The 576,716-nt window shown below is 45.9% G+C and overlaps 2 protein-coding genes across 2 annotated transcripts; one reads left to right on the forward strand and one right to left on the reverse strand.

Annotated features, from left to right (window-relative positions):
* Window positions 1-239,755: 239,755 nt before the first annotated feature.
* Window positions 239,756-240,727, forward strand: LOC146866758 (olfactory receptor 6F1-like). Its single transcript, XM_085617289.1, has one exon. It carries the CDS (start codon window positions 239,756-239,758, stop codon window positions 240,725-240,727), a length of 972 nt encoding a protein of 323 aa, XP_085473415.1.
* Window positions 240,728-355,083: 114,356 nt separating this feature from the next.
* On the reverse strand, window positions 355,084-356,043 carry LOC146866759 (olfactory receptor 1f45-like). The gene has a single exon (XM_085617300.1). The coding sequence runs from the start codon at window positions 356,041-356,043 to the stop codon at window positions 355,084-355,086; it is 960 nt and encodes a 319-aa protein (XP_085473426.1).
* Window positions 356,044-576,716: the final 220,673 nt, after the last annotated feature.

Raw genomic sequence — 576,716 nt, forward strand, 5'->3', positions numbered from 1 at the left:
CTAAAGGTCCTATGGAAAAATGCATGGGAAAAACGCGTTTTGGGACCCCCCTTTTATCTCAGCCCCCGCTTGACGAATCCCCCCGAGACTTTCAGGGTAGGAGCGGAGCTCAACGCCCCACCTATTTTGAAAATTTCACGAGGATTCGTCGACCGGCGCCAAAGTTATTCAAAATAGAATGTTGCGGATTTCCTATGGTAAGAGGGTCCTAACTATAACTATCTACTGGCGACCGCCAGTAGATAATATATATATATATATATATTATCTACTGGCGGTCGCTAACATGAAAAGGGGGCAACGAAGAGAGTTGCAGACCCCCTAGCGTTCGTCAGGGGGTTCACGAAGGACCAAAAAGTATGAAAAATAAATGTAATAATTAAAAAAAAAAATCGCGGAGTGCGCGTACGGTAAGCTTACCGTACGCGTACGGTAAAAAAAAATAATAAAAAAAAAAGAATTAACAATCACATTTAATATATAAATCTAAGGACCCCCAAGGGAGAAAAAAACAATTGATATTTTGTAAAAAATGGCGAGGCGTGCACGGTACGAAATGCGCAACGTGGGCGCTCGGTGCGCGAAGCGCACCGTGCGCACACAAATTAAAAATAAATACCTAACTTAGCATTTAAAAAACCGTACAAATTCACTGAAAAAACCATAGGTTTTACACACGGTATAGTTAGGAATTAGCATTTAAAAAACCTTGCAAATTCACTTAAAAAACCATAGGTTTCACACAAGTTATAGTTAGCTGTACATTTCACTCGTAAAAAACCAATAAAATTCCACGTTATAGTTAGATCAGGTAACTATAACTTGCGCGACCGCAATGCACAATGTGTCATTTCAGATGTCATCATTGATGTCATGAGTGATGTCACTGACCATGTCATAAGTGATGTAATATGTGATGTCATCAGCAGTTTATTGTGGGCGCGCAAGTTATAGTTACCTGATCTAACTATAACGTGGAATTTTATTGGTTTTTTACGAGTGAAATGTACAGCTAACTATAACTTGTGTGAAACCTATGGTTTTTTAAGTGAATATATATATATATATATATATATGAAATCCAACAGGCTGTCTCCCACCTCCAACCGGCGAGGAAGAAGCACACGGACACCAACTCGTGCTTCACAGGTTTTTAATGGCAATCAGCACCCACACAGCACGCCATTACGCGTTTCGGCCACCAGATGGCCTTGATCACATGAAGTAACTGCTGATTCATTTAGCTTTTATAATCCAAGAGCACTCTATAATCTCGTGATGCTTGTGACCATAGACATGGAAAAAATACATTGGTCTAAAAATAATTTTTTTTAGTGATGAAAAACATATAACAAATACATATACGTTAGTACTTGTAACAGCATGGGTCTGAGATATTACATAGTTTAATCATTAGATATGCCTGCTTCTAAATACCTTTCTATATTACAGAAATATCCCGACCTTGTAAATACATGGTAATTTACAAAGGTTTAAGGTGCAATAGTAGGTTGTGCAAATACGCAAATTGTAGGTGCAAATCCTGATATGTAAAGTGCAAATAGTGCCATCAAGGTGCAATAAAATGCAAATGTGCAAAATACGCAATAATAGTGCAAAGTGCAAGCAAATGCATATGTATACATATGGTAATTGTGTTACAGACCATAATTGATGTCCTTAAATAATGCACAATCAGAGTTCATTGCAACATTTCAACATATGTTAAAATAGTATCTAATGATAAAACCTATATGAACGACCCGACATTGCTGTTAAAACCAATAGCCTATGTAAAAGATCCTAAGACTAATCAAGAAGTGAGAAAAGTGCAAATAGTGAAATAATGATAAAATACAGCGGGGATCAAGCGAGGAAGGGGATAGGAGGAACACTCCAAAATTCTATTCACCTATATGGGGTTCCATATTAATAAAATACATAAAGACAACCAAACACCTGGTCTTCGGCGAAAGTGGGTCCAAAGTTATAGCGGGTCCCCAGAGCTGCTTGCACCTAGATTGTAATATACCTAAGGGTAAGGGAAGCTTGGCTGAAAGTATCCTCATATGTGGAGAACTGGAACACACCGTTATATGGAGAAAGCGTTTGATATTCATTGTTTTCTTGTCTTTGGCCTTACTCCTTTGGAATAAAAAGACAAAAATAGGGAAGATGTTGAAGGAACAAATTAGTCCAAACGACTGGCTAACAGTTCTACTCTCAATACAATTAAAAAATGATTTTCATAAAATTGATGAGGATACAGGTAAAACAAACAAGATAAATCAATCAGTAAGATAGCTTCGGACATGAGAAATTGACACTATATACACTGCAGATATCAATCAAGTAAGACAAAAGCAAGTCTAAAAAAGAGCAAAATCAATTCTGTGTGGTCTGTCAGTACTCATATAAAATTGTGTAGGTCTTCAGTGGTGTTTAAGCCCGTGGGTGCTTTGCTATCGAACTCGAGTATGTATTTTGTTTCAAGTTGTCTAAGGACTTTTTCCCTGTTGCCCCCTCTTCGCTGTGCGGGGACGCCGTCGACAATAAAGTATTTCAGGCAACTAAGTTCATTGTTATGTAGTTTTCTGAAATGCCGTGCTACGGGGTAGCTGGAGTCATTATTCACAATTGCCCTTAAATGTTGTAAAATTCTGACATGGGCTTGTAACTTGGTACTCCCAATGTAATTCAAACCACATGTACAGGAAAGGACATACACCACAAATTCAGATCTACATGTAAAGTGGCCCTTAATTTGTCTGGGGTTGTCACTGAACGGGACTGAATACTGAGTGGTATTCTGACCAAATTTACATGCTCTGCAACTGGTGCATTTGAAAAAACCTCTTCTGGGTTTTAGCCACGAACTGCTAGTCGGGATTGGATTATTTGGTCTCATGAGCTCCTCTCTCATGGTTCTGGCCCTTCTAAACATCAGTACAGGTTTGGAAGGTAACATGGGGGCCAGGACCCCATCAGTCAATACAATTGGCCAGTTTTTATTTACCATGGCTCTGATCTTACGGTGCTGTTTGTTAAACGTTGTGATCAAACGTGGTACATTGGAGTTAGCATTGTCAAATGAGCTATGTTCACTCGTATTGACTGATTTGTCTATGAGTAGGGAGTTCCTGGGGGTGGATTCCACTTTGTTGTAGGCTTCCCTAAGGATCCCCTCAGAGTAACCCCTTTGCCTCATCCTGTTCATTGCTTCTTCTGAACATTGAACCCTCTCCTCCGGTATACTGCAAATACGTTTAATACGGAGGAGTTCCCCATAGGGGATGCTTTTTATAAGGTGTGGTGGATGGGCGCTGCTGGCGTGTAGGATAGAGTTGCCAGCGGTGGATTTCCTATACAGACATGTTTCTACATGGTTCTCAACAATCGTGACTGTAGTGTTTAAAAATTCAACTGATGTGTTGTCCACCTTAAAAGTGAATTTGAGATTAAACGCGTTATCATTTAAAACCTCAACAAAATCAATCACACTTTCACGATCTCCTTTCCAAACCATAAAAACATCGTCAATGTATCTGTACCACTCTACAATCTTGGATCCAAACACCTTAGCATGGGTCCCCATGAGAACCTGCTCCTCCCACCAGCCAACATGCAAGCAGGCATAACTGGGGGAGAAGCAAGCTCCCATGGCGACTCCCCTCTTTTGAGAGTACAGTTCATTTTCAAACATAAAATAGTTGTTGTTCAATGCCCAGTGAATAAGTTCTAAAAGCATACTGTTATGATTGTAACATTTGTTTGGTCTGCAGTCCAGATAGTGTTTAGTGGCGGCAATCCCTGTATTGTGTTCTATGCTTGTATACAGGGACTCTATGTCAAGAGTGACCAACAAGAAATCCTCATGCCATTGAATTCTGGCTAGTTTCCTGATAAATATATATATATATATTCCAAATCACCACGTCTCATGAAAGAACACATGCTGCGCACTCCAGCTCGATCGAAAAAATCATTTTCATTCTGTTTCCAAAAGCAAAAAACTAACACACGCGTTCCGGCACCCTGGCCTTCGTCAGTGTTAGTTTGTTTACATCATTACTAACCTTTAAATTACAGGCTATCTCATTCGCCCAAAGGGCTATCAATCAACATAGACAAGGGTCTTTCCAATATGTTACACAGACTCCTATTGCTTAAGCGGCCATTTTAACCTAGTTAAAATATACTGGTTTACTATATAAACCCATTGCAATGTAACATTCACGTTCCCAAATTAATTTTGTTGAGAATATAATAATAAACAAAACAAAGCAAATTAGTCAAGATTTCACTCAAATCAAAATCATCGCTTTTCAAAAACTTTATCAGTTAATGAGTGCTACCATTATATTAATGCCCAATTTTCTATAAATATCACAATCGTGGCCACTTGCATTATCTTATTCAGTAGTATTGAATATTTCATTCCTTCAAAATTGGGTCCGCCAATGGGCTATCAATAATCAATGATACTGTAAATCAGCAATATTTACTCATCTTTAAGTGTCCTATGTACAGTTGGTTCACTAAGTCCTAATATACACATAAATAGTGTGAAAATATATAAATTCAAACAGGGAAAGTAATTGTGAAAAAGTTAACTTTATGAAAAGTTATTTTTGGAAAAAGTTCAAATCCCAGGGAGTTCGAAGACGCTCCTTACGCTACCTAATATGTCAATGAAATATCCAGCAATAGTTTTGAGCAATTCAACCAATAAAGGACCACAATTCCTCCTCCATATTCAACCCCCCCAGGAATGCGTGTTTGGAGCTCGATAATAAATCTTGCTTCAAGTTGATGCAACTGTTTGACCCTGTCTCCTCCCCTTTCTGTCACAGGTACATGATCTAAGCAAAAGTAGCTTAATCTATCACTCCGCGATTCATGTATTTCCGCGAAATGCCTCGCCACTGGATAGGCTGTGTCATGATTGGTGATTGCCCGCGTGTGCTCCAATATTCGTTTCTTAGCAGGATGGATTGTGCTTCCAATATATCGGAGACCACACGGGCACACCAAGCAATAAACAACAAAACTGGTGTTGCAATTCATCATTTTACCGATACTGTGCTTCCCCTTACTGCCTGGAACAGAATATTCCTTTACCTTATTACTTTTCTTACATGCCTTGCAGGCAGTACATGGATAAAAACCAGCTAGAGTAGTTTTAGAAACACTCTCAGAAAAGTGACTTCATACTAAAAGATTTTTTAATGATTTGCTCTTTCGGTACGTAACCTCAGGTCTACTTGGCATATTCTTGCCAATTATATTATCTGTCTGTAGCACTTTTCAATTTCTCTCTACTAGATTTCTGATGGTACCTGATTTTATAGAGAACCCCAGAATGAGTTGTGGATTCTCTGTACTCTCACCATCTTGGGCCTCCATTGATTCTTGAGATCCCAAAAGTGATTGCCTCTCAATAGTCTGCACCTTTAAAGCAGTCTCATTTAAGAGACCACTGTTGTAACCCCTCTGCCTGAATCTACCCAGCGACTCCCTTGCTGCCTGGACATAATCTATGGGGAGTGTGCAATTCCTTTTGAGTCGCAACAACTCCCCATATGGAATGCTGTGAATCAGTGTACGGGGATGCTGACTCCTATAGTGAAGAACTGTGTTCCCTGCAGTTGGCTTTCGATAAAGCTTCGTACAAATCTTACCATCCGCCACAAAAACTGAAAGATCTAAAAAAGGCACCTTAGTTCTGCTCACACAACTGGTAAACCTCAAATTCCGCGTGTTGTTATTTAGGATATCAATATATTCTGCCGCCTCTTCTGGTGTACCATTCCAGACAATCAAAAAGGTCGTCAATATATCGCGCCCATAGGGCAATTTTCTCGACCCACTTCTCATTGTCATCTGCCCAGGCCACATGCTTCTCCCACCAGCCCACGAACAAGTTCGCGTAGCTGGGGGCGAAGCACGTGCCCATCGCGGTTCCTTGGGTTTGTAAATACAATTGGCCACCAAACAGAAAAATGTTGTTACGCAGGCAGAATTCGGCAAATTCAAGTAACATTTTACTATGCATCTGGAACCTGAGAGGCCTTGTTTTAAGAAAATATTGGAGTGCTTGAAACCCACTGTTGTGTGCTATACAGGTGTACAGGCTGGTTATGTCCATGGTAATAAGAAGAAAATCAGGTTCCAACTGTATCTCCTGAATATGCTAAATGAAATCCGTAGTGTCTTGAATAAAAGAGCTTAAATCTTTAACCAGAGGGAATAAAAAGTGGTCCACATAAATGGAGGATTCTCCAGCAAGCTTTCTCTGCTGGAGACAATTGGGCGCCCTGGTGGCTTATGGGCATCCTTGTGTACCTTTGGTAAATGATAGAATGTAGGCAACACAGGACAATCCACTTTTATAAATTGAAACTCAACTTCTCCCAGAAAACCACTCCATTTATCAAGCAAGTCAAAAAACAATAGCACACTAGTATTGTATCTGTCTCTTTTGATTTTTGTGTAACTTATCTTATCGCCAAGCAGCTGCAACGCTTCCTCCTTATACAGCTCCTTAGCCATTACCACCACATTACCGCCTTTATCAAACTGTTTAATAATGATGTTGGTATCCTCTTTAAGAGCCTTGACTGCTAACCACTGAGTTTTTGAAAGATTAAAGAAACGTTTATTCTTTTGCTGATGGTTTTCCGTCCTCAGATTATTCAAATCTTTAATCATGGTTTCATGAAAACAGTCAATAGCATCAAACGGCATCTTGGGGATAAACTTGGATTTCATTTTGAACTTTCTTCTACCACTGGTTTGATCAATGCCCAGACACTGATTATCATCAGATTCTTCCTCATTAAGCTCATTTGGTGCAGCATCCATACGTAGTTCATGAAGTGTTTTTAATGCTTCAAAATCATGCCCTGTGAGTTCGTCTGTCACCACATACGAGGTCACAGATTTAGATACAACTGGACGTAGAGTAAAAGTATTTTTCAATTTTAACTTACGCACAAAGCGATAGAGATCAATACGTGTCTGCACATAATCCCATTCCGAAGTCGGACAGAATGTTAAACCCATCTCAAGAACTTTAATCTCGGCATCGGTCAATGTTCTTGCAGACAAATTGATCACTGCCTGGTTATTTATTTTTTGTTGGCTCCCCGTTTGCTCCTTGTCATCCGGGGTGTTCCACCTCCTCTTCCGATTCTTGCCCCCTCTCCTCGTTTTACGATGTTTTTGTCTGGGGGTTTCGCTCTTTGTGGATATCTTCTCCACAACTCCTTCATCACCTCGTATTCCTTCGGAAAATTTGTCTCCTTATTTGCATTTGCTCCTGGATCTCTCGGGATATTTACAGCCTCAGATTGATCAGTCTCTATTTCTGACTCCGATGTATCCCTTAGATCTTGCTGCCTATTCATCGAGGTTTTTGATTGAAGTGCTTTCCTCGGTGCATCATATTTTTTGGCAAAGGTTAATACCCTGCCTGACTCATAATCAAGCTGGTCTCTCGCAAACTTGTTCTGTTTGTGTCTGTTGATGTCATTTTCATATGATATCAACCTCGTTTTCATCCTTGCTCTGAGGCTTTCCACCTCTGCTTGCTCTCCAAGAGCTAGAATATGTTGTTCAATTTCCTTAATCTCATCCAGGAGTTTTACTCTGTCGCTTTAGGCATAAGTTATCAAAATCTGGACCATACCCTTTGATGAAGCCACTGTATGCTCTGCCCAATCTTTCAATAGGTTGGGGTCAGGGTTTTCATACGAGGGGATTGTATAAATCTGTAACCCCCTGGGTATGCGCCCCACTTCCAGGTATCTCTGAAGGGAAGTGGCCTCCCACCACTTCCTAATCTCTTTCTCATATGTGCGTTCCAGTTTAGTAAACCATCCTTTTAAGCTGTCTGGCCCTTTGTCAATGTTAACACCTGCATCCGTTTGGTGTGCAAATGCAGCGCCCTGAAATACCAAATCCGCTGCTTCCTGTCTTTCAGCATCACTAAACATTATTGTCCTTGGAAACAGCAATATTTATAAGTATTGTCCCACAATGTCGGCAAAAATTGCCCAAGCTTAACGCACTTGCCGCCAATGCCAGTATAATATTTTGTCAAGGACGCCGTTACGCAGTGAACTCACCATTTTTTTTTTTTAAATGGGAGGATGCGCGCTGGATGCGCGCATCCTGCCGATAGAAAAAAAAATTCTGTGCGGGCTCCCACGCTAAATATGCTAATTTGCCCCTGGGGGGCCTAATCCCAGGGGCATAATAAAAAATAGTGGGGGGTCTCAATTCCCCCCACACTGCCCCAGGGACCGCCCCCCGGGGGCTCTAACATAATATAGGCAGGGGCTCATGGCCCCCCCGCAGCCCCTGGGACCGCCACCCCTCGGGGCTTCTTTAAAATGGGGGGGCTCTCAGGCCCCCCAGCCCTGGGGACCGCCACCCCCGGGGCTTGAAAACATTTGGTATGGGGGGCTCTCAGGCCCCCCCAGCCCCGGGGACCACCACCGCCCGGGGCAACTTCAAAATGTGGGAGGGGGCTGCGCGTCCCCCCTCCTGGAGCCTTGTATAGGCCCTGGGGACCACCACCCCCCCGGGCCAGCTCCTGCAGTGTCCCGGGGTGCCCATCCCCGGGACACTGTAGTTGGCAATGACAGGGCGGGAGCCTAGCGGCTCCCGCCCTGTCATTGCAAACTGCTCTGCTTCATTGAAGCGAGAGCAGGGAAACCTGCTCTCGCTTCAATGAAGCAAAGCAGATTGCTTTTCCACATGGGGAGCAGCATGTTAGCTGCTCCCCATGTGGAAAAGCAATGCTGGCTCCCGCAGGACGCGGGGAGCTGGCTGCGACCGTGGGAGGATTGGGGACCCCCCACGGCCCCCAACGTAGAGGGCCAGCCCCGGGGGATGGGGTCCCCGGGGATAGTAGTAGCCCAGGAGGGGGGCAAGGCAGCCCCCCTCCAAAATATTTTTTTTTTAGAAAAAGGGCCATGCCCCGGGGGATGGGGTCCCCGGGGCAAATTATGGCCTCGGGAGGGGGGCCACGCGGCCCCTTCCCGGATTTTTTTTTTTTTTAAAGGAAACAAATTGGGGACAGGCCCTGTGGATGGGGTCCCCAGGGCCAATAAATTAGAAAAAGAAGGGGGGCTACACAGCCCCCCTTCTAAAATAAAATTAAAAAAACGGGATCGGGCCGGAGGCCACTCCCCCTCCTTGCATGAACTAATTCTCCTTGAACACTGGGGGTCCCTGGGGGCCAACTAGCCCACCAGGAACCTCCAGTATGCGCCAGGGGGCTGTGTTGCAGAGAGGTGTAATGAGGCCATGCCCCTTTTTACACCTCACTGCAACGCAGCTCCATGGCGCGTACTGGAGGTACCTGGTGGGCTAGTTGGCCACAAGGGGACCTCAGGATTCAAGGGGACTTAATCCACCAACTTAAAACACGCCACGGAGCGCGTTTGCACAGTGGTGAAGGTAGGGGGCGGGGCCTGAGGGGATATGTGTGCAAACACGCCCTGTGGCGCGTTGTAAGTTGGGGAAATCATTCCTCTTCAATCCAGAGGTCCCCTAGGGGCCAACTAGCCCACCAGCTACCTCCAGGAAGCGCCACGGAGCTGCGTTGCAGAGTGTTATAAAAAGGGGCATGGCCTCTGAACACCTCTCTGCAATGCAGCTCCCTACCGCATACTGGAGGTACCTGGTGAGCTAGTTGGCCTCCAGGGGACCGCAGGATTGAAGAGGAGTTAATTCCTCAACTTAAAACGCGCCACAGGGTGTATTTGCACACATCACCTCAGGCCCCGCCCCCTTCCTTCACCATTGTACAAATATTCCTCCAAAATCAGCCGAACTACGAATTCCGATTTACTCACCTGTTATCAGGAGAGAACCCAGTGCTGCATCCTTTAGCCCAGCACTGACCCTGAAAAGTAATTCTAATCGTACTTACGAGTAACTTGTATTTCCTTCCATAGGAATCCATTGTGTGGTTTTCACCAGAAAAGTTTTGAAGGGTCGATTTTTGAAACGTACAAATATTTCTCTACAATCAGCCGAACTACGAATTCCGATTTACTCACCTGTTATCAGGAGAGAACCCAGTGCTGCATCTTTTAGCCCAGCACTGACCCTGAAAAGTAATTCTAAGCGTACTTACCGGTAACTTGTATTTCCTTCCATAGGAATCCATTGTGTGGTTTTCACCAGAAAAGTTTCTGTCGATTTTTGAAACATACAAATATTCCTCTAAAATCAGCCGAACTACGAATTCCGAATTACTCACCTGTTATCAGGAGAGAACCCAGTGCTGCATCTTTTAGACCAGCACTGACCCTGAAAAGTAATTCTAAGCGTACTTACCAGTAACTTGTATTTCCTTCCATAGGAATCCATTGTGTGATTTTCATCAGAAACGTTTCTAATTGTCTATTTTCACAAACTAAAAATATTCCTAAGAAATCGTCTGTATGACTTAAACACATTCTTTCAACTGTTTACAGGAGATTCACCAGTGCTGGATCCAGGATCCACCACTGAGTAAGAAAAAGTAACGATAACACTACTTACCTGCCAAGTGAATTTTCTGCCATAGGATAACATTGGTGATTCTATGTGAAATAATTTCTGTAAACTTTTAAAATACAATAATATTCCTTAAAAATCACTACTGTAACCAAAACACTTTTACTCAGCTGTTTAAAGGAGATGTCCAAGGACTGAATCTAGGATCCAGTCCTGTGGTTAGAAAAGTAATCCATAAAGTAACTAATCGCATTTGACTAGAAATTCACGTTGAGCTCAATGTTGAATTGTGTTTGAAATTGTGTTGCCCATTGCAACAACTGTAACTACTGTACTCGTCTATTGCCTATTTGCAAAGTATTTAAACTAAAGTAATTCATTCTGAGAAAGTATATTTTGAAATGTAATGTATAATGTAATTATAATGTAATAAAAAAAAATATCTAAAAATAAATAGTTTAAAAAATTTTGTAAATCAGTATAAAAAAATCAGTATAACAATTAATACATTAAAAATTGTCATTTACAAAACCTTTGAAATTCACTGAAAAAACCATAGGTTTCAGACCTGATATAGTTAGGAATTAGCATTTAAAAAACCTTTGAAATTCACTGAAAAAAACATAGGTTTCAGGCCTGATATAGTTAGGAATTAGCATTTAAAAAACCTTTGAAATTCACAAAAAAAACCATAGGTTTCAGACCTGATATAATTAGGAATTAGCAATTAAAAAACCTTAAAAAATTAACTGAAAAAACAATAGGTTTTAGGGGTGTTATAGTTAGCTGGACATTTCACTCGAACAAAACCATTGAAATTCCTCCGATATTGTTAGTTGTACTAACTACATCTCGCGCGCCCGCAATCCACTGCTGATGATGTCACATATTACATCATTCATGACATGGTCAGTGACATCACTGATGACATCTCAAATGACATCACTGATGACATCATCCACGTGACAATCAGATCCACCTCATCATACACTAGTATAACCTTTCATCACTCACTGTAAAATACAAAGTGCCTGATTTACAACCATTGACACACCAATACAAGTTACTAAACACCCACTCAGTGATTCCTAGATCTATACACACATCTAATCACTTACCTATAGATTCACTCAAACATGCTGTCAATGATCAATAGAACACTATCAAATATACTTATACACCTATATCGACATTACACACCAGCACACATCCTAATCACTTATGAAGTCATCCTACTCACTTATGCAAACAATGGATCATACTTACTTTCTACTTAGCTATACACGTATAAAAACACCACTTCATCTATTCATATAGATAATAACTCATACTTAGTGTGTTATAAAAACACTATTACAAGTATACAGTTATCCATACAGTCACTCATACAATCACTGAGTCTTATGTATACTTATTTATATACAACAACTGACACATACATTGGGTTTTATGTTTCTAGTTTGTTGGACATGTACCATTGAGACATATATTGGCTCATAACCACACCCATAAAGATATTCACTCACCCAAACAACTGTTATAACATGTAGTTTTAACTTCATATACCTACTGAATCAACTATTCACACATCTTTGGGCAGTCACCCCCCCCCACCGAACCACACACACATTCACTCTCCCATATAAATACTCAGTTAACTAATCAATAAATAAAATAGATTTTCACGTAGCTAGTAACCAACTGATGCAGCAGTTTACACAACAACTGACAAAGTGATACAGATATTCACACAGTTTAGTCACTATCCAATATATTTAGTGACACACTATAAATTAGTCAAGTAAACAGTCAATCACACTGCTACTAAATCCTCCATCCAGATAGTTATATTTATATATCCACTCATTCTTCAATGCAAATTGCTATATATCTATAATACATATTTAAATAACGAACCAAACCACATTCACTGGATGATGTCATCAGTGATGTCATCAGTGATGTCATTTGAGATGTCATCAGTGATGTCACGTTATAGTTAGGAATTAGCATTCACAAAACCTTAGAAATTCATTGAAAAAAACATAGGTTTCAGGGGCGTTATAGTTAGATGGACTTTTCACTTGTACAAAACCCTAGAAATTCCCCTGTTATAGTTAGTTCAGCTAACTATAACTCGCGCCCCCGCAATGCACTGCTGATGACGTCACATATTACATCACTCATGACATGGTCAGTGACATCACTGATGACATCACTGATGACATCATCCATGTGATAAATTAGTGCATCTTCTCACACCCTAATATAACCTTTGATACACCGACTCAAAATTTCAGAAGGCCATTTTGAAAACCATAGATACTCCAATACCAATAACTACATACCCACTCATTAACTCTTAGGTCTACATACACCTCCACTCACTCACCTGTACAGTCACTCATACTTACAGTCACTCTGTACAAGACTATCATATGCATTTATACACCTATATAGACACTCACACACTGCCAATCATCCATTGAGGTACTGACACACCTAGTCAGTCGTGCAAGTAAATAAACACAGTCCAATTTACTCACCTATACAGTTAAACACACTCAAGTTCACTTACTCATAAAAATAGTACCACTTTCTTATGCTCTTATACAATCATTGATACAAGCACACGCTCATCCATACAGCCACTCTCACAATCACACACTCTCACATGTACCTACTTATATACTCTTACACACATATATACTGCCTTTCACATATGTAGTTAGTCACACATGTACCACTGAGATATATATTCAATCACTAACACACCCATACATACACTCACCCAACCATACAGTCCATCACAGATGCACTCTTAAAACCATGCACCCATAGAATCACCCACTCACACATCTATGCATAGAGTCACACACACCCTACCCACACAAACACTCAGGCACCCATACAGATACTCAGAAAACCAATCAATAACCCATATAGACACTCATATAGCTATTCACAAACCATGCAGCCACTTATACACCTACACACAGACACATACAGACATTCACACAGTTTAGTCACTAGTCTGCAGTAAGATACATTTAATGACTCACTTATAGAGTCAGTTACGCACCTAGAAAATCATCCATTCACACACTTGTACACCCACTCATTCTTCAACAGACCTTTCCCTATATATATTAAACATATTAAAACTGTACAGAAACACATACTCACTGGATGATGTCATCAGTGATGTCATTTGAGATGTCATCAGTGATGTCATCAGTGATGTCACTGACCATGTCATGAGTGATGTAATATGTGACGTCATCAGCAGTGCATTGCGGGGGCACGAGTTATAGTTAGCTGAACTAACTATAACAGGGGAATTTCTAGGGTTTTGTATGAGGGAAATGTCCAGCTAACTATAACACCCCTGAAACCTATGGTTTTTTCAGTGAATTTCTAAGGTTTTTTAAATGCCAATTCCTAACTATAACGCCCCTGAAACCTTTGGTTCTTTCAGTGAATTTCAAAGGTTTTTTAAATGCCAATTCCTAACTATAACGTGCATGAAACCTATGGTTTTTTCAGTTAATTTCAAAGGTTTTTTAAAATGCTAATTCCTATCTATAACTTATCTCTAAAGATATCATGTTTAATGATTTTGATTGGATTTCTATATTTTTAAAATTCAGTTTGTCAATTTCATTAATTATGTTTTTTTCAAAATACTTTTTTATCACCATTTTTTAAACTTATTTTTTCAATTAATTCTTTTAAAAATTAAAAAATATTATTTGAATTTAATGGGTTTTTCAAACATATTTTTTTTATATTTTTCAAAATATTTTTTAACTATATGTTCAAAACTTTATTTGATATATTTTTTTTCCATGTTTTTGGATCCGCGCACCCTATGCGCACCGTTCTCGATCCCGACGTGCTAGCATCCGCGCATGGTACGAGTTGGGTACGTGTTTAGTGCGCGATCGCAATGCGACTGGTATGCGACTACCAGCCTATACGTGACACGTTCGGTGTACGTAACGCGACGTTTACGCGCTTCCGCGATGCGTCATGTGCGTCTATGACGCGGTAGGTGCGCAGATCCCGCAAAATATTTAACATTTAAAAAAACATATATATATGTATTTCATGTGAATATTAACCCCTTCGCTGCTGCGGACATTCCGCTGCAGCGCTGGGGGGGCAGCGCGGTAAGCCTGTGCTCATGACGGAGCCGCTCCGTCATGAGCCACGGTTGAGCTGTGCTCATGACGGAACGGTTCCATCATGACTCCGCCCATTTGCGTTGTCCCCCCGCACAGGCGGGGAAACAGTGCCGCGTAGGCGGAGCGGCCGCCAACGGTCGTGTCATGACGGAACCGTTCCGTCATGAGCACACGGCAACCGTGGCTCATGACGGAACGGTTCCGTCATGAGCGGGGAAGGGGTTAATTGAAGACAAACTCTAAACTAGTCTTAAAACTAATATATTTTTACATCTAATCCTATAATTATTTTTAATTCAATTTCGCGGATGCGCGCTGGGTGCGTGCTGCATAAGCGCAGGGTGCGCGGATCCCATTTGACCTGCAAAAAAAGAGATTTGATTGGTTCATTACACTTCCTGTTCTAACTATTGAAAGACCCCACCCAATTCAATCATTCTTCTATGACCTTCTTTGGAGGAGCATCTCTTTGCAGAGAAGAAGATTTTTTAGACTAAGTTTACACTTAGCTCTAACATTTTTCAACTAAAAATGGCTTCAGGACAGCAGGCATCACCTGCATCTCCTCATACATCTGAGGATGAATTTTTGGAGGAGGCACCACCCAAAGAACGTTTTCCTTCAGTGGTGTGGACATTTTTTACTTTTCCCGAGGGGCAGAATAAGACCAATGCCACCTTGGTCACGTGCAAGATTTGCAAAAGAGTGCTGTCGCGAGGGGATCCTAACAAGAAATACTCGTGCGGCACAGCAAGTATGATGAAGCACCTGAGGACCCTTCATCCGAACAATCTTGCACGAGAAGAGTGCTGACAGATGAGAAACACTCCTGCTCCTGCGCCTTCCCCCTCATCGCAGCCGAGCACTTCAAGAGTGCATCCATCAGCCCACAACTTGGACATCCGTCCTCAATTTCAATATTTAAAAGTGCTCTGCACTAAGTGCAATGCGACTTTGTGCTATGGTGAGCAGTCAATCGATCTGATCTGCCGCCAGCAAGAAAGTCACATTTGCTAGTGTTTTTTTTTTTTTGTTTTTGTTCCCTGAAGTTCATTGTTTGGTTCCTCCTGGTTTTTTTGGGGTTTTTTTCCAGAAAAAACAAAAAAATCACAAAATTGTTAGAAAACCCCCCAAAAAAATATAAAAGAAGAAAGAAGAAAAAAAAAGCCATTACCCTCTTAAAGGAAACACCATCCACCTTGTGTGTCACGAACTGAGAAAACAGCACCAGATTTTATAGGTAACTCTCGTTCCAAGACACAATTTAGAGAATGACGGAAGATAAGTCCACGAGGAGGGATGCTAGTTAGCAAGGTTACTCCATCAAGGTATCTTTCAACCTGTTGGGCCGAATCGTTGAACAGGGAGACCGGTGTTCAAGGTCCATAGAGTAAAGTAGGCATAATCATAGGACCCGAAAAAAAAAAACCAAAAAACCCCGGCATACCTATTTCCACTTTACCAATAAGTCCCAGAAAGCCAAACTTTTATTGCTAGCAGATCTAGCCAGGTCCACCTTAGATGTATCATATAGGGATGTCAGCCAATCTTCGTGTGATGGAGCAGCGGCGTCAACCCAAAACCTGCATATTTGTCTTCTTGCCAGAAGAATAGCATAAAAAAGAAAGGAGCTTGCCCGGCCAAGAATGTTTTCATCTATACCAAAAATAACTAGTGACAGGGTGATGGACACGGAGGAGTTAAGTATGGAGTCCAACGTCACCTTTATTTTCTCCCAAAAAATATAGACAGAAGGGCAGTCCTTGAACATGTGTATATCTGATGCTTCAGGGAGATTGCATTTGTTACACTTCTTTCCTGGCAGAAATGTTGATAGTCGTAGAGGAGAGAGGTATGCACGGTGGACAGTAAACAGGTGGTTGCGCCTTAGCCATGCGGGTTAAACTATTTTGGTGCCGATTCCGATCCTGGAAAAATGTTCCCCGTACGACTCGTATCCGGTCTTTTTACCGTACGAATCGTACAAGTAGCGTACAAACTGCCAAGTACGATTCGTATGGGAAAAAGTCCATACGAATCGCATTGGGAAAATTTCCCCACACGTCTTCGGGTCGGAAAAAGTGTCCGACACATCCCCGGACGATTTTACGTACAAATGTGAAAAGTGAAGTCCGAGCACTGGGGGTTCGCGCCGTACATACACGGGTGGGGGTACGGTGCGTATGTACACTGGTGTACATACACGGGTGGGGGTACGGTGCGTACGTACACTGGTGTACATACACGGGTGTGGGTACGGTGCGTACGTACACGGGTGTACATACACGGGTGGGGGTACGGTGCATACGTACACTGGTGTACATACACGGGTGGGGGTACGGTGCGTACTCACGGGGGCTGGGGGGGTACGGCCCGTACCGGGCCCCCTAATCTGGTCGTTTCATGGCGTACTTCGCTTTCCCAGCACTTTTTGGGTGCCGTAAAAATATTGCCGTCCGGACTGCTGTGGGTGCAAATCGTACTTCCTGGTTCGTGAAACACAGGCTGCATGCGTCCCGACGTCACATCGGCGCTTTCCCGGATCACATTTGTATGGATATTTTCGTCGGTCGGTGTTTTTTACGGTTCATACGGAAATGGTGTTTCCGTGCGAATCGTACTTGCATGTTTGTAATGTTTTTTTCCCGGGTACGAGTCGGACGGAGAAAACACTCCGACCGATGGTTCGTACCCGGTTTTTCCAGGATCGGAATCGGCACCTTCATGTAGAAGAGTAAATGAAATTACCCATAATTGCTCACAGTGACGGCCCATCTCCCCCCCCCATAATTGATCCGGGAGATTAAAGTCTCCATCCACCTCCTCCAGGATACTCCAATACCAAAAGGCCACCTCTTTACCGCCCACCTGCCTTACCACAAGCTGATATTCCAGGTTACTAAATTTTCCCAGTGGGACACCTTTCCTAACAAGAGCCTGGGCCCAACTATCAAGCTGCATATATTTAAACCTCGATAGCCCGGGGCCTACCTTGTCCCGCAATTCATCCCATGTCACCATTGAGCCCTTTACCAACAGCTCTCCCCACCTTGCAATTCCAGCATAGTTCAAGGGAATCGCCAACCCGTCCATCAAACACAATGGTAGGCCCGGGGAGTCCGACACAGGGGCATAGTTTGAAAAATAGGACAACCCTATTTTCTTTTTAATCTGTGCCCAGAGTCTGGCCATAGATTGGAGAGTCTTTAGTTTAACTTTCTTGAAGAACTTTTGGTCTCCAAACTTAAACAAAAATCCTTGAGATGGTAGTTCAGCCCCGGCTAACATGGCCTGAAACATTAATCCTATCGAAGAGCTAGTTGGTGATTTCAAAAGCATTCTGGAGTAGGACAATTGAAAGACCCAAGCATAATACTGCAGGTCGGGTAAAGCCAACCCACCCTTTTTCCTCCTCCTTCTCAGTTTCTTCCAAGCCAATCTAGTGGCTTTATATTTCCAAATAAAAGAGTTAGTTTCTCGCTGAGCTTTGTCTATTTGTTTAGAGTCAAAAGCCAGGGGAATGGTGTTAAAAATAAATGTGAACTTAGGAAGGATAGACATCTTCACTAAATTTACTCTCCCCAATATGGATAATGGGAGGTAGGACCAAGCTTTTAATTTTCTCTGACAGTCTTTGAAGACCCGATCTAGATTATTTTGCACAATATTCCCAACTTCTTGGGTAATACGAATACCGAGATATCGCATGGAGGAAGTCACAACAAGTTGTGTATTATTAATATTTCACACCATTATCTCAGTTCTACTTGCATTTATCTCGTATCCGGATACCCGCCCAAATTCCTCTGCGCGCTTAATGACGGTAGGAAACGCTAAGACCGGGTCTGTTGTAAAGATAAGAATATCGTCCGCATACAGGGCTACCCTCCTTTCCCACCCCTCATATTTAAAGGGAGGGATATTGACCTCCTCTCGTAGTACCTGAGTAAACGGCTCAATGTACAAATCGAAGAGAAGGGGAGAGAGGGGGCAGCCCTGTCTTGTCCCCCTTGTGATTTTAACGGGTTCTGTCAGAGTATTATTTACTAAAAGTCTAGCAGCTGGGGCCTTATACAAAAGAGAGATCACCCGACAAAAGTTGTCTCCAAACTTTAATTTTTTCAAGACCGCAGCCAAATAGGGCCAACTCACCCTATCGAAGGCCTTGGTTGCATCTAAAGTAAGAGTTGCTAAGGGGAGGGAGAAGTTGGAAGCGATGTCAATGGCCCCAACTACGTCATACGTGAGGTCTGCCAACTGACGACCTTTTATAAATCCTTTCTGATCCTGATGTATAATTGAGCCGATGACCTTCCCCAACCTAATGGACATAATGGCCGCAAATATTTTGTAGTCATTATTGAGGAGTGAGATCGGACGGTAGGATCCGCACTCAGTCGGGTCCTTCCCTGGTTTAAGAATCAAAACTATGGTGGCTTCACTCCACGATTTTGGAGGGTCATTGCCTCTTATAAGAATGCTGTTAAAAAGGATCGTCAGGGTTGGTATGATAGCCTCACACATCGCACAATATAGTTCTGCTGGTAAGCCGTCGGGGCCAGCCGCCTTCCCTTGCTTAAGTTGCCCAATAGCTTCACTGACTTCTGCTTCTGAAATTTCAGATTCCAAGCAGCTACTTTGACCAGAGGTGAGAATTGGCAGCGATACTTTATTCAACCAAGAATCTCTTACGGAGTGGTCATCTATGATGTCCTCTTTATAGATGGCCTGAAAAAAGTCCTGAAAAGCTCTTCCGATATCAGAATTTGAGATTCGGGGAGATTGTTTGCCTTCCAGCTTTATCTCTCTAATATATTTTTTTGTTTGATCTGATTTTATTTTCCAGGCCAAAACCTTCCCCGCTGCTTCCCCGAACTCGAATTGGGAATTTTTACTTGTCTCCCATCTCCTGGCAACCCTTTCTTGTAAGATACTCTCCAGTTGTCTTTTTAAGTCGGCCAATTTTTCTTGCTCTCTTTTAGACCCTATAGAGGTACAGAGTTGTTGTTCGATAGATTTCATATCCAATTCTAGGTTTGTGATCTTCTCCCTATATATCTTCCATCTCTGAGAGGCTCTGCTGGTAATACTGCCTCTCCAAAATGCCTTCAGAGCATCCCATACTATGGCAATTTCAGTAGATTCTAGATTTACTTCTAAAAAAAACTTAGATTCGGCTAGCAAAAAATTAATTTCGTCTCCTGCATATAGGATAGACCGATCAAATGACCAAGAAGCGTGTCCTATTTGCTGGCCAGATTTGAAGATGAAGCAGATGGCTGAGTGATCGGAGAGATGAGAAGGGAGATATGATGTCTCCACTAATAAGTCTTTAAGACAAAAACTGAACAGAGCATAATCAATTCTTGATTTATGCTTGAATTTAAGATTCCGAAATGAGACTCCCAATTTGTCCCCCGCCTTTTACCTCCATATGTCGGCTAGGCCCAATTGTGCCATTATTGACACCAAGGCTTGCCGTGATTTAGAGGCCACACAAGCCCTCGAATTTGGAGACTTAACAAGCTTAGGGTTCAGCACGATGTTGAAGTCCCCGCATCAAATAATCGGGTCATTGACTATTACCAAGTGATTCCGAATGATGTCTAAGTACGAGGGATCATCTTGGTTTGGGCCATAATAGGCGACAATTGAGTTTATCCTCTCGCCTAATGAGGCTCTTAACAGAAGCCATCTCCCGCTCTGGTCCTCTTTATGCTCTAAAATTTGCGCATTAGCACGCTTTTTAAAAATGAGGACGATCCCTCTTATATTCACCGATTGATCTGTGGCTACGAATTTATCAATCCAGTTCTGTTTTTTTAGTAAATCCGTAATCTCTACTTTGAGAATGTGTGTCTCCTGTAAGGCAATGACCTGCGCGGGAGAGTCTCTTAGATATTGAAAAATGCGATCTCTTCTATCTTTACCGCGCAGGCCATTGACGTTCCAGGATAAATAATGAAGGGAGTCCATATCAAATCTTCCCCCTCACCGTCCCGCCCGACCAGTAAACCGACCTAGAGTCACACATCCCTGCTTCCAAAAGTAACAAGTTCTAAAAGTATAAGGGAGAAAAATCACCCTTGCCCGACCCTAAAAAAAACCTAAAGGGGGTTGGCATGTGAGGATTATTTTTAGCTTTTTCCCCTTTCCCCAGTGCACCCAGTGTCCCCATTCCTCTACCCCACCCCTCCCCTCCCCTAGAGAACCCCTCCCCTATTACACTGGCTAGATGTATGGCCAGTTTGACGCCCTCGAGCAGTCCTACCCCCCCTTACACACTTAACGCTACTGAGAGTGCTTGTCAGAGAAAAGAAGAGAAAAGAGTAAGGTATTGGGAAGAGTGGTAAGAGAGAAAACATAAGCTACTTCGGTTTAATTGTAACACCTATGTTATGTGTTAAAAATCCCGTTTAAAGTGTATAATATTTCTTTTTATATATATATATTTTTTTTGTTTGTCACTTGTATTTCACCTTTTTTTTTTTTTTTAAATTCCCCTTTTCTCCTTTTCTTTTTTTTTTTTTGGGGGGGGTTTGAATCTTTATCATTATTTCACCTTCAAGGAGGAAACCGGGACAAGAGATAAAAGCTATTGAGTATTTCTCCGTCTATAATACCGTTCTTATACCATTCTTATGTCAAGCCTGTACTGCAGACTAACTAGCTCCAGCCGAGGAGCCCTTGATAAACTCCAGCAGTTGATCTGCCTCCAAGGGGGATCTAATATTATACATTTTATTGTTAAACATAATCCGCAAAAATGCGGGGAACCTCATTTTCACCGTTGCACCCAATGATCTAAATTTGTCCATCCTTTGGCCAAGTTCCCATTGCCGCTCCAGAGTGGATTTGGAAAGGTCCGACCGAACTTCAAAAGAAAAATCTGGGCCCTTTAATGATTTAGCTTTCAATGCTAAATTTAGGATCATCTCTTTCAGTGTATAAGTATGAAAGTTAACCAGAATTTTTCTAGGTTTACTTCTACCAGGTTGTAGTCGAAAAGGGTCCCTGTGTATCCGCTGGATATCCTTCAACAGGACATCGGATGTCTCATCTAGTTTTAAAGATTCTTTTAACAACGAAACCACAAAAGACTTTAAGTCACTCCCTTCTTTGCCTTCCGGGACCTTCAAGAGACGAAGATTATTACGTCGAGAGTAGTTTTCCAATGATTCGACTATTTCCCGCAGAGCATCCCCTTCCCTGTGGAGAGTTTGGATCTTTACTTCAGCAGACTCCAAACTAGTCTTGAGAGAGCCCACCGAACCCTCTAGAGATTCTGTTCTTGCATAAAGACCATCTACTTTCCTCTCCAGTATTTCGCATGCAGCCCTGATCTCATTCTGATTTCCCTTAGAAACCAAAAAAACGCTCCTTATCTCTTCCCTCATAGAAGTAAGAAGAGCCTCAAGCGAAATTCCACCCCCATTCTCTGTCTTCACCTCTACCACCTCGATCCCAGCCGACACCCCCTGAGTAACAGGGGGGGCAGAACTAGGGACCGTAAGGTTCCCAGCACCCGATATATCCTCCTCAGTACCTTCTGAGACACCTGTTTTGGGCCGGGGACAAGCGAGGCCTTCACCCTGCGTGGACACCCCCCCTGTATCAATGATCCATAGTGAAGGAGGAGAACATGGCGGCCGCAGGTTAGGCGGTGCGCGCGTCCTTGTTCTCGCCCTCGCCCTTACCACACACTTCTCTTACTCCTTCGTGTTAGAGGAATGAAGACTTCGGGTAATGGGATCATCTATCATACCGGCCCGTTTTGCCGCTGATGTGTCTTGGTACTGTGTTACAGTCCCTCCACCCCGCCTCTCTGCCGCGGTGGGAGCATGCAGCCGTGGAGCTGAGGCGCGGCCGCAGGGCGGCGGCTCGTGGCCTCTTCCAGGGAATAACTGGCGGAGATAGAACAAGCTCTGCAGCCGGTCAGCGCCCGGCGGTTCCCACTTCCTTTTTTGGTATCACGAAGAGGTCCGAGACGCCAGAGGACGGGGTGCTGGGACGGAGACCTGCAATAATACCATCGTGGATGGCGTGAGTAGGGCTGGGGGTTCAGCTACAGAAACGGTGAGTCCCCCCTCGACTCTTTACAATTATCAAAATAGGAAACAGGCTGTAAGGAAGGCAGCAAGGGGTAAAACGCGGGGGAAGGGCATTAGAGGCTCTAATAACCAACAGGGATTGGGGGCTCACCAGCCTAGTAGCGTGCTCTAACTCAGCGGCAGACGAGGAGTTGGTGGACGAGGTGGACAGGCGGAGTGTTCACCGTTGGCAAGCACTCAGGAAGGAGGAAGCAGTTACAGGCTCAAATTTTTGTCGGGGATCCCAGAGAAAGGATGCCCAGAGAAGAGTGAAAAAAGACCACACTATAAGAAATGCAGTTCGCATCACCCCCTCACTGCGCTCCTTTTTCAATGTATTACCTCAGGTGTTAGACATACATCCTCAGTCCTCCACAGACCTCTCTATTACCCAAAAGATTAGTATGGCTGAACCCTCCCCGGTCTCTTCAGCCCCTCTGGCTCCATCGGTCCCACCTGTAGAGGTAAAAAAAAAGTTCTTGTAAGAACTAACTCTCCTGGTTTAAAAAAAGCGCTAAATTTCTTTGTTAGTGTGTGAAAGTTTAGATGAATGTATGTGTAGTACGTAATTGAGTGAATGAATGCATTAGTAGCGTATGGTGAATGTATAAGTGCAGAACTATGAGGAAGTGCTGCTGCATCACACAGTAACCTCTTAAACTACAGTGTGCTGCAGTACTTCCGAAGCACAGGGATGCAACATATGTACATAAATATGTTGCAAATCTATGCTTCTCTCTGCACGGCTGCTTAAACTGCAGCCATGTAGTGACACAGGCACCCTTGCACCATAGTGCAAGGATATCTGTGTCATGTGGTGTTTGTTTTTCTCCAGGAAGACACACCTTCCTGCACAAAAACAATGAGAAAATGCATTTTTCTCCTTCAATGTATGCTGAACATTTTAGCATGCATTGAAGATATAAAAATGTGGAGAAATAAAAATAATTTTCCTTATTGTACTTTCCTACACCAATTTTAGAATGGTGCAGCATTCACATACATATCGAGATTTATGATTTCTGATAAATCTAGAGATATATCTTGTTCTATGAGTATTCAGTGCAATCATGCACAACAACACTTATAGAACACCCTTTCAACGCAAAGTGGTGTGTATCATGAGGTTGTATTTACATGGAGTAGAAAAAGTACACAGAGTGCCTTTTCCTCTCTTTGTAAATATAAAAGAGTGTCATGCGCAATAACTATGTTACAAAAAGTGACATATTTCCGGTTTTAAAATTCCTTGCGAATGATAGAAGGTAAGCACAGAGTTTTGTCTGAAAAGATGCTCAAAGAAGAATGATTGAAATGATTGCGGTTCTTCAATAGGTACAATGGGAAATATTATGTACCCCTCAAATCTCATTTTTTGCAGGTCACATGATAGCTGATTATGGTCAGATTTCAAAACTACATAGGTATAAACAGAGTGTTTTTAGAAACGTGTTTCAACTTTGTAGCTTCTTGCAAACCTCGTCATTTTGCATATTGAGACTTAGTTAAACTTACCTTCACAATAATAGGAATAAAAAAATGGTATACATTTTTTTCAGATTTTCCATGCAATCTAAATTCATATAAATTGCTTATTTTAAAATTTGGATTTGGAAAGAAAAAAATATATATAACATGTAATAATACATTTTTTACAACACACCATAACTTCCACAAAGTAATTTGTTTGCCTTTTTTGCTGTTTTCAGAATATATTGAATTTCACTAAAAAAAAAACCAACATACTATTCTCAGTAAAATACCAGAAAATACAAATCACACATATATGAAATGCTTACAGCTTAAACATTTTTATAACTTTAACTTATAAAAACGGTAAATATTGCCGCATTAAAATAATCACCGAATGAATGACCACCAAAAAGTCCATAATTAAAAAATATACCTTTCCTTGAGGCCAAATGGTATTTTTGCACTCCTTCTTTATGTAAATTGTCCAATGGTAGTCCTATTAAATTATAATATTAAAATACTCAGACAGTGAATTATCTTCCTAAAACTTTGGCTTTAAAAATATTAGGTAGGAATTTGGTAATTCACTAGGCAAACGTTGTTTGAAAACCAACTGGGCATCATTACAAAGTGTCCAGCCTTAGTCACATTTTAGAGAGGCAGTGTAATGTCCAGATGTTGTGGAAGGACCATCATGGAAAATTATTGCAATTGCTACAAAAGTCCTTCCTGATATTGATAGTTGTGCTGCTACAAATTGCTTTATTAAAGTATCCAATTTTCTTCCGTCAGCTGTACAACGTTGCATCATTAAAATTATGTATTTTCCATAATTTGTTAAGAATAATGTGGATATCAAATCTGATTTACATTGGCTACACTCCATGTTTTGAATTGCACCTTTAACTAATTTATTGAAAGACACTGATTTACAGTCTAGTAATGTTAAATACAGAAATCTCTCAGTGTCTACATTGGTGCTACATGTATACATGCAATTTTCACAATAATGTTCCCATTTGTAAGAAAGGCCAAACTTATTTTCTATTTCTACACCTTCATTTTCAAAAATGGTAAGCATATACATTAAAAATTCCTGAGCATCTTGTTGGATATTTTGTGTAAATAGTGTAGAACCAGAACACACATCCAAAAGACTACGAACATCTGAAACAGATTGTATTTTACTTCTATCTGTTGTCAATTTTTCATAAACAGAATGCAACAGAGAACAAAATCTTGTTTGCCGATTCTGCATAATTTGTTCTTGCAAACCTTCAAGATAAAAAACAATATTGACCACTACATTAGCATAGCAATTGACACCAGAATATTTTCAAACTGATAACCAACAATCTCTCCAACAGTGTCCAATTTCTTTTTACCTGCAATCACAACATTATCTTGTTCTTTTCCCTTCTTGACACCTTCAGAACAGATATACCCTAACCTTCTTTTTCGACCAACCACACACTTTTCAAATACAGGATATTGACCTAAATATGGAGCATACACCCTTCTTAACCTATTATACTCTTTTACACAGTTTGCATCTGCAGTAACCTATGTCTCATCAAAATCAATCAAAAACAAACCAGATAATGTTCTGACTCGCGACAAAGCAACATATCCCATACTCTCTTTAAATGTTTTGAAATAATTCCAATTCTTATAGCTTGAAGAATACTTCCATATTCAGCATAATTTGCTGTTGCATATATGTTGTCAGTTCTTTGTATTCAAAATTACTCCAAATGTTCACATTACCAACACTGCCAAGAGACTTTCTGGTATCTTCATGCGCAAGTGTTTTAAATACCGGTTGTCCGTTTATCGGAGTCAGTTGCAGTAGATCTCCAAAAACTATGACGTGTTTTCCTCCAAATAACACGTCATACTCTGTTTTAAGAATTTGCTGCATTCTTAAATGCACAAAGGCAAGCATCAAGTTTGAGACCATGCTCACCTCATCAATAATGAGAAGTTTCATTTTCTTCAGGACTCTTGAAACTTCACAACAAGCTTCTCCAGATAGCTTGTGGTATTCCAATTTGTTCTCATGCTCTACTGGCAGCATTAGTAAACGATGTAAAGTAATTCCTTTAATGTTAGGAGCTGCCAACCCAGTTGGAGCAGTAACAACACAAGACAAATGCGAATCAGTTGTTTTCTGCAGATAACTTGTAATTACTTTAATTAAGAAACTTTTTCCTGCTCCAGCTTGACCACTCACATACATTCGGATAGGTTGAAATGATGTACATGAGCACCCTCTCTTTTCATGAAGTAATCCATGGTCAATCTGCTCTTTCACTTGCTGATATATTTGTTGATGTTCAACATTTAGTTGCTCTTCCAAGTTTCCTAACTGTATTGCATCATCTTGTGCTTGATACATTGCTGTTTCCACCTCATTCATTGCAATCGCTGCTTCATTTTCAACAATTGGTTGTCCTAGTGGATCTTGACTCGGTGCAGCAGAACTTTGACTGTCTTGAGAACTGCCACTAGCAATCTCAGCTGCAATTATAGCTTCTTGATCAATTTCATCATTCAACATTTTGACATAATTTGCGGAAGCACTGCATTGTATGCTATCTTTACAAGGATTAAATGAATCTTCATAGCTGGGAAAATCTCCAAGTAATTCCAGTTCTGAACGCCATGGTTTGAACATTTGCAAAAGGGCTAAATAGTAAAATTCCCTTTTGTCAGCAGTGTCGCAACTCAGTTTCCTGTGATTAATTAAATTTCCTTTCCTTTGTTTCACCAGACATTCTTCGGAACCGATCACTCCATATTTTCCATTGTTGATGTTCTCTGTAGTATTCCGTTTAAAAGTGTGGTTTTGCAGCACTTCATAGAGACACATGTTCTCAAGATGATGACTTCTATTTGGATAGTCTGCTGCCGATTCCGATCCGTGAAAAATATTCCCCGTACGAATCGTATCCGGATTTTTTTACGTACAAATCGTACAAGTCCCGTACAAACTGGCAAGTACGATCCGTATGTTAAAAAATCCATACGAATCGCATTGGGAAAATTCCCCGACACGTCCTCGGGTCGGAAAAAGTGTCCGACACGTCCCCGGACAGTTTTACATACGAATCGGTAAACTGAAGTCCGAGCGCGCAAGTACGATCCGTCCCGTCCGTCCGAATGCACAACCGTATGGAAAAAACACTGTACGGAGCGAACTCCCATGGCAACCATGGAGACGTCCAAACATGTGCCCGCATACGTGCCGAACACCCCCCCAGCCCACCCCCCAAGTACGCGCCATACCCCCAGCCCCCCCATGTACGTGCCATACCCCCACCCCACCCCCGTAGGTATGGAGCGTACCCCCACCCCACCCCCGTAGGTACGGAGTGTACCCCCACCCCACCCCCATAGGTACGGAGCGTACCCACACCCCCATAGGTACGGAGCGTACCCACACCCCCGTAGGTACGGAGCGTACCCCCACCCCACCCCCGTAGGTTACGGAGCGTACCCACACCCCCGTAGGTACAGAGTGTACCCACCCCCCCATAGGTACGGAGCGTACCCACACCCCCGTAGGTACGGAGCGTACCCACACCCCCGTAGGTACGGTGCGGACCCCCAGCACGTAGCGCTGGGGGTCCGCACCGTACCTACCTACGGGGTGTGGGTACGCTCCGTACCTACGGGGGTGTGGGTACGCTCCGTACCTACAGGGGTGTGGGTACGCTCCGTCCGACGATTCATACCCGGTTTTTCCAGGATCGGAATCGGCCCCTATGTGTCCAACATATTCGTTTTCAAAATATCTGTACTTTCTGGGTCATTTTCTGCTAAATATTCAATTTCTTGAACAGATCTCAGTAACCGATTTCGCATTCCTGCAAGACCTAGACTCACCCAAATGATTCTTCTACTTTTGGAACATAGACGATAACCGATCTGAGCATTCATATGCTCCAATTTCACGATGCGATAACATCTTCAAACTGAAACTGTATAATTTCTTACTTAGAGTCTTCTCGTGAGAAATCTCTTACCACATTTCTTTCAATTCAGTCTTTTCTGATTTAGTAATGTAAGACGTTACATATCGAGCAACAGCAATGGAATTGTCCGCAACGTACTGAATATCCATGTTAGCGTTCCACATGGATAAAATAACTGGATTGTAGTCATTTATGTATTTTGATTCTTCGCTTCTTCTTAAGTTGTAGGTGTTTTTCGGAGACTTTCTTGTGATGGTATGTCGTATAGCTGACATAAAACTGTTCACTCTTCCTTTGGATAATACAGGACGTGGAAATCCAAAACGACATTTGGTATAGAACTTATCCTTTGACTTGTACTTTCGTCGACAGTATTTTCCACACCTGTGGCTTTGAAATCGTAAGACTTGTTGTTTTAAGTTTTTGTCTTCTCTGCTATTTGGAAGAGCACATGTAGCATAATCTTCAATGAAAGACAAAACAGTTTCATCTGAATCTGTTCCAAATTTGGAGGCGTCCTTGACCCATAACAACATATGTATGTGAGGAGCACCTCTTGCTTGATACTCCTTTCTCCAAAATAAATCCACAACTTCTCCAAGAGGAGGATTCTTTTTATTGCAGATGAAAGACATCATAGCTTCAAATCTATGATTGAAATATCTGCATACATTGACAGGATCCAAAGAGCACAATTCTCCAGGTGTCTTGTATTCAATATTTTTTATATTGGAATTTGCCTCTCGAAGAAATTCAAGTAAATCACCCCAAGCATACTCAGCACAGCTTAACCATGTAGGAGTTCCCAAGTTTCGTAGCATACATTTCAGTTCTCCATGTCGACGGTACCAATATTCATTAGTCCCACGCTGACATGCCATCAGATTATTCAACTGAGATTCTAAATGATCATCTCTCTGATGCACTTTATCCATAAAATCCTTTGCAGTTACATTTTGCAGATTCATTCCAGTTTTTAAAATGTGATTTACTGCATATGAAAGTCCAGACAAGTCACTTTCAAACAGAAGATGAAACATATAAGGGATACATTGTCGAAATCTTGGATCTTCTGCATATAAACTGGTTGTTCGATATTCAGATGCAGGAATCTGCACAGGACGTTCATCATATCGTCCACCTTTTCCTGTTGGAAACAACTGCGGGAAACAACGAGCTTCCAAGCTCTCTTCCCATACACTCATGGGACTTCCTGTTGCTTTTTTCATTTGAAACAACTCAATCGTATTCCCCATCACCTCTTTGGAATGAAGTGGATGTATACTGTAATGTTCATAGATCTCTTCACATCTAGACATGTCCACTTTTTCTATTTGTCCACTTAATGTTTCAGTATCTTCTGCTAAATCTATTTCTTCTTCTCCAACAAACACATTTCTATAGTACTCATTATTTTTTAACAGATACAATGACGCCTTTTGCACTTTTCTAACATCCACTAACTCTTGCCAGATTTTCTGATTCTTAGTAGGAACACCATTAACTAGAATGACTAGTGGCTCATTTTCTGAATGGTCTACATCAATAGTTTCAATATTTTTCCTTAAATCTAATGGTAAATACACAACTCTTCCTTTCAATCCTCTTTGCAACTCTGATGGAGGTAATTTACTTGTTTTGGGCTCCATACAAACAATAGCCTGAAACACATTGTATGAGAGTAGATTCATACGTATTTAAATCTATCAGCTCTGGAGGAATAGCAACCAACTCTAGATTATTATGAACAGCTCTAGCAGGCATTTTATTCTCATCTAATTTGTTATAACAATATTTGCAAATACGCTGCTCACATCCCAAATCAAAACAATCCTCTACCAGCAAATAAGTTGCAAATTCCATCCACTTATCATTATCTTCTATTTCACTTTTTAAATACAGATTGACACCCCTAGTCTGATTTTTATAGTGATTTTGCCGACAACAAATAAAAGAAACATTTGGTCTTTCACCTGAAATTACCTTAAACTTTGTGATTTCATCCTTACATTTTTCTGTAATTACAGGTTGTACATTGTCTTCAACATTTTGTTCTACTAATGTGTCAGTTTCTTCACTCTCTTGCTGAGGGCCAAAGTAACACAACTCAATATCATCACAGACCTGCTTCACATCTGATACTGACCCACGCAAAAGAGCACTGTTCAACTCACTTAACTTTAGTGCTGGACTTTTTGCATAATACAACCTTCTCACTAACTTCCGCATTTGAGTATGATGGACTGCCAGCATTCTGAGATGGCGAAACACACTTTGACAAACTTTCCTAGAAAGATAAGCCAGAGAATGACCTTGCAACCCAGTATGTTTTCTCACTCTGCAAGGGTCTAGTCCTTGCAACAGCTTAATCTTTTGTTTTACAATTTTTTTAGTATAGGCTCGTAAAAAACGACATAATTTTTCAATAGATTCCTGTCGTACACTGCAAACACTACTGCAATCCCAAGTGTACACAGGGTTTTTAGCATGTCTCCCTAAAACTTCATCAGCTATCACTTCTTCTGCATTTCTTTCAACCATTTTCTCTTTCTCAATTGGACAACCATCGCTAACCTCATAACCTCTACCACTGGTGTCAACTGCATACAATAATTTTTCGCTCAGTGAATAACTCTCTTCATTAACCTCTTCAGTGCCCATGACGAGATGGTCTCGTCATGGAGCACGGTTGTGCTGTGTCCATGACAAGACTATCTCGTCATGAACCCCACCCACTAGTGCAACGCCCGGCACAGGAGGGGGAAAGGGCGTGGCACTGAAGGGGTTAAAAAAAGGCTCTGAACTGGAACTGTGTTTCCATTCTCTCAAATAAACATCACAATTTTTTTTTTATTAATAACTCTTTTCCTCCTACTTTTGGCCTTCATTACATGTATTGGTTTATCTAGTGCTCAAATTCTGTTTAACACTAAAATAAACAGTTTCCCTTTTACTTCAAAAGCCTTTTCCACAATGTTTTCAATACGCTTCTTATTTTTATAAAATAAAGCTCTCTTTTTACATTTCTTTACATCTTTCAGCAAATTATGCACTACTCTCTTGTAAAATATTTTTTTGTGTAATTCCTTATACTGATTTTGCCTTCTTTTACCATACTTTATCTCCTTTGACTGACCATTTGCTTTTTTACTTTTCCTCTTATTTTGAATTTTTTTCTTACTTGAAGAATTCTCAGTAGTTGCAGCATTATCTACATTCTGTTTGCTCCTACAAACGTTTTTAACAAATTGCTTTGTGATCTTACCGGAAGATTTTTTCCTTTTAGCCACATTATCTTGTACATTCAATACTTGTGGTTGATGTTTCTTCAAATAATCCTCCTGTCTCTGTTCTTTTCTTTTTCTTTTTTTTTCTGGCATGATTTCACTATTTTAACGATGAAAAACAGTATCTGTAACAAAGAATCAAAAATAAATGTATATTAATAACTTTCAAATTTATACTATTCCATTACTGTACAAACACATTTTATATAAAAACTGACTAAGAAACTATAGCCCTGAACCACAAGTGTGACGATGGTTAAAACACTACATGCATAGTGCATACTACTTTGAAGCAGTTCATGCCCTAAAGCCTACCTCACTAAAAGACTACATGCTAACTGACTGAATGATTACAGTACTATAAGGAGACACACTGGGTGAGTAACAGGGTGTTTGCTAGAAGTCTATGAATACTAACTGGGGAATTGAAGGTGTGAATGACAACTGTGTAGGTGATTAGAGGACTGCATGCATACTGGATAGGCAGTCCATGTGCTAAGGCCTGGCTCACTGCATGAGCACTTGGGTACTGACTGAATGATTAGAGTACAGCAAGGAGAGTGCCTGAGTGAATTTATAAGTGGTTGGCTTTTGGCACAGTGAATGGATTAGTACTTGGTATTGAATGGGTCACTAGAGGAGTGCAAAGGGAGTGACAGGGTGTTTCCTGGAAGTGTATGGATACTGACTAGCGAATTGAAGGTGTGAAAGACAAGTGTATAGTATGTTAGAAGACTGCATGCATACTGCATAGACATTTGAAGCAGTCTATGTGGTAATGTATGGTTCACAACATAAGTACTTAGAAACTGACTAAATCATCAGACTACTGCTAGGACAGTGCCTGGGTAAAACTTTTACATTTTCAGTTCTGGCACAGTGAAGAGAATAGTACATGGTACTGCACCTTAGTGTCAAACCCTGACTCATTTTATCAATGCATAAGCAAAGACTAGCTTCCAATGCTACTAAAACTTGACAACATGACCGGTTTTAAAAGAGTTATCTGTCAGAAAATACAGGATGTTACCCAATCCTTCTCTCACAGTGGTTCCCAAATGCACACAGACTCACAGTGTGATTCTAGAGAACAACCACTATCCCTAGGAGTTTATCCAAACTCATTCACTACTGTGGAATTGGTAAGGGAACTGCACACAATGTACATATTTCAGGACTGCACTTTTGTGTGAAAGCCTAACTCATTTAATCAACGCATAAGCAAAGACTGGCTTCTAATGCTACTAAAACTTGACAACATGACAGGTTTTAAAACAGTTATCTGTCAGCAAATACACGATGTTACCAAATGCTTCTCTCACAGTGGTTCCCAAATGCACACAGACTCACAGTGTGATTCTAGACAACAACCACTATCCCTAGCAGTTTACCAAAACTCATTCACTACTGTGGAAGTGGTAAGGGAACTGCACACAATGTACATATTTCAGGACTGCACTTTTGTGTCAAAGCCTGACTCATTTAATCAACGCATAAGCAAAGACTGGCTTCTAATGCTACTAAAACTTGACAACATGACAGGTTTTAAAAGAGTTATCTGTCAGAAAATACATGATGTTACCAAATGCTTCTCTCACAGTGGTTCCCAAATGCACACACACTCACAGTGTGATTCTAGACAAGCACCACTATCCCTAGGAGTTTACAAAAACTCATTCACTACAGTGGAAGTGGTAAGGAAACTGCACACAATCTACACATTTCAGGACTGCACTTTTGTGTCAAAGCCTGACTCATTTAATCAAAGCATAAGCAAAAACTGCCTTCTAATGCTACTAAAACTTGACAACAAGACAGGTTTTAAAACAGTTATCTGTCAGCAAATACACGATGTTACCAAATGCTTCTCTCACAGTGGTTCCCAAATGCACACAGACTCACTGTGTGATTCTGTGTGATTCTAGACAAACAACACTATCCCTTGCACTATACCACAACACATTTCTTCATCTAGAAGGAGTACTACATTTTAGTGTAGAAACATAACTCATTTCACAAATTCATAAACAATGACTGGTTTCTAATTCTACCAAAATATAAAAACAGCACAGTTATTTGTCTACAAACACATGAAAAACACAAATGCTTATCACAGAATGTTTTCTACATGCACACACACTGTCAATAAGATTGTAGAGAAAAAAGTACTCCCTACACTCCCTATAGTCTATATACATCCCCTCACAATTAAATAACTCACCTTTCAAGTTGTTTTGTAGATTAATAAGTATATCAGTCACACACCAGATATCAGTCGCACACCAGATTTTCTTATACAGAATCTCTGCACTGTGCACCTGTCAGCAGAACCAAAGAATGGCAAAGTTTCCCTCTCATTTTCACGTTTTGGGACCCCCCTTTTTTCTCATCCCCCGCTTGACGAATCACCACAAAACTTTCAGGGTAGGAGCGGAGCGGAGCTGGCCAAAAGTTTGGAAAATTTCGCGAAGATACGTCAACCGGCGCCACACTTATTGGGAATAGAATGTTGTGGATTTCCTATGGAAAATAAGTCCTAACTATAACTATCTACTGGCGACAGCCAGTAGATAATATATATATATATATATATATATATATATATATATATATATATATATATATATATATATATATATATATATATATATATATATATATATATATATATATATATATATGAATATAGTTAGGTTCAGGTTTTGCACACATAAAACCATACAAATTCAGCAGTTATAGTTATCTCAGAAAATTTTAACTCATGCCCTAAGGTTACTATAACTTGTGCCTTTGCCATGCAGTTTTCTCATCAATAATTTTACTGCAAATGTTGCAGTGATATTATCAAGGTTGTCATAGAAGATGTCATGACTGACGTAATTTGTAGTGTAATTATTAGTGCATGGCTTTAGTGGGAGTTATAGTTACCTTAGGGCATGTGGTATCATTTGTTGAGATAACTATAACTGCTGAATTACGAAGACAGCATAGCGTTTGGAACATCTTTATTCAATTAAACAGTCCTGCCCAAATGGGTGTCATCAGGCAAGGCATTTTGGGTCATGTAGTTCCTATGCCTGTGCTGACTGCAAGTTCCGTGAAACCCCAGTGGATTAGTTGCCCCCGTTATTACAATCAGTCCAAGTGGGGTTGTTTCTTGATATTCTGATCCCATTAGGGCGGGACTGTTTAATTGAATAAAGATGTTCCAAACGCTATGCTGCCTCCATTTACTTTGTGCAAGTCAGTGAACAAGGGCTACGGCTTGAAACGCGTCTGGCTTTACTTGCAATTGGAAGTTGAGGTCTCCGCTGCTGCCATTGGTGTTTGTGCTGTAACCCCCCAGGAGTGACCTCTCTATTGGGGACAACCCTTCTTTTTTTGTATATAGTGGCTGGTCTGGCCGCAGAGAGGCAACCACGCACACTTTTGGAGTGGAGGGGGCCTCACCTTTGGAGAATATTGGTGAGCAACCAGCGCTTTCTCTTTGACTTTCACCCATTTGGGATCAGAATATCAAGAAACAACCCCACTTGGACTGATTGTAATAACGGGGGCAACTAATCCACTGGGCTTTCACGGAACTTGCAGTCAACACAGGCATAGGAACTACATGACCCAAAATGCCTTGCCTGATGACGCCCATTGGGTTGGGACTGTTTAATTGAATAAAGATGTTCCAAACGCTATGTTGCCTCCGTTTACTATGTGCAAGCAGGTGAACAAGGGCTACGGCATGAAACGCGTCTGGCTTTATTTGCAACTGGAAGTTGAGGTCTCCGCTTGAGCTGCTTTTGCCATTGGTGTTTGTGCCGTAAGCCCCGAGGAGTGACCTCTCTATTGGGGACAACCCTTCTTTTTTAATAAATATATATATAAATATATATATATATTTTTTTGTCAACAAACTGTCTGCAGCTGGCGCGCTCGTTACTAGAGGGTGCCAGTGTCGAGGTCAGACGAACCTCGAATATCTCTGTCACACCAAGGATTTACACCGCACTCCAGGACACAGCAGGTTTAGTGAAGCTTATTTATTTAAGCATATAATCGCTGCCAAACACCACCACCTGGTGGTGTTTGGCAGCGATTATATGCTTAAATAAATAAGCTTCACTAAACCTTCTGTGTCCTGGAGTGCGGTGTAAATCCTTGGTGTGACATAGATATATATATATATATATATATATATATATATATGTGTGTGTATATATATATTTATATTTATATATATATATATTCACTGAAAAAACCATAGGTTTCACACATGTTATAGTTAGCTGGAAATTTTACTGATAAAAAACCAATGAAATTCCCCCGTTATAGTTACTGTAGGCAACTATAACTCACGCGACCGTAATCCTCTGCTGATGCTAATACTGTATTTAGACACTTATTTGCCCATGTCTTCTTCCATTAAATTTTAGCTATACATATATTACAAATTTTTTTTTTTCATAAAGACACATATGTCATCAGCAGAGGATTACGGTCGCGTGAGTTATAGTTGCCTACAGTAACTATAACGGGGGAATTTCATTGGTTTTTTATCAGTAAAATTTCCAGCTAACTATAACATGTGTGAAACCTATGGTTTTTTCAGTGAATTAGCAAGGTTTTTTAAATGCTAATTCCTAACTATAACGTGTGTGAAACCTATGGTTTTTTCAGTGAATTTGTACGGTTTTTTAAATGCTAAGTTACTTTACGCCATTCATGGCGTGCGCACCCACTTAACGCAGTTCGTTCCGTGTGCGCACGGTGCGCTTTGCGCACCGTGCGCGCACAGTAGCCCACAGTGAGCCCACTTTACGCAGTTAGTGCCGTACACGCAAGGTGGGCACGTTACGCACCGTGCGCACATGGAGGACATATTATGCGCTTCCTTGTGACAGGTAATCTGTTAAATTTAATTTGTAAGTGATGACAATAATATGCCATGCACAGAGAGTGTGTTTTTTTTTATTTTATTTTTTTATATTTTTTAGCGTAAGCGCACGGTACGCGTACGGTAAGCGTAATCGGCGAAATTTTCAAAAAATAAAAAATTACCGTTTTTGGCCTTGGGGGATCTTTGAGGACTCAACTAACATGGCTATGTGCATGTGCGCTGTCTAAACAGCCCCTTTATATGTTTTTTGCCTTTGTTTACAGCCCCTCCCTCACAGTGCGAGAGAGAAAATGGCGGCCGCCGCTTCCTGGTTTCGACCGATTCGAATGTTTACTTAGATGTAACAGCCAATCAGAATCGCGCTCGCGCACGTCACCGTACGCGTACGGTAAGCTTACGGTAAGCGTACCGTAAGCTGGCTCAGATATATATATTGATTTAAAGGCTATTTTCTCAGAATCTACTGAACAGATTTACACCAAACCTACAAAAGGCACTTCCTTGACCTGAGGACTACCTCTCTGCCAAATTTCTAGTAATTCTGTTCAGCCGTTCGGGCTGTAGCCCTGTCTAAAGGTCCTATGGAAAAATGCATGGGAAAAACGCGTTTTGGGACCCCCCTTTTATCTCAGCCCCCGCTTGACGAATCCCCCCGAGACTTTCAGGGTAGGAGCGGAGCGTAGCGCCCCACCTATTTTGAGAAATTTGCGAGGATTCGTCGACCGGCGCCAAAGTTATTCAAAATAGAATGTTGCGGATTTCCTATGGAAACAGGGTCCTAACTATAACTACCTACTGGCGACCGCCAGTAGGTAATATATATATATATATATATATATATATATATATATATATATATATATATATATATGTTAAACAAAGACTCTGCAGACGAAGAAGCACTCCACTGCAGGTAGGTTATCCCTACTTTACTTTATTGTAGCATTCGAAGGTGGCATTTCATCTGTAATTTTGTCCTTTTGCCAACGCGTTTCTGAGCTGTTTGCTCCTTCTTCTTGGGCTGATGACTAATGCGCTATTCTGCAGCTTGGTCCCACGTGCATTTAATTGTTTCTTGCATCCAGTATGCCTGCTTAGTAGTGCGTGCACTATGGGGCATGTAGTTTGCATTCTTTTCACCCACAGTGGGTTGCGCAGTTCGTCATTCTTAATTTCAAGGGTCACAGTGATTTGAATTGTTCATTGTGCTATTAGAAGCCCTTTAGTAGGCCCCGGCATATTAACATCACCTTCGTTAGTTTAAGCTCACGGTGAAAAACCTGAGAAAAAAAAATATTAATAAATACATAACTTAGCATTTAAAAAAACGTACAAATTCACATAAAAAATAATAGGTTTCACACACGTTATAGTTAGGAATTAGCATTTAAAAAACCTTGCAAATTCACTTAAAAAACCATAGGTTTCAAACATGTTATAGTTAGCTGGACATTTCCCTCGTAAAAAACCAATGAAATTCCCCCGTTATAGTTAGTGCAGGCAACTATAACTCACGCCTCAGACTGCGAGAGACAAAATGGCGGCCGACACTTCCTGATTTCGACCGATTCGAATGCTTACTGACATCTAACAACCAATCAGAATTGCGTTCGCGCACGTCACCGTGCGCGCACCGTGCGCGATTATAGATTTATATGTACGTTTAACTGAAATTTTCTCAGGAACTACTGAACAGATTGACTCCATATATTCGAAAGGCACATCCCTGACCTGAGGACTACCTCTCTGCCAAATTTCAAGTAATTCTTTTCAGCTGTTCGGGCTGTACCTTGGACTAAAGGTCCCTATGGACAAATGCATGGGGAAAACGCGTTTTGGGACCCCCCCTTTTTTCTCGGCCCCCGCTTGACTAATCACCCCGAGACTTTCAGGGTAGGAGCGGAGCAGAGCGCCCCACCGATTTTGAAAAATTCGCGAGGATTCGTCAACCGGCGCCAAAGTTATTCAAAATAGAATTGTCAGATTTCCTATGGAAACACGGTCCTAACTATAACTATCTACTGGCGACCGGCAGTAGATAATATATATATATATATATATATATATATATATATATATATATATATATATATATATATATATATATATATATATATATATATATATGTATATATATATATATATGGATTTTAAACATCAGGAGAAATTGGCAGGGGCACTGGTGTATGGATATTGACATCCCGAAACTACTAGTACCAAAAAGCAAAGCACTGACACGCCCAGGAGGCGGGGCTTGTGAGCAATCAAAAATCACCGGTGTGCTGCCTTTCCCAATTCGCCATCCCTGTGAACAAGGGCCGAAGATAGCCAGAAACATGTAGGGGAATCTATGGCAGAAGCTGGAACTGTGCCCACAAGTTTGTCTGCGGCGCTGCCTGACGAAATAAAGTATTGAAGACATGATGTGTGTGGGTCTCCAATCATGGATGCTCTTCATTTGGAATATTAGCGGCCCATCCAGGTCGCGGAGAAGCCCCCCGCTGACGTGCGGGTCCGGCGATGTTACGACAAACACCGCGGATGGAACAACGTGTGCGTTTTCGTCAGTGCAAAGACAGTGCGGTGGCAAGTCTTGTGTCACACAGTAACCCAATATGGATTTTAAACATCAGGAGAAATTGGCAGCGGCACTGGTGTATGGATATTGACATCCCGAAACTACTAGTACCACAAAGCAAAGCACTGACACGCCCGGGACGCGGGGCTTGTGAGCAATCAAAAATCACCGGTGTGCTGCCTTTCCCAATTCGCCATCCCTGTGAACAAGGGCCGAAGATAGCCAGAAACATGTAGGGGAATCTATGGCAGAAGCTGGAACTGTGCCCACGAGTTTGTCTGTGGCGCTGCCTGATGAAATAAAGTATTGAAGACACGATGTGTGTGGGTCTCCAATCATGGATGCTCTTCATTTGGAATATTAGCGGCCCATACAGGTCGCGGAGAACCCCCCCCGCTGACGTGCGGGTCCGGCGATGTTACGACAAACACCGCGGATGGAACAACGTGTGCGTTTTCGTCAGTGCAAAGACAGTGCGGTGGCAAGTCTTGTGTCACACAGTAACCCAATATGGATTTTAAACATCAGGAGAAATTGGCAGCGGCACTGGTGTATGGATATTGACATCCCGAAACTACTAGTACCACAAAGCAAAGCACTGACACGCCCGGGAGGCGGGGCTTGTGAGCAATCAAAAATCACCGGTGTGCTGCCTTTCCCAATTCGCAATCCCTGTGAACAAGGGCCGAAGATAGCCAGAAACATGTAGGGGAATCTATGGCAGAAGCTGGAACTGTGCCCACGAGTTTTTCTGCGGCGCTGCCTGACGAAATAAAGTATTGAAGACACGATGTGTGTGGGTCTCCAATCATGGATGCTCTTCATTTGGAATATATATATATATATATATGTATTCGCTGGAAAAAAAAACAAAGGTTCAAATATTAACGTTATAGTTAGGTGAACATTAATGTTTTGAACTAAAAAAAGCACAGAAATTCACCAGTTACAGTTAGCAAAGCTAACTTTAAGCTGTGCCCCCGCCATGCACTGCTTATGACCTTACATATATCACTCACGACAGGTTCAGTGACATCATTTATGACATCACTCGTGACATCACTCATCACATCATCCAATGAGTGGGCTAGTTTGTTTTACAGTTTACATAGTACATAGTAACGGTAGCTACCATATTACTTTCTACTTAATTTTGCACAACCTGCGTCCAGCTGATGGGTGTAAGTGTTTACCAAACACATGTGCCCTTAATGCATCAAGGGTGTGTAGAGGTATTGAACATGTTACAAATGTCTGCATTGAAGAGTAACCGTGTGTGCAGGTGACCATTGACAACTTGTGTCCTGCATGTTCCACACTGCAGTGGTGAAGTTGTAAAGAAGATAATAAATCTTGCAAAATTTAGAGACACAAATATAGTGCTGCACCCCAAAAATATATAAATAGAAAAACTCTAATCATATTGTCAACTGTTCCAATCTTTCAATTTCAAGAAAGTCATGAAGTTTTGGGATTCCAGATGTTACAGCCCAAAAGCAAAGTCACTGCATTTTGTTCACCACGGTGAACCTCTTCAGGACAGTAACATGACATAAGAAATATACATAAACAGTGATAAGCAACATACATATACCAATATAAAGAAAATATCCTACATAGAGTGCTCCTAAAACATCCACCCTCTTCCACAGTAAATTATGATACATAAGTCATCACAAGAATGAAGTACAGCAGTAATTGAACCATATACTCCTACATGGCACATCTGTAGAGATTCTTCATACCTGACACAAATCTAAGAAAACAAAAAAAAACAGTAGAGAGGGTAATTCCTGTATATAAATTCAAATTAATGCAAAAGCAACAAAAAGAGGGCTGGTTTCAAACATGAATAATTATGTAAACATACTGTATACCCCATATGTGTAATATTGGATGTCACATCATTCTGTTTAAACACAAAGTATAATAATACATACCATCCACATGTGTTTAGATAGTAAGCTAATGATTCAAGATCATTGGTCTACAATCCTGCATTCTTAGTTGCTTCATCAATAGCTGAGATCCCAGGTATATTTCAACCACCTACTCACTCCTATTTTGAGTGAGGCAGACCTTATAAAAGATACCTTTTGGGTAAAATAGTTTCCACATAAATATATGGAATGCAGAAAAAGAGGACTAATCTAATCATAGTAATGGTGACCGTCCCAGTATAAAGCCCCACTTTAAAAAAACAAAAACCATCTCAAATTACTAATAGAGAAAAAAGATCCATGTAACTGCATGTGGACATCAAACCCACATAAAAACAATTTTAAACCAAAATAATAACATATTACATAAATCGAACCCTCAAGCGTCTGATCCGCAGTCTTCTTTAATGTAACAACCATGGTTATAATTATGTAGACAGAAGAAAAGCATCCAAGCACTCATCACCCTCACCGACACTCCAACAATGGTTGAATTGGAGCATTAAACTATTCCTAAAAAGCCAGCTAAGAGCTTTATATTCTGCTTGCACAATAAACAAGTTGAACCGTCAAACCATTCCAAAAGTCCAGCTTGCAACATTTTCTTCTGAAAACAGGATTCAAGATCAGATAGATCATTTTCAACAATCCAACTCGCAACATAGTATTCAAAGAATAATGACACAAATCCCACTCACCATCGTGCCAACCAAAAGACTATAACATTTGTCATCTTCCCTGTTGGACAAGTTGGACCACCAAGCCATTCCCAAAAGGTCAATGTGCAACATTGCATTCTGAAAACAGTATTCAAAGCTGGGCAAATCATTCTCAACAATCCAACTCGCAACATAGTGCTTGCCGATGCACCCACTGAAAACGTTTTTGGTGCGCCGTATCATTATCAACATTTAAATTAGTAACATATTATTCCCGGATCAAAAAGGTCAAACACACCAGTCACATTTAATGGTGCGCCAACAACAAATGAGTCAATGTGTCCAACCATTCACTAGAATACTGCTTCACTCATATCATAGTCAAATGCTTCACATCTGCTCACATGAATCCATGTTAGAGTATTGCCTCAACAAATGACCAACACCACACCAGCAGAAAGAAACTTGACCGGCCCACAGTAACCATTTGAATAGCCCACCAATGTCTATTCACGCCAAACACCTGTGCCGCCTGAGGCAATGTACCTTCCCTGCACTGAAGGGAACAGGTCCGCCATCTTAAAGCACCACATATGTCATGCGAAGCTATACACATGTATATACATATTTATATGTATATGTATTAACTGTAAAAAACAAAGGTTAAAGCATTATAGTTAGGTGAAAATTTCAGAGGCAAGGTAATGCTTTAAACTCAAAAACCTACTGAGGTTATAATTATGTTTAGTAACTATAACTTGAGTACTATAGTAACTATAACTCACACCCTGCCATGCACGTCTTATTATCAATGATGTAATTTCAAATGTTGCAGCGGTGTTATCAATAATGTCATTGAACATGTCATGAGTTTAAATCATTACCTTGTCACTAAAATTTTCACCTAACTATAAAGTCACTTTAACCTTTGTTATTTTCAGTAAGTTTCAAGGTTTTCTCTTAATGGAAAGTAATATTCATTTAACCATATGTAAGGCCAGCCCCCCTGCCAAAGGCTGTGCAAAGCTGGGAGCTGGCTTGCCTGCAGGAGCTTGGGTAGGGAAGACATATCTGCTGTCACTCAGCAAGAGCTTTAAAAATACTTCCACTGGATGGGAGCCTATTTTTGTTTTCCTGCCCATGCAAAAACAACTACTCCCACAGGGCTGGAGCAATGGAAGCACCCGCAGTATATGGTGAGCTAGCTGGAGCCACTAGGGCCCTGGGGCCTCCACCATGGTCCCCAACTTGATGTTTTGTGGATGCCCTGAGTGGGCACCAGGTCACCAACCAAAAAGATGTGAGGGTGAGGTCTACGGGGCCTTAGTAGGCACAGGGAGTAAGCTGTGCAACCCCGTCCCCTCTTTTAAGGCCTTTGGTCTCTAGGGATGAGGTCCATGGTGCCTATTAAGGATCCCCACTTTTAATGCATTCAGCCCTGGAAGACAGTGTCCCCGGGGCTTATTAAGGCTTGGGGAGGGGGCTGTGTGCCCCCACCCTTTTATTTTGCATTCAGCCCCAGGGAATGAGATCCCCAGGGCCTATTAAGGCTCATGGAGGGGGGTTGCAAGCCCCCTCCCCTTATCAATGGAATTTAGCCCCAGGGCACAAGGGCCCTTAGTGGCTCAGACAGGGGGCCACGCTTGCCCCTTCCCCTTCATACAATCCAAAGGCCTCAGGGAATGGGGTCCCTGTGGCCACTATTGGCTCGGGAGGAGGGCTGTGAACAACCCTCCCTTTAATTAAAATAAAAAGGCCCCAAAGAATGGGGTCCCCCCAGGACAGAAATTGTTTGGCGCGTGTAATAAATTGGTTAGATGGTTGAATGGGGAGGTGACCCCTAATCATGCAACAGCCACAATCCCTGTCAGGATAATCCACAAAAATCGCTAAATTAACCTGAGCTTAACCCTTAGTCGCTGGGCACAAAAAGCAGTCATATTTAACTTAGAGATGTAAAGTATTTATGCTGCACACCTACAGTAATAAAGTGAAACTACAACACCAATTCACAAAAAATAGAGTACATTTTAATACATTATTTGACCCCCATAATAACCAAAATCCAATCAGTATAACTGGAGTTCTGGATTTCTGGATTTGGAAAGCTTTTAATAAAATCTAGTGCCTAATAAAAAATCAAAGTGCCAAGCACAGATATCTATTCGCGCAAGGCTGGGTTAAAGTAAAAAAATATGGGCGACTGCAACAGAGTGCGGGTCGGACACAAAGAGTGGATTGGGCATGGTCAGCACTTGCCGTTGGGCTTAGAAGAAATTCTGGAAAAAAATATTCTGAGAAGGTAAACTTCAGTGAGGTAAGGTTGCTGGTGGTGTCCGAGAAGGGAGCATTGTCGTAGGGAAGCAGTGTAGATTTCTTCTATCGTACTTAGCCACTGTTTTGTCCAGGGGGACATGGCTGTAGTCGACAAGAGCTCCAGGAGGCCGCATACCCTTTGAAGAAGGACCGCTGAACAGGATTTACTGCTGCAGAGAAGAGCATAGTGGGAGCTGCCGCAAAGTCAGGCCAACCGGCGATGCGCCTTGGGCAGAGAGACAAGTAGGTTGGTCTCAGTCTTCCCTCAGTTTTCAGAGCCAAAAATGTTCCCAGGTTCTGGAAACCTTTAACATGACCACCACGGGTCCAGGACTGGCGGGGCACCTCCTGGGTGTTAGGACTCATTCTGGCTGGGTACAAGTGTGGGTTCATGATGGTAGGAGCCTTTCATGTTGCTTAGGCTCCGATCAGGAGTCCAGCAACTAGCCCTTTGGATCACTCTGGTAATCCTGGGCTCTAACGATGAAGCAGGGCAAGGCACTGAGGGTTCAAGGCAGATTCCAAGCAGTAAAGCAGTCTTGTGGAGTACAAAGCAGGCCAGAGCAAAAGGCAGTTTTCTGAGAGTCTTTCTGCAGGTCCAGAATGTGAACTGAAGAATGGGTCTGAGGGTCCCCTTTTTAAACATTGTGCCTTCTTTGAAGTAGGTCAAGTTTCTAGAGAATTCTCTTTTAAGTGCTTGATGTTTCCTGACTCTCTTATCCTGGCTCCAGGCTGCGGAATTAACAATGCAGGGGTGACAACTCCTTTGTGTGACAGTAGAGCACAGCCTATTCAGTTGCAAGTTAAGCCCTGTCCAGCTCTGCCCCCGTCCTGCCAGTGGATGGCTCCTTAAGGCACACCTAATCCCTCTATTGTGTGGCTGTCTGGTACAGAATAAATAAAGTCCAACTGCCAACTATACCCAGTCATATGACCCAGGGGAGGCTGCAGGCACTAAATAGTTTAGGGCAAGAATATGCCAACTTTCTATAAGTCAATCAACAAAAGGGGTTAGGCCCAAAGGACAAGGATCAGGTAGGGCCATGTAAATTGCGAAAAAACGGGGGAACCTGATACCTTTGTCAATTTTAAAGCTAATTCTTTGAAGCAACGATCAAACACATTGCTTTTAGTTTGATCAGGTTATTTATTTAACCTTTCCATTTATAGATATTTATATATTTTTTCAAAGAAGTTCAAATGTGAAAAAGAAATCAACACATATTCATTCCAGAGTCATGTACAATAATCAATAAAACATTTGACAATTACACAAAACATCATATACAACCAACATTAAAAATGTGACATCACTACATAACACAAATATCATGCATATTCTTACACCATTTCATAATTTGCCAAGTAGGCAACCCTTGAAGTTACCAATTCATCAAACTCAAGGGAATACTAAACACAGGGAACACACTTGTTCATACGACAGGGGATTATTATCATTACATTGCCCTCAATCAGAACGCATATTAATTCACAGTTCCTCAGTGTGATTGAATGCCAACGCTTTTCGAGTCCCTGGCGAAACGTATGGGGTCTCTCATCAGGGCTTCTTAATTATGGAAAATGGTGTGGTCTAAAAAATGATGCAAACACAAATATTTCATTAATTGCTCAACTTCCAGAGCTCCCACCGAACTGTCAATTCTGTACTTCTAAAAAATGTATTTACACAGACAAAATTACCTTATGGAAAATATTATCATGATCGGTAATGTTCTCAATGAGTCGTGAAGGGGCTTTAAATGAATCCTATTTGAAAGAAAAACACTATCATTAACTGAAGATCTGCAACTTAAATGTGGCTAAGTGTCCCTTCTAACGCTTACCTGCAAGGATACACTGTTACTCCTGATTGTGTCCTTTAAGGGTCGATTTACAAAAATGCCCGACGGCTTCAGATATTATCTGGAAGTTTGAAAAACCATAATTAAAGTGTGCCTATCTTTGGCAAGCCAAAATGCTAAAGATTTTTTCACCCGCACAAAGTTAAAGCTATTTAACGCGTACCTGCGATGGAGGAAATCTCACGAAGCAGATTCGCTTCAGACGAGTTATTCAATTCTACTGTTTTCGTAAATTGACCCGTAGAGGACACAAGCAGGAGTATACCCACATTTAAGTAACTATTGCAGATCTTTAGTTATTGATAGTGTTTTTCTTTCAAATAGGATTCATTTAAAGCTCCTTCACGACTTGTTGAGAACATTACCGATGGTGATCATATTTTCCATAAGGTCATTTTGTCTGTGTAAATACATTTTTTAGAAGTACAGAATTGACAGTTCGGTGGGAGCTCTGAAAGTTCAGCAATTAATGAAATATTTGTGTTTGCATCATTTTTTAGACCACACCATTTTCCATAATTAAGAAGCCCTGATGAGAGCCCCCGTACTTTTCGTCTGGGACTAGAAAGGCATTGGCATTGAATCACACTGAGGAAATTTGAATTAATGTGTTCTGATTTAGGGTAATGTAATTATAATCATCCCCTGTCGTATGCATAAGTGTGTTCCCTGTGTTTAGCATTCCCTTGAGTTTGATGAATTGGTAGCTTCAAGGGTTGCCTGCTTGGCAAATTATGAAATGATGTAAGAATATGCATGTTTTTTGTGTTATGTAGTGATGTCACATTTTTTATGTTGGTTGTATATAATGTTTTGTGTAATTGTCAAAGGTTTTATTGATTATTGTACATGACTCTTTAATGAATAAGTGTTGTTTCCTTTTTCACATTCAAACTTCTTTGAAAAAATATATAAATATCTATACAAGGAAAGGTTAAATAAATAACCTGATCAAACTAAAAGGAATGTGTTTGATTGTTGCTTCAAAGAATTAGGTTTAAAGTTGACAAAGGTATCAGGTTCCACCCCTTTTTTCTCAACTCTCTATAAGTGGCATTTTCACAATGGTAAGTTGAATCTGGACTTTACCATCAAAGAGAATTTTTAATTACAATTTTCTCAAACACCAAAATACAAAATGCTGACCTGTTCCCAATCAAATGTTAGCACTTAATAAATGTAATAAGGCTACCTAATGTGGGACAGGTAGGCCTTGGAGTAATGAAAACTTTATTTAGGAGTGTTTCACTACCAGGACATGCACCCTGCCCTATGATCTACCTAGGGCCTACCTTAGGGGTGACTTATACACAATAAAAGGAGAGTTTAAGACTTGGCAAGACGTTTATATGGCAACGTCAAATTGGCATTTTAAAACTGCATTCAGGCTGCAATGGCTGCTTTAGAGGAAGGCACAATACGTTATGCAGGCCCTCTAGTGGCATTGAATGTACAGGCCCAAGGTAGGTAATATACCACTCTACAAGGGGCTTAAGTAATTTAAATATACCAATCGGGTGTAAGCCAGTTTTACCTTGTTGGAGGGAGAGAGCACAAGTACTTTAGCACTGACTAGCAGTGGTAAAGTGCACAGAGTCCTGAGGCCAACAAAATTGAAATCAGCAAAAATAGAGGAGGTGAAGGCAAAACGTTTTGTGGAAGACTTCCCTATGGCTGACAGGTCTAATAGCAAGGAGGTTGTGACAATGGTCTGATTGCATGGCCTGGCCACAGGCCAGACCCTGGCCAAGCTCATGGTCCGCACTGCCGAAGGCCACTCGTTGGCATGGTATTGGCTGCCTGCAGCCGATTGGACGTAGGGTGTAGCCGCAGGCGGGGTGTTGGCTTTATGTATAGCAGTAAAATATTACTGTACATGCAAAAACCCTAGAAATTCACTGAAAAAAAACAAAGGTTACAGTATTGTTAGGTGAAAAGTTCAGTGTTACAAACAACATACATTTTAAGGGGGGGTCCCAGGGAAAAATTAAGCAGTGCAAAAATCAAAATCAGTGAGTGCAAATATTAAAAACATCTACAGGGTCAGAACAAACATTTTATTAATAACTGACCAGGTGATGAGACTAAAAAACAGTGCAAGAGCAGTTTGACAAAATAACTGCCAATGTCCTAGATGCGGTCTACATGTTTCAGCCTTATGATTGGAAGACAATCAGGCTTTCGTCACGACCAAAATAACCATGCTACTGCTGTATTATGTGTAATCCAAAAATTGAAATGAAAATATACAAAACCTACTTGAATGCAGGTTCTGAAACACTCCCAAATATTCGTGGAGTAATTCTCAAATCCTGAAAACAATAATGATGAGAATTATAATAGAAATAACACTAGTGTTCACAAACATTTTCCACAACAATGTCTTAAAAATAGATGCTTACACGGCTCCATTGAATCAACATTATTATCATTCATTTAGCCATAATAGACCAATCTGTAGCGAGATGCGCTAAATTCAAAAGAATGTGTTCAAGAAATTTTCAAGAAATTTTCAAAGGACGCTTACCCCTCAGCGTAAGGGGTCTCTCCTCACCCCACCTGGCATCCGCTCAGATAAATGAGGCCCCGCTCTGTATCGAAACAAACGGGTAAAACATATTGTTTGCAAAACATTGTCTGCTTTAAGTGCTCAAAATCTCTACGCGCTTGTCTTCTACTCAGGATCATGGTAAACACACCACAGGACAGTTTCAAGCCTACGTTCTCTAGTTTTATCTCTATTTTAGCTGTATTAACAGTAAAGGAGATAAGTTGTCTAGAGAGACAAACAAGATACCAAAAAGGGAAGTGAAACCTACTGCGATGTTTTATCGTCATGTTCGGCTATTTTAACATCAAAGTAAATTAATCATGTCAAAAGAGGGGTAAAAACTCCTACCAACTCTTCTTATCTTGCCACATCAATGCTAAGTATATATGTCTTGCATGGTGGACGAATAATCGTATGACTCTGCCACATGAGTCTAAGAGCATGCTCATATAGTGCGTCAACAAATTCCTCATAGATAACCCATGTTGTAAAGTTCGTGAAACATTTCTTTATACGCTAAAGAAACCCATGGGACCGATGTAACGACGGTCAGGTGCCGCAATATACAGACTAAATGTGTAAGAAGAGCAATGTCAAGTATCCCTTACCTGTCCGTCGGTACCTCCGGCTGTGTAGAGCTGGACGGGGAGGTACCGACGCGTGAAAATGACGCGTTTAAATGTATACGCATCACCGTAATAGGACGTCAACAGGGAAGGAGATTCATGGGAGTTGTAGTATTAATCAACAAATGTTTGTGTTATCGAGTCCCAAATTATACTCAAACAATATAGTGTGATGCAGTAACCAGAGTCAATCATAATACACGAAGTTTTGCATTTAGATGTCTGGTTTAGTATTTCACAGTAACAAGACATGATTTTCATATTAAATCTAAAGTGACCCAGAGAAAATAGAAATACAGAGGAAAATTGCGATGACGTGCAGAAACCAAAATCGATCGTTATATAAGGAGTCTGCACGTAAATGTAGGACTTGCCTTTACAAAAACGTGACGGCAAGGTTTTACTATTCAATCTGATGGTCTTTCAGAACACTGGCACAGCCAATCACCATGAATACACATGATGCTATGCAGGCTGAGTGTATCGATCGTTTATGGCCAAACTGAGCTAACGTAAAAGTTCAAACAAAGACTTGAAGATTGTTTTCATCATGTCACCACAGGATATGGCCTTATCAATTTAGAGGCTGGTCCAAGGTATATCATCATTCAAACCTTGTATATCACTCCGGAGTTGATAAATCCATTTTTTTTCCTTTTTAAACAAGAAACGAGTGGTATCACTGACATGTGTTGGAATGAACGGTTGTTCTAATACTGTCCACTGTAATTCCTCTGCCTTATGTTGGTATGTAAAGAAGTGCTGTGTCAATTTGGTAGCCTGCTTCTTGCACCGAATGGTGCTCTTGTGTTCATTGATACGCAACTTTACTTTGCGTGTCGTCATGCCGACGTATCTCAATGAGCACGGGCAAGTAATAAGATATATGACTCTTACAGAATTGCAGTTTGTATGTTTTTTGATTACCCATAGTTTCTGTGTACCGATATCCACCTCTTTGGTAGATTGGATCTGTGGACATGCTGTTCAAGTACCACAGGGAAAATGTCCCTGTACCCTCGGTAAATCCGACAGTGTATTGATTTTGACAGATGAGACGGTCTTAGGTCTAGTGTGTACGAGAGTATCTCGCAAATTGGTTCCTCTTTTATATGAAAAGAGAGGCCTTGGTAGAGTGTCTTGCCCAATGTTTAAAATCTGCCAGTGTTTACGTATGCTTTTTTGAACCTTATTTGTTTGGGTACAAAAAGTATGTACAAATGTTAGTCTCGAAAGTGGTGGTTTAGTAACTGGTAACTCAAGAAGGGCATCTCGATTATTATTCAGAGCTCTCTTCATGGCTTTTTTCACTAAGTGTGGAGGATATCGGCGCTCTTGTAAATGAACAGACAGATTCTGAGCATGTTTGCGAAAATTAACAGTGTCTGAACAATTTCTGCGTAACCGCAGGAACTGTCCCACCGGCAAATTCTCTCGTAATGCTCTGGGGTGATAACTTTGAAAAGTACGCAGAGAGTTTCTGGCCATAGGTTTTTTATATAGTTCGCAGCCTAGATACCCATCTACAGGATATATACAAATATCCAGAAAAGGTAATTTCTCTTTGCTATATTCCATAGTGAATCTTAAAAAGGGATTTTGGTGATTCAACCAGTCATGGAATTCAGCGACTGCTTGGGTGGTGCCTCTAAAGATGACAAGAATGTCATCTATATAGCGTTTCCACACCCTTATTTGCTCACGGAAAGGATTGTCAACACTGAGTACATGGTTCTGTTCAAAGGCATGAACACACAGATTGGCTAACGAGGGGGCAAAAATACTCCCCATCGATGTTCCTGAGACTTGAAGGTACAAATTCTCTTCAAATCTAAAAAATGTTTTGGTCATTGCCAATCTTGCACATTCCATAATGAACGGAATCGGTGTGATCATTTCTGAATTTTGATGGGTGATTTCCTATAGCTCACGTATTACATCCAGAGTTTCTAGTTGTGGAATTGCTGTGTACAATGATTCAATATCAAAAGACACAAGAAAATCTTCATCCACATCAAATTTCGTGACTGTCAACAGTCTCAAAACATCCTTAGTGTCCTGTAGATAAGTTGGCATTTTTTTCACTAAAGGTTTTAGGAAAAAATCCACAAAGGTAGATAACGGTTCCAGCAGGGAACCTATTCCTGATATAATAGGGCGACCTGGTGGAGGTCTTTGTACCTTGTGAATTTTAGGCAAGGTGTAAAAATACGGCACAATAGGATGTTTTGTGATCAAAAAATCTGCTTCGTTGGAAGTAATCCATCCTTCAGCTTTAGCTTCTTCCACTAAAAGTTGGATTTCATTAGTTACTCTAAGAGTTGGATCGAGTGGAAGAAGGCGATAGGCAGAAGCGTTGTTAAGTTGTCGTAGACACTCATCCCGATAAGCCACTGTATCTTGAATAACAATGGCTCCCCCCTTATCGGCAGGTTTTATGGTAATGTTCGTGTCGTTCGATAACGTAGAGAGAGCTTTCTTCTCTCTCAAAGGTAGATTCTGGTAATGTTTTGGCTGGAAATTTCCTCGACTTTTGATGTCTTCTAAGACAGCCTTTTCGAACGTCAGAACTTGATCTGGTATCTGATGTTGGGGAGGGTTAAAACTCGAAGGTTGTTTCAAGCCTGTATTCGTGAATGGTAATTCGATTGGGTCAACAACTCTGTTATTGAAGAAAAAATGTAATCGTATTTTTCTAAAAAATCGTGCCAATTCACATCTGATCAAAAAGGGATCACCTGTATTTGTAGGTACAAAGCCAAGTCCTCGATTGAGAACTGAAAGCTCATCTTGATTAAGAGGTTGTGTACTCAAATTAACCACTACGTCATCTGGTTTGTGCTGGTACTTGGTTGTGTTTGACCTGTCCTGCTCCTGGTGTTCAGAGGAGGAGGGTCTTGTTCCCAGTGTACCCGTGGTTGACCTATCCTCCTGTCTCTGTTTCTTCCACGACTTTGTCCTAAAAAAGTCTGGTCAAAAAACTGTGGTTGAGGTTGAAATTGTGTCATGGGGTGTGGGTATTGAGGAAATGGATAATGCCATGGGGCCGGTGGCCACCAAGGACCTGGTTGTTGAGAAGGACCATATCTGCCTCGTCTTCGATTGCTCCTATAGGGTGATGGCATGCCTCGACTTTGTTGGGCATCTAGTGATGATGTTTCTGAATCACTAGAATAGGCTTCTGAACCTGAAGAGGAATAATTGGACCCTGTCCGTTTCCCTTTTCTATTAAATTCAGGGGCTGTATACCCTTCTTTGGTATAGGGGTATACCTTTTCAAGTGAGAATCGCGCAAGATCTTTCTTAAATTTTTCTATCTTGGTCACTAAAATGGAATCTTTATATTCCTTGTTGGATTTATTCGTCTCTTCTATGTTCTTTTTAAAAAGAGTATTGGTAACAGTGGTTTTGATTTGACCTTCTAGAACTTGAATCTCAATAAGAATAGCATCCGCTTTCCTTTTGGCTGTGTTTATAATCAATATTAACCAATCGCGTGTACACCGCCACGCGATTAGTGACCATTCCTTCATAAAAATCTTATCTGAAAGGAACAAACGAGGTGCATTAGTTACCAACAATCCAGTTGGGGCACAATTCTCTCGCAAATACTCAGTCATGATCGCACCATGAATAAACGTGCGTAAGTGTGTTCTTTTAAGATTTAAAAGAGTAGGCCAATCATTCTGAGTGTTAGATGTCGTGTCTTGTATAGTGTTCAATATACTTGGATTTTCAGCAAGAATAGATTGTAAAACACTGTTGTCAAAGGACAGACCAGTGTGTTCAGCCATGATCAACTGAAAAAAGAAGAACAAGCATGATGCGTAAGGATTTGAATAATCGATCTTAAATTGAAGAGATGTACACGAAAAATGACCCACAGCCGTAGCTGCTCAATACTACAAACAACAGAAATTTTTAAGAAGGGTCCCAGGGAAAAATATTTACCGACCCTATGGTTTCCAATCCCTTTACCTTATATGCAATAACAACAAACAAAAACCAGGGTCAAAATCGAGAGCCTAGACCTTATACATAAGCATCTTAAGAAATAAGGAAAAAACAGAAAGTGAACAATATCGTTAATAATGAATCCCATCAGCCACTAAAAGTAGCGTACATCATCATTTAGGATTCAACAATACATTCCCCTCCAGTTCATGAGGGCTGTGTAATGTATGAACAAAGAAGAAGAATTAAATTCTAATATTCAGATCTTTCATGATGTCGCTAACACACGTTTAAGTAGGGTTGATGGTGGTAAGCAGTGCAAAAATCAAAATCAGTGAGTGCAAATATTAAAAACATCTACAGGGTCAGAACAAACATTTTATTAATAACTGACCAAGTGATGAGACTAAAAAACAGTGCAAGAGCAGTTTGACAAAATAACTGCCAATGTCCTAGATGCGGTCTACATGTTTTAGCCTTATGATTGGAAGACAATCAGGCTTTCATCAGGACCAAAATAACCATGCTACTGCTGTATTATGTGTAATCCAAAAATTGAAATGAAAATATACAAAACCTACTTGAATGCAGGTTCTGAAACACTCCCAAATATTCGTGGAGTAATTCTCAAATCCTGAAACCAATAATGATGAGAATTATAATAGAAATAACAATAGTGTTCACAAACATTTTCCACAACAATGTCTTAAAAATAGATGCTTACACGGCTCCAATGAATCAACATTATTATCATTCATTTAGCCATAATAGACCAATCTGTAGCGAGATGCGCTAAATTCAAAAAAATGTGTTCAAGAAATTTTCAAAGGACGCTTACCCCTCAGCGTAAGGGGTCTCTCCTCACCCCACCTGGCATCCTCTCAGATAAATGAGGCCCCGCTCTGTATCGAAACAAACGGGTATAACATATTGTTTGCAAAACATTGTCTGCTTTAAGTGCTCAAAATCTCTCCGCGCTTGTCTTCTACTCAGGATCATGGTAAACACACCACAGGACAGTTTCAAGCCTATGTTATCTAGTTTTATCTCTATTTTAGCTGTATTAACAGTAAAGGAGATAAGTTGTCTAGAGAGACAAACAAGATACCAAAAAGGGAAGTGAAACCTACTGCGATGTTTTATCGTCATGTTCGGCTATTTTAACATCAAAGTAAATTAATCATGTCAAAAGAGGGGTAAAAACTCCTACCAACTCTTCTTATCTTGCCACATCAATGCTAAGTATATATGTCTTGCATGGTGGACGAATAATCGTATGACTCTGCCACATGGGTCTAAGAGCATGCTCATATAGTGCGTCAACAAATTCCTCATAGATAACCCATGATGTAAAGTTCGTGAAACATTTCTTTATACGCTAAAGAAACCCATGGGACCGATGTAACGACGGTCAGGTGCCGCAATATACAGACTAAATGTGAAAGCAGAGCAATGTCAAGTATCCCTTACCTGTCCGTCGGTACCTCCGGCTGTGTAGAGCTGGACGGGGAGGTACAGACGCGTGAAAATGACGCGTTTAAATGTATACGCATCACCGTAATAGGACGTCAGCAGGGAAGGAGATTCATGGGAGTTGTAGTTATAATCAACAAATGTTTGTGTTATCGAGTCCCAAATTATACTCAAACAATATAGTGTGATGCAGTAACCAGAGCCAATCATAATAAACGATGTTTTGCATTTAGATGTCTGGTTTAGTATTTCACAGTAACAAGACACGATTTTCATATAAAATCTAAAGTGACTCTAAATAGAAATACAGAGGAAAATTGCGATGACGTGCAGAAACCAAAATCGATCGTTATATAAGGAGTCTGCACGTAAATGTAGGACTTGCCTTTACAAAAACGTGACAGCAAGGTTTTACTAGTCAATCTGATGGTCTATCAGAACACTGGCACAGCCAATCACCATGAATACACATGATGCTATGCAGGCTGAGTGTATCGATCGTTTATGGCCAAACTGAGCTAACGTAAAAGTTCAAACAAAGACTTGAAGATTGTTTTCATCATGTCACCACAGGATATGGCCTTATCGATTTAGAGTCATATCATCATTCAAACCTTGTATATCACTCCGGAGTTGATAAATCAATTTTTGTTCCTTTTTAAACAAGAAACGAGTGGTATCACTGACATGTGTTGGAATGAACGGTTGTTCTAATACCGTCCACTGTAATTCCTCTGCCTTATGTTGGTATGTAAGGAAGTGCTGTGTCAATTTGGTCGCCTGCTTCTTGCACCGAATGGTGCTCTTGTGTTCATTGATACGCAACTTTACTTTGCGTGTCGTCATGCCGACGTATCTCAATGAGCACGGGCAAGTAAAAAGGTATATGACTCTTTCAGAATTGCAGTTCGTATGTTTTTTGATTACTCATGGTTTCTGTGTACCGATATCCACCTCTTTGGTAGGTTGGGTCTGTGGACATGCTGTACAAGTACCACAGGGAAAATGTCCCTGTACCCTCGGTAAATCCCACAGTGTATTGATTTTGACAAATGAGACGGTCTTAGGTCTAGTGTGTGCGAGAGTATCTTGCAAATTGGTTCCTCTTTTATATGAAAAGAGAGGCCTTGGTAGAGTGTCTTGCCCAATGTTTAAAATCTGCCAGTGTTTACGTATGCTTTTTTCAACCTTATTTGTTTGGGTACAAAAAGTATGTACAAATGTTAGTCTCGAAAGTGGTGGTTTAGTAACTGGTAACTCAAGAAGGTCATCTCGATTATTATTCAGAGCTCTCTTCATTATTAACGATATTGTTCACTTTCGGTTTTTTCCTTATTTCTTAAGATGCTTATGTATAAGGTCTAGGCTCTCGAAAAGTTCAGTGTTAACATAAACTTTTAAACATACACAACTGCTGAAATTCACCAGTTATTTATCTGAAAGAAATATAATTCGAGCCCTAAGGTAACTATAACTTGCTCCCCTCACTAATGCTCTGCTAATTACCCCTCATATTACAATTCCCATAACATCGTCTGCTGCATTTCTGATAAAATTACAGCAGCATTTGCAATACAATTATTGATGACAAACCTGTGCATGGCGGGGGGCGCAGTTTATAGTTACTTTAGAGCACGAGTATAGTTACTGGAGATAACTACAACTGGTGAATTTCAGTGGTTTTGTACGTTGAAAACTTTACTTTGTCACTGAAATGTTCACCTAACTATGATGTCACTTTAACTTTTGTTTTTTCCAGTGAGATTTTAGAGGTTTTTTTTAACATAAGGTAATATTTTGTTACCGTTTGTAAAGCCAACCCCCCTGCAGTGCAATTCCAAAGACCATGCTGGGTGGGGGTTGGCCACAGGGCCTGGCCTGCCTTCAGGAGCATTGGTAGGGAAGGCATCCCTGCTCTCACTTAGCAGGAGCTTTGAAAATACTTCCGCTGGGTGGGAGCAGATTTTGATTCCCTGCCCATACAGAAAACAGCTGCTCCTAATGGGGTGGAGCAAGGCCAGCACCCTCAGCATGTGGGGAGCTGGCTGGGTCCATGGGTGCCGTGGGGTTCCTTCTATGGCCCCCAACTTGCTTTTTAGGTGGGTACCCCGGGTGGATACCAGGGCACTTACCTGGATGAAACACAAGTCTCGGGGATGGGATCTCCGGGGCACAATAGGCTTGGGCAGAAGGTTGTGCAGCCCCCCGTTTCTTTTTAAAGGCATTCATCCCCGGGGGATGTGGTCCCTGGTGCCTATTAAGCATCGGTCGAGGGGTTCGCATGTCCACTTCCCATTTATAATGCATCGGGCCCCGGGAATGGGGTACCTGGGGTCTATTGCCCGATGTAGGTGTCCCACTATGTTAATCTGTGGCCCCTTAGATGCACCCCTAAAAATCACTTTTAGAGATGCCACTGATAAAACAGGAGTAAGAGGCTCATTTCCTTCTTTAGATTAGGGCCTTTGGCACCCTTACTATGCCACTGGCCAGGAACTGGTCATCGATGTTGAGTGAAATCATCTGCTCTTTTTTAAAATGATGTGACTGTATTTACTTTAAGACTAGTTAATGCTTAGGGTTGGCTACCCCTCCATTTGAAGAAGTTTCTTTTTGTAAGTGTATATTTCAAAGATTGCAAACATACTGCCTTTCTTTATGTTCTACAGGCATAAACATAAAAATATCAGTCCCGTCCATAAACAACATGGTAGATGAAAACACTAGGCATAGCAATCAGTTATGACATTTTAGCATTATGAATTCTAGGTCTTTTGATTTTGCTTTAAACATTATACATATTGGCATATAAAATCACAGTATCCAAAGAGCTGATGGACAAAATGGCTGATCTTCTGCCACAACAAATTGGCAACAAGCAAGGTGTGTTTTTTTCTGGCCACCCTGCTCCTCACCAAAGTAAGAAAGGCCATTTCTTGATCACCATAACATCAGGCATTGTCAAAGCGATTCATTCAAAACAGGCAAGAACGAATGTGTACAGACTGCGTGCCACACCTCTGTGAAGCCTGCCTCCTTTGATGCCACATTTTTATACTGGAAGAATCTTTCACTGCATGCCACCAGCACAGCAAACTTGGAACATTAAAAACACTGCAGTACTACAAGCTTGGAGAACAAAAGAACAGGGTACAAGAATAGGAGGCCAAGAAAGAGGTAATTTGCTGAAAGACGTAGCACAGTTTGTGTGCAATTGTTTGGCTGCAGAAGCGCTTTACAGACAGACCAGTTGGCATTGCCAATGCTTGTTATCAATGTGTTTGAACACATCTATCAAGCTTTTTAGACTCCAAATAGGGTGAGATTCAGTAGCTTACTTGGATTAGCCCATGAATCAAAGATAATCTTTTTCTGAAGACGGTAAGAAAAGTGTTCAGGACTCGTGAGCCCATTGGAGATTAGGGAAGGCAATGTGCCTGCTTGTAGGGTGAAGAAGATCTCCAACTCAGGGTGACTTGAGCAGTATCGTTTGAGATCTCTAGAGTTTACCATTTCCATCTCTGCTTCCGGCTGGAGGCTCATGCCACGGTCAGGGGTTGTGAAAGAAATTAAGAAGTGGTCCGACCAATCCATTTTGAGAGAGTTAGAGATTTCTGCATGGCACTGTCTAATGAAGATCATGTACCGGGTAGATCGTTTATTGCGGGTAAGGATGGTGTAATTTTGTAACAGGCTGTTATCTGACAGGACAGACAAGGGCAAGGTTTTTTGAGTTTTTTGCTAATCGCAGTGTATTCTTCCAGGTAAATTTCATTACAGGAGGAATTGAGTTGATAAGTGTTATATTCAATCAATACAACCATGGAAAAAACTATTTTTGTTTCCAGTTATTTGAAATAGGATATTCAGCCATGTGTGTGATAGGTACAGTGAGGCATTGAGGTGAGGAGGAGTTTTTTAAAGTAGTCAATTTGCATTTAATTGACTCCTTGAGAATGAAGAAAACCTTCAACCATTTCTTCTGTTATATCAAGATGGAGGATATTATTTCTCAGTGGTATGATAGAGGCATGGAGAATAAGCACCCAGTTTCTGTGAGTGCAATAACATTAAAGTTACCCTCTTGTATGGGGGTGGATATGGAAGATGCATTAGAGACTGCAGATGGAGGGTAACTGTGATGTAATGTGCAGACAGGTCACTGGCGTGAGAGAAGGTGATTCCTCTGTGTTTGCTTGGACAGACTCGTTATTGATTGTGTTAAGGATATCTACCTCAGGAGAATGTTATAATAAGATGCATTGTGGGACTTATGATCATAGAGTATTTGGGCGTGTGGCATATTCTAGAGGAATGTGGATGGAGGAATACTTCTAAAGATGTGATTTGGTATGTGTCGATTGCTCTTCTGGAGTATGTGTGGTATGTGAGGTGCACTAACGGGTGAGAGAGTGGTTCTTCAGTTAGGGTGATTATGGAAGAAAGATGGAGCGAATGGTTTGCAGACTTTGTTAAATTTCATGCAGGTGATGCAGTTTGAATTTGATGTTAAACAGTTCATTTTGGGAAGTTCTCGGAGGAACCTCGCTTTTACACTCTTACCCTTTAAACTTTTTTCCGCTGTTCTTTTTCTCCTCAACCTGTGAGTTTGGTTCGTCCCATTCCCAAATCTTAAAGATAGATTCAACTGCCAGCCCTACGTTTTTCAACCTCTTTATCACTTTTTTTTATTTTTTGCTCTCTTGTCTCTGTCAGTGGGAGCTGGTTCCACTTTCACATGCAGGTGCTGCTTTCTCCGCCGTGGCGACATCTTTTCTGAGTTTTTTCTCTTGTCACTATGAATTAGAGGTAGTCACTAGACTCAACTCAATTGCTCTGCCCTACTCATTTTCTGTTTCCACAAGCCCCTACTGCTTTCCCTGGCCTCTCCTCCGATCGTTAGTGATATGTAAGTCAATATCATAGGCATGCACTTGTATCCAGTCAAGGAAAGACTTCCTTTTTTTCAGCCTTTCATCTTTTTTGTCCTCTACAGACTAGAGCTTGTGTTAATCCATTGCCCCGTTTTGGGGATAACTCATTCTGATATTATTACCTCCTCTTTCTGTTCTTTTGGTTTGGGTTTCCTTTTACTCTCTCGAATGGACAATGACTCTGAGTCCCCATATTATGACCTGCTCACTCTTCCCTCTGTATTTGCTCTATCTCAGTTTCAACAAGTGCAGCTCTTACTGGCCTCATATTGACCCATCACAGTCAGATAACCCCATATCAAATTACTTAACCTTCCTTTTAGGAAGCCACTTCCTGGTATTCTTAATTAGGTATCAAAGAAAATTACCAAACATGCTAAAGGCAACAATTCTTGATGACTCTTATTAGACCCTCAAAGGACCTATGGCCAAAACCTTTGACCCTCCTTCTAACTAGACTATCCCAGCCAACTCATCCCAGCACACAACAAAAAAATACAACTTGCTCCACTTGGATATACTATACCACCTCCAGTGACACCACCTCACCCTAACCCAAGGTTGCTCATAGAAGCCGTGTGGCAACTTATTCACTTGTAAATGCACTAACACACTGAAGTATGGCACAACGTCACCCTGCCCATGATGTAGATGAAATATAGCCACCAGGGCCGGAGTGGGAACCGAAACCGGCCCTGGCAAACTGCTTGGCTGGGCCCCCTTGGGGGAGGGAGGTTCAGCCGAGCAGTTTGCCAGGGCCGGTTTCAGTCGATTTTGTTACAGGTGGCAGATTTTTCTGACCCCCAGGTAACAAAAACGGCCCCCAGGGGCCCAAAACCGGCCCACACCCCGGCAGCCCACCGGGGAAAGGCCCGGTGCCCGCTACGGCCAGTCCGGCCCTGATAGCCACTCCAAAAATGGAGGCAGCAAGAAAATCGAGTCATACAGTTGGGGTTATGTTATTATGCTGTCTCAGGTAAGTCCCACCTCCATACCTTAGAGAGCAAATTTCTAAAAATATGTAATGTCGGATAGCATGGCTACCATCTCCATTGAGCAATCATAATCACTCTCTTTGTAATTGACATGACCTATTTGTAATATTCGGGTCTAATCAGTGCTCACTAGACCCTGAGCATGACACCGCCTAACTTAATTTATCTTGTTTATTTTGAGACCACCTTGATGCCCAGAAAATCAAAAATGTCTACCTCAGAAAATAAATTAAACAGCAAATTTGGAATTTTGCTTAACTCCTAGCATAAACTATTGGGAGTTTGGCCAAACAAAGACTTATACACCGCAAAAAGACTATTTACACACTTTTGGGTTCCTTACAATTGAACAGGCGAGACTCCATCATTTTCTGCTGTTACTGCTGTTCCTTTAACATTTGTTACCTCTAGAGGTATAGGATGAAATATACTTTGTGACTTTTTAGGTCGAGCATTCGAGACCTCTTGTATATACTTTAGTATATACTCATTATATACTTCTATGTGTATGTACTTTGTGGGCTCTGGAGATCAGCCCTACGACTTGTCTGCTTCCGCTTAGGGACTTTTTTTATTGTTAAACTGCCTCTATTTAACTGTCTTGATAGAAGACGACCAGCAGAGGTCAGTAAAATACCAGAATTGATTTCGGCCGAGGGACTTTCTTTTTTTTATTTTTCTGGCAACTGCCTCCATTTAACATTCTTGATAGAAAACGACCAGCAGAGGTCAGTAAAATACCATAATCACTTTAGCATTCTCTAGATTCCAGTCCATAGAAATTGTCTTCCACAAGCACACGCAGACAATAATATTTTTTTCAAATCTTGTATTTTCAGCGATATGACTGCCGAAGGCCCTGATTTTATATTAAAAACAGAGCTTTGGAGAATACCATTTCCCGCTGGAAGGCAATATTTCTCTCCATGTGTTCCCATACCTGGCGTGTCATGCAGTTTGGTGCTTACTTTTCCTCCATGTTAAAGAACAGTAGATGTTTCAGCACCCAGGCTAATGTGCTGCATAGCTAAATACATATAAGGTTCCAAAGGCGAGACCGATTGCATTGCAAATGCTTGTTTATATCTTCCTTCCACTCATCGCCATTGTAAAGAATAGGACTCCTTAGATAATTGGCTATAACATATTTTTCGAACTCATCAACTCTGTTACAGCTACCCTTAACCCCAACCATCAACTGACCTAATTCCCTTGAAAACTTTCCCCATTCCAATCCAGAACACCGCTCCCATTCCAGGTGACATCACATTGTAACAGATGTCGTAGTTTATATATTTCTTTATTCTTTAAATTATAATTTCTTTCTTCACTTGGCTACTGTGAAGAAAGAAATTATAATTTAAAGAATAGAGAAATATATAAACTATGACAAATCGGTAGAATTGCTTTCTTACTTAGTATTGTGTGCGGATCAAATCTGTTGTGCCACTGTTTTGTTGTGAAAGTTTCTTTCACTCATTTAGGAAACTAAGGGGTCTTGTTTCCTTGATCTTCGCACCATAAGCTGATGACACTCCCGAGATATAGATAAGTGCTGTAATGTATCTTAGACCTCATTTGTAAATCCTCTCCTACATTGTAACAGATCATCACCTCATCACAGAATGGGTCACCATTTTTGTTAGACAGCTCATCCCTTCATGTCAGAAGTTGCTTTGGTGACAAATAAACAGCGACTGCCAGCCATGACAAAGTGTTATAACATTTTAAAGATTGTCTGCCGAAGGGGGGATCTAATATCTTTTCCCAAAACATGTGCTGAGATTATTCTCCTAGTGCGTAGGGGACGATTTTTGTGACAACCATGGTATGCTAATCCCCTCTCTGCCGGAAGTCAGGCAGACTAGATGTCACTTACCCCCAAGACGTCTGTCAAATGAATGTACACAAACCAACCAAGAAAACCAATTCGCTTATGGCTTTTAGGTAACCTCTAACACGTGTATGTAGGGCGTGGGGGTGATGGAGATAGAAGTACCAAAGAATACAAAAATAGAAGGGGCCAAAACTCCCAAACCTGACAATATATATCATGATTCAATCCCCGATATCAGGATTTCCTCTTTAAATACAACATATGTGGAATAAAATCTAAAAAAGCGTGTACTTAATCAGTATTTACACTGCTTTGTTAATTAAAACAATTGTAGGACGTTTAGTGGAAAAGAAACTATTTCTAAATATTGAGGTAATGGGTACTCAACGTCATAAGGGCCCGCAAAATACTTTCAAAATAATTATCAGCTTAGTTCGTGTTTTGTCCTAGAGAGATGCTGTGCTCGATTGATCCCTCGCCACCCTCTCCCCAAGGTACAAATTCTTGACAGGATGCACTCAGAGCCTCTGATGGTGCTATATAACTGAGTGATTCACAGTGTAAGTACTACGAAGCCTTCTGAATTCAAGTGAGAACTAGACTGCCAAGCACAGAGTCGAATCTTATAACTTTCTGTTTCATGGACCCTAAATGTCTTCCAATTGAATGAACGGGGTAACCGAGGGAATATTCTTGACTCGGAATCCAATACTGCATGAAGGTGGGTTTACTATAATAGCGTATCTTATCATTTATTCAGAATTATTGTGCAGCACCATTCTACCAAAGTCTCATAAGGCTTTGTAATTGGATGTTGGGAACGATCTACCCGGTGTGTTGTTTATTAGACAGCATGGAGGCATAGCGTGATTTGTTAATGACTGAAGGTTATTGGTGGGTGAATTGTTGCACATTGTATTAGGATAGACATTTTTTCAAATCTTCTCTGAGTTGAAGGTTTGTTTGCATGTCTTATAACAGATCATAACAGGCACATATGTAGAGTGCATGTTCACAACTGGAGGTCTCGATGCTATTCTAAGATAATGGATGTACAGTAAATATTTGGGATATTTTATATGCTTGTTTAAAGTCCTAATGATCGAAAAATGTCATTGTACAGAATATAACCGCAAGGCCCTAGCCTTTTGCTGACCCAACCCTTATCTAGTTTATAATGTGCTCCTGCTGGCTGTGAATTTGCACCATTGTAAATACATTTTGGGTAGTTACATTGAGGTTTTAGTGGACTTGGATTTTGGACTGGCATAATTTTCTAGTTGGAGACCAGCGAAGGCTACAGGATTTAGAGCTTGTGTAGTGTTTTTGTTTTTTTAAATTGATGTAATATTGAAAAGCATTCTAGTTTGTAATTGCTAAACTTTTTGAAGAGTTTTTAAAAGATGCTAAAATTAACTAATTATAAAGTATGGGGTGTTGTAATGTTGACCAAAGTGGGCTGTGTATGTCAAGGCAACAGAGCCCCATATGTGCACATTTGATAACCAGATGGTTGTGAGCTTGGCTGAGGCCCAAAGCGTTTAATACCTACAAGCTTAAGAGCTACAAGTTCAGTGGCGCTCAAGGGACTTCAGTTCGAGAAATGAATTGCTGGAGGTAGGGATTTTTCTGGAGCTATGGCGAGCCTGTGGAATGGGCTTCTCAGAACCATTTGCCAAGAACCTAGACTCTCTCACTTTAGAACGTAGTAAAAACCTATCTTTAGTTTGACTAAGTTACAATGTTGTTTGATTTTTTGCCCAGCGCCCAGATACATATATTCTAATACAATATGGAGGGCAAACGGCTCAGTTTTAAGATGTAAAATAAGGGCATCTATATTCCACCTCTGCTGAGGCCATTTGCATCTCCAATGTTTTGACCTGGGTTTCCCCAGCACAATTGATGGTAAGGGCATTAAAACAAGCTGTGTGCTACCCTAAACATTACCCAAATCTTCCTTCTCTATCAGCTGCATTTATGTGAGCACATGTGCACGTGTCTACTGTACCAATAGATATACACTCCCTTCATTCCCTGAGGGATTACTGCTTGCTGACCTTGTCTGCATGAACAAAATCCTCATACTTGGGGAAAATTTAGTACAAAATACACACCTGAACTAAAATTTGTGTTTTAGAAGCTCTTTTTGGTCACTACTTCATTGGATTAGAAAAGTTAAGAGACTCACTTAAATCACTCCTTTCTTATTGATCTGTTAGCAGGTGTTTTGGGTTCAGGGGCCGTTCAACTCCTTTCTCTGGGGGGAGGGGGGGTTGGGAGGGGAAGCCAAATTCTGGTGTTATGACAAGTTGTGTCTAAATCCCGCACGATCGCCCCTATGTGCCCAAACTTTCCATTGGGTTACTCTGCATCGTCTATACTTTTTAATGTCTATCTTCCCCTAGCCAATATCATCCGCGTCTGTAGAGTCAAGCTGGTTTCCATGCGGATGATGCCCAACTCCTCCTGTGTTTTGTTACTCCTACTCCTCAGATTCAAGATATCTTGCATGTCTATCACTCTTTTCACTCACTGTCAGTTGGAACTCAGCAAAGAGGTTATCTCACTTAGAAATATATGATTTACTGGTGTGATGTGGAAAGTGACTGGGGATTCTGGGTGGAAACAGGCATGGCAAATTGTGTTCTGTTTAGTTCTACTTAAGCAACATGTAAAATGACAGCACAATGTAGCTGTGTAGAAATTGGCAGTGTTATTTTATTAATGCTGTATGAAGAACAGCACCCTAATCATCCAGGTATTATTAGGTAACAGACAAAGTGTTTACATTGCACCACTTACTTCTCTGATGCCAATACAATAGGTCTCTATAAAGTGGTTCTTCAATTGTATCACGTTTTACGCGACGTGACTGATGCAGTGTAGTTGGGGTCCAACCAGCCAGTTGGACAGAGTAACCAGTATCATGCCAGAAAGGGGTATCAACTGTTTTCTGTGTTTCTTTCAACATTCTGTTTGTAACAACAATTTCACAGTGTATCACACTGAGCCCCAAATATAAGTTGAGATGAGCAGTATCCGACTGCTACTACAACTACTTGCCAATCAGGTTAGACCTCATCTTGGGACATGTCTCCGCCATGGCCAAATAGTGGAGGAAGAATATCTCCAGCTATCACCTCTCGTGGAGAAGGCATCTCTCAGACACTACCTGCGTAGTCACCTCGAGCTGACTGAAGACTCTGGGGCAGATTTATGAGCCCCTTGCGCCACTTTTGCGTCACTTTTAACATGGGAAAAGTGACGCAAAAGTGGCGCAAGGGGCTCATAAATCTGCCCCTCTGTCTTCAGCCTGCAAACCCTTAGGGAGTCGGGCAGGGTGGGGACACATATTTGCATAAAAACATTCTTAGGAACACAGAACCCACGCTTCAAAAATACATCAGATATTTAGATAACAGAGATTGATATTTTCCATTTGTCTCCCTAAGTGGGATAGGTGTGCCAAGACATGGGTCCTGTGCTCACCATGACAATGGAGTCAAGCTATCATGAGGGGTGATATCCTGAAACTGGTCCCAGGATGCTTGCTTCCACAGTCCAGGGCGGGCCTGGCCTGGCAGTTTAGCCTGGACTGTTCCCATCGGGAACAGGGTCAAGACTGATTTGCATATGGCTGGGTCCAAACTGTAGTAGCGGGGTGAGCAAAAAAAACTATGGGGCATATCAACAAGGGCTTTATCTCTGCTTTTTTGGCTTTAAAAGCCAAAAAAGCAGAGATAAAACTAGCACCCTATCAACAACAGGGTGCTAAAATGCAAATTTGCATGTTAGCACCCTTTTACTCTACGCTTCCCCTTGCATCTCTAATGAGATGCAAAGGGGGCGTTTCAGAGTAAAATAATAGGAGAAATGTCGCTAAGCGACATTTCTCCTATTATCAAGAATATCGCTAACCCAGTTAGAGACAAAAAAAGCAGCGCTAACCGCGGTTAACGCTGCTTTATTACGTCTGGTATTTTTCTGACTTAGCCATGATATCCTATGGAAGGAGGATATCATGGCTAAGTTTGTCTGTCCCTATCAACAAGCTAACGTGAGATTATCGCTGGGTTTCCAGCGATAATCTCACGTTAGCCACTTAGCGTGAGGATTTTTATCGCTATTGAGATAAGCGTTGCTAATAGCACGCTATCTCAGCGATAAAAATCAACGCTAGCCGGCGATAATTATCCTAGCGCTAAGTGCGCTTAGCGATAATTATCGCCGGTTGTTGTTGATATGCCCCTCTGACTTTAGGCCCAACTCTATGTACTGGGGTGAATGTTTGACATTGTTCAGCATTCCTTCTATCACCTGTTCTTTTTGCCCCAATCTCAAGTTAGCACTTATTAATTGAAATAAGGTAAACCAGTGTTAATCTGTGGCTTAAAAACAGTGAAAAGCGACTTTAGGAGCTATTCACTGTCAGGATATGGAAAACTTAACTACACATGTCCAACATTTTATATACCGTGCACCCTGCCTTATGAACCGTTAGGGCTTACTGTAAGGGCGGCTTATAAGTAATGAAAAGGGAGGTTTAGGCCTTGCAAAAGATTTATTTTGCTATGTTGAAATGGCAGTTTGAAACTGCACTACAGCGGCAGGCCTGAGATGTTTTAAAAGGGTACTTAAGTGGGTGGCACAATGAGTGCTGCAACCCAGAAGTAGTATTTAATTTGCAGGCCCTGAGTACATGTATTACCATTTACTAGGTGTAGTCCAATGTTACCATGTATTAAGGAGAGACACAAACAATTTAGCACTGGTTATCAGGAGTAAAGGGCACAGAGTCGTAATGCCAATAAAAACGAGCGAAGTTAGGAAGTGAAGGCAGAGGGTTTGCGTGAGAACCGTGCCATGAAAGTTAGCTCCAACAGATACATTTGAAATGCAGGTATACCTAAAAATGCATCACTCTTTACTGTTACTCATCTCCTGCTATTCAGAGGAAGATTGCTTGAAAAATGAGGTTATCTTTGATACTTTTGCAGTAGAAAGGCACACAGGCCGCTTCATCACCACATGCGCACCACACTCCTCTCTCTTGTGGAGAGGGGACATCCATGCGGTTAACTGACAATCCGCGGACCTGGTGCAGAGCGTGGCAGCGGCTTTTGTCAGATATTGAGGTACATCTCTGAGCAGTCACCCATCCCTGGCTGCCAGGGTGTCTGTATTAAGTGTGCTTTGAAGTGGGTGTTTGTCGGCCAGTGCTTTCAGGCCTGGCTGAGTAATCCCAGAGAGTCCAAATACCAGTAGTCTCTCGGAGGTGGCCCAGTGGCAAGAAGGAGAAGATTTCAAGCTATTGGGCAAGGCCCATACATTACATACGAGGGGTGGGCAGAATTTGCGAAATTCGCTTTCGCAAATTATCGCGAAAATGTTAAAAATCTCCGCAAAAACGCGGAAATATCGCGAAGATGCGGAAGTTTTTTGCCCGCCCATTCGTGGTATTTTCTGCGTGGTCACGGCTCGCCATCTTACCCATGCGGTTTCTCACGGGCGCGGCCATCTTGTTTTCATTTGTCTCGCGGTGAAAGACGTGATAGCACGACGAATGACGTTACTGCGGGCGCGAACTGTCGCGAGACAGCGCAAATGGCTGCCAACAATCCAACATCTGGAACGCGACCGGATCGGGAAAACTTGTCGGCGAACGCGGGGATTCAGGTAAGGCGATCGAGCGCACGCGAGAATGTATTATTTTACAGTGCGAGCAAGCAAAAAATTTCCGGTAAAATGCGGATTGCGGAAATTTTGACATTTTCGCGCTCTCCGCGGAACGCGAAAATGTCAAATTATCGTAATTTCCGTGAGCGGAACGGAATTATAGCCCAGGCCTAATACATACAAAGGAGCCTGTTCTTTGCACCATTATATATGTCTACAATGTGTTAGCAATATGACTACAAAGATATCCTTGTTGTCTGTATGTCAGCAGATTATATTTGTGTTCCTTTCATTTCTGGTTTATTTCTCTGCTGCAGCTCTTCCCTTGTTCTGCCGCGCCTCCCTCACCCGGGAAGGGCGCCATAGGGTCAGGCTAATCTACAGTCCGCGTGGGTTTGCTGTGCTTTCTCTGTACTGTCCAGCATCATCCCTGCTCCCTCTCAGAGCGCTGAGACGCCCGGGCCTGACTTCTTCACAGCTCACACCCCACTGCGAAGTAGTGCGTGTCTTTCTGCAGCAACTCAGAGCTCAGATTCCCCTGCTTTTCACTGCTCCTCGCGATGAGAAAACAAGACCTACAATGTGTCTCTAAAAAGAAGCCATAAGTACTACATCCCACAGACATATACAGAAGCCTTGAAGTGACCTCCGAAATAATCCACCAGCAGATGCATGCCACTGACTCCATCACGCAGTGGTCTCTGATTTTAACATCTACGCTGAAATCAACCTAAAAATAAAGGGGCAGATCTATGTTTCCTGGCGCATCCCTGCAAATCAGCATGGATGCGCCAGGAAATATGCGTCACGCAAGTTTACCCTTGCGCCAATACAGATGCGCCGCATTTACAATGCAGCGCATCGTAGCGCAAGGATAAACAGATGCGTGACGCATCTGAAGGCGTAAGGCGGCGCATTGCTGGAGTTGCGTCGCAAGCGCGACGCAGCTCCAGCAAGGCTCGGGGGTGCCCTATCGTCACAATGCTGCGTCAATCCTTACGCCTGCTTCAAGCAGGCGCAGGGTTTGACGCAGCATGGGCTCAAAAGTGACTGAGTGAAATCTTGTAGATTTCTTTCAGCCACTTTTCGGAGGCGTTCCTGCGCCGGAACGCCCCCCACTGCACAGGTACGCCCACATGTGGCGCAAGCTTTACAACTTGACGCATCTCCCTAGATGCGTCACGTTGTAAATAGCCCACACCATGGCGCTGGCTTTGCGCCACCGCTGCGTCACAAAAGTGACGCAACGGCGGCGCAAAAGTGGCGCACGGGGCTTATAAATCTGCCCCAAAGATTTTATTAAAACCCGGTCTACACTTTCAGTGAGAAACAGCCTCAAGAGGAATAATTTTCTTTTGATTCCTTCATTCATCAATGCCAGTCATCTCATGCTCACGTGCATTTACCCACGCTCCATCCGTCATTCACAAACTGCGCACTTCAGCCCGCAGGTGAGAAACAAGTGTCAAGAGGCCGAGTAATTGATGAATGTTGTGCGAGATAGAAGCGCGGTCAAAATTAATATAATTAATTTATTCAGGCGCCCATCCAACCAGCATCTAATCGATCCACACAACTAGCAAGGCAAGGCACCTATCCATTCATTCATTCATTGTTTACTATCTATTCAACCGCCAGCTCTTTCATTCATGTAATCCTTAGTTAATTTATTTATCCTGCTTCCATTCATTTCTTTAATCAACATATATCCGTTTGTCAATGAATGCAGCCGACGACGAATTCAAAGCTTGGGCACAATCCCCCTACCCGGAACCCCTTGGTTCACAATCTTTGGATAGCGCTTGATATAGCTGTTTATGGTTGGAGAGTGAATGTGCTCACAGTTAATGTAACCCTCATGCTGGTCATATGTATACAAGCGCGCAGCATCATTAGCACAGAAGGATGTTTTACTGTTTCGGGATTGGCGATGGTGGTTCAGTGGGAGAGTATCCGGCTTGGAGGAGGAGCAGCTAGAAGGGAGTCAGTACAACATCATTTATTTGCATCATCACTGCTGACTCTTTCTTACTCAGTCATTGTAGACTAGAGCTGGGAAGACCAGATGAGCCTCATTCTACTTGTTTTGGGAAATGGCCACCGCACTCACCCAAATGGGGCAGAGGATTAGCGGGTGGAAGCTACAAAAGCCACCATACTCAAAAACACTCGGGAGTCGGCAAGAAGAATAGCAGCAGGAGGGGCTCTCTGGGGGAGCTGCTGATTGTCCATCGCCAAAAGCCTAGTTCACTGTTCATTCACTGCAAACAGTGGAGGCATCTCACATGGCTTCCCAGCGCTATTTGGGGTTCAATTTGGATTCAGTGCATGTGAGCTGGAGGATCCCATGGAGGATAAAGACAGCTATACATTATTTCTATATTAGTTGTCAAGTAGACATGGCTGGTCACCAGGGACTGACCTGCACACATCAGCCTCATCATACTCCACTGGCATTGGCGCACGTCAGGTAATTGCAATTTCATACAGCATCGAACAAAGGAAAGCGATGAAACACAGCTTTGGTGCCCATTTAGATATTTCACACGGAGGACAAAGGGGCTATCATTATACGTGTGGGGAACTGCGAGATATTGGTGAGTCAGAAAGAGAGGTAGGTTAAGCCTAGGTCTGGGATCCACTGTGGAAGAGGGAGAACACACTTTGTCTCTTGTTGCCCTCACACACCCCGAGAGGTGTCATGCTTCATCATTGGGTGTTTGCTCCTCGTTGGGCCGGCGCTGCAATGCCCAACGGGTTCCCCGAAGGGTCGCTTTGGCGGGGATCTTTTAAGAGAATGGCCGTATGATGAATGCGGGTGTGTGGGGGGTAATGGATCCTATGTGCACAGTGAGTGTGTGTGTGGTGATAGATAAAAATGGCTAAAGGATACCAGAAAGGACAAAGTTTTAATGTGTTGGTCCCTTTGCCATAATAAAAAAACAGAAGGTTGTGTGTTACGTCTTTGGGCTGTAAGGTGCCCTATGTAACTAAAATGGTCAGGTCGACATGTTTCGCGCCTAGATGGTCAGAATGATCCGTGGCGCTTCCTCAGGACCAGTAAAAAGAAGTGTGTGCAGTGCTAAATGAGAGTGCAGGGGGAGTATTTACCCCCGTATATAGGGAGCGTGCTCGAGCTGTGTAACAACTCCAGCTGAGCCACAACTCAATCGTTGCTTCGCCCCTTAGAAAATGACCTTGCGTCGTATGGAGAGATGCTCCCTGGGCTGGGGTGCCGGTAACCCGTACACTTACGGGAGTTTCGCAGCTTAACTGGAGCGTCTTAGCACCTACCCAACATGACCCCCGCCCGAATGTACATGGCGTGGAGGTCCAATTATTATTAGATACCCATAATATGGATGTCCTTTTTATGAATGAGACATGGACACATCCTGGGTCAGACCTGGAGTTGGGGTTAAGTTGCCCACCGGGCTACAAGGCACTACACAACCCCGGCAGATTGGGAAAGGAGGAGGGGTTGGAAAATATTTTTAAAGAAAAATTGGATTTTATATCAGTAGACATTGACGAGGTGAGTGGCTCTGAACTACTGGGATTTGCGTTAAAGGACCCCAAGGGACATGTAATGACTGGTATAGTCTGCTATAGACCACCTGGAGTAGCCAGCTCTCAACAGCAGGGTGCGCTGGCAGACGTATTCAGTAATATAGCGTTAACTCATTCAAGATTACTCATTTTAGGAGACTTTAATTTGTGGCCTAATGGGAGCTTAGACTCAGGATATAAAAGTCTTCTTCAGACATGTGAAGACATGAATCTGAAACATGGGTCTTAGAGCCCATGCATAGGGGTGGGCACGTATTGGACTTCATTTTTGCAAATAAGGACCTGATAGAGACGGGGACAGTCTTGCCAGTAGGCTGGTCCGACCACCATTTAGTCCAATTCGGGATTGTCAGCCCAAGATTGAAAATAGTTAACTCTAAGGAAAATAAGAATCTCAAAGGTAGGGATTGGAGAGGACTTGTAGGAAAGGCAACGCCACCGCCGGAGTTTTTTGTGAATAGGACTTTGGATGCAGGCAAACAGGTGGACGAAAATTACTTGAACATTGGTAATCAAATAAGTACGAGGCTTGACCAATTAGCACCCTTAAAAAGACATCAAAAAAAGGGGTAGACCTTCTGCTCCCTGGTATAAAGATAACTTGAGACTTTTGAAAAAGAAATGTAAACAGGCAGAGCAGAAATGGACAAGAGCATATAGAGACGAGGACAAAAATGTTTGGAGAGAAACAATAATTAGTTATAAAAAAGAAATAACTATGGCAAAAGCTGAGTACTTTGCTGACTCTATTCTGAAATCTCCTACTAGCGGTAGGAGTATTTTTAAAATAGTGAATTATATCAATAAAGCTGCTTGCACAAAAAAGGAGATTCCCCACACACAAGATCTCTGTGATGGTTTGGCCACCTTTTTGGAGGAAATAATTAGCAAAATCATTAAGGGGCTACAAGTGGGAATTATGCCCACGAAGGAGGATCAAAATGGAAAGTCTCAGGGGTATCTAGCCATCTAGAAACAAGAGCAGGAAATGGCAGAGACCACTGGCAGCCTCGATCATTTTGATATACCATCAGAGGAAGACTTTACCAAATTAGCCCTTAGTGTTTCCTCAGGCACTCCGTTGGATCCGCTACCGCACAAAATATGGAAAGCCTTAGGAACAGAGCTCTCTGCGATGCTCAAGTTAATTTGCAAGCAATTTCTGGAGAGTGGAATAGTGCCAACATGCTGGAAAAAAGCGATAATTACACCTCTTTTGAAAAAAGCTATGCTAGATCCAGCATGTTCAAAGAACAATAAGCCCATCTCCTTGCTGCCCTATCCAGTGAAGATCACAGAGCGACTGGTCAGTCGAGCACTCTCCCAGTTTGTTGAAGACAATGGAAAACTGGAGGATGTGCAATTTGGCTTTCACCCAGGAAATGGGACAGAGACTGCCTTAGTGACCGTATTGGATGATCTTCGAATGCGGGCACACAGGGGACAATCAGCAATTCGGATTTTGCTGGACCTGTCCGCTGCATTTGATACGGTCAATCACGAGGTACTACTGGCCAGGCTCGCAGGAGAAGAAGTAGGAGGGCTGGCACTGGAGTGGCTTCAATCCTACCTTTCTGATAGGAAACAGGCGGTTGCTCTTCCCCCGTACCAATCATAGTTCATGAATGTCCTGCATGGTGTGCCACAGGGGTCTGCCATTAGTCCAATTCTATTCAATATCTATATGAGGCCTCTGGTTGCTATCATCAAATCACATAACATCAGTCTTGTGAATTATGCTGATGACACTCAATTGATTTTGTCACTGGAAGGCCACCAGTCACTTCCGCTGGAAAAATGTAATGACTGTCTGCAAGATACCGCACTATGGTTATGAAATAATTATTCACGATTTAATGGGAAAAAAACACCGAGATCCTGTGTTACTTAGCTGGGAAGGTTCCCCTCCCACTACCTACCAGGTTCTGGCCACTCCTAGTGACAGCTCCACTGATTCCCGCCAAGGCAGTACGCAATTTAGGAGTCAGCTTTGATTGCAATCTGAGTTTAGAGTCTCAAGTAAATAAAACAGCAGGTAGCTGTTTAGCTCTGATTAGAGTGCTCCGAAGGATCCTCCCACTGTTCCCCACACAAACCAGATCATTGGTAGTAGGGAGTATCATTCTGAGTCGACTGGATTACTGCAACGCATTGTTGCTGGAGTCTCCTAAACATCTGATAGGGAGACTCCAGAGAATTCAGTCGATGTCGGACAAGCTAGCTCTAATGAGGCCACGTCAATCATCGGCATCTCAGGCTCTCTCTGAGCTTCATTGGCCCCCAGTTATGCAGAGGGTACAGTTTAAGTCGGTATACATAGTTTTTAAGGCTCTGCATGACCTTGGGCCCAAGCCATTATAGAACAGATTTGAATGGTATGTTCCCTCGCGTAACCTTCGTTCCTCCTCAGCTAAACTGGTGAGAGTGCCCAGGTTTAGAATCAGGAGGAAGGGCCTTCAGCATTGCAGCAGCTTCGGCTTGGAACAAACTCCTAGCCGAACTCAGGCAGATGGAAAACCTGCTGCCGTTTAGAAAGAAGTTGAAGACTTGGCTCTTTCCTAGGGCATACGTTTTTGGTCGTGGTTTTTTAGCTCTACTGATACCATGCCCTCCAATATACTCAGAGTTTAGCTGGTCTCACGTGTTCAAGCGCCAGGATACCCGTAGGGTCACTGTGCACTCTATAAATGCTGATTACATTACATTACATTTCATTACATAAAAGACACCACCAGTGCTGAGAAGGCTTCTGAAAAGTCACATTGTCACATTTGTGAGGAAGTCCGTAGCACTAGCTCATGTAAGACTGTGTAAAGAGACAAACAAAAAAGTATTTTAATTGCTTGCCATCAGCACGTAACAGAATGTTGTGTCCAGTCAGACATAGAGCTTCCTTGCACCATCAACCTGTAGTGGTTTACCTGTGACTTTGAGGTACTGCAAAGGAACTCTTGGAAGGAGGCTCTTTACTCTGCACCAAATCAGGGATTTTTTTTTTTTAAGGCCCTAGCTACCAGGAGCTGTGCGAAAGGCAAGCCCTTGTACAATTACACACTAAACAAAACTCACCGAGAAGGATGTGGTCTTGGCTACCAAAGTCCAACTCTTTCCAACCAACCAAGGAGTACACTACCTTGAAACAATTAGTGAAATACTACTATAACCTTCAGCACTTACATGAAAAAACCCACTATTTTGGAGCTGCTGAGTTCCGCGGGGGACTTCGAGTCCCAAAATACCTTGCACCTGAAGCAGGGACAGGAGAATGCCACATGCCCCTTCAGCGCTATACAGCACCGACGCAGCCCCTCTGCCCTTTGGGGCAAAAATCACTGTTTTGGAGCCGTGAGTATCCCGAGGCCAAAACACCTTGCACCTGAAGCATGGGAAGGAGATTGCCACACCCTGATGGAGAGCTAAAAAGCTCTTACACAGCCCCGCTGGGTGGGACACACGTGGGCCGTGCCCAGGTGAAGCCCTGGCCAAGAGCGGACCCGTCCTACACCTGTCAGCACCAGGAAGAGGCAGGGCCACCCCCCTTCTCCCCGTTGGCCCCGTATTTGGGTGCTGTATGATCATCTCTGGTAAAACTTTCCTTCAATACCAAGGTGGTTTAAAAGTGAGTCTCTCAGTCTCCTTCTTTGTGCGTGCAGGCCCCTTTTCTGTGACTGGGTACTCCTTCCCTTCATTTTTTCTTTTTCTTTTTCGACTCCTTTGGTTTTGAATTTTTTCCTACTATGGGCAAGAGGAAGGCAACCAAGAGTTCTCTGGGTGCTCGGAAGGAGCCCAAGACTGCCTGTAGACATGTGGCACATAACCGCAACCTACAGGAAATTGATAATTTAATAGTGGTAGTGGAGGGCATCCGTAGTAGAGGGAGCCATGCGCCTAATGCGCAGGCTTCAAAGATACTGAAAACAAAGATAACTCAATTTTATGAGGAGAATGTAAATGATGCTTGTCCTAGTTCTATCACTCTCTTGCCGGCGTATTCACAGCAAACCGGAATGGCTTTAACCTCTACTGCACCCGCGACCCACAAACAGACCAGCCGGCCTCTAGCAACGGGCAGCCACAACTGGAACCCAGATTGATTGTTCAACCTGCCATCCTGACAGCGGCAGCCTCTACTCTACCCCTTGTCAGGACAGGGAAAAAGAACCGTTTACCACCCAGGAGCTGGCTGATGATACATCTTGTTTAGACGCCATTAAAGTCATTGTGGGTACATTGAGAATGAGCCTAATACTGTGAAGGTTGCTATTTCTGGTTTGAATATTAAGGTGTCGAATTGTTGAGACTTTAATATTGGTTTAATTGAGAAAACGATATGCACTGGATTTTTTATCATCCAGCACATCAATTACATCACGCCACTTGTCAGGATAGTGTATCCCAGGGTAATAGTTACACAGCGTCTAGACCTGCAGCTTTTACCCACGCCTTTCTCACAACCAGAGATCAAACTGACAATAACATCAAAGGTGAGGGGACAGTGGATGTGGAGAAGTTTGATTCTGCTGCCAATGAAAAGGAAGTTATAAATGTCGAAGCATCTCTTAGCCCCTCTCCAAAAGCGGCAAGTAGGGGTAGCTAATTGTCTGCTTGTAGGGGGCAAATGTGAGCGTGCTCGCCTAATACCGGTCAACTGAACCTTACCCCCCGCCAACCCCGATTGTACATCTTATGTGGTAGTCCTCGTAAACGTGCCCCTGCTCAAAGCAAATGCGAGCAAACATTTCCAACAATTGAGAAATAAAGTGACACACTGGCTGACTACAAGGGGTGAGCTAGATGCGAGTATCTATGATCAAATCAACATGGCCCGCAGAAAGCCTTTGTTTACACAAGTAGTAGGGAACAATCTACCTTTGGGCACTTCTACTACTGTCCCTCAAGATACTGCTTCTATGGACCTTATTTTAAACTAGATCTCTGCTGTGGAACATCAATTGGGTTCTATGGATGTCAAAATTTCAGATCTCGCGACAAAAATCAAATCAATACGGATGGACCTAAACTCTTTTCATACCAAAGTGGAAACTCTAGATAAACAAACTACCCTTTTGGAAAAAAGATTAGATAATGCAGAGTGTTGGGGTCCAGATATCTGGCATTTAAAACAATAAGTAATAGGAATAGATTTGGAAGAATGGGTCCGAAGAAATAATGTTCGCTTTTATGGAATTCCAGAAAAAATGGAAATGAATAATGATGTGAAGAGCTTGCTACTAACCTTGATACTGCGGTTACTGAACTTATCTTTTGAGCATCCCCTTGAGTTGCAGAGAGCTCACAGGATTCGGTCAAGAACTTCAACTTCAACCCTTGAATCTAGACCTAGACCAATAATTGCTTGTCTCATGCATCATGAACAGGTCTGTCAAATACTAAGAGCTGCTCGTAAACATGGTCCTTAAAACTTGGAAGGCCATACATTTTTTATTGCTGCAGACTTCTCGACTGAAACCAATGCCAAACGAATAGTGTTCCTACAACTTAGACCAAGACTTCGGAAATAGGATATTACATTTGGTCATTTAGAACCTGCTACAATTTGGATCACAATGGATGGGAAATCAAGAGATTACACAGAGCCTGAGGATCTGGTACACTTCCTGGACAGTTTAGAGGACCAATACATGTACTTAACACCACCACCCCTGACCAAAACAACTATGAACAGTCAACTTCAATTACAGAATGATCCTCAAAGCCAAGTTACAGGTAGATTAAAAGTTTGTACCTTTAAGAAAGAGCCTGACAGAGATAAACTGATCCACTGTGTATAAGTACTCACACAGGAAAATACCAGAGACAAATCAAGATCACCTCTGAAGTCATCCACATCTTTTGATAAAGTATCTGATGCTAAACCCTCCACTGTTGCTTCTTCCAGCTAGAGTATATATGCATGGTATGTATTAACATCCTTTTATTGCTGTTCAATACACTATGTATATCTCATACTGTATTTGTATATACAAATCTCCTAGAGGAACTTTATAACTCCATGGCTTGGTTCTTTTCATAATCTGTTTACCACGTGTGGTTTTCTCCCCTGCGGAGTCTGCATCTCACATTGAGGTATAGACCCACCGACGGAAGATATACATTGTTTGATCTGTAGTGTTCTTTTCCTTTCTAGCAGGTAGAATGGTGTACTTACACCAATTAAAGTTTAGCATTAACAATATTTTGTGATCATATTTGCACGGTTTCAGGTTTATTACCCTTTTTTTTCCTCACTTCAGTTTTTTTCTATTACCACATTTCCACATCATTTATCAACCTTCCTTTCTCTTTTTACCCTTTTTAGATATATAATATCACACAATACAAACATACTCTAATATTTCCAATCAGCACCATGACAACTAGTCCTTAGCACATTGTGTCCATCAATGTCAATGGGTTTACTAATTACAATAAAAGGAATAAAAAGATTTCCTATTTAGCCTCCATGCCTACAGTAATTGCTCTCGTACAAGAGACACATCTATACGGTGTAGAATCAGAAAAATTAAAACGAGATTGGGTAGGCCAGATTCTTTACAGCTGCAAACCTCCTTCTCGCACGTCAGGAGATCCTAAATCCCATACTATTACTAGAAAATGTGGTGTAGCTATTCTCATGCGGAAAACACTGCAATGTCAAATACTACAGTTCTGGTCAGATGAAGATGTTTAGTTTGTTTTAGCCAAGCTTAAAAACGGTAATAACATATTAGGAGTGGGGTCTATTTATGCCCCTGTTGGGAACAAAGCTCCTTTTTTCCTTCATCTAAACAGAATTCTAACAGAAATGGGAATTTTCACAATAGCTCTGGGGGATGACTGGAATCATGCCCCTGATGTGAACTTAGACAGAACGGGGCCCCTAGACATGACACATGGCAGAGATAGAGCGATACTTGGAGACATCCGTGAAGATCATGGGTTGGCTGACATTTGGCTGTTACTACATCCTTCAGATAAGGGTTTTCATATCACTCTGCAGTACATGATTCCTAATCTGGAATAGACTATTTCCTTATTTCACATTCTATCATACCATATGTTCTTGATTGTGATATTTGAGAAATTGCACTTTCAGATCATGCTCCTATCAGTCTACAGCTTGATTGGGGTCTGAAACGCCCTTATAGGAAACCATGGCATTTAAACATATCCAGATACAAATTACCGACAGAAAAATCACAATTACAATCACATTTGACTGCTTATATGAAAGACAACAACCGTTCAGTTTCTTCTCCACAAATTTAATGGGCAGCTGCAAAAGCCACCATTAGGGGGCAAATTATGAGAGATTCTTCCATAGCCAATAAACGTAGAACAGAATAACAGCATATTTTAGAAAATGATATCAAAACCCTGACACATGCTCATTTTACCAATCCAATTGAAGCTTCCAGCTGTAGATTGGAAAAGGCTAAAATGGAGCTTAATACACTATATACTTCAAAAGCAGAATATATGTTATATAGACTTAAGGCTCGAAATTAAGAACAAGGAGAAAAAGCTGGTTGTTTACTAGCGGCACGATTAAAACAGAGAGAAGCTATGACAACCATTCCAGCTATTTATAATTCTGAAGGTAAGGTAATAACTGAGTGTGGGAGGGCGGGTCGGATATACAGACGCGGAGGCTGAATATATTTTCCATGTGAGATAGTTTTATTGTCAGGAAGATTACTCTTTGGTTTCACTACTGGGAAAGTCTTGTGTCCTATCCGTGGCAAGGTACAGGGGTAGCGCTGTTCTTCTTCGTCTTCCTCTGAGCTGGAGCTCAATGGTGTCTGTCTAAATTCTTCTGCCGTGGTTGGATCCTCCCGAAGGCTCACAAAGAGAGGAAATAGTGGGACGTCAGTATTAGGTTCATTCAAACTATGCAGGCGTTATTCTACCCGTCACCTCACCAGTGTTCTTAACACGGACTTTCTGCTCTCAGGAACAATTTTCACACCCCAAACGATTCACGAATGTGAGGGTCGGTGAGCGGTTTGCTTAGAAACCAATGTGCCAAGCTTCTTAGTTGTGAAATGGGGGAAGGGAGTATTCTACAGAAAAACGGCGTGGTGGGGAAGGTTGAACTAAGCTCAGGAATAAAGGAAGTGCAGGGATAATCATAACTAAACTCAGGAGGAGCAAAGGAGGTGCAGGAATAATGGTGCCGCAAGCAACAATAAAAAGAATCAGTATCCGTGTGAAACGTCCGTACCCTTTCCACCCCTCTCCCTCCGTTCAGTCTCCTCCCTCCACCCAAGTCCCTGCCTGTATCTCCCCTTGAACCCCGTCACTCACTGGCCTCGCCGCAACTCTCCTGAGTTGCGGCCGCTCCACAGCCTCCTCCGGGGGACACCACCAGTCTTCACTCCAGCAATCCTCTTGGTCTTCCGGCTCGGTTCCGTCTCCGTTCCCAACCTGGTCCGGCTCAACGCAGTTCCTCTCCTCGTCTCTCCACTTTGCCTCGCTCTTCGTTCGACTCCCGACTCCTTCTCCGATCAGAGACCCTCCCTCCTGGGTCAGGTCTCTTTTTAGTGGCTGAAGAGTACGACTTCCGGGGTTAACTCCACCTTCTTCTGTCCTCTCGCCTTGCTGTGGGAGGATACGAGAGGTGGGTGTGGTTGGCTGATGTAACGTATGTTCCGGTGTCTTATTCCGGCTTGTTTGTTTATCCAGAACTCTATCTGGTGTTGGCGTTCCCCGGACCGCAGGTAAGGATTGTGCTTTATGTCGGACCTCCGGACTCACCCCCTTACACTGAGACTGAGGAAATTAGCTAATACATTTGCAGAATATTATGAGAAGTTATATAGCTCAGGGATTGATGATGATCAGCACAAACATCAGGAATTTTTTGATAAAATAACACTCCCCCGTCTCAATGAACAGGATCGGCTTAAACTGGCAGGAAAAATGACAAAGGATGAAATTGCCTGACCTATCTCTAATCTTCCATACAATAAAGCACCGGGAGAAGATGGATTTCCTGGGTCATTTTACAGTTGGGTAAAACCAGAAGCAATAGACGCCCTTTATGAGGCCTATAAAGAAGCAGACGAAACTGGTAGCCTCTCCTCTCTCCCAAATGAAGGTATCATAACAGTCCTTCCCAAACCTGAGAAAGATCCATTATACTGCAGTAACTATCATCCAATTTCCCTTCTGAATACAGATTCAAATATATTAGCCGCCATTCTCGCCCAAAAGACTCAAACAAGTTATATCTAAACTCATACATAATTCTCAAGTGGGATTCATGCCAGGCAGAAAGTCTCGTAACCATCTACACACTTTGGCTCACATACTCTGGCTTTCCAAGGATGCTGTAGAAGACAGAGTGGCCTTATCCTTAGATGCCGAGAAGGCCTTTGGCCATATTGAATGGAGCTATATGTTCCGTACACTACTTAGGCTCGGATTAGGCAATGAATATGTCCCTAAGGCCAAATGGGTATATGAGACACCATCCGCACAAGTGAATTGTGGGGGTTTTCTTTCAAAATCTTTTTTAGTGCAAAGAGGAACCCGCCAGGGTTGCCCTTTGTTCCCCCTTTTGATCCGTCTTGCACTTGAACTGCTGGCTGTGGCAATAGGACAGTGTTCACAAATCGCATGCATTCCTACACCAGCGGGGATCTCAAAAATACTTCTTTATGCAGACAACATATTGCTCACACTTATTGATCTGCCTACTTTACTCCAGAGACTCATGTCTGCCATTTCTTGCTTCTCAATCATTTCTGGCTGCAAAGTCAATTGGAATAAGAGGGAAGCTCATTGTCCAGGGGTACAGCAAAAACAGCTGTTTTGGGCTATAATTTTCAATGGAAAGTGGACCGCCTGAAGTATTTAGGTATTTATATCAACACATTTTTAGAACATATGATTCAAGATAACTTAGATCCACTTATTGCCAAAACGATGTCAGAGTATGAAAAATGGCCCTTAACTTGTCTTTTTGGGGTAGCGTACAGGCAGTGAAAATGATTATAGTGCCTCGTTTCACTTATGTTTTAGGTATGTTGCAGTTGACAGTTAAAATATCAATATTATGAGATATCGACAAAGGTATTAAAACCTTTATTTGGGGATCCAGGAGACCTAGACCTAAAATCTCAAAATTGATTGCTCACAGGCGATATGGGGGTCTTAGTTTACTGTGTATTGAGCATTACTATACAGACCTCCATTTATCTCAATTGGTTTATCTTTGGCTCAGACAGGATGATCCCTCACTATAGGTTCCCATTGAAAGACAAACTGTACAGGCAACTTCAGGTTTTCATATGTTTTACACTCATAAATCACTTGCTTTACAAACTTCCAGCTCTATTATTCAATCTATGCTTAAAATTTGGATACATGCCCACAAACTCCTTAAGAGTGAATCAAGACTACATGGAAAGGCCCCATATGGCATAACGCTGATATTAGAATAGGTAAACAGACTGTATCCTGGGATATATGGGAGAGAGCAGGTATTCTAACGTTGGATCACTTACTCACTTTAGAATGTGAACTTAAAACCTTTGAAATGCTTCAGATACAATTTCAACTCCCTACCTCCCAAGAGGGGAAATACTTACAACTAAAACAAGCCCTATTTCAACTTGCACAAAAGTAATTAATTTATAACTGATAATTATTCCTATTTTAAGATTTCCTTTGTAGACTTGTAATAAGGATTAACTAAATTAGCGTATACAATGTATTCCTTTTTTTTTTTACTTGCTGTGGAAATTGTTTGAATAAGGGCTAAGATGGATTTTGGAATCATAGAAATGTTTTAATGGTCACATAGTGATGATTTTCTAATTGTAAAATGTTAATTAATCATGCAAAGTGTTTATTATTTCATAGACTAGGACCATGGATAGTTGAGGATTCCCCAGTGTTACAATACTTAAAAATGTGGGGCAAATTCAAAGGCGCAGTCTCTGGATTTTATAATCTCATAGTGCATAAATTACACTCATACCCATTACTAGCACAACTTCATGTCAAATGGCAAGGGTTAATTACTGTAGCTTATTCCGATGAATAATGGGAGGATGTTATTATGAACATGGATAAGGGAATCAGAGAGGCCAGAATTAAATCTACTCTCTTCAAAATTCTTCATAACTGGTACTGGTCACCACAGAAACTGAAGACAGCATGTTTACTACACCAATCTACCTGTTGGAGGTGCCCACAGGAGGACTGCAATATACTACACATTTTATTTCGAGTTCACACTCGAGCAACGGGCTGCTGTACTCGGCGTACCCGCAACGCTCCTGATACACGAGGACGAGGGCACGGGATACGGGCTGATATCGGAGGTAAGGGGACGGTTGGTTCTGTCTAACGACATAGGTGTAATGATTGAAACGAATTGGGGACTTGATTTTAAAATTAAAATTAAATTAGTCAAGATGTTGGATTCCAGTTTATTAGAAAACATTTCTTTAGCCCTGCTACGGGATATCAATCCATTGATATTTGTTTTAGTGTATATGCCTTTCTGAGGCTACTGATACCTTGGAGAAGTACTGATGTACGTACATTTCATTGTTTCAGAATTGTGCCGCACACGAGCCCTGTGTTTACAGGAATATAGATTTTCCCCACTCCTCGCCCTTACGACAGACCCCCATGTGGGACGGAAGTATAACCACATGTCAAGTAGGTTTTCCCGTTTAGACTCATGACGAAAACATGGATATTTACTGTTAGAAGCCCATTATGTGATTGTGATAATTTCTCCTCTTCTCCACTTAACAGAAATACTTTCAGTGAGAAGATAGGTAAATATTAGGCCATGATGCCTATTTTATGATGGGTATCTGCACCGGTTGGCATGCGATTTTAAGGTTTATTTTCGCACATCTAATTTTGATCAGTGGTGCCACTTCACTTGACGTCCAAAACGCGTAGGCACCACACGTAAATTTCACGGTTACGTCTTCTTCTCTCTCCATTTCTTCGGTTCCTATATTATAAGACTTTAATTCCTACTTTTAATTTACATAGACTTGTAAAAAATTTCCGACATCAAACACCCAATGTTCTACAGTTTCTCTGTCTTGCAAAAGTATCTATTGGTTATTGTTGATGTACCCTTATCAGTCTATGTCACTAGGTGATATATAATTTTCATTTACACAGCCTTGAGAAAGTCGTGGGACTACATTCCCAATGCGACGAAACACGTGTTGGCTGTGATTTGATGTTTCGTTTGAACAATCCGAAACAATAAAGAAGACAAGAAGAAGGCTTCTCATATATGATTCGTGTTCTGGTCTTATTGTATTGATGTTTCCTTACAGTATATACATTGAAAATGTATACTATTTGCGTGTGCTGAGGAATTAGAAATTATTGTTGCCAAGCTTTTGCTTACCATTGTAGAGTGTGTGGTTTCTCTACGCCTTACAGCACCGTCATATAAGTGAAGTATGAGAATTGATGTGCACTTTCTCTGAGGCGCCATTATACCTATAACCCATACCACAGATCTGTCATTAGAGGGGTACGAGCCATACATACGAGTCGTACAGGGGTACGAGTCGTACAGGGCTGCGAGCCGTACAGGGGTACGAGTCATACATATGAGTACAGGGGTATGAGCCGTACAGGGGTATGAGTCGTACAGGGGTACGAGTCGTACATACGAGTCGTACAGGGGTACGAGTCATACATACGAGTCGTACAGGGGTACGAGTTGTACATACAAGTTGTACATGGGTACGAGTCGTACAGGGGTACGAGTCATACAGGGGTATGAGCCCTACAGGCATACACCCCCATGTGTCGTGTATGTACGTACGGTGCGTACCCCAACATTGCATATGGACGGTGCGTACATACATGTTAAGGTGCGTACATATGAATGGGGGGCCTGGACCACTCGTACCCATTTACGATTCGTATGTACGATTCTTACCCCTGTACGACTCGTATGTATGACTCGTACCCCTGTACGACCCGTACCCCTGTATGACTCGTATGTACGACTCTTACCCCTGTATGACTAGTATGTACAACTCTTACCCCTGTAGGACTCGTACCCCTGTACACTGGTACCCCTGTACGACTAGTATGTACGACTCGTACCCCTGTACAACTCGTACCCCTGTATGACTTGTATGTACAACTCGTACCCCTGTACGACTCGTACCCCTGTACACTCATACCCCTGTACGACTAGTATGTATGACTCGTACCCCTGTACGACTCGTACCCCTGTACACTCCTACCCCTGTACGACTAGTATGTATGACTCGTACCCCTGTACGACTCGTAACCCTGTACACTCGTACCCCTGTACGACTAGTATGTACGACTCGTACCCCTGTACGACTCGTACCCCTGTACCACTCGTATGTACGACTCGTACCCCTGTACGACTCATACCCGGGAACAACTTTTCCCGGGATACGAATCGTACAAAGTTCGCTTCGTAGCGGGTAAAGTCATTCCCCGTTTACGGGACATTTTCCGTACGATTCGTAAATCGGAAAGCCGGTCCGGATCGTACTTTTACGGTCAGACTGTATTTTTACGATTCGTACGGTAAAGTGTCCGGGTCCGTCTCGTACAACTTTTCCCTATCCGATTCGTATGGATCGGGCCGATTCGTATGTATTTTTCCCATACGAATCGTACTTCACGGGTCGGACGGGACTTGTACGATTCGTACGGAAAAAATTACGGATACGAGTCGTACGAAAAAAAAAATACAGGATCGGAATCGACCCCCAGTGTAGAAAGACAGAGCCCATTATACATTCTGGTCCTGACGAATTCTATGTACCCATCAGGGACGCAAAGCAGAAACATGTTGACCATTTCTAATACGGTGAAGGGATAATGAGTTCCCATATCACTGCCCACGTCTTTTAATACCATACATTTGCTCTTAAATCAAATTGCCTGTGGACAAATGTAATGGTTTTTAGATCACTTCTCACCAAATCACGGGCCACCACTTAGCTTTAGAAGTGCATATCTGTCTTCAGGTGTATGCCCGCCCTCTATTAAACGGAGTTTTTAGAGGGCGAGGATGGCCTATGATGAAGCATGACACCAGGTGGTGTGTGAGGCCAGTCCTTCACTTTTTGTGAGATGCCCCCATTGGACTTGCATCTCTAGAGACCCTGTAGGAACCTGTAGGAATCCTAACTAGGGACAGCCCCATTTGTGTTTACATGTTGTATAGGAGGCTGGCTAGTCCCTAGGCTCTGTGCCTCTAGTTCCCCTCCCTAGTTCAACACTAGTGCTAGTGTGTGTGAAATGCATGATAGTGCCACCTTCTGACGGGCTGTTAATAGCCCATTTCTGGGGTCAGGGGACAGGCCCCTCCTGATTTCAGTGATTGAAGAAGAAAAACAGTTTGAATACTTTTCTCACATGTATTCCCTAGAGTTAAGGTTGTAATCTCCTTTCCAGTTTATCATGCTGAAGCAGAATCTCTCTTTTTCTGTCTCAGAAGTAGCAGGGGCCATTTCGACATTGGCTGGAAAGAGGGTCCCAGCCCCTAGCAGAGTACCAGTGGATCTCTTTAGGTCTTATCCTCTCATTTGGGCACCCTTGTTATCTAAACACTGCTATGATTTCCGCCCACCTTGATCAAATTGTTGCTTTTTTTAAAAAGGGTGACTGAGCCAACCCGAGATGTTATAGGCCTGTTTCCTTGCTTGAGACAACTGTCAAGGTTCTGTGCCAGGTCATTTTGTAAAGGTTATCCTTATGGGCTAAAGAGAATAGCATTATTTCTAATTTACAGTATGGATTCAGGCCTGGTTTTGGTATCATCGACCAGTCCTTGAACCGATATTTAATAACTCAGAAGTATACTGTCCCAAAAAGGGCACCCTATTTTTAAGTTTCATGGGCCTTACCTTATCATTTGACTGTGTAAACTATGCAAAGTTATGGGCTATGATGTTATTGGGGGTAGATCAAGTTTTTTTCTGATTTTATGGACCATTTAGTTCTCTCCATAAATCATGGGAAATCATATGTAATGGTTGTTGCTGATAAGCCCACCAAACATAAAGTGTTTTATTGTAACAAACTTAATATTGCACAAGTACTACCTTTTAATTACCTGGATAGTTTGCTTGATAGTAGGAATACCTGGGGTCCACTTCTTATGTCTAAAAGATTGATGCTTGTTCATACATGGGGAGTGGTACTGGATTTTTGTGGCAGGTTGAGCTAGAAACCAATAAAGCCCCTTCTTCAAATTTATAGCACTAAATGCACTAAATGCAATCTATGGCAGTAATATCTGGGAATGCAAGGATTGTCATATGATTCAGATTGAGGAGAACAGGTTTGCAAGATGTTTGCTAGAGGTCCCACAGAGCACCTCACCTTTTGTTGTTCACGAAGAACTGGGTCTCAAATACATCTCAGACACCATTGCATTAAGACCCTTGTTATGATGAATTTTGCAAAAGTGAGCCAACCCTGAACAGACTGATTATCAGGAGCTGGATTTCATTAGATAACGTAAACACAATACCTTGGCTTGGTTACATAAAGTTGAGAGGTATCAGCATGGGCCAGCCGGATCTATTTTTTACTCCAAAAAAGATCACGTAAGTAGATTATAATAGGGTTAAACACACTTTAATCAGTTGTGTTGCTGTCCTAAGGGAGAGTAATGAATTACAGAAACCTGCTGCCCATGTCTTATGCCTAATAAATACAATACCTTCTACAGAACCTTACCTGACATGGATGACTAATGTTTATCATCAGCAGTTAAGGTTTTGGCTTGATCTCTTTGTACAACTGATTAGTTTCCCTAAGGGCTGCTCAGGGTGCACTGTGGCCCCCTTGTGAGTGTGATAATGTGTCTGCACAAACTCTAGATCATTTTGTATTGTATTATTCTTTTATTACCTGGCCCAGAAAACACTTTTTAATGCCCCTTTTTAAATATACTTTTGATGCTTAGGGATGTTCGCACCTGTGTGTACGTAGCAAATTTTCTGAGTTGTGTAATCAAAGGGCTCATTATGATGGCGGGAGGATCGCCACCGCCTGGCCAGCGGTGGCGATATTTCCACCATCAGAATAAGATTTACCCACCGCCAAATTAGTATGGCGGTGGGAATCACAAAGGTGCTGGCCGCCATGGTTCGGCAAGGTGGTCCTTTTCCGCCCGCCTTGCAGAACCTGGAACCAGGGCAAGAATGCGGCGGTGCCATGCAGGCACCGCCGTAGTGATTATGATGTACCCTTCAGCCCGTATTTTTGCTACCGATATCTTTGCCTCTGTGAAGGGTAGTTTTCGGCACCTCCAGCTTCAGGCCTTTCTCAGCTGGGGCCTCAAGCAGCCAACACCTGGTCCTTATTACAGTGCGCATCTGTCCATTCACCAACTACAGTAATAGGAAGACATCTCGAAGTCCCCAGTAAAAGAAACTGGATCGCAAAGATTTTTGACTAGCCTATTTCAGGTCATTTCCGATATGGTATGTCAGTACTTGGCACAAGCACCTCTTTCCACAATATTATGAGAACAGAATTCTATAGGAGGTAATATGTGACAAGAAAATATGTGCATATTTACTGTGTGCCATTTTGACACGTAGGTGACATACTGTGCAAATTTTTTGTGAGTGTGTGCTTTGATGCTGCATTATTGCAATATGATATTGTTTTCAGCTGTTGTCTTCATATTTCAACAGTTTTTCTGTGTTGTGCTCTATTAGATTCTAAATGTGCTATTATGTTACTTTGTGTATGTTATTGTGTTATGTTTTGTGGTTTACTATATCGAATTTGTTGATAACCTACGCACCTTCCTTTTGAGGGAGATCACTGAAACAACGGAAGGTCTACACACCCTCTCCATCCCAACCAGCCAATTCACGCTAAGGGGCCGATTCCAATCTCGCTCGGAAGGGCACCGAACGCGATCCGGTTGGAAAAAGTACAAGCCGTACGCGTGTTTTCCCCCCGACTCGTAAAGCTGTACGAGCGAGCAAGTTCACCGAGTCGTTTCCGGGTCCGAACCACTCCGTATGTCTCATCCGTAAGTGAACCGTGCCGTGCAATGGATGCGATTTATGACTGAGCCAGTATGATGCACACTTCGGACAGCCGGTGCGAGCTGAAGTTTCCAGCTCGCAAAACACCCGGGAAGTTGCCTTTGGGGGTCCTCTCCGGACCCCCTGTCACCCACAGCCCTATGACTCAGACACAGGGGGAGACCCAAGGGTTTTCCCAGCACAGGCATGTACGGTGCGGATGGCACCGACGCATACCCACTGTAGGGGGCACCCTTGTGCAAGACGTACCAATTCAGTCAATGGGAGCCCATGTACGCGTCGTACGACCGGCTCCCATAGACTTCTGTGGGAGTCCGACCGAACCGAGTCCGGCAGCATGCGGCCGCATCGTACTCGCTCGGTCGGACTGCAGGACTCCGGCTCGGTCAGAAAACATTCTGGATCCGGCTAGGTCTCAGAGCTTTCCGGCCCAGATCAGAATTGGCCCCTTAGTATTTGAGGCAGACTTTTCGGACCCCCTACTGATACTCACATAGTATACTGTTCAGGTCTGGAACGCTCACCTGGAGTATTGTTCCAAGATTTTGAAGCAGCCTCCTGACCACTATGCACACCTATGAATTATTTGCAAAAATGCCAATCTCGGTTATCCCGAGATACTCCTTCCGAGTGCTGCATTCTGGAATTTCCGGCTGGGTCAGTGTCCCGCCACTACACCGGCATGGAAAGATATGACCCTAACCCATACCACATAAAATTTCCAGGAAACCTCTCCAAAAACGCGGCTAAAAACTTCAAACACAAAATCCTCAAAGAACACCCAGAGACTCTAATAATGGAAATCTTCTACAGTCCAACATTCGGAGCCCTAAAAACGGATTTCATGTTTTACACCAGGAAACCCGCCAAGTGGAGAGAAAACTTCTTACATCATCTTGATGTAACCAATATTACCAAAGTTCCATATGGATCTAAACTCGGTTCACTGATAGAATATCGATGTAACATACATCGATGTTCTAAATATAAAAAAAAAATAACAACTGCAAAAATGTCAACTCGAATACCTTAACAGGTAAGTACAAAAATATCAAATCAAAAATATCGAGGTAAAAAATGTAGATGTAAAAAATATCGATTTAAAAATATATATAAAATAAAATAATATATAGTAAATCTATTAAATATTAATATTATTTTTAACAAAGATAATTACATTTAGGGGTCGATTCCGATCCTGGATTTTTTTTTCCCGTACGACTCGTATCCGTATTTTTTTACGTACGAATCGTAGAAGTCCCGTACAAACGGCAAAGTACGATTCGTACGTGAAAAATACATACGAATCGCCTCGGGAAAAGTCTACGAGACGTCCCCTTACAGTTTTACATACAAATCGTAAAACTGAAGTCCGAGCGCGCAAGTACGATCCGTACCGTGCGTCCGAAAACACAAGCGCATGGAAAAAGCTCCATACGGAGCTAACTTTGTAGGAGCCCTACCCCGAGTACACTTGTTCCCGGGGTACGAGTCGTACAGCCCCCCAAGCCTCCCACCCCTCTCCCGCGTACGTCTGCACCGTACCCCCCACCCCCCTATGTATGGACCATACCCCCCACCCCCCGTATGTATGCACCATACCCCAGGCGTAACCCCCACTTGCGTATGTACACACCGTACCCCAGGCGTACCCCCCACCCATGTATGTACGCACCGTACCCCAGGCGTACCCCCCACCAGCATATGTACGCTCTGTACCCCAGGCGTACCCCAATCCTCGCGTATGTACGGACCGTACATACGCAAGAATTGGGGTACGCCTGGGGTACGGTGCGTACATACGCGGGTGGGGGGTACCCCTGGGGTACGGTGCGTACATACGTGGGTGGGGGTACGGTCCGTACATAGGCAATGTTGGGGTACGCACCGTACATGATGACACGTACGATGTGGGTGATGGCATGTATGTCGCGTAGCGGGCCCCCTTTTCCTCGTGCATCGCGGCATACTTAGCTTTTCCGGCACTTTTTGGCCCCCGTAAAAATATAGCCGTGCGGAGTGCTGTGGGTACGAATTGTACTTGCTGGTCCGTAAAACGCTGCCTGACTCCGTGCGGACGTCGCGTACGTGCTGTCCAGGATCGGAATTGTATGTATTTTTTAGCCGTATGGTGTTTTTTAGGATTCGTACGGAAATGGTATTTCTGTACGAATTGTACTTGCTGGTTTGTACAGTGGAATTCCCAGGTACGAATCGTACGGAGAAAACGCTCTGTACGACCATTTGTACCCGGGTTTTACAGGATCGGAATCGGCACCCAAATATACATTTTAACTAAATATAATGAATACACTTAATAAAAAAAATATAAACACACAAACATAAAAATGTATACATATATATATATATATTTACTTAAAAATTATTTATTAACTATTATCTTTATTTAATTTTTTAACTATAAAATTATATAAAAATTAAATATATATATTCATCAACATTTAAAATAAAAAACATTGTACAATAAATTAAAACATTAAACTATTAAAAGAAAATTAAACTTGCATTTCCCACTACAATGTGCAACAGCAGGGTAAGTGTTGGATAGCGGAATAATTATATTTACTATTGTAACTCCAGTGAGTGCAACAGTAGGGAAAGTGTTGGATAGTGGAGGGCTAAAAACTACTATTCCCACTCCAGTGATAGCAACAGTAAGAAAGTGTTGGATAGCGGAGGGGAAAAATTACTATTTCAACTCCAAAGAGTGCAACAGTAGGGAAAGTGTTGAATGGCGGAAAATTACTATTCCTACTCCAAAGAGTGCAGAAGTAGGGTGAAGTGTTGGATAGCAGACGGGTATAAATTACTATTCCCACTCGAGTGAGTGCAAAAATAGGGTAAGTGTTGGATAGCGGAGGAATTAAATTTACTATTCCAACTCCTGTGAGTGCAACTGAATGGAAAGTGTTGGAAAGTGGAGGGGCAGAAATTACTATTCCCACTCCAAAGAGTGCATCAGTAGGGAAAGTGTTGGATAGCAGCAGGGGTAAAAATTGGTATTCCCACTCCAGTGAGTGCAACAGTTGAAAATGTGGATAGTGAAGAGGCAAAAATGACAATTTCCACTCCAAAGAGTGCAACAGTAGGGAAAGTGTTGGATAGCGGAGGGTCAAAAATTACTATTCCCACTCCAGTGAGTGCAACAGTAGGGAAAGTGCTGGATAGCAGAGATATAAAAATTACTACTAACACTTAAACAATTGAAAACACAAAAAACAAACTATTACAACATTTAAAAAATCATGACAATAAATTAACAATATTTTCAAATATAAAATTAAACATAGAAAAAGAACACATATTATAATATTAATTACATATAACAAAAATAAACAAATAATATCATTTATAAACAATAATTATCTAAAAGTAGCACATATTAACAAACACAAAAATTATTTAAAACATAAATGTATTTATTGTATTTTCTACCCTTTAACACCACACCAACAACAAAACACTTCAACATTTTAATGAATTTCTTTCTCCATAATTAACATAATTAATAATCGATTAAAAAAATCTTATTAATAAAAAAATTAATTGAGCACACATGCTTTAACACTATAATATCCACAACACACACCTAAATTAAACTATAAAATAATAAAATACAATTAAATATTATTTTTAAAAGAAAAACTATTACTATAAGCAATTAATAATTAAATAATTAAAATTAATTTAGTACCCACCCTTTACCCCTTTAAAAGTAAAAACAACACACACAAAAATAGACAATGTTCTTCCCACCCGTTACTCCCAAAAAAACACAACACACACTTAAATTTTATTACACAATTACCATAATTAATTACCAATTAATTTATTAAAATTAACTAACAACCAACTATAAATTCATCACTTAAAAATAAATCAATTCCCACCCTTTACACCTATAAACACCACAACACATACCTAACATTAAATACAAATTTACCAACATTTATAACCAATTAATTAATTAAAATTAATTAACAAGCAATTATTAATTGATAAATAAAAAATTACTTCCCTCCCTTTATACCTATATACACCACAACACACACCTAAAATAATTACATAAATACCATAATTAATTACCAATTAATTAATCAAAATGAGTTAATAACCAATCATTAATTCATCAATAATAAATTACTTAACTTGTTTAACACTATAAAATATAAATTAAACAAATATTAATACATAAAAATTAATCAATACATTGAATGTAATTAAATTACTTCCCACCCTATTTCCTTATAAACCCACAGCCCACTAAAGAGCTAAAAACGCAAAATTCATATAAAAAATATTTAATACATTTAATATAATTAAAGTACTTCCCACCCTATTCCCCTATAAACCCACAACCCGCTACGGAATTAAAAGTCAAAAATTCAAATAAAAAAAAAGAATAACTACAAAAATACAAACAATTCTTGTACAAAAAATCATACATCACATCCATATAAAATATATACTAACATACATAACAATAATAATAAATGATATTTTTAACAAATATATTTTTGCAAATGATATTTAACACTTAGATATTTTTTAAATTGATATTACTTACCTTAAACCGATATTCTTGACCACGATATTCTTGCTGTTCATATTTCTGTCCCACAATATTAATGACTTGATATTTGTTCAACTCGATATTTTGTACTCAATATTCTGTCTCTGCACCCTAAACTCACTATAGCCCCATCCCAGAACTTTAGTGGGGATTTATCCATAACCATTTACCAAAATGGGAACATCCTAATCTAAGCCTCTGAACAAAACCTATCTATTTTCGATTGCCACTTCCCTGCTCTCTGCACCTCCATGCCATCTGTCATCACCACCACCCTTCTTCCCTCTCCCAGAGAACTCATATACGCACCCCCTCCTCTAACACGTGAACCTTCTTCATCCACTCCTCCCACAACTTCTTCCAATCCCAGACAGCCTGCAGCATCGGTCTCATGACCAGAATTACTTCCCCCTCCCCATGGCCCAACTTCACTGCCCAATTTGATTTATCTACCGCACCTGTATTATCTCAGTTCCCCAACCACAGCAGCCTGGATACTTCCTCAGTCCCCGCCTCAGCCTTTGACAAGCTGTATCATAATCCTCTCCCTTTCACAGACTTATTTGCCTCTTAACTGAACCCTATAATAGCCTGTCTAGAACTAAAATTAAAAACTATTCTTGATGAAATCTCATCACTATGTAAGAATGTTAAAGATTCACCACATCCTACCCCACCCTTATACATCTAAGGCTAACAGTAATCCTGCCACAAAAATGCACTCTGACCCCCGTCCTTAACCCTTAGGCAAAGTATCCCCTGCACTCATCATCACCTCAAACCTAGATGCACCATGACTGGAATGTTGTAGCGGGAAGCCAAAATGCTGAGCAACACATATGACAATGCTCCAAATAACCTTGCCACCTGAAGATCCCAGCCATCCTTGGTGCTAGCAGGACCTCCCAGGCCGCCTGCCCAAGTAACTACCATCCAACCCAGTCAGTCTGGTCCGAATTCATTACCTTCCCTATGCTGTGTGCTATTAAACCATCCTTCGATACTAAATGGACATCTGCTTTTTAATGAAACCTGGCTGAACGACCACTCATTCCCTTTCATCGATCTCCTCACCTTACTGGACTTCTCAATCATTTGTTGCAACCTCAAGGATCGCATTGGCAGTGGATTGGCTATCAGACACATAAATTACCTTTGCCTAACTTCCTTCCCAACTACCATATACCCACTTTTGAATATTTAGGAGCTCGGCTCACCTCCAAAGGCCCCAACTCCATCAAATTTCAAGTCATCTATCACCCTCCTGGTGAAAATCCTCAATTCAGTGAAGACCTAATAGATCTAAAAACACAAAACTCTCTAAAAGGCAGCACAGACATTATACATGGAGATGTAAAATTCCACCTGAACAATGCAGAAGATCAAATAGTACAAGCCCTATTTACCCTCCTTGAGGCAAATGATGTCATGAAACACTGCAACAAACAAACTCACATTAAGGGCTCTACCCTTGATAATACCTTATCCATCAACACCATCCTTTCCTTCGACTGGTCTGACTACTACCTAATTATTTTTAATCTCAAAGTCAACCGCCGGAAGGTCCACCCCCAAACTATCCGTCCTAAGCACTGGGTGAGGAATATACATCGAGTCCCCCAGGCAGAGTTAGAAGCATTAGTCAACTCCCAAATTCTACCTCCACCCTGCCTCTCTGCTTCCAATGATCTCACCTCCCACTACAACACAAAAATGGCAGAACTCCTTGACACAGTTGCCCCTCTGAAACTCAAGAAATGAAGATGCATCCCTTCCAGATTCTGGTTCAACAAAGACCTTAGCAAAGAAAGGCAACAACTGAAAAGCGATGCACCTTGGAATTAATTTGACTATATCTCTAAAGACGAAGTCCTCAAATTACTTGCTTGCATGAACCTGACAACCCATCTCTCCGATCCCCTACCTGCTGCACTTGTCAAAAATGTTAGTTACAGCACCGCTCCTACATGGAATAAAATCATTAACTTTTCCCTATCAAGCGGCTTCATGTCGGACTCCCTCATACTAGGCCAAGTCAATCCTCTCCTCAAAAAGCTGGACACTGACCTTAACAATTACAGACCTATAACTAACCTCTCTCTCCTTGCAAAAACTATTGAAAGATGTGTCCTTGTGCAACTTGACAACCACTTTGAAAAATACAACCTGCGTGACACATTCCAATCTGGGTTCAGGAGAGGTTGCACTACAGAGACTGCAATACTGAACATCATCGACTACCTACACAGATCACTGAATGATGACCAGGCCTGCCTCCTAGTCTTTCTGAATCTCTTGACTGCCTTTGATACAGTCAACCATGACATCCTCCTAAACACCCTCTTATAATTTTCAAGCATCAATGGCAATGTCCTGCAGTGGTTTGCTTCTTTCGTGAACCAACACTCACAGCTAATCAGAATAAACAAATCCACCTCAAAAGTAACACCAGTCCCTCAAGGAGTTCCTCAAGGGTCAATACTGTCTCCTGTCCTATTCAACCTCTACATAAAACCCTTGTAGTGATTCTAATACAAGCCAGAATTGCCTACCACCCCTATGCAGATGACCCCCAGCTCTACAATAAAATGTCATCAGCTAAAGCTATCCAGCACCTAAACAGCACTCTCTCCATGGTGCAATCCTGTCTGACCAGCAACCACCTTAAGCTTAACCCCAAGAAACCCAAACTCCACTTCATCCAGCCGAAGGAAAAGTACTTCCCCACTGATATCTGGCTCTACAGCATCACTGCATTATACTGCAAACTATCCAGCTTCAACTCTGTCAAATCTCTGGGGATTACACTTGACAAAAACGTGAACATGAAATAGCATATTAATGCCTCAGCTAAAAAGACCTTCTACGCATTGAAGTACCTTAAAAAAGTCAAACCCATCATCCCCCCGAAGACCTAAAGACTGGTGCAATCTTTAGTCCTCTTCAAGTTGGACTATGGTAACTCTACGATCACTGGCGCCCCAAAACTACACCTCACACCTTTAAAAGCAACACTCCACACTGCAGCTAGACTACTGTCAGGGAAAGGTGCTCTGATCACATCACTCCCATCCTAAAGAAACTCAGCTGCCTACCAATTGAGGCAATTTATATACTAAAAACTGCTGAACCCACAAATCTCTCTACACTGAAAAACCACTGTACCTCACAAACAATCAAAAGCTGGCCAAAAGAGACCTCCCCGAAGCTCAAACACTATACTCCTGCTTCTGCCCAAATTCAAGAAAGAAAAATCTTTAACCTACTCCTTCTCAGGGAACGGTCCTAGAATCTGGAACTTTCTGCCACAGGATGTATGTGACAATTAATAATTTCCTCACTTCAGAAAAAAACTTAAACTTCTTCTTCTCAAAAAAAACCTAAGCCCTCCCCCCCTAAATCATCTGACTTGCCTGAGGCACCTACCTCACATCTTACAAATAAATATGGGCATCACTACCTTGGGGAGAAACTGTGATTCTAATCTCACCAACTCAGTAACACCCTTCCTTTACACTCTACCTTAACTACCTCTGAACTCCTTTGTCTGCATATGCTATTCTATATTGTATTCTTCTTCTATATGCATTTACTATGTACTTTTATTTATTCCATATGTAACTCTCGTAATTACTGCTGTGCTAGCTCTGTGTGTTTACTCTCCCCAACTATGTAACACCCTACCTTAATTACCTCCGTACTATTCTGTGAACATATCCTATCAAATATTGTATTCTACGTTTATATACTGCTACCATGTATTTTTATGTACTCTACATGTATCTAATGTAATTATTACTGTGATATCTCTGTAAAGTGCTCTGATACCCTTGGGTCAAGATTGAATTTTCCAAAACTTGATAAATCAATAAATAAATAATGTATGAAAAATTACTTTTAATAGCTTTACATATTTTTTTAAATACCTAAAATTCCACGTGTTAAAATTATGTTGCAAGGTATTTTACTTATACAATATAGATATTTTTTTTTTACGGAGTATTATATAGCACAAACTTGACCTGGTATCGGGTATCAGAGCGCTTTACATAGCACCAGTTACATTACATGAGGACACATTCATTAGGTCTCGCCTAGGCAGTGCTTGCACTGTCTCGTTGAGACATGCAGTATACACTATAGTGTATGTAAGCTCCGCCCACTCTCCACCCATCATTTTCATTGGCTGGTGTCTTAAATAGTGGCTTCTTATTGGTTGTAGACTTGTTAGTCCCTCCTTATGATGGACATGTCTTCATTTGTGTCCTTCCACGGCTATTGGCCCCTTTACTGCACAGACTACTTTCTTCCGATGCCTTCTCACAACCCTATTGCCAATGCTTGTTTAATTTGTCTCTCCCTACAATGCTTGTTTTATTTGTCTCGCCCCACTCTCATCTGAGATCTCTGTTTAACCAGCAACCAGCCCAAGCTTTAATTATTTATGATTAATACAGCCCACCGAGGACCTTCTTTTAATTATTTATAATTAATACAGCCCAAGGCAGGATCGAACTCTCCTCTCCAGCTTCAACGTCGGCAGCCTTATATGTTACGCCACCTCTCTTCGTTTCAAGACAATCCCCTGAAAGAGAGTTTAGCTTTGTTTCCGTTGCGTGCATTTCACAGTGCCCCGGGGGCACAAGCAGGGACCTACTACAGTGCTTCTCTATGAGAATGCACTTTGCGGTCCCCCGGGGCACAAGCAGGCATCCACTTCAGCATGCCTAAGCAAGCGTGTGATGTGAGTGGATGCGTGTGTGTGTGCGTCAGTGTTGCCAGTTTGGGCTAGATCACACACAATTGGGCTAGATTTTTTCCCAATTGTGCGGTAAAAATTTGGTTTGTGCGGGTTGCTATATTTTGGGCTACTTTATAAATTATTTTGTGCTATTTTTTACTTTTTGTGCTAGAAATCTGTTACTACTAGTATCAGTCCTTCATCTATTTTAACTGTTCTTCTTTCACCGTCATTGCCTGCACGGGAGTCGAGGACAGCAGAGATAAACTTTAAAGGTATATTCCCAGGGAGAGAGAAATGGCTTCTCGGTAATATGGGAATTGATTTTGATGGGGAGGGCGTGGTCGCCCTCCGTGACCCATTTCATTACCTATGCTCATTTTCTGCACAATCAGCGAACCACCAGACTAAACAAGCCTGGTAGAGTTAAGCTGCTGTGCATTAATCTTTTGACATACATATTTCCAAATGAGCAATTCCTGCCAAAGGTCAGAGAAAATCGATCCCCCTTTTAAATAGAGGCATTTGTAACAGTAGTGCTCAGTTTCAGTTATCTGCAAAAAGGGAGAATTGTTGCACAAGCTAGTCAACTTTTATCTGAGAAAAGAAGCTTTAAAACTTACTAAATGTCTGTGTTGAAAATCGCTAAATGTGCATGTTCGTAACAGTTTCGAAAGAAATCAATGACCGATTTGCGAATGACCTTGTTGCACCGCTCATATTTCAAAGCACCGCTCATGGAAGGCTCAGCAGGTAAGGAACGGATGGACTAGTGTAGACAAAAGACTAAGAATTCCCAGGCATGCAAATGCGTGTTCAGAAGCTTGGCACTGTTTGACGGTCATGGTCATCGCATACAAAGGCGTTACAGATAGAACTTAGGCTATAGACATATGACATTAGCACATGCTCGCGACTTAGAAGGTCAGGAAAACACGCAACTCATCAACTGCACTCCGTGTTAAAATCTGGTGGCCCTCTTAAACTAGCGCGGTTATGTTATAGTGAATAATCGACGGCACATTCAGAATCGAAAAGTTGGAGTAATGTATAGAATACTGAATGAATGATAAAGAAACAGATTAATTGAATTATAAAATGCATTTTACACATTTTAAACGCAATTATAAAACATCAGTACAGAACTTAACCTTAGTCTACCAAAACGTACACAATAGGTTTAAGATAGCATCCTAATGCACACATTTTATTTTTCTCACAATGACAGTAAAGACTCCCATATTCAGAAGTGAAACATTCGGTTTCGATATGGCACACTTGCGGTGTGCTGACCCGGCAGCAGTATCCTTGCCGTGATGTTAGTGCTGCACAGCTCCTGAGGCCGGGACTGTCGTGCTGCTCGAGCTGTTACTGATGGTCTGCGACTCCTGACAGTGCGAGTGTCACTGCTACCACTGCACACTGTGCGGGTAGTAGTATCTTGGTTTTCTTTGCTTGCCTGCCTCCTTGCTATCCATCACATGTCCCTGTGTCTGCTTGGAGTTACCTGGGCGCCCTCGGTGTCCGGAGCATGGCACGTGCCAAGTGCATACAACGGGGCGCTATTTTTGTGCCATCACCTGTCCATAGAAAAATATGTTTGTCCTGTGCTGGCCTTTGAATTACACCTGTTCCGAACATGGAACAGCTTACCCCAAACACTAGGCGTGCCCCATCATACCTGTTGTTCAGTAAGTGTATGAAGAGGCCTCTCTTCAAGACCACTGAACGGTATTTCTGACTGGGTCAGCATTTTGTTGGTTTAGAGTCCATGCACCTGATGCACTAAGAGGTCGTCTCCAACTGCATATAAGGCATTATTTGTGTTTTTTCCTGCCTGCAACCATCAGGCTTTTCATGGGGATCAAGGACAGGTAGATCAACGTTGGGACACTTTCCCTTAGTGGGCTAATTTGCCTTCCTAAAGTTCCTCTACCGTAGACGTGGCGGTGTTGTGGTACTGCTGAGCAGGACAGGGTTTTTGACTGTGGAACTGGTTTAGGTCCCCCCTACTTTAAATGAAGCAGTGCAGTGCTTAATATGTAAAATAATAAGTGCCAGGCACGAACCAGGAGGCCACTGCAACTTGCAGCACCCATCGCCCCCATCTTTCTTGCCAGCAAGTGAGACAGTTCAGATGATTGGAATCTCTGTTTAATATATTGTTTCTCTGCAGCCTCGCACGGAAACAGGTGTCCGACCTAGGCTGTGGGCTGTGCCATGCTACTACTAAGTGTGGGTGACATTATACTGTTCACAAGAAAGTGTCACTCATAATCGCTGAATGTCACTCATAATTTCACTGAAATTATGAAAATGTCACACATAAGCAATCTGAAACCTTGGCAGCTACGTGGCAGCCTGCTGCAACACCAATCCCGATGCTTTTCAGCTCTGCTTGAAGCATTGATCACGGTAGAAATTAAATGAGTGTGGAGTCAAGTAAAGATTGCGGAATGAAATCTTTTCAGACTTAGCAAGAGCATACATTCTGCGCAGACCACTGCTGTAAAATGGTCTGACCACAAATCTCCATTTACCGCGTGCTTGACGCTGTCCCTGCCCCGCCTTCGTTAAAGTAGCAATATTGGGCTACTTTTTGGTTGGCGTTGGGCTAGCGAATGCTGAAAAAATCTGGCAACACTGGTGTGCGTGCGCACGAGAGGCTGTCGGAGTGGAGGGATGGCGAATTTCACCACCTCAGTGCTGAAGCGCTACATTGTTACAATTGCGGCCTCACTCAGCCGCCTGCCAGCATTTAATTAAATTATTACTGGACTGCCCTGGCGCTGCACGCCAGGCTCTCTGAGTCAGTCACTGACTACGCTTTCCTGGGCCTTCTCCCTAACTACCCCCATCCCTCTCCATAGCTACCGGCCGGAGGTTGCCCATGGATTCCGATCATTGTCCACGATTGTTCCGGTTCAAGCTGCAGGCGGTACGGCGGGTCAAGGTGTGGAGGGCCAATGTGGGGTAGCAGGCCTTGGGGTGGGTTTGCCTTTATTGCTGGTGGCGGATTTTGGCACAAGAACGACCTGCTTCATCGCGACAGGGCTTGGTATTGTGTAACGTGCTAATTCTTCAAGCGATAGTCAGAGTGGCGATGCAGGGGCTCTAGAAGGGGTGAAAAATCAACAAAGCCCCATTAACAAGCCAATGGTCTTTTAAAGACCTGTGAAGTACTCGGGGGCGGCTGTGTGTGTGCCTGGGCTGCCACACGGGGTGGGGGGGAGGGGGGGTGCCGTTGGTATATGCACTGCCAGCAACCTGCCAGGCCAGTGAGTGCAGAACTCTTGCATAACCCTCTCTCTGCCTGCCATTGCGCTCCATGCTTCTGAAAGGTCTGAAAGGGAAGGAAAAAAAGTGCATTTGCGTTTCAAATGCCTGATCCTGCAGCAGCACACTTCCAAGGCCCATACATGACAGTAACCCGATTCAAGGCCCCATTCTCCCGATTTTTTTTTAAAGAATCTCCCACTTTGCTCTTCTGAAATGTTGGCATGTATGCTGGTGTGAAGGTATCCGAATCGGTTTCTTGACCAGGCATGGCTGCATTAACCGTAGAACAGGCACACGTCCCGCGTCAGTGTTTGGTGCGGACCCCCTGCAACTAGGCCGAGGGTAATCATCCAGGCATTATCTCCCAGTGCGGATGAGGATCCAGGCGCCCGCCCACATCGAGTAGTGTCTATAAATGTATTTTGGGATATGGCATGAAGCCTGATTAGTCCCATTGGCCAGTTACAGTAAGTTTGCGTACTGGCATAGCGCCAAAAATGGAAACACTCTAGCATACTGCACCTCAGATATGCCTTGTGCTCCTCAAACAGCCGCGCTGTGTGTCCATTTTCCTTCATTGCATCAGGACCCAAGGCACTCTATTGGCCTATCTAATGTCCCGTCGCTCACCCGAGTCCCTCACTTTTCAAGCAGTCTCCAGTTTTTGTGGACTGTTGTTGTTTTTTCCTTCCTTATCCCATCTAGTTTTGCCTGTCTACAAGCAGTTTTATTTATCATCTTTCAATCTCCTTCTTTGCTTATCAACCTTCTTTCCACTACACCTCCATTTACCTTCTGCAATTTTGAACATGTGGTTATCATCAATTTATTTAATTATATCAGAGTTGACATTTTTTTTTTACTGTTGTCCCTTGGCCTCTTCTACTACGCATTCTATTTAGGTCAAAAGCTTAGCATAATGTCATAATCGAAAGGCAATCTTCGTTTGTGTGAGGCTGTCAAGCCGAAATGGGTTGAGGTAACTACCTTGCAGAAGACCCACACCGGTGTTCATTTACCTTCTAGTACTCAATGTATTTTCCACTGCATATTTGAATGGATCCTTTTATACTTAAATTTGTACTTACTTTTATCTAGATGTCATTGATTGCTGCCTCCGCGCAAGTTTCACTTCTATCGAAATATGTAAACTGCATCACTTCAAATTCCCACACATGAAAAAAAAAACATGTCTGTGGTTGTTAAATAGCTTTGAGATTTGGCTGTGTTTGGTTGACAGTCACTCATAGAGTGAAAATTGTGCTTGGCATCATTTTGGAATCAGTAACTTAAAAAAAATGTGGACCTCTGTGGCAGTTTGGAATTTGCATGAGTGACAATTCTGGGGCAAAATTGCCTAGAACTAGTTTGCCACATAATTAAAATGGTTTGGCATAGATGGTGATAATGCTTTGCTAAAGTCTCCCTGAAATTAGGTTTCGGAACTTCATATTGTTGAGCCCTCGACCTTGAGGTATTAATAAGTGTAGCAAACTGTTTATTACATTTGTGTAGTTTCCCATACCCCTGTCAAAGCCCCAAAGTGCTTACTCCATTTATTGTACTTTGTTTGTGTAGCATAAGTTTAAAGAGGGGCATATGTGGTAAGAGTTTTGGTGTCAGACGTGAATTTTGAAGGGTTGTTCCAAACGTGTAATACTGAACCACTTGCTGCATTGATAAATGTAAATCCATATTTGTAAAGCGCGAACTACTCACCCTTACGGGTCTCAAGGCGCTGGGTGCCGTTGTGGAAATTAAGTGAGCTATTGCCCAGAGTCACATGGTGCTGAGCTGAGCTGCCGCTGGAGCAAGGAATCAATCCGTGAACCCTGTGCTCCGAAGTCATCTGCCCTGGCGGCTGCACCACACCTTTCCACACTTTGTTACAACCTTTATTACATTTCACTCAGTACTATACAATTCAACTCCACACAATTCCATTGCATGCCACACAATTCAACTCCACAACACATAATTCCACTACGCACAACATATATCCAATCCACCCCACAAAAGTCCAAATAATGTCATTCCACATAATTCCACTCAATACGTGCCACTCTACGACTCGCAATACCATTACATAAAAGTCCACTACACTTAATACCACATACTCACTATCCACATAATTCCATCACACACAAACACACGGATCCAGCATTACTCATATTGCATAGCCTCTTTGTGTCTATAACCTTCTCTCCACTTCTTTCTCTTTCTCTCACACTCTTTCCACTACTCTCTCTAGAGTTCATTCACCACTTCATACACAAAGTATTTCTCACTTTCATTCTTACTTTCTATTTTATACAACTCTCACACCTATAACTTCACCATCCCACTTGTTTCCAATACGCAAATACACTAAACACCACACAATTACACCCCACACAATTCCACAACAAACAATTCCAAATTCCACTACAAACAACATACATCCACTTCACTACAAACGAAAAACTTAAGTAAATAAGCAATTGCAAAGCAATAGGTCTCGCAATTGCGAGATTTCGATCTATTGACATTGTAAATGACAATGCCTTTTACTTGTTTAAACAACCTGCACTAATGAAAGCCGTTGTAATTTACAATACCAATAGGTAAAAGTTTCTAAAATGCGATCTTTTCAAAATCGTATTTTTTTCAACAACCGCAAATTACCGCACTTTACCAATAGCGCCCGTGTCCACTGTCAGCAGCTTCTAAACACTTTTAACGTCCTAAAGGCTTTTGAGAATTTGGAAGAATGCATTTTTGTAGTCGTGTTTTTTAAAATAAATATAGTGCTTCTAGAGTTCACAACTTGGGCAGTAAACCATATATTCACCTTGTTTTATGTCTCTATTCCCTTAATCTGCACATTATCAATAGACTCCACCGCTTCAAACATGGTATTTTAGTATCCTATTTATATACTACCCTTATAAGGCTCTGAAGCAGTTGTGTAAGGCTAAATGAGAAGAGTAGATATAACACCCAGGATAATATGCTGCATGGCTAAATACTTTTAAGGTCCTAAAGGCGAGACCGTTGCATTGCAAATGCTTGTTTTTGTTAGGCACGGGGAGATTAAGTGATTTGCCCAGAATCACAGGATGTTCAGCATCATTGCCGAGACTCGAACCCGGTTCCCCAGATTCAAGGTCGATCGCCCTAGCCGTTAGGCCAACTCCTCTCCCAGTTAATCTTTCTCTACATATGTAAATATTGAATTTATTTTATTAACTGTTATATACTGAAAGAAAATGTGTCTATTGTATAATATATATGTTATGTGTATACTTAATTTCAAACTTTTAAAAATCTATTTTTAAATGTTTGAATATCTAACATTTTTTAAAATTGCATGTAATAATATTACAACTTAAAACTATTTTAAATGTTTAAAATATATTTATGAATTGCTATACATTAGTTACACATATCACAAGTAATCAAGTAAATTCCAACTTATTTTTAGAGCACCATAATTACTTAATGGTAATAACTGCATTTCTTTGATGCCGTAATTAATGCAATTGATTCATATTTATTTATTTATTGAAATATGATACTAAGCATTATATCTAACATATCAATCCAAGATAAAAATCCTTATCCAATTACCTTCAATTTATTAGACATTTGAACCCAAAACCCACGCCCATTGTGGAAAGTATTTAATATTGGGGGACTAAATAATTACGTTTCTAACTCCATAGCCTGGGGAAAGAGTTTGATTTTGGGGGTATTGCACATGTGCTAATCTACCTCAAAATATACTATGATTTTGGGGAGTGCAGATTTACTATTCTAACTTGAAACTTACACCCATTTGTAAATCTAATCTGTTAGAGAAAGTGTGCAATTTTGGGAACACATATTTACTATAGTTTTTCCAGCCTGACACCCATTGGGGAACGTATTTAATTTTGGGGAGTTAAATTTACTATTCTAACTACAACCCTACTACCATTGGAGAAAATGTTTAATTTCGGGGAGCGTAGATTTACTATTGTAATTGCAAAATGATTACCCTTGGGGAAATGTTTCACTTTTAGGGAGTGTTGATTTACTATTCTAACTCCAAATCCACACTCATTAGGGAAACTGTTAAATTTTGGGGAGTTCATATATATTATTCTAACTCCTAGGGGTCCATTAGGATGTAGGGCGGTGGCACCACCGTGGCGCTGGCGGTGCGGAAAAATGCCTTTTTCCGCCCGCCAGCAGTGGACATCATGCCCGCCATTATAGTATTGACAAACATAGGCCAATTCCTGACCGCCGCGGTGCGACGCGTACCGCCATCAAAGTGTGCCTGCCACCGCGGCGGTGGGAGCCAATGGAGACCCACCGCCGTGCGGAATGACGTCTGCCCCTCTCCACAAATTAGGATGACTCAAGAAAGCAGACGCACTGCAGCGGAGACTCGCCCAACCAGAGACGGCGGAAGCTCGACAGCAGAGCGTGAAAGCAGTGTCCCGGTCACGACCGCCATGGACCCAGCTCTACACGTCTTTCCGATGCTGTACCTGCTACATCACCAGGAACGCATGGACCGCCGCGGACACCGCCTCAGGTACGCAATAACACAACACACAACACACGGCCTGACACAGGGTCCAAATCCACATCAGACACCCTAGGGGGGGGGCAGGGTACATCCACAAGGGCACCCATACATCACCCACCTGCCACACAGTCACCCCGCTGGATCCTGGACACACAGCTACCGCCACCATGCAGCAATGTCCCGGTCACGTCACCCCAGCAGCGAACACAAGCAAATACATGTGCACAATGCAGAAGGCAGGGTCAGTGCCAGGCATGGGCAGGGCACAAAGACCACAGGGCCACACCCCCTCCCACCACACACTAGCACACCCCATGAAGGCACATGCCATGTGCCCCTCCTGTGCACCCCATGCACAACAACAAACCAGGGCAATACACACCCTGCATCACACAACAAACAATCATGGAGACACACAATGCAGGAGTGGCTGCACAGGAACACACAACACACAGCACAGTAGCACAGGGCCAGGGAAACACACACAACACCACACTCACACCAGGCAATCACAAGGCAACATACACACAGCAAAGCAAGCACAACAAGCTGTGTGTGCACACCAAGCATACCAGACACACGCAGACATCAGTGACAGAACAGCAACCCACACAACACCATACAGTACAGCACAAAGAGAACAGCACACCCAGGAAGTGAAGCAAAACCACAAACAACACACATACATCCAACATGGCACCCAAGAGATGCACAAGTCTGGGACACAAAGATGGAAACAACTTCACCAGATGACTGGGCAGCACACACAGTTGAACTGAATATCAGCAAACATGACTGACAAACAGCACCAGAACATCCCACATGACCCATTGGGGAAATGCCCTGAGTGACACATTGACCCTGGGGAAAGAACTGCACCACAAAGCACAGTGGCACAAATGAAGTCATGGGGAGGCACACACGCATAAACCAAGGGGATAGCTCACACCAAAGTGAAGTGTACTGCATGTCAGTAGGGGACATGGCAGGAGTGTACCATACACAAAGAGAGGGAATGCAGACCCACAATGGGTAGGCAGCTGAAGCACAAATAGGGGATGGCATGACAACACACACAACATGCCACACTGGAGGCAAGAAGGCACCATGTGACAGCAAGGCATGAGAAAACACAACCAGAATGGCAGTGTGGAGCAGCAGGTCTGCACAGTCCCTGCAAACAGCAACAAGACACATGGATGTGCAACAAAGCACACCACTGACTTGCCAGTAACACTCCCTGCATATTCGCAAGTAACAAAAACAACAAGTAGGAGTCAGACAGAACTGCAAGGACACACCAACACACTGCACAGTGCACAACATACAATTCACACATGGGCATACAACCACATCCACAGGGATGAACAATCAAAACAACAGGCACACAGCTCCTGGGTGACACATGTGGGTAGTTAACATTGGAGAGGCATGTACACATCAACACTCCCCACAACCTCACCCCCTTCACACTGCACACTACCTGGCCATCCAAGATCACAAATGGAAAGTAAGCCATGGGACTAGGATGACTGGCCATCACAAGATGACCACACACATGCACCACTGGGCACACATAAAGGAAGAACACACATACATGATGACCCTGGACAGCCTGCCTGCAATACTGGTTGCAGAAACTCACTCTGTGCTGGCAGTGACCCCCCCCCCGACATGTGTACAATAGAGCCAACATGAACTCATCAAGTAAATGACTACTGATTCGGAATGGACACCATTACCACCACAAGTATCTGGGTTAAGCAGAAATGAAGACTGTGTCACCCCTAAAACAAAGAGGGAAAGTGAGCCCAAACATTGACCATGTTGAAGTGCCACAAATCAATGAGAGAGGGGACTAGGAGCGAATTAAAAAGGTCCTGAACCAATGCTCCTAAAGGTCATATATTTATTCCATGGATGGTTTACAGTTCCTATAAATAGAAAGGGATAGTAATAGCCAAAGAATAGGCTGTAGAGAGTAGGGGATGTCTCCAAGGTCAAAGTGAGTGTGTAGAGTGAGGAGAGGATACTCCTTGTTGTGATATTTGGTGCCCTCACACACCCTTGCGGATGTTTAGCATCATCATTGGGCACAATTGCTCCTCGTGGGGGTGGCGCTGCAGTCCCTCACGGGCCCTTGGTTAGGGGCTCTCTGTTGGAGTTCTTTTAGGAGTTGCCGCATTTGTGAGTGTGGGTGTGTGGGTAGGGGTGTGCTAGTGAGTGCAGGTAATAAAATTGAGACAGGGTCCAAAAATAATTTAATTGGGAGGTCCCTGGTTCAAATTAAAATCTTGGCGGGGATGGAGATGCACAGTAGTGCTATAATGAGAGGGGAAACTTAACCAAATAATGTCCCACTTCTCTCAACCCGTGTAGTGTAATAACAAAAGTGCTGTAAGAAGGTTAGGTCAACATGTTTCGCGCTTTTTGATGGTCCCTATTGGATCCAGGAGCGCTTCGTCAGGACCAAGAGAAGGAAATATCAAGGATGGGTTCGGGAAGAGACAGCCCGTAATCCCATCCGTTACCTAGGTCTGGTACGCTTGACAATTCGTGTTCAGAATCCGTTATTATACGAAATTCATATTCACAGCCTAAGAGGAGACATAACAAAAAGAGAGGGGGGGGGGTATAAAAAACAGGGGTGGGAGGGAGAAAAAAACAAGTAGTGATATATCAAGACTATTGATATAACTCAGACACTTGTGCACAGTCAGTGCTATGGTGCCCAGTGCATGAACCCCACCGAGGAAATAATGCAGGGGTCATGCTAATTAAGAGGCCGGGATACTGCCCAGCGTAAACGGACACAAGGTCTAAGAAAATAAGTGCGACACACGGGGTAATGGTAACACATTGGAATTCAACAATAATATGGTGCTGAATAGGTACAGGTGTGTAGTGATCTCTTAAAAATGTCTGAGACGATGCTGCCCCCACCGACACACCCACACTCACAAATGCGGCAACTCCTAAAAGAACTCCAACAGAGAGCCCCTAACCAAGGGCCCGTGAGGGACTGCAGCGCCACCCCCACGAGGAGCAATTGTGCCCAATGATGATGCTAAACATCCGCAAGGGTGTGTGAGGGCACCAAATATCACAACAAGGAGTATCCTCTCCTCACTCTACACACTCACTTTGACCTTGGAGACATCCCCTACTCTCTACAGCCTATTCTTTGGCTATTACTATCCCTTTCTATTTATAGGAACTGTAAACCATCCATGGAATAAATACATGTTGAAGTGCCATACAGACAATGTGGCACAGTAAACCATTTACACACAGCAAAATAATTTTATTCAGTAAGGACACTGACAAAATAGACAAAAGGAGAAACTGTCTTTATTCACATATTGCACAGATTGGTACCATGAGAAGAGATGAGCAAGGCACAAGATGCAGAGCATGTCCATGAGAAGCTGCACAGGCAGGGGGCACACAGCAGTGAACAACAAGGCCGGTGGCCAGGACAAAGTGCAGACTGAGTCCATGAGAAGCTGCACAGTGAAGAGTTCAACACAGCAAAGAGCAACAAGGCCAGTGGCCAGTCCAGGCTGCAGACTGAGTCCGTGAGAAGCTGCACAGGCAGGGGGCATACAGCAGTGAACGACAAGGCCAGTGGCCAGTACAAAGTGCAGACTAAGTCCATGAGAAGCTGCACAGGCAGGGGGCACACAGCAGTGAATGACAAGGCCAGTGGCCAGTCCAGGGTGCAGACTGAGTCCATGAGAAACTGCACTGGCAGGGGTCACACAGCAGTGAACGACAAGGACAGTGGCCAGGACAAAGTGCAGACTGAGTCCTTGAGAAGCTGCAAAGGCAGGGGGCACACAGCAGTGAACGACAAGGCCAGTGGCCAGGACAAAGTGCAGACTGAGTCCATGAGAAGCTGCACAGGCAGGGGGCACACAGCAGTGAACGACAAGGTCAGTGGCCAGGACAAAGTGCAAACTGAGTCCATGAGAAGCTTTACAGGGAAGAGTTCAACACAGCAAAGAGCAACAAGGCCAGTGGCCAGTCCAGGGTGCAGACTGAGTCCATGAGAAGCTGCACAGGCAGGGGGCACACAGCAGTTAACGACAAGGCCAGTGGCCAGGACAAAGTGCAGACTGAGCCCATGAGAAGATGCACAGGGAAGTGTTCAACACAGCAAAGAGCAACAAGGCCAGTGGCCAGTCCAGGGTGCAGACTGAGTCCATGAGAAGCTGCACAGGCAGGGGGAACACAGCAGTGAATGACAAGGCCAGTGGCCAGGACAAAGTGCAGACTGAGTCCGTGAGAAGCTGCACAGGCAGGGGGCACACAGCAGTGAACGACAAGGCCAGTGGCCAGTCCAGGGTGCAGACTGAGTCCATGAGAAGCTGCACAGGCAGGGGGCACACAGCAGTGAACGACAAGGCCAGTGGCCAGGACAAAGTGCAGACTGAGTCCATGAGAAGCTGCACAGGCAGGAGGCACATAGCAGTGAACGACAAGGCCAGTGGCCAGGACAAAGTGTAGGCTGAGTCCATGAGAAGCTGCACAGGCAGGGGGCACACAGCAGTGAACGACAAGGCCAGTGGCCAGGACAAAGTGAAGACTGAGTCGATGAGAAGCTGCACAGGGAAGAGTTCAACACAGCAAAGAGCAACAAGGCCAGTGGCCAGTCCAGGGTGCAGACTGAGTCCATGAGAAGCTGCACAGGGCATGTGTGCAACTGTACCTTTCCGTGCTTAGCAACACAGTCGGGGGGGAAATGTGCAGTACAGGTACAGGTGTGTGAGGGTGACTAACACTCAAACTTGGCTGTCAGGTGGACTGGGAGCTGGCTGTGTCTCGGGGACTGGTGGGGCACTTGACCGTGGAGAGAGCAGAACAGCTGAGGCAGAGCTATCAGTGGCTTGGCAAGCCGGAGGGCTGCTTGGACCAGGTGGTGTAGTGGCAAGTGGAGGTGGAGTCATGCAGACCGGAGACACGGTGTGGCTGGGAGATTGTGGAGGGGTGCCCTTCCACTTCTTGGGGATCCTAAATGGCTTGCCTGACTTTGGATCAATGGGAAGTGGTGTGGGCACAACAGGCACACTCGACACCACTGCTGCAGCAGGTGCAGGCACTGGCAGCCCCTCTGGTGATGTGCTGGACCTAGCAGAACGCTCTGCCTGGCTTTACCTCTGCCCCCCCCCTTCCCCTGTTTACTAGGTGTTACCCCTACAGTGCCCTCCGGCCCCAGCTTCACTGGGCTTGGAATGGGAGTCGAGGTGGTTGGTGATTCTGCCTTGGAGCCCTTCCTAGGTGTACCCTTGGCATGCATCCCCTCCTTGGTGGGCACAGACAAAGTACGATTATCTTTAAGCGATGCTTTAGGGGCAGGAGATTCCTTGGATGTGGCTGCCACTGAGGCATGTGTGCCTGAGCTCTGCTGCTTGGCTTTTTGTCCACAGTTGTCGAATGATGGGCTTTCCTCCCTGCGCTCTGGGGTGTCTTTAGTCTTCTGTGGGGATGGGGTCTGCGTCCGGGACTGCTTGGGTTGCTGCTGCTGTGTGCTTCGTGTGCTGTATCGTGACTTTGATGTATGTGGACCGTGGTCACTATCGTCAGATGTGGCCACTGCCAGGGGGTAGACAAAGGAACTGGAGCTGGACTGTGAGTATGTGCCTGTTGCAAGGCAGACGTCACAGTTGATGACAAAGCCTGGACTGTCCGGTGCAGCCCACCCACGTTGGAATTTATGCCCTCCATGAAAGCAACCACCTGGGCCAATTTCTTGTCGTGGTCAATGAAGGCATTGAGGAGAGCTGTCTGACCTACACACAGCTGGCGCAAAAGGTCCACAGACTAAGCACTGATGGCAGCAGGGGGGACAGGGGCAGGGGCAGCGGCGCCAGGGGTGAAGGACACTCTTCCCCTCTTACTGAGGACACGGGCAGCACCAGAGGAAGTGGCTGGGAGGGTGGGCAATGGCCGCTGTGTGGTGGAAGTCGATGCAGAGTCCCCGTTCCCTGTGCCCTCCAACATGGATGCATCCCCACTGGCATCGGATGATGTGGTGCTTTGTGTCCTCCAGCAGACTCCGGTCCCCCTCTGAGGCGCTGGTGACATCTGTGTCACTGGGCTCCTGGGCAGCTGTGGTGCTAGTTTCACCCCCACTGGTGTCCGTCTCCTGTCCCTCCATAACCACAGGTGATGCTGCATGAGAGAGAGAGATGTAGGGTCAGGTCAGTGGCAGCAAGAGAACAAACATATGCAAGCAATGCATGACAAAGGTTGACCAAATCTACATGTTGCACACCACCCTGTGCAATCACATCGTGCCAACTCACTACATAGACTCAAGCAGTGCATGGAAACTGGAAACTCAGGCTTGAGTGAGACATGTGATGACCACACAACACCCTGCTTGTGGCTCTGTTCAGAGAGACACACAACTAGTTCTGAGCATACCTAGGGACATGATGGGTGATCATAAACAACAGGGCTATACCCAATTCACCCTATGATACCTGGGTATAAGGGACAATATATATAACAAGGAGAAAGAAAGGTATCAAGGAAAAAATACATCCAACATTAAAGAAGAGAGCACATTTAATTACCCCTTCATGAGTATCAAATATTCATTTTGAGTGCATCTGACATCATTTTCAAAATATCACAACAACAGGCGCTTATTCAAAGAAAGACACAATGACGTAAATCACACAACATCAATTCTGTACAAAACACACAAAATCTACTACACATGACAATTAACCTACAAACAGATTTTTTTACAACAGTGTCCCCTTCTAAATTGCAGGCGGACCACTGGGAGGTAGTCGAACACAGGGGGAAACACAGGACAAAGAGGGCAAAAGTGGCCCGAGATATTACAAGTGTTTCAATAACAATCAATGAATCACTAAGACTCTGGTGACTCCTCCATCCAATGTCTGTCGACGTGACCACGTTTCAGCCAGAATAAATTTGTGGCCTCTTCAGGACAAAGGTTGAACAACAACTAAAATAATGAGAAAGGGAAGCAACATTACTCTCATCCAAAATATCCCTATAGCATGGAGTGGTGACCAAGCAGTGCATGCAACGCCTTGAACCCTCAAGGGACTCCACGGTGAACCAAATCATCCTTATATCCCTACAACCAAAAAGTGACTACTAAATACAAATAGATGGCCTGAAGGGGTACAAGCGCCAAATCATATATGGACATAGCCCACAACCAGGCTTCTCATCACCGAAGTGCACGTCCTACCAAATGACTCAATGTTGGTGTTAACAACCCTCATTAGTTATCAAAGAAGCCAACATCTACAAGGAACCCCCAATTATATCCCAAGTGCAACAAAACTAAGAATAAAAAATAAAAACAACAAACCGCCCCTTACGCAGAATCTACTCCTGTTCCACTTACATGTATCTTCCTAATTTTTATCTTGCGTGACTGCTCAAACAATGCACACCAAATTTCTGCCAGCCAGGAGGAACTGAATAACAAAACAAAATGTCACATTTGCGCAGTGGATATACGACCGTCAACAGGAAAAACATTCTCACAGAGTATAATTTACCGCAGCATCCAGGGAACGCTCTTACCTTCGAGGCGTTGCGCGCACTTATGCACAGGTGCTATTCAATAGATTCGACCACCGATTCTCCACTATGTTTCTAAAAATAATTTAAGAAAAGCTATCTTTAAAGCCCATAGAGACCTCTGTATCCGTCTATGGCAGCGTTAACATAACACATGGTCCACTTACTGGATCGAGGTCGGGTCGATCTCCACATGCAGTCCTTGCTCCAACGTCAGCCACACACACTCAAAGAGGTGTAACGACCGGGCGTTACGAGTCCTACCCGGAACTAAAACTCTCGCTCTGACGAGTCCCTCCTCCTACCGCCAGTTACATAGAAAGAGGACTCCGAGGAGGCACCTGAAACTCTCGCTCTGACGGGTCCCTCCTCCTACCGCCCGTTAAATAGAAAGAGGACTCGAAAGTGACACCTAAGCTCTTACGTTATGTCACAATCTATTATGTACAATGAAATACCGAACAATCCTGGATGTCCTACTCCCAGTAGAAATAAATGTCAATGCACTCTGAACCCATATCCGAATATACCCCTAACGAGAAAAAGGAGAAGGGGGGGACAAAAACCAAAGCAAAGCACCGCATGCACAGCAAGGCCACCACACCATAGGGGAAGGAGAGAGCACACAGCTCCCCTATACACACACAATTATGTACATTATATACATATATACAACTATACAATTATACAATACACTTTATCATGGACATAACCATAATTGCGAGGGAGAACCCTACGGTTGAGTCACCGGGGGTTTACATAGTGTGCATTCTATACATACATATACACAGACCAAAATTTGTGAACATCAAAAGTCAAACCAACTCGTAGTCTAGCGCACCGTAGAAACAGTAATAGTACGCCCTACCTGGAGTCACTTGAGAATGACATAGCCTGGAATCGCAAGGCGGGTTAGTTCCCAATCAAAGACCAGACCTCATCACGGTCATTTAGGCCCCTACTAGAGGTCTGATATCTTTCTATCAAACGAGCTTCTAGGGTATTTAATTTTTTCTGTAAGGCTATTTTAGTGGGTGCCTTCACTACTCCCAGGATAGTCCACTCCAGATCATTTTCTCCATGTCCATTTTCCATGTAATGTTGGACCATGGGGGCCCCCATGGTCTTACAACGAATGCGGGATTTGTGCTGAATAATCCGCATTTTAACAGCTTGTGTGGTTTGTCCAATGTAGGAACTTCCACACGGGCATGTCACACAATACACCACATTTTTCGTGTTACAATTAGAAAAAACTAACTGTTTGTGTATTTTTTGATGAATAGTCACTACTTTCGAGTCTCTAGTATGGACACATACCACACAGTTATTGCACTTAAAGTGTCCTGTAACTCTTGGTAACCCCAAAAGACCTCTTGTGTCTGTGGGCATAGGTGACTGACGAACAGCTTTAACCAAATGATTTCTCAAATTCCTGCCTCTTCGAAAGGCGAACAGAGGCTTGGGAATGTTAAGGTGATCCAATAACCTCAAGTTCCTTAGAATAATCTGTTTCACCTTATTTGCTTTAGGGCTGAAAGTCAGTACACAGACGAGTTGTTCAGATTCTTGTTTGTTTTTGGGTACCAGTAGGTTATCACGGGGTGTGTACCACGCTCGTTTGAGTGCCCCTTTAACTAATCGTTTGGGATAACCTCTTTTCACCAATTTCTCTTGTAAATTCTTGGCGTTCTTAAAATAATCATTCTTATCAGTGCAATTACGTCGTACCCTCAGGAACTGCCCATAGGGCAAATTGTCCCTGAGGTTACGCGGATGCCCCGATGAGTACTCCAGTAAAGTGTTTCTGTCGGTGGGTTTGATGAACAAGTCCACCTCCAACCTGCCATTTTTGGCAATGATCCACACGTCCAAAAAATTAATGCGTGTGTTACTGACACTTTTGGTAAATTTGAGGTCAGTAGTACGAGTATTCAGCCATGTATGGAATTGCTCAAGTTCTTGCTGTGTGCCCTTCCATACCATGAAGACATCGTCAATGAAGCAAATCCACTCAAGAATGTGACCTCTGAATGGAGTCCCCTCATCGAAGATAAACCTTTTTTCGAAGAAATCCATCACTAGATTAGCAATCTCCGGGGCAAAACAACATCCCATCCCTACACCTTTGACTTGCAAAAGGTGTAGGGATGGGATGTTGTTTTGCCCCGGAGATTGCTAATCTAGTGATGGATTTCTTCGAAAAAAGGTTTATCTTCGATGAGGGGACTCCATTCAGAGGTCACATTCTTGAGTGGATTCGCTTCATTGACGATGTCTTCATGGTATGGAAGGGCACACAGCAAGAACTTGAGCAATTCCATACATGGCTGAATACTCGTACTACTGACCTCAAATTTACCAAAAGTGTCAGTAACACACGCATTAATTTTTTGGACGTGTGGATCATTGCCAAAAATGGCAGGTTGGAGGTGGACTTGTTCATCAAACCCACCGACAGAAACACTTTACTGGAGTACTCATCGGGGCATCCGCGTAACCTCAGGGACAATTTGCCCTATGGGCAGTTCCTGAGGGTACGACGTAATTGCACTGATAAGAATGATTATTTTAAGAACGCCAAGAATTTACAAGAGAAATTGGTGAAAAGAGGTTATCCCAAACGATTAGTTAAAGGGGCACTCAAACGAGCGTGGTACACACCCCGTGATAACCTACTGGTACCCAAAAACAAACAAGAATCTGAACAACTCGTCTGTGTACTGACTTTCAGCCCTAAAGCAAATAAGGTGAAACAGATTATTCTAAGGAACTTGAGGTTATTGGATCACCTTAACATTCCCAAGCCTCTGTTCGCCTTTCGAAGAGGCAGGAATTTGAGAAATCATTTGGTTAAAGCTGTTCGTCAGTCACCTATGCCCACAGACACAAGAGGTCTTTTGGGGTTACCAAGAGTTACAGGACACTTTAAGTGCAATAACTGTGTGGTATGTGTCCATACTAGAGACTCGAAAGTAGTGACTATTCATCAAAAAATACACAAACAGTTAGTTTTTTCTAATTGTAACACGAAAAATGTGGTGTATTGTGTGACATGCCCGTGTGGAAGTTCCTACATTGGACAAACCACACAAGCTGTTAAAATGCGGATTATTCAGCACAAATCCCGCATTCGTTGTAAGACCATGGGGGCCCCCATGGTCCAACATTACATGGAAAATGGACATGGAGAAAATGATCTGGAGTGGACTATCCTGGGAGTAGTGAAGGCACCCACTAAAATAGCCTTACAGAAAAAATTAAATACCCTAGAAGCTCGTTTGATAGAAAGATATCAGACCTCTAGTAGGGGCCTAAATGACCGTGATGAGGTCTGGTCTTTGATTGGGAACTAACCCGCCTTGCGATTCCAGGCTATGTCATTCTCAAGTGACTCCAGGTAGGGCGTACTATTACTGTTTCTACGGTGCGCTAGACTACGAGTTGGTTTGACTTTTGATGTTCACAAATTTTGGTCTGTGTATATGTATGTATAGAATGCACACTATGTAAACCCACGGTGACTCAACCGTAGGGTTCTCCCTCGCAATTATGGTTATGTCCATGATAAAGTGTATTGTATAATTGTATAGTTGTATATATGTATATAATGTACATAATTGTGTGTGTATAGGGGAGCTGTGTGCTCTCTCCTTCCCCTATGGTGTGGTGGCCTTGCTGTGCATGCGGTGCTTTGCTTTGGTTTTTGTCCCCCCCTTCTCCTTTTTCTCGTTAGGGGTATATTCGGATATGGGTTCAGAGTGCATTGACATTTATTTCTACTGGGAGTAGGACATCCAGGATTGTTCGGTATTTCATTGTACATAATAGATTGTGACATAACGTAAGAGCTTAGGTGTCACTTTCGAGTCCTCTTTCTATTTAACGGGCGGTAGGAGGAGGGACCCGTCAGAGCGAGAGTTTCAGGTGCCTCCTCAGAGTCCTCTTTCTATGTAACTGGCGGTAGGAGGAGGGACTCGTCAGAGCGAGAGTTTTAGTTCCGGGTAGGACTCGTAACGCCCGGTCGTTACACCTCTTTGAGTGTGTGTGGCTGACGTTGGAGCAAGGACTGCATGTGGAGATCGACCCGACCTCGATCCAGTAAGTGGACCATGTGTTATGTTAACGCTGCCATAGACGGATACAGAGGTCTCTATGGGCTTTAAAGATAGCTTTTCTTAAATTATTTTTAGAAACATAGTGGAGAATCGGTGGTCGAATCTATTGAATAGCACCTGTGCATAAGTGCGCGCAACGCCTCGAAGGTAAGAGCGTTCCCTGGATGCTGCGGTAAATTATACTCTGTGAGAATGTTTTTCCTGTTGACGGTCGTATATCCACTGCGCAAATGTGACATTTTGTTTTGTTATTCAGTTCCTCCTGGCTGGCAGAAATTTGGTGTGCATTGTTTGAGCAGTCACGCAAGATAAAAATTAGGAAGATACATGTAAGTGGAACAGGAGTAGATTCTGCGTAAGGGGCGGTTTGTTGTTTTTATTTTTTATTCTTAGTTTTGTTGCACTTGGGATATAATTGGGGGTTCCTTGTAGATGTTGGCTTCTTTGATAACTAATGAGGGTTGTTAACACCAACATTGAGTCATTTGGTAGGACGTGCACTTCGGTGATGAGAAGCCTGGTTGTGGGCTATGTCCATATATGATTTGGCGCTTGTACCCCTTCAGGCCATCTATTTGTATTTAGTAGTCACTTTTTGGTTGTAGGGATATAAGGATGATTTGGTTCACCGTGGAGTCCCTTGAGGGTTCAAGGCGTTGCATGCACTGCTTGGTCACCACTCCATGCTATAGGGATATTTTGGATGAGAGTAATGTTGCTTCCCTTTCTCATTATTTTAGTTGTTGTTCAACCTTTGTCCTGAAGAGGCCACAAATTTATTCTGGCTGAAACGTGGTCACGTCGACAGACATTGGATGGAGGAGTCACCAGAGTCTTAGTGATTCATTGATTGTTATTGAAACACTTGTAATATCTCGGGCCACTTTTGCCCTCTTTGTCCTGTGTTTCCCCCTGTGTTCGACTACCTCCCAGTGGTCCGCCTGCAATTTAGAAGGGGACACTGTTGTAAAAAAATCTGTTTGTAGGTTAATTGTCATGTGTAGTAGATTTTGTGTGTTTTGTACAGAATTGATGTTGTGTGATTTACGTCATTGTGTCTTTCTTTGAATAAGCGCCTGTTGTTGTGATATTTTGAAAATGATGTCAGATGCACTCAAAATGAATATTTGATACTCATGAAGGGGTAATTAAATGTGCTCTCTTCTTTAATGTTGGATGTATTTTTTCCTTGATACCTTTCTTTCTCCTTGTTATATATAGGGACATGATGGGGGCACACTACTTGTTGCCAATGGCAGAACTGGATGGAACAGGAGGGGACAACACAGACCCAGACTACAACATGACAGTCCACAATGGACATTAGCCCATGCCACCCACCATGTTGTACCTTGGGGAAAAAATAATATTGCTGCACATTGCTGTAAGATGTGTAGGTCTCCCCAATATGGGTGCATGTAGTGGACACATTGATGTACGCATAGTCAGAACAGTCACACTGCCGTCCCCTCCCATGGGATTCCCAAGACTACACCAATGCAGAAGAAACCTGAAGAGCACAACTCAGAATGAAATGTGAAGGCACAGCATCCAAATCACCTTTGTAAGTACAGGTAGGGAAAATGCATGTCACAGGCACCCAGGCCAGCAGCCACTTACATGCCACAGCATCACACTACCAACAACACATAGGCCAGCGCTGGCAGAGGCTCTGTACACATGCAGCCACTCCCAGCCAAACTCAGACTCCCCAAATGCTCACCCCTGGCTTGCTGCTGATGCTCCTTCAAACATGCATCCAGCTCAAACTGTGTCACCACCAAGATGCGCCCCATTAGTGGTGTCATGCTGTGCCGTGCCAGACCCCCAGTGCGAGGAAGCAGCCCTAAGGTCATCTCCACCACATTCTTTGCCAGCCGGCTGATGTCGTCCCATCTCTTGTGGCAGTGGGTGCGCCGTCGGTTTGACACCCCCAGAGCTCGCACCTTCGCTGCAATGGCCTCCAGATGGCCTTACGCTGGTGTACCTTGAGCTTCAGGCATGGAAGACAAGAGGGGGAAATGATCAGTGACACAGTGTCATGTACCAACATCTATCAGTATAGCAGCAAGATACAAAATCATCACATATCCAACGGAATTGGCAATCAGAGACTATAGTACAGCTCACATGGGATACCTGCATGGGAAAAGCTGATGTTAAAGCATGCAGGTGTGAGGGGGAACACAGTTCCTGCACATCTCACGCACATGCAGGATGCCAGCACTGAAAAACTCATGTAGCCTGCCCACATCTCCAGTCCATTGTTGGCTTGAGCAACACATACATCACATGTCAACCTGTGTTTGGGGGTGGACTCACTGTGTCCAAGACTGCGCAGCCATCAATGTCCCTGTCCTGTGAATAAATGAATGTGTTCATGGTGGTCACATTGAGGGACATGATCACACAAATACAAAATGCCATTCACAAGGGCAGTTGTGGGCAAAATACAGTGCTGACATGGCCCATAGCTGGAGTGCAATGTGAAAAGACTGATGTCATACTCTGTAAGTTAAGTGAGGTGTCCTTGTCTTTGTAGGCGGGACTGTACAAGCCAGCTGGGCTCACACTGAGATGGTCTACAGGGGCACACACAGCCATCCGGCAAAGAAATCACTGTCCTGACTACAGCATGAACAACCTTCTGTGTCACTGTATGGCTGACAACACAACACAGGTCACTCATACATACATGTGCAGGGAGGGAAAGCTGTGGCATTGGGTACACACATCCTACCACTGGAGACAGCATGTCCGGCAGCGCATGCCACTACCCCACACTCCCAGGCACATACTGCATCAGTCTAACTACATGTGTGGCACCCCTTCCCTACCCCACCACTGTCGAAGACTTACCACGACATTTGGGGCACCATATAGCCTTGGGTACAGTGTGAGCACCTCGTCCACCAGGACCTCCAGCTCCACGCTCGCGAAGGGACTGGCACGGATCTTCTCTCTCCTTGCCATCACTGTGGACATGAGACAACAGCGGCGGAATTGGGTCGTGAGGGGTCTCAGACAGCAGTCCCTGGAGGCAGCAGCAGGTGAGGGGTCTCAGGCAGCAGTCCCTGGAGGCAGCAGCAGGTGAGGGGTCTCAGGCAGCAGACTCTTTGAGCAGTATAAATGTGAGGCTCACTCCCACACATATATAGCCCCCTGGGGTCATTTCAAAGGTGCCAAGCTGCAGCAATTGGTGGTCCAGGTCTGCCTCTTTCAAATGCATCCAATGACCACCTCCGCGGTGGCGGAGCACGCCTACCGCGATCTTCAAAATTGCATCATGCCACCGCAATCATGGCTCCCATTGGCTGTAAGGGCATGCTCTATGGCGGTGACACAACGCAGGGGCCCAGGGTGCGCTACCGCGATGGTGTATCTTTCAAATGCAGCCAATGACCGCCTCTGCGGTGGCGGAGCACGCCTACCGCGATCTTCAAAATTGCATCATGCCACCGCAATCATGGCTCCCATTGGCTGTAAGGGCATGCTCTATGGCGGTGACACAACGCAGGGGCCCAGGGTGCGCTACCGCGATGGTGTATCTTTCAAATGCAGCCAATGACCGCCTCTGCGGTGGCGGAGCACGCCTACCGCGATCTTCAAAATTGCATCATGCCACCGCAATCATGGCTCCTATTGGCTGTAAGGGCATGCTCCATGGCAGTGACACAACACAGGGGCCCAGGGTACGCTACCGCGATGGTGCATTTTTCAAATGCAGCCAATGACCGCCTCCGCGGTGGCGGAGCACGCCTTCCGCGATCTTCAAAATTGCATCATGCCACCGCTATCGAGCTTCGCATTGCCTCCAGGGCAAGATCCATGGCGGTGACACACCGCAGGGGACCGTTGTACGCTACCGCGATTTTAGTGACGGCGCATGCCAACCGCCATTTCCACATGTCTCCATGCCTATCACTACTGCACTTGTGTGAATGGGGGTGCTGGTGACACACCGCCGGGGCCAGGCAGTAGCTACCGCGATATGGGTGGCATACATTGAGACGAGGCTCCGCCATTCATGCGGCGGAGCATGCCAACCGCCATTTCCACATGTCTCCATGCCTATCACTACCGCCCTTGTGTGAATGGGGGTGCTGGTGACACACCGCCGGGGCCTGGCAGTAGCTACCGCGATATGGTTGCCATACATTGACACGTGGCTCCGCCATTCATGCGGCAGAGCATGCCAACCACCATTTCCACATGTCTCCATGCCTATCACTACCGCACTTGTGTGAATGGGGGTGCTGGAGACACACCGCCGGGGCCAGGCGGTAGCTACCGCAATATGGGTGCCATACATTGACACGGGGCTCCGCCATTCATGCGGCGGAGCATGCCAACCGCCATTTCCACATGTCTCCATGCCTATCACTACCGCACTTGTGTGAATGGGGGTGCTGGTGACAGACTGCCGTGCCAGGCGGTAGCTACCACTATTTGGGTGCCATACAATCGCAATGGCCATCTGTCAAACATAAACAGTGCACAGTGCCAACATGTTCAATGGCACATCATGTGCACACAATGCCAGTGTTCCAGTTACTCCACTGATGGCTACACATGCCATGTTTGTGTGTGTGTATCTTAGATTGGCCTGTACCCATTCACATGTAAATTATGGATTTGATGTTGGTGTAGGCAGCACAGTGTTGTTCAGGACTGTACAATGTGTACACATGTCAGTGTGTTGAGGTCCAGTGACTATCACAGCGATGCTCATCTAAATTAATTATGTTGTGTTTTGCATTGCCTCTCATGTCTGCTCATTAACACATTTGTCATTCCAGCACCGACTGTGGTCATTGTGTGGTGGATGTGTGCCAGGTTGTAATGACGCATTAAGATGTGACAGGTACAGCAGCTAGGTATGAGACAGTGGTTTTGAATAGTTACACTTATAATGGATGCTATACTCCCAGGCGTGCCCATGTGAAATGTGGCCATAGCCCTATGTGCATTCACATTGACCAATGTGGTGTTTGAGGTACTTGTCTTGTGTAAGTTGACAGGTGTGCCCTTTGTGTAGCTGAAGGTGTCCCTACATGTAAGCTGGTCTGTTAGTCAATATTGATGCCAGTCATTGTTGTCGTTGTGTCATCCAGGACGTGATATGCTGTGCACATCTCATGATGTATTGCATTGACATGTGTCCACAATCCTCTCCACTAGGACGAGGCCAAATTTGACTCGTCACTTGATGGTGCTGGAGGACATGGAGGATGTTGTGATCATACGGAAATGCCGCCTGGACAGAGCCACCCTGAAAGCCCTTTGTGATCTGTTGGAGCCCCACCTGCAGCCCTGCAGGACATATCCAACAGCTTTCACCCCTACTTATAAGGTGATGGAAGCCATGCATTTGTTTGCCACTGGATAGTTCCAAGAGACCGTGGCCAGCGCTGGTGGGATGACACAACCGATGTTCAGCATGGTGCTGTGTGATGTACTGTCCGCCATGATGCTATACAAGGACAGATACATCCATTTCCCCCGGGGTGCTGAATTGCCAGCTGTGAAGGGAGACTTCTATCCCCTTGGACACATCCCCACTGTTGTTGGGGCCATTGATTGCACCCATGTCGGTCTTGTACCACCACAGGCAAGTGAGCACATTTACCGCAATCGCAAGCATTACCACTCCATCAATGTGTAGGTGGTGTGCCTGGCAGATATGACCATCTCGCATGTGTGTGCCAAATTCCCAGGGTCGGCCCATGACTCTTACATCCTGAGGAACAGCATAGTGCCCCAGCTGATGGCTAATCTTCTTCCAGAGCGTGCATGGATTGTGGGAGAGTATGCCTAGTCGTGTGGCATGCTGAGTGTGTGACCTGCTGCCCTGAGCCTCTGCGACGTTGCAATGTCTATTTGTGTTTGTAATACCTAGGTGACTCTGCATATCCCAACCGTCCCTGGTTGCTGAGCCCACTGCGGAATCCCAGTTCCCTGGCTGAAGTCCTCTACAATGAGGCCCATGGGAGGACACGTCGTGTGGTGGAGCGTACTTTTGGCCTGCTCAAGTCACGTTTCCGCTGCCTGGACAAGACCGAAGGTGCACTGGCATACTCGCAGTGAGAAGTTGGCCTGGTATATGCTGTCCACTAATTAAAATGGGCGCCTTGTACCAGTCCACGCATCCCCTTATGGTGATAGGTTAAAGACAACCTTTATTGAAAGCTATCCTAGTGGTAGCTATGGATAGCCTTCAGGCTAAGTCTTGAAGGAATGTAAAGCAGCTTGTTTTACCAGTCTATAATCTCTTGAATGACCAAATGAAAGGACAACCACACCAGGTATATATTTAAAATATATGTATTTAAGATAAAACACACCCCTCTATTCTCTTTATGAGGCTGGAGTTCGAAGTACTTAAGTTACAAGTCAGTATTCAACATTAAAAGCACAAATACACGTTTGGGCCCTAGGGGCGTACCACACCATATACCAATAAAGTGGTATAAGAACCACGACTGAACTAGACACAAGGCCTAGAGCCTTTAGAAGTGCTTGGGCCCCAAGGAACCACCCAAGGTAGTGACATAGGGGACCCACGGGGGACACATGCAGTGTTAGAACACCGGCGCGAATCGCTGTTAACTTCTATGGGGAAAGTCGCGGTTGGAAAATTACAAGTTAAGGACACCTAGAGGACGACTACAAGCAAACCCTTTTGGACTTAGAGGTGTCTAGGGCCAACACCCACGGGAGCACCGGAGTACTCGTGTTACCTCACCCAGGGAAGCCGGGTGCATAGGTGTCTTTTGGTGTCGGGTTGCGGCGTCGTTTTCAATGGAAGCTGGCAAAGCAGTGCTGCTGCCGTGAAGAGAAGAAGTGTCCGAAGAGATCCAAGCCTGGATCGAGGATGGAAGGGACCTGAAAGCAGAGGGGACAGAGTCTGGGTCAATTACCAGTGACCAGGGGTACGATAGTCCAATGTCCACAGATGTCGGGTGCTTCAGGTGAGTTGATGGGTGTCTTGACTCTTCCGCCACGAGGTCCAGGAGGTGTCAATGACAACCAGGAGCTGGATTTGGGCTGTCCCACAAAGTCTGTCGAGTGCTGCAGTGGCGGCGACCGGAATGGACCCAACAAGCCTTGGCAATGGCAAGTCAAGTGGAAATAGAAGAAAGACGTTGGTGCAGACCAGCAAGGTCTGGGGGACTCACCCAGCGACGGTAAGTCAGGGTATGTCTGGCGCAACCAGGAAAGCCCAATCAGAAGAGGAGTTGTCTTCGTGGGGACCCACTAGCCAATGGGCTAGCGATCACAAAGGAGCCTCAAGCAGTCGCACTGGAAACAGGCAGTGGCGGTGCGTCCATTGGGGGCGTTGGGGCATTGCCCCACTAAGCTGGACGACCGTCACAACATCATGATCAATCATGCTAACATTCAATTTTAAATAAAATTCAATTATAAATTTCCAGCCAAATTTTATATTTGCCAAAAGGCAGCGCACTGACTAGGTGAGCGCGAATTCAGACGCAGTCTGTTCAAGTACGCTCTGGCTCTGGATTGGTGAGGGTGTGTGGGGGTGGGGCTGCGGCAGTTAGTGAGCGACGACGTGGAAATAGCGCAGCAGTGCGCATGTCAAGTATTGGGCTAGTCATTTTGATGACTGGCCCGAACATGCGCACACGTGTGTAGTACTACAACTCAGACAGTGGCGACTGGGACCCGAGGGTGCTTCTTCATAACGCAGCCCCCGGGTCTCATTATGGGCAGGGAGTAACCCTGCTCTTAAGCCAATCCTGGCGCTGCAGGCGCAGTGGTGCTGCTAATGCAGCGCCAGGATTGGCTGAGAGTCTAACACCACGCAGCGCCGCAGCCTGCAGTAGTATGGTGCCGTGCATGGGTGGTGGCATGCCCAGTGCTGCACTTGTATGGCCAATCACACTGCAGCTATGTGAAGCCATGCAGTAGTGATTGGCCATTTCCTCTACTCTCTACGCTGTTGGCGCACGTCACCGTGCCAGTGCCACACGACACGAGTCAGAGTCACGAGTCGGACTCGTCGACGGTAGAGACCTCGTGCCGCCGGTGTGTGTCTAGTCTACACAGTCAGTCAGTCGAGTGAGTCAGCTACTACACTACTCAGTCAGTCAGTCTTCGTTCCCAACTTCCCTTAATGTAAGTTTTTAATTACAGTGACTGTATTATTATCTAGTCTGGCTTGCAATGTGAGAGTGTCAGGGCCCAGGGCGCAAGCAAGGAAAATTGTCCGCGTTACCGCGTATAAGCCTTTTCCGACCGTTTGACCGTTTGGATATTATTAATTAAATTGCATTTGCAATCTACATATGTGCATGTCTGTAGTGTGTGGTCTCTAACCTCAGGCCAGAGTGGCAAGGGGATTATAGAATCTAAGGGCTCGGGGGAGGTGGACATGACTCTGATTAGCTGGTGAAGTGGCAAGCAATAAGGAAGTGCTTTTACTCCGACGTGTTGACCCGTTAAATTCCTGCTGAGAATCATCGGTAACCACTGGCTGGTTTGATATGGTGTAACTTTCATAAACCTTCATGGCACTGCTTCAATTATCCTGGAGGGCAGAGTTGCCAGTAGCAAACAGAATGCAAGCATTTGCAAGTGCAACTTAAATGTAAAATTTTAAATGGACATTAGCCGGGTTCGTAAAGAGTGTTTCATGCTTTGCAAAACTATTCTGCTAAAATGAAAAGTTGGCTCCTTCGCAGTATGCGCCGCGGCCTCAGTCTGACACTCACGCGATCCCTGGTGGTACTTGCTCACCCCAGCACAATACCACGCGGTCCGGAATTTACCCAGTGGGCACTTAAAACATAATTTCGAGTTGTAGGCCTCAGGATGGGAGTTAACTCTGCAATATTGCGAGTTTTCCCATATTATGAGATGCCAAAATGTGTAATTTACTCAGTTTTCTTTCCAGATTTATTCGACATTTTTCTTGACAGGATTTTGTGCCCGAATTGTGATTAGCACTGCACGTCACGTGGTGAGAATGATGCTGGTTTTACAAACCAAAGATGCTCAAAGCTGCCTGCAGCTCCAGAGTTTCCGTAAAGAAATTCAGGCATATATATGAATGAAATTTCAATATGAAGCACTACCAACAAGTAAACAATGGAATTCTTATGGTCTCTTACAATGTAAAATCGAACAGTTTGTCCCTGATTAGCGCCAAGTGGAGCAGAATTAATTACCATATAGAATTTTACCTCACCAGATTCTGAGTTGGCCACTATTCATGCACCCTGTTGTTAGGGGCATTGGAGCACTGCATCTGGTAATTCTGCCAGGAAAGATCACACGAAGATTTGGCTGCAGCAGCAGCAAAGCCTTTTTCCTGTTTTTTTTCTCCAGGAGGAAGCATACAATGCTCCCCTCACCAGAACGTAATTTTCCCTTTGCTTCTCATGTTCCCCCGCACCACACTCCATCCACCCCACCCCAGACAGAGAGAGGCCGCCGCCGTAGCATTAATTTGCCACCTCCTTAGAGCAGGAAGTAGCCGCATTCATTAAGCAGAGGCAGAACGATCTTTTTCCGCCTTAAAGAGGATTAAGACATTCCTAAGGAACACCATGCTTGAGGAAAGACTAAATGCTTTGGCAATGCTCTCTATAGAGAGCAAGTTAGTTCAAAATATCTCAGACTTTAACGCTCAAGTTATTGAAAAGTTTGCTGCTCTTAAAGACAGACATGCTGATTTTAGATACAAAAAGTAAACATATGTTGAATGCTGCTAGTTTGCGACCTGTTTCGTTGTTTGTTAAATAAAAAACACCTGTGAGGTTCTCAGAAATGCATTATTTCTCAAAGTCTGTTATGAAGCTCTGTGGTTATACTGAATAAGCAGCTACCTATGTTATATGACATCTCTTTATTAATGTAATAACTGCACTTTCACAATTGCTTTATTAACCTTCCTGCTTTCTCAAATTTGCTTGAAAATGCACCATTTTTCCACTCTTTTTTCAAAATGTTCTTACGGGGAAAACCCCCCCGAACCTCCCTTTAGGTTGTTCGGGCTCGCTCGCTACGTTCGCTCGCTACTGTGTGAAGTATGAAAATCATTTTACGCCCACCACTTTCAAATGTCACCGTCCACCACTGGAAACAGGACCACGGGTCACTCTTGGAGTGGAGGCCAGAGATCTTCGGTGCAGTCGGTGCCCAAGGCTGGGGCCACTCGGTGCCCAAAGCACAACTTCAAGGAAGACCAGGAAGATGATGTACCCGCAAAAGTTCACGGTATCCAGGGGTCATGGTTTCACATCACCTACGATAGCCACGGGTCTCAGCTTTGCTGTGGCCTCAGGGTAGCCTTGGAAAAGTCTGGAAATCTACCTCTGGTGATGCAAAGAGTTCGGCGTCCGGAGAGAGCTTCAGAGTTGCAGACCGGACAGTTGCTTCTTTGGTGCCTGCCAAGCAGGGGAGTCACTCCTTGACCCCAAGGGAGATTTCTTCCATCTTCTAGTTGAAATAGAAAGACAAAGGTCCAGGATATATGTTGCAGAGTTTCGTCCAGGGTAATCTGAAGTCTCAAGGACTGGGTTCCTATATTTATACTAAGATAGGGGGTTGGACATACTCTGGGGACCCACCTATGGGAGGGTTTGGAAAGAGGGGTGGTTACACCCATTTCCTTTGTCCAGTTTCACGCCAGAGCAGGGGCAGGTAACCCCTGCAACCGGTTTGAACTGGACTATGCACAGGGATACCAAGTGTGCCCCCAGTGCAGGACTTCAAAGCCCCAGAGAGTGCTCCAGCCCGGCCCCAATACACATCTGCCTGTCTGGGGAGGTGGTTACACCGCCCTGGGACAGGAAACCTATTGTCCAGGCCACCCCTGCCGGAGTTTCAGTCAGCAGCAGGAGGCCAGACCCGTGTTTGTGGCAGTGGCATCCATTTTGTGATGCCAGGGCTCTAGAAAATCCTTACCGGGTAGACCAGTGTGAACATGTCTCTCCCTCTAGAAGGGTGGAATGCTACCCCCACCGCCAGAACTGGTGTGGGGGGGGGGTAGTATTCCAAAGTGTTTAACACCAAACACAACATGTTTCCATGCAGCCAGTCCAAAGTTAGCATTTACAGCGAGGTTATAATGCACTTAAGAGTATATGGTCAGGCTGCACCACAAACAGCATCAGAGGAGGGACTCCGAATGCTGCAGAGGGGATCTGCTCATGCAGGGGCACCCTCTCACATAAAAACCAAGCACTCTGCCTTCAGGATTGTTAAGGACTGCCATAGGAGTGACTTATAGGTTTTATATGTGTGTGCAATGGTAGTGATATAGGTAGCCTATACCACAGTAAGGGGTGCATGCACCCCCTTACCCAGGCTGCAGTAGCAGACCTGGGGTGCCATTTTGGAGTGCTTCCCAGGGGTGGCATAATACATGCTGCAGCCCCTGGTAGGCTTCTGAGGTACCTATGCCCTGGGTACATAGTATACCATATACTAGGGACTTATAAGGCACTCCAGAATCCAATTAAAGATGTACCTAATGTACATGGAAACCATTTTAGATAGGAAGCAGCTAGGCTGGGGTCCTAGTTAGCAGGGCCACAGCAAGACTAAGGTTGAAAAACAGTCAAACACCAGCAAAAAGTGGGGTTACCCATGTGAAGCAGATCCTACTCTCCTATACTCGCCCAGGAAGGTGTGTCAGATTGTAGTGGCATGCTGCATGCTCCACAACCTAGCCATTCACAAGGAGATTCCCCTGCTCCTGGATGATGGTGAGAACCCAAGGCCCCAGTCTGCAAACCAAGCCGTGTCCAGTGATGAGGACAGTGGAGAGGAGGAAGGTGTTGACCTGCGTGAACAGCTCATCACCAGCTACTTCACTTGATGGTGGGTGTAATGTGCAACATACCCATTGTCTGATGATATTGCTGTTGTCGTGAAGGGGCATGTGATAATTGTAGCATCAGCCTGTGTAGACTCAGTGGTGGTTGTAAATGTTTCTGGGACATGTCATTTGGGAACATCAACAGGACGTGTATGTTGACACTTGTTGGCCATTGTGACATGTGCATGTTGGGTTATCCTGATGGTAGGGGTTGTGCAATGTCTGTGATGCCGCACCTAGACCAGTGACAGTTGTTCTGTTGTGTTTCCCTAAGTGCCTTCGACTTCTCCTTGCCTACATACAGCCCATGCTCCTGGTACAGTGTGATCATGTTGGAGACTGTACATCCTGCAATAAAGACGGAGCAGACAAGACAACATGTGTGTGAGGATATTTTATTTACAATGGTGAGATGCAAGCGGGGTGTACATTTCCATTGTGGGGTGGAGCAGTAAGTTGACAGTTGTGGTAGATGAGATAATCGAGTAGTCACCACATTGCTGTGGTGACCCAGTCCAACAGACAGATGCCATTCACAAGGCAGTGTGGGGAAGGACAGTCCAAAAGGTCAATGCAGTGGTGGAGAGGGTTGCCATCATGGTTGGCTCCGTGACTTGCGACTGGCAGGTGCTTGGCCTCCAGATACTCCCAGGATCTTCTTGGGACGGCCCCTTTGTCGTTTGGCAGGGGGGGCCCTGCTGCAGGGCCTGTGGGGTCTGAGGACTTATCCCTCTCTGTTGACGCAGGGGAGGATGGTGAACTGTCACCGTTTAGCCCACCAGAGGGAGGTGGAGGTGTTGTCTGTGGCACATGCCTGTCCCTCAGTACCGCCACTTGCTGGCCCAAGAGGTCCACGATTTGTCCCATGTGTGTGTCGATGGACCTCATCAGCAGGATGTGCTTGTGCAACAGTTTGTCCGACCGGCCCATTCGTCCCTGGGCCTATTTGTATGCGCCCAGAACTCTGGTGATGTGTTCCAGGGAGTGGGTCACAGCCTCCTGGTGTCCCTGGGTGACCCTGCCCCTCCCACCTGCCCTGCTGCCACGGACCTGTTGCCTCACCACTGTGGGCCCCCGCATCCTCTCCCTGCTCTCCTCCGTCGGTGGTTTGTGCTGGTCATCCTCTGGGACAGCGAGGGTGTTGCAGGCAGCACTGGTAGTGGTGATGGTGGTGGTGGCCGCACAGGCCATGACAGCAGGGGACTGCTGTGAGGTTGATGTTGGAGCTGATGTGGTGGGGGGGACGATGGGTTCCTGGGACCTGTTGCTCCCTGGCACACCAGATGGGCCGGCCTTGAGCTCATCGTCCATGGAATCCTGGGAGTCAACACCCGAAAGTCCATGTACCGGGGGTGGAAACTGGCTCTGCAGGTAGCTGGTGTTGTCCTCTGCAGTGAGTTCTTCGTCACCTGTGGGTCAGATGTGAAATGGTCATTGCAGTGCACCCGGCAAGCTTTGTATTAGCTGTGTGTCATTCACTTTTTGTACACTGCACAATTGACATATCATCACATTGTTGACTATGTGCACTACTGTGCTTCCTGACATGATGCAGTGGTACAGGCATTACTTGTCCATGGTGTGAGGTGTCAAGGCATACCATGCGACCCATGCACAATTAAGGTTTACAGGGACTTGTTGCCATCTAGGACCTGGCACAACATGTGTTTTATTGAGTACTCATTGTTAGCAGACGTCAAATCTTGCCATGGACTGGCCATTGTCATCTCCTGCATCCCTTTGTCCTGTCATGCGCATATCATGATTTGTGCCACCACACATGCTTTCATATTTTATTGATTGGTCCTTGTTGCACTTCCCCCATGGCGATGCACATGTAACTAAGTGCTGTGCATGATTGTGCCCTGACTTTCTTCTACTTGTGCATTGGTGTGTCACACTTTGGTAGCTGTGACAGTTTCCTTAGCTTATCTGTGTGCACACTGTGCTTGGCAATGGGGTACGTATGCCTCTTTGTGCAATGAGAGGGCTGGTGTTGTCATATGGCACCATTTAATTTGTGAAAAATAGGTGGGTGCACGTACTGGCTACTTACCTGTAAGTTTGTTTGGTGTACTGCAATGGCTTCCAACTGCTCCTGGGTGGGGGAGTGCTCCATCCTGCTCAGGTGTGGGACAGAGGGGATGTTGAGAGTAGTAGTGCAGGCCTCCCAGACACAAACACCCTCCCATGGGAGATGGCTACCTACATGTGAGTTTGATGAGGGTGATGTAATGGCTTCCAACTGCTTCTGGGTGGGGGAGTGCTCCATCCTGCTCAGGTGTGGGACATAGGGGATGTTGGGAGCAGTAGTAGTAGTAGTAGCAGTGCAGGCCTCCCAGACACAAACACCCTCACTGTGAAGATGGCTACCTACCTGTAAGTTTGATGAGGGTGATGTAATGGCTTCCAACTGCTTCTCCGTGGGGGAGTGCTCCATACTGCTCAGTTGTGGGACAGGGGGATGTTGGGAGTAGTAGTGCAGGCCTCCCAGACACAAACACCCTCACTGTGAGGATGGCTCCCTACCTGTAAGTTTGATGAAGGTGATGTAATGGCTTCCAACTGCTTCTGGGTGAGGGAGTGCTCCATCTTGCTCAGGTGTGGGACAAAGGGGATGTTGGGAGTAGTAGTGCAGGCCTCCCAGACACAAACACCCTCACTGTGAAGATGGCTACCTACCTGTAAGTTTGATGAGGGTGATGTAATGGCTTCCAACTGCTTCTGGGTGGGGGAGTGCTCCATCCTGCTCAGGTGTGGGACAGGGGGATGTTGGAAGTAGTAGTGCAGGCCTCCCAGACACAAACACCCTCACTGTGACGATGGCTACCTACCTGTAAGTTTGATGAGGGTGATGTAATGGCTTCCAACTGCTTCTGGGTGGGAGAGTGCTCCATCCTGCTCAGGTGTAGGACAAAGGGGATGTTGGGAGTAGTGGTGCAGGCCCCCCACCCCCAGACACCCTCACTGTGAAGATGGCTACCTACCTGTAAGTTTGATGAGGGTGATATAATGGCTGATACATGCTTCTGGGTGAGGTGGGGGGAGGGCTCCATCGTGCTAGGCTGTGGGACAGGGGGCATGGTGGGAGTAGTGGTGCAGGCCCCCACCCCCAGACACCCTCCCAGGGAAGATGGCTACCTACCTCTGAGTTTGATGTGGGTTGTGTAATGGCTGACACATGCTTCTGGGTGGGGTGGGGGGAGGGATCCATCTTGCTGATGCTGTGGGACAGGGGGCCTGGTGGAAGTTGTAGTGCTGTCTGCCTGTACAAATCCCCCATGGTTATGTTGGTAGCTACGTTTGGGGTGGATGGGAGTGGGTGAATATTGGATCTGTGTGGCATGTTTTTGTGAGTGTGTGGTGCAGATGGATGGTATGTGTCCTAGGTGGTGTAGCTTTGTAGTTGTGCAAGCAAGTACATAGTAAAGTGGCGGTAGTCATTTGTTTGTACCTACCAGCCTCCACTCCCCCGGCTACTCCTGTGAGACTCTCTAGATGCAGTATGGTAAGCACCTTCTCCTCCCATTGTGTGAATGGTTTTGGCAGAATGTGAGGGCCACCGCCAGTCCTCTGATCCAGCTCATGGTTCTTGCTCCTCCTCTCCTTGACCACCCTCTTCGGATCATGCTACCACTACATGATCTCCTTTTTTGATCTTGGGGTGGTCCCTACTGCATTGACCCTTTGGACTATCCTTGCCCACATTTGTGTCCTTGTGGCTAATGGTGTCTGTTGGACCAGGTTACCAAAAAGCTGTGGTTCCACTCTGACTATCTCATCTACCATGACCTTCAACTCACTCAGTGAATTTGGGCATTTTCTGTGTGGCCATGGTGTGTGGTGTGCAAAGTGGTTGTGGGTGCAGGAGTGTGAGTGGTGGTTGTGGTTGTGCTGTGTATGGTGTGTGTTATGCAGGGGGGTTAGTTGTGCTGGTGTGGAGGTGGTGGTGGTGCTGTGTATGGTGTGGCTAGTGATGGTGTGTCCTTTGCCTCTCCTGTCAGCTGGGGTATGTGTCCCTTCTCTCCTGGAGTATTGCAAGGGATTGTGGTCAGGGAAGGGGCTGGTTTTATACTCAGCTATGTGGGTGTGTCCAATTGGGGTGTTGCTGACAGGTGTGTTGTCCTGGGATTTGTATTTTTCGTTTTGCCATGTGGTTGTGTCATTGGGGTGTGTTATGTGTATTTGGGAGACATGGCTAGTTTTCTGTGTGCACTTTTTGGCCTTCTTGTGGGGCTTTGACTTCGTCCGCCATATATTTTGTGGATCGTCCGCCGCGGTGGCTGTGCTTCAGCTTTTCAGCTGGCTCTTCCATTCATCCCATTGTGCGACCACGGCGGTCGGACACAGCGGTACGTACCACGGTACCGTTGGGGTTATCCTAATTTCCAGTGGGGTGTCTCCGCTATACTTGCGGTGGGTTGGTGTTTTTCTGCCGCGATTCAGACCAACGCGGACGGATTTTGGCCACCTCCGCCCGCTACGGGCGTTTTTTCTTGATCTCGTTCCGCCGCGGTCTGATTTTTTGGGCGGTTGATCCTAATTTGGCCGCAGGTTTTCCCACTGTGCTGGCAGGCAGTTGTTTTCTGCTTTCATGGCGGTCGGGGTGCTTTTCCGCCCGCCATCCTAATGGACCTCATAGTGTTTAATTTTGGTGAGTACAGATTTGGCCTTATGGAATCAGGTGTGGTAAAAATGCACCCAGATTTACTGTCAGTGGGTGATAAATCCGAATATAGAACCTAGAAATTTCCTTGATTAAGAGTTTCTTCTGTGTAACTGAATTTAGTTGGTGCAATCTCCCCGCCCCCCCTACCCCCAATTCTATCTCATCTAACTTTTCCACATGCAGTTTTACTGGCTGGTGAAAATATCCTGAAAATATGCATGTGTAAAATAGTACTGATTCAAAATGTTTTGCCATTGCAGAGGAGACAGTTGTAGTGGAGAATTCCTTCAAACATTTGTTCATGAGTCAGCTTCATATTATTTATCAATGGACGGCCCTTTTTTTGAATCACAATATAATACATTGTAACATATCTAAAGAAATATCCAGCCAAGCAGCCTGATCTACTTCAAAGCATGGCACGAAGGCACACCAGAAAATAGTGAACATGAATTACAGGTATTTGCAAAAGAGTTTGCCACAGAAGAAGCACACTTAATGGGACATTTGGTAAGACCTGTCCAAAAATCAGATCTAAAATATGGAAACAAATAACAATAGAAGTAAACAATGTTTTGCCACATCTCAGGACTAGGGCGGAATATAACAAAAGATTCAAGAACCTCAGCCTTCGTGTTCGTGGCCTGTTATCAAATCATAGATGCAAGAGTCTTCCTATTGCAGGAAGACATGCGCCTGGATAGAAGTTAACTCCACAGGACGAAGTGGTTCACACTATTATAAATGTGAACAGAATTGAAGATATAGAAGGAGAAAGTAAAGCTGAAGATCTTGAGGAAGAATATGAGTATAGGTTTTTTTTTTTTAAAAACACTTTTTTTGGCATTTGCATGACAACAACTTTTCCTGTAAACAGTTATAGCACATCAATTACATTGTTCTCTGTGAAAAGCAGTCAAAACCTAGGCACAGTATTTTACATAGTTCTAACACCAGCCCCCGCATTCTCAATGTCGTCATTTTGTGTCCAGTTGTAGGAATTTAATAACAAGAACTATAAACTGTACCCCTTCCTTCACACCCCTCCTTCCCCCTTACCCCCTCCCGGTCATGAGTGCAGTATTCCTTCCAGAACTTGGAGTTCATCAGTCCTGGCAATTGTCTCCATTACCTATATCAGTCCCCTACGTATGAGAGGCGTCAGGAATAGAAGACGGGCGAAGCCCTTCCTGGGTGGAATCCTTAACTTTGGTTAAATATGTAATCATTAGACACCAGGCCGTCAAATCCTCTTCAAGTTTATCATCTCTCCTGACCTTATTCATTGGTACTGATTCCGCAATGGCCCACTCCAGCATATCTGTAAGCCACTTCTGGACCGTAGGTGCAGTAGGACTGAGCCAGTGTATTGCGATTCACCTTTTTACTAGTACAAGCCCCAGCTGTACAAGCCTTCTAGTGAGCTTCTTGCCTTTTGGTGAAGGCAGGAGACCCAATATCACCTCCTTTATAGTGGGTGGAAGGACCCATCATGTAACGGTCTGTAGAGTGTTTATGACCGCACCCCAATGGCTTGCTAGTTCAGGGAAGACCCACAGCATATGAATAAAAGGAGCACCTGAGCTTTTACATCTGGGACACCTGTCTTCCCAATCCGGATATATTTTATGTAGTATGCGAGGAGTAAAGTATACTTGATGCACCACGTTGTGTCGGATCAATTTAAAACGAGCTTATTTGTTTGACCCCCTTGTGTACCCTCCGCCATTGTGTTTCCATAAGATGCTCCTCCATTACATCATCCCATTTCCTGTGTAGTGGGAGAGGAGCTGAGGGAACAACCTCACGCAACGCTCCGTGGATATGTGAGACCGCCTACGTCCCCCCGCTAGAGTATTTATCATCCGCAGCACCGATGAGGTCAGAGGCTCTTGTGGAAATGGCGGCCATAGTTTCCTGGCCACCGCGTACTGCAAGAACTGCCCAGCGCCCAACTGAAAGGAAGTATTCGCTTCCTCTCTTCTCATGAACCGCTCCGCGGTATATAAGTCCCCCATCAATAGGCAGCCACCCTCCCTCCATTTATTAATGTTCATCACTTGCCCTATCCGTTTGAAGGGTACCACTGCCCACAACGGGGTTTCCGGAGCATATGGTGCTCTCCTAAGTACCCTCTGCACTACCATGCCCCATATCGATGCCACATGATGTATAATATAAGGAAAGGATCCCAGCACTTTTGAGCCTATCATAAAAAGCTCTGGGAAGAAACTCTCCCCGTACGTGCCCGCCAGCAGTCTCTTCTCTAAATTGTCTTGCTCATCTAACCAGTGTACCGCATGTTGCAGCTGTGCAGCCATGTCATAAAAGTTCAAACGGGGAACCTCCAAACCCCCCGCCCCCATCGCCTCTGTAGGGTGTTCAGCTTTAGCCGTTTCCATTTGGTGCCCCTAGTAGCTCCATTATCAGACTGGCCAGCTGTAAAAAAAAACTCTGCGGGATCATATATAATGAATTTTGTAGGGTGTACAGGCATCTCGACAGGATGACCATTTTGGTCGATGCCACCCTTCTCCTTCAATGAGAACAGGACTTCCTTCCAAAAGGCTATCTACCTTCTGATTCCATCTATCCTCTTCTCGATATTGTCAGCCAAATAGGCCATGCTAGTGTGTGTCAGTGTAATTCCCAGGCATCGTACCCCCTTTGGTACCCAACGCATCCCGACAGCAGGCAACTCCGTAACAGGCTTCCCCACCAATATCCCCATGGGAAACAACTTAGATTTCCCAGGGTTAAGACATAAACCAGACCACATACCGAACCTCTCCAGTTCGACAATAAGTACGGGAACCACCTCCTCCAGATGACGCAAGTATACCAACGTATCATCGGCATACAGAGAGACCACGATGTGTTTCCCACAATCGAATCCCCCACTCCTCCATTGTCATATGCAAGGTGGCAGCCAGAGGCTCCATTGCGATAGCAAACAGGAGCGGGGACAAGGGGCACCCCTGTCGCATACCCCGCCTCAATTCAAAACTCTCTGAGACCTGTCCTTTAATACGCACCCTTGCAGTTGGTTTGGTATATATGACTTGTAACCATTTTATAAACTGTTGCCCCACTCCCATTTTAGATAACACTGCCCACATGTAGTCCCACTCCGCTGAGTCAAAGGCTTGTTGAATGTCAAGCAATTGCCTCCGACATCGTATTCGGTAATATTTTGTAAACTAGGGCCTCATTAAACACTTCCAACAAATGGTCTACCAAAAGAGGAGCATATTTTTGATAAAACTCTGCCGGGAGCCTGTTCCCACCCAGACATTTCTCTGGTTTCATGTGCTGCATGGATGCCAAAACTTCCTCCCGTGAAATTGGTGCCCCAAGACGTCCGCCTCTGCCTTGTCAAGTGTGGGGAGAGCCATGCCATCCAGAAATTCTCTGGTCCATGTGGCCAAATGCTCACATGACTCATGTACCATGCCCTCCAGCTCCTGCAGTTGACGTTCTAATTTTTATATGTCCCTTTCTAACTGCTGCCTCACCCTATAGGTGGTCCTCATACACACCCCTATTATGACCACTTTCATGGCCTCTCATTCAGTGGACCTACTGGTGGTAGACCCCCAGTTTTCCCGAAAATAGTTTTGTAGTGCCTCTGAGGCCACTGCAGCATATGGGGGGGTCTAATAATACTTCCGCCCTGAGTCTCCAAAGCGGGATGGGCGGTCGACCTGGACCATTTCTGAACGTGAGCAGTAACGCAGCATGATCCGAAATGTATCTGGGAAGGTATGAAATACCCTCCGTGTCAGCCGACAGCCATGGGGTAAGGCAGCAATGGTCAATTCGGCTTAGTGTGTTGGCTGCAGGAGTATAACACAAGAACACTTTTGCCAATGGAATCCTAGCCCTCCATTCATCCGGAAGCTGCATCCCCTGCGGCAGCAGTTCCAGTTATCTCTGCATACGTGGTTTGTTATGAGCACTTGGGGAAACCCTGTCAAGGCTTGTATCAAAAACACAGTTAAAGTCCCCAAAAAGGACAATCTCAGCCCCCATATACGGTGTTGCTGCTTTAGGAATGGCTGGGAAATAATCTGGGCAATCCACATTCGGAGCATACACATTAATAAGACAAAGCTCTCTGCCCTCCCACTTCCCATGGAGAGTGACGTATCTCCCATCGGGATCCAGAACATGACTCAAATGGAGGAATGGGACCCCAGGAGCCGCCCAGATCAATGCCCCTTGTGCAAATCCCGAATAGGAGGTAGCATACAGCTGCCCCCTCCACTTTTTGCGTACACTTGCAACCATGCCTCCCCACATATGTGTCTCCTGTAAGCCTGCGATCCCTATCTTGTAACATTTCAGAAAAGCGTAAACCCTGCGTCTTTTCACCAGTCCCACCATACGCCTAATATTCCAGCGAAGGAGTTTCAAAGTTTGTGCTGCCATAAACAGTAATCTGTGAAAATAAATGCATCAGGACATATTCACCCCAGTCGTTCCATCCTGCCCGCCCCAATATATCTTGTACCTTACCATATTCAACCCATGACCACATGTAACACCCCACAAACATAAGAACATTGCAAACCCAACTGCCTTGTTTCCCGCCCCACCCCTTGGCAGTCGCGTGAATTCCGCTGTTAGCAAGAAATCCAGTGCTAAATTCACCACATACCGCCCCATACCACCCATTCTTCCCCGCCTTTAAGAGTGCCTAGTAGTCCACAACACACAGAGCCGTAGCTCAGGCACTTTTCTGAACCGAAAACAAGCCCAAAGAAGAAATGTACATGCAGACTGCTGCGCTAGAGATCTGAACCGCACAGAGGAGCGTGATTGCTCTCAAGCATCCTCAGCACCTCTGTTGGGGGGTGCTGCTGCCCCGCGGCTGCCCACCCCCATCCTGGTAATGAAACATGAAGGAGTCTGTAACATCAAGTCTCCAATGACCCTCAACAACCGGTGGTCCGTTCATAGGTAACATTACAATAGTTCATGTTCGCATTTACTAGTACTTATCTGTACTTCAGACCCCTCTGCAGTCCGGCACCGTCATTCCCGCCCACTTCCTTGTCCCCCAATGTCTGTCTCTGGATCCTGCGTCACCTCAATGGATTCAGGGATAGTCTCTGTGTCGGACGCGTGCAAAGGGCCATCTTGGAGTACTTTAATCCTTCCCTGACCCCCCCCCTCGAATCCGCCTGTTGTTGTCTTTGGGATCGCCGACGATCTTGCAATGAATCCGTCATGGACTGGTTCCCGGATGACTTCGTGGGCAGACAAGAAGATGTCCCCATGGTCCCTTAGTGTCCAACCATTCGGTGGCATCCCCTGCCGAATGGAAAAAGAGAACACAACCTCCATGTTCAACTCTGTTTGAGAGAAAGAACAGGTAGTAGTATCCCTAACAAGGGAAAAAACGCACATCCACAATATGAAAAATATTGATAAAATAACAATAATACGTGTGACAAATATATAGTTGATATGTTATCAACTGGGTGCTTTTTAAGCCTCCGACACCTACTACCCAAAGGTGTCACGTGAACATTAGAACAATAATGTGCATATACTGAAAAAAAGAAAGATGAGGCCATTACAGCACAACCATAGAATAAGAATCAATAAATCCAAAAAAACAGTATTTGGCCATGGGTCAGTGTAAACCTGTATTACAGTTTAAGTTCCTCTAGCAAGATAGGGACAATAGAGAGACGTCAATGAATTGTATAAATGACATCAGATCATCCAATAGATTTTCTTGGTATGCTTTATTATAATCCAAGATGTATTAAAAAGATTTTCCCAGCACAAGATAGCTGACACGTGTTTCGTCTGACACACAGACTTTTTCAAGGCAAAAATTGGGAATATTGAAGAATGCAAATAAGCTTTATTAGGTGCGCAATCCGTAGGTGCAGCACATCCATATACGAGTTGCACTATGGCCCAAATCTAAAATACACGAATTTAACGGTCCAGAATAAAAACAATATAGAAATTCCGAATAATGCGGACGAAACGAGAAGTAAAAAATGGATGGTCCCCGTGGCCAAAATGATATTCTCAGAGGCAAAAGTTGTGTGTTCAATGCCTATAAACAATAACCGGACCATGTAGTAGGGCAACTTTGATAGGTTGGCACCTACTGAAAGACGCATGTACGTCGTGAACCAAAACGTAGAAGTGGCAAAGACTGAGTAAAAAGTATAGTCCCTATATTGCTAGAGGAACTTAAATTGTAATACGGGTTTACACTGACCCATGACCAAATACTGTTTTTTTGGATTTATTGATTCTTAGTTTATGGTTGTGCTGTAATAGCCTCATCTTTCTTATGTTCAACTCTGTGTTTTTCGCAGGAAACATGAGACTATATTTTAAATTCAGCTTGTGCAATCGCCGCTTGACCACAATGTAGGATTATCGATGATTCTGTACCCGGTGGGTATATTGAAATAGGGTGTCCCTCGAAGAGAAACTGGCCTCGGGTACGTGATAGCTGCAAAAGGAAGTCTCTGTCTCTATAATTGAACAGTTTCGCAATAATCACCCTCGGTGGCACTCCTGGCCTGGGAGGTGGAACCAGCGCCCTATGCGCGCTCCATGTTAAAGAATTTAGAGAGTGTCCTAGGAGCAATTACTTTAGTGAGCCAATCCTCCAGGAACAGTTCGGTGGAGGGGCCTGCCGCCTTTTTGGGGAATCCAACGAAACGTAAATTATTTCTCCTCGACCTCCCCTCTGAATCCTCGGCCCTCTCATCCAGTTTTAGCAACGGACACTCTATCCGATACTTTTCGCAGATCAGCATGTATCAAATTAACATCAATGGCCACTGAGTCTATTCTGTTGACCATGTCATCCCTGGTTGTTTGAATGGCCTGGAGCACGCCTACCAACGTGGGGGGATCCCCTCTGTTCCTGGCTGTGGAAGGCTGATCTGGACCATTATTTTCATCTCGGTGCTGCATGCGATAAAGGTTGAGCATAGTTGGAGATCTTATTTGCTTGTGCCTTGTGGGCCTTATCCTTCCCCATGATGCTTGTTGACTCAACAGCTCTTTCCCCTGAATGATCACCACTCTCTGCTACAAGAGAGCTGATTCACAGTTCGCCTTCCAAAAGGAGCAGAAAATTATCCTCCCCCGAGCATCAATCTGTATCATCTCTTCAGTTCCCAATGCCACTTGGTCCAGAGTGGCGTATGAACCCTTGGTACAATGACCTCGGCCCGTGGCAAGCCCCACGGCGCCCGCAGGGATAGTCTCCAAACCCCCAGCCGGGAACAACGAATGCGGTGGAGTAACTCTTCACCCCGAAATGTTCCAACATAGCTATCAGTGATCCTCCGATGGCAACAGAAATGCCCCTCTGCTGCTTGCACTCCTAGTAAAAATCAGCTGTTCCACGTATTTATGAGTCAGGGCCTGTATGTCATATGCTGGGCCGTGCTTTGTAAATCACCTTGCGCTGAATCAGTGCCGCAGCCCTCCTGCGACGCTTGACTATAGCCCAGCCACCATCTTCCAGGACCCCTGGGTCACCTGTCACTCCACTCAGGGCTCAGTCTAGTGCCCTAGATGCTCCCCTCACTCACCAGAGCACGCAATTCCTCCTGATCACAGAGCTGCATCTCAGTGTGTCTTCAGGTCCGCCAGGGATGCTGTACTTCTTTGGTCGCCGCAATTAACTCAGGGGAGCTGCCGGTGCCATCCGCCCTACGCCACAGTGTCAGGCCGCCACCGCTGCAGGGCCTCGGCGTCCTTCGGCGGTCAAGCAACGCTGTGGGAAGAGCAGGCACCGATTCTTCGGCCACCGTGGCGATAGCACTCCATTCGTCTGCACCCTGAATTGTGCAAAAGTGCGCCGCCAGCTCTGGGTGTGCAATGCAGGATCGGACCCTATGAGTTTCCATTGTTGCCAGTGCCACAGATCTAAGATGGCGCCCCGGTGTTCCCGAGACCCCGGCTTGGTGGTCTCGTCGTTGTCGCCTCCATTCACTTATGCCGAGACCCGGAATGCTGCCAACGCCGGTCAGCGCCACTCCTGTGGACCAGTCCGGTGTTTGTTGAGGCCAGGATTATGCAGGATATCTGTGATGTGTGGGCCGCCGCGATAGTGCCAATATCGGCAACTGTAGTCACTTATCATGCAGCACAATACATCAATAAACCACACGACCCCTTGTTAGTGGAGAAATTTGCTGCAGGTTTATTAGCATAACCAATATGCCAACATGGTGGGTTATCTTACGGGCGATCCCAGGGCAGGCCAACCCATATGCCGCCTGCCCGTCTGATAAGCCAAATTACACCGTGGCCGTCGCCAATTGGTGCATACCAAATTTTGGGAGGGGCTACCCCTCCCATCCGTGGACCACCAGTCCACTCCCTTACTCACGCCCCCCCCCAAAGAGGTGGGCGGAGCGTTCCTGGCAGCCCCCGGTTGCTCAGACCCACAACCGCCCGTAGGACTAACGGGGCACCGTAGTTCTTCCAGGGGACAACGCTAAGACATCCCTGGGTATCCTGGCTTAGCACCATGCTATGCTGCTGCATGAAGTACCCCTTGGTATCTGCAGACTCTGGATCGCCCTGTAACTCCTCTTGCAACACAAAACAATAGGTTAGAAATTATACCCCCCCCAAAATCCTCTATATTGGAAGTACGCCGGGTACGCGGTGGGGCGGGCAAGGCGAGACGGCAGGGACCAAGAGGCTGCACGTTGGGCGGGGGACAGTATATGTACCCCTGTCCCCCCCCCCTCCCCGGAAGTGGGGTCAGCCGGAAGTCTTCCCTGGACCCTGGCCCAGGGAAACTAGTAGGCCGACTCCAGTGCCTTCCTGTGAAACTAAGGCGGCTGCCCTATTGCTGCGCAGCCCCCCGGGCAGCCTTGGCATAGTGCCAATATCGGCAACTGTAGTCACTTATCATGCAGCACAATACATCAATAAACCACATGACACCTTGTTAGTGGAGAAATTTGCTGCAGGTTTATTAGCATAACCAATATGCCAACATGGTGGGTTATCTTACGGGCAATCCCAGGGCAGGCCAACCCATATGCCGCCTGCCCGTCTGATAAGCCAAATTACACCGTGGCCGTCGCCAATTGGTGCATACCAAATCTTGGGAGGGGCCACCCCTCCCATCCGTGGACCACCAGTCCACTCCCTTACTCACGCCCCCCCCCAATGAGGTGGGCAGAGCGTTCCTGGCAGCCCCCGGTTGCTCAGACCCTCAACCGCCCGTAGGACTAACGGGGCGCCGTAGTTCTTCCAGGGGACAACTCTAAGACATCCCTGGGTATCCTGGCTTAGCATCATGCTGTGCTGCTGCATGAAGTACCCCATGGTATCTGCAGACTCTCGCTCTGTAACTCCTCCACAGCTCTGGGAGTGGCCACCGTCACTACCAGGGCCCCCCACCAAGGCATACCTTCCTATTTACACTCCGCTGCTACCAAGGTCTCCCCTAGGCACAGCAAAAATAAGTCCATGCCCAGTCCTGAGAGGTGCACCTCATCCCCCTCCAAGCATCCCGTGGATTTGGCATGAAGTTAACCATGTCTGACAAAGCCAAAACCTCTTTGCCCCGTGAAACTACGCATGGCGCGGTTGACTTTCCTACGCAATACCTCAATGGTGTCCCCAGAGCGCGCTCCTCTCCAAACAGCCCTTGGAGTGATTTCTGACCACCAGAGTTCAAATGACCCCAGTGTATTGCTCAATTGACACAAGGTGTCCCTCATATCTTGGAGCAGTGTTCTCCTCCCTAGTGTGGTCAGGTCATTCCCTCCCAAATGAATTACCAACAAGTGCGGTGTAGGCCACTCTCCCCCGAGTCTCTACTGCAATTTCCTGGTCAGTTCACTCCAACGCATTCCCGGATAACCCAGCCACGTGTGTCCGTGGCGGTGAAGCCGTGCCGCCATTTTCTGACCTCCGCCCACCGAGCCAGTCTCCTGATGCTTGAATGGCCAATTACCCACACCTTGGTTCCTGATAAATAAAGAAATGCTGTGTTTGAAAACATTTATTGTACTGAAGAACACTACACAGCAAATCTACAAATTACATCACAACACCACACTGCAACCGTCCGAGTGGCCTAGGCCCCCACTCGTGACTTAAAATACACTAACAGATCAATGGGGGTGCAATCTGTGCTGCCTCTCGCCCCCTTCCCGCCTAAGGCCTGATGTACCGTTTGTAGCACTGCGACTCCCAGCACCCCACTTGCTTGATACTCTCAGGTGGCATCCCCACTAGGAATGCTGTGGTTGCTGCCCCAATCCTGAAGGAGTGGCTACTGAAGTTTTTGGCCCCATCTGTCTGCCCCGACAACCGTAGGCAAGCCTGCATGATGTAGTCTACTTGGAACCTCGTCACCGGGAACCCATCCTCGTGCACAAGGAGGTATCCCCCCCCCCCCAGGCGCAGGGCCAAATAAGCCTTGACCCATAGCAGAGGACAGTATCTGGCATCACCCAACCCCTGTAGCAGGACCAGCCTACCTAGCCCGGATTGGTCAGTTTTGGACTGCCTCACTAAGATCCTGAGACAGGACGGGTCAAAGTCAATATCTTTGATGTTCAAGGCTACCCTGGAGGTGTCCAGCTTGGATCGCGCCACCAGTTCCCCAATCCTAAAGGCCCCAAAGAAAGCCAGTGCACAGCAAGCCGAGAATAGAGTTGCCTCATACCCCGAGCGGGTGGCCCTAGTCATGCAATCGAGCTTCCCTTGTAGAATGGGGTAACTAATGGGGGACCTGTTATCAGGCGATCTTGGTTCATTCCTTGCCCACCCCTTCAGTGCAGCTTTGATAACAAAGGCTTTGGTGGGGTCGAACTGTCCTCTTAACCTAGCGTGGTGGCTGATGGCAGACAGGTGGCCCAAGATCCACAGGTGAGATTTCCCCCCATCCTTTGCCCACAATATGAATTGTTGCACTCTGAGTTCCAAGGAAGCAAAATCCTCCTCCCATGCCCCTGTGATTGCACAACATTTTTCAACACAAGTCCTGTAACGCTTCGCCGTCCTTGGTGCTAGGGACCGCTCCCCCAAACCCCAAACCCCACATCCATTGTTCCACTTCAGAAGAAGCCATAAGTGTTGCAGGAAAGGGGTCATTCCTTCTCTCGCTCTTGGCCAGGCCTCCCGAAAGTGGCGCCACTGAAAGCGAGTAAGAGCGTCAGTGGCCACGTTCAGAACCCCTTGAATATGCCTAGCCCTGCATTCAACACTGTTCTTCAAGCATGCCCTCACTAATTCTCGCAGCAAGCACAACACCAGGGGGCAACTAGCTGACTGTGTGTTGATGGCCTGTACAACCGCTAGGTTGGCGAACCAGAACAAAACCCTTTTCGCTGCCAACACCCCCGGCCATAAGTGAAAAGCGATGACTATGGGGAAGAGTTCCAACACCGTGATCTTGGACGTGATCTTTCTCTTGTGCCAGGCATTCGGCCACTTCTCGGTGCACCACTCCCTGTCCAGGATCACGCCGAACCCTTCCCGGCCAGACGCATCTGTGAAGAGCGCCAGCTCTGTGCTGTTGGCCCAGGAAGCGCCAGATGACAGATCCGTTGAAATTGTCCAGGAAGTCCGCCCACATGAGTAGGTCTTCCCTCATGCCTCTACTCAGCTTGACCATGTGATGCTTCTTCTTAACTGACGCTGTGGCTCTGGCTATCCTGCGCGCAAATACCCTTCCCGCTGGAATTACTCTGGCCGCAAAGTTGAGTTTCCCCAGGAGTCTCTGAATGAAAGCTAGAGAGGCCTTATCCTTCCCCACAGCTAGTCTAATCTGCTGGCCCAGGTCACACACTTTGTCTGGTGGCAACCTGGCTTCGCCTAAAACCGTGTCCAGTTCTATACCTAAGAAGGTGAGTACCTGCGCTGGCCCTTCTGTCTTTTTAGGAGCTAGGGGGACCCCAAGCTGCTGCGCGAGGGTCTGAAAATTTGATAGCGCCGCCTTACATTCCTGAGTGCCATCCCTCCCGATGAATAGGAAATCGTCTAGGCAGTGGGAGACTCCTGACACCCCGAAGGAATGTTGTAACGCCCACTGCAGGAAGGAGCTAAAAGCTTCAAAGAAGGCACAGGACACCGTGCACCCCATGGGCATGCATTTGTCAAAGAAGTACCAGCCGTCTAGCTTGAAACCCAGCAGGTGTTGGCTGCTTGGGTGCACTGGAAGCAATCGGAAAGCCGACTCAATGTCCGCCTTTGCTAGCCAGGCCCCCTTGCCCGCCCTCCTGACAAGGTCTAGAGCTACTTCTGGCTGAGCTATCTCAGCTGGCCTGTTTACATGTGTCTGAGGGTTTCTTGTCCTGCTTGGACTGACACGAGGTCGCGGCGTGCCGGCCCCCGCATTTGCTGCACACATGCTGGAACCTGCACTTGCTCCCCCAAGAGAATGCCCCAGCGTTGAAGAGGTTGCACGTCCCCGACGACACCCTCTTGAACCTCCCCCTGTTGCCCCCCCTACCCGCCCCACGAAAGGACTGCTTAAAAGGTTTTGTGCTGGACTGATTGGGCCCTGGAGGTGAGCCCCCTCCCCCTGGAGCCTTCGGCTGGGTGACTGCGCTCTGCGCCCCACGGGATCCCATGTGGTCCATTCACAGCTGGACCTCTTTTTGATCCCACTCCATCTCCAGGCATATCGCCATCTTTTTTCTAAATTCCCGGTCGTAATTGAGCCACCCTGCTCCCCCCCACTTCTGAGCCTCTGTATGTATCAACCTTTGGTAAAGTACAAGCGCTTGACCTTGCTCAGGGAATTTTTCAAGGATGATGGACTGAAAGATGGAGAAGGCCGATAGCCAGTTGTCAATGGACTTCTCCGGCCATTGCTGAAACCTGATTTTCATGTCTTCCTCTTTCCCCCCAACCCTCCGGGCGTCTTGGCCATGTTGGCCCAACAAGAGTAAGGAAAAGATGTCCAAAAATTCACGCCTCCAAATAAATTCTTTCACTGCCAAAGGCACTTCCCATGACAAAGAGCTATGACCTGACAGTAGTGGTGCGTGGGAGACCGCCTTTTTCCCTGTTGGCGACTGAACTGCCACTGCAGTAGTAGTTATCCCTAGCTGAGGTGTGGTGGGAGGAACGACTGGGGGAGACTGGGGACCGACTGGGTGATGATGGCTGTTGGTTGCGCTGCCAGCATCTCCCCCCCACCCAGCTGCTGCCTTTCCCCCCTCACCAGTGCCAGGCCTAACCCTGGGGCCGCAACAGTTGCAGCAACTGGCCCGTGGGCCTCAACTGGGCCTGTAGCTACAACGTCTATGCTCTTGCCTGTGCCCACGCGGAGGGGACCCCCGTGAGAGGGCAACTCTGGTGCCTGAGGGCCTCTCCCTTGGAGAGGCCATACATTTGCTGCCGATGTCAAATCCCAAATTGTTAGCATGTATGGCTCCCCCGATTGCTCCTGCCCTCAAGAGGCCAGATCTGACCTCCTCCATGAAGCTCTTTAGCATATCGTTGAGCTTACCCAAGTCCTCCGTGGTAGCGAAGTTCGCATGCGATAGGGCGCCGGTCGAGGGGGGGACTGGTCCATGGGTCACGGGCAGGGGGACGGGCAACAGTGTGCCTCTGGGGGTAGGCGCAGCCCGGCTCTTAGGTGGCGGAGCGTCTGGTGGAAAGTCTTTCACTGTAGCCCTGCGAATCCGTTTGGACCGGGACGGGCCTGCCTCCTCGATAGTCTCCTGCTCAGTGGGAGAGGCACCAGAAATGACCCCAGAATCATCGGGGTTGCTGGCCTTCAATAGGTCAGCAGCCCAGGCCAAGCCCTTGGACTTTGCGAGTTCAATGATGGCTGCAAGCTGTACGTCCTGGGGGGTGCCTTGCTGCGTCTCCTCTACTTGGGACGTCATCGTGAAAAGCGAAGGGGATCCCTGGCTATCCATCCCTCGAGCTTGGGTCGCCTCAGTCTGAAAGAGAAACCGTCATAAGATGCAGCCTAAACCAACTTGAACAGGCACACCTTAAGGTCCTCTGGTGTCCCATCTGCGATGCACAAGCCCTCGCCCTTACTTACTATGCTTGACTCTGAGCTAGAGCGCCTGTAGGATGCCGTTCCCGAGGTTGCCAAGAAATCTGTAGAAAAATTGAAGCAAATATTAGATGAGCACGCCCCCCCACACTTCAATCTTATTCTTCGCCCCTAGACACCCTCAAGTACTCTTGGTCTCCTTTCAGGTCCTGCTAGCTCCATGACTTACACTCCTAAATCACTAGCAGGTTCGCTCCCAGCGCTCTCTGTGTCATCGGTGAGATCTGTGTTGGGACAAAGTAGGGTTGATTACTATTCGCACCCCACACCTTGAGCCGGCCCTGCTCATCTGCCTCCCCTCCCCGAAAGACTCGCGGGATGGCAGTCCCCACCCCACCTGAATTCACCTGGCCCGTGCCAGAAACAACCTCTCTCCCCCGGGATCTGCCCGCCCCGGGAACTGCACCACTTGGATTCCGGTACCATACCTATACTCCGTACTTGGCCAAGACGTGGGAGAGGTACCAGTGTCCGGGAGGAGGCGCCTGCACAACTGATGTCCCAGACAAGACGATCGTGACCTGCTGGGGAGACAGAGACATTAGAAACACGGGGCATCTGAGAGGCCCCCCACCAGGAGGCGCCCGCCAAAGCCCTGGTCCGCTTTGGACCTCCAGGCCACGCTGACCCTAGTCTGTGCCCCCCCTTTGCTGTTCTCTGCTGCCTGCGCCCAAACTTGTAGAAGCACCAACAGTTGAGCAGCTAGGTCCGTGTCCCCAACATGAGCCCTAGCCCGCAGGCTCGAGAAGAAAACATCACTAGGCCTGCATACCCCTGTAAGAAAAACCAGCATCGTTAAATACACTTCATGCCCATGAGAACACAAACACATACTGTGTGAATAGCAACCATCCCCATGGCCCTCACAGGACCCCACCAAGATAGAAAATAGTACGTGTGCACTCGACCCCGGGTTACCGAGTGCAATTCATGACACCAGGTACTGCTTTGGCGGTGGATTCACTTGGTAGGCCTGAGAGCTTGATCGATTTTCGCCACATCAGCCACCGCCGGCGGAACAATACCACCTGCCGCACCCATGCCCCCCCCACTCCGAGGTCAGTACCAGAGCAGTAGCCACTCCGCTTAACAGCAGCCCCCGCAGCGGGGTCGGCCCACATCAACCTCTCGTCATCCCCCCGAGATGGCCCGAGGATGGCACGCAGAGAGCAAGTATACTCGCACAAGGGGAAGGGGAGGAGGCCAGCCGGTGCAAAGGCCATCCCCCCGCCGCCCCCGCCTCCCCGGGGGCTCCCCAGGCGCGCCACTAATAACAAGGTGCGGCGCAGCGTGGACCGGAACCGCGGGGATGGGGGGGCGAGCATTTCACTGTGCACGCAGCGAGGACCCGGAGAGTAAAGTATGGGGCCTCAGGCATGCGCCAGGATCAAAAACCCACCCGCTCCGGTGAGGCCCGCAATCACGTCCTCGGCAACGCTCGTCTCCCGACTGCCATGTAAGTACAGCATGCTGCCTATTTGCGCCACTGGAACTGGAGAGCCAGGCTCCTACTAGCGCCATACTACACTCGTAACAAGTTAACGCATCCCTCTCTCAGGGAGAGCCACATGCGCACCCACCCGCATCCCACGGGTGGTGCTGCGAGGGCGGGACCAGCCAGGCCTGCCGCGCGAGCCAGCTGCCCGGCCTCCCCCCCACGAACCTCCGTGCCCCGAATCTAAATGTAAAGAGGGGGGGGGGGTTTACAAGATGGGCCAAGGCTGCTGCGGCCGGGAGGGAGCCAGGTTGCGCCTCCTCGCGCACCCCCTTGCCCTGCCTGCCCTCTAGCCGCCCCTGGACTGCGTGGGTCTGAGCTTGCCCACGGAATGGCATGGCCCCCAAACCCTCCCCCGCCTAAACAAGGTGTACCAGGAACACAAATAGCGGCACATAAACCCAGGTGTCCAACGGAGGTTAGGACACGCGGCCGCCTGAAAGTCGCACCCAAAAAACAGGAGCGCTGAACCCTCTTGCTTGCAGATGCAGTTCGATTCGGGACAATTCCTCTTTCCCCGTTCCTAAAACCTCTCAGTCACCGCCAAAAGCCGCTCTCGCCGCCGACCCCTAATGCTGCCTGCCTTTGAGGAAAGGGTGGGGGGGGTAACATGAACCTTGCTGTACTCGCACCCCCGCTGAATAAACCTGTTGGGTTGTCGCGTGACCTGGCCACTGCGTGGCCTCCTACCACCGCAACCCCCTCCCCGGCAGCCACGCAGCCTGTGCTGGGACGCCCCACCGTGGTGCACCCGAGGGGGTGCCCCGGCATAGGGGGGGGGAGAAATCCAGGCACTCACCGGGACACAGGCGTTGATCGACACACACGACCACAACGTGACGGACGGCGTGAAGGGCAGCAGAGAGGGTCCACGACTAAGCGCTAAGCGTTGGGGCGACACCCGAACAGGACGGGAGGCAAGGCGAGACGGCAGGGACCAAGAGGCTGCATGTTCGGTGGGGGACAGTATATGTACCCCTGTCCCCCCCCCTCCCCGGAAGTGGGGTCGGCCGGAAGTCTTCCCTGGACCCTGGTCCAGGGAAACTAGATGGCCGACTCCAGTGCCTTCCTGTGGCACTAAGGCGGCCGCCCTATTGAGGGGCCACTGCGCAGCCCCCCCGGGCAGCCTTGGCAGGAGCTCAGGTAAAACGTGACTACGCGACCATGCTATTAAGCCACGCCCTGAGTATAGGTTAAAAAGATTATGCTTTGTCCATCGTTAAAAAAAAATGCAAATGACTGACTTGAGATGAGATAAAGACAAAATATAAAAGCATGTACTCCCGTTATCATTGCCGGTAACATCAGAGGAAATGCAAGACAGCACTTTACTGGTTTTGCTCCACCACCACCTGCAAATTGTCCAAAGGGAAAGTCATCTCAACAAGCCAGTGTCATTATTTTGTCTATATAGTGATGTACACTACTACCGCTGCCACTGTTATCTCGCTGTGTTTAGCTCCATTCCATCCAGCAGCCCGGGGTGCAGAATACTATTGCACATAGATTTGGAGGTTGGCAGTGGTATTGAGGATGGACAATAAACTTTTGATAAAAGTCCTGCAGCATGGAGGTGATCATAGAAGATTGGCAAGGTTGGCCAAGCTTGCATCTAGGTTGCAAAAATATGACTATGTGTTAGAGTAGATCCGAGAATAGCTGATTGTTTGTTGAAGTTGCCTGGGTCTTTGAGTGAGAAAGAAAAAGGAGGTGCTTGGGCAGAAGTGGTTGCCAATATTTGGGGTATTGAGGATTGTAGTGGTAACACCACAGCTAGAGAAGAGTGGTTTGTAGCTGTTGAGCATGAGAACGCTTTTAAAGAGGAGTATTCAGACTTTGGGAATGGCTGTAGCAGGGAAAGCACAGCTTCGTAATGGCTGAGACTCTTTTGGAATTGGTATAAGACTTACAGCCTCATTACGATGCCAGTCGGACGAGCGTCCGACTGGCATCTTGTTGGAAATGGGACTACCCGACAAGGAGTCGGCGGCCCCGCTTCCCAAATTAGGATGCAACCTCCTCACGTCGGTCGGAAAGTATATATTTTCTATTGCAGCTTGATTTATCAAAACTGCATTGGTACCTTTCTTTGACCGTATTAACTCAAAAACATAACAAAGGTCACATTGTGCCAAGGTTGAGATGACATAAGTATGCAAGCTTAATGGTGAGCCACCGGCTTTTTCTGTACTCAAAAACATCACACGTGTTCATAAAAGCTTGGCAATTCTAAGACACCGTAGGCCACCAAAAATGGCTTTTTGCTAATGGCGTAACCTTTCATTTTTCATTTTAAGCCAGTAGGAATAAATCATGACAAAAAGAAAAGGCCATCATAATAATGTTCTATTATAGGTATGTACAAGTCAGTCAGGGGTGGTGGAACAATTTTCAGAGTGGGGGTGCTGCCATTAATGTTACTTCACTGAAGTCACAGGGGTTGTTTAACATCCAAGTGTCACACAAAGTGCAGCATTTACATTCAGCAGTTGAGTGGTTAGTATACAGCATGTATCTGGTGGTGCATTTTGGAGCATATTGTCGCAAATATATTCCTAAAGCATGGTATGGTAGCCACTGTCATTTACAGATAACACATTTACCATTGCAATGGCTTTAAATTTGCACATAGTTTTACTGCTAAAACTATAAAGGGCACAAACAATTTGTGTCAACGAGTACTTCATTTATGCATCACCAAGTGTATTGATTTTCTTTGATCATATTAAAGTCTTTGTTTCCATCACACTTTAGAGTTCCAAAATTGTACTTCAGTTGGGCTTTCTTACCTGCTGATATATTCTGAAATATGTGTACAGATATTAAAATGTTGTGTATATGAAAAAAAATATATTCTACAACCTTTCCTCGCTCTACCCCAGCTAGATTGTCACTTGGTTCAGTTTAGAAAATCTTCTCACTTCGCGGTCGATAGAAAGAAGACTAAACACCAGTCTCCATGTTAAAAGAATAGGCACTAATTTGCCTGAAGACATGACCTATATTTGAAGCATAAAAAATATGAGAATATAAAAACAAAAGTTAAAGGCATATTTATTGTTTATTCACCTTCTGAACTCCAGCATGGTTGCTCTGGTCGTGCTGAGTCACCCCACCACCCTACTTCCAGGGCCTATGTTCAGAGGGGTGTTACACCAATCCATTACCTTCTCTAGTATCAGTACAATATATTATGGTAGAAACAATGATCCACATGTCATGAATGTACAAACAGAAAATACAGCCCTATAGGCTAAATGTATAAACATGACCATGCCACAAGAGCACTGCAATACCTACAGGGCATACCCTGGTACTTATAGAGAACGAATTTGAGAAGAAATGCAGTGATTCACTCGTGCCTCTCTGAAACGCAAACAAGATGGAACACGTCTCGCAAGTACAGTTTTGTCTAAATGGTCGCACTCTTCATTTGATTAAGAATATCGGGATCGGCATGATTGTGACTGGGTTCCTGAACTTGATGGCAATCCTGTCACTGTATGGTCAATAGAGGCCACAAGTTCACTCCCTGTTTAGTCAGAGGACAAAGCAAAAAATATTTGGCATCTCAATTGGCAGCTGATCAAATTAGCCAGGTCCTTGTCTGTATGATCTCAGATGTTCTCTCTGTAGCTTCGGGAGAGCATTAATATGGCTACACAATGAAGTGTCTCCTGGCTGAAGGACTAGTCAGAAATGAAACTCCTGAAGTGGGGGCTCAGCATCACCATCGACTTTGTCAAATACATAAACTTAATCATTGTATTTTAGGGCAAGGTGCTTACCACAATAATATCATTCTACTCTTAGACAATAGATAAACATCAACATGCAGTGTCATCAGGCAATTCAGGGTTAAAATGCTTGGCAAAAGGCACCCAAAATTAGAGGGGAAGTCTGGTTTTCCTAGTTTATATCTGGTTTGTAGCCAGTAAGCCAGGAATGCCCAGCGTAGATCACTACTGAGGCACAGAAATGGATATGAATCTCTTCGCTTCAGCCATTCTTACTAGTTAGAAAATAAGATTGAGTTTGGGACTAGAGGGGTCAGCAAGCCTGCTCCATTGTTTCAGAGCTTAGCTTCTGCACAGTGGCCATCCCAAAGATTTAGAATGGTGGGCATTAACAAAGAACATGTAGTAGTGGCTGCACTAAGGGTTTTGTCCCCTTGCCCTTGCTATTTAGTGCCTACATCATTCCCTTGGCTAAATTGATTGCTCCTTGTGGTCCATGTTTTCAGATGTACACCGTGACACCCAGATTTTTGTGCACATTGATGTTAATTCTGGTGAAAGAGAAGTGGTTACAACATCCGACAGACATTTTGATGTTACCTGCTTATGTTTCATTGTAGGCAAGACATAGGTGTAGTATCGGGGGTAGAAATCACTGGAGCCAGGAAACAGTGTTCTTTGCTTAAAATAGGAGTTTATTCCAAATAACAAATATATATAAGAAGGACCCACAGCCAACGCCAGTTGCTCAGGAGAAAGCCCATAGATTCACAAAGGGCCTATGAGTCTCTGCACTCATAGCAAAATCTCTGCAGTGAGAATTCTCATTGTGGAGATTCCACCCCGAGTGCAGAGACTCCCCCATGACTGCGGGGCCTACGCCTCGAGTGCGGGGGGCCTTTGCATATCAGGCCCCTTGATTTTGCCCTCAGGTGTTTTGGAGCAGTTATTTAGCTTCAACTGGCCTCCAAAAATTGGTTTTGTTTCAACAGCATCTCAGTCTACGATAAACTGAGTATTATATTTGATAGTGAGTTATGGTTTGATACTCATATTATAAGCATTGTAAATTCTGCTTATTTTTACTTGAACAATACCCATGTGGCATCAGGGGTTAGTTGTTAAAGGAGCCGAAGCTCTCCAGAGTGACCCTATCAGCAATGGAGGAGGTCGCGCGCTGGAACCATCTTCAGCAACGTCAGTTTCAGTTTACCCATCAAGAACTCGAGAGTCGGGCCATAGGTTAGTTTATGTTCTGCTCATGTTCTCCATAGGAGGCCTCGGGTAAGTAACTGGATCTAGGTCAGATGTGTCCTTCAGGCCTGTTTTGCAGCTGCAGCTAGAACTATGGATTGTGGGTGCACTGGGTTTGTTTAATCCCTGAGTATATGACCATGTCTCTTTGGTTACGATTTGTAATTGGTGTGAGTGAGCACTGGATATTGATGCAGGAGGCATTCCCAAACAGGAGAGATCTTAGTTAAGAGACATGGGAAAGAGCAAGGGAGCTTTTTCTCCAGTACAACCCAATAGCACACTAACCTTGGACCTTCGAAGCCTCTAGTGCCCTTGTCTTTTTTGTAATAATTGCAATCTGTTTGTGTGTTGGAAATGTTAGTCTTTTGAGCTCTTTGATGCAAATAGACCCTCAAAACTAGGGGTGGGCGGAATTTGCGAAATTCACTTTCGCAAATTATCGCGAAAATTTTAAAAATCTCCGCAAACACGCGGAAATATCGCGAAGATGCGGAAGTTTTTTTCCCGCCCGTTCGCGGTATTTTCTGCGTGGTCGCAGCTCGCCAACTTACCCATGCGGTTGCTCGCGGGCGCGGCCATCTTGTTTTCACTCTTCTCGCCGTGCATGATCGCGAGAAGAAAGACGTGATCGCGCGGCCAATGACATTACTGCGGGCGCGAACTGTCGCGAGACAGCGCAAATGGCTACCAACAATCCAACATCTCGTGGAGAACGCGACCGGATCGGGAAAACTTGTCGGCGAACGCGGGGATTCAGGTAAGGCGATCGCGCGGGCGAGAGAATGTATTATTTTACAGCGCGAGCAAGAAACAAATTATCGCTAAGCTGCGGAATGTGGAATTTTTTACATTTTCGCGCTCTCCGCGGAACGCGAAAATGTCAAATTATCGCAATTTCCCCGAGCGGAACGGATATTTAGCCCAGGCCTACTCAAAACCTCCATTTACGTATTTCTGCAGCATTTTCGAATTGTCTTGCATGAATCTTTAAATACTCTATAAGGTTTTCTATTTTTTTTTTTTCATTCGTGGTCACACTGCAGCACACAAACCTTATTTTCTTTTCGTGCATATTCCAAGTTGGATGTAGAAGAGGGCTTGAATCAAGGAAAAGAATGTGGTGGATTAGTGTTGGATCAAGTTGCTGCGCAAATATGCAGGGGTTCCATCTTAATTCTTACCGTATGTCTGACTTTTGTTGTAGTGCAAGGGGTTTCAGGCGGAGCTTGGCTTTCAAACTTTGCCCTTCTGGACCTGCATAACCCTGAAAGGTTCGGATAATCGGGAAATAATCTGAGAAGACCTGCTGTAATTGTGTAAGATTGCTGTTTTATTTTCACTGCTCCTTTTGTTTACCTTGTGGAACTGACCCTAATATGTGGATGGCCCCACTATCTATCATTCTGTTGCAATTTGGCATTCAGCTCATCACAAACCCACATGTCGAACCACGATGCACTCTTTGCCACCAGCCACTCCGTCTGTATAGTCGTTTTATAGCATTGTACTAAGACAGGAGGGTTTTGTTTCCCTGTTGAAAGATCAGCAGTGCATTGTCTTTCATTTGTGACATTAGTCGTCCATCAAACATCCTTATATATCTTCATTCGTTATTTTTGCAGCCGTGCAGCATTTGATCATCCTGATTTGATTGAAGGCATGGAACTAGCCAATGGCGCCCAGTCCAAAATGGCAATGTGAAAGCCAGTCATGACTGCACATCATGAACTTCCACAGATCAGCAAAGAAATTGTAAAAAACATTGTGTTACAAACATCAATAAAGTTTAGGAATCACAGCTAAATTGTACTGATGGGGCTCATGAGAATACTGTGGACTACTTGAGTTGTTATCTGCACTGGTATTGGCTGTAGCTGGGATTGAGGTCTTGTGGATGAGGTACTACTTGGGCTGCTGTCCTAGCCATCTTCGGGGCATATTATTAAGGGCCTTATCTCCACTTTTTGGGCCAAAAAAGCGGAGATAATCTGTTCGCCCTATTTGCAAGCCAGTACTAACATGCATTAGCGCATGCTATCAGCCGTTTTGCCGACGCCTCGCTTTGCATCTCTAATGAGATGCAAAGTGGGCGTCACTGGGCGTTCTCCTGACGGACTACCTTGTATATTATCACTAAATACACATCGCAATATTTACAAGGTGGCCTTCAGGATTTTAGCAGACGTTAGTTTTTGGCGAAAACCGCGGTTATTGCCGAAAACTAACGTCTGCTAAAATCCTGACTATTGTATGTTCACAATGGGAGGTGGATTGATGTGTTACGACCACAGGGTCGTATCATCAAGCATATTGCTGTTTTGCAGGTAATATCGCTGGAAAACCAGCGATGTTCCCTGCAAAACCGACGATTTCCCCACTATCGCTGGATTATATATCGCCCTTGAGATATGCGTTGATGATAACACACTAACTCAGCAATTTAATTCAGCGATAGCTGGCGTTAGGAAAATCAGCGCTAGGCGCGCTGGGCGATAATTATCGCCCCCTCGTTGTTGATATGCCCCTTCGTGTTTCCAAACACAAAGGCACTACCTCCTGTCAAAAAGACACAGTTTCCATCAGAGAAGCACCATTCTAACATTACCTCAAGGTGACACCATCAACCATATTGCCTAAGCAGGCCAAACATATGGGCATTTACAACTGTCAGGGTTCAATAGGATAATAGGGTCCGCAAGAATAGTACGTTGCTTGGTCGCAACAATTACGTCCTGTCAACTGTCAATCTGCCCTGGACCTAGGACGAGAAGTTCAGTTGAAAGGGTGATGGGAGGAGAGAAGAGGGCACTGCCTTATGAGCCACCAGATTCCCTCACACTATTTACTTTCTGTGATGCTTGCTGTGGTGAATTTCTAGGTACAAAACATGGAAAGGTTAATTATATCATCAGCAATTCTATGTCTACCCATGCTGAAATGGCTTGCTCCTCACCTTGGGGCAGCACCTGATTTGACCTTGCCCTATCTTCACCTCAGTCCAGACACTATGTTGTAACTTGCCCTTTATTAGAGCTGCACCTAATGGAGTGTCGAGGCATCATAGGAACACTGGGTGATCTAGCAACTCTGAGTCAGTTGCATTGTAGCATGCTCACAGAAGGCTGTGATCCTGGGGTGGATGTAATAAAGATAATGCTTTTATAGTATAGCGTCCGTCTCGTTTTAACACTGGCGACAAATTAAGTTGTGCACCCACCAGCGGACCCTGCATACAAAGAACCGGATACACCGGTACTAGAATTTATGAAGACTTTGTACTGCAATTGCCAAGGTCAGTGACGGGAACAAATTTCCTGTGCGACTTGAACAGTATTTGCAGCTGTGTTGACAAATTTTAATTTACTGCTACCTGAAACAAACTGTTTCAGCGTGTGTATCTCTAGTGCACTGTGTTTTTCTTTGAAGAGAGATGCATATAGAACTGTGCAAAAAGTCATAACATCATGCGCACCCTGGTTAACCCCTGCCATGCGTTTCCAGGTTACAAGCGGTTTCAGGTGCACATCTTTTTTAAAAAAAACTCTTTTTAGTGTAATGAAGTAAACATAGCACAGCAGTGGCAGTTTCCCCACCACTAGAATTAATAAGATACAGTATAGCAGTAGTCGAGTCTCTTATATGTTTTATACATTTCAATGTTTCAGATCCCTGTGGCCTTGTCATCATTACCAGACCCCTTATAACAATCTTCATTCCTGTTCCACTGGATTAATTCTGCTAGCAGGTGCACATAACATTCCCCTGTATTCACTCCATTACCCCCAGATCTTCGTCCATTGTGTAGGCACTCCCTACTTCCGTAAACTAGTGGTGACTCAGTCTTGCACATCTTAAACAATGTTATGCATGCATAATATGTCCTATGTAAGATTTTAAATTGGACTAATCTGAAGCGGGAACGGAAAACTACTTCTTTGGGGGACGCCATAGCCTCTTGCCACTTGTCATCCGCCAATTGTCCCAGGTCCTTCCCCCACCTCTCACGAAGCCTCACAAGGAGATCAGGGAAATTATGTAGTATTTTGCGATATGTTAAGAAAACTGCTTTTTCATTCATATATTCATCTAGCAATCTTTCTTCCAATGGAGAGGCCTCTGGGAGATCCTCTCCTCTTGGTTCCACCCCCCCAACGCATGCCTTATTTGGAGGTAGCAAAACATCTCCGAGGATGTCAATTTATATTCCCTCTGCAAATCGCTGAAGGACTTCACCTCTCCATCTACCCACAGGTCCCTCACTCGTTTCAGGCCTATTGGGTACCATTTATCAAAACCCTGGTGGTGCTCGGCCAGTTGGCTCAACTTCGCTGTATCCCATAGCGGTGTACCTCGGGTAATCTTGTCCCGCCATCCTAGTGCCACCGATGCAGCGTGACATATTTCTATTGCTGATGAAGTGGGAGTGGGTGATAATGTATTGCACTTCCCCCCATAGATGTCTCTGAGATAACCCCGCAGGCGCAAATTTCACCTGTCCATCTTGTATGCAGGCTCATCCCATGGAACATGGGCCCAGTGATTTACTACTTTAAGTTGGGCTGCCCAGTAATAGTATTGGAGGGCCGGGAGCACTATCCCTCCATTGTACCAACTCCTAGATAATTTTAATAAGGATATTCTAGGGGCTCCTCCATCCCATAAGAGCGTCCGAACCACGGCATCTACTGCCCGGGAAGACGAGAGTGGAATCAAGGATGGTCTATTGTGAAGAATATAAAGGAAATGAGGCATTGCCATCATCTTGAACAGTGATTCTTTCTCTAGCAGGGACAGGGGCAAGATTCTCCAATGTTGCCCATAGTTCCTCAAGCGTCTCATTAGGGGGTCCAAATAATGGTTGTGGAAGACCGTCGGGTCCCTGGTGACGTAGACCCCCTAGTTACTGAAGCCATTCCGTCACCACCCACGCCCCACAAGACCCAGGGAGTCGCAGGCTATCACCGTGGAGTATATATACCAATTTACACCAGAGGTCAAATATATGGAGTATTCTATGTACCGAGGAATACAGACTTGCCACATAAAGGAGAATGTCGTCAGCATAGAGGAAGATTTAATCTTCCCAATACTCAGTCCACCTCAGCCATCTGATTAACAGGTCTCCTCTTAGCCAAACCCCCAACGGCTCCTGCAGTAGGGAAAAGATCAATGAAGATAGGGGGCAGCCCTGCCCCATGCCTCATTGTAACTGGAATGTCGTGAACCTGCCACCATTCACTGTCACCTGCGCCAGAGGTTCTGCATATAAAAGCCAAATCTATGATAAAAACTTCAGTCTGAACCCTTGTCTCTCTAGGACTGCATACATAAACGGACACTCCATTGTATAGAATGCCATATGAGCATCTAGTGATACCACCACAGCATTCTCTTGGATGAAATCCACCCACCCCAACACCCCATGAAGGCGTCTCAAGTTAAGTGCAATGTGTCTTCCTGGCATAAAGTCAGACTGGTCAGGATGAATGAGCATGCCTATTACCTGGGACAGTCGGTTGCTAATAATTTGGCAAATATCTTGACCTCCTGCGTTTAATAGGGAGATCTTTCTTTAGGACATACATAGATCGGGCTGCTTTCCAGCTTTATGTATCACTACAATCTTAGCAAGGCGCTGGTCAGCTGGTAACATCCCAACTTTGTGACTCTCCCTAAACATATTCGCTAAAAAGGGAGTCATTCTGGTTGCTGTGAGCTTGTACAATTCTATGGGGAGTCTGTTTGGGCTCATTGCTTTACTGGCGTTTAAAGACCGAATTGCCTCTATGACATCACTGTCAGTGGGGTCCTGTTCGAGTGGGTCCCTGTTAGCCGGCGCAAGGTATGGTACATTAAGAGTAAAGAGAAGTTCTCGTGCCTCGTCAACCGTAGTTGCTGCAGACGGAGAATACAACTTCATGTAATAGGCAGCAAAGACGTCAGCTATACCTTGCCTGCCTCTTACCTGGGTCCGTTCCTCAGGGAGGACCTTAAACATCCATCTCGATTCTGCTTCTCTCCTATCTAGCCACACCAGGAGTGTTTGCCTGCCCTATCCCCCACTTCATACAGGCAATGTTTGGTTGCCCGATGTCTAGCTCTGGCAGCCTCTTTCGCAATATCTTTGTAATCCCTGCGTTTAATGGCCAGGCGGTGTTGCACGTCCGCTTGGTCAGCCAACATCAACTCAGCCTCTAAATCCTAGATCTCTCATTCAAAGTCTATCAGCTTTGCTCTCATTTCCTTCCTATGGCCCGTGTTCAAAGAAATTCCCTGACCCCTTATGACTACCTTAAATGTCTCCCACAGTCCTCAAGTAGAGTCTACCATCCCATCATTTTTATTATAGTAGTGATCAGTGACCACCCGAAGGCCAGTCTGCATGCGCAGGAGTTTACCAGGGATTAAGTGCCATTACATGGCCCTCAACTGGGTCTCTTCGACCATGCACTGCACAAACTGGGGAATTGTCGGAGATACCTCGCGCTAAATGTTGCATGTCACTAAAAGTTGGTAGTTGATCAGCCAGGCCAATTATGTAGCCAATGAGGGACATACTCCTGTGTGCACCTAAATGAAAAGTAGATTGACGAGCTGTGGGGTTTAGGGCCTGCCACACATTCAACAGACCCAGTGCCAACGTAAAGTTCACCACGCCTCTAATAGAGGCCTCTCCCTAGTGTGGGCCCTGCATTGAAGTAGTCCCCCAGCAAGAGTTTCCCCTCTGGGAGGCGGAGAATAAATGTGCTTAGGTCTGCAAATGCTGAAATATGAAGTCTTGGGGCAATGTAGAGAGAGATAATATTTAAAAAGTGGCCCTCTCAGTATCCCATGAGTGCTACAAAGCACCCGTGTGTGTCCTGGGTAACTTGTTGTATAGTAAATGGAAAAGAATTACGGAGCAGGATACCAACTCCCCTAGACCCGCGTGTATATCCTGCATGGGCCTCTAATGCAGGCACCAGAGGGATTTCTTTTTCTCCCCCAAAGCCTCGGGAGCTGGGGAAGAGCTTCCCCAGCTCCCGAAGCCCCCCGTTTCTGTGAAATGACGATCAGTACGCACGTCGCCTTTAGGATCATTTCAGTTTCACTTTCTACGTGCTCAGGGGGCTATCTAACCCCCGCCACAATTACAGCCTGTCTGCCCTCCCCCGGGGGGGCAAAAAGACCACTAGACGCCAGGGATTTTTTTAGGGACAATTTGAATTAGGGTGGGGGCTGTCTAAAATGGGCATGCCAATGCCCCCACTGCCCCGCAACAATTACGGTCTTTCTGACCCCTTTGGGGAGCAGATGGGGGCAGTAGCCGCCAATCTGCCCCCCGGGGGGTGCAGAAAGCCCACTAGAAACCAAGGATTTTTTGGGGGGCAAATTTAATTAGGGTGGGGGCTGCCCAAAATGGGCATGCCAATGCACTCACCCCCTGCCAAAATTACAGCCTTTCTGCCCCCCCCTGGGGGGCAGATGGGGGTAGTAGCCCCTAATCTGCCTCCCCGGGGGGTAAAAAAGCCCTCTAAATGCCAGGGATTTGTTTTGGACAATTTGCATTAGAGTTGGGGCTGCCAAAAACGGGCAAGCCAATGCCCCCTCCACAAAAATTACAGTCTTTCTGCCCACCCGAGAGGCAGATGGGAGCTGTAGCCCCCAATCTGCCCCCCGGGGGCAGAAAGCCCATTAGAAACCAGGATTTTTTTGGGGCAATTACAATTAGGGGTGGGGGCTGCCCAAAATGGGCATGACAATACCCCCACCCCTCTCCAGAGAAATTCCAGTCTTTCTGCCCCCCCCCGGGGGGGGGGCAGAAAGCCCACTAGACGCCAGCGATTACGCTGGCTTTTATATGCGTGGGGGTGGGGGCTGCCCAGAATGGGCATATCAATGCCCCCACCCCCACAAAAAATAGCCACTGTCATTCTGCCTCCCTTGGGTACATATCAGGGCCTAACACCCCCCTCTCCCCGATTCCTCCCGAGGACGACAGAAAGCCCACTAGGCACAGACTTTTTTTTAGCAATGTGCCTACCTGTGGATTTTGGACCTTAGCACAGCTGGCACACAGGGCAACCTAGCAAGCCTGTACATTTTTGAAAACTAGACACCAAGGGGAATCCAGGATGGGGTGACTTATCTGGCTCTCACCAGGTTCTGTTACCCAGCATTCCTTGCAAACCTCAAACTTCATAAAAAAACATATTTTTCTCACATTTATGTGGTGGAAAGTTCCGGATCTGCATGGATCCACAAAATTCCACCCACCCCGCATTCCCCAAAGTCTACCGAGAAAAATGGTACCTCACTTGTGTGGGTAGGCCTAGTGCCCGCGACAAGAAACGGCCCAAAACACAACGTGGACACACCAAATTTTCACAGTGAAAACAGACCCTTTTTTTGCAAAGTGCCTAGCTGTAGATTTTGAACCCTAGCTCTGCCGGCACCTAGGGAAACCTAGCAACCTATACATTTTTGAAAACTAGACACCCAGGGGAATCCAGGATAGGATGACTTGTCTGGCTCCCACCAGGTTCTGTTATCCAGAATCCCTTACAAACCTCAAAATGTGTCCAAAAAAACACATTTTCCTCACATTTCTGTGGTGGAAAGTTCTGGAATCTGCGTGGATCGACAAAATTACACCCACCCCGTGTTCCCCAAAGTATTCCGAGAAAAATGATACCTCACTTGTGTAGTTCGGCCTAGTGCCCATGACAGGAAATTGCCCAAAACGCAATGTGGACACACCACATTTTCACAGTGAAAATTGACCCTTTTTTGCAAAGTGCCTAGCTGTAGATTTTGAACCCTAGCTCTACCGGCACCTAGGGAAACCTAGCAAACCTATAATATTTTTAAATTGGACCGCCAACCGGAAGACATTATTCTTAAGTGCCGCTTCAGCTAGTTGAAGAATGAAAAACGTGGGGACTCTGTTGGGTCGATTTCTTGTTTCCATAAAGACTTCCATTGCTTCAAATGCTTCTTCTTGCGGGATCTGGGTATACAAAGATACCACGTCAAAGGAGACAAGCCATTATTGCGATTGATCGTAAGGGGTATCCTCAACTTTAATAATAAAGTCCATAGTATCCCGTAGATAAAATGGGACCTCAGGTATAAACTCTTTGAGGAATGTGTCCAGATATTTAGAGATGGGTTCATGTATCGAGTCACACCCCGATACTATTGGTCGCCCCGGGGGTTCCGGTAGTTGTTTATGGATCTTCGGGAGGAAGTGTATAACTGGAGTTCTTGGATGTTTTTTGCTAAAAAATTCCTACTCCTTTGTCCCAACAATCCCTTGATCGAACCCTGCTTTAACTATTTGGCAGATTTGCTCAATAAGTTCTCGTGAAGAGTCCTCTTGAATCGGTCTATAGCAGGAAAGACTGTTTACTCTTCCTGTGTCCTTCATATAAACACATCGTTTTCAGCCAAACTACCACAGCTCTCCCTTTGTCTGCCTGTTTAATGACTATAGAGTATAGAGTCATCATCCTTCAAGGTTTGAATCCCTCTGTGTTGCGCACTGGTCAGATTCTGTTTCTTACCACAGTTTCTCTTCTCAAGTTGTTGAATGGAAGAACGCACTACCTGCTCAAATGCCAAAACTTCTTTAGAGATGGTATGTGCCGATGGGGTAAAGCTGGACTTAATTGCCAAGCCTGATGGTTCCGAAACAAGTGAAGGAGGAATAGCATTGTATATTTTGTTGCTTTGTATCACTTGTTCCTGTATTGTTTTTTACATCACACTACTTCACCACGAAGTCTGTATGTTTTTGTTTGATCAGTGGCAAAAATAAGTGTAATTTGTTCTAGACTGAAACCTATCTAACGTCTCTGACCCATGATTCAAATGTGGAGTAAAGTACATAGAAATGAGCAGCAAATAAATGTATCAAGCCAATATAAATTAATTTGCCATATATGGCACCACGTGCCTTTTGGCGCATTCAAGCGGCTCTGAAAATATGTTGTAGGATGTGGAAAGAGCCTGACGGAGGCTCAGAGTCCTCGCGTCTATGTCCGATGCACCAAGATCAAGGGGTGGGTTCAAAGTCGGAAGAGCCAAAGGCTCGGAGATGTGATACGGCAATTGCGTCATTCGCCTCACCAGTAAGGCAGTTCTGAGCAATCTATTGGTGCACTTGAATGGGATTAATACAGGGTGGCAGGATAATTCTTGTGTATCGCATGTCTAGTGCTGAGGGACACTGATTTTTCCTGCCAGACCTTTGTCTACTGCTTTGTTGTGGATACAGATCCTGCTCCACACTGTATTTTAGTGTAAGATGTGGAAAGGCACTAGTTATTTCCCTGTGACACACCAACATACACCCAGCCCAATTTTATTATGGCCAGAGACTTTCTCCATCTTGAAAATGCCCTGGCATATGACATTTTGGCTCTACTAGTACTAAAGCAAACAGGAAATACTGAAAATGTGGGTAGGACTTCCCTCTGGAACATTTACCTCATTGGTCAGAGAGTGCCCAGGAGTCACTCCCCCCAATAGCTGATGCCTACCACAAATGTGGCACCCCAAGGCGCCATCCTCAGAACAATTTCTGGATTAGTTGAAGAGCAGAATAGTACTTGTCGTTTTCCATTCCAGTGGGAATTAGATAATTTTTCAAACTTTTTGACTTCCAGACTTTCACTGCCACCAGTCCACTTGGTGTATCCGACTTGGGTTCCATTGCAGTCAACCTGAATTTGAACCTTAGTCCTGGTCTACCATAATGGTTGACTATTATTTGCGCTTTACCTTTTCTTTGTCCTTTTTCCATCAAATCTTTAAAAAAATCATATCTCTGGTTCCCAGTATTGGATTTATGACATAAATGTTTCTTTATTTATATAAATTGCTGTCTGATTTTTATTGTATTTTGTTTTCGACATTTTACCTGTTTTAGTTCTTCTATATGCTTTAAACATTTTCTCTAAGTTTAGCCTTTTTGCTCTGTGCAACAGCTACCAGGTGTTGAAGCTAGGCTTAAATTACTGAAACTTTTAATTGGACATAAAAACATAGTGACGTTATTACTTGTGGTGGATACCAGTCCTCTCCAACTAATTAACCACTTTCCCACGTTAGCCATTAAAGGACTGTGAGATTCAAATAAAGGAGCCCACTTAAAATATATATAGATAAAAGCTACTTTAGCCTTTTCTGTGGCATGTAACTGGGAATTGTTCATGAAATGGACCTGACATTTAACCATAAAATTAGAAAATAATTGTGGATCACTCATATATTGTAGAAGCATAGGTGGGTTAGCAATTATGCTCCTATTTCATGCATGATCAGAACAGGATACAATCCTGAAGATAAAAACTAGTGAGTGTGAGAAATTCCTATATTTTGCTCTCACTTATTCGATATCTCAGGAACATTTTGTGAAATTTCACATAACTATGCTATATCCACATCTGTAATATACTGCTCTGTTTAGAGAGAAATGTGCCTCTGCTTCAATCTTTGACACAAGGTCTAATTTTGTGCTAAAATAGATTAATGCGAATAACACAATTGCAAACTTTCGGTCTTTCCGGCCGCCTGGATCCCCACTGCCATCATAGTATGGCGGGGGTGGAAATATTAGGCGGGTGGACGGAAATGGCGGGCGGATCGCCACCGCCATACGGGCGGTGGCGATCCGCCCGCCATCCCAATAGACCCCTATGTATCATACACCACCAAACGAGGTTTCAGGAAGTGTTCCTTGCTCTGATATAGTGCAGTCTAGCTGTAAACAGTAGATTACATCACTTCCTCTTGCAGTCCTTGACACTAAGAGTGAGACATGTGGGTGAGGAGTTTTAAGCCAGGATACATGGAATGGTGAAGTTTGTCTTCAAGTTTCTTTTAATATGTTTGGTATTTTGCGTCTTTCAACCCACAGATAGCGTTCTTAGAAACATGTTATCTCCAGTTTTGTCCCTTTTGCTTCCTGTTGTTAAGGCATTTTCTGGCATATGAGACAGGATGTTCTGGAACGGCATTCATTGTATGACACACTGGATGGTCCTATGATTTAAACTGCTAAGACAGCTTCCTCCTTGTAGAAAGGCAGAGTATTATGTGCTGATGCTGGGTAAGCTGCACTATGCAATACTATCACCGACCTCAAAGATGGTCTTTGGATTCACACTAATAAATCCTTAACTCACTCCTGGTAGTGTGCCAAAGAGCAATCAGGCTTTACCAGAGGAACGTGTTAAGCATTTCAGATTACCAACATTGACGATAAGTGATTGACACAACTTGAAAGAAATCAAATGCCACTTTATAAAAAAAAACATTTTCATCTCAATTTAGAGACCAAAACAAACTTGATCAGATGCACATAACCAGAGTTATGAATTTTAGAAGCAGAATAAACCAGTGCAAAATACTACAGTGAAACTTTATCATTGCGGTCAATAGGAAAAAACACTATGACAATGGGTCAATTGCGGGTCGAGTTGCATGGAACCCTTGCAAGGCAAAGGTGATTCAAATTCCAGGACCACGCCACAACAGCCAGTTCAATTTTACCTGGTCCGTGTAGCCCAGGCACAGTGTTGTCTTGGCTGTCCCTGGTGCTCAATGGGACAGCGGGAGAGCTGATTTTACCTCTGATATGATGCTGTGGGGAACAACGATACAAAAACACAGCAATTGGGCTGCTGCTGATGTCGGTTGAACATTGGATGGAATTCCCTCTAGGTGCGGCGTTGAATGCTGGTGTCGGTTCGCTGGACTGACGACCAACAAACCTTTTAAGCAGTAAATGGAGCAGATGGTTACTTCGATGTACAATGGAATGCGGTACCTGCCTGACACTTCGTGGAGTGTAGGACTACAGTTCCTAAAATGCACTAGATCATCTGGATGTGGGTGATCCTTCGAAGGGCCCATTGGCCAGCGATTCTTCTGATCTGGAGCATTGTTTTACCTGTGGTTTGGAGGGGACTGGTGCCACTAGTCTAGGCAAGTCTGATGTTGCTTCTGGCTCTTCCAGGTGTCCCTCTGTCTGTGTCATGAGCTGCAGTACTGGCATTTATTCTGGAACTTCTCCTATAACCACAAGGAAATAATCTTTTGTGTTACCATTATTAGCATAATGTGTGCCTTTTTATATTTTCTTGTTTTATATAAAAGACGTTCTTGCTTTTTGTATGTTTAACATTGTTGCACACCATAAGTCTTTTAATTACATGTGCGACTTTCATATTGTTCCCCGCATCCTGGTAATGCCTTGAAATTGACATGTGTGCCAGCTGCTTGACAAACCCTTCGGATTACACATGCACACCAGCAGCTGCCAACTGCCTTGCAAGCCTCCAATGGCTGGAAGGTAAACACGTGTCTGGCCTGCGGTTGCAAGTATTTAAGGAGGAGCGCATTGGAACTCAGAGCTTAGCCTCACTTGGATTCATCAGAACTTACCTGTCTCCGATCCTAAGAAGCATTCTTCCCCGGTGCTCTTCACGGCTTGACTCCCTCGACGTCTTCGGACAGCTCCCTCCTTCTTCGTTCCTGGCCACGCCCTTACTGGAGAACCTGAAAGAAAGGGACAAAACATTCAGAGTTCTCTTCGGTTCTTACGTTTGACATGCACTCCTGCAGAAACGCTCGATTAGCAACTTCGGATGACGGTAACGATGAAACAGTTTCTTTCCTGTAGTGTCGCGGTCTAGTTGACACGCACTACGTATTCACGCAATTGCGTGGAGCGGCCATATTGGACGCTACTGCGCATGCGCGAAAACGCGCGATGCGATCAGAGCGATCGGAGCAGTCTGCCCTGCGCTCTCTTGGTGAAATCCTTTTTGGTTAATAAACAAACGCTTACAACAGCTGCCGACTACCTCACTTCATTGGGGGGAACGCAGAGCAACATTACAGTGGCGACGAGGGTGGGATACATCAACCCCTGAAGGACGCACCCAGAAAAGGAGAGACCCCCATCAGCAGGAGAACCGGAGGTGGCGGCTAGGCACAGCCCTACTGTAGTAAGTGCACCAGAAGGCCACAGGAGGGGCACTAGGGACACCACGAGAGAGCGCGGCAGCCACAGACGGAAGCTAGAGGGAGGCACGAGGAAAGCAAAGGTGCCGGCTATTCGCATGGAAGCGTAAGGAAGCAGACCGGGGCGAGACATAGCGGAGGCCCTGGCGGAATCAGGGAGGAACAGCGCAAAGGGCGCTAAAGAGGCCCGGACGACCCGAGGAGGAGAAGAAGGGACGGAAGCGCCAGGCAGTCCTAGGAACCAGGCAGGAGAGAACAGGGAGCGCGCCGAAATGTGTGCACAGGCGTCAGCACTCACGACACCGATCCCGTTCCTGCCAAGGCCCGGGAAGCCTCAAATGAAACGGGAGGACTGGAGAGAATATTTCAAAAATTACCTCGAAGCACTGGAAGACGAGAATGAAGAGGCGTTTTCCAGCAGCCGGAGGAAGAGGATACTCTTACATAATCTAGGACCAGAAGGCATACGAGTATTCCAAAACTTAGTACCGGCCACCTGACCACCAGCAGACGATGATGTGTTCAAACACGCCATTGAAGACTTAGACAACCACTACCGCCCCGCAGTGTGCACGTCTATCGACCACTACAATTTCCAGCAGAGGACGACTACGTCGCGGCATTAAGGAAGCTAGCGATAACGTGTAAATTCAGAGCTCTGCACGACGAATTTATAAAAGACCAAATAGTGATGCACACAACAAACAAGACGGTGCAGGATAAATTGTGGGCAAATGGAGATGCAACGCTAAAAGACGTGATAGCCATGGTGAAAAGGGCTGAACTATCCAAGCGATGCGCAGACGCAGCTAAGAGAGAACAAGTCCCGAGACCAACGATAAACAAAGTAGAAGACGCCGACCAATATGGAAGAGGAAAAACGGCACCAGGAGAGAACAAGGGAATGCACAAAGGGAAAGGAAAACCAGGACAAACGTGGAAACAGGACAAAGAAGGCACGTCAAAGTGCTACAGGTGTGGTAGCCTGAACTATGCAGCACATGACAAACGATGTCCCGCTTTCAGAGCAAAGAGCGCGTTCTGCGGCCTGATTGGTCACTACGAGAAGGTTTGCCGAAGGAAGTGGAAACAGCGCACCGTGAAGTACGTGGCACAAGACCAAGGAGAGGAAGAAGAAGATCAAGAGGAAGACGACGACGTCCTTTGCGTGGAAGACCAAGTGCTAGGCATTGACTGCAGACGGTCTCGCAAACCCCAGTGCGACATTCGCATCGGAGGAGTGGAAATCACTATAGTGGCGGCTTCGGGGTCCCCATACACTATCGTCCAAAGGTCCATGTGGAATGCGAAATTTGAACCTATAGTAGGCCCACATCTGGAACCTCCCGACATGCGACCGGTCACATACACGGGGGAACCTATCCCAATGGTAAGGTTCCGAAGACTGCTCTTTCAATTCAAAGAACGCGGCGCCCAGTGCAAATTGTACGTCGCAGAGAAAGGACCCTCGGTCCTAGGGTGGATGGACCAAGAAATGCAACTGAATCCGGGAGGAGACACCCAAGTGTTAGCAACGTCGAAAGGAAAATGGTTTAAGGCAGAAGGAATGCGAAGCGAATATCCGAAAATATTTGGAGATAAGATAGGGAAATTGGGAAAATTCACCCACAATATTGTGCTCAAGGAGAATGCTCACCCTGTAACACACAAAGTGAGAAACATACCGATCGCAGTGACAGAGGCGGTGCAACAGGAGCTACACCGACTGGAGGAAGAAGGAATTATTAAACCCATCGACAGCGCGGAATGGTTGGCGCCATTGGTGGTGGCCATGAAACCGACGGGCAAGGTGCGCTTATGTGTGGACCTCAGAGAACTTAATAAATGTATCGTGGTGGAGAAGTTCCCGCTACCGCGCATAGAGGAAATGCTGTACCGGACAAAAGGAGTGAAGTGGTTCTCCACCATCGATCTCAAGTCGGCGTATCACCAGGTAGTCCTGCACCCCACGAGTAAGAAACTGACGTCCTTCATAACACCATTCAGATGCTATCAGTTCTGTCGCATGCCCTTTGGTCTGGCCTCAGCAGCAGCGGTTTTTCAAAAACGAATGGCCCGTCTGTTCCGAGACATAGAGGGAGTAAAATACTTCCAAGATGACATCCTAGTGATGGGGAAGGAACAGGAAGACTACGACGAGAAGCTGGATGAGGTACTTAGGATCTTGGAGAAGAACGGACTAACAGCCGAGTGGGAGAAGTGCCGTTTTGGCATGTCATCAGTCACCTACCTGGGGCATGAAATCGGAGAACGGGGAATAACACCAAAAGGCGAACGTAACAGCCATCTGTGATGCTCCTCCACCCGCCACCAAGGAAGAAGTGAGATCCTTCCTAGGGATGGCAGAATACTACAGTAAGTTCGTCCAGCACTTTGCTACGAAAACGGACCACATGAGGCAGCTCACGAGAGAGAAAACAGCATTCACATGGACAGAAGAGACACAAGAAGAGTTCGACACCGTAAAAAGAGAAATCAGCCAAGCTATCCCGCTACAAGGGTACGTCCCCCTAGGAAAATCGATACTGATGACGGACGCCAGCGAAAAAGGGCTAGGAGCAGTGCTCATGCAAGAGAGACAAGATGGCATGAAGGAGACGATTAGTTTCGCGTCCAGGTCGCTAACGAATTCAGAACAAAAGTTCAGCGTGATAGAGAAAGAAATGTTGGCTGTAGTATGGGCCATGGGGAAGAATCGCCAGTTCCTGTGGGGCACGAGATTCTTACTGAAAACAGACCACAAACCATTAGTGAAGGTTCTAACGTCAAGTGGACATGCCAGCGCGACACCCCGCATAGCGAAAATGACACTGAAACTCTTGGAATATCGTTATGATGTGGAATACATACCGGGCTCACGAAACACGATAGCAGACTATCTCAGCAGAGCATCGGCAATGGAAAGTGCCGCCAACGGCACGGAAGAAGATGATGTGATGGTAGCCTTGACAGAAGATCCAGAACGGGCAATAGGTAGACAAGAATGGAGGGATGCATATGAAGCAGATAGAGACCTGGTAGAAATCAAGAAATGCGTAGTTCAAGGGTGGCCCGATAAGAAACAACAGACGCACCAACTTCGACAATTCTACGAAGTCAGGGATGAGTTGTCGGTGGGAGATGATGGAGTGTTTGTGCACAGAGGGGACAGAGTGGTCCCACCAGCTAAAGTAATACCATATCTATTGACAATATTACATAAATGGCACCTGGGAATCGTGAAGACTAAAGCGAGAACCAAACAAATGTATTGGTGGCCAGGAATAGATCTACAAGTGGAGAGACACGTAAGAGACTGTGAGCAATGCCAAGGAGCTGACAAAATTCTGAAACCAATGAGACCCGCTCTAGGGAAGTTCACAAACCCCAATAATCCCTGGGAAGAAGTGGCGGTGGAAATCCTGGGACCAGTACTAGACAACCAGGGAATTCCAAAGTACATGTGTGTTATAGTGGACAAATACTCAAAGGGGCCAGGGGTACACATTCAAGAAGAGATGGGCACAGACACAATACTTCGATTTCTCACAGCAGTCTTCCTCAGAGAAGGCATCCCCAGAGCCATAATTAGTGATAACGGACCCCAATTTACTTCGGACAAATGGGTCAGATTTGCGGAGAGAAATGGCATTATGCTCAAACACACGTCGGTATATCACCCTGCCAGCAACGGTCAAGTAGAAAGGTTCAACAGGGTGATAATGGGCTCCATACAGGCAGCCATCTCCAGGGGCAAAGACTGGGAAAAGGAAATACAAAGCACGGTATGGGCCTACCGCATCACCCCCACTAGTACGGGGTACAGCCCGTTTCAAATTCTACGAGGAAGACAACCCTTCACCAAGGACAATGTCGCATGGAAAGAGAAGACAATCACGAGCAAACGGTCTCCAGCAGTGGTGCAAAACAACCTGGAGAAAGCACAGAGGATATACACAGAACATTACAACCGCAGGAAAAACGTGAGAGAGACAGCCTTAGAAAAAGGAGAGTGGGTCAGAGTAAGGTTGGCAGTACTCAAGAGAAAGGGAGATAGCAAATACTCTCCACCCCTAAGAGTGGAAGAGGTGTACGACCGAGCGGCGTTGCTCAGCGATGGCAATGTGTGGTCCCAAGACCGTATGGCCAAATGTAACAAAATCCTACAGTGGCCCTGCGAGGACAATGAAGGAACGACACAACCAGAGGACACGAGAGATGAAGTAGAAGCTCCTCAAGGGGAGAAGGGAGAGAGTGTTCCTGACGACCTTAACAGCGAGAGGAAGGTACGAGAAGGACCAACAACGGAGGAAAGGACAAGGGAAGTGGGTGAGAATGGAGACAGAGAAAGAAAAGGTACCCAAGAGGAAAGAAGGGGGAGCCCAGTCGAAGAAAGGGGTCGAGAAGGACACACCACCCCGGTAAGATGCACCCGAGCTGGCAGAGTGGTGGTGAGACCATCCAAGTTTAAAGACTATGAACTGGAGTGAACTTTCACTGATATGTACATAGTTTTTGTGTGTTATAAAAGGGGGAGATATGTAGTGTCGCGGTCTAGTTGACACGCACTACTTATTCACGCAATTGCGTGGAGCGGCCATATTGGACGCTACTGCGCATGCGCGAAAATGCGCGATGCGATCAGAGCGATCCGAGCAGTCTGCCCGGCGCTCTCTTGGTGAAATCCTTTTTGGTTAATAAACAAACGCTTACAACTGCTGCCAGACTACCTCACTTCATTGGGGCGAACGCAGAGCAACATTACATTTCCTTTGTACTTACGCATTTGTTTTTTCTTTCATTTTCTGTTATTCTGGAGACTAAAGCAATATAGGAAATACCGTATTCTCTGTTTAAGCTTTGCACCAAGTTTCTGCAAAAACGTCTTCGAATAATATGTTGTACCGCAAATCGCGATAGGTATTTTTAAGTTGAGCCCATTAAAATACCTAGTCACTGGGGGAGATCGATGTTTACTCGGTTTACTTCACTGTTGTTGGTTTGGCCCGCGTTACGTAGGCACATTGTACTAAATATCTGTGCGCGTGCGCCCGGCGTCAGAGCCGAGACACACAAGCACAAGAAACAGTACACCCGGCGTATGCTCTCATTATTTCAGGCCTGTGAGGTGCAGCTGACGCACCCGCCACATCGTGGTCTAACGCGATTATTTTCACAAGTCTGAACGCTGAACAGTCAACGTCCAGACAACTTTAGGCGTCGAGGGTGCTAAGGACCACGTGGCATTAGGCGGCGGCCGCGCACATTCTCCCATGTGCGCATTGCTCGTGCTGCATGAGGTGCCACACCCACAAGCTGTCCGTGACCAAGGTGGGGAACTGGAAACAGCACCATCTAGACCAACCGTGTGTGTCAAAATCGTGCTCTGACTGCAGATACAGCGAGTGGTGACAAGAGCTTGACTCAGGGGGGTGCATAGCCAACTGTGAGTAGCAGCAGGAAAGCGCACGGGCACACACACAACTGCATCGTAGCACGGCCACAGCAAGTGTCTTCCAGGGTGGTATATAGGCCTGGGCTAAAATTCCGTTCCGCTCGCGGAAATTGCGATAATTTGACATTTTCGCGTTCCGCGGAGAGCGCGAAAATGTAAAAATTTCCACAATCCGCATTATACCGGAAATTTTTTGCTTGCTCGCGCTGTAAACTAATACATTCTCGCGTGCGCCCGATCGCCTTACCTGAATCTTTGCGTTCGCCGACAAGTTTTCACGATCCGGTCGCGTTCTAAATGAGATGTTGGATTGTTGGTAGCCATTTGCGCTGTCTCGCGACAGTTCGCGCCCGCAGTAACGTCATTCTTCTCGCGATCATGCACCGCGAGACAAGTAAAAACAAGATGGCCGCGCCCGCGAGCAACCGCATGGGTAAGTTGGCGAGCCGCGACCACACAGAAAATACCGCGAACGGGCGGGAAAAAAACTTCCGCATCTTCGCGATATTTCCGCGTGTTTGCTGAGATTTTTAACATTTTTGCGATAATTTGCGAAAGTGAATTTCGCAAATTTCGCCCACCCCTAGTGGTATACCAGCGACACTGGTGCATACACCATGGCTCACATCCTTGCAATAGAGCCATTCGTGGGAGAAGGGGCCCCGTCTGCTCAAGCCCCGAGGTGGAAGGAATGGGTGGAGTGAGTGCTCCTCTTCTTTGACGCCACAAAAGTTGAGGATGAACAGAAGCGTGGCATGATACTGCAACTCGGACGAAACGAGGTATACAAGATAGCCAAAACAGTGGTAGAGGCAGTGCCAAAGGCTCACCTCACACTCATTACAGCCCTTAAAGTCCACTTCGAGCCCATGGCGAATCAAGACTCTGAACGCTTCGTGTTCAGACAAGTGAGGCAACAGCCCGAAGAGTCGCTAGATGTATTCCATGCACGTTTGAAGGAATTAGCAAGCACGTGTGGTTTTCAAGATGAGACAGAGGAGATTAGGGGCCAGATTATTCAGGGGTGTGCCTCGGAAAAACTGAGGGAGTGAATCCTGGACGAGTCGGGGAAGTCGCTGGCAGATATACTTACCCTAGGAAGAACAAAATAACTCTCAAAAGCAAGGAGGCCGCTCTCCAAGCTCCCATCAAGACCGAGCCTGTGAATGTAATTACCCCGACTACCACGGCATCGCTAATCCGGACACGAGTCCCGCGAATACGATCATGCGGATACTGCGGGGAACCGTCCCATCGGCCGTCAGAGTGCCCAGCGAGGGGAAAGAAGTGCACAGCATGTGGGAAAATGAACCACTTCATGAAAGTATGTCGATCTAGCAAAGGACGGACTACAAAGTCCCACGTGAACATGATCCCGGAGTCTCAGGAACAAAACAATGATATGGACGATGACGACCGAGAAGAACACACAGTACACTCGGTGTTCACAGTAGGGTCAGCATCTACTACACAGAATAGCCTGCCACAATGCCAAGTCCTGGTTGGGGGGGGCCCTCGACTGCCATAGTAGACACCGGAGCTACCATAAACATCATGTCAAGTGAGGCCTACCAAGAGATGACACCTCCTCTACCACTGATACTTGCCAAGAAAAAGGTCTTTGCGTATGGTCAAACTAAACCCCTGGCCATCAGAGGGAAATTCAGGACCACTATCGCCTATGACACACAGGAAGTGGAAGCACTAGTGTATGTGATGGAGGCAGGACATGGAATATTGCTGGGATGAAAATCAGCATAAGCCCTGGGCATAGTCACGTTTGCATTTGGAATACATCGAGTGAGTCAACTTTTAGAGGAATTCCCGAAAGTGTTCAGTGGCATTGGGTGCTTACGTGGCAAGCAGATACATCTACACATTGATCCTTTGGTGCAGCCAGTGACCCTTCGACACAGGAGAGTCTAATTTTACTTGAGACCCCTGGTAGAAAAAGAACTGTGCAAACTCGAAGAAGCAGGGATTATTGAAAAAGTGAAGGGTACAACCCCCTAGGTATCACCAATTGTAGTCGCATGAAAGCCCAAGCAGCTGGGGGAAGTGAGAATCTGCGGGGACATGTGAATTCCCAATACTGCGATCAAGCGAGAAAGGCATCTAACTCCAACCAATGATGACCTGATAGGGGAACTAAGTGGAAACAGCTGGTTCTCAAAACTTGATCTGGGTATAATCAACTCGTCCTCGATGAACAGTCTCGGTACATCACGACATTTTCCACGCATGTCGGTTTGCGATGCTATAAGAAGTTGAGATTTGGGATATCAAGTGCAGCTGAGGTGTTCCAAAATACCATCAAAGACCTTCTCGCTGATCTCCCAGGAGTAGTTAATGTCAGTGATGACATTCTTGTCCACGCAAAGTCCATACAGGAGCACAACAGTCGGCTGAGACAGGTGCTCCAAAAGATACAAGACTCTGGACTCACGCTACATCGAGATAAATGTGAGTTCCTTCAGCAGAGGCTGCAGTTCTTTGGATATATATTTTCGGCAGAAGGAGTTGTTCCTGATCCTGAAAAAGTAAAGGACATTAAAGAGGCCCTGACTCCCACCAATGTGACGGAAATGCGCAGCTTCCTGGGGATGGTAAACTACTGCGGTAGATTTGTCAAGGACCTAACCTCACTGACCACCCCATTGAGAGAGCTTACCAAAGCGTCTGTTCCATGGGTATGGGGCCTGGAACAAGAGACTGCCTTCCAGGCTACCAAGGACGAGCTCTCGAGGTACTTCGATCCCCGACAGCAGCCTCAAGTTGCCATTGACTCCGGCCCAAAAGGACTAGGGGCTGTTCTCCTGCAATGGCCAAAGGAAGCGGATGAGTGGGCTCTAGTGCCATTTGCAAGCAGGTCATTGACTACCACAGGACAAAGATATTCACAAATAGAAAAAGAAGCAATTGCGGTGCATTGGGGGTGCCGGCATTTCCACTTATATGTATATGGAAAACTGTTCCTGGTCACCACTGACCACAAGCCTCTTATCCCTCTGTTCACTGGAACTGCGTCCAAGCCTCCACATCGCACAGAGAAATGGCTGCTGCAGTTGCAGGAATACAATTGTAAGATTGAATACCACCCAGGAACAAGCAATCCAGCATACTACCTGTCTCGTCATCCCAGAGAAGCTACACTCAGTGAAATGGACAATGCAGAGGAGACTGAAGAATATGTTTGGTACATAGCTGACAGATCGCGTCCGTTGCCCATCTCTCTGGGAGAATTGTGCCAGGCAACCACCCAGGATGAATGTCTGCAGAAGGCGTTGGAGGCAGAGAAAACCAACAAATGGCATCTTCTCAGAAGTCAAGGGGTAATATTCCCTCCTGAGGCACGGAAAGTCATTGAGAGTCTGTATCAAGTGAGGCATGTACTGAGCACTGATCCGAATGGGTGCTTACTCCAAGGTCACCGGTCGGTTATTCCAACAACCCTAGTGGACAGAGTGATTGGGCTAGCCCATGCTGGTCACCAGGGAATGGTAAAAACCAAAGGGAGGCTCAGAACCAAGGTCTGGTTTCCTCTCATGGTTGACAAAGTGGAGGAGGTAGTGAGATCGTGTCCGTGGTGTCAAGCCACTGGTGAGCCGAATCCTCCAGCACCCATTGCGACTAAACGGCGGCCTGAAGGCCCATGGATGAGCGCAAGCATGGATTTTGGGAGCCTCCCCGATGGGAGACACTCCATGATGGTAATAGACGGCTACTCGAAAAACCCCAAAGTTGAGGTGTTATCATCCCTCCGCGCTGGAGAGGTGATACCAAAGATGGAGAAGGTGATGGCCACCCATGGACTCATCAAAGAGATAAAGACTGATAATGGTCCACCCTTCCAGGGGCAGGAATTCGCATCATACCTGATGTCTCTAGGAATTGTGCACACGAAGATAACCCCAAAGTGGCCACAAGCCAATGGAGAAGCCGAGCTCATCATGAGAACTTTAAACAAAGTTATCTGAACCGCAGTGGCCAACGGTGAGTCTGTAGAACAGTCAATATATTAGTTTTTCAGAGATTACAGGCAGACTCCCCATGCCACCACGGGTCGTGCTCATGGACATCTGTCAATGGGGCGCATAGTGAGTGATTCCAAACCACACCACACTCGATGGGTTCCAGAGGAGATTGATGACCAAACTGTTGATCGCGGAAGGAAAAGAGATACTGATCAAATTAGCCGGCAGCGCTGAGCGGATATATCACGTCTCAAAGTAGGAGACCTGGTCCTTGTACCGAACAGACACCCAGGCAGCAAGTTCAGGCTTCCTTTTCAAAAAGATTCCTGGTGCATTACCCATATTCGTGGCATGCAAATCACGGCAAAGAGGGGCCTGGAACTGGTCACTAGAAACGTGTCAGCTTTCAAGAAGTTTCACTCATGTCCTGATGCAAACATTGATCAGTCAGATGGAGTTTCCCGTGATCAAGGCTGGGAAGACTGTTCAGAAGCCGATTTTAAAACAGCTGAAGCTCGTGGTATAGACCCTCCTAGACGACATCAGGAGGTTAACAGAGAGAGGAAGACAGCGAGTGCAGGGAAAATTGCACGCAAGGGGGGTTTGGGAGGCAGCCGAGCACGGCAAGGTCTGCCCCCAGGCCGTTTGGGAGGGGCTGGTTGGCAAGCGGCCATTTTGAGGTTTTGGGCTACATTGGGACTAGCCCAATTGTAGCCCAATTTTGGCAATGTAGCCCAATGGCTATATATTGGGATTTTGCACATTCCCAGCCACAATTTTAGGTTTGGTGACCTGGTGGCTGGGAGCGCTGTCTTTGTGAGGATTTTTGTCCTTGCCCTCCCTCCCCAGTTCCGGGGCTTGTTGGGGGGGGGGCGTTTTTTCATATTTTCTTGTTTGTGATTTTTTTTTTTTTTGTGGGCAGCGTTTTGTTGGAACAGGTACATAGGGGAGTTGGATAAGTTGTATTTGTCGCTTGGAACAGGTGCAGGCGGGGTGGTTGACAGTTGGCCGGGATTGGCTGTAGTTTTTTGTTATATGTTGGTAGTTTGTGAGCCGGAGCAGGGAAAGGGTAACCAGGTAGGATAAGTTTAGATTAGAGGTTGGTTAGTTACAGTAGCACAAAGGCAGGTAGGGATTAGGGTCAGGGGAGGTTAGGATTTGTAAATGCTAGATTGTGTATGATTGTGTAATATTATTGTTATGCAATGTTGCATTGTATTTTGTGGGGTGGGGGATCTGATGTGGGGGTCGTAGGGGTGGGTGGGGGAACAAGGGGTCAGGAAATTCATGTATAGTGAAGTTTTAGTTTTGGAAGGCAGTTGCCAAGGTGATGAAATTGTGATATGCACCTGTTTCAATAAAGCGGCCTTTTACACACACAGAAAGTTGGTCTTGTGTTGGCTTGCCCCTCTCCCTCCCAATACAAACTAAGAGAAAACCCTGAGCCGTCCAGTAGACTATGGGACTATCATTGCTAGAGGCTCACCTGTGGGGACTATAACTCAAGATGCTGCATGGTAATGATGGGCATTGTAATGGTGTGGACGTTTTTGAACGTAAGGTTTTGTTATATGTCTTGGAATTTATTTTGGGGAGGAATGTTGTATCGTGCCTCGCGATACGTATTTGTAAGTTGAGCCCATTAAAATACCTAGTCACGGGGGGAGATTGATGTTTACCCCGTTTACGTCACTTTTGTTGGTTTGGCCCGCGTTACGTGGGCGCGTTGTAATAAATAGTTATGCGCGTGCGTCTGGCATCAGAGCCGAGACACGCAAGCACAAGAAACAGTACACCCGTGTATGCTCTTATTATTTCAGGCCTGTGACACGCAGCTGACACGCTCGGCACATCGCGGTCTAAAGAGATTCTTTTCACATCTCTGAATGTTGAACAATCAACATCCAGACACAACACAATAGACAACTCATTAGTAGAACTTGTGCATAACTGTGTTGCGCATTGTTAGTGAACTTTTTGTTACATCAAGAGCGAACACATTTCTTGGACCTAACATAATGTTATTTATGTAAAATCAATATGTAGGCATATGGAACTCTCTTTACATATATGCAGAGAATACTTTGATCCTGTATGTAGTTTGTTCTCGTGCATCTTATTTCAATATTGCAGTGTGAAAACTCCTTGCACATCGGTATTGGTGTACTATATTGTGAAGACTCCTCGCAGAATATCTGAACATTTATTTATAGATATGAGATGTTTGGTTTCTACTCCCTATTCTTGGCAACCACAGAAATGTATTTGTTGTGAGTAACATTTGTGTTTTTAATACAGTGTTTTTCTTTGGCATACATCCTGGTGTTTGAAAACACATGTTTGTTAGTGTCATCATAATCATCGTGGTGTGACTTGAATCCACACGCTTGTTGGTATGTATCATTCAAAGTAGAGACTTGCTATTTTAATGAGGGTATACAACTTTATTTAATGAATATTATTATTTGTTGACAGAAAAGAACTGTACACATCCCTGCAACCACTTCTGAAAACAGAACCCACATCCCCCGAGTCCAGTAATCCTGGTACCAAGAAGATAAGTCCAGAAGACCTGGTATCTCTCTTTTCTTTGTTTATTTCATTCCCCCCTTCCCCCTGAGAATTTCCACAGGGTCGTGTTTGCTTCATTGTCCACTTGTCAGTTCTCACTGGGATTCGAGGAAATACCTTCGCCTCATCGGAATCACCTGGAGTTCAGATGAGTGGCTGGTGCTAACAGTCTGGAGAGAACCTACCTTTATATGTGAGAGCAAAACACCTAGGCAATTAGCTGGTCATAAATTGACCTGTGTTAAACACATTGATATGGACATTGACTCAGTGTATTCAACATTTATGTTAGAAATTTCATTTTATTAATATAAATTCATGATAATTTTTTTATTTTAAACTAATAGGACATACTACATTTAACAACATAACAAAGAAGTTAATATATTTAAACATACAAATATAAAACACTTCAATACAAATAATTCAGCCGTACAAAACAATTAAACATAAATATAGACTGTTTGTCTTATGTTAACGCATAATGGCTAGATGGTGGAAAAGTTCTTTTTTTGGGATTCGAGGAAATACCTTCGCCTCATCGGAATCACCTGGAGTTTAGATGAGTGGCTGGTGCTAACAGTCTGGAGTGAACCAACCTTTAGCCTAGGACGAGTCTCAATAGAGCAGTTCCAGGAGTGTTGCCACAATGCAGACTTTCCCTCTGTTGCTTTGTGCAAAGTCCTGTTGTCGCCTTCTTGGGCCCCTTCTTTATCTTCTCTGATGCAGGTTATTCAGAACTGAGGTTCTGGTATCAAGGATGTCCCTTAAATCCTAGGTATAGGGGAGTTTGGTGTGTTGGAACAATGGGCTACTAGCCACAGCGGCTAATCTTCCCCTGAAGTGACCACATCTGGTGGGTGTAGGTCACCTTTCCTACCCAGAACCCTCTATTCTACAACTTTTGAAAAACTTAAGAAGTCTTGCCTGGCTGTACAGACCAGGTAGCCTGCCCTAGAGGTCTGGCTAGACTTCTTGGGGTCTACGCATCATGACTACCTAATTTTCCCACCTGCCCAGGTGCAAATGGGCCTGGGGGCAGAGGGATGGCTGTTGCTTCCATGGGAAGGCAGCCTGGATGCATATCAGAGGCAACTTGCCCTTAGAAGCTCACTACCTTGATTTGCCACTCCAGTAGTCAGCCTGGGGGGTGTGACCTCCTTCCTGCCAAGGACTTTGTTTCCGACTCCTGGGAGCAAGTGTGGCTTGTCAGCCAGAGCAAAGTAAAGCTAGGGGAACCAGGTGGACAACCTCTAAGGTAGCCACCTGGGTGCATGCCACAGCTCTCCCAACACAAGATTTGTGTCAGGGGTGAGAAGGCACGCCATTTGATACCAAACATGACATATTTAGGCAGTAACATATTGGCGCTGCCAAACTCAGGTGCCAGGCCATGTTATCCCATGGACAGCCTATCACTCATGGTGTACTTTAATGGTAGAAGCTACACTAGGGACATATAGCCTTGCACTTACATGCCCGCACCCTTAATATAAGGCCCCCCGCCTCCTGGGCTCAGGAGGCCTCCCTTAGAGGTGAGTATATATATATATCTCCACACTTCCGCTCCGTTTCAAGGGGCCCCTGGCGCTTCTCTATTCGGTGCAATGCTGCGGCCGAGCTGTGCCGTCATAATATCCTCCGACGGTTCCCTGGTAGGAAACCAATTAGCACGCACTCACGGTTTATTTCGTTTCAATCCCAGTTCTTTATTCGTCTTAATAGATATCCAGTCTTAAGACAAACCAACGCGTTTCACCATCCAACTATCAGTGGATGGTGAAACGCGTTGGTTTGTCTTAAGACTGGATATCTATTAAGACGAATAAAGAACTGGGATTGAAACGAAATAAACCGTGAGTGCGTGCTAATTGGTTTCCTACCAGGGAACCGTCGGAGGATATATATATATATATATATATATTCAATGAAAAAACCATAGGTTTCACACATGTTATAGTTAGCTGGAAATTTTACTGATAAAAAACCAATGAAATTCCCCCGTTATAGTTACTGTAGGCAACTATAACTCACGCGACCGCAATCCTCTGCTGATGCTAATACTGTATTTAGACACTTATTTGCCCATGTCTTCTTCCATTAAATTTTAGCTATACATATATTACAAATATTTTTTTTTCATAAAGACACATATGTCATCAGCAGAGGATTGCGGTCGCGTGAGTTATAGTTGCCTACAGTAACTATAACGGGGGAATTTCATTGGTTTTTTATCAGTAAAATTTCCAGCTAACTATAACATGTGTGAAACCTATGGTTTTTTCATTGAATTAGCAAGGTTTTTTAAATGCTAATTCCTAACTATAACGTGTGTGAAACCTATGGTTTTTTCAGTGAATTTGTACGGTTTTTTAAATGCTAAGTTACTTTACGCCATTCGTGGCGTGCACGCCCACTTAACGCAGTTCATTCCGTGCGCGCACGGTGCGCTTCGCGCACCGTGCGCGCACAGTGAGCACGCGGCCACTTTACGCAGTTAGTGCCGTACACGCAAGGTGGGCACGCAGTGCGCTACGCGCACCGCGTGCCCACGTTACGCACCGTGCGCACATGGAGGACATATTATGCGCTTCCTTGTGATAGGTAATCTGTTAAATTTAATTTGTAAGTGATGACATTAATATGCCATGCACAGAGAGTGTTTTTTTTTTTTAATTAAAATTTTTAGCGTAAGCGCACCGTACGCGTACGGTAAGCGTAATCGGCGAAATTTTCAAAAAATAAAAATTTACCGTTTTTGGCCTTGGGGGATCTTTGAGGACTCAACTAACATGGCTATGTGCATGGGCGCTGTCTAAACAGCCCCTTTATATGTTTTTTGCCTTTGTTTACAGCCCCCCCCTCAGAGTGCGAGAGAGAAAATGGCGGCCGCCGCTTCCTGGTTTCGACCGATTCGAATGTTTACTTAGATGTAACAGCCAATCAGAATCGCGCTTGCGCACGCCACCGTACGCGTACGGTAAGCTTACGGTAAGCGTACCGTAAGCTGGCTCAGATATATATATTGATTTAAAGGCTATTTTCTCAGAATCTACTGAACAGATTTACACCAAACCTACAAAAGGCACTTCCTTGACCTGAGGACTACCTCTCTGCCAAATTTCTAGTAATTCTGTTCAGCCGTTCGGGCTGTAGCCCTGTCTAAAGGTCCTATGGAAAAATGCATGGGAAAAACGCGTTTTGGGACCCCCCTTTTATCTCAGCCCCCGCTTGACGAATCCCCCCGAGACTTTCAGGGTAGGAGCGGAGCGTAGCGCCCCACCTATTTTGAGAAATTCGCGAGGATTCGTCGACCGGCGCCAAAGTTATTCAAAATAGAATGTTGCGGATTTCCTATGGAAACAGGGTCCTAACTATAACTACCTACTGGCGACCGCCAGTAGGTAATATATATATATATATATATATACAGTGCATTAGCTTTGCTACACATGGTGAGGGCAATGTTGAAATGGAGCGGTTTATCCTGCTCCTGCAGTCTGCAATTGCAGGCCTGCTGTCAGTAGTTTACTTGGTCATTCAGGGTGGCAAGAACAGTGCTGCAAACCCTGGGGACCCCTTTACCAACCATGCTGTAGGTACCAGTGGTACCATATACTAGGGGATTATAAGGGGGTTTAAAGACCGTGGCAATTTGGATTACCAATCCACATTTAACACTTTTATCATAGGAGCAAAAAGTGGGGGGGCAACCATCCAACAACGGCACTTTCCTACACTCTTGAAATTGTTACTGAAGTGTCCATCTAATATTCCTTGTTTCCTCCACTCCCCTCCCCAGTGAGCGATAAAGCGTGCTTGTATTGGAGATTCTACTGAAAGGCTTCTTGCTTGGAATTGTTTATTTTTTTATGTCCTCATGTCACCACCGATTAGCACTGATCCGACTCACTTTCCCTTGTACTCAATATCGTCACTTTCCCTTGTACTCAATATCGTTTTTAGTTTAATCAGATTTACTGGGATATATCGACTTCACGCATCTCCCCCCCCCCCCCCCAGTTTGCTGAATTGAGGGGGTGTAATCATTGGACAGAAATATCTTCATGTCTTTAACAAATCCCCAAATCGTCCTTTTCCATTCTCATTATTACTGCTTCTGTCAAGTTCTTAAAAAAAATTCCCGTATCTCTTCCAGGCCTGCCATGTGGGGGCCAAAGGCTGGGTCCAAAGCTTACATATTTCTCTCCTTGACCAGTAAAATTAGATAAAAGACCAAATACCTGAATTCTCTTTGCAAATTGCGAAGTTCCATATCCTGCTGAGTCACCCCAAACATTATTAAGGTGGTGTTTACCCCCAAGTTGGTTCCCGTGGAGTGAGAAATGGTCTTACCTACTGCTGTCCAAAATTCTTTTAGTCTTGGAAACATGGCGAACATTTGCATGTCGTCTGCCTCGCCACAGTTGCACCGCTTGCACTTTAATTCAACAGTCCCACTTATCTTTTTCAGCATTTTTCTTCCTTATTGCAGCAGGTTTAACCACTGAATAAAGTATAGTAAAAGATACTTGCCATAAGTCAGCCAGGTTCGCTTCTGGCAGGTATCTGTCTCATATAGCCTGACTTACTTTCATCTTGTCCACCTCTGCCGTCAGCAGATTTTGGTACTAATGTACCACTTCTTTTTTCTTGGCCAATATGTCCAGGAGATTGATTTCCATTTGTACAGAGTCGTCCTCCGACCAATTTTGTTTTTTGAGCCACGCATTTACTTAATAGATTTTAAATCTGGAAATAGCACTGTCTGTCTAATTGTTCCAGAAACTCCAGATTAACATTTGCCTGTCATCCACCAAATCCCCCACCTAGTGATATCTCCCTGCTTTAAAGGTTTTGCAAGGCTATCAAGAAGGCATTCTGGGGTCCCTTGAGATAACCTACTATAGTATTATATACCCATGATTGATCTAATCTCGTACCAAGATCTTGCTGCCGCCTGTAAATACTTCAGTCTAACTTTTTGAAAGAATTTTGGTGCCCCAAACTTATAAGAGAACCCTTCCTTGGATAGGCATGTCAACATAGTCTTAAACATGACTCCTATTAGAGACTCATCAGGATGTAGAAGAAGCATTTTATTGTTTTTTTAATTGGAAGGCCCAACAGTAAAGCAGTCCTAGGCCTCCTATGCCAAATTTTTGTCTTAATTTTTTTCAAAAAGGTTGTTTTCCTCTACTGACCCAAATGAAGGATTATAATTTTCCCTTGCAATTTCTGAAGTGCTTTGTAGTGGGATGTTATCACAGAAAAAAATGAGTTTGGGGAGGACATACAGACATCTTCACTAAGTTAATCCTCCCATATGTCGTACTTGGAAGTTTCTGCCATGTTTTTAATAACCCTCCTATCTCCTTTTCCACACTCTCGAGAGTAACAGTTGTGATGTTCCCTATGTCATTAGTTATTTTAATCCCCAAATATCTCATTTCCAGGACCCTTACTGTCTCTCTGCCTTTTTGGTTCCAAAGCATTATTTCCGTTTTCTTTTCATTAGCTGCATATCCTGCCAATGTACCAAATGTCCTTACTTCTGCATTGAGGTATGGCAGGGCAGATGTAACATCCGCAGTATAGACCATTAAATCGTCTGCATATAAAGAGATTTTCCTTGAAAATGCACCCACTACGAAAGGCTCAATTCCATTATTAAATCTTAGATTTTGAGCAAAAGGTTCAATGTGAAGATCGAACAATACAGGGAAGAGAGGGAAGCCCTGTCATGTTCCTCTTTCTATTCTTACTGGAGATGACAGGGTACCATTCACCAGCATCTTGGCAGTTGGAATGTTGTAAATCTTAAATATTGAATTAATCAAATTCTTACCTAATCTGAAGTGTTGTAGGGTGATCCTAAGTTATCTCCAATTGACACAGTCAAAAGCTTTGGCCGCATCCAGAGTCACGATCGCGAGGAGCCCCTTGTGGTGTAGCAAGGTCTTTTGAACCTATCAAGGTATGGTTAAACTCCCTCATATATTTCCCCAGTAGAAAAACCTTTTGATCGTGATGTATCACTTACCCCACTTCTTTATTCAAATGGACTACCGGGATACTGGTGAAAATCTTGTAATCGCAATTAAGTAGTGAAATCGGGTGGTACGATTGCCAATGCATGGGGTTCTTGTCTGGCTTCGGGATTAGAGAAATTACCGCCTCGTTCCATGACGTAGGGATCGGCATGTTTTCTATTAATATAGAATTAAATAGCTTAACCAAAAACGGGGTGATTGCCTACACTAATACGGAATATAGCTCAATAGGGATTCCGCCTGCTGATTTTCCTTTTTTTAATGTTCTCATTACATCTAAAATTTCATTGCCATTAATTTCTTGACCTAGACCTTGCAATAGCCAACCTGGACTTGGGTACCCCTACTTGCCAATGTAAGAAACTGACTCTATATATACTGCACCAAAGTGAGGTACAGTGTGTATAGAGTCCAAGAGTCTCCAGAGATAGGCAGAGGTTAAAGTTAGATTAAACCTTGCTCTCTAAAGTGGTAGCGTGGTCGAGAAGTAAGGCAGTATCAGAGGACAGTGTTAAGCATTTGATGTACACACTCAGTCAGCAAATGAATTCACATACTCAAGAACTGAACTCTAGGCCAATTGTTTTTGTATAAAAATATATTGGGGCATATGCATCAACCAAACAAATACCGATTCCTTAATAGCGAAAAATAAGGAATCGCCATTAAGGAATCGGTATATAGCATGCATCAACAGATTCGGTAAAATTTAGCGATTCCTTAAAAATCGCTAAATTTACCGATTTCTCAATAGTGGGGCATGCAAACTCCCATTAGCAAATTGCGAGTTCGGTAATACCGAATTAGCTACTAGCGAGTTCGGTAATACCGAGTAAGCTATTACCGAATCGGTAATAGCGAAATCGCAATTTGCCGCGTCGCTCCGGGAACGTGCAGATGACATCACCAACCAGGAAATACTGCAGCCCCACCCACATAGCCTCGACAGAGGAGCAGACAGGAGCTGGGAAGGAAGACTGCCTGTGCAGAGTGAGGCCACACCGACTCTGCAAATCCAAAGATACACACATCATGGCGCAGGAAGTGCCATCCAGCGCTGAGTCAGCACGCAAGCGAAAGCGGAAATTTTCTGACAGGGAGCTCGAGTACCTTATCGAGGGAGTCTCCAGCAAACACGACCGCCTCTTTGGCAAGCTGTCCCTCAAGGTGCCTGAGCAGGAGAAGCGGCGCATATGGCTGCGCATCCGTGAGAGGGTGAATGCAGTTGGCGTCACAACCCGCAGCATCGACGACCTCAAAAAAAGGTGGTACGACCTGCGGAAGCGTGCCAAAGAGAGGATTGCGGAGAGGCTCCGGGAGGCGAGCAGGACTGGAGGCGGACCATCTACAGCACCATCCAACACAGCCCTGGAGGACCTTGTGGAAGGGACGATAGAGCGGGAAGCCGTCGTGGGGGTGACCCAGATGGACACGTCCGGCGCAGCCACAAGTGCCCAAGGTAAGATGCATGCCTGTGCCCACACCCAGCATAGCGTAAATCCATTTCCATGCCCTCAGCCCGATCTCAGTGTGTCTGCAGCTCTGGCACAGACAGCTTTACACATGACACTAGTGCATCTTGGGAGTTGTAGTCTAGTCAGCCCAGTGTGCATGTACAGGCGTAAATCCAATGACCATACACCACATCAGTTGAACATGGATGGAGACTGTTCATTTAGTGGACCACAGAGGGACATTTATGTGTACAACACTATGTAGTTGTAATTATCCCACTAACCATGCACTGTTTCACACACAGATGCATCACCTGGGGATTCGGACGACAGCGGCCAGCTGATCATCTCGGAAACACCCGTCGAGTCAGAGCAGGAGACAGCGCAGGACGCGCATGCATCGCCAACACCTGCCACCCCAACAGCACCACCTCCACCAGCGCCACAAGCAACGGCACCAGCACCAGCGCCACAAGCAACGGCACCAGCCAAACAGGCTGCAGCTACTACAGCCACAATAGCGCAGAGGCGCAGGTCCCAAGTTGCGCCCTTGCAGGAGATGGAAACACCCACCTCGCAATTGGCACCCAGGCAGCGCACATACACACCACCTGATGCACCACCTGGAGGCGCAAGACACGCACGGCGGCACAGGGCTCGTCGCAGTTCCGTCTCCTCAGCCGAACAGGATGTCCCAACAACCTCTGCAATCGAGGAGAGGATGCTGCGTACACAGCGCCTGCAGGGACGACATGTGGGTAACATTAGCTGCAATATCGTGCGCCTTGCTAGGGAGATGCGCGCCATGACTGCAGCAGTCACGGACATGAGCACGGCGGGCAGGGACATGACCACTGCGGTTGCAGAGGGCAATGCTCAGCTCAGGGAGGAGGTACATGAGCTCACCCGTGCCATGAGGGAGGGCCATGAGTGCCATAAGAGGAGTCACCGGCAGCAAATGTTGCGTTCCGCCGCCGCTACCAAGGCCATAACACGGCACAGCAACAGCACCACAGTGTTGGCACGCCGCTCAGTCTCCCTGCAGGTGGACCTTGGGCACTTCTGCGGGGATGTCGCGAAGTCACTAGGACACATCACCACTGCTGTGGAACACCTTCAGAGCAGCACATGCAGTGCTGCTGCATTGGGAGGGGATGACACAAGTGAGGCTGCCTCCAGTGTCAGCAGCGTGTCACTGGCAGAGGCCAGTACCAGGCGCCACAGTTTGCGTGCCTCCACGGGGCCAGGCCGTGGTGAGGCATTGGATACACCTGAGCGGAGGCTTGGGGTACGTGGGAAGCGCCACTAGACAGTTGGACATGCATGCAGGACCATGGTGGGGCAACCATGGCCATCCAATTACTGTGTATGCACAGGCGTGACTTTAAGGCACCTTTTATTTACATTAATGCAATTGGAGCATGATTTACATTGCTAGTTTTGTTGCACAATCCTCAGTGCTACTGTGCATCAAACAGTTGCACCCCAAACTAACTTGTAATGTCTCATTTTCCCATGTTTCAAAAATGATTTTGCATTATGTATGTCCGCCTCCTATGGCCCTCTGCTGTGTTTGGGATGTGTGCCTGTCGTTGTTGGGCGGGTGGTTGGTCATCCCGGTGGTCGTCATCCCTGTCCACCTCTATGGGTATCCCCCTTCTGGTGGCAATGTTGTGCAGCATTGCACATACAGCAATTATCCGGCAGCATGTTTCAGGTTGGTATAGCATGGCGCCGCCAGTCTTGAGGAGGATTCGGAAGCGGCTCTTGAGAATCCCAAAAGTCCTCTCTATCACATTCCTAGTGCTGATGTGTGCAGCGTTGTAGCGATGTTCCTGCGGGGTTGCTGGATTTAAGTATGGGGTGAGTATATATTCACGCAGGGCGTAGGCACTGTCACCTAGAAGATAGAAGCATAGACTTAGCATTGGTGATGTACATACATGTGTGGTGTTGGTGTGGGGAAGCGTATTTCTACGTACCTAGCAGGAGTCCCTCTCCAAATTCTCCGTTGATTAGTCGCCTGTGCATTCCACTGTGGCGGAAGATGTAGGAGTCATGTGTGCTCCCTGGGAATTGTGCCACTAGGTCCGTTATGATGTTATTGGCATCGCACACAACCTGCACGTTGATCGAGTGGTATGACTTGCGGTTCCGGAATATGTACTCATTTGCTGCGGGAGGACATATGGGGATATGCGTGCAGTCGATGCATCCAATCACATGTGGGAATTGTGCCACCTGGTAGAAAGCCTGTTTGGTGCGGTCCAACTGCTGTGGGGTTGTGGGGAAGCTGATGTGTATGTGGAGCATTGTCAGCATGGCATCTAGGAATTTCTTGAAGAAGCGTGACAGTGCGCTTTGCGAAACACCTCCGGCCACCGCAATTACCCCCTGGAAACTCCCTGAGGCCAGTAGGTGCAGGCTGCATAGGACCTGAACGTGCGCAGGGATTGCATTTGTCCGGTGTGTCTGGTGCTGCAGTAATGGTTACAGGTCTGAAATCAGGCGCATGATCATAGCACGATTGAGGCTATACTTCTGGTACACCTCGTCCTCATTCTGCCCGAGCAAGGTTATGCGCAGTCTGAAAACTCGCTCCTGGACCCTTCTCCTGCGCTGTCCTGCTGCATTGATCCGCATCCTCCTTGCAAGCACGTAGAGGGCAGCCATTTTGTGGGAGCCAACAGGGTCTCCTGGGCCACATTTAAGGGTTTAGTGATTGCCTCAATCATTTGCACATGTAGAATTTTTTTTTGCATTATCTTTTTTTTTTTTTTTTAACTTTACCTCCAGGTTTTGATTCCCCTTATTTAGCTCTTGCAAAATAGCGATTTTTGGGATTTTCGTTATTAGCGAGTTTTGTTGCATTGGGGTGCAATTCGTTATTTGCTATTGGCACTTTCCGGGAGCTAATAGTGATTTCGGTAACTGCTAATTCGGTATATAGCGATTCGGTAATTTAGCATTTTGGGTATTAGCGATTCGGTATGTTAGCGGATATTTATTTTGCGATTCGTTATTTGCTCACGTTTTGGGTTGATGCATTGGGATTGGGTATTTGGGACTCGCTACCGGGAGCTAATAACGATTCGGTATTTTACAGACTGGATTTTGGCTTGATGCATGAGGCTGATTGTTGTTTATTTTAGAACCGAGCAAGCCTGGTACAGGTAAGCATTAAATACTTCTCAGTAATAAGTTACTGGATGTAGAACAGTTGAAAAATGCAATAGGAATTGTACTTTGATTTACAGGGGAGCAGTAGTATGCTACACTTAGCAAATGCAGTACATTGAAATGAATAGGCTTTTTCAACACATTGCAGGTAAGTTACTTTTATGTTACTTTTTCTAACTCTGTGCTGGATACCTAGATTCAGCACTGGGACAATTCCTGAAAACAGTTGAGAAAATGCGTTTGTTATTCGTGCGATTTTTAAAGAATATTTTCAGATTTCAAAACTCCACACTTTTTGAAGCAGTACCGTGAAATGTTATGTTATGTTATATACACTTGTACCGCGCACAGATACTCTGAGGAGTGTCCCGGCGTGAGCCTGAAAAGGGTCCGAATCAAAAACAGAACTAGAACAGAAGAATTTTCAACTTAAAAAAAAAAAATCAAAGTGTCTTTAATGCCCCTCAAAGCCAATGGCAAAGCATTCCACGCCTGCGCCGCTAGCTGGGAAAAAGAGCTCCCGCCAAGTCTTTGGTGCTTGAATCAAGGAATCTCTGCCAAAAGTTGAGAGGACTAAATGCAGCTGTCTTACCGGAGTATAGAAAGCCAACCTATTCTGTAGATAGATGGGACCCAGCCCATTAAGGGCTTTGTGTGCAATGGATAAAATTTTGAATTTTATCCGAGCCTTCCCCGGGAGCCAATGCAGAGATCACAGATGAGAACGCACACTGCACCTGCTGGAAAGACCTAGCAGGAGTCGGGCAGCTGAATTTTGAATCACCTGCAATTTATCCAACAGGTAACCCGGAATGCCAGCATACAATGCATTAGCATAGTCGAGGCGTGAGATAATTAAAGCATGAACCACAGTCTCCTTCGCAGCCTTAGGCAGAAGAGGAGGAAACTTCCTCAAAGACTTGAGGATGCTAAAACAAGAGCACGCCAACTTCTTGACCTGCGAGGAGAAGATCAGGTTCTCACTGAACCAGACCCCGAGATTCTTAACGGAATCACCCTTAAAGCTGGGAAGGGGAGAACCAGGGCGGCCATAACTTCTCTCTGAAATCATCAGGGAATGCACCATACAAGAGGATCTCCGATTTCTCCTCATTCCATTTGAGCTGTGCCTGAGCGAGCCACTGATAAACCGAGGATAGGCAGTGTTGGGCAGGAATGAATGGGCTTCTACAATAAATTGCAGGTAAGTAACTTTTACAATACCTTTTCTAACTCAGTGCTTGATGCTTAGATTCAGCACTGGGACATTTCCTGAAAACAGTTGAGAAAATGCGTTTTGGATATTTTTTCGATTTTTAAGGAATATTTCAAGTTTTCAAAACTCCACACAGTCGTTTTTTCGAAAGAAAATTGTCAATGTTATTCTATGGAAGGAAATCGGTTTGCAGGTAATTAAACAACTGTGGGAGTTAAGGTTCTGGGGTTAGACTCAGGGGTCCCCCAGGGATAGTGATGCACTGAGATTGCACCCTCAGCGGCACTAGGGCGGCCGGGTGCAGAGTGTTGAGGCCCAGTGTTATCCAATGGAGGATAGGGGGCTTCCGGTTGGTTGCTGCTGACTAGCAGGCCACACGGCTGTGGAGCAAAGCTCCTAGGGTTTAGCTCAGGGCAGGTTGGGGACCAAAGTAGCACCCCCCGGCCGGGTGCATGGGGCTGTTTTGAGGTCGTATGCCCTGTTGTTTCCAATGGAGAACCTCCGGGACAAAGAAACACTGCAGGCTCGGGGACGAGGATCTTCTGGGTGCGACCACCACTTCGAGGGGTAAGTTGGGATGTCATGGGTTGGTTAGGCACCGTTGGTTTGGGCACACTTGGCCGTGGGACGTCAGGTGCAGGGGTGCCTTTGCGACTTCGAATTTTCTTACCCGTTTTGGTCGCCGTAGGGGGGTCCTCTGGATTAAGGCTGCAGGCGTCGTCTGGAGGCTTGAGGCAGGTCAGGGATTGCCAGGTCTCGAGTCAGGATCGCTGGGGGGCCCTCCTCATGGTGTTGGTTTACTGGAGCTCGGGCCGGGGTCGGCGGGTGCAGAGTGTGCTGGATTTGTGGTCTCTGGCTGGCACCAGAAACTGCAGTTTAAACACGTCCGGTGTTCTCGGGAGATAGAGTCCCAGAAGTGAAGGTAGGCAGGTCCTCCGGGGTTTGTGAGGTTGCTGGCTGCAGGACACGCCGGGATTTCGCAGAAGCAGTTTTGAGACCGGCCTGTAGGCCTGGGGCCAAGTCAGTGGGCGTCGTCCTCTTGTTAGTTCTGCACGGCTCTTCGGTCCTTCTTCTTATCTTCTTTTCTTGTGGATCCTAATCTGGGGAAGCAAGTTTCAGAGTGCCCCCTAAATACTAAATTTAGGGGCATTACAGGTAGGTAAAGGACAGGGACCAATGGGTCCCTACCCTGGGGTGGGTGCACCCCCTATTCTGCCACTCTCCTGTGGGAGGGGGGCAGGAGCCTGTCCCTGGTTGGCTGGGTCCCCCCATCCTCAAGATGGTGGGGACTCGAGGTTGTGCTTCACCTCGCCTCCCCCACCTGAGGGGTGGAGCTGACAGAGGTGGGCACACCTCCTTGCTCACTTGTTTTTCCTGCCGGTTCTCCCGCCCAAAGTGGGGGGGGGAAACCAGTGGGGACCAGTTGCTGAAAGCAGCAAATGGTCTGGAGAGGCTCACAAAGGCAGCAGGCATTTGAAGTCTCTCCTTCGTGAACCCTGCCCATCCTGGGGGAGGAGGCTTGATACCTCGTCCCAGGATGTGCATTGTTTCAGGACCCTGAGAGCGGCAGGCTCTCGACCCAAGGGTCCAGAAACATGTCTGGTGGTGGCAGCTAAAGCAGCCAATCAGTCAGGTCACTAGAAGTTGGTTGAGTTTCAGGGGGCATATTTAAGATGCCCTCTGTCATGCATTTTACATTAAATCCCACACTGGCATCAGTGTGGGTTTAATGTGCTGAGAAGTTTGACACCAAACTTCTCAGTCTTCAGTGTAGCCATTATGGTGTTGTGGAGTTCTTAATGACAAACTCCCAGCACCATATACTCTTAAATGGCAGCACTGCACTTACAGTGCCCAGGAATGGACTTGGGCACTGTAAGGGTACAGGGCTCATGCACCAGTACCCTCACCACTGGCATAGGGCACCCAGCTAGAGGGGCGACTGATGTAGGCCAGGGCAGTGGTTTGGGGGCATGGCACACAGGGATGTGTGCCATGTTGTCTCTTGGTTTTGTTCTGCACCTAGACACTCAGTCTGCAAAGGCAGTGTATGAGTGTCAGGGTACAGGGCCCCTGAGGGTGGCACAATAAGTGCTGCAGCCCTTAGAGGCCTTCTCTGGTCACAGTGCCCTGGGTACCTGTGGTACCATTTACTAGGGGCTGACTTGTGGCCAGAGATGCCAATTGGGTTTAGGCTTCAATGCAGTTTTAGGGAAGGAACAGAGGCCCTGGGTATCTGATTAGCAGGAGCCCACGGCACACTCAGTCAAAGAACATCAGCAATTCAGCAAAAAGTGGGGGCATACTATGCAAGAAAGAGGGTACTTTCTCGCAGCCAATGACTAAATATAGAAGTATATCGGCAAGAGGATGATCTAAAGAATACATATTGCTGCACATGATAAATTAAGAGACTTACGGAATAAGGAACAGGGTACTCAAATGTCCAAAATTTGGCAAATCCTAAAGCTGCAATGATGATTTGGAACGTTGCATGAATAAGAAATAAACTAAGGAGCCCAGAGTGGCTCAAGACCATTAGTCGAGTACAATTAGTTTGCCTACAAGAGACATGGTCACCAGCTGATTTTTATGTGGAGGGTTTTATTTCCTTTTAACCCCAGGAGCACCTTCAGAGGGGGGACGGGCTAAGCGTGGCCTGGCTGTATTAATATCGATAACTTCCTTACTGAAGCTTTCAAGGTCCTCCGCTTATTTCCAGCTTATCCACTTAATTACAGAAGAAAAGGTTAATTTGGTTATAATTAATTTTTATAATAATGTTTTTGATACAAACAAAGTGACAGTCATAATGGATTTAAGCAAGGAAATTGATTTATTCCTAAACAATATTAAGGATGATTATGTCTATTTTTGGGTAGGAAATTCTAATATCTGTAATTGTTATAGACAGGAACCGGAAAGTTGTGGTTGTATTAAAACAAACAGTGATAGTATGTTACATTTATTGCATAACCCATATGGAGAAGTTTTAAACAAAATTATTTATAAATACAGTCTGGTTCTTATGGAACATTGTATTGGCGAAGTCCAAATGGAAGGACCTACATATTATGGGAGTGGTAGAAGCTATGTTTTTGATCATGTGCTGGTTACAGAAAATGGTGAACATCTAATAGACTCCTTTATCATTACTTCAAATGCTCTCAGTGATCATGCTACCCCGACATTAACCCTCAATATAAACATTACAAGGCTAAATAGTTTACAAAAATGAAACACATTGAAATACAGGGAAAGAATGGTATAACCTTAAGATGGGCAAATATTGATGGTAGAGCAAAAACAGAAGAAAATATGACAGAATCCCTAAGTGATTTTTAAACTAGCATAGATCCTAAGTCTCCCCCGATGCTTGTCATGGAAGCCTTTTGTAAAATTGTAGTTAAAATTGCAGAGTAATCAAAGTGCCGACCGAGAAAGAAACCGTACAGAAATAGGGGCTGGTTTAATACAGAATGTTCTTTGATAAATAGGAAATTAAGGAAAGTCTTACGGGACACTCCAAGAGATAGAGCAAAAATTGAGTACTATGTATAAAAATGCTCTCGATAAGAGGAAAAGAGAGATAAAAGAAAAAACTATGGGAAGATCTGCTCCAGGCTGCTGAGCAGAGAACTCCCTTTTTTGGAAAATATTAAACCAGCCATTCGTAAAAGAGAGAGAAGTCCCAAAGGTTGAGACTTTTGTACAAAAGGGGGACTGGATAGAACATTTTAGCACAATTTCTTCTCCAGAAAACAGGCTGGCTCAGCACACAACTCCTGCATAATCTTGTATGCTTTTGCGGATTTACAGTAATGAGCGTACTCCATATAAGTTCAGGATCAAACGTATATTTTCTATCCCTGTAAGGCTCTTAGTGTTGGCCTATCGCAGTTTGAGTTTAGCATGAAAGTCCTCTCATCGTGCAGTCCATTCGATTTGGACCACACGATGGGAGGACTTTAGGGAGTACGCTCATTACTGTAAATCCGCGAAAGCATACAAGATTATACAGGAGGCTGTTCTGAGAGGGAGCGACTATCCTCCTGCACTAATTCTGATGAATACAAAGAAAGGTTCTCTAAATTGCATTTGCCCTGAAGAAGTACTTAGGGACAAAACGCGTTGGCTACGGTCGTTTTAAGAAGAAATTAAATAAAGAAAACTGAAACAAGACCTGCTGAATGGACTTGAAACTTCTTTTTACTAAATATTACATTTGATGGACATTGTTTGGAGTGCTGGATCACATTGTCTTAAGTTAGATGCCTGGACGAAAATCTAATGGCTATCTTATTTAAATGCTTGCCTAAGAAAAATGTACCCTGTTATAGGAGTAAACGATACCGTTAAAATCCTTAGTTACTCCAAAACAGAGGTCAGGGCCATACTTAGGGGACAAAGAGAAATTGAGAGAGAGCTACAGGAAAGCAAGAAATCCACTGTAGTTAGTTACTTGTTACACTATGTACCTGAAGGCCAGCCAACATATTGGACAATTGTTGAAAACAGCCAGCAAAGATTTTATTTAACCAAATTACGTTTAGGTATATTGCATGTACAATTTGTTTTCCCAAAAAGTGGACCATGGACAAAAAATCTTCAAAAATGCCCATGTGATGGAAAGTCACGACAATGCACAAATCACTTAATTTTATTTTGTAGCTTCTTAGGAAATGCCCCTCTTTTTAAAAAGGGCAAATATTTTTACTATCAGGATGCTTTTAACTCTTTATGTGCCCTGGAAAATAGTGATATTTGCTTATCTGTCATAACATTCAATAGAATTTCTATGGGAAGAAGGAAAAAACAGGCATACCTTGAGGCCCTAATATATGAGGAATTGAAGCACTCAGCAACAAACTTGTCTAACTGCGTAATATGAACTTAATAGCCTCTGCATCGCTGCCCCATTGATTAGAAACCAGGAAGGGCCCTAAGCCGCACGAATAGCAAGGACATTAAGGCCCCCTTGTAGACCTATGTCCGCCACTGAGAACTGATTTATGCTTCTAAATTTACAATTGCTATGGGGAATTAGCACGGGGAATGTGTATTAGTATGTGAATATGGACATGGATTGCTTTTCTTTTAATTCATCCTGTGACCATGCTGTTTTTAATGTGTTTAATGTTTATTGTATACTTTTATGGTTTTATGCTTATAAACCAAATAAAGTTTTTGAATTTGATTTGACCTTGGTATTTAGATTGATCACTAGTCAGTTTGGGAAGGCCTTTTCTCCGGAGCCAGCTTCTAGTTCTTCCTCATTGATCTCTAAATCTTCTGTGTAAAGCCCCTGAAAGAAGTTAGTAAATGCAGCTCTAATTTTATAATTCCCTTCGACCATCAGCCCAATCTCTCCGCCTATGATCTTTCTAACAAAGTTCTGGTTCGTTTTCAGCATTGATTTCCATGCCAATAATTTCCCGCAATATTCCCCAGGTAAAATATCCCTTGCTCTACTAACCTTCCATTGTTCCGTCATTTTCTGCTCTATGTTGCCTCTAAACTTCAGTTGCAAATCCTCCAATTGTTCTGACCACCCCTTGCTTTCCCATTCCTGTAGAGGGTTAGCCTTTAAAACAGCTTCTGTTTTACCTACATCTTCCTCTCACTTAGAAAGTTGTTTTTTCTCTTCTCTCGCCCAATTTACTGATAGGCTTGAATGGTTCCCCTAAGCCAGGCCTTATATGCCTCCCATACTATGTGAAAGAGTGCTGATGACGGGTTGCAGGTAAAAAACTCCTGTAAACTATGATGCTCTTTTGCCATTATTTCTATCTGCCGCATTATCCATATGTTGATTGTCCATCTTCTAATACTGCTAGGATCCCTCATCTCTATCTTTAAAAGCATTGCTGCATGGTCTGACAGATGTATTGGCAGGTGATTTATCCCCACTACTTTCTCTACTTTTTTCCTGTCCATTAAAATTTTTCTAACCTGGAGTAGTGGCCATTCTTTTTACTGTGGAAGGTGTAATCCCTACAGTTCCCTTTCACTCTATGGAGGACATCACATCTGTTAAAGTTCTCCATCATGTCCAACATGTAAGCCTTCATCTTTGGGGAGGGAATCTGGATCTGCACTGAGGGTCTATCAAGACTTTTATTCAATAGAATATTAAAATCTCTACCTAAAATTAAAGGACCTTCAAAATCTACCAGATTCGAAAAGAGTTGAGTCAGTGGGTTCATATATATTTGGGATATCGTAATTTACTAATGTGCATAAGATATAGTGTATCTTTATTTCGGCAATTATCCAACGTCCCCCTTCATCAGCTCTATACTTAACTAATTCTACCCCAGATTTTGCTCTATAACTATGTCTGGTAGAGTGTGTTTGATCAGTGAAGACCCAATTCTCTATACATCTTTGTTTATAGAGAAGATCCCTGCATTCTTGTCTCAGGAGATGCGTTTCCTGAAGCATAATTATTTGGTTATTATGATCTTTTAAATATTTTATAAATATTTGCTGTCTTTTTTTTTACTTGTAGCCCATTCACGTTCAAGCATAAAATTGTTAGCGAGCCTTTCTTTTTCTTATTCATATTCCCTGTACCCTCTCTTTCCACCCTCCTCATTCACTATGACCTTGCTATCCCTAGGAAGTAATTTCCATGTATGCTTCCCTTTTTGACTTGAGGACACATTTTTGGGGGGATTTTATCCCTGTGCTCTCCACCACAAGTGCACCCTCCCATGGAAACACTCTCAATTATTTTGGTAGGCATAAATACTGCCTACTGAGCTCATCTAAGGGAGTGTCAATAACGTATTTCCACCTCTGCATATCAATTATCAAGTTTCCCCTGCTTTGACCTCCATTATGAATTTTCCCACCTCTTCTGAGTCTAGAAAATTATGCATCTTGTTCCGTCACATCACTTTCAAAACAGCGGGGGACCTAATTTGTGCTGATGCACCCAGTTTCTTAAGCTCCTCAATTGTGTTTCCCAGTTCCCACTGTCTGTTTGCTGTTTCCTTGTAGATGTCGGATCTAATCCTGTATGTAGCCCCTAGCGCTTGTGTTACTTTCTCCTTCAAAGCCAGCAACAGAATTTTTTCTTTCACTGAATATGATGGAAAATTCACCAAAATGTTTTGTGTTTTTTTACGGTCTAGGAATAGCTTGAAGGGGTATCTGTGTACACGTTGGATGTCGATGTTCAAATTTAGCGGTGCTAATTCTTCTGGAAAGGAGTTTTTTCAATAAGCTAATCACAGAGGCTTTAATATTGGACCCTTCCAGACCTTCTGCTACTTCCAAGATTCTAATATTGTTCATCCTGGCATTATTTTGTAATGTTTCAAGTTTCTCTATTAGAACCTTTACTCTTTGCTTAAAACGTACGACCTCTTGGGTATTCATTTGAACTTTTGTCTGTATGTCTTGTATTCATGTTCTAACTCATGTGTTCGCTGGGTTAGACCTTCTATCTTCCCCTCCAGGTTAGTACATGGTATTTGCATTTTCTTTTGATTAGTCTCTTTGGTAGCAAACCTATCTTTAATCTCACGGGTTAGGTGGCCAAGCATTTCCTGAACCATATCCCAATCTTTGAGGCTACCATCTTCCAAACCCTCTGAGATTGGAGTTCCACTAGTGTCTCTGGACTCCTCCCTGGTAACTCCTCCTACCCACAGATTCAGTTCTTCCATGGACAGAGCTAAAAACCTGTAATGTGTAGGGACAGCAGGATGCACCAAAATAGTACCAGGATCTCCCAGGTCTATACTCCTTTCTTTGCTCATTACGCTCACCATACCCTCCAAGTTGCTTTGTTCTGGGACCCTGCTATCTTCCATGCTTTCCGCAAGATTTTCACTTGGGTCAATCCTAACTTGAAAAAATGATCTCAGAGAGGGTGTAATTCTCTAAGCTTTTAAGGTTGGAGCACCCTGTTTCTCATTTGGCAATGTTATATTTGCTGACGTTTTTTATTAAAGTGAGGATTTAACTGTGCCGGTATTACCTTGAGTGTTTTATTATTTGGCTTTTAGTTTCACAGGAACCTGTGTGCACTTTCTGCCACTTATACTGCTTATACCGTTACCTCCCTCTACCACCCAGGGGGAACAGGTATAGGATCTTATGGTATAATGGTTGCCAGCCCACTGCTGCTCATCAATTTTTCCTATATTTTTTACTTTAGGCTGACTAGCCCCTTCTTGGATGTTCCTCTGTGGCACTGGTGGCAGTTTCCACTTGTCTCTAGCCTGGATTCCTAACTGTTGACTGGTAATATCCATAAAAACTCTATATTCCTAATTTCTCAACGCATTGCCAGTTTCAGCTTTGGCCCCTTTCTCACTCTCAACCGCCGTCTCCAGGCTCCCCAGGGACTCCAGCCCCCTAGGAATCCTCTTCTGGCACACTCGACTTGTGCTGACTCTGCCCATGTTGATAGTCACCTCATCTCCGCTGCAGCACACGCTGGGCTGCACGGAGATCCCTGACCTCTCCTGCCACTGCGAGCTAGAGTAGTGTTCCTGGTGCCACCATCAAATTGGGGGCCGGAGCCCAGCAACCGACCTCGCAGGGAGACTCCAGAGGCCTTTCAAGTAGCCCCGCAAGCAGACAGAGGCAGTGTTTACACAAACACCATGAGGCAATCCCTCAATGAGCTCCCGACCGGCTGTGCCAGCCGGATGACATGTTTCCCTTGCTTCGAATTTTTGATTGCATTATTGATCTAGAGGGGAGTTTTGCTAACATTTCTACTATGTTATATTTGATTTGTTCCATCCACTTCCTCTGATTGTATCACTTCAGTCTTTAGAACAAGACTTTGAGTAACTGTCTTCCATAATATAGGAACTGGAATGCTACTGGCTAGCTTTCTGTGAGTTCCCTTAAGGAATACTGGGCACTGGTTAATGTAGAGTTGATTCTTGGCAGTGTTTCCCCTCTCTTCTACAGTGAGGTATCTATTTTGGATATAGTAACTCCAGGAAAGTGGGATATGCTTCTTATGGTTACCCCCACTTTTTGCTTGATGTTACACTGTTTTTGACTAGTCTGACTGGGATCCTGCTAATCAGGACCCCAGTATATCTGCTTTCTCCCTAAAATGCTATGCATGTACTTTGGTACATTCCAGATTGGATCCTGGGGTACCCTTCCGTCCCTAGTATATGGTACACAGGTACCCAGGGCCAGGGTACCCCAGAGGCCGCCCATGGGCTGAAGCATGTATTATGCCACCCATGAGAGGCCATGCAAAATGGAACTACAGGCCGGCCATTGTGACCTGTGTGAGATGGTGCATGCACCACTTACTTTAGATAAAGGTTTACTATATCTATAGGTCCCTACCCTTGATAATCCTGAAGGCAGCGTGCTGGGTTTTACGTGAGAGGGTGCCCCTGCATGAGCAGAGCATCCCTGCAGCCTTCGGAGACCATTCTCCCAGGTTGTCGGTGACGCAGCCAGACATATAGGTAGAGGAGCATTATATGCTCACGTAAAATGCTATCTCGAAAACGGCAGCAACAAAACATGTTGTGTTTGGTATTAAACACCTTGGAATCATACCTCCACACCGGTAACCGGTGTGGAGGTATGATTCCGCCATTCTGAAGTGAGCTTCGTAGGGTCCCTGGTCTTCCCGGGACCAGCCTTCTCGATCTTGGCAGCACAAAATGGTTGCTGCCGACCAGAGACACATTTCTGCCCTCCTGCTGCTGAGCCAAGCTCGAGCAGGGGAAGGTAGGACAATAGGCATCCTGTCATAGGGAGGTGTGACCACCTCCCAGACAGGATTTAGTGTATGGGGGCTGGGTGGGTGCACTTCTAAAGTGCCTGAAAGTCTGCATCTGGGGCACACTTGGTGTCCCTGTGCATAGTCCAGTTCAAATCAGTCCTGGGAGCCGTTGGCTCCTGCTCTGATGTGAAACTGGACAAAGGACATGGGAGTATCCTCCCCACATTCCTGACCCTCTCCTGGGAGAGTCCCCTGAATCTGTCCAACCCTCTCCCGTTGGTAGAAAAGGGCTTACCTGGCTGTAGGACTCTAGATTCGACGTGGACAAGATTCTGAACCAGAACCCACTGAACTTCGACCTTCTGGACACTCTGGACTTCCCTGGACTTCAACTGGGCCTGACTTCATCTCCCTCACTGTCCAAAGCATTGTCTGTGCCCATGCACCATACAGGCTCTGTGCAGGACCTGTGGAGCATCAGGGAGAACTGAAGTTTCTACCTTGGTGTGAAGGAGTCACTTCCCTGCATTCGCAGGGACCACAATGCAACTGACCGGTCCGCTGATCCTGAGCTCCTGCGAACTCTGAAGGCTCCAGCAAAACAGGAGGTGGGTTCCTACGGTCTTTAAGGTTGAACTGCTCTCTCACCAAGTCTGAGGCCAGTATCCCTCGGGGGGACCGCATAACCCAAACCCCTGTGCACCGCGGACTCTTGCAAGTGCATATGCTTGTTGGCATTCCCCAACTAAGTGCATTGGGCCATCAATAGCCCCAACCTCTGCGCATATTTCATACAGAGGACTTTGGCCTCCTCACACTCTCTCCCCTGCAAGCTGTGACGTTGTGAAACTGCTAGAGGTCCCCTCGCGACTCATGTGCCTTTGCCCTGCGGGTCTATTTGAGGAACAACATTGCTTTTCTTGGGCTCCCCTAGTTGCTCCAGGCCTACCCTGATTCCCCTTGCTGTGGTGAGTGTCCTGGTCCTTGCTGAGCCAGACAGTAACCTTACTCAACCTTCTTCATGGGTTGCCGCTGCCAAGGCTTGTTGGTGCTCCCGCCAGACACCGACCCCTCAGCACTCGACATCCTTTATGGACCAGCTTGTTTCCAGCTCCTGGTTGCCCTCAACACCTCCTGGTCCCCGTGGCTGCAGAGTCAAGGTCTCTATCTTCACACCTGAAGCAACCGACATCAGTGAGCATTCGCCTACCAAGCCCCTGGTCACTCCTGAGTGACCCATACTCTGTCCCCTCTGCTTTCAGGTTCCCTCCATCAAGAATCCACCTGCGGGTTCCACCGGACACTTTTCTTCTTTCCAACAGTGGCATTTATTTGAAGTCTCCCATTGAGATCGACGACGGTTTCAGACGCCACTTCAGCCCTATGCACCCGGCTTCCCTTGGATAGGTAACTCTGGTACTTCGGTACCCACGGGCGTGGTGGCTCTCCAACCTTCTATGTTCTAAAGGGTTTCTTCATAATCCACTGGGAAGGCATCTTAAACTTTAAAACTGCAACCACGACTCTCCCATTGAATTGTACGTAGCACACAGTCGTGTTCTCACACTGCACCTGTCCTCCGTGGGGTCCCTCCTTACTCACCTGGGGTGGTTTCTTGGGGTCCCAGCGATTCTACAACCTCTAGACACTGTCTTGACTCGAGTTGTGGTTCTTATACCACTATTTTAGTATATGGTTTGGTCTCCCCCTGAAGCCCACTGTGTATAAGTGCTACTTATGATTGTTTCTGTGCTACAGTATTGTGTGCTTTGTGTTTATCTGCATGCAGCAGATACTGTGAGGTATTTGAGGTGTGTTATAATAATAAATACATATTCTTATAACTACTGTGTGGTTCTCCTTTCATTTAACCAATACAATAAGGTTGCATTCTGGTAAAACAAGCTGCTTAACATTCCTTCAAGACTAAGCCTGAAGGCTGCTCTCCACAGCTACCACTTGGATAGCTTTCTAAGGTTATCTTTGACCTCTTAAATCACCATAAGGGTTGTTTGGACTGGTGCACGGTGCCCACTTTAATTAGTGGACAGCAATACCAGGCCAACTTCTCACATTGCTGTGCAGCAGTTGGGATTCAAGCCTGCGTTGTTTTACCATCTTTGTATTGATTAACTGAAAACCACTAAGTGCTAGGTACATATAATACTAGCTTGGATAAGTAAGTTCTACTGAACTTGGGGTTGGGTAAGTCAAGGGTTTAGCACACCCTTTCGCCAACCTAAGAGAGTTTAATTTCCCACTAGGTTAGGTAGGTGCACACAACACACCACACTTAGTAATGTCTACTAAAGGAAATGCCAGTGGCTCTCTGCCTTCTAGATACAATGAGCTTTCGTTGCAACAACTGAAAGCCCTGTGTGCCCCTAGGAAGCTGAAGACAGGGAGAAGTGCCAACAGCCATTGTCTAGTAGAGATGTTACTTCTTGATGACCTTAGGAAAACCCTGGGTCAGATGAACAGGAGAGTGGGTGGGACAGGGAATGAAGACAGGTCAGGAGGTGACACCTTTTATGACCTAGATTCAAACCCTGGCCAGGAGGAACCAGAAAATGTCCACCTGGACAATTCAGATCTTCAAGAGGGTCAGGAAGAAGGCTATAGGGAGCCTCTCTTCACCCCTCCCCCCTCCCAGAAGAGTGCAGAGTTTACTAAGGAGATCTAGATCTCCCTCTGCAGAATCAGATCCCTCAGGACAGTCTGTAGGGACCTCTGTATCTAGCAAGAGGGACCAACCTTATGACAGGGAGTACCAATTGCTTGAACTTGAGTACGCTAGGCTAAGGCTCAAGCAAGAGCAATTGGCCCGGGATAAAGAGCCCCTAGAAGTCCAGAGAGCTAGAAAAAAGTTGGGACTAGAGTCCCATAGTGGCAGCAACAGTGTCCCTAGAGTTAAAGATCATTCTTTTGATAATAGGAACCTGAGCAAAATTGTCCCTCCCTATCATGTTGGGGATGACATCCATAAATGGATAACTGCTTTGGAGAGGGCCTGTAAAGTAAGTACAAAGAGTCCCTCAGGAGGAAAGGGCAGCTATCTTGTGGCTCTCCTTTGCTGACAAAGGTAGAGATAAGCTCCTCACTGTTAGAGAAGAGGATGCTGACAATTATTCAGTCCTGAAGAGTGCTCTCATTGAGTTTGGCTTAACCACTGAACAGTACAGGATTAAGTTCAGAGACACCCGAAAGAAACAGAATCAGGTCTGGGTAGACTTTGTGGACAGTGCCATTAAGGCTCTGGAGGGCTGGTTGCTTGGCAGCAAAGTGAATGATTTTAAAGGATTGTACAGTTTGATTATGAGGGAGCAGATCCTTAATAATTGCCAAAGTCAGCTTATTGCATCATAACCTGGTTGACTCTGATCTGACTTCTTCCCAAGAATTGGGAAAGGCAGATAAGTGGGTCAGAACCAGTTTGAAGCAGAAAAACCAGAACACTGGTGGTGACCAAAAGATGCAAGATTCTAAATCTCCAGATAAGAGTGGGGACAAGGGAAAAGATCAAAAGTCTTCATCAGGGCACCATAATCTGCATCTGGGTGGGAGTCACAGTCAAACAAGGGGAAAAGGCCAAAAGAAACCGTGGTGTTACTTATGTAAAGAAAAGACGTATTGGATAAAAGATGGAAATTGTCCAAAGGCCAAGGATTCAACTCCAACCACCACTGCCCCTAGTGCAACTGCTCCCCCTAGTATAGTTTCAAGTGGTGGTACAGGGAACAAGTGATTAGTAGGGTTAACCTTGGGCTCTGAGATGGGTTCTGGCTTAGTCAGAACTCCAGCTCAGGCTGTACTTGTCTGCGATGGTGGCATGGATATTGCCACCTTATTTGTCAGTCCCAGTAACCTGGGCAAATACAGGCAGCTGCCTTTTGTTCATGGTAAGGAGGCCATGGCATACAGGGACACGGGTGCAAGTGTCACTATGGTGACAAAAGATCTTGTGGGCCCTGACCAAATCATACTTGGTGAGATGTACCAAGTGAGCAATGCTAACAATGTCAGGACTGATCATTCATCGTTTAGTTGTTAATTTCAGCTGGGGAGGGGTACCTTGCCCTAAGAAAGTTGTGGTTAGCTCAGACCTCCCAGTAGAATGGTTGTTAGGCAATGATTTGGAGACCTCAGCCTGGGCTGAGGTGAAACCTAGGACTCATGCAGCAATGCTGGGCATCTCTGCAGATGTATTTGCTGTGACCAGGTCACAGGCCAAAGTGACTTCTACTGAGCAGGCCCTGGATTCTGAAAGAATGGACCAGGTGCCTTCCAAGAGAAGTAGCAGGAGGGGTAAGGCTGTGTCTTCCCCCCAGGCTCAAAAAGAGGATCAGTCTCTTGAGGGAGATGATCTCAGTCCCTGTGAAGGAACTGTCTCAGAGGAACTGAAACCTGATCAGGTTGAGTTCTTGGGGACAGGGGGCCCTTCCAGGGCAGGTCTGAGCCAGGAGCAGCAAACCTGCCCATCTCTTGAACCCTTCAGACAGCAAGCTGCTGTGAGGCTGCTGGGAGTGTCAGTGGATCCCACAGGATCTATTGGGATGAGGGAATCCTTTACTCAGAGGTAAGAGACCCCAAACCTGGTGCCACCAGGAGGTTGGTTATACCTCTGAAGTTTAGGGGCTTCCTACTCATTTTGGCATATGACATTACCTTAGCAGGACACCTAGGCCAAAGTAAGACATGGGACAGGCTTGTCCCTCATTTTCACTGGCCTCACATGTCAGAGAACACCAAGGAATTTTGTCGCTCCTGTACCACCTGTCAAGCCAGTGGTAATTCAGGTGGTACCACAAAGGTCCCCCTCATACCACTACCTGTATGCCACTACCTGTGGTGGGGTTACCTTTGAGAGGGTTGGGATTGACATATTTGTTCCCATGAACCCTACCACTACATCTGGGCACAATTTGATACAAGTGGTGGTGGACCATGCCACTAGGTATCTGGAAGCAATAAACCTTAGAACCACCACAGCTCCTGTGGTGGCCAGGGCCCTCCTGGGAATTTTTTCCAAAGTGGGTTTCCCTAAGGAGGTCTTAACTGACAGAGGTACAAACGTCATATCAAGTTACATCCGATAAAGAAAGTTTATCAGATAAGATGCCAACGCCATTCAGATCTGTGTGAAGTATTTGTGCAACACTTCAAACACTAATAAAGTAAAAAACACCACACATATAAGATCCCTCACCAAGTTAGAGTAAAATGTAATAACCAAATCAAGACCAAAATGAAAAAAATCCAATCAGTAGAACCGGAGTTAGACATTTTAAAAAATGTGTGTGAAAATAGCACCATAAAGCACAAAGCGCCAACTTTAGTTTATCTACTCGTGTTGGAACGGGTAAAAGTCACACTTGCCAGCTGACCTCATACGGCGCAGGTCGGATACAATCACCAGGTTAGGCCCATGGATGTTTATCTTCTCAAACACATGCCAAGAGTTCCTTTCGCAGTGGAGGGAGCCACGAGGAGCAGAGAGGGCATTGCAGGAGGCTGCCAGTGTAGCGTGAAGATCCTGAAGTTGTTGTGGGTGATCTTCATTGGAGCGTTGCATTGGTGGTCCTCATGAGCACTCGATGATGTAGTGCAAAGAGGCGGCTGCCGGAGCTTTGTGCTGAATCGTGGTGCGAGCGGCAAGGTTTGGTGCAAACTGGCCAGTTTGCAGTCGCAAAGAGCACAAAAGATAAATATACAGCTTTCTGAGACCCCTTAAGGGTCCAGGACCTGAGGGGCACCACTTGGGGGTCAGGAACTCACTTCAGCTGGATGCAGGGGCTGGTGCAGGATGTTGGCGCAGCATTTTAAGCACCCAAGACTCAGATCAGGAGGCCAGCAAACTAGTCCTTAGAGTCACTCTGGTGTCCTGGGCGCAAGGATGATGTTGCAGGCCCAGTACTATCGTCACCCAGGCAAGAGGGCACCAGGTAAGCACAGAGGACAGCAGTTCTTTCAGAGTGTTAGAACTGGAGGTTTCTGGTTGGCTAAGGCTTGCGCCAAAGTCAGGCAGAAACCACCACTCTAGTCAGGGCAAGGAAGTACACGCCAAAGATAACCCCTGCTCACCCCCTTGGTAGCTTGGCATGAGCAGTCAGGCTTATCTCTGAGGCAAGGTGTAAAGCGTTTGCGCGTGCACCCAGCAACAACCCCCAAGGCCCACCACAAAGGAAACTCCACACAAGGTATTCTATAAAAATAGCCTTTGTATTATAGTAAAACACATTAGATAAAAACACACACTTTACAATGTGCCCACAGGCACGGGCAGAATTTACAAGGGATATGTACAAGACAGGGCCACCTGGACCACTGTCAGGAATAAGCACTTTTTGTAGAAATAATACTTTAGAATATAGCACACAACCAGTAACTACTGGTAACAAGAAAGTACCACCTACGCAACCCTAACCACCTTAGGAGACTATCACGCAGGGAACTAGGACCTCACTAGCCCCACCAGTACTAGGCGACAACAACCACCTAAGTATCACAATACCTGTAGGGGAAAACACACATTACACATGATGCATAAAACATTCAGAGGTGCAGAACATGGCACATGACGCATAAACTCATTCAGAGGTGCCGGGCAGGTAAACACATGATGCATAAAACATTCAGCGGTGTTCTGAAAGAAAACACATGATGCAGAAACTACATTCAGCGGTGTCATAAAAGGAAACACATGATGCATAAAACATTCAGCGGTGTTCTGAAAGAAAACACATGATGCAGAAACTACATTCAGCGGTGTCATAAAAGGAAACACATAATGCATAAAACATTCAGAGGTGCAGGTAAGGAACATTAGCGAGAAACTCTCATGAGCCACCACCTGTGGCAGTCCCTAGGCCAACTGGCCTTGTCGGGGCTAGGACACCCTGTCCCAGTCAAGCTGCGCCAGCTGCGCAGGCCAAAACGTAAATATCCCCAACCTAAACGTTGCAGCTGCCCACTAAGTGCTGGGCAGCTGGAGGAATGAGCGTGGCACCACTGTGCCCTTTAAAACAACTTTGACGCTCCCGTGGAGTCTCTCTGGGCTCTAAAACAATTAAAATGCCCCCTAGAGCCTTCTTGGCTCTGAACGAATATTCGGCCCCTTCGTTGGAGCCTCGGGGCTCTGATCACCAGAAAATGTGCCTCGTGGGAGCCTCACAGGGCTCGTGGACACTGCCACCACGTTGGAGCCACACGGGGCTCTATGGAAACTGGCCCGCACCCCCAGCACAGGCGCGGATTCCCCCAGCCCTTCTGCACTCACCGGGCTGCTCTCAGGGGACTCCCGCGTCATCTTCGCTCTCCGGGGACTTTGAGGCTTCTTCTTAACGCGGAGGGGCAGGCACCGACAATGTGCCTCGCGCCCCCTCCGCACCAGGTCCTGCCGCACTCCTCTCTTCGGTCCAGCGCGGGGTGGACTCCCCCTGGATCTTCACTCTCGGGCAGAGTGCCCCGGGGCGCAGGGTAGGCTCCTGCCTGCTCCGGGGCTCGGAGCAGCCGCGACGCTGCAGTAGGAGGCGGGGTAGGCTCCCGCCCTCCTTCCCTAAGTTCTGGTTGTCCCGGAGGCCCGCCCTCAGCCGCCTGACTTCCGGCTGAAGCCCGGCCGCGGCGGTGAATTCCTCGGCAATGAGAGGGGTAGGCTCCCTCGCCAACGAGCACAACGGCGGGGTGGGCACCCGCCGAACTTGGCAGACACCGGCAGAATCGTGGGGTGGGCACCCGCTATCAGAATCCAAGCGCTCACAGCGCTATAAAGCAAAACAGCGCACCCAGGCGCTACAGGTGAAAATCCAGCAGCAAAGTCTTCCAAGAGCAGGGGGCCAAAGACTGGGCCCAGAGCCAGCTCACAGGGCCCTCCAGCAGGGAGGCACTCCCCAGTGGCGGTCTCTCCTGGCGCCCAGCAGCAGCAGGCCCCCCTCAAGTTGATCCTGCAAGAGAACACCAAATGTAAGGGGACACAGCCCCTTTTTATACAGTAATTCCTTGTCTGCAAGGTGCAGGGAAGGGGCGAACCAGTTACATCTGGTTCCTGAGCACTTTGTTTTGCTCAGCCCCTCTCCCTATTCACTGGCAGGGCTAGGGTCATCAGACGCACCACAGGGGCCGGAGCCAGCATTGTGTGGGGAAAGCCCTGTCCTATTCAGGACCCAGGTGTACTCCTCCCCTGCCATCAATATGCTAACTCCCTATTCACCACTGGGTGACTCCTCCTGACTCTGGGGATTTCCCTAACCCGTCACGTGACCTCAGCCAGCCAATCGCCAGACAAGCCACACATTTCATACTGCACACTGAAGTGCCCACTTCTAGAAGTGGCACTTCCACACTAGGTACATGCACGCCGCACACATCATCGCGCAGCATTCAATCACCCGAGTCCGCACATACCAAACTCGGGCCTGCACACCCCACGCATCAGGAACTACCAGGACACATACATTCCCCCATGCATTCCTATGGGAGGGCAGGCCAACCTCACAACACGCACGCACTTTACCCTGGGACACAGCGGTAAAGTGCGCAGAAACCAAAAATCACCACACCAAGTCACCAACAAAAAGCAAAAAAGTCTTGGGGTGAACCTGCCAGAAGGGCCGGGTCCAACACAACCCCCTTCCAGCCAAAACGCAGGGTAGACCAATCACCACCGTGAAGGTCTTCCCTGCTTTGGGCGACAAAACACGGACGCAGGCCCGCAACAGCAGGGACACTCTCCGGTTTTACGCCACTCTGAACCCATGGAATTCTTTCTAAAAGAACTCGGCGGACCAACTGGGCTACCCCACTGGTACTCCTCAGTTGTCCGCGGCCAGGACCAGGCCCTAGGCCATCTAGGCGCCACTGGTCCTTGCCTAACCACAGAGTGGGGGGTAGTAACCCCTGGCACATAGCAGCCATTCTCCACTCTACCCCTCATCAGGGCAGTTCTAAACATCCACTGATCTTCCAGCCCAGGGTCTGAACCCTCAAGCTGACCAACAGTCACGGGCGAGGCTCTCCTCCCCCTACCTCTCCTTCTAGGGTTCCGTCCTCTCCTCCTCTGAGAGGCACCATCAGAAATCAACTTTCCCACCAGCTCAGGACCTCTCCCTGAGAACTGGTCTCCCAACCTAGGGTTTAACCCCTCAGGTTGCACCGGGGTCAGAGGTGGGCTCTCCCACCCTCTGCACCCCCTTCCAGAGTCCTGCTCCCTACCAACGGGGGCGGTACCTCTGGAAGAATAACCGGTCAGGACACTGGTTACAGTCGTCCTACCCTGCAGGTCAGGCTGACCCTGAACCTGGCCTCCCAACCTCTGGTCTAGAACCTTTGGTGGAGTACTTGCCTGGCACTCCAGGACTTCTGGGGACTCACACAGTATCCCCCCAAGAGTAACATATGCCTCATATGTTGCATGACAGTGTGCCTGGCGCAGATCTCCCGTCCCCTGTCCACCTGTCAGTGCGCGAAGATCCCCCAGGACAGACGTGTGGTCGCCATGGTCACTTCTAGGAGACTCAGCCCTACCGGCTGGTCCCTGACCCACTGGCTCCTCCACCGGGGAACACAGCCCCATGCCACTCCTCTCGCTGGACTTCTGTACCCTCCCTACTGGAGCGGTACTGCCTGCCACCAGAACCACTGGAGCTCTACTTACAGAGACTCCAGGTTCTCCATACTCTGGGCGATCCTCCTCAAGTGGCCTAACAGGACAGCCTAGGCCCCCTACCTGGTGTTCCCTGAAGAAACCATCCAGGTTCTGAGACCGGGTTTCGGGCCTCTGGGGACTCAAAGTCACCTGCTCACTCCTACTCCACTGAGATAGGCCGTGAGCCCCAACACCCCTCTCACTACTCTGGGACCTAGCTGGGCTACTCTGAACCTCTACCCCCATCCAAGACGGGAAGATCCCTGAGCCACTGCTGTTGGAAGCACTCTCCCATACCTCATCAGAACCTTGGGCACCCTCCCAACAGTCTGTTTCCTCTGCAAGCTCCCATGGGCAAAAAGAGCCATACCCCAACAGGTGTTGGCGCAACCCGGGATAACAACTACCGAGCAGCTGCTCTTTGATAACCAGAGCATACAGTCCGTCAAAAGCCCGTTTCGTGTTTACCCTTAACCAATCATCCAGTGCATCCTCACATTCACCCACAAACGTGCCCCAAGACTGGTGAGGCAATTTCTTACTGCCCCTGAATTTCAACCTACATTCCTCCTCTTGGAAAACAGGTACCATACTCTGGGAATGGGAAATGGGACTCTCTGCACTGGGCTCTCTATCGCTGCCACCACTGGACTCCACCCTCCCTGGGGAATCCAGAAAACCAATGCGCTCAGGGGACAATTTACCCTCTAGAGCTAATTTCTCCCTGGTGAAGGCCCTCTCAGCCTCCGCCATCCTCTCTTCCGCCAAGACCCTCTCAGTCTCAAACTTTTTCTCCTCCACCCCCAGCTGCGCCATCGCCTTGGCATGCTCTAACCTGAGCTTCTCCATGGCCAGCTGATGCTCCCTCTCTTCCCTCCTATCTATCCACTCCTCTGGGGACAGGGAAAGGGATGGGGTGCTGCTCCTGACACTGGACCCAGCAAGGGACTCCCTATCTATGGGGTCTCCATTGTCTACTGGCGTCCATGTCAGGTAACCTTCCTCCTCTTCTGAATCTTCAGGGCTCCCCTCAGAACCACCACCCCCTTGGCGTGCGGCCCGGGCCCTATCTTCCTCGCTGCGCTCTCGCTCCCACTCATCCTTTTGCCATAGGATCAGGTTGTCCCTCAGTTTGGACTGGGTATCTGACTCACCCACCTCTATGTCCCTCTCTTCACAGAACCTTACCAACTCCAACCTACTGTATCTAAACAGACCACAGAAATTAAAAGCAGGCTCCATTTTGGTGGACGTTCTCAAGAAAAGTTCAACACAGGGAACCTGGGTGCCTGAGCTAACACAGGAGTACATGATTCACAAAGGACACCTTTAGGAGAAGAAATAATGGAACTCAACAACAATAATCCCCAAAAATGTGATTATCTAATGCAGAGTTTTGTGGTGTAGCCAGTCGCTGCTGCGGTACAGCGCAAACGCAAGTCCAAATCCCACCGCTGATCACCAATGTTAGAACTGGCGGTTTCTGGTTGGCTAAGGCTTGCGCCAAAGTCAGGCAGAAACCACCACTCTAGTCAGGGCAAGGAAGTACACGCCAAAGATAACCCCTGCTCACCCCCTTGGTAGCTTGGCACGAGCAGTCAGGCTTATCTCTGAGGCAAGGTGTAAAGCGTTTGCGTGCGCACCCAGCAACAACCCCCAAGGCCCACCACAAAGGAAACTCCACACAAGGTATTCTATAAAAATAGCCTTTGTATTATAGTAAAACACATTAGATAAAAACACACACTTTACAATGTGCCCACAGGCACGGGCAGAATTTACAAGGGATATGTACAAGACAGGGCCACCTGGACCACTGTCAGGAATAAGCACTTTTTGTAGAAATAATACTTTAGAATATAGCACACAACCAGTAACTACTGGTAACAAGAAAGTACCACCTACGCAACCCTAACCACCTTAGGAGACTATCACGCAGGGAACTAGGACCTCACTGGCACCACCGGTACTAGGCGACAACAACCACCTAAGTATCACAATACCTGTAGGGGAAAACACACATTACACATGATGCATAAAACATTCAGAGGTGCAGAACATGGCACATGACGCATAAACTCATTCAGAGGTGCCGGGCAGGTAAACACATGATGCATAAAACATTCAGCGGTGTTCTGAAAGAAAACACATGATGCAGAAACTACATTCAGCGGTGTCATAAAAGGAAACACATGATGCATAAAACATTCAGCGGTGTTCTGAAAGAAAACACATGATGCAGAAACTACATTCAGCGGTGTCATAAAAGGAAACACATGATGCATAAAACATTCAGAGGTGCAGGTAAGGAACATTAGCGAGAAACTCTCATGAGCCACCACCTGTGGCAGTCCCTAGGCCAACTGGCCTTGTCGGGGCTAGGACACCCTGTCCCAGTCAAGCTGCGCCAGCTGCGCAGGCCAAAACGTAAATATCCCCAACCTAAACGTTGCAGCTGCCCACTAAGTGCTGGGCAGCTGGAGGAATGAGCGTGGCACCACTGTGCCCTTTAAAACAACTTTGACGCTCCCGTGGAGCCTCTCTGGGCTCTAAAACAATTAAAATGCCCCCTAGAGCCTTCTTGGCTCTGAACGAATATTCGGCCCCTTCGTTGGAGCCTTGGGGCTCTGATCACCAGAAAATGTGCCTCGTGGGAGCCTCACAGGGCTCGTGGACACTGCCACCACGTTGGAGCCACACGGGGCTCTATGGAAACTGCCCCCGCACCCCCAGCACAGGCGCCGAGTCCCCCAGCCCTTCTGCACTCACCGGGCTGCTCTCAGGGGACTCCCGCGTCGTCTTCGCTCTCCGGGGACTCTGAGGCTTCTTCTTAACGCGGAGGGGCAGGCACCGACAATGTGCCTCGCGCCCCCTCCGCACCAGGTCCTGCCGCACTCCTCTCTTCGGTCCAGCGCGGGGTGGACTCCCGCCTGGATCTTCACTCTCGGGCAGAGTGCCCCGGGGCGCAGGGTAGGCTCCTGCCTGCTCCGGGGCTCGGAGCAGCCGCGACGCTGCAGTAGGAGGCAGGGTAGGCTCCCGCCCTCCTTCCCTAAGTTCCGGTTGTCCCGGAGGCCCGCCCTCAGCCGCCTGACTTCCGGCTGAAGCCCGGCCGCGGCTGTGAATTCCTCGGCAATGAGAGGGGTAGGCTCCCTCGCCAACGAGCACAATGGCGGGGTGGGCACCCGCCGAACTTGGCAGACACCGGCAGAATCGCGGGGTGGGCACCCGCTATCAGAATCCAAGCGCTCACAGCGCTATAAAGCAAAACAGCGCTCCCAGGCGCTACAGGTGAAAATCCAGCAGCAAAGTCTTCCAAGAGCAGGGGGCCAAAGACTGGGCCCAGAGCCAGCTCACAGGGCCCTCCAGCAGGGAGGCAGTCCCCAGTGGCGGTCTCTCCTGGCGCCCAGCAGCAGCAGGCCCCCCTCAAGTTGATCCTGCAAGAGAACACCAAATGTAAGGGGACACAGCCCCTTTTTATACAGTAATTCCTTGTCTGCAAGGTGCAGGGAAGGGGCGAACCAGTTACATCTGGTTCCTGAGCACTTTGTTTTGCTCAGCCCCTCTCCCTATTCACTGGCAGGGCTAGGGTCATCAGACGCACCACAGGGGCCGGAGCCAGCATTGTGTGGGGAAAGCCCTGTCCTATTCAGGACCCAGGTGTACTCCTCCCCTGCCATCAATATGCTAACTCCCTATTCACCACTGGGTGACTCCTCCTGACTCTGGGGATTTCCCTAACCCGTCACGTGACCTCAGCCAGCCAATCGCCAGACAAGCCACACATTTCATACTGCACACTGAAGTGCCCACTTCTAGAAGTGGCACTTCCACACTAGGTACATGCACGCCGCACACATCATCGCGCAGCATTCACTCACCCGACTCCGCACATACCAAACTCGGGCCTGCACACCCCACGCATCAGGAACTACCAGGACACATACATTCCCCCATGCATTCCTATGGGAGGGCAGGCCAACCTCACAACACGCACGCACTTTACCCTGGGACACAGCGGTAAAGTGCGCAGAAACCAAAAATCACCACACCAAGTCACCAACAAAAAGCAAAAAAGTCTCGGGGTGAACCTGCCAGAAGGGCCGGGTCCAACACAGAGCATTAGTCCAGCATAATGACTCTACTTCCAGCAACAGCCCTTATTCCTCGCAGAGTATCCACAGGCCCAGAAGTGCATTATCTTTGCCACTGGCACTATCTCCATGACTACATGGTCATTTAGATCCACAAACAGGGTTCCAAATACTTAGGGGCTTATTACGAGTTTGTCTGTCTGACTGCCTGAGAACCGCATCGTCCATGCTAAGACTACCCCAGCAGTCTACTAGTCGCCGTACTACAAGTTGTGCTTTGTGAAATGCTGACCGCGACCACTGTGGTCTACTCGGCGGGACTGCGCTTGTCTGAAAGGTCGGCAGTGCGTCCAACAGCATCTCCAGGTTTACGGTCCAGAGTATTATGACTACACAGTCGTATTCACGGTCTCATAGCGGTCCTCAACAAATGCAGGTTATCCAATGGTGTTCGACCGCCGCAGTATGCGCCAAAAAAACTCAACACAACGTTGACTATTGGATGGATTTAAAAACTACACACCTGAAGTGGTTTGGCAAGTGGACACACCTTCAAATCACACAATAAAACACATCCCACACCTGACCAGCATCCTTTGCTTCCAAAATGCAGCACAGCAAGATAGATATGTTCTGCTCTTTTTAGATAAGGCACCCCTTTATTCAGCCTTTTATTTAGCACTCACCACCACCTGCAATGTTTTTTAAGTTGTTTTGCACCTTTTTAGCTCTACGACCTGTTTGCTCTTCATTCACACACTCACTGACATGTTTTTACTTTTCAGCATGTCTGCCAAAAACAAACCTAGCTTAACTGAGAAAGAGTTGATAGTCCTTGTGGATAAAATCCTTGAGTGGAGTCACACATTTTCGGCTTCCAGGTCCAGCAGACTTATCCCAGGAGTTAAACAGAAATTTGGGACAGGATAGCCAACAGAGTAAATGCTGTTGGTAACCCCCTGCTCACACAGGGAGACATTAGGAAGAGGTGGAACTACCTCCGGCTGAAGGTACGTAACAAGTACAGCAGCCACTGGCAGAAGGCACAGAGGACTGGCGGTTGCCCTCCCAGCGCACCATTACAACTCTTACCCTGAGAGGAGAAGGCTTTGGCCATACTGCATAGTGTGGGTTCGTCAGGAATAGAGGGGGAGTGGACTCTTGCAAGTTGCACTTCAACAACTGCCACAATATCACAATGTCCTGTTTGCTATCAACTCTGCTTTTCCTAATCTGTTTTCAATCTATGTTCCTCTTGTGGGATACTCAAAGTATCTGAGATGTTGGTTTGTCTGTGGCAATGTGTATTGTTGTATAGAATATCACATGTATCCAACTCGAGCACATGCCACATGTTGCAATGTTAACTGTAAGTGCTTTCCATTACATTATCTATCCAGGACCCATACTATGTATCAAATGTTAATGTATGAACAATCCAAAATGTATGTTGCTAACAGCTATGCTATACTAATCGTTGGTCAAGTGTAGATAAAGTGACATTGAAGTGACTACAACTAACATGAGGCCTTGTCGCTCCTACTCTAACAAAAATGCTACACTCCTTTTGCCCCTTCTCACTTGTCTCCCATGTCACTACTTATTTTACCTGTTCATGCAGCTTACCATTACTCAAGTGTTGCTAAAGTGAGACTGAAGTGACTACAACTACCACAAGGCCTTGTCACTCCTACTCTAACCAAGATGCTACACTCCTCTTGCTCCTTCTTACTTGTCTCCCATGTCGCTACTAATGTTACCTGGTCATGCAGCTCACCAGCAGTGGCTCATCCGCAATGGCGGAGGAGCGTTACCCCTCTGGGTCAGAGCCAGCAGCTCCAAAATAAAATTAGATTTTATTATTGTTTTATTTTTTTATCTGCTGTCTGAGCCAGCATGTACAGGGAGGGGCAGGCCAGGCAATGGGAGGAAGGGGGAGTGGTTGGTGCACTTTTAAGTGCACATGTCAGTTTGGCCAGCAGTCTTAAGCTGGCCAAACTGACATGGGCACTTAGGTTTCTCCAACCCAGCTGTATTGCACAGACGGGTTGGAAAGACAGCACAAATGCCCTTTGCCTGAGCGAGGATTAAACCAACCTGCTCAGGCCAATCCCCATGCTGCTCTCATGCTTGAGAGCATTGCAGGGATTGGATGGGGAGACTGTGATGCTGCCCCAGTGACTGCTAGGGCCAGGAACTGGATGAAGGAGAGAAAAAAGTGAGCCGAAGTACAAGGCAAGACTTTTTTTATTTTTATTATTAATCCTCCCTGCCACAAGATTCCTCTTGCACCTTCTCACTTGTCTCCCATGTCACTACCAAAGGATAGCTGTTCTTGCAGATTACCATTACACAAATGTTGCTAAAGTGAGATTGAAGTGACTACAACTACCATGAGGTCTTGTCATTCCTACTCTAACCAAGATGGTACACTCCTCTTGCCCATTCTCACTTGTCACCAATATCACTACTGATGTTAACTTTTCATGCACTGTGCAATGTACAGATAATGCTCCAGTCACATATACATATGGATACTTTGCTTGAAGGTGGCCTGGACCCATCAACTCAAACTAATGATGCAATCAGTGACACCATAAACAATACACCCGTAAAATATGTCAGCCATTAAGGAAACTCAGCTGAGCAGAGGTGCCAGGTGACTCCTGACTCTGCACGTCTCAAATGAGTAACAATGCTAAATACATAGCCAAGGTGGGCGTCTACCTGTATTAGACACAAGTAGGCCTTGGAATGGACAAATACAATGTTAATACCACATTGTGTTTGTAGCTGAGTTTTGGAGATGTCAGGTCTATCCCTAAAGCCTAAATGGCACATATGTGCACAGAAAATGAGCTGATGAAATCTACTACATCTACTAAATTTCTACAAATGTCTAGTAACCAACTTCAACTCCACGTAAATGCATAACGATACTAATCTCTATCTGTTTTGTTCCATTATAAGTCCCCAGTTACCTTGACACAAACAACATGGATGTAGATACATCACATCCAACATTAACAATGCTCTCTATCTCTCAACAGGTCGATCCACCACTGCGCCTGCACAGAGGTTGGGAACTGAATGGAGTACCTCTTACCCACAGGACAAAGTCCTCAGTGGTGACAACACTCATGAAGAGGTGGGCATGGATGATGGTCCCGAGCCATCAGGGCAGTCTGGGCAGACGCCAGTTGTGGGGCTCATTGTGCCCACTGCAACACCTCCAACCACCACTGAAACATCACAGACATCCACTGCCCTCACAACATGTGCACCTAGCACAATCAGTCCCATCCTGTACCCCCAGTCCTTGATTCTTCAAACACCACTCGAGTCATGGAGGAACCAGGACCCAGTGAGAGGGTGCAGTCTGAGTCAAGGGCACAGGGCCATGGGGATAAGTGTTGTAGGAGGGCAACTGTGGGCCCCCAGAGTTAGCCCACTTAGGCCATGGTCAACCAGGCTGCCATCGCCTAAGTCGTGGGAGCCTGCCAGGACTCCCAAAGTGTCATGGGCCAGGCAGTGGCTGAAATCCGGTAAATGAGGAAGCTGCACAGAGACACATACTGGAGGTTGCTGACATCCACTCTGAGGTGGTCATCATCCACGATGAGGTGGCCGGCATCCACACTGAGGTTGCTGGCATCTACATCAAGGTAGCTGGCATCCGCACTGGGTTGGCTTCCCTGGTTGGAGTTCTGTGGGACAGATAACAACACCCCCTTCTACAGGACCTTCCCATCTGCATCCACCCCTTCCTGTGGTCCAAGTTCATCCCTACCATCAACATATGCCATAGTCACAGGAAGGGAGACCCTGTCAGAGGACAACACACCTGCAAGCGCCCCTGTCGCAGCAGCTCCAAAGCCCCCCTCTGGCAAAAAGAAGGGACATATATCCAAAACCCAAGGAGCTCAGGATGGCAAGACTACCGCCAGTAAGAAACCTCAACCCTAATGTCCTCATCTGTGTCCTACACATTCAATTTGTTCTACTATTCCTGCCCACTTTTCCCTATCTGATGGGAGGAGTATGTTGGACTTTGGACTCAAGACCATTTAGACTCTACTACAATGGTTTCATCCACCATGACTGAACACTTCACTTATTGATTGCAATGTTTTAATTTCATGTTCGTTATTTGGCCTTGTTCACTTCAGTAAAAACACATGTCACAAAAGCATTGGCTTCTGTTGTAATTCTCACATATAACAATGAAAATGTAGTACCAGGTGAACTTTGCAATGTCAAAACTAGAGATTACAGGAAGCATAAATATGTTGTGTGTAAGCAATGTTCAACTAAGGATCACTACCATGTCACAAAAGCACATACATACAAGTGTCTGGGCTCAGAACATCTTTTATTTACATAGTTCAAATCATAGGCTTACATGTTGTCAGAAATATAGCAAATAAGACATTCCTCTGTTAATCTGAGCCAGTGATTACATCATCACTTGCTGACTCTTACAACATGGAAGTACATCTGACAATATCCGGCACGATAGGCAACAATCAATTAGGTGTACATCATCAACTCGAGCCATATTGCCTACCTCACAAAAGGAATCCTACATCAAATAAACAATAGACACATGTCAGTTCAACAGTAATTGACGACCAGGTAATTTCAATCCAGTGCTGCTAGTATCTGGTGGAAAGTCACAAACAAATGTCAGTGAGGTGCTACAAGCACTTTGAGCTACAATGAGGAGACATGTCAACAGCTACATACAGTTCGTATACAAAGAGGAATTAGCTGTGAATTCTCAATACCATGCTTTGGGCACAACACAACATTTCATGGGATCACATGATTGCACACATATTGCATTAGGACCACCACAACACAAAGAACAAGTCCAATGGAATGCAGTTAACTTCCATCCTATTGCTGTACAAGCTGTCTTGGTACTGGTTTTGTACACCCAAACTCTGTGACAGATTTTCCCAGGATCAATCCATGTCCACTTCATATGTCTGAAGAGCATCATATATCTGGTAATGTCACAACTCTGAAATATCCGCATGAAGTTGACATGGTGAAGGAACCTAAAACAGACCAACACAGAGAGATTAGCTAAGTAAGTATACATATGGTGCACATCATATTGTTAGCTTCTGGAGCACACAGTCCAAAATAACATATACTGCTGAACAAAGCTATACCTACAAAACAAACACCTTTGCCAAGATATTGCATTACCTATATATTCCTAGTAAGTAAAATTACAATTCTCCTCACAAAATCACTACAAGGGTTGCAAGGCTCATCAAAGTCATAAAATCTCACACCAAACTTACACTCAGAAGAAGTAGTTCTGTATGAGATCCTGACGTAACTCAGCTCCTGCCTCTTCACCACAATCATCATCTTCATCTGGCTTTCCAGGGTCCCCACCCGGTGGGTCTTCATAGCTTGCATTCTCTGCAATGTAAGGGATGTTCCATCGCAGGCATGTTACTGTGCCAACTTTGTGTGTTAAAGGCAGGCATTTACAAACCAAGATTAGTTTTGGCCCATGTGCCACACTCAAGTTCATTAATTGTTATTGTACGTCCAGTAGTAGGATCATGATGGTATGCTTCGGCTATTGTCTTTCTGACCTGGAGTCATGACCATAGCCAATCCTATCCTTTTGGATGAGTGAAATGAGTAATCATCTCATGTTCTCCGTAAATCTAGGTGACAATTGTACCACACTGGCAACTTGTCTTGCTTGTGTGAGGAGTGATGTACCCTCACTACTGTCTCTCCTTTGATGGTGGTCCTATTGCATGTGACATGACATAGAGTTCTGAGTACATGCAGTGACTATACAACAGTTCCCATTGGTAAGTGCTGGTCATACAGTAAAATTAGCGTGCAAACATCACTGCTGCCATCAGCGCCTACATGTTGCCCAGTGTGCATTTGGCAGATGATGGTTCATCTGCAATAGTGTTCCTAAACACTCCTTCGCTGACTGGTGACATGTATGAGTGAGTGAGATGTAGAACTGTTGGGATACTATGTGAGTGTCTACACTGATCCTCACAAGGCAATCTGAATATGCAGTACCAACGTGTGGTGTGATGTGCCTTCTCATTTTGATTCTAATGATCCCACACCTTCATGTCATAGTTGTTCAGGGACACTGGAAACCTTCAAAGGTGAATTGGCTTGTGGATATACAATCTCTGATTGGCATCATCACCTGTACCAAGCAGGTTTGGCCATAAGGAGTGTTTTGCTGTGTGAATTCGGTATATCTGTCCCCCAAATGTTAGGACCGCATAGTTTTCTGTGAACTTTATTTGTTAAATGTGATACATAGCTAAACTACATGTGTCAAAATGTCAGTTTGCTTCTCAGGTTGTGGACAAATGATGTAATTTTGAGTCCAAAGTGTCACTAGTGTGCAATGGGCTTTTGCATGAAACATGATGTCTGTCACAACAGCAATTGATGGTATATTGGGGGAAGGAGCCATTACAACGCTGCTGTTTCCCCGCATACCGTTACATCACAAGTGTTACAACGCATGTGATGTAACAACACGTAGTCATTACTACGCATTTTTTTACATCGCATGTGCTTTAACCACGCATGCGATGTGCAAAAATTTAGGCAAACCACCTTGTTGTGAGGAAACAGAGGCTCTTCCGTTTCCTCATAAGGACATGCACCGCCCCTCAGTCCGACGTGCAGCAGGAACCAGGAGAGAAGAACCAGGAGGAGAGAGAGGTAAGGGGGATTGGGCCTGGGGTGGGGGTTACTTTTTTAGGGTTAAAGGAGGTCTGGGTGTGTGTGTAGTGCAGGGTACTTTATTAGGGTAGTGTCGGGGGGTCATGCAGGGGGTAGTGTTTTAGGGTTTAGGGTAATGTCAGGGGGTCGTGCAGGGTAGTGTTTTATTGTAGGGAGAGGACTGGGGGTCAGGGAGGGTCGTGCAGGGGGTAGTGTTTTAGGGTTTAGGGTAGTGTCTGGGGTTATGCAGGGTAGTGTTTTAGTGTAGGGAGAGGACTGGGGGTCGGGGAGGGTCGTGCGGGGGGTAGTGTTTTAGGGTTTAGGGTAGTGTGGGGGGCTGTGCAGAGCAGTGTTTTAGTGTAGGGAGAGGACTGGGGGTCAGGGAGGGTTTGTGCAGGGGGTACTGCTTTAGGGTTTAGCATAGTGTCAGGAGTCATGCAGGGTAGTGTTTTAGTGTAAGGAAGTCGTGCAGGGGTAGTGTTGTAGGGTTTTGGGTAGGGTCGTGGAGTTGTGCAGGGTAGTGTTTTAGGGTAGGGAGAGGAATGGGGGTTATGGGGAGGGTTGTGCAGGGGTACTATATTAGGGTTTAGGGTACAGCAGGGTAGTGTAACTTACCTTTGATACTTTTACTAAGAGTATACCTTTACCACGCATGCCTTTGCTCTGTAATGGCAGGCGTGGTAAAGGCATATTCGTGATAAAAGTATGAGATGTACTGGTAGGTCGTGGTAAATGACAACGCGTAGTAATACCCTCGTTGTAATGACACGCGTGGTATTAGTACGCGTTGTAATATGTCATATTCGTATATTGATGTTGAACTTGACCTTCATGACAACATAATGTGTTATAAGGGATACGTAGATATGTTGGACTCGGGGCCTTGTCTGAGCATTGTATAAATCCCAAAATTGTATCCATCCAATGTGGTTGCAACTCTTTACAATGGCCAAAGTATTCAAGTTGATAAACTATGTGAGTATGGACATAAGAATGGAGTATAGGGAATTTCATCCATGGATTTGGCTCAGTTCAGTCTGGGGTTCTGGCATGAGTGGCGCCAACTGTCTTCAGGTTATGTGGCATGCATGCATGTACTCATGATAACTTGGAAGCCCGTGAAGTGAACCAGGAAGGTGAGGTGATATGTGGAATTCTTTATTGTTTTCTGTTGATCTGTGATGGTGAAGATGTGGAAATACAATTGCAATAAACCCATGCTACTTGTAATTTCAGAAGAATCCAGGGCAAGAGGAGATGGGCCAATGTAAGTGGGGGAACAATCTGGTCACAGTAGTTCCGGATGTGCTACGTCAGACACAGAGGGACCCAGTGGCCAGGAGGGTTTGAAGAGTGTCCTGGAGAAGAACATCAATATCTCCTGTCATCTTTGGGGGTCGCTCTGAAGTGGCGGCAGACCCAACAGGATCAGTTCTACCCTCATCCTTGTCCACCACCCCCAGGTCCATTGACACCCTCCTTTTTGTCCTCCCACAGGTTTGCCATTCTTCCTCCCCTAAGGGCTCTCCTTTGCTGGAGGCACCTCATCCCCTGTTATCCCTGCTGTCCTGCGTGAGGAGGCTTTTGAGGAGCATCTCTGTGGGTCAAACTGAAGTGTAAATGCCATCCAGGGGTTAAGCACCCAGATGACCCAGGTGGTAGCCTTACTGGAAGGCATTCACACTGGAATGTCTGTCCTACAGAGATCTTTACAGGTGCTGGCCTCCTCCCTCACAGCAGCCCTCCATCCATCACAACATTCTGCCCACCCTCCTTCCCCTTCCCCATCCACATTACCTCTTCCCAATCCAAACCAAAGCAAGCACACACAAGACATCCAAGAAACTCACACATGCACACACAGAGCAGACACTCACACACCGAGCAGACACTCACCGCTCACTGTGCCACCCAGCAGCCTACCAGCCTACACGAAAATCAACTAGGTTCACCAATTTCCATATTGATCCTAGTAAAGGGAGCTCTCCTCTACATTACCTCCATGTAATTTGCCAGAGCCAAGCAAAATTTGGCACAAGTGGCACCAAATTGTTTACCCTGACTTCAATCCATTCAATCAATCAATCACTAAAAGAAACTTTATTTCGGCCGGTGGCTATAAAAGTGCATGTGCTTTACAGTAACGTTTCATTAAGATGATCTACATGGGCACATGCCCAGACTCCCAGCCTTGAATTAAAAATTGCCATCACAAAGGTCAGCACCCCATAAAATAGACCTAGATGTATACAAATATAAGACATTAATAAAAGCAAATGTCAGTCATATTACAACCACTAAAAACACACATAAAAACAATAAGTATTAAAAATGAAGGAAAAGGAACCAAATCCAGTTAATACATTTTGCGGTTGTTAGCGTGAACCTGAGAGTTGGTAATCAAAAGCGTTCTGAATATACCATTCCTATGGAGTTACATTTGAATAAGTAAATGTGGTTCTCTTATGGGAAAACACATTGGCTCACAAATATGCATTTTATTTTTAAAACACATCACATTCCCCTAAAACGTTTTGTAGAATTTAGCCCAAGGGAAGCAACAATTCCATCAAAACAAGTGGCATCTCAGTCGCCCAGCTGCCAATCCTGTATGTGATATCAGTTAATCTGAGTTCAGGAAAGTAACATTGACATGAATTCTCGTAATACTGCTAGCCTCCATTATTTCTGTCTGTGTAGCTAATTACAACAGGAACAAAAAGAAGTTCATATTTTCTAAGTTTTATTTTACAGACATGCAGTTTTTTACTTACAACCACTTCCGTACACCTGTAGAATTTTATATCAGTTGTTTACTTTCTAGGTAAGATATCAACTCTATCACCCTTTGCATTAAAGTTTTCTGTACTATACTACTTCTCAATCCAAAACAGGAAAGTTTATACCTACACACACTTTAGGTACATACAGAGTAGGGTTTGCATACTAGGGGTACACTTGATTACTACCTTGTTTTATATGCCTGCACATATACGCTGTTTTAGCACCATGGTAGAACTGTATCTACAATTTACTCTTTTGGTGCTTGTAATCACTTTAATCTGCCTCTGTCTACTGATTATCGCAGCATATGTATTTTATTCAAGAATATCATTGGTTCCAAAAATATATTGTCAAAGGCCCACTGTGTATTCTCTGTAAAATTCTCTGAGAACAAGTAAGCACGAGTGACTGAGAGAGAGGTTATGATCTGTTACCACGATCCCTGAGGGGTCAGGCTTGTAATGTTCAGTGGTTGTCAGAAACAATTCACTTCCTGTCAGGGTTATGGGGGCTTAAAGTGTCTCTGCCAGCTAGCTGGTCTCTAGGCCAACATATCCTGTGGGGTGCTCGGAATCAGTCTAGGCGTCTCACCCAAAGTTTATGTTGTCCAACAAACACTCAGATCATACAGATTAGTGCAAACTACACAACAGTAAAATGAACCGAGGCTTTATCGGTAACTATGCTAGATGCAGCTCACTTTTCATTGTCGGAGAAGAGTAGGGCATCCCCAATGTAATGTGGGTTATTGATGAATTTTCAAGCACGTATTTAGCCCTTAATCTTCTTCACCCCAGATATGTTTAAAAGATATTTTTAAGAAATGAAACGGGTCTCGGGGCTATAAAATCTTTTATCCCATAGGTATAAATTGCTTTGTAAGTAACAAAAAAATAGTACAATAGTGCTGATGATACAACTCTGAATAAGCGTAAAACCAGGTTCAAGTTGATACATCTTTTGCCATGAATATTCGAGCTCTAGCAGCCCAACATTTAGGCCCAGATTAACTAAGAATTTGTGTTGTTTTTTTTTTTTTTTTAAGCAAATTCCATTCTGGAATTTACCGGGCCACACAAGGTTAAATTCCTTGGGTTTGCAAATAATAAGGTTATGCATCACAGAGCATTAAGCTGCTTTCGGGTTCTTTGCATCAGGGAGGTGTTCCGTGTGCGGGGCATGAGTGTTTCACTGCACCCACCTATGGATTTTGATCCAATCCCATGTTTAAAAAAATTGTGAACATGTGATTGCACCAAAATGGGTTGCCTCCCTGAGGCTGGTCCAACATGGAGAAATTTCTTGTTGCACCAGCCTCAAGGAGAAAAGAGCCTCAAAGGATAGTTGTGCACAGGAATTTATATATTCTGCACAAAAATGATCCTGACCACAACATAGGCAGTTGTGTTGTGATAGGCATCCCAAAGTGTGCCAACACATTGAGACAGCAGAACTGCGCCACATATTTGTAAATATGCTGCAGTTCTGCTCTCTCTTGTTCATGCAACACATTGCTGCAACTGGACTTGCTGCATTGCGTTGTGTGAACTTGTAGTAAATCTTGTACTTAATACATTTTGCAAAGATGAATCCAACAGCCAATGTAGTTTTCGTGAAGGTTTAATAAAGTAAAGGATAACAGCATACAGGACTTAAGGGGCCAGAGGATCAGCACCAAGTGAATCAGGTGTCAGGAATCAGGTGTTCCACTGTCCACCACATTCTATCTACTGCATAACACATAATACAAGCACCAACAGAGTGCCCTATATTCTATACCGTATAATAAGAAAATACAGTGCCTAAAAATAAGTTTACAACAATACAAAATAGCAAAACACCACATATCTCCCCTCTTTTGAAAGAACAAAGAAAAGAAAGAACAATAATCAGCCATATAATTTCTTGGGAATTCTCCTTGTTCTGGAACTTCTCCGTACAACTTGAACACCAGCATTTTGGCTATTCGAGACACATTCCACCACTGTGCATTGTTTAATTTCACAGCGTGACCTTTAATATAAACAATACAATTGAGTCCTCTGATTTTAGACTTCCCTTTTTGCAATAACAACGGATCTTTAACCTTAACAAACTCACCCACCAAAAAATGTGCTTCTTTTCTTTTTTTTAGAATCCTTTCCATTTCATATTTTTTACAATTAGTGTAATCACTGGTACACTTTGCTTTTCTGGATTCATATGACACACTACAATCACCTCCAAGTCCAAGCGCTCTTATTGTCCAAAATGGATTAGGAGAAGAAACATCCTTTTTCCCTCTCATTAATTCAAATGGTACAGCACCTGACACAGAATGTGAAGTAGTTCTATATGCCCAAACCAGATCTCTTACTGCTGTCTCACAGTCAGCTCTTACTTTAACTGTACTCTGTATACACTCAACTAACACCCTGTTAAATCTCTCAACTTTTGCATTAGCCTGCAGGAGATAAATTAGAGTGCCTAGATGTTTCACCGCTAACTTTGTTACAAACTTTTGCATGCTGGAAGATGTGAATTGTATGACATTGTCTGTCAATTCCTCAGGTACTCCTTCTCTACTAAAAACATCTTGAAAAAAGCGAATAACAGATTTGGTGTTAGGTTCTGAGATCCCTCTCACTTCCACCCACCTGGACAAGTGATCTAATAATACAATAAAGTATTTCATACAATTAGGTGGAATATGAAAAGGACCTAAAAAATCCACTACAACTCTTTGCCAAACTCTGTCAGGACATAGAACTGGTTTCGGCACTAGTGTAGATGTTGACAAGTGCTTATCACTATAAGAGCATTGTACACAGTCTCTAACCATGGTCTTCACATCACGATCCATGCTGGGCCACCAAAAGTCATTTCTAATTCTGTGTTTGGTGGCAGTCACCCCTAAGTGACCAGTATGGGCAGCTTCCATTATTCTTTGTTTGAAATGATTTGGGGGAACTAGTTTACCTCCCCTCACCAGTAAACTATTTTCAATAGAAAGTTCATCAGCAATTTTGCAATAAGGTTGTAGTTCAGACGCTAAAGATTTCTCTTTAGGCCAGCCATCAAGCACAAATTCCATAACTTGTTTCAGAATAGGATCATTAGTCGAGACATCTTGCCACACTTCCATGTTAGGACAGATCACACTGTCATCCATAATAGCAGTTATACATTCTTCAATGTCCTCTTGCTCTTCTGAATTCAAATGTAGTGTCTTCTACAGTCTAGATAGAAAATCTGCTTTAACGTTCTTGCCACCGGCAATATAATGTACTGAATAAATTGAATCTTAACAACTTGGTTGCCAACCTTGCAAGTCTAGCTGTAGTTTTTTTAAATCTTTGTACCTGAAAGAATGTCTATCAAAGGTTTATGGCTGGTTCTTAACAAAAACTTCCTTCCCCACACATACGATTTAAATTTTTCAACTCCCAACACACACGCAAGCATTTCAGTTACCGAATCCCTCAACTCCACATTCTTCATTCTCAATGAAGCAAATCCCACAGTTACTTCTTTGTTTCAAAGCACCACACCTATTCCATACGAACTGGAATCCACTGTTATGTATGTGTCACGACCCTCAACATATGCCTGAAGCACTGGGGCAGCTAAAATGCACTCTCTGATGAGTAGAATATTCCTGAAACGTAGCAGTCAACATGAAATCAGGTCCCTTCTTTTGTAAATTCCTGAAACACTCAGTGAGAATGGCAAAATTCTTTATGAACTTAGCATAAAACTTGCATAGACCAAAAAAGATCGTATCTGATCTTTATCCACTGGATGTGGGGCATTAACTATTCCTTCTACAATGCTGGGTTTTGGTTTAACACCATCCATAGAAAAAATATGGCCTAAATACTCAATTTTGTTCACTGCAGAAATGCATTTGTCCTCCCTTATTGTTACGCCATTATTTTGAAGTCTTCGCAAGGCTTGTTCAACCACCTGATTATGTTCGTCTTCTGTCTCAGTATGAACCAGAATATCATCCTGGAACACCACGACATTAGGTACATTTTGAAACATCCTGACCATAATTTTCTGAAACACAGAAGCAAATGACATTTGACAAAATTGAAACGTACCATCAGGTGTTACAAAAGCTGTTAAATGGCAAGATTGCTCATCCAAAACTACCTGATGGTACGCTGAATGTGAATTCAATTTTGAGAACCACTTGGACTGACCCACAGCTGTAATGAGATCATCAATGCGTGGTAAGGGAAAATTCTCCACTCAAATGGCCTTATTGAGAGACCTTAAATCCACACATAAACGTAGTTCCCCAGACTTCTTCTTGGCTAAATCTATGAGAGAAAACCATACCGTGGCATCAACTTTTTCAATAATACCATCAGCTTGCATTTTCTTTAACCCCTTCAGCGCGGCGCGGATTTTCGCGCTGTGCTGAAGGTTCTGTGAGCGGGCGGGGCCATGACGGAGCGGTTCTGTCATGCGCACAGCGCAACCGACGCTCATGACGGAACCGCTCCATCATGAGCGTCGAAGGGGTTAACATTGTTGTAAGTTCATTCCTTATGCTGTGTGGAACATTTCAAAGTTTGTGTTTCACAGGAAACACACCCTCTTTAACTTTAATAATATGTGAAAAATCTTTGATCTTACCAATTTTATCATTAAAAACATTCTCAAACTTTTGTTTCCATTGATTGCAGTCAGAAATGAAGTTTACTAAGGAAACAGGATTTTTCTGACCCGTTTTGATAATCATATAGAATTCTGCCTGGTACCACCACCCCAACACATTAATACCTTTGTAAGCTGCATACACCTTGCCATGAATGGTTTTGTATTCAAAAGTAATAGCTGCCAAAAAATATCCTCCTAAGTCTATTCTACTGCCTTCAAACGCAGTGGTAATAACATCAGGAGGTAACAGTGCCATATGTGACAAAGATTGTTTTTGTACCTATCCATCGAAATATTAGTAATTCTGGCTCCTGAATCAATGAGTAAAGGAATAGCAGAACCTTCAATTTTTATGTGCACTGAAGAAACTCCATATTTATTTTCTGTACGTACATTGGTAATTTAAAGGTGCTCAACAGGTACCGCAGATGGTGCTAATTCTTCTACCTTTTTTCAATATTCTCTTGTCCTTCCAAAGTCACATGCTCCTGAATACTCTTAACAGGAACACGTCTGCCACGCCTACACACCTTTCCAAAATGACCTAGTTTCCTACATCTCCAACATTCTTGTGCAGCAGCTGAACAATTTTTGTAATTCAACATATCAGATGTAGAACCACATCTGCAACACTGCAAACCAGAATAATTGCATCCAGGAACTACATTTTTTCCACCTCTGGCATTAATTTCAACTAAATCTTTTCCTTTCTTTGGCTTAATGTCATTGACATTAGACCTAGGTGAACTGTTATTAGAATAAATAATACTTCCTACAGTAGTGACAGGAGTGTTGGTTTCTAACTGTTTGGAATCTAACTCTGAACGCTCAATGCTTTTGGCTATGTCGATGGTTTCATCCAAAGAAGGGTTCTTGCAGGATAATAACTTTTGCTGAATCTACTTAGAATAGCGTCTACAAACTATTTGATCCCTAATTAATTGAGATGTAAAACTCTCAAAATCACAATAACTAGCCAGTACCTTCAAAACAGTGACATAAGTGTCAATAGACTCATTGGAGCCCTGAACACGAATGAAAGATGTGTGTCTGTGCACCACTAAATTAACTTTTTCCTCAAAATAGGTACTCAATTGTTTTATGGCTAATTGATATTCATCCAGATCATCACTGTCATGACCAGTATATTCCGGTAAATGATCAAATACATTTTGACCTTCATTCCCTAAGTAGTAGTAAAGTAGACTGCGTTTCCTATCCTGTTTAAATTTCAGTCCATCAATTGCCCCCAAATATGCACTGAAGGATCTAAACCATAACCGCCATTTTAATGGAGGTTTTCTAGGTTCCTGCAAAAAAATGATTAGGAGGTGTTGCAGTTTGCACGTCCACAGAATTAGCTGAAGAGAATAAAGAAAACGAAAAAACAAATTAAAATAATAAAGTAATATCAGCTTCCTTAGTATAGTAATATTGTTAAATGTCTTGTGTGCTATACAAAAATAGCTTGAATGATGACACCTATAGATCCTTGTAAGTTAAAACAAACAAAAAAGAAAATCTAGATACTTTGGACATTGTATAAAGGTTTGCCAATCACCGTGTTAGCACATAAATGGAAAGAGATGTCATAGTCTTAATGACAGTAGAAAGGTGTGCCAATCACCGTGTTAGCACATAAGCTGAAATGGAACAATAAGGTGTGTGGATCACCGAATCCACATTACTTGTGCCACATGACATCAAAAAGATAACTATTGTCAATGAAACAGAATTGCTGGATAACGTAAGTGTGCTCCGAGGTTACCGTGCTAGATGTCAGCAGGAAGTCAATAAACCTCACACGCATGCGTGAAAATGAGGAGGTCGTTTCACAGCCAGAGCAATCTGCTACAGGAATCGGCAGAAAGAATCCACTGCCACTGAAATGGCAGGATCGATCTCTCACGGCCAAAGCAGGGATTGGGAAGCTCTACTGCGGGTGACACACATTGTGAAATCCACTGCTGAAGAAATGGCCAGAGCGATCTCCCACGGCCAAAGCAGGGATTGGGAAGCACTACTGTGGGTGACACATGTTTCTGTAGCAGTGGTACAGAGTGCGAGAAGGAGCTGACTCGCGCTTCCAGAATACGAAGCTCAAGAGTTTGCTGCATGAGGAGGAGAACGACCAGTAAAATATACCTTCAATTGATGCAGAGTAAGTACACATAGAAAATGTATGAAAATATGTCTAAACAAAACTGCGTCGACCATGAGTTAGTAGAAGGAAATGAGAAAAAAAAATATTTGTAGATCCCTGAGCCCTCAAGTGAAACAAATGAAAACAGTACCTCTTTTTTTATAATGAGGAAGGCACAACAACAGCTTGAAGCACAAGAAATTTGCTGACTCCCCATCCCATACATGTTGCAATTTTTGTAAAGATGAATCTAACAGCCAACTTAGTTTTCTTGAAGGTTTAATAAAGTAAAGGATAACAGCATACAGGTGTAAAGGACCCAGAGGATCAGCACTAACTGAATCAGGTGTTCCAATCCACTGTCCACCACATTCTATCTACTGCATAACACATAATTCAAGCACCAACTGAGTGCCCTACATTCACTGTTTGGTCGCATTCCTATATTTTACAATGGGAGCATGCATTCCGGATGTTAACCGGCCATAATGCATACTCCCTTAGTAAAATGTGAGGTGTGGTTCATCCCTGCACCCCTTGGCAGGCACCTCAAGGTACAGGGATCAACTTGGAGACACCACAGGTGCCCCCTCGGCCGCAAACCAGAGACCGTACACCCAAGGGGGCCCTTTTTCACATGGTTTCCATATCGGACATGCTGGCATGGAAACCATGTCAGAAAGTGTCATAGTAATCTCGAGGGCGGAAATACTCCCCCCTAGGTGATTACTTGCTGCATTCCGACTGGCAGACAGGCTGCCTGTCAGAAGCCAACCGGAATGACAGGCTGGTTTCCTTTCCGATCGCCTCCATCGTAATGAGGCTTTCGGAAAGGAAACCAAATGGCCCATTACGATGCTGCTGTGAAGTCGGAGCCTTTATGAGCCGCATCGTATTCAGCCCCATAATGTTCAAAGCTCTGCACAGAATATTAAATCTCAAAAACAGACGAGCATGAAAAAAAGATAATTAAGACCACATTTTGACATTTCATAGCATATCAAAAAACTGCCAGGGTCTACCCATGGTTGCATGTTAGACTATCAATAACAAAAATATGAAATTGAACGATACTGTCCTAAATATTGTTAATGAAAATATTGATTTTATGTACTGCAAATTAAAATAGTTAACATATAGCCACCAAAAATATCAACTACAAAATATAAAGTACAAAAATACAGTATTGTAAGAAAAGTCAATACATTTAACCATACCATATATTTTTTTAAATATAATTTATAATATTCATTCAATTTGTTTTATATAAACATGATTCCAAATTTTTAAGTAAAACATTAAATGCTATCTATCTTACTAAAAACAATTTCCTAAACAATACATCTATGTAAAATAAAATATATTTAAAATATTAATCTCATTTTTATAAAAAAAACTAATATACTAAACAATGTATCAATGTTTTTAAATATTTTATACTTTCAGTAAAATATATTTTCACTTAAATTGTACATTAACTTTATTCATATTTCTAGATTAAGTATTGGACATTAAAAAAACAAATTTACAAGTTGTTTAAATACATTTATAAATGTAATACATATGGATTCATTTTATTTAAAGCAATAGAAAAAGATTACAAATATATGAATTTAATATTTTATCTTGATTTCTACAAACACATAATAATGTGAAACTATGGAGCACTCAAATGTATTATTTCCACGTAAATGCTATTATTGTTAATAACTATTTCTAAATTAAATTTTTATGCTACCCATTTTCCACATTGATTTAATAAATTGCATAAATAATATTGCAAAAATGTACTATTCTCAGTCCCTTCCATTAAACTTTGGGAAAATATATTTTTTTGAAGCGGAAGGGGCAGCACATTTATCATTCTAACTCCACTGCCACAAACTTTGGGGATTGTACATATATTATTTGGAAACAGGGGTGAGCTTACTATTTTTATTCCAGTATCACAAACATCTGGGAAAATGCATATATTTCAGGAGAAGGGTTTCACAGTACTATTCTCAAGTACAATAAGATCTATGAAAATACTGATATTGATAAAAGAGGATACTATTTATTATTCTATCTCCAAGCATACTCATTGTGGCATACATTTAAAAAGTATTCAATTAATAGCAATCAATATTAATAATAATTGACAGTGGAAGATAGGAAAGTACATTTAAGAGTTTAGAGCACTAGAAGCCACTGCCCAAATGTGATTTGCTGCCACTATAAAAATCATGTGGAACATCAAGATGCATAATTTAAGAGACCTGGAGGCGGTGGGACATTTAGTGGAACAGATTAAAGCACACCAGAAACGAAAACAAAACAGCATGATGTATCTTTACAAGCCTCTTGCGTTGCTGGTACGTCAAGTTGCATGACGCACGGGCGGTGCAACCTGCTGCCTGATATTCTCAAGGACACGTAAAGCCACCCTGTGTGGCTTTATGTGTGCTTGTAAATATAGGCCCTTCTCATGCAACACTTTGCGTGTAAGGGGCATGACATGCCCATGTATTCTGCTGTATTTCCAGATTGACAAGAAATCTTAATCCTGGAAATGCATCGAAATGCTATGCCACTGACTCACAACGAGGAGAAATTTTGTTTTTTCCTCTTTCAATGTGTGCTCCATTCCACAACATGCATGGAAAGAGGAAATAACCTCAATTGATTGTTTTTTTGTGCAGGAAGGTGCGCCTTCCTGAACAAAAACAATCTCCCCACGACTCAGGCATCCTTGCACCATGGTGCACGGATGCCCCCATTGTAAGGGGAAAGCACGGGATGCGACAAATTGTTGTAAATATGTCGCATCCCTGTGCTTTGAAAGCGACACAATGAGGCACAGCCAAATGGCTTGCTGCACGCAAGGAGTCACTTTCATTGTAAATATGGCCCCATAGAATAGGGCTCAAATGGGTATAGTGAGAATATCCAACATTAATTTAGGGAGGGTTCCCCAGGGTGGGTTGTGGTGAGGAGATCAGGCACAACAAGAAGGTGAATGGATGAGAAACACTGAGTGGGGATCATGTGGGGAAAAATTTGAAGCAAAAATAAGTCCTCATTTGCAAAAAGGCAAGAAGATGAAAAAGATAAGGAAGCGCGGAGATCATACCAAGACAAAAGAGGCATAATAGATTTCCATAGGGGAAAATGGTAGACCCAAATAAATATGCACAATTAAGGGAGACAACATGGAATGTGAGCCATTTCAGGGTGAAGAGTAGGAGGACCAGAATTCTAGAGTTCTTGAGACAATTAGACATTGAAGTTATAATATTACAGGAGACTCATCTGTTACAGGAAGAATGGAAGGTTATTTTGAAGAGACAAAAGTGGGTTGAGCACTTTGTGTGTATCAACCAATGATGTTGTGTTAAGGGAGTGGCAATTTTGATGAAAAACTCTGCTGAGGCCACCATGGGAGAATGTATTGTAGATCCAGGAAGGGAGATGGCTAATTGCAAAAGTGAAATTATATAATATGTGGTATACCTTTGTGGGATATTAGGGGCTGAATGTTCATGATCCAGCACCCCTCAGCTATAGTAAGGTGTACACATTGCTCGTCTGACCTGAGCCCAAAGCTTGCAGGCTGTGACCAAAATCTTCAGTCTAATTGTTTTAAAGGACTTTGGATGGCCAAATTTAAAGAGAAACTTATTGCCACCCTGGGGCAGAATTTAGTTAGAGTTTGAAACAAAGGAGGGTAGGAGAGACCTCCAGACAGCAATATTCTTACATTCTTTAGTTGAAAGGCCCAGCAATAAAGCTTACTGTCAAGGTCTTCCTTCTAACTTCTATGGAATTTCCTTCAAGCAATTCTCACTCCCCTACCTAACCAAATATAACTACTTAACTACTTATCTCCCCCTGTAGTTTCTTGAGCCACTCTGGTTTAAAGACTAATGGTATTGTATTAAACATAAAAGTACTTTTTGGAAGTATCACAATTTGTACTATATTGGTCCTTCCTTTAATCAATATGGGGGCAGCCCTATGATCTCAATAGTTTCCTGGTCTCTGTCATCATTTTTTCAAAATGTATCCTGTCTGTCTTTTCCAAGTCTTGTACTACCTTGACTCTTAAGTATCTTATTTCCTTTCTTACAAGCACATTGTCACAGTGGATGTTGCATGTCATTATTTCCGGTGTTTGCTCATTGACAAGATACCCAGAAACCCACCCAAAGTTATTCAAAGCATTCACCAACACTGGGAAACAGTTTGCAAAGTCCTGTGTGTAAACCAGCCAATCATCATCATAGAGGCCACCTATTTTCACCCATCCATTACATTCAAAGGGGATAATGTCTTATTTTTGCTAATTTTGTGCAATGGGGGCTCAATATATAAGTTAAAAAGTAAAGGTGACAACGGGCACCTCTGCCGTGTCCCTTTTTATATGTTTATCTGTTTGTTTAAATTTCCATTTACTACAAATCTCTCTTTAATTTTCCTATAGATTGAACTAATTGTTCTTGCAAATTCTTCTCCCAGGTCATATTGCTTGATCACATATTGTAAAAATGGCCAGCTCACCCTATCAAAGGTCTTAGTGACATCGAAGGTTACTATTGTTAGCGGAGATTTGTTCTCTGTGTTGAGATCTATCACATCCGCCAGATCATGTGTTAACTCATGGAGTTGTCTTCCCTTGACAAAACCCTTTTGGTCTTCATGTATTAGAGTCCCAATCACCCTCTCCAATCTCCTTGCTAATACATGCGTATATAATTGCTATCAAGTAGTGAATTGCTCACTTTGCCTGGGACTCAGTGCAGGCCCATGTGGTCATCACCACTGAAGGCACTGTTTCTGTGAGCCTGCTACTGTATGCAGGAGTATGTGCAGGCAGTGCCAAGGACTGTGGCAAATGTAGGGGAGAGCAGATATGTTCACTTACAGGGATCACAGACTGCTGAGCCTCCTTCCCCCATCTAAAGCCTCATGGACCCACTTAAAAAAGATTACCAGGTTTAATGGGTGGTAGTGCCCTGGGGGTGGGGGACAAGTAGCTCCAGGTCACAGCAGTGATGCCGGTGGCAGATACGTTGGAAAGTACAAATTGACACTAAAGAGCTTTCACCTCAAGTCTCCCTTCAAAGGTCCATAATTCAATAGACCGTGTTTCGTTTATGGGTGTCCACAGCCTCAGGGCACCCAGACACACTGTGAAAAGATTTGCACATAACTGACAAATGCAATTCCATTCCTTGGTCCTGTCTCTAGGCACCACTACCCTCAGTTAGCAGCATTTTGGCACAGATTTGTATTAAAGAAGCTCAATCAGCATCTGAACAGCCTTTGGCACTACCGCAAGCTCCACCTTAAAGCAGCAGCTTAGATGTAAAGGCTCTGGGCTTCCCTTCTTCCAAGCATGCCGATCTCCTGACCTTCACCCCAAAAGTCCTAAACAGAAGGCCACCCTTTCAGGGTGCACTCTCCAGCTACCCAGGCATGTTCATTAGCCAGGATCATTAATGCCTACTCCTCAAGACACTACAATAATCCATTCCAAGAGAAGTTCACAAGGCCCCTCATTCAGGATCGTCAGCAAGTCCACTCACCATTGGGCCTGGGAGAAAGTCAGGTAGCTCGTGCCAGTAGTCATATAGACAATCCAAAGAGTCAAGAGTGCAAATCTGGTGTGGGTGAACCCCTAATGCTCCTGACAGAAGTCAACGCCTGTAATGGTTTTTTACCCAGTCCTTCTAGGCCCCTTCTCAGTTAAGCAGGGGCTTACTAAGGGAGCTTAAAATGGTGTGCTTGGCTTTACAACACTCTGAGTACACTGTAACATGACCGTCCTCTCCTATATCAGTGCACATCATTCTTTGATTAGAGGCCTGCCCATCTAGACTTGCCTAGTCCCTTGAAAATCTTCATAGGGGACAACTGCTGGGCATCAGAGGCAGATGTCTTAGCCTTCTCCATTGTTATCAGTGGAAGCATCCCGTCTTAATTAAGAGATAGTTCCTGGTGATGGCTATCCAGCAGTCCCACCTGGAATGGGCCCGCTGTCTGTTAGGGCATTTTCTCTGGCAAGTGGTATAGCACAATAATTAACCCATTTAGCCATGCAGATCATTGGGTGGGTTTTAATAAAGGCTAGCACAGACAAAATCGCTTTTTCATAAACCTTGTAAAGGAGTATATCTATGTTAACAGTCCCTTAAATCTAGCTTCTTGACCAAAGAAATTATAAGCAAAAGACACAAAATTGATGGAAGGAATGCAGAACAAATTAAAACATTCACCCCCAGTCAAGAAATCTGGGTTAAATCCATCATTCTTTTGCTCACAATGCCACCCTAGTTTAGACCTGGCCATATGCAAATCAGTCTTGACCCTGTGCCTCATGGGAACAGTCCAGTCCGAACTGCCAAGCCAGGTCCTCCCTGGACCGGAAACAAGCATCCTAGGACCGGTCCAGGGTCAGGACTGATTTGCATATGGCTGGGTTCAAACTGGAATGGCACGGTGAGCAAAAAAACGATGGATTTAGGCCCAGATCTCTGTACTGGGGTGAATGTATGACATTGTTCTGCATTCTGCCCATCAACTGTTGTTTTTGCATAAGGAAATTATAAGGCAGCACCTCTGATTTGTGTAGCATTTTGAAATCCGAAGTTGCAGATTTAGCACAGTTTGAAATTTAAATGTTCAAAATAAGACATTTCACAGTATTTAATTTCCTCAAAAGAGATTGTGTAGTTCAATTTAGCACTCAAGTGAATGATGACTCAGCCCTTTCTGTCAAAGTCCTATCAGTGTGAAGATGCCAGTTTGATCATACAACACTAATCCTTACTCAGCCCCAATCACGACAACTTGTTTGGAGCCCGATTCCCAGCTGTCCACAGCTCCAAAGCCCAACAAAACCGCAGGTAGAAGCAGAAGCTCTTATTTACCAGTGAAAAGGTCGCCAGTTATCCAGTTATAACTTTAGCAGAACGTGTACATGTTTGTTAAAAAACATTGGTTGATCCCAAAATGTGATGAGGAACCCTGATTATCCAATACCTGAATAAGGCTCATCCATATTATCGAACAGCTGAAGAAGGCTACCCCATTCCCCTTTTCGGCTGGTTATTTCTTATGTATTTTGTGTTGTGATGATATGAGGTTCTCAGACAACGGACATCTTTGGAGTTCTCGGATAGACTCAAAAAGCGACCTCTTTTCCCAGTTTCCAGGCTAACAAACAACTTGTTTTCCATGCAGTCATGAGGAACGTGACTATATCTATATGCAAACTGTGTGCTGCACCCATAATGCTGTTTCCGGGCATGGATGGGCTGACGATCATCATCGCATCTGGTTCTGGAAGCAATCCACAGAACCTTACACCACCAGAGATTGTCCATGTATCCCATATAGCTAGACTTGCCATGATTATGCCATGCATTAATAACATATATTGTATTGAAGCAACTTCTTCTAATAACTGACTTAACTACTGTAGTCCATCGCCACTTGGATGCTTTTAGGTTTGAGATCTTTACAAAAATGATTAAATAAATACGTCAATATAGATGTATTGTTTACATTGACAGATGTATACTTATACTTCTCTTGTCACCATAAGGGAATTTTTGAACCAAAAGCAAAAAAATGGCAAAACATATTTTAAAAGTGCCTTAATCAATGCAATTGCTATTTTTTCGTTCATTTTAGAAAACTTTAAATCTCCGCCACGAGAGATGGGAAGGCGAAACCAAAGTTTGTTGACTGAATTTATCCTGCTTGGATTGCCCAATGCTCAGCAATTTCAAGTCCTATTTTTTGTTTTTTTCCTTAACATTTATCTTCTTACTGTAACTGGGAATGCCATTATCATTTATATTGTGAAACAATGCCCTCGCCTTCACAGGCCTATGTATTATCTCCTTATTAATTTCTCTTTCATGGAGATCTGTTACACATCTTCCACTGTTCCTAAAATGATAGCCAATTTTTTTCCGGGGAACCAGTTTATCTCCATAGGGGGCTGCATTACTCAGTGCTATTTTGTTTTTGTGATGGGAGGTATGGAGAATTACTTATTAGCTCTCATGGCTTATGACAGGTATTTAGCCATCTGCCATCCCTTGAGGTACCCAGCCATCATGACTACTCGCTTGTGCTGCATGCTTGCAGCAGGATGTTGGCTAGCCACCTTTCTCGGGTCCATTTTGCCAACCATCTATATCTCACGTCTCTCCTACTGTGGACCTAATGAGATCGACCATTTCTTTTGTGACATATCCCCTCTGTTAGAGCATTCTTGCACTGATACAACTTTTGTTAAGCAATATTTTTTCATCATTACCTGGATTATCATCTTCAGTTGTGCAATTTTAACACTGATATCGTATGGAAGTATCATATGGGCTATAATGAAGATCTCTTCTACCAATGGGCGGAAGAAAGCCTTCTCCACGTGTACCTCCCACGTCACTGTGGTGGCCATATACTATGGGACAGTCATATTTGTGTATGTGCGACCCACTGCTGGAGACTCCCGTGAAGCAGACAAAATGGTATCTGTCTTCTATATGGTGATCACACCTCTTGTCAATCCTTTCATCTACAGTCTGCGGAATAAGGAGGTGAAAGAAGCATTGATTACATCATTTGGGAACCACTTTACTTTCACCAGGAGGTCCTCACTTTGCTGTGGAAATAGAATGTGAGCAATGCCATGAGATACTTGCGTTAAGTAGCTGAATATAAAAAAACGCCTCTAGAAATAACAATTATGCTTCTGCTATCACAAATTGGGCTCGAACACATTCATTTTCCAAAAGTGAGCTCAGTGGCTTTTGGCCTACTTTTCACTGTGCTGCAAATAGGAAATTTTAGGCCAGTTGCCTGAAAAATGGCATTAGAGAAACAATGGGTAAAAAATACAAGCTTTACAAAACGAAACAACAATATATGGAGTCTCCGAAACAAATGATGCTTGAAATATACAATTGTTCTATGCCAAGCCTAATGTAGTATATGAAACAAACAGCCATTTAGGTACAGCAGCTGACCAAATCAAATATATTAATGTGATTGTCCATTTACAAAAAATAAAATATCTTATCAACTCCTGTAACTGAAAGTGTGTCGATTCATTCGAATTTTAAGTCTGCAGTAACATTCCCACTTTCAAGCAGTGGTGTATTTTCTAATGTCCAACGTTTATGTGATTGAACATTTTAATGTATAAATCTTGGTCTTCTCATGTACTTAGTTGTAATTAACCTTATTAACTGGGTCAAGGAAACTACTGCAAAAGCATGGCGGCTATTGAAACACTCAAAAGGCAATTAGACTACAGGAATGAGAGGGCTAAACCACAATTGCACACAGAGAAACTAGATCAGATATTTCATCCATATCTAACTGAATCAACAAATGTTTTTAAGCCTGGTGTTACAAGAACTTTGGAAGGACAAGAACTTTTGATTTGACTACAATTATTATATACCTTTGACTGTGGGAGTGCAAACCAGCCCTCTTCATCTGTTGGTCACTTGTGTCATGAACATCTTTCTACCACCCACTACAGCATGGGGAAATGGGTTCTGTTACTTCATAACCAAAAATAAGAACCTAGCTATACCGTGGAGACTAAACTCTACATAGGAGAAAACAACGTTTTCTTGTAAAGCCCTCACCCACCAGGGTTATCCCTTGGTGGCTTGCTTCCTCATCTGGTCCATACTGTTCCGCTACGGATCTGGGTGTGCTGCGACCTAAAGGTTACATGGGAGCACTTGAATGATTATGCAATGATAAAGGAAAAGGTATAAGGACAATAGGGGTGTTTTGTTTTGCTGTGGTGGGGTGAGGTTTAAAAATACCTAGCTAATAGGCTTTTCAATTTATTCTGACCTCTAGTTGGTATGGTTCAAAGGGGGAGATTTATGAAAAGGAAGGGGGTTTGATGTTCCTGATTCCTATATAGTCGACATGTTTCTAGCCATACCCCTATTGGCTTTTCATCAGGACCTAGATAAAAACATTCTATTAAGATATTAACTCCCTGGTACCACTCAAGACATATCACGTTGGACATATACTTAATGCATGCTATTAAAAAGGTGTACGTAATTCGGAATCACCGCTGGAGACCGCACATTGCTGCTGCGATGCGTGCCGGTAAGTTAAATCCAGTTGAGGCAGTCTGCATATCACGTCCTCGTGCTCACCTGAGTACCAGACCGCACTCGAAAAAATATGGTGGCTGTGGATGGAACATCTACTTGGTATTTGAATTCGTCAAATCCTAAAATGCCTAGCTTCATTTATAGATATATGGTGAGATGAGGAACTGGTGTATTTATAGAGACATGTTTACTTAGTTAAAAAAAAAACGTTATCTTGAAAGCATTTTTTTAAAATTGATTTTCTGGTATTAATGATACGTGTTTATCGGGGGGGACGGGGGATTAAATCAAGCAATTGTGTAATGCTATGTACAGCTAGTCCGGTGGTATCCACTAATGCTTACAGATAATCATCCGTAGAGATCAATATGCTACTCTGCCTAGATGTTTTGTTGTTGTTTGCTGGCTGTTCTGTTGGTGTTCGGCAGTTGCATAATACCATACGGTAGTGATTGGATGATCCAGTGTAACACAGGTAAGAATTTCTTAGAGTATACTACACGATTTCAAACTGTCTGTGACTGTCCCATCTATATTAACATGTTGGGATAATGTGTATGTTACATAATGCAGCTACTAAATACTGATAGTATATGTGGTACTCAGCCAGGGCCATAGGTGTCTACTACCAAGTGGTTTTTATCCGGTGAATTGGCTCCAGGGAATGTCATTCAGGCCCTCTTTGTACGTTTTAATATTGAAAACCGAACGATGGTCCCTTACCAAATGTCTTGTTTCAAAATTCCCTGTTCAATCTATGTGTTCCAGGATGACCCACTGTAGTGGGTTCACATTTTTTGTTGTTGCGCAAATGCACCTCAAGTTCCTGCAGTATTTGCAGATCCTGGTTTTGATCTTCCTTTTTGTCATAACTATATAGTGTAGGTTGCAGGGAAACTTGATCATGGACACCACTCTTTGCGGGATGTATGACGTTACAACGCATACTTTTACATCGCGGTACATTACATCGCGGTTTTGACAACGCAAGTCGTTACAACGACTTGCGTTGGAGGGCTCTGGACTTAGGAGTAGTATAATTTACTATTCCAACTCCAGTCTACGTACAGTAGGGAAGGTGTTGGATAGTAAATTATACTATTCCTTGTCCTAGAGCGCCATCTAGCGCAAGTCGTTGTAACGACTTGCGTTGTAAAAACCGTGATGTAATGGCATCGCGATGTAATCCCCGCGTTGTAAACGATGTTTCCCCTCTTTGCGTATTGCAATTCGTGCAATTTCTTAGTTACCAGGTCATTTGATTATTAAAAGCCACTGTTATTGTTGGTTTTCTCACGTGGCAGACACTGCATTCCCACACGGGTAATGACACATGATTGGTGGCAGAGTTCGTTGAGCTCCCTCACGGGTGTCCTGGCTAATACCAGGGCATGTGTGAACTAACATGTCTTTCAGACTCCTACCCCTCTTGTGTGAAAATATGGGGAGCAGTATTGACAAAGATCCGCTGTTCAAAATTCGCAGTCGTTGTTAATGATTTTTGTCACTAAATTGGATGCTATACTGAAAGTGGTTATGCATATTGGCCTTTCCTCCTTGTTTTTGAGTACAGGAGGTTCCAGACGGGTTTCACTGTTGTTATTTTGTGCCATTTTCTTGGCTTGCAAAACCATATTTCAAATGTCGAGTTTGGTGTTTAAAGACTTGTAATTTAAAACCCTCTTGAATGGTAAAGTCAGATTTTAAGTCAGAAGCAGCGGGCTATAAAATCGAGGCAACTTCAATTTGTTAAAAATACAAGGCCCCTGCTACAATTTGCTAGATCTCAAGGAATTAAACACCAAGGGAATTGTTGACTATATACAAGGCCAAATGTAGACCCACTGCCATGTATGGGTCTGAACTATGGGGCCATGGGCAGATAGACAGCCTCCAATTGGAAGAAAATGCATTTCTATGGAACCTTCTTGCTGTTCCGAAAAATAGTGCAACTTACGTGTGCCATACAGAACTGGGAGTCCCGTATATTGTAGACCTGGTTAAGATTCAGCCAGTTCTACTATGGCATAAAACAGGGTCATCTGTACACACTACACTCAACCGAGCGATTATAACTGATTGCCTCAGATCAATGTCGGCCCTTAAAATTCCCTGGCTTACATACGTGCATAAGTTTCTGTCTGATATCGGTCACTTCGAGGACTTTGAACATCCCGATAGCCAGACATCTATACCAAGAAAAGTACTCAAAATGAAATGCTTATCTCTTCTAGAGGAAACGAGACTAGCATCTGAAATTTTAAAACCTTCTGTACTGAGGAATCAGACTATATTGACTAGCTTCAACATGCAATTTTACTTAGCTAATATGTTTAATGCTCATCCCAGGTTCGTGCTGACTCGGTTTCGTTTGAACATCTTTCATCACTCAATCAGCTTCCCCACTACTAACAACTGGTCATCTGACATGGGGAAATGCACTTGTGGTGACATCTCCTTGCAGTCCACAATGCACACTTTTTTGTTCTGTATACATTTCTCTGGGTTGAGGAAGAAATATATTATCCCTCTGCTATTGCAGCTTGCCTTTGTACAATGCCGCTCAGCTTTTCTGTACCTGCAAATGCTATCGAACATTTTTATATGTGCTGTAATGTCTTGATTTTTGTCAGCAGTTATTAATTGCAGGAGGCAACTGTAGTCAGTAACTTAAACGATAATTGATTTCAACTGTGTATTTGACTGTACCTGTAGTTATGTACCACTGCTTTTATCTTTTTTAATCTGCTCTAACTTTTATATTGATTTTTAATTGTTTTTGATACGAATGTTGTTCTGTAGCTTCTATGAATCATTTGTGAATTCAAATAAAGCTTGTTTTGATTGATAATTGATTAAGTCAGAACTCTGAAAATGACACTTTTAAAAAGTTGGTATTTTCTTATCCTAACCATATGGTGCCTGCAGCTTGTATCCTGGGCCACAGGTCTAGGAGTAATTGACAGTTGGTCGTCGTGTATTGCTCCTAGACAGTGAGAGAAAGAGGAACATTTGTGGGCAGGATGGGACATCTTTGACTTGATGAGGGGGAGGAGCAGCCACCTACCACACTTGCACATCACATAGGATTTGTCTGAGCACACTCAGAAAGGGTTTGACACTGGTCTTTTGTGATACCAGATAAGCCGGGGCCAGGGCAGTGAGACATGAAATTCCACATACCTCTGTGGGTGGAAACCTCCAGAACATTCTTCTACTTCAAAGTGGGAACCAGGTATAAATATTGGACCCCCAAACCCAACACTTCAGTACACCTCTGAACCTGTGGAAGAATCAGAAGGACTGCTGTTCTTCTCTGCAAGAATGACTGCTACCCTGTTATCCTGCTGCCTGAGTGAAAAGACTGGACCAGCATCTTGACGTAGCAACCACCAGAGTGACTCATATGGCTAGTTGGCTGGCCTCCTGAACACAGCCTCTGAGACAGAAGAGGCTCCAACCACCTTCACCCCAGCACATGGACTGTGTCTGTTGTGAGTCCTTCCTCCCAAGTGGTGTCACTCCAGTCCTGGGCCATAGGAAGTGGGCCTGAAGGTACCTTGTGTTGGAGGGTCATGTTTTACTATCTAAATTCCCAACCTAGCATTTTTGCTCGACCCATGTAGAATGAAGGTCCTTGCATACCCCCTGCAAGCTAAAATCTGGAAATGTGCTATTTTGACCATTTTCACCATACACAGTCAGTAAGTGATAGCCCGCACATCCCTTGAACCCCCTGCATATCGGCCTAAGCCAAAGCCCACTGCCTCAGGTTACCATTTTTGATAATGAAATCTACTAGGCCCCAATGTTCTTGAACATGCATTTCTTTTGTGCTGAACACGACGAGGCAGCTTGGGCAACCACAGAAATAAAATAACTTTCTACAGTTGCAAGACCAGCGCATCACCCATACACACGAGACTAGCTGGTACACCCTTGACATTTCATAAGTCTCATTTTGCTTCATTTTTATTATGAAAGTTCCCAAGCTTGCTCAAGATGTAACCAAAGACAGCACCTTGCTAAAACAGCACCTGTTTCAAGTTCCGCTTTCATGTACTCATTCCGAGAAATGTATGATAAAAATATGATTTGTTTATAAATTGGATTCAAGCATGGCCGAACACCCGCTCAAACACCTGACACAATGGGTCACCACTTCCGCATGCTTAGGGTTTAGCAATACCACTGTAGGTGTGTGGTCAACCACCTGAGCCAGTATGTCTCCAGTACCAACGTCAATGCGGTTTAACCATTCTGCATTAACCAGGTATATATGTCCTGCACTTATTGATAAGTATTTTGTGATTGATATTTCTAACTGATTGAGCTATGATCATATTATTCTCACTAAGCTAATGAATAGATTAATATATTTATTTTGCTTTGTTAATGACGTTGCATAAAAATGTCACTTCAACTTTATTTCTTCATTTCACATATGTGTTCACTATTCTCAGATAAGCAGTGTTTCGGTGCCTTGTGACCAAACCAGAAGGGTAACTTATTACCCTTTAACACTTGCCAGCCCAGCTGTTGTCCTGTGGGCAGAACCAATGCAGCACAATGCAGCTCCACTTCGGATGCATTGCAGCATGACACATCCTTGGTGCAAGTTTTCACATCGCAAGTCCATCGTCGATAACATCCTTGGCAATGATGCAGGACTTAACAGCCCACACCGCAGCTTTTTCAAAACTGCTGCTGTGAAATTAATCTTTGCTGCAGGCCTTCACATAGCAAGCCCCTTACTGACGGTATCCTCAACAACGATGAAGGACTTTGCAGCGCAGCCCCACGTCTTCCTCAGAACCACCACTGTGAGACGCATCCTTGATGCAGTATCTTGCAATGCTCTGCAACCAGTATTTATAAGATGGTTTGTTCAGCCGGCCTAACTTGGTCCATGTATCTTGCCCGCACTCCATCGTAGTCAGCCAGCACGGCCAAATAAATTCTCTGCTTCTAGGCACCATTTTTTATTAAAATTTTGAATTTTTTTTTTTTTTTTTTCCTTCTGTGTCCCTTGCCTGCGTGGATTTTGATGAGAGACTATTGCAGTTCCAGTGATTTCCCATGTGTGGTGCATGAGTTATTCCAAGACTTGATTGGAAAAGATGTGAGCCTGTTTTGTCAGTAGTACTATTGAATCAGATGTCAGTGTAACATTTATGAATAGCAGTTGTCTAAATCTTTTTTGGGTGTTTTTTAGACTTTTCATGTGCCTAGTAAATCTCTCCTTAAATTTCCTGTAACCTCACACATTTAGTAGTACATGTTCTCCATGTTGAAATCCCTCCCACTTGCCCCTCCCATATTTATTACACAAACGTATCTCTTTATGTGCACAGATCTCCATGTGTGACAGAGATTTCTGCACATTAGTGATATAAGGGGCAGAGGCAGAGACATCCAGCTGGAGATTTATGAGTGGCAATTGAGATTATTAGAAGTTGTACTACTTCTAGTTCTCAGGCATGCGTCTGTGTAAGTTAAGGTATTGTTTTTATTATTCCCGTTTTTAGACTGCATTAGCTGCTAAAAACCTTTTTATTTTTTCCATCTTAGAAAGCACAAGGCCCACTGAAGTAGCATGGACGGTAATAAATGTAGAGTAACATGCTAATATTCACTGTTCTCCCATTTAAGGGGTCAATTCCGATCCGGGTCGGGCAGCTCTCCGAGAGCTGTCTGTAGCCTTACCGTGCGACCGACACATTCCCGTAGCTGGTCCGTCCTGTAGATGAAGTACTATGCGCATAACTGCCAAAAACTTGACCGACACGTAGGCTGTGATTTTCTCCGTCCGAGCCGTAACTCCGAACGCCGAACCAAGTCACCCGGAAGCAGTATCCATAGCAGTTACCGCCCTGACAAATACGATGCGTACTTCCTACACGCCGGACGGGTCGCCACGTACGGCACGACACAACATCCGGAAAAGACGCATATCAGGTACGATTCGCGCCACAATTCAATCCACGGCTACGAGACGGACCAGCTTGCAACTGGTATGAGACGGAGCAACAAGCAGCGTGTACAAGACGAACACATCATGAATCCCATCGCGCAGGTCATACCAGTACTCTACATCTATGACCGGATCAGGAACAGACGTGGACGGCGCAGACAGTAAGTCAGACACCTACCACACAAACAAATGACACGTACCCGCAAAATGGCACACACACACAGGGGATCCACATCCTGGCCACTAACAACAGGCCACCATAGGGGTTGTATGGCCAGCACTACTACCACCCCCACTCATAGGGCTTATGTTGCCCATCACCCCTGTCACCCCCACTCATAGGGGACCTGTTGCCCTGCTCTACTGCCACCCCCACACATAGGGCTTATGTTGCCCATCACCCCTGCCACCCCCACTCATAGGGGACCTGTTACCCAGCACTACTGACACCCCCACACATAGGGCTTATGTTGCCCATCACCCCTGCCACCCCCACTCATAGGGGACCTGTTGACCATCACCCCTGCCACCCCCACTCATAGGGGACCTTTTGCCCATCACTACTGTCACCCCCACTCATAGGGGACCTGTTGCCCATCACCCCTGCCACCCCCACTCATAGGGGACCTGTTGCCCATCACCCTGCCACCCCCACTCATAGGGGACCTTTTTCCCATCACCCCTGCAACCCCCACTCATAGGGAACCTGTTGCCCATCACAACTGCCACCCCCACTCATAGGAGACCTGTTGCCCATCACCCCTGCCGCCCCCACTCATAGGGGACCTGTTGCCCATCACCCCTGCCACCCCCACCCATAGGGCTTATGTTGCCCATCACCCCTGCCACCCCCACTCATAGGGCTTATGTTGCCCATCACCCCTGCCAGCCCCACCCACAGGGGACCTGTTGCCCAGCACTACTGCCACCCCCACACATAGGGGACCTGTTGCCCATCACTACTGCCACCCCCACACATAGGGGACCTGTTGCCCATCACTACTGCCACACCCACTCATAGGGGACCTGTTGCCCTTCACTACTGCCACCCCCACTCATAGGGGACCTGTTGCCCAGCACTACTGCCACCCCCACCCATAGTGCTTATGTTGCCCATCACCCCTTCCACCCCCAATCATAGGGCTTATGTTGCCCATCACCCCTTGCCACCCCCACTCATAGGGGACCTGTTGCCCAACACTACTGCCACCCCAACACATAGGGCTTATGTTGCCCATCACCCCTGCCACCCCCACTCATAGGGGACCTGTTGCCCAGTACTACTGCCACCCCCACCCATAGGGCTTATGTTGCCCATCACCCCTGCTACCCCCACTCTTAGGGGACCTGTTGCCCATCACCCCTGCCACCCCCACTCACAGGGGACCTGTTGCCCATCACCCCTGCCACCCCACCCATAGTGCTTATGTTGCCCATCACCCCTGCCACCCCCACTCATAGGGCTTATGTTGCCCATCACCCCTGCCAGCCCCACTCATAGGGGACCTGTTTCCCAGCACTACTGCCACCCCACTCATAGGGGACCTGTTGCCCATCACTACTGCCACCCCTACACATAAGGGACCTGTTGTCCATCACTACTGCCACCCCCACTCATAGGGGACCTGTTGCCCATCACTACTGCCATCCCCACTCATAGGGGACCTGTTGCCCAGCACTACTGCCACCCCCACCCATAGGGCTTATGTTGCCCATCACCCATGCCACCCCCACTCATAGGGCTTATGTTGCCCATCACCCCTGCCACCCCCACTCATAGGGGACCTGTTGCCCAACACTACTGCCCCCCCACACATAGGACTTATGTTGCCCATGACCCCTGCCACCCCCACTCATAGGGGACCTGTTGCCCACTACTACTGCCACCCCCACCCATAGGGCTTATGTTGCCCATCACCCCTGCCACCTCCACTCATAGGGGACCTGTTGCCTAGTACTACTGCCACCCCCACCCATAGGGCTTATGTTGCCCATCACCCCTGCCACCCCCACTCATAGGGGACCTGTTGCCCATCACTACTACCACCCCCACTCATAGGGGACCTGTTGCCCATCACCTCTGCCACCCCCACTCATAGGGGACCGGTTGCCCATCACCCCTACCACCCCCACTCATAGGGGACCTGTTGCCCATCACCCCTGCCACCCCCACCCATAGGGCTTATGTTGCCCATCACCCCTGCCACCCCCACTCATAGGGCTTATGTTGCCCATCACCCCTGCCAGCCCCACTCATAGGGTACCTGTTGCCCAGTACTACTGCCACCCCCACTCATAGGGGACCTGTTGCCCATCACTACTGCCACCCCCACACATAGGGGACCTGTTGACCATCACCCCTTCCACCCCCACTCATAGGGGACCCGTTGCCCATCCCTACTGTCACCCCCACTCATAGGGGACCTGTTGCCCATCACCCCTGCCACCCCCACTCATAGGGGACCTGTTGCCCAGCACTACTGCCACCCCCACACATAGGGCTTATGTTGCCCATCACCCCTGCGACTCCCACTCAAGAGGACCTGTTGCCCAGTACTACTGCCACCCCCACCCATAGGGCTTATGTTGCCCATCACCCCTGCCACCCCCACTCTTAGGGGACCTGTTGCCCAGCACTACTGCCACCCCCACACATAGGGCTTATGTTGCCCATCACCCCTGCCACCCCCACTCATAGGGGACCTGTTGCCCATCACTACTGCCACCCCCACTCATAGGGGACCTGTTGCCCATCACCCCTGCCACCCCAACTCATAGGGGACCTGTTGCCCATCACCCCTGCCACCCCCACTCATAGGGGACCTGTTGCCCATCACCCCTGCCACCCCCACCCATAGGGCTTATGTTGCCCATCACCCCTGCCACCCCCACTCATAGGGCTTATGTTGCCCATCACCCCTGCCAGCCCCACTCATAGGGGACCTGTTTCCCAGCACTACTGCATTTACATTTACAAACTGGCCTGCATCACTCACAAAGCCCTTCACTCTCCGGCCCCTAACTACCTGAACAACAAACTGGTAGGAGCAGGTCAATCCAGATCGCTGAGAAGCTCCAACTGACTCCTTCTTATTCATCCGAAACTGAAAAAGAAAACCACACAATAGCGATCGTTCTCTGGCAACGCTCCCAGGATGTGGAATGCTCTCCCTATAGTCCTCAGATGCAACCCCTCCTTCTCCTGTTTCAAAAGGGACCTGAAAATCCATCTCCTTAACAAATACTTTCCTGACCAACGTCAACTAACCTAGACTTTACTATCCGAGTTTACTCCTCTCTCTTGACATTCAAGGATAGTTGGCTACCGGACTGTGTTAACCACCTTTTCTTCCATGCTGTATTTTATAATCCCTGGTTTTTGCTTCCTTACTGCCTACTATGTAATGCAATTTCCGTCTGTTTTTCTGTAAAGTATGTATGTAAAGCGCTCTGATACCTACGGGTCAAGCTAGCGCTATATAAAACTTTTAAAATAAAAAATAAAAAAATAAAAATACTGCCACCCCCACTCATAGGGGACCTGTTGCCCATCACTACTGCCACCCCCACACATAGGGGACCTGTTGCCCAGCACTACTGCCACCCCCACTCATAGGGCTTATGATGCCCATCACCCCTGCCACCCCCACTCATAGGGCTTATGTTGCCCATCACCCCTGCCACCCCACTCATAGGGGATCTGTTGCCCAACACTACTGCCAACCCCACACATAGGGCTTATGTTGCCCATCACCCCTGCCACTCCCACTCATAGGGGACCTGTTGCCCAGTACTACTGCCACCCCCACCCATAGGGCTTATGTTGCCCATCACCCCTGCCACCCCCACTCTTAGGGGACCTGTTGCCCAGCACTACTGTCACCCCCACACATAGGGCTTATGTTGACCATCACCCCTGCCACCCCCACTCATAGGGGACCTGTTGCCCATCACTACTGCCACCCCCACTCATAGGGGACCTGTTGCCCATCACCCCTGCCACCCCCACTCATAGGGGACCTGTTGTCCATCACCCCTGCCACCCCAACTCATAGGGGACCTGTTGCCCATCACCACTGCCACCCCCACCCATAGGGCTTATGTTGCCCATCACCCCTGCCACCCCCACTCATAGGGCTTATGTTGCCCATCACCCCTGACAGCCCCACTCATAGGGGACCTGTTGCCCATCACTACTGCCACATCCACACATAGGGGACCTGTTGCCCATCACTACTGCCACCCCCACTCATAGGGGACCTGTTGCCCATCACCCCTGCCACCCCCACTCATAGGGGACCTGTTGCCCATCACCACTGCCACCCCCACCCATAGGGCTTATGTTGCCCATCACCCCTGCCACCCCCACACATAGGGCTTATGTTGCCCATCACCCCTGCCACCCCCACTCATAGGGGACCTGTTGCCCAGCACTACTGCCACCCCCACACATAGGGCTTATGTTGCCCATCACCCCTGCCACCCCCACTCATAGGGGACCTGTTGCCCATCACTACTGCCACCCCCACTCATAGGGGACCTGTTGCCCATCACCCCTGCCACCCCCACCCATAGGGCTTATGTTGTCCATCACCCCTGCCACCCCCACCCATAGGATGTGTGATGCGCCACACATTCATCATACTTCAACATTAGGTATGTCAGCAAAATACATCACCCCTAACATCATGACAACAGTGTGTAGTCTGTGACAAATGCCCACAACAATGATTATGACTTAGAACATACAATGTAACTAACACCACATGTGTGACCAACAAATGAGTGTGCCCTACACAAGGCTAGCATCACTATAGCACTGTGTCAATGAAAAACTAACACATCCTCATCGTGTAGAACAAAAGTTAAGTGTGGGGTTCCAAACTGCAGCAAATGTCGAGCATTGTGGTGATGGGGTCTAAACCCCCCCTCATCACAGTGACAAAAAGGTAAGTGTCATCATGGTCAAAGCTGCAAATGCCAAACAGCATGTATGATCCCTGCTCCCAACACATGAAACACTTTTGGGTCAAACTAGTGGTTGTGTGTCACATACCCACAGAGATGTGGTGAGGCTAACAGTGCAGTGAAAACAAAACATACTCTCGGCCATGTGCAGACAAGCACCACACATGGGAGCTGACAATGCATACAGTGTACAATGACACAAGAGCAGAAGTGACCATCACAAAGCATACATACATCTTGAAAATAGACACACTAATCAAAACAACCCGTGTAGACTGTAGGTGTCAGCTCACAAACTCCCATTCCATGCCAGCAATGGCACCTATCAACTAGGATAAATGTGCAGAATAATGTGATATGACTCACAGGGACAGCAGGGCAACTCACAGAAACAGCATCCAGACAATGGCCCACAACAACAATACCAAAGCACTGATGCAGATGCACAAACACAAACAGGCAACCTCACACTGCACATCTGACACAAGATGTATGTGTGTGTGTGTGTCTCAGTATCCCCAGGCAACTACACAACACATGAGGGGGGCTGAACCACAGTGACACAGATGTGGACACAGTGCCATACAAAAGTAAACCATCATTGGGACACCCTTAGTGGGCAATCAGGCATTGTGAGATGAGAGGGAGCACAACAGACACACATGACATAAGCTGGAATGAACACCAACTAACACAGCAAGAGACTGACACACAACAGCACTACCCCCAGGGACCAGACATTGGGGTGACACAAGCATGCATGACACCTCCACTGTGATGACAAAGGTAGATGTAGAAACTGGGAACCCCAGACATGTGTCCTGTGCCACAAACGTACATCACACCTACACAAACACAAATCACTCAGCATGGCCCGTCATCCATGGACAAACGGGTGCTAGGGGCCCAACCATGCAAACATTTACATCAGTCCACCCTCAACACCACACACCCTGAACTGCAACAATGTGCATCTGTGAAGCCCACATGGATAGGTGACATTGCACATGCACCCATGACAAACACAGGAATATTGGGAGGAACTAAGGTGCACAGACTCATCACACAAGGACAGTTTACAACCCTGTTGAATGACAGACATACTGCACAGTATGCAGTACATGGCCATGACGTCAAAGCTCACGTAACCTTCTGAATACCTGCCACAGTCCCAGGACAATGCAGAACCCAAGGAGGACCACAAGGCACACATGCTTGATGAATACAGGCCCCAGCTAGGCCCGCAGGACACAAGGGTTCGCTCTCCTGTAATGGAATCTATAAGGAAGTTGGCACGGAAACTGCAAAGTACAAAGACAGCATTTATTAACCCTTAAGGGTGGTCCTACAATCCACACAACACTCTTCAGTATTGCATAGAGTAGCACAAAGAACTTGCGTACACAGTCCCCTTTTATACACAACAGAGGGGCTCATAAGTGGGTGGGTACAACATGAGGCTGAAGAACATTACCATTTATGGTCATTTTCGATACTGAATCAATATGTGGGCGGAGCTAACACACTCCTTGAGCCCGCGAAAACATGGTCAAGCAAGGCTAACTGATAACAGATGCGGTCAAGTCTGGGCATGTGCCAGATGGACAAAGGAGCTATTTATAGACTGTTACTAGGCAGATTACAAGAGCAACTAACACAGAGGTTGGACTCTTCTCGTGGGGAACACGTGGAAGCATGACAATACAAAATGGAGTCCGAACTTCGGTCAACATAACAGAGAAAACATGATCTATAAGAGGGGAATTAATGTCTTTAGTAAATGCTTAATCACATCGTTGTTTCACTTTACAACAGACGACCCTTTCAGCATTTACTGAAGACATCCGGCTTGTTAGAATAATCATCATATATATCAATTATCATCATCTCTTCTACTTCCTTAGCTAAACGTTTCTGATAAGTGACATTGGCAATAGCTTTCTTATCGGGGATACAAAATGATACACATAATGAACAGAGTAAAGGACCGCACTGAACGCAGATACAGCATGAAAACAGAACCGCTACAATAATACAGAGACCAGTTAGAACCTTCCATCCCCAGGCAGTAATTAACGCCCAAAACCATCCAGAAAAGGACCAAGTGCCGTTTTCCGTATGGATCTCAGCTGCAATCTTATGCAGTTTATTGATGGCATTATAAACTGATGGCGTATGATCAGGAATAAACACACAACAGCTACTTCCAATAATTTTACATGCTCCTCCTCTGTCAGCTAGCATAACATCTAATACCATACGATTCTGCAATGCAACAATTCTAGTGATCTGTAATTCCTCCGTAAGATTCCCAAGAGCAGCAGCAGTCTGATTTGTCACAGCTTCTACCACTCTTGTTAATCTTCGGATCTTCCTACTGTTCAGGGCAGCTCCAACAAAGAAAAACAGTCCCAAGTTAAAATCAATATACTGTTGCAGACTGGTGTCAGTCTGATCTACATCATCAATTGATAAAGTACGTTTATACCTATTTACAGTCACATTATTTAATAATTTCAAATCCTTATGATAAGATGCGGGAGCTAAGAATACTGGAGGTAATAGAAATGATACATAGCATACCCCAGACCACCCAGCCGGCAGACGGTAATAACCTTTATTTCCACACACAAAGTACGTATTATGGGAGGCTAAGAAGGTACTATTGTTCAACCCATCAATATTTAAAACAGTAATGCAATCACTAACACCAACAGGAATAAAACCCACACTCTGGACACACAGGTCCGCTTGAGCTTGTGCTACTTGAATTACAAACTTGTCCTTTCCCACAGTGTCTCTTGTGTTCGTAAAGATGTAGGGAATGGATTCATTGTCTGGTCGGTACTCTTCCCACTCCCAAATTGTCCCATTCGCTTGTGGATACCCATTTTTGTCTTGATGGCATTCTTTATTGAGTCTGAAGAGCAATCGTCCCACTGTTGGTTTCCGAGTAGCAAAAAGCAAGGTATACCATGCTCTACAAGAGCCATTATGAGAGAAAGGAAGTGGTATGAATGGCGTTCCTCCTTTCTTCTGATGAGCTGGCATCATCCCACATATCCAACAGTTCGTAGCATTCGTAGCAACGTGGGTATGATGCAGCATCTGGATGAAAGTGTTATTCAAGTAAGATTGTCGATGCTTCAATTCTTGATACGGTAATGTATAAAAGTAGTGCTCCTCAGGCACCGGAGTTGTCAACACAAGAATCTTCCGAGCGGGAGTTACATCCTCCACGAACCATGTGGTTATCCCAACAATGGCTACTGTCAACATGAACCCTAATGCGCAAAGTATTTTCTTTTTCTCCATATCAAAGCAAAAATAAAACCCAATATCTTCCTGAAACTAGAAGTCTGTCAGAACTCTTCCCCTTGGGCAGCGGTTGATTTCTTCACCAGCGGGCCAAGACGGGTGTCGCTACACTAATGCAGGGCTGATCCCCCCCCCCTTGCCTCATCGGCTCTCCGTTTCACTAACCCAAGGGCCGTTCTGACAGAATGTCCCGGTACTGGAAAACTCACTTCCTTGGTCGAAGATGATATCGCCTTCCTCCAGGAGTCGCGTGGTCCGGGAAGAGCTCCTCAGTAGCGTTGGGCTCCGCAGCACGGCCTGTCTCTGCAGCCAAAATTTCTTGTTGATCGGTCAGCACGGCAGGTTCCACCAATCCGGGCGGCACCTTCCTACAGTGCAGAGAGTGGATCCAATTCTTTCGGTTGGAGACTCGCACAGCCGTCCTCGTTGCGAGGAGGACCTGCTCAGGGCCCACCCATCTCGGTTCCAAGCTGTTCGTCCTGTCGAAAACTTTCACCATGACATGGTCACCAGGCCGGAGACCATGTCCTTCACCGGTAGACCGATCAGGGAGCGCCTCTCGGACCTGTTGATGAATAGAAACCAAGTTATCCGTTAACTGTGCCAGATAATCGTTCATCATTACACAAGGTACATCATACACAGCCTTAGGTTTTGGTGGACCCCAAATATTCATTGGGCGTCCAAAAACAATTTCGTAAGGTGTAAGGCCAGTTCGAGAGTGTGGTACCGATCTAATTGACAATAACGCCAGTGGCAGAGCGTCTGGCCAAGTCAAAGACGTCGAAGCTTGAATTTTGGCGATCTTAAGCTTCAGTGTACCATTATACTTCTCAACTAGGCCTGCAGACTGAGGGTGAAACACGGCGTGGAACTTCTGAGTGATGCCTAAGCCCTTCAAGACATACTTTATAACGTCCGCTACAAAGTGAGGGCCATTATCGCTCCACAGAAGTCTACAAACACCATATCGGGGGAAAAACTCCTTCAGCAGCAGCTTCGCAGTAGTCATCGCAGTATTGTCTTTCGTAGGGTACGCTTCAACCCATTTGCTGAAAGCGCAGACCACTACTAGAACATACTTCAGATTATTACAGCGCTCAAGCTGGATGTAATCCATCTGCAGAACCTCAAAGGGTGCAGTGGGTGTCACAAATCCTCCTGCTGGAGTTCGAGTACCCTTTCCTGGGTTGTACCTCAGGCAGATCATACAGGTCTGCACTACCCTCTTCGCTGTGCTAGCAATCTCTGGATGCTCCCAGACTTGGGTAAGTAATTTCACAATTGCGGAAGCTCCAACATGTGCTAGCCCATGTGCCATCTAAACCATAGGCTGTACAAAAGCCGTAGGTAATTTCCATCTATCCATCTGCTTATTTCTCCAGCAACCCTCATCATCCAATTCTCCCTCAGTAGCCCATTGTTCCCGCTCTTTGTCAGAAGCGGTCCTTTGCATTTCTCGCACTTCCTCCTTCGCATCATGCCATCTTTCCACCTGTGACTTCACTACATACACGGCAGTAGTACCGGGCTGCATCGCAGTTTCCCGTGCTACTCGATCTGCCAACGCATTCCCTTCTCCAACATTGTCAACTACTTTCCTATGGGCGCTACACTTAACGATAGCAATTTTCTTTGGGTATGTCAATGCGGTTAGAAGATTGTGAACTAACTCTCCATGCATTATCTGTACTCCATGTGACGTTAAAAACCCTCTCTCCTTCCAGAGTAGGCCGAAGTCATGCGCTACTCCGAAGGCATAGCGGCTATCTGTATAAACATTCACACATAGTCCTGTACTGAGCTCACATGCTCGTGTTAATGCTATCAGTTCCGCTGCTTGAGCTGATTTCTGTGGTATGCGTGCTGTCTCCACTATCGTTTGCAATGTGGTAATCGCATACGCTGCTGAAGTCGTACCATCTGGTAGCTTCAGACAGGATCCATCCACCCACAGTTCCCCATCTACATCTGGAAAGGGCGTATCCTGGAGATCAATACGACCCTTTGTTTTTTCCTCAGTCACGAGAATACAATCATGCACTTTCCGCGCCTCAGGCTGGGTTTCGGGGTATGGCAACAATGTTGCCGGGTTTAACGTTACGCACCTTTTTAACGTAATATGAGGAGCCAGAAGTGTCAACTCATATCCTGTTAAACGGACGCTGGTCAAATGCTGCGTCTTCGTTTAATTGAGTAGGGCATCGACAGCATGGGGGACTAATACCAACAACTTATGAGATAACACAATTCCCTCACTTTGGCGTATTGACACAGCTGTCGCCGCAACCGAGCGAAAACACCCTGGTAATGCTCGGGCAACAGGATCAAGTACAGCCGAAAAATATGCACATGGGCGCTGCTTATCGCCGTGCATCTGCACTAAAACTGACAATGCACATCCATCTTTTTCATGCACATACAACGAAAAGGGTTTTGCATAATCAGGGGTTCCTAACACTGGTGCTGAACAAAGGGCCTGCCGTAGTTGCTGAAAAGCAGTATCACACTCATCTGACCAAGGGATTGGGATAGGCGTGTCCTTTGTCAAGAGGGCTAACAATGGCTTAGCTATGTGCGAAAACCCCAATATCCACTGTCTGCAAAAAGAAACAAGGCCCAAAAATGCACGCACATCCTTCTGTGTGGATGGTCTCGGTGTATCCAAAATTACTTGGATACGATCCGGTGTGAGTGCACGTCCCTCCTTAGACAAAAGGTGACCCAAATAAGTCACCTTTGGTCTACAGAATTGCAATTTCTTCCTAGATACCTTATGATTGTGGGACGCTAAAAAGGAAAGTAAGGATAACGTACTTTTTTCACACAACTCCAGGGTGTCAGCCGCCAGCAAGATGTCATCGACATATTGAATGAGGGCGACCCCCTCGAGCAGAGCAAAAGAATCCAATTGTCATTTCAAAGCCTGACTGTAAATGCTAGGGCTTTCTGTATAGCCCTGGGGAATCCTACAAAAACGATAAGATCTATTATTCAATGTAAACCCAAAAAGATATCGGCTATCAGGGTGAATGGGAATGGAAAAGAAGGCATTCTTCAAATCAATCACTGAGAACATGGTCGCCGTAGGCGGGACCAAGGTAAGCAACGTCGTGATATCGGAAACCACTGGGTATTGAGGTATCACGATCTTGTTCACTTCTCTCAAATCAATTATGAACCGATAAACTCTGGCATCCGTATCCTTTTTCAGTATAGGAAGAATCGGACTGTTACAAATGTTGTAGGGGACTTCCTCGACTACCCCAACCGTTATCAAATCCTGCACTATCTGTGTGAGAGCCTCCTCCCCCTCCTGGGAAATACGGTACTGTGGGAGGCGAGGTAACACCGCCCCCTCCTGGACGCTGATGTGGACCGGTGGAATCACCATTTGTCCTACATCAGTATCCGAAGTTGCCCACAAAGTACGAGGGAGGGTAGCTAACAGCGCATCCTCTGACATCGTACACATTCGTTCCGATCGGGGGTAGTTGTCATTCAGTATTACCCGTACACCAGCAGGGGAGCAACGGATCGTAGCCCTAAAATGCTTTAACATATCAAGACCCATAATGTTGTCCGGTGTGTACGGGGCAAGCAGAAACGGACAGGGTGCAGAAAAAGAATCAACCTTAAACATGAGGGGCTGTGAAAGAGGGCTTCGGGAGAGTGTACCATCGAACCCTACCGATGTGACCATTAAGCCGGATGGGGGAGCCCCCGGAACCAATTGCTTAGATAGCGCACTACGTGTCGCTCCTGTATCCACTAGGAACTGATCAGTAGAGCCCAAAACCTCAGCCGATACATAAGGGCCCTTCTGATCGACCGGCACCTCAACTGATTCTAACCCCCATCCAACGCAATCCTATGCATGCTGAGAGTCATGGTACCCCGACCGGTCAATTCCTGATGCTTGATACTGATGCTGGCGATCGAAAACATTTGATCTATCTCGGTGCTGCCCCGCAGAGTCAAAACGAGCCTGTTCGTTAGAATTCCCTCGAAAGTTCGAGAAACTCCCTCTACCTCGCGGGCCACCAGAGGTATGCCCCTGACGCGATGCATGCAACACCGGGCAGTCCCTAGCCCAATGACCCGATTGCTTACAATACGCACATTGGTTCCTATTTAAATCAGATCGGCCCAAGGGAGGACCATAAGATCCTCCCCTACCTCTATTACTACCCCGTCGGGGCGGGCCATAGACTTGTGCCAACATCACCTTTGTTTTCAAATCCTTCGATTTCTTTTCCTCCTGGCCCTTTGCTTCTTGCTCCTGACGCTCATAATACTGGGCGATAGTCAGGAGGGCCGTCGGTGTAGCAGAGGACCAAGAACTCTCGCTCGCTTTTAGACGGGCCGCAACTGCCGGCAGCAGATTAGCCACATATTTATCCGCAAAAAGGTGGCGACCCGTATCGTCAGTAAGCGACTGGCCACTAAAATCATGAAACGTCTCCTCAAAGCGCGTAAAAAAGTCCGCAACTGACTCGTCAACTTTCTGTTTACATGCAGCTAACATATTCCAGTCAATCTTTTTAGGGGGGATAATTGTCTTCAACTTAGTCACAATAGCAGCAGGGAGATCTAAAATACTCTGGGGCGGTTTCTGCGCAGGCTTCCGCTCCCTATCCTCATCTTCCAAGTCAGACCATCGAGCCTTAAAAGTGGCAACATCATCTACCTTCCGCACAGATCGCCACATGTCTGGTGGTAGAATAAGCCCAAAGAACAAATCTATGTCTGCTAAAGTCATGACGCAAGAATTCAAGGCCCCCTCGACTTCTTCATAGAAGGCCGCTGGATTCTTGCGGGGGTCGGGCAGCGCATTCTTCAATGCCATAACATCAGCCCTATGCCATGGAATGTAAACCCAATTATACACAAAATATCCCTTAGCATCGGCGGAGGTAATGTCCGAGCTAGTCCCCGCTCCTTTAGGAGGAACATACAAAGGCGCCGCCTCTCGCATTGGTTTAACATGCACTAGATCGCTCTTATCTGATTGAGAGGTGGATGAGTGGCATTCTGCAGTACACGAATCCGACTGCGTCTCCTCCCCTGCTCGTTGGCGCGCTTTCTCTTTAAAGACCAGCACCTCGTCCCGCAAGGCGAACAGCCGCCGAGCCATATCTGGAGCCTTAGAAAAAGAAAAAACACCATTACGCAATGCTTTAGCATCCGATGACACTTCGTCGGGCTCAAAAACACCAGAACGTTTCCGGAAAGCATCAATCACTTCCTCCGCAAAATGACCCAAAAAATACAATTTATCTCTCTCCTGCCACGGCCCCCAAGTATGGAATAATTCCTCTATGGATATCTTGCCGTTAAGTGCACGGAAGGAAATTTGCCGAAGCTGAGCCATTTGCTCAGCTGATAACATGGACCGCGTATCTACCTTACCCGTACCCGGGACAGAATCTTGTGGCCTCGGAGCAGATGCGCCAACATAAGGGGGCGGAGAGCGATCTAGTAAATAAAAATCATCATCAAGATTATTAAGGACAGGATAAAGTGGCTGCCGAACAGCGTATTGACCCGAAACTTGTAGCCTACGCTCCTTCTCTTGCCTGTCCGTCTGCTCTCTGTCCTCCCGACGCTTCGCTTCCTGTGCTCGCACATGATCATTCTTCCGTTGTTCTTTATCAAACAGCGCTTTCTCACGCTTCTCTCGCTCACGCACCTCCTTCACCCACAACCGCACACACTCAAACATATCCTGACGAGCACGCCGCTTACACATACACTGTTCCACATACTCAATCTTACGTATATCAAACGATCCATACAAAGGCCATCGTAACTCAGGATCTTTTTTTGTATATTTCCTCCATACTGTGCTGTACATTATGGAAGAAAGACCATGCTTCACATACATATCCCTATTAGGAGTCCCCTCTGGGGGAGCTGGAGCAGATTCCTCGAGGTTCAACCGGTTTCCGAAACAGCAGCACCACTTACGGAGTGCGCTGAAAGCAGGCATGCTCAGAAATAATGCAAAATATGCAATATTATAGAAAAATGGCACTTAATCGTTGCGCCGTTCAAAGTTACACAGCTCCGTAGAAATCTCTCCACATTACCTGCCTATATGTGTTGCAACGCATATATATTCACAAAGACAAATTCAAAATATGACTAGTCATCACAAATCAAACTCAAATAGCCAGATCAGGCTTCAAAAACTCGGAGCAAGTACCGTACACCGGTTCTTACCAATCAAGAGTCCAGATTCCAACTGCCAAGCTCCACAATCGCCCAAACGGCTTTCACGGCAAGACCGACAGAAGAGGTCTCAGTCGAGGACCGGCGCCACCCAGACGGTCAGCTCGGAAGGGAAGGAAGAAAAACCTCGGGATGCCAGGGCTAAGACGCCGCGGGCAGTGATCACGTCCCCGGTCAAATTCCTCACCTTCGTCGCGACCAGTCCTTCGGGCATCCGAGTCGCCGATGAGCCCCACGTGATGGGCGCCAATTGATGAATACAGGCCCCAGCTAGGCCCGCAGGACACAAGGGTTCGCTCTCCTGTAATGGAATCTATAAGGAAGTTGGCACGGAAACTGCAAAGTACAAAGACAGCATTTATTAACCCTTAAGGGTGGTCCTACAATCCACACAACACTCTTCAGTATTGCATAGAGTAGCACAAAGAACTTGCGTACACAGTCCCCTTTTATACACAACAGAGGGGCTCATAAGTGGGTGGGTACAACATGAGGCTGAAGAACATTACCATTTATGGTCATTTTCGATACTGAATCAATATGTGGGCGGAGCTAACACACTCCTTGAGCCCGCGAAAACATGGTCAAGCAAGGCTAACTGATAACAGATGCGGTCAAGTCTGGGCATGTGCCAGATGGACAAAGGAGCTATTTATAGACTGTTACTAGGCAGATTACAAGAGCAACTAACACAGAGGTTGGACTCTTCTCGTGGGGAACACGTGGAAGCATGACAATACAAAATGGAGTCCGAACTTCGGTCAACATAACAGAGAAAACATGATCTATAAGAGGGGAATTAATGTCTTTAGTAAATGCTTAATCACATCGTTGTTTCACTTTACAACATGCTGACACCTGCAAACATTGCAGCCCTGAACCGGACAAGTGGGAGCAGTCACTTACACATACACATGTCTCATTCACTGAAAGGTACCACCTAGGGACAACTACATGATATTGCGAACAAACAAGTGCCTTGGGGACCCCTGACTGAGTCCCATCTGCGTCTGACTACATCATCCCCACTCAGAACAGACAAATACCAATGATGAACCACCAATTAACAATACTGTGTCATGCACCCACACATCTGGTAGCCCATGGCAAAGTTGTGGGATGAACACAGTACCACTCAGCAAGCATCAACAACAGGAACATATCAAGGGAACACTGACTGTATGAAAAGGGATGTGGACACACACACATGCTCACACAACACACAACATGGGCCCAGGCTATGTCACGGAACAACACATTCGTGACATAGCCTCAGGGGACCCAACTCCTGTGGAAACCCAGCTGTGCCAAACATAGTCACAGCACGTCCCACTCATGTCAGCAGAACACTTGGTCAGTCAGCCATCAGTTGCCACACAATGAAGGCTCTGATCACAACAGCCTGGGTAAGTGAGTCTCCCCTAAGTCATCTGCACATACTCAACACATATGTGCAGCAAGTTGCACAGAGGACCCAGTTGCTCCTATACCAATGATGCCCACACCTGTATGTCCAGTGGAGATGCACCCAAAGTCAGGGAAATAGACAAATTGGACAATGGGAAGCACATCATGTGTGCATGGGTGCAAGCCACAGATGTGACCATGCAAATGAAATGTTCACAGAGATGTCCACAAATTGTTAATCATGACACACCCAGTTAGCTGCAGAGGATGACATGGATACCGACCAGAATAGGATACATATCTCATCGACCACATGGAGTACCTCACATCGACACCTCAGTATTCAACATTGGAAACCAAGCATTACAGGTGTAAGGACATGCTAAACATCATCAACCTAATGTACAGCTAAATCAAGTTCACAAGGATAAAGAAAAAAGCTTTATTCAGCATATTAAAATTGAAACGTCCATTAAAACAAAAGGCCAATGGCCAGTCCATTATCAAATTACAAGGAGTGAACTTGAGTGACAACTGTCACACGTTGCTTGCTTGCACTGGAAGGACAGGGGACATCGCCTCGGAGGGGCATACATGGGGAAAGGCCAGGCACCGCAGGGACAGGATCAGGGTGCAGCAGAAGGAGGCAGTGAAGGGGTGGTGGATGCAGGAGAGTCACTTGCAACTGCAGTGGAGCTGACTGAAGTGGTGGGTGCAGTCATAACTGTGGGGCACAAGTCAGATGGGTTGGGTGCCGGCACAACTTCAGTGGGCAGGTCAGATGGAGTGGATTGGGTCCCCACTGCAGTGCCCAAGTCAGACGGGGTGGTCGTGGACTCCACTGCAGTGCCTAAATCCATGTGAGCAGAATGGGGTGCAGGTGAAGTCGGCAGCACAGAGGGGGGGACACGGTCCCCACATCAGTGGCACTAACCGTCTGACCGGGTGTGGAGGAGCAAGTGGTAGGGGGGAGAGCCTCAGCATTTTGGGGATGGTGTATCTGTGGGTGGGGGAACCCGGGGCAGGGTGTGGTGGGGGAACCTCTGGAGTGGTGGCCTGGGGGATGGAGGACAGAGACTTTGCCTTGGAGCTGCGTGGCGGCGGTGGGGTCTTGCTCCTCCGGCTTCGGGGGGCTTGCGGGTGAGGGCCTCAGTCTGACTGCGCCTAGGGGAGGGTGTCCGGGTGTGAGGGGCACTCCCCTCTGTGTGTGGGGACTTCCTCTTCCCCTTGTAATCTGGATCTGCTAGGTCGGTGGGGAAGAGGCCAAGGTCACAGAGGAAGAGCTTCAGTGGAGATGGGGTTGCAGGTGAGGCAAGGGAAGGGGGCTGGGAGGGAGAGGTTTCGGAGGACTGCGGAGTGGTTGTGGATGACTGTGTGTGTGTCTGCAAACCAGCCCCTGTGAGTGTGGTGTCAGTTCCCTGTGCTTGCTTGTGTGCACGTCTAGCCCTTGGTTTGGGTGTTTGTGTGCTGCCCGTGTCTGTGGCTTTGTGAGAATGTGCAGGTGTGTGAGTGCTTGGGACAGGTAGGCTGCAAGGAATCGTGGGTGGTGCAGGGGTAGGAGGGGTGTGGGACTGTTGGAGGAGGGACACTACTGCCGTCAGGGAGGAGGCCACGGACTGATTGGTCCTCTGTAGGGCAGACATGCCCTATGAAATGCCCTCTATGAACGACACCAGTTGCGTCAACAGAGTGGTGTGTGCATGGAGGACACTCAGCATCGATGTCTGCCCCACATGGATCTGTCTAAGTAAGTCCACAGACTCCTCACTCAGGGCAGCAGGGGACACAGGGGCAGGGGGTGCGGTGCCTGGCACAAAGGAGACATGCTCCCAAACACAGGAGCCTCCACAGACCTCTCGGATGGGAGCCGATGGAAGGGTGGTGATGGTGGTGGAGGGGGCGGTGGCGGGGACAGCCTCACTAGCTGGGGTTTGGTGGCTGCTGGCACCCGCCTCCACAAGGGAGTCATCCTCCGTGCTGCTGTGGCCCTCAGCTGGGGGGATGGTGCTGACGACTCCTCGGTGTGGCTCCACTTGCCCTCCATTCCACTGGGTCCCCCTGACTCCTCTCCTTCTGTCCCTGTCAGGCTCTGTGGCTCCTCCTGGTCCATGGAGCTGTCCCCTCCTGTGGCCGTGGATGTATCTGGATAGGATTAGGAAGAAAGAGAACAACATCAGTCACCTGCACTGACTGCACACACCACAGTGAGTACCTCACATCACAGGGCAAGGCCTGGCATCATCAGCTGAACACTGCTCAAAGTGCCAACACTGTTTATAATAAGCCAATTGTCATTCTCAAGCACACATATCCCTCCTTGACTTGCACCCATATGTCTATTGCATGTTGGATGCTAATACCCCAATGTCCCGACATGCACCACCCATACATCAGTTGGACATGCAAGTGAACATGTAGGAGTATGTCACTATACACACAGCACATCTCTTGCCACTGACTCAGTACAGGTGTCCGGATAAAGGGATGGGCAGAGACTCATTTCACATGCTTGTGATGCATGCCAGCAACACACACTATGATGTTCTCATGTCCTGTTAGTCAATGCCACAATGGGGTGCATGGTGCACACTTGAACACAATGCAGGATCACTCATAGTAAATTAAATGCCATGGCACTGGCATGCCTGGAAAGTCAGTCAACACTGTCTCCTGTCACAGGGGCAGGGCATCCAGACAACAACAGTATGCACTGTGTCACAATCATAGCTATGGGGTAAAGCTAACTCTGCAGATGACAAGTGCACTTGCCCATCCCCTGCAAACAACATATCCAGGACCCAGAAGACCACAAATCATGCAAAATGGACATATGAGTCTCTGCAAACACAACTCCATGTACATTAGCACATCATAGTCTGCCGTGCATGTAACCCAGCTGCCTGAAGTACACAGTTGCATACACCATTGTGTGCTGTCAGATGATCACACACGTATATGTCACACAGGTCTTGTCTCTCACAGTCACATCTCAGATGTCCTGCTGACCCTCAAAATCATGGACACCCAGTTGTATGTAACAGGAAGCCACACCATAATGACCCAGAGGCAGACACCTGAAGGCACATGTCACTAAGAACAACCTGTAAATTGATGCAAAGGAGTGGGATTACAGAGTGTTTCTAAATGCCCTTGAGGAGGCATGACTGCCTAGGTCTACGTGAAACAGTGTTTGGCCCTGGACAGTAGTCAGGTGGCTAAGCAAGTGTGACATACTTGATATGCATATTCCTGAGGCCCACACATTGGAGTCCCCTGCTGCATGGGTTTGTTTGAAATACCCCAGCCACATGTGGTGAGTCAGACCAGCAATTGGAATACATCAAAGACACACACAGATCACATGTCAGATCCCAGGCATTGGGTAAACAATTGAACCACCCATGAAACACACAACAGAGTCACAGGAACAGATGCTGTCCAGTAGCTGAAGCATAGCTGACTGCAGGGACACAGTGCCCTAGTGACACAAGCAACAGACTGAAGGGGTCACACCTGTGGAACAGATGAGGAGGGTGCATCACACAATTGAGGGACATGAGTATTGGACTACAAGACCTACGTAATGTGGAAGTGTGAGCAGGCCAAAAGACTGCAATTAGCATGTCAGACATAGTACACAGATTAGGCATGGATTTACCCCCTTCTTGCTGCTGTCTGGCCTTCAGCTGCTTATCCAGGTCCGGGAAGACCACCGCCAGGATCCGGAGCATGTGGGGGGGTCAGGGTCCGGTGTCCGCCCCTCCTGCGTGGAGGTGACAGCTTCAGCTGGACTCTAGCGATCCTCCGGGTCCAGCCCCGAAGGTCCTGCCACCTCTTCTGGCAGTTGCGGATCCGGCACTTGTAGACCCCCACCGAACGAACTGCCCGGGCGATGGTCAGCCATATCTCCTGCTTCTGGTGGGCATCAACCTGTGAGGATGACAAAGTTACAAGTCCATTAACACACAAGCCCCATATTTGTGCTGCACACATTTGGATATACATGTCATCATCACAAAGGGAAATGAGTTACACAGGTAGTGCAACCATGGGGAAGGACAAATCACCTGCATGTCTGACATGTTAACAATGCCTGGGAAGATTAAGCTTGTACTAATGCACTTTAGCAGCAGAACACCTGTTCATTGCAAGTACCTACACACTTTGGGTGATGAAAGTAGTCAGTGAGAATGCTTGCCACTGGTGTACACACTGCTAGTACTGCTAGTCAGACAACATGCACAATTAGGAAGGCAGTGGACTGCCCACTCACCTGCTCCCCTGGTTACAGCTTGCTGTACTGTGGAAGGAGCCCATCCAGCAGGGCCTGGTTCTCCTCCTCAGTGAAGGCTGGGGCTCTCTCCAGAGTACGTTCCATAGCAGGAGACAGAGGATGCAGAGACAGCAGCAGTGGTAGCATGGATGTGGTCCAGGAACATGTAGTGCAGGCAAGTGAGCTCCGTGGGGGCCAGCCAGCCTTATATCTGTGCTGCAGAGGCAGAATATGTGCCATGTGTCCCAACACGGTTGCATTCTATGAATCTGGCCAATCCATGGAAATGTACAACTCGTAAACACGCCTTCCGCATCGTTCAAATCTTCACCTTCATGAAACACTAGGAATTGCAACATTGTTGTTGGCATCCAACTGAATTTCCAGCGCACAACTCGTACAAGTTTTGAATCTGCATCCGTCTCCATGACAGTCCAGAGCCAATTGGTGCGTTCGGCTCGGTCAACTGACTGTACAACGCGAATTTTGAAAATACACATGCACCCATCTCCATACGATTCAATGGCCAAGGCGTACGCCTGTCTCGGACCATGCCTGATCGACGCGCATGCATTATAGTCACCCTCGTCGGACCTCATTGCAGTCAATGGCAAAGCGTACGCACGGCTCGGTCATGAACCGTGCAATGCGTACGCATTGTCACCCGCGTCGGACCTCATTGCAGTCAATGGCAAAGCGTATGCATGGCTCGGTCATGAACATTGCAATTCATACGCATTGTCACCGCCGTCGGACCGCATTGCAGTCAATGGCAAAGCGTATGCACGGCTTGGTCATGAACCGTGCAATGCGTACGCATTGTCACCCGCGTCGGACCTCATTGCAGTCAATGGCAAAGCGTACGCACGGCTCGGTCTTGAACCGTGCAATGCGTGTGCATTGTCACCTGCTTTAGACCTCATTGGTGTGACTATTCGATGGATTCAACACACAATTACTTGCCAGGGACACCTATGCACACCTACCACACTACAGCATTGGCCACCCAGTGTCCCATGGCATGTAAGGCTGCATTCTCTGTGTGTTGGGGGGCCACATTTGGTTTGTTGTGTGGCACTTTTGTTCAGCCACTCCCAGGCTGTGCACGTGTACATGGGGGCAGAATCCTTTGTGTGTCATGCACATTACCACTGTGATGTGCAAATGTACAGTAATGGGCATGAGTCATGGACACAGTTTTGGGTTGGATATGTTTAGGACATGTCACATACACCCTGAGTCCTGGGGGTGATGGCATGTATGTCACAGTGAGACCTGTAGCCACAATTCTCATGTGCACCCACAGTCTGTGTGCCTGTTGGGTCTCAGATGTGTCTGATCAAATGTGCCCAATGGGAGACTGTCTCCACATCCATGTGGTATATGCATCAATCTTGTTGGTGTGTGTGTGTCTAAGAGACGTACATGTAGGGCCTGCAGGGACAACAGTGGGCACTACCTGTGGGACTCACGCTTGCCTTGTGGTGTGTACGTGATACGCCATGTCCATGCCAGTGTGGCAATACAGGGATCCTGGGTATCTGCATGGCAAAGATCTGTGATGCCTGGGAGACATCAGGCCTCACTTGTCACTGTGGTGTGTGTTTGTAAAGTCACAGCCGTACATAGGTCGGGTGACACAGCCAGATGATTGGCCATTGCACTACATGGGACTCATGTGGACATGTGAAATTGAGATGTGCGGTGATGGTCATGTAGGTGACATATGTGTCCATGCCCGAAAGCACACACCTCAGTACATTGTGTAATGTCATGATCTATCATGTGATATTGAGCCTAGTCATGGCCACATGGGTGGATGAACCGACAATCTTCCTTTGTTCATCTTTGTTCTGCAGGGCACCAGCTGTCCATCGACCGTTCCCAGACCTTGCAACCATGCAGGAACGCGACTGCATCCGACAGTACCGCTTCACCAGGCCACTGATTGAGGAGTTGGCAGAGCAGTTGGCGGCACATCTGCAACCTGGCCGGACATACCCGACAGCACTTACCCCAGAGGTGAAGGTGATGGCAGCCCTGCACTTCTTTGCTTCTGGTACCTTCCAGTACACTGTGGCTACAGCAGGTGGGATGTCGCAAACTATGTTTAGTCGTGTGTACGCGATGTCTTGGAGGGGATGTTGCATTTCCTTGACCTGTACATCAAGTTCCCTAGCCCAGTTGAACTCCCTGAAATAAAGGATGCCTTTTATACACTAGGGAGGACGTCATCAGATCTATTGATGGGACACATGTGGCCCTGATACCACCACAGGCACATGAGCAGGCATACTGTAACAGGAAATATTTCCACTCGATCAATGCTCTGGTGGCATGTCTTGCAGACATGTGTATCACACATGTGTGTGCATGGTTCCCTGATCCTGCGCACGATGCCTACATAATGAGGAGTAGTCGCTTGCAACGCTGATGTCACAGATGCCAGCTCAGCATGCCTGGCTTGTTGGTGTGCACTGACTGTTTATCATTGTGTGTGTTTGTCAATGTTGTATTCCGCACTCCTACAAAACTCAGCCACTTGTTTATTTTTGTGTGTGTAGGTGACTCCGGATACCCCAACATGCCGTGGTTGCTGACACCCCTCAGGAACCCTGTGACACCAGTCGAGATGCGCTACAATGAGGCACATGGTCGGAGCAGGAGGGTGATTGAGCGGACATTCGGCCTCCTGAAAAGCCGCTTTTGCTGCCTGGACAAGACCAGAGGGGCCCTCCCATATGAACCTGCAAAGGTGTGCAAAATAATCCTTGTATGCTGCATGCTACACAACATGGCAGTGCGGAAGAAGGTGCCTCTCATCCAGGATGACGATGACCAACCTCTGGCACCTGTGGACGATCCCGGCCTGGGCCAAGATGCCAGTGATGATGGGGATGAGGGTGATGTCCGCTCACAGCTCATCAACAACTTCTTCACCTGAATGTGAGTTTCCAGGGTTGTTATGTCAATGTATGGAGTTAGCCTGAAATATGTTGTGACTGCTCTGTTGCTGTATGAGTGTGTCTGTGTGCCACTTGACAGGATGTGTGCAGTGATTTGTCCATTCAGGTGGTGTGTACTCCACAATAGGGTAGTACTGCTAACTTGTTTTTGTGTAGGTTTCTTGTGACATGTTTGTGCATGTGTATTGCATTTCTCTCGTGTTCTGCTGTGCTTTTGACTCTGTCTTGTGTCTGTCCTTCACAGGGTAATTTGCCTGTTGTTTGTTCAACACTGAACCCCAACACCAAGAATCCGACACCAGTGTGGGAGTAGTCAATTGACATCAAGTGATGTGCCACACACCTCTGGACTACAATTCTCAGACACTCTGTGACCGTGTGTCCACCGTGACGTACAATTGCCTTGCAACTATTTTTGAATAAACATGTTGCTGATGTGTAATGAACCTGTGCTATGCTTTGTTAGGTGCGTTGTCTTTTTTCCCACATCTGACATTTGCTTACCTCACGTGTGGACTTGTTGCCACTGACTGTGGATAGGTGTTGTGTTTGTGCATACCTATGTGTTTCAGGTCAACATCATTGTGTGGGATGAGTAACATGGCGAGTATGTGTTGTGTTGCCATAGTGGTGTGTCTCCCTCACATGTGTCACATCACCATGACTCACCTAACGTTGGTCACATTGTTGCAGTATTTGGCATGCACTGTGTTGTGTAGCAGATCGACATCTCCATGACACATGACAAGTTGGAATCACAACAGAGGCAAGTATGGTGTACTGGTGAGTTTATTTTCAAACATGTGTGAGGAAAGTGCACATGGTGGTGGGTGCTGTACATTGGTTTTGGAATCCAAAGTGTCATGTGTGCGAGTTGTGTGCGATTGAACAAGGTGAACGGGTTGCGCACAAAGAACATGGTCCAGAACAGGTTTAGAGGCCCTGGGGGATGTGCTGGGACATCTGCCTCTCACATGTCCTTCTTTGGACGACCCCTCTTCTTCCTGGGGGGGGGGATCCTCAGGTGCAGGCCTCTGCGGTGCAGGGGACTCTCCGCCAGAGTCCTCCTCCCTCCCTGTGGTGCTGGCAGATGGTGTTGCAACAGATGTTGTGGCCACACAGAGAGGTGTGGACAGGTTTGTGTTGATCTGGTGGAGGCATTGGAGTATGTCCCGATGCACCGCAGTAAGGGCATCCCACTTTGCTTCCATGCGGGCATGGTGGGCAGCCTGCTCCTGTTGCATGTCCTTGAGGATCCCCACTACCTGGCCAAATCCTCCGGTGCTATCCTGGCACGCATCTAAGATGCATGCCAGTTGGGGGTTATCATGCAGTCCAAACCCCTCTGCAAGGCGCGCCCTCTGCCTCCCACCACTCCCAGCACCCCTACCCACATGGGCAGGACCAGCGTCGGGACGCACAGGTGACACTGGAACCTCTTGGGTGGTGTTGCTGGTGGTGTTTGCTGTAGCTTCCGGGGGCTCCTGTGTCCCTGTTCTGTGGGTGTTCAGTGGCCTTGGTCTGTCCGTGTTGGCGGGGGTGCCCTGTCGGTTTCCAGATGCTGGAGGCATGGGTACAGGGGGTGCAGATGTTGATGCTGCTGGTGCTGCATGATGACTCACACCGGAGGGGCCAGGTTAGTCGTCGTCATCCGAAGAGGACAGAGACAGAGTCAAATCAGAGACCTCAGTGTCCACCAGAGTCTGGGACTGGGAATCCCCTTCATTTGGTGCTGGGTCCCCAGCACCACCTGTGTTTGGAAGAGACACACAAGTTATGTTTCTACATGCATCAATGGTTCACAATCATGACATTTTCTACTGTACGAACAGATGCCTGCCTGTACACTGCTTTTTTCCAGCTTGTCACGGACAGAGTTTGATATTGTTGTTGCCCATTTCCCATCAGGGCCTTGTGCTCCCCACAACAGAGCCCAGTGTCAGACATCTTGTCAGTCCCTTCCCACTCCCTGTGAGGCGAGCATGGTTCAGCGTATGCTTTCTGGGCCATGTGGGTGGGTGTAGATTGTCTGTGACTGCAACTCCCATCATACTCTTGGCTACACCCCCTTCCCGGCATGCCCATACTTCCTCCCTCTTGACTCTGCTTCCCTGTGAGGGGGTGTGACAGCAATGGCAAGATGGCTGACTGTGAAAGCCTGGTGTTTGTTTGGCTACAAGTACAAAGAGAGCCCCTGTGCTTCACACAGCAGAACCCAGTACGGGGTATCTTTTGCTAATATTTCACAGAGGTGTGGGTCAATGCATTCTACCCGGTGAGTTGTGTGGAGTTTGTGTTGAGGGGGGGGTCTCCACATGCTGGTAAATATGGTCAGAGCTGTCAGTCCTCCTTCCCCACGGCCAGACATCCCACCATGAAACGTGCTTCCATTGGAGGGCGTGCAAGTTGTCTTTCAGGATGTCAGTCAGTGGTGTCCTGCTTCTGATTTGCTCATGTGCCCTACCAGGGCCTTGTGCTCCCCACAGCAGGACCCAGTGTCAGCCATCTTGTCAGTCATGTTCCACTCCCTGTGATGTGGGCATGTTTCAGAGAGGTCTTGATGGGCCAATCAGGAGGGGGAGCATTATCTGTGACTACAAACCCCATCATGCGTTTGGATACACTCACTTCACCTGCATCCCCACTATTCCTTCCTGTCAGTCAGCTGCACTGTGAGGTAGTGTGTCTGTGGTGGCAAACTGTCTGGCAGTGTTTATTTAGCTTTGTGCCACTGCCTTGCTCTATTTGTTTGTAGGTTGGTGCATGTCATGACACAGTTCCAAGTCACTATGAGATGGCAGGTATTGTGTTTGTCTGACTGGCATATACATCTTGGGATGATTATCTATTGGTTACTGTAGCTTTGCTTGTGGTGCATGGTTTCACTGTCCCCTTGCCACACAATCTTGGGTATGTTGTTTGTGTACTGACCAGGCTCTGGTATGTTTGTTAGACCATGGACACTCTCTGGTGGTAACATGTCCTGCACCTTCTCTCCCCTGGTCCTGAAGTAGTCTGGTATGGCAGGAGGGCCACCGCCGGTGCACTGACTCAGGGCGTGATCTTTTTCGATGAGTTTCTTGACCCTCCTGCGCACGTCATACCACCTGTTCTGGATATCGTCCTTTGTGCGCCTTGCTGGTGCTTGAGCGTTCACCTTGTCCACAATCCTCGCCCACATCTTGCTTTGTGACATGGGGGTCCTTTGGACCAATGTACCAAACAAATGTGGCTCTACTCTGATGATCTCGTCTACCAGAACTTCTAACTCACTATCTGTGAACTTTGTATTCTTCTTTGGGGGCATGATGATGGGTGGTGGTGGTGAGGGATGTGTGTGTGAGGGTGCAAGTGAGGGTGGGTTGGAGTTGGTTTTGCTGGCTGTATGTGTGTGTGATTTTGGATGAGGTGCTGATGGTGTGTGAGTTGTGTGATGGGTGAGTTGTGTGTCTGTGGTTGCTCTGTAATGGTGTTTGCTGCTGGCTGTGTCTCCTGTTTGCAAGGGATCATGGTAGTGAGTGTAGTCCTGTATATATTTGGAGTTGTGGGTGTGTCTGTGTCCCAGGTTTTTTTTATTTGATATTTATTGGCTTTGTCATTGCTTGTTTGGTCCTTTTTTTGTCTTTTTTCCTTTGGGTTTTGTAGGCATGAAGATGACGTTCATCTGATGGAAGCGGATGCTGATGTTGGCTCGTGCGGCCTTCTCCGCCTCGTTCACGCTGCCTATCTTCTGCGTTTCATACGCGTCGGTCGCGGAGATCTCTATCACTTATGGGCCCGGTTTTCTGTGCGTGTCGGTCGGGCGGCTTGGTCTCCGTGTGAGTAGGTCTGGGTTTACATGCATTGCATCGTACAGCGTGGATCGGAAATCACGGGTCGGTCGGGTTCATTCCGGGTTCTTGTCGGTCGGTGAAAATCGCGTCGGTTTTCATGCCGGTTCACTATTTTCCCTACGGCTCGGTCATACGGCTTGTATTCCGTACATGTCGGTTGTAATTCACACGCGTTGCATCGTACTGCATGGGTCGTACGGCGCTGGTCCGTGTCGGTCGGTATCCGGCCCGGGTCCTTGTCGGTCGGTTCGATTTGCAACCGGAATCGGAATCGTCCCCTTAGTGTGCTAAATAAAACAATAGTGCTGCACAGTCTAAACCAAGTGAAGACAGGAGTTAGAACCATAACCTCAAACCAAATAGATGCTACTGTGTTCCAGCATAAACTGAATTTTAAGGAGAGTATTTTGTAAGCATAAACTGTTTTAATGAGAACAGTTTAAATAATAGTGCCTCAACTCTGCCTATGTACTTCAAGAAAGGGTGGACAGGGACACTCATTTTAAAAACATGACTTCACTTTTCCGTTTATTTAACATTACTGTCCACACTAGAATCTGAGGGTATAGATTTTCTTTATTCTGGAACTGACAGAAATATACATTTTAAAATCATTACTTTTTAAATGCATTTCCATATCAATCAATCGGTCTTGAGGTCACTACCTTTCAAGATTAATTTTTCTCTATTAATCAGTAAAACTGATCTTCATTACATTGACCCCTGATGGATGATTATCCTTTCAGCAGTGCAAATATGCTGCATAAATTGTGCTAATAAAAAATTCAAAAACACTGACTACCAGGAGCAGTAACATGTGTCCTGCAGTTACCAACAAATCTGCCCTCCTCTAGATTGTACAGTTCATCAATGTATGCCAAGCCTCTGTATATTTTGCCGCCGAAAGCGGAAGGATATAATGACTGGTGGGTTATTGTATACTTTTATCAGCACTACAGAATTATCCTCAGTCATCCTTTTGAGTTTTGAATTATTGCACCTGGGGAATGTAATCTCATCATCACATTTTTTGAGATGGAATTATATTTTCGTAAGGACAAAGTTTCTTTCACACTACTTACAGGTTCTACTTCACTATTGATGAGAATAAATATGAGGTTTCATTCTTCGCAGTAAATACTTTGGACTGCTACCCTATTATTTTGAGTTATTCTTTTGAGAGTGCATGATCTAAATGAGTCTTTTGGAGATTCTTCATAAACTTGGTATCAATATTTGCTTTGACAATCTTGGTAGGGATCAGTCATCAACGTACTCTTCCTCATTTTTTGTCCTAGCAGCTGCTGATTATGTCACCATCAGGATAACCTATCAATGTCATTTCCCGTTCACCAGGAGTCCTATCATTGAAGGTCTACCTATTACCTCAGTGACGCAACGGCATAAGATGTGTTCCTGAGTTTATCAACCTTTAACCAAGATGGCCGCCGAGCAGGCGCTCTCTCTAAGAGCTCCTGTATTGAGGAATACCAAATTGGTAGATATCCCCCGTTATACCCGTCCATCCGATGCCTTCTCGCTCATAATTTATTTTCGTAACCTATCGGAATTAACTGAACCAACGGAATCAATTGAAAAACGGTCTTACTGTCTGAACTCCACCTCCAAAGACTCATCACCCTGACGTAAACAACCGAACAATCGAACCGGAACTGAAGTGAACCTCGAAGCTACGACGTTATCCCCCCGGCCCCAACCCGGGATTCTGCTCACCGGGCCCAAATCTTCCCCACTGAGGTGAGATACAATTTCTGCCGAACCAGGTCTCTGGCACTCGCCAATGTGCCGTAGCTCTCCCTCTTTGCACCAAGACTTCAAGAGCGGAGATATAAAACACTGCATCCTTCCCCGAGATGCACCAAGGCAAATCTGACCTTTGTATCCAATCCGGAACTATTTGAACCAGCGGAATCACTCGAAAAACGGTCTTACCGTTGGAATTTGACCCCAGGGATTCATCACCCCGACGTAAACAATTGAGCTAGTCCCGAAGATAACCTCAAAGCCACGACGTTATCCTGCAGGCTCCAACCTGGGATTCTGCTCACCGGGACCAAACCCTCCCTTCTGAGGTGAGATACAATTTCAGCTGAACCGGATCTCAGGCACTCGCCAGTGAGCCGTGGCTCTCCCTCTGTGCACTGGGACCGCCAAAGCGGAGACGTGGAGCACTGCGTCCTTACCCCAGACGGACCGAGGCTAGGCTGACCCTCCCCCGGTATCGCTGGACTCCTAAAGAACCGAGATTGTGGCACTCGCCAGTGTTTGGAACCTCTTCATCTTGGTTCCTTAACCACTGAGCGGAGACGCAAGATGCTACTCCCACCCTCAAATCTCATCCAGGCAATTCTTGAACTGCCATCAGCACTGCAGCCCCTCTGCCTGCCGTATCTCCCATGAAGTCGGGTTCCTCTCTGCCTTCTCCAACTTTTCCTCTACGTATCGGGCCAAAAGTGTCTGCACCCGGCCCGCTCTAAATGGCCAGGGAAATTGTATAACCTTCTCTCCGCCCCCACCATCCGGCCATCGGTACTGCAGCCCCTCTGCCTGCCCCATTGCCCGCGGAGTCGGCTTCCTCCCTGCCTTCACCATCTCCTCCCCTACTGTTTGGGCCAAAAGTGACTGCTGACCCGGCCCGCTCCAAATGGCCAGGGAAACTGTTTAACTTTCTCTCCGCCCCCGCACAACTTTAAACAAGGTAGGCCTCTCTACCACCCCACTTGAGCAACTGGCCTCTCGCGGGCTCTATGCAGCCCTTGTCCTCCCCTGACCACCAGCAACCCTGCTTGCCCAACCAAGGAACCTCCTGACTTTGTCTGGACCTTCCGGTCCCATTCCGTTGAGGCCAGATCGGATGGATCCAAGTCCAGCTGCCCGGATATTGAGCTGATGTGTCCGTCTCCTTGCTGCAACCTAAAATGGCAAACCAACCCTCTGCAATTCGCCTCTCAAGATGGCTAACGACGGGGCCGACTCATGAACTAAAGTGAGTCGCAAATGCGCTTGCACACACCCTGAGCCTCCAGACTCGCTCCGGGCCTTCCGGGCCTTATCCCCAGGCCCGACTCTGCTGGAATATAGTCCAGCTGTAATGATGTCTTGTTTTTTAACCTATCCCCCATCCCGCGCTTAAAGTTGGCGATTTAACCCTACTGCACTCGGCCTACTTGATAACTGCTGACGAGGCTAACTTGATTACCTGGTGAGTCGTCCAACCCATCCCAGGCTCCTAGATGCTGATGGGCCAATGTCATATCTGATGAGTCGCTTAAAGCTCTCCCACCTAACGTCCACCCGGCTAGCGCATGCACAAAGGTTACCCCTTCTTCCTAATCCTGCTGACTTTAGTTGAGTCTTCATCACTGTGATTACTACCTGTCCCTGGTGTCAGTCACCTTTCTAGACCACCTTGCATGCCCTCTCGTGGCCTCTGCCCAACAACTCAATGTCCTCAAGAACCACGCCAATCGTCTTAACATGGTGAGTCGCTTATAGCTCCTCCATCTGATGTCCACTCGGATCTCCCTTGCTCTAAGGCTTCCCCTCCTGCCTAACCTTCTGTTTCTTGTTGACTCTGTGGTCTGTCACCTCCCGACCACCCTGCCTGCCCTATTGTTATCCTATCTCCACCGAGAAGCTGAGTGACCTCTGGAACAACGCTGACGGCCTGCCGCCATGCTGCCCCCAACCCTTCCTAGCCGCCTATAGCCAATCTGGAACCCTATACCCCTGATGGGGAATGACTGTTACTTTTTTGCCTGTCACTGGAATTGACTGCGCTTGTTCTTGTAATCGTTCGTCCTATGTTCCTCTTCATCCCAGGCTGTTTATTCCTTGACTGTAACTTGACCGTTACCCATGCCTGTGCTTGCTTTCGTTAAACCCTCACCCACTGTTCACTTTTATTGTAATTTTGCCTGTGATTGTTCCTGTAATTTCTGTTGCCCTGTGCTGAATTAAATTGATCAACCCTCTTTCTTTATGTATCTACACCGACACTCCCACCCCCTCTCTCAAACACTGACCTCCTTCTCCTCCCCCTAGAATGGACCTTCCTCTCTTCCAATGCGTTCTCATATTGTTTATCTTTCACTCAGTCTCTTACCGGACTCTCCCACCTGTCCAGCTCTGTCCTCCCTCTCCCCCGGTGTCTACTCTGATTGTTTACCTTCTTCCTTTTATCTTACCTGTCCTCCCTCTCCTACCCCTCTCCCACGGATTTCTCACCCCCTCTTACCTCTCACTATTTCGTTATTCTCACCCTAACACCCCGCGACTACCCTAGTCAACACTATCCTCCCTCCGCAAGTCCTCCCCCACGGATCCCTCACCTCCCCCTTTCCACACCTCATCCCGCTCTCTTCCACCCTAATACGGATGACCCAACTCAGCCCCTCTCCCCGGGAGGTTCCTCCACCTCCCTTCCTCCCCTCTCTACTTCCTGCCTCCTCCCTCTCTCTTCCCCCCTCCGCAACCTTACCGTAACAGCATGCCACCCCTCAATCACCCCTATACATGATGCTACCTATACATGATGCTACCCTCAGCAGACATGGCCCCAACTCATGGACCATTCTCTATCTCCCTTACCTCTCCAAAAACGCAAAGAAAAATTTTAAACACAGATTACTGATTTGGCACCCAGAAACCTTCATTGTCGACAATTACCTCAGCCTCTCCTCCCCTATCAAAACTAATTACATCTTCTACTCCAAACACTCCTCCAAATGTAAAATCACTTACCTCTGCCACCTAACAGTATCCAAATCAAGTAAAATCCGGTATGGATTTAAACTGTCTACTACCCCTTGGCGAAATGGATATCTCCATATTTAAAATGGGCGATACTCTCATCCAAGCCTCTGAACACCACCTTGCTATATTCGAGCACCATTTCAATACCTTGTCCTTCCTACTATCCAATCAATCCCCATCTTCCCAACCTCTTGACACTCAGCTGCTCTCTCCCTCCCCTCCCCTCGACTCCTTTCCTCCCTCCCGAGACATCCCAACTGCTAATGCTATCTCCTATACCCTTACCTCCAACCACCTCCTCTCTCCCATGCCCCTCCCACCTCCTATCATCTCAACGACACACTCCGTCCCTCAAACCCACACACCCTCCAATGACCGTCTCCCCCCTTGCCCCACTCCTAATGCCTGGCCTCCCCCCTTGGAACCTGTTAATGCTCCCCTCCTGGCCCAAATATCTCCCCTCAGAATGGCACTCACCTCCTAGAAGCTGCTGTCATCTTTCCCAACTCCCCTTATGCCCTCCTACCATCCCAAGCCTCATGTTCTAACTCTAAGAAGTTCCTGTCCCTGTCCCCGATCCGTCCTCTGTCCTACAGCCCGTACACCCCTTATATTCCCCCCGGCCACTCCCCTCTTCCCCACATCAGCTCTCCTCCCCGTCCAACACTGAACATACCCTATCTCCCACCCCTCTCTCCACCGCATCACCCCTCACTCTCTGTATCCAGACTCTGTCCAACATTGAGCACAATCTCTCAACACTGATGACTGAACTCAAACGACTGAGAAAAGACTTTAACTCCCTCAACTCCAGACTCCTCATTAACCGTCCCAACCACCCCGCCCCTGGGCCACATCGCATCTCTAATCCTAAACTGTGGAGCACTCCGCCCCTCTACAGACCTCTCCACGCTTCAAACAATCTCTCATCTTCCGACCTCCTCAACCTTTGCAACTCCTACCTTCCTAACTCATTGATTAACTATCCTCCCTCCCCCCATCACAACATTCTGGTAATCGTGGGGACTTGCAGAATCCCCACCTGTCCCACATCACCCAGACCCGCACCCCACCTTACCACCATCCGTTCGTGCTCTGCCCCAAAAAACAACTCTAAACCCCTCTCCTGCATGCTAGTGAACTGCTGCTCGGCTGTCAGACACGCGATCGAAATTTCGGAGACTATCCTTAGTGAAGCCATTGACATCGCCTTCCTCACGGAAACCTGGCTCAATGACCACTCAACCGCCAGCCTAGACTTACTCGCTCCCCCCGGTTACTCTATCATCAGAAAAGGCAGATGTAAGAGAATAGGATGTGGACTAGCTATAATCTTTAAAAATGAATTCCGGGAGGCGTGGCCAAGATGGCGGCTTAGGCGGACGCGTTGCTCTGCCTCTCCCGCGGGCGGCCCAGCACAGCACCGATGATCGGCCGATTCTTCCTGGCCGACACCGACGAGAGCAGTCCAGTAGGGGCCGGAGACACATACGGTGGCAAGAGGGCGGTGGTCCGGCGTGGATTCGGCCCCCGAGGCTGGCAAGCTCGGAGCGGAGTGTGGACCCACGAGGTGGAGGCCTCTAGCAGAAAAGGGCGCAGCCTCGATACAGCGGCGGCCGGGCAGGCGGTCCCCGCATCGGCTAGCCCGTCGAGAGGGGGACCTGGAGGTTGAGGTCGGGTCGGGAGTCAGTGCGGCCCGGCGTGGAGGAAACCAGGCAGAGGCGTGGTGAGTCGAGCGGCGGAGGCCTGAGCCGTACCGGAGGAGCCCGTGACGGTGGTCGGAGCGGAGGGGGATCTCTATCTCCCAGCAACGGAGGTCCTGGCGGGGGAGGCGCCGGAGCGACGGTCTCAGAGAGGCAGGAAACAGATCAGCTGCCCGGGGCGACGACGGCCTGTGGGGGCCCCGGAGGAGATCGGTGACGACGCGGGCCAGATGGGTTCCGCCGCCCCCCGCCAGACAGGCAAGTGCTTGTGCAGGTGGAAGGAGCAGGAGGTGATACCCACCCGAGGACAAGGAGGCCCGGGTGCGAGATCAGTGAGCCCAGTGCGAGCGAGGGGTCTCGAGGGGGCCTGCGGGCTGCACGGCGAGGTGACACGGGGTGAAGGGCCCGGGGACAGCCACCTGGTGCAGGCTTGGGGCCGCTGTTTGGACCTGCGGCTGTGAGGCGGTTTTGCGGCGGTTGGACGGTCCGGAGCTCGAGCAGGGACCAGGGCACGCCGGCCGTTGCAGCGCGCTGGCCGCCGGGCGCATAGACGTTGGGAGCTCCGGAGGCCGCCGCCAAGGAGCAGGCCCGGAGTGTGAAGGCCTGGATTCCGGACGCCCTTGGGCCAGAATGGAGAATAGGCCTTGGTGAAGCGCGAAACCCAGGTCGGGCCCCACGCATACCGGGCACACCAGGGAGAGGACTCAATGGAGGGCCTGGTATCGGGGCTGGAGCCTGCGGTCTCGAGGCGGGATCTGCCGACGTGGAAGACGCCCGGGCAGTGGAAAGGAGCCTGGAGGTGGGGGCCCCGTCGGAGGAGGGGAAACGCGCGGTGTCCCCGTTTTCCGGGCGGACTGGCGGCATCCGAGACCCAGTGGAGGGCTCCCGGACGGTGGAGGAGGCAGAGGTGATCAAGGCTGACGAGTGGAGGACATCAGCGAGCGGTCAGGTGAGCTCGTGAACCCCCCCCGGCGAGGGGGTGGAGGAGCCGCGGGCACGTTATGGTCCCCCCGAAGGGCCGCAGAGACAAGACACTAAAGGAGCTGTTCGCGAGGCCGCCGGGGAGACCCACGACGGGAGCCATGGTGGCGGAGGCGGCCAGTCCCTCGCCCGCACGGCCGGAGGGAGCTGAACCAATCACTAAGTCGTTTCTGGAATCCATGTTTGCTGGCCTGAGAGAGGATATCCAAAATCTTCAAAAGGAATTTGCGGCGGATCTTAAGGAAGTCCGCAGGGATGTGGATGGCATCGGGGACCGGGTCGTCGCGCTGGAAGACAAAAGTGATGGTCGTGACACAGAACTGGCAGCGCTACAACAAGAGATCATTTGAATACACGACCAACAGGTCGACCTTCAGTCGCACGTGGAAGATCTGGAGAACCGGTCACGACGCCATAATATACGCATCCGGGGAGTGCGAGAATCTGAAGACTCAAAAGACCTATTCGAATTCATGAAAGCGCTATTTAATCATATCTTGGACCGCCCACTGGAGACTGAGCTGCGGATTGACCGTGCACATAGAGTGGGCCCTCCGAGGCCTTCATCTGCCAATCCATCCGACATCTTAGTGTGTGTGCAGGACTACCGCACCAAAGAGGACATACTGCGTAGGGCCCGCCAACAACACCCGGTGAAGTTCCGAGACCATTTGCCGGTGCTCTACCAAGACCTAGAGGCCCTCACGCTCCATAAACGCAGACTTTTCAAGCCGATTACGACGCACCTCCAGGAGCGCAACATCCGATATAGTTGGGGGCACCCCTTCTGCCTTGTGTTCCGTATCGACAACACACTATCAATTGCGATCCCTATCGGAGGCGGCCAAACTGTTTGGGGTGGAATTACCAGCGGAGGACAGCGGAGCAGAGGGGGGCCCTGCAGAGGCAAGGGCGGATGGACCCAGCTGGAAACTACAGGGCCGGCGTAAGCGCGCCAAAAAACCCCCGGCGGCAGAGATCCTCAGAGGACAGCAAGCTGCACTAGAGACGGTCTCCGCGGGACTACGTAGTCCCTCACCCAGCGGGGCTGTGTGATTGTGGCGACCGACCCGGTGCTGGACTCTTGGCGGGGTCGCCTGTGGGTGGGGGGATTGCTCTTTGTGCTGCCTCACCCATTGTTGCTACACTACCATCCACCGGAAGGTGGAGGTCACTGGACCTGGACTATTTCTGTTCACTTGTTGGGAGGTTTGGGTTGGGGTTTGGGGGACCGTCGCAAACACACAGGGCACACACACCGCTTACCCATGGGGCACTACTCCCACGCGGCCTGCGCAGTCCCCATTGCATGTTATGGAGGGAACCAGACGGGGTGAATGGCGCCTCACACACTTACAATATTGACCCTTAATGTTAGGGGTCACAACAACCCAGTAAAACGCAGGGCCGTGCTGTCCTGCCTGGAGAACTCCCAGGCAGATTTTTGTCTCCTCCAGGAGACCCATCTACTAGCGCAAGACTGTCACCGGCTCAAATCCCGCAAGTTCCCGGTACAACTCTTTTCTTCTAGCCTCACCAAGACAGCGGGGGTAGCGATCCTGGTGGCTCAGCGGTTTAAGGGGGAAGTATTGCAGAAGGAGGCGGAAATTAGAGGGAGGCTGCTGATTTATAGGTTCGCCCTGGGAGACTTAACCTTCACTATTGGCTCGCTCTACGCTCCCAATGAGGGTCAGGAGCGCTTTTTGCAGTCCGCCCTCACGGAGGTCACGGCGACGAGTGACCGCCATATCATCCTGGGGGGAGATCTGAATCTCGTTTTTGACAACATGCAGGATAGATCTTGTCAACGCACGCATCAGACGGGTGCACTTTCTGCGGCGGGCTCTGCCCGTCTTCGAGACCTGGGGCTTGATGATTTGTGGCGCAAGTTCCACCCGCAGGGTCGGGAGTTCTCTTAATACTCTCATGCGCACAAAACATATGCGCGGTTGGACTACCTTCTGGTTTCGTCGGCGGTCAGAGAAGTGACAGCGGCAGTTGAGATAGGGGTAGCCTCGCTTTCGGATCACGCTCCGGTGTTCGCGAGTTTGTCTTTGCCGCCGGTGGTGCGATTTGGCGCCTTAGGGACACCCTGTTACACCGGGAAGACGTGCTGGGGCAGATTCGCGGATCGATCACAGATTTTCTGGCGCATAACGCCAATACAGACACTACCCTAGCGACACAGTGGGCGGCGATGAAGGCAGTCCTTAGGGGAGAGTTCATTGCTATCTCGGCAGCCGACAACCTAGAGCGGCGATGAAAGCGGAAGGAGCTAACGCAAAAAACCAGGGAGCTGGACCAGATGCACCAGAGGACGGGGGCTCCAAGGGTGTGGCGGCAATTGAGGGCCACATGACAGCAGCTAGCGGCTCTGGACCAGGATAGAGCGGAATATGCGGCCCTCCGTTTAAAGCACGCCTATTAGGCGGGAGGGGATAGGTGCGGGCGCCTTCTCGCGCATAAACTTCGGGAGGTCCGGAAACGTCATGGGCTCCAAGAGATCTGCCGGGAGGACGGAAGGAGAGTTACTGACAACAGGGACATAGCTGACGCCTTCCGTGCATATTATGCTGACCTGTATTCTGACTCTCAGCTAGCCGCCGACGAGGGGGCTGCCTTTCTAGATTCGGTCACGCTCTCAACCCTGACACAGGTCCAGGCCGATCGGCTCGATGGGGACATCCGCCCGGAAGAAGTGATTGCGGCTATTTCCCGGATGAAACTGGCGAAAGCTCCGGGGCCGGATGGCTTCACCGCCATCTTTTATAAGAAGTTTTGCACCCAGTTGGCGCCCCTCCTCACCCACCTCTTCAATTCCTTCTCGGTCGCGGGAGCCATCCCTCCAGACCTGTTGGGGGCCCACATTGTAGTCATCCCCAAACCAGGGAAAGACCGGACGCGCTGCAGGGCCTACCGCCCTAGCTCGCTGCTGAACGTCGATCTTAAGCTTTACTCGGGCATCCTGGCCAGCCGGCTGGCATCTTATATGCCGTGCCTCATTGACCCGGATCAGGCGGGGTTCATCCCAGAACGTCAGGCCCCTGACAACACGAAACGCGTCCTGCATTTAGTCGAGAAAGCCTCTCGTACAGCGGGTGAATATATGTTGCTCACGGTCGACGCCGAAAAGGCGTTTGACCGCGTTCACTGGCCCTACCTGGAGCAGGTATTGCAGCGGATGGGGCTGGGAGAGAAATTTCGCACCCATATTTTTAACTGCTACAAATTCCCGTCGGCGATGGTCCGGGTAAACGGTCACACGTCCACTAGCTGCGCCATAACGAGGGGCACGAGGCAGGGATGCCCGCTGTCGCCGTTGCTTTTTGCGGCGTATATGGAACCCCTCGCCCAGAGGATCAGACAAAATCTGGGAATTTCCGGAATTAAGTTCGGGGGGGTATACCCATACCATCAGCCTATACGCGGACGACGTGCTGCTGTCTCTGTCGAACCCGCGGGAGGCGCTGCCGGTGTGCGTAGCAGAATTGGACGCCTTTGCGCGAGTGGCAGGGTTCAAAGTGAACGCGGACAAGTCAGTGGCCCTAGGCCTCTCTCTGACTCCTTCCACTCGAGAGCACTTGCAGAGATCCCTCCCGTTTCAGTGGGCGGAGGAATCGGTCCCATATCTGGGGATTCAGTTGTCGCCTTAACTATGCTGCTTTGCGCCGGAAGATTCGCAGAGAGCTGGGGCAATGGAAGCATTACCCCCTCTCATGGCTAGGCAGGGTCGCGGCGGTCAAGATGACTGTACTACCCCAGATCCTCTATCTCTTCCGCACCATTCCGCTCTATCCGCCAGCAGGGTGGCTTCAACAGACTCAAGCAGAGTTGGCCCGATTCATTTGGAACGGCCGGAAACCGCGCATGAAGGGGTCACTGTCCACTCTCGCACCTGAAGCCGGGGGACTTGGGATCCCTGATCTTTGGATCTACTTCTGGGCCGTGCAGCTGCGTTACCTGGTGGAGTGGAGCCGCTGGGAGTCGGAGAAGCATTGGCTGTTTCAGGTTCAGGCGGTGGCTGCCCGGCCCCTACAAGAGATCCCCTTCTTGCGTAAGCAACACAGGCCCCCCAACCTTTATGCCTCGCACATCACTCGAGTCCCCCTCGAAATCTGGGACCGGACTAACGCTCCTCATGAACTCACTACCTTTCCCTCCCCGCTTACGCCCCTGTTTGACAACCCGGAATTCGCTCCTTTAATGGACTCGGCGGCCTTCAGCGGGTGGAAACCAGCTGGCTGCCGCTTCCTTTATCATATGTACGATGCGGAGGGGGTGCACCCGTTCCAGCAATTTCTCCAGGAGTACGGGCTGCCGGAGGAGGAGAGGATCCGCTATCTCCAGGTCCGACATTGGGCGCTCGACGGGCGGGTCTGCCCGGTTGCAGACCGGCGGCTCTCCCAGTACGAGCGGTGGCTAATAACGCGATCGTCCGATAAGCAGCCCATCTCTGACCTGTACAGAATGCTTCAACTGCGATTCGCGCATACTTACAACGCGGGACGGACACGCTGGGAAAGAGCGCTCGGTCGGAACTTGACGCAGGAAGAGTGGGGGGGAATAGCTTACAGAGCCAGACACTCAGCCTATCACATGGGCCTTACGGACACCCTCACGAAGATTACGACCTATTGGTACTACACTCCAGAGCGTTTACACGCGATAGATGGGCAGCGAGATGCACACTGCTGGAGGGGGTGTGGGCAGATAGTTAGGAACCCTGACTCATCTGCTATGGGAGTGTGAGAGAGTTCAGGCTTACTGGACCCAGGTGCTTGATGAGGTGGACAAACATTTCGACACTGCGATCCCGCGCTTCCCAGCGTACACTCTGTTAGGCCTCCCTAATCCTTTGACATATCCGCTCAAATCACGCAGGGGACGACAGATTGCAATAGCGTTAGGGTCAGCGGTGCAGAATATACTTACTCATTGGCGCACTCCCATCATACCAACGTTTACAGGCTGGCTCTACCGATTGTGGCATGTCCTGGGTATGGAGAAACTCACTTTGACATTGGCCGGGGAGGGTTCCAAGTTTGGGGAATTGTGGAGGCCCTTTCTGGTATTGTTGTCCTCCGAGTTCAGGGAGGTTACTTGTCCTCGCTATCTGCGGCTGCTGCGGCTACCTGAGGACCAGACAGAGGGGTAGGGCTGGAGTGTGACTGAGCTGCGGGAGGCAGGGGATAGATGGACGTGGAACGGGGGGGAGGGGGGGTATGGGAGGGGGGTGTTTTACCTTCAACATAAAGTTTGCTCCACGATAGCTAACAGGGATCACGTCGACTTCCCCAATCTAGCCCACGTTCGATTCCGACTGCGGCAGAGACGGGTGGGGCCCATCCACCACTCAGAGACTAAGCACGGAATTCGTCGCAAGCGAGGTTGGAGCCTGTTTGTATGTTTTTGAAATGTCAATAAAAGATTTAAACCATAAAAATGAATTCCAACTTTCCCTTGTCAAGAACTCTGACCGTGCTATCTTTGAATACCTTGAAGCCGAACTTAAGCTTCAGGGGTCCCCCTTAATTCAACTTCATAATATCTACCATCCTCCTGGTGATCCCCTTCTCTTCACTGAGGAACTATCTGACTTCATACCCACTCCTCACTTTCAAACTCAAAAAATCTCTTCCTCGGTGATTTTAACCTTCACTGGAATGAGCCCAATGACCCCACAATCAACCTCCTCACCAATCTCCTTGAGATCAGTGACCTCCAACTACTTTGCCACTCTCCAACCCATACTAATAAAAAAATCGATATTTGAAACAACCATGGGGCCGATTACAATGTCAGGCCTCCGCTGGCCTGTCGGAGGCAGTCCGCCTGACCGACATTGCTTCGGATGCGGATGCTCCGACCGCTGCATTATGATGCCCAAAACCAATTGCTTACCGTCCGACTCGGTTGCCCCGATTCCGACTGGAAATTTCAACCGCGAAGCCATCAGAAATGATGAATGGAGCCGTTCAGAGTGACTTCTGAGCCCGGAACCGCCTGCTCCATTACGATGCGTATTTCCTACACACCAATTCTGTCAGACCTACCACCTCATCAGAGAAGGCGGAAGGGGAGCATTTGAACTCCAAATATCATCACAACACATTTCCTGCAATCTCTGATGTGCAGCTATGGAGTCCATCCCACATGTCATCCCTTTACTATACATCTACGATGAATATTACAACCCGAACCGACGCGGTCATTGTCCCCGCTAAGAAAGACACCTACCCCTATGTAGAAAGTGTTCCATAGCATGTTGAGCATGGCAAATGAGGGAATGTTATCCTCAGATATCTACAGTCCGACCGACAAATACTGGGAGAAACACACATTTTATGTAGGAACAGGAAGGCCCATAGATACAGATATGTATGTATAACGAAATGAATGCATGAGTACACCACAGCACACAACGAAACAGCAAGATCTCTTTCTAACATGAGTACCGATAACTGGAGCCTAGAGTCAGGCTGCCATCCATTAGGATGCGTGCCGTGAAGTCCGGTTGCTGGCTGCGAGCAATAAGAAGGCAATTAGCTTCTGCCCGCAGCCCATATTTTCACATTGCAGTGAGGGACACAGACGAAAGCGGTCCTTCCCCAGCGCTGATGATTTATTGAGCCTTCCATCTATTTTCAGCCAGGTAAGAGACCACTTAGGCCGACAGACGCACGCACAGACTATTGTAGCTTGTAGAACACTATGGGACCTATGCATCAACAATGCCATTTGCGATTCCTTATTAGCGAAAAATAAGGAATTGCTAATAAGGAATAGCAAAAGGCTATGCATGTAGGAATCGCTATTCAAATAGCGATTCCTTAATATTCCTTATTACCGAATCGGTAATACCGAATCGGTAATAAGGAATACCTACCCATTCATTCCTATGGGCTTGGAGGCCCATAGGAATGAATGTAAAGCCAGTCTGTATTAGCGAATCGGTATTACCGAATCGCTAATAGCGGGAGCACTTTCAAGGGTGCCAGGGTGTCAAAAGGACACCCTGTTGCACCCCTGAAAATGATATGTGCACATATGTTGCACACACACATGCTCTAAGGGCATGTGTGTGCGCAACATGAAACTTTGAAAAATGCACAAAAGTGCATTTTTCAAAGTTTTTGCAAATTACCATGCAGTTCATCTTCATGGTAATTTGCTCCCCCTATTAGCGAAATCGCTAATTTTTTAACTTTGATGCATTGCATTTAAGGAATCTCACTTTGGGATTCCTTAAATGCAATCGCTATTTAAGGAATCGGTATTTAAGGAATCCTTATTTAAGGAATCGGTATTTAAGGAATCCCTATTTAAAGAATCGCTATTTAAGGATTCCTTAAATAGCGATTTCTGCTTTTGGGTTGATGCATTGGGATTGGGTATTTTTTACTTAATACCGGGAGCTATTACCGAATCGGTATTTTACCGACTGGATTTTGGGTTGATGCATGAGGCTGTATATTTATTACTCCCTTACGTTGTAGGTACACAGATTGTCGTGACCCGCATTGACCCTCCTCCCTAAGGTAACCAAATCATTGCAGCACTTCTGAAGCATGCCAGTACAGTTATTGTTTCTTTTTTTTGTTTGTTATTGTTTCACCTGGTAATTATACCTCACAATTATATGCAACTATATCTGCTCTCACGCAGTGATATTCGCCCTTTGTATGCACTTGCATTATCAATACGCTGTTGTCCTCCATACAGGCCTTGCAATACGCGCAATCCTGTGCGTAGAAACATTTGCCTAAGCAGATGCACTGCAGTGCAGTTCAACTTCACTGTCATCTATACCCTTCTCCTCACCGGAGAAAGTCCTTTGTGTTGTATTAGTACTCAATATGTATAAATCAGTTACAATTGACAATTGGCTCATCCTTGTTTCATATTTTTCTTTACCACATGTGCAGTGCCCGGCTGGGTCCCATGTGAGTAACTGTTTGTTTCACTTTTTACCTCCTGAGTTGCACACGTATCACGATGACAGGGTATCCATCTTTTCAGGCCTCTAGTCTTCCCATACAGCCAGCTGTTGCCCTTATGGTTCACCTGTGTTATACCCCTCTTATCTTGTATGATAGATATCCCAATATCGTTAGGTCCTGAAGAGACTCCTCATTCCTCTAGGGGTCTAAACCCCGTTGGCAACAATAAAGTGAACCATTTCTACTACAGATCTCTCTGGATGGTCGACTTTAATATTTTGCTGTAAACCATTTTGTAGTTGTCACAAATATGTCACAAATTGCTGTAGGTTCCATGTTCACTGGGGACACAATGCACTGTTCATTTAAATAACTGTTTATATATATAAAAGCTACATTTTTTTTATACCTAATACTGAGTTGTGTACAGTTTTCTCCTGATATCGCTGTAATCCATTCCTTCATTGCGATTGTGCATATAAATATTAGCATTCCTAATACCCTTTATTTTTCCACAGGAACCACTGTTTCAATTTATAACATGAAGACCATGCAGCACCCAGTATTGTCCCTGAGCCAGTAGATGAAATATCTTGGGCACAGTAAGCACAATCCACTCCTGACAGTCTCGTGACAACTCCTAATCCATATGTAGCTAGGTCACATGTGTGTCATCTAACTGATATGAGCATCACATCCTTTGGCAAATACAAACTGTCTGCCATCGTAGGTACAATGTTAGGCGTGTCATATCCCATCTCAGAATCATATGCCTGAAACAACATCATTTAGAACTATTGCCCATATGTGAAATGCACTAGCAAGTTGCTCAGTTTTGTGGAAAAGGTAGACACATACTCATGATACATATCCCTATGACGACAGACAAACAAACCCTTATCAAACCAGAATACACAGTAGATTTTATTGAAGGAACAACATAAAGCTTATCACAATGCAAAAAACACGTTGAATGAACAACAAAACCACAAGCCTATAGTATCAAACATTGTATCTTGGTCACAGTTAGCTTGTCACACATTCTCTCTGGCCCTGTAGACACACTCAAAGTCTCTTATCGCACAAATACTCATTGAAAAGCTTGGGAAACATATTGCAACTAACATCAGCCTGGGATAGACCATACATCCCCATTCCTATGCTTATCATACTCTGTTCTGGTGCCTCATTTATCTGGCTGTAGGAACAAATGCATGGCTACATGTGCCCCAATACAGAATCCAAATGATGTGGCCAAAGTACATTTGCCAGATTTGGGAAATGGCGAGACTCTCACATTTTAACTGTGCCAAAAGGCCACAGTGAGATGCACATCACAGTGCTAGCTACAGTACAAATCTACAATCCCTGCATGTCATCACTGGCTTTCTAATTGTGTGACAACCATTAATGCACCAAATGTTGCATACACATGGAACTCCTACAACAATTGTGTCTCTGTAAGGACTGTAAATCACTGTAACTGAATGAGACATGTCCTTGACACACACCATTCACATGATGTCCCCAAACAAAGTCAGGATGGAATGACTGACATCTCATTGTACAGGCCCTGGACAATAGAGACCACAGACACCTTGCCTAACAAGAATATCTGCAGAAATTGGAGTCATGTGAGGCAACAGGGTGAGGACACTTCTCAGAATAATGCCTACCTTACACTCATTATGGGCACAGGAAATGTATCATATAGGTCCACAGCCTTGAAGGGTATTGGCCTACAGTGGCATGCCACCTGTGGCAAGTTTGTCATTGGCATTAGTCTACCAGATCTATAGAAGACACAAACATGGGTCCACCACTATCAAGTCACATACAACAAATGTACCATTTCTTTGTATACACTGGTGTGTCCAAAGTCATTATCATGTAGTCAAAGCCCATATGTATCCTGGTATATTGATGAGACAGTTGTCTTTCTGCACATTACAAACATATGCAGCATGCTTCTCCTAAAGGTTTGCACTTTGAAGCACTTTCTCTATGTTGATATCTGAAAGCATAAACTATGTGGAAGTGTGATTAAAAAATAAAAACTTTTGTGACTTCATGTCACACTAATAGCAAAAACTAATGTTGACATTGACACCCAGCCAATGAAGGCACCAAATTCTTGTCTACTTGCTGACCAAGTGCTCATACTCCATGGACCAAATACAATCCATGCCATACTAACATCATTGGACACTTACATCACAATTCACACATGAATGACAACAAATCCATTTTGGGGACACGCAATTCTGAATTCAAAATTGTAACATGCTTTATTCAGCAGAATAAAGGAGACTATAACAAATAATTCAAAAGGCCTATGGCCAGTCCAATAATGTTCCATGGTTTGATGGGCCACAAACATCAGGCCCATCGGATCTTTCCTGCACTATTGCTGCAAAGTAACACCTCCCAAGGGAGGGGCATCTAGGGGGCAGACCAGGCACTAAGGGGACAAGACTATGGACAACAGGGTTGGGTTTTGGGAGGGATGGAATCTGGAGGGGGGTGGATCAACAGCATTGGTAGGGTCAGATGGAGGGGGTGGTGGGTTAACTGCAGTGGTAGAGTCAGATGGAGTGGGGGTGGATCAACTTCAGTGGTAGGGTCAGATGGAGGGTGTGGGTCAACTGCAGTGGGAGGGACAGATGGAGAGTGGTGGGTCAACTGCAGTGGGAGGGTCAGATGGAGGGGGAATGGGCTGGGCTTGAAGAGTTTGGGGATCATGTAATAGGTAAGGGTCCGAAAGGTAATAGGGAGGGCTGTTTCTTTCTTGGGGCGGGATTTCTTGGGTGTGGAGGGACAGGGGTGGGATGTTTAAAGTATGGGTTTCTGGAGGGGTTGGGACCTTTTAGACTGGGGGATTTCCTTTTAGTGGGAGGTTTGGGGCAACTTTGTTAAATAGTGGGCGGGTAATCCGATGTGAATGGCAGGGTTGGGGGGTTGATTTCTTCTTTTTGGAGAGGGTGGGAAGGTGGATTTCTTCTTTTTGGGAGGGGGTTGATAGGTTTGGGTAGGGAGGAGGTCAAGGACAAAGAGGTGGAGTTTCTGGGCAGAGTGGTTACGAGGAGAGGCAAGGATAGGGGTTGTGGAGGCAGAGGGTTGTGAGGTCTGCGGCATGTCTGTGGATGCCCGTGTGGTGTCCAGTGGTATGTCTGTGGTGGTGAGTGTGTGTGTGTGCTGTGTGTGGCTGTTGAGGTGGATGCATGCTCTTGTTTGCATGTGCTTGGGTCAAAGAGGGTAGTTGGGACTGTGGATGGGGAAGAGGCAGGAGGGGGTTCAGGACAGGTGGATCTGGGACACTGCTGCCATCAGTGTGGAGGCCAGAGCCTGATTGGATCTCTTTAGGGCAGACATGTTTGAGTGAATGCCCTCCAGGAATGATACCATTTGTGTAAGATGATTGGTATGCACCTGGAGGGCATTCAGCACTGCTGTCTGATTTGATTGATTTGATTTGATTTATCAATTTATAAAGCGCAGCGAATGCCCGAGGGCGTCTAGGCACTGGATTTGGACGGACATATGTATGGACGGGTACGTCTTATCCCACAGGGTATCATTGGTTAATTGGAGAATAGCCATGTTTTTAATAATCTTCTGGAGGAGATAAATGACGTGCTGTTTTTTTATTGATAATGGAAGGAGATTCCAGGTTTTCACAGTTCCTAACAGGAAACTTCTACCTCCCCAATGTGCCTGTCTGTACCTGGGTATTTGTAGCAGTTTTAGCCGAGAAGATCTTAGGTTTCTGGATGGCACGTACCATTTCAAAAGCGATCTCAAATATAGAGGTCCTGTGCCCTGGAGTGCTTTGAATGCAATACATTGTGATTTGAATACTATTCTTTTTTCCTACTGGAAGCCAGTGGAGGGCTCTTAATCGATGTGAGACTGATTCGTATTTAGGGATATCCAGTATCAATCTGGCTGCAGTGTTCTGTAATCGTTGTAGTTTTTGTAAATATTGGGTCTGAATCCCCACATAGAGGGCGTTGCAGTAATCCAATCTGGACAACGCTAAGGTGGTTACTAATGTCTTTAAAGCATATGGGGGAATAAAGGAGCGAATATTCCTAATCATCTTTAAAATGCCCCAGAAAGTGGCCGAGAGATTATTAATTTGGCTGTCAAATGTCAGTCTATTATCAAAGATCACGCCCAGATTTTTAGCCTTAGTAACTGGCGTTGGACTTTCGCCCAGGTTAGCCGGCCACCATCTCGACGACCAGACTGAAGGGTTGGGACCTAGTAGCAGGATTTCCGTTTTGTCACCATTCAACTTTAAACAATTAGTCTGCATCCAGGTGTTTACATGAGACATACAGTTGTTAAAGCGATCAGCAGTCTCATCCTCGTTGTTTGTTATTGACACGACCACCTGAGTGTCATCAGCATAGGAGACCACAGAAAAACCACACTGCCTGATCATCGAGGCCAAGGGAGCCACGTAGACATTAAATAGCGTAGGCCTCAGGGACGAGCCCTGAGGCACCCTGCACGGTAATTTAAAATTTTGGAGCTAGAACCACCCAATTCTACTGAGAAAGATCTATCAGTTAGGTAGGAGGTAAGGCAATGGCGGATTTCTGCATACCCAAGTCTGCCAATCTGTCAATTAGTATTGTATGATTGACAGTGTCGAAGGCCGCTGATAAGTCTAACAAAATCAAGGCGGCCTTTCCTCCATCCAGTGATCTTCTAAGTTCCTCTGTTGCTGTAATCAGAGCGCTCTCCATTCCGTGACCCTCTCTGAAGCCATATTGTGAGTGGTCTAGAAGATTTCCTGAGGAGATATAGGAGGTGAGCTGAGAATTAGGCAGTTTCTCCAGTACCTTCGATGGAAATGGTATTCTAGAGATTGGCCGATAGTTACTAGGGTCCTCCGGATCCAAATGGGGTTTCTTTAGCAAAGGTAGTACTGAGGCTACCTTCCATACATCGGGAAACTGACCTGACAATATTATCTCAGATAACAGTAAGTCAAGTTGTTCACCGAGTATTTCAGGAAATAAGTTGAAGATTTTGGGAGGACAGGGGTCTGTTGGGGCCCCTGATTTGGTTGCCTTTACTACTTGGACAATCTGTTCCCACGAAGGGGAGGAAAAGGAGAAACTGGTTTGTGGCGTGCGGGGATCTGTCCCTGGCTTTGGTGACTTGGTGGAGGGAGTATTGTTGTCTAGGAAGGTTTTATAAACTGTCTCTACCTTGTGGATGAAAGACTGACCCAAGGAAATCCGGGCTACTGTCTGTCTTGGATTTAGCCGGAAGCTTAGCTAGTTTTTTAACAGTAGCAAATAATTCCCTACTGGAATTCTTGGCCTCCAAGATTTTTGATGCCCCACAGAGATCTGCTTCAGGTTGTTGATGGCCTCCACACTCAGGGCAGATGGGTAGACAGGGATATGGGGTGAGATGCCTGTTACGAAGGAGATGCCTCCCTTTCTAGGGGAGCGGCTATGGACAATGAGCTGGGGACCAGCTTAGAGGGTGGAGATGGTAGGGGTGGTGGTGGACTCTGATATAGAGGATCCAGTCCCTGGGTCATCCACCACCACATAGGAGTCCTCACTGGAGCTTGTGCTTGTCATCGAGCAGACAGATGTCACATCCAACGTGCCCTCAGTTTGGCTCCTCTCACTCTCCATGCCACTGGTTCCCTCTTGCTGGGACTTAGCACTGGAACCAGTCTGGTGAGCTGCTTCCCCAAGTTCAGTGGCACTGCCTCCTCTGCTGGCCGGTTCTGATGCTGAGAACAAGAAGTAAAATTAATCAAATGAGTCATCCATATGTACTTGACACATAGGTTTCATCACGATTCTTCCAAGATTACCCAACTGCATCATTCAGACTTGTGTGATACATTTTTGATACTTTTCTGTAATACCACATCTTAGTATGCAAGTAAACTTATTGCACAGTCACACATGATGATGTCAATGACATTGTGTCAAATCAAATTCCACAACCACAATGTCAACTAATTCACTATGTACCAGCTGATGTATTGTCTTTCAGTTCTGACGTGCTTGAGTCATGACATACCAGTCTCATCTAATGCAAGGGAGTATATAACTCACAATGGGAATAGGAGTCACACATTTGAATTGAGACATGGTATCCATTCTGCAATCCATATTCATCCATTTGGGAACCATTGGGTCTAGTGTTACATGTCACATACCTCTCCTGTCATACATCTAGCTGGTGTAGTCATTGCGTAGGCCATATCACACAGATAACATTGATTGTGCTCATCTGTCCTGTAGCTTAAGTTGTTGTCTGTCAGGTCACACATCTAACTCGTGGAGACACCAAGGTAGCAGGCATAGCTAGGGTGAGAGGTACATGGCCCACAGTCGTGTGCCATTTATGCACTGTGTAAGGAAGATCAATCAGAATGTTCAGCACATTTGAAACATTTCACCCGTTTCACATATGAACACTGGTCAGCACACTGCCAAGTGCAATGACTGCATCTTCACAATGCTTCATGTGGATCACTATTCCACTGGGACGTCTGGATGCATCGTCTGTACAGACCATTAGTCCTGGACATCTTGATTGTAAATTCTTTGTCAACACTTTGTACCATGTTGTCCAGACTGCTGAAGTCCACTTGTGTAAAGGCCAAGTCTGAATGTCCCTCTCTTCTTTTTGCCATTGTGCACACTTTGTACAGCTTAAATGCTCTTGCTTACCATTTCATTTTGTTAACTTACTTCCAAATGATGCTCATGTGACATCTTTGAATCCAATAGTGATGCATCAAACACATGGTGTAAAAAGGCATCAAGTATGACCAGTGAAGAGCATCTACACACATGGTACTCACTCATTGGAATAGAGAGAATGGATCTTGCACCTAATCATGTGAAAGGCCAGTGTGACAGGTGACATGAGTTAGCAAACCTGTAATTTGCCCATGGAATAGATTGGTATACACTGACCACCAGGGCTGGAACATAACATTGGCACACTGACCAATCAATACTCACCAAGGCCTCAACATAGACATCACCTGCTACCTGGATGTATAGCATGAGCTTTTACACTTGAGTGCTCTGACAGCAACATACTTCATAGACTTGGTGTGACCAGACAGAGAACAGTTCAGACATTAGTCAATGTGCTGACACTTGTTGAGCAATTACAATATTTCTGAAATTTATCTCCCTGCACATGTTGTTGTAATGCGTTCAGATCACATGAGCATTGCACTACTGTCAATACCCTGAACATTTTATCCTCATATGTTCCAGATGAAATGGGCATAACCATACATCTACTTATCCTTGTGCATATGTATCTTTTAACACTGAACAGTGCTTCTCTGTGTTTTACAACCTGAAAAAGGACCAGCAGGCTAAGATACTTAAACACCCATGGGTTAAAATCTCATGCAAATAGGCAAATACTCACCCACTCCTTGCTGCTGTCTGGCTTTCAGCATCCAGGTCAGGGAAGACCACCGCAAGGATGCAGAGCATGTGGGGGGTCAGGGTGCGGCGCACACTGCTCTTGCCTGGAGGTGATAGGCCCAGCTGAACTGTTGCGATCTTCTTGGTCCAGCCTCTCAAGGCCTGTCACTGTTTTCTGCAATGGTGACTGCGGCGACAGGCCATGATTGGAGTTGTGGTAAACTCGGACACCAGGCACCAGTGTCAGCCATTTTGATAGTCCATTTCCACTCACTGTTAGGTAAGCATAATTTCTGGTGGGCTGTTTGGACTGTGTGGGCAGGGGTGTGTAGGACAGAGCCTAATGGGAGATGTAGTGATTTCAAACACTCCTCCTCCCAACCAGCCTTACAAGCCCACCTAGAGCTATGCGTACCTGACAGTGAGGGGACATGTACTAGCAAGATGGCTCACAGTGACACCTGTTGTCTGAGTTGAGCACAACTCCCATCATGGCCTTGTGCTTCAAAGACCAGTCTCCAGTGTCAGATACCTTGCTAGTTTATTCTCCACTCATTCTCAGGTAGCCATAGAGCCAGAGCAGTGTGCCCAAACAGCACACATGGAACTCTGCTTTTCTGACAGTAAGTGGGAATGTACCTGCAAGATGGCTGTCTCTGGTGCCTGTTGTCTGAGTTGACCACAACTCCAATCATGGCCTTGTGCTTCTAACACCAGGCCCTAGTGTCAGCCATCTTGCTAGTTCATTTCCACTCACTGTCAGGAAAGCAGAGTTACAGCTGTGCTGTTTGTGCTGGGTAGGAAGGTGTGTGTGAGACCAGGCCTGATGGAAGTTATACTGACTGCAAAGACTCCTCTTCCCACACAGCACAACCAGTTCATCTGGGTCTATGGCTTCCTGACAGTTAGTTGAAACGTACTGGCAAAATGGCTGACACTTTGGACTGGTGTTTGGAGCACAAGGCACTGATGGGAGTTGTGGGCAACTCAGACAACAGGCAGCAGTGACACCCATCTTGATAGTCCACCTCCACTCACTGTCAGGAAACCATTCTACTAGATGGTCAGGTTTCTCAGGGTAGTAAGATTGTGTGTAGGACAGGGCCTTATGATAGATGGAGTCATTGCAAATACTCCTCCCCCCAGAATAAACCGCACCCCTAGAATATTGCATCCATGACAGTGAGTGTGAATGTACTGGCAAGATGTCTTACACTGGCGACTGTTGTCTGAGTTGATCACAACTCCCATCATGGCCTAGTGCTCCAAAGACCAGTCCCCAGTGTTAGCCATCTTGCTAGTACATCCCCACTGACTGTCAGGAAAGCATAATTCCTGATGGGCTTGTTGGGCTGGGTGGGAGGAGGAGTGTTTGATATTACTAAAATTCCCATCAGGCCCTGTCGTTCACACACCTTCCCACCCAGCCCCACCAGCACCCCTGGAACTCTGCTTTCCTGAAAGTGAGTGGGAATATATTGGCAAGATGTCTAACACTGGTGCCTGTTGTCTGAGTTGACCACAACTCCCATCATTGCCTTGTGCTCCAAAGATCAGTCTCCAGTGTCAGCCCTCTTGCTAGTACATCCCCACTGACTGTCAGGAAAGCATAGTTCATGGTGGGCTTGTTGGACTGGGTAGGAGGAGGAGTGTTTGATATCACTACAATTCCCATCAGGCCCTGTCTTTCTCACACCTTTCCACCCAGCCCAACCAGCACCCCTGGAACTCTGCTTTCCTGACAGTGATTTGGAATGTACTGGCAAGACGTCTGACACTGGTGCCTGGTGTCTGAGTTGGCCACAGATCCCATCCAGGTCTTGTGCTTTAAAAAGCATTGCCCAGTGTCAGCCATCTTGCTATTACATCTCCACTGTCTGTCACTAAAGCATGGTTCCCAGTGGGCTTGTTGGACTGAGTGGGAGGAGGAGTATTTGCAATGACTGCAATCCCCATCAGGCCCTGTCCTCCAAACACCTTCCCATCCATCCCAACCAGCCTACCTGGGACTCTGCTTTCCTGACAGTGAGTGGAAATGTACTGGCAAGATGTCTGACATTCGTACTTGTGGTCTGAGTTGACCACAACTCCTATCATGGCCTCCTGCTCCAGAAACCAGTCCCCAGTGTCAGCCATTTTGCTATAACATCCCCACTGTCAGTCAGTCAGTCAAAGAACTTTATTCGGTTAATTAAAACCATAAAAGCAATACATAGTACATAAAACAAGGTTAAAATACAATTAAACAAGTTTAAAGGTGATTGCCAATCCTGGATAAAAAACATGTTAAAAAAGCATTTACAAGAACAAGTTTAAAAAATAGATATAGGGAGTACCCATTTCAGTATATTTTAAACATTCCCACCCAAATTCTTTTTAATTTTTATTGTTTTTTTTGCAAGTGTCAGGTTTGGTGGTTGATTTTTGGGACAAGTCTTGTTTTATTTTGTCTAACGGCTGCTACCAAAAAACAAGCTACACCATATGTGACCTGTACCGAGTTCAACATCTGTAGGTATAATAGCGCCGGCCGTACCTGAGCAAAGTTTAAGTCTTTCAAGATAGGGAAAAGAAATTTTTTACGGGCCACCAAATAATGTTCACAAAGCATAACTAGGTGCAGAGTGTCCTGTGTGGAAAAAAAATCGCAGGTGCAGGGTGGGGAATCTTCTGGAGTACCCCACTTTGTGTACAAGCCAAGCACAAGATGTATCAGGTTGAACCTGAACCTTATAAGTAGGAAACGATGATATGGTTTGGTTACATATTTTAAATAAGGTTCCATAGCCATGGACGACGAAAGTTGGTAAAATGATCTTACCATTGGTTTACAAAGCTCAACCGTTTCCCTCTCAGCCTCCAACATATTTCGAAAGTGCTGCTTGACCCACCTTACATCCTCTTTCTTAAGATTCTGTGGAAAAGAGTACATATCCGGGCGCCCTAGCCTAGCGCATGCCACTCTAACATACGCCAACCACGGCATGCTGTCTGCTTTATCCAGAGTCATACAATCTTTGAGAATGCAATGATTCAATGTGATCTCCTCATTTGTCCAGGTTTTAATCCAACATAACAGTGGGGACATTTTTAAGAGATCAGTGACATGTCCCAAGCCTATTTCGTTATGGATTGAATATGTAGGAGATGATTTCGGGAGTGATAACAAGGCTCGTATAAAATTGTTTTCTGCAATTTGGATGCCTGGGGCTGAAACGTAGCCCCAAATATCTGCCCCATAGGATGCAATTGCCACACATTTGGCTCTATAAATACGAGTCATGGCTTCCATGGGTCTCGAACCCAATCTTTTGGAGAAATGCATAAGAGCTGTGGTGGATCTGCTAACTCCTTTCTCCTTTAGTTTCAGTTGGGCACCCCAAGTTCCTTTCTCGTCAAAGGTGACTCCCAAATAGCAAAAGAAGGGTACCCTCGAAATTGGAGAACTGTTACAGCTGAAGGACCTAACCTTCATATTTTTCTTCCGTGAACCTGTAACCATAACATGAGATTTAGCAGTGTTAATCTTTAGGTCCAAGGCTTCCATAAAACCACCAAAGTGATCTAATAGTCTTTGCAGGCCCGTACCAGTCCGAGCTATAAGGACAGCGTCGTCCGCGTATAGGAGGACCGGAATAGGTAGCCCCCCATACGCGGCATGTCCAAGGTAGCTGAGTTCAGGGATTTCCCCAAGGAGTTAATATACAGTGTGAAGAGGAGAGGGGCCAGGATGCAGCCTTGTCTGACCCCTCTCCCTGACCTAAACTTCGCCGTGCATCTTCCTTCCCTTGTTACCCTAACAGAGGCGGACAAGTTTTGATGGAGGTCGTGCAAAAAATTAACCAAAGTAGTGTCCAAACCCAAGTCACGCAAAATAATCCACAATTTTGAACGGTTAACCAAATCAAAAGCAGAAGATAAGTCCATAAATCCCAAGTAAAGAAGCCCCCCCTTCACCACGGTGTATTTGCTAATAATGAGGTGAAGGTTTAAACATTGGTCCATGGTCCCTCTATGTGCTCTGAAACCATACTGTAGTTCGGAAAGGATCCCGCTCTCCACAAGCCAATCCCCCAGTCTTTGCAGAATGACTCTGCCCAGGATCTTAACGGCAGAGTCCAACAGGGAGATTGGCCTGTAGCAGGCAGGGTCCCCCCTGTTCCCTTTCTTGAAGATGGGCACAATAATAGAGGTAGACCAGGAGGAAGGAAAACCAGCTGCAGGTATCGCATTGAAAACATTGGTTAATATTTTTGACCAGAATTGCGGATACTGGATGTAGAGATCTGCGGGGACCCCATCAGGTCCCGGGGCCTTGTGTTTACTTGTGTCTTTAATCGCCCTTTCAACCTCGGTGCTGTTAAACTCCTTAACCAGGTGGGATGAAGCATGGGCACTGACTGGTGAAGTTAATGCTGTGGATTCATAAATCTGTTTGAAGTGGCCTAGCCATCTATCGTCTTCGATCACACAGTCCATATCAGTTTTCCCATCCTCGGAAAAAAAAGGCTGGTTCACAGTGGCCCAAAACTTTTTGCTGTCTCTCAATACATCAATGGATAGTAAACTATCCCAAGCTTCCTCCTTAATTTGGGTTTTGCGATTAATAACTGCAATTTTGTATTCCTTCCTTAGGTTAGCCACTAAGGGCCTGTCTCTGGGTTTATATTTTAGTGCTTTCAGCAGGGCACTGTGTTTTAGTGAGCATTCCTTGTTAAACCATTTGTAAATCTTCTTATTCCTTTGTGCGCCTGGCCTTGGCTCCAGGTTCTTAGAGATCCTTACACATATCTCCTCATATGCAGCCACTACATCGGAGCCCAGGGCGGTTGGATCTAAGCACACTGCCATATTAGCCTCCGACTCTTGGGCTAATGTTTGGAAGAATTGATCAGGGACAATCATCCCCCATTTTAGACGCCTTCCCTGGTCCTTAGTCGTCAAGTCTTTTGAAGCTGCCACGCCTGTCAATCTACTGGTCCGGAAACAGTCTAGGTCCAGCATTAGGAGGACAGGATGATGATCACTGAAACTAGCAGTAACAACCCTATACTCACATGCCTTTAACAGGACCCCGGTTGATACAAAAAATAGTCTATGACGGTGTTGGCGTCTCTCCCAATAAAGGTTGGGGCTCTGGGTTCATTTTTGCCCTGATCAAATTCAAATAGGTTTAAGTTCGCAAGGAAAGTCTCAAGACACTCACCCTCGTTCGTGTGTTCGAAATGGGGAATGCCCTCGGTCGGTAAACCCCCATATCTATCGTTATAGCAATCTCCCTCACAAGGGTGAATGTTAAAATCACCCAGGATTACCATCTCTGGGACGGAAATGCAATCTTGTCTATAGACTGACAGGAAGTCTAACAGGGAGGTCAAATGCTCATTCGCGTAGGAAACCTCCTTGGAATTATAAAAATTAATAAGCAAAAAAATGTTTGAATCAGGTAGAGTCCACTCCACAACTAACGTGTTCATGGGTGCGGAATCTAGTTTTTTAAAAACCCCCACCAAGTCCAGAGAACACAGTGTGAGTAGGCCACCCTTTGCTCTCCCTCTTGCTCCTGGAACTGCTGGAGTAGAAAAACTGCGGAAACCATCCAATGAAAAACTTGTGGTGGTGTCCCATGTTTCTTGGATTGCCAGGATGTCGTATTGTTTTACGAACCCTTGCCATATGGGATCTAGAGCCTTTACATTTAAACCCGCCACATTCCAGGTGAGAAATTTACAATATAGTGAATCTACGTTAGGAGGGGTAAGCGCTCCCCGGCACTCGCCCTCCGCCGGGCCTTTGTCAGGCCTAGGAGATAAGTTTAATTTAATCAAGTCCTCCTTAGCAACATCCTTACATGGTTGAATAGGAATAATCTGATAACTCCGTCCAATTGACGAGCCCAGTGTTTGTCAGTCAACCCAGTCTGTGGTTGACAGGCATTCAAAGCGATTGGCTATTGGAAAGTGCAAGGGATTGTCTAGACCATTTGTAAGCTGGTGGTAATAATAAGGTTGGGTGTGATGTGGACCAACAAGAGGACCGCCTTGGCGCGGTCTACCTCTTCTGCTCCTTGCCAGGTTCCATCCCGCATCCCACCCCTCCTCCCACCCAAGGGATTGTATTTCCCAGGGGGGATTAAGTCTCTGTCTGGATTTACGGTCATGTGGTCCTTTTAACCAGCTCCATCGATTATCAGCTTGATTTTGTGGTAGATAAAAGTAGGAAAGAGGTCTAGCAGTCACCGTGCTCGCCTGATATCTAGGGGATCCACTACTACAAATAAAATCTACAACCTCCGTATTCTCAAAGGTGACCACTACGCAGTCCCCTTGTAGGTTTTTTCTGTTGCCTCCCACCCACGGAACTCTCTCTATCATTAGAATATTGCTCGGTATGTTTGGCGGGAGGGGATAATTTTTGGATAGCCAGTGACATACTTTGTTTTTAAGAGCCTGGTACGATTCTACTTCTGATGGAGGGATTTCAGTAACACCAGTGAGAATGATCACGTAGGGACAGGCATCAGGGGGAAGGTGAATATTTCTGCGGGCCATGCCCTTGGCTCTGTCGGGTGCATCAAGATTTAGAGGCTGTGATAAGCAATCACTTGATGTAGCCAGAGGGGTTGGATTAATTTTAATTGTTTTCTGGGTTTGATCTGTTATCTGAGTTTGGTCAATTACAGAGGGCTCTGTTTTGGTGCCAACCTGGTTTGGAGTGTTACTAGGTTTCTTGGGGGCCACATTTTTGGTCTCCAACGTTCTGTTAACAGCCACCGAAGGCTTGTTGGCCGTTTTAGGTGGGATGGTGACCTGGGCGGTTTTGTTGTTCAAGGTAAAACTAGGGGCACTTATATCCTTATGTATGTTTTTTAGGACAGTTTCCAGGCAGCGTAGTCTAGCCTCTATGGGTTCCAGCAATACTTTTAACATATTAAAAATAGTGGTGTTATTTATGCTTGAACCATTCCCCTCCTGTGATGGTGATTTTGCTAAATTACCAACTTCCCCGCTCAGCTTCAGAATTTCCTCCAGACTTTGGTCGATGATAGTGTCGTCTGGAAGGCTCAAGGGTAAACCACTCTTAATAGAATGCGGTCCCCCTGTGGGACTAGGTAAAACTACTGGCAATTTATCCATGTTAGGGAGGTTAGGGGGAATTCGAACCTTCTTTCCTTTAGGAATGGATGGTTTATTGGCCTTTCGATTTTGCTTGGGGATTGCCCCTTCTATCCGGCCCCTTTCTTTTGTAGCGGATATGGTGTTAGAGGTGTTTGACTCACTTTGTTGCGCTCCACTCTCTGTTAGGAGATGAAGGTTAGGAGAAGCCTCCAAATCCTGTAAAGTGTTTGAAGCATCAAGATCCCCAGTCTCTCCAGTGCTATGTACTAGGGCCTGTATATCTGTCCGAGAGTCAATGTTAGGTGTCTGTGCCTGTGCAATAAGGCCCAGGGAGGATCGCTTGGCCATGGCCAAGTCTTGGGACACTCTCCTATCCATTAGTATTATTCCCTCGTCGATTAACGCATGAGTGCGGGTGATAAAATCGTCCAGAGTTCCAGTGAGTTTTTTAGCTCCTACAGCGGCCATACTTCTAGTTTTGCGACAGTTCATAACCCGTATTTCCTAGCAGTAGTAGCAAAAAGGAGCTAAGTGTAACCGACCAGGGTTTGTGGCCCAGTCCAGCCTCTTCTGGCCTCTGAGGGCCACAGAGGGCCCGCCCTTTGCCCGGGCTTCGCTCGGCGTCCCGCTCGCGTCCCGCTGAGCGGAAGAGCGCTGTTCTTAAAGGAGGCGTTGCGGCCGGGGGCGTGTCTTGCTGGGGGCGCGGCCGTGCACACCTGTGCAGCGCAGGGACTCCTGGTCTAGAGAGTCCCTGCAGCACGCGCCCTCAGTTACCTCACGCTGTTGTTCCCTCCTCCTTCCGGGTGCTCTCCGGCGCTCCTGCAGCCTCGACCCCACGCCAAATGCCGCGCAGCGGCACCCGCGAAGCGGGTGCTGTAAGTTGTTAAACGGCGATATGGCGGTCAATCCCTCCAGGGACACGGGGAGGCTACAAGATGAGTTGGCGGTTTCCCAGTTCACTTAGTCGGCAAGTGGCGGCGTCCAGGTAAAGTTCAGCCATTTTGCTATAACATCCCCACTGAATGTCAGGAAAACGTGGTTCCTGGTGGCCTTATTGGTTTGGGCGGGAGGAGGAGTATTTGCAATGACTACAATTCCCATCAGGCCCTGTCCTCTACACACCTTTACACCCATCTCAACCAGCCTACCTGGGACTCTGCTTTCATGACAGTGAGTAGAAATGTGCTGGCAAGAAGGCTGACACTGGGGACTAGTGTTTGGAGCACCAAACCATTGCTGTGAGTTTGAAAGAAGTGTGTACATTGCAATAGTTTAGGACCTTTTCATTTGCATTGCAGGTATTTGGTTTATCTGTATTACATGCACATCACATGCTCATTGACTATTTGTTTTTTAAATTTAAAAATGGTCATTTTGTGAACTGGGTCCATTACAGAGTTGTCTGCAGAGGTGTAGTTGCTAACTTGAGTGGAATTTGGAATATCTACTTACCAGACTCCATTAGTTCTGTGATTTCAAACATGATCTCTGGCGGAAGGATGGCACGCACCTTCTTCTCCCAGGAAGTAAAGTGCACAGGTGGTGCAGGAGGGCCACTACCAGTATGTTGTGCATTCGCAAGTTCTTCAGTGGACAGATTGCTGACCCTCCTTCTTACTTCAAACCACCTTCTCCTGATATCTTCCAGCGAGTGCAGGACATGTGCTTCAGCATTCACCTTGTTGACTATCCTGTCCCACATCCTCTTTTCTGGGTGATGAGAGTCTGTTGGACTACGGTTCCAAATAAATGTGGCTCTACTTTGATGATTTCATTTACAAGCACTATCAACTCTTGGGGCATATTCTCAAGGACTCATCGCCTATTCAGCTGCACTTTTTCCTCACAAAAGAAGCAATAGACTTATTGCCCTATTCACAAGCCTGCGCTCATCGCCAGTTTACCTGCGATAGCTGCCGCTAAAAACATCACCTAGGCTGACAGCGACAACTAACGCTTATCATATGCTGAGTAGGTGTTCCTGTCCAAAAACTCACGATAACACCACTTCACGATATTCTCAACGACCAGCCAGATCGGCGATGCAGGCCAAAAACAGGCGATAAGGCACATTATCAGCAGGGAATTAAGACCTGCTTTTTTATGGTCTTAAGTAGGACGAAAACCTTCAGTAGAAAGGGAGCCCAGCCCAGAGCCACATAGGAAGATCAACAGATGTCATGGAGCTACTAATAATAATCATGCAGCTTGGAGACCCAAGAGGGCCACAACACCCACCGCCACCACCCCCAGGACCCCCCCCACCCCTAGGACCACCCCCCCCCAGACTACCACACAGGCAGGGCAGAACAAGACAATCTTAAGCCCTCTCGTACTTGTCCACAATTAAATGATCAGAGTCACTAAATAAATCAAAAATGTTTATTCTGACTATAGTGATTCATGAAACAGTATGCGAACCACGAGGAGCAGCAAAATGCATGAAGCTAGCATCATCAGCATTGTTACAATACCATAGAATACAAAAGGAGACATCATTTCATAAAGACTGTGAAAAAGGCAAAATAACTATGCATAATCACCCTTCCCTTGGCAAGAAGAAGGACTTATTGATCGACCTTGCACATTATGCTCAAACAGAATTGTGAGTGAAAGCTGAGGACGTGAAAAAAAATCTGTCAACATGTACAGGGCAGAGGCAAAGTGTCGCGAAAACAAGCTCCAGCAGAGGCGGGCGCAAAAGCAGCAGCATAGAGCAAGCAAACTCATGCTGACTTAGCAATGTCCACAATGTATCCAAAGAGCCTCATAAACCCAGATGACACCCTCCCTTGGTGAGTCTGTAGGACATAGACAGAAGAACTAAAACAGAGTTAAACAAGCATTTGCAATGCAATAGGTCTCGCATTTATAAGAGTTTGAGCTATTGGCATTGTAAAATTACAATGCCTTTTATTTATGTTTTGGTTTTAAAACAAATAAAAGGCATTGTCATTTACAATGTCAGTAGCATAAACTCGCATAAAAGCAGTGTGTGGAGTGCAGCAGTGTGCGGCGTGCAGCAGTGTGCGGCGTGCAGCAGTGTGTGGCGTGCAGCAGTGTGAGACATGCAGCAGTGTGCGGCGTGCAGCTGTGTGCAGCGTGCAGCAGTGTGCGGCGTGCAGCAGTGTGTGGCATGCAGCAGTGTGTGGCGTGCAGCAGTGTGCGGCGTGCAGCAGTGTGTGGCGTGCAGCAGTATTTCGTGTAGCAGTGTGAGGCATGCAGCACTGTGTGGCGTGCAGCGGCGTGCAGCGGTGTGTGGCGTGCAGCAGTGTGCTGCGTGCAGCAGTGTCGTGCAGCATGCAGCAGTGAGTAATGCAGCAGTGTGCAGCAGTGTGTGGCGTGCAGCAGTGTGCGGCGTGCAGCAGTGTGTGCCGTGCAGCAGTGTGTGCCGTGCAGCAGTGTTTCATGTAGCATTGTGTGGTGTGCAGCAGTGTGTGGCGTGCAGCATTGTGTGGCGTGCAGCAGTGTGTGGCGTGCAGCAGTGTTTCGTGTAGCAGTGTGCGGCGTGCAGCAGTGTGCGGCGTGCAGCAGTGTGTGGCGTGCAGCGGCATGCAGCAGTGTGTGGTGTGCAGCAGTGTGTGGCGTGCAGCAGTGTGTGGCGTGTAGCAGTGTGCGGCGTGCAGCAGTGTGCGGCGTGCGGTAGTGTGAGGCGTGCATCAGTGTGCAGCATGCAGCAGTGTGAGGTGTGCAGTAGTGTTAGGCATTCAGCAGTGTGTGGCGTGCAGCAGTGTGTGGCGTGCAGCAGTGTGTGGCATGCAGCAGTGTGAGGCGTGCAGCAGTGTGAGGCATGCAGCAGTGTTTCGTGTAGCAGTGTGAGGCGTGCAGCAGTGTGCGGCGTGCAGCAGTGTGCGGCGTGCAGCAGTGTGTAATTCAGCAGTGTGCGCAGCAGTGTGTGGCGTGCGGTAGTGTGCAGCGTGCAGCAGTGTGCGGCGTGCAGCAGTGTGTGGCGTGCAGCAGTGTGTGGCGTGCAGCAGTGTGTGGCGTGGTTTGTAAACAACAAGAAAAACGGACATCAAAGGAAGGGTGGGAGGGAACGAGCATATGGGGTGTGAGTTATAACGAAAGTTAATTGTTGTAAGAGGGGATGCAGGAAGTGAGGCCGAGCGCGCGCTGGTGAAAGCAGTCTGCTGCTTTCAAGTCCGATGCCAGATGCCAGCTTCGTGCTTGAATGCCTCACATGCACTGGCCATAAACCGCATTCCTAAGGTCTTGTGCCCCTTACTAAATCTCTCTGAATGCGTGAGGCGGCGCACACGCAGGAAGTAGCTGGTGGCAAATGGAATGCGCGTGCTTGTGCGCGTAACCGCCACCCGATCCGCCTGGGAAGCCTTTGGGAGCATTTTCTGAAGTCCCTACATAAGTCTCGCTGAGCGATCGCTTGCGTGATAGCCAGGCGAGACCTAAAAATCAGGCAGTGTTCAAAATATCAGTGAGGAACTTCTCGAAAAAACAGAAAAAAACAAAATCAGCGGAACAATAGAAAGTTTGCAGACAAAGCTAAAGGCACATTGAGCATTTGGAAAAAGAGTAAAAAATGCAGACAGCGTAGTTGTGACGACCTAAGCAGTTAATCCATGAAGGTACGAGTAAAAAGAAATGCAATTCCCTCTAACAGTTCAATCTTGTCTTTGTCAGAAAAGAGCGATGACATCCAATTAAGTAAGTCGAAGGAAGAATCATATTCTTCATAAGCAGGAGCATCCAAAATCAGAAATGGGAGACTTGTGTGATATTCAATGAAACTACATTGTAGGAAAGTCTGCACAGTTGCACAGATATCCCATTGAGTTAAGAATCCAAGTGAAGCTGCACGCGTCATTTGACCATCCACAGAACAAGCCTGGTCATGCGCCTTCAAGGCACCCATCAACTGGCTGAAATCAGGGATTGGACACCACGTGTTCGATAAGCAAAGTTCCATCGCCCAGGAGAAAGGACATCTCTTGCAATGCAGCACAGGTTGCACGCAAGTGTAGTATGCAAAGCGAAAGGTCAAGTCGTAACTTACGCCAATCGTTGCTAAGGGCAAGCATCGAAAAGCTTCATACAGGCAATTGCAGTATAGTTGGAGCTGGCCTGGCCTGTGCATAGCCTCAAAGTGAGCAGCCATTACGAAGCACAAAGAGGAGAAGCAGGACACCAGCTTCTAGCGCCAATATTAAGTGACACCCGCCGAAGATGATCGAATGAATAGAATTCATGAAAGCTGGTATTTATTACCCCAGATATAGTTTGAATAGAACAAACCATGCCAGGTCCCACACATTTAAAAAAATGTGCAAGGCCTGTCGTCTCAGATGCTTGCATATTTGGTGAATTAGTCCCACACAATGAAGTGGGAGGTCAGTTGTAAGAAGCGACTGTATTTCACTCGAGGTCTGAAGCACCTGCAATATGAATTTGTCTTTGGCGGAAGTGAGGGCCACCTCCTGTTGGAACAAAAGAGCTTTATGCCTGCGCACAATATTCAGGAGACCTTCCTGACAACATCTTTAGTGCACAGAGACAGGGGTGATCTGGTGTTCTCCTTAACTCAAGTGAGAGAACCATCTCTGGTACAGTTTCCATCGGTCTCCATGGATAAAACTTTAGAAATCATGAAAGGCCTTAAATCCAGTTCTCCCTCCGACCCATGCCCTGCCATCATACTTGCATCCATAGCGGAGATTATTAATCCTGCGGTGAATCGGATCCTTAATCTCTCTTTGCAAACGGGGCAGGTCCCTGATAGGTGGAAAAGGGTGAAAATCCTCCCCTTGTTAAAAAAACCGACATTGGACCCAGAGTTAGCCTCTAATTACCGGCCAATCTCTTTGCTTCCTTTTTCTTCCAAGGCTTTGAAAAAAGTTGTGAATCAGGTCACAACCGCATTTGTCGAAACTAATCTAGTACCCCACCAGAGTCAGTCTGGATTCAGGGCAAACATCAGCACTGAGACGGTGCTCCTGGAAGTGTCGGAGGCCATAAAGGATGCGTTGGACAAGGGAGGCAAGGCAGTATTGATATTGCTGGACTTTTCTGCAGCCTTTGACACCGTCCCCCATAACTGACTCCTGTGGAGACTCGAGGAGTGTGGGTTTGGGGGTACGGTACTTAACTGGTTTGTCTCCTTCTTAAAGGACCGCCAGCAAACAGTTTGGTCTCTGCCTTTTGCAGCCCCTATGCCCCCTTTGGAGGCGGAAGTCCCTCAGGGCTCAATTTTGAGCCCCACTCTTTTTAATATATATATGGCCCCCCCTGCGACTCTGGCCGAGGGGCTTGGAGCTAAAATAGTATTGTATGCGGACGATACGCAGTTGCTCTTCACCTGTGAGAAAGGCTCGGATTTCAATGGAGATATGATTAACTCCTGCTTAACAGATGTATTCTCCTGGCTCCAGTCTAATCAGCTTAAATGTAATCCAGAAAAGTCGGAGATCATCTTCTTTGGCCACCCCCCCAATAATGTGTGGCGTAATTGGTGGCCAGTTGATATGTCTCCCCCTACAACTTCTGTAAAAACAGTGAAAAATTTAGAGGTGAAGTTGGACGAGAATCTCTCCATGCGGGCACAGATTCAGGCAGTTGTTGGATCCTGCTTTGGCATTTTGAAAATGCTTAAGCAGTTCCTGCCTCTCTTGCCCATTACTCACAGGGAAATGGTAGTACAAGCACTAGTAGGCTCCAGGTTGGACTACGTAAATGTATTGTACCTCGAGTTGCCGGAGTATCTATTGGCAAGACTGCAGGTGGCCCAGAACGCTGCAGCCAAGCAATTCTCATGCTTGGCCCAAGAACCCAGATGGCCACACAGTTGAACTCCCTATATTGGCTTCCAGTCTGCAAGAGGAACCACTTTAAGGCCTTGGTTCTGGCTTTCAAGGCTCTCCACGGCAAATGTGCCATGTACATCAGGAAGAGAGTCCAGTTCTATTGCCCTCACCGTACATTAAGGTCCTCATCTCTTCAGCTGGCACGCACCCCCAAATATCAACAAGCGTGGATAGGGGACGCTCCTTTCAGGTACAAGCGGCTCAACTATGGAATAATCTGCCAATGGAACTAAGATTGATGCAGGATCTTCTAGTGTTTAGGAATTCGCAGGAAACCTGGTTATTCCAGCAATAACATTCACCCTGGTTCATAGAACACAGTAATTGTCTTTAACACGCCTCAGCGCCGGGACACTCAATTGAGTAGCTGTGCGCTTTATAAATATCCATTTAACATAACATAACAGAACATAACATAACATAACACTCTGCTTCCAAGGTCGGAATGGAAGGCCAAAGTGTAGATCCTATACTCCCTTGCGTGGGCGGGAAAAGTAACGGCACATTTCTACTCACAGCAAGTTACGGCCTGGGAAACTGTTAGCAAGTATGGGACTCCCGTCCGCAAGTCACAGCAGTCTTGATTGTGTAACATGAGTTAACTGCCGTTAGTAGGCAATGTACAGACAAGCGTGAAGGATGGTTTTGGTGTACCCTTTGATAAGCATGCTGAATATGTCTCTGACACGTTACTTTCACCGTGCAATTGAACGTGTTTGCACACAAGAGAGTGACACACTGTCGATTCACACTCCTCCCCTATAGGAAAAACTGCTTCATCCTCCCTCAGACACCGATAAGCAAAGGGCAGCTCCTATGATTCAAGAAAGACTACCAGGCAGTTCAAAGTGGCAAACAGGAAGGTTTTGTTGTCAGGCTTGGGTACATGCGCGAAGGAAATAGGCTCAGGGGAGGGAGAAGCAGCTGTAAGGCTACATAATACACATTGATCCCACACATTTGCCAGACGCAAAACATTTCAGACATGAATCCCAAAGTCGCACACATCACACGCCACAAAACTTGTGAGTCTGCCAACACAGCATGCAGAACCACCAATTCATCCAAATCTCTCTTACCTCTCACAGGTGATCATGGATATGCATTCTACCTGCAGATGATGACACCCCTCCGAGCCCCGTACGCCCCGGCCCAGGGGCAGTATAATGTGGCCCACGAACGCACCAGTGGCATTGTTGATCGCAAATTTGGCGTGTTAAAGTCATGTTTGAGGTGCCTGGACATCACAGGTGGCAGTCTCCTGTACAGCCCAGAAATGGTGTGCAAGATGATCATTGCACCAATGCCCCATGGATCCAGGTGCCAGATGCACCGGAAGATGATGAGGAAGATGAGGCAGGTGGACCACACCCCACTGTGCTGCTTATCGCTGATATTTTTATTGCTGTTGGGCCCATTGCAACTTTTTTCACGTTCGGGTTTCCTATTTTATCGGCGTCCCGGTAATTTTAACACAGACATTTGACGCGTTATCGGGAAACTATCGCCTGTTGCCGGCGTGTTGAGAATACACCGTTAACACGGCATTGGTTTCCCGCAATATGTGCAAGTGCGTTAACCTAGGTTGGCGATGATTATCGGCCGTTCTTTAGAATATGCCCCACAATCTTTAAAACATGGCTGCTTCCTCTTGGGCATGGTGAGGTTGAGGGTGAGTGTGAATGTGAAATAGAGTTTGTGTTTGAGAAAAGGAATTTGAAAAAAAGTGATATGTGCAAGTAGTGGGATGGATGCAGTATGTGAGTGTGTGCAAGGCTAAAAGCAGGAAATGGACAAGGACTTCTCTCTTGGGCTGCAACAGTATTGTGTGAGCAAAGGATCGTGGCCATTTTTTGGTCTTTATATAGGTGGATTGGTGGGCATGCCTAATATAAATATATTTGGAAGGCCCTCTTCCAAAGACTGCAACCCCTCCCATTTGCAACTCGTCACCCTGTGACGACTTTGAACAGGAGGGGTGGTGAGAGGTCGCTCTAAATAACTGTCAAGCAGCTCCAGGTGTACAGGACTCCTACTGTAAATGCCCGGGCTGCTTCAGAATGTGATGCTTATTGCGTCATTAGCGGGTGGTCCTAGAGGATCCCCAAGTATTGCAGGACTGGGCTGGCAGCATTTCCGCTAGTACACTGCTTAATATTCACTGCTGATAACTCACACAGGCACTGTAGTGCATGTATCCAATTGAAGAAACTGCCTGACTGCCTGGCATAACTGTAAAGAACAGACTAGGAAGACGGAGACCAGGCAGTGCAGTGCCAATAAATGCTTTTAAAATAATGCAAATAGGATGGTAATTGCTTTGTGCATTTACCATCCATGTTGCACATAATTAGGAGGGTGTAGCCCCTACGCCCACCCCCAGAAACCACAGCTGGACTCACAGCTGGCAGAGTCCAGGTGCAGATGCAAGGTTTTTGGAGGACTGTTATGTCAGGAGGCGAGCCAACCCGTCCTTGTAGTCACTCTGGGTTCTGGATCCAAATGATGAAGGTCTAGTCCTTCTCACCCTGGCAAGGAGCGCAGCAGGAAGCAGGTCATCACAGCAGGGCAGCAGTTCTTCCAGTGCAGTAGTTAAGCACAGTTGCAGTCCACCAGCAGCATAGCAGTCTTCTTCCTGGTAGACTATCCATAGGTCCAGAAGTGAACTGAAGTGGTGTGTCTGAGGTCCAGTACTTATACCCAGTTGTGCATTTGAAGTGGGGGAGACTTCAAATACAAGCCTTTGAAGTGCACAGATGTCCTGCCCTATCAGCCCTGGCTCTAGATTAGCCATAGGGGGTTAGGCAATACTTTGTGTGGGGACAGGACATAGTCTATTCAGGTGTAAGTGAGGCTGGGCCCATCTCCTCCTTCCTATCCTGTCAGGATAGCCCACTCAGTCACACCTAAGCTCCCATTGTGTGTGGCTGTCTAGGTGGAATACACAAAGTCCAACTGTCAACTACATTCAGTCTTGTGACCAGAGACAGGCTGCAGGCACCAAATCGCTAAGGCAAGAAAATGTGCCATTTTCAGAATTGTGAATTCAAATCTGACCATAAATTTGGATGTTAAATTAGAATTCCAGAGACACCAAACATGAACCAGTCATATATTTTCATATGGAAATCACGCTGATAAAATGGAATGAGGTAATCCCAATGTTAGCCTATGGGAGATATGGCCTTGCAGTAGTGAAAAACATATTTAAGAGTATTTCACTGCCAGGACATTCAAAACGTAATAGTTTATGTCCTGCCTTTGAAATACAGTCTATCCTGCTCTCTTAGCTACCCAGTGCCTACCCTAGGGGTGAGTTATGTGTATTGAAAAGGAAGGTTTGGTCCAGGCAAGAGGTTTAATTTGCCAGGTCGTCATGGCAGTTGTAAACTGCATACACAGGCTCTGCAATGGCAGGCCTTAGACATGTTTAAATGACTACTTAAGAAGGTGGCACAATCAGTGCTGCAGGCCCACTAGTAACATGTAATTTACAGGCCCTGGGCACATGTAATACACTTTAATAGGGACTTATAAGTATGTTTAATATGCAAAATGGGTACCAACCAATTCTACCATTTATAAGGAGAGGGCACAAGCACTTTAGCATTAGTTAGCAATGGTAAAGTGCACAGAGTCCTGTGACAAGGGGGAGTCGGAACAGGATGAAGAAAGAACAATTGTAGACTGGTGGAGCCCGACACCCCTACTTTCCCCTCTTGTTCCCCTGCAGCCGGATGACTGAACCTGGCCTCCTGTTTCTTCCCTTGCGCTTCCTTCTGACACTGTGCTACCTGATGTCCCTGCACTGCATACTGTTGCTGTCCCTAGGCTACCTGCTGTCCCTGTGCTGCCTGTTGTCCCTGCCCATGGTCTGCCTGCTGTACCTGGCCCTGTGCTGCCTGCTGTCCCTGTGCTGCCTGCTGTCCCTGGCCCTGCACTGACTGCAGTTTGAATGCTCCCTGCTGCCCCTGCCCTTGTGCTGCCTGCTGTCCCTGTGCTACATGCTGTTCCTGCACTGCCTGCTGTCCCTGAGCTTCCTGCTGTCCCTGCGCTGCCTGCTGTCCCTGCCCCTGTGCTGCCTGCTGTCCCTGTGCTGCCTTTTGTCCTTGCACTGCGTGCTGTCCCTGCGCTGCCTGCTGTCCCTGCCCCTGATTTGCATGCTGTCCCTGTGCTGCCAGCTGTCCCTGGCCTGTGCTGCCTGCTGTCCCTACGCTGCCTTTTGTCCCTGCACTGCGTGCTGTCCCTGCCCCTGCGCTGCCTGCTGTCCCTGTCCCTGATTTGCATGCTGTCCCTGTGCTGCCAGCTGTTCCTGGCCTGTGCTGCCTGCTGTCCCTGCACTGCCTGCTGTCCCTGAGCTTCCTGCTGTCCCTGCGCTGCCTGCTGTCCCTGCCCCTGTGCTGAATGCTGTCCCTGTGCAGCCTTTTGTCCCTGCACTGCGTGCTGTCCCTGCCCCTGCCCCTGCCCCTGCGCTGCTTGCTGTCCCTGCCCCTGATTTGAACGCTGTCCCTGTGCTGCCAGCTGTCCCTGGCCTGTGCTGCCTGCTGTCCCTACGCTGCCTGATTTCCTTGCTCCTGCACTGCCTGCTGTCCCTGCGCTGCCTGCTGCTCCTGCCCCACCTGCTGTCTCTGCCCCTGCACTGCTTGCTGTCCTGGTGCCTGCGCTATCCACTCCAGATCCCTGACCAGCATCCTGGTCAACCAGTACCACAAATGGCAGCCGCTGCACGCCCACACAATGGATGTCTACAGTGGGAATAGCGCCAACGCACTGCCGGTTGGACAACACCCAGCGCCAGGACGTCCGGCCCTCTCGCCACCCGATGGTACACTGCAAAGGAACTCCTGGACCCCAGATGCCGAAACAACAGCTGCATCTCCTCCTCGCGATCCACCAAAGGACCCTTCACCTGCCGACACTGCCACTTCTCCTGCGATACTACACACAAAAGATTGTGCACCACTCCTTCCCACATGACTAAGAACACCCTGCAAAAACCCTGATGTGTCCTGCTCAATGCCCGCTCACTCTGCAAGCACGCCACGGAATTATGGGACACCATCACCACCCTCTCCACGGATGTCGCCTCCAACAACGAAAAGTGGCTCAACCCCTCCTCGAACCCTGACATCACCACTGCCACTCCTAAAGGCTAGAAGATGATAGACAGAGACTGTGCCAACAAACAAGGTGGATAAATTGCCATCTTCTTCAAGGAAACCATCAGATGCACCATAACCAATGACAATAAGAGGCTCCCTTACGTACAGACCTACAATATTCTGCAACACCATATCTAACCTCATTGCCACCCTAGAAATCAACTCCCAACACTACGTCTTACTCGGTGACCTCAACTTCCACAAACAACCCTAACTACTCCAACTGCATCACCCTCTTAGAGAATCTGCACAACATCGACCTCACTTAATTGGCTCCCACACACAAAGCCGGACACACGCTCAACCCCATTTTCACCTCCAGTGACAGAATTAAATTCAGCCACACCTCAGAACTCACCTGGACTTATCAAACCATTGTACACGTCACCATCACCGACGTCCAGGACACCATTCCCAGGCCTCAGATCTCCTCCCACCGCAATTGAAGCAAGGTCACCAAAATGCAGTGGTCTCAGGCCCTCAACACCTCCCAAGCTGAGGACTCAACAGACCTTGACCAGGCCATTCAGAACTTCACTGTCTGGATCACTGACAGAGCTGACAGAATCGCCCATGAGACCCACATAACACAACAAGACCTCCAAACATCCCAGCTGGTACACCCAGGACTCAGGACCACCAAGCACAACAGCCCCCAACTGGAGAAACAATGGACCGCCACCAATAACCCAGAGGACAGAGCAGCTCACAAAACAGCCCTCAGCAACTATCACTGGCACATCAAAGAAGCCAAGAAATCAGCCATCACCACTCACATCGACTCCTCAGCCAACCACACAAAGAAACTCTTCAAAATAGTTAAAGAATTCTCCAACCCAGCAACCATAAAGAACATATCCACCGCTCCCAAGGACTCCACGACACCCCCTCTGACTACTTCTACAGCAAAATCATCAACATCTACAACAACTTCAAACTCCAACCCACCGCCCTCGACCCCACTGACCTCAACCAGCCAGCGAACATCAGCCACACCATTACCACCAGATCTCTGCTTATCGCCCTGACTACCTCAAACATCATGACCTCCAACCACTCTGGAGCACCCACTGACCTCTGCCCCACCACCTCTACAACCTCTACATACTTGCAATGAACACAATCAGCATGCAACTCACCAAAATCCTCCACACTTCCATCTCCACAGCAACCTTCCCGGACACATGGAAACACGCAGGGCCCGATTCACAGAGTAATCTTAGACAAAATCCTAAACTACTTTTGGTATTCACAGAAGGCATTTAGTAGTAGTAAAGTTAGGATTTTGTCTTAAGTCTGTCTTAAGTCAACCTTAAGACAAAATCCTATTTTTACTACTACTAAATGCCTTCTGTGAATACCAAAAGTAGTAAGTTTAGGATTTTGTCTCAGATTAGTTCTGTGAATCGGCCCTGCAGACATTAGACCCCTCCTAAAGAAAGCCTCTGCCAACCTCAGCAATCTCAAAAATGATTGTCCTATCTCCCTGCTCCTCTACCCATTCAAAGTACTTGAGAAAGCCATCAACCAGTAGTTCACCACATTTATGGAACAAAACCACATATTTGACAACTCACAATCAGCATTCAGTGCCATCCACAGCACTGAGACCACACTGATCACTGCCACAGACGACATCCCAACACACCAATAGTAAAATGAAACAGCAAAACCATACATACACACAACTGTGTGTATGTGACGCACCTCCCCCTGAAGGAAGAAACAGAACTTCCCCACAAAAATACCCCACAAGAAGTCCAATGCTTGGAGTATTATGCTCCAATGGTGTGCAACACCACAGCTCCTGCTGTCTCTAAAGAGCAGTCTTCACGACCAGGGTTACGTTTATCACAACTGTGGGTTGCACCACAAAACTCAAATTCCACAAATGATTGGGTCCATCCAATGTTGTTAATGTTAAATATCTTTATTCTTTTGTGATAAAAAACAGCTAAGCAGCCAATGCATTTCATCCAGCTTCAGTGGACTTCATCAGGGCTCATTTTCAAAGTTAGATTTCAAGTTTTTGGCTCTGTACGGAATTGTAAATGTGCTGCAATACTCAGTATGTCTGTTACTCCGCTATCGGACTGTACCCTCTCGTATCCAGTGTAGTTCGATAGTAATTGGCTCCTGTGCAGTACGAGTTATTGGCTCCGGGAAGCCAGCAATCCACGTCTCCCACCATGCGACATCCCAACACTCCTCAACTGTGGAGAAACGGTGGCCTTGATCCTCCTCGACCTGTAGGCGGCATTCATCACCGTCTCAAACAACACACTCATCAACAGACTCCACATTATAGGCATATATTGCAAAATGCCCTCAAGTGGATCGCCTACTTCTTCACAGGATGCACACAGAGCATCCAACTGCCTCCCTTCACCTCTGCACCCAAAGACATCACATGTGGCATACCACAAGGATAATCCCTCAGCCCTTCCCTGTGAACACCTACATTACCCCCCTCGCAGACATCATCAGATCCCACGGACTCAACGTAATCTCCAATGCAGATGACACTCAACTAATCCTCTTATTTGCCGAGGACCACTTTGTTGGACAGGCCACATGAAGGGCTTGCTCCCTCCCCGCATGACAGGGCCCGAGCCCCGGCCCTCCAGGTCTTACCCACAGAAACAACCCACACCCCGTCTCCAGCCGGGACTCCTGCCCCCGGACATCTCTGTATCATGGGGCCGAACCACTACCGGCTCCCTCGCCCGGCCCGGCTGCCATCTTGGACACTGCACCACGAGGCCGCGTGGCCTCAGCTCGACCCTAACCCTGGGCCTGGCCAGGCCCCGACATCCCGGCACCACCCTCCACCCAGGAGGTGAACGGACTACTTGGCAGGTCGATGGGAGAAAGAAGTGTCGATGGCTCTCTCCCGCCAGGTACCGATCGCCCCCCAGCTCCCCCGGGCGCTGGCTCCACCCCCCTGCTGGGTGTCTGGACTCCCTCATCCCGGACCTCCCGACCTCCAAGTGCGAGGGTCCGGACATCAAAGGGCGCCAGACCTATAACTGGGGCAGCTCCAGAGCAGGAAGGCAGTTGTATCCTGGAGTCGAGAGACACCGAGAAGAACTCATCCTTGACGGACTACCGGCGCTGCCGTAGCCCTGCCTTGTGAACTATCATCCTGCCTGCTGGCGCTGCCACGGCCTTCTGCATCCTCCATCCTCGTCGGGACCTGCTGGCGCTGCCGCGGACCGTCGTACCTACCACCTTCATTGGGACCCGCTGGCGCTGCCGCGGACTGTTGTAACCACCACCTTCATCGGGACCTGCTGGCGCTGCCGCGGACCGTGTAACGACCCCCTTCACCGGGACCTGCTGGCGCTGCCGCGGCCCGTCCAGCTAGAACACCGAGCTCGAGGATTGTGAGCTATCCATCATATCATCGCATCTACCAGATTGGTAACAAGACTGTCCCGCTACCCCCTTTCCCAACCAAGAGACTAGAATCGAGGGGACCCCTGAGTCCTGACCTCCTTGTACCATTCTATCGTACCTAAAGATTGCTTATAAAGAACGTTAAACCTTATCTTGGTGTGGTGTACATCTGTGGGGGGGAAGTTACTCGTCTGTACGATCGCTGGAGACGGCTATCCCCGGAGACCTCTCCCCTTGTCCTCGGCCGACCCTCCCGGTCCGTCTAACATTGGTGGCCAGCGGCGCGATTCGAATCAACGCGTAATCGTACAGAGAGTAGCTCACCCCACGACGAAACCACAATGTCAACCAAAGAGAGCGGATCCACCGAGAAATTCCAGATGGAGAAATTGGAAGTGTACAGCCATCGTGAATTGAAACAATTCTGCATTGAACTAGGCATTGCTACCACCGGCCTGAGTACCAAAGACGATTTCAAGCACGCCATTGAGTCGTGGGCAGAAACCGGGGCCGCGAGATCCCCGGACCAAAACATTGCAGCATCAGAGAGGAACACCACGGCTCCCGAGGAGCGAAGAACGGGTCTCTCGCAGGAAGAGATCCAAGAGAGAGAAAAAAGCAGACTACATGAGCTAGAAATGGCACGGCTCAAAATGGACGGTGAACTAAAATTAGCCGAACAAAAACTGAACCTAGAACATCTGCGGCTCCGAGAAGAACGGGAAGAAAAACAGAGGCAGAGAGAGCTCGAAGAAAAGAGATTAGCGTACGAACACGAGCTCAAACTGGCAGAAATAGACCTACGGAAGCAGAACAAAGAACTGGAGGTGCCCGAGCGACCGCGCACCCCGGGAGCGACAGAAAAGAAAGTCCACATCCCCAAGGATGTCGTTCGAGAGTATGTCCGAGAGGACGACATACAACAGTGGTTCAAGGCCTACGAGATCGCCATGACCTCCCACCGGATCGATCGAAGTGACTGGGGAGCCGGTCTATGGGGGAGGTTCGTCAATGAAGGCCGCGATGCCCTGTTACAGCTCCCAGACCATCTGATGTCATCCTATGACCACATGAAGGCTGCCCTCCTCACCCGATATGGGCTCACACCCGAAATGTACCGCCAGAGGTTCCGAGACTGCACCCGAATCCCGGGTACAACTTGGGTGGAATATGTCAACTATTTCAGCCGAGCCTTTGAGGGTTGGATCAAGGGAAGCCACGTAACGACCTACGAGCAACTTTTTAATCTCATGGTGTGGGAGCACCTCTCTAACAACTGTTTCGTCGAGCTCAGGCAGCACCTCCTCGACAGTAAATTGACTGACCCACGGCAACTCGCCGCCGAAGCTGACCGGTGGGAAAGCACCCGAGTGGGCCGGAGAGGGCCGCACGAACAGAACCGGAACAACCAAGGTCAGCACCGTCCCCGAGGAGGAGGAGGAGGCCAGGGACGAGGAAGAGACACCGTCCCGGCCGCTCCCGCTGCCAGCACCCCGCCCCCGGCCAGCCGGGGCAACCCCCCGATGCGGCCGGGGTTCCGAGCCAATGTCACGTGTCACCGATGCTAGCGAGTCGGCCACTACGCCAATGACCCGAACTGTCCACAGAACCAAACTCCGAGACCCCGCCAGGTAGCTGCCGCCGCCCTGGGGGGAGAACAAATCTCCGAAGAACTGGAAGAATACGAGCAGGGACAACAAGAGTGGGAACCGGCCGCCATGGTTCTAGCGTGCCTAGGGGGAAGAGACATGGTCCCGCGGGCCCCCCTACCCGCCAACACCAGAAAATATAGTCAGTGGGTGAACATTAATGGACGCCGGGCCGAAGCCCTACGTGACACGGGGGCCAGTGTGACGGCCGTCCGCTGTCACCTGGTAAAACCAGAACAGATCCTGCCGAACATTCTCTGCCCCGTCCGTTCAGCCGACAATTCGGAGAGTCTATGTCGGATGGCCTGCGTCCCCTTCGAATGGGGAGGAGTCTCCGGCATGTTGAAGGTGACGGTCCGAGATGATGCCCCCGTGGACTGTCTCCTGGGGAATGATCTTGAGAGTTCCCCGTGGGCCGCCGTAGAAAGAAAAGAGCACCTGGGGATGTTGGGCCTCCCGGACTGGGCGTGCGTAACCACCCGGTCCATGGCCGCCCGTGCCATCCCCCGACCAGAAGAACCAGAATGGCCAGCACCTCCTCCCCCGATCGCTCCAGTAGAGGACACCGACCATACCAACCCCCCAGAGCAAACCCCCGAAGGGCTCGCTCAGCCCCAGGACCTTCCCAACCTGGATCAGTGGCATCAAGAAGGGGGGCCCACCCAGGAACAGTTCCGTCAAGAACAGAAGACCTGTCCCTCCCTCGAGGGACTCCACCAGCAAGCCCTCGCCCAGAGCGCAGGGGACACCACCGGAGCCCATTGGATCTATTGGGACAACGACCTATTGTACAGTGAGCAGAGAATCGCGGAGTTAGGGGCCAGTCGAGTGCTGGTGGTGCCCCTCCGTTTTAGAGACTTCCTGTTAAATTTGGCCCACGATGTCCCTCTGGCTGGACACCTGGGCCAGGACAAAACCTACAGTCGCCTGGTGACCCACTTTTTCTGGCCGAAGATGAGAAACGACGTCCTCAACCACTGCCGGTCCTGCCCCACGTGCCAGGCCAGCGGGAAGAGCGGCCGCAAACTCAAAGCACCTCTGCAACCCTTCCCAGTTGTCACCACCCCGTTCGAGAGGGTGGGAATAGACATTGTGGGGCCCCTGGATCCCCGTACAGCACAAGGACATCGGTTCATCCTGGTACTGGTGGACCACGCCACCCGCTACCCCGAGGCTGTGCCCCTGCGAACTGTAACAGCCCCGGTGGTCGGCCGGGCCTTAATGGGGATCTTCTCCCGGGTGGGCTTCCCCCGAGAAGTCATCAGCGACAGAGGCACAAACTTTATTTCGAAGTATATGAAGTCCCTCTGGCAACAGTGCGGGGTCACCTACCGGTTCACGACCCCCTATCACCCTCAAGGAAACGGACTAGTCGAGCGGTTCAACCGCACGCTCAAGGGAATGATTGGGGGATTGGAAGAGCCCCTCCGTCGCCAGTGGGATGTACTACTTCCGTGCCTCCTCTTCGCCTATCGAGAAGTTCCCCAGAAGTCCCTCGGCTTTAGCCCTTTCGAACTCTTGTACGGGCACCCTGTGCGAGGGCCCCTCAGCCTAGTCAAAGAAGGTTGGGAGATGGCCCCCCTAAAGACCCCTCCAGACGTCTTCAAGTACCTCCTGACCCTACGCAATCAGACCAGGCGATTCCGAGAAATGGCGAAAGCGAACCTTGAGGCTAGTCAGGAGGACATGAAAAAATGGTACGATCAAAATGCCTCCTCCATCGAATTCGAACCTGGCCAACAAGTGTGGGTGATGTCCCCCACCGAACCATGTGCCTTGCAGGACAAGTGGACGGGGCCCTTCAAAGTGGTCGAACGCAAGAGCCCCGTCACCTATCTCATCGATATGGAATCTCCCCGGAACCCCCTCCGGGTCCTCCACACCAACAGACTCAAACCCCACTTTGTGCGCTCGGAGCTCAGCCTCCTGATGGCTACAGACAGTGGAGCGGAAGAAGACTCCGAGCCTCTCCCTGATCTCCTGAAGACTCGTGAGAAAGATGGTTCCGTGGACGGGGTCCGGCTCTCCGATGCCCTCACCCCGGAACAGCGCCAAGGCTGCCGGGACCTCCTGCTGCAGTTTGCTACCTTGTTTTCCCTCACCCCAGGGGTCACCCCCTGGTGCTTGCACGACGTGGACACTGGGGACAGTCCCCCTATCAGACACCGGGCGTACCGCGTACCAGATCGGGTACGGGCCTGCATCCAAGAGGAGGTATCAAAGATGCTCACGCTCGGGGTCATCGAGCCCTCGGACAGCCCCTGGGCCAGCCCGGTCGTGCTGGTCCCCAAAGCTGCTGCCCCCGGCACCACTCCTGAGCTCCGATTCTGCGTCGACTATCGGGGCTTGAATGCTGTCACCAGAACCGACGCTCATCCCATCCCCCGAGCGGATGAACTGATCGACTGCATGGGGGCTGCCCGCTACCTCAGCATCTTCGACCTGACAGCGGGCTACTGGCAGATCGGTCTCACACCCCGGGCCCAAGAACGATCCGCCTTTTCTACCCCCGATGGCCACTACCACTTCAAAGTCATGCCCTTCGGCATGAAGAATGCCCCAGCTACCTTTCAGCGACTGGTGAACCAGGTCTTGGCGGGGCTCGAGGAGTTCAGCGCCGCCTACCTGGACGATATCGCGGTGTACAGCCGCCACTGGTCCGACCACCTCCACCACCTCCGAGAGGTCCTGCAGGCCCTCCAACGGGCCGGCCTCACAATCAAGGCCAGCAAGTGCCAAATTGGTCAGGGGTCCGTGACCTATCTCGGACACCAGGTGGGAAGCGGTCTGGTGGCCCCTCTGCAACTCAAAATCGCTGCCATCCAGTCCTGGCAGCCTCCAGTCACGCAGACCGAGGTCCGAGCCTTCTTGGGGCTCACCGGCTACTACCGGCGGTTCGTGAGGGACTATGGCAGCATTGTGGGGCCCCTCACGGGACTCACATCCAAAAACCACCCGAAGAAGGTCAACTGGACCCCAGACTGTCAAGCGGCCTTCGAGAAGCTGAAAGCCGCCATGTGCACGGCCCCTGTGCTCCAGGCCCCCGACTACAGTCGGGAGTTCATCGTACAAACAGATGCCTCTGACCACGGCATCGGGGCGGTCCTCTCCCAGTTGAACTCCGAGGGACTTGACCAACCGGTGGCCTTCATCAGCAGACGCCTCCTGGCCCGAGAACAGCGCTGGAGCACCATCGAGAGGGAGGCCTTCGCAGTGGTGTGGGCCCTCAAAAAGCTCCGGCCCTATCTCTTCGGTACCCACTTCCGGGTGCAAACAGATCATCGACCCCTGCAGTGGCTAATGCAGATGCAGGGGGAAAACCCCAAACTATTGCGTTGGTCCATCTCCCTGCAGGGGATGGACTTCACTGTGGAACATCGACCGGGCCAAGACCACGCCAACGCAGATGGCCTGTCACGCTTTTTCCGCCTCGACGAGGAGAGTCCCCAAGAGGATGGATGACTCTCCCCGCCTTCAGCTGGGGGGGACGCATGTTGGACAGGCCACATGAAGGGCTTGCTTCCTCCCCGCATGACAGGGCCCGAGCCCCGGCCCTCCAGGTGTTACCCACAGAAACAACCCACACCCCGTCTCCAGCCGGGACTCCTGCCCCCGGACATCTCTGTATCATGGGGCCGAACCACTACCGGCTCCCTCGCCCGGCCCGGCCGCCATCTTGGACACTGCACCACGAGGCCGCGTGGCCTCAGCTCGACCCTAACCCTGGGCCTGGCCAGGCCCCGACATCCCGGCACCACCCTCCACCCAGGAGGTGAACGGACTACTTGGCAGGTCGATGGGAGAAAGAAGTGTCGATGGCTCTCTCCCGCCAGGTACCGATCGCCCCCCAGCTCCCCCGGGCGCTGGCTCCACCCCCCTGCTGGGTGTCTGGACTCCCTCATCCCGGACCTCCCGACCTCCAAGTGCGAGGGTCCGGACATCAAAGGGCACCAGACCTATAACTGGGGCAGCTCCAGAGCAGGAAGGCAGTTGTATCCTGGAGTCGAGAGACACCGAGAAGAACTCATCCATGACGGACTACCGGCGCTGCCGTAGCCCTGCCTTGTGAACTATCATCCTGCCTGCTGGCGCTGCCGCGGCCTTCTGCATCCTCCATCCTCGTCGGGACCTGCTGGCGCTGCCGCGGACCGTTGTACCTACCACCTTCATTGGGACCCGCTGGCGCTGCCGCGGACCGTTGTAACCACCACCTTCATCGGGACCTGCTGGCGCTGCCGCGGACCGTGTAACGACCCCCTTCACCGGGACCTGCTGGCGCTGCCGCGGACCGTCCAGCTAGAACACCGAGCTCGAGGATTGTGAGCTATCCATCATATCATCGCATCTACCAGATTGGTAACAAGACTGTCCCGCTACCCCCTTTCCCAACCAAGAGACTAGAATCGAGGGGACCCCTGAGTCCTGACCTCCTTGTACCATTCTATCGTACCTAAAGATTGCTTATAAAGAACGTTAAACCTTATCTTGGTGTGGTGTACATCTGTGGGGGGGAAGTTACTCGTCTGTACGATCGCTGGAGACGGCTCTCCCCGGAGACCTCTCCCCTTGTCCTCGGCCGACCCTCCCGGTCCGTCTAACATACTTGAACGCCAAAATCAACTTCTGTAATGCCATGACTAACATGGTCAGATGGATGAGAGACAACTGCCTCCAACTCAACTCCGACAAAACTGAAGTACTGATCTTCAGGAAGGACACTTCCACATGGGACCACAGCTGGTGGCCTGCAGAACTCAGACCTTCAAGACCGACTGTCATAGTTTTCCGATCCAAAGCTCGATTTTCACACTTCTTCTGTCTCCCTGTCCTCTCTAAACCACATGAATGAGGAGACGAACGCAAGAAAACATGTTTGCACTACAACTCCCAGAAAACTCAGGAGAGGGCAGACCTGAGGTTAACAGGAAACACCTGTGGGGACGACTACTTAAGGAGTGCCCCAGGAGTAAAGGGTGCTTGACAATTTTCACCCGGAGTTAGTTCCATGCGTTCTGTTAGTTGATCACAAGCTGGCGGCTCGTGTTTCATTGAGGTGTGTTCAAGCTTCCCGGTCTACGCGTGAGGGCGTACTTTGTTCTTTTACTCAGCTTCTTCATTCCGAGCCAGCAACTATCGAGAAAGTCTCCGCTGGAGAAGCCTTTTGTTGTCCTGTGGAGCGGCTGTACCGAACGTGTAGGAGGAGGAATAGGAGTCGGCAGGCAGCGTCGATTCAGCTAAGTGTCCCGCTCCTGTTTTCCAATTCTCGTAGTGTAGCTCTTCTGGAGAGCAATGGCCATTGTTTAGCCCTTCGCGGGTACTGATACGATATTTGGATATTTTCTGACTTGTACTTGGTGCATGTGACTTTTCCTGCCTGCAGACGTATCGCAGCTACAGGAGGGCTTTCACTTCGACTCAGCCACCACAGAGTGTCAGGAAAGGAAAAATTCCTGATGCAGTGGACACGTATCCTTTATTAATTTTTTCATTTCGGAGCGTAGTACTGTTCTTGTTGGATGCTGTGGAAACCAAACTGCTGTGAAAGATTGCATTGACTATGTAAGAGTGCTACATAAGTAAAGCTCATCTACTGAACTTTATTACTATGTTTATGTTCATCCAGGTTACCTACACAAGACGTATTGCATTTCAGAGTGCCTGAAGTATCATTTACGTGTTTCCTGTGTGTGTGAAACGTGAGTACCATCGCAGAAGATTGGGTTATGTAGAGGTGTCACAGCAGTGGCTATATGAATGTATTTGTCTTTTCTCTTCCCTACTGCAGACAGCACACTATGAGGGGGACTGCTTCTGTTGCAAGATAGTTATGCTTGGAAGAACACTGCAGAAGAAGTGTTTTTATTCTTCAGCAGCCTTTTTTATTTTATCCCATTCCCCTTTTCCCTCAGATGGGTACCTACTCGAGACAGCTCTGCTAACGGCCCTTGAGGGGTATCCCCTAGGGAAATTGGAGACCTAGCTTCACATCGTCCCTGCTGTGTCCAGCTACAGTTTAGTGGGATTCCCATTAACTGTTTGTCAGCCCTGACACCGACCATGCATGCAACCTCTGCATCATCCTTGACAGCCAACTGACAATGAAGCGAAAGGCAAAGTCACCTCCTCCTGCTTCCACATACTTTGCATGCGCTGCAGAATCTTCAGATGGATCCCACCCAAAAGACCATCACTCAGGTCCTCGTCACAAGCCGCCTTGAATATGGCAGCACCGTCTACACCAGCATCTCCATCCAGCTCCTCAGAAGACGCCAGACCATACAGAATGCTGCAGCCAGACTCATCCTGGACCTCCCCAAAAGAACCCACATCAGCACCACCTGAGAGACCGCCACTGGCTCCCTATCCAGAAGAGATGCCTGTTCAAGATCCTCACGGACACCTACAAAGCCCTCCACAACCTAGGACCTGCCTACATCAACCACCAACTCAATTTTCACCAACCCTCAAGACACCTGAGCTCCTCTTCATTTGACCTCGCACACTCCCACTGCATCCGTCACAGACGCTCCTTCTCCTTATTCGCTGCCAAGACCTGGAACGACCTTCCCCTTCAGCTCCGCACAGCCCCCTCGCTGGCAGACTTCAGAAAGAGATTCAAGACCTGGCTCTTTGACACAGTGCCCAGATACCCCTAGGGTTGACAGTGTTGTGATTTATAAATGCAGCTTTATTGATTGATCTGACTGCTGGTATTTCACGACATAAAAGAGTGTATCTGTTTGAAACTTCAATTTTAAGTTATTCTATGTTTACTATGCATGCATAGTGGACAATTGTTCAGAACATTTTTATTCTGGACTCAATTTCACCAATGATTCTTTAGTGAACTATGCTCAGGATGAAAATCAGCCTTTATTGTTTATAACTTGCAGCACTTGCAACACTATTTTGTATTTATTTCCTTTTTTACTTCTTTCTTTACTTTCCTTTTCACTTTCTTTCTTTCTTTCTTTTTTTTCTTTCTCTCCTCCTTTTTTGCTAACTTTCCTTCTAATAGCAGCTTTCAGCTACACTTCCTCCATTTGAGAGTTATTTTCAATAATTTTTCTCCAACCCACTCAATAAAGCATCAAGGAGCAATCTGTCAGCCCACCTCAGCCACTGGCCATTGACTACTCTATATATTTCTCAGCCAAAATGAGTACATCTTCACACAAAGTAGTTCCTTTCATTACCAGGGAATACTATGGTAATTAGTGTTTTTTCAAGACAAAAAAACAAGTTCGTCTTCAGTCAAGGTTTTCTTTTTATAGATTGATGAACACCTGTCAGCTACCTGAACAAAAAAGTTTTGGAAAAACTATAACAAAACAAAAAAAGAATTGACCAAAGGTTTCCAGAAATATTGCCATTGCCAATGCTTGATTAAGATGGGACGCGCTATTTCTAAATTGCCCTCAACAAAATATGCAGATGCCCTAATAGTAAGATTTTCTCAAAAAATAACAATGTGGAACGTCGGAAATTGTGCAGCTTTCTTTGGAACAAACATTGAATTCTAATCATGCTGGAAGTAAAAAACATACACCACAATTCAAAGAGCTGAGATCTCCATGTCTTTGTAGCAGTAGTGGCTCACATAGGGCTGCTGCGAGGTGGTGGTAGGGCGGGGGAGGGGCAGGGTTGGAGGGGTAGCAAACACGTAAATACGACGGAACGGAGGAATGTAATAATTATTACTTTCCTCCGTTCCGTCCTATGTCCGTGTTTGCTATCCCCTTCCCCCGCCCTGCCCACCGCCCTGCAGCACGCCCTATGCGAGCCGCTACTGCTTTGGAGACTACGTATTCTGTATCCTGCAGTGTGGTAGATGTTTTCAAACAAAACTCTACCTTTGAGGAACACAATCGTCAGGCAGACAAAAAAATATGCGCTGTGATGTGATTATTTGCTTTCCGCTATCTCATGACACTTCATCTAACTAAATGGACTATTACACCTGACAAAGAAATGAGAGGCTTCTTGCTATTTTCCATTTCAGGAAGGTGATAGCCTTTTGTATGTTTGTGTCAACATCGTATAATTATTAGATGAATACAGCGGAGCCTTTCGAAGAGTCTTCACTGTATTTATGTTTGCATGAAGAAGCTGCATGCTGTGTGGAACAACAATGGCAGGGATATCACAGTCTTCATGCCCTACACGTTTATTTGTAAAAATATTTGAATCCATGGCTCTACCTGCAAGGAAAAGTAGCACTGCTGATGCCTTACGGATAGATGCTCAGTGTGAGCTTGAGCAACTTACATCCTAGTTGGAAGTATACATAGAAGCCTCGTGGCTACTACCAGGCATTCTAACAACACAATCCCATCAACTCGACCCTCGTCATCCCCATAGGTGTCAAATTTCCAAAATGCCAGGTGTAGTGGAAGGGACATTACAACCCATTTGGCCTTTAATTTGACTCACACACACATGCTTAAACACACACATTCACACACTACCTCTCAGATAAACACACGCACTGTGTTTCCGGGGGAAGGAGCTGTTTTCAATGCTCCGTGAGGGGAACTTCAGGTTGGGGCATTGTTAAGTCAGGTCAGCGGTCTAGCTGCGACGGTTTCCGCGTTCGCCCTAGTTGAGAAGGGGCAGATGACAAGCCCGCGCAGCGGAGCAGAGCTAAATTACTGAACACAAGTGGTTCGGTTCTTGGCTGCAGCAAGTATTTTAATCTTGAGGAGGCAGTTCGAATTATTTTAATCTTTGCTTATTTGCACAATATTTTTAACTGTTAATTTTTAGCTGCTACTTTGGACACTGTGTTTCCTGGGGAAGGAGCTGTGTTCAATGCTCCGGGAGGGGAACTTCAGGTTGGGGCATTGCTTAGTCAGTTCAGCGGTCTAGCTGCGATGGTTGATTGATCTGACTGCTGGTATTTCACGACATAACAGAGTGTGTCTGTTTGAAACTTCAATATGTTTACTAAGCATACCCTAGTTTGCCCTTGTTGAAAAGGAGCGGATGATGCTGCCGCGCAGCGGGTGTCCCGCTGGCGTGCTGAAGGCGCACCTAAAGCAAGCCTGTCTGCGCCTATCTGTGCCCGAACAGGCCCAGGGGACAGAACCCCTGGTTTTCCCACAAAAGAAAAGTGTTCCTATTCTGCTGACCAGCTGTATTATCTTAGAGAGACCTTGCTACATAAATGTGGTTATATAGTCGCGCCGACAAATACCAGGAGTAAATCTCCTCATTGTTCATTTGAACTAGGTCTCCCGGCCGTAGCTTCAGTTGTTAAGACTCCATCTTACCAGCTGGTTTCAAAATGTGCTTATTGAACTACCGTTTGATGCCTAATCACGCAATTGAACTCCGGCTACTGCTGGAAGAAGAAGACCCGGATGCCTTGTTTCTTACCAAAACATGGCTTACCAACATATTAGATCCGGTGCACTTCACCCTGGATATCTGATACAGAGGCAAGATCGTGAATTTAAATAGAGGAGGTGGCCTGGCTATTATTTATAAAGATAAATTCAATTGTCGCATAACGGCAAGTCGGATTCCTGATTGTGAAAGTCTCTCTTTTTCACTTGGTTTTTCCCATACTTGTACCTATTCTGGGGTCTTAATATATCGGCCCCCAGGAGCTATTGGTAGTTTCAGTAGAGACCTACCTGAGATAATAGCTAAGGCAGTCAGCTCTCTTCCCAATTTTTCCATACTAGGTGATTTGAATATCCATTTTGATGATATTTCTTCACCTGTTGCAGAGGAAGTAACTAGCAGCTTGGGTGCTCTTTTACTCAATTTGAAAGTGACTGGCCCCACTCATCAAAAAGGCCATCTACTTGACCCTATCTTTTCCAACATTAACAACCTTGATGTAGAAAAGCCAATGCCGATACCTTGGTCGGATCATTATATGATCTCTTTTTCGTGGACTCCTCTGGTTAGTAGTCTGCCAATGGAAACGGTTAAAAAGTTGAGTCGCAACTGGGATAAACTCCCCGCTGAGTCCTGGGCGCTAATTCTTAGTAACACCAGACCCGTGTTTGAGGATGACCTAGAAACCACCATCGATAAGTTTAATAACTGTCTTGAATCCTATTTAGACTTGGTGGCCCCCAAAAAATTGGATGACCAATAAGAAAGGTTCCAATAGAATAGCATGGTACACTCCTAAGCTTGGAGAGTCAAAGCAAAATTGTAAATGCTTGGAGAGAAGTTGGAGGAAAGATTTCTCTTCCGCTAAGAATATCAAATACAGAGAGGCCACTAAAGCATACAAGGCAGAAATTAGAAGTGCTCAATCCCTGTACTACAAAAAAAGGATTATCTCAGCGTCCAACTTTCCTCGCGAACTTTTTCAGATTGCGAAATCTCTTCTTAACCCCCCCTTCCTCATCCTTTCCCTCTGATGATATTTTAGGGCGCTCCAACAATCTGGCAGAATTCTTTAAAAAAAAAATTCACCATATTTATTTCACATTGTCCCCGACTCCAGCATTTCAAAACGCCTCCCCTTTGCATAACCAGCCACTAACGCCTGATTGTTCCCTAGCTGTAATTCCTCCCATGTATATGAAATTCCTATAAAACGATCTTAACCAATTGAAATCTGGATCCTCTAGAGATGTGCCTCCCCCCACCCACCATTCTAAACCAGGCCTCTGGTACAGTTTCCTCAACCATACTGGACCTCATCAATATCTTACTCTCCTCTGGGCTCGTTCCCTCTCTCTGGAAATGGGCCATGGTCAAAGCTCTTCTCAAAAAACCGAGTTTAGATGCTGAAGTATTCGCGAATTACCAGCCGATTTCGATCCTGCCAGGGATTTCAAAAATTGCTGAAAAGTATGTTAACTCCATTCTCTTCACTTTTTTGGAGAAGAATGACTGCTTTCATCCCTCACAAACCGGTTTTAGACCCCAACAGGGCACGGAGACTGCCCTGCTGGTAGTAGTTGAAGAAGCCAGAAATATTCTAGATGTCGGCGGCTCCACGGCAATTGTCCTCCATGTTCTTAGCGTGGCCTTCGACACGGTCAATCATCAACTACTTATTTCGAGACTCAGAGAGGTAGGAGTGACTGGAATGGCTCTTAAGTGACTAGACTCCCTTTTGGATGATTGATCATTTCAGGTTTTTGAGGATAACTTTATCTCTTAAAGTATGCCTCTGAGGTGCAAGGTTCCTCAGGGTTCTTCCCTGAGCCCCACGCTCTTTAATATTTACATGAGCCCCCTTGCCGAGGTTGTCAAGCCCTTTGGCATTCAGATTGTTACCTATGCTGACGACACTCAACTGATTGTCTTCCTAAGCCAATCTGAGAATGCAGAAACCAATCTGGCCGGCTGTCTGGAAAGGGTGTCCGCATGGATGGAAAACTCGTATTTAAAACTTAATGGGGCTAAAACTGAGCTGATGTTCTTGGGCAAAGCTGCCCCCCTGAACTCCAGCTCACTCTGGCCTAGGTGCTTGGGCGTCATGCCTCCTCCCAAAGATCAAATCAAAAGCCTTGGTGTTTAGCTGGACCATAATCTAAACTTTAAGAAGCAAGCACGGAAGGTGGCAGGCACCTGTTATGGAATACTGAAGATGATAAGGAAAATCCTTCCCCTGATGCCTTTCAATGCTAGGAGACTGTTGGTTCAAGCAATGATTTTTTCATGACTTGACTACTCCAACGCTCTTTATTTAGGATCCCCATGCTCAACAATTAAAAAATTACCGACTGTACAAAACTGTGCAGCACGCCTCCTCATGTCTCATAGGGAATCCGCAAGACCGTCAATCGTCTCCCTCCATTGGCTTCCGGTTGTGGAAAGAGGTCAGTTTAAAGCTCTATGTATCGTCCACAAGACTCATACTTCCAAGGGTCCTCCAATTCTCCGGTCTATCATCTCTATCTATTGTCCCAATAGGTCCTTTCATTCTGGGAATAATCATCTGGCAGCGGTGCCAGGATAAACAGATCTTGGAGCGGTGGACGCCTGTTCTCATACAACGCGGCGTAACGTTGGAACCATCTACCTTATCATATCCACCTTGAGGATGATTATTTGTCTTTTCGAAAACTCCTTAAGACCTTTCTGTTTCCTTGATGTCTAGCTGTAGTTCTGTGATGACTCTACTCCTAGCGCTGGGAGGCCTGCTAGTAGCCATGTGCTTTAGAAATGCAAATTCATTTATTCACTCACCTGCAATCATGCATACAACATACATTTTAAAGCATTTTTACATACCATGGCTGTCAGATAAATTCATGTTTCCTCTCATTATACTCCATTTTTTTATTGCATCAGTAGTTAACAATATTGTTCACTATTTGTGTAATAGAATATTTGACAGAAAAGTAAGAAAATGGAGCTCCAAATGACGTCCATTAGTACAAGCTGCTCCTATGTTATGGGCACCAATTTTGCCACTTCAGGGGCCATGAGCAGCCAAGGCAGCACCAGGGGTAGCAAAGGACAAGCCAGAGGTTGCAGCTGCAACCTCTGGTGACCCCTAAATGACATCCATACTCAGGGCCCTCATCACCCCAAAGGAGGACACAACCGTATTTACCATGCTGCTTCTCCTGGTAGCCACTTAACTTACCTGTTTTTCTGTTTTATTATATGATCTTCATATGGAAGAGGCAAGGGGAGCAATAATCATAACTGTGCAAGGACAGAACAGGCTGCTAATACAAAGTGAGCACGTTTTATTCACTCAGTTAATTTTGCTTCTGCCAAGTGCAAGTTGCAACGCATTTGTTTGAAGGTTTTTAAGCCTTGCATGGATTCTATTACATAGCATGCAATGCCTTAGCCGCCTAACAGAGCTGCTTGGCAATGGGCAGTGGTGGTAAAGGACTCACATCAGTGTGATCCCCCACCACCCCGCCCCAGCATGAGGCTGCTCAAGCGAGCAGTCTATGGCATGGACGTTGTTTAGGGGTCAACAGGGGTTGCAGCTGCAATGCCTGGCATACCCCCTTTTCACCTCTGGTGGTGTCCTTGTGAACCCTGACCTCCTAGGACGCAGGAGCATCACTAAAGGTAGAGAGAAACAGGGAAGTGAGAACTCTGTTTACCTTTTACAGAGGCCACATAGCCCCTCCTCGAGGTAAAGTGAATGGCAACAGTAAGTTTCTGCTCTGGAAGTGGCTGGACAACGCAGTGTGTTATTTAGAAATTAAGCAGGGTAAACCCCAGCCATGTCTTCTTTCATGTGAAGAGGCAAAGACGTGTTTTTGTCAGATGAGTTTTATTGCCTTCTGTGCTACATTGTAACATTTCTACTGCATCTATTTTAGGACATCCGCTATCCTCATCCCTGCTTCTCATCCTTATTTCTCATCCATCTGCCCTATTTCTCATATCTACTGCTTATCCCTCATTGCTGCTTCTCATCCCTTCTACTCATCCAGCATCCCTACCTCTCATTGATCATCCCTACTTCTCATCCCTGCTTCTCATCCCTACTTCTCATGCATCATCCCTATTTCACATCCCTACTTCTTATTCATCATCCCCATTGTTCATCCATCATCTCTACTCCTCTCCCATCATCCCCAGTTTGCATACCTGCTTCTCATCTCTACTTCTCATCCATCATTCCTACTTCTCATCCCTACTTCTCATCTATCATCCCTGATTGTCATCCCTACTTCTCATCCATCATCCCTACTTCTCATCCATCACCCATACTTCTGTTCCATCATCACTTCTCACCCATCATCCCTACTTTTCTTCATCATCCATACGTCTCATCTATCATCCCTACTTCTTTCCCATCATCCCTGCTTCTCATCCCTACTTCTCATCCATCATCCCTACTACTCATCCATCATCCCAACTTCTCTTCTATCATCCCAACTTCTCATCCCTGCTACTCACCCCTACTTCTCATGTATCATCCTTACTTCGCATCCTTCATCTCTACTTCTCTTCCATTATCCTTACTTATCAACCCTGCTTCTCATACCTACACGTCCTCATCATCCCTACTTCTCATCCTTCATCCCTACTTTTCATCCCCACTTGTCATCCATCATCATGCCTAATACTCATCCATCATCCCTGCTTCTCATCCCTACTTTTCTTCCATCATCCCTACTTCTCAACTCTCAGCCATGCTTCTCATCCCTACTTCTCGCTCATCATCCCTACTTCTCATCTGCTATTCTTACTACTCATCCTTACTTCTCACCCATCATCTTCACTTCTTATCCCTACTTCTCATCCATCACCCCAGCTGCTCATCCATGCTTCTGATGCACCATCCCTGATTTGTATCCATACTTCTCATCCATCAGCCCTACTTCTCTTCCATTAATACTACTTCTCATCCCTCAGCCCACTTCACATCCTTCATTCCTACTTCTCATCCATCATCTTCACTTCTCAACCCTACTTCTCATCCATCATCCCTACTTCTCATCCATCATCCCTATTTCTCATCCATATTCCTTACTTATCATTCATCATCCATTATCCCTACTTCTCACCCATCATTTATCATCCCTACTTCTCATCCATCACCCCTACTGTTTATTCCTACTTCTGATTTATCTACCTTACTTCTAATCCATCATCCCTACTTCTCACCCACCGTTTATCATCCCTATTTCCTATTTCTACTTCTCATAAATCATTCATCATCCCTCACTTCTTGTCCCTCATCTCTAAATCTCATCCCTACTTCTCATATCTCTCCTGTCATCCCTACTTAAGAGGATGAAAAGTAGGGATGATGGATGAGAAGCAGGGATGAGGGAAGAGAAGTAGGGATTATGGAAGAGAAGTAGGACTGATGGATGAAAGGTATGGATAGGAAGTAGGGATAATCAATGCGAAGTAGCGATGATGGATGAGAAGTAGGGATGAATAGTAAAGATGATGGGTGAGAAGTAGGGATTGTGGCTGAGAAGTAGGGATGATGGAAGAGAAGTAGGGATGATGGGTGACAAGTAGGGATGATGAATAAGAGGTAGGGATGATGAATAGTAAGTAGGTATGATAGACAACAAGTAGGGATGAGAAGCAGGGAAGATAGATGAGAAGTAGGGATGGTGGATACAAAGAAGGGATGAGAAGTAGGGATGCTGTGTGAGAAGTAGGGATGAGAAGTAGCTATGATTGATAAGAAGTAGGGAAGATGGACGACAAGCAGAAATAAGATGTAATGAAGTTGGGTGAGACGTAAGGATAGGAAGTAGTGATAATGGAAGAGAAGTAGAAATAATGGATGAGAAGTAGGGATGATGAATAAGAAGTAGGGATGATGGATGAGAAGTAGGGATGGGAATCAGGGAAGATGTACAAGACATAGATGGTGGATGAAAAGCAGGTATTATGGAAGAGAAGTAGGCGTGAGAAGTAGGAATGATGAACGAGAAGTAGCAATAATACATGACAAGCAGGGATGAGGGATGAGAAGTAAGGATGATGGATGAGAAGTAGGGATCATATATTAGAAGTAGGGATGATAGGTGAGAAGCAGGGGTCAGGGATGAGAATTTGGGATGATCAAAAAAAAATAGGTATGATAGAAGAGAAGTAGTGATGATGGATGAGAAGTAGGGGTGAGAAGCAGGGATGAGAAGCAGGGATGAAAAGTAAGGATGATGGAAGCGAAGTAGGGATGATGAATGAGAAGTAGTGATGATGGATGAGAATTAGGGATGAGAAGTAGGGAAGATGGATGAGAAGTAGGATGATGGATGAAAAGTAGGAAGGACAAGCAGGAATGACAAGTATTGATGATGGATGAGAAGTAGGGATGATGATGGTGAAGTAGGGATGATGGATGAGAAGTAAGGATGATGGAAATAAGGGCATCCTAAAATGGATTCTGAACATTTCAGAATTGAAATGTAAAAACACTTTAAGACTTCCTGCAGCTAGCCCCTGAAGTAAAAGTGGGGGAGGACAGCATCCTCACTGTTCTGATCTGGTGGGAAAGGTACTTACTGTATGGTATGGGTGCAGGGAATATGTGGAAGGAATGGCATAAGGAAAGTGTGTTTCATTAGATCAAAATCACAAGTTCTTATAAGTGAGTTCTGGGAACTGTATGTTTGCAAACATAAATCTGTTTAAGATTGAAGTGCTTTTCCAGAGCCATATGCAGCCCTCAGTTTTATTTCCAGTATATTAGGGAGTGCCCCCACCCAGAAAGCTCTTTTAAGTTTCAGTGATGACATAATGTGGTGGTCTACAGATCAGGAGTAAGGTGCATTGGGCAACCATTCGACTCCAAATCACAAAGGCATAACTTTCCCAGTACTTGATTTTTGTTTCACATAAAATAATTTCCAGGAATGACTGCATAGTAGAATCTGTTAAACTAAACCATCAGTACATGTCACAGAATGCATCATAGTGGTAAACGACAACTTAGAGATGAAACAGGAGTACTCATGATATGGAACCATATTTTATCTCTAAAGGAGAATTTGAAGTGTTTGGTGCTCCAAGTAGTCAGGATTGAAGTGCACTGATGGTGCTGTGTGTGTCCCTGTACTAATCATATAGGTCAGTCTTTGTGCAGTCAGTGGTAACAAGGTAGATACGTGCGGATTGACTACTGTTTATTAAGTATGCGCAAGTGCCTTGGGTATTGTTGTGCTTTACATTGACCTCCAAGTATTCCTGTATGACGTGGATGAGAATTGAAGGTGTAGTCTAGGAGAACAAGATAGTATGGAAATCTGATTCAGTAGGACAAAAAATACATGGCACTCCCTAAAGGTTTGGGCTACGCAAAATAAATCTTTATAGAGCAACATGTAGAACAGCAAATATAAACTTAGGAGCATAACAGAAGATAATACTGTCTTCTGGGTGGGAATACAACCCTATACAGTTTAATACAACTTGCATAGTAAGGCAAGACATTTATGAATAAGATGAGCATCACGCACAATGCTATTTTAATGTCAAAAATATTGTGAACCTCGTTCTTTAAGGTATTTGCACATGTGAGTATGCCCTGGGTGTCATTTAATTGTTTTTTTTCCTATATTACAGTTCATTATATATGCTCCCGTGTTAAAAGGTCCTCCAGGTGCCTCCTTATACTTTTTTGGTCTTGCACTTAGTCTTTTGCAGTGCTGTCACATCCTGTGATGTCATCAGGGTCAAAAGCCATGTGGCATTACTTCCTGTTTTGGAGGTTAGGGTGTATGATGTCATATTTGTTGCATCTAGAATTTTGGTGAATTGACATGTATGGTCTATGGCCTACACCCGGTACAGCATTTGAAATCACTTTTGCAGTGCTAGACTTGCAGGAACTCTAGGAGACAAGAGAGGTGTGTGTCCCACCGTCAGTTCCTACCAACAGATTGGGATGAAGTCCATGGTCACTAATTGCAGAAGGATTCAGAGACTTAACCCCTTCGCCGCTTCAGGAATTCCGCCGCGGCGCTGGGGGGAGTTTGGGGGCAGTTGCGGTGCCGCTGTGCTCGTGACGGAACCACTCCGTCACGAGTCACGGGTGAGCTGTGCTCATGACGGAGTGGTTCCGTCACGACTCCGCCCACTGCGCTAATCGCCCGCACAGGCGGGGAATTAGCGCCAACGGCCGCAGCATGACGGAACCACTCCGTCATGAGCACAGCGCACCCGTGGCTCATGATGGAGTGGTTCCGTCATGAGCACGGAAAGGGTTAAATGGTAAGCAGTCTGCACAGATTAAACCAGTTCCTGTTCCTTTTCTCCAGGTGGATCCATTACGTCCTTTTGCTCACAATAGCAAACTCAGTTTGAGAATAAAACCAGAGTGAACAAGCATTTGCAATGCAATAGGTCTCGCATTACTAAAAGTTTGAGCTATTGCTGTTGCAAACAATAAAGCAACGGCAATAGCTCAAACTTTCAGTAATGCGAGACCTATTCAGGTGCCGCGATTATACCAAAAGTAAAGTAATAGAAAAAAAAATCTATTTCTTTAGCGGTGACTTGCTGAAACCACCTATTGAGCTAAGCTGCTACGTCATCGATTTGTGCCACGAGGGACATGTTGGGATCACTGGCACTAGGAAGAAGTTGAAGATACCCAACTGGTGGCCAGTCATCGGTCAAGAGATAGATATTTTGACAAAAACTTGCCCATTGCTCAAAAGATCCACGTACATCAAAAACGTGCAGACTTAACGCTCATGGGGTTGTTTATGGGACGTTGGGAAAAGTCAGTATCCATTTGAGTTGTCCAATAAAAACTACTGTTAAAATAAAACACCACATGTCAGGAGGACTAAAAGTCGAACATCGCAAAAACAGCAAGCGTCACAGCCAATCATAAGGCAGCAATTGTCATTTCAACCAGTGCTTGAAATGGAAAAATGGAAGTGCAGGTACTCCACACCCAAGTCCCTGCGTGTTTCTGAGAAGTGCTGGTACTTTCCCTCCCAAAATAAAAAAGCATTGAAAATGCAATAGGGCTCGCCTGTGATTAAGTTAAAGTCATTTGCTTTGCTAATGGTATTGTATAGCAAAGCAAATGGCTTTAACTTAATGAAATGCGAGACCTATTGCATTTTTAGTGCTCGTTTTATCTTTTTATGAATAACAGACTTTTTTCAAGGCCGGAGTCTTGAATTGCTTGGCTGAACCCACTGACAGAATACACTTGAACGGTGGTTGTAAGTAACAGACTGTATATATTGTCGTTGCTCTCGCATAGTACTCGGTCGGTGGATGACGTTTAAATCGAGAAACTACATTCATTCTGGACTGAACAGATGCTACCGTGGATGTGATGGTCTGCCTGCCATTAGAATTCAAGTGTGAAAGGCAGAAATGCTGTCCATGGTTCTTCAAGCGCAGGAAACCAACTATTCTTGCCATGTCAGAGTTTCTCAGCGAGAGCTTCAGTAAGAGCCAACAGGACTGTGGGTGCAGCCGGGCACTGCGTTTCCCAGGGATACACTTATTAAACAATCACTCTATGCATTTCACCAGTTAACTTTGTGCATGGGTGCCCCAGAGGGTGGTGACTATCATGCAATGCGTCTGCATTATCTTAAAGCTGTTCACGACACTGTCTCTAGTGTGGAGACTGTCATACAGAGTGCTTTCATTACTCGCCCACATTTCTTAATTGTGGTAATTGGCATGCAGGTGTCCTAGAAGGCTGTTCTGTAGTGTGGCGACTGGCATCCAGAATGCTTTATTTATGCACATGTGTCTGCAGTCTGGCCGCAGACTGATTTGCAGTGTGCAGGCGTTACTCCCAGGCAGTTCTGCACCTTAGAGAAAAGTTTGCTTTGTGTGGGCATCAACCTGAGACTCTTTTGCAGTATAAATGACAGGCATGCCGCCTGCTTTCATTACCGGTGTGCAGTTCAGAAGTCTGGTGAATGGCATGCAGTCACATACATTGTCTGGGCCTGTTTTGGGTCACCGGCCCTCAATGTCGCCTGTCTGACCCAGTCTTATTCACGCTGCTTGACCTCATACATAGAACAGCTCCAGAAACTGCGTTTGTCAGTTCTCCTTCATTTACAGCAGCTTTGACGCGCAATGAAAGTGTCCAAGAGTGTTTAAAGCACCTCTTTGCTGGTCCACGTGGACCAGCAAAGAGGTGCTTTTAACACTCTTGGACACTTTCATTGCGCGCCAAAAGCTGCTGCCCTCCTTCTTTGCAACAATAATACTGTAACAGCAACTTCCCGTATGAAGCTAAATAGTGTTTTTCTTTTTTATTTGCTGTGTGAAAACCATGCCCTGGGGCAGGGTAGCTCCCGCAGACTGATTAATTACTGGGGCATTTCAAGTGTGGTTTCAGTAATGTTTAGCGTGATTTCTTTGTGTCGTTTGAGGCCCCAGGAACCTATTCCTTTGCAGCCGTTTATGTGGTGTTGCCTCCACCGTTCACTTGATGGTACATGTATTCCTCTACTTCAGACGCACACACCTCTTCGTAGCCACGCCTCTTTAGAGACAATCCAGAACTCATATATGGCCTGTCGCTACATACGAGACTGAACCGGCTGCTACAGTAGCAGTATAAAGGACACGCCAGTCCCTGCCTCGAAAACTGTTACCAGCGCATTAAATCATCTGTCTGTAGCTTGAGTCGAGGAGCCAGAGTACAGTCTGACTGGGCAGAAAGAAACTTCTGCCACACAGTCACACACTCACCCTTCCTGGAAACCACTTCAATACTAAGGGCCTCATGTAGGTAGCCAAATACTGGTCGGTAACGGCCGATTTTCGGTAATTTTACCGTTACCGACCGGTATTTTGGCTAATGGTATGTAGGGGGACAATTTTTGGTGTCGGAATTTACCGAATCGTTAAAATTACCGAATCGGTAATAATACCGAATCGGTAATGTTACCGAATCGGTAACTTTTCCGAATCTGTAATTTTACCGATTCGGTAAATTCCGACACCAAAATCGAGATGTAGGGGGAGTGTGTGTGTGTAATTTAGAGTCGGTATTTACCACCAACTTTTAGTTGGTGGTAAATAATTAAAGTATGTATTTATGCATTTCTACGCGCGTAGCAGTGTGCAATGTGGCATACATACATGCCCTTAGGGCATGTATGTGTGCCACATGTGCACACATGGCCGAATCAGGGGTGCAGCAGGGTGTCAATGTGACACCCTGCCACCCATGCAAGTGTTCCCCCCATTACCGAATCGGTATTTACCGATTCGGTAATGAGGCATACCTTCCCATCAATGGGAAGGTATGCCTCATTACCGAATCGGTAAATACCGATTCGGTAATTACCGAATAGTAACGAATCGGTAAAAAATACCGACTCATTACCTACATATGAGTTACCACTTCTAAAATACCGATTCGGTATCGTTCGGTATTTTAGAAGTGGTAACTGGTATGCTACCTACATGAGGCCCTAAGTGTCTTGCGCTCTCATAAGAGACAGACATGGATAATAAAAGCGAAATCTAATGCAAAATTGAACACATCAGAAAGTAGTTAGTAATTTGGTGCAACAATATGATAGAATCGATTTAATGTAAGCCAGATGACAAATTTGGAAAACTGACACTGTTTACATAAATGCAGAACGATTCTGTTTTTCTTAGGTGTACAACAAAAAAATTGTGTTGCCTTAAATACCTCCTTTCTGCTCATCCCAGATCCTTTTAGAACTAACAAAACAGAAAGCGACCTGGGAGGGCGAGGGCTGGCCGCGCATGCGCGGTACCTGGAACTTTTGCCTGCCCAGTGGCAATGCGTGCGGCCGGTGCAGGCAGCGCCTGTCCCCTTCCGGGGCTCCCGTGGTGAAGACAGAGCCCCGGCACCAGAGAGGAAGTGAGGGAGCTAAAGTCCCAGGTCCCAGGAGAGGGCCCGGGTGAAGAGCGGAGAAGTGCGGGGCTCCCATGCCTAAGGAGAGAGCCCCGCGTCTTGCTGGCAGTAGTGGAGCTGGAGTGCTCCGGAAGTGCGCCGCAGCCAGCCGCTGTCCAGGAGGATTCCCCCCCGCAGACCGGGTGAGTAGGGGATTGTCTATTTGTACAGTGGTTGTGCCGATGAAGGCACAGTGTCAATATTTATTTCCTGAGCGGACCAGCCGTTGCGGGCCGCTCCAACGATGGGGCGAAGTTTAAAAAAAAAGAAATTATGTGAAAGTGAAACTGTATGCTGGCTTGCGAGGACGGAAGGGGGACAGGAGATGTGCACGCCGCGTGGCTGTAAGCGCGTACACAGGCTCCAATCCGCCAAAAGCCTGTGCGTGCCCATCTCCTGTCCCACTTCCGAGGCAAGTCAGCAACAATAGATCTCACTGGCGACAGCAGCGCTTCGCGCTGCGTTCGCCAGGCGAGACCTAAAAAGGCAGAGTGGGCGCACGGTGACTCAATGAGTTGGACACACTGCAATGTGAAAAGATCAGAGCTCTAACTCAATAAACAAGCAGGCTGAGGCCTCAAAGAGACACTGTTGTAACTGGAACTCCTATCACTGATAAGAAAGACGCAACAACAGCAGTTGCTGGGTGGAAGGATTTAGGCAAAGGTCACTGACACCACACCCATTCCAACGCTCTGGATTGTACTCCTGAGGCACAGCCGGGAGCATTGTTTTTAAAAAGTTAGCGCTGTAATTTTATCTTGTGTGTAAAAACTTTCACTGGGAAACCTACCTTTTTCACCCAATTGCACGTAGACTGGGGGCTTCATTTCACACCCTCACCGCCTAGCAGCAGAGCTAATCGCTGCAGCGGGATACGCCCAAGTAATTGTCGCCAGCAGCGAGTGAGCCGGTCCTGTGGCCACGCCCACTCGCTCGAGGCCACGCCCACTCCGCCTACAAAACCGAGCCGATTGAGAGCTCTGGTTGGATTGTACTCCTGAGGCACAGCCGGGAGCATTGTTTTTAAAAAGTTAGCGCTGTAATTTTATCTTGTGTGTAAAAACTTTCACTGGGAAACCTACCTTTTCACCCAATTGCACGTAGACTGGGGGCTTCATTTCACACCCTCACCGCCTAGCAGCAGAGCTAATCGCTGCAGCGGGAAACGCCCAAGTAATTGTCGCCAGCAGCGAGTGAGCCGGTCCTGTGGCCACGCCCACTCGCTCGAGGCCACGCCCACTCCGCCTACAAAAACATGTGCACCTCACGTACGCGCAGCGGACGGGCGCAGCGGGCGCGCCTAAGGCAAGCCCGTCTGGGCCCGTCCGGGCCCAGCCGGACCCAGGCCCAGGAACTCTGCCGGATTTGGCGCCTGGGCGTCTGGTGTACACAAGTGACATGCTTCGGGCTCTCCACCTGGAAAAAAATCAGGAATGTCGCTCCATCCATGATGAAGGCAAACCGTATATCAACTGTGCACGCTGTAACCCAGTCGCCCAGACTCCGGTAAAGCCTGGACTACAGATGGGCCTTCTTAACTGCCGTTCCCTCCCCAAGCATGCGCACGAAACCAACTTGCTAATACAAGATCATGGACTTGACGTATTGTTTCTCACAGAAACCTGGCTTTCTGCCAGCTCAGATTTTGATATTGTCAATACCCTTCCCCCAGGTTATCTTATCCAAACCCTGCATAGACCTAAAGGGAGAGGAGGGGGACTGGCAATAATCCACAAAGAACACCTAGTTTGCAGAACCAGCAATGCTAACATTGAAGACTGCGAAAGTTGCCATTTCGCTCTCCAAACCTCCCCGGCACACTCCATAACAGGACTGTTGATCTATCGACCTCCGGGTACACCAGGGAAATTCATTAACGCTTTCACCGAAACGGTGGCACAACTAGCTTCTTCCGCCTCTAACTTCCTCTTAGTGGGCGACCTCAATCTCCACCTCACAGACCCCACAGATTCCATAGCACTTGACCTCTTGCATGAACTGAGGTCATTTAACATTCGGCTGGTCAATAATGGACCCACCCACGACAAGGGACATCTCCTGGACCCCATCCTGACTAATATCGCAGACATTACTACTGGTTCCCCCCTTCCTCTTCCATGGACAGATCATTTCCTAATCCCTATCTCCTGTCATTTATTCATAGCCCCCTCTCAATCCTCCAAAACTCGGGTCACCGATCGTCGCTGGCACAAGCTTGTTCCAGAGGAATGGGCCACTACCCTTTCAAATTCCAGACCCACTCTCTCCGCCGATCCTGTCATTGCCGATGAACAGTTTAATTTCTGGGTCACATCTTCATTGGATCAACTTATCCCAAAAACTACTACTCTTAAACATACCAAACGGGTGACCCCCGCTCCCTGGTATACTACGGAGCTTAAGTCCCTACGACAGGAATGTAAGAAAACGGAACGTTCCTGGAAGAAGGATAAGTCTAAGGAAAAAAAGTACGCGTACCACACCGCACTACAAACTTATAAAATTACCCTTCGAAAGACCAAAAGTCTATTCTTCCAAGAAAGAATAGAAAATTCCGCGTGCTCAAGCAAGGAATCTTTTACTATTCTAAAAGAACTCCTTAAAGTCCCTGACCCCGGACCCAGAAATCCACCAGACCCCAAGGCAGACGAGGAAAAATGCCATAAACTAGCTAACTTCTTCAAGGATAAGATCCAGAAAATCCTCGACTCAATTCCAACCACTAATTCGAGTGAGGAAAAAGAGATCAATAACACTCCTATTTCACCCTGTCTCACCTCTTGGGGACAAGTGACTGCCAAGGAGGTCGAAAGCACGCTTAATAACATCAAAAGCGGTTCCCCCATGGACACCGCACAGTTACGTATCCTCAAGAGAGTAGCACCCACGATCATCCCCCCCCCCCTTACCCAGCTTATCAACGCTTCGCTGCAACAGGGAGTCGTCCCCTCTAGCTTGAAGGCGGCAGTTGTCAAGGCGTTATTGAAAAAACCTTCCCTTGACCCTGCGGATTTGGCCAATTACAGACCAATTTCCCTCCTCCCAGGAACTAGTAAGGTCGCCGAAAAGCTGGTGAACAGAAAACTTTCACAATTTCTGGAAACTAATGATCGGCTGAAAAGCTCGCAGACGGGATTCCGCCCAGGGCAGGGCACCGACATCGCCCTCCTTGCGGCGGTGGAGGAGGCCAGAGCACTTCTTGACGCTGGAGGATCAGTGGCAGTGATCCTCCTCGACCTCAGTGCGGCTTTCGACACCGTCAATCACCAACTCCTTATCCACCGACTCAGGAGTGTCGGTGTAGAAGGAAAAGCACTACACTGGCTATCGTCCTTTCTGGGTCATCGGTCCTTTCAGATCTGGGAGAACAACACCCGCTCCTCCGAAATTCCCCTCCAATGTGGTGTACCTCAGGGCTCCTCCCTGAGTCCCACATTGTTTAATATCTACATGTCCCCATTGCAGGAGGTTGTCATCCCGTTCGGAGTGAGTATCGTCAGCTATGCCGACGACACTCAAATAGTGGTATCCCCATCTCACCCAAGCCAACAACCTGCGGACCTTTACAACTGTCTTACGCAGATACAAGGATGGATGAACCGGTCCTATCTGAAACTCAATGGTTCAAAGACTGACATTCTCCTCCTGGGTCAGAAGGGACTCTCCCTGTCACAGAACATCTGGCCACCCTGTTTAGGCCCGCCTCCTGACCCGAAACCCGAGGTTAAGAGCCTGGGCGTTTGGCTCGAAAAAGATCTATCGTTTGCAACACAGGCAAAAAAAGTAGCCGGGACTTGCTTCGGGCTCCTCAAATCAATTCGAAAGATCTTGCCCTTACTTCCTCCTACCGCAAAAAAACTGCTGATCCAAGGCCTAATATTATCCAGGATCGACTACAGTAATTCCATCTATCTGGGCGCTCCTGAGGCAACCCTGAACAGGCTACAGAGGATCCAAAATGCGGCTGCCCGGATCCTCACCAACACTCCTGCTAGAGCCTCGGCCAAACCAGCTCTGAAGCTCCTCCATTGGCTCCCGGTTAGAGAACGAGTGAAGTTCAAAGCCCTCTGCCTGGCTCACAGACTGTTGCAAAACAAAGGTCCCCCGATCCTAGGAAAATTTATCAATCCTTATAAAGCCCCAAGATCCCTTCGATCCGATCAGGAACACCTCATCATCACTCCCAGAGTCAAGAAGGCACGCACTGGTGGAAGACGCTTCTCGGTTCATACCGCATGCCTCTGGAACGCCTTACCCCGCGACCTGAGAACAGAACCTAACTATCTGCGTTTCAGAAAGCGACTGAAAACCCACCTCTTCCCTTAACTCCTAACCTCCCCCCCTTGCCCCCACTACCCCCAGGTGTACTGATCTTAGCGCTGGGATACTCACGGGTGACTACGCGCTCTATAAAATTTAATAATAATAATAATAATAACACTTTACTACTCAACGACCCCAACCCAGGGCCCTTTTCTTTAATGCACTTTTGTAATCCCGCCCTGGGGTTGGTGATGCCCCAAATGAAACCTTCTACCTAACTATAAAACCCACCAATTTGACATCACTCCCCTACCTTATGATTCCAGGGCAAGGGAGACCTCACTGAGCCAGTGCATGTGCTGGACCCCATCCTCCAATCCCTGTCCCTTCATAAAAAACACACATTCAGCCCACTTTGTCACTGAGCAGCAAATACAATTTGTTTCCATCTGCTAGGTGGTTCTTTTGTCACCCTCCCATTTGACCCCCAGGATAGTAGCGCAATGCCCCAAATGCTCATCAACACCAGATGCTCTTGTTCCACACCCATTATTTGATGACTGATTGGTATCTAAGGTTTCTGTCCAAGACTGTTAAGTATTCAGACTTGTGCAAGGATGATATTGACTGTTTTTTTAATTATCCAAAATTAACACAAATTGAAAAATAAATAATTCAAAAGAACACTGTTATGTGAAATAAATACCAGTGTTAGGAGTCAACAATATAATAAAAAAAAGATTTTGTTCGATATGACAAAGGCTTTCGCTAAATGAAAAAGAGAAAGACCACACAAATCATTTTCTAAAGGAAAAAAAAATCCATTACATCATAGAAACATACTGTTTAAATGCCAAAAGACATGGACATTGTTTTATTTACATATGTATATAACCGTTACTGCCCAGTTTAATCTGAAACATATTGACAAAAAACACGATTGGGTATATTCTCAAGAATGTGTGATAATTATCACAAAATTAGCTTAACGCAACATCTCACATCGCAGTCTATCGCGGGAAAATAACGCTGTGTTAACGTTGTATTGTCAACATGGCGGTACCATGCGATAGTCTCACGATAACGCGTCAAATGACCGCGTTAAAATCAACGCGACGCCGAAAAAATGCGAAACACGAAAAAAGTGGCGATGTCCCAAATCGCGATACAAAAATCTGTCAAAAGCATCGTCTGGCCTGCAATTCCCACACGTCATGTGGAAAAATGCACTATAAAAGCACCGAAAAACACAAACAAAACAAATGTAACAGCATACCACCATGGAGGAAGCCGGAACAAATACAGAGGACAACCATACCCCCACAAGCCCCCAGGAGGAACAGCCTGAGACCTCGGGGTCATGGAAGGGCAAGTAGAAGAAGACGAGGTTCAGTCCGCAGGAAAACATGATCATCATCACGGTGGTGACAGAACACCACCGACGACTGTTCGTCACCTCCAAAGTGTCATTGGCAAATAAAAATGCAATATGGCAGTCCATCCTGGACAAGATGAATGCAGTCGGAGTGAGGAGGAGGACAATTGAAGAGGTCAAGAGGTGCTGGAATGATGAAAAGCGCAAAACCAAGAAGAAACTCGCTGACAACCATCCGGCAGCAATGCAGACTGGAGGTGGCAGTCCTGCAGAACACCATGAGCTGGATGAGATGGATGGAATAGGGTGTCCACAGTCATTAGTGGGGAAACGGTGGCAGGAGTTGGGGGTCCGGACACTGCTCGACGTGACCTGACACAACAGCACCAGGGTGAGTACCGACCAGGGACTGGGGGATGGGGGTAGATGGGCACAATGGCACACATGCACAATTATGTAGAGCACACTGCACACCAATAATGACTCCGGATCATGTCCTTGAAACCCTAGGCACACTGCAGCACACATACAAACACCAAGTAGGACTCCGTCCACTATGGGCACAAAGGGGTCCCTCCCCACACAGCACCAATTTCACAACCAACCCATGCACACGTGGCAAAACCAGCAAAACTGCATGTCTGTGAGCCACACTGACAATGCAAGTGACACTGCATGAAGAATAGTATGGCTGCAGTACAATTATCATGACATAGAGCACGCCACGACACTGAAGTGGCTTAGTGTGGAACACATCCAGAAAGGAGCAGGACACACTGTGACACATCCACGTGCACAAACAACCCCTGATGTCAACAACCCATCTGCGGATAACCCATGCCCAAGAGTCCAAAATACGAACAAGAGCCAAAAGTAGCCAAGTCTGCAACATCTCAGCACTGTAGAAGCACAGAAGTCAAAGGCACACCACCTCAAAGGGATAAGGGGCAACAAAATCACAGCTGCAGGGGGGACTCTCCCACAATTCAGCACAAGCACATAGCAAACACAGCACATCAACATTGACGACAATGTGGTACAAAGTGCAACACTTTCACTTCAGAACAGAGGACACAACTGGTTCCACTTGTGCGTAGAAACTGGCCTATCACATCTGGCATAGCAGGAAACTGTGAGATGATAATGTACAACCTCACATCCGTGATGTAGTTCAAATGTCCACTGCCCGCATCAAATAGTCAGCTCCTCCAAAAGAGTCACAATGTACATTGTCATGCAGTCTGTATGTAAACGTGAACAATGCGTCAACATACATGTCAACACAATGTTAAAATGCATCGGCCCTTCACATTGCAGAAGGACAATCAACACCTCCTGCAGAGCAGACCAGACAACACATCAGTGATGACGAAGACGACCTCCACACCTTCGACACCGACGCCCTACAACAGCTCATGGACTAAGCCTGGGCAAAGCACTATGCTACGCTCGCGTAGTTTGCGAAGTTTGCGCTACTTCGCGCTACGCGAATTGCACGTAGCACAGTGCAAACACGTGTAGCTTAGCGTTGCGTAGTGCAGCGGTAATTTTTTGCTTGCTCGCGGTCCTCAACGTCAAGTTGGCGACTGCGAGCAAGCAAAATGACATCCCGGCGAGACTTTTTCCTCTTTCGCGATCAGCAACATCAAGTTGGCGATCGCGAGCGTGGAAAATAAACCTCCCGGCAAGATTCTCAACGCGGGGAGGTCAGGTTTCTCATTGCGAGTGGTCGCGTATGCTCGCGACTGCTCACGTTGAGAAACTACCAGTCCGTGTTGAGAAAGCTGCCGCTCGAGTAAAAATCTACTCGAGCGGCAGAAAACTATTGCTCGCGCTGTGCAAGATGCCGTTTTCAATGATTGCACAGTGCCGGATGCTTGTCCACTCTGTGCAATCATTGAAAACGGCATCTTGCACAGTGCAGACAGGGTACTACGCGGTTCGCGAAGTGCTACGAGTAGCTCACGTAGTGCGAAGTGCACTTTGTGTAGCTACGCGTAGCGCTACTTTGCAAACTATGCTCAGGGTTATAATGGACAGCTACGGCAACCCACCTCCAGGAGCAGGGTAGCCCAGCTGCATCCAGGAGACCCCACCCCCTGATGGGTGGCTCCTAGCACCTCACCAAAGAACACATCGCATTCCAAGGCCAGGTGTTAGACTGCCAGAAGGAGGTGGCTGAACAGGTGCAGGTGGGGTTTGACCTCATGGCAGCCAAACTAGATGACATACGTGGGTGTCTAAGTCCCATCAGGGACCACTTACACTCCCTAACGGACAACCACAGTTCGCTCCATGATGTCCAACAATCCATGCCCGATATTGCTGGAGTCATGACTCTGAGACGAGAACAACTGTCTAGTCAGAGTGGCCTCAGCAATGTCACCCGAGACTTGGCACAGATGCTGAGGATAATGGACAACATGGAGCGGATGCATGCGGAAAGAATGGCTGCCACGGATGCACACCAGCGAAAACTTGTTGGGATCAGCCATGCCTTGCAGATCCTCATCATCCCATTGCTGCCACTAAGGCAGTCGCTGATGAATGCTGCTGGTACTGCTACACACACATCACTGACCACTGATATGTCAGTGGTACACAGTGCTGCAGCCATACCACCTGCTGCCCCTGATGTGTCAGTGGCACACAGTGCAGCAGCCATATCACCTGCGGCCCCTGATGTGTCAGTGGCACACAGTGCTGCAGCCATACCACCTGCGGCCTCTGATATGTCAGTGGCACACAGTGCTGCAGACCAAATAACAGCACCCACATGTCAGCCAGATGACATAGAGGACGAAGATGCGGGTCATTCCTCCTTTGTATTAAGAAGGAGCCAGTAGCATTCATCTCCACTATACGCCCTGTGTCAGCTTGGTTCTGCCTCTGCATCATGCCTGTAACAACACCTCCCACTGTCCCCCGAAACACTCTGAGACACTCACCTTGGACCTCGACATGGACTGCCATATTTTGTTTGCTTACCAATGACACAGCAGTCAGACTGCGGACTGTACTCTTCCTCTTCGGATGTACTTGTCAATCCCTAAATGACTCTGGCTGGCCCTCCACAGGGCTACAATGTAATGTGGGGTTTGATTGGCCATGTACTGCTCCAGCTCCGACACTCCACCGAATGTGAATAAAACATTCCAAAATCACACAGATGTGTCATGACCATGATCGATCAAGTATGAAAGTAGGGATGAATGTAGGGACATTGATTGCAAAAAAAGGTACACCCTGGGAAATGAACGCAATGCTCATCTTTGACAGTGACCCACATGGCCAATGAGATGACTGGGAAGGTGTGCAAAACAAAGATCGGAGGTGCAGATGTCCTTCTGCCTTCTGTATTGAGACAAAGGAGCTTTCATCCCTAATGTTAGTCTGACTACTGCTTGCATCCTGGAAATGTGATGTGGCTTTCACGCTGCAATTGAGGCTAGGCCTTAGGCTTATGGTGCACCAATAGCGATACACACACAACAGTTGGCATGTATGAGCCAAGACCCCGAGCGGCCTTGCACTCCTTGTACAATCCCTTCGTGCGCGGCCGCCCTCCGTGTGCATGCAACATTGCATCATTGTTGATTGCGGGCCTTGTGGCACTGATACTGCAACAGAGACACACACATCAGATGGTTACCTGTGCAGCCCAGATATGAACCACGCCCAGAGGCCAGGGATAATTATTGACACCCCTACGCTGGCCTCGTGTATGCCGAGCCAGCCCACTCGGCTTACGTATAAAGGGGGGGGAACGACGCTACGGGTCCCAGCTCTTCCCCACTGCCTGAGGTGACATGGCTGCGTCCGTATGGCATATCACAAGACTCAATCATAAAGTGTCCATGACTTGCGTTGCACAGAGTTGGTGGTGCAGCATACACTGCGGCTGGCCACGGGACAGTGACTTTCGATGCACTGAGGTAGGCGCACCGAAAGTGCTGAGCAGGTGTGCAGCCTGCAATGATGTACCATACTGGCAGTCCGGACTGGTAATGATTATTGTGAGCCCTACTGGACCGCAGTGTAGGCCTGAGCCAGCGGGCAGCGCGGGCCTACTGCCACGTGGCGTTGCCTCGCAGTTCACAGATTTAGTGGCACCTATAGAGCTGAGCGGGTGTGCAGCCTGCGATGAATGCCGTGTGCACTGATTTGGTCTCTGCCATTGCAATATCAAGACCCAGAATCAAGTGTGAGCCCTGCTGGACCACAGAGTTGTCCTGAGCCAGCGGGCAGTGCGGGCCTACTGCCACGTGGTGTTGCCTCGTGGTTCACAGAGTTAGTGGCACCTATAGAGCTGAGCGAGTTTGCAGCCTGCGATGATGCCGTGTGCACTGATATGATCTCAGCCATTGCAAAATCAAGACGCAGAATCAGGTGTGTGACCTGGTGGACCGCTGTGCAGGGCTGCATGATGTGGAGGCTGCCAAGGTCGCGGGCCCCGGGCTTGGAGCTTGCACCGGCACGTGGTGGGCCCTCTTGGAGACATGCCGGTGGCGGAAGGTGAGCAGTGAGGCCTGGGTGCGCAGTGTCGGCACTGTCTCTCCCTCTCCCTCTCTTCCTTTCACTGTCTCTCTCTCCCTCTGTTACTCTCTCTCCCGCTCCATTTCTTTCTCTCTCTCTTTCTTTGTCCTTTGATGAGCGCATGACACACCTTCTTATCTACAACTTTGTCTTGCAGGCTGTGACTTACATATTGACCAGAGAAGACCCACCGTGACTCTTCGAAATAGTAGTTTTGAGTTAAATTTGAATAAAATAATGTTTGGGGAAATTCAAAGATGAATGAATGTTTCTCCTTTTTCTGACCACACATGAATGTTAAATGTTGTCATTGTGTGACATCGGGCGAATTGTTGTGTTCATGAATTTGTAAAGTTAATGTGAAATATCTTTGTCCGGGGGGTGGGGGTGCCTGCAGTAGGGCCCCGGGGAGGGGGAACCCTCTTGGTTGTCCGAGCTGAATGATCAGTGAATGATCAGTAGCTCTATGGCATCTGTTGTTCTTCTGGTGTGGCTGTGGGCTGGGCTCCTATTTCTGGTGGAGGTTATCGTCCGACTTAATACCAGGAAAGAGCAGGTGTTAAATCCCTGCTGCTACCGCACCTTATTGCATATTTTGGGATCTTAGCACCGATCTGGCTGATCGCTGAGAATTTTGCGAAGTGGTGTTGTCGCGGCTTTTTGCACGGGAACGTAACAATGTTTTTTGCGGCTTCTATCGCAGGAATACTGTTAGCACCTGCTTGTGAATAGTGCAATACATTTATCACCACTTTGGCTGTGATAAAGTGCCGCTAACTCGGCGATAAGTCCTTGAGAATATGCCCCAATATTTTTGACGATTTGCAGTTTTTACCCACCTAGTGCTTGAAACATTATCAATTGCTCTAATGTATAAGTGTAAAATATTGGTGCAAATAAATAAATCAAAAGTTTAATATCATAGATGGCTTCATAAGTAAACATTGTGCATTTGAAATAGAACTCCACGCTGTATAATACGTGTATTTATTTATTATTAATGTTCTATAGAATGTGGTTTGTTTCCCTAACATTCCAATAATTCGGGTCCCTAAGTTACAGGAAGTTTTGCACTGTATTTAGGATCGATTACTTTTCATCACAAATGTATTTTTCAAGAACAATTTTTTTCGAAGAGTGGAAATCTTTTTCATTATAGTTATATTTTGTAACACAAAGGTAAATTTACACTTTTGTGGCAATTTACAATGATTTGGTATTCACAAACAAGTTTAATTTTAGTAATAGAAATGTTATGACTGAGGAGTCTCCCTCTCCTAGCAGAGACTCTGAACATAAAAGTATAGGTATGTACTATTGTTTTATGTGCGAAGTTCTCGACCCTGACTTTCCTGCACAGCAGTTGTAAAATTGCTATTAATAAAATTAAACTCGCAGTATGTGAATACCAAAAATAGTAAATTTACACAAAAGTATACGTTTATCTTTGAGAATTAGGTCCAATGAGTTTATCTCACTGGGGACAATATACTTTGCTACTGAAAGTAAAGAACTTCACAAATATTTTATTCAATGCATGTCTAACTTCACTGTTCCGTAGGCTGTAGATGAAAGGGTTAAAGAGTGGTGTGATCACCACGTAGAACACAGCCACCACTTTGTCCATGTCAAGGGAGGCTGTGTTTGTGGGTCGCACGTACACAAATATTACTGTCCCATAGTAGATGGCCACCACAGTGATGTGGGAGGTACATGTGGAGAAGGTTTTCTGGCTCCCACTGGTAGAAGAGACCTTGATTATGGTCCATATGATGTTTACGTATGATATCAATATCAAAAGAACACTACCAAAGACAACAATCCAAGTAAGGATGAAAAAGTATTCCTTGACAAATGTTGTATCTGTGCAAGAAAGCATCAACAGAGGTAACATGTCACAAAAGAAATGATTGATCTCGTTTGTGCCACAAAAGGAGAGAAGTGAGATATAGATGACTGGGAAAATGGACCCAAGAAAGGTGGCTAGCCAACATCCTGATGCAAGCATGCAGCACAAGCGAGTAGTCATGATGGCAGGGTACCGGAAGGGATGGCAGATGGCTAAATACCTGTCATAAGCCATGAGAGCTAGTAGGTAATTCTCCATAGCACCCATCACAAAAAAGAAATAGCACTGAGTGATGCAGCCGCCCAGAGAGATAGATTGATGCCCTAGAAGAAAATTAGCCAGCATCTTTGGAACAGTGGAAGATGCATAGCAGAGATCCATAAAGGAGAAATTAACGAGGAGATAATACATTGGCTTGTGAAGGCGTCGTTCCCTTTTTACAACATAGATGATAATCACATTCCCAGTGATAATCAGTGTGTAGATGATAGAGAATAAAACAAAAAGCAGGACTTGAAATTGCTGACCTACGGGAAAGCCAAGGAGGATAACTTCGGTCACTCTGCTTTGATTCTTTTTTCCCATCTCCTGTGGAGGTGACTTAAAATTAACATAAAGAACAGCAAATTGTCAACTGCAGCTTGCTTTTAAGCACCCTTTTTCATTTTTTTCTTAGCACAAATAATTGTGATTTGGTGAAAATGGCACAATAAGAGAGGGGGTCTGTCAGTGAAAGTCAAAGAAATTACTATCTTGATGCTATATTCACTTTAGTTTATGCCTTTAGATTTTATAAATCTGAGAATAGTCAAACATGAAATGTACTATCGACTAATGTGCAAGAAGAGTTCAACCACTAATCAGAAGATGCTGCCACAGTTCACTGAAACTTTTAATATATCACCTTCCCTTTGCATGATTAGTCATATAGGGGAATTGGTATAATTTTCTTTTGGATGGGAACCAGTGGGCTGCTTACAGGACTGGAGTGAGTGAGGAACTCTAAACCAATTCCACTCCCAAACCATTGATTATACTGTTTTGGTTCAAATAACTCACCATTATCACGATACTAAATTGGAACAGTAAATGCATCAGCGGTGGGGAAGTTGAATGCTACTTGGGGCCAGCAGTGCAGATTTACAACACCTCATGTATGTTTAAAATACATGGCTTCATAGGCACTATTGAGAGCTAGCTGGCTGCAGTTTAAAACACTGCTTTTAGACTCTTCGATGTAGAAAAACTATTTTCTACCTTAGCTTAATCACCCATGCGTGTGTCCAGAGTACCCACGGCATTAGTGCATTTTTCCAAATTAAGAAATACTCAGGGGCCGATTTCGATCTGGGTCGGAAGGGCACCGAACGTGATCCGGCCGGAAAAACTACGAGCCGTATGCTTGTTTTCCGCCCGAGTCGTACAGCTGTAAGAGCGAGCAAGTACTTTCTGGCTTAGTCTTTTTTTGAGAAATGACTTTGTCAACAAGGCCATCGGGTGGTCCAAGTGCAGGTTGGATTTGAAGCGTAGATTGGCATTCTGTGATGTGGAGTGGTGTAGAAAGCTGTAACGGGGAGTAGCGTAGCGTAGCATGGAGGGGCAAGGAGTTGCGAAGAGTCAAGTGTAGTGGGGTAGTATAGAGTGGATTGACTTAGATTGGAGTGGCGTAGAGTCAGTGGTGTAGAATAGTACAGTTGGTGTTGAAAGTAACACAGGTATGAGGCATAAAGTTAAATAGAGAAAGTTGTGCAAACACTGCCAGCAGTGGAAGTTTCCTTATAGGCATACATGTACGGTGATATAAACTATGACATTTTTTTATGTAAAAGTGAAGCAGTGAAAGAAACTGTACCTCAATCACACTACTCTCATTGGATGGTCACTAATTAACCTGAATCAATTCATGCCTGGTCCAAGCCCCACACAAAGAAAAGGAAGTGACTCCCAGCTTGTGCTGGCCAATTAGGAGGAAGCAAAGAAGAGTGGCAATGAAGTCAATGAATGGTAAGCAATATGCGGGCTCCAAGTGCTTTATGGTAAACAATACCCCTTGCAAGTTAGAGCACATAAATGCTCTGATGCAGGTGAGAACTGCAAATGAACTCACACATGGTGCCCCCTCCCCTGGGCCATCTCTTTGATAGTATCTGTGGATCACGCTCCTTTCCTGTTTCTCCTGGTCCATTATTTTGAGGTCTCAGGGGTCGAGACAATCAGGGTTCTGCATCTGAATGGTACCCTGCTGGCCTCCTACCTACTACTCCACTCCATCCCACCCACTCACCTGAAAGGACATCTGCATATAAACAGAGGTCAAAGTGTATTGAATTTATGGGGACCGACATACCCATGCTTTTTTTGATATTAGGAAAACTGTTCTCATACCTTTTGCTACAACACAATCATATCTAGACAGTTAATGCAGACCTTAAAGTGGCCTCTGGCTGAAAATGAAGATGTGCCATGTCACCTGTGCTGTGAAGCCAAGAAAGAAACAGAGACCTAAAGAAACAGTCCTTCTTATGAGTGCTTTCTACCTCAAAGAAATACTAATCTGTTCAATTGCTTAATCACCAAATGCAAAGGCTTCTTGGGAACCTTATAGACTTTAATTGATGGAGGCACTTGAAACTTAATGTTGACAAAGATTTATTTTTGTTTGTCGGGTAATGTAAGGGGGTGATCAGCTGAGTTCAGCAATGCATCGTTTTAATGGACACATAAGAATGATTGGACTTTGTTCAGTTTCAATAGAATACTATGAAAGTAATTGTTTTATCTCAAATATTGAATAATTTTGCAACAGCCTATCTTATGCTGCGAGTAATTCCATTTGCAAATAATGACTTACATATTCACAATGACTTGTGTCACAGACGGGGACATCATAGCTGTAAAAAGACACAAGTCACTATTACTATCTGCACTATTAGGGATTCAATTCTGTGGCTCTCTGGTTGCACATACAAACATCTGCTGTGATTGCATTAACCAATTGGGTTTGTATTACAGAAACAAATAGATTTTCTGCTGATTATTTTAACTTACATTTATTTTTCATTTAAGGTGTTTGTGTTATTCTATATGCAGTAACCTGAATGTGAATGAACAACAAAATATTTACAGGGTTCTATTTAGCAATGTCTTTGACACCACAGTAGCTGACTCTGCTCACTCAGCTCCCATGGCCCTCCAGTACTACAACGATGGAAATGCAACAAATAAACAAGGTTGAGCTTCCAGGCAATCTTCATTTTCAAGTACTTGCAGAGACTTTTGTTCCCCCATAGGAAGACTGCCAAAGACATTCATGGGGACACTCCCCACATATTGAACACCTATAGTTTAGGGTCATGCGTAATCGACTGCAGTGTTAACAAATGCCATACTCCAGAATCAGGAGCTATTGTGAGTGTCTGAGAGCCTTGCACAGTTACATCTGTAAGCACAAGGACAATTCAATATAAAATATCCTAGTTATGGGATAGTTCATATTCTGTTGGCATCAGCCTAACTATTTGACAACTGACTTAACACCAACGGGGCAACTCAATAATCCCATAGGAATTAGGGTACGTACAATAAGAGTTATTTGAAAAAACACCTGACAGAGGTAATTGTGTTATTAAATCTAATATTTATGGATTCCTCCGGCTCAAACTAATTCAAATTAAATCAGTTCACAAGGCTGTTTAGGATATTTAAATCACCCAAAGGCATATTCTAAAATGTGGAAATAATGAGAAGAACATTTACTTCAGCTCAATGTTTTTTTCAATACTAAATCACAAAATCTTGATAATACTTCATAAAATAGACGGTCAGCACGATAGCATACACCAACTCAAGGCACATGACATCAATAATTCATCACAGAGTAAACTCTTATGTTGGTGTATGGAGCGCGGAAACATAGGTAAGTACAAGGGGGCTTATTTATGAGCCCCTTGCGATACTTTTGCACAGCTGTTGCATCACTTTTCATGACGCAGCGGCGGCATAAACAGTGCGCCATGTTGGCCCATATTTACAAAGTGAAGCATCTAGGCAGATGCATCACTTTGTAAACCCCTGAGCCACATTATACCTGCATCAGGTATAATGTATGGAGGGTCTCTTTGCTAGAAACGGATTACTGACATAATATCGACGGACGGAATATCGAGGTAGCAAAATATCGAAACAAAAATAGCAAAGTCAAGAACATCGACATCCTATCTACATCATGGTAAGTTAAAAAAATAATGTAAAATTAAGTAAATAATACATATAATTAAAAGAAACTTAGTTAAATATATTAAAACATGTTTAAAAATAATAACTAATACATTTGGGTGCCGATTCCAATCCTGTAAAACCCGGGTACGATTCGTAGTACGGAGCGTATTCTCCATACGACTCGTACCCGAGAAATCCACCGTACAATCCAGCAAGTACGATTCGTACAGAAATACCATTTCCATACGAAACGTCCAAAACACCGTACGGCTAAAAAATACCTACGAGTCTGATCCTGGACAGCGCGTACGTGACGTCCGTGCGGAGTCAGGCAGCGTATTACGGACCAGAAAGTACGAATCGTCCCTACGTCACTCCGCACAGCTATTTTTTTTACGGCAGCCAAAAAATGCCGGAAAACTGAGTCTGACGCGAAAACGGAGCCCTGGTAAGCGACGGACAGCCATGGACCCCATCCTACGTGTCATCCGGCCCTCTTAGCCTACGGCCTGGTGCACTGAACCCGACGCACACGCCGCAGAAGGTGTGAACAATACCCAGGGACCAAGGGGGGGTGAGGGGCAGGAAACATACCCCCTACCCAAATTAAAACCTACAATATTGAGGACATACATCACCTCCAGGGTCTGGTCACTTCGGGGGGCGTGTCCACCAATCCCTGCATCCCGCAACAATGGAAGTGGACGTGTACGCTTACACCTACGGCAACACTACAATAGTGATACGCACCGTACTCACACATCCATAGCGTGGGTACGGTCCGTATCACTATTGTAGTGGGGCCGTAGGAGTACGCGTGGTACGGACCGTACACACGCTCTCAGAGTGTGTGTACGGCCCGTATCACTATAGTAGTGGTGCCATAGGGGTACGCGTGGTACGGACCGTACACACGCTCTCAGAGAGTGTGTACGGTCCGTATCACTATTGTAGTGGTGCCGGAGAGGTACGCGTGGTACGGACCGTACACACGCTCTCAGAGCGTGTGTACGGTCCGTATCACTATTGTAGTGGTGCCGTAGTGGTACGCGTGGTACGGACCGTACACACGCTCTCAGAGCGTGTGTACGGGCCGTACGTACCACGCGTACTCCTACGGCACCACTACTATAGTGACACGGATCGCACCCACACATACAGAGCATGGGTACGGGCGTATCACTATTGGATTGGGGCCGTAGGGGTACGCGTGGTACGGACCATACACACCCTAGGAATGCGGGGGTACGGTCCGTATCAACCGTACCCCTACGGCACCGTACATTTTGGATACAAGGCGTACACACACCACAAATGCTGGTTTACAGCCTGGTGCAGCATATTACCTTTATATTGGTGTGTGTGTAGGCCCAGGACAGCAGTGTACTGCACCAAGGGGGTGGGTGGGTGGGTGTGTGGCTGCATAAGATTCCCAGCAGTGGACAGACATGTGAGGGGTGGGTGTAGAGGACTCCCAGCAGTGGACAGACATATGTGGGTGGGTGCAGAGGACTCCCAACAGTGGACAGACATGTGAGGGGTGGGTGTATATGACTACCAGCAGTGGCCTGAGACATGGGTGTGGGTGCATATGACTACCAGCAGTGGACAGACATGTGAGGGGTGGCTGCAGAGGACTCCCAGCAGTGGAAAGACATATGTGTGTGGGTGCAGAGGAATACCAGCAGTGGACAGAGACATGGGGATGGGTGCATATCACTCCCAACAGTGGACAGACATGTGAGGGGTGGGTGCAGAGGACTCCCAGCAGTGGACAGAGACATGGTGGTGGGTGCATATCACTCCCAGCAGTGGACAGAGACATGGGGTGGGTGCATATCACTCCCAGCAGTGGCCTGTAATATGAGGGGTGGGTGCAGAGGACTCCCAGCAGTGGACAGAGACATGGGGGTGGGTGCATATCACTACCAGCAGTGGACAGACATGTGAGGGGTGGCTGCAGAGGACTCCCAGCAGTGGACAGACATATGTGTGTGGGTGCAGAGGAATACCAGCAGTGGACAGAGACATGGGGGTGGGTGCATATCACTCCCAGCAGTGGACAGACATGTGAGGGGTGGGTGCAGAGGACTCCCAGCAGTGGACAGAGACATGGTGGTGGGTGCATATCACTACCAGCAGTGGACAGAGACATGGGGGTGGGTGCATATCACTCCCAGCAGTGGACAGACATATGTGGGTGGGTGCAGAGGACTCCCAGCAGTGGACAGAGACATGGGAGTGGGTGCATATCACTACCAGCCGTGGACAGATATGTGAGGGGTGGCTGCAGAGGACTCCCAGCAGTGGACAGATATATGTATGTGTGTGCAGAGGACTCCCAGCAGTGGACAGAGGCATGGGGTCGGGTGCATATCACTACCAGCAGTGGACAGAGATATAGGGGTGGGTGCATACCACTCCCAGCAGTGGACAGACATGTGAGGGGTGGGTGTAAATGACTACCAGCAGTGGCCTGCAATATGAGGGGTGGGTGCATATCACTCCCAGCAGTGGACAGACATGTGAGGGGTTGGTGCAGAGGACTCCCAGCAGTGGACAGAGACATGGTGGTGGGTGCATATCACTACCAGCAGTGGACAGAGAAATGGGGGTGGGTACATATCACTCCCAGCAGTGGCCAGAGACATGGGGGTGGGTGCATATCACTACCACCAGAGGACAGACATGTGAGGGGTGGGTGCAGAGGACTCCCAGCACTGGACAGAGACATGGGGGTGGGTGCATATCACTAGCAGCAGTGGACAGACATGTGAGGGGTGGGTGCAGAGGACACCCAGCAGTGGACAGACATATATGGGTGGGTGCAGAGGACTCCCAGCAGTGGACAGAGACATGGGGGGTGTACATCATTATCAGATGACCACAACTCCATGGGTGTATGTACGCATCCCTAACTTTGGACAATGATGATAGTGCCATAACAACACATCACTGACAGCAGTGTCCCACTCCCAGGAGGATGGATGTCTTTCCCTCACTGCATGACACACCACATGTGGGTGTGAGGACAAATAACACATGCATACCCACCCCTGGCAGATGCAGCACAATACACACACTTAGATCATGCCACAAGACTGTATAGTCATGTCACTGCCTACTAAACTAAGAGAGCCAAAGGGAACACACACTGTCACGTACATCCCAGGACTGATAGGAATGTACAGGTGCTGGGCCAGCAACCAAGATGTTGTCTCTCATGGAAGGAATAGGGTGGAGTTCCCCACAGATACAATGCCCACAATTGTGAGTCAGGTGCCCAAATACCCTGCAGAACAAGTACCATATGTGTGCTAGGCCGGGAGTACACACATGCATAGTGCTGAAAAGGGAGAATTTCTCCATGAAGGCATTTCAACATTCTCAATACCCAAGTACAGTGACTAGCAAGGATGGCACAGACGATGCAGCCGGAGACATTGCTGAGCAGGCATGGCCATAGTTGAAGGGATCCGTCACCAACAAAGGAAATGTAGATACAGGTCAGCACGACAATTGTGCAACTCTTTGCAGTTAAGATGTCAGGTGCCACAGAGGAAGGAACACTCCTTGGGACAATGTCTCAAAACCAAAATAACACACACTACACCAATGATTCTTTGCAGAGACCTTGTGATGGCACGCAGCTACCATGGTCCACCTCATGACCATCAGACTAGAACATTTCTCAGAACCATAACACATTACCACAACACCAACTCCTGGAGCCTCAGCACCAACATCAATACCTGAAATACAATAGTATTCAAAGTAACAATAAAATGCTTTATTCAGCATAAAAAACAAATTATGAAATCACACTATATACAAAGGCCAATGGCCAGTCCATAATAGAAGTCCTTGGGGGACACATGGGCACGCGTCTCCCCTAGCTTGCCTGTACAGTGGAACCCTCAGATTCGTCGAGGGGGGGGGGGGCATCATGTGGGGAAGGACCAGGCACCGCAGGGACCGGAGGGGGAAGGGTAGGTGTGGTGGGTGCAGGGGTGGACGTCTCCACCACAGGGGGTGGGACAGCGCCAAAGGTGGAGGTGAGCTTGGTGCTGCACACTGCTGCCAGGGAGTCCAGAGTAACCTCTGCACTGGAAGAAACCCCAGGTCCAACGGAGGGGGGGGGGTGGCCGAGGGATGGGGTGCAGCGCTCTTGGGGGAGGGGGTGGACATGGGGGGACTCAACTACCCTGCCCGGGGACTGCCTCGCCCGCTTGCGGGGTGGTGTCACAGTGGGGGTGAGGGCCAGCTCACCCATGTCGACCTCTTTGGCTGACAGTTTGGCAGGGGAGCCAAGGGGAGTGCTTTTGGAGGGACTGAGTTGTGTGGCCTGCGGACTCAGACTGTGGCTGCGTGTATGTCTTTTTGCCCCAGACCCAGTGGGTGTGCCTACATCCCCCTGAGTGTGCGTGCCAGGAGGTGTGCGCTTGCCCTTACTTGGTGGTGTGCTGCCTGTGTCTGGTGGGGTGCGTGCTTGGGAATGTCTGGGTGTGCATGGGACAGGTATGGGAGAGGGAAGTGTGGATGGGGCTGGGGTAGGGGGGGGACGATGCACTGCAGGAGAGTCACTGCTGCCGTCAGGGAAGAGTCCATGGACCGCAGAAACCTGCGTTGTTCAGACATCATTGCTGACATGCCCTCCATGAATGACACCATCTGTGTCAGCAGTGTGGTGTGGCCATGGAGGACAGTCAGCACCGATGCCTGCCCAACCTGCAACTGCCGCAGTATGTCCACAGACTCTGCACTGAGGACAGCAGGGGTGACAGGGGCAGGGGGTGCGGTGCCTGTCCCGAAGGAGACATGGTGGGGCTCTGCACAGATAGAAGGGACCGGAGCAACAGGGAGGGCGGTGATGGGAATGGAGGAGGCGGGGACAGATGTTGGGCTGCTGCCAGGTGTTGAAGCAGCCTCCGCCCCCTTGATGAGGTCAGCCTCGGACCCGTCTGCGTCGTAGTTGGGCTTGCCACCAGACAGGTCCTCCGACTGACTCCCCTCGCCCTCCGTGCCACTGGCTCCCACAGACTCGCCAGCACTGGTGGCACTGGTGCTGGGTCCCTCCTCCAGGTCCGTGCAGGTGTCTCCCTCGGTTTCCAATGATGATGCTGTGGCCAAGGTGAAGATACAGAAAAACATCAGTCACCTGTATACATCTGACACATGAGTACAAAACCAATAGGTCACAGTGCATATCAGGCAATGCATCATGAGAAACAGCTAGATTACTCCGCACATATGTAAGACCTGTACTCCCCAGTTGGTAGACCCACCATGCCACTTGGACACAAGGAAAAATAGGACACACCAGCCCAAACCTTGAATGAGAAATACACTGAGAAGCTAATGTCTGGGAACAGGTGAGCACAGCAATACATTGAAGTCATGCCACCTCTTGTTTACCCTGAAAGAAACAGTAGTGGTGCACCCAAGACAAACTAACACACCTCAATTCTAAAGGTGTCCCCACACTCAGAGACGTGTAAGTACTTTGGAACACAAAACGAAAAAAATGTGGTCCCTTGGGAATCACAATACTTTACACAATTGACATGTTTAGAATGTGGGAATGTGCCATTTTGTGAACAGAACACACATGTGCCTTCATAAACAATGGCTCCCAAGGAGGTGCACACAAAACTACATTTACCCAGTCATTGAAGAAGCAGGCAGCCTTATTTAAAGAAGCCACTGTTAGAAAGAAATGGTGTTGCAGAAAGTACATATACATGGGCCCACGGGGGTCTTGATGACTTGACACTCGTAAGTTGGTATCACCAACAACCAAGGACTTACCCAAATTCCACAACACTGTGGGAACATGTATATGTATAATCTGAAAAACAGTCTTATTAGAACAGTGCCTTCTTTTAAAATGTGCCAGCGTGTTCCCTGAAAGTGTAAAGGTGGTTTGTTGTGCACTTCCTTGGGAGACATCTGTCATTCAGGCACATTATTGTTCTTAACAACAAAACATCAAACTAAAGCATTTAAAACATGAAGACCCGTTGACAAGTGTTGTGAGTGCCAAGGTCAATACTTTTTGACTAACAACTTATTATGTCAGTTGTCACATGGCCATCCGTTACCTGATGACACAGTTGGCAGCACATCGGACCCACTGCCTGTCATGAGTGGCACACATGTTCAAACCCAGGACAATGCATATGCTAATGGGCCTGCAATTGTGTTGTAAAAAGGCATGCCTGCACTGAGGAGAAACCCTCATGGCAAGCCAGAATGTCCACACAGATGTCAGCACACAAAGACCAAACTACGTAGCAGCTTGACCACACACTGGTGCAAAAAATGAACGAGCAGGAATCATGTATCTAAACAATTGACACATGCTGCAAAGCACAAACATTAAACCCTGCACAACATAATGGGTCACTGCACGTTGAGTCTCTGTCCAGCCAATTATCACACACAGGTCAGACCTGGCAAGGAGACATAAGGTTTGGCCATGTAGGCCTCGCCCGCACAAATCCCCCATACCTGAGACAATGTGATTGAGACAGATCAAGAAGTGACACCTCTTAATCAGGGTTTACAAAAATGTGCTGCAAGAATTCCCAAATGTACTCCACATTACCTCGTGAGGCTGGCAACACATATTTGTGACAAACAACCATCAACAGATAGTTGTGAATAGACACACAGGCACTGCCCAATGTGAGTATGCACAAGCCAAATGGGGTCTCCCTGTCCAGTGGACACATGTAGCACACTTTGGATAAATACAAATGAGGCCAGGGAACAATGCCACAGAGGCAAACCTATGCTGAACACACAGAGAATGGGCACAGTGTTGGATGACACACATGATTACGAGGTAAGGGTGTCTCAGGGGACTGTAGTGGGCACACTGCTCCTTGTTCCTGGAATGATCTGACTGTAACATGAGCAACCGTCCTGGCACTATGCATATCTCCCACTCATGCACATCATGTCTGAGGCCACAACATTGGTCATGCATGCTGCAAGTGTGTTCATTTGAAACCTCACACTCCTATGTTGAGACTCATCATCAGTGCCAACAAATATGGACCCCCAACAGAGTGAACAGGACAGGGCACAGGCAAGGTACCAACACATGTCACAGACCACCCTCCCACATGATGCAGAAAGCAATGTGCACTTGGATTAACTGGCAGCCTAGATGACCATGTGCAATTGTGATTACACACAGACCAGGGGACACATGTCAAGGAGGGTTAGGGATGAATAAGAGCACCGGTTGACTTTGGGGAACAGAATATGCACTGCACATATAAACCCTGGCAGTGTATCCAGGCTACAGAGCACTTCAAAAGCTGGTGACACACAACACAACAAACAGACATGTACCTACCCCCTCCTTGCAGCTGTCTCTCCTGTAACTGCCTATCCAGGTCAGGGAAGACCACCGCCAGGACACGCGTCATGTGGGTGGTCAGGCATCGGCGCCCGCCATGGGGGCGTGGAGGAGAGAGCCCCAGCTGGACCCGGGTGATCCGCCGGGTCCAGCACTGGATGTCCTGCCACCGTTTTCGGACTTGGGCTAGGCGCCGACTGCGATCCCCCGCCGATCTCACGGCCCTGATGATCTCCTTCCAGATCCCCCCTTCTCGTAGGCAGTTACCTGTGAGGATGACTAAGTGAGACAACATCACTACACCTGCTCCATGTCACAGAGACACACATTTGAACATCTTTGATATGTTGAACAGGGCATAGGATGTTGCCAAGGAATTGCATCTTTCTCATATAGACATTGGCCTCTGCAGAAGCCCCAATGCACTACATGGCATTGAAAGTACACAGGTGGCAGCAGGGGTGCGACACACTCACTGATCATGGCACACACTGTGCATCACATGCAACACCAGGCTGATGGACAGCACCTCAAAGCAGTTACATGCCCCAGGCCACTGACGCAACCTCAGCAGAGTACACAGACACACACAGGCACAGATCAATTACCTGCCATTGGCAACAGCGGATACAAACCTCACTCTGCACATGTGCCACTTGCCTGTGGGGTGTCACAGGTGTCGGGCTAGCTCAGCAAGTCAGACACACAGCATGGCTTACTTCTCACATCAGATGGGTAGAGCTGTTGCCTCCTCCATGCAGCTGTGGTGCAACACTTCACATAGACACCCACCCACATGTCAAGGAACATTCACACACATCAATGTCCAGGAGGGCGTACACATCACTTGGACACTCTCACCACAGGTCCACTCAACTCATACACATCTGTGGGTACAGTCACCTGTCACACCGGGGGGACCACTGAATCAGCTCAGGACAATAGCCAAAAAATGCCACCAAGGATTTGCCAGGCTGAATGTGTCATGCACTATGCAGTGAATGTCACAGTAAGCACAATGCAAGTGAGGAGTGCACACAGGAACTACATCATGCTCTGCATGAGAGACATAAGCCTTTACCCCCCTGGGACCCACTGTGCATGTCTGTCACACCTGGACACAATGCCAGAAGTGACAGTCACAAAAAAGGTGCACAGTCAAAGGTAGTGGAGTCAGCCCTCACCTTCTGCCCTGGTCTCCCATACAGCTTGGGGTACTGTGGGAGGAGGACATCCAGCAATGCCTCATTCTCCTCAAGTGTGAATGGCTGGGCCCTCTCCACAGTACACGACATGGTGCCAGAGGAAGCACAGACAGCAGCAGTGTGGTCGACAGGAAAGTTGTGCAGGCAAGTGCCCTCTCATGTGTTCTGGCTGACTTATATCTGTCTTGCTGGGGGCTTTCATTTACAGGAGTACAGAGTGATTGGTCAGACTCATTTGCATCCTATGTTTCCTTCAATCCCTTTAAACATACACCAATGTCACGAATTTGCATGGTTCAAATTTTGAGCATCATAGCAAGGCAAACACCACTTTGCAACATTGTCATTTTTGGGCCAACTGACTTTTCAAGCCCACATGATGGCCACATTGCAACTGAAATCTCTGTATCCATGACAACCAGCATGCATTTTGGGCCTAATACTTGTCCCCTATGTAATTTTTTAATCCAAAAAACATGTACGGTGCATTTCACACGCACCCGTACACGTGCGGCACCACTACAATAGTGATACGCACCGTACTCACACATCCATAGTGTGGGTACGATGCGTATCACTATTGTAGTGGTGCCATAGGGATACGCGTGGTACGGACCGTACAGACGCTCTCAGAGCATGTGTACGGTCCGTACCACGCGTACTCCTACGGCACCACTACTATAGTGATACGGGCCGTACACACGCTCTCAGAGCGTGTGTATGGTCTATACCACGCGTACTCCTACGGCACCACTACTATAGTGATACGGGCCGTACACACGCTCTCAGAGCGTGTGTACAGTCTGTACCACGCGTACTCCTACGGCACCACTACTATAGTGATATGGGCCGTACACACGCTCTGAGAGCGTGTGTACGGTCCGTACCACTACAGTCCGTACCACGCGTACTCCTACGGCACCACTACTATAGAGATACGGGCCGTACACACGCTCTCAGAGCGTGTGTACGGGGCGTTTCACACATTTACACTGGTGATAGGAGGCACACACGAAAGGAATGGAGGTCTCCGACTCGCACAAGGCTGTACATCAAGTCATTGTCATTGCAGACTTTCATGTGCAGGGCCTAGGTGTGTCAGGCAGTGATATTGCACATGTCTTCTCATGTAGTTGCACAATTGATGTGTGATGACCTGTGTACACATGTCATGTGTGATGGGGCACTATGTGGCCCACTTCCCCTTCACACTTTGCACATGTGTGCCTGTAGTACAAACGTGTCAAGCACAGCATCACTGGTATGGCACAGTCACCACCACCCACAACTGTCCCCTGATGCCAGGGACAGGGACACTAACAACTGACATTTCACGATCAGCGTGCTCCGATGTGACTATGTCATGTGTGTGTCATGTGTTCCCATGAGCTTGAAGTTAGTGTTCCGTCAACTACATCTGCTGTTGCTGCATCCAACATGTGTCTGTGTGGAGATGGGCATGGCATACATCTACGCACACCATGCCACATGTGGATTCCCACGTAAGCAGGGTCTGTATGCATCGGACATCATATTTTCACATGAGGACATATCTGCGTCGTCTCATTGTCTGTGTTTTCTGTTTTCACGTGTACCCCTTCATCGCAATGTGTTTGATCTGTACATTTGACATTCCATGTGACCTGTGCATCTAGCTTGCCGTCAGCTGTCTGTATGAGATGACATCCTTTAAATGCAGCTATGTGGATGTATGTCACTCCTGTGATGTCTCTGGCTGTTCACTCAGACTGGCCCCTAGCTCGTTTCAGGGCATGTCATCTAGACTTGCCAATCAACGGGTGTATCTGGCTTTTCGTAGGAGTATCACCAAGCTGGCATACGTGTCCTGGATGTATTGCACAGACCAGACTCTGTGTTTAGCTGATGTGTAGTAGCTGTTTAGCATGTGCTCTGTTCATTGACATTGATGTTGTTAAGCTCTCAATCTTCGTTATTCAATACAATTTTCTGCAGGGCAACGCCTGTCCCCCGACCAATGCCAGACTTGGGTGCCATGAGGGAACGTGCCTGCATCGGACATTACAGATTCACTCAACTGTTGATTGAGGACTTGACCAACAAGCTGGCACCACACCTCCAACCGCGACACAGGTATCCTACTGCGCTGACTCCCAAGATGAAGGTGATGTCAGCCCTACATTTTTTTGCCACAGGTACGTTTCAATTCACCATAGCTGATGTTGGTGGCATGTCACAGACAATGTTCAACCGTGTCCTGCGTGATGTTTTGGCAGCCTTGTTGGAGCACCTTGATGAATTCATCCATTTTCCTACTCCTGAGGAGTTGACAGGTGTCAAGGATGATTTCTATGCCCTGGGAGGAATGCCCCATGTCATTGGGTCCTTGATGGGACACATGTGGCTTTGGTACCACCACAGGCACAGGAGGTAGCCTATCGCAACCGTAAACATTACCACTCTATAAATGCCCTTGTGGTGTGTCTTGCTAACATGCTGATTTCCATGTCTGTGCACATTTTCCAGGGTCAGCGCACAATGCCTACATCATGAGGCGTAGCAGGGTGCCTCAAATGATGCTGCGGCTGCACAACGAACGAGCATGTCTTGTTGGTGGGTATACTCTGTTTGCCCTGTGTGTTGTGGTATCTTTGGCTCTTACGGCATCTCCTGACCCACTTATTTACATGATGTTTCCATGTAGGGGACTCTGGTTATCCCAACATGCCATGGCTGATGACACCTCTCCGCAACCCAATATCAGCTGCAGATCACCAGTACAACAATGCACACGGGCAGACCAGGCGAGTGATTGAGAGGACGTTAGGCCTCCTGAAGAGCTGATTCCGGTGCCTTCACAAGATAGGCGGGTCCCTCTCATATGCACCGGTGAAGGTCTGCAAAATCTTCCTCGTGTGCTGCATGCTGCACAACATAGCAGTGGAGAAGGCAGTGCCACTCATCTTGGAGCAGGATGAGCAGGAACATCCACCCGTGGAGGATGAAGGGCTTGGTCACGAGGCAAGTGAGTAGGAGGAGGAGGAGGAGGATATCCGGAGTCAGCTCATACGCAACTTCTTCTCATAATGGTGAGTCACTGGGTCTGAGTGTGCACATTTGTAGCCTTGGGTGGCATGTGTTGCAATGTGTGTGTCCAGCTGACTGTATGCTAAGTGACTTAGATGTGTGTTCTTATGTGTCACTCGATGATGTCATTCCACACATTTTAGCAGAGACACTTTCTTTTAAATTAGCATGGGGACAACATTGTACACGTTTAGTAAATGATCATGTATGCGGAGAAAAATCTTTTAGCTGACTTCTTGCGTGTCTGTCATTCCCAGGTTCTTGCGCATGTTGTTTGCTTGTGTCATCGTTGTCCTCCTGCTATTCCACATGAGTATTGCAACGTGTGCTGAATCAGCGTTCCATGCACGGACATGGGGAAATGTCATTTTGGGTAAGGATTGCAGCATGGCATTTTGGGGGTAGTACATGTTTGGAATGTGTGGGGACTGCTTCTGTGCATGTCGACTCACCATGGGGCACATAACATGTAGCATGACTCCCATGAATTGATAGTCACCCTTCATGACAGTCATCTGTAATGGATTTTGGATTCTGATGAAGGCATCAATGTGTGTAAAACTTCCCTCTGAAACATACGGAATGCTATGGGTGGACATAGTGTGGGACATCCCCATAACAGGCTCAATGGGGAATTGCAGCCTCTCCATGTGCAGCAGGAGGTGTTTGGCTCATCCCCTTAACTTGTGTGCCAGTTCATTTGGATTTACAACATCCGTGTTGTGAAGGGGGTGTCCAGCGTAGGTCCCACATGTTCAGTCAAATGACCTGTGATTCTGTTCATATTGATGCATTTCCCTTAGTGTGAGTTTGAGTAATAAAGGTGTTCCTCACCCTCCAAAGTGCCTCATCTCTGTCAATGCAGGTCTCTTGCCACTTTGCATGCGTCATCTCTGGCATAGTTGTCAAAGATTGTGCATATGAGTGTATGTGTAGTTCGGCAACATGCATGCAGTTCTTCATGGCTAATAATCTCTATTGTGCATGAAGTCCATGGTTGTGTATGTATTTGGGCAGGTTGCTCCCCCCAACGGGCCGTCAACGCCTGCTGAGGGTGTGTCTCCTGTGCGCAGCTCAGCCTCCTGTTTCCTGATCCTGTGTCAGTCATCTGTGGTGATTGTTCATCCATTTTCTCTGGGTGAGCCATGAGTAACCTGACACTCTTTCCTTTACGTACGCCTGTTGCAGTTGCCCTTTCTGACATCCTTGTCTTTGTGTACTACTTTCGGCCTAGTTTCCAGTACATGCCGCCTGCTGCTGCGGCCCCTGCGGCAAGGGCCCACCAAGTTCCCGGATTCTGCAACCCACACGCCTCCAAGATGCTCCTCCCTTCCTCCCTCCACCCATTCATTCGGTTGTCATCAGCTTGTCTGTGCCACTTTTGCGGCCACGCCGTGCCGAAGGCAGGACCGTCAGCGCATGCAACGTGCACATTGCACGACCCTCATGTCCTTGCATGACCCACATCACACAACAGTCTCATGTTGCAGCCACCCTCCAAGCAATGTCCAACCGAAAATCAACCGCCTGCTCTCAGGCATACCCTAAGCGCACACACGACACCTTTGCATGCTGAGTGTGCAACTCCAACTGCCTACACAGCACTGCCCCGCCTTCCAGGCCCTGTCACACCAACCAGGTCATGTCCCTCCTACTCCATACCGCTCCGTCCAACAGCATGCCATTGGACTCTGTTACCTCCTCAACACAACAGGCCCACTCATCACCTTCAAGACAGTGACCTGGATGAAAGCATCCTCAGCACACAACTTCTTCATTGCCATCTCAGACGGATACAAGAGCACCCGCAGGGACGGCACTAACAATCCCGGAGGATGAATTGATATCTATTCACAAGTACGCACTCAGGGTCACAAATCCGGTTTGGCACAAACCCCCTGCAAACCCTCAGAGTAACACTCATCTACAGATCTCCAGGCCTACATCCACAATTCCGCAAAGCCATCAACACGTCCATCTTCACGCACGCCCTCACATCCACAGGATACATGTGGCTGTGGGCCAGGAACTTCTGGCTGGATGAGAACCACACCAGCATCCATCATTGGTCCATCCACATTAGCATCCACATCTCCGACAAGCAACACACTGCCAAACACCCCGCTACCAATCCCCCAAAGATGCTTGATGTAAGTCAACACAGACATGCCGTGTGGGACACTGGAACCAACACCACCGCCACACCCTGCAACCTCACACACTGGATCAGCAACTGATCCAACAATCTAGCCACATTGACGGACTTTCCTGTGACGCACAACAACAATTAAGCCACCTGGGACAAGGCAGACCTACTGGACTCATACACGTCTAGCAGGACTCTTGTGCACAGCTTGCAACACAAATAACCATCAGTGGCCTTACAACCCTGGAAAATGGCACACACAGCCATCACCATATCATCAGCAAGGACAATTGGAGATCCTTCAGATGGGGCCGAGGCAAAAAAACGCACAACATCAAGGAGCTCATCAGCATTGTGAGTGCACTGACATCAGCTCTCCATCCAAAAGACACCCCACCCTTGCAAGGCTGAGCCAATCCCTTGCAACTTTCTACCACTGCAAGCTCATGGACATACACGCAAGCCTTGAGACACAGAGGCAGAACGTACTATTATACGCGGGACCAACCCCCCTCAGGTTTTGGACTTCCATCCTCAGGAAATACAACACCCGGCTCATGTGCAACATCCCCTGGGGATCTCCATCAGGCCCCTTCCCACACAACATCTCAACCACATCATTCCCCATCCTTGTAGCCCCCGTCCAGCACGTCATGTATGTATCATTGGAGTTAGCCACATTCCATGGTAGATAGAGGCATGCAGTGACCCAGGCCCTTCTTAGACAACAGACAGCAGGAACGCAGGCTCTCAAGGAACATCACCGTGCTTCCCTAGCCAGCAAATGTCATCAGGAAGACAGTCAACAAGCAACTGACAAACTTCCTCCACGCAAAGAGCTCCAGGCAACCTGCACAAGACCATCTTCCACAGGAATCACCCCACTGCAACCGTCATCATTGCCACCCACACCGACAACTTTGCCCTGCTCAACAATGGTGAGGCCACCCCCCTTGACCTCTCCACAGCATTATACACGATGTGCTCACACACTGTCAGCTCACACATCTCCAACATTGGTATCCAGAGGATGGACCAGGATGAAATCACAAAGTAGCTCAGCAGCAAGGCCATGGGAGTGGGACTCAAGCCTTAAGCATGTAGTACAGTGGCGTCATCTGGCACATGGCCCAGTGCTCATCTCTCAGCATGTCAGTCTTCAATGTTTCCATGACCCCCCTCTCCACCATCACATGCGCACACAACCTCATCATCATCTCTTATGCCATTGACAGCCAGCTGCTCCTCACCCTCACCAAAGACACAGCCATTGCCAGTTCCAACCTTCAAGAAGGCATGAGGTCCGTTAATGAATGGCTGAACATCAGCCACCTGAGGCTGGACTTGGCCAGGACTGAGGTAATCATCTGAGGATTGTCCCCTTACAGCTGGGTCAACTCCTTGTGTCCCACCCGCCAGGGCTCTGCACCAGCAACCAGTGGCCACGCACGCAAGATGATGTGCATCATGGACTCGTCGCTCACAATTGCCATGCAACTCACCAGCATCTGTACCTCATGCTGCAACACCCTCCGCATGATGCACATGATCCACAGATAGATCCACTCCAAGGCAAGACAGACCGTCCCCCAGGTCCACGACACCAGCCGTGTCAACTACAGCCCGGCCCTCTACGGAGCAAGAACAGCCAAACTCCCGGAGAACTTGTCCTCATCCAGGGTGCATCTGCACACCTCAGCTTCAACATCCACATCACCGTCCACCTGAGATAGCTGCAATGGATCACTGTCTGCTGCAGGATGACCTTCACACTCCTCACCCACACTCAGGAGGCAGTCCACAACCCCAGACCCCAAACCAACCTTGGACGTCTGTCATCCAAGACCCCGTTGGGCCAACTCCGTGCATCCAACCTTGCCCTGGCCACCAATCTTCACATGCACCGAACTCCAGCATGCAGGAGATAGTTCTCCCACCTGGCCAAACATACCTGGGACTCCCTCCCCGGGAACCTCCACATGAGCCTTTGACCTCTACGCCTTAATGATACTCTTCCAAATAGGTCTGTGCGCACAGTATTGCAAGCCCCCCCTCAGCAGCTTGAGGCCATCACAATTGAGTATTGTGCTCCATGTCTGTATTGGATGATACGTTGTGACCCATGTGTGTCCTGTACCGGACTCAGATCCCAGGGTATGGATGGCTGGAGTTAGTTCAACACTCAGGCATAGTTTGACATTTCCCCACATGTATGTTGTGGACTCATGCAAAATGGCCGCAACATCTAATTAAAGAAATTTAGTTTTATTCTCGGTGGGGGGCGTGTTTTGTGGGAAAAAATAGGTGCTATACAGTGTGTCTAGAATCCAAAGTTCACAGGGGGAGATGGGATCCTTGGCATTTGATGTCATCAGAGTCCAAAACACAGTGTTTGTCATCATTGGTCAGACTGTGACCAGCAAGTCCATGTGGCAGAGAATGTCAGTGAATGAGGTGATGCTGTTGCGCATGAAGGCCAGGTGCCAGGCCAGGTGACCTGGGAGATGTGGATGGTCCGCTGCCTCTCACGGTCTTTTCTGTGGACGACCCACCTTCCTCGTGGGACCCTCAGATGCAGGCCTTGACGATGCTTGGGATGCTCTGTCGGACGAATCCTCCTCCTCCTCCCTCCCTGTGGCTGGTGGTGGTCTTCGCCTGGTGGCAGAGGGAGGGTTGCCCATGTTGCCGGCGATCCGATGGAGTGAATGGCTTATGTCCGTTTGCACTGCCAGGAGCTCAGCCAGTCTTGCCTCCATCCGTCCTTGGTGTTCTTGTTGACTGGCGTCTTGCTCGGCCTGCTGGTTCTTAATCTCTGTGAGGGTCTCCACTACCTGGCTGATGGCCCTGGTGTCACGCCGGTATGCGTCCATGATGTTGCGTATGTGTGACATACCGGTCCCTTCAGCTGGCTGGTCAGGTTCTTGCCTCCGCCTGCCTCCACTCCCACCCCCCCTGCCCACACGAGCCTGGCCTGCCGTTGTGGGCACATCGGGTCTACGGACCCCTGAGGGATGGCAGTTGTGGGGTTGTCTGCCTCCTCCTGGGTGCCCGGCGAACCTTGTCCCTCCAGGTCAGACTGGCTCAGTTGTTCAGTGCGGGCAGGGCTCCTGGATGTCTCCTGGGATGTGGCAGGAATGGGGGTGGTGGTTGGCACAGATGTTCCTGAAGCAGGTGCTGCAGGGGCTTGGACACCAGAGGGTCCAGGTGGGTTGGGGTCATCCGCGGAGTGTTGAGAGGTGTCTCTGCCGGTGGGTTCAGGTTCCTTCCGAGCCTGGGACTTTGATCCTTCACCCCCATTGTTGGGGGGAGATCCATCAGGTTGCCCTGTGTGTGAGAGAGAGACAATGTTAATGCTGTTTCATGCGACATCCATGTTTCATACATATTCAAGTTGGCACAGTTCCTCCAGGTAGTTGTATGTGCCTAGCATTCTCCTCAATGTTCACTTGTGGTTAGGTATATTGCGGGGGACAGATTGATGTGTTCTCCTGAGTGTTTGACATGTAGATTTTTTGCTTAGATGCTTCTTTGGCTATGGATTGATCTTGGTGTGTCACATGTCCATTGTGAGAGTGGGTAAATCCATTGCCTGCCCCGGGGGTGTGTGCTTGTATAAGGGGTGTGTGTGACAGGGCCCGCTGGTGGGTGTAGTGTGATTTGGAAGTGGGTCTCCCAGGTGATGTATCTGTCCCCCCATGGAGCATGCTGCCATGACAGTGAGTGTGAGTTCCTGTCCTAGATAGCTGAGCTTGTTGTGTTGGTGTTTGAGTTTGCAGTGGTCACATGAGGGCCTTGTGCTGCCTACAGCAGGGCCAAGTGTCATCTACTTTGTCAGTACTTTGCCAGTCCCTGTGCATTGAGCATGGTGCATGGGTATGTACCTGGGCCATATGGGCTGAGGGCAATGGTGTCTGATTCAGAGTTGAACAATGTGTTTTGTGAGCCCCACCCTCCCAGCATCCCGGACATCCAGTCTTGGGTTAGTGCTTCGTGTAGCCTGGGACATGGCATGGCCTTGCTTTGTGAATGGGTCATACACATGTTAGTGGCATGAGCGTTGTTTTTGAGTGTGGTTGTGTCCGGTGAGGGGTTGGGGGTAGTTGCGTGCATTTTGTGTAGTTGGGGTGTGGATGCCATACCCCCATGTTCCATGAGTTGTTTGTGTACTCACCAGGCTCTGGAAGTCCTTGAAGTCCGTGTACTCCCACCGGCGGAAGCAGGGCCATCACCTTCTCCTCCCAGGGATGGTAATGTACCGGTCTGCGGGGCAGCCCACCTCCAGTGATGTTGCTCTGAGCGTAGTCCTCGTTCATTTTCCGCTTGACTGCCCTCCACAGATCGTACCACCTGGCTTGGCATTCATTCCTGGTCCTTCTGATGGGTGCAACAGCATTCACCCTATTGTCGATCCTCTGCCACAGGCGTGATTTTTCGGCTATGCTGGTCTGTCTGACCAATGTTCCAAAGAGCTGTGGCTCGACTCTGATGACTTCGTTGACAAGTATGTCCAGCTACTCCCTTGTGAACTTTGGATTCTTGTCTGTGGGCATGGTGTGGGGTGAGGGTGTGGATGGTTGCGGGTGTGTGGGTGTGAATGTGAAGGTATGTGTGGGAATGTGAAGAGGGGGTATGTGTGAAGGAGTTTGTGTGAAGGTGTATATGTTAAGGTGCGTGGCTGCAGTTGTTGGGGTGTGCTCTGTTGCTGCAGTGCGTCTGTTGCAAAGGCTCATGGTTTGTGTGTGTGGGCCCTTTTTATTGCTCCATTTGTGGGCATGTCTGAGTTTGACATTTTGGTGGGTGTGTTATAAGAGGTGGTTTTGAGTTTGGGCCTCTGTTTGCCTGTTTGGATGTGCCAGGTCAGTCATTTTGATGTTTTTTCTACTGTAGACATGTTTTGTGGTGTTGTGCGAGTCGAATTGACCCTCCTTGTGCTGTTTTACAGTGTCCTGGTTCAGTACGAGTCGTTTTCGCGTATGTAAGGTGCGTACATACGCGATGTTGTTGTACCGTGCTCGCATACGCAATGTTGTTGTAAGGTCCGTACATACGCAATGCTGGGGGATAGGGCTGGGGTATGGTGCGTCCAAGTACGGGGCTGGGGTACGGTGCGTTCAAGTACAGGGCTGGGGTACGGTGCTGGGGTACGGTGCGTACAAGTACGGGGCTGGGGTACGGTGCGTACAAGTACGGGGCTGGGGTACGGTGCTGGGGTACGGTGCGTACAAGTACGGTGCTGGGGTACGGTGCGTACAAGTACGGGGCTGGGGTATGGTGCTGTGGTACGGTGCATACAAGTACGGTGCTGGGGTACGGTGCATACAGGTACGGGGCTGGGGTACGGTGCTGGGGTACGGTGCGTACAAGTACGGGACTGGGGTACGGTGCGTACCAGTACGGGCTGGGGTGTGGTGTGTCCAAGTACGGGGCTGGGGTATGGTGCGGACATGGGGGGGTACGGTGCTGACCTACGGGGGTACAGTGCTGACATATGGGGGTACATGCGGATATACGCGGGGGGAGGAAGGGGCTGTACGACTCGTATCCCGGGCACATTTTACCTGGGATACGAGTGGTACAGAGTTCGCTACGTACAGGATGTTTTACATACGCTTGTGTATTCGGAAGGGCGGTACGGATCGTACTTGTGCGCTCGGACTTCAGTTTTACGATTTGTATGTAAAACTGTCCGGGTATGTCTCATAGACCTTTTCCAGATACGAATCGTATGTATTTTTCACGTACAAATCGCACGTCACCGGTGGGACGGGACTTGTACGATTCGTACGTAAAAATATACGGATACGAGTGGTACGGGAATTTTTTTTACCCGATCGGAATCGGCACCATAATGTTAAAATAAATTAAACATATACATATAAAAAATAATATATATACTTACTCCACAGAGTGCAACAGTAGGGTAAGTGTTGGATAGCGTAGAGGTTTAAATGACTATTCCCACTTCAGAGAGTGCAACAGTTGGTAAAGTGTTGGAAAGCATAGGGGTAAAAATTACTATTCCCACTCCAGTGAGTGCAATAGTAGGGAAAGTGTTGGATAGCGTAGAGGTAAAAATTACTATTGCCACTCTAAAGAGTGCAACAGTAGGGAAAGTGTTGAATAGTGTAGGGGTGAAAATAGCTATTCCCACTCCAGTGAGTGCAACAGTAGGGAAAGTGTTGGATAGCGTAGGGGTAAAAATTACTATTCCCACTCCAGTGAGTGCAACAGTAGGGAAACTGTTGGATAGCATAGGGGTTATAATGGCTATTCCAACTCCAGAAAGTGCAACAGTAGGGAAAGTGTTGGATAGCGTAGGGGCCAAAATTACTATTCCCACTCCGGTGAGTGCAACAATAGGGAAAGTGTTGGATAGCGTAGAGGTAAAAATTACTATTGCCACTCTAAAGAGTGCAACAGTAGGGAAAGTGTTGAATAGTGTAGGGGTAAAAATAGCTATTCCCACTCCAGTGAGTGCAACAGTAGGGAAAGTGTTGGATAGCGTAGGGGTAAAAATTACTATTCCCACTCCAAAGAGTGCAACAGTAGGGAAAGCGTTGGATAGCGCAGGGGTTAAAAATAACATACTTATAAATTTCATAATTTTTGTAATTAAATAATGATTTATTAATAATTTAACAATAAATTAATTAAAAATACCAATATATAACATTTTTATAAAAATTAATTACCAATTAATACTATTAACAATAAATTAATTATGTCAGTCAGTCAAAGAAATTTATTTAGGCCACTTGTGCCATAAAAGTACATTAAAAGATACAAAACCACAAATATTTGCACAGGCTAGTCAATATTTACATCCCATGCATTTGTATAAAAAGAATTAATTATCAATACCAATAAATAATAATTAATAAAAAGTAATTACCAATTAATACTTAATTAACAATAAACAATAAATTAATAATACCTATATATAAAATTAATAATTACTTAATCACAATTAAATTACATCTCACCTTATTCCCCTATAAACCCACAACCCGCTCCAATAATAAATGAATACAATTAATATAATTATCAATTAATCAATTAATACAAATGAATTACCAATTAATAATTAATTAACAATAACTTAATTATCAATATCAATAAATACAAATTAATAATTACTTATTTATGATTAAATTACTTCCCACCCTAAACCCACACCCGCTACAGAAGTAAAATGCAAAATGTTATTAAAAATAATTAATAATTCCTAAAAATTATTATTTAATTTGCTTCAAATAAATTACTCCCACACACTATTACCCTATTAATCCACACCCCACTACGGTACTAAAACGCATAATTTACTTAAAAAAAATTACTAACTTCAAAAAATTGTATACATATATTTAAAAAAACAGTACAATACTTAACAAAAAATATAGAACACATACATATAAAATACATACTAAAAAACATAACACTAATATAAACATCGATAATATTAACATCGATATTCTTGCTATCGATATTACTAACTTCGATATTAACAAAATCGATATTTCTTACCTTCAGGTCGATAATCTGGTCGTCGATATTCTTGATGTCGATATTCTGTCCCTACGATATTTAAATCTCGATATTAATGTAGGTCGATATTAGAAAACTCATATATTGTCTGTGCACCGCTAGGAACATATGGGTCATTATGAAGACGTTAACCCCTTTGCTGCTAGGCCATTCCCCCCTCTGCTAAGTCTTTGTTTAGCTATTTGGGGGCCGATTCCGATCCGGGTCGGAAAGCACTCCGACGAGTCGCGTCCAGAGTGTTTTCTGACCGAGCTGGACCCCTACAGTCCGACCGAGCGAGTACGATGCGCACATATGCTGTCAGACTCGGTGCGGTCGGACTCCCATAGAAGTCAATGGGAGCCAGTTGTAGGACGCGTTCATGCGCTCCCATTGACTGAATGGGTACGTCTCGAACAAGTGCACCCCCTAAGGTGGGTACGCATTGGTGCCGTCCGCGCCATACTTGCTTGTGTGGGGGAGACCCATGGGTCTCCCCCAGTGTGTGAGTCGTACGGCTGCTGGTGTCAGGGGGTCCGACGCAGACCCCCGAAGTCCGACTCCGGGAGCTTTTGCGAGCCGAACACTCCGGCTCGCATAGGCTGTCCGACGCGTGCATCGTACTGGCTCGGTCGTGAATCCCATCCATTGCATGCCACGGTTAGCTTACGACCGAGACGTATGGAGCGGTTCAGACCCAGAAACGACTCTGTCGGTGAATTTCATGTAGTTCGCATCGTACTGGCTTGCTCGTACAGCTGTACGAGTCAGGTGGAAAACACATGTACGGCTCGTAGTTTTTCCGGCCGGATCGCGTTCGGTGCCCTTCCGACCCGGATCGGAATTGGCCCCTTGGTGTAGTTAGCGCTTCGGCCCCTCTAACTTTACCTGTCCCAAAACGGAGCATGGACACTTCACATTTTTCCACTGCAACCTGACCCTTTTATTGCAACGTGCCTAGCTGTGGATTTTGGACCATTGCTCTGCCAGCACCCAAGGAAACCTAGCAAACCTATACATGTTTGAAACCTAGACATCCAGGGAAATCCAGGATGGGGTGATATGTGTGGCTTTTACCAGGTTCTGTTACCTAGAATCCCTTGCAATCTTCAAGCTTTGTAAAATAACAAAAACATTTTCCTCACATTTCTGTAATGGAAGATTCTGGGATCTGAGGGGAGCAAGAAAACTTCCACCAACCCAGCATTCCCCCAAGTCTCCAGATAAAATGAAACCTCATTTGTACTGGTAGGCCTAGTGTCTGCAACAGGAAAGGGCCCAGCTATCGAGCTTTATCCATTAGGGGGTTTGGGCATACTGTCGATTTGTGCAAGTTTATTCGTATGCCTGAGCACCCCCAATAGATCGTTAAGATTGCTAGTATACCAGGGACTGAATACTCCAAATCCACCAGATATAACAGCAGATCATTAGCATTAAGGGAGATTCCATCCTACCATTCAAAGTTCCACTGAATGCCCCTCAGTTGGGAGTCTCTGCTCACCCAACACACTAGGGGTTCTACTGCCAAGACAAAGAATAGCAGAGACAGTGGGGAACCCTGCCTGGTTCCCCTGCTCAGTCTGAACTTGTCTGAGAATGCCCAAGTGATCATGACCATGGCCACTGGGTTGGTGTACAGTAATCTCACCTTGGAGCAAAACGCAGGACCAAATCCCATATTCTCAAAGAAGGCAAGCAGATAGGGCCACCGAGGGAGTCAAATTTTTTTTTCTGTGTCTATTGATAACAACACAGTAGGTTTGCCCATCATCTCCCTGCATGCCAGGCACCCAAACAAGTACCTGAGGTTGTGCCTGGTAGCCCTGGGGGACATTAAACCCGACAGGTCCAGGACAATCTATTTATGGACAGTCTGTCCCAGGAGATAGACCATAATCCCATCACCAACATCTTGGCCTCAATATTCAAATGTAGATGGGTCTGTAGGGCCCACAATCCTTAGGTGGTTTGTATTTCTTGTGGATAAGAATTATTGTTGCCTTACGAAAGTCATTCGAGAGGCTTCCCTCCTCCTGTGCCTCATAGAACATGTCTCACATAGGTTCCCCCACTCTGACCTGTACCCATTTAATCCTTGACTCTTGACCTTTTTGATAGCTTTTAGCAGTCTCCCAGTTTCTATGGGGGCCTCAAGTGTGAGTCTGTCACTGTTCTCCAGGAGTGAGGGGCAGGGATTTTCTCTATAAACCTCCTCAAATCTTCACCAGCCTGGCATTGCGACTGGTATAGGACACCAAGGAAGTCTCTAAAGGCTCAACTATATCCTATACCAATTCTGCTATCCCCTCACTCACAATGCTGACCCTGTGGACCCACCTTTGACCCACTTTTTCTGCCTTGTTCGTTATCTCATACAGATTGTGTTGCTAGCTTCAATAGTGCACACTCGCCTCTTGCTTGGTCATTTTTCTATATTTTTCTTTAGCTATTGTAATTAAATGCAATAAGTCCAAGCTTGAGGACCTTATATAATCCGTTTCCATCTTTATCAGAAGCATCTCGATCTCCACCACCGCTTGATATGTGGGAGATCAGTATCCTTCTGATAGTGGGTTTATATGTCTCCTAGACAGTTACCTTTGACCATACTAAACCTGTGTTTTCCGTAAAGTACCACTTAGTCGATTTAGTCAAGAATCATCTGGTGCCTCAGTCAGTGAGTCGGGTCCAGTCACCATCCGCCTGCTCCCCAGGCACCGGCAACACAAATCTCTTTGTCATCAGGGAAGGGTCGGAGATCCCTGTGCCATGTAACATGTATTTCTATAATGGCCATCCAGTGTCTGGGGAATCAGGAGTTAATCTAATCTCCATATCACACTCCAGGTGGTGGTCATGTAGGAGTACTACCATTGGGTGTTCCCCCACCAGAGGTCCAACAACCACATTGCTTCAGTGAAATGAAACAGGAGAAAATCTTCCCTCCTCACTTGCTTACTGCCTCAGTGATCTTGTCCATAGCCTCAATTATAGTTATGTTGGGGTCCCCCTATTAATCAATGTGGAATGTTGACCCTGGCTATCCAAGATCCCAGGTCCTGCAGCAGCATTGAATGAAGGGACGGGGCAAGTACCATGAGGCTATGGTCAGCTTGGGCCTATTCCACTCCCCCAAATTGGCATCCCTACACTACCTCTGGTTAGCCCAAGTCCTAGTGACATCAAGGGAAGTGTCTTCTGGGCCAGGATTTACACCCCTCATGAATCCAATGAGAAGGCAGAATGTACCAACACCTTTTAACTTCCACTGCTCAGGAAACTGCCTGTGTTGCCCCTCAGGTAGGTCTCTTGAATGAGGACATGGTCAGTGTGGTTCCATGTCAGGAATTATACTCCATCCCCTACATCAGTCAAGTGGCCAGTCAGTTTAAGTTCCTGGACATGAGTGTGCGGCCCAGTCTCTATTCGTCACACTGCCCCTTCAAGGCTCCTACTCCACGTAGTCCCATTAAGGTGTGTGTGCCTTGTCTTATTGCCTGTCATGTTTGGTTCTATTAGTCATTTGAACTCTCCCCCCAACATTAATAACCCCCATACTACTACCTTATTCTGTGAGAAAAACTTCCTGCTTCCCCAACATCTGAGGTGCCTGTCACCCCAACATAAATCAACACTTTTGTCTATGCTACATTTCTACTCTTTGCTTCAGTTACTTGCGGTCAATACCATACTGTTCAGCGGTAAAGTCCTGGAACTCATTTGATAGTTTAGATATTTGCCTTCACTCTCCATCGGTCTGTGTTGGTGGTTGATCTGTTGCCTTCTCATTGGCTGCATCCATGTTCTGCCATCTGTCAGCAGTCTCAGGCCCTCTAGCTGATGTCACGTCATACTGGCACCCCTCCAAATGTGTTTCCTGCTGACCCCCATGGTTCATGGACTCAATGAGCCTTCAGCCACATTCCTCATTAGGTGCTAGAAATTAACACAACTCCCCCTGCCAGTACCTTTAACTTGGCTGGGAAGTTAATATCGTATTGTATCTCACATTTGCTCAGGTCCCCCTTCACCTTGTGGATGGAGCCTCATTGAACTTGTACCTCCTGAGTGAAGTCTGGAAAGTGTGATTTTTGTACAACAGTGGGGCATGTTGTCTCACTGCTCTGAGGATTGTGTCCCAATCTCTGAAGATTAGGAGCCTCTCTCAATGCTTTGGCAGGGTCTCTGGCATTCAATGTGCTCACTCCATCACAAACTGAGAGGAGAAATTGCTGGGTTTCACAATATTCAAGACAATGTTTTTGATGAAGCGTTCCAACGTCCTACCATCTGTCCATTCCAGGAATCCCACCAGGTGAATATACATTTTTTTTTGCTGCAACCTCACCTCTAATTCTTCTGCCTGAGCATGCAGGTGGCAGGTCATTTCCTTTCTGTTTCTAGGGGTGTGAGTGACTGGATTTACTTTTAGAGCAAACCCTGACTTGGTGTACATTTTCAATCCCAGTGTTCATTTTGCCTCATTTATTGCAGCTTCAGCTCTTTGAGAGAGGGTTCCTCCAATCAAGCACCCCCTTGTCTCAGTTCAGAGAGGATACTCTATCTCCGCCGGGCACTCCACCCTTTATTGCGCATCTGTCCATTGTATTGGATTGCATGGCCTTTGGTCCCTTATCTCGGCTTAAGATGGCCATGCCTTGGGAGGGGGCTGTCACCCAGACACTTGGTAGTCCACCCCCCTTCTTTACCGCTCACCGTCAGCCAGGGTTCCTGTTTGAGGGGTGGGTACATAGTCAATACTGCTTGACCCTTTGCCTGGGCATAGTTCATGGAGTTTCGCTATGCTGAACTACGCGAAGTGACAAAAAAACGCTGCAGAGATCCGCAAGTGGCGGAGTGCAGTGCGAACTGCCATTTGCACTGACCTTCCTGCTGCTGAAGTAGAAATTCTACCCGAGCAGTAGCTTGCGCATGCCAACTTACCATTGGCAAGCCCAAGTGGGAAAAAAACTCAGCTGCACTACAGAGAGCAGAGTTTTCTGCACTTCGCGAATGAAGTGGAGTTTATCGCCCAGGCCTAGCTGGCATCAGGGATGCAATATGGCGATGGACCTGGGCCTTACTACTAGGCCTCACTTGATCCTCCACTTATGGTATCTCGCCTGTGGTCTCCATAAAGCCCATCAAGGATCTACCTGTGTCAGTCCCATGTCCCCTCGCTATCACTTAGGCCCCAGACAGTATCTCTGTCACCTCTAAGCCTCCTTCACCCACTGGGGACAGGGGAGTCATTTTCTTTTTGATGATCTTCTTTGTACCCAGTACTACACTGCTCCCTCGGGTGGGGCTGTGCAGCACCATCAGCCCAGTTCCGGTAGGATTCCAGTCTGCAGGCACGTCCCCATACATATCGGCTGCAATGGATGTTGGGTGACTGTTCACAGCACATCATGCATGATGGGCACTCAGATCCTTTAAATGACTGCGGCTACCAGCCAGCATCATGACCCACTGCCTCCCGACAAGATAGGTCTCTGAACTGCAACTGAGCTTCAGGATATTTTCCAGTTGCCCAGAGGCCAGAGTCACTGTTCCAATGGTACCTATTGGATTGGTGGACCATAACAGGCTGGGTTCCCTGGGAGTTGGCGAATGTTGGCAGGGCCTCTTCCTCATCAATGGGAACGCATGGCAGCTGTGTCATCTTAGGTTGGTGCCATACCCATATCCCACATGTTGAAAAGGACTTGATAGGTATTTTCTGAAATATTCTATTTAATGAGAAGTGTTCTTATGTTTTCTTTAAACATTTATGGCTATTGGGTTTCCAAACACACGAATGGGGAGCAAAGCCAACACATCAGGAGCAGCAAAGGTAAATAGACAAATAAGCCATCCAGTCATGAGAAAAGATGGGACCAACAAATAGAATTATAGAAGTGATAACTACAATGCGGAAGTATAAATAGTGTGAACAAGGTCCTTATTTAGCCGGCCATACGGAAAAAAGAGACTCCAGGCAATGGTAGTGCTGTCGACATCTTGTAATGGGGGTGAAACATGTGTAAAGCATTTGAAAGTAAGTGCATATATAATGTACAGTAGTTTTGTAAAAAGATAAGTGCATAAAGTATTCTAATCTGTTTACAGATTTAACTGTGAAATCAATTTTGAATAAAAACATGTATGTTATGTTAATATTTAACTAAGCCATAATCAAATCATATATATTTCACATAAATATTTTGTGCTTCTTCAGAGAGTATTTGGCTGTCAGAAACAAATACTGACTAGGGCTTTAAAGCATGTTACATATGATGTAGGGCTGGGCTCTTATTGGGCTTATGGAATTCCTTGTGCTATCTATAGGCTTCAGTTTAAAGGGTAGTTTGCTTGCTTAGTATTTAAAATCTGGCAACACAGCAGCAGCCAACAAGTAGCATCAAACAGGGAATGCAGGCAAATATGTGGTATCTGGGCTCCAGAGGGAGGGACTTGCACAGTAGGTAATTTGTGTTTGGGGGCACAGCGCTGTCGGACACTTGAATGAGGTAAATTGAATGAGACACTGTAATGTGGCTGCATTGGAATGGGGAAGTGAAAGCAGGAGATAGACAAGTGATGCATCAGGGTAATTTACATGAGCACTACAGTCTGCTGCCTGTGAATAAACACACTTTTGAATATTATTAACCCATCAGAGTAGGATTAGGGCATTGATGCTTATCAGTCCCATGTTATGAGATGTCCCTTCAGCCACTCTGACATTTTAGTCACGTACACAATGCATTTTGGGAATTATCATTTTGATATTTAACATGTTAAGAAGTTTTAAGTGGGCATGATCCTGTCTTCACTGGACCCTCATTTCTGTACTTGGCAGTGCTATCTCAGCAAAAGAAATCTGTAAGCCGAAAAATAAAAACATGTGCGACAGACCTGGAAGGTGTACCTGACTAAGGTCATTGTACAGGTGGTGCTGGGGAAGGAAGCAGTAGGAGGAGGAGGATGAAAAGTAGGAGAATACGGTCCAAGAGGTGAACCACTATGAGGGATAGGACAACAAGAGCCACGAGGACCAGTACAAGAAGAGCCAGGCCCAGGGTGACATAATCCATGAGGACCAGGGTTATGAATGCCAGAGCTGACCAAGAACAAATAGAAGATGAGGAGTTGCACAAGGAATAACAGCACTAGGAGTACCAGGATCAGGGTGAGAAGGATCAAGAGGGCCTGTAGAAGAATGTAAAACAGAGGGATCCATACCCAGTGGACATGTGCCTGATGGAACAGAAGGTCCAGAGGTAAAAGGAACAGAAAGCCCTGGACCATAACAAGTAGGACAGCTATAAGGGCCTGTGCACACCAACCAAAACAAGAAGGATGAGGACAACCAGGGCCAGGAGTAGCAGACCCAAGGAGAAAGACCAAAGAGGACAAGTACCTGGAGACCAATGGAGAGAAGGGCCAGAGAAAAAGGACCAAGACCACAGGCAATAAATCATGGACGAACAAAGGGCCAGAAGTTAAAGGACCAGGGCAAGGAAGACCATAACCAGAAAGGATCAGGGCTAGCAGGACCTGGAGAATGACCAGCGGGTTATAAAGGTGTAGAAAGTCTAGGTCTGGAGAGGGGAACATGTTGGCCGGCTGAGGGGCCGGTTGGGACCGACCAGGAGGGAGAGGCTAAACACAATCTAGACACGATTCTCAACTTACTTGTGAGGTGCTGAGGTGGTAGTATCCCCCCTTTCTATTGAACAGCAGTAACCTGTTACTGTGTGGCCAATGGATGGTAGCGCAAGAAGCGCAGCGTTGGTGCATCACGGCAGCCCATCTTTGGCAGCTCCGTGCTGCACAGCGCGTTCTCCTGCTGTGAGGCTGCGATATCGTCAGTGGGAGAGTTGGCGGAGTCAGTACATGTCGAGGTGGCGGAGGGGATGTGCTAAACCTGGGCTTACCTGGAAATAGCCCTGCTGCATCATCTAGGATCAGTAGGATTAGCAGTAGAGGACGCCCTGTTCACAAGCATGCCCTAATGGATTCTGAGCTCAGTGGGACTGAGGGTACGTTTATTGCAGCAACTTGCCCCCAGCCTGATAGCAATTTAGATAGATGGCTGTGCCAACAGAATAAAAAAAAGGGGACATAAGTACTCAGGGCGGACAAGAGCAGACAGAGTGGGAGAACAGCAGGAGGGTGCCACCAGATATGCATTGAGGTTCCATAACATTTTGTGGGCAGTGAGTTGGGATAATTTGGAGACCGAAAAAAGGAGTTCCCTCCTACCAGAGAAGGTGTTAACTAAACACATAAAACCTCATAGCAGTATTCGCTTGACTAAATATTCTGCCAGTAAGTCCACATAAACCAGAGCAGAAACTACAGCTAAATCAAAGGAGAAACATGACCTTCTAGTCACCAAATTCCACAAAATTACACCCTCGCTAAAATCCTACTTCAAGGTCAGATCAGACCTAAGAAGAGAAGAGTATGAGAGTGTGAGGAAAGAAGCAGGGAAAGAAGTGTGGATAGCATGGTTCTGAAGAATCATTCGAACAGGTTAGGGATAATGAATATGGATAACTGGGGACAAGGTGGGGTTTCAGTACATCCGGCAGTCCACACGAAAAATTCATTCTCCTGCTTAGCAACAGAAGAGCTAAATGCTGATATAGGAGGAGTTATGGCTGAACAGAGTGACATCTCAGGCAGGGCTCCTTTAACTGAAGAGTCTGGTAATGGTGACTCTTAGGGGTTGGAGTCAGTGCAGGGAATGTTAGGCCAAATAGCACAGAAATGTAAAGAGCGGTTCTCGATTTCTGAATCAAATCAAAATGAGATCCAGGTGACCTGCTCCATTTTGGAGGCAAAGATTGAGAGCCTATCACAACGTGCATGAGATTTAGAATGTGGGATGCAAGGACTCCAGATTGTAGTCCACAAAAAGACCCAAAAAGTAGTACGTTTGAAGCAAAGAGAGAAGATGTTGTCTGGGAAATTAGAAAAGTTGGAGAACAATGGCAGGAGGAACAACGTTAGAACCCTGGGGGTTGTGGAAAGCACAGAAGGTACAGGTAGATAGTCTTGTCCATTTCCATTTGTTAACTTTATTCGACAATAAGTCATAAAAGTATCACAATATACATAAAACATTTTACAAGTCATAAAAGCATTTTATAAATAGCTAAAATTATAAAAGACAATTAAACTACATTTATTTAATGTCGATTAAGTTTCTTTAAAAATAGGGATGGGCAAAAGATCACCATACTCAATAATTTATACCTGGGGCAGACTTCCATATCCTAAAACTATTTGGGTTTCCTATAACTAGCGATCTTCCTTGGCTCGAATTAACCATGCCCATTTCAGGAATTTTGCCATAGCCAATGCAATTGGAAGGCTAGGATCAGTACGTAATATTCTTAATGCCTCCTCATGTTTCCGTACACCAATGAGGCGGCATATTGGTTTGACCCATTTATTTCTTGGGGCTGCATATAATGGACAAAAAAACAAGAAATGACTCATCGTCTCTATCTTGTCCTTACATTTACGGCATTTATCACCGTCATTCCCCACCCAGCTAGACGTAAATGCCCTAATAGGGAGGGTTCCTATCCTAAATTGGAAGTAAAGCTTCCGATCTAATGGTTTCTCTATTGAGTCCCAATAGGGTTCCAATAGTGGGTAAGATTTAAATTCGAGAAAACGCTCTGTGAGATGGGCAGAAGCATTTACATAACACTTTTCGGTGAAAATCATCTCCCAATATATCTTCTTAATTTCTGCCTTGGAGGGGAAAACAGTGTTAATTGGGTCATCCCACAGATCCCTCAACCCTATTCTCCCTAATAGAGATCCAATTGATTTCAACCACTTGATTTTGTGAAAGCTATCCTTCTCAATTACTTCCTTGAGACCCCTTGCATAATGATACAGTTCCTCCGTGGTCAATAGCCTACGCCAATATAATACTGGTCACAGCATGGCAAGATCATACACAGACTTCTTACCAAGATCACAAAACAAGGGGACTAAAGGAGTACTTTGGGGGACACAAGTAACTTTCCTCAGGAACTCATTTTCTAGGGTTGTCAATTGCTTTAAGTTAGAAAACCCCCACAACTCAGCGCCATAAAGAACAGAACCCAAAACTTTCATCCCATAGATCTCTAGAATTGATCTAATTGGTTTAGTGAAAGAAGACTTAAATCTTTTGAGTAAAGCGCCTGCTTGTTGCTTAAACCTCAATATACTTGTGTCTAACTGCATATTCCAGCTCATATCACTCTGGAGGTTAACCCCTAAATAAGTAAAGGCTTCAACCCGCTCTAGCCTGCAATTGCCCATATATATACTTCCTTTGAACCGTTTTATTTGTTTTTGACATCTAGGTTCAGTAAGTACCATAAATTTTGTTTTTGCACTATTAATTTCGAGCCCTCGCATATCACAAAAGTCCATAAAGCGCTGAAGTGCCTTCTGAAGACCACTTGGGGTTTTAGAAATAATTAGAGTGTCGTCCGCGAACATGAGGACCGGGTCACACTCACCTGCCAACACGGGGGCATCAGTTGGGACCAGGGAGAGTTATTTAGCCACTCCATTTATAAAAAGTGAGAACAGGGTAGGCGCCATAACGCAACCCTGTCTCACTCCCCTCTCTACCGGAAAAGCATCTGTAATTTCCCCCTGCCTGCCCCATCTAACTCTTGCATAGGTGTCCTCATGGAGGCGAGCAATCAAAGTTAACAATTCTCGTGGCATTCCTAATTCCTCCAATACTTGCCAAAGCTTCCTTCGCGGGACTAGATAGTCTTGTCAACCTTGAGGGTGAAATCCAGCGTGTGCATAGAGACTCCTTTAAATTGTACCCGGGGTGCAACCCCACCCCCGGAAGATTTGGGTGAATTTTCTATCTTATACTGTAAAAGAGAAACTGTTGAGCTTAGCTCTGAAGGAAAAATCACGGCAAGCATTGGTGGCCACCTATAAAATCAGAGCCGATATCGCCAGGGAGACTGCTGTCAAGCAGTGGGAGTTGGGAAACAGAGTGGAAGAATTGAGAGGGCTGGGGGATAACGTTCAACTAAGGTTGTCCGCTATCCTGAAGGTGATGTGGCAAAATAAAATGAACAATTTTTCTGATCCTGAAGATGCAGGCAATGTTATAGTACGAGCAAAGAAGGGGGGAACTTCGGACAAATAAATGAGCAAGGATCAACACTCCCTCACGGATAAGCTCAAATAGGCTATGGATAGGCCTAGTTTCAAGGTTGGGGGGTTCCCAGGGGGCAGCACATGTGGTGGGGAGCATTGGAAAAAAACTTACCAAAGGTTTTGAGTCCTCACGTCAGCGTAGTAGAATAATACCAAACAGAGGCAGCCTCCCAAAAGTAAGAAAAAAAATAAACACAGGGGATAAGGGGACAATGGTCATTGAAACAACATGTATGTAAATGGGTTAAGGGTTAAAAAAAGGCATCAAACTATCCTGCAGTATTTAAAGCAGCCAAAATTGCAAATAATTATGCTACACAAAACTAACATTATGAAGCAGGAATGTAGAGATTTTTATTTAAAACAAAAGTGGGTGGAGAATGTAGTTGCTACTGACCAATCACACTGTACTAAAGGTATAACCCTTGAACTTAAAGGGAAATCAGGAGTGGAGCTGATTCGGTATGAAGCAGATGAGGGAGGTGGTCGTTGGATTATCACTGAGGCTATTTTGTATCAGAGTTTATATATGTTAGTGAGTTATTATGGCCCAAACATCAATGATGTCCCACATCTGACACATCTTTTTTCTAGTTTGGTCGATTTTAATGCACCCATTACTTTAGGGGGGACTTTAATATCCTTTCAGATAACAATCTGGACAGATCCTGTGTACGAATACAAATCAATACCACAACAATGAGGGCATATACCTTCCACAGCAAAAAGAATAGTCACTACTCCAGACTCGATTGTTTTTTTCAGGGACAGGAAAGAAGTGAAGAAAGTGGTGGTGATAGAGCATCTCCCTATCCGTCTTTCAGACCACTCACCTCTGCTCGTAAAAGTTGAACTGAGGTACACACAGGGGTAAGGAGGTGGACAATTAACAGAAGGATTTTACTTCTGGAGGGGATAGTGGCAAAACTGGCACATGGTTCAGAAGAGTTCTTTTCTTGGAATATGTTATTGGTTTCCCTGCACGTAGTATAGGATGCATACAAAGCCTGTTGAAGGTGGACTCTTAAAAGTTTATCGGTAAACTGGGCAAGGGAAGAAAAAACTGAATTCTCTAGATTTGGAGGAAGGGATGGGGAGATTAGGAAAAGTTCCAAAAATTGAGGTATTGAGCAAGGAGGAACGGAAAGAGAAAGTTGCAGCTCTTTAGGAGCTGCAAATAAAAGTTAGAGTTAAGACAGAAGAGAAGGTTCGGCAACAGTGGGAAGTTAGTAGAGCAAGAGACAGAGTGCAGGGGGAGTGCTGAGGAAAATTGTTGGCAGGGAAAACAAGGCTGGAAAGGAATCAAAACTAAATTAGGAAGATCAATGTTGATGATATGGGTCATATAACAGAAGAAAGCTGCAAGATAAGCAAGGTCTTTAATGTATTCTTTCAGGAACTATACAGAGAAGATCTTGCAACAATAAGACTAGACATTGATTTTTGGCTGCAAGGAAAGCATCTTCCTTAACTGTCTCAAGAACAACAAGATTACCTATGTCCGGAAATAACTGGCAGCGAAATACTGGCAGCAATTAAAAAGAGTTAAGGCTGCGGGTCCCGACACGATTCCTTGTGAGCTCTAATCTGTAATTGTGGATGAGATTATCCCATTCTGGATTAAGCTGTTTAATTCCATATTGGTAGAGGGCATGCCAATACCGGAATTGTGGAACTGAGCAGTTAGAATGCTAATCCCGAAGTCCGGTAAGAACCCTCTTCAGTGCCAAACTTTTTGTCTGATCTCTTTACTTAACTTATTTACTTAACAGCGACTAAAAAGTCTTTACCACTATCTTGGTAGCCCCTATGAATAAGGTATTGGGACATTTAATGCATGAGGATCAAAAAGGCTTTCTACCAGGGAGAAATCTGAGAGAGGTGAATCATGTGTTGATCGGCACAATGGATTTAGCCATACCTACTGGGTCTCCCCTTGCGGTTGTCACCGTGGATGCTGCTAAAGAATTTGACTGCAGTAATTAGAGCTATCTTGTAGCAGTAATAGGCCACTTTGGTATGGGTAAATATCTGATAGACACATTAGAGAGGATTTATAGAACTCCTACTGCTCGAATCTTGGTGAATGAGAGCTTATCACCACCAGTGAGAATAGAAAGAGGGACAGGACAAGGGTTTCCTCTTTCACCTATTCTTTTAGATCTTAATATTTGGCCAAAGCCTAAGATTGAATGTGGGAATAAAGGCATTCAGTGCAGAGACATTTTCCAGGAAGGTTGTGCAGATGATTTGATGTTTTTTGCCTCAGATGTGCATTCCGCTATACCACAACTTACGGTGGAGGTGAGGATCTTTGGCGTCCATTCAGGATATAAGATTGTTGAAGAAAAAACTGAAATGATGATTTAGAAACAAAATGAACGGGAAATAACAGGTGTCACAGAAATGGGATATGTTGGGATAAAAATAACCAAAGACATAGAGAAGCTTGCCACCGTTAAAAAGATGGCAAAACCTCCCACTGTCTTTTTATGGGAGGAATAATTTGGTAAAAATGTTTCTTCTACCCAAAGTCACCTTTTTGTTTGATAATATCCCTTTAAAGTTTGATTAAAAGAGCATTCTAGCTTTACAGGAGAAAATACCATCCTTTGTCTGGGTCAATAAGGGAGTAAGTCTCTCTTGGAAGAAGTTGAAGAGGAAAGCTGGAGCAGGGGGTTGGGGCTTGCTGACCTTCAACTGTGTTGCTAGGCTTTCCAGCTTAAAAACAACAGAATATTATTATCCTGTTGAGATGAGACCTTAGTTGTTGCTATGTATAGAGTTATGCTCTGCAGCCTGCCCAAGGAAGTCTTCTCCTACAAATGTGGGGCTCCAAAATACTTCAAGAAGGTCAGATAAAAATGTATTCAAGCAGCAGCTATAATCTGGTTTGAGGCCAGATAATTTTTGGGTATTGCATACTACAGTAAATTGTCTCCCATCTGGGATTCCCTGGGAATGTATGCTTGATGCTCTTACGACCCTTTGAGACAGAGTGGTATAAATAGATGGGAGCAGCTGCTAGATGTGGGACAGAATCTAACCTTGGGGTAATTAGACTGACGGGAAAATCTCTTGGTTCAAAATCCATCAAGTAAATTCATGGCTTAAGAGGCAGGATTGGGCAAGAAGGGAACCAAACTAAATTGAAATTGTCCTCCAAGACCTACGGATTAGGAAGAAGGAAGTGGCAAAGTGGTACCAGCATTTACTCACAGCGGTAATGATAAGATGAGAGCATCATTCTCTGCATGGGATGGATACTTGGTGGATGCTGAGGTGGAAGAGTTACTGCAAGTATCTTTATCTACACTTTACACAGTAGTTAAACCTGCTGCATTAAGGAAGAACCATTTTTTTAATCTTCATAGAGTTTATTGGACCCCGAAAAGGTTTGCAAAAATAAGGGGAAGTGATGACTCTAAATGTAAACGGTGTGGACGGAATAGAGTGGATGCCATGCATATGTTTGCTACTTGTCCATAATTAGATGAATTATGGCTTGCTGTGGGTAAGACCATCTCCAATTCATTGCGTATCACTGTGGAGGTAAGCACTGTCTTAATCATGTTTGGGATAAGGCAGCAGGATTTGGAGGGCTCTTCTTTACACGTAAAACAAATAAATCTGATGTTCTATTTAATTCTGAGTGCCAGAAGGGAAATATGTAAATTATTGAGTCAAACCTCTACGCCTTCTGGGCATGCTTGGATATGTACGGTGGCCTTCTTTGAGAAGAATTATAGGTGGAAAAACAAGAAAAAAGATGGCGGTGACTTTTGGGATATGTTGAATATTTAGTCAATTGACCCGTCCAATGATTACATCTTCTTCAAGCAGTGAGCCTAGGAAGCAAGTCGTACTTGAGGTAGCCCAGTAATTTCTTTGTTTGAAGAAGAGATTCCAATCTTTTAAGCGTGTGGGCCTTTAGAATTCAGAATCGTGCTTATTACTGTTTGGAGATGTTATGTGAAGGGAAAAAAAGAAAGTTTAGGTCCTGTGGGACCAGGATGAGAAGATCTAGGAGTGTCGCACTCAGGGGGATCCTAAACCAGGGTGACAAGAACTACATTATCAAGGGTGACCCACAACAAAGACATTTGGAGGGCCAGTGCCATAGGGATGAGGAAAACCAGACGCAATAGGGCCATTACTAGGAAGCCCATGAGAGAGGGACCCATGGTCAGATTGACAAAAACAAGGCAAAATAGGCAAACCAGGAGATCAGGGGGATTAGAAGGATTAAAATGAGGCAAGAGGAGTGGGTCCTAGGAGGTTTAAGGAGCAGGAGGGCTAGGGAAACTAAGGCCAGTGGAACTAGCATCAAAAGACTTGATACATGGAGGTGAGGCAAGGGAGTAGCAGAACTAAGACTAGGACTACATGGATCACAGTAACCAGTATCAGAAGGATTAGGAACATGCAAACAAGGGGACTAGATAAACCAGGGGAGCTGGGATAGGAGGAGTGTGTGGGAATGATAACCAATCAAACCAGAACTGGGAAGTACAGGAGAACTGGATACAGAGCAAAGAGGGTCACAGAGATCATGACCTGGGAACCAGGGAATGGATTACCAAGTGGGGCAGATCCATAATTTGAAGTAGCAGAACCAGGGTGAGGAGGATTTGAGGTCAGGAAGCCAACCAGCATCAGGAGGACTAAGTGGAAAGAAGAGTGGTGGGCAGGAGGATTACGACCAAAATGACCTGGCTCAATGGCTCCAGTACTAGTAGGATTAAATGGTAACGTAACAGGTTCAGGAGAACAAGAAATCAAAAACCAGAAGGGCAAAGACTGAGAGTGCCAGGACTTGAGAAGAAAGATTGACCAGGACCTGTGGTATCAGGGCTAGGAGGAAAAAATGGGCTACAACAACCAAGACCAAGGAGACCAAGACTAAAATAGCAGTTAGATCAGGTCCAGGTCTCAAGAACAACAAGATTACCTATGTCCGGAAATAACTGGCAGCGAAATACTGGCAGCAATTAAAAAGAGGTGAGGCTGTGGGTCCTGACACGATTCCAAGTGAGCTCTACTCTGCAATTGTGGATGGGATTATCCCATTTTGGATTAAGCTGTTTAATTCCATATTGGTAGAGGGCATGCCAATACCGGAATTGTGGAATTGAGCAGTTAGAACGCTAATCCCGAAGCCCAGTAAGAACCCTCTTCAGTGCCAATCTTTTCGTCCGATCTCTTTACTTAACTTATTTACTTAGCAGGGACTAAAAAGTCTTTACCAGTATCTTGGTAGCCCTTATGAATAAGGTAGTGGGACATTTAATACATGAAGATCAAAAAGGCTTTCTACCAGGGAGAAATCTGAGAGGTGAATCATACGTTGATGGGCACAATGGATTTAGCCATACCTACTGGTGCTCCCCTTGCGGTTGTCGCCGTGGATGCTGCTAAAGCATTTGACCGCGGTAATTGGAGCAATTTTGTAGCAGTATTAGACCACTTTGGTATGGGTGAATCACTGATAGACACATTAGAGAGGATTTATAGAACTCCTACTGCTCGAATCTTGGTGAATGAGAGCTTATGACCACCAGTGAGAATAGAAAGAGCGACAAGACAAGGGTTTCCTCTTTCAACTATTCTTTTTGATCTTTAAATTTAGCCAAAGCCTAAAATTGAATGGGGGAATAAAGGCATTCAGTGTAGAGACATTTTCCAGGAAGGTTGTGCGATTGATTTAATGGTTTTTACCTCAGATGTGCATTCAAATATACCACAACTTACGGTGGAGGTGAGGATCTTTGGCGTTCATTCAGGATATAAGATTGTTGAAGAAAAAACAGAAATAATGATTTGGAAACAAAATGAACGGGAAATAACAAGTGTCACAGAAATGAGATATTTAGGGATTAAAAATAACCAAAGACATAGAGAAGCTTGCCACCGTTAAAAAGATGGCCGAACATCCCACTGTCTATTTATGGGAGTATTAATTTGGCAAAAATGTTTCTTCTACCCAAAGTCACCTTTTTGTTTGATAATATCCCTTTAAATTTTGATAAAAAGAGCATTCTAGCTTTACAGGAGAAAATAACATCCTTTGTCTGGGTCAATAAGGGAGTAAGTCTCTCTTGGAAGAAGTTGAAGAGGAAAGCTGGAGCAGGGGGGTTGGGGCTTGCTGACCTTCAACTGTATTGCTAGGCTTTCCAGCTTAAAAACAACAGAATGTCATTATCCTGTTGAGATGAGACTTTAGTTTTTGTAATGTATAGAGTTATGCTCTGCAGCCTGCCCAAGGAAGTCTTCTCCTATAAATTTGGGGCTCCAAAATACTTCAAGAAGGTCAGATTAAAGTGTATTCAAGCAGCAGCCAAAATCTGGTTCGAGGCCAGATCATTTTTGGGTACTGCATAATACAGTAAGTTGTCTCCCATCTGGGATTCCCTGGGAATGTATGCTTGATGCTCTTACGACCCTTTGAGACAGAGTGGTATAAATAGATGGGAGAAGCTGCTAGATGAGGGACAGAATCTAACCTGGGGATATTGGAGTAATTAGACTGAAGGGAGAATCTCTTGGTTCAAAATCCATCAAGTAAATTCATGGATAAAGAGTCAAGATTGGACAAGAGTGGAACCAAACTAAATTGAAATTGTGCTGCAAGACCTATGGATTTGGAAGAAGGAATTGGCAAAGTGGTACCAGCATTTACTCACAGCGGCAATGATAAAATGAGAGCGTCATTCTCCGCATGAGATGGATACTTGGTGGATGCTGAGGTGAAAGAGTTACGGCAAGTATCTTTAACTACACTTTGCACAGTAGTTAAACCTGCTGCATTAAGGAAGAACCATTGTTTTAATCTTCATAGAGTTTATTGGACCCCGACATGGTTGGCAAAAATAAGGGGAAGTGATGACTTCAAATGTAAACGGTGTGGACGGAATAGAGTGGACGACATGCATATGTTTGCTACTTGTCCATAATTAGATGAATTATGGCTTTCTGTGGGTAAGACCATCTCCAATTCATTGTGTATCACTGTGGAGGTAAGCACTGTCTTAATCTTGTTTTGGATTAGGCAGCAAGATTTGGGGGACTCTTCTTTACACGTAAAACAAATAAATCTGATGTTCTATTTAATTCTGATAGCCAGAAGGGAAATATGTAAATTATTGACTCAAACCTCTATGCCTTCTTGGCATGCTTGGATAAGTACGGTGGCCTTCTTTGACAAGATTGATAGGTGGATAAACAAGAAAAAAGATGGCAGTGACTTTTGGGATATGTTGAATATTTAGTCAATTGACCCGTCCAATGATTATATCTTCTTCAAGCAGTGAACCTAGGAAGCAAGTCGTACTTGAGGGAGCCCATTAATTTTTTTGCTTGAAGAAGGGATTCCAATCTTTTACGTGTGTGGGCCCTTAGAATCCAGAATCGTGCTTATTACTGTTTGGAGTTGATATGAGGCGAAAAGAAAAGAAAGTTTAGGTCCTGTGGGACCAGGGTGAGAAGATCTAGGAGTGTTACACTCAGGGGATCCTAAACCAGGGTGACAAGAACTACATTATCAAGGGTGACCAACAACAAAGACAATCTGAGGGCCGGTGCCATAGGGATGAGGAAAACCAGACGCAATACAACCATTACTAGGATGACTATGAGAGAGGGGCCATGTCAGATAGACAGAACCAAGGAAAAATAGCCAAACCAGGAGATCAGGAGGACTAGAAGGAGTAAAATGGGGCAAGAGGAGTGGGTCCTAGGAGGTTTAAAGAGCAGGAGGGCTAGGGAAACTACGGCCAGTGGAACTAGCATCAAAAGACTTGATACATGGAGGCGAGGCAAAGGAGTAGCAGAACTAAGACTAGGACTACATTAATCATAGTAACCGGGATCAGAAGGATTAGGGACATGCAAAGAAGGGGACTAGATAAACCAGGGGAGCCGGAATAGGAGGAGTGTGTGGAAATGACAACCAATCAAACCAGAACTGGGAAGTACAGGAGAACTGGAAACAGGGCAAAGAGGGTCACAGAGATCATGACCTGGGAACCAGGGCTTGTATTACCAAGTGGGGCAGAGCAATAATTACAAGTAGCAGAACCAGGGTGAGGATTTGAGGTGTGAAAGCCAACCAGCATCAAGAGGACTATGTGGAAAGAAGAGTGGTGGGCAGGAGGACTACGACAAAAATGACCTGGCTCAGGAGGACCTGGATCAATGGTTGCAGTACTAGTAGGATTAAATAGAAACGGAAAAGATGCAGGAGAACAAGAAATCCCAAACCAGAAGGGCAAAGACTGAGAGTGCCAGGACATGAGAAGAAAGATTGACCAGGACCTGTGGTATCAGGGCTAGGAGGACAAAATGGACTACAACAACCAAGACCAAGGAGACCAAGACTAAAATAGCAGTTGGATCAGGTCCATGTGAACTAGGTCCAGGAAAACCCAAAATATAAAGTACAGGACCAAGAGGATCAGGCACAGAATCTTGAGAAGGATGAGGACTATGAAAACAAGAATAGCACAACCTTTGCCAGGAGTGCCAGGTAACTGAGACTGGGGAAACAGGTATCCAGAGTCAGAAGGAAAAGTTCTAAGATGACCGTAAACAAAGGACTAAGAGGACCAGGAAGATCAGGGAAAAGAGGATCAGGACTTTGAGTACCAGGACCAGGGACATCAGGATCAGGATGATTACATCCTGGAGGTGACCAGGTCAATGAGCAACATGATGGCCAGGTCAGAGTGGACCAGATAAATGAGGATTATGATGAATTAGATAGCACCACTAGAACAAGTATTAGGAAGACGAGGGCCAGTAGGCTTTGGGCCAGATCCAGTAAGACACGATCCAGGCCAATGGGACCGGGGCCTGAAAATGCAAGGAATATGAGGGGGTCAGTGCCAAGAATAGCAAGATGATCAGATCCAGGAGGACCTGGACCAGAGCAAGGAGTATTAGAAGGATCATCACCAATAGGATAAGGGACTGGCCTAGGAGTGTTGGGGGACCATAACCATAGGATCAGGGCCCAGAGTACCAAGAGTAACAGAAAGATCAGGATGTAGGGATAGCAGGATTAGGGTGAGCAAGATCAGGAAGACCAGAATAGCCAAAGCCAGGAAAACTAAGGGAACTGAACCTGGATATCCAGGAGGACAAGGACCAAAATGACTAGGCATAGAAGGACCCAAACAAACATACCCAGGACCAAGAAGACCTAGACCATTAAGGGCAGTGCCATAGGGACCATGATGGCAAGACACAGGGCCAGGAAGACAAGGATGAGCCAAAGCAGGAAGAGAAGACCTAAGAGGGCAAGGCCTAAGAGATCCTAGACACAAGATGTCATGTAAACTGTGCAGACCAGCAGGACCAGGAACTGGTGTATGGGGAATCAGATAAGCAGGGTGAGAAGGATTAGAAGGACCAGGTTAAATGGAGGAGAGTCAGAGGATCAGGAAAGAAAAGAAAAAAAAGCTATAAGAAGTAGGCCTGAAAGTACCAGGATGGCCTGAAGCACCAGAACCATGAGGAGTAGGTATACAAAAACTCAAACAAGACGGGTAAGAAACACAGTGATCAAGTCCAGTGGGCACAAAACCAGAAAGAGAACATGGACCTTGATTACCAGGAATAGGAAGCCAATTGCTATGCAAACCAGACTGAGAGTGAGGAAGACTAGGCGAGCAGGGCTTGAAGAATAAAGAGGAGATGGGATGGCCAGGCAATCAGAGACAACAGAACAACAGCTAAGAGGACCAGGGCAAAGAGAATCAATGGAACCACAACCAAGCGGAAAAGAAAGCTCAATTAAAAGAGGCCCAGGGTATCAGGACCTGGAACACAAGGACAAGCAGGACAAAAATGAAGAGGGATAGGAGGCCCAGGACAAGGAAAGCCAGGATGACAGGAGCCATAATGAGCAAATTGGGTGACTAAGAACAGCTAGGAGCAGGATGACTTGAACAAGGAGGACAAGGAGGATCAGGATAAAATAGACAAGTCCAAGATGACAATGAGCAGGAGGACCAGAGCCAAGAGTATCATATAATGTTGTAGGAGGACCCAGAGAACAAGCAGGTCAGGAGTAGGTGGAGCTAGTGTCATTAAGTGGTGGGCTAGTGTCATTAAGACCAGGTAGAAGATGAGGGAGTATTTGGTGGACTAGAAGGATCAGAATAGGCAGGACCAGGAACAGGACTGGGAGACCCAGAGAGGTCAGAACCAAGGGACCAGGACCTGAAGTTCCAAGTGGAGCAGGAGGAATAGGAACTGGTGTATTAGCCACGAAGACCAATGGAAACAGACCATAATCACAATGACCAGGCCCAACCCAAGAGGACCTAATAAGAAGGACCAGGACCAGTGGAGACAGTACCAGGTGGACAGAACATCCAAGAGCAAGGGAAATGAGATTCAGGATGACCCCAACCAGGAAGACTAGGAGTGCCAGCCCTAGGAGAAGCAGGACAACAGGGCTAGGTGAATAAGGACCCAGCATACCAGCAGGATCAGGATAAGGAACGGGATTCTCAGGAAGGGCTAATACAAGGATGAACCAAGAGCAGTGCAGGAATATATTGTCAGTGATGAGTACAACTAGGACCCCCAGATTGAGGAAACCAGTACTACGGTCCTAGAACTAGTTAGACCAGGGTCAGGATGAGGATTAGGAGAAACAAAACAACCCAGAAAAGGGAGACTAGGAATGGAACTAGGAGGAGGATCAACACCTAAAGGCACAGAAAGATCTGGAAGTGAAGGAAGGAGATACTGTCAGTAGTGCACTTATGTGAGTCTAGCCACACGTATTAGAATAACCCTTTTGTAAATGCTTATTCATGGTTCTTATACTCCACACCCCTTGAAGCCCCCACCTCTTCAGCCCACATATAGAACTGGTAAGTGCTTGCTGAAAAATAAGAGCATACAAAGCGAATAAAAAGCCAGGACTGTTACACACTGACCTCTGAGTATAGAAGATGTGATCTGATGCTGGCATCAGGATTGAAACTTGACAGAGGAGTCAGTGCCTGGATACCCTCACGGTTGATTAGATGTGCTCTACAAATTAACATAACATAACAGGAGTTTAAAGTTGTATGCGTGAAAATGAGTGTGGTCTGTAAAAGATGCTAGAAAGAGTTTGAGAAACTCAGACGGCTGTAGTCAGGAAAAATGGTCAACAGCTAATAAAGGGGTCAAAGGGATATGGCAATCAGCAAAGGGAAGCTCAAGATCATAAGGCTCTAATGACCGAAAGACAGGGTAGATCATCTCAGATGGCCTAAAAAGGGATTCTGCATGACCCCAGCTCTTTGCACTGACATTTCATGTGTGTGTATGGGAGGTGGGTATGACGCAAGGGGTAGATTTACTAAGAAGTCAAGAAACACAAGTCAGCAGGACATCTGTATTCTGCCTAATACCACAATCAGCACCCTTGCACTATGGTGAAAGGGGGCCTGCGTTACAAGTAGGATTGTTTTTCTGCAGGAAAGGGCACAGACCTGCAAAAAAACAATAATTTGAGGCATTATTCACTTCTATGAGTGCTGCAGCATCCAGCACGCATAGAAAGGGGAAGTGATGAGGAGCAAAACAGATATTTCTCTTTCCTACTCCTCACTTGTGAAGAAGTATCATTTTGATATAATCACAGATATACTCACCTTGGTAAATCTCGTATTGTGTCACAATCCATAGATGGAAGCATGAGAACGCCCATGCTCTATCCATGGAACGCCTTCTCAACACAGGGTAATTAAGGCAGCAATGTTCACTGCCTTTTGTTACTCTGAATTCACTAAGCCACACAAAGCCACCAAAGGTGAATTTTCGTTCTAAATCCTATTAAAGCGCTTGTGTTGCCTTGCGTCATCTTGCTTGACGCAAGTGCAGTGCAATCCCTTAGTAAATCTGCCCCTCAGTGAGTAGTAGTGAGACTTCTTGCTTCATGAAAGTCTTAGTGCATGAGCCAGTGGGATGCATTTTGCATGAAGCGATAAAGAGTAGACACAGCTTCCCTACACAGTGGGAGTGGGTTGACTGCATCAATGTAGAGAGAGAATGGACACCCAGAACAGAAGTGAGGAAGAATGGCGAAATGGCTGACCAAACATTTTTGTCAGGTTCATTATAGCAAAAGGCTGCTGATTATCTCTTCCTGAGTGACGACATAAGGTAGATGGTAGAAGTAAGGGTTAGGAAAAAGGTTTCTCTAGTTAAAGGTGTCAGAGTTTCTAAACAAGGCTGCCCTTTATTGTGGCTAATGGCTACTCAGAAAGGCTGAATGCAACTAGGTGCTGAGATCTCATGCGTTATTGTGTCCTTGTTTTAGATACTTCTGCTTGGAGCAGTACTATTGCTGCTGCTGTAAAAGCCACCAACTGGAACAAAGTCTTTGTCTGATTGACAGTCAGAAAAATGTATTTGAAAGAGAAAAACCTAAAATCAGTTCTCAAACCTCATTAGTGGAGCCCCATACGCGGTCGGAAAAATTATTATTAAAGTGAAACTGTGAAATGATCAATCATTAGGTCACAAGAATGGAGGTAACAAAGTGTCTCAGTTTATTCAATGTCTTATTTCTTACAAATGTTTAATAAAGTCAATGAATAAAATCTGCTATTTTGAATTTTTTTTACAAGTAATTCATTTTATGTGAATTAATTTTTGCGTATTTTAGTTCTCTAGCGGGTTGTGGGTTTATAGGGAATAGGGTGGGAATTAATTTAATTATAATATATTTAATAATAATTTTTTAGAAGTTATTAATTTAAAAAAAAAGATAAATATTGCATTTTAGTTTTGTAGCAGGTTGTGGGGAATAGGGTGGGAAGTAATTCAATGTACATTAATTAATTAACAATTGTATTAATTATTATTTTTGAATTTAATAATTTATATTGTTCATTGTGTTAATTAATTTGTTATTAATTAATTATTAATTGATTATTAATAATTAATAGGTAATATGTTAACTGTGTAATTTGTTTGAGGAGCGGGTTGTGGTTTTATAGGGGAGTAGGGAAGTAAGTAATTTAATTATAATTAATTAACTTTATTATTTAATATTTATGTTGTTGATATTTTATATTTTTAATTGTGTTACTTTTTTATTAATTAGCTATTAATTGGATATTAATTATTAATAAAAAATTGGTATATATGTTAATTGTGTAATTTTTGTAGGAGTTGGTTGCGGGTTGATAGTGTGGGAAGTATTTTAATTTTAATAACATTTTTAATATTTTGTATATACAATATTTATTTAAAGTAATTTTATAGTGTTAATTTATTTTTCATTGCTTTTAATTTGCTTGTTAATTGTTATTAGTTAATTAATTAATTGTTAAATAATTATGTTAATTGTGTAATATTTTACAATATTGGTGGTGACGTTTATAGGGGAATATAGTAGGAGGTAAAGTATTTTGGAAAAATCAATTATTTGTTAATTAATGTTAATTATTTTGCAGGAGTGGGAATACTAAATTATTCCCCTCTGCTGTCCAACACTTTCCCTACTGTTACACTTGGTGGAGTGGGAATAGTAAATGATTCCCACCCGCTATCCAACACTTACCCTACTGCTGCACTCGCTGGAGTGGGAATTGTAATTTTTACCCACCCCCTATCCAACACTATCCCTACTGTTGCACTCACTGGAGTGGGAATAGTCATTTTTACATACCCGTTATCCAACACTTTCCCTACTGTTGCACTCGCTGGAGTGGGAATAGTCATTTTTACCCACCCGCTATCCAACACTTTCCCTACTGTTGAACTCACTGGAGTGGGAATAGTAATTTTTACATACCCGCTATCTAACACTTTCCCTACTGTTGCTCTCGCTGGAGTGGGAATAGTAATTTGTATCTACCCACTATCCAACACTTTCCCTACTGTTGCACTCGCTATAGTTGGTATAATAATTTTTACTCACCCGCTATCTAAAACTTTCCCTACTGTTAAACTCGTTGGAGTGTGAATAGTAATTTTTATCCACCCGCTATCCAACACTTTCCCTACTGTTACACTCGTTGAAGTGGGAATAGTAATTTTTACCCACCTGCTATCCAGCACTTTCCCTACTGTTGCACTCAGAGGAGTGGGAATAGTAAATGATTCCCCTCCGCTATCCAACACTTTCCCTACTGTTGCATGTGCTGTAGTGGGAATAGTAAATTATTACCCTCCGCTACCCAACACTTTCCCTACTGTTGCATTTGCTGTAGTGGGAATAGTAAATTATTCACCTCTGCTATCCAACACTTTCCCTACTGTTGCACTTTCTGTAGTGGGAATAGTAATGTTATCCCCTACGCTAGCCAACATTTCCCTACTTTTATAGTTAATGTAGTGTAAAATATATTTTAAAAATAAATATAAATTTTAATATTTTAATTTATTATATATATATATCTATATATATATATATATATATATATATATATATATATATATATATATATATATATAATTTTCATATTTATATTACAGGTTTATGTATATATATATATATATGTATTTATAACTCTTCTTATGTTTCTAACATTTTATAATTAAAGAAAATAATTATTTATTCCTAGTATTAAGTTAATATATTAATATTAACTTAATATATATAAATAATATATATATATTAATACATATATATAAAAAATGCATATGTTTAATTTTTTTATATATTACATTTATCATTTATCAGTTTTTACATTTTTTAAATAATTCTAACTATGTTTTTATTAATTACATTTATTATTTAATTATTTTTATATTATTTTTAAGACATTTAAAAAAAACGATATTTTAAATGATATTTTGGTTTCAATAATTTTGTACTTACCATTGTAGAGATAGGCTGTTGATATTCTGTCCATCGATATTGATATTCCTGTACCTCGATATTCTGTCCGTCGATATTCTGTCAGTGATCCGAAAAACCATAATGACGCCATCACCCTGGGAGAAACTTCCCAGTGTGTGGAACTGATACATTTTTGTTTTTCAAAACCAAAATCCTGCTTTGTGAGTTTGTAAAAGGTTTGCTAGCCAGCAATCATGCCTGACTGTTCTGTCCTTCAAATGTTTTGTGCTTAGCAGGAACAACCATGACAGCAGTTCCTGTAAATGTAAACAGTTGTCCTCAGGGCTAGCGGACAGTCTTAAATTTGGCAGGCGAAGGTTCATCAGTATGTTGGAGGTATTGTCCTCTGCCATCCTGATGAAGTTAACTCAGGCCCATAGTTTTTCTTTCTTCTGGATTGGAATGAAACCTCTCAATTACACTGAGTTGCTCACTTCATAAGGGGCCATAAACAATTGTTTCTATTTTGATAAAATCACCCCAAATCACCCAAAAATATTAGATGTCTCGATGTTACTGGAATATAACAGTTCCATTTCTGGATTTTGATTTTACAAATCAATGTTTAAGGTGTTTAGTCTGATTTGTTCAATTGAACTGAACCTGAATTAATAATTAGAGAATGCACTGATCTGCTGCAGAAAAAGTGATGTTGTCATAACGTGGAGCTTTTTGCCAATCCTATATCTGGCTCTTGTACATTCCCATGAATTTTGGGTAGAGGCGAGTAGATAGCTTTAGAAGAGTAGCAGTTTTAACTAGTCTTGCAGAGGTTCTAAATCATCTTTACCATTAGTCACATCTACAGGAGTAGGAGTATTTGTGGAGCTGAGACAGCTCCATAAAGGGCCTCCCAAGACGCTATGTCTTGCTCCATGGTGTAATGGAGTGGCATTCTGCTCCTTGCCTGTCAAATTTACTCGTTAACATTCAAACATTTGGGACCCTTAGACCTATAAGTTAGTGTCTACATCTAAGCCAGTTTTAGCACCAACGTCGTCACTTTAAAAACATCACAAAGTTTATGACTTCGAAAGTGCTTATTATTATGTGCAAACTTTCTTTAGGCTAGTAAAAGGACTTTTGTGATCAATTCTAAATTGCAAATATGAGGGTTCATGAAAGGGTTCCCTCCCTCCTCTTTCCAAATCAGAAAGGGATTCATCAATAGTTTGTGACTGCAATTGCTACCACAAATCATTGATGAGCTAATGGCCTCTGAGTTGGGGTGGTATCTAATTTGCAAAGCAGAAGGGGTCCCCTTAAGACAGGATGTTGGCAGCCTCTGGTGATGGGAGGTTTTTCAAAGACTGCTGGCCGAACAGTGCAGAATCTCTACTATTTAAATAGTGACGTTTTTCTCCTACTTCCACAGCTGCCAGTCGCACAATGAAGAATCTCTACTGTTTGGACAGCAGCCGGGTAAATAGTGACCTTTTCTGCAATCTCACGGCTGCCAGCCAGACAGCACAAATCTATACTATTTAGTCACCAGCTAGGTAAATATTTAAGTCTTCCTGCGATTTCAATGGCAGCATGCCGAACAGTGCACTATCTCTACTGTTTACTGAGTGCGCAGGTAAATAGAGATGTTTTCTGCTATTTTCCCACCTGCCAGCGGAACAGTTCAGAATCTCACCTGTTTAGCTAGTGGGAGGGTAAATAATAACGTGTTCCTGTTATTTGCTAGCCTGTTGGCCAAACAGTGCAAATCTCTATTATTTAGCCAGAGGCCAGGTAAATAATGAAGTTTCTCTGGTATTTTCAAGACCACGACCAACAAGTAAATATTTCTGCTATTTAGCCAGCAGCCGAGTAAATAGCAGAAAAAAAACACTATTTTCCCTGGCGGCCGAGTAAATAGCAACTACCTTCCAATGCTGTCTGCAATAAAGTTGTCTTTTGTGAGTCCACAAAAAAATGTTTAACTAAACCCTTAACCCACACCTCATCAATCATGTTGCATTCATTAAACATTCCAAATTACCTGTTTTCAAATCAAGGATGATTTCACTGTCTTTTTCTTTATAGCCAGCAGTGGAGTACTGAACTGGACAGATGGCGTTTTCCCCAAAAAAGACCTGCTAAATAAGAAAAGCAAGATTGGAGAGGGTGGGTACATACGGAGATAAACAGCAGAGGTGTCAGACAGGTTGAGTATATATACTTCAATTAAGGCCATCCAAGTAATACTCTCAGACCTTAAGCAACATGGACCCTACTACCCTGATGACTGTTCAACTAAATATTTAAGAAAGAAAGTTAATCTAAGCCAGTCACGTGAGCAGCATTTATAATGTTTTGCACTAATCAATTGATCCAAATCACCTATTTCCAGTAGTGTGTTTCTCTTTTACCGTGGTAGCCATAAGGTAGCCATGAGAGAAGCACTCTACTTGATGGGCAGCCTATGTTTCCTCCCAGAATAAATTCTGAGTGAAGACTAAGGTGCCGATCACGATCCGGTAAAAAATGTCCCCGTACGACTCGTATCGGGTCTTTTTACCGTACGAATCGTACAAGTGCCGTACGAACTGGCAATCACGATTCGCATGGTAAAAAGTCCATACGAACCGCACTGGGAATCATTCCCCACACGTCCTCGGGTCGGAAAATGTGTCCGACACGTCCTCGGACGATTTACCTTACAAACGTAAAAATCCAAGTCCGACCGAGGAATCACGATCCATCCCGTGCGTCCGAGCCTACAACCGTATGGAAAAAACACCGTCCGCACCGAACACCTATAGCAACCATGGAGACATGTGCCCGCATACGCGCCCAACACTCCCCCCAGCCCCCGTACGTCCGACACGTACCCCCCGTATATGTATACCCCCACCCGTCTAGGTACACCCCAGTACGTTCCAGTCGTACCCCCACCCCAGTACGTGTCGTACCACCGTCAATGTACACCCCCCCACCCCTGTACGTGTCGTACCACCGTCTATGTACACCCCAGTACGTTCCAGTCGTACCCCCACCCCAGTACGTGTCGTACCACCGTGAACCTACACCCCAGTACGTTCCAGTCGTACCCCCACCCCAGTACGTGTCGTACCAACGTCAATGAACACCCCAGTACGTTCCAGTCGCACCCCCACCCCAGTACGTGTCGTACCACCGTCAATGTACACCCCCCCACCCCTGTACGTGTCGTACCACCGTCTATGTACACCCCAGTACGTTCCAGTCGTACCCCCACCCCAGTACGTGTCGTACCACCGTGAACCTACACCCCAGTACGTTCCAGTCGTACCCCCACCCCAGTACGTGTCGTACCAACGTCAATGAACACCCCAGTACGTTCCAGTCGCACCCCCACCCCAGTACGTGTCGTACCCCCGTGTACCTACACCCCAGTACGTTCGAGCCCCACCCCCACCCCAGTACGTGTCATACCCCCCGTGTACCTACACCCCAGTACGTTCCAGTCGTACCCCCACCCCAGTACGTGTCGTACCACCGTCAATGTACACCCCCCCACCCCTGTACGTGTCGTACCACCGTCAATGTACACCCCCCCCACCCCTGTACGTGTCGTACACCGTCTATGTACACCCCAGTACGTTCGAGCCCCACCCCCACCTCAGTACGTGTCATACCCCCTGTGTACCTACACCCCAGTACGTTCCAGTCGTACCCCCATCCCAGTACGTGTCGTACCAACGTCAATGTACACCCCCCCACCCCAGTACGTGTCGTACCACCGTCAATGTACACCCCCCACCCCTGTACGTGTCGTACCACCGTCTATGTACACCCCAGTATGTTCGAGCCCCACCCCCACCCCAGTACGTGTCATACCCCCCGTGTACCTACACCCCAGTACGTTCCAGTCGTACCCCCACCCCAGTACGTGTCGTACCACCGTCAATGTACACCCCCCCACCCCAGTACGTGTCGTACCACCGTCAATGTACACCCCCCCACCCCTGTACGTGTCGTACCACCGTCTATGTACACCCCAGTACGTTCGAGCCCCACCCCCACCCCAGTACGTGTCATACCCCCCGTGTACCTACACCCCAGTATGTTCCAGTCGTACCCCCACCCCAGTACGTGTCGTACCACCGTCAATGTACACCCCCCCACCCCAGTACGTGTCGTACCACTGTCAATGTACACCCCCCCACCCCTGTACGTGTCGTACCACCGTCTATGTACACCCCAGTACGTTCGAGCCCCACCCCCACCCCAGTACGTGTCATACCCCCCGTGTACCTACACCCCAGTACGTTCCAGTCGTACCCCCACCCCAGTACATGTCGTACCACCGTCAATGTACACCCCCCCACCCCAGTACGTGTCGTACCACCGTCAATGTACACCCCCCCACCCCTGTACGTGTCGTACCACCGTCTATGTACACCCCAGTACGTTCGAGCCCCACCCCAGTACATGTCATACCCCCTGTGTACCTACACCCCAGTACGTTCCAGTCGTACCCCCACCCCAGTACGTGTCGTACCAACGTCAATGTACACCCCCCCACCCCTGTACGTGTCGTACCACCGTCTATGTACACCCCAGTACGTTCCAGTCGTACCCCCACCCCAGTACGTGTCGTACCACCGTGAACCTACACCCCAGTAGTTCCTGGCGCACCCCCAACACAACCTCCTAAGTACGGAGCGCACCCCATGCCCCAACATCACAACCGCATGTACGAGTCGTACAAAGCCACACACAAGGACATAATCGTACAACCAAATGGCCCATGTACACACCGTACACACGCTCAAAACGCACGTACACAACCAGGACAAAATAAAACAACACAAGAATACACCATTCGAAAGGCACACAGCCACTAAACATGGCCAACAACCACTAAAATAACACAATCACTGACCTGCAACTGCCAAAAACAAACAGAGGCCCAATACACCACCACTCCTTATAACACACCCACCCAAAATTCAAAAACTGCCACACCCACCCATGGGCCAATAAAAAGGGCCCACACACACAAACCATGAGCCTTTGCAACAGACTCACTGCTGCCAGACACCACAGAACCAGACTACAAGCTACACCACACCTTACACTTGCACACCTTCACACGACCACCCTCACAAACACCCTCTCATCACATTCACACACACACACAACCATCCACACCCCCCCCAACATCCACACACCCCCCACACCCACACCATCCCCACCCACACCCCTCACCATGCCCACTACCAAGAATCCAAAGTTCAGTCACCGAGAGTTGGAGGTCCTTGTTGATCAAATCCTCAGAGTCGAGCCACAGATCTTTGGAACATTGGTCAGAAGCACCAGCCAGGCAGCCAAAACAGCCATGTGGCAGACCATCGTCGATGCTGTGAATGCCGTTGCGGACACCAGGAGGACCAAGCAGGATTGCCAGAACAGGTGGTACGATCTGCGGAGGAGGGTCAGAGCCAAGAGGCAGGAGGAACACGACCAGGCCAACGCCACCGTAGGAGGGCCCTCCCGCAGAGCCGTACAGTACCATCCCTGGGAGGAGAGGGTGATGGCCATACTGCCGGTGGAGGCAGTTGAAGGAGTAGAAGGACTCCGAGACCCGGGTGAGTACACAAACAACGCACCTCACATGGGGGGAACTGCAACCACAACCAAAATTACTAACAGGCACGCAACCACCACAAGCCATCGCATGACTCAACCACACTCCATGAGCAGGCACATGCCACTGCTGCCACCATGCCCCATGCACCCAGCTGGACAATGTCAAGTCACAGGCCACAGAAGACAACAACACATGACACGGTAACCCGGATGGCGGGAGGCTGGGCACCAAAAACCACATAGTGCGACTCCAAAGCAGACAACAATGCCCTCTGCCCATATGGCCTAGGTCACAGCCAGACAAACACTGTGTCCCAACACAGGAATGACTTGCCAGCAAATGGCGGACGCCTTGCATCAACACATGGGGGTGAAGGCACTGTTTTGCACATGACAGCAGCTAATGAACAGCCAACATTGTGAAAGAGTGGCAGCACACACCACCACAGTAGCAGCGCACAGACACACAGCAGACAAAATGGGTGCCTGGAGATCAGAAACAAACTCACATCAACAGGCCAAGGGCCACTCAAAGATCTGCTAACAGTGTGTGCCCAGGAAGCTGGGCCAAGGTGACAGAGGGTGACACACGGAGGGAGGGAGAGGGGGACACAGAGGGAGGGAGAGGGGGACTGAGAGGGAGGGAGACGGACAGAGGGAGGAGGCTGACACACGGAGGGAGGGAGGAGGCTGACACACAGAGGGAGGGAGAGGGGGACAGAGAGGGAGGGAGAGGGGGACTGAGAGGGAGGGAGACGGACAGAGGGAGGAGGCTGACACACGGAGGGAGGGAGGAGGCTGACACACAGAGGGAGGGAGAGGGGGACAGAGAGGGAGGGAGAGGGGGACAGAGAGGGAGGGAGACACAGGAAGACGGACAGAGGGAGGAGGCTGACACACAGAGGGAGGGAGAGGGGGACAGAGAGGGAGGGAGAGGGGGACAGAGAGGGAGGGAGACACAGGAAGACGGACAGAGGGAGGAGGCTGACACACAGAGGGAGGGAGAGGGGGACAGAGAGGGAGGGAGAGGGGGACAGAGAGGGAGGGAGAGGGGGACGGAGAAGGAGGGAGACACAGGGATAGCAAATCAGTCCTTTGGTGTGTGGGAATGTCTGCTCGTCGGCAGGTGGACTGCGTGCATGTAGACAAGGGTGGCCAGTGCCAGAACCCCCCCTCTTCATCATGGCAAAACGCAGGGCCATGTCACAACCTGTACACGAGCACAAGGACAGCCACCTGCATCATATAAGTGTGTGGATCCACTCCATGTGCACATGTACAGTGCTACAAGGAAGGCGCAAATGCATGGCTCGCCACACCTGCACACTCCACTGCTGACTGCAGTCACACTTGACGCAGCAAGTAAGACTGTGCCACACATAGTTAAAGGGGCCAAATTGGTGCCCAAGGGACACACCCATGCACAAGTGCACTGTGAGTGGAATGCAAGACAGATCCTAATTCCAAGAGGAAATGTGCCAACTTTGAAACGGATGAAACATGGATGTTGCATGGACCAAAATTAACATTTTCTCTCTCACACACAGGTCAACGTCGTGCTGCACCCCCCAACACTGGGGGGGAACACTCACAGGACCCGGATCTGCAGGAGACCGATCCCACCGGCAGCGACCACTCTCACCACTCTGCGGACGACCCCGACCGACCTGGCCCCTCTGGTGTCCAACCACCTGCAGCACCTGCGTCAGGTACAACCGTGCCAACCACCACCCCCACTCCTGCCACATCCCAGGAGACACCCAGGATCCCTGCCCCAACACCACAATGCAGCCAGGCTCGCCAGGAGGGACACGGTGTCCCGGGCACCCAGGAGGAGGCAGGCGACAACGCCAATGCCACCCCTCAGGGGTCCCGGAGACCCGATGTGCCCACAAGTGCAGGCCAGACGCAAGTGGGCAGGGGTGGTGGGAGTGGAGGACGGCGGAGGCGCGAGCCTGACCAGTTGGCTGGGGATCCGGTATTTTCCCATGTCCGTAACATCCTGGACTCATACCGGCAGGACACCACGGGCATGGCCCAGGTTGTGTCCGTCCTCGAGGGGATCAAGGTCCAGCAGGCCCAGCAACATGCGGAGCTAATAGCCTGTCTACAGGTACACCAACGGAGGATGGAGGACAGACAGGCAAGGTAGGGGACACGCATCCCACTGTGTCCCCCATCCAGCTGAGAATCATTGACTGCCCTATGGGCTTTGTGAAGATTGAACTGCCTGCGATCCACGGACATTGTGCTCATGCTGAATAAAGCTTAATTTTGTTTTCATTATCACACTACTGCTATGCTGGTATTGGTGTTGGTGGGGCTGCTACATGGTTTTGGGTGGTGTGTAAGGGTTTGGGTGTGTGGGATATGTAGTAGTGTACTGCTCATTGGTGGGACCCTGGGATCTGTGTGCCATCACAAGGTGTTGGCTAACTTTCTTTGTTCATGTAAGCAGTTACTGCATGGTGCACTTGTCCCAGGGTGTATTCCTTCCTCTGTGTACCCAGCTTTCTTCCCTGCAGGGTGTTCCCAATGTTTAGCGCAGAGCTGTGTCTACATGAGCTGTGTGTGTGACGGAGCCCTTCTACTTTGGCCATGCATGCAGGGCCATGTCTCCACCTGCAACAATCGTGGCATCCTTGGTGATCACTGTACTTGTGTGTGGAGTCTGTTGACATGAGTTCATGGGGACATGTTCCCTTGTAGCCAGTATGCATGTGGATAATTCTGGCCTCACACACATGTGTTACACCCCTCCTGTCTCAGGGCACTGCTGTTAGTGATAGGCACCCACCCCTCCTGTCTCAGGGCACTGCTGGGAGGACTCCACACCCACCCCTCCTGTCTCAGGGCACTGCTGTGAGTGATAGGCCCCCACCCCTCCTGTCTCAGGGCACTGCTGGGAGTGATAGGCACCCACCCCTCCTGTCTCAGGGCACTGCTGGGAGGACTCTGCACCCACCCCTCCTGTCTCAGGGCACTGCTGGGAGGACTCTGCACCCACCCCTCCTGTCTCAGGGCACTGCTGGGAGGACTCCACACCCACCCCTCCTGTCTCAGGGCACTGCTGGGAGGACTCCACACCCACCCCTCCTGTCTCAGGGCACTGCTGTGAGTGATAGGCACCCACCCCTCCTGTCTCAGGGCACTGCTGGGAGGACTCTGCACCCACCCCTCCTGTCTCAGGGCACTGCTGGGAGGACTCCACACCCACCCCTCCTGTCTCAGGGCACTGCTGGGAGGACTCTGCACCCACCCCTCCTGTCTCAGGGCACTGCTGGGAGGACTCTGCACCCACCCCTCCTGTCTCAGGGCACTGCTGGGAGGACTCTGCACACACCCCTCCTGTCTCAGGGCACTGCTGGGAGTGATAGGCACCCACCCCTCCTGTCTCAGGGCACTGCTGGGAGGACTCTGCACACACCCCTCCTGTCTCAGGGCAATGCTGGGAGTGATAGGCACCCACCCCTCCTGTCTCAGGGCACTGCTGGGTGGACTCTGCACACACACCTCCGATTTCAGGATATGTACGCTTGGAACATACACGGTGGGGGTACGCTCAATGCATTCGAGGTGAGGGTACGAGTCTACTTACACTGGTGTGGTGGGGGTACGCTCCATGCATACGCGGGTGAGGGTACGGGTCGAACTTACACTGTTGGGCCGGGGGGTACGCTCCTTGCATACGCGGGTGGGGGTACGGGTCGTACTTACACTGTTGGGCTGGGGGGTACGCTCCTTGCATACGCGGGTGGGGGTACGGGTCGTACTTACACTGTTGGGGTGGGGGGTACGCTCCTTGCATACGCGGGTGAGGGTCGAGTCGTACTTACACTGTTGGGGTGGGGGGTACGCTCCTTGCATACGCGGGTGAGGGTTCGAGTCGTACTTACACTGTTGGCATGGGGGGTACGCTCCATGCATACGCGGGTGGGGGTACGGGTCGTACTTACACTGTTGGGGTGGGGGTACGGTCCGTGAGTCCGCGGGTGGGGGTAGGAGTCGTACTTACACTGGTGGGGGTGGGGGTACGCTCCGTACGTCCGCGGGTGGGGGTACGGGTCGTACTTACACTGTTGGGCTGGGAGGTACGCTCCATGCATACGCGGGTGGGGGTACGGGTTGTACTTACACTGTTGGGCTGGGGGGTACGCTCCATGCATACGCGGGTGGGGGTACGGGTCGTACTTACACTGTTGGCATGGGGGGTACGCTCCATGCATACGCGGGTGGGGGTACGGGTCGTACTTACACTGTTGGGGTGGGGGGTACGCTCCATGCATACGCGGGTGGGGGTACGGGTCGTACTTACACTGTTGGGGTGGGGGGTACGCTCCATGCATACGCGGGTGGGGGTACGGGTCGTACTTACACTGTTGGGGTGGGGGGTACGCTCCATGCATACGCGGGTGGGGGTACGGGTCGTACTTACACTGTTGGGCTGGGGGGTACGCTCCTTGCATACACGGGTGAGGGTTCGAGTCGTACTTACACTGTTGGCATGGGGGGTGCGCTCCATGCATACGTGGGTGGGGGTACGGGTCGTACTTTCACTGTTGGGGTGGGGGGTACGCTCCTTGCATACGGGGTGGGGGTAGGGTCCGTACATATCCGTCCCCACGCTATGTGATGTTTGTGCGGCCCGTACCCAGGCCTTTGCCACGTGGGTGCGATCCGTCCCGCCATTGTTGGGGTGACGTGTGTGGGCGTGGTCCGACTCGTACCCACGCTCTTCAGGCGTGGGTACGGGACGTACCTGTCTGGTTGTGTTGCCGGTTCGCGTGGTGACGGACTTCCGTTGTGGCGGTCGCTGGCTTATCAGGACACGCCCCCAGCCCCTCGTGGTGACCAGGGCATGGGAGTCAGGTATGTCCAGGCCATGTGTGGTGTGTGACTTATGTGGTTGTTTTGTGGCCTGCCCTGGTCCTGCCACCCCCACCCCACCCCACTTTCCCCCCTCCCTTAGTTATTCTGACCTTCTGCGGCGTCTGCGTCGTAACCTGTAGAGGAGGTGGACTGCTATGAGGGCAGGGATGACTCGTAGGTTCGGGTCCATGTCTGTCCGTCGCGTACTGGTACTCCTTGCTCGCGTCGTCCTGTCGCGTACGGGTCCTCCTTGATCGCGTCGTCCTGTCGCGTACGGGTCCTCCTTGGTGGCGTCGTCCTGTGTGTCCGTCACGTACTGGTCCTCCTTGTTAGCGTCGTCGTCTGTCCGTCGCGTACTGGTGGTCCTTGTTCGCGTCGTCCTGATTTCCCGGCAGTTTTTGGCTGCCGCAAAATATTCACCGTGCGGGGTGACGTCGGTGCGAATCGTGATTCCTGGGTCGTGAATGGCTGGCTGCGAGCGTCCCGACGTCAGGTCGGCGCTTTCCCGGATCGCATTGGTAGGTGTTTTTTTGTTCGGTCGGGCTTTTTTACGATTCGTACGGTAATGGTGTACCCGTGCGAATCGTGATTCCTTGTTTGTAAAAATTGACGACCGGGTACGCGTCGGACGGAGATTATGCTCCGTCCGACGGTTCGTTCCCGGTTTTTACCGGATCGTGATCGGCACCTAAATGTGAAAGGCGCAGTAAATGGGTTGGTCTGAGAAGGTTTGAGAAGGACCAAAGAAATGACAGCCTGAGCATGGAAAATAGAGCATTTGCTAGCATGTGGCTTACTTAAGGCCAATCAATTACCACTCACAGACCAGTAGACACATGTGCTCTGATCACCGAAACATTAAAGAAGGATGTTTTGCAAAGCACATCATATGCCTCTATTTTTCCACAGCAGCCATACACACGAGCAGCGTAGTCCTTTCAAGCCTCAATCTTCCGCAATGGGCAAGCATGGGAAATAAACGTTTTTGGATGAATGCCCATGTGGCATTTAGTTCTTTTCTCAGTAAATTACACTGACCATTGAATAGACCTTTGTTCACAGCAAAGTCTGTGGTTGACCTGAAGATTTAATTCTTTTTTTTATGTAGACCCCAGACATAAATTGCATATTTGATCATCCATCTCGTCTAATAATCTGAGAACATGCTAGCTTTTTTTCTATTTACATTTTCTAGAGCGTTCTGGAGCATTATAGTTTTTCAGTTAAAATTCGTGTTAGTCGTTTTTCTATATATTTCCTTGGTATTTATAGCTCTGATAAAGCACACATATTGGCTGTGAAAAATTCACTTTTATGAAATTAGAATTGTATCTAAATAAAATAAAATCAATGGATGACCCCATGAGTAATTCCTACAACAGTCCGTTATTTAATACTACGTTTTTGATATCTATTGGGTTGTATATTTAGTTGATTTCCACAAACACAAAACCCAGTAATTGCCCAAATATTCTTGAGCAGGAGGAGGAAAAACCTTCACGTGGGTCATGTCTTGCAACAATCCTATGAAACCTCTGTGTGGGAGAGGAATGAGATTTCTAGCCAAAGACTATAAAGCTAAGGTCATGGAGGACAGCCATTGTGTGCTAAAGGACTTCTTCAAACAGAGCCAAGGACTCTGATTTCACTAGCCATTCATCCAAGTATAGGATTACTTGGACTCCTGTCATTTGCAATGAAGGCACCACATATGTCAGCACTTTCGTGAAGACGTGTGACAAGACCATCACTGAAAACAATAGCATAGCAAATTAATAGCACTGGGATCCCACTGTAAACTTGTGGGAGGGAAGTGATGAGAGATTTAAATAAAATAGGGATCCTGGAGGTCCAGGGAATCCAGCCATTTTCTCACGTTTGAGGTGAGGGCCAGAAGAGCTTATTTGCAGACATCTTTAACTTGTCCTGATTTGTGAATGGTTTTCAAAGATGGAGTTCCAGGATGAGTCAGTCTTTATTGGGGACAAACAAGTAAATAAGGTGTAATTGTGTGCCTCTTTCTTCCAGGAGCACTACCCCTATGACTCCATAAGGCAAGCATCCCTAATAGCAAAGGATGTGGGGAAGTGCATGTCCTAGTGGACAGGAGGAAAAGAAAGGTAGAGTGTAGCCCCTTGCAGAACAACTACATAAGCCAGTGATTTACCATAATGGGAAATTGGGAGAATTTACCTCCAAGGGACTTATAAGTAAATTAAATATTCTAATTTTCTGTAAGCCAATTTTACCATGTTTTAGGGAGTGAGCACACGCACTTTAACACTGGTTAGAAGTGGTAAAGTGCACAGAGTCCTTGGGCAAACAAAAACGAATTTGAGCATAAAGTGGAGAGTATTTAAAGACTAAAGGTTTGGGGAAACACCACCCTAAGGCTGTAAAGTCTAACACAATGGCTTTCCAATTGCCTGGAAGCCCCATCAGCACGAAATCATCACCTTCTATAAACATCACGGTGTCTGTGTGCAAAACAATATTCTTTCCTTTATCAGAAGACACGATTTTAGGCTTAATCAGTTATGGAAGCAATGTTTTGTTTCGTGCGTTGAACTTGATTAATACTGTCACTTCGGTAACTTTGTGCATTTTTAAATTAAGTCCACAATGGTATAACACTTTCGGGTTATTTTGTTCACTCATGCACCACAAAAACTGGTGACTGGAGTAGAGAGGGATATTACTTAGCAAGTTGCCTCTTTAATATGTCAGATAAGCAATGATTGCTGTTCTATATGACATGTGAAGCAGCAGCAAGGGAAAGAAACGTTCATGAAGGACAGCGGCAAAGATCATCTTCGCTTAAAAAAAAAAATAACACAGTTTTATTTGTGATGGGGACGTTTTTTGCCTCTGGAGTAGCTGACAATCTTACCCCAATGTAAGTGCGCTCAGTGAAATCTACCCGGATTGTTATGGAAAACAGACCTCAAGCCCGCAAGTGGTTGATGCTGTTTTATCTGTTTGTTCTATACATCATTCCGTGACAATGCATACAATGCGTTCTCCCGATAGACAAAATGCTAATATTCGTATTATTTATATTTCTCTAGTTAGTGCTAATATACCTGGCTGCTTAATGCTACATTATGTCCGTATCACGTAGTTCCTCAGGGGTTCTGTGGTATTTATAATAGAAGTCCATTTCTGCTATAACATTTCAACTCTTCTTAAACATGCTGAATTATGTATTTATTATTAGAACTTCTTTGCAAGGGATGTCACTCGAGCTGAAAATTACCTGCTCAAGTTGAACTCAGTTCAAGCGTCTGACCTGATTGTTCATTTGTAGTGATGGCGTCCGTAGAGTGGCGTCACCTTCTGGAATTCTCTGTGTATGGATTTTCATAGGTATTCTGGCGATGGCGCCGACCAATATGTTACGAAGACGTTCTTCCCATAATAAAATCTATCAGCTTTTTATGGCTCAACCCAAAGCCAGCCTTTCCTCCTGACTGAAGAATCCTGCATCTTAAGAGAAGAAGGTTAATTTATACCCTTTAGACATAATTGTTTTTGTAAACTGAGTGTGTCAAAACATCGTAGATCCTCAGGGGGCACGCTTGAGCGTAAAGATATCTCATGAGATTTAGTAAAATTAAAAAACAACTAATTTAAAAATAGTAATGGACAGATGGTTATCACAAGAAAGCTGCTCATTCCTGCAGAGTTCACGCTATGCCTCCTTCTGCGTCCAGCACCTGCACACAGTTCAACCTGTACATGGCCTATAGTGACAGTAGGACCCGGAGTGGATAATAGGGGGCAAAGTCCTTGCCCCCTCCAGCTTTATTCTGAGGCGCTCCTTGCAGGGTGCCTGATATGACCAGGATATTTGCTTGCACTTTCAACTTAAAGGCAAACACGTAATATGCTTAAGCAGTGCACCGAGTGGCTCATTTTTAGGTCTCGCCTAGCGTTGCAGCATGAATGTGCTGCCATCGCTTTGCGAGGTATGCAGTATATACTGTAGTGTGGAAGCTTCGTGGAAGCTCCGCCCACTCTCTGCCCATTGGCTTTTGTCTTAAATGCTGCCTTCTGATTGGTTTGAGGCTTGTTAGTCCCTCCTCATTCATCATTTGTATCCTTCCGCGGCTATTAGCCCCTTTACTCCAAACACTATTTTCTTCCTTGTCTCCCCACCGCCCCCCCTCAGTCTGTGACTTCTCACCCTCCCCCGACCCCCCACTCCCGTTCGTGTTTTCTTGCCTGCCGGCACTTCCGTTTTCATCTTTATTATTGCCGCCTTGAAATATGCGAGTTCTAGATGTGCGCTGTACAAAAACTTCTTGTGTTTAATGAATAAAGTTTAATGTTACTCTAAATATAATAAGACTCTAGGCAACATTCGGGGTATGCATGGCAACTGACGCCTCTTAGTTCACAAATGGCATTGTTGTCGGTCGGGAGGAGCGGCAGTGTTTTAACTCATGCTTAAAACGAGCACTTTTAATATCTTCCTCTCAATTCAGTGCTATAGTCTTGTGTACTGAGGTGACGCACAAAAGAAATGCACTTCTTTGAATTCTGAAGAGACATTATCGCACATTTACATCATGTTTACTGTATGATTAACATGCCGATCATTTTCACGGCTCACCTACTGGCTCATGTACGCTTGGCTTGTCTCCGGCTGAGTCTACCTGTTAATTAATATATTGGCTCGCGCACCTCTAACAAAGACAGATGAATGGATACATGACAGTGAGCCCGGTAGATGATAGAGAAATAGACTGGTGCAGACAAACAGACAAAGTCAGTCTCCATTGCCTCACGTTAGAATCATCACTTTCAATAACCTGGAAATCTGCCGGCGATTCCTGCATGCCCCAACCTCATCCCCCTCTCCTATTCTTAGCAGAAGCGGCAGATTCTGAGCTGTGCCCTGCTGGTGCAGAGGAGCACAGCAGAGTCTGTAGAAGTGCTGGAATCCTAGCCTCTCCGGGCGGGCACCTAAGCCTTCTGGGTGCCTTCACACTCAGCATAAATGAATACATTTTGTTCTGTGCTTTAGTCGCCCCTCTGTGAGCACTGTCTGGTAGATGAAGCTCTGTGTTAATAAACACATTCATAGAGGTGGTTGTGTACAAACAAACAACAGCCACAATACCGTACGTTTTAAATGTGTAGTTAAATACCTGCTCATCAAGTACCTCATTGGCTGATTATTCCATGGCACTACCAAAATTAAATTTGGACACATTTGCTCAACTGTAAAACACTCCCTTCTATGGGTCATATAGCAACTCAGCGCTTTGGGGTTAGGTAACCTACTTTGGATGCTGTGTAAAAGAGTAAATACAAAAATGAATGCAATGAAACTAAGCAACCAGTACTGTCTAAAACACTGTGAAAACTGACACGCATTGTGGCATTTTGTTTAGTTAATGTCGATTTTTTCATAGTTGCGAGTGAAGTACTCTTAATATCTTAATGAAATCTGTAAACTTTTAACCAATAGCACCGGGCGACCTTTGACAACTAGGCAATGAATACATTTTCATGTACCCCCAAAGCCCCACCGCACCCCCGCACCCTTGGCAAACATCATTGCTCTCCCAAGACGCAGGAGAGTGAGTCAAATAGTCTAGAAAATGAAAGAGAAGCCGGGATCCGGATTCACATGCTCCGATCCTGATCGCGTTGGTTAGTCTGTAAGCACTACTTTTATTGATGAGTTTTGCATTAGTAAAGCACCACAGTGTACATGTGTGGTGACACTTCACCCATGAGGTACGCGCCAAGCAATTGTTGACACAATCCACACTTTGAGTCTTTTTCAATATATTATTACAAAGTGCAGGACCTTTCCAAGGGATTTTGCACACTACATACATTCACTCCAAAAATAAAACGTGTAGGTAAAAAACATTGCCATTTACAATGTCAATAGATCTAACTCACAAATGCGAGACCTATTTGCATTGCAAATGCTTGTTAAAATGATTTATTCCTGTTGCCTGACTTGATTAAAGAGACCCAAGCTAGGTCATAACACAAGTGGTCTGATTTATCAAAACTTTGCACTGCCACAAAGTGACACATAGTGGTGAAAAGTCATGATACGGGATGTACTTTCCAGGGCCAAAGCTGCCATTTTTGTAGGACAAATAGCGCTATGCATTGGTTTGCATTATCTTTATCAAAAGACGTTCCATGGGTGGCACTTGAGCATTCCAATGCTGCCACCCAGGTTTTTTTGATGCAAAGTGAAATCTAGAAAGATTGGGATACCTGGCTTTGTGTGAAAAGATTTATGCCTGGAGGCATAAGACAGGAGCAATGTTATTAATTATTGCACACTGTTTGTGTTACAGTGTGCAGCATACTTCTAACATGTGGAATGTTAAAAAATGTTTAAGCATGTTATTTTGCAGTGGAGGGATATCCTTCCAGTACACAATCTATGCTGGACGTCAAATACACACCTTTGCAGCATGGTGCAAAGGTGTGTGCATCAAGCTATGCAGCCAGTTTCTGCACCAGAGAAGGGGGAGACAGCAGCACTAAGCCATATTCTGTAAATATTTCTCTGTACTTCTGTCTCCTCCTAGTACAAGGCAGTGCAGCAACTTTGGTTGCTACTCTGTGTTCTATCATTTATAAAGTGCTGTTACCCGGCACAGGGAGCAGACAGGGAGGGCACTGGTGAACACCCACCGCTGAGAGCTGCAGTGTACACAGTGGGAGCGAAATGAAGGGGCAGATTTACTAACTACTCATGCAATACAGAGCAGCAATCACAGTAGTTGTACTTCAGTGCATGAGAGGCACAGAGCAGGTCAGTGAAATATTTACTAAGATATAGTTTTGCTACTCCCTTTCCAAGTGCCGGGGCACTTTAGGCTGCTTAGAACCACTCACACTCCTTTGCATCCAAGTGCAAAGGTGTGTGTGCGATGTCTATCATACAGTCTGTACTGGAAGGAGACTATTCCAGTGCAAAATAATTCAACAAGGAGCATAAAGGAACTTCGATGGCTGGAGGTCCACAGGAGTGCGATAACAGTTTGAAACTTCTGTGACAGCTGGACTACAACTCTCAAAATGCACTGCACCACTTTACTTTGGGCTATCCCTCGCATGGCCCAATGGTCAGCGCTTCTTCGCATTTAGCAAGTTATTTTTCCTGCAGTTTGCAGGGGACTGGTCCCACAAGTCCAGGGGAGTCTGAAGGTATTTCTGGCTTCCACAGGGGTCCCTCTGCCAGGGAGTGCTGAGTTTTAGCCAGGGACAAAAGTCGATCACACGGTTCTTAGCAGTATTGCCACAGGGATCCAGTATCCCTTGCAGAGGCAAAGTCTTGCTGTTGGTGAAAACGGTCTTCTTGGAGTCCTTGCTTGAACTTCCACTCTTCCTTCGGTCAATGCAGGGATGACACCCTGATTCACAACAGCTGCCTGACTTTTCTTTGGGATTAGGTGAGTCTTTACCAGTGCCAATCTCGGGTTTCCCCCTTACTGGGATAGATGGCCCTTTGCTCAGTATTTAAGAGTGGCTTCCCTTTCCTTTTCATTTTCCCGTTGTTTTGGGACCCCATTCTCCTAATTGTATGGACTGCACCTCCAAGATCTTTGATAGGGCACCCTGGGTGACCGCCCCGTCTGCAATCAGACCAACCTCTTGGAGGTCATTGCCTAAGATACAATCTAAAGGGAGGTCACAACTGACCACCACCTTATGCCTGCTAAGGATACCCTCCCTTTCCAGGGGCACTATGGCTCCAGGTCTAACAGTGATCTCCCCAGGGACAACCCTTACTTTCTTTGTTTCTCCTTGCACATACTCATCTGAGGACACTGTTGTATTGTTTCCACTTTTGAGTAGGAACAGTGTGTTTCTTTGGACAACATAAACATGGGGACGGTGCTAGACTGATTCTACACACAACCTTAGGATATGTTGATCTATAGTCCTGCTAGCTCACAGTGCCCCCACTGTAACCCCTAAACCTAGCAGGGTAACCAATGGTCTGGGCAATCTCTGAGCATGACAACCCCTATCACCCAAGGATCGTGGTAACAGATCTAGAAACCTTTCTCTCAGTCACTCATGCTCAGTCAAAGAGATGAAGAAAATATACACATGAGGGCATTTTCAATATCTATTGAACCTTTGCGATCCCTGCATAAAATATATGTGTTGCAATGATTAATAGATAAAAGCAGATGAAAGTTATTAGCAATATAAGGACAGTGAACATAAATAAACAATTCCATAATCGTGCTAAAGCAGTGTATAAATGCTAGCATGTAAGCACTATGTATAGTGTACTGCTACTGTGCACTGCCTAACCTAGTTGCCTAGGGTGGTTGTTCTTCCAAGAATCCCCTACTGGATGATCTAACTACCCATTACTTGAAGGCAAGGTATGTAAGTCCCTGTCTTGGTCACAAGTTGGACATCCTTCCTTGCAGAGGGAAAGAGAAGTCAGCTGGCCTGAGATTCCGATGTGCAGTGACCTCACGAATGACAGCAAGTGCTCCTCTGCAGAAACAAGGAAATGCGAGTGTATTTATAAAAATAGCATACCTACTTCCATGCTGATGCTTCAGCCAGGTCAACATTGTTTATCCTCTATTGATAGCTGCGTCACCTCGTGAACTAATAACAAATAACATTTGCACAATGTGTGTTCAGGCCTTGTACTGAATGTTTAAGGTGTTGTGATAGTGTACTTAGAAAGTGGAATGTGTAAGCAACATGGATTCAAAGAAACAAATCCTGCACTGTAACACAAACACAGGTGTGTGAAAACTCATCGTATGGAAAAAAATGCCACTTAAGAAAAATGTGCATGTTAAAATGGAAGTGTTTCTTCCTGGGCCCAGCTTGACTATTTGACAACACCAACCTGTCAACCAATGTAGTGTGACTGGCACATATGTAAATCAGGTTTGTGTTCGGGATACTATTCACTTGAATGAAGTGGAAGTTTCTTCTCCACCCTCAGGGATCACCTGCTTACCATCTGGGCCCTTCTACCAGTTACATGCTAAGAGAACCTCCTTATCTGAGGTGTCCTCACCTATGGCAACACCATACAGCCCAGTGCTAACCACCTTTTTGGAACAGGCTGGGTCACCTCTGTTGTGATCTGATTGCTGACAGTCAAAACTCAACCTGTTCTCAAAGAAATCTTTAAGCCCTGGGTCCCTCAACCTCTGCTTGGCAGGTTTTGGGTGGGGTTTAGTCTCCTCCTTTTTAGGGTTCTGGTGTAGTGAGGGAGCCTCTTTGGTGGGCTTACCACCTCCCCCCTTGGATTTTTGTGGGTTTAACCCTCCCCCTTTCTGGAGTCACTCCCAAAGACTTGTTGGGTACTCTTGTCCTTACCCACTCGTCAGCATTCTTAGCCAGCTCTCTGTGACTAGAAGTAGACAAATCTACCAGTTTGTCAGTATGTGCTCTTTTGTAATCAAATTATAAAGCCCATCATATGTGTCCACCTCATTACCTTTTATACAGCCTTCCAGTGCTTTGACTAAACAGTCCACAAAGTCCACCCGTGTCTGGTCTTGACTGTTATGGGTGTCCCTAAACTTCAGTCTATACTCTTCTGTGGGGAGTCCAAACCCTTCACATGCTGATAGGACCCAGCCACATCCTCATTAAGAGTCAGAAGTCTATCTCTGCCCTTCACGGAGAATAACTCCCAAAGTAGAGAGCCCCAGTGTTGTCGACCTACTCTCCTCATTTTGCAGGCCCTCTCAAAGGCTGTATACCATTTGTGGAATTCGTCTCCATCACTATACTTGGGGAAAATCCCTTTGGGGATCTTGGGGTCAAAGGACTCATCCTTCCCCCTCAGTCACATTTTCTGCCACCCTCCTTGGGCACCGGGTCCAACTTAACCCTTCTTACCTCATGGGCTAATCTCCTTTCCTCCAGGTCAAGCCTTCTCTTCTCTAAGAAGATTTGGTCCAGCTTGTCCTCAAGGCTGCTTACCACCTTATCAATGGGGGGGATTAAAGTTACTCCTGTCCTTTCCCACAGGTGAAAGGGGTCTGGGGAAACATTTAGGGCTGTGACCCTCACCACTCTACCTATCATTCTCACTTGGGACTAAGGCTCCATTCTCACCTTCCAAAAGGTCACCATCTTAGAAATGGCCTTCCCTCTCTATTCTCTCCTCATGATGGACAAGAACTTCCTGAAGCTCTTTTTTTGAGGCTATTGCCCTATAGCCGATGCCTAACCTTTCACAAAGCTCTGAGGTCATTGATCCGCAGGGCTGGGTTGGCTGTCAGGTTGAGGTTTTAAGCAGACTCCACTGTGCACTAACTTCTTCCTGGAGTTGGGACATTTTTGAAAGTTACACAAACTGCTTAAACTTTATCCTAACTCACTTACAATTTTTTCCACATGTACTAATGAAATAGGGATCTTCAAGGGACCCTATGATGCCAATATCTCCAAAAATCGAAACAATTCTGACATTAACTTATGGTACTACTCAACACAGGTTCAGGATCCACAGTGCTGGGCTTCCCACTAGTAATAAGGCCACAAACACAATAAAAGGTTCAGACAAGGTTGCAATAAATTATTCCCGTGCTCAATCCCTGGTAGCTGGTAACAAGTAGGCAGGAGTAACTTAGGAGACAGGTGGGTAAAGCATTAAAAAACACAAATACATTAAATAGGTAAAACACAACACACAATAAAAATCCAACTCCAATTTATAAAAATAGATCATATTTTTATGAACAAATAGACACCAAACGACAAAAATCGAATGTAGGGAACCAGACAAATGAATTTTAAAAATATAAACACTTTCTAGTGCTTAAACTCATATAGTGCCACTTTAGAACACCTGTTCACGCTTGACTGGAACAAAGTCAAAGTTTGAGGCTGTCCATGAAGAAGTCCTGGTTGAGTACACTAAGAGGGAAGCGTTGGTCAGAAGTTTACTTTCACACTTAGTCGTTTTTTCTGGAGCTTTTTCTTTCGACATCAAAAAAGGCACTTGAACAGGCTAGGTTTGGTGCGGGTAAACCTAAATGACTTTCTGCTAGGCCCCGGTCAAATCCTTGAAGTCTGGAGCTCCGGAGCCTTCAGTGGGATGAACCTGAAATCCAGGCCATGTCACGGTTGAAGGTAGCCAGCTTTACTCTTGATGTCGAGTCGGTTCCCTTATGGAGCGATTTCCATAAATTGCTCCAAACTTGTGGAACTTAATCTGGAAGTTCCCCTTGAGGGTTCAACCTATCCAAAACACAAATCCAAGGGTCTGGAATCTCCTAGATGTTCCTGGGGATGTCTGGACTACAACTCCCGCAATGCACCTGCCAATTCCTTAAAAGTCCACTGGACGCACTCCAGAATGGGGCCTCCTGGTGGAGATGATGCAGGTGGGCTCTGTTAACCTGTAGCATGCAGGGAGTCCTTTCCTTAGACTTTCAGAGTCAGGCAAAGTCCTCCTGGTACTGAGTCCCACAGTGTGCAGCAGGTGCGGTCCTTATGAGTGCAGTCCTCTTGGTGCAGGCCAAGGAATATTTATTCACAGTTTCCTGGCATCAAGCAGGGGGGCAACCCTGAACAATGGGATGCAGGGTGCCACCCAGGTATATGATCACTTCCTTCAAAGTGTGGCATATTCTTGTCCCAGAAAGCACTATTATCTCAAAATCTAGCATAGGGAAAGTATCGCCAGAGGAGCTATTTCAAGATAACCCAACCAACTGGTATGGCTAATTTTCAAAAACAGTCTCTTTTCAAGCTTCTTCCTAATCTAATTACAGAGGCCTCTGTGTGGATGAAAGAGTAGGATGTGGGGTTGGGCCTGTGCTGTCCTAAAGTGACATTCTCCCTTTGAAGACCAGCTTGGCTACCCCTCATCCCCTTCCTGCCATCTGCTCTGCAGCTTGTACTCCTCTGCACGGATGTATGACGTTACAACGCACACTTTTACAACGCATGCACTTACAACGCATTTTTTACAACGCATAATCCATTACAACGCATGACATTACAACGCATGACACTACAACGCATTTTTAAAAACTACCTTTACAACGCATTTCCATTACAACGCATACTACCTTTACAACGCATACCATTACAATGCATAATATTAAATTGCATTTAAGGTAAGTATTAGATAGTATAGGGGTAAAAGTTACTTTTCTAACTCCAGGGGGTGCAACAGTAGGGTAAGTGTTGGATAGTATAGGGGTAAAAATTACTATTCTAACTCCAGGGGGTGCAACAGTAGGGTAAGTGTTGGATAGTATAGGGGTAAAAATTACTATTCTAACTCCAGGGGGTGCAACAGTGGGGTAAGTGTTGGATAGTATAGGGGTAAAAATTACTATTCTAACTCCAGGGGGTGCATCAGTAGGGTAAGTGTTGGATAGTATAGGGGTAAAAATTACTATTCTAACTCCAGGGGGTGCATCAGTAGGGTAAGTGTTGGATAGTATAGGGGTAAAAATTACTATTCTAACTCCAGGGGGTGCAACAGTAGGGTAAGTGTTGGATAGTATAGGGGTAAAAATTACTATTCTAACTCCAGGGGGTGCAACAGTAGGGTAAGTGTTGGATAGTATAGGGGTAAAAATTACTATTCTAACTCCAGGGGGTGCAACAGTAGGGTAAGTGTTGGATAGTATAGGGGTAAAAATTACTATTCTAACTCCAGGGGGTGCAACAGTAGGGTAAGTGTTGGATAGAATAGGGGTAAAAATTACTATTCTAACTCCAGGGGGTGCAACAGTAGGGTAAGTGTTGGATAGTATAGGGGTACAAATTACTATTCTAACTCCAGGGGGTGCAACAGTAGGGTAAGTGTTGGATAGTGTAGTGTAATATTATGCGTTGTAATGGTATGCGTTGTAATGGTAGTATGCGTTGTAATGGAATGCGTTGTAAAGGTAGTTTTTAAAAATGCGTTGCAGTGTCATGCGTTGTAATGTCATGCGTTGTAATGGATTATGCGTTGTAAAAAATGCGTTGTAAAGGTAGTGCGTTGTAAAAGTTGCGTTGTAAAGGTTGTTCCCCCCTCTGCACACATGAAACCTATTGTGTTCTCTGGCAGGACACGTTACACCTCATCAGGCAACACTGGCACAGCCTGGGAGCAGGCTGGCCAATCAGGAGAGAGCAGCTGGAAAACTGGACTTTGGCCAATAATAACTTATTTTCTGTAACAGTTATTATAAATCTGACAGTGACAAGTTGTCAGATTGATCTTAATGATTAATTTGATACCTTGAAGTATACTTTTCACGTGGCCCCTACCAATATTTATATTTAAATAAGATATTACAATGTTAACCGATGGAGTTAGTCACTTAAAAGGGGATGGGGGGAACAAAATTGGCAGTTTTTCCTCACCAAGGCTTATACAACATCCATTAAAATGCCCCTGCTTATAGTTACAAGGCAACCTTCTACTGAGGCTCATAAGGAAGCCCTTAGGGGTGACTTATATGTAATAATAAGGTAGTTTGAGACTTTGGAAGTACCTTTAGATCCCAAGTCGAATTTGCAAATAATTTCAATGTTAAAGCAGTCTGCAAGGCAGAGCTACCTTTTAAAATGGCAGCAGGCACCACAGTAGTGCACACACTCCAGTGCAGGAAATCTACTGGGCCTCTAAATCTCCCTGCCATATTATATACTAGGGACTTATAGGTAGTTTGAATCCCCCTTGCCCTATTATCTACTAGTCTATACAAAGAAACAAGAGCAACCCACATGAATTTGGGTATAAATGTAACAACAAGAAGACGTGTTCAACTGGAACTGATTTTCAGTACATTGTAAATACACAACACAACCTTCTCTGCAGAATGACTCAGCCAGTTATAGTAGAACAGACACGTGTTTTGCAAGGTCTAAATCTTATCACCAGGCGACAATACTATCCAGACTGGATTATGGAAATTCATTGTATCTTGGGGCGAACAAATCCTGTGGCCAGCGCCTGCAAAGGACCCAGAATGCTGCAGCACGCCTGCTGGTGGCACTCCCGAGATCTGTGACGGTCTCTCATGTCCTACCAAAACTACACTGGCTGCCTGTTGAGAAACGAGTTCAATTTAAAACTCTTTGTGTCGCTCATAAAATTCTCAACCAACAGGCCCCTTTGGGCCTGGCTAAGCTGCTTCAACCGTATATGCCTCAGCGGCCCCTTAGATCGGCCAATCAGATCCTGGCAAATGTCCCTCGGGTTGTGAGAGCAAAAGCCGGGGGTCGTTCATTTCGCTGCCGTGCGGCGCAACTTTGGAACCGGCTTCTGCTTTCAATTAGAGAGATCCAGACTCATCTGACCTTTCGTAAAGCGATCAAGACCTGGCTTTACCCCTCTGTTGCATAACGGCTTTTTGACATGCCACCCTCCTGTGTCTCTGATCGCGCTGGGACGCCCCATTGCTGGGGCAGCTATGCGCGCTATAAGTTCGATAAAATAAAATAAATAAATAAATCACAAGCTTAAATAATTTTGTGATATCCAGAACTTCATTACTTGTTTATCAAATCTGAATCAGCTGAACCAAAGCTTATTGAGAATCACAAGAAACAACGTCTCATTGTACTTTTAATAAAGTGAGTAGAGAAGAGATTCAGAAAAGTACCCCAATTGAAAAACCAGAACCAGAGACCAAGAAAGTGAACTTTAGAGTGAGCATGCAAACCCAAAGGACACATGGTTTTTGTAAAGAGACAGACATTTTTTCATTAGATTGTGCAGCACAAAAGGTAGATGCACAGTGTGTTCATTATACAAAATTATGGTATGCACATCGATTGCATAGATCTCGACGACGTTTCGACCTTACAGATATTAGGGCAGGAAAGAGAAATACCCTGGGGGACTGAAAGGGTCACACTAATCAGTGGTGGGGATGAAGGCAATAATTATTCACATTAAAGAATGATGTGCCGAATGCATACTGGTTGTGTTACTGAAGATTGGTCTATGTCAATACTAATATACCAGGTGCATCTGACCTTTATGGACCACGCAGCCAAAATGTTCTGAGAGCAAATGTAATTACCACAGGGCCATCAATGTATCAAACATATAAAAATAATAATAAGAGCATCATTCAAGCTTCTGAAAACATGTATCAAGGAATAGACATAGAGGAAAAAATTAGTGCCGCCCTTACTGGTGTGCTCTATGTGCAGTGGCCAATCAATGGGAAACTATCAGCAACGTGAAGAGAAACAAAAATTGATAAAAATACTAATTGCCTAATACTAATACTAATTGACTAATAAACTGTCTCTCAGAATATTATTGGGAGGGCAGAGAAATAATTCTTACACAAGAGAAGACACTGAGCGGGCCCTGACACCTTCAGGAATGCAGTCTCCCAGTCAGAGATCCGCGGTTTAATATTGAAAGTCTGAGTGGGATGAAATAGATCCAATGCGTGCAACCTCCTCCCGGGGAGGCGTGAAGCAGAGCATGTACCTCCAGAGGAGCCAATGGCAGCAGTCCACGATGCAGCAGCCTCAGGGAGAGCCATACATGTGGTATGTATGGAGGCGTGCCCAAACCAAGGAGGTGGATTCAGAAGCAGTGGATACTGTACCATAACCAGAGAATGTATGGAGTCAGCAACGGTTGATTTCCAAAATTTGTGTCACCCTGGGGTATCTGAGGCAGTTTCTTAGGATAACAAAAAAGAGGAAAACATAATAATAAACTTATACTATATTTATAATAAAATTGAAAAATAAAATGGAACATTAACGAAATTGTGACCTGGGTATCGGACCGGCGCTGAGGGCATGAGGTACTCTGGCCCAAGGGGGGGAGCTATTTTGAATGCAGTAATCAAAGGGAGAGGAAAAAGGGAAAATACTTAGTAAGTAGGGGACCCATATTAGAAAAGTGAAAAAACATGCTGGCACCGTGATGGATATGATTGTTGCAAAATCAATACAGGGAATTACATCCTATGCAGTCACTTTTCCAAAAGAAAAGGACATAATAGTAGCTCTTTGGTGGCAGAAGGACAAATAAAAAAGCCACTAACAAAAAACAACATTTGGGATGCAATTATGTGCAACGTCCGCCTGTGGAAAATTAACAAGAACAAAGCCTTCATGATTTTATGAATTTACTGGCACAAGCACAGGGACCTGAAGGGACTGACTTGGTCAGATTATCAGGGAAATGAAGTTGAGCCATTCTTCCATTGTGTTCAATCCATTCCTTATAGAGTCACATTTATCTCACCCTTTGCATTCCAGTCTCTGAAGAATGTGTGACAAATCTCCCCCTCTGGGTAGGGGAAAGGCTTTCATAACAACTTACCACACAGGGCCTTTTTACGAGTTTTGGGGTGCGGCGCCGGGTCTGCCCCGCCGACGCACCGCCAAACCCGTGGTCAGGCTGCCTGCCAGATTAAGAGTTGAACTTCTGTCTGGCTGGCTTTTTTTGGGCATGCCCATGGCAGTGCCTTTAAAAACAGGCACCGCAATGGGAATGCCAAAAACAGTTCCTGCACCTCATGGACTCGAAATAATTTACTGATTGAATATGTTTGTGATTTGATAAATTTTATAATAACCCTTTATAGTTTCAAATTATTACTGTCTGTAGTCTTTGTGGAACCATATAGGATTCAGTGGAATTGAAATTATTTGATTTGATGTTAACTTCCAGTTAATCGCCTCTGCTAAAAACCAACAGTCTATTCGACCAGAGGCACAACTGATGTTGGTGATCACACCTGAGACTATCTGAAAGTGGAAATGTGTGCTCTGCCACTCACATTGTGCACATCTTGTTGCAATCTTCCTTCCCCAGTGTATGCTCCCTCAATCCATCCCTTGTCTATCCACTCTGGACCTTTTTACTCCTTTGGGTAGAGTCGGTGCTGCTTGAAGGTGAGTTTCTGAAGGTGTGCAAGTTGATAATGTATTAGGTTATTTATACCTTGCAAACTTTACCAGGAGCAATGAAGCACTGTAATAGACTAACATCTAAGATTACAATGAATGACCTTTGCGGGAAGGATGGCTGCTGAGTTTGTTGAGTACAGATACATTTCTAAGGCATCAGTGTTTAGTGTTTCAATAATCGTTATTTGAAATGCCAGATAATATAATGTGTGCTGTGAGGCATTACCCCAGTGGTAAAAAGTGGCACACCATGATACAGGGCTGAGGGAGAGGTAATGAAATCCGATATCAACAAGGAAATAAGGGCTAGGATGCCATGGAGCAGGAAGCTCCCAAATATCTGCAGTCATATGGTAAGACAGACAGAATTCAAACAATAGGTGCAAAGGTCCAGAGAAATCATTAGGCATGGAAAAACCTGGAAAGATAACCAAGAAAAGCAAGAACATTAAAGATGCGAGAAGCACACGTTTTTAACTTTTCCTTACTCTGTCTAATGCAGTATTCTAGAGCTGAAAGTGCACCATACCAGTGGCACCAGGTGGTTTTTAGAAGTGATGGGGCGGTAAAATTAAGATATGAGTCTAATACATGAGCAAGCCCAAACTAAAAATAAAGGATACTCCGCCTGCAAGAATTTACTGACAAATAAAATATTCAAATGATGGATTTTCTGGCATACATTTGAAGCAATCTAAATGATCTAAATGGGGCATTTTATCGCACAAGTGTCAAGAAAACAATAAAAGCAAGCCAAATATACCCCAGGCATAATACATAAGCGGTGTGTTTGTAAAATGTTGTACCGCCCCCAAGCCAAGTGATATGCCCACCTATGAAAATAGGCACCCAAGTGTTTCCTACCTGTAACACATCTCTGCCTCTTTACTGTAATTTGCTGACCAAGGCCAAGAAAAGTGGTGAAACTTTACATGACAAATATTGAAAAATATGAGATGGCGAAAGATTTAGCCATCCATACCATTTTACCTTTGCAATCCCTGCTTTCCTGCTTGACCAAATTGTGGGATCTTAGGTAAATACTATATTTCACTGAGATCACCATTGTAGGAAAGGGCCCCTTTTTGCATTGTTACCCCCTAACCTTTTGCCAGATAGCTTGACTGAGTGTGTCCTGCGACCCTGCTAACCAGGCCCCAGCACCAGTGTTCTTTCCCAAAACTGTACCTTTGTCTCCACAATTGTAAGTGAAGCCATTTTAAGTACATGGGCTGGGAGTTTGTCATTATGAACTCCACAGCTCCATGATGGCTTTACTGAAAACTGGGAAGTTTGGTACCAAATGTCTCAGCATAATAAACTCACACTGATGCCAGTATTGGATTTATTATCAAATGCACTCAGAGGGCATCTTAGAGATGCCCCTTGGAAACCGACCAACTTCTAGTGTATTGGCTCATTGGTCCCCTCCAGCCAGCCACCATCAGGCAGGTTTCTGACATCATGGAGTGAGAGCTGTTGTGCTCTTAGAGGTCAGGAACAAAGCCTGCCCTGGGTGGAGGGGCTTTACACCTCCCCCTGGCAGAAACAGCAACACTTGGCGGTTAGCCTCAAAGGCTCTCACCTTGTCATGTGTTGATTTGGGCAGCTCCAACTAGTGGAGATGCCCACCTCCCCTGTCCAGGCACCACTTTTGGCAGCAGGACAGGCGGGAAAATTAGTAAGCAGTGTAGGAGTTGCTACCTCAACCTGGCACAACGCTAGGGTTGCCAGGAGCTGAGGTGAGCCCCTCTCTTAGAAATTCGCCATCTTGATTTGGATAATTAGGCCCAATAGGGACAGGGTTGTGCACCTCTCACGAGAGGGAGGGGGCACCCAATGGGTGTAGTCACCCTAGAGGCAGTAGTCATTGGCTACTGCTCCCTGACCTCAGTAACATTTGAGGGTGGTAAAGTGTAGTGAATTTGTAGTTCACTCCACACTCATCCCACTTGTGTTTCCGGTATGCAGACATGAAGTTGGTACCTCTGTCTGACACCATCTCCTTAGGAATAGGACAAGTTACAACGCAAACTTTTACAACGCATACCTTTACAATGTAGTTTTTAAATCGCAACATCCATTACAACGCATGATTTTACAACGCATGTTATCACATTTTTAGAAACTACACTTACAACGCCGTCCATTACAAGCATACCATTACAATGCATAATAATTTTATGGCAACAGTAGTGTAAGTGTTGGATCGTGTAGGGGTAAAATTTACTATCCCACTCCAGTGAGTGCAACAGTAGGGTAAGTGTTGGATAGTGTAGGGGTAAACAATACTATTCCCACTCCAGTGAGTGCAACAGTAGGGTAAGTGTTGGATAGTGTAGGGCTAAAAATTACTATTCCCACTCCAGTGAGTGCAACAGTAGGGTAAGTGTTGCATAGTGTAGGGGTAAAAATTACTATTTCCCATTACTTAACTTATAATGTGTTGTAATGGCATGCGTTGTAGTTGCATGCGTTGGAATGGCATGCGTTGTAGTGACATGCGTTGTAATGGCTGTGTTGTAATAGCATGTGATGTAATGGATGTTGCATTGTAAAGGTAGTGCGTTGTAATGGTTATGTCCCCTTCTTAGGGAACCTTCCCTGGTGAAGACACCAATGAGGGCTTTGGCCACTGCAGGGGCTGCAGCAGTCGTAAGGGGAATTGCTTCAGGATACCTTCTAGCATGATCCACTACTACCAGTATGTATTGGTCTCCTTATGCTGTGGGTGGTTCGAGTGGACCCACAGTGTCTACACCAACCCTTTCAAAGGGAACCCCAACCACTGCTGTGGAATTAAGGGGGCCTTTGGGTGTCCACATGTTTTGCCACTGGCCTGACAGATGACACAGGAGCTGACAAGCGCCTTTACTTTTTGGGACATCTGAGACCAGTAGACATGGATGACAAGCCCTTCCCACGTTTTGGTCTGGCCCAGATGGCCAGCTATGGGGTGTCATGGGCCAATGTGAGTAGAAACTCGCTGTACAGCCGAGGTACTACCACTCTTCTAGTGGCACCAGGTGAGTTGGACAGACCTGCTGTCCAAGGCACAGCGGTTCCCTAGAGGCTTCCCCTAGGCCAAGGAGCTCAACCTGAAAAGGTTCAAGTCCCATGGGCACAGTTCCCTCTTGGGGTGACAAGTCCTCTCCCTGAGGAGAGGGTTCCTGAGTCTTCTGCTGTTCAGAAGCTGGCCCGAGTCTTCTTACCTTTCCTTCTTGGAAGGTTGGCCATTCTTCCAGGCTCCAACACTTCCCTTTCACCCTGTGCTCGAGTTTGTGCTCTTATCTTCACACACACTATCTCAGGTATTTGCAGCATGGCTGCATGGTTTTTCAGTACTATCTCAGCCCATGCTGAGGTCTCCAGGTCGTTTCCAGTAGACAGGCAGCTGGAGGTTTTGGAGAGACCCCTACCTGTTTCAGGTTAGCAGCCACCCCCCTCCCAGTCTAATGTCACCATAGAAATGGACTGTTCTGTAGTGACACTGTCAGCATTGGTGACTGAATAGGTTTTTTCATTCAGGTATTGTCCTGGGGGAACCAGTGTATCTTCCACCATAGTGACACTGGCACCTGTATCCCTCAAGGCTTCTACTCTAGTCCTATTCACTAAGGGGTGCTGTAAGTACTTTTTTAAGTTAGGGGGCCAGACAGTCAAAGTGGTCAACTCTCCCTCCCCTTCAGAGACTATAACAGCTTCAGTGTGAACCCTGATTTGCTCTGGGCACACAATTTTGATCTCATCTGGAGATTTGCCACACCAGTGCTAACAGAAGGTGGACTAGGGGCATCCTTGTTAGGACAGGGAGAATCTCCAGTTTGGTGTCCTACCTTCCTACAGGTGCAACACCAGGCCTTTAGGGGATCAACATTTTTACCCTTATACCCACCCATGGGCGGGAAAGACTTCTGGGGCCCACCCTTCTGAACAGGTTTTTGGGAGCCTTTAGAAGACTCTTGGGGGCATATCATCAAGGGCAATATCGCTGCTTTAGCGGCACTTTTTGCAGCTAAAGCGGCGATATTTTTATCGCCCTATCAGCAAGCTGTCGCTAACTACAGTTTTCTGACAATAGCGCCTGTTTTTTGCCTCTCGCATGTCAGCGATATTTATTGCTAATGACATGCAAAGTAGGCGTTCCCCACTAAAATGTAATGAATAATGCCGCTAACACACCATCACTCTATTATTAATGCGGAGCCATATCCGCGAAGCGATGAATAAAGGTGGGATAAGCACCGTTCATCGCAACTATTTAATGCCTGAAAAATTGTTTACTTAACCACCTTTAACATGGGAGGTGGATTGTTATGTTAAGTCCACGCTTGCCTATTAGCAAGCTTTTCAGTATCGCACTCGCATTATCGCAGGATTTCTCCTGCTAATCACCGCTATCGCTGGATTTCACATCGCATCTTAGCAAAGCGTTGATAATACGCCGCTAAGTGTGCGATGTGATCCAGCGTTAGACGGCGATAAAATAAAACGCGATAAGCGCGTTTTGCGATATTTATCGCATTTGCTTGCTAATATGGCCCTTGGTTTTTATCTTTGGGGGATCACCCCTTCCCCCTGGGGAGGTTTTGTAACCCCTTTCTTTTGGTCACCCCCAGTGGAAGTTTTGGTCACCCTAGTCTTGATCCAATGGTCTGCCTCCTTCTCAATTCTTGGGGAGAAATTAGACCTAGGTCTACCAGATACTGGTTTTTGCAATTACTTAACGTGTTCTTTCATCATAAGATTATAAAGCCCAACATAGTCATGCACCTCACTTACAGTTAACCAACCATCTAGTATTTTGAATGAGTAGTCATTGAAGTCAACTCAGGACTGGCGTGGGTTTTTGTGAGCCCCCTGAATCTAATCCTATACTCCTCAATTGTGAGTCTGAAGCCCTCAATTAAAGTGCCCTTCATGAGGTCGTAGGACTCAGCATCTGCACCTTTAAGGGTCAGAACTCTGTCCCTGCAGTTACCGTGAAAAGTTCACAAAGTAATGCTCCCCAGTGTGACTTCTTCACTTTTCTCAATAGCTTTGAATCATTTGGTGATATCACCACCTTCCTCATATTTGGGGACAATCCCTTTGGGGATTTAAGGTCATAAGATTGCTCTCTTCCGTGTTTGGTTTGGTTTTTTAGCTCACTTCGCCACCCCAGTTCAGACTCAGCTATATGCAAATCAGTATTCACCCTGTGCCTCATGGGAACAGTCCAGCCCGAACTGCAAAGCCAAGACTTCCCTGGACCAGAAACAAGCATGCTGGGACTGGTTTCGGTGTAACACCCCTCTTCAGCCAGGCTAACTTGAATCCAGTGTCAACGTGAGCAAGGGACCCACGTCTGGGCATACCCTGCCAACTTAGGGCAAACAAAGCAAATACAAGGAGGTGAAGGACGGAGCGCTGAAACTTTTTAGACACCCACCCCAAGTCACAGATCTGGGTTGAATCCATCATTGTTTTTTAGCTCACTTCGCCACCCCAGTTCAGACTCAGCTATATGCAAATCAATATTGACCCTGTGCCTCATGGGAATAGTCCAGCCCGAACTGCAAAGCCAAGACTTCCCTGGACCAGAAACAAGCATGCTGGGACTGGTTTTGGTGTAACACCCCTCTTCAGCCAGGCTAGCTTGAATCCAGTGACAACGTGAGCAAGGGAACCACGTCTGGGCATACCCTGCCAACTTAGGGCAAACAAAGCAAACACAAGGAGATGACGGACAGAGCGCTGAAACTTTTCAGACACTCACCCCCAGTCACAGATCTGGGTTGAATCCATCATCATTCTTTAGCTCACTTTGCCACCCCAGTTCAGACTCTGCTATATGCAAATCAGTCTTGACCCTGTGCCTCATGGGAACAGTCCAGCCCTAACTGCCAAAGCCAAGTCTTCCTTGGACCCGTAACAAGCATCCTGGGACCGGTTTCGGGGTAACACCCCTTTTCAGCCAGGCTAGCTTGAATCCAGTGGGAAAGTGAGCAAGGGACCCACGTCTGGGCATACCCTGCCTACTTAGGGCAAACAAAGCAAACAGAAGGAGATGACGGACGGAGCGCTGAAACTTTTCAGACAATCACCCACAGTCACAGATTTGAGTTGAATCTATCATCATTCTTTAGCTCACTTTGCCACCCCAGTTCAGACTCTGCTATATGCAATTCCGTCTTGACCCTGTGCCTCATGGGAACAGTCCAGCACTAACTGCCAAACCAAGTCTTCCTTGGACCCGTAACAAGCATCCTGGGACTGCATTCGGTGTAACACCCCTCTTTAGCCAGGCTAGCTTGAATCCAGTGGGAGAGTGAGCAAGGGACCCACGTCTGGGCATACCCTGCCAACTTAGAGCAAACAAAGCAAACACAAGGAGATGATGGATTTAGCGCTGATACTTTTGAGACACTCACCCCTAGTCACAGATCTGGGTTGAACCCATCATCATTCTTTAGCTCACTTCGCCACCCCAGTTCAGACTCAGCTATATGCAAATCACTCTTGACCCTGTGCCTCACGGGAACAGTCCAGCCCCAACTGCCAAACCAAGTATTCCCTGGACCGGAAACAAGAATCTTGGGACTGGTTTAGGGGTAACACCCCTCTTTAGCCAGGATAGCTTGAATCCAGGGGCAAAGTGAGTTCGGGACCCACGTCTGGGCATACCCAGCCCACTTAAAGCAAACAAAGCAGACACAAAGAGATGATGGATGGGGAGCTGAAACTTTTCAGACACTCACACCGAGTCACAGATCTGAGTTGAATCCATCATCGTTCATTAGCTCACTTCGCCACCCCAGTTCAGACTCAGTTATATGCAAATCAGTCTTGACCCTGTGAATCATTGGAACAGTCCAGCCCGAACTGCAAAGCCAAGTCTTCCCTGGACCGGAAACAAGCATGCTGGGACTGGTTTTGGTGTAACACTCCTCTTCAGCCAGGCTAGCTTGAATCCAGTGGCAAAGTGAGCAAGGTACCCACGTCAGAGCATACCCTGCCAACTTAGGGCAAACAAAGCAAACACAAGGAGATGATGGACGGAGAGCTGAAACTTTTGAGACACTCACCCCACTCACAGATCTGGGTTGAACCCATCATCGTTCTTTAGTTCACTTTGACACCCCAGTTCAGACTCAGCTATATGCAAATCACTCTTGACCCTGTGCCTCATTGGAATAGTCCAGCCTGAACTGCCAAGCCAAGTCTTCCCTGGACCAGAAACAAGCATGCTGGAACTGGTTTCGGTGTAAAGCCCTCTTCAGCCAGGCTACCTTGAATCCAGTGGCAAAGTGAGCAAGGGGCCCACGTCTGTGTATACCCTGCCGACTTAGGGCAAACAAAGCAAACACAAGGAGATGATGGACGGAGCGCTGAAACTTTTCAGACACTCACCGCCAGTCACAGATCTGGGTTGAATCCATCACCGTTCTTTAGCTCACTTCGCCACCCCAGTTCAGACTCAGCTATATGCAAATCAGTCTTGACCCTGTGCCTCATTGGAACAGTCCAGCCCGAACTGCCAAGCCAAGTCTTCCCTGGACCAGAAACAAGCATCGTGGGAACAGTTATGGGGTAACATCCCTCTTCAGCCAGGCTAGCTTAAATCCAGTGGGAAAATAAGCAAGGGACCCACGTCTGGTCATACCCTGCCAACTTAGAGCAAACAAAGCCAACACAAGAAGATGATGGACGGAGCGCTGAAACATTTCAAACACTCACCCCCAGTCACGGATCTGGGTTGATTCCATCATCGTTCTTTAGCTCACTTCGCCACCCCAGTTTAGACTCAGCTATATGCAAATCAGTCTTGCCCTGTGCTTCATGGGAAAAGTCCAGCCCGAACTATCAAGCCAAGTCTTCCCTGAAAAGGAAATAGGCATCCTAGGTCTTGTTTCAGGGTAACACCCCTCTTCAGGCAGGCTAGCTTGAATCCTGTGGCAATGTGAGCAAAGGACCCACGTCTGGGATTTTCTTGCTAAATTATGGCAAACAAAGCAAACACAAGGAGATTATGGACGGAGCGCTGAAAGTTTTCAGACACTCACCCTCAGTCACAGATCTGGGTTGAATCCATCCTCGTTCTTTAGCTCACTTCGCCACCCCAGTTTAGACTCAGCTATATGCAAATCAGCCTTGACCCTGTGCTTCATGGGAAAGTTCCAGCCCGAACTGCCAAGCTAAGTCTTCCCTGGATCAGAAATAAGCATCCTGGGTGTGGTTTCAGGGTAACACCCCTCTTCAGGCAGGCTAGCTTGACTCCTGTGGCAAAGTGAGCAAGGGACTCACGTCTGGGCTTACCCTGCTAACTTATGGCAAACAAAACAAACATAAGGAGATGATGGACGGAGCGCTGAAACTTTTCAGACACTCATGCCCCGGAACAGATCTGGATTGAATCCATCATCGTTCTTTAGCTCAATTGACCACCCCAGTTCAGAATCAGCAATATGCAAATCAGTCTTGACCCTGTGCCTCATAGGAACAGTCCAGCCTGAACTGCCAAGCCAAGTCTTCCCTGGACCGGAAACAAGCATCCTGGAATCGTTTTTGGGGTAACACCCCTCTCCTGCCAGGCTAGCTTGAAACCAGTGGCAAAGTGAGCAAGGGACCCACGTCTAGGCTTACCCTTCCAAGTAAGGGCAAACAAAGCAAACAGAAGGAGATGATGAACGGAGCGCTGAAACTTTTTAGGCACTCACCCCTAATCACAGATCTGGGTTGAATCCATCATCGTTCCTTAGCTCACTTCGCCACCCCAGTTCAGACTCAGCTATATGCAAATCACTCTTGACCCTGTGCTTCATGGGAACAGTCCTGCCCGAACTGCCAAGCCAAGTCTTCCCTGGACCGGAAACAAGCATCCTTGGAATCGTTTTTGGGGTAACACCCCTCTTCTGCCAGGCTAACTTGAAACCAGTGGCAAAGTGAGCAAGGGACCCACGTATGGGCTTACCCTGCCAACTTAGGGCAAACAAAGCAAACACAAGGAGATGATGGAAGGAGCGCTGAAACTTTTCAGACCCTCACTGACAGTCACAGATCTGGGTTGAATCCATCATCATTCTTTAGCTCACTTTGCCACCCCAGTTCAGACTCAGCTATATGCAAATCAGTCTTGACCCTGTGCGTCATGGGAACAGTACAGCCCCAACTGTCAAGCCAAGTTTCCCCTGGACCGGAAACAAGCATCCTGGGACTAGTTTCAGTGTAATACCCCTCTTTAGCCAGGCTAGCTTGAATCCAGTTGCAAAGTGAGCAAGGACCCACGTCTGGGCATACCCTGCCAACTTAGGTCAAAGAACCAGACACATGGAGATGATGGACGGACCGCTGAAACTTTTCAGACACTCACCCCAGTAACAGATCTGGGTTGAATCCATCATCGTTCTTTAGCTCACTTCACCACCACAGTTCAGACTCAGCTATATGCAAATCAGTCTTGACCCTGTGCCTCATGGGAACAGTCCAGCCTGAACTGCCAAGCCAAGTCTTCCCTGGACCGGAAGCAAGCATCCTGAGACCAGTTTCATGGTAACACCCCTCTTCAGCCAGGCTAGCTTGAATCCGGTGACAAAGTGAGCAAGGGACCCACATCTGGGCTTCCCCTGCTAACTTGTGGCAAACAAAGCAAACCCAAGGAGATGACGGACTGAGCACTGAAACTTTTCAGACACTCACCCCCAGTCACAGATATAGGTTGAATCCATCATCGTTCTTTAACTCACTTCGCCACCCCAGTTCAGAATCAGCTATATACAAATCAGTCTTGACCCTGTGCCTCATAGAAACAGTCCAACCCGAACTGCCAAGCCAAGTCTTCTATGAACCGGAAGCAAGCATCCTGGGACAGGTTTCGGGGTAACACCCCTCTTCCGCCAGGCAAGCTTGAATCCAGTGGCAAAGTGAGCAAGGGACCCATGTCTGGGCACACCCTGCCATCTTAGGGCAAACAAGGGTCCCACGTCTGGGCAAGCCCTGCCAACTGAAGGCAAACAGAAACACACACTCAATGATTAACTCCAGACCAATGTTTTACAAAAATATTACTTTGGTTACTTTTATTTTAGGAACGAAGTTGAACTCAGATATAGGCAGGCAATACTTTCAAAAAGGCAATAGAAATACTTTATGGTCTTGGAAGTAGTATGGTATTGTCAATTTTGAAACAGTAACATTTAATACTGGTATAGGATAGACAGTTGCAGGTAATCAATAGAGTGCAATGCAAATCTAAGGAAGAAAAACTGTGTTATACATCAGCGGGTAAGTGGACAACTTATGTTGCCAGTCTTCTGGGGTTTGGCCGACCCTGGGCAGGGGTCAGTTTAAGCTGGGCACAGTACCACCAGCAGCACTAGGGGAGCTCGGTGCAGAGTTTAGTATCTACACCGCGGAGGTCTATACAGGCAATTATGTTCCACTTTCGTTGAGACTTGAGGGCAAAAGGGATGAATGGGAATCAATAGTCCTCCTATGCTGGGACCATCCCATTCACAGCTCCATTGCTGAGAGCCTGTACTCTCTTTCAAGAGTCCCTACCCTTCTCCTCCTCTCCTGCCTGGTCTACCATGGCCTCTCCAAGACTGCCCAACCTCAGCAGAACTCCTCCATCTCCTGCGTCATCTCCATCCCCACGACCACGGCTGCTGGGCTGGTGGTTCCTCCCTTTGACCTAAAGTGACTCGCTGACGATGACCGCGACGGCCCCAGCATTGGCAGCCTACTGATTTCCATTGTTCCCCATTGCCCTCCGCTGACCACGAAAGTGGAACATCATTGTCCGTATCGACCGCCGCAGTGTAGATACTGAACTTTGCACCCAGCTGCCCCAGTGCCGCTGATGGTGCAGTATCCATCTTAAACTGTCCTTTGTGCGGGGTCAGCCGACCCCCGAAGACTGGCAACATAAGTTGTGTACTTACCCGCTGATGCATAACACTGCTTTGCTTCCTTAGGATTGCATTGCACTCTATCGATTACCTGCAACTGTCTATCTTGTTGAGGTAGTATATGTTACTGTTTCCAATTTTGTCAATACCAAAGTACTTCCAAGACCATCCAGTATTTCTACTGCCTTTTTGAAAGTATTACCTGCCTGTAACTGAGTTGAACTTGGTTCCTAAAATAAAAGTAACTAAAGTAATATTTTGGCAAAATATTGGTCTGGAGTTAATCATTGAATGTGTGTTCCTACGTGGTATGAGTGGTTACAACAAGTGCATTCACACTACCCTCTGAAGAACCTAACTGCTCAGCCAGCTACCACTAAACTGAGAGTAAGGTATTATATACTTTAACTTCTGCCATACATTTGGGGACTCACTGGACTCTGTTCACACTATACCTCTTTTTGGTATGGCATATACCGAGCCGGCTTCCTACAACCATTGAATAAATGAATTCATGATGTGCGCTCTACAAAAACCTCTTCCATGTTTAATAGCGTATAATGTTGCGCCAACTATAATAAGAATCTGGTCCACATATAGGGTACGCATGACAACTGCCTTACCTCTTAGTTTATTAATAGCATTGTCATCAGAAAAGGGGGCAGAATGATTATCAGTGCATGTTTAAAAACTCTCACTTTCAATAAATACTTTTTAATAATCTCACTTAGTATGGTGAAAGGTTTTCATGTCTGAATGTAGAAGCTACAAACTTCAATTTTACTTTCAGCAAAAACACTGGTTGAGACTCAATCAATCAATCAGTATTTTATAAAATGTGACTACTCACCCATAAGGGTCTCAAGGCGCTTAGTGGAGGGGTGCAGGGTGGATCTGTGGTTCAGTTGAAGAGCCAGGTCTTGAGGTCCTTCCTGAATTGCCGCAGTGATGGTGAGTGCCTGAGTTGCAGAGGCAAGGGGTTCCAGGTCTTTGCAGTGAGGTAGGACAAGGATCTTCCTCCAGAAGTGGTCTTGCAGATTCGTGGGATGGTGGCCAGGGCCATTTCGGCAGAGCGGAGATGTCTGGTGGGAGTGTAGAAGGAGAGGCGGTGGTTGAGGTATGCAGGTCTGACGTTGTGGAGAGCTTTATAGATGTGGCTGCAGCATGGGATTTTCCGCATGAGTCTGGCGGAAGCATTCTGGATGTTGAACAGTTTCTTTAGGAGTTTCTGGGTGGTGCCAGTGTAGAGTCCGTTGCTGTAGTCGAGTCTTCTGCTGACTAGCGCATGGGTGGAGGTTTCCCTGGACTCGGTGTGGATCCACTTGAAGATCGAATGAAGTTGGCAGAGTGTGTGGAAGCAGGAGGACGAAATGACTTTGATTTGGCAGTTCATTGAGAGAGAGGAGTACAGGATGATGTTGAGGTTTCATGCGTGGTCCATTGGTGTAGGGGGTTCCGAGCGTCGTCCCAGGTGGACAGGATGGAGCCTAGGATGAGGACTTTGGTCTTGACTGAGTTAAGCTTGAGCCAACTGTGCACCATCCAGGTGGTGACTACTTTAATCTCATTGTACTAGTTGTCCTTGGCAGCTGTGAGGGAGTGAATCAGCTGTGTGTCATCGGTGTAGGAGGCAATGTTGAGTCAGTGGCTTCTGACGATGGCTGCAAGATGGGCCATGAAACTGTTGAAGAGGTTGGGGCTCAGGGAGAGGTACTGAGGCACTCAGCAACTGAGCTCTGTGGGTTCTGAGTTGAAAGATGGAAGTCTGAGTTTGTGTTCGGCTGGTGAGGAAGGAGCGAATCCATTCCAGGGCTTTGTTGCGGAGTTTTGCACAGAGGGTGTGGTGCGAGATGGTGTCCAAGGCGGCTGAGAGGTCCAGGAGGATGATGGTCACAGTTTTGCCTTAGTTGAGGAGGGTGCAGATGTCATCTGTAGCGGCGAGGAGAGCGGTCTCGGTGCTATGGTTGCTTCCGAAGCCCGATTGGGAGAGGTCCAGGATGTGGTTAATTGGGCGTTCATGTCTTTCTCAATGACTTTGGGTGGGAAGGGGAGCAGAGAGATGGGTCTGTAGTTCTTGAGGTCCATCAGATTGGCTTCTTCAGCAGGGGGTTGATCTCTGCATGCTTCCAGTGTTCAGGGAAGGTGGCAGACTCAATGGAGCAGTTGATGGTGTGGCAGAGTTCGGGTGTGATGGAGGTGCCGGCTCTGTTGTGAGAGTAGGGATCCAAGGGGCTCCGATGTGGCTGGCCTTCATGATCCTAAGGGTTTAATCAGAGGGGAGGGAGGTCCATTTGAGAAAGTTCTGCTGAGTCTGGAGCCATTGGGTGTGGTGGTTGTATGTAGGTCTTGGGTTGCACAGCTGTGGTAGATCTACTTAATCTTGCAGTGGAAGAAGGTGACGAGGGTGTCGGAGAGGTCTTGAGAAGGGGGAATGTCTGCTGTCTCTGTGCTGGATTTGGTGAGTTCTTTGACCACGGAAAATAGTTATTTGCTATTGTGTGCGTTGGCATTGATGTGTTCCTGTATGGCTGCTTTCTTTGTTGTTGAAATGAGGTGGTGGTGTGTGGTGACTGCGGTTTTGAAGGCTGCCTGATCTGCCATGATCTTGCTGCTCCTCCATCTCCTCTTGAGCCATCTACAGGTGTGCTGGGGACTCTTGGAGGGCAGCGAAGAACCAGCTGGCTTTCTTGGAGGGCTGCTTGCTTGACAGTTTCCTGAGGGGAGCCAGTGTGTTGGTACAGTCAGAGATCCAACAGTGGAGGTTGCGTGCTGAGGTGTTGGCATTCATGGATGTTGGTGGTGGGGTTTTACTGAGGGAGGTGGTGAGCTGGTCTTCGGTGACCTTGTTGCAGCTTCTGCGAGGATCGCAGTGGGCATGGTGGTGTACATTGGGTTTGGTGAAGGAGTAGTGGATGCAGTGGTGGTCAGTCCAGTGTGGCTCACAGTTGTGGCTAATGGAGATATTGTTGCTTGCGAAGAAGTAGGATTTGAGCGTGTATCCTGCTGAGTCTTTGGAGATGTGACCAGTTGTTTGAACTCGATTTTGGTGAGTTTCTCTCGTAGGGATGAGGTGTTGTGGTTGTCCAGGTTGTCCAGGTACAAATTGAGGTCGCCAAGGAGGATGTAGTCCATTGAGGCGAGAGCCTGGCATGCAATAAAGTCGACTATGGCTTCATTGAAGGGGGGTGGGGTCTGGGAGGTCTGTAGACAAGAGTGCTGTGGAGGGTGGCATTCGGGTTGGTCTGGGTCTGGAAGTGGAGGAGCTACATGTCGTTAGAGCTGGTTGTGAGGCGGAGGGTGTTTTTCTATACGATGGCGATGCCTCCGTCGGGTCAGATGACAGGGCTCAGCTGGATGATTTTGTAGCCATCAGGGATTGCGGTTGCCATGTCCGTAAGGAAGGTGTCTTCGAGGGAGATGGAGTTGAGCAGGTCCCAGATCTCTATGGCATACCTTTTGAGGAAGCGGGTGTTGAGTAGAATGCATCTGAGGTGGTCGGTCCAGTTCTTGAAGGTCGTGTGGTTGGAGGGTCTGGTGGGTAGAGGCATGAGAAGGCGCAGTTGCGGCAGGTGAACAGGCCATGGGTCTTCTTCAGTGATGCGAGGTGGCAGGCGGTGGACTGTCCTTGGTTGAGTGCATGGAGGGTGCTTGAGTCATAGTGGTGGATGGTCCGAGGACCAGGGTCCGTGGCACTGGGAGTGGTCCAGGCACGGATGGGCGCAGAAGGGCGTGCCTTTAGCATGTCTTTGGCACGCCAGCAGCGCAGTCACACAGCGGCTGCCATTAAGTAGTGTTCGGGGAGGGCTGGACAGCTGGGAGGCAAGGGGAGCAGGAAAACGGCGCTGGAGGGGGGCGGACCATGGGGGACAAGCAGCGGCAGGGGCCCGGCATTGGGAAAAAGGCACAAAAACAGAAGTTAGAGAAAGTGAAACAAGCAGTAATAGATAAAAGGAAGGTGAAAACAGATCAGAGCAGCAAAAAAAGGCAGCAGCAGAAAACAGAGGGCAGAGAGCAGCAGCAGAGCAGAGATGCTCCCCAATGGACCACCAGGGATAGGGGCCTCGAACTAAGGATCTGGAAGGATCAGGGGGCAACAGCTACCAGGCGGAGCTGTGCGGCAAGGGAAGCAATTTACTGACAAGGTAAGTAAGATTGGTCCTTCACTGCGCAGCGGCTACCATTTAGTGGTGTTTGGGGAGGGCTTGACAGCTGGGAGGCGGGAAGCGAGAAGAGTGAAAACCGCCATGGAGGGGGGCAGGACCACGGGGGACGAGCAGCGGTAAGGACACGGAAAGGGAAAAAAGGGGTAAAAAAAGAGGAGAAGTTAGAGAAAGTAAAAAAAAGCAGTAATGGATAAAAGGACGGTGAAAAAAGAGCAGAGGAGCAAAATGCAGAAAAAAGAGCAGAGGTACAAAAGGCAGAAAAATGAGTATTGAAGCATAAAAAGGCAGAAGCAGAAAAACAGAGGGCAGAGACCAGCAGCAGAGCTGAGATGCTCCCCACTGGACCACTAGGGATAGGGGCCTCGAACTTAGGACCTGGAAGGGTCAGGGACCTACAGCTACCAGGCGAGCAGTGCTGAAAGGGAAGCAATTTTCTGACAAGGTCAGTAAGATCGCTTCTTCACCACGCAGCGACTGCCATTATGTAGTGTTTGGGGAGGGCTGGACAGATGAGAGGTGGGAAGCGAGAGGCGGGAAAACAGTGCTGGAGGGGGAGGAGCCGTGGGAGACGAGCAGAGGGATGGAAAAGGGAAAAAAGGGGTCAAACAAGAGAAGTTAGAGAAAGTGAAAAAAGCAGTAATGGATCAAAGGAAGGTAAAAAAAGAGACGAGGAGCAAAAGGCTGAAAAACGATCAAAGTAGCAAAAAAAGGCAGAAGCAGAAAAACAGGGCGGAGAGCAGAAGCAGAGCAGAGATGCTCCCTACTGGACCACATAAGATAGGGGCTTCAAACTTAGGACCTGGAAGGGTCAGGGAGCAAAAACTACCAGGCTGTGCGGCAAGGGAAGCAATTTACTGACAAGGTCAGTAAGATCGTGAATGTGTATTTTCACATACGAAGTAAACCAAAACTACAATTCCTGGAATGTCCATATGTTGTTAAGTGACTGCTCCAGCTCAGGCCATGCATTTTGCAGCAACACGATCAGTCATTTTATTACTAACAACACTGAATGTTTTCTACTTAAATGCATGAAAGGCAGAGTAAACCGACGCCACCATTGCAACAGACAACGCAGACATATTGGAAGTATTAGTGACGTATTACAAGTCCCTATACACTACTGAACCCACTGCAGACTTCACACTTCACCTTGCCTACCTTGAGGAGTTGGCAATGGTTTGGCTAACCACTGGCCAGGTGCAATTTCTTAGCGAGCCATTCACTGCTGAGGAGATTGGCTATAGAGTCACTTGATGGTTCTAAGGCACCAGGCCTGGATGGCCTGTTGGGAACCTTCTATAAGACGTTCAAACAGACTTTCTCCCTCCTTCAATGAGAGAAGCGCAGTTTCAGTTTTGCTGAAACACGGCAAGGTTCGCACTGCCTGTCCCTCATACTGAGCACTGTTCTTGATAAATTTTAACAATAAGATATTGGCCAAGATGCTTGCGAATAGGCTGGCGCTACTGTTAGACCAAATTCTCTTCCCGGTACACTCTGGTTTTATTCCGCATAGGTTACTGCCACTAAATCTCAGAACAGTTGTTTCAGTGTTAAATACGATTTCACCAAACACATACGCAGTGGTAGCGCTCCTAGAACCGAGAAGGCCTTTGACTCTTTAGAGTGGCCATTTCTGTTTGCAGCACTCCGCAAACTAGGTATGCCTAACAACTTCATCGCACTGATCTCACTGTTGTACTCATCTCCCACGGCTACGCTTTGAGTAAATGGATCTCTATCAGACCCCTTCCCAATCTGATGCAGCACCCAACAGGGCTGCCCGTTGTTGCTGTTACTCTTCATATTGGCCATGGACCCCCTAGTTAGGCATCTGCAGGAGAAACATATGCAGGAGGACTTCCGTTCCGCCCTGGTCCACTGCTCCTCTCCATGTATGTAGACGACATATTGCTATTTATTAGAAACCCACTGAAAATCTACAGCCCCTGATTGACGATATTGGCCGCTTTGGGGACATGTCAGGCCTACCTATAAATTGGGACAAGTCCGAGATTTTCCCCCTTACAGACTCAGCTGTCCCGACCAGCGGTACCTTTCCCCTTTGCTGGGTGACAGATGCCACCAAATACCTAGGAATCATGCTCCACAGAAGCAAAGTACAGATAACTCGCCTGAACTATGGGCCTGCTATGGACAAGCTGGCCATGCAAGTAGACCATTGGATCCGCCTCCCGCTGTCCATGGCTGGCCGCATTTCACCCATCAAACTGAACATTCTACCTTGTTTTTTATATCTACATGCCCATCCCCTTGACAAAGACATTCTTTTCACAACCCCGTCCAGGCGGCGAGCACTCCCTCCCCGCTCCCCCCTGCTTGTTGCCGTCGCTGCGCGCTTTTCCCTTAATTAGCACTTGACCACTTCTTGGTGCTTGAAAAGGTCGCAGTTTTATTTTTACAGCAAACATTTTGTAACATGAAATCTTCATATTTCAAATTTCAACATTCATGGTCTTGCTATAGTCCTTCAATGACCATGTTTCACTTTTATCTATTGTTCATTATTTTCTCAATTCGCATTCTGGACCCAGCCGCCCCAATTGCCTGGGAGAGTAGGGAGGTGCCCCAATCCCTGTGTTTCGATTCCCGGGTCTAGGCTTCAACTTGCTACCGATTTGGAGGGTGTCCCTTTCTGGGCATGCCCGGGCTGCAAGTGCCGTCCCGCTCGTCCTGTATCCTTTCTGGGCCCTCCCTTCTCCCAGGGGTCTCTGCCGTTTGGCATCCCAAGGACCTTACTTGAGCATCTACTCTATTTTCTTGCGGCTGGGTCCTTGTCATCTTCTCCGTCTGGTACCCCTGCCGTAAGGCATCCCCGGGGGCCTGCGGGAGTGTCATTTCTGTTCTTTCTCTGGCGGCACGCCGCCCAATGGCTCCCCCAGTGCCACTGGCGTGAGGCATCCAAGGACACTGTGTGAGCCTTTCATCTATCTCCTAGTACTTTCGTTCTCTACTAGGTTCCTCGTGTCAGCTCCGCTACCCTTCCCGCCTACGGCTGCGACGCCCGTATCCATAGGTGAGGGTGGGTGGGCTTTTCTTCATCTTCTTAAGCGAGGGGGAGCCTTGGAATTGAATATCTTGGGCCGTTGGCCCCTTTTAACCTCCCCCTCACCTACCTTTCTCGCCCCCTGATTGGGGGGGGGGCTTCCTTTGTTTGTTGGCCTATCATGCCCTCGCCGGCCTAGCCGGGTTTCCTAAGTGCGGGGCGTGGCGTGGAGGGGTCCCGCCGCCGGCCGGCGTTCTACTCCAGGCCTCTATCGGGTCCGGCTTTGCCTTCCCCGGCCTGGGTCCTAACCACGTCCAGGCGGCGAGCACTCCCTCCCCGCTCCCCCCTGCTTGTTGCCATCGCTGCGCGCTTTTCCCTTAAATAGCACTTGACCACTTCTTGGTGCCTGAAAAGGTCGCAGTTTTATTTTTACAGCAAACATTTTGTAACATGAAATCTTCATATTTCAAATTTCAACATTCATGGTCTTGCTATAGTCCTTCAATGACCATGTTTCACTTTTATCTATTGTTCATTATTTTCTCAATTCGCATTCTGGACCCAGCCGCCCCAATTGCCTGGGAGAGTAGGGAGGTGCCCCAATCCCTGTGTTTCGATTCCCGGGTCTAGGCTTCAACTTGCTACCGATTTGGAGGGTGTCCCTTTCTGGGCATGCCCGGGCTGCAAGTGCCGTCCCGCTCGTCCTGTATCCTTTCTGGGCCCTCCCTTCTCCCAGGGGTCTCTGCCGTTTGGCATCCCAAGGACCTTACTTGAGCATCTACTCTATTTTCTTGCAGCTGGGTCCTTGTCATCTTCTCCGTCTGGTACCCCTGCCGTAAGGCATCCCCGGGGGCCTGCGGGAGTGTCATCTCTGTTCTTTCTCTGGCGGCACGCCGCCCAATGGCTCCCCCAGTGCCCCTGGCGTGAGGCATCCAAGGACACTGTGTGAGCCTTTCATCTATCTCCTAGTACTTTCGTTCTCTACTAGGTTCCTCGTGTCAGCTCCGCCACGCTCTCTACGGTTTTTCGATCGGAGGGAGCTCCCCCCTTAGCTCGGTCTAACCTCGCTACCTATTCGCCACCTCCTAGCTCGAATATGCCCACGATGTACCGCGTGAACTGTTCTATCTTCTGGGCGCTACGAGTGGTGTGGTGCCCCTACGAGGCCTGTCAGGATGCTGCCCCCCCCCCCGTCGCCATGCCTGTTTGCTGGCCTCAGCTGTGTATCAGTTCCCACAGCAATCTGGATTGTTATGGCCCCAGGCGGTCTTGGCCCCGTCCCGCTGTTTTTTAGCCTTTTCGACAAGGTTGTTGTACTTTTTCTTACGGGGGCCCTCCCCTGGCCGAAACGCGGATCCCCCAGGGTCTTAACTTGACCATCGCCCTGACCGTGTGTGGCTTTTTGCACTGCCCTGTCCGGGTTTTGCTCTTTTCGAAAATTATAATATTTTACATGACAACAACAATTGGGTTGCCCTACCCACCTCGGGGACACCTCGCTCCTCGCTCTCCTTTCGTGTATGCCCCACCAATAATGGTGCCACCACTATGCGTATTTTTTTTTTTTTTTTTGTTTTTCTTACCAACTTGTCTTTTAACTGCAGTGGCCTGCAACTCACAGGTCTTTGCTTGTTTGTTTAATAGAGAAAGTGCTAGTTGCACATCTGCTGGACACTATACATCTGGTTTGTTCTAGCTAAGGAAGGTCTCTCAGGAGCCAAATCTCCCTGTGCACTCCATGCACTTGCGGTTATCGCTGCTGGTTGGGCATCTCAATAAGGTGGTACAGGTTGATTCTTTTCTGAATGGTACTTTGTAAAGTACTGGGACTTGTGAGGTAATTGGGACCTTTGTCATGGCTGTGCTAAACCAGCCTGGGATTTGTTGGCAAGCTTCCCATCGCAGGAGCTTGGGGCTGACCTTGATAAGCCGGCCACCCATTGAACCCTGTTATTTATCTACCGGGGTGGACGGATTGGTTTGGCATTGCACCTCTGGTGGAGCACAGCAGAGTGGGCACCTTGCGGCCTAGTGCCGACATACAACTCTTGATTCTGGGAGCCAACCTGTCACGAGCAAGGCACAGTTTTTTGTTTACGATCGCCTTCCTGGCGCCTCTACCCTTGCATCTGCCAGGGAATGTTTGTCCCCAACCTACCAGACTACCGCTCCCGTCAGACGAATAAATCCTACTAACCCAGAGTTCTTTTTTTTTTTTATATATAACTCTTCCCTCGCGCCCCGTGCACCCTTAGTGCGCATGTGTACTGCTGAGGGGGCATAGGAGACCCCCCCTCATGATTCGACCCGTATTTGGCCTAAAAGCCCATTCCCTGTCCTCGAAATCGCCATGTGCGCGTATATCGCCTTACGCGGATCCTTCTAACTGGGAAGAGAATGCCGCTGTCGCCGTGACTCTGGCGCGCTGGTACCCGGGCACGGGGAGATTCGATGGTGTCTGCGGCCTACCCTAAAAGGGTAGGCACGGAGAGTTTGCGGGATTTGCCCCGAGACACAGGATGTTGAGCGTCCCTGCCGGGACTTGAACCTGGTTCCCCTGCTTTGAGCTCAGCCGCTCTAACCGTTAGGTCACACCACGTCTCATTTTCCATATGACAGGGTGGGAATAATTTTATTACGATATCAGCTGACAGCCTGTCAGGGAAATATCCTTCATTTAAAGAATTGTAATACATGGGAGGCAGCATTGTCTTCTGTTCGTGCTCTAAATTAATCGACCGTGACTGGCCTCGAATGAGATAAAGCAACCTTTTACCCAGTGATTCTAGTGCCGCCATGCAAACATTATAACCATCACAATCCTCAGAACCGGGCGACGTCCTCTGTCTGAACATTACTCATACCCCCTCATCATGCCGCGAAATTTACATTTCAGAGGGAAGTGGTCGCGCCGTGTGTGAAAGTTTATTAAGCCTATGAAGCCCCTGCTACAGCGTTTCTTCCCGCCGGCAATTCCCCGGCCTCACATAATGTCAAGAAAAACTCGTGCGATTAATTATCTTCCTGGTGGGAGATCGGTGTTTTGTACGGTTGTACGGTTGAGGTTTTGACTCCGTGAAGTTAGCGCAGCGGTTAATATGCCTGCTGCAAGGAACGTGTACCAAGTAGATTACAGACTGCATATCGTGTAAACCGCTCAGCAGATTACTGCTTCCCAAAAGAGCCATCTTTATGTTACTTGCCATTTCTAACTTAAAGTCCCACTATAGCATAGTGAGCTATTGACGTTGCGCCCACCAGACCACGGTGAGTGCATTTACTTAGGCGAAGTTATTGCAGAGGGTTACTATGCCTGCTGCCAAGAACATGTACCCAGTAGATTACCGCCTGCATACGACGTAACCCGAACCGCAGACTACTGCGTTCAAAAGAGACATCTTTTGCTCCTTGGAATTTATAACTTAAATTTCCACTATAGAATAGTGAGCTCTTAGCTTTCATCCCGGAACTGCCTATAAACCGCAGAACATACCTTATTAGAACCTTCCTTATTGTTCCAAAAACGGGGTTACTTTGGCTTACCTTTTTCACTTAATTTCGCGTCCGGGCTCGCCATGGGGGCACCGCCGCCCGCACCAGTCTTCCGCCTTTCGGGGGCACCGCCGCCCGCACCGACCCTCGCGTGGTTCGTGTCCTGCCGTGATTTTTCCCCAGTTGCTCGCTCGAAGTCGCCAGTTGCCCAGCTTCGATCCAGCTCTTCGCCAACCCCTGGTCGTTGCCCCTGTTGATCCGGGCACCGCCGTATTGGCTCCAAGTGCCCGTGAGTCCGGAATCTGTTGTGGACCCTGCCCGTCCCTCGACGACAGATGGGGCGGGGGTGATCGCTGCATTCTTTCCCTTCCGACGAAAAGGCGCGAAATGCCATGTAGCGTCCTTGCGTCCTCCTCACCGGTCCGGTTGGCTTCCCCGGCCTTAATTTCCGCCTTCCGTGCGATGGCGCGGCCTTCCTTTCCGTCTTTCCTGCGAAGGCGCGAAACCCCCGATGCCGTTGTTCCCATCATTCTTCCACACCTTACGAAGGCGATCGTGGGGACCTGCTGCAGTGCATACAAAGGTTGAATTCACAGCGGAGCTGCACCGAGCGGGAAAAGGACCAGCGCACTCGTGGAGCTGTGCGTCTGACTCCGCGATTTCCTGCGAGGCTCTCTGGACACCTCGCTTTGTTTCAGCCGCTGCTGGTGAAGGGCAGCCCGATGTCCCTGCCTCTTCCGCTCGGATCGTGCCGGCCGGTGTGGAGGCTCTTGCGCCCACTGCTCCCATTCTTTCGCGGCTATCAACTTCCCGCCGCTCTGCAGTCCCCCTCGCGTGGGAGCACGGCCCCGTCGGCCGGAAAGTCGCCTGGAGCCTGCCGGGGTCCTTTGTCCTGCTGGTGTTTGGCGCGAAAGCTTCATCTTCTTAAGCGAGGGGGAGCCTTGGAATTGAATATCTTGGGCCGTTGGCCCCTTTTAACCTCCCCCTCGCCTACCTTTCTCGCCCCCTGATTGGGGGGGGGGCTTCCTTTGTTTGTTGGCCTATCATGCCCTCGCCGGCCTAGCCGGGTTTCCTAAGTGCGGGGGCGTGGCGTGGAGGGGTCCCGCCGCCGGCCGGCGTTCTACTCCAGGCCTCTATCGGGTCCGGCTTTGCCTTCCCCGGCCTGGGTCCTAACTGCGCGGTCAACTACTCAGCCTGATTTGGGCTGGTTGAAGGCCACGAATAGCTTGGGATACACTTACACCCCCCACCCCCGCCCCCATGAGCGCGGTGGGTTCACGGCTTGCATACATTATAGCTGACCCGAACAGGACCTGGCCGACCCTACCCCACTTGGTGCTATATTTCCACAGGGTGTGTGAATGGACCTAAACGACATACAAACATTGTCCACCACATGCTGGGCTTGGTGGAAACTCAGCCTGTTGTTAAGCTCTGGCTCTGTATTATTATCAAAACTCCCACTACCTCAAAGTCCATGGTTACAATCAACTTCCGAAAGGGTGGTTCAACGAATCTTATGGAAACTGCATCTGCTCACATTTGGGGATCTTTTCCCAGACGAGCACATCATAACACTTACTGACCTTTCTGCGCATGCAGTAATGTCACATATGGACAGATTTATTAGGACTAGGCTTCTGGGGGCCCTACGCGCGAGAATCCAGTCCTTCCCCCTCCCACTGGAAGATTTCATGCCTCTCAGGCTTTTAGGAATCAATCTTTTTTATTATTTGGCGGAAGACAAAAAGAAAATGGACACAGCTTCCTGCCTACATCAATTGGCCGGCAGAACGACCATAAGATAGTAATACACAGCGTTCAAGTCAACAACCTGGAGGCCGGCCGCGTAATGAGCAGGGCTGGTACTCGTTAAGTTGCAACTTCCAAATTTCAAGGATAAACAAACGGCAAACAATATCAAAGCAAAAACCCACCCAAACCCTTATTTCTCTCCCCCACCCCTCCGCACCAACTATTGCCTCGCTATGCTAATCTAAGCTTCTAATATTAGTTATTGAGAGAGCCATGTGTTTACGTTGCCGATGACGTGGCAGCAGGCAGCCTCTCCAGTGATAGCAAGTTAAGAATCTACAAATACTTAGGACAAGTGACTTCCCACATGTCTCGTGATAGCAGGTGCAAAAAAGGCGCCTACAATTTAGCATAATCCCCCCCTTTGCCCTCCACGCCAAGAGACATGCGCTCCATTGCCAAGAGATTTCACAGATGATGTATCCAGGACAGCAGCTAGGGTGCCGACGTCGTACCCCATTGGGCTAGGCTGACCTGTCTAGCCGCCAGCAGCGCTTAAGCTATTCGCCTGCCCCGTATGGATTTCAATTGAAAGGTCTGTCTTGCTTTTGTCCCAGCTGTGGATTCGAACAGGCGTGTAATACCAGTATGAGAATATCTCATAGGAGGATTCAGCCCCAGCCGTGCTATGCATCGTGTGATATGTGGGGTACAGGATGTGTTCCCATTCTTTAGGAGATAGTGGCCTGCCTATTTCTGTTTCCCAGCGGACCTGTGCCTTAGTGCGCTGCCCAGTGGGACCTGCCGTAAGCATAGTGTACAATTCAGATAAGAGACGGCGGTTGTCATGTTTGCGAAACAACCATTTTTCAAACGTGGTAAGAGGTCTGGACATTTGAGCGTAATTGGAGGGCATCGTGAACCAGTGAGATATTTGACGGTAGGGGTATTCATCAGTTGTTAGAAGGCCATAATCCTGTCTAAGCTAAGCAAACGAGATCAGCCCCTCCGTGTCAAAGAGGGATCCCACTCTTTTACAACCCTCATCCCGCCACCGCTGAAATACTGCAGACTCCAGACCTGGAGGAAAATCAGGGTTATCCACAATGGGAGTCATCGGCGAGGGAAACGAGGTCCAGCCTTTCTTAATCGCCACCCTATCCCAGATCTTGAGCGTCAGCGACGTAACGGGAGAGGAGTAAAGACCCCAGGCCCTATGTTTGCGAGGTAACCACAGTTCCCTCCAAATAGTGACGCCAGCAACGGACTGGTCCATAAAGTTCCAGTGTTTGCTCGACAACGGTCTGTTCCACTCCACCAATTATCTGAGGCACGTGGCTTGATAGTATCCTCCGATTAGCGGTAGGCCCACTCCTCCCTGCGCTTTCGGGCATGCCATCTGGGCGAGTGAGAGACACGGCTTTTCCCGCTCCACACAAACTTATTAATGAGAGCCTTCAATTGCTTGATTGCCCGAGGTGGCGGAGACATAGGAATCATTTGAAAAATATAGAGAATGCGCGGAAGGATTGTCATCTTCATTGCCGCGATCCTTTTAAACCACGCGAGGTGCAACTGCGACAAGGCGTCCAGCGCCTTCGTCGTCTGCTCCAATAACGCCTTGTAGTTGAGCGTAACCGTTCGGGCAATGGTTGACGCTAGTCTAATACCCAGGTACATTATGTCACCCTGCGTCCACTGGAACGGGTGGATCGCCAGATTCAGAATGATGGATTTACCCAAATTAACCTTAAACTCTGATATTTCTCTAAAAGGGGATAATTCCGCAAGCAGGGCAGGCAGGGTAGTCCGCGGCTGCATGAGGGAGAGGATCACATCGTCTGCGTATAGACTTATTTTATAGATGTCCGCTCCAAACGTCATACCTACAGTGCGTTTATCCGCACTAATATGCTGAGCTAAGGGCTCCATATAGAGCGCAAATAAAAGCGGGGATAGGGGGCACCCCTGGCAGGTCCCACGAGAGATTGGGAAGGATGAGGATCTACTGCCGTCGACCCGCACAAAGGCCGTGGGAGCACAATATATGCACCGCATCCAGTTAATGAAATTTTCTCCCAACCCAAAGCAATGCAGTGTCTCGAAAAGATAGGCCCACCCCACCCTATCTAATGCCTTTTCGGCATCTATCGCCAACAGGAATGCCTTTCTGTCCGATCTCTGTGTGCTATTAAGGAGGTGGATGAGCCGTTTAGTGTTGTCCCATCCTTGATGTGTGGGGATAAAACCTGATTGGTCTAGGTCTATTAGGTCTGCCATGAGGGGATTGAGTCGGGCTGCTTAAATACCTGCAAAAATCTTTGCATGTATATTAAGGAGGGAGATAGGTCTATAAGACCGACATTCCTGCGAGTCCTTTCCGGGTTTTAGAATAACAGAAATCGCCGCCTCTGACATGAAGGTTGTAACCTTACCTGTCTCTAAAAAGGAATCAAACAATTTGGTTAAAAAGGGAGCCAGACGGAGAAGGGCATATTCTGCCCTGTCCAAATCTAGATGTTTTAGCAGGCGTCTACAATTTTCCAGTTCCCTCCAAACCCTCGGAGCCCCAGTGCGCTTGTGAATCGATTCGCGTTCCAGAACCTCTTTTTCCAGTTCACTACGCTTCTCCTTGCGCAGATTATTAAACGCTGCAGAAATAGCAATGAATTCCCCCCTTGTAACTAGCTTCAGGGCCTTCCAGACGGAGGACAAAGGCATAGAACCCACGTCATTGAGCATTAAGTAATCTTTTATAGTCTGCTTGATGCGCTGCACCATATTGTCAGAGTGTAAAAGATTCTCACGGAGGTGCCAGCCGGGGGGAAACGCTCGTGATCGCTGCCTAGGAATGTGAACAGTGATGGGGGCGTGATCCGAGAGAGAACGGGGCTTTATCATAGCCGTGTGAAGGTGAGGCAGTAGGGAGGTAGAGGACAGAAAGTGATCTAGTCGCGCATACGTTTTGTGGGCCGCGGAGTAATAGGTATAATCTCGTTCCCGGGGATGCTGTGTGCGCCAAACATCATTTAACCCGTTATCCCTCAGCCATTCCTGTCCCTTTGAGGAAAGTGCTCCCGTTTGATGTGTACACTGTCCGGACTTATCTAACTCAGTGTCCATAACGAGATTCATATCCTCCCCACCAAGATCGCCGCATCTGGAGACATGAGAACTTCTGTGAGTGCTGAGAGGATGAAGGGTTTCTGCTGTGTATTGGGAGCGTAGTGATGCTATGGTGAGGTGAGACCCCCCCATTGTACTCTAATGGCTAGTAATCGTCCCTTTATTTCGGCAACAGTCGCTAAAACCATACCGGGAAGCGGGCCCATAGCAGAATTGCTATGCCATTTCTCTTCGACGGCCCCGCTGACCAAAATTGTTGTGGGAAGCGCCTATCGCGCATCCGTGTGGTGTCCTTGGAAAGGAGATGGGTCTCCTGTAGGAGACAAATGTCGCCCTCGGTACAGTCGAGGAGGGACAGTATCACTGCCCTCTTCACCGGGTTGTTTAGGCCTCTAACATTGAGGCTGACTATTTTAAGATCTTTCCCCATCTGTGGAGTGTGGGTACGGTGTGACTGGGTGGAGTGGTGTTCCGGTGTCCAATCCTATGTTGACTGGAACGCTGTCTAGCAATCCCCAGAGGCAGAAATTACATGGTATCTGATGCAGAGTTCCCCAACTAATAATCCAACCAACCCCCTCCGAAAAGATAAACAGAATTTCAAAACAATTATCATAGGTAGAAAATGACCAAAGTCTGTCAAGAGAAGAAAAGCCCAGGGGGACATGGCTCGGGCCAATATCCAACCCCCCGCCTATAGAAAGGTTGTCAACAATCGATTTAGGACAATCCTCCTGTCTCCCCGACACCCAATTAGGCACCCATCCCTGAGCCATTCACTGAGTACCTCACGGGGTGGCCGGACACTCCGATGTTTGCGACAACAAAGAAATTACTGCCTCCCGCTCTTTGTCCCTTGTCGCCTGATCAGGCTTCTGGAGTGTGGCTGTCTTTGCCTACTTTCTGCCATCGTGGTGTGCGGCGGGGCTTAGATCCCTAGGCCGTTCTGCTTGATCCGTCGCTGTGGTGCACTCCAGGCCGAGGATCTCCATGGCCTCGGCTAGGGAGCGGATCTGGAGCAGCTTCCCTCTGAATTTAAAGACTGCTCAGGTGAGTGGTCACTGCTTTGTATTCATGCCGCTTGATGATTGTGGAGGCTGCCAGGTCTTGGAATATGGCCGGAGAGTGGCCTCAGGACTGTTTGGGCTGCATTTTCCTCACCTTACGGATGATGCGCTCTTTCAGTTGAAAGTCGTTTACACACACGAGGATGTCTGGTGGTGGTGAATTGGTGCCACGTGGGAGGCCCACTCTATTCACACGGTCCATTTGAATTTCCTTCGACTCAGACTCTCCCAATACTTGCCGGAAAAGCGCCCCCCATGTAGGCCCTGAGATCGTCCCCTTCCTCTTTCCACGGAACGCCTCTGACCCGCACGTTATTTCGCCGGGGTCGGTTCTCTAAGTCCTCGGCATGGGCCTGCAGGTCAAGGTGTTGCTCCCGGAGGCGCAGCATATCTTGCTGTAGTTGGTGGAGATCCTCCCCTCGGTTGACATCTTGCTCTTCTAGCGTGACTACGCATTCTCCAATTTCGTCCATATCCTTCAGTGCTTCCCAAAGGTCTGCGGCAAGTTGACCTTTGAGCTCCTGTATGACCTCTTTGATGGCCGCAAAGAGTTCCAGCATGAATGCCTTGGTAGCCTGGGAGTCACCGCCATCTGTCATTCCCTGATTTTTCTCACCTGACGTTGAGGGCGACCCCATCTGTTTCATGAGCAGTCCCTTCAGCGTCCTCTCCTTTCTGTTGCACGCTGCCGCCATGCCCCACCAGGTCAAGTAACTGTGTCTACGAGGATTCAGCTCAGCGCGATGGTTCCAAGGGAGCTTCCAGGGCAAGAAAGCAAAAGACACACACTTGATGGACGGAATGCAGAACAAATCAAAACATTCACCCCCAGTCAAGAGATCTGGGTTAAATCCATCCTTCTTTTGCTCACCACGCCACCCCAGTTTGCTTGATTCTGGTCCAGGGAATACATGGCTTGGCAGTTCGGGCTGGACTGTTCCCATGAGGCACAGGGTCAAGACTGATTTGCATATAGCCATGTCTGAACTAGGGTGGCATGTTGAGCAAAATAACGATGGATAAATCCAGATCTGTGACTGGGGGTGAATGTTTTGCCAATGTGCAACATTCCGTCCATCATCTTGTGTGTTTTCTAGGGCAAGAAGGCTGCTGTACCGGCAAGGACCGTCACCCTCTTTTGTTCGCTAGGGTAGCAATCACACCATCCGTGAAATCTCTGACCAACCAGACATAGGACAGCAGTGTCCGCCAGTGCTGCGGGCCTCCATGCTTCCCAACCTCAGAGCAAAGTTCGTCTCCAGGCCACCACCCTGCCTTCTCAGGTGGTGCGCTCAGTACTCGACCAGGCCCGTAATGGCACCATGCTGTTAGGGCTCCCACTGCAGTATAACGGGCTATGCGTTTCTCCCCCAGAACACAAATTGCCGTCTCGACGCCTCTCCGTCCCGCACTTGGCGCCTGGCCACTGCTTCCCACTGACGCACAGACGCACTCCAAAATGGCGGTCGGCATCTCCTGCACTCTGGGGGCACTCACGATTTGCTGGGCATGTCCGCTGATCGTCCCCCATCACTCAGCTCTGACGGGGTGACGGAGCTTGCTGCGCTGCCTTGGAACTCGGATCCTCCGCCACAATCAAACCGGCACATCCGCCGGATCCTCCTGTCTCTTCAGAGCTCCATTGTGCCAGGGAACAGAAAATGGCGTCTGCCCGGCAATCTTCTCTCCGGTGGCAGTATCTCGTCATCTGCACCACAGGCCGCCGCCGCCAGCTTTCAGGTACATACTGCTCTATTCTGTTAACCAGTGCAACCTCAGTTCGCAGGTAGCCGCCTCCGGTCCACGCCACGGCAGAGGCTGCCTCGGGCTGGTGCATCGGGGTCTCGAAGCTCTGCTAGGCCCTGGCTCGCGGCGGAGTCGTCCACCGGAGGTCCCAAGACCTGGAATTCTCTCAGCTGGTGCCGCTCAGCACCCGGAAGCTTACCGGACCCAATGTGCGATCACGGGCCCCAGGGGAGAGGTGATATTACAAGGCTTTAGCGTAGCGGTGTCGGAGGGACACAATCCTGCGTCCATCTTTGCCACACAGGCTTTTAATAACTGATCGTGAAGGTTCACATCTGGTCACCGGACTGTACCGTGCTTGTGTGTCACTCAATCGGTATGGGACGGAGGGACATGATGCCATTGGGAGGAGGATCTGGTACAGCCACTCACAGACAAGGAATGGGCCAGCAGCAATGAGCAAATTAAGAGGGTCTCTCCAAACCATTGACACAAACTATTGCACTTTAAATTTGCTTACCGATACTACATTGCACCTGTTGAACTGGCTAAATATGACTCCTCCAAAACTTCTCAATGCCCCAAATGCCATCTATTTGAGTTTTACTTTGCTTACCTAACCTGGACCTGCCCTGTCATATGTATCCGACTATTGGGCCTTGGTGTATCGGGTGCTATCGACCATGATCTCCACATCTCTCACGCCTTTCCCCAAGCTGGCCCTACTGGGCATTGTCTATGGCACCTCTGGTTAACAACAATAGCATTATTGCTAGCCAAAAGGGAAATTGCAATACTTTTGATGGCTCGACAGAGCCCCATGAAAGAGGTGTGGTTTCGCAGCTTGGCATACTGCGATATGCAAACCCAGATTTATTCCACCCTACAGCCCTCTACCTCCCGACCCAAAGGAAATTTAGCACATATACCATGCATACCAACTTACCTTGCAGCACGATTCCATCAGTTTGTCTCCATCGTCGGTCCCGGAACATGGCGAGGCCTCGCCCACCCTCTCTCCTCAAACCACTCCGTGCAAAACCCTATGAGTATCATATACACATGTTCTCTATTGCATACACGGATTTGAATGCCGGACAGCCTTCCACTAATCTTCAGATTAATTTCACTTTTTTAATAGTACTTACCTTGAATGTCTATGCGATCACCAATGAATATCGATGACTCATCTGGCCACTCAATGACGGAGATATTCTCAACCTCAGTCTGTAAAAAAGAAAAAGCGTAATTTTAAGCTTGCTAAATCAGTAAGGACTGGTCGCAAGGCTGATTTACCTAACAATGATGCTTTTACTTATCAACAGCAAGGCAAAATCATGACCACCGCAAGTGGGTTACTTCTAAGGGTGAGGTAAAGGCGATCGTTTCGAGGTTATCTGGATCTGTGCAAATCTGCTTACTATTAGTGGTCAGCCTGCTCCTGCCCTTATTGTGCAACTGATCAATTTCCAAAGTGTGCTAGCATGACCCAGGGCTGTAATATTGTTGAATCTCCTGCATCATCCAGTGCTACATTTGTTGCCAATTCATCTAGAGATGTATTAATGCCGACAGCAACGCCAGAGCCTTCATTAGCTTTAATTATGCAGGCTCTATGAGCACAAAGATCTGAGGCACAGGAATGTTATACACAACTTAGGGTGGATAATGCTACGATACAGCAATCATTGTCAGCAGTAACCAGTAAGGTGACAGAACTTGCAACTGAAATGACTACTCTGCAGCAAAGTCTGTCTGATAATGAAGATACACTGACACACTCTACTAAACTGCTACAAGAGCATGATATGCAACTTAATGCTCTACCGGGGAAAGTTGAAGATCTAGAGAACCGACAACGTTGGAATAATTTGCGAATATTTGGGATCCCGGAAGGCAGAGAAGGTTCGGACCCACGACTATTTATCGAACAAACATTTCAGAAGGCTTTTCCTGATTTAGCAGACTGGGACTGGAACTCCCAAATACAACAAGCTCATAGGTTAACAATTTCCCTCAACCAAGCATTTCAGACTGGCTCGCGCCAACCACGACCAATACTTATCTATGTTGGCAACTTTTTGTTACGCCAGGCTATTGCTATTAAGGCCCTACCTACCACACCAGTCTTAGTTGATTTGTTTTCCATCATTGCAAGATCTGATCTATATAAAATCACGATGAATAAGAGGTGGAGGATGAGGCAACTTATTGACTCTTGGAAGGCTCTCGGCGCACTGATCTATCTTCAAGAACCTGCCCAACTGAAGTCATCAAGGATGGCAAGTCACAGATTTACTCTGCTGACCAAGAGGCAAAATCGGCGCTCACTAAACTGCAACAAAGTTTTAAATAAGAACACGAACTCAAAATATTTGCTGCTCTTGGGACAATTGAAGCAAGGCTGTCCTGAATCGTTAAAAATATAGGGTGTTGTCTTTTCTTATCTATTTTTTCGAGCTTTTCCTCTTTTTTATCTTTGTGTTCCTTCTTTTCTTTCTCTTTCTATTTACTTGTACAAGTGCTTTCACAAGTGCTGTATTATTAGCCGATGCCGGGAGGGTCTCGGAGGGTTCTGCTTCTTTATGCTGTCATCAATCATCAGCAGGTTAGTGGGGGTGATTCTTAGACAGGATACGGGGTGGGGGTGGGGAACCTGCCCAGGCTGAGGGGATGGAGGAGGGGGAGGGGGAACTCAGCTGACTGGGGGTACTGATAAGCACTGGTTATAGGGGTGTAAAAAACGGAGGGCACAGATCAAACTAGCATTAAGCAGGGATATATGCTATACAATTTGCATGGGCAAGCATAATCTGTTTATTTTTTGCAGTTACCTAAAAGTTTGTTGTTTTTTAAATTATCTTTGAAATTCTTTAAGGAGAATTAGTGTGAACCCGAAATATCATAGGTTATATAATGGGTACAATTAGATGTATTAGTTGGAATGTGGCCGGGTTAAACTCATCAATCAAGCGGCGGTTGGTCAGAGAAAAGCTCAAGATATATAAACTGCATTTGGTAGTTTTAGTAGAGACACATTTGGCATACAAAGACAGGGGCCTGTTTAAACAGCTTGGTTTAGAGATGTTAGAATGTACTACACAGGGTGCAGCAATCAGAGGTGTAGCAATCCTTAAGGACAAGCATTTTGTCTGTAAAAAACTAAAAATAGTTTCTGACCCAGGTGGCAGATGGTTCATCTTACAGCTTGAAATTAACAATAAAAAAGTTAGTCTTGTGCGCATTGTATGGGCCAAATCAGGATGATCCTACTCTTTTCAATAAACTAATGATGGAGCTTCTCGACTGGCAGGGGGAAATCATTATTTTGGGTGATTTTAATTGCACCTTAAACTATACTATTGATTCAACAAACCAACATGCCTTTCCAAGAATGAGTAGGGTCCGAAAGGCGATCCTTGAACTGGCCTGGCTTTATAGGTTGTCTGACTTATGTCGTACATTACATCCTTATCACACTACTGTATCCAAACCAAAAATGGACTCTACTAGCCTCTAATTCTCCTGTTGTTGATGTACTCCGCTGTCGCGGGAAGGAAAAAGATTTCCTTTTATTGATTAACCCTCACACACCCTATTGGTGTCATGCTTTATCATTGGGTTCACCCAGACTCCTAAAGGTCTGGATGGGCTCGACCTTCTTCCAGGGTTTGGCCAGGGGTGTTTAAAGATTAAAAATCCTCTTGCTTCCCCAGGTATCCCTTTATTCGCGGGGATGCAATGGATATTAAAAAATCAAAAAGTTGGGTCTTTTCGGAGCTTTATGGACCTAAGACCCTAAAGGTTAGCCAACATGTTTCTGCCCGTTTGTAATTGTCATAAAATGGTCAAGGGCTTTCGTCAGGACTTGAAAAAGAGAATGTTCCCTCCCTGGTATTTCAAAGAGTTGACCTATAATTTAGAATCTTCGAAGGTACAGATGGCTGTTCCCTTCATCACTATCAAAAGTCAAAAGTCTAAATTATTGAAATTAATCACAAAAAATCTTTTTTTGCAACAACATTCATCACAGTGTGGAGAATATTAATCCTCCTACCTTCCGTGTTTGTAAAAATTCTACCTATTTGGAGAAAAAAAGGGGAAAAAGGAAGAAAAAACAAGAGAAAAGAAACACAAAGGCTGAACATCGAATTTCAATTATAGTCTTGGAGTGCAACTTCAATCCATGCTTGTGTGCACTTTTCAGAACCAAGCATGGTCAATCTTAATTATCCAGCCCAAGTGAATCTAATTCATTCATATCACCCGACTTAGGTGTAGTGCACAACCTCACGTTATAACAAGAATCAGAATTATAAATGGGATAAATACTAATTAGAACACCATCAGCATTATTGTAGTAACCAGTGAGTACGTAACACATATGTACCCCAATTGTGAGTATCTCATTTGACATTGTTAAATACCACTTCACCAAACCGATGTTATTATTTGTAGTGTTCACACGTCCATTTCCAAACATCATTATTTCATACGCAATGGGTGTCAGACACACAATTCACACATATACATAGTCGGTAATGTCTTACCCAACTTTTTCGAAACCCGCGTGTCTCAGGGGGAGGGAGAATGGTAATTCTGTCAAATGCTGGTTGTCATAAGGCAAGACCAAAAAACAAGCTGTTTTTATTAGAATCTCAAAGGGACACTTACCCCCATTATCGTACTCGTAAGCACAGCATTTCCCACTTACTAATTTACATATCCTGCTTGGCGGTACACCTATTTACCAGCTCCGTTCCCCGGCTCTTGCGTTTGAACAAACTCAAACCACGTCATAAGTACTCAGGGGATATCAGTAACTAGACGGAAGCCGGACTGTAGATGCTCAACGAGTCGCGTCACTTCTGTTGCGCTCGGAGTTGATACCCAAATAGAGTGTCGGGAATTGGAGTCCAACGTCCCGCTATTGTGTCTGTCATGGCCCAAATTCAATCTTTCTTAAAATATGATCTGCCACATTTGCCGCGTCTTGTGCGAAAACTCAAAGGAGTGCCTCAAAAGTTAAACGTCAAAAAGTACAACAAAGTACAAAAAGGTAGTACCCCGCTATAAGGAAGAGAAACGACCGGGGGCGTTTGTGAACAAACCTTGACTCACGATGTATTTAAGGGAAGTGAGCAGCCGGAGAGTCGGGAATTAGAATACTAGGTCCCGCTTTTATAGTTTATGTATGTCTAACTCTGACTTTTAAAACGGAATGATTGTATACTTAGTACGGCATACCGTTGGGTCAATTGTTATATTGTATAAAATACATATTATGAAAAAACATTTTGTTTGAGAAGACTTAAATGCAAGAGGATGCCAACATTGTTTTAAGTGCCCAGATCACATTTAAAAAAAAAAAAAAAAAATTAAAATTGTTCTCTACTCAATTCATGATGTACACTATTAAGTATAAGATAGACTATATTATGCAAATGATACTCTGTTCCATGATTTTTCCAAATTATTAATAAAGAGGAAGATCTCATACATTTATTACATTCTCATTAACAAACCTCCATTGTCAATGGATATTTCCAGATATACTTATGCTTACACTTTGCCCGGCTTCACATACTATTTTGGCCACATCGACATTATTCCAGAATTGATTTAATATTTGTGAGTAGCTGCCTTTTAGAAATGTCACATATAGACATCTGCCCACGGATAACATCTGACCATAATCCGCTTTTGATCTGTTTTCAACTTTTAAAATGGGGGAAGAGTAAACACCCTTTTTCATTTCCAAGGTATTTGCTGTTCAGACGTGGCTCTACCCAGCAATACATCTATTACTCGAATAAGACCAATCAAAGGTGGGTGAATGAGCTCTGTGATACTTTAACATAATTGGAGGTAGCACATGCTGAGGAGATCATGTCTAATGGGTCAAATAGTGAAGGTATATATTCTTTACTAATAAGTACAAGGGCACTTATGACTCGGCAGTTTAAAGAAAAGGCTGCAGCTGCCTATAATAAGAATCAACTGAATCAATATGAATACGGTCGGCGGTTACTGGCTTACCAGATAGCAGACAAGAAAGCTAGAACCCGGATTGATTCAATTAAGGGTAGTGATGGTCGGTCATACAGCTCGACTAATTTAATCTTCGAACAATTTTATCAATTCTACTCGGGCTGTGTGCTTTGTCTGACAATGTTAATGAAATGTTGGCCGGAGAATATTTACAATCATCGAATTCTCATGGTCTTAATCCAGAGGCTGTGGATTATCTCCAGATGGATATTACAGAAGAGGAAATTACCACTGCTATAGCAGCGCTGCCATCGGGTAAGGCTGCTGGGGACAACGCTTTACCTATAGAATTTTATAAAGTTTTCAAAAACTTAATTCTTCTGTTGTTTCGGGTGGTCATGTATCAGATTGGAGAATTCAAGCAAGCCCCCAAGTCTTGAGACATGACAAACATTGTTTGTTTTTTCAGGGAAAGGGAAGAGCGCTGATGACTGTGGGTCTTATCGCCCAATATCCCTTATTAATGCCGACGCCAAAATATTTGCTAAAGTACTGGCCAATCGTCTGGCATCTTATATGCCTGGTCTGGTATCTGAACACCAACACAGATTTATTACCGGCAGGGATTCTACCGCACATGTCAATACAGCCATACCTGCTTTTGATATTCCCAACAAAACATTTAGCAAAATGGGGATGATCCTTTTAGATGCTGAAAAAGCATTTGATCGGGTGGTATGGGACACACTATGGCGGATACTGAGCAACAACGGTTTACCAGACCGATTTATGAACTGGATTCGGGCACTGTATATTAAACCACAGGCTAAACTAATATATGCCAATTCGTACTCGACTACATTTTCAATCGAACGCGGCACAAGGCAGGGTTGCCCACTCTCCCCTTTTCTCTTTGCCCTTTATATAGAGCAATTTATTCAAATTTTAAATCAGAACACTAATAATACTCCATTTAGTAATGGTTTGTACCAACTTAAGGCTATCGCTTACGCAGACGATATCGCGGTCTTTACATCAGACCCAGCAACCGTAGTCAGCATCATTCAGGAAAAAGCTTTTGGTCACTTTTCGGGGTATAAACTTAATATACATAAAACTCAAGTATTACATAACTTAGGGGCATATCATCAGGGCAGCGCTATAAAATTATCGCCGCTTTTGCGCCGAAAAGCGGCGATAATTTTATCGCTTCATCAGCAAGGTCACGCTATTGCGTGAATCCTTGCCTTAGCGCCCTTTCCCTTAACGCCCAGCTTTGCATCTCTAATGAGATGCAAAGTGGGCGTTACTTCCCAAAAGAACGTGAGAAATGTCGCTAACCGACATTTCTCCTATTATCTAGCCTCACGCTAAACTGCAGAGCGATAAGAAAAGTAGCGCTAACCGTGGTTATCGCTACTTTCCTTACGCCTGCTTTTCATCTGACTTAGCCATGATATCCAATGGAAAGTGGATATCATGGCTGAGTCTGCCCTGCCCTATCAACAAGCTATCGCCAAACATTGTGCGATTATCACTGGATTTCCAGCGATAATCGCACATTTGGCAACTCGCGGCTGGAATTTTATCGCTTTTGAGGTAAGCGTTGCTGATAGCACGCTATCTAAGCGATAAAATTCAGCGTTAGCCGGCGATTATTATACTCGCGCTAAGCGCGCTAAACGATAATTATCGCCGGCCCTTGCTGATATGCCCCTTAGAATCTACAACATCTATTACGGGCACCTGTACTGTCGCAACCTACTTCGGCATCAGGATTACTACAAATGTGGATCAAATATGGAAACTTAATTATGAAACATTACTTCAAACAGTAATTAAGAAGCTCGCGATCGCAACCCTGAAAACCGCCGGTCCCATTAGCATGCCGGTGACAACCGCGGCGGTGAGAATCTCCCCCCGCCACTTTACCGCCGGTATCAGTCCGCACGCATGCCTAGCGGGCGGAACTGGACCGCTACAATGATGCCGGTGCAGGGCCAGGCTCCGCAAGGCATGCGTAGAATGTCTCCGGGGGTCCATTGCGGGCCCCCAATGTGTTGGGGTGTGTGTGGGTGTACTGGGGGGGGTACCTACATGTCCCTGTACCAGGTGGCAGGCTCTGTGTAGTGCCTGCCACGCAGTGCAGTGACATGCATGACATGCTCCTTTTCACACCATGGTGGTACTGCTGGAAACAGCAACCGCCGCAATGTTAATCGCCAGAATCTGACCGCCGCGGTTGGATTTCAACTGCGGAGCATCCTAATTGGACCAGCGGTTATGCTGCAGTCCTTGCGGGCGGTCTTTTCTCGCTACCATGGCAGTCAGGGAGATTTTCCGACTGCCATCCTAATAGGCCCCTTACTATGGAAACGGATGCATCTGAAATTACTTTGGCTTTAGATAAATTAAATAATTCTGTACATTCTATTAATATAAAGTTACAACAATTCCGCACTATATGTATGTTATATTTTACTCCGGATAAAATAATTAAGTGGCAGCAGTCATCACAGGTATCTGCTAGTGGGGGTACGAAAGAACATGTTGTCCTAAGTGTGGACAAAGGGCAGCTGATATTCTTCATATGTTTTATTCATGCCCTATGCTATCGGACTTCTGGAATAATGTCACACAGTATGTTGGCCAACGCTTGGGCCTTGATTTAACTTTTTCCGCTAAAGAGATTATGCTGCGGTTTAAGATGTGTGATGACCTTTCCATGGGGTCCATTCGATTAGTAACTGCCCGTCTCTGTATTGCAAAAGAGTGGATTACTCCTAACTCTCCTTCATTATTCGATTGGCTGGCTCTCATGAAGGATACTTATGAAAGCGAATGCACACTTGCCAAAACTCGATCTACTCGTTCAATGCTAAGATCTGGAAGTATTTGGAAATACTTTGAGCATTAGTATGGTATGCTATCAGACTGACGGTGGATGCCCCCGGGATGTAGCTATATTTACTTGTATACTGTATACTTAAATGTTGACCATGATTTATTTCTTTGTATTTTTTTCTAATGCTCTGTACTGCTTCTTGCTCATGTGTTGTATGTTTTGTGCTTTTTACTATTACTAATGTTTTGACTGTCGTTGTTCTTTTTTCTTTTTTTTGTATGTACCCTCAGTTAAAACTGAAAATAAAAAATTTACAAAAAAAGAAAAAAAAGAAGCAGCTGTATCCTGTGTGAAACACCATTACCAGGGAAGAGTCACAGTCTGCATGCCCTGCAGGCTCACTTGTGACAACAGTTTCGTTGACAGCTCTCCCAGCACAGAAAAGCAGCCCAACTGAGCCCTAGGGACACTCAGTGTGAGCTTTGGCAAATCATAATCTAGTGTGAACTATACAGAGAGGCCTTGGGGCTACTGCCAAGCATTTTAACAGCCCATCCAAATAACCGGGGGCGTAGGAGACATAGAGGGGCTTATTTACAGGCACCGTGGGCAGCTGTTATGTCACTTTTAATATAGGAAAAAGCGTAAGAGGATTGTAAGTCCCAAAACTTCTCGGGGTTTGGCGGGGGGCTACAGGGACAGCCCTGAGGAGTCTTTATTGAACACATACACACTACATGTGTTCTGCATGCTGCAGGCTCAGATAAGCGTATACAATTGCATAGTTTTTTTTTTTATTAAATTTTTTTATTGAGCAGAGAAAAGAGGGTGCAATGTACATGGTTTCAAGCCTTTACATCTGAATGACAACTGAAGATATGTAAACAAGAAGACTTGAAATGGGAAATGCAAGATAATTCCTAAAATCGATGCTATGGACATTTCATTCTATTATGTCATACAATGGATCGATATTAAAGTGCAGTGCAGAATATAACAACTCCATGGCATGTATATATCTGGATAAATATTCGATCTTGCACAAGAGAAAAATGCTACTCATGTCTTCAAATACAATTTTTTTTAAAACTCCAAATAATGTGCAAATGCAATAACAGCAAATCATTGCCTTGATAGAATACAGTACAATGAGCATCGCACACGAAGATGAATTCCACATAAAGTGCAAATACAATATCAGCAAATAATTATGTCAAGAGAGTACAGTACTTAGGTCCTAAAGTACAGAGCATGGAATGGAGCACCTAAAGTGCATATGCAAATAGCAACCAATAAATACCTTTTCCCCCCCACAGCACCCCCTGAAACTTTCTAAATCATAGTTAAACAAATAAAGGCACACTACCCCAATCAATATATCAAAATATACAGATCTAAACAATTCCAAATAATCCTAAATCATTAGACCCCGTTAAAATTCTAAGAATCATCGAGAACCAATAGATCCGCAACTGTCCTTAAATACGAGCAATTCCCTAAACCCCTTCCAATTTTTGTTAAATTTCATTATTCCCCCGACTCTCCTAGCATAGGCCTCTTCAGATCTACAAATCTTTTTCATTTTATTAAACCAAGTTAGATGGTTTGGTATCTCCTTCGATTTCCAATTTTGAAGTATCAGGGAGCGAGTCACCATACAGGAGATTGCTACAAAAGCTTTATCAGCACTGGATAGAATAGCTTCGTCCCTCACACCCCCAAACAATGCAGTTTCAGCTTGAGGAGAGAGACACAAACCCGAGGCAGTGCCGATATCGCTAAATATTTCTCCCCAAAACTGGTCCAATAGCGGACAGGAGTAAAAAATATGATGCCAACCACCTTCATCCTCCTGGTGACACCGAAAACACCTATTCACACAATCGGGGAATTTGTTCTGTAATATGGACGGTGTCCAATAGGCAAACCACCTTGATAGAAAGGACATTCTTTTAAAGTTAGCAGCACGTAAGGACCTATAGCCTAAGAGGCAGATTTTCTCCCACTACTGGAGACTAAACCTACAACCAGTTTCCAGAACTATTTTCTCCAGATGATTTAATATAACTTTATCCTGGGCTTGATTCCTCAGTATAGAGTACCACTTACCCAACCCACAAAAATTAGAGGCATATAAATCTATCATAATTTTGTGTGGAGTATTTAACATGCCCGCCGTATTAGATATAAAGTGGACTATCCGTAAATATTCGAGAAACGTGGGTTTTCTATGACCTTCTGCTCTTGTGCTAATTTCTTGCCAGGACAGAACTCTATTTTGGACAATAAAGTGCTTGAATTGAAAAAAAATACATTCTTCCCATATATCAATATGTCTAGATTGAAGGTATAGACCGATGGTATTACACTCCCTTAATGTAACATATTGAAAACCAGAAGAGCTTGTTTTATTAAAGACTACCTGAAGCCTAAACAATAATTCTCGAAGAGACTTATAGCGGGTCTTTTTCGGTAATTTAGATGTTTTTAGAAAAAAGGAAGATTGAACTCCTGCTTCTAAGATCATTTTATCTAGAAAAAAACTATCAAAGTTGCGCTTGTAGTATAAAATATCAACCACAAAATTTAACAAAGCAGCCTCATAGTATGTCCGTACATGCGGGAGCGCTAGACCCCCTTGGATTATGGGTAATTGCACTATAGCTAATCTTACTCTGGGGGCTTTTTTTATCCATATAAATTCCCTAAACAAAGTGTCTAATTCATTAAAATATAATTGGTTAATACGAATGGGGACATTTAAGAATACAAATGTCAAAAGAGGAAGGATAGACATCTTAATCATAGAGACTGTCCCTATAATAGTAAGAGGGAGCACAGACCATTGTTCTAATAAGCTTTTTATCTTCTGCTTAGTCCTCAGATAGTTCAATTCAAATAATTTATGGTACTGATTCATGACATAAATGCCCAAATATCTTATTGGATCGAATTTCCTGGCTTGAGCCCTGAGATTAATAGGAAACAAGTTGGGGTCCGAATTGAGAGCGAGTAGCTCAGTTTTTTTTTCCATTTATTTTATAACCACCAATCTGTTGGAACCAAGAGAATTCAGAAAAAACTCGATCTAAATTCTCTTTCTCCGGGGTTAGGTATAAAATAATATCGTCAGCAAATAGCTTGACTTTAGACATCGCAGGTATTGGAGGAGTAATAGCAGCATTATTTCGAATTTTTAAAACCAAAGGTTCGATAAAAAAAGTGAAGAGTAGAGGGGAAAGCGGGCATCCCTGCCTCGTTCCCCGTTTTATTGCCACTTCCCCTATCTGTTCTTGATTACTGACCACCTTAGCACTCGCACTCTGATAGATATTTCGAAGCATATTAATTACTTCTTGTGGGACGCCAAAATGATCTAAAGTAAGAAATAATGTTTGCCAATTCACCAAATCAAAGGCTTTTTCTGCGTCGACCATTATAACTGCCGCAGGGATTTTGTTAGTGCTAAAAAAATCTAAGGCAAGTATTAGGAATTGTGTGTTCATAGCAATTGATCGACCTGTGATAAATCCTGTTTGATCCCTGTGAATTACTTCTTGAGCCACAGGAAGAAAACGCAGGGCCCACAACTTCATCAGGATCTTGTAATCAGAGTTGAGTAGGCTTATTGGTCTAAACGAGTTGACATCTTCCGGGTTTTTATCTTTTTTCACAAATGATATTATAATAGATTCTTTAAACTCACTTGATACCATTCCACCCTTTCTAATATTATTAAAAAGTCTCTTTAATGGGGATGCCAATTCTTTCATAAAAACCTTATAAAATTCCAGTGGGAACCCGTCCTGACCACACGCCTTGCCCCCAGCCATTGATTTAATTGCTTTTATTATTTCCTCCTCCCCTATATCCTCGTCCAACTCTCGGAAAGCCTGGGAATATCTATATCTGAAAGATACACCTGAATTTGTTCATTACTAGTAGGATATTCTGTTGAATAAAGCTGCCCATAATGTTGAAGAAAGATCCGTGCAATATTATCCCTGTCTACTATAACATGATCAGAAACCGGATCCCTAAGTGAGACAATCAAGGAGGATTCTGTTTTTTTTCTCGTGGAGTTAGCTAATAACTTTCCAATCAGCTGGCTCTCCTCATAGATTTTTTGTTGAAAGATTTTAGAATTGCAAATTTCCTCCAAGATAAAACATTCCCTTAGTTCCGAGCTAGCTTCATTATAGTGGTTAGCCCGATGCTGGATCATTAAGGCATATTCTTGATTAACCTTATTCTGTAAGTCCTCTATTTTCAGTCTCCGAGTTTTGGACTGACCGGCCCTCACTGCTATCATTTGGCCCCGAGCTGCGGCCTTGAACCCCCCCCAAATAGCAAAAGGGGCAGCAGTATTATCATTGACCAAAAAAAAATCGCAAGATCCATCCTCTAAACCCTGAAATCCATTCTGCGTTTTGTAGGAGAAGACGATCCATCTGCCATCTAGGTCATTCCCTAACCCTCTGCCCTAAGACTAGGGATATCCCTACAAACGCATGATCTGAAAAAGAATTGGCACTAATCCATGCATTTAAGACTTGTAACGACCTAGATATTAAGAAATAATCTATCCGGGAGGCTGAGTGGAACCGGTGAGAATAGAAAGTAAAGAATTCTATATCTTGGTGGAGTTGCCACCAAGGGTCTACCAGCGAAAATTCCTCTTGAATTGCTCTCATTATTTTTTTAGTATTTGATTTTAGTTTTTTTTTTTTTTGTTAGTAGTATCCTTCTTAATATCTAAGATGTAGTTGAAGTCCCCCCCTAAAATAATTTGTCCGGGGGAGCCAATCAACATTTCATAAATCTGATTCAGGGGTACTACATTATCAATAATTGGACCATAATAATTTATAAAATGTAACCTTATACCCTTAACTACAGTTATTACCCGAATCCATCTCCCGAAAGTGTCTCTATGAACCTGCAAAAATTCCCAATCTATTTTGCTAGAAAAATAAATTGCGACCCCTCTCATTGCTACCCCTGCAGAGGCAAAAAAAGTTGTAGAAATTTTTGGGGGGATATATAAATTGGGGGAATTAGATTTAAGATGTGTTTCCTGCAGAAAAAGAACATGGGGATCCAGTGAGGAAGCCCATCTAATAAGTGCACCATATTTCTTTTTATTCAATATGCCGTTGGTGTTTAGCGACAGGATCTGTAATCTACCACTTGCCATGTTTGATCACTAGAAATAGCATTCCATGGACCTTTTTCTCTGCTCCTTTTCTTCTGCAATGACCCTTCCCCTAGCCCCCAAGACCCTCGACACAAACCCCCCCCCCCTAGAAATGTGAAACCCCCTCTCCTGCAACCACGCTATCCACATTCCCCCCACCATCTATCCTGGGTGGCATGTTATTGCACCCTTTGTAGCGGCCAAAAATGGCCACCCCCTCCCCTAAAAAAAAAACAGAAAACAACAAGATAAAAGAAAGCAGGAGGAAAAGAAGCAAGAAAAGAAATAAGGTCTAAGAAAAACAGGGGAGAAAGAAAAAAAAAAAGAAATATAAACAAAAAATGACCCATTTAAAGAACCTTTACAAGACTGTCCTGTGCGTTTCACCACTAAGATTCTGATGAGGGTCTAGAGAGCTCTTTCAAAAAGATCTGGACCTCCTCTAGGTCCGAAAACATAAAGAACTTCCCCTTCACCAGGACCCGTAGCTTGGACTGCTGCGCAATCGAGGCCTGGGCACCATGTGCCTCAAATAAATGCAGCATCTTGACAAACTCCTTTCTTCTACGAGCTGCTACCGCAGTCATGTCTGAAAAATTTTGACACTTCTGAGTCTCATTAATCGAAAACTGGCGTTGGTGAATAGCCTTTGACAGAATTTTCTCTTTTATTCTACAGTCGGCGAAGTTCAGGAGAATCGTCCGCGGGAATGGGGAATTGGAGAAAGGCTGAGCTGGAACACGATGTGCCCTAGTAATGGAGAGATCCCCCTCATGTTCCGGCAAAACTTGCTGCTTTATAAATGAGTTGACCCAGTGGAGACTTTGTGAGCCCTCGATCCCTTCAGGTACCCCTACTATCCGAAGATTGGATCTCCTAGACTGGCTCTCTAATTCCTCGACCTTATTCTCGAGATATCTTCTCCTTTTTACGGCCTCCTTTGACTCGGACAGAACAGAGCTCATTTGATCCTCGATTGTGGATATTCTAGTCTCAGCCTCGGTGACTCTACAAGGGAGACCATAAATCGTGTCTTCAATTTTGTCTAACCGCTGATTTAGAGTGCTAATCTCCATTTGCTGTATTTTCTTCATATCCCTTATTTCTCCCAAAATCAAATTTAGCATATCCCTAATATCTACTTGAAAAGTTCCTGTATTTTCAATACTAAAATTGGCTAGGGATATATTTTTAGAATGAGTTAACGGCGTCGTGGAGGATAGGGGCCCTGGTTCTGCTGGCGGCTCTTGTATAGAAGACTGCAAAGACGGCACCGAAGCCTGGAGGGGCTCAACAGTTATTCCTGGTGCCCCTAGATCCCCATGCACCACAGAGTCATCAACGTGTTTTACTATATCCACCCCAGGGGATAAATCAAGGGTCTTTTCCTTCCCTGTTGACTTTGTAGGTTCCAGGAGATAAGGATCCTACTGCAGGGTGAGATTCTCGCAGCCAGTCAGGGTCACAGGCGAGATTAACAAGGATGCTGTAGAGCCTACTAGCTGAGGTGGTGAAGGTTGCTGAGGAGGCTGGGGAGATTGTAAAGATTGTATTTTGGTAAAAAAAGGGAATTTTTTAATCACCTTTGGAGCATTGCTTGTTGCATTAGAGTCACGATTAATACAGGAGAATGCAGGCGTAACCCCAGCCAGGCTACTTTTCTCTCGAGGCACAGACGGATCAGCCATAGATGTTCTATCTTTGCCAATATCCGCTATCATGACCGGGGAGGCATCGTCTTCTGAGCTTTCCAGCATACTACGACTCTCTGGTGAGGATACAACCACCCCCCTTTCACTTTTGCGAACCGCTTGACGTGCCATTTTTGTAAGGGCACGGCGCGTTTTCTTAACATTTTGAGCTTCAGTTCTAGTGGTTTTTGCATTTGCCGCTCCCTCTTTCTGGGGTCTCACCATGCTTATTTATATATATTTTTTTCTTTTTTTCTTTCCCTCCCCTCCCCTTCTCCTTTTTTTTCTCTTTAGACTCCAAATGTTGCTCAGGTTGCTTTCTTCCCTGTTTAATAGTCTCTCAAACAAATTGTCACCTCAGCTCCCCCACCACCATTTCCTCCTTACGTGTTACAGCAGGACAGTGCAGGATTCAGGTGCCGATCTGCATCCCTGATGCCGTACTGGCGTTGCAAGCATCAGCTATCGATAGCAATGAAGCCTGTTAGAGCCTGAGCCTAATCAAGAATAAAGCTGTAGAGCCTCTCGCTGTTTTCCATTGCATCAGCGTTGGAGCCCGTTTTTCTCTCTTTCTTTCCGCTTTCCGTCACGTATTGTAGCTGGTATTTATTCCTTTTGCCGGCTTCTGGCAGCTCGGCTTCTGGCAGCTCGAGTGGTATTCAGTCCCTCGCCGCCGCCATCCGCCGCCATCCGTGTCTGCTTCGTCCTGCTACGAGCGAGAAGGGGGCGGGGCCATTGACTCGCTAGCAGCGTAGAGGCGTGGTACTCCTATACAATTGCATAGTTACAAAGTAAAAAAGTGAAATAATGAAAAAGGAGGGCATGTAATCACAGTTTGCGAGTATGCTTTATTGTTTTTTACAAACTAAATAGAAAATAGATGTAAATGTAAATGTAAATGTACAGGAATTTATATAGCGCAAATCACCAAGCGGTCTCTAAGCGCTTGCTTAGGGAACCCGTCCTGGTATTCCCCTGTGAGATAACCTGGCAGGGCATCCGCAAGGTGAAAGCCAGGCATCCCGCCGCGAGGGGCCCATGTGGAGATTAAGCAAGCTATTGCCCAGAGTCGCAGAGTGTGAACCCATGAATCAAGTATGCACTGGAGCGAGAATTATCGAGTCCATGGACATTTATGGACTCAAGACCCAGCCGAGCCGGGAATTGAACCCTGGTCCCGGGCTGACCTCTGCTTCCAGGTCTGCCTCCTCTAACCAGTGAGCCACACTTCTCCACATAGATGAAAAAACATGAACCGTGCATCTTCATGCACAAAGCAAACAAGGATTGTAGGGGGAAAACTAAAGAATAAACAAAATGTTCTTAGCAGCTTCCCTAAACCTCAAAATGCAAAGCAGCTAATAAGAAACCATTCTTTCTTGCTGCAATCTCCTTCTGCCTTTATTCACTTAATTGAAAAGAATGCAAGTGCTTAGAAGAAACAGTGTTATTAAAGAACCCTTAACCAGACCTCCAGTTGGCAATTCTCTTGTGTTAGCAGATTGCAACACTCAGCCACTAGATGTAGTCCTGTATGTAAGTTTTGCCAAATAACTAGAAGGTTTCTTATCTCAATCCAAAAATCTTTATTCGATTCAAAGAATAATCAAAGCATTTCATACAATCTTTTAAAATACAATACACCTATGGAGCCCTAAATGGATTGGGATTGACCAATTGGGACCCTAACTTGCATGTAAACCAAAGCAAAATCTCTGTTTTGTGAACTAACATGAAGTTCACTTCACCCAGTCTTTTTATGCCCATGTCGTGTATTAGGGGGATCACTGGGGTATGTTGTGGAAGAGACGTAAACATTCTCAAGATTTTATTTTCCCCAACAATTAATAGATGGAGGATTTCACCACCCCATAGCTCTGAGCCATATAGGGCAGCTGTTTGAGCTCTGAATTTATATATTTCCAGGGCGGGGGTGATAGCCTTTGACACAGTTGAAAATTGTTTCTTTACAATGGGGATAGAGTTTTGCATTAACATCGCCTTGGATTTGTTTATTTGTGCTTTCCATGAGAGTTTAGAGTCAAGGGTAACCCCCAGGCATACAAAGTTGGAAACACACTCCAAGGTCAACCCATTCAAAGTTATTTTGTTTTTTAAACTTTTATGTGGTCGCATGGTCATATATTTGGCCTTGATGGGTTTATCTTTAGGCCATTGAGTTTGCAATAGTTATTAAGACTGTTAAATAGGTTTTGTAAACCCCTTGGTGTTTGAGACCACAGGATTGTATCATCCGCAAATGTTAAGGCGCAGGTATGGGTCCTTCCAAGCTTGGGTGAATCATGGGGAGGTTTTTGCAGATACTGAACCACGCACCTCCCTCCTAACTAGAATCTCCTCTGTAAGCTCCCCTCAAGTGCCCATCGTACCTTGGCAAAATTGCCCTCATGTAACCTTATAATTTGGTTTAGGATTTCCTCTGGCACTCCACGATGGTGTAAGTTTTTCCATAAAAGATCTCTTGGGAGTGAGTCAAAAGCTGCTTTTAAATCAATGAAAGCAATATATAAATGGCCGACTTTTAGCTTTGTGTACTTCCAGGCTAGAGTTACAAGCCTAAAAACTTGATTAATTGTACTTGTTTCCTTCTAAAGCCAGCTTGGCATGGTGAAAGTATGTCCTTTTCCCTTATTCAATCATTTAACTTAGCCAAGACTTGCTTAGCATAAACCTTTTGCAGGGTGTCATTCAGGCTTATAGGCCTGTAGCTTGCGGGGCCATACCTGCTGCCCTTTCTATAAATGGGAACAATCTCTGCACCCTTCCAGGAAATTGGATTGGGCTGTCCCCTAGCTACTGCATTACATAATAGATTTATATATGGCACCCACACTTCTGGGGCATGTTTTAATAAGTCCCCTGGTATCTTATCAGTTCCAGGCACCGTTGAAGATTAAATGGTTGCTATAGCTAGTGTAGTGTCTTCAATATTAAACTGTAACGGTGCAGTTTGTGCTACTAGCAAGGGCATCTCAGTAACATTTGAAGGGGCTTGAACTAGCACATTAGAGGTGGCGTACATATTTGAGAGGTGTCTCTCCCATGTACAAGGGTCTAAATAGTGGTTTGAGGTTGTCTTTCTTGATTTGGTGCCATGGGCTATTATTCTCCAGAACATAGAGTGGTCCCCAGTCTTTGAGGCTATTATAAAATTGTCCCAGCTAGCATGTTCCCAGGTTCTTAGTGCTACCTTCTGGGCATTTCTATATTCTTTTCTTTCGTGTCTTATCTCAATTATGTTTTTGGTCTTTAAGGCCCTAATAAGCTAAGGTTTAGTCAAGGCGCATTCCTTGTCAAACCAGGGATTCTATGGCTGGGTCAAGACTCTAGCTTTACCAGTTCCTGACTGGGGATTAGTTAGATACGCTTTTATGTTCTCTGCCAAGATCTGGTGAATTTTTGTTATCTGTATGTACTTAGGGCATGACTCCACATAAGGAGTTAAAAGTCCACTAAAGGCATTGTATATATTGGTGAGGGGCTCGTCTTGGTCCATTATTGTGGGCCACTTAACTGGGCGCCGGTTGTTGCTTACTAAAGGCTGCATGATCTTTTCCCCCCAGATCAGTTGAAAATCTCGGGTGGATGAAAATCCACTTCCTAGATAGATCTAGACATAATGGGGAATGGTCACTCTCTCCTCTTTTATATACCTTAAAATCTTGTACGTATGCCCAATGGGATATGCTTATCATCAAGGGAATGGTCACTCTCTCCTCTTTTATATACCTTAAAGTCTTGTACGTATGCCCAATGGGAAATGCTTATCATCACGTAGTCTATTTGTGATGAGGAATTTCCTCTCAAGAAGGTGTTTGAACATTCAAAATCTGACGGGAATCGGCCAGTACATGCCCTTAGACCTCTCCCAATGGTCAAATGGAATAATTGCATTGCTGAAGTGAAACACCCCACCATATTATTTGCAGTGAGGAGTGGGATTCCCAGGCTAAATCTTCCTCCTCAAAGATGGTGTCTAGTCCTACCATTGGTTCACAGCAGCAATTAAATTCACCCGCCACTAAAATAGCACCATTTGGTTTGATCGATTCAAGGACGTTTTCGAACCTCTGTATTAACTGTGATTCTTTTGAGCGCTCCCTTGGTCTTATATATATATTTTAAAAAGATATATCTGTGTCAAGTTCAGGAACTTAAGTTTCAATCCTAAGATATCTTGTGAGTCAGTGTGCACAATTTCGACATTATCATTTATATTAGTGTTTATCCAGGTAGTCAACTTCCCCGATGGTTTCCCTTTCTTTGATTGTAAGGCTTCTATACTAAATGTTCTATACCCTAGTTTATATTGTGGCTCTCTTAGCCATTCTCCTGGAATACACATAGGTCAAAATTGCCAAAGTAGTCCTGCCAATCTGGCTCCATAAGTTTGTGCTTGAGCTATGTTCCAGGAGACCATCTTCAATATTTCTGGGACTGGGTCCGCGAGCGTGTTAGATGCTTGACTGGGCATAGTTGCACAGCCACTCCCCTCTATCTCATGGACATTGCTTACCCGAGATTCCTGTGAGTGTGCCCTCTCTAAATGGGCATCATAGATAACTTGCTGACTTAATTATCGTGCAAGGTGATTTGTGTCTATTTGGCTAAGTGTGTTTTCAGTTGTTGGATTTGCTATACCCTGCTCAGTCAGTCAATCCAGTGCGTCTAAATTGTTTGTCCCCTTTGTGTCTTGAGAAACACTGCTACACTCATCTGTGCTGGTTTTATTCTGTCTGAAACTGATTTTGGATTCAAAGAATGAGTGGTTTTGTAAGTTCATAGCTATCAAATTATCAGCAATGAACTTTGAGTGAAAGTTTAGGTTTAGGTCATCCAGGTTCCTTGATTCTTGCTGCAGCTGTTCTGCTTTTATTATATCAGATCTTACTATGGAGAGACACTGGCGTTTAGTTCTAATACAATGTGTCACTTTATTTATTAATGAGTCATCATCTTTTCTAATTCCCTGCTTTAGTCTGGGGACATTAATCAGAAAGACATTGTAGGTGTTTGACCTAGGCTTACTTAAGTGGTGAGGGACTATATACGATTTCTGAGACTTGTGATAACCTATGCCCTCCCGCCCAGTTCTTACGTTCTGCCATAATTCTTCTTGGTTTCCGAGGTTAGGTCTATTTGCAGTATAGGCATCGTAGGATGTTCCTTTGAATCTCTAGTAACTAGAGGGGGGGGGGCAATCTGAGGTTTCTATTTGTATTTGCCAAGTGCTTATTAACCTAGGTAGATAATGGGCTGTGTTGGCCGCATGATTAGACTGACTTACAGGCTCCTTTAAGGGATGTTTAGGCAATAACCTAGGTAAAAGCCTACCTTGAGCACTTTCAGTGTGGGTATCATTTGATTTCCCCCTAGAGTATTTGCTATTATCTTGCACTTTGGTCCCCTCAGTTGAGGTAATGAGCAATCGCGGCAGTAAGTCTCCAATTGTTCTTTTAAGAATCAAAACCTCATCTTGCACTGTAATTAATTTTAAACAAAGTTCACTCATAAAAACGTGGATAGCTAGGGTCTCTGTTTGGGTCTCCACCTCCCTGTTACTAGCTGGCAGCGATATGTTACATTGGACCTGTTTTGTTTGCCCTCCCTGATCTTCTTCTTGGTTAGCTGATAGCAATGAGTACCTATTAGAACATTCTATAGTTATACGCTCCCTGTTTGTAGGGTTGTCTTGACACCTGGCTACAGTGTCCATACTAGGCAAAAGTGTTCGAGCAAGCTTGCTCCTCACGGGGTCTGGGGATGTACTTACAGGGTGCAGAGCTGTCTCACTATCTATTTGGTGGACCACAATAGTGGAGCTAGGTGACTTTACTGTGCTCACTTTGCCCTGCTTACTATAATAATAAGAGATCTTTTTTGTGCCCTTGGTTGCAAGGTCCTTCCGATTAGCTAACATTGTTTCCACCTCCTCAATTAGATCATCAATTGCAGTTAGGGTACAGTTATCTGCTGCGGATTTAACTGATTTGCAAGTCTTTGCTATCTTCTTCCTTCCCGCTGCAGCCTCTATTGCCTGCCTCTTCCCCATTATCTCTAAGGCTAATATGATACCTCACTAGACATTGTTATTATTATTAGCGGTGTGGTTTGGGGCTAATGGAGACTATCAACTCTGGGGCAATAATGGGTATACAATTGTATGAGCAGATAATATATCAGATATACAAGCCTACTATACACAGAATATAAACTCTAAGTCCCAATTGATTAAACTAACACAGTCTAACAGTTCGGACACTTCAAAGGAGTATTAGCCTCAGTTGTTTAAGGTCTTATATATATTCTCTATCTGAAGTGAAAATCCCTTTTTCAGGTGCTTTGCCTAAGGCCCAGCAACACAGAGTTAGAACGCTTCCAGGAGCAACTTCCAGCTAAAATGGTTCAATTCAAAATCTGAGGGCCGGTCTTTGAATCGACAGATCGTTTCCAATTAGGCCAAGACTTTAAAATAGGGATCAAGTCCAGTCCAAGTCTCCAGGAATAAAAATATTAAACGGGAGGTTCTTACCAATAGTAACACACTGCATTAACAGGGCCAAGGGGGGTGGCCCTGCCCTGCCTCTTCCTGGAGCAGACGGGCGCAAACGGGCAGATGACAGGCTGCGCCTCCTAGCGCAAGTGTTGCTACGGAATGGAGTCCCCAGGTCAGGTCTGGCGTATGGTTACAGGTAATGAGCGTTTCTTATCTAATCTAAGCTTTTCTAGTTTTATTAAAAGTATTGTAAGACATTAATTTATTAGGTTTTTTTTCAGTTTTATATAGCGCAAACTTGACCCAAAGGTATTGGAGCGCTTTACATGAGCACCAGTTTCATTACACAAGGGCACAATCAATTGTTTGTAGGCAGGGGGAAATCAAGTGATACACTGAGAATCACAGAATATTAAGCCAATGTCGAGAGCCTAGTTCCCAATCTCCAAAGTCAGCAGCTCTGGCTAGTACTCCACATCCTCTCGCTGCCTCCCTCTGACTGCCCACCTCAAGTTATAATCACAGTCCTTCTTATGCTTACTAAATTAGCCTAAGCTCTACCCCCTGGTAGCCGTGGCAAATAGCAGACAGACTTAACATAGGGCAGTGTGTTATGTATTTATGCAGTACCAACACAGTAATGAAAACAATACACAGCTCAAACTGCATTAGAAAAATAGAGTGGAACAAAATGACACAAAAATGATAAAAATGCAATAAGGGGAACTGGAGTTATGATTTTTTTAAAGTTTTAAGCAGAAATAGCTCCAAAAAGCTCAAGGCACCAATGATAGTCAATGCTTGAGATTGACTGGAACCTAAGCAAAATTTGAAGCTGACCACGACGAAGCACAGGTTGGATATCCCAACCAAGGTTTTCCTGGTCAAAGACTGTCCCTTCTGACTTTAGTGCTTTAAATTCCATTCCACCACAGGACACTTATAAATCCCCTGCCCCCCCAGGACCTCAGGGGAGGCACTTATGAGACTCACATGGTGTTAGACAGAGGCCTAGAGCAGGTCTCATTCCAGGTCCAGTTGCCACTGGTCAGTTGCTCAGTTGCTCAGTTGCTGGAAAGTCCTCTTGTAGCTTATTGGATCCCTGTCACTTGAACAGGTCACAGATGGCAGGTACAGTCCACTTCTGTTCTTTCCCAGGTCTGATAGTGTTCTGAAGTGGGTGACTGGAGGTGTTACATTTATGCCTACCATGAACTATTGGGTGGTAAAGACTCCTGGGCACACCCTAATCAATAGGGTAAAATCTCCTGGGACCAACCCTGCCCACTTTGGCCATTTTAAAGATGGCAAAAGATTTTGGTCACACTAAATGTGTGCTCTGAAAGCTGTGTGTGTTTGTGTTTGGAGTGTACTATGGTAATCCTATTGTGCCCACACATCTAACACTAAAATCCAGTTCCAAGCACCACTGTATTCCCAATAAACCCGGAGACAGAAGTGTGTTAGGACAAAAGCAGGATTTTCTACAAACCAGGCAGTGATTACACAAGAATTGGCTTAGCATCCTGCTTAACCCTTTGAAGTGAACCCCAATTATTATATGTAAAACTGATAGACAGAAGTCTAATAAGTCAAAAGCAGGGTTTTCCAGCAACCAGACACATGAATTGTCATGCCATCCAGTTTTCACCCTTTGAATTGTGTCCCAAGTTTTATATGTAAAACCCAGCAGACCTGTCAAGTGGGATGTGACACTCAAAGAGGATTTGGCACTGTAACATCAAAAAAAGAGGCTCACAGTCTCCACTCTGCATAATCTATGAGGTTTAGAGGAGTCATCTATGTCAGTTCAGGCCTACCATGTCAATACAGCGACCTATTGTGTAGCTCTTCGGAGAACTTTCACACATCAGTCACACCGACTCAAATGCAAATCACTGGAGAGCAAATGCAGGCGCTCCTCCAGAATCTATAGGCAGGGAAACTGTAACTTACCTAAATTTACTTTTACTTAAGATTTGTTAAAAATCTGATTTCAATATATAATTGGATTTTGAAAAATTAATGTGGTTTATTTTTCCTGCTAGTCCTATTCCTGAGATAGAGTATTAGGATTTTAATCTGAACTCTGGTTTTCTACATAGGGCAACTAGGCATGCTAAAGTGAAAACTTGCTTCTGGGTGCCAAACACTGTGTAGTAGGACATGTTAACAGAAAACTGTTAAATGCCCTACTTTTAAATACCATACACCCTGCCTTGGGGGCAACAAGGCCTGCTTAGTAGTTACTTAGTATAGTTAAAAGGGTGGTTTTTACCAGTGCCACTGAAGAACAGGCTCTCCCGTAGTACATGGAAAGTAAGAGGGCCGGGTTCAGCACCCAAAAGGCACAAAGCCATTGTGTGCTTGAAGAAAAGGGGTGCACATATCGCATTCCTCCAAGGACGTATCTTACTAAGACTGAGGTTTGTAGATTACAACAGAGATGGAGGGGTGAGAAATTTGCATCTGGATATTCATCTTTTGCAAGGGTGGACTTAATCTGGATCAGGGCCGAGGTCCAGTTCCCTGCCTCACATGCTGTGGTAGATAAAGACGGATGAACTACAGCAAAATCATTCATGAGTTGGAATTAGAATTAGACACAAGCTACTATGAATAAATTAGCTGGCAGTAGGGAGAAGTATACTCAGATCATTGAGAAGTTGCGTTGTTATAATTACAAGGAGTACACCAATAGAGTACAAGAAGTGGAAGGTAGGCCTGGGAGGATGCCCCCAGAGAGTAGAGGATTTCCGAACACACAGATACAGGATCCTTGTGGCCACACGCTATGCTCCCAGATTCAAATTAATGGCACCTTCTTAGAATAATATAGGGCTTTATAGGCCCAAATTGATGGGGCACTAATGAAAGAGGTGGATGCATTAATGAACAGGGCACCACAGAGTGTGCTGAACTAAGAGAGCAGATAGACTCTGGCGGACCCAATCACAAAAAATCAAATCAGATGTGGCTAAGGGTAAAACCACAGGAACCTGTGTGTGCAGGCTACTGCCTCTTCGACTTGGCCTTTAGAATCCCTTGTTGCGTATCCCTCAATTTTAAACACTATAAACACTAAATCAACCCGGGTCTGGTGCTGTGTCAACAAAAAGAAGGAGAAAGTATATCTAACTATTCCGACATCTCTTGTTAATAGAGAACCCTTCTAGGAACAGAACCCATCAATCACAGAGGAGAAGTGTATTTGTCATCATTTGGGTCTGTGTATCTCGATACAGCGTACCAAGTCCTGATGGAACGACCTGGTGACGTGTAAAGAGAAATGGCATACAAGGGTTGCTGTCAGATCTCCAATGATAACAAGAATGTGATGAGCCCTCAAGTTTGTGAATGGGGTCCTAAAAGTGCAGCACTAAATCATAAAGGTGACAATAAAAATGGCTAGTGGAACTCAAATGTGCTTTAATTAGTAGAGTGCCTCTGCCATCGTTAAAAAGCAATATGGCAATTTAGCATAAATAATTTGTCATTATGCTCAACATCCATAGTAATCCGGTCGACATGTTTCTGCCCATTTAGATCTACACAGTATCAGGGGCATTCCTCAGGACCTCAAAATGCTGCTACTATGTGAAAAAGTGAATCAAATTAAATGAAAAATTCACAGACAATCCTACCGCACCGGTCAACTCTATACAGATATCGAAACCGGATAGCTAGGAAAACAAAGAGATGGATAAGAAATACAATCATCCTGGATTTTGTATATAACAGCAAAGGAGCAGTCTTATCATATGACATCAACATAAGCACGACTAGTGCTTCACAGCATCTAATAGTGTATTAAATTGCACTTACCCAAACATTTTGGGTGATACCCTCACCTCAACCTGGTCTGTACTCAGGGAAAGGGGCCCGCTCTAGTAAAAGGGAAGACAAAATGAAAGGTTGCTGGTTGACATGCCTAAGATATATCTCCCCATTAAAAAGGCTAAAGAAATTGAATAGGTAACGTCCAAGTACTACAAAAAGTGGATACTGGCATCATGGTCATGAACAAAATAGTAGCTCAACCTGAAACCTGCAAAAGAGCTCGAAGATGTAAAGTGATTCTGCAAAGAGAACTGCTCTTGTTACAGAGCCGATCACGTGTGACACACATATTCAGGAAAAACACTGTATTTCTACCTAAAGTGACTGGTCACTTGCGTATAGTGAACTGTAACGCCTATCTGAAACTTAAAACAGATAGAACTACATCGAGTGAATAAACGCTCAGCAGGTAAAGTTAGAGCCTAAATACAAGGACAAGAGTTTAGCGCCGCACTTACCTATCCGTCGGTACCCCGGGGCGGTCTTTAAGTCAAGACCAGAGGTACCGGCAGAAAAGGTTCGACATGCTTTATAGTGATAGAACCTCGATTGGTTGCAGCTGCGTCTACTCTTCATGGTGGCCCAATGAGTGCCTGTTGCGTTGTGTACTAGCACGCATGACGGCACGAAAGACCCAAAACGAGGAAGGACCTCAAACCGACTGCGCATGTGTGAAAGAAACCGCTAATCTATTCTAACCCAATGCGCATGTGCCAACTGTCTGCACTGATCTAATACAGCTCCTTAGTCACAGACGGATTCGTAATAGACCCATTGTCAAAATTGCACTTGAGAATGGAAGTATAAGATGTTGCGCTCATGCTCAAAAACAGAGGTAACCAGTTGACAAGTGTCGCAGATCATAACAACAGCCAAGGGATATCATCATTAAGCCCCATAACATCAGAATGTAATCGGTAAACCCATTTCTGTTCTCTACATAAGAGAAACCGTAAACATCTGTAATGTGTGGGGGAATGTAGGGTTGTTCAATGATAACCCAATGTAAATCAGTATCTTTATGGCCTGCTGTGATAAAATGACTAGTGAGTTTAGTGGCACTTTTCTTGCACCGTATAGTGCTCTTATGTTCTGAGATCCTCAGCTTAATTTTGCGAGAGGTCATCCCCACATAATTCTTTCCGCAAGGACATTTTATCAAATAGATAACCCTGTCACTGTTGCAGTTGGTATGCTTGTTCAGAATCCAGGGTCTACTCGTACCGATGTTGACTTCCGTTGTGTGCGAAGTCTGTGGGCACACTGAGCAGTTCCCACAGGGGAAGTGGCCTTTGACTGGGGGTAAGCCCTAAAGGGGAATGTCCGCAGAGGTTCTCAGAGTTCTAGGACGTGTGTGTATCAACTGATCCTTGATGTTGCAACTCCTCTTAAATGCAAACAAAGGGGGAGGTAACACCTTGCCTTCAATTTTAAGCACTCTCCAGTTTTTTAGAATGCTCTTCTTTAGTGCATTAGAATAGCTGGAAAAAGTGTTGACACATGTAATTCTCCTGTCCTCAGCGGTAGGATTGCAGATTTTCTTCTCTAGAAGAGCCTCCCTATGATTATTTACAGCTCTCTTCATTGATGTTTTAATAGTTCTTTTGGGATATTGTCTGTCCAAAAGTTGAGAGGAGAGTTGGGCGGCATGTTCACGGTACTTGGCGACGTTGGAACAATTCCGACGGATACGTAGGAATTGCCCAAATGGCAAATTTTCCCGCAGAGCTCTAGGATGAAAGCTCTGAAAGTGTAACAAGGAATTGCGAGCCATCGGTTTTCTATACAGTTCCGTGGTGAGCGTTCCATCCTGAGAGCCGATCAACAGATCCAAAAAGGGTAGGTTCTCTTTGGAGACCTCACATGTAAACTTCAAGAAGCCATTTATGTTATTCAGCCATGAGTGAAATCTCTCAATCGTGTCCATAGAGCCAGTGCTTAATTTGAGCAGGTGCTTTCCGGTGCTCAGCACCGGCACCTAATCCTCAGCACCGGTGCTTATAGCTCCAGTTAAGAACACACTCATTTGGAAAGCACGTGATTTTCCACAGAAATACAGGATTTTGAGCCACGCCAAGACTCGAACCCTATTCCCCAGCTTCGAAATCAGCAGCTCTAGTCATTAGGCAAAGTTCTCTCCGGAATAATAAGTGCTGGGGCTCTAGTCAGGAGGCACTTTGCACAGCACATTTCTCCCGTTAGCGCTGCCTTCTAAGGAGAGCCCCGGCACTTTTTATTTTACAAATTAACCACTGCATAGAGCCTCTCCAGATGACTAAGATGTCATCTGTATACCGTTTCCAGGTCAAGATATGACCTAGAAACGGATTGGCTGTGGACAGAATCTCGGTCTGTTCAATTTGATGAACATACAAATTGGCTAGGGAAGGAGCAAAAATACTCCCCATGGATGTCCCAGAGATCTGTAGAAATAGCTCGTCTTCAAATTGGAAAAAGTTCTCCTTCATGGCCAATGTAGCACAGAACATGATAAAATCCACTGGTGTAGGACTCTGCAGATCACTAGCTTCCAAAAGTATCTTGATTACTGACAAAGTCTCATCCTGTGGAATGCAAGTATATAGTGACTCCACATCAAAGCTCACTAAGAAATCTTGTGTAGTGTCAAAGGGCATTCCATCCACGATGCGTAGCAGATCTTTCGTATCCTCAACATATGAGGGCATCGTTTTCACTAATGGTTTCAGAAAGAAATCTGCAAAGGTAGACAGGGGTTCAAGGAGCGACCCTATCCCCGAAATTATGGGTCTACCTGGAGGGGGAAGTACTCCCTTATGTATTTTAGGTAATACATAAAAGTATGGAATCACTGGAAATGTTGTTTTCAAAAAGAGTGCCTCATGATTCGTGATCCAGCCTCGTTCCAATGCGTCATCTACCCGATCTTTGATGGTAGCCATGAGTCTTTTAGTAGGATCCAATTTGAGAGGCCGGTAGAAGGTGCCATTATTTAGTTGTCTCTTGCACTCGCTCCTATATGCTTCTGAATCCATAATAACCGTAGCTCCCCCTTTATCCGCAGGTTTAATAGTGATTGACCTATCCATTGATAGTGTCCGGAGTGCAAAGGATTCTTTCTTTGACAAGTTGGAAAATTGCCGGTTATCAGTTTGGAAGAGCGTTTCAGCATCTCTTAAAACAGCCCTCTCAAAAGTGAGTACTTCTGGAGGAACTAAATGTGTAGGTGGATTAAATGTGGATCTCGGGCGTAAGCCAGTGTTGGTAGTATTCTCCTCGTCATTCTCTTGTGGTTTCTCTTTGAAGAAAGCACGTAATCTCACTTTTCTGAAAAAGCCAGCTAATTCTTGTCTGGTCTGGAAAGAGTCTCCTTTGTATGTTGGAACATACCCAAGCCCCTTCTCTAGAACATTAGTTTCATCAATAGTGAGAGAGCGTTTACTTAAATTGACAATCAGGCTGTCGTGTTGCTTGGTCCTGGTACCGCAGGATCTCTCTGGTTGCTCCGTGTGCGAGACGACGGAGGGGGGCTCCAATGGACGTTTGGTTGAGCTGTTCTTCTCTTGCCCCTGGAGCGGCGGTGGCCTTGTCCTAAAAAAGGCTGTTGTTGGAAATTGTCTGTATGCATCGGACCTGGATACATCGGGTGTTGGAAATAAGGCTGTGGATAGTTATAGGGTCCTGGCGGCCACCATTGTGGCGGCGGGGGGGGGACCTCCAAAAAAGGTACCTCTCCTCGGTCCCCTTTTCCTCCAATTCTGACCTCTCAATGACTGGTGCGCACCTGGATCTGAATCGGACGAGTCACCATCACTACCAGATGTAGAGTAATTAGAGCCAGGTCTCCCACCTTGTTGATTATATGTAGGTGGAACGTAAGAGTCACTGGTGTAGGGATATACTCTTGTCATTGAGAACTTAGCCAGATCTTTTTTGAATTTCACAATCTTGTTCGCTAGAATAGTATCTCTGAATTCTTTACAGGTTTTGTCAGTTTCTTTAGACTGTTTATTAAAGGTAGCTGTGACCAGCACTGATTTAATCTGGGACTCTAATAACTGTATCTCAATCAAGATGTTATCAGCTATTCTCTTGGCTGTTGTTATAATTAAAATTAACCAGTCCCGTGTGCAGCGCCAAGCCACCAGGGACCATTCCTTCAGGAACGTCTTGTCCTCCAGGAACAACCTGGGTGCGTTATTTACTATAAGGCCAGTGGGAGCACAGTCTGACCGTAGATATTCGGCCATTATTGCGCCATGTACCTGTGTCCGTGCATGTGAACGTTTTAGAAAAAGGACTTGCTCCAATCATCGTTATTGATGATAGTAGTGTTAGTAGGTACATCAATAATACTTGGTGTTTGGAGGATGTCCAGAGCTACTGCGTCATCGAATGAAAGACCCTGCCTCTCAGACATTGTGGAGATGAGTCTGAGGACAACTTTGCCCAGAGAAGTAAAATCTTTAGAAAGAAAAAAAGGATTTCTTTAAAAAGACCAACTATGCCAACCACTAAAAAGTAGTACAGGACGAAAACCAAACAAAAAAGCCACAGAGCGTTTTAATTCCTTGTTTTGAAAGGAATGTAAAAATAAAGGACCTACGGCCAGAGGCCGCTCAATAACAGTAACAACAGGACAACATAGGGGGAGGTCCAAGGGAAAGATTTTAAAGACCTGCAGGTTGCGTATCCCTCAATTTTAAACACTATAAACACTAAATCAGCCCGGGTCTGGTGCTGTGTCAACAAAAAGAAGGAGAAAGTATATCTAACTATTCCGACATCTCTTGTTAATAGAGAACCCTTCTAGGAACAGAACCCATCAATCACAGAGGAGTAGTGTATTTGTCATCATTTGGGTCTGTGTATCTCGATACAGCGTACCAAGTCCTGATGGAACGACCTGGTGACGTGTAAAGAGAAATGGCATACAAGGGTTGCTGTCAGATCTCCAATGATAACAAGAATGTGATGAGCCCTCAAGTTTGTGAATGGGGTCCTAAAAGTGCAGCACTAAATCATAAAGGTGACAATAAAAATGGCTAGTGGAACTCAAATGTGCTTTAATTAGTAGAGTGCCTCTGCCATCGTTAAAAAGCAATATGGCAATTTAGCATAAATAATTTGTCATTATGCTCAACATCCATAGTAATCCGGTCGACATGTTTCTGCCCATTTAGATCTACACTGTATCAGGGGCATTCCTCAGGACCTCAAAATGCTGCTACTATGTGAAAAAGTGAATCAAATTAAATGAAAAATTCACAGACAATCCTACCGCACCGGTCAACTCTATACAGATATCGAAACCGGATACCTAGGAAAAAAAAGAGATGGATAAGAAATACAATCATCCTGGATTTTGTATATAACAGCAAAGGAGCAGTCTTATCATATGACATCAACATAAGCACGACTAGTGCTTCACAGCATCTAATAGTGTATTAAATTGCACTTACCCAAACATTTTGGGTGATACCCTCACCTCAACCTGGTCTGTACTCAGGGAAAGTGGCCCCGCTCTAGTAAAAGGGAAGACAAAATGAAAGGTTGCTGGTTGACATGCCTAAGATATATCTCCCCATTAAAAAGGCTAAAGAAATTGAATAGGTAACGTCCAAGTACTACAAAAAGTGGATACTGGCATCATGGTCATGAACAAAATAGTAGCTCAACCTGAAACCTGCATATCAGGTCAAAGAGCTCGAAGATGTAAAGTGATTCTGCAAAGAGAACTGCTCTTGTTACAGAGCCGAACACGTGTGACACACATATTCAGGAAAAACACTGTATTTCTACCTAAAGTGACTGGTCACTTGCGTATAGTGAACTGTAACGCCTATCTGAAACTTAAAACAGATAGAACTACATCGAGTGAATAAACGCTCAGCAGGTAAAGTTAGAGCCTAAATACAAGGACAAGAGTTTAGCGCCGCACTTACCTATCCGTCGGTACCCCGGGGCGGTCTTTAAGTCAAGACCAGAGGTACCGGCAGGAAAGGTTCGACATGCTTTATAGTGATAGAACCTCGATTGGTTGCAGCTGCGTCTACTCTTCATGGTGGCCCAATGAGGGCCTGTTGCGTTGTGTACTAGCACGCATGACGGCACGAAAGACCCAAAACGAGGAAGGACCTCAAACCGACTGCGCATGTGTGAAAGAAACCGCTAATCTATTCTAACCCAATGCGCATGTGCCAACTGTCTGCACTGATCTAATACAGCTCCTTAGTCACAGACGGATTCGTAATAGACCCATTGTCAAAATTGCACTTGAGAATGGAAGTATAAGATGTTGCGCTCATGCTCAAAAACAGAGGTAACCAGTTGACAAGTGTCGCAGATCATAACAACAGCCAAGGGATATCATCATTAAGCCCCATAACATCAGAATGTAATCGGTAAACCCATTTCTGTTCTCTACATAAGAGAAACCGTTGAACATCTGTAATGTGTGGGGGAATGTAGGGTTGTTCAATGATAACCCAATGTAAATCAGTATCTTTATGGCCTGCTGTGATAAAATGACTAGTGAGTTTAGTGGTACTTTTCTTGCACCGTATAGTGCTCTTATGTTCTGAGATCCTCAGCTTAATTTTGCGAGAGGTCATCCCCACATAATTCTTTCCGCAAGGACATTTTATCAAATAGATAACCCTGTCACTGTTGCAGTTGGTATGCTTGTTCAGAATCCAGGGTCTACTCGTACCGATGTTGACTTCCGTTGTGTGCGAAGTCTGTGGGCACACTGAGCAGTTCCCACAGGGGAAGTGGCCTTTGACTGGGGGTAAGCCCCAAAGGGGAATGTCCGCAGAGGTTCTCAGAGTTCTAGGACGTGTGTGTATCAACTGATCCTTGATGTTGCAACTCCTCTTAAATGCAAACAAAGGGGGAGGTAACACCTTGCCTTCAATTTTAAGCACTCTCCAGTTTTTTAGAATGCTCTTCTTTAGTGCATTAGAATAGCTGGAAAAAGTGTTGACACATGTAATTCTCCTGTCCTCAGCGGTAGGATTGCAGATTTTCTTCTCTAGAAGAGCCTCCCTATGATTATTTACAGCTCTCTTCATTGATGTTTTAATAGTTCTTTTGGGATATTGTCTGTCCAAAAGTTGAGAGGAGAGTTGGGCGGCATGTTCACGGTACTTGGCGACGTTGGAACAATTCCGACGGATACGTAGGAATTGCCCAAATGGCAAATTTTCCCGCAGAGCTCTAGGATGAAAGCTCTGAAAGTGTAACAAGGAATTGCGAGCCATCGGTTTTCTATACAGTTCCGTGGTGAGCGTTCCATCCTGAGAGCCGATCAACAGATCCAAAAAGGGTAGGTTCTCTTTGGAGACCTCACATGTAAACTTCAAGAAGCCATTTATGTTATTCAGCCATGAGTGAAATCTCTCAATCGTGTCCATAGAGCCAGTGCTTAATTTGAGCAGGTGCTTTCCGGTGCTCAGCACCGGCACCTAATCCTCAGCACCGGTGCTTATAGCTCCAGTTAAGAACACACTCATTTGGAAAGCACGTGATTTTCCACAGAAATACAGGATTTTGAGCCACGCCAAGACTCGAACCCTATTCCCCAGCTTCGAAATCAGCAGCTCTAGTCATTAGGCAAAGTTCTCTCCGGAATAATAAGTGCTGGGGCTCTAGTCAGGAGGCACTTTGCACAGCACATTTCTCCCGTTAGCGCTGCCTTCTAAGGAGAGCCCCGGCACTTTTTATTTTACAAATTAACCACTGCATAGAGCCTCTCCAGATGACTAAGATGTCATCTGTATACCGTTTCCAGGTCAAGATATGACCTAGAAACGGATTGGCTGTGGACAGAATCTCGGTCTGTTCAATTTGATGAACATACAAATTGGCTAGGGAAGGAGCAAAAATACTCCCCATGGATGTCCCAGAGATCTGTAGAAATAGCTCGTCTTCAAATTGGAAAAAGTTCTCCTTCATGGCCAATGTAGCACAGAACATGATAAAATCCACTGGTGTAGGACTCTGCAGATCACTAGCTTCCAAAAGTATCTTGATTACTGACAAAGTCTCATCCTGTGGAATGCAAGTATATAGTGACTCCACATCAAAGCTCACTAAGAAATCTTGTGTAGTGTCAAAGGGCATTCCATCCACGATGCGTAGCAGATCTTTCGTATCCTCAACATATGAGGGCATCGTTTTCACTAATGGTTTCAGAAAGAAATCTGCAAAGGTAGACAGGGGTTCAAGGAGCGACCCTATCCCCGAAATTATGGGTCTACCTGGAGGGGGAAGTACTCCCTTATGTATTTTAGGTAATACATAAAAGTATGGAATCACTGGAAATGTTGTTTTCAAAAAGAGTGCCTCATGATTCGTGATCCAGCCTCGTTCCAATGCGTCATCTACCCGATCTTTGATGGTAGCCATGAGTCTTTTAGTAGGATCCAATTTGAGAGGCCGGTAGAAGGTGCCATTATTTAGTTGTCTCTTGCACTCGCTCCTATATGCTTCTGAATCCATAATAACCGTAGCTCCCCCTTTATCCGCAGGTTTAATAGTGATTGACCTATCCATTGATAGTGTCCGGAGTGCAAAGGATTCTTTCTTTGACAAGTTGGAAAATTGCCGGTTATCAGTTTGGAAGAGCGTTTCAGCATCTCTTAAAACAGCCCTCTCAAAAGTGAGTACTTCTGGAGGAACTAAATGTGTAGGTGGATTAAATGTGGATCTCGGGCGTAAGCCAGTGTTGGTAGTATTCTCCTCGTCATTCTCTTGTGGTTTCTCTTTGAAGAAAGCACGTAATCTCACTTTTCTGAAAAAGCCAGCTAATTCTTGTCTGGTCTGGAAAGAGTCTCCTCTGTATGTTGGAACATACCCAAGCCCCTTCTCTAGAACATTAGTTTCATCAATAGTGAGAGAGCGTTTACTTAAATTGACAATCAGGCTGTCGTGTTGCTTGGTCCTGGTACCGCAGGATCTCTCTGGTTGCTCCGTGTGCGAGACGACGGAGGGGGGCTCCAATGGACGTTTGGTTGAGCTGTTCTTCTCTTGCCCCTGGAGCGGCGGTGGCCTTGTCCTAAAAAAGGCTGTTGTTGGAAATTGTCTGTATGCATCGGACCTGGATACATCGGGTGTTGGAAATAAGGCTGTGGATAGTTATAGGGTCCTGGCGGCCACCATTGTGGCGGCGGGGGGGGGACCTCCAAAAAAGGTACCTCTCCTCGGTCCCCTTTTCCTCCAATTCTGACCTCTCAATGACTGGTGCGCACCTGGATCTGAATCGGACGAGTCACCATCACTACCAGATGTAGAGTAATTAGAGCCAGGTCTCCCACCTTGTTGATTATATGTAGGTGGAACGTAAGAGTCACTGGTGTAGGGATATACTCTTGTCATTGAGAACTTAGCCAGATCTTTTTTGAATTTCACAATCTTGTTCGCTAGAATAGTATCTCTGAATTCTTTACAGGTTTTGTCAGTTTCTTTAGACTGTTTATTAAAGGTAGCTGTGACCAGCACTGATTTAATCTGGGACTCTAATAACTGTATCTCAATCAAGATGTTATCAGCTATTCTCTTGGCTGTTGTTATAATTAAAATTAACCAGTCCCGTGTGCAGCGCCAAGCCACCAGGGACCAGTCCTTCAGGAACGTCTTGTCCTCCAGGAACAACCTGGGTGCGTTATTTACTATAAGGCCAGTGGGAGCACAGTCTGACCGTAGATATTCGGCCATTATTGCGCCATGTACCTGTGTCCGTGCATGTGAACGTTTTAGAAAAAGGACTTGCTCCAATCATCGTTATTGATGATAGTAGTGTTAGTAGGTACATCAATAATACTTGGTGTTTGGAGGATGTCCAGAGCTACTGCGTCATCGAATGAAAGACCCTGCCTCTCAGACATTGTGGAGATGAGTCTGAGGACAACTTTGCCCAGAGAAGTAAAATCTTTAGAAAGAAAAAAAGGATTTCTTTAAAAAGACCAACTATGCCAACCACTAAAAAGTAGTACAGGACGAAAACCAAACAAAAAAGCCACAGAGCGTTTTAATTCCTTGTTTTGAAAGGAATGTAAAAATAAAGGACCTACGGCCAGAGGCCGCTCAATAACAGTAACAACAGGACAACATAGGGGGAGGTCCAAGGGAAAGATTTTAAAGACCTGCAGGTTGCGTATCCCTCAATTTTAAACACTATAAACACTAAATCAGCCCGGGTCTGGTGCTGTGTCAACAAAAAGAAGGAGAAAGTATATCTAACTATTCCGACATCTCTTGTTAATAGAGAACCCTTCTAGGAACAGAACCCATCAATCACAGAGGAGTAGTGTATTTGTCATCATTTGGGTCTGTGTATCTCGATACAGCGTACCAAGTCCTGATGGAACGACCTGGTGACGTGTAAAGAGAAATGGCATACAAGGGTTGCTGTCAGATCTCCAATGATAACAAGAATGTGATGAGCCCTCAAGTTTGTGAATGGGGTCCTAAAAGTGCAGCACTAAATCATAAAGGTGACAATAAAAATGGCTAGTGGAACTCAAATGTGCTTTAATTAGTAGAGTGCCTCTGCCATCGTTAAAAAGCAATATGGCAATTTAGCATAAATAATTTGTCATTATGCTCAACATCCATAGTAATCCGGTCGACATGTTTCTGCCCATTTAGATCTACACTGTATCAGGGGCATTCCTCAGGACCTCAAAATGCTGCTACTATGTGAAAAAGTGAATCAAATTAAATGAAAAATTCACAGACAATCCTACCGCACCGGTCAACTCTATACAGATATCGAAACCGGATACCTAGGAAAAAAAAGAGATGGATAAGAAATACAATCATCCTGGATTTTGTATATAACAGCAAAGGAGCAGTCTTATCATATGACATCAACATAAGCACGACTAGTGCTTCACAGCATCTAATAGTGTATTAAATTGCACTTACCCAAACATTTTGGGTGATACCCTCACCTCAACCTGGTCTGTACTCAGGGAAAGTGGCCCCGCTCTAGTAAAAGGGATGACAAAATGAAAGGTTGCTGGTTGACATGCCTAAGATATATCTCCCCATTAAAAAGGCTAAAGAAATTGAATAGGTAACGTCCAAGTACTACAAAAAGTGGATACTGGCATCATGGTCATGAACAAAATAGTAGCTCAACCTGAAACCTGCATATCAGGTCAAAGAGCTCGAAGATGTAAAGTGATTCTGCAAAGAGAACTGCTCTTGTTACAGAGCCGAACACGTGTGACACACATATTCAGGAAAAACACTGTATTTCTACCTAAAGTGACTGGTCACTTGCGTATAGTGAACTGTAACGCCTATCTGAAACTTAAAACAGATAGAACTACATCGAGTGAATAAACGCTCAGCAGGTAAAGTTAGAGCCTAAATACAAGGACAAGAGTTTAGCGCCGCACTTACCTATCCGTCGGTACCCCGGGGCGGTCTTTAAGTCAAGACCAGAGGTACCGGCAGGAAAGGTTCGACATGCTTTATAGTGATAGAACCTCGATTGGTTGCAGCTGCGTCTACTCTTCATGGTGGCCCAATGAGGGCCTGTTGCGTTGTGTACTAGCACGCATGACGGCACGAAAGACCCAAAACGAGGAAGGACCTCAAACCGACTGCGCATGTGTGAAAGAAACCGCTAATCTATTCTAACCCAATGCGCATGTGCCAACTGTCTGCACTGATCTAATACAGCTCCTTAGTCACAGACGGATTCGTAATAGACCCATTGTCAAAATTGCACTTGAGAATGGAAGTATAAGATGTTGCGCTCATGCTCAAAAACAGAGGTAACCAGTTGACAAGTGTCGCAGATCATAACAACAGCCAAGGGATATCATCATTAAGCCCCATAACATCAGAATGTAATCGGTAAACCCATTTCTGTTCTCTACATAAGAGAAACCGTTGAACATCTGTAATGTGTGGGGGAATGTAGGGTTGTTCAATGATAACCCAATGTAAATCAGTATCTTTATGGCCTGCTGTGATAAAATGACTAGTGAGTTTAGTGGTACTTTTCTTGCACCGTATAGTGCTCTTATGTTCTGAGATCCTCAGCTTAATTTTGCGAGAGGTCATCCCCACATAATTCTTTCCGCAAGGACATTTTATCAAATAGATAACCCTGTCACTGTTGCAGTTGGTATGCTTGTTCAGAATCCAGGGTCTACTCGTACCGATGTTGACTTCCGTTGTGTGCGAAGTCTGTGGGCACACTGAGCAGTTCCCACAGGGGAAGTGGCCTTTGACTGGGGGTAAGCCCCAAAGGGGAATGTCCGCAGAGGTTCTCAGAGTTCTAGGACGTGTGTGTATCAACTGATCCTTGATGTTGCAACTCCTCTTAAATGCAAACAAAGGGGGAGGTAACACCTTGCCTTCAATTTTAAGCACTCTCCAGTTTTTTAGAATGCTCTTCTTTAGTGCATTAGAATAGCTGGAAAAAGTGTTGACACATGTAATTCTCCTGTCCTCAGAGGTAGGATTGCAGATTTTCTTCTCTAGAAGATCCTCCCTATGATTATTTACAGCTCTCTTCATTGATGTTTTAATAGTTCTTTTGGGATATTGTCTGTCCAAAAGTTGAGAGGAGAGTTGGGCGGCATGTTCACGGTACTTGGCGACGTTGGAACAATTCCGACGGATATGAAGGAATTGCCCAAATGGCAAATTTTCCCGCAGAGCTCTAGGATGAAAGCTCTGAAAGTGTAACAAGGAATTGCGAGCCATCGGTTTTCTATACAGTTCCGTGGTGAGTGTTCCATCCTGAGAGCCGATCAACAGATCCAAAAAGGGTAGGTTCTCTTTGGAGACCTCACACGTAAACTTCAAGAAGCCATTTATGTTATTCAGCCATGAGTGAAATCTCTCAATCGTGTCCATAGAACCTCTCCAGATGACTAAGATGTCATCTATATACCGTTTCCAGGTCAAGATATGACCTAGAAACGGATTGGCTGTGGACAGAATCTCGGTCTGTTCAATTTGATGAACATACAAATTGGCTAGGGAAGGAGCAAAAATACTCCCCATGGATGTCCCAGAGATCTGTAGAAATAGCTCGTCTTCAAATTGGAAAAAGTTCTCCTTCATGGCCAATGTAGCACAGAACATGATAAAATCCACTGGTGTAGGACTCTGCAGATCACTAGCTTCCAAAATTTTCTTGATTACTGACAAAGTCTCATCCTGTGGAATGCAAGTATATAGTGACTCCACATCAAAGCTCACTAAGAAATCTTGTGTAGTGTCAAAGGGCATTCCATCCACGATGCGTAGCAGATCTTTCGTATCCTCAACATATGAGGGCATCGTTTTCACTAATGGTTTCAGAAAGAAATCTGCAAAGGTAGACAGGGGTTCAAGGAGTGACCCTATCCCCGAAATTATGGGTCTACCTGGAGGGGGAAGTACTCCCTTATGTATTTTAGGTAATACATAAAAGTATGGAATCACCGGAAATGTTGTTTTCAAAAAGAGTGCCTCATGATTCGTGATCCAGCCTCGTTCCAATGCGTCGTCTACCCGATCTTTGATGGTAGCCATGAGTCTTTTAGTAGGATCCAATTTGAGAGGCCGTTAGAAGGTGCCATTATTTAGTTGTCTCTTGCACTCGCTCCTATATGCTTCTGAATCCATAATAACCGTAGCTCCCCCTTTATCCGCAGGTTTAATAGTGATTGACCTATCCATTGATAGTGTCCGGAGTGCAAAGGATTCTTTCTTTGACAAGTTGGAAAATTGCCGGTTATCAGTTTGGAAGAGCGTTTCAGGATCTCTTAAAACAGCCCTCTCAAAAGTGAGTACTTCTGGAGGAACTAAATGTGTAGGTGGATTAAATGTGGATCTCGGGCGTAAGCCAGTGTTGGTAGTATTCTCCTCGTCATTCTCTTGTGGTTTCTCTTTGAAGAAAGCTCGTAATCTCACTTTTCTGAAAAAGCCAGCTAATTCTTGTCTGGTCTGGAAAGAGTCTCCTTTGTATGTTGGAACATACCCAAGCCCCTTCTCTAGAACATTAGTTTCATCAATAATGAGAGAGCGTTTACTTAAATTGACAATCAGGCTGTCGTGTTGCTTGGTCCTGGTACCGCAGGATCTCTCTGGTTGCTCCGTGTGCGAGACGACGGAGGGGGGCTCCAATGGACGTTTGGTTGAGCTGTTCTTCTCTTGCCCCTGGAGCGGCGGTGGCCTTGTCCTAAAAAAGGCTGTTGTTGGAAATTGTCTGTATGCATCGGACCTGGATACATCGGGTGTTGGAAATAAGGCTGTGGATAGTTATAGGGTCCTGGCGGCCACCATTGTGGCGGCGGGGGGGGACCTCCAAAAAAGGTACCTCTCCTCGGTCCCCTTTTCCTCCAATTCTGACCTCTCAATGACTGGTGCGCACCTGGATCTGAATCGGACGAGTCACCATGACTACCAGATGTAGAGTAATTAGAGCCAGGTCTCCCACCTTGTTGATTATATGCAGGTGGAACGTAAGAGTCACTGGTGTAGGGATATACTCTTGTCATTGAGAACTTAGCCAGATCTTTTTTGAATTTCACAATCTTGTTCGCTAGAATAGTATCTCTGAATTCTTTACAGGTTTTGTCAGTTTCTTTAGACTGTTTATTAAAGGTAGCTGTGACCAGCACTGATTTAATCTGGGACTCTAATAACTGTATCTCAATCAAGATGTTATCAGCTATTCTCTTGGCTGTTGTTATAATTAAAATTAACCAGTCCCGTGTGCAGCGCCAAGCCACCAGGGACCAGTCCTTCAGGAACGTCTTGTCCTCCAGGAACAACCTGGGTGCGTTATTTACTATAAGGCCAGTGGGAGCACAGTCTGACCGTATATATTCGGTCATTATTGCGCCATGTACCTGTGTCCGTGCATGTGAACGTTTTAGAAAAAGGACTTTGCTCCAATCATCGTTATTGATGATAGTAGTGTTAGTAGGTACATCAATAATACTTGGTGTTTGGAGGATGTCCAGAGCTACTGCGTCATCGAATGAAAGACCCTGCCTCTCAGACATTGTGGAGATGAGTCTGAGGACAACTTTGCCCAGAGAAGTACAATCTTTAGAAAGAAAAAAAGGATTTCTTTAAAAAGACCAACTATGCCAACCACTAAAAAGTAGTACAGGACGAAAACCAAACAAAAAAGCCACAGAGCGTTTTAATTCCTTGTTTTGAAAGGAATGTAAAAATAAAGGACCTACGGCCAGAGGCCGCTCAATAACAGTAACAACAGGACAACATAGGGGGAGGTCCAAGGGAAAGATTTTAAAGACCTGCAGGTTGCGTATCCCTCAATTTTAAACACTATAAACACTAAATCAGCCCGGGTCTGGTGCTGTGTCAACAAAAAGAAGGAGAAAGTATATCTAACTATTCCGACATCTCTTGTTAATAGAGAACCCTTCTAGGAACAGAACCCATCAATCACAGAGGAGTAGTGTATTTGTCATCATTTGGGTCTGTGTATCTCGATACAGCGTACCAAGTCCTGATGGAACGACCTGGTGACGTGTAAAGAGAAATGGCATACAAGGGTTGCTGTCAGATCTCCAATGATAACAAGAATGTGATGAGCCCTCAAGTTTGTGAATGGGGTCCTAAAAGTGCAGCACTAAATCATAAAGGTGACAATAAAAATGGCTAGTGGAACTCAAATGTGCTTTAATTAGTAGAGCGCCTCTGCCACCGTTAAAAAGCAATATGGCAATTTAGCATAAATAATTTGTCATTATGCTCAACATCCATAGTAATCCGGTCGACATGTTTCTGCCCATTTAGATCTACACAGTATCAGGGGCATTCCTCAGGACCTCAAAATGCTGCTACTATGTGAAAAAGTGAATCAAATTAAATGAAAAATTTACAGACAATCCTACCGCACCGGTCAACTCTATACAGATATCGAAACCGGATACCTAGGAAAACAAAGAGATGGATAAGAAATACAATCATCCTGGATTTTGTATATAACAGCAAAGGAGCAGTCTTATCATATGACATCAACATAAGCACGACTAGTGCTTCACAGCATCTAATAGTGTATTAAATTGCACTTACCCAAACATTTTGGGTGATACCCTCACCTCAACCTGGTCTGTACTCAGGGAAAGGGGCCCGCTCTAGTAAAAGGGAAGACAAAATGAAAGGTTGCTGGTTGACATGCCTAAGATATATCTCCCCATTAAAAAGGCTAAAGAAATTGAATAGGTAACGTCCAAGTACTACAAAATGTGGATACTGGCATCATGGTCATGAACAAAATAGTAGCTCAACCTGAAACCTGCATATCAGGTCAAAGAGCTCGAAGATGTAAAGTGATTCTGCAAAGAGAACTGCTCTTGTTACAGAGCCGATCACGTGTGACACACATATTCAGGAAAAACACTGTATTTCTACCTAAAGTGACTGGTCACTTGCGTATAGTGAACTGTAACGCCTATCTGAAACTTAAAACAGATAGAACTACATCGAGTGAATAAACGCTCAGCAGGTAAAGTTAGAGCCTAAATACAAGGACAAGAGTTTAGCGCCGCACTTACCTATCCGTCGGTACCCCGGGGCGGTCTTTAAGTCAAGACCAGAGGTACCGGCAGGAAAGGTTCGACATGCTTTATAGTGATAGAACCTCGATTGGTTGCAGCTGCGTCTACTCTTCATGGTGGCCCAATGAGTGCCTGTTGCGTTGTGTACTAGCACGCATGACGGCACGAAAGACCCAAAACGAGGAAGGACCTCAAACCGACTGCGCATGTGTGAAAGAAACCGCTAATCTATTCTAACCCAATGCGCATGTGCCAACTGTCTGCACTGATCTAATACAGCTCCTTAGTCACAGACGGATTCGTAATAGACACATTGTCAAAATTGCACTTGAGAATGGAAGTATAAGATGTTGCGCTCATGCTCAAAAACAGAGGTAACCAGTTGACAAGTGTCGCAGATCATAACAACAGCCAAGGGATATCATCATTAAGCCCCATAACATCAGAATGTAATCGGTAAACCCATTTCTGTTCTCTACATAAGAGAAACCGTTGAACATCTGCAATGTGTGGGGGAATGTAGGGTTGTTCAATGATAACCCAATGTAAATCAGTATCTTTATGGCCTGCTGTGATAAAATGACTAGTGAGTTTAGTGGCACTTTTCTTGCACCGTATAGTGCTCTTATGTTCTGAGATCCTCAGCTTAATTTTGCGAGAGGTCATCCCCACATAATTCTTTCCAAAAGGACATTTTATCAAATAGATAACCCTGTCACTGTTGCAGTTGGTATGCTTGTTCAGAATCCAGGGTCTACTCGTACCGATGTTGACTTCCGTTGTGTGCGAAGTCTGTGGGCACACTGAGCAGTTCCCACAGGGGAAGTGGCCTTTGACTGGGGGTAAGCCCCAAAGGGGAATGTCCGCAGAGGTTCTCAGAGTTCTAGGACGTGTGTGTATCAACTGATCCTTGATGTTGCAACTCCTCTTAAATGCAAACAAAGGGGGAGGTAACACCTTGCCTTCAATTTTAAGCACTCTCCAGTTTTTTAGAATGCTCTTCTTTAGTGCATTAGAATAGCTGGAAAAAGTGTTGACACATGTAATTCTCCTGTCCTCAGTGGTAGGATTGCAGATTTTCTTCTCTAGAAGAGCCTCCCTATGATTATTTACAGCTCTCTTCATTGATGTTTTAATAGTTCTTTTGGGATATTGTCTGTCCAAAAGTTGAGAGGAGAGTTGGGCGGCATGTTCACGGTACTTGGCGACGTTGGAACAATTCCGAAGGATACATAGGAATTGCCCAAATGGCAAATTTTCCCGCAGAGCTCTAGGATGAAAGCTATGAAAGTGTAACAAGGAATTGCGAGCCATCGGTTTTCTATACAGTTCCGTGGTGAGTGTTCCATCCTGAGAGCCGATCAACAGATCCAAAAAGGGTAGGTTCTCTTTGGAGACCTCACACGTAAACTTCAAGAAGCCATTTATGTTATTCAGCCATGAGTGAAATCTCTCAATCGTGTCCATAGAGCCTCTCCAGATGACTAAGATGTCATCCATATACCGTTTCCAGGTCAAGATATGACCTAGAAACGGATTGGCTGTGGACAGAATCTCGGTCTGTTCAATTTGATGAACATACAAATTGGCTAGGGAAGGAGCAAAAATACTCCCCATGGATGTCCCAGAGATCTGTAGAAATAGCTCGTCTTCAAATTGGAAAAAGTTCTCCTTCATGGCCAATGTAGCACAGAACATGATAAAATCCACTGGTGTAGGACTCTGCAGATCACTAGCTTCCAAAAGTATCTTGATTACTGACAAAGTCTCATCCTGTGGAATGCAAGTATATAGTGACTCCACATCAAAGCTCACTAAGAAATCTTGTGTAGTGTCAAAGGGCATTCCATCCACGATGCGTAGCAGATCTTTCGTATCCTCAACATATGAGGGCATCGTTTTCACTAATGGTTTCAGAAAGAAATCTGCAAAGGTAGACAGGGGTTCAAGGAGCGACCCTATCCCCGAAATGATGGGTCTACCTGGAGGGGGAAGTACTCCCTTATGTATTTTAGGTAATACATAAAAGTATGGAATCACCGGAAATGTTGTTTTCAAAAAGAGTGCCTCATGATTCGTGATCCAGCCTCGTTCCAATGCGTCGTCTACCCGATCTTTGATGGTAGCCATGAGTCTTTTAGTAGGATCCAATTTGAGAGGCCGGTAGAAGGTGCCATTATTTAGTTGTCTCTTGCACTCGCTCCTATATGCTTCTGAATCCATAATAACCGTAGCTCCCCCTTTATCCGCAGGTTTAATAGTGATTGACCTATCCATTGATAGTGTCCGGAGTGCAAAGGATTCTTTCTTTGACAAGTTGGAAAATTGCCGGTTATCAGTTTGGAAGAGCGTTTTAGCATCTCTTAAAACAGCCCTCTCAAAAGTGAGTACTTCTGGAGGAACTAAATGTGTAGGTGGATTAAATGTGGATCTCGGGCGTAAGCCAGTGTTGGTAGTATTCTCCTCGTCATTCTCTTGTGGTTTCTCTTTGAAGAAAGCACGTAATCTCACTTTTCTGAAAAAGCCAGCTAATTCTTGTCTGGTCTGGAAAGAGTCTCCTTTGTAAGCCCCTTCTCTAGAACATTAGTTTCATCAATAGTGAGAGAGCGTTTACTTAAATTGACAATCAGGCTGTCGTGTTGCTTGGTCCTGGTACCGCAGGATCTCTCTGGTTGCTCCGTGTGCGAGACGACGGAGGGGGGCTCCAATGGACGTTTGGTTGAGCTGTTCTTCTCTTGCCCCTGGAGCGGCGGTGGCCTTGTCCTAAAAAAGGCTGTTGTTGGAAATTGTCTGTATGCATCGGACCTGGATACATCGGGTGTTGGAAATAAGGCTGTGGATAGTTATAGGGTCCTGGCGGCCACCATTGTGGCGGCGGGGGGGGACCTCCAAAAAAGGTACCTCTCCTCGGTCCCCTTTTCCTCCAATTATGACCTCTCAATGACTGGTGCGCACCTGGATCTGAATCGGACGAGTCACCATCACTACCAGATGTAGAGTAATTAGAGCCAGGTCTCCCACCTTGTTGATTATATGTAGGTGGAACGTAAGAGACACTGGTGTAGGGATATACTCTTGTCATTGAGAGCTTAGCCAGATCTTTTTTGAATTTCACAATCTTGTTCGCTAGAATAGTATCTCTGAATTCTTTACAGGTTTTGTCAGTTTCTTTAGACTGTTTATTAAAGGTAGCTGTGACCAGCACTGATTTAATCTGGGACTCTAATAACTGTATCTCAATCAAGATGTTATCAGCTATTCTCTTGGCTGTTGTTATAATTAAAATTAACCAGTCCCGTGTGCAGCGCCAAGCCACCAGGGACCAGTCCTTCAGGAACGTGTTGTCCTCCAGGAACAACCTGGGTGCGTTATTTACTATAAGGCCAGTGGGAGCACAGTCTGACCGTAGATATTCGGTCATTATTGCGCCATGTACCTGTGTCCGTGCATGTGAACGTTTTAGAAAAAGGACTTGCTCCAATCATCGTTATTGATGATAGTAGTGTTAGTAGGTACATCAATAATACTTGGTGTTTGGAGGATGTCCAGAGCTACTGCGTCATCGAATGAAAGACCCTGCCTCTCAGACATTGTGGAGAAGAGTCTGAGGACAACTTTGCCCAGAGAAGTAAAATCTTTAGAAAGAAAAAAAGGATTTCTTTAAAAAGACCAACTATGCCAACCACTAAAAAGTAGTACAGGACGAAAACCAAACAAAAAAGCCACAGAGCGTTTTAATTCTTTGTTTTGAAAGGAATGTAAAAATAAAGGACCTACGGCCAGAGGCCGCTCAATAACAGTAACAACAGGACAACATAGGGGGAGGTCCAAGGGAAAGATTTTAAAGACCTGCAGGTTGCGTATCCCTCAATTTTAAACACTATAAACACTAAATCAACCCGGGTCTGGTGCTGTGTCAACAAAAAGAAGGAGAAAGTATATCTAACTATTCCGACATCTCTTGTTAATAGAGAACCCTTCTAGGAACAGAACCCATCAATCACAGAGGAGTAGTGTATTTGTCATCATTTGGGTCTGTGTATCTCGATACAGCGTACCAAGTCCTGATGGAACGACCTGGTGACGTGTAAAGAGAAATGGCATACAAGGGTTGCTGTCAGATCTCCAATGATAACAAGAATGTGATGAGCCCTCAAGTTTGTGAATGGGGTCCTAAAAGTGCAGCACTAAATCATAAAGGTGACAATAAAAATGGCTAGTGGAACTCAAATGTGCTTTAATTAGTAGAGTGCCTCTGCCATCGTTAAAAAGCAATATGGCAATTTAGCATAAATAATTTGTCATTATGCTCAACATCCATAGTAATCCGGTCGACATGTTTCTGCCCATTTAGATCTACACAGAATCAGGGGCATTCCTCAGGACCTCAAAATGCTGCTACTATGTGAAAAAGTGAATCAAATTAAATGAAAAATTCACAGACAATCCTACCGCACCGGTCAACTCTATACAGATATCGAAACCGGATACCTAGGAAAACAAAGAGATGGATAAGAAATACAATCATCCTGGATTTTGTATATAACAGCAAAGGAGCAGTCTTATCATATGACATCAACATAAGCACGACTAGTGCTTCACAGCATCTAATAGTGTATTAAATTGCACTTACCCAAACATTTTGGGTGATACCCTCACCTCAACCTGGTCTGTACTCAGGGAAAGGGGCCCGCTCTAGTAAAAGGGAAGACAAAATGAAAGGTTGCTGGTTGACATGCCTAAGATATATCTCCCCATTAAAAAGGCTAAAGAAATGGAATAGGTAAAGTCCAAGTACTACCTACAAAAAGTGGATACTGGCATCATGGTCATGAACAAAATAGTAGCTCAACCTGAAACCTGCATATCAGGTCAAAGAGCTCGAAGATGTAAAGTGATTCTGCAAAGAGAACTGCTCTTGTTACAGAGCCGATCACGTGTGACACACATATTCAGGAAAAACACTGTATTTCTACCTAAAGTGACTGGTCACTTGCGTATAGTGAACTGTAACGCCTATCTGAAACTTAAAACAGATAGAACTACATCGAGTGAATAAACGCTCAGCAGGTAAAGTTAGAGCCTAAATACAAGGACAAGAGTTTAGCGCCGCACTTACCTATCCGTCGGTACCCCGGGGCGGTCTTTAAGTCAAGACCAGAGGTACCGGCAGGAAAGGTTCGACATGCTTTATAGTGATAGAACCTCGATTGGTTGCAGCTGCGTCTACTCTTCATGGTGGCCCAATGAGTGCCTGTTGCGTTGTGTACTAGCACGCATGACGGCACGAAAGACCCAAAACGAGGAAGGACCTCAAACCGACTGCGCATGTGTGAAAGAAACCGCTAATCTATTCTAACCCAATGCGCATGTGCCAACTGTCTGCACTGATCTAATACAGCTCCTTAGTCACAGACAGATTCGTAATAGACCCATTGTCAAAATTGCACTTGAGAATGGAAGTATAAGATGTTGCGCTCATGCTCAAAAACAGAGGTAACCAGTTGACAAGTGTCGCAGATCATAACAACAGCCAAGGGATATCATCATTAAGCCCCATAACATCAGAATGTAATCGGTAAACCCATTTCTGTTCTCTACATAAGAGAAACCGTTGAACATCTGCAATGTGTGGGGGAATGTAGGGTTGTTCAATGATAACCCAATGTAAATCAGTATCTTTATGGCCTGCTGTGATAAAATGACTAGTGAGTTTAGTGGCACTTTTCTTGCACCGTATAGTGCTCTTATGTTCTGAGATCCTCAGCTTAATTTTGCGAGAGGTCATCCCCACATAATTCTTTCCGCAAGGACATTTTATCAAATAGATAACCCTGTCACTGTTGCAGTTGGTATGCTTGTTCAGAATCCAGGGTCTACTCGTACCGATGTTGACTTCCATTGTGTGCGAAGTCTGTGGGCACACTGAGCAGTTCCCACAGGGGAAGTCGCCTTTGACTGGGGGTAAGCCCCAAAGGGGAATGTCCGCAGAGGTTCTCAGAGTTCTAGGACGTGTGTGTATCAACTGATCCTTGATGTTGCAACTCCTCTTAAATGCAAACAAAGGGGGAGGTAACACCTTGCCTTCAATTTTAAGCACTCTCCAGTTTTTTAGAATGCTCTTCTTTAGTGCATTAGAATAGCTGGAAAAAGTGTTGACACATGTAATTCTCCTGTCCTCAGAGGTAGGATTGCAGATTTTCTTCTCTAGAAGAGCCTCCCTATGATTATTTACAGCTCTCTTCATTGATGTTTTAATAGTTCTTTTGGGATATTGTCTGTCCAAAAGTTGAGAGGAGAGTTGGGCGGCATGTTCACGGTACTTGGCGACGTTGGAACAATTCCAACGGATACGTAGGAATTGCCCAAATGGCAAATTTTCCCGCAGAGCTCTAGGATGAAAGCTCTGAAAGTGTAACAAGGAATTGCGAGCCATCGGTTTTCTATACAGTTCCGTGGTGAGTGTTCCATCCTGAGAGCCGATCAACAGATCCAAAAAGGGTAGGTTCTCTTTGGAGACCTCACACGTCAACTTCAAGAAGCCATTTATGTTATTCAGCCATGAGTGAAATCTCTCAATCGTGTCCATAGAGCCTCTCCAGATGACTAAGATGTCATCTATATACCGTTTCCAGGTCAAGATATGACCTAGAAACGGATTGGCTGTGGACAGAATCTCGGTCTGTTCAATTTGATGAACATACAAATTGGCTAGGGAAGGAGCAAAAATACTCCCCATGGATGTCCCAGAGATCTGTAGAAATAGCTCGTCTTCAAATTGGAAAAAGTTCTCCTTCATGGCCAATGTAGCACAGAACATGATCAAATCCACTGGTGTAGGACTCTGCAGATCACTAGCTTCCAAAAGTATCTTGATTACCGACAAAGTCTCATCCTGTGGAATGCAAGTATATAGTGACTCCACATCAAAACTCACTAAGAAATCTTGTGTAGTGTCAAAGGGCATTCCATCCACGATGCGTAGCAGATCTTTCGTATCCTCAACATATGAGGGCATCGTTTTCACTAATGGTTTCAGAAAGAAATCTGCAAAGGTAGACAGGGGTTCAAGGAGCGACCCTATCCCCGAAATTATGGGTCTACCTGGAGGGGGAAGTACTCCCTTATGTATTTTAGGTAATACATAAAAGTATGGAATCACCGGAAATGTTGTTTTCAAAAAGAGTGCCTCATGATTCGTGATCCAGCCTCGTTCCAATGCGTCGTCTACCCGATCTTTGATGGTAGCCATGAGTCTTTTAGTAGGATCCAATTTGAGAGGCCGGTAGAAGGTGCCATTATTTAGTTGTCTCTTGCACTCGCTCCTATATGCTTCTGAATCCATAATAACCGTAGCTCCCCCTTTATCCGCAGGTTTAATAGTGATTGACGTATCCATTGATAGTGTCCGGAGTGCAAAGGATTCTTTCTTTGACAAGTTGGAAAATTGCCGGTTATCAGTTTGGAAGAGCGTTTTAGCATCTCTTAAAACAGCCCTCTCAAAAGTGAGTACTTCTGGAGGAACTAAATGTGTAGGTGGATTAAATGTGGATCTCGGGCGTAAGCCAGTGTTGGTAGTATTCTCCTCGTCATTCTCTTGTGGTTTCTCTTTGAAGAAAGCACGTAATCTCACTTTTCTGAAAAAGCCAGCTAATTCTTGTCTGGTCTGGAAAGAGTCTCCTTTGTATGTTGGAACATACCCAAGCCCCTTCTCTAGAACATTAGTTTCATCAATAGTGAGAGAGCGTTTACTTAAATTGACAATCAGGCTGTCGTGTTGCTTGGTCCTGGTACCGCAGGATCTCTCTGGTTGCTCCGTGTGCGAGACGACGGAGGGGGGCTCCAATGGACGTTTGGTTGAGCTGTTCTTCTCTTGCCCCTGGAGCGGCGGTGGCCTTGTCCTAAAAAAGGCTGTTGTTGGAAATTGTCTGTATGCATCGGACCTGGATACATCGGGTGTTGGAAATAAGGCTGTGGATAGTTATAGGGTCCTGGCGGCCACCATTGTGGCGGCGGGGGGGGACCTCCAAAAAAGGTACCTCTCCTCGGTCCCCTTTTCCTCCAATTCTGACCTCTCAATGACTGGTGCGCACCTGGATCTGAATCGGACGAGTCACCATCACTACCAGATGTAGAGTAATTAGAGCCAGGTCTCCTACCTTGTTGATTATATGTAGGTGGAACGTAAGAGTCACTGGTGTAGGGATATACTCTTGTCATTGAGAACTTAGCCAGATCTTTTTTGAATTTCACAATCTTGTTCGCTAGAATAGTATCTCTGAATTCTTTACAGGTTTTGTCAGTTTCTTTAGACTGTTTATTAAAGGTAGCTGTGACCAGCACTGATTTAATCTGGGACTCTAATAACTGTATCTCAATCAAGATGTTATCAGCTATTCTCTTGGCTGTTGTTATAATTAAAATTAACCAGTCCCGTGTGCAGCGCCAAGCCACCAGGGACCAGTCCTTCAGGAACGTCTTGTCCTCCAGGAACAACCTGGGTGCGTTATTTACTATAAGGCCAGTGGGAGCACAGTCTGACCGTAGATATTCGGTCATTATTGCGCCATGTACCTGTGTCCGTGCATGTGAACGTTTTAGAAAAAGGACTTGCTCCAATCATCGTTATTGATGATAGTAGTGTTAGTAGGTACATCAATAATACTTGGTGTTTGGAGGATGTCCAGAGCTACTGCGTCATCGAATGAAAGACCCTGCCTCTCAGACATTGTGGAGATGAGTCTGAGGACAACTTTGCCCAGAGAAGTAAAATCTTTAGAAAGAAAAAAAGGATTTCTTTAAAAAGACCAACTATGCCAACCACTAAAAAGTAGTACAGGACGAAAACCAAACAAAAAAGCCACAGAGCGTTTTAATTCCTTGTTTTGAAAGGAATGTAAAAATAAAGGACCTACGGCCAGAGGCCGCTCAATAACAGTAACAACAGGACAACATAGGGGGAGGTCCAAGGGAAAGATTTTAAAGACCTGCAGGTTGCGTATCCCTCAATTTTAAACACTATAAACACTAAATCAACCCGGGTCTGGTGCTGTGTCAACAAAAAGAAGGAGAAAGTATATCTAACTATTCCGACATCTCTTGTTAATAGAGAACCCTTCTAGGAACAGAACCCATCAATCACAGAGGAGTAGTGTATTTGCCATCATTTGGGTCTGTGTATCACGATACAGCGTACCAAGTCCTGATGGAACGACCTGGTGACGTGTAAAGAGAAATGGCATACAAGGGTTGCTGTCAGATCTCCAATGATAACAAGAATGTGATGAGCCCTCAAGTTTGTGAATGGGGTCCTAAAAGTGCAGCACTAAATCATAAAGGTGACAATAAAAATGGCTAGTGGAACTCAAATGTGCTTTAATTAGTAGAGTGCCTCTGCCATCGTTAAAAAGCAATATGGCAATTTAGCATAAATAATTTGTCATTATGCTCAACATCCATAGTAATCCGGTCGACATGTTTCTGCCCATTTAGATCCACACAGTATCAGGGGCATTCCTCAGGACCTCAAAATGCTGCTACTATGTGAAAAAGTGAATCAAATTAAATGAAAAATTCACAGACAATCCTACCGCACCGGTCAACTCTATACAGATATCGAAACCGGATACCTAGGAAAAAAAAGAGATGGATAAGAAATACAATCATCCTGGATTTTGTATATAACAGCAAAGGAGCAGTCTTATCATATGACATCAACATAAGCACGACTAGTGCTTCACAGCATCTAATAGTGTATTAAATTGCACTTACCCAAACATTTTGGGTGATACCCTCACCTCAACCTGGTCTGTACTCAGGGAAAGTGGCCCGCTCTAGTAAAAGGGAAGACAAAATGAAAGGTTGCTGGTTGACATGCCTAAGATATATCTCCCCATTAAAAAGGCTAAAGAAATTGAATAGGTAACGTCCAAGTACTACAAAAAGTGGATACTGGCATCATGGTCATGAACAAAATAGTAGCTCAACCTGAAACCTGCATATCAGGTCAAAGAGCTCGAAGATGTAAAGTGATTCTGCAAAGAGAACTGCTCTTGTTACAGAGCCGATCACGTGTGACACACATATTCAGGAAAAACACTGTATTTCTACCTAAAGTGACTGGTCACTTGAGTATAGTGAACTGTAACGCCTATCTGAAACTTAAAACAGATAGAACTACATCAAGTGAATAAACGCTCAGCAGGTAAAGTTAGAGCCTAAATACAAGGACAAGAGTTTAGCGCCGCACTTACCTATCCGTCGGTACCCCGGGGCGGTCTTTAAGTCAAGACCAGAGGTACCGGCAGGAAAGGTTCGACATGCTTTATAGTGATAGAACCTCGATTGGTTGCAGCTGCATCTACTCTTCATGGTGGCCCAATGAGTGCCTGTTGCATTGTGTACTAGCACGCATGACGGCACAAAAGACCCAAAACGAGGAAGGACCTCAAACCGACTGCGCATGTGTGAAAGAAACCGCTAATCTATTCTAACCCAATGCGCATGTGCCAACTGTCTGCACTGATCTAATACAGCTCCCTAGTCACAGACGGATTCGTAATAGACCCATTGTCAAAATTGCACTTGAGAATGGAAGTATAAGATGTTGCGCTCATGCTCAAAAACAGAGGTAACCAGTTGACAAGTGTCGCAGATCATAACAACAGCCAAGGGATATCATCATTAAGCCCCATAACATCAGAATGTAATCGGTAAACCCATTTCTGTTCTCTACATAAGAGAAACCGTTGAACATCTGTAATGTGTGGGGGAATGTAGGGTTGTTCAAGTATAACCCAATGTAAATCAGTATCTTTATGGCCTGATGTGATAAAATGACTAGTGAGTTTAGTGGCACTTTTCTTGCACCGTATAGTGCTCTTATGTTCTGAGATCCTCAGCTTAATTTTGCGAGAGGTCATCCCCACATAATTCTTTCCGCAAGGACATTTTATCAAATAGATAACCCTGTCACTGTTGCAGTTGGTATGCTTGTTCAGAATCCAGGGTCTACTCGTACCGATGTTGACTTCCGTTGTGTGCGAAGTCTGTGGGCACACTGAGCAGTTCCCACAGGGGAAGGGGCCTTTGACTGGGGGTAAGCCCCAAAGGGGAATGTCCGCAGAGGTTCTCAGAGTTCTAGGACGTGTGTGTATCAACTGATCCTTGATGTTGCAACTCCTCTTAAATGCAAACAAAGGGGGAGGTAACACCTTGCCTTCAATTTTAAGCACTCTCCAGTTTTTTAGAATGCTCTTCTTTAGTGCATTAGAATAGCTGGAAAAAGTGTTGACACATGTAATTCTCCTGTCCTCAGAGGTAGGATTGCAGATTTTCTTCTCTAGAAGAGCCTCCCTATGATTATTTACAGCTCTCTTCATTGATGTTTTAATAGTTCTTTTGGGATATTGTCTGTCCAAAAGTTGAGAGGAGAGTTGGGCGGCATGTTCACGGTACTTGGCGACGTTGGAACAATTCCGACGGATACGAAGGAATTGCCCAAATGGCAAATTTTCCCGCAGAGCTCTAGGATGAAAGCTCTGAAAGTGTAACAAGGAATTGCGAGCCATCGGTTTTCTATACAGTTCCGTGGTGAGTGTTCCATCCTGAGAGCCGATCAACAGATCCAAAAAGGGTAGGTTCTCTTTGGAGACCTAACACGTAAACTTCAAGAAGCCATTTATGTTATTCAGCCATGAGTGAAATCTCTCAATCGTGTCCATAGAGCCTCTCCAGATGACTAAGATGTCATCTATATACCGTTTCCAGGTCAAGATATGACCTAGAAACGGATTGGCTGTGGACAGAATCTCGGTCTGTTCAATTTGATGAACATACAAATTGGCTAGGGAAGGAGCAAAAATACTCCCCATGGATGTCCCAGAGATCTGTAGAAATAGCTTGTCTTCAAATTGGAAAAAGTTCTCCTTCATGGCCAATGTAGCACAGAACATGATAAAATCCACTGGTGTAGGACTCTGCAGATCACTAGCTTCCAAAAGTATCTTGATTACTGACAAAGTCTCATCCTGTGGAATGCAAGTATATAGTGACTCCACATCAAAGCTCACTAAGAAATCTTGTGTAGTGTCAAAGGGCATTCCATCCACGATGCGTAGCAGATCTTTCGTATCCTCAACATATGAGGGCATCGTTTTCACTAATGGTTTCAGAAAGAAATCTGCAAAGGTAGACAGGGGTTCAAGGAGCGACCCTATCCCCGAAATTATGGGTCTACCTGGAGGGGGAAGTACTCCCTTATGTATTTTAGGTAATACATAAAAGTATGGAATCACCGGAAATGTTGTTTTCAAAAAGAGTGCCTCATGATTCGTGATCCAGCCTCGTTCCAATGAGTCGTCTACCCGATCTTTGATGGTAGCCATGAGTCTTTTAGTAGGATCCAATTTGAGAGGCCGGTAGAAGGTGCCATTATTTAGTTGTCTCTTGCACTCGCTCCTATATGCTTCTGAATCCATAATAACCGTAGCTCCCCCTTTATCCGCAGGTTTAATAGTGATTGACCTATCCATTGATAGTGTCCGGAGTGCAAAGGATTCTTTCTTTGACAAGTTGGAAAATTGCCGGTTATCAGTTTGGAAGAGCGTTTCAGCATCTCTTAAAACAGCCCTCTCAAAAGTGAGTACTTCTGGAGGAACTAAATGTGTAGGTGGATTAAATGTGGATCTCGGGCGTAAGCCAGTGTTGGTAGTATTCTCCTCGTCATTCTCTTGTGGTTTCTCTTTGAAGAAAGCACGTAATCTCACTTTTCTGAAAAAGCCAGCTAATTCTTGTCTGGTCTGGAAAGAGTCTCCTTTGTATGTTGGAACATACCCAAGCCCCTTCTCTAGAACATTAGTTTCATCAATAGTGAGAGAGCGTTTACTTAAATTGACAATCAGGCTGTCGTGTTCCTTGGTCCTGGTACCGCAGGATCTCTCTGGTTGCTCCGTGTGCGAGACGACGGAGGGGGGCTCCAATGGACATTTGGTTGAGCTGTTCTTCTCTTGCCCCTGGAGCGGCGGTGGCCTTGTCCTAAAAAAGGCTGTTGTTGGAAATTGTCTGCATGCATCGGACCTGGATACATCGGGTGTTGGAAATAAGGCTGTGGATAGTTATAGGGTCCTGGCGGCCACCATTGTGGCGGCGGGGGGGGGACCTCCAAAAAAGGTACCTCTCCTCGGTCCCCTTTTCCTCCAATTCTGACCTCTCAATGACTGGTGCGCACCTGGATCTGAATCGGACGAGTCACCATCACTACCAGATGTAGAGTAATTAGAGCCAGGTCTCCCACCTTGTTGATTATATGTAGGTGGAACGTAAGAGTCACTGGTGTAGGGATATACTCTTGTCATTGAGAACTTAGCCAGATCTTTTTTGAATTTCACAATCTTGTTCGCTAGAATAGTATCTCTGAATTCTTTACAGGTTTTGTCAGTTTCTTTAGACTGTTTATTAAAGGTAGCTGTGACCAGCACTGATTTAATCTGGGACTCTAATAACTGTATCTCAATCAAGATGTTATCAGCTATTCTCTTGGCTGTTGTTATAATTAAAATTAACCAGTCCCGTGTGCAGCGCCAAGCCACCAGGGACCAGTCCTTCAGGAACGTCTTGTCCTCCAGGAACAACCTGGGTGCGTTATTTACTATAAGGCCAGTGGGAGCACAGTCTGACCGTAGATATTCGGTCATTATTGCGCCATGTACCTGTGTCCGTGCATGTGAACGCTTTAGAAAAAGGACTTGCTCCAATCATCGTTATTGATGATAGTAGTGTTAGTAGGTACATCAATAATACTTGGTGTTTGGAGGATGTCCAGAGCTACTGCGTCATCGAATGAAAGACCCTGCCTCTCAGACATTGTGGAGATGAGTCTGAGGACAACTTTGCCCAGAGAAGTAAAATCTTTAGAAAGAAAAAAAGGATTTCTTTAAAAAGACCAACTATGCCAACCACTAAAAAGTAGTACAGGACGAAAACCAAACAAAAAAGCCACAGAGCGTTTTAATTCCTTGTTTTGAAAGGAATGTAAAAATAAAGGACCTACGGCCAGAGGCCGCTCAATAACAGTAACAACAGGACAACATAGGGGGAGGTCCAAGGGAGCTGTTTTAAGAGATGCTGAAACGCTCTTCCAAACTGATAACCGGCAATTTTCCAACTTGTCAAAGAAAGAATCCTTTGCACTCCGGAGACTATCAATGGATAGGTCAATCACTATTAAACCTGCGGATAAAGGGGGAGCTACGGTTATTATGGATTCAGAAGCATATAGGAGCGAGTGCAAGAGACAACTAAATAATGGCACCTTCTACCGGCCTCCCAAATTGGATCCTACTAAAAGACTCATGGCTACCATCAAAGATCGGGTAGACGACGCATTGGAACGAGGCTGGATCACGAATCTTGAGGCACTCTTTTTGAAAACAACATTTCCGGTGATTCCATACTTTTATATATTACCTAAAATACATAAGGGAGTACTTCCCCCTCCAGGTAGACCCATAATTTCGGGGATAGGGTCGCTCCGTGAACCCCTGTCTACCTTTGCAGATTTCTTTCTGAAACCATTAGTGAAAACGATGCCCTCATATGTTGAGGATACGAAAGATCTGCTACGCATCGTGGATGGAATGCCCTTTGACACTACACAAGATTTCTTAGTGAGCTTTGATGTGGAGTCACTATATACTTGCATTCCACAGGATGAGACTTTGTCAGTAATCAAGATACTTTTGGAAGCTAGTGATCTGCAGAGTCCTACACCAGTGGATTTTATCATGTTCTGTGCTACATTGGCCATGAAGGAGAACTTTTTCCAATTTGAAGACAAGCTATTTCTACAGATCTCTGGGACATCCATGGGGAGTATTTTTGCTCCTTCCCTAGCCAATTTGTATGTTCATCAAATTGAACAGACCGAGATTCTGTCCACAGCCAATCCGTTTCTAGGTCATATCTTGACCTGGAAACGGTATATAGATGACATCTTAGTCATCTGGAGAGGCTCTATGGACACGATTGAGAGATTTCACTCATGGCTGAATAACATAAATGGCTTCTTGAAGTTTACGTGTGAGGTCTCCAAAGAGAACCTACCCTTTTTGGATCTGTTGATCGGCTCTCAGGATGGAACACTCACCACGGAACTGTATAGAAAACCGATGGCTCGCAATTCCTTGTTACACTTTCAGAGCTTTCATCCTAGAGCTCTGCGGGAAAATTTGCCATTTGGGCAATTCCTTCGTATCCGTCGGAATTGTTCCAACGTCGCCAAGTACCGTGAACATGCCGCCCAACTCTCCTCTCAACTTTTGGACAGACAATATCCCAAAAGAACTATTAAAACATCAATGAAGAGAGCTGTAAATAATCATAGGGAGGCTCTTCTAGAGAAGAAAATCTGCAATCCTACCTCTGAGGACAGGAGAATTACATGTGTCAACACTTTTTCCAGCTTTTCTAATGCACTAAAGAAGAGCATTCTAAAAAACTGGAGAGTGCTTAAAATTGAAGGCAAGGTGTTACCTCCCCCTTTGTTTGCATTTAAGAGGAGTTGCAACATCAAGGATCAGTTGATACACACACGTCCTAGAACTCTGAGAACCTCTGCGGACATTCCCCTTTGGGGCTTACCCCCAGTCAAAGGCCACTTCCCCTGTGGGAACTGCTCAGTGTGCCCACAGACTTCGCACACAACGGAAGTCAACATCGGTACGAGTAGACCCTGGATTCTGAACAAGCATACCAACTGCAACAGTGACAGGGTTATCTATTTGATAAAATGTCCTTGCGGAAAGAATTATGTGGGGATGACCTCTCGCAAAATTAAGCTGAGGATCTCAGAACATAAGAGCACTATACGGTGCAAGAAAAGTGCCACTAAACTCACTAGTCATTTTATCAAAGCAGGCCATAAAGATACTGATTTACATTGGGTTATCATTGAACAACCCTACATTTGCCCACACATTACAGATGTTCAACGGTTTCTCTTAGGTAGAGAACAGAAATGGGTTTACCGATTACATTCTGATGTTATGGGGCTTAATGATGATATCCCTTGGCTGTTGTTATGATCTGCGACACTTGTCAACTGGTTACCTCTGTTTTTGAGCATGAGCGCAACATCTTATACTTCCATTCTCAAGTGCAATTTTGACAATGTGTCTATTACGAATCCGTCTGTGACTAAGGAGCTGTATTAGATCAGTGCAGACAGTTGGCACATGCGCATTGGGTTAGAATAGATTAGCGGTTTCTTTCACACATGCGCAGTCGGTTTGAGGTCCTTCCTCGTTTTGGGTCTTTCGTGCCGTCATGCGTGCTAGTACACAACGCAACAGGCCCTCATTGGGCCACCATGAAGAGTAGACGCAGCTGCAACCAATCGAGGTTCTATCACTATAAAGCATGTCGAACCTTTCCTGCCGGTACCTCTGGTCTTGACTTAAAGACCGCCCCGGGGTACCGACGGATAGGTAAGTGCGGCGCTAAACTCTTGTCCTTGTATTTAGGCTCTAACTTTACCTGCTGAGCGTTTATTCACTCGATGTAGTTCTATCTGTTTTAAGTTTCAGATAGGCGTTACAGTTCACTATACGCAAGTGACCAGTCACTTTAGGTAGAAATACAGTGTTTTTCCTGAATATGTGTGTCACACGTGATCGGCTCTGTAACAAGAGCAGTTCTCTTTGCAGAATCACTTTACATCTTCGAGCTCTTTGACCTGATATGCAGGTTTCAGGTTGAGCTACTATTTTGTTCATGACCATGATGCCAGTATCCACTTTTTGTAGTACTTGGACGTTACCTATTCAATTTCTTTAGCCTTTTTAATGGGGAGATATATCTTAGGCATGTCAACCAGCAACCTTTCATTTTGTCTTCCCTTTTACTAGAGCGGTGCCCCTTTCCCTGAGTACAGACCAGGTTGAGGTGAGGGTATCACCCAAAATGTTTGGGTAAGTGCAATTTAATACACTATTAGATGCTGTGAAGCACTAGTCGTGCTTATGTTGATGTCATATGATAAGACTGCTCCTTTGCTGTTATATACAAAATCCAGGATGATTGTATTTCTTATCCATCTCTTTGTTTTCCTAGGTATCCGGTTTCGATATCTGTATAGAGTTGACCGGTGCGGTAGGATTGTCTGTGAATTTTTCATTTAATTTGATTCACTTTTTCACATAGTAGCAGCATTTTGAGGTCCTGAGGAATGCCCCTGATACTGTGTAGATCTAAATGGGCAGAAACATGTCGACCGGATTACTATGGATGTTGAGCATAATGACAAATTATTTATGCTAAATTGCCATATTGCTTTTTAACGATGGCAGAGGCACTCTACTAATTAAAGCACATTTGAGTTCCACTAGCCATTTTTATTGTCACCTTTATGATTTAGTGCTGCACTTTTAGGACCCCATTCACAAACTTGAGGGCTCATCACATTCTTGTTATCATTGGAGATCTGACAGCAACCCTTGTATGCCATTTCTCTTTACACGTCACCAGGTCGTTCCATCAGGACTTGGTACGCTGTATCGAGATACACAGACCCAAATGATGACAAATACACTACTCCTCTGTGATTGATGGGTTCTGTTCCTAGAAGGGTTCTCTATTAACAAGAGATGTCGGAATAGTTAGATATACTTTCTCCTTCTTTTTGTTGACACAGCACCAGACCTGGGTTGATTTAGTGTTTATAGTGTTTAAAATTGAGGGATACGCAACCTGCAGGTCTTTAAAATCTTTCCCTTGGACCTCCCCCTATGTTGTCCTGTTGTTACGGTCCTATAACTAGACAGTGCTCCATCGCAGTTGCCCCGAACTTTAACTTTACCCTGCTCCAGCATGACTTAAAGTGACCTTTTTAGCGCTACTTGCTTCTAAGCGCTTTACTGTATTTATTTCTTCTAAATTCTATATCTCAACTTCTATACATTGAATTGTTGTCTTCTTTGTCTTGTTTTGTTTATAAAGTTCTATGTTATTTATTTAAACTGTTGTGGAGACTTTTTGTGGTGTATTCACTGCGTTACTTTATGAGTTCTTGCACAAATACTTTACACATTGCCTTCCAAGTTAAGCCTGCGTGCCCTGTGTCAAGCTACCAGAGGGGAAGCACAGGATAATTTAGGTTGTGTTGTGATTTACCCTGACTACGATTGTCGTCCCTACTCAAAGAGGGTGAACATCTTTGCCAAATAGAGACCCCGTTTCTACCACAGCCCAACATTTCTCGAAACGGAAAAGAAGTGTTGAAGTTTGAGCTAGGCGGGAGATTGGGGGACCACCACCTCCACAGAGCTATTTTTAAATTAGTACAGGGGATGCCCATATGGCCTCCCCCACAGCCCCAGGGACTTCCACCTCCCAGGGGCTTTATCTATAATGACAGCAGGGTGGCTGTGCAGACCCCTGCCCCGAAGTCCTCCACCTCCCCAGGACTTTAAACTTAAAGTATGCTGGGGGCCACACGCACCCCCTGCAGCCCAGGGACCACCACCTCCCCGGGGCTTTACCTTTCATTAATGGGGGTGCCACGCTGACCTCCCATCCCCAGTGACCGTCAAACCCCCAGAGCAATTAACAACAAAATGCAGGGGGCCCACGTGGCACCCTCATCAGCCAAGGGGACCATCACCTCCCAGGGGCTAAATGAAAGAAAGAGGGGGGCCCTCCCTTAAGAAGCCAGTAATGGCCGTAGGGACCACCACTCCACAGGGCTGGCCCCTGCAATGCCCCAGGGTGCCCACCCCAAGGACAGTGCAATTTTCCATGGCTTGGTAGGTGCTTTACCACTCCCACCAAGCCATAGCAAACTCTGCTCCATGTGGTGCCTGGTACATGGTGAATGGAGGTTTGGAGGGCCCCACATGGGCCCCCATGGCCACTTAGCAGTAGCCCACGGGGGAAGAAGGCCCTGCTTGGGGCCCCCATATTCACTTTCCGACAGCCTTTTCATGGTAGTGGGACCGCCATGAAAAGGCTGTGGGAAATGGACATCCTAAGCCCTATGGCGGTGCCTGCGCGGACGCCACCTCCATTGTAGGGAGTAGTGTCCAACCTCTGCCCCGACGGGTTCCTTGAGCTTGTCAGAGGCAGCAGTCTGTTCCGCAGACTTCTGAGGTCTGATGGTCTGCATCATAACCAATCAATCAGGGGTTGGTACAGCACAGCTACTACCCGACGAGGGTCTCAAGGCGCTATGGGGGTGGCTCTATTTAGTGCTGAAGACATCCAAAGAGCCAGGTCTTGAGGTCCTTCCTGAACTGGTTCAGTGTAGGGACTTGCCAGAAGTGGAGGGGGAGGTTGTTCCATGCATTGGCTGCAAGGTAGGAGAAGGAATTTCATCCTGTTCTTGTCTGGTAGATGCATGGGATGGTGGCTAGGGAGTGATCAGCTGATTGGAGGAGTCTCTTGGGTGTGTGGAACGAGAGGCGGTTGTTTACATTCGTGGGTCCAATGTTGTGGGGGGCCTTGTATGCATGAGTGAGGAGCTTGAAGGTTATTCTTCTTTTAATGGGGAGCTGGTGGAGATTGCGGAGGTGTTGGGTGATGTGGTTGCGATGGGGGGTTCTAGAGTCAGTCGAGCTGCGGTGTTCTGGACTGTCTGGCATATGCGGAGTAGTTTCTTGTTGATTTTGGCGTAGAGGGCATTGCCGTAGTCCAATCTGATACTGATGAGGGCATGTGTCACTATTTTTTGGGATTCAGATGGGATCTGTCTGAACTTTTTGCGGAGTATGCGGAGGGTGTTGAAGCAGACTGAGGATATGGCGTTGATCTTGTGGTTCATCGTGAGCGATGAGTCGAGTAAGATGCTGAGGATTCGTGCCTGGTAAGCCAGGGTGGAGGGGTTCCAAGGGCAGGGCAGCCACCAGGTGTCGTCCCATGCGGAGGGGGTGGAGCCAAGGTTGAGGACTTCTATTTTCTCGGAGTTGAGTTTCAGGCAGCTCTTTTTCATCCAGGTGGCGACGGCTTTCATCCCTTCTTGGATGTGGAGGCTGCTGATGTTGGGTTATTTGGTGAGGGACCGGATAAGCTGGGTGTCGTTGGCATAGGAGACAATGTTTAACCCGTGGTTTCTGGTGAAGATTGTGAGGTGAACCATGTATATGTTGAAAAGGGTGGGACTGAGGGAGGATCCCTGGGGCACTCCACATCTGGTCTCTATTGGTTCCGAGAGGTAGGGCAGGAGTCTGACTTGCTGAGTTCTGCCTGTGAGAAATGAGCATATCCAGTCAAGGCCTTTCCGCGGATGCTGGCCTCATGGAGTCTGGTGGCTAGTGTGCGGTGGGAGACAGTATCGAAGGCAGCCGAGAGGTCCAGGAGGATTAAGGCTGCCATTTGGCCCTGGTCAAGGAGGGAAAGGATGTTGTCTGTGGCGGCGAGTAGTACAGTCTTGGTTCTGTGGTTCCTGCATAATCCAGATTAGAAGATGTCCAGGATGTTTTTGGCTTCGGTGAAGTTTGCTAGCTGGGTGTTGACTGTCTTTTCGATGACCATGACTGCAAATTGAAGCAGGCAGATAGGCCTGAAGTTCTTGAGGTCTGTTGGGTCTGCGGAGGGTGTCTTCAGGAGCGGGTTAACTTCAGCCTGTTTCCAGTTATCGGGGAATGTGGCTGTTTCAAGGGAGCAGTTAATCATCCAGCCTAGTTCAGGTCGGCTCTGTGGAAGTTGTTGGGTGGGTAGGGGTCTGAGGGTGCTCCGGAATGGATGCTCTTCATGGTCTTTAGGGTGTCTTCTGTCGTGGGCAGGGTCCAAGTGCGCAGGGTCTGTTGGGTGGTGTTAAAAGGGGGTGGGAGCCTGAGCAGTGTGGAGGTTTTGGTTGTCGAAGTTGTCGTAGATCATCTTAATCTTGAGGTATGAAAAGATGTTGAGTCTTTGCAGAGGTCTTGGGAGGGTGGGACTTCGCTGTTGGGTTTGGCAAATTCCTTGATGATGGAGATGAGTACTTTGGTGTTATGGGCGTTGGTGAGGAATTTCTCCTTTGTGGATTTGATGAGTTGTTGGTGTGCTGTCGTGGCTGATCTGTAGGCAGTGCGTGTTTCTGGGGTTTTGTTGTTCCTCCATGCCTTTTTGAGTCACTGGCAGAAGCACTTGGAATCTTGGAGTGCAGGGGTGAACCAACTTGCTTTCTTGATATGTCATCCTGTGGCTTTCTTAAGGGGGCGAGGGTGTTGGCGCAGTTCATGATCCAGAGGTGAAGAATGCATGCAGATGTGTTCGCATCTGGTGTCAGTGGTGATGGGGTGCCTATGAGGGCGGAGGTGAGCTGATCTTCGTTGACTTTGTTCCAACTTCTATGGGGAAGGCGGTGGGCGTGCTTGTGTACGGTGGGTTTTCTGAAGGAGAAGTGGATGCAGTGGTAGTCTGTCCAGAGGAGTTCTGTGGTGTGGCTGTAGGTGACGCTGTTTCCTTCTGCAAAGACAGAGTCGAGTGTGTGTCCTGCAGTGTGCGTGGGGGTGGTGACAAGTTGCTTCAATCCTATGTTGGCGAGGTTCTCTAGGAGAGTGGTGGTGCTGGGGCCGTGCTATTCATCAAGGTGGAAATGTACGTCTCTGAGTAGGATGTCAGTGGAGGTGAGGGCATGGGGTGCGATGAGGTCGGAGATAGTGTCGGTGAAAGGAGTGCTGGGTGGCCTGTGGATGAGGGTTCCGCAGAAAGTCGTTTTAGGGTTGGTCTGGATCTAGAAGTGGAGATGTTCCATGAAGGCCATAGTGTTATCCGGGCCTGTGGTTATCAGGCGGAGGGTGCTTTTGTGGACGATGGTGATACCTCCTCCATGGCGGGTGGGGCAGTCAATCCGCAGCATGTTGTATCCATCAGGAATGGTGGTGGTGGTGGCGATGGCGTGATGGAGCGGTCGGACCGATGACTTGGATGTCAGTGGCACCGTCACCAACAGCCTGTCCCTGGCAGTCCTACCAACATTAAAGTGGGGTGCTTAATCACAAGAGCTATATATTTGTGTTTTATGTGTACTTTTATGGCCCTAGTGACCAAAATAATGTTTATTTTGACTTTGGCACAAGAGTTATCTTGACATATTTATTATATTTATTGCTGCCTGAAAGTTGTATATATATATATATATATATTTATATATATATATTCACTGAAAAAACCATAGGTTTCACACATGTTATAGTTAGCGGAAATTTTACTGATAAAAAACCAATGAAATTCCCCCGTTATAGTTAGTGCAGGAAACTATAACTCACGCAACCGCAATCTTCTGCTGATGCTAATACTGTATTTAGACACTTATTTGCCCATGTCTTCTTCCATAAATTTTTAGCTATACATATATTACAAATATTTTTTTTTCATAAAGACACATATGTCATCAGCAGAAGATTGCGGTCGCGTGAGTTATAGTTTCCTGCACTAACTATAACGGGGGAATTTCATTGGTTTTTTATCAGTAAAATTTCCGCTAACTATAACATGTGTGAAACCTATGGTTTTTTCAGTGAATTTGCAAGGTTTTTTAAATGCTAATTCCTAACTATAACGTGTGTTTGCGCACCGCGCACTGCGTGCCCACGTTACGCTAGATGGGCCATGTACGCACGATGCGCTTCACGCACCGTGCGCACATGGAGGACATATTATGCGCTTCCTTGTGATAGGTAATCTGTTGAAATTTTTTGGGGAACTGCTGTAATCTTATATGCCATGCACAAATGGTGGCCTTCGGCCACCTTTTGCACACGGGGTGGAGAGAGTGTGGATTTTTTTTTTTTAACATTTTTTACCGTACGCGTACGGTAAGCGTACGGTAAGCATAATCGGCGAAATTTTCGGAAAAAAAAAATTACCGTTTTTTGCCTTGGGGGATCTTTGAAAACTCAACTAACATGGTTATGTGCTTGGGCGCTGTCTAAACAGCCCCTTTATATGTTTTTGGCATTTGTTTATCAGCTCCCCCCTCAGAGTGCGAGAGAGAAAATGGCGGCCGCCGCTTCCTGGTTTCGACCGATTCGAATGTTTACTAAGATCTAAGGGCCAATCAGAATCGCGCTCGCGCACGCCACCGTACGCGTACGGTAAGCGCACCGTAAGCGCACCGTAAGCTGGCTCAGATATATATATTGATTTAAAGGCTATTTTCTCAGAATCTACTGAACAGATTTACACCAAACCTACAAAAGGCACTTCCTTGACCTGAGGACTACCTTTCTGCCAACTTTCAAGTAATTCTGTTCAGCCGTTCGGGCTGTAGCTGTGTCTAAAGGTCCTATGGAAAAATGCATGGGAAAAACGCGTTTTGGGACCCCCCTTTTATCTCAGCCCCCGCTTGACGAATCCCCCCGAGACTTTCAGGGTAGGAGCGGAGCGTAGCGCCCCACCTATTTTGAAAAATTCGCAAGGATTCGTCGACCGGCGCCAAAGTTATTCAAAATAGAATGTTGCGGATTTCCTATGGAAACAGGGTCCTAACTATAACTACCTACTGGCGACCGCCAGTAGGTAATATATATATATATATATTCACTGAAAAAACCATAGGTTTCAGGCACATTATAGTTAGGAATTAGAATTTAAAAAACCTTAGAAATTTACTGAAAAAACCATAGGTTTCAGGGGCGTTATAGCTAGCTGGACATTTCCCTCGTATAAAACCCTAGAAATTCCCCTGTTATAGTTAGTTCAGCTAACTATAACTCGCGCCCCCGCAATGCACTGCTGATGACGTCACATATTACATCACTCATGACATTACACCATTTAAGCAAAATGCACGAGTCTGAACTAAGGACTACCTCTTTGCCAAATTTGGTGTAATTCCGTTCAGCAATTCGGGCTGTAGCTGCGGCTAAAGGTCCTATGGGAAATTGCATGGGGAAAACACGTTTTAGGACCCCCCCTTTTTTCTTGGCCCCTGCTACACGAATCATCCCTAGACTTTCAGGATAGGAGTGGACCGGAGTTGGCCAAAAGTTTTGAAAATTTTGCGAAGATTCGTCAATTGGTGCCAAAGTTATTCCAAATAGAATGTTTCGGATATCCTATGGAAAATAGGTCCTAACTATAACTATCTACTGGCGACCGCCAGTAGATAATATATATATATCAACCACCAAAGAGTGCCTGCTATGGAGAGACCTCACGTCAGGTAAGTCAATAGCCAAATTCGTATACTGGAGCGCACAATGAGGAAAGACGCCTTGCATCACAGGGATATTGTCCATACTGCCGACGCGTTTCGTGTAAACCACTTCTTCTTGGGAAATGGAGTTCAAATGCAAAGCACGGCAGTATTATGGCACCTGTATTTGATTCATCCACTCTGCCTCAGTGGGCGTAGCCACCCCGTGGCCTGATGGTAGTGGTAGTGCCGATTCCTACTACAGTGAGTTGCCGTGTCCTCTCAATAGTGTTCAGAATTTAAAATCCCAGTGGGTAGTGGTGCACAGGCTCATGTCCTCACTGGCTTTCATAATCTCCAATAAACAGGCTCCTGACCCTTCACAAAACGGCATCGGTTGGCGCAGCTCAAGGAGCGCCAGAGACCAGCACCGGGCTCTCTCCGGGGCTCAGGCAAGCCGCCTTAAATCAATCACTACCATCAGGCCACGGGGACAATATTCCTGTGATGCAAGGCGTCTTTCCTCATTGTGCGCTCCAGTATACGGATTTGGCAATAGACTTATCTGACGTGAGGTCTCTCCATATCAGGCACTCTTTGGTGGTCAACTAATCTTCGTGAAATTCTCCCAAAAAAGGTTTATCCGGTCAGCTCCTATCCTGAAAGTTTGGGGATGATTCATGAAGCGTGGGCTGAGAAAAAAGGGGGGTCCCAAAATGCGTTTTCTCCATGTTAATTTCCATAGGAAATTTTGAGACGGGCTACAGCCCGAACTGCTGAACGAAATTACCCTAAATTTGGCAAAAAAGGTAGAGCTTGTTTCAGAAAGCAACCATTTTTTTTTCAGTGGGGTAAATCCGTTCTGTAGTTTTTGAGAAATTCAAACAATAAGAGTCAAAAAATCTATTTCCCATATGAAACTTTGGGCAAGGCTACAGCCGAAACTGCTGAATGGAATTATCCCAAATTTGGCAAAAAGGTCCTGCATGGATCAGAAAGCGACCTTTTTTAAATGGTGTAAATCCATTCAGTAGTTGCTGAGAAATTAAAAAAATAAAAGTTTCGATATCTAGGGCAGCGTTGGAGTCGCGAACCCTCCCGACCACGAGCTTCATTCTAATCTGATGCCACGACCATGAGCTTCATTCTAATTGGCTGTCAACACTCCAAACCAGGAAGTGTTGGCAGCCATCTTGTGACTCAGTAGAAAACAGAGAAACAAAGATATAAAACAAGAGAAGGGGCCTGGGTAGAAACACCCTGACCCCCTAGGCCTGCTCAGGGGGTCCCAGAAGGACCCCCAGGGCCCAAAAAAGCAATTGGGGTTGCGAATTCCGCCGAAATTATTTAAAAAACAATGAAGCGTGGGTGCCTGCATTTTATTTTAACGAGGCCCCCGGGTGGGCTAGGTCCCAGGGGCATTTCTTAAAAAATATTAGTGGGGACCCGCTGGGGACCCACAGCCCCGAGGAGCACCACCTCCCAGGCTCCAGTAGTATCCCAGGGTGCTCACCCCCGGGACACTGCTTTTTGCTATGACAGGGCGGGAGCCACGTGGCTCCCGCCCTGTCATAGCAAACTTGCTTTGGATTTTTAAAGCGAGAGCAGGGACCCCTGCTCTCACTTCCAAAATCCAAAGCTGATTGCTTTTCCACACGGGGAGCTGCATGTCAGCAGCTCCCTGTGTGGAAAAGCAATGCCAGCTCCCGCAGGACGCGGGGAGCCGGCTGGACCGTGGGGGCAATGGGGCTCCCTCCACGGTCCCCAACGGTGAGGCCAGGCCCCAGGGGATGGGGTCCTCGGGCCGGAATTGGCCAAGGGAGGGGGGCCGACGCGGGCCTCTTCTCGTTTAATTTTTGCGCGGCTCTCAGCACGGCACTCGAGTACTTCTTAAGTACACCGAGGGGTATATTCTGAAGGACACATCGCCGAGTTAACGGCACTTTATCGCAACCAAAATGGTGATAAATTTAACGCACCATTCACAAGCTGGAGCAAACAGCCCACATCACCAGTTTACCAGCGATAGTCACGGATGACCCCGGCAAATATTGCGAATGAGATGTAGAGTAGGCGTACCCGTGCAAAAAGTAGCAAACACATCACTTTGCAAGTTTCTCAACCACCAGAAAGATCGTTGAAGAGAGTACAAAACAGGAGATAAGGTGTGTTAGTAGTAGGAAGTTTACACCTGCTCTGAGCTGGTGTAAAGTCAAACTAAAACCTGCAACATGAAAGGGAGCCCAGCCCAGAGCCACACCTGAATGACAACAGATGCAATGGAGCCAACGATCATGCAGCTTGGACACCCAACACTGCTTCGACACCCCCTGCCACCAGCCCCTTGTCCACCATCCCCCCTCACCGCCAACCCCCACAAACAAACCTTAGGAAATCTTGAATGTAACAAATTGGGTGATGTCGTACAATTAGAATTAAGAACATGCATGTGAGGTTGGACAAATAAGAATCTCAGTCATCTATGGATTTACATATAAAACATTTTATTTAAACAAAACAACAAAATAAAAGTAGGTATCGGCATGGCGTGTCATTCCTCAACAATTTGTGAATCATAGCCTGTAAGCAAAAAAGAAAGATATGATTGTGCGAGAGGAAGAGAGAAAGAAAGAAAGAAAGAAAGAAAGAGAGAGAGAGAGAGAGGAAGACAGAGAAAGAGAGAAAGAGTGAGAGGGAGAGGAAGAGAGAGAGAAAGAGAGAAAGAGTGAGAGAGAGAGGAAGAGAGAGAGAAAGAAAGAATGAGAGAGAGAGGAAGAGACAGAGAAAGAGAGAAAGTGTGTGAGAGAGAAAGGAAGAGATAGAGAGTGAGAGAGAGAAAGAGTGTGAGTGACAGAAAGGAAGAGATGGAGAGGGAGTGCTGACACTGTGGAGAGAATCCTCACAGCTCACCTTTCTGCCACCGGTGTGTCTCCAACCATGTGCCAGGACATAGTGCAGCCCTCAAGTTTAGTCATCTGAAATATAGTATAGAATCAGTAATGGCAGAGTACATACAACTGCACACACGTAATTCTCTGTTACGCCCCTGTGCACCCAGGCTGCTTCACCTCATCGACTCTCGCTGCCCAGAGGTGTCTGTCCGCCCTGCACACTTAGGTTGCTGCCCCCCATCGACTGCTGCCGCCCAGAGGTGTCTGTCCACCTCGGCGCACCCAGGCTGCTGTACTTCATCCACTCCCACTGCCCAGAGGTGTCTGCCTGCTGCTGTGCACCCAGTCTTCTGCACACCATCCACTCCCACTGCTCAGAGGTGTCTGCCTGCTCTTGTGCACCCAGGCTGCTGCACACTATCCACTCCCAGTGCCCGGAAGTGACTGCCCGTTAATGCGCACCCACACTGCTGCACCCCATCCACTCACTCTGCCTAGAGGTGTCTGCCTGCTCCTGTGCACCCAGGCTGATGCACCCCATCCACTCCCACTGCTCAGAGGTGACGGCCCGCTGCTGCAGAAACAATCCTCTCTGCTCACCTTCCGCCACCGGCGTTTGTGTAAGAGGGTCCACCACATGCCAAAGCAACCTCCTCAGCCGTTGTGTACACGCGGTCAAGCCGAGCTCACAATTCAGGGTGGGTGTTGTTTGCAGGATGGCCACGCATCATCGCAGGTCTGCTAGACAAAAAGCAAGATAAGATTGTGCATCATGCGTCCATCAAAGGAGAGAGAGAGAAAGAGTGAGAGAGAGGAAGAGATAGAGAGAAAGAAAGAAAGAAAGAGTGAGAGGAAGACAGAGAGAAGGAGTGAGAGAGAAAGGAAGAGAGAGAGAAACAGTGAGATAGAGGAAGAGAGAAAAAGAGAAACAGCATGAGAAAGAAGAAGAGAAAAACAGAGGAAGAGGAAGAGAGAGAGAAAGAGGGAAAGAAAGAGTGAGAGAGAGGAAGAGAGAGAGAAAGAGATAAACAGTGGTGCATATTTACAACGGCTTTATCTCCACTTTTTTGGCTTTTTCCCAACGCCTCCCTTTGCATCTCTAATGAGATGCAAAGTGGGCGTCACTGGGGGTACCGCGAATGGATTACCGTGCAAATATCGCTGATGTTCACATCGTGATATTTACAAGGCAGCCCACAGGATTTTAGCACATGTTAGTTTTTGGAGAAAACCGTTTTCTCCATAAACTAACGTCTGCTTAAATTCAGACTTACCTATCTCTGACATTGGGGTGGATTATGCTGATACGACCCTGTGGGTCGTATCAGCAAGGTTAATTGCCGTTTTGCAGGGAACATCGCTGGAAAACCAGCGATGTTCCCTGCAAAACGGCGATTTCCCCGCTATCTCTGGAATTTTTATCGCCCTGGAGTAACGCGTTGTTAATAACGCGTTACCAGGGTGAGAAATTCCAGAGATAGATGGCGATAAATAACAAAGCGCTAAGCGCGCTTTGCGTTTATTTATCACCGTCCTTGCAGATATGCCCCAGTGTGAGAGAGGAAGAGAGAGAGAAAGAGTGTGAGGGAGAGAAAGGAAGAGATGGAGAGGGACAGTGAGTGCCCACACTGTGGACAAAACCCTCACAGCTCACCTTTCCACCACCAGATTGTCTTCAATCACATGCCGGGACATAGTGGAGCCCTCAAGCTCACTCATCTGAAACATAGTACAGAATCAGTAATGGCAGAGTACATACGACTGTGCATGCCTAAATGGCTGTCCTGCCTTTGTGCATCCAGGCTGCTGCACCCTATCCACTTCCACTGCCCAGAGGTGTCTGCCTGCCGCTGCGCACCCAGGCTGCTGCACCCCATCCACTCCCTCCGCCCAGAGGTGTCTGCCCGCCCCTGCGCACCCAGGCCTCACTGCTCACCTTTACGTGGACAGGGCACCCTCCACATCATGCAGCCCGCTCTGCAGGTCACCAGGTCTCATATTTGGTGCTGCGGCTTGATTTTACCATGGCAGAGGACATACCAGTGCAACCGCCAACTTCCCAGGTTGCACACCCGCTCAGCCCTTGCGGTGCCACTAACTCTGTGACCAGTGAGGCCACGCCACGTGGCGGTAGGCCCCCGCTGGTCGATGGCTCAGGCCTACACTGCAGTCCAGCAGGGCACACTAAACCCGACCTGTCTGGACCACCAGGATGGGACATCATCACAGGCTGCACACCCGCTCAGCACTTACAGTGCCCCTACCTCAGTGCACCGAAAGTCACCGTCCCGTGGCGGTGTGCCTGTGCCAGCTACAGTGCATCCGGTGCACCAAGTCGGAATGGAAATGGTGTGGAGCACCTGCGCCCGGTCCTTTTTATTGGCAGGGTCACATGTCCTGTGATGCCTGTGCTTGATCGGTGTGGTGTGGGTGTGAACCAGCCTTCAGGGAGTGGCTGTGGCGTATTGACAACTAGACCTGTGAGCAGCAGATCACTACTATGAAAATCTGGGTCATTTAGCCTTGTTGTCCCTCCCTGTATGCGTAAGCGGTTTGAGCTGGCCTGGTGTATGCCAGTCCTGCGTGAGGCTGTGAACAATGACTTCGGAGCTCTGGGCGTGGTTCCGTCCTGGGCTGTGTGAGGAATCAACTGATGTGGGTGTCCCTGTTGTAGTGCTGCCGCCACCCGGGCCGCAAGTGCCAATGTGTCACCCTGTGACCCAAGTCCTAAAACATGCCCAACATGGAAGGTAGGGGGAACCACTGACCCTACATTCATCCATATTTCCACACATGAAAGATTGTGCACATGACATATCTGTGTGGATATGAATGTTTATTGCACATTCAGTGGAGTGTTGCAGCTGTAGCAATACAGGGCCATGCAAAGCACAAATTTCCGTTTTTGGCACATGGAGGGCAGCCAATTAGAGCCAAGCTTGTGCTCGGGGGTTAGGCTCCGTTAACATATGTACTTATCCAATCACTTCGCCAATTATGAAGCACTTATAAATTCACTATACACTCTCCTTGCAGTACTCTAATGATCCAGTCTCTACCTATGTACTTATACAATGACCGAGACAAAGTTACATAACTGAAGTTTTCCCCACTGCCAGAGGTAACATGGTTGCGAGCGCTGTCCACAGCAGAATGTAATGTGGTAGGGCCCAGGGGCAGCATCATGCATACATAATGAACACAGATAGTGGAACTGGGTACGGGCACGTGCGCTCGGACCCTTTTTGTTACCAGGGTCACATGTCCAGTGACGTCTGTGCTGGATGCGTGTGAGGTGAGTGTAATCCAGCCCTCAGGGAATGGTTCGTGTTGGCAACAATTACAACAGAAATCCTCGGATTACACACAGCGATTCAATTATAAAGGGTCTATGACTTGTGCTGCACTAAGGTAGGGGCACCAGATGTGAAATAATACACAAAAGATTCTATCATAAAGGGTTCATGACTTGTGGTACACTGAGGTAGGGGCAGCAGATCTGAAATAATACACAAAAGATTCTATCATAAAGGGTCCATGAGTTGTGGTGCACTGAGGTAGGGGCATCAGAAATCATTCCGCGTGTGCACAGCTAGTGATGATGCATGGTCCGGGAGGGCTGCACTGGTAGCAATGTCTGTTGTCTACTGGACTGCGTCATCTGCGATCGCAACTCGATCTGAATTGTGAGCCCTGCAGTCCGCAATGTAGTCAGCACAGACATCGAGGAATGCTTTTTGTCACTTCCCCTTGACAAAATCCGAGGACATCGAGTACAATTCTGTCTGCAATTAATAAATCATGTCTCAATGTAAATTGTGAGCTCTGCTGACCGCAGTGTAGGTAACAAAAGATGAAATATGTATGGAATACATTGTTGAAATGTGTAGGTTTCGAGGACGTTATAGTTAGTTGCCTACTGGACTCTGCAATTAATGAATCAAGACTGACTTCGAACTGTGAGCTCTGCTGGCTGCAGTGTAGATTGTCATTCAGTGTTCCTTTTGACTTGCAAGATGAATTAGGTCATTGTACTAAAGCTATAATTGATATTAAAAAAGTTCTTAAAGCAAGGATACTAAAATATATTGTGTAGGTTTCAGGGACGTTGTCATTAGTTGCCTACTGGACTCTGTAATTAATGAATCAAGACTCAATTTTAATTGTGAGCCATGCTGACCACAGTGTAGGCCAGAGGAAGCAGTCAGCAAGGACCCACAGTCACGTGGTGTTGAGTTGAGCTGCACAGTTAGTGGCATCAGAAGTATTCAGCATGTGCGGAGCCTGCGATGATGCGTGGACCGGGCGGGCCGCACTGGTAGCAATGTCTTTTGTCTAATGAATTCTGCCTTAATAAGGCTACGTGGCGATGACTTGTGGTGCAGTGAGTTAGTGGCACCTGAAGCAACCAGCGTGTGCGCACCCTGCGATGATGCATGGTCCGGGCGTGCCGCACTGGTAGCAATGTCTTTTGTCTAATGAATTCTGCCTCAGTAAGGCCATGTGGTGGTGACTTGCAGTGCACTGAGTTAGTGGCACCTGAAGCACTCAGCGTGTGCGCACCCTCCTATGATGCGTGGTCTGGGCAGGCCGCACTGGTAGCAATGTCTTTTTTCCAAGTAATTCTGCCTTAAAAAGGCCACGTGGTGTTGACTTGTGGTGCACTGAGTTAGTGGTACCTCTGGTGCTCAGCGTGTACGCAGCCTGTGATGATGCGTGGTGCGGGCAGGCCACACTGGGAGCAATGTGTCTTGCCTACTGGACTGTGTCATCTGCAATCGCGACTCCATCTGAATTGTGAGCCCTGCTGTCCGCAGTGTATATCGAAGGCAGTAGTGTGTACAGACATAACTCTGCGGTGCTGTGCCACTGTGTTCGCAGGGGGCCTGTGTCGTGGTGGCCCGTGGTCATGGCGGCAGCCACGTGGCAGGGTGAGGGCCACCGCTTTGGCAGACGTGTTGGCCTTTATTCACACTTCTATGCTGGAGTGGCGTACGTTGAACCCGCCCACTGCGCTTCCGCTTACAGGGGACGACGACACAGGTACATGACCGAGGTCTTCCCCACTGCCTGAGGTAACATGGTTGCGTCCACTGTCCACAACACTACAAGCACCAGCAGTATATGTACACATGGAGAGGTTTGTGCTCTGCATAGTGATGTCTGTCCAACACATCACCGCTTCACTTGGTATTGTGTGCATTATTATTGGTGGGTGATTTGCGTCCTTCACACATGTTTGGTTGCCACATCTCGCAACATTCAGCTATTGTGTGGCTGAGGGGCCATGCTGTTTTTGGAAGGTTTGCTGTGCTGTTGTGCGCTGCCTCGGTGGTAGTAGGGGGGTTCAGGGGGGAGGTCCTGAGGGTGGTGGCAGTGGGTTTTGTGGCCTTCTTGGGTGTGGGAGGTGCATGATCAGTAGCTCCATGACATGTGTTGGTCTTCAGATGTGATTCTGGCCTGGGCTCCCTTTCACACCATAGGTAGTCGTCCTACTTTACACCAGTAAAAGGCAGATGTTACATTCCTACTGCTAATGCAGGTTATTGCCTGTTTTTGGATTGCACCGCAGATTTGGCTGCTCGTTGAAAATATCGGGAAGTGGTGTTTTCATGTTATTTTTGCATAGATACGCCTACTTTGCATAATATTAGTGTTAGTTGTTGCTCTCATTTGTGGCGTTTTTTTTTTTGCGGAAGCTATTGCTAGAAAACTGGCGATATCGGCTGTTTTCACCAGGTTGAGAATGGAATGATATTTTAAAATCACTGAAAAAACTATAGGTTTAATAAACATTATAATTAGAAATTAGCATTTAAAAAACATTTGAAATTCACTGAAAAAAACTGTTATACATTCACCATCTAACCTATTCATACAGATACTAACATATACTTACTCTCTTATACAATCACTGACACAAGCACACACTCATTTATACAGCCACTCTCACAATTACTCACTCTCACATATAGTCATTTATATACTCCAACACTCACATATACTGCCTTTCACATATGTAGTTACTCACACATATACCAATGAGACATACATTCACTCACCAACACACTGATACACACACTCACTCACCTATACAGCTATTTCCACATGCACTATTGAACCCATACACCCAGTAAATTATCCACTCACACGTAGACAGAAAGTCACACACCACCCACCCACACACACAAACACTGAGGCACCCATACAGATACACATGCAACTAATAAGTAACCCATATAGACAGTCATGTACCTAATCATCAACCCATGCAACAGCTTACACAACAACTGAGAGACTGATACAGACATTCACACAGTTTAGTCACTAACCCATGCATTCAGTAAGACTCATTTAATCACTAACTTATACAGTCAGTCACACACCTATTAAATCCTCCACCCACACACTTATACACCAACTCATTCTTCAAGACACCTTGGCATTAACATATATAAAATATATTTAAACTTTACAGAAACACACATTCACTGGATGATGTCATCGGTGATGTCCCTGACCATGTCATGAGTGATGTAATATATGACATCATCAGCAGTGCATTGCGGCGGCGTGAGTTATAGTTAGCTCTACTAACTATAACATTCAAATTTACCTGGTTTTATACGAGTGAAATGTCCAACTAACTATAACGTCCCTGAAACCTATGGTTTTTTCAGTGTATATATATATATATATATATATATATATATATATATATACATATTACCTACTGGCGGTCGCCAGTAGGTAGTTATAGTTAGGACCCTGTTTCCATAGGAAAACCGCAACATTCTATTTTGAATAACTTTGGCGCCGGTCAACGAATCCTCGCAAAATTTTCAAAATAGGTGGGGCGCTGCGCTCCGCTCCTACCCTGAAAGTCTCGGGGTGATTCATCAAGCGGGGGCTGAGATAAAAGGGGGGTCCCAAAACGCATTTTTCCCATGCATTTTTCCATAGGACCTTTAGACACAGCTACAGCCCGAACGGCTGAACAGAATTACTTGAAAGTTGGCAGAAAGGTAGTCCTCAGGCTGTCTGAACAAAGGCAGAATCCCGCCGCTCTTTTTCATCAGCAGTAAAGTTCCGTCCACTGGGCGTGTCCACAAGTGCATGCTGGTGAATGGAGTTCCTTCACATGGTAATCACAAGTAAGTACGGCTGCCAAAGTCTCAGATGTAATTGATATCCCAAGTGGGGCTGTGTGGCTTGTATGGATGCCGCAAGACTGGTATGTCCCAGCCGAACACACATCGTTCCTGTCCGAAGTATGAATGACTTCAGAGGACCCGCTCATCTGCGGGAGGGCTTCTCCGCGACCTGGGAGGGCCGCATTAATTTGCATCACAAAAAGAGGTCCCAACATGGAGAGCCACATACAGGTGTGTGAATCTTTAATCGAATGGGCAGCTCAGTACAGCACTCACAGAAGCCCACAAAGTCATCATGCCATCAAGTCCTGACGTGTTTCGGGCGTAGCGCCCTTGGTCACAGGTGCTGGCTGTCTGAACAAAGGCAGAATCCCGCCGCTCTTTTTCATCAGCAGTAAAGTTCCGCCCACTGGGCGTGTCCACAAGTGCATGCTGGTGAATGGAGTTCCTTCACATGGTAATCACAAGTAAGTACGGCTGCCAAAGTCTCAAATGTAATTGATATCCCAAGTGGGGCTGTGTGGCTTGTATGGATGCCGCAAGACTGGTATGTCCCAGCCGAACACACATCGTTCCTGTCCGAAGTATGAATGACTTCAGAGGACCCGCTCATCTGCGGGAGGGCTTCTCCGCGACCTGGGAGGGCCGCATTAATTTGCATCACAAAAAGAGGTCTCAACATGGAGAGCCACATACAGGTGTGTGAATCTGTAATCGAATGGGCAGCTCAGTACAGCACTCACAGAAGCCCACAAAGTCATCATGCCATCAAGTCCTGACGCGTTTTGGGCGTAGCGCCCTTGGTCACAGGTGCTGGCTGTCTGAACAAAGGCAGAATCCCGCCGCTCTTTTTCATCAGCAGTAAAGTGATGTAATATGTGACATCATCAGCAGTGCATTGCGGCGGCGTGAGTTATAGTTAGCTCTACTACCTATAACATTCAAATTTACCTGGTTTTATACGAGTGAAATGTCCAACTAACTATAACGTCCCTGAAACCTATGGTTTTTTCAGTGTATATATATATATATATATATATATATATATATATATATACATATATATATATATATATATATATATATATATATATATATATATATATATATATATATATATATATATATATATATATATATATATATATATATATATATATTACCTACTGGCGGTCGCCAGTAGGTAGTTATAGTTAGGACCCTGTTTCCATAGGAAAACCGCAACATTCTATTTTGAATAACTTTGGCGCCGGTCAACGAATCCTCGCAAAATTTTCAAAATAGGTGGGGCGCTGCGCTCCGCTCCTACCCTGAAAGTCTCGGGGTGATTCATCAAGCGGGGGCTGAGATAAAAGGAGGGTCCCAAAACGCGTTTTTCCCATGCATTTTTCCATAGGACCTTTAGACACAGCTACAGCCCGAACGGCTGAACAGAATTCCTTGAAATCTGGCAGAGAGGTAGCCATAAGGTCAAGGAAGTGCCTTTTGCAGGTCTGGTGTAAATCTGTTCAGTATTTCCTGAGAAAATAGCATTTAAAAGCATATATATATGTGGGCGGAGCCTAACCACACATCTCGTCCTGAGATCTGATTGGCTGTCAGCACTTCATCCAAGAAGTGTTGGCAGCCATCTTGGGACCAATATACATGATAGCACCTCATTAAAAAGCATTGCAGTTAATAGAAGGTTTTAAGACTTTAGTTACATTATAAATCATTTGTTGATGGTACCATACTCATTTTAGGAATTGTGGTATGTTCTAAGGTGATTTCACCATGTGAAAAAGCCTTCTGCTGGGATATCATGATTGAGAGAAAAATATTTACTCATGCTTTTACCACAGAGGTTTGGAAGGTGATCTATAAACTAAACTGAGAGCTTATTTTCTGTAAATTCACATTATCTTTCTCAGTCATGTGAGAATGAAGTCTGACATTCTCAGTAAAACATGTACATCCAACAAGGGCAGAGACTGTCAGTTGATTCCTTTGTGTTCTACTGCAGCTTCCCAGAGTGTTCCAAAGAACTACTAGAGCGCTAACAGCCCTACTTATGAGAAACGTATGGCACACCTGAAGCCATCTTGCTTGGATTAAAGTGGTAACTCTTAAAACATTTAATTTAAAAAGGAACAAAATGAGGGGGTTCATTTTTCCATAAAAAGTATGATTAGTGCTGCAGAAAGAAAAATTAGGGCACATTTTGAGTGACTTCTCAAATCCTCTTCTATTTCATTAAAAAATTCTGACATGCAGACTGAAACATGCATTTTCAATACCAGCAGCAGTTTTCCCTGGTGAGCAGTAGCTTTACTACAGTGATCTAATGAGCAAAAAGAGTGCTAACATTCTGAATTTATGGCAAATGTGTGATACATCTGAATGCCTTCTTGATGGAATCAAAGTAAAAAACTGAAAGTATTTCCTACTGAGGAGACTGCAGTAAATGAGGAAATTAGGAAACTTCATAACAAAGAAGTCTCCCAAGATGGCCACCAGAGACAAAAGAGCCCAAGTGTAGCCCAAATATCACCCAGATGTAGCCCAAGTATAGCCCAATGACAGAATGTCCCAGAATGTTCTTAAAAACAACTAGAGCGCTTACTGTCTTCATTATGACAAAAGTATGGCACACCTGAAGCCATCTTGATTGGAATAAACTGGTAACACTTAAAACATTTAATTTAAAAAGGAACACAATGAGGGGGTTCATTTTGCCATAGAAATTATGATTAATGCTGAAGAAAGAAAATGAGGGCACATTTTGAGTGACTTCTCAAATCCTCTTCTATTTCATTAAAAAATTCTGACATGCAGACTGAAACATGCACATTTAATACCAGGAGCAGTCTTCCATGGTGAACAGTAGTTTTACTACAGTGATCTAATGAGCAACTAGAGTGCTAACATTCAGAATGTATGGCAAATGTGTGACATATCTGAATACCTTCATGATGGAATCAAAGTAAAAAACTGAAAGCATTTCCTACTGAGGAGACTGCAGTACATGAGGAAATTAGGAAACTTCATAACAAATAAATCTCCCAAGATGGCCACCGGAGACAAAAGAGCCCAAATGTAGCCCAAAATCACCCAGATGTAGCCCAAATATAGCCCAATGACAGAAGTGTGCAAAACACTTATTATTTTGTGTTTTTGCAGTGTTATATAGTGCAGACTTGTCAGGTATTGGAGTGCTTTACATGAGCATTGGTTACATCACACAAGAACAAATTCATTTTGGTTGTAGACATGGGGAAACTAAGTGATTTGACCAGAATCACAGAATGTCGAGCTGAAGCAGAAACATCAACCTGGTTCCCCAGTTGCAAAGTCTGCAGTTCTGGAAGTAACACCACATCCTCTCCCCTAAGTGCAACATTTAATCAAGTGGTCAACTGGATAAAAAAACATAAAGATAACAAATAATTTAAAAGTGCTTTGTCGCTATTTGAAAACTCAGAAAATATGTCCTTATTTTAGTCTTTTAGAGCACTAACCATAATTTTGATGCCAATAAGACCTTCTCATATATGTAATTTCTAAAGGAAATGCTCTAGGTATTACAGTTTTGATTACATCAAGATGATGTCAGGCGTTCCACACTTTTGTAATAAATATAGAATGTTAGCAATCCAGTTGTTCATTAGGATACTGTTGAGAGGCAGAGGCCAGGGGCACGGACTCTGAAAATTGAAGGCAGGTAGGAGGGTGCAAAGGCAACAATTTAACCACACTGAGCAGGCAGGAAGGGCCGTGGAAGCACAACAGACTATGGAGGGCAGTGGAAAGGGGGGCAGGGGCAACAAACCAACAATACAGGACTTGCAAGAGAGGCTGTTGGAGGGAAGATCTATTACGGGTCAAGGAAGCTAGGGGCGGTCCCCAGAGCCCCGGGAGCCACCACAGAGCTGAGCAGGAGAGTGAGTCAGGGACAAAAGGGGCACCTTAATTTGAGCCGGGGTGCCTAGGAACGCTTGCTCCAAAAATGAAGAAAACAGACATATGAGACATGGAATTGGAGGCAGAATACAATGGCAGTTTAATGAGAAGATGCAACTTCAAAGAAACCGCAGAATAGAGACATAAAGTACAAAATACAGAATCCAGATAATCATACAGCTGTCATGATATTCTCTGTATCTCAATTAATGTACTGACAGAGAGAGAGAGAAAACACATCTATAAATGCATCATGAGAAACAAGTTACACCAAGGAAAATGTTACCTAGGAACACTCACGTTTACTCTTAGAGCAAGCATTCCTGCAATTACAATACAAAATCTTTTAAATGCAAAAGTAAAGAGAACAATGGTTAAACATAACATGACATTTCATATAGGTAAAATAGAATAAGATACTTCAAGCAAAGCAGAGCAAGACATTTTAAGCAGAGGAAGACAAGAGCTTCCAGCTCTTGGGGAAAACCTGCACAGCCTGTTAACCTACATACAGACGGCGAGGTAGTCCCTCGATATCTGTGGGTGCTCCCTTTTTATATCTTTTTGTGGGCTCCTTTGCACGCTACATCTACCTACGTATGCTACCCAAAAGCTTCGTCTGCAGATTTTACCAGACATTTCGTCATTTACCCACTTAATGCTGACAATGGACTGGGTGAAAAGGTCAGTCTCTCAGGCCAATCGCTTATCGTAAGTTCCATAGAGCAAGCAGAAAATAATGGGTATTGTACGGGAATTCAATATATTCATGTATAAAATCTTCTCAGTTCTCCTAACTTGACGCTCTGCGGTTGCCACTTCCTTAAAAGCGGGAAACCTGCCCAGGAAGCAAGTACCAGTCCAGGATGCAGCCTACTGTATATCGACAGCTTCAGGGGGATGTTGAACTTTGATACCGAGCACGGAGCACTCGGGTAGGGTGGGGGCTACTAGTTTGGAGCAGAAGGCCTCGCTGACCTGCCTTCAGACTGCTATACACTAAAATTGCAGAGCTATGGTCAATTTAACAAAGAGGCCTACATATTGAACAGAAGGGCCTACACAGGGGTTTTATGCTGGCTGAGTGGTAAGGATGTCTCAGGATAATTATATAGCAACACAGGACCCGCTGGTCAATTTAATACGGCCTACAAATGCGGCTGGCAGGGCAAGGACAAGGGTCTCATACTTCAGGTGTGGACAGAACGGGCCAGGGGCCCCCTGTGATACAAAATCTACCCTCCTTCAAGGCTGTGGCAATGTAATAGACCATTGTGGGCAGAAGGAAGAGGCAATGGTAGTACAACCATACATGCCAACAGACCCGATTCAGCCAGGAAACGTCCAATGTTTTTAAGCTCAAATGGGCTTTATTTGACTGTCTCCTGTCTACAATATCCTCTTTTTCAATGTAACTCAAAGGGGAAAATCAATACCCCAGATTTTTTTCAAAATCTCCCTCTTACCAAGTTCAAAATGTTTGCAAGTATGGTACATTGGATCATGGAAGGAAATGGGATAGGGACATGGACTTGGATAACAGAGGACAGGAGGGACATGGAGAGGTGCACCAAACTGATCCTGCAGGGCAGGCATCAGGGTTTGCAGCAGCACAATACACCACACAGGGCATGCTGGACGGGAGTGCAGCACAACAATCCATAGAAAGCAAGAGGGAGGGGACAGGACCATGCACATGGACAACAGAGAACAGAGGGGCAAGAGGCAATGGTAGCTAGCTGACCATAATGGACAGACAGGAGAGAAAGCTGCAGCATAACAGAACATAAAGGGCAGGAGGGACGGATCAGGGGCATTACAATGGAACAGACAAGCCAGGAGGGAGGGAGTAGGGGTCTGCACATGTAAACAGAGGGCTGGGGGCAAGGGGGCAGGGCAGGAGCAGCAAGATAGCCATGGAGGTCAGGCAGGATGGGCACTAGAAGCAAGACACACCATGAAGAGCAACAGTGAGACTGTGATGGCATTCACACAGACCATGGAGGGAAGGTGGGAGGGGGTCAGGGGCAGCTAACTGACCACCCAGGGAAGGTGGGAGGGGCCATGGCAGCACAGAAGACCATGCATGGCAAGTGGGAGGGTTAGTGGCAGCACAATGGCTATGATGGGCAAGAAGGAGGGTGCAGGGGCATGCACAAAGGACGATGGAGGATAGAAGGGAGGGTCAGGACCTGTGCACAGACAAGAAAGTTCAGGGGAAGGGACCTCACAACAGACCACACGGGGCAGGCAGGAGGAGCAGTTGCAGCACAACAGACCAGGGAGGGCAGAAGGGTGTGGCAGTGCAATGGACCATGTAGGACAGGAGGAAGAGGATAGGGACATGGCATGTGGACAGGCAGGGTGGAGGTGGCAGGGACAGGTTACAGTCATCTGACAATGCTAGGCAGGTGGGAGGGGAGTGGCAGCTCAACAGAACACTCAGAGTAGATAGGAGTGGCAGGTCCATGGAACATGGTGGGCAAAAAGGATGGAGCAGGGGCATGCACAAAGACATCGGAGGGCAGGGGGAAGGAGAATAGGGGCAGCAAGCTAAGCACAGAGTTTAAGCAGGAGGTCAATGATGGGGCATAGAATTGGGCAATGGAGGGCAGGAGGAGTGGACTGGTACATCATACTAAATTGAGGGCAGTGGCAGCACATCAGACCATGCATGGCAGGAGGGAGGAGGCTAGTTCATGGATTCACACAACAGAGGATAGGGAGGAGGGGGATGGGGCAGCAAGCTAACTGTTCAGAGAAGGCGGGTATTAGGAACTTTATTGGTTTTAAAACATTGTGTCTGTGCGAACTACTTAAAATATGAACAAGTATGCAGCATAATCTCACTTTTATTCAGGAAGAAGAGGACGTTTGTGACTGCGACTCCGGGCTCACTTGGCAGAAACACCCCCTGACCCTCCACCCCCTATCGCAAAATGTAATGCCCGTGAAAAGGGTAGGTGAACACAGTGTTATATAGAACATAGTCCTGAGAGCACGATTGAAAATGAAAACTAGATATAGTGTATGGTATAAACTATGCACCAAAAAGTGTGATATAAGATGAACCGGGCGTGAAATATAATATGCAATACATTGTGCGCAATGACAGATTCATTAGAGAGCGCGAGATAGCACAGGCACTAGCGCGTGCTATGCGATATGCGCCTTGGAGCGTAATATGCACAGGGCAGTGTTGTGTAACCTAACTAGTCTCTAAAGTTGTAATATAAAATATGTGCTGGGGAGTGTAACGTTGCATATGCACTGTGACAAAGATATGGATCCCAGATTATAATATGTATGACATAGCACTGTGCGTTATAACATAGGCATCGAGGAAGGCAGGTTAGATGGGGCAATATAACCCGTGCGAAGACAAGTGTGGCATGACATATTCACGGGGTGGTGTTACAGTGCACATGGGCTAGAGAGTGTCATAGCATATGCACTAGCTAGTGGAATACAACACAGAGGTGTGTGGCACTCGGCAGGCAATGGTGGGTGTAACACAGCATTGGGCTCTATCAGGAGCGCGCTGTGACTCTCAAGTGATGTTCATCCCCTTTCCAGAGAGTAAAATAAAAAGTATTACACATCCGGCAGTGGATGTGTGTTTTATTAACCGTGAGGGGGGTTTCTTACATAGTTTTGGTCGAATTTTTGTCGAATCCTCTTTGAATGGCTTGGTGTGCATGTGTATTAAATGTGCCCGTCAATAGCTACCCATGTTTGTATAAATAAACGACAAGGGTGTCTACCGGCATTAGGCACGGTAGGGCATCAGACATGTCAGAGCTTTACTAGTGGTGTAAATACATTCCACGGGGATTCATTGCATGCATAGTCGCCTTTTAATGAATATCACGCAAATCGTCATGGTGATAGGTACGTACGGTTTGTCCAGCATGTCCTAGGTGTGTCTATAAATATATATTTTTTAAAAATAATAAAAAACAGTGGCCGGCCCTGGGGATTGGGGTCAAAAAAATATAATTAGGAGACAGGCCCTGGGGGATGGGGTCATCAGGGCCTATAAATTAGAATAAGAAGGGGAACCACACAGCCCCCTTCTTAAAAAATTAAAATAAATAAAAGACTGGCGTTGTGCCGGAGGCCATACCCCCTCCGTGCAGCACTCTGCAAACGCGCCCCCAATAGGCATCTCCAGTAGGCGCCAGGGAGCTGCGCTGCAGACAGGTGTTCTGAGGCCAAGCCCCTATTTACACCTCTCTGCAACGCAGCTCTGTGGCGCTTACTGGAGGTACCTAGTGGTCTAGTTTGACCCTAGGGACCCTTAGGATTCAAGGGGACTTAATCTCTCAACTTAGAACAGCCACAGGGCGCGTTTACACAGTGGTGAAGGGAGGGGACGGGGCCTGAGGTGACGTGTGCAAACACGCACTATGGCACGTTTTAAATTGGGGATATAATTTCCCTTCAATACTGAGGGCCCCTGGGGGCTAACTAGCCCACCAAGTGCTTCCAGTAAGCGCCACTGAGCTGCATTGCAAAGAGGTGGTCCAGGCCGTGCCACTTTTTACACCTCTCTGCAACGCAGCTCTGTGGCACTTACTGGAGGTACCTAGTGGGCTAGTTGGACCCTAGGGACCCTCAGGATTCAAATGAACTTAATCTCCCAACTAAAATTGGACACAGGGCGTGTTTACACAGTGGTGAAGGGAGGGGACGGGGCCTGAGTTAACTTGTACAAAAACGCCCTGTGGCCTGTTTTAAGAGGTAGTTTTAATCCCCATGCCCTATTATATACTAGGGGCTTACAGAGGAGGTCATGCTAATCACAGGGGGACCCCAACGCATAATGTTCCCTAGTGTATGTAGGTGTTTTCACTGTATTCTAAGTGTCTTTTAACATAGCACTGGCTCTAGGACTGGTTAGTCAGACTCAGTTACCACCAGTATCCGTCTGAAAAAGTTGAGGGTACAGGATGATTTTGCAACAAGGCTTCTTTCTGCTCTTCTTTTTGTTCTTTCTGCACGTTATCCTTCTTCCTGCACTTATCTTCGTATTTGAGGACTTCTGTTGCTTCTTTCTGCACTTCTTTTGTTTCTTTCTGTGCATTTTTTCTTCTTTCTTCACATGTCCTATCTCTGCAGGCATAGTTAGAAATTAGCATTTAAAAAACCTTTGAAATTCACAGAAAAAACCATAGGTTTCAGGCACGTCATAGTTAGGAATTAGCATTTAAAAACCTCAGAAATTCACTGAAAAAACCATAGGTTTCAGGGGTGTTATAGTTAGCTGGACTTTTCACTTGTACAAAACCATTGAAATTCCCCCGTTATAGTTAGTTCAGCTAACTATAACTCGCGCGCCCGCAATGCACTGCTGATGATGTCACATATTACATCACTCATGACATGGTCAGTGACATCACTCATGACATCACTGATGACATCTCAAATGACATCACTGATGACATCACTGATGACATCATCCTTGTGATAGAGTGGCAGACCTCCTCTCACCCTAATATAACCTTTGATACACACATTCAGAAATAGAGACTACAATTTTCAAAACAATGGACATACCAATACCAGTTACAACAACCTCTTCAGTAATTCTAAGATCCACATACACATCCACTCATTCACCAACAGTCCTATACAGTCACTCATACGTGTACTCACTCATCATATGTACTCATACACCTATACATCCTGTTACACAATGCCACTCATCCATAGAGTTACTCACACACATAGTCACTCATGCTAATAAAGAATCAAACATACATTTACTTGCATATACAGTTATACACACACCACCACACTTACTTCTACGGAAACTTACACATACTTAGTCTTTTAAACAATCACTTATAGAAACACATACTTATTCATACAGGAACTCTTTCAATCTCTCACTCTCACATATACTCACATATATACACCAATAGTCACATATACTAGTTTAAAACATATGTAGTTACTCATAAAGACACTATTGAGACAGTCATTCACTCACTAACACACCCATACACACACTCATCCACCCATACAGTCCTGCACACATGCTGTGTTCAACACATACAAACAGTGAGTCACTCATTCATGCACCTATGCACTACGTAATACCCCCCACCGAACCATGCAGACACTCAGACTGATACTCAAAAAACCAACTAATAACCTATATAGACACCCATGTAGCTACTCACCAACCCATGCAGCCACTTATACACAAAGTGAATGACTGATACAGATATTTACATATTTATACATTACTCACTAAGCCATGTATTCACTATGATACACTTAATCAGTCAGTTACACAATCCATTTTTCAAAAACAAATCATCCATTTAGACACTTATATACCCATTTATTCTTCCATCGACCTTGAGATATACATATATAAAACATATTTAATTTTCAGAAAAACACACATTCACTGGATGATGTCATCAGTGATGTCATCAGTGATGTTATTTGAGATGTCATCAGTGATGTCATGAGTGATGTCACTGACCATGTCATGAGTGATGTAATATGTGACGTCATCAGCAGTGCATTGCGGGCGCGCGAGTTATAGTTAGCTGAACTAACTATAACGGGGGAATTTCAATGGTTTTGTACAAGTGAAAAGTCCAGCTAACTATAACACCCCTGAAACCTATGGTTTTTTCAGTGAATTTCTGAGGTTTTTTAAATGCTAATTCCTAACTATGACGTGCCTGAAACCTATGGTTTTTTCTGTGAATATATATATATATGCATCACAAAAAGAGGTCCCAACATGGAGAGCCACATACAGGTGTGTGAATCTTTAATCGAATGGGCAGCTCAGTACAGCACTCACAGAAGCCCACAAAGTCATCATGCCATCAAGTCCTGACGCGTTTCGGGCGTAGCGCCCTTGGTCACAGGTGCTGGCTGTCTGAACAAAGGCAGAAGCCCGCCGCTCTTTTTCATCAGCAGTAAAGTTCCACCCACTGGGCGTGTCCACAAGTGCATGCTGGTGAATGGAGTTCCTTCACATGGTAATCACAAGAAAGTACAGCTGCCAAAGTCTCAAATGTAATTGATATCCCAAGTGGGGCTGTGTGGCTTGTATGGATGCCGCAAGACTGGTATGTCCCAGCCGAACACACATCGTTCCTGTCCGAAGTATGAATGACTTCAGAGGACCCGCTCATCTGCGGGAGGGCTTCTCCGCGACCTGGGAGGGCCGCATTAATTTGCATCACAAAAAGAGGTCCCAACATGGAGAGCCACATACAGGTGTGTGAATCTTTAATCGAATGGGCAGCTCAGTACAGCACTCACAGAAGCCCACAAAGTCATCATGCCATCAAGTCCTGATGCGTTTCGGGCGTAGCGCCCTTGGTCACAGGTGCTGGCTGTCTGAACAAAGGCAGAATCCCGCCGCTCTTTTTCATCAGCAGTAAAGTTCCGCCCACTGGGCGTGTCCACAAGTGCATGCTGGTGAATGGAGTTCCTTCACATGGTAATCACAAGTAAGTACGGCTGCCAAAGTCTCAGATGTAATTGATATCCCAAGTGGGGCTGTGTGGCTTGTATGGATGCCGCAAGACTGGTATGTCCCAGCCGAACACACATCGTTCCTGTCCGAAGTATGAATGACTTCAGAGGACCCGCTCATCTGCGGGAGGGCTTCTCCGCGACCTGGGAGGGCCGCATTAATTTGCATCACAAAAAGAGGTCCCAACATGGAGAGCCACATACAGGTGTGTGAATCTTTAATCGAATGGGCAGCTCAGTACAGCACTCACAGAAGCCCACAAAGTCATCATGCCATCAAGTCCTGACGTGTTTCGGGCGTAGCGCCCTTGGTCACAGGTGCTGGCTGTCTGAACAAAGGCAGAATCCCGCCGCTCTTTTTCATCAGCAGTAAAGTTCCGCCCACTGGGCGTGTCCACAAGTGCATGCTGGTGAATGGAGTTCCTTCACATGGTAATCACAAGTAAGTACGGCTGCCAAAGTCTCAAATGTAATTGATATCCCAAGTGGGGCTGTGTGGCTTGTATGGATGCCGCAAGACTGGTATGTCCCAGCCGAACACACATCGTTCCTGTCCGAAGTATGAATGACTTCAGAGGACCCGCTCATCTGCGGGAGGGCTTCTCCGCGACCTGGGAGGGCCGCATTAATTTGCATCACAAAAAGAGGTCTCAACATGGAGAGCCACATACAGGTGTGTGAATCTGTAATCGAATGGGCAGCTCAGTACAGCACTCACAGAAGCCCACAAAGTCATCATGCCATCAAGTCCTGACGCGTTTTGGGCGTAGCGCCCTTGGTCACAGGTGCTGGCTGTCTGAACAAAGGCAGAATCCCGCCGCTCTTTTTCATCAGCAGTAAAGTGATGTAATATGTGACATCATCAGCAGTGCATTGCGGCGGCGTGAGTTATAGTTAGCTCTACTACCTATAACATTCAAATTTACCTGGTTTTATACGAGTGAAATGTCCAACTAACTATAACGTCCCTGAAACCTATGGTTTTTTCAGTGTATATATATATATATATATATATATATTCACTGAAAAAACCATAGGTTTCACACATGTTATAGTTAGCTGGAAATTTTACTGATAAAAAACCAATGAAATTCCCCCGTTATAGTTACTGTAGGCAACTATAACTCACGCGACCGCAATCCTCTGCTGATGCTAATACTGTATTTAGACACTTATTTGCCCATGTCTTCTTCCATTAAATTTTAGCTATACATATATTACAAATATTTTTTTTTCATAAAGACACATATGTCATCAGCAGAGGATTACGGTCGCGTGAGTTATAGTTGCCTACAGTAACTATAACGGGGGAATTTCATTGGTTTTTTATCAGTAAAATTTCCAGCTAACTATAACATGTGTGAAACCTATGGTTTTTTCAGTGAATTTGTACGGTTTTTTAAATGCTAAGTTACTTTACGCCATTTGTGGCGTGCGCGCCCACTTAACGCAGTTCGTTCCATGCGCGCACGGTGCGCTTCGCGCACCGTGCGCGCACAGTGAGCACACGGTGCGCTTCGCGCACCGCGTGCCCACATTACGCTAGATGGGCCATGAACGCACGATGCGCTTCGCGCACCGTGCGCACAAAGTGAGCACGCGGTGCGCTTCGCGCACCGCGTGCCCACATTACGCTAGATGGGCCATGAACGCACGATGTGCTTCGCGCACCGTGCGCACATGGAGGACATATGATGAGCAAACTCTTAAATCTGCTTTTCATTTATTTTTTTTTATTTTTTTTACCGTACGCTTACCGTAAGCTTACGGTACGCGTACCCCGTGATTTTTTTTAAAATCAATAAATGTTTTTTTTGTACTTTTCTGTCCTTCTTTGACCCCCTTACAAATGTTAGGGGGTCTGTAACTCTCCTCATTGCCCCCTTTCCTTGTTTTCTCTGTTTTTTTTCTGAGTGAAACACACAAAATGGCGGCCGCCGCTTCCTGGTTTCGGCCGATTCGAATGTTTACTAAGATCTAAGAGCCAATCAGAATCGCGCTCGCGCACGCCATGTTTCTTCCGTACGCTTACCGTAAGCTTACCGTACGCGTACCCCGTGATTTTTTTTAAAAATCAATAAATGTTTGTTTTGTACTTTACAGTCCTTCTTTGACCCCCTCACAAATGTAAGGGGGTCTGTAACTCTCCTCATTGCCCCCTTTTCTTGTTTTCACTCTTTTTTTTTCAGAGTGAAACACAGAAAATGGCGGCCGCCGCTTCCTGGTTTCGGCCGATTCGAATGTTTACTAAGATCTAAGAGCCAATCAGAATCGCGCTCGCGCACGCCACCGTACGCTTACCGTAAGCGTACGGTAAGCGTACCGTAAGCGGGCTCAGATATATATATTGATTTAAAGGCTATTTTCTCAGAATCTACTGAACAGATTTACACCAAACCTACAAAAGGCACTTCCTTGACCTAGGGACTACCTCTCTGCCAAATTTTGAGTAATTCTGTTCAGCCGTTCGGGCTGTAGCTCGTTCTAAAGGTCCTATGGAAAAATGCATGGGAAAAACGCGTTTTGGGACCCCCCTTTTATCTCAGCCCCCGCTTGACGGATCCCCCCGAGACTTTCAGGGTAGGAGCGGAGCGTAGCGCCCCACCTATTTTGAGAAATTCGCGAGGATTCGTCGACCGGCGCCAAAGTTATTCAAAATAGAATGTTGAGGTTTTCCTATGGAAACGTGGTCCTAACTATAACTACCTACTGGCGACCGCCAGTAGGTAATATATACATATATATATATATATATATATATATATATATATATATATATATATATATATATATATATATATATATATATATATATATTACCTACTGGCGGTCGCCAGTAGGTAGTTATAGTTAGGACCCTGTTTCCATAGGAAAACCGCAACATTCTATTTTGAATAACTTTGGCGCCGGTCAACGAATCCTCGCAAAATTTTCAAAATAGGTGGGGCGCTGCGCTCCGCTCCTACCCTGAAAGTCTCGGGGTGATTCATCAAGCGGGGGCTGAGATAAAAGGGGGGTCCCAAAACGCGTTTTTCCCATGCATTTTTCCATAGGACCTTTAGACACAGCTACAGCCCGAACGGCTGAACAGAATTCCTTGAAATCTGGCAGAGAGGTAGCCATAAGGTCAAGGAAGTGCCTTTTGCAGGTCTGGTGTAAATCTGTTCAGTATTTCCTGAGAAAATAGCATTTAAAAGCATATATATATGTGGGCGGAGCCTAACCACACATCTCGTCCTGAGATCTGATTGGCTGTCAGCACTTCATCCAAGAAGTGTTGGCAGCCATCTTGGGACCAATATACATGATAGCACCTCATTAAAAAGCATTGCAGTTAATAGAAGGTTTTAAGACTTTAGTTACATTAAAATCATTTGTTGATGGTACCATACTCATTTTAGGAATTGTGGTATGTTCTAAGGTGATTTCACCATGTGAAAAAGCCTTCTGCTGGGATATCATGATTGAGAGAAAAATATTTACTCATGCTTTTACCACAGAGGTTTGGAAGGTGATCTATAAACTAAACTGAGAGCTTATTTTCTGTAAATTCACATTATCTTTCTCAGTCATGTGAGAATGAAGTCTGACATTCTCAGTAAAACATGTACATCCAACAAGGGCAGAGACTGTCAGTTGATTCCTTTGTGTTCTACTGCAGCTTCCCAGAGTGTTCCAAAGAACTACTAGAGCGCTAACAGCCCTACTTATGAGAAACGTATGGCACACCTGAAGCCATCTTGCTTGGATTAAAGTGGTAACTCTTAAAACATTTAATTTAAAAAGGAACAAAATGAGGGGGTTCATTTTTCCATAAAAAGTATGATTAGTGCTGCAGAAAGAAAAATTAGGGCACATTTTGAGTGACTTCTCAAATCCTCTTCTATTTCATTAAAAAATTCTGACATGCAGACTGAAACATGCATTTTCAATACCAGCAGCAGTTTTCCCTGGTGAGCAGTAGCTTTACTACAGTGATCTAATGAGCAAAAAGAGTGCTAACATTCTGAATTTATGGCAAATGTGTGACACATCTGAATGCCTTCTTGATGGAATCAAAGTAAAAAACTGAAAGTATTTCCTACTGAGGAGACTGCAGTAAATGAGGAAATTAGGAAACTTCATAACAAAGAAGTCTCCCAAGATGGCCACCAGAGACAAAAGAGCCCAAGTGTAGCCCAAATATCACCCAGATGTAGCCCAAGTATAGCCCAATGACAGAATGTCCCAGAATGTTCTTAAAAACAACTAGAGCGCTTACTGTCTTCATTATGACAAAAGTATGGCACACCTGAAGCCATCTTGATTGGAATAAACTGGTAACACTTAAAACATTTAATTTAAAAAGGAACACAATGAGGGGGTTCATTTTGCCATAGAAATTATGATTAATGCTGAAGAAAGAAAATGAGGGCACATTTTGAGTGACTTCTCAAATCCTCTTCTATTTCATTAAAAAATTCTGACATGCAGACTGAAACATGCACATTTAATACCAGGAGCAGTCTTCCATGGTGAACAGTAGTTTTACTACAGTGATCTAATGAGCAACTAGAGTGCTAACATTCAGAATGTATGGCAAATGTGTGACATATCTGAATACCTTCATGATGGAATCAAAGTAAAAAACTGAAAGCATTTCCTACTGAGGAGACTGCAGTACATGAGGAAATTAGGAAACTTCATAACAAATAAATCTCCCAAGATGGCCACCGGAGACAAAAGAGCCCAAATGTAGCCCAAAATCACCCAGATGTAGCCCAAATATAGCCCAATGACAGAAGTGTGCAAAACACTTATTATTTTGTGTTTTTGCAGTGTTATATAGTGCAGACTTGTCAGGTATTGGAGTGCTTTACATGAGCATTGGTTACATCACACAAGAACAAATTCATTTTGGTTGTAGACATGGGGAAACTAAGTGATTTGACCAGAATCACAGAATGTCGAGCTGAAGCAGAAACATCAACCTGGTTCCCCAGTTGCAAAGTCTGCAGTTCTGGAAGTAACACCACATCCTCTCACCTAAGTGCAACATTTAATCAAGTGGTCAACTGGATAAAAAAACATAAAGATAACAAATAATTTAAAAGTGCTTTGTCGCTATTTGAAAACTCAGAAAATATGTCCTTATTTTAGTCTTTTAGAGCACTAACCATAATTTTGATGCCAATAAGACCTTCTCATATATGTAATTTCTAAAGGAAATGCTCTAGGTATTACAGTTTTGATTACATCAAGATGATGTCAGGCGTTCCACACTTTTGTAATAAATATAGAATGTTAGCAATCCAGTTGTTCATTAGGATACTGTTGAGAGGCAGAGGCCAGGGGCACGGACTCTGAAAATTGAAGGCAGGTAGGAGGGTGCAAAGGCAACAATTTAACCACACTGAGCAGGCAGGAAGGGCCGTGGAAGCACAACAGACTATGGAGGGCAGTGGAAAGGGGGGCAGGGGCAACAAACCAACAATACAGGACTTGCAAGAGAGGCTGTTGGAGGGAAGATCTATTACGGGTCAAGGAAGCTAGGGGCGGTCCCCAGAGCCCCGGGAGCCACCACAGAGCTGAGCAGGAGAGTGAGTCAGGGACAAAAGGGGCACCTTAATTTGAGCCGGGGTGCCTAGGAACGCTTGCTCCAAAAATGAAGAAAACAGACATATGAGACATGGAATTGGAGGCAGAATACAATGGCAGTTTAATGAGAAGATGCAACTTCAAAGAAACCGCAGAATAGAGACATAAAGTACAAAATACAGAATCCAGATAATCATACAGCTGTCATGATATTCTCTGTATCTCAATTAATGTACTGACAGAGAGAGAGAGAAAACACATCTATAAATGCATCATGAGAAACAAGTTACACCAAGGAAAATGTTACCTAGGAACACTCACGTTTACTCTTAGAGCAAGCATTCCTGCAATTACAATACAAAATCTTTTAAATGCAAAAGTAAAGAGAACAATGGTTAAACATAACATGACATTTCATATAGGTAAAATAGAATAAGATACTTCAAGCAAAGCAGAGCAAGACATTTTAAGCAGAGGAAGACAAGAGCTTCCAGCTCTTGGGGAAAACCTGCACAGCCTGTTAACCTACATACAGACGGCGAGGTAGTCCCTCGATATCTGTGGGTGCTCCCTTTTTATATCTTTTTGTGGGCTCCTTTGCACGCTACATCTACCTACGTATGCTACCCAAAAGCTTCGTCTGCAGATTTTACCAGACATTTCGTCATTTACCCACTTAATGCTGACAATGGACTGGGTGAAAAGGTCAGTCTCTCAGGCCAATCGCTTATCGTAAGTTCCATAGAGCAAGCAGAAAATAATGGGTATTGTACGGGAATTCAATATATTCATGTATAAAATCTTCTCAGTTCTCCTAACTTGACGCTCTGCGGTTGCCACTTCCTTAAAAGCGGGAAACCTGCCCAGGAAGCAAGTACCAGTCCAGGATGCAGCCTACTGTATATCGACAGCTTCAGGGGGATGTTGAACTTTGATACCGAGCACGGAGCACTCGGGTAGGGTGGGGGCTACTAGTTTGGAGCAGAAGGCCTCGCTGACCTGCCTTCAGACTGCTATACACTAAAATTGCAGAGCTATGGTCAATTTAACAAAGAGGCCTACATATTGAACAGAAGGGCCTACACAGGGGTTTTATGCTGGCTGAGTGGTAAGGATGTCTCAGGATAATTATATAGCAACACAGGACCCGCTGGTCAATTTAATACGGCCTACAAATGCGGCTGGCAGGGCAAGGACAAGGGTCTCATACTTCAGGTGTGGACAGAACGGGCCAGGGGCCCCCTGTGATACAAAATCTACCCTCCTTCAAGGCTGTGGCAATGTAATAGACCATTGTGGGCAGAAGGAAGAGGCAATGGTAGTACAACCATACATGCCAACAGACCCGATTCAGCCAGGAAACGTCCAATGTTTTTAAGCTCAAATGGGCTTTATTTGACTGTCTCCTGTCTACAATATCCTCTTTTTCAATGTAACTCAAAGGGGAAAATCAATACCCCAGATTTTTTTCAAAATCTCCCTCTTACCAAGTTCAAAATGTTTGCAAGTATGGTACATTGGATCATGGAAGGAAATGGGATAGGGACATGGACTTGGATAACAGAGGACAGGAGGGACATGGAGAGGTGCACCAAACTGATCCTGCAGGGCAGGCATCAGGGTTTGCAGCAGCACAATACACCACACAGGGCATGCTGGACGGGAGTGCAGCACAACAATCCATAGAAAGCAAGAGGGAGGGGACAGGACCATGCACATGGACAACAGAGAACAGAGGGGCAAGAGGCAATGGTAGCTAGCTGACCATAATGGACAGACAGGAGAGAAAGCTGCAGCATAACAGAACATAAAGGGCAGGAGGGACGGATCAGGGGCATTACAATGGAACAGACAAGCCAGGAGGGAGGGAGTAGGGGTCTGCACATGTAAACAGAGGGCTGGGGGCAAGGGGGCAGGGCAGGAGCAGCAAGATAGCCATGGAGGTCAGGCAGGATGGGCACTAGAAGCAAGACACACCATGAAGAGCAACAGTGAGACTGTGATGGCATTCACACAGACCATGGAGGGAAGGTGGGAGGGGGTCAGGGGCAGCTAACTGACCACCCAGGGAAGGTGGGAGGGGCCATGGCAGCACAGAAGACCATGCATGGCAAGTGGGAGGGTTAGTGGCAGCACAATGGCTATGATGGGCAAGAAGGAGGGTGCAGGGGCATGCACAAAGGACGATGGAGGATAGAAGGGAGGGTCAGGACCTGTGCACAGACAAGAAAGTTCAGGGGAAGGGACCTCACAACAGACCACACGGGGCAGGCAGGAGGAGCAGTTGCAGCACAACAGACCAGGGAGGGCAGAAGGGTGTGGCAGTGCAATGGACCATGTAGGACAGGAGGAAGAGGATAGGGACATGGCATGTGGACAGGCAGGGTGGAGGTGGCAGGGACAGGTTACAGTCATCTGACAATGCTAGGCAGGTGGGAGGGGAGTGGCAGCTCAACAGAACACTCAGAGTAGATAGGAGTGGCAGGTCCATGGAACATGGTGGGCAAAAAGGATGGAGCAGGGGCATGCACAAAGACATCGGAGGGCAGGGGGAAGGAGAATAGGGGCAGCAAGCTAAGCACAGAGTTTAAGCAGGAGGTCAATGATGGGGCATAGAATTGGGCAATGGAGGGCAGGAGGAGTGGACTGGTACATCATACTAAATTGAGGGCAGTGGCAGCACATCAGACCATGCATGGCAGGATGGAGGAGGCTAGTTCATGGATTCACACAACAGAGGATAGGGAGGAGGGGGATGGGGCAGCAAGCTAACTGTTCAGAGAAGGCGGGTATTAGGAACTTTATTGGTTTTAAAACATTGTGTCTGTGCGAACTACTTAAAATATGAACAAGTATGCAGCATAATCTCACTTTTATTCAGGAAGAAGAGGACGTTTGTGACTGCGACTCCGGGCTCACTTGGCAGAAACACCCCCTGACCCTCCACCCCCTATCGCAAAATGTAATGCCCGTGAAAAGGGTAGGTGAACACAGTGTTATATAGAACATAGTCCTGAGAGCACGATTGAAAATGAAAACTAGATATAGTGTATGGTATAAACTATGCACCAAAAAGTGTGATATAAGATGAACCGGGCGTGAAATATAATATGCAATACATTGTGCGCAATGACAGATTCATTGGAGAGCGCGAGATAGCACAGGCACTAGCGCGTGCTATGCGATATGCGCCTTGGAGCGTAATATGCACAGGGCAGTGTTGTGTAACCTAACTAGTCTCTAAAGTTGTAATATAAAATATGTGCTGGGGAGTGTAACGTTGCATATGCACTGTGACAAAGATATGGATCCCAGATTATAATATGTATGACATAGCACTGTGCGTTATAACATAGGCATCGAGGAAGGCACGTTAGATGGGGCAATATAACCCGTGCGAAGACAAGTGTGGCATGACATATTCACGGGGTGGTGTTACAGTGCACATGGGCTAGAGAGTGTCATAGCATATGCACTAGCTAGTGGAATACAACACAGAGGTGTGTGGCACTCGGCAGGCAATGGTGGGTGTAACACAGCATTGGGCTCTATCAGGAGCGCGCTGTGACTCTCAAGTGATGTTCATCCCCTTTCCAGAGAGTAAAATAAAAAGTATTACACATCCGGCAGTGGATGTGTGTTTTATTAACCGTGAGGGGGGTTTCTTACATAGTTTTGGTCGAATTTTTGTCGAATCCTCTTTGAATGGCTTGGTGTGCATGTGTATTAAATGTGCCCGTCAATAGCTACCCATGTTTGTATAAATAAACGACAAGGGTGTCTACCGGCATTAGGCACGGTAGGGCATCAGACATGTCAGAGCTTTACTAGTGGTGTAAATACATTCCACGGGGATTCATTGCATGCATAGTCGCCTTTTAATGAATATCACGCAAATCGTCATGGTGATAGGTACGTACGGTTTGTCCAGCATGTCCTAGGTGTGTCTATAAATATATATTTTTTAAAAATAATAAAAAACAGTGGCCGGCCCTGGGGATTGGGGTCAAAAAAATATAATTAGGAGACAGGCCCTGGGGGATGGGGTCATCAGGGCCTATAAATTAGAATAAGAAGGGGAACCACACAGCCCCCTTCTTAAAAAATTAAAATAAATAAAAGACTGGCGTTGTGCCGGAGGCCATACCCCCTCCGTGCAGCACTCTGCAAACGCGCCCCCAATAGGCATCTCCAGTAGGCGCCAGGGAGCTACGCTGCAGACAGGTGTTCTGAGGCCAAGCCCCTATTTACACCTCTCTGCAACGCAGCTCTGTGGCGCTTACTGGAGGTACCTAGTGGTCTAGTTTGACCCTTGGGACCCTTAGGATTCAAGGGGACTTAATCTCTCAACTTAGAACAGCCACAGGGCGCGTTTACACAGTGGTGAAGGGAGGGGACGGGGCCTGAGGTGACGTGTGCAAACACGCACTATGGCACGTTTTAAATTGGGGATATAATTTCCCTTCAATACTGAGGGCCCCTGGGGGCTAACTAGCCCACCAAGTGCTTCCAGTAAGCGCCACTGAGCTGCATTGCAAAGAGGTGGTCCAGGCCGTGCCACTTTTTACACCTCTCTGCAACACAGCTCTGTGGCACTTACTGGAGGTACCTAGTGGACTAGTTGGACCCTAGGGACCCTCAGGATTCAAATGAACTTAATCTCCCAACTAAAATTGGACACAGGGCGTGTTTACACAGTGGTGAAGGGAGGGGACGGGGCCTGAGTTAACTTGTACAAAAACGCCCTGTGGCCTGTTTTAAGAGGTAGTTTTAATCTCCATGCCCTATTATATACTAGGGGCTTACAGAGGAGGTCATGCTAATCACAGGGGGACCCCAACGCATAATGTTCCCTAGTGTATGTAGGTGTTTTCACTGTATTCTAAGTGTCTTTTAACATAGCACTGGCTCTAGGACTGGTTAGTCAGACTCAGTTACCACCAGTATCCGTCTGAAAAAGTTGAGGGTACAGGATGATTTTGCAACAAGGCTTCTTTCTGCTCTTCTTTTTGTTCTTTCTGCACGTTATCCTTCTTCCTGCACTTATCTTCGTATTTGAGGACTTCTGTTGCTTCTTTCTGCACTTCTTTTGTTTCTTTCTGTGCATTTTTTCTTCTTTCTTCACATGTCCTATCTCTGTAGGCATAGTTAGAAATTAGCATTTAAAAAACCTTTGAAATTCACAGAAAAAACCATAGGTTTCAGGCACGTCATAGTTAGGAATTAGCATTTATAAACCTCAGAAATTCACTGAAAAAACCATAGGTTTCAGGGGTGTTATAGTTAGCTGGACTTTTCACTTGTACAAAACCATTGAAATTCCCCCGTTATAGTTAGTTCAGCTAACTATAACTCGCGCGCCCGCAATGCACTGCTGATGATGTCACATATTACATCACTCATGACATGGTCAGTGACATCACTCATGACATCACTGATGACATCTCAAATGACATCACTGATGACATCACTGATGACATCATCCTTGTGATAGAGTGGCAGACCTCCTCTCACCCTAATATAACCTTTGATACACACATTCAGAAATAGAGACTACAATTTTCAAAACAATGGACATACCAATACCAGTTACAACAACCTCTTCAGTAATTCTAAGATCCACATACACATCCACTCATTCACCAACAGTCCTATACAGTCACTCATACATGTACTCACTCATCATATGTACTCATACACCTATACATCCTGTTACACAATGCCACTCATCCATAGAGTTACTCACACACATAGTCACTCATGCTAATAAAGAATCAAACATACATTTACTTGCATATACAGTTATACACACACCACCACACTTACTTCTACGGAAACTTACACATACTTAGTCTTTTAAACAATCACTTATAGAAACACATACTTATTCATACAGGAACTCTTTCAATCTCTCACTCTCACATATACTCACATATATACACCAATAGTCACATATACTAGTTTAAAACATATGTAGTTACTCATAAAGACACTATTGAGACAGTCATTCACTCACTAACACACCCATACACACACTCATCCACCCATACAGTCCTGCACACATGCTGTGTTCAACACATACAAACAGTGAGTCACTCATTCATGCACCTATGCACTACGTAATACCCCCCACCGAACCATGCAGACACTCAGACTGATACTCAAAAAACCAACTAATAACCTATATAGACACCCATGTAGCTACTCACCAACCCATGCAGCCACTTATACACAAAGTGAATGACTGATACAGATATTTACATATTTATACATTACTCACTAAGCCATGTATTCACTATGATACACTTAATCAGTCAGTTACACAATCCATTTTTCAAAAACAAATCATCCATTTAGACACTTATATACCCATTTATTCTTCCATCGACCTTGAGATATACATATATAAAACATATTTAATTTTCAGAAAAACACACATTCACTGGATGATGTCATCAGTGATGTCATCAGTGATGTCATTTGAGATGTCATCAGTGATGTCATGAGTGATGTCACTGACCATGTCATGAGTGATGTAATATGTGACGTCATCAGCAGTGCATTGCGGGCGCGCGAGTTATAGTTAGCTGAACTAACTATAACGGGGGAATTTCAATGGTTTTGTACAAGTGAAAAGTCCAGCTAACTATAACACCCCTGAAACCTATGGTTTTTTCAGTGAATATATATATATATATATATATATATATTATCTACTGTTATAGTTAGGACCGTGTTTCCATAGGAAATCTCAAAATTCTATTTTGAATAACTTTGGCGCCGGTTGACGAATCCTCGCGAAATTTTCAAAACTAATGGGGCGCTACGCTCCGCTCCTACCCTGAAAGTCTCGGGGGGATTCGTCAAGCGGGGGCTGAGAAAAAAGGGGGGTCCCAAAACGTGTTTTCCCCATGCATTTTTCCATAGGACCTTTAGACAGGGCTTCAGCCCGAACGGCTGAACAGAATTACTTGACATTTGGCAGAGAGGTAGTCACTAGGTCAAGGAAGGGCCTTTTGTAGGTTTGGTGTAAATCTGTTCAGTAGAATCTGATAAAATAGCCTTTTAATCAATATATATATCTGTGGCAGCTTACCGTGCGCTTACGGTGCGCTTACCGTACGCGTACGGTGGCGTGCGCGAGCGCGATTCTGATTGGCCCTTAGATCTTAGTAAACATTCGAATCGGTCGAAACCAGGAAGCGGCGGCCGCCATTTCGTGTTTTTCACTCAGAAAAAAAAGAGTGATATCTTGAAAAGGGGGCAAGGTGGAGAGTTACAGACCCCCTAACATTTGTAAGGGGGTCAAAGAAGGACAGAAAAGTTCAAAGAAAACATTTATTATTTTTTTTTTAAAAATCGCGGGGTACGCGTACGGTAAGCTTACGGTAAGCTTTCCGTACGCGTACGGTAGAAAAAATAAATAAAAAGAGAAATAAAATTCAGATTTAAGTGTTTAGATATTAGGGGGCTCTAAAAAGAGCCGTTGTGTTTATGAAGTGATTTTTTAGTGGTACCTACAAGTAAGTACCGATGCAGAGTCTAAGGTTCAAGAGGAAGACTCTGTTCCCTTCATCATTGAAGTGTACACCATCTCCTCTATAAATGTCTTGCATGTCGTAACGCAAGTTGTTGTGGTAAATGGAACCCATACCATAGTCACGGAGGAAAGCAGAAACAGATTTGTTGACGTGCTTTCTTGCTTTGTCAATCTGCGGACAGAAATGATTGGACCAGTTCCATTTTTGCCTTTGGCATATGTTAGAAAACACAAAGGCAGTTTTAGGGAAAAGTGAAAACAGTTGTGCAAAGGTGTCCTTCATAAGCATTTCCAGACCTACCCCAGTCAAAGTGCCTTGGTCATTGCCACCACAGTGCACTATTATGAGGTCAGGGTGTTGGATTTGCATGAAGGATTTCACCAATGGCATCAATTGGTGCCACTTTAACCCTCTCTGACCAATCCATTTAATGTCTACATTTGGCAAAGCAAGGTCTCTCACCATACCTGTTTTCTCTGCATACTTTTCACTCCAGAAGACATAGCTGTGCCCTCCAATCCACACTGTGAACATCTTCCAAGGAGATCTGGATGCACTCAGGAGGTGTAATTCAGTAGAATGGGAAAATGAAATGAAAGACAGTTTGGAAATGGAGGCATACATATTTTTTTCATAAAAAAAAGAACTGATTGGCTGTTTCATACCATTCTAGAATAAAAACTAGGCTGCATGTGTAAATTAATAGAAGCATGTTTTGTATTGGTACAGAAAAATGTGTTACCAAAGAACAGTACTTTGGATTTGCTGTTAGGTTTGAAAAGTCAAGCACTCTTGCTCTGTGGAATTGAAACATTGTTTGGCGAACTTCTGACCTAACTCCACACAGCAGTGTTCCATGAGCTGTTGCTATGGTAGCAGGCAGAAGTCAAGTTGGGGGAAGGGTACTAGGCAGAAGTCAAGTTGGGGGAAGGGTACTTTTGGAAAAGGGTTGGTTTTCAACCAATAGAAAGAGAATAGGAGAGAGATGTAAAGAAAAGAGATCCTGGCTCTGATAATCTGCTGTTTGAGTGCCACATTTCTTTCACAGCTAACTAATTTTAAAGGTGAGTTTAGAGTTTGAGAGGGGATGTATATGGTAAATTAAGAAATGAATAATAGAAATGGAATTCCTTTTGTTGAAGTTGTGTTTATCATTTTCTGTTTTGGGAGAAATTTAAATGTGAGGAACATGTAAAATAATATGGACTATGTTTTCACGATAAATTAAGGTGTACTGGTATAAAAAAAGAATAGTTTAAGGGTTTGAGGTTGGACTCAGTAATGCAAATACATTTAGCATCACTAAGGCTGGTTGCCCTTGCTGGAATGTAGGCAGTCACCCAGGTTACACATGGTGGTGGTCTGAAAAAGCAGTTTGGACATGTGCAATTAAAAAAATCTGAAAAGTGGATTCATAATGTGTCAGTCTGTAAAAGTGATTATCACTTGTCAAAAAAAGAGCAGTAAGTGTGCTTTCAAATTGGCAAAGAAATTTCGTTTTGTGACTAATGTGAAAATATGACTCTGTGTGCATATAGGAATTACAGGCAGAGATTTATTGTGTACTGCTCTGGTGATTTCATTGTTGCATTAGTAGTAAAAAGGGGGAGTCATTTTTTGGTGCAGAAGCAGACTCTTAGCACACACCCAGCTGCTTTCCATGTGGAATCATGCACAGTATTTACAAGCGAGTGGGGTTTGAGGTTTCAGTCTGTAATGCAAATACATTCAGCATCCCTAAGGCTGGTTGCCCTTGCTGATATGTAGGCAGTCACCCAGGATACACATGGTGGTGGTCTGAAAAAGCAGTTTGGACATGTGCTTTTTTAAGAATCTGAAAAGTGGATTCATAATGTGTCAGTCTGTAAAAGTGATTGTCACTTGACAAAAAAAGAGCAGTAAGTGTGCTTTCAAATTGGGAAAGAAATTTCGTTTTGTGAGTAATGTGAAAACATGACTGTGTGCATATAGGAATTACAGGCAGAGATTTATTGTGTACTACTCTGGTGATTTCATAGTTGCATTAGTAGGAAAAAGGGGGAGCTATTTTTTGGTGCAGAAGCAGACTCTTAGCACACACCCAGCTGCTTACCATGTTGAATCATGCACAGTATTTACAAGCGAGTGGGGTTTGAGGTTTCAGTCAGTAATGCAAATACATTCAGCATCACTAAGGCTGGTTGCCCTTGCTGGAATGTAGGCAGTCACCCAGGTTACACATGGTGGTGGTCTGAAAAAGCAGTTTGGACATGTGCAATTAAAAAAATCTGAAAAGTGGATTCATAATGTGTCAGTCTGTAAAAGTGATTATCACTTGTCAAAAAAAAGAGCAGTAAGTGTGCTTTCAAATTGGCAAAGAAATTTCGTTTTGTGACTAATGTGAAAACATGACTCTGTGTGCAAAGAGGAATTATAGGCAGAGATTTATTGCGTATTGCTCTGGTGATTTCACTGTTGCATTACATGGAAAGGGGGAGCCATTTTTTGGTGCAGAAGCAGACTCTTAGCACACACCCAGCTGCTTACCATGTTGAATCATGCACAGTATTTACAAGCGAGTGGGGTTTGAGGTTTCAGTCATTAATGCAAATACATTCAGCATCACTAAGGCTGGTTGCCCTTGCTGGAATGTAGGCAGTCACCCAGGATACACATGGTGGTGGTCTGAAAAAGCAGTTTGGACATGTGCTTTTAAAAAAATCTGAAAAGTGGATTCATAATGTGTCAGTCTGTAAAAGTGATTATCACTTGTCAAAGAAAAGAGCAGTAAGTGTGCTTTCAAATTGGCAAAGAAATTTCGTTTTGTGACTAATGTGAAAATATGACTCTGTGTGCATATAGGAATTACAGGCAGAGATTTATTGTGTACTGCTCTGGTGATTTCATAGTTGCATTAGTAGTAAAAAGGGGGAGTCATTTTTTGGTGCAAAAGCAGACTCTTAGCACACACCCAACTGCTTTCCATGTGGAATCATGCACAGTATTTACAAGCGAGTGGGGTTTGAGGTTTCAGTCTGTAATGCAAATACATTCAGCATCACTAAGGCTGGTTGCCCTTGCTGGTATGTAGGCAGTCACCCAGGATACACATGGTGGTGGTCTGAAAAAGCAGTTTGGACATGTGCTTTTTTAAGAATCTGAAAAGTGGATTCATAATGTGTCAGTCTGTAAAAGTGATTGTCACTTGACAAAAAAAAGAGCAGTAAGTGTGATTTCAAATTGGGAAAGAAATTTCGTTTTGTGAGTAATGTGAAAACATGACTCTGTGTGCATATAGGAATTACAGGCAGAGATTTATTGTGTACTACTCTGGTGATTTCATAGTTGCATTAGTAGGAAAAAGGGGGAGCCATTTTTTGGTGCAGAAGCAGACTCTTAGCACACACCCAGCTGCTTACCATGTAGAATCATGCACAGTATTTACAAGCGAGTGGGGTTTGAGGTTTCAGTCTGTAATGCAAATACATTCAGCATCACTAAGGCTGGTTGCCCTTGCTGGTATGTAGGCAGTCACCCATGATACACATGGTGGTGGTCTGAAAAAGCAGTTTGGACATGTGGTTTTTTTAAGAATCTGAAAAGTGGATTCATAATGTGTCAGTCTGTAAAAGTGATTATCACTTGCCAAAAAAATGAGCAGTAAGTGTGCTTTCAAATTGGCAAAGAAATTTCGTTTTGTGACTAATGTGAAAACATGACTCTGTGTGCAAAGAGGAATTATAGGCAGAGATTTATTGCGTATTGCTCTGGTGATTTCACAGTTGCATTAGATGGAAAGGGGGAGCCGTTTTTTGGTGCAGAAGCAGACTCTTAGCACACACCCAGCTGCTTACCATGTGGAATCATGCACAGTATTTACAAGCGAGTGGGGTTTGAGGTTTCAGCCAGTAATGCAAATACATTCAGCATCACTAAGGCTGGTTGCCCTTGCTGGAATGTAGGCAGCCACCCAGGTTACACATGGTGGTGGTCTGAAAAAGCAGTTTGGACATGTGCTGTTTTCAGAATCTGAAAAGTGGATTCATAATGTATTTTTCTTTTCCAGAGGGGGAGAAAAAGGTGAATGCTCAATTGGTCACTTGCATACTTTGTGGTCTGGTCCACTTTATCTCTAAAAGATTAAAAAAAATTAGTTATTAATTTCTCAAGGATCTTGAGATGTGGTAATTGATTTTTAGTGTTTTTAAAAAAAAAAAAAAAAAAAAAAAATACGCGTACGGTAAAAAAAAATAAAAAAAAAGTTTCAAAGAAAAAATAAAAAAAAGTTGAGAGGTAAGGTTGGCTCTTATAAGAGCCGTTGGGTTCATACAGGGATGGAGGAAAGAAAGAATGAGCGTCTACAAACATGCTGGTCTATCTTATTGTTAATAAGGGGAAGACTGATCTCCCCAAAAAACATAAGACCACCACATCTTGTACACCTCATTTCAACCCTCCCAAATCGAGGGTTGATGTCCACAGGAAAAGAAGAAGGTGATGCTCCCACATCAGAGGAAAGGCTCAGCTGAGCTGCCGATGATGTACTCGGCTGAGCATCTGAGGCTGGGTTCTGGTGACTTACTGAAGGGTTTTCTTCAGCATGTCGAGCAAAGGTCCTTGGGTGTCTGTCCTGGAGGTGTCTCTTCATAGAGTGATTTCCAAAGGAGTATTTCCTCCTTGGATTTCCTCTTGATAAAACACGACCACAAAGTTTGCAAGTGACCAATGGAGCATTCACCTTTTTCTCCCCCTCTGGAAAAGTGAAATACTCCCATACAAAAGAAGTCTTTTGTTTCCTCCTTCTCTGGATCATGGTGGTGCTGCTGGCCTCACTCTCAGAAGAGGTCTGCTGTTCTGCCATTGTATCCCAATGTCAATCCAGCTCCTGCTCCTAGAGAATCACAAGCAGAAATGAGGGGAATGGGTGTGGTGTGGGAAGAATCTGGAACTGAAAGTAGTTTCAACCAATGAAAAGTGTTCTTTCAAGCAGTAATGAGGGGAATGGGTGTGGTGTGGGAAGTTTCTGGAAGTGAAAGTAATTTCAACCAATAAAAAGTGTTCTTTGTAAGTCACATGACCTGCCGTGCGCGCACGTGACGCTTACGGTGCGCTTACGCAGCGCGTATGTCACAATCGCGCATGCGCATTACACGCCCCTGCGTAACCGCGACGTTGCTTCCGGGTGTACGCGTACGTCACGCACGTATTGCGTATCGCGCATGCGCATTACACGCCCCTGCGTACCCGCGACGTTGCTTCCGGGTGTACGCGTACGTCACTCACGTACGCGCATCGTACTTATGACGTACGAAGCGCGTACCGTCAGCTTACCGTACGCGCACGGAAAAAAATGCATAAATAAAAAAAAAAAACCTTTCCATAATGCAGGATATAGTACATATATTATTTTATACAAAGGGTTACAAAAAATGACAAAAAAAAATTTGCATTTAAAAAACCGTACAAATTCACTGAAAAAAACATGGGTATCACACACGTTATAGTTAGAAATTAGCATTTTAAAAACCTTGCAAATTCACTGAAAAAACCATGGGTTTCACACATGTTATAGTTAGGGATTAGCATTTAAAAAACCTTGCAAATTCACTGAAAAAACCATAGGTTTCACACACGTTATAGTTAGGAATTAGCATTTAAAAAACCTTAGAAATTCAATGAAAAAACCAAAGGTTTCACACATGTTATAGTTAGCTGGACATTTCACTCGTAAAAAACCAATGAAATTTCCCCGTTATAGTTAGTTCAGCTAACTATAACTCGCGCGCCCGCAATGCACTACTGATGACGTCACATATTACATCACTCATGACATGGTCACTGACATCACTCATGACATCACTGATGACATCTCAAATGACATCACTGATGACATCACTGATGACATCATCCTTGTGAAATAGTAGCAGACCTCTTCTTCCCCTAATATAACCTTTAATACACACATTTAAAAAAATGAAACTAAAATGTTCGAAATAATGAACATATCAATATCAGTTACAACAACCTATTCAGTAATTCTAAGAACCACATACACATCCACTCATTCACCAACAGTCCTATACAGTCACTCATACATGTAGTCACTCATCATATGTATTCATACACCTGTACATCCTGTTACACAACGCCACTCATCCATAGAGTTACTCACACACAAAGTCACTCATGCTAATAAAGAATCAAACATCCATTTACTTGCATATACAGTTATACACACACCACCACACCTACTTCTACAGAAACTTACACATACTTAGTCTTTTAAACAATCACTTATAGAAACACATACTTATTCATACAGGAACTCTTTCAATCTCTTACTCTCACATATACTCAGTTATATACACCAAAAGACACATATAACAGTTAAAAACATATGTAGTTACTCATGGAGACACTATTGAGACAGTCTTTCACTCACTAACACACCTTTACACATACTCATCCACCCATATAGTCATGCACACATGCTGTCTTCAACACATACAGTGAGTCACTCATTCATGCACCTATGCACTACGTAATACCCCCCACCGAACCATGCAGACACTCAGACTGATACTCAAAAAACCAACTAATAACCTATATTGACTCCCATGTAGCTACTCACCAACCCATGCAGCCACTTATACACAAAGTGAGAGACTGATACAGATATTTACATATTTAAACATTACTCACTAAGCCATGTATTCACTATGATACATTTTAACAATCAGTTACACAATACATTTTTCAAAAAAAATCATCCATTTAGACACTTATATACCCATTTAATCTTCCATCGAGCTTGAGATATACTTATATAAAACCTATTTAATTTTCAGAAAAACACACATTCACTGGATGATGTCATCAGTGATGTCATCAGTGATGTCATTTGAGATGTCATCAGTGATGTCATGAGTGATGTCAGTGACCATGTCATGAGTGATGTAATATGTGACGTCATCAGTAGTGCATTGCGGGCGCGCGAGTTATAGTTAGCTGAACTAACTATAACGGGGAAATTTCATTGGTTTTTTACGAGTGAAATGTCCAGCTAACTATAACATGTGTGAAACCTTTGGTTTTTTCATTGAATTTCTAAGGTTTTTTAAATGCTAATTCCTAACTATAACGTGTGTGAAACCTATGGTTTTTTCAGTGAATATATATATATATATTATCTGCTGGCGGTCGCCAGTAGATAGTTATAGCTAGGACCGTGTTTCCATAGGAAATCCGCAACATTCTATTTGGAATAACTTTGGCACCGGTGGGGCGCTCCGCTCTGCTCCTACCCTGAAAGTCTCGGGGGATTCGTCAATCGGGGGCTGAGAAAAAAGGGGGGTCCCAAAACGTGTTTTCCCCATGCAATTTTCCATAGGGACCTTTAGTCCAAGGTACAGCCCGAACGGCTGAACAGAATTACTTGAAATTTGGCAAAGAGGTAGTCCTCAGGTCAGGCATGTGCCTTTTGCATATATGGTGTCAATCTGTTCAATAGTTCCTGAGAAAATCAAAAGTAAAATCATATACATATCTGGGCGGAGCCTAACCACACATCTGATCGTGAGATCTGATTGGCTGTCAGTACTTCATCCAAGAAGTGTTGGCAGCCATCTTGGGACCAATATACATGATAGCACCTCATTAAAAAGCATTGCAGTTAATAGAAGGTTTTAAGACTTTAGTTACATTATAAATCATTTGTTGATGGTACCATACTCATTTTAGGAATTGTGGTGTGTTCTAAGGTGATTTTACCATGTGAAAAAGCCTTCTGCTGTGATATCACGAACCATGTTTGAGAGAAAACAATTTTCTCATACTTTTCCCACAGAGGCAGGGGGGGGGAATCATATCGCCCAACGCCCGAACCATGTTGTTTATATTGACGGGCAAGAAGATTTGTTGTCTATTTATGTCCAAATCACTTGGAATCACTCTAGACAGGAACCTTAACATGCAAACACACATCAACTTGCTTGCTAAAAATGCACGTTTTCACCTCAGCTATCTAAGGAAAATGAAACCTTTCATCGATAACCAGGACCTCAAAACCGCAATTCAATCCCTAGTCATCTCAAGGCTGGAGTACGGTTGCACCACCCTCGCGGGTCTGCCCAAAATCTCAACCGCCCCATTAAAAACCTGTCTCAACGCCGCAGCAAGACTGCTAACAGGATCCAGGAAATTTGACCACATATCGCCACACCTGAAAGCGCTTCACTGGCTTCCGTTCGAAGCCCGAATCCACCTAAAAATGGCATGCATCACCCACAAAGCGCTTCACCACAATACGCCCCAGTACCTATCCCAAAAACTGACCTTATCCGGAGGAATCAGACATTCAAGGAGTGCTGATAATTTACTCCTGAAACCCACACGCTTTAGAATGAAAAAAACTTCAGACAGAGCGTTTTCCGGAGCAGCACCAAGAATATGGAACTCGCTTCCTCCCTACATCAGAAAAATCCCCTCTACTCCTCTGTTCAAAAAAGAAGCAAAATCTTTCCTTATGTGTAAATTCCTCCCGTAAAATATCTCTCGGTCCTCTCCAGATATACACCTGTTGTCCTCCGATAGACTCCCTCGCTGTTCCCCACCCGTTTGTTCAGAATTTGATTTTATGTATGCTATTCTTCTATTTCAAATTGTTTTCATTTTGTATGATGTTTACATTGTAAAGCGCTCTGATACCCTTCCCCGGGTCTGGTCCGCGCTATAGAAAACTCTAAAAAATAAAAAATAAATAAATCACGTTTTAATCACGTTAAAACAACAGGCTGTGGGCACTCTGGGGCTCACAGCCAATCCGAAGCTTGCAGAGAGTCTTTGGCGGCATCTGATTGGCTAGCAGCCCATGACTGGGCTCTAGCCAGTGATTGGCTGGGGGAGTGAAACGTCACTCAGCCTCTGCAAGCAGTAGTCCGTGGCCGCCACGAGGCTTGCAATAAGCATTCAGGTAAAATAAGCAGTTTTGCCCGCTTGAATTGTGTGATATTGTGATGGAGGTGCTGCGATTTTCTTTTATTTATATTTTTAGCAACCGTGCGTGGGTAGATTAATTAGTACAAAAGCCTAGGCCTGGCCCGCCTCGGCGCCTCAGATAAGGACGTCAAAAAAGCGTATCGCAAGCAGGCGCGCTGCGCTACCACCGCTTCATGGGGGAAACATCTATTACAACGAATTTAGATTCACGCGCTGCCATTGCAACGCGGGTTTAACATCGCGGGTCCGGAGCCTTCATACCGCAGATGGAAACAGATCTGCAGATTAACCCCTTCGCCGCGGCGGGAATTCCGCCGCGGCGCTGGGGGGGGGGGTTTGGGGGCACTGCGGTGGCGCGGTGCTCATAACGGAACCACTCCGTCATGAGTCACGGTTGAGCTGTGCTCATGACGGAGTGGTTCCGTCATGACTCCGCCCACGGCGCTAATCGCCCGCACAGGCGGGGAATTAGCGCCGCATGGGCCGCAGCATGACGGAACCACTCGGTCATGAGCACACGGCACCCGTGGCTCATGACGGAGTGGTTCCGTCATGAGCAGGGAAGGGGTTAATGCTTTCAAAAGAGACATCCGTTGGTGACTTGCAATTTATAACTTAAAGTCCTAATATAGAATAGTGAACTATTAACTTTCAGCCCAGAACTGCATAAACACACCGACAAATATACATTACAAAATTGATTAATGTTGCAAAGAGGGTACATTTGGCGAAAAAAACGATTCTTATTATTAAAGGAAGCTCCCAACTTTGCTGTTTCTTTTTCGACTCTGCGTTTGTGCTTCTCCACACCAAGCACTCTTAAACTACTGCCTACCAGTATGGGTGACATGTGACTCCTACACTTTCACTCCTTTGGCTTATGGGCAAAAAAACATTGTCGCACACGGCGCAGCCAGCACTAAAAGCTTTCGAAGCACCTGCTGCAGCGTTTCTTTCCGCCGGCAATTACCAGGCCTCACAGAAATGTGTAGAAAACTCGTGTGATGAATTACCATCCTGGAAAGAGATCTGTGTTTTGTATAGTTGAAGTTGTGACCTCTGTGAAGTTAGTGCAGAGGGTTAATATGCCTGCTGCACAGAACATGTACGAAGTCGATTACAGAGTGCATAGGATGGAAACAGATCTGCAGATTAATGCTTTCAAAAGAGACATCCGTTGGTGAGTTGCAATTTATAACTTAAAGTCCTAATATAGAATAGTGAACTATTAACTTTCAGCCCAGAACTGCATAAACACACCGACAAATATACATTACAAAATTGATTAATGTTGCAAAGAGGGTACATTTGGCAAAAAAACGATTCTTATTATTAAAGGAAGCTCCCAACTTTGCTGTTTCTTTTTCGACTCTGCATTTGTGCTTCTCCACACCAAGCACTCTTAAACTACTGCCTACCAGTATGGGTGACATGTGACTCCTACACTTTCACTCCTTTGGCTTATGGGCAAAAAAACATTGTCGCACACGGCGCAGCCAGCACTAAAAGCTTTCGAAGCACCTGCTGCAGCGTTTCTTTCCGCCGGCATTTACCAGGCCTCACAGAAATGTGTAGAAAACTCGTGTGATGAATTACCATCCTGGAAAGAGATCCGTGTTTTGTATAGTTGAGGTTGTGACCTCTGTGAAGTTAGTGCGGAGGGTTAATATGCCTGCTGCAAAGAACATGTACGAAGTCGATTACAGAGTTCATAGGATGGAAACAGATCTGCAGATTAATGCTTTCAAAAGAGACATCCGTTGGTGACTTGCAATTTATAACTTAAAGTCCTAATATAGAATGGCTCTAGGACTGGTTAGTCAGACTCAGTTACCACCAGTATCCGTCTGAAAAATTTGAGGGTACAGGATGATTTTGCAACAAGGCTTGTTTCTGCTCTTCTGTTTGTTCTTTCTGCACGTTATACTTCTTCCTGCACTTTTCTTCGTCTTTGAGGACTTCTGTTGCTTCTTTCTGCATTTATTTTTTCTCTTTCTGTGCGTTTTTCCTTCTTTCTTCACATGTCCTATTTCTGTAGGCATAGCTAGAAATTAGCATTTAAAAAACCTTTGAAATTCACTGAAAAAAACATAGGTTTCAGGCACGTTATTGCTAGGAATTAGCATTTAAAAAACCTTAGAAATTCACTGAAAAAACCATAGGTTTCAGGGGCGTTATAGTTAGCTGGACTTTTCACTCGTACAAAACCATAGAAATTCCCCCGTTAAAGTTAGTTCAGCTAACTATAACTGTTGCGCCCGCAATGCACTGCTGATGACGTCACATATTACATCACTCATGACATGGTCAGTGACATCACTGATGACATCACTGATGACATCATCCTTGTGATAGAGTGGCAGACCTCCTCTCCCCCTAATATAACCTTTGATACACACATTCAAAAATAGAAATTAAAATTTTCAAAACAATGGACATACCAATACCAGTTACAACAACGTATTCAGTAATTGTAAGATCCACATCCACATCCACTCATTCACCAACAGTCCTATACAGTCACTCATACATGTACTCACTCATCATATGTACTCATACACCTATACATCCTGTTACACAACGCCACTCATCCATAAAGTTACTCACACACATAGCCACTCATGCTAATAAAGAATCAAACATCAGTTTACCTGCATATACAGTTATACACACACCACCACACTTACTGCTACAGAAACTTACACATACTTAGTCTTTTTAACAATCACTTATAGAAACACATACTTATTCATACAGGAACTCTTTCAATCTCTCACTCTCACATATACTCACTTATATACACCAATAGTC

Source organism: Triturus cristatus, chromosome 1_2 (genome assembly GCF_964204655.1).
Source record: "Triturus cristatus chromosome 1_2, aTriCri1.1, whole genome shotgun sequence".
NCBI classification, from domain to species: Eukaryota; Metazoa; Chordata; class Amphibia; order Caudata; family Salamandridae; genus Triturus; species Triturus cristatus.

What these genes read in the sequence shown, in the direction of transcription:
- LOC146866758 (XM_085617289.1), top strand. Translation starts at nt 239,756, where the DNA reads ATGGGAAGGCGAAACCAAAGTTTGTTGACTGAATTTATCCTGCTTGGA.
- LOC146866759 (XM_085617300.1), bottom strand. Translation starts at nt 356,043, where the DNA reads ATGGGAAAAAAGAATCAAAGCAGAGTGACCGAAGTTATCCTCCTTGGC.